The sequence below is a fragment of the Urocitellus parryii genome, chromosome 1 (assembly GCF_045843805.1).
Source record: "Urocitellus parryii isolate mUroPar1 chromosome 1, mUroPar1.hap1, whole genome shotgun sequence".
NCBI lineage: Eukaryota > Metazoa > Chordata > Mammalia > Rodentia > Sciuridae > Urocitellus > Urocitellus parryii.
This window is the reverse complement of record NC_135531.1, coordinates 83,188,867-83,710,914: the sequence shown is the minus strand read 5'-3', so window position 1 is coordinate 83,710,914 and position 522,048 is coordinate 83,188,867. Positions and strand designations below refer to the sequence as shown.

General features: G+C 35.2%; 1 protein-coding gene across 8 annotated transcripts; it reads right to left on the bottom strand.

Annotated features, from left to right (window-relative positions):
• Positions 1-38,677: 38,677 nt before the first annotated feature.
• On the bottom strand, positions 38,678-331,202 carry Pam (peptidylglycine alpha-amidating monooxygenase). 8 transcript variants are annotated; one of them, XM_077800613.1, is made up of 28 exons: positions 331,035-331,202; positions 294,798-294,850; positions 219,733-219,857; positions 213,313-213,777; positions 212,210-212,330; positions 169,136-169,193; positions 157,171-157,258; positions 146,011-146,096; positions 143,754-143,837; positions 115,131-115,179; positions 110,841-110,908; positions 109,752-109,832; positions 109,391-109,467; positions 108,790-108,893; positions 101,482-101,666; positions 100,347-100,418; positions 85,799-86,122; positions 75,505-75,634; positions 63,467-63,583; positions 61,173-61,245; positions 59,637-59,847; positions 59,018-59,218; positions 56,487-56,602; positions 51,301-51,400; positions 48,733-48,786; positions 43,285-43,488; positions 40,189-40,242; positions 38,678-39,514 (listed from the first exon to the last, which is right to left on the bottom strand). In XM_077800613.1, the coding sequence occupies exons 4-28, from the start codon at positions 213,402-213,404 to the stop codon at positions 39,333-39,335; spliced, it is 2,931 nt and encodes a 976-aa protein (XP_077656739.1). In that variant the 5' UTR covers positions 213,405-213,777; positions 219,733-219,857; positions 294,798-294,850; positions 331,035-331,202; the 3' UTR covers positions 38,678-39,332. The 8 variants fall into 8 exon arrangements, with proteins under 8 accessions (XP_077656739.1, XP_077656735.1, XP_077656746.1 ...); XM_077800609.1 differs by lacking the exon at positions 219,733-219,857; XM_077800620.1 differs by lacking the exon at positions 219,733-219,857 and having other exon boundaries at positions 43,285-43,485.
• Positions 331,203-522,048: the final 190,846 nt, after the last annotated feature.

Genomic DNA, 522,048 nt, shown 5'->3' with positions numbered 1-522,048 from the left:
TATAGACCATATAAGACATGTACAACTCAAATTATAAGTAAGAAAATTGCTAAATTCCATAAGACAAATAATATACCTGTGAAGGCAAAAAAAAATGTTTCTGGATAGAAAACTTAAATTTATCCTCATGGAAAAAGGATTACGCAGGCTAGTCCTTAAAAATGGATAGTATTTGGTGAGTGAGTACAAAAGAATTACAGCAGAAGATGTGTACAAAGAGAGAAAAGTATTTCAGTTATATGCAGAAGTTGTCTTCACTGCCTTGATATGGGAGATAAAGATGAAAAAGTAAGTCGGAAGTCTTGTGGAGAACTTTGAATACAGTTAAGAAGGAGTCCTTCGCCCTCATAACCTCAGAATATGACCTGATTTAGAAATAGAGTTATTACAGATGTAATTAGTTAAGATGAGGCCTATTGAACTAAGATGGGCTATAATTCAATATGACCAGAGTCCTAAAGGAAGCTTGGACACAGACCCAAGGATCGACTGCAAACCATGGAAGCTAGAGTAAAGGGTTCCATACAACACTCCAAAATAAGCCCCTCATCTCAGACTTCTTCCTCTGGAACTGTTGAGACAATGAAATTCAGTTGTTTAAGTCACCCAGTTTGTAGTACTTTGTTGCAGTAGCGTTGGAAAACTAATACAGATGCCTAGCAAAATTATTTTCTGAGAGCAAAAACTAATGAAGGTCTTTGCATAGGAACATGTCATGATGAGAACTGTTTTAGAAAGATTTAATCTGAAAGTTTGTAAGGAAAAGATTAGAAGATGAGAGAGAGAAAAAAAGGCCCATTTTTTGATAGATTGATAGGATTTTGTTGTGAAGATGAGTAATAAAAACCTAAACTAGACCTGTAGCATTGTTATGAATAGAATCTATCTTAAGGTCATTATCAAATATCTCACACTATGTGATATTGAGAATGAATATTTGAGGTATACTTATTTAAGTAATGTCTAATATAGGCTGAAGGATAATTGATTAGGAGGGAAAGATCAGTCTAGCACCTCATCTACAGTCCAAATAAGTTTCAGGTAGAATTCTAGAAAGAACCTTTAAGAAACCATAATTTTCATAGTTATATTAAACAGAGATACCTATCTTGCTCCCATCAGCAGAGCAAGGTTCATGATGAAATTCAGTATTTGTATTATATCCTCTCCTTCATAAATATAAGTGATTGCATCCTTTTCTTATCTCAAATGAAGTGACTTTCCTTCAGTGATCTTCTGATTGAGAGTCTTTTGTTTTTTCCATTTTAAGAGACCAATTAATATTAGAGTCATTTTAGAATTACAAAACTTAAAACTGTTGAAAAAATCCCACTTCTAAATAATTTCTCATCGAACAAACCTTTATCCTATGTATATATTATTCTGTTCCTGCAGTCTACTCCAAAAACTTAGTGACTTGAAACAGCAAAGTTTTATTTCTTCCCTCTTGGTTCATCAAGACCTTGACACCATTTTTTTTCCCACAAAATTTTTTAATTGGTGCATTATAGTTGTACATAATGATGGGATTTTTGTTGCATGTTCATACGTGCATACGATATATCAGTATAATTTGGCCAATATCGTTCTTGCCTCCATTTTTATTTTCACTCCTAAATGTGTGATAGTGCTCCACCCCTAGAGTGACACCATTCCACATGACAAAAAGGATAACATGGTGGACTCAGCACTAGGTCTTAAAAGACTTGTTGTGATGTTATGCACATTTTTCTTATATTACAATGGTCAGAACTTGTCACTTTCTGCTAATGTATACAGATTTCCTTTTTTGGTGATAACAGTGTTCTAAAATTAGTGATGATGGTTTACTGTGTGAGTATACTAAAATCTATTGAATTGTACAGTTTACAAGCGTGTTCCAGGTTGGCTTCTGTGGTCCAGGGTTCAGGTTTTCCCAAGCAGTCATTGACACTGGACTGGCTCCATGGAGCCAGACCCCTGTGAACCTAGGTGCCAAGTCAGCCTACCTGAAGCTGCTACCACATAGCCCACCCAGAAACTGTGGATAATCGGGGCTTTCCACATAGTCTATAAAAATGAAAAAGGTGCCTACTTCAAATGCACAGATACCAACAAAGACTACAAGGATCATGCATAATCATGAAAGCATTATACAAAGAAGCAAAAGACAGCACCAATAGCTGACTCTAAAGACAAGGATATATATAATCATGCACACACACTGCCTGACAAGAGAATTCAAAATGACTTATCTAAAAGAATCTCCGTGAGATACAAAAAAAGGAGAAATCAATACATGAAAAAAAAAATTGGTAATTAACCAAACAAATTCTGGAGCTGAAAAACAAATGTGTTAGGGAATTTCTACAACAGAATCAAAGAAATGAAAGAATGATCTCAAATACAGGTCATTTGAAATTCCCATTAGAAGAGAGTGAAGAAGAAAAGGATACCTCTAGTGAATCAAAATATGTATATGGGAGTTGTAAAAGGAACAACAAAACAGAAAGGGAAGGAAAACTTCCCATATTTGGAGAGGGAAATGACTATCTAGATTCATGAATCCCAAGGCACTTCAGATGTATTAAACGGATCTTCAGAGTGTATCAGTCAGATTCTAAAAAGTCAAAGACAATTTTGAAAGCAGCCAGCAAGAGAAAAGCAACTTGTCAAATTACATAGCAATGGCACAAAAACAGACATGTAGACCAAAGGAACAGAATAGAGAGCCCAGAAATGTACCTCTGCATTTCTGGTTAATTGATCCTTAACAAAAATTCCAAAACCACACAATACAGAAAGACCAGTCGTCAGCAAATGATATTTGGAAACCTATACATCCACATGCAAAAGAATGCAAATTCTTGTACTATATTAAAAATCAACTCAGAATGGATAAAACACCTAAAGTTGAATTTACTAAAATGAATTGGAGAAATCATCATCTGATAAGGAGTTAGTATTCAAAATATGTAAGTAACTCGGTAGCAAGAAAGAAACTTGATTAAAAATTGGACAAAAAAGTTTCTTCTCAGCAAGAGAAACAATAAGAGAGGTAAATAGGGAGCCTACATCCTGGGAACAAATTTTTACTCCTCACACTTCAGATAGAGCCCTAATATCCAGAGTATACAAAGAACTCAAAAAATTAGACAATAAGATAACAAATAACCCAATCAACAAATGGGCCAAGGACCTGAACAGACACTTCTCAGAGGAGGATATACAATGCTCACCATCTCTAGCAGTCAGAGAAATGCAAATCAAAACCACCCTAAGATACCATCTCACTCCAGTAAGATTGGCAGCCACTATGAAGTCAAACAACAACAAGTGCTGGTGAGGATGTGGAGAAAAGGGTACACTTGTACATTGCTGGTGGGACTGCAAATTGGTGCGGCCAATTTGGAAAGCAGTATGGAGATTCCTGGGAAAGCTGGGAATGGAACCACCATTTGACCCTGCTATTGCCCTTCTCAGACTATTCCCTGAAGACCTTAAAAGAGCATGCTACAGGGATACTGCCACATCGATGTTCATAGCAGCACAATTCACAATAGCTAGACTGTGGAACCAACCCAGATGCCCTTCAATAGATGAATGGATAGAAAAAAATGTGGCATTTATACACCATGGAATATTACGCAGCACTAAAAAATGACAAAATCATGGAATTTGCAGGGAAATGGATGGCACTAGAGCAGATTATGCTTAGTGAAGCTAGCCAATCCCTAAAAAACAAATACCAAATGTCTTCTTTGATATAATGAGAGCAACTATGAACAGAACAGGGAGGAAGAGCAGGAAGAAAAGATTAACATTAAACAGAGACATGAGATGGGAGGGAAAGGGAGAGAAAAGGGAAATTGCATGGAAATGAAGGGAGACCCTCATTGCTATACAAAATTACATATAAGAGGTTGTGAGGGGAATGGGAAAATAAACAAGGAGAGAAATGAATTACAGTAGATGGGGTAGAGAGAGAAGATGTGAGGGAAGGGGAGAGGGGACAGTAGGGGATAGGAAAGGTAGCAGAATACAACAATTACTAATAGGGCATTATGTAAAATTGTGGATGTGTAACCAACGTGATTCTGCAATCTGCATTTGGGGTAAAATTGGGAGTTCATAACCCACTTCAATCTAATGTATGAAATATGATATGTCAAGAGCTTTGTAATTTTGTGAACAACCAATAAAAAAAAAAGAGAGACATTTTAGAATGTTCATACCACACACACACAAACGCACTCGTTAGCTATGTGAGGTATTGTGTTAATTAGTTTGTAATCATTTTACAATGTATGCTTATATCAAAACATCACATTATTTGCCGCAGTCTGGCTGGGCACAAAATCACGAGCCACTCAAGCAGGAACAAACTTTATTTTTTGAAACTGCCACCAATGCCCCATACGCCCCCAGGAACAATCCCGATAGACCCACGAAGCGTAGTCCCGGAACCCCAGAGCAAGTTCCTCCCCTGGAATTCCCTCCTACTTTACTTCCCCAACCAATGGGAACTCTCCAGGAGTCCCATAGCAGGCCGAGGTGAACAGCAGGAGACCAATATCCATATGAATGCAAATCTTAACATAATCATATCATCTCAATGGCTAGCTGGCTTCACCTTTCAACCAAAAATGCCATGCATCATATTACTTGGCTGTGGCTCTTAGCAATTATTCACTGTAAATGTTTGCAATTTTTACTTCTCAATTATACTTCAACGCTGGCACGTAAACTTAGAGGGATAGTAAAATAATTCCGGATTCTACAGCAACATATTAAGATACAAAGCAGCTATAGAAACAACTTCAAAGTTACCTCTTTATCCAAACAGCATTATATCCAGATCATGATTGATACTCCTGAATATATATATTTTTAAAGTTGAATTGATGGTATGTGAATGAAATATCAGTAAAGTCCCAAATCACAGATTAAAAAAAAAATAGCCACACTTAAAACTAAAGGACAGGTAAGTACAATTGTAGCATATTTTTGGAAGCAGGGGAGTCAGAATATTAATGAATAGCTGTAAAAGCTGTCACACTCATCTTTTTTGCAAACTTAATTGTTGGAAATTTATGATCAAAGTTATTTTTACTCCCTGATAAATAGCCAATACTAGCTATTCAAATAGAATGCTGATTTTATGACGGGAATTTCTAATGCAAAGATTCCAAATACAGACTTTAAGTAAACAAATATGCACTGAAAATACCCACAGATTTTATACACACAGTCTTACCTGTAGTGTTTGCAAGGCCAAGTCAAGGGTGAAGATGGAGGTCCATATACCACATACTAAATATTTAGAAGGTGTAAATCACGCTAATAAAAACCTTCCTACCTCAGCAAATACACCTTGTGAAGATTCCTAGAATTTGTGGACTCCTTAAAGCCCTATACCAGTGAGTGGCAACCCAAAGGAGCTGTTCTCAAGAGGACTGTCTTTGTCTTAACTCGTCCCCTGCCAATGACAACTGACCCTACTACTGCAGAGATGCTCACTAGCCCAGGCCTTTGGAATGAAGTTTCCAGTTGTTCACTCTCTAGGACAGACCAGAAAGGCCCTGGAAGAGCTTCTGTTGAAGAGGAATGTGTCCTTGGGCCAAAGGATCTTAGCCTACAGGGAGTAGCATAAGCTAGAGCAGGACACAGCCTCCTCCTCCTCAAGAAGTGTCCCTCTTACCTGACTTGAAGGGAAGTTTTCTGTATCTAAAACCTTTGGCCAAAAAGAATCAGGAAGTGTCTTTATGAGGTTTTTATGCCACCTTGTGGAATTTTTATGAATATGTAAAAACATGATATAGAAGGAAATAGAGATGCTTAGTTACAAGGAAAAATATTTTGCATGAGAATGATTTCTTTGAAGTTATTTTTAAACAAGATTAACATTTCAAGCATAAAATTTTCTGAGATGATCATGTAAAAATAATTCACTAAAATTTATAAAAGAAAATCACTACATTTTGTCTATGGAATTCATTCATACACTCAAAAAAGATATGTAATAATGCCAGTTCTAGGTATGTTTCTGGCACTAAAGTTATGTCAGTTATAAACAATAATCCTGCCCTCCTAGAATTTACTTACTCCAGTAGGATAGTGAATAATGACCAACAGTTTTATGAATACATTTCTTCACTTGTATTTGATTTTAAATTTTCACCGATAGTCTTTTGCATATACATATTGCTAGGATCTGTATCTTAAAGCTTTGAAAACTATAATTTTTTTCTGTCTGCCTGTTGTGTAGAAAAGCTATAACAGAATATTTTATTTAAAGATCTAAAAATGACTTGGCCACTTTCAGTTTTATAATTTATAACCATTGTTAATAATTAAAAACCAAAAAAAAAAAGCATTTTAAAAACAAACTACTTTTAACCTTTTGTTTTCTATAAATGCACCACTAGTGAGAGAGAAATGTTAGTTTTATGCAAGGTTACAATTGATACTAAATAGGCAAAAATCAATTAAACACCATCAAATTAAAAGTATTTAAGTGAGTGGCTTACCCTGAGCTTTAGGCCCAAACCAAATGGTTCCTCTACTTCCTCTAATCCCTCAGTGTCTTTCTCAACTCTTTATTTATTTACTATCATTAATGCTGATTCCTTTATTTTATTTACCCACCCACAAATGGTTTAGAAGTTAAGATGTTTTGAGCCCAGGGAACTTCCTTTATCTTATCACCTCCCTATTCAAACTTTCAATTTAATTTATTTTTTTTTCTTTTTGGTAAGTGGAACAATTTATTTATTGGAAGAAAAAGACAAAACTGGCATTCATGACATGACATTCACAAGTGACTATTACAGGATTCTTAGCAGATCTCACTTTTTTTTTTTTTTGAAAGGCCTTAAGCCAGAAACTTCAAATCACATTTTTTTTTTTTTTTAGTTGATGGACCTTTATTTTATTTGTTCATATGCGGTGCTAAGAATCGAACCCAGTGCCTCACATATAATAGGCAAGTGTTCTACTACTGAGTAAGCCACAACCCCAGTCCCAAGATCTCACTTCTTTATACATATTTGGATGGTAAAATTCCATCTTAAAATGAAATAAACTGCAGAAATATTAAACCAAATAAGCCAGATAAAAAAGACTATATGGTATATGATTTGTAAAGATCAAAGCCAAGCAAAAGTAATCTATACTATAGAAGTCAGATTGTCTTTGCTGAGCAAGGAGTTATTAGAAATTGGGAAGGAACATGAGAAATCCTTTGGGGACAGTAGTCACATTTTATTACTTGATCTAAGTAGTGATTGCATAGATAATGTGTTCCATTCATAATAATTTATCAAAATACATATTTACAGTTATTGAACTTTTCTTCAGATATGTTACTCTCTAATAAAATTGGAAAATCATAATCCATAACTTAAAGAACAATTTTGGACAGTGATCTTATTAAACCATGTGGCTATTATCATTTCTTCTTTATATATGAACTTGTGTTTTATGTATGATGACCTACTTTGCAAGCTCTTTTAATTCTATTTTCAGACAAGACCTTGTTAAGTTTCTTAGCTCCTCACTAAATTGCTAAGGCCCACCTTGAACTTATGACCCTCTGCCTCAGCCTCCTGAGTTGCTGGGATTAAAGGCCTGTAAGCCACCATGCCCAGCACCCTATGCGAATTTTGAAGGAATTTATGAGGAACAGACTAGAGAGCCAATTCTTTGGCCTATCGGATAGTTGTATGACACCTAGATAGCAGATGACAACCTTACTCATCTCCCCCAACACCTCCAAGAGGCTTCTGTTCTGAGATATGTTGAAATGGAATATAGGAAAAACTGAAGGAAAGAGTTCGGTTTCTTTTCACTCCTTCCCCTGTACCACTTTCATATAGTAGGGAGGAAAATATTACATGGAATGGTTGTGCTCTACGAACATTATACTTCCTTTCTGTATAGTAATATAAACGCTACATCCTTTGGGTTTATGGGCAGTTCTTTATTCCACATTTTTGCTTTGTCAGTGTAGAATTCCATCCTTACAAACATAAACGCACTCACACACATTGTGTATATTATGCACTTTGCAGTTGTATGTGATGAATAAACAATGATGGTTAATTTGACTTGTTCATAGCTTATAGCAACTTTGTTGCAAATCTGCCTGGCCTTTATGAATACCACTAAATCAGTCTTCTTTAACCCAGATCAATCACAAAATATGTTTACTATCACTCATTTTACTTGAAGTAGTTACAGGAGATGTTATTTTTTTAGAAAATCTAACTGGAATATATAAAGAATTACATGTGTAACTAATTAAAACAATTAAAAAAGATTAAAAAAGAAATGTAATGCAAAAAAAATTAATTAAAAAACAAAGTACATGTATAAAGACATGAATTGGCATGAACATACTCTATATACAAAGATATGAAAAATTGTGCTCTATATGTATAATAAGAATTGTAATGCATTCTGCTGTCATGTATTTTAAAAAATTAAATAAATAAATAATATTTTTTTAAAAAAGAATTACAATTCAGCACACAAAAATGAGTAAAGAAGTTTATTAAAGTCAGACATCTTGGCTTACACCTGCAATTCTAGCAACTCAGGAGGGCCAGGCAGGAGGATTGCAAGTTTGAGGAGGGAAAGAATAGAAGTCCATTGGATTAGACATAGGGTAAACCAAGGGAGGGGAGGGGAGAGGGGAATAGGAAGGACAATAGAATTAATCAGTAGAAAGCAACCGCTCTACCACTGAGCCAAAACTCCACTCCCCTAGCTTTGTATTTAAATGCATAATTAGGGTAACTCTGCATCATGTACAACTATAAAAATAGGATCCTAATTAGAATAAGTTATACTCCATGTATGCATAATATGCCAAAATACATTATGCTCTCATGTATATCTAAAAATAAAAATAAAATTAAAAATAAAAGAAATCAATAATGTAATATAACCCAAACCATTGAATTATATGTTTTAAGTGGGTGAATGATATAATATTTGAATTATATCTAAATAAACCTGTTTTTAAATTTTTGCAGAATACAGCAAAACTGTGTAGAGGAAATTTTCTGACTTTTGTGCTTATATTGGAAAAGAAATAAAGGTTAAAAAGTAATGAGCTAAGCATCCAATTCATTGAGGTGTAAAGAACAGGTGAATAAACCAAAAGAAAGCCAAAAGCTTGAAATCATAAATATTCTGAAAAATAATGAAGTAGAAAATAAAAATAAAATGACAAGATGAACTGAGTCTAAAGTTGATTCTTTGAAAAAACTAATATGTTGAGAAAAGCCCGGCAAGATTAACAAAAAGAAATTTATAAATAACATTGTGACATAAAAAAGGATTATAACCATACAGAATGTAAATATTTAAAAGATATATGATATTTAAATATTCCAATAAGTCTCTTTAAAAACATTAATTAAATAGATAAATTGTAGAAAAATTTTCACCTATGAAATAGTTCAAGAAAAAGTGTCAGATAATTTTACCAGACCGTTTTACAAGAAACCATAATTTTAATCTTACCAAATTATTCATAGGGTCGAAACAAGTAACACTCCTTAACTCATGTCATGAGGATGGTGCAATATTGATGTCAAAATATGAAAAGGGATAAAACAAGAAAGCAAAATGTCATTCTCTCATGAGCACATATTCATAGGCACAAACAAGACATCGTACACTATGACTAAATTGAATGGATTCCAAAAATGTCAAATTGGTTTACTATTAGAAAAGTCATTAATATAATTAATGACTACATTTTTAAAAGATGCCTGACAAGAAAGATGAAACACACCAGATGATTTTAACTGAAGAGAATTTAAGGAACTGTTCAAAAGGAAACCATGGCCAGGTACAATAGTGCACACCTGTAATCCCAGAAGCTCAGGAGATTGAGGCAGGAGGATCACAAGTTCAAATACAACCTCAGAAATTTAGCAAGTTCCTAAATAGGACCTAATGATACCTAATGTGACCCTGTCTCAAAATTAAAAAGAAAAAAAATATTAAAAGGGCTGGGTGTATGGCTCAGTGCTTAAGTGCTCCTGGGTTCAATCTCTGGCATGAAAAAAAAAAGATAAAGAGAAGAGGTTGAGGGGAGAGAGAAGGAGGAGGAGGGAAGGGAGAAGGAAGGAAGGAAGGAAGGAAGGAAGGAAGGAAGGAAGGAAGGAAGGAAGGAAGGAAGGAAGGAAGGAAGGAAGGAAGGAAGGAAGGAAGGAAGGAAAGAAGGAAGGAAAGAAGGGAGGGAGGGAGAGAGGACTACAAGTCATGTTCATAAGCAACCTATAGGAGACATGGGTGACCACCAATAGACAGAATCCTCTAAGCCTGAAGGGGGACAGAGAGGAAATGCCTAGTGAGCAATAAGGCTAGGGGACAAGGTATAACCACACCAGAACTAAAACGTCAGAGCTGTGACAACTACTATCAAAACCATGATCTATTGTTTGCCACCTTTTCAACTCTGGCTCTTGTTTATTTGGCAGTCCCCATGGGAAATCAAAGAGGAAGAGGGAGCTCAACTTCAGGAAAGATCAGCTTCCTAGGAAAGAGAGCAAAAAAATAAAAGAAAAAAATGTGAAGTGGACAAACTGAGAAATCCAGCAAAACCACATTGACAAACCAACAGAAAAAAGCATATAATTATCTATTTGGCATACATTCTCTTCAAAGATCAAGACAGAAAGTATATATTTTCAGTTTTGCAGGTTATATGATTTCTTTTGGCACTAAACAACTCTGCCAACCTAGTGTGAAAGCAGCCACACGTACTGAACAAATAAGAGTGGCTATTTTTCCACAAAATAGTATTACAAAATAGGTGAGAGTGCTGTATTTGGCTTATGGGTTTGTATTTTATAGCTTCCTAATTTAGTAGAAGCAGAAAGAGTTTTGCTAAATATTAATATCCATTTGAAAAAACTTTATACTAAACACATATTTAATGAAGAAAACATTGAAAATATAACTAAAAAGAAAAAGACAAGTATCACTACTACTGTATTGGGAGGCTGTAGCCAACACAGTAAGGCAAGGAAAAAAAATAGAATCATAAGGATTTAAAAGAAGACTGATCTTATTTGCAGTAGGAATAATTGTTCACATAAATACTTCCTGTAAATTAATATGAAAAAGATAAATAATCTAATAGAAAATGGACAAAAATCTTGAATAGGAACGTCATATAAGAGACCAAATTACTCATGCAAATATCTTTTGTTTGCCTTATACCTACTTTGAATTTTTTAAGTCCAGCTTTCTGCCACAGGATCCTAGCCTCCATGAACTATTTATTATCAGAGGGGTCTCCGTAATCCTCTTTCTCCCAGTTGAATTTGGGCAGTGGGGATTCCCGTTGAAGATTTGGCAGAAGATTGGAAGGAGAGAGAATGGAGCTGGAATATTCCTTTTCCTTGTTCTTTTCTTCACTTGGGCTATTGCTTTCAAAGAATAGCCCTTAACCTGTAGGACTATTCTGGGTTTCCATTAACCTCTCCTTCCACTTGTCTTTTTGGGCCTAGGATTGGAAAGAACTTTCTGGGTGATAATCCTGGGTTCACCTATGTCTCTCTGATTATCTTAACTTTTCATTTGTTCCTTGTTGGAATCCAAATACGGCCAATGAATACTAATCTCATTAGCAGCAAGAAAAATGAAATTGAAATCATATTCAAAGTAATTAAAAGTATTAGCAAGGATATAGAGCAGACAATACTTTTTTAGAGTGCATAAATTGATAAAAACTATTTTGGAAAAAGCAATTTAGGATTATATAGTAAAATTGAAGATGCATAAACCTATAATCAGGGATTTTCCATGAGGAACTAATCTTTTAAAAAATATTTTATTTGTTTTAATTATTTATACACGACAGTAGAATTTGATACATAATATATAATGGAGTATAATTTCTCATTCTTCTGGTTTTACATTATGTAAAATCCCACTGGTTGTATAGTTATATATGTACATATGGTAATAATGTCTGATTCATTCTACTCTTCTTCAGACTCTCAGACCCCCTCTCCTCCCTTCATTTCTCTACCTAAAGTAACTCTATTCTTCCCTAGCCTCCCCTCACCTTATTGTGAATTAGCATCCGCATATCAGAGAAAACATTCAGCCTCTGGTTTTTTTGAATTGGCTTTTTTCGCTTAGTATGATATTCTCCCACTCCATCCATTTACTGGCAAATGCCATGATTTCATTATTATTTAAGTCTGAGTATTATTCTATCATATCTATATATATGTATATATAGATATATATACACATATATATGTGTATATATATCTATATCTATATATCTATGTATATATACTTAGATATCACATTTTTTTATCCATTCATCTGTTGAAGGGCACCTAGGTTGGTTTCATAGATTTGCTATTGTTGAGTTGAGCTGATGTAAACATTGATATGGCTGCATCACTGTAATGCTGATTTTATGTCCTTTGGGTATGAACCAAGAAGTGGGATAGCTGGGTCAAATGGTGGTTCCATTTCAAGTTTTCTGAGGAATCTCCATACCACTTTCCATAATGCTTATACCACTTTGCATTCATTTTTCTTTAATGTGACGCTGAGGAATGTATTTATCGGGATTTTTTTGTAATAGCAAAACATTGAAAATAACCTAGACATCCATTATGATGGAATGGATATATAAATTTGTTATACAATGAAATACTATACAGCAGTTAAAGTAAATGGCAGCTACCAAAAGTAAAAATCATGGATTAGTTCAGGTTCCTAACGGGGAATAGGAAATTAACTTATAGAAGAGTGACATGTACAAAGTTTTCAAGAAAGCAAAAAAAGAACCTATGTGTTTAATTGAGGATGCTTCATTCAGGAGAGAATATATCCAAAGGATATAAAATCAGCATGCAATATATATAGTATATATATATAGTATATTTTATACAAATGTATATATACAGTATATTATATATAATATATGTATATATTCATATATATATATATATGAATATGAATATTACTCAGCCTTACAAGTTCAAGGGTGCTAAGGTGTTTATGTATCTGGTGTTTTTGAGGAATAACTTGGGGTCAATGTCACTTAGAGTAAAAGGGAGTATAAAAGGATGTCAGAGAAGTAAGGTGATGGAGCAAATCGTTTTAAACCTTATAAGTTATTGCATAGGTTCAGTTTTTCGTTTGAGTAAACTGGGAATGAACTGGAGACATTTGGCAAGAGTGACATGATTGTACTTGTTTTTAAGAACTCACTCTGGCATGTGGGATGAGAGCAGATTGAGCAGTGGTAGAGTAAGAGGCAATTGCTAAAAACTCAGGTGAGATATGATCATGGCCCTGGTTGAAATGGAGATGGTGAGAAATTGTATCTGTTACATTTTGACTCTACTGACATATTGGATGTAAGTGGTTACTTACTTAGTTTTGAACATGTTGAGCTTGAGGTGATTATTATACATCCCAATAGATCTGTTGACATTTAGATATAACTATCAGAGTTCAGAGGAAAGGAATTCAGCATTAATTTATGTACACCTAAGAACTCTTAAAACAAAAGTTTGGATGATACATATTCTTTTGGGGAGGCCTAGACCTTCTCTTTGCTACAGAGATCTGTATGTGCCAGTGACCTGACATACTTCTGGTTAATCATTACTGAGGAAGCAAAAATTCAAAGTTTCTGGTGATTGATTATATATACTCAATGATATTATTTACATTACTTGAAAGAAGAAATGCTTAAATAAATTTCCATGCTTTATGAATGGTGGTAGCAGAGATTTCTGCCCTTTGCTCCTTTTAGACAAATAAAGCTGATGTTAACACCACATTTAGGGAACCAGAAATAAGCAGTCATTCTCATGTGACAGTGAAACTGAATGAGGCAGAAATATAGTTTCCACAGTAACTTATTTTGCAATCACATATCACGTTGTCTTTGCTGAGGATATTACCATCCAATGTAATTTATATAGAATTTCTAAACCTGTTACAATACCACTTTTCCACTTTCATCTCACAATTTTAAAACTGGAAAGAGGAATTTTTTTTTCAGTATTTGGATTTGACCCTAAGGATGCTCTACCACGTAGCTATATCCTCAGCCCTTTTTATTTTGTGTTGAGACTGGGTCTCATCATATTGCTCATGCTAAGCTTTTTTTTTTTTTTATTGGTCGTTCATAACATTACATAGTTCTTAATACATCATATTACACGGTTTGATTCAAGTGGATTATGAACTCCCGCTTTTACCCCGTATACAAATTGCTGTATCACATCAGTTACCCTTCCATTGATTGACATATTGCCTTTCTAGTGTCTGATGTATTCTGCTGTCTGTCCTATTGTCTACTCTCCCCCCTCCCCTCCCCTCCCCTCCCCTTTTCTCTCTCTACCCCTTCTACTGTAAATCATGTCTTCCATTTGTATTCTCTTGACTTACCCCTCCTTACCTCTTATATGACATTTTGTATAACCCTGAGGATCGCCTTCCATTTCCATGCAATTTCCCTTCTCACTCCCTTTCCCTCCCACCTCTCATCCCTGTTTACTGTAAATATTCTTCTCAAGCTCTTCGTCCCTACCCTGTCCTTGTTTACACCCCTTATATCAAAGGAGTCATTTGGTATTTGTTTTTTAAAGATTGACTAGCTTCACTTAGCATAATCTGCTCTAATGCCATCCATTTCCCTCCAAATTCTATAATTTTGTCATTTTTTAATGCAGAGTAATACTCCATAGTGTATAAATGCCACATTTTTTTTATCCATTCATCTATTGAAGGGCATCTAGGCTGGTTCCACAGTCTTGCTATCGTGAATTGAGCTGCTATGAACATCGATGTAGCAGTGTCCCTGTAGCATGCTCTTGTTAGGGCTTTAGGGAATAGACCGAGAAGGGGAATAGCTGGGTCAAATGGTGGTTCCATTCCCAGCTTTCCGAGAAATCTCCATACTGCTTTCCAAATTGGCTGCACCAATTTGCAGTCCCACCAGCAATGAACAAGAGTGCCCTTTTCCCCGCATCCTCTCCAGCACTTATTGTTGTTTGACTTCCTAATGGCTGCCAGTCTTACTGGAGTGAGATGGTATCTTAGGGTAGTTTTGATTTGCATTTCTCTGACTGCTAGCGATGGTGAGCATTTTTTCATGTACTTGTTGATTGATTGTATGTCCTCCTCTGAGAAGTGTCTGTTCAGGTCCTTGGCACATTTATTGATTGGGTTATTTGTTATCTTATTGTCTAATTTTTTGAGTTCTTTGTATATTCTGGTTATTAGGGCTCTATCTGAAGTGTGTGGAGTAAAGATTTGTTCCCAGGATGTAGGCTCCCTATTTATCTCTCTTATTGTTTCTTTTGCTGAGAAAAAACTTTTTAGTTTGAGTAAGTCCCATTTGTTGATTCTAGTTGTTAACTCTAGCGCTATGGGTGTCCTATTGAGGAATTTGGAGCCCGATCCCACAGCGTGTAGATCATAACCAACTTTTTCTTCTATCAGATGCCGTGTCTCTGATTTAATATCAAGCTCCTTGATCCATTTTGAGTTAACTTTTGTGCACGGCGAGAGATAGGGATTCAGATTCATTTTGGTGCAAATGGATTTCCAGTTTTCCCAGCACCATTTGTTGAAGATGCTATCCTTCCTCCATTGCATGCTTTTAGCCCCTTTATCAAAAATAAGATAGTTGTAGTTTTGTGGATTGGTTACTGTGTCCTCTATTCTGTACCATTGGTCCACCCGCCTGTTTTGGTACCAGTACCATGCTGTTTTTGTTACTATTGCTCTGTAGTATAGTTTGAAGTCTGGTATCGCTATACCGCCTGATTCACACTTCCTGCTTAGTATTGTTTTTGCTATTCTGGGTCTTTTATTATTCCATATGAATTTCATGATTCTTTTATCTATTTCTACAAGATATGCTGTTGGGATTTTGATTGGCATTGCATTGAACTTATAGAGAACTTTTGGTAATATCGCCATTTTGATGATGTTAGTTCTGCCTATCCATGAGCAGGGTATGTTTTTCCATCTTCTAAGGTCTTCTTCTATGTCTTTCTTTAGGGTTCTGTAATTTTCATTGTATAAATCTTTCACCTCTTTTGTTAGGTTGATTCCCAAGTATTTTATTTTTTGGGGGGATATTGTGAATGGAGTAGTTGTCCTCATTTCCGTTTCAGAGGATTTGTCGCTGATATACAGGAATGCCTTTGATTTATGCGTGTTGATCTTATATCCTGCCACTTTGCTGAATTCATTTATTAGCTCTAATAGCTTCTTTGTAGACCCTTTTGGGTCTGCTAGGTATAGAATCATATCATCTGCAAATAGTGATAATTTAAGTTCTTCTTTTCCTATTTTTATGCCTTTAATTTCTTTTGACTGTCTAATTGCTCTGGCCAGTGTTTCAAGGACTATGTTGAACAGAAGTGGTGAGAGAGGGCATCCCTGTCTTGTACCAGATCTTAGAGGGAATGCCTTCAATTTTTCTCCATTCAGAATGATGCTGGCCTGTGGCTTATCATAGATTGCTTTTACAATGTTGAGGTATGATCCTGTTATCCCTAATTTTTCTAGCGTTTTGAACATAAAGGGATGCTGTACTTTGTCGAATGCTTTTTCTGCATCTATTGAGATGATCATATGGTTCTTATTTTTAAGTCTATTGATGTGGTGAATAACATTTATTGATTTCCGTATATTAAACCAGCCTTGCATCCCAGGGATGAATCCTACTTGATCATGATGTATAATTTTTTTGATATGTATTTGAATCCGATTCGCCAGAATTTTATTGAGGATTTTTGCGTCAAGGTTCATTAGAGATATTGGTCTGTAGTTTTCCTTCTTTGATGTGTCTTTGTCTGGTTTCGGAATCAGGGTGATGTTGGCCTCGTAGAATGAATTTGGAAGTTCTCCCTCTTTTTCTATTTCCTGAAATAGCTTGAAAAGTATTGGTGTTAGTTCCTCTTTAAAGGTTTTGTAAAACTCTGCTGTATACCCATCCGGTCCTGGGCTTTTCTTAGTTGGTAGTCTTTTGATGGTTTCTTCTATTTCCTCTATTGTTATTGGTCTGTTTAGGTTGTCTATATCCTCCTGGCTCAATCTGGGCAGATCATAGGACTCAAGGAATTTATCTATGCCTTCACTATCTTCTATTTTATTGGAGTATAAGGATTCAAAGTAATTTCTGATTATCTTCTGTATTTCTGAAGTGTCTGTTGTGATATTGCCTTTTTCATCCCGTATGCTAGTAATTTGGGTTCTCTCTCTTCTTCTCTTCGTTAGCATGGCTAAGGGTCTGTCAATTTTATTTATTTTTTCAAAGAACCAGCTTTTAGTTTTGTCAATTTTTGCAATTGTTTCTTTTGTTTCAATTTCATTAATTTCAGCTCTGATTTTAATTATTTCTTGCCTTCTACTTCTTTTGCTGTTGTTTTGCTCTTCTTTTTCTAGGATTTTGAGATGAAGTATGAGATCATTTATTTGTTGGTTTTTTCTTTTTTTGAGGAATGAACTCCAAGCAATGAATTTTCCTCTTAGAACTGCTTTCAATGTGTCCCATAGATTCCGATATGTTGTGTCTGTGTTTTCATTTAACTCTAGGAATTTTTTAATTTCCTCCTTGATGTCTTCTAAAACCCATTGATCACTCAGCAACCTATTGTTCATTCTCCAGGTGATGCTTGCTTTTTCCTTTCTTCTTTTATCATTGATTTTCAGTTTCATTCCATTATGATCAGATAAGATGCATGGTATTATCTCTACCCCTTTGTATTGTCTAAGAGTTGCCCTGTGACATAGTATATGGTCTATTTTTGAGAAGGTTCCATGTGCTGCTGAGAAAAAAGTGTAGCTACTTGATGTTGGGTGGTATAGTCTATATATGTCAATTAAGTCTAGGTTGTTAATTGTGTTATTGAGTTCTATAGTTTCCTTATTTAACTTTTGTTTGGAAGATCTGTCCAGTGGTGAGAGAGGTGTGTTGAAGTCTCCCATGATTATTGTATGTTGGTCTATTAGACTCTTGAACTTGAGAAGAGTTTGCTTGATGAATACAGCTGCACCATTATTTGGGGCATATATATTTATGATTGTTATGTCTTGTTGGTGTATGGTTCCCTTGAGCAGTATGAAGTGTCCTTCTATATCCCTTTTGATTAGCTTTGGCTTGAAATCTATTTTATTAGATATGAGTATGGACACTCCTGCTTGTTTCCGCGGTCCATATGAGTGATATGATTTTTCCCAACCTTTCACCTTCAGTCTATGTATATCTTTTCCTATCAAATGCATCTCCTGTAGACAGCATATTGTTGGGTCTTGTTTTTTGATCCATTCTACTAGCCTGTGTCTCTTAATTGGTGAGTTTAAGCCATTAACATTTAGGGTTATTATTGAGATATGGTTTGTTCTTCTATCCATATTTGTTTATTGATGTTACTAAACCTGATTTGTTATCCTCTTTGACTACTTTCCCCCCTTTACTGTCCTACCTCCCATTGTTGGTTTTCAATGTTGTTTTCCATTTCCTCTTCCTGTAATGTTTTGCCAAGGATTTTTTGAAGAGATAGTTTTCTAGCTGCGAATTCTTTTAACTTTTGTTTATTGTGGAAGGTTTTAATTTCATCTTCTAACCTGAAGCTTAATTTCGCCGGATACACGATTCTTGGTTGGAGCCCATTGTCTTTCAGTGTTTGAAATATGTTATTCCAGGATCTTCTAGCTTTCAGAGTCTGTGTTGAGAGATCAGCTGTTATCCTGATTGGTTTACCCCTAAATGTAATCTGCTTTCTTTCTCTTGCAGCTTTTAAAATCCTCTCCTTATTCTGTATGTTGGACATCTTCATTATAATGTGTCTAGGTGTGGATCTCTTATGATTTTGCACATTCGGCGTCCTGTAGGCTTCTAGGATTTGGGATTCTGTCTCAATCTTCAATTCTGGGAAGTTTTCTCGTATTATTTCACTGAATAGACTGTTTATTCCTTTGGAATGGAGCTCTGTGCCTTCCTGTATCCCAATGACTCTTAAATTTGGTCTTTTGATATTGTCCCATAATTCTTGGATGTTCTGCTCATGGTTTCTTAGCAGACTTGCTGAGCTGTCTATGTTCTTTTCCAGTTGAAATACTTTGTCTTCATTGTCTGATGTTCTCTCTTCTAAGTGATCTACTCTGCTGGTAGTATTCTCAATTGAGTTTTTAAGTTGGTTTATTGTTTCCTGCATTTCTAGAATTTCAATTTGTTTGTTTTTTATTACCTCTATCTCCCTGTGAAATTGATCTTTTACTTCCTGGATTTGTTTGTCAATGTGATCTTTCATTGTCTGATTTTGCTGTCTCATGTCTTCCTTGAGACTCCAGATCATCTGAAGCATATATATCCTGAACTCTTTATCTGATATTCCATCTGTTGCAGCTATTACCTCTTCTAAAGTTGAGTTGACCTGCATTGCTTGTGGTCCTTTCTTTCCTTGTCTTTTCATACTGCTCGCGTTTCTTTCTGCTTGGTGCAACTGTTGTGTTTTGAAATTTACCCCCTATTTATTTATGTTGCTCTTGTATACTTGAAAAGTCTCCCTTGCAGGTGCGGGCGGCGGCTGTGCCCCTACTCCAATTGGGGTGACGTGTCTACCACGCTGGCGGCTCTCTGGGCCTGTTCCGGGAGTGGAAGGCGGCTCTGCTCTGTCCCTATTCCAATTGGGGTGTCGTGACTACAATGCTGGCAGGTCGCTGGGCCTGTTCCGGGCGTGGGCGGTGGGCTTGGCTGGCGGGATTCCACCTAATGGCAGTCCCTAACCTCCCTGCTTGCTAATTAATGGCTTTTCTGAGGCACCACACCTTCTGTAGCTGGGGGGCAGGCTGCGCGAATCAGTTGGCCTGGATCTCCGGGGTCCTGCTGCTGGCTGTTTTGATGTTGCAAGCTGTTGGAGAGTGGTGGTGTATTCTTCAGCTTTCCCGGATGGTGGCCGCTGACTGCCTGGATGGAGTGTCCGCTGTTTTGATGTTGCACTCTGAAGGAGAGTGGCGGTGTATCCTTCAGCTTTCCCGGATGGTGGCCGCTGACTGCCTCGGCGGAGTGTCCGCTGTGGGGGATGGGACTGTACCACTTCCTTCCCCTTCTGAGAACCCGTGCTCGGCCCAAGGGTCCGTGTGGGCTTGGCTGGTGGGATTCCACCTAATGGCCTTCCCTAACCTCCCTGCTTGCCAATTAATGGCTTCACTGAGGCGCCACGCCTTCTGTAGCCGCAGGGCAGGCCACGCGAATCAGTTGGCCTGGATCTCCGGGGCCCTGCTGCAGGCTGCTGGGATCCCTGGCACTCTATCACTTTGATTTTTTCTGCTTGCCCCTCCCCCAGCGCTGGCTAGCCAGGTTTCCTTTTGGCTGCTACTGGGAGGAGGGGTTGGAGGTCAGGTGTCTCTGGTTTCCCCCTAGTCTGTATGGAGGCTCAGCTTGATACTCCCTCTCCCGGCAAGCCTAGGAGAGATTTTATGCGAATTCCCGCTGTCTGGGGGGTGAGCTGAATGACCCCGACCTGTTTTGATGTTGCACTCTGAAGGAGAGTGGCGGTGTATCCTTCAGCTTTCCCGGATGGTGGCCACTGACTGCCTTGGCGGAGTGTCCGCTGTGGGGGATGGGACTGTACCGCTTCCTTCCCCTTCTGAGATCCCGTGCTCGGCCCAAGGGTCCGTGTGGGCTTGGCTGGTGGGATTCCACCTAATGGCCTTCCCTAACCTCCCTGCTTGCCAATTAATGGCTTCACTGAGGCGCCACGCCTTCTGTAGCCGCAGGGCAGGCCACGCGAATCAGTTGGCCTGGATCTCCGGGGCCCTGCTGCAGGCTGCTGGGATCCCTGGCACTCTATCACTTTGATTTTTTCTGCTTTCATGCTAAGCTTTAACTTTCATCCTCCTGCCTCAGCCTTTTTCAAAATAGCTGGAATTTACTTCTTAATCTTCCTTTGATTTCTGTCAGTGGATAGCAGAACTTAAAATTTCAAGACTGTCCGTAATCCTCACTAAAACACTTAAATTATCAAGGCCATTGCTTTACTGAAGCAATATCAAATTACTCAAAGGACAACCTGTTTTCTCTTCTGACCGTTTGTCCTCCAGGTTTTGAATGTTAGAGACTGAGGCTCCCTGAGCTGAGAACCTGAAGAAGGAAACAGATCTACCTGATGATGGGATGGGGGTTTATCTATGGCAAGAGGACAATACCAGACAGAGAGAGATTCTTCTCTGAGACATGGACTTGCACACACAACAAAAGCTATATATATATATATATATATATATATATATATATATATATATATATCTGCCGATTGAACTCAGAGGTACTTTATCAGACCTTGTATATTTTATTTTGAGACAGGGTCTCCCTAAGTTGCTTGAGGCTGGTCTTGATCTTATGATCATCTTATCTCAGCCTCCCTGTTTGCTGGGATTATAGGTGTGTGCCACTGTGCCCAGCAGGCTTTCCCAGAGGGACCTCTCCTGTAGCAAGGAGGGAATGTTAAGGGACACCTGGGGAAAGGGTATAGAGCTGGCCCAACCAGGACATAGGTAATATGTTATCACATCTATTAAGGTACAGGTTACCTCAGTGAGGCTTCTTCTTCTACTGACATTTTCTTAGATGTGTCTAGGTTATCTCCTTCTTTGTCTTTATCCTAGTTGGAGTTTGTTGAGCTTTATGGGTATGTACATTATTGTTTTTGATCGAATTTGACATTCTCAGCCATTATTTTCTAGCATACTTTTTCTATTCCTTTCTTTTCTCTCCTCCATTACTTTCATTACACATATATTGTTGTGCTTACTAATGTAACACATTTCTCCAAGGCTTCATTCCTTCTACATCCATACATTTTCTCTCTGATCTTCAGATTATATAATCTCTATAGAAAGATCTTCAACAGATTTTCAAATTTCCTTTTTTTTCTGTTAAAGATATATTTTTTTTCAATTTCAGTCTTTACATTTTCCAACATCAGCATTTATTTGTGAGTTTTACTTATTTTTTATTTGTTTGGTCCTGGGGATTGATCGCAGGAGCACTCTACCACTGAGCCACATTCCTAATTCTATTTATTTGTTTTTAAATTTTTTTTAAATTTTGATATAGGGTCTCACTAAGTTGCTGAGGCTGGCCTCAAATTTAGCAATCCTCTTGCCTTGGTCTCCTGAGTCAATGGGATTACAAGTGTGTGCCACCATGCCCAACTTGGGTTTTAAGAAATAACTTATATTACTTTGTTGATATTCTACATTTGATAAGATATAGTTATCATATTTACTTTAAGCATGATTTCTTTTAGTTCTGTGAATATATTAATATCATGTGCTTTGAAGCATTGGTATGCTAAGTGCAACATTTGTGTCCCTCAAAATCAAGTTTTATTGCTTTTTTTCTTATTTATTAGTCACACTTTTCTGTATCTTTCTATGTCTCATAAAAGTATTGTCTCAAAAAGTATTGTAGGCATTCTTGATACTGATTCACTACAACCACTAGGGCTTATTGTTGGTTTTTGCTTGTTCCTTTGTTTACTAACATGACTGAATGATTCAGCAAAGTCTTATTTGTCCTTCAGTGTGCAGCCTCTAGTGTTACTTTATTGCCATACGTGATATAGGAATTAAAATGTGTTTATTTCATATTGAGATTTGCTTTTCAGTTACTAGTATTCGTAAAAATATAGTGCTTGTATTTATTCTTACTGTACATATATGTGGTATAGTATTTCATGTACCAGTTCATGTATTATATTTTGTTGCCTGCTAAAAAGTAATACTGACTTTTTTTTTATATAGGAGATTTTTTTCAGAGTTGATAGGTTATTATTGTATATCCAGATTTATAATTTTCTGTCTACAGTATAAAGAATACATTCTACCCTTACATGATTAAAATATGCCCGCCCCCCCCCAATTCATTTAACAATAACTTTAAATGCATGAATTGTAGAAAGCACTTAAAATTTTTCTCAGAAATTTTTTTTTGGTAAAGTTGAAATGCATCTTTATATTCTCACTCATCCTGTCTTCTAGCAAATGTCCGGTCACAGAAACTTTCATACAAATAGGAGCTTCCCTTTCTGATGTTAGTTTGGGAAAATAATATTGGAAACAGCCAAAATGTAGGCCCGTACAATCATGTATCATTTTATTATTAAACATGTTTTTTCTCATTCTACCTCTAGTTCTGAAAGTTAGACTATATGAACCTCAGAAGTTTGTTTTATAAGACATAGACGGTTTGAGAGCACTTTGTCTTGGCCAGGCTCAACTGGTTTCCATTTTTTTAATGCCAGTCCTACAACTCAGAAGATCGTGAAATCATCATCAGTGTTTGATTTCAACTAGCCCTTATATGTTGATAATTTCTAAACCTTTGTTTATCATCTACTTGGCACTAAGCTCTATAGATTTAATTGTCTTCTTGCTACTTACACTGTTTCCAAGACTATTTCAAATTCAAGTTATACTTTCCCATTTTTATCAGCTATTTGTCAATGGCTTGGAGTCATTCTTCTTTTTTTTTTCCTGGAAAATCAATTTAATGCGTTGGTACACAACCAAATCTAAATCTCCATGTTCAAAACAGGTTTTGTTACCATGTTAATCTGTTGTTCATAAAATTTCTAAATATGTCTTAGGAAACAAAAGTTTTATTTTTGTAATCATTTGATATTATTTTCTTTTTTATTTGTTGTAATTAAATATACATGACAGAACATATTTTGACATATCATACATAAATGGAGTACAAGGTCTCACTCTCTTAGTTATACATGATGTAGAATCACACCGGTCACATGCATATAGGGAAATAATGTCTGATTCGTTCTACTATATTTTCTACCACCATATCCCCTCCCCTATGTCTATCCAAAGTATCATTATTCTTCCCTAGCTCCCATCCCCTTATTGTGAATTAGTATATGCATATCAGAGAAAATATTCGGCCTTTCTTTTTTTTGTGTGTGTGTGATTGGCTCATTTCACTTAGCATGATACTCTCCAGTTCCATCCATTTATCTGCAAATGTCATAAATTCATTCTTCTTTAAGGCTAAATAATATTCCATTGTGTATATATATACCACATTGTCTTTATACACTCATCTGTTGAAGGGTATTTAAGTTGGTTCCATAATTAAGCTATTGTGAATTGAGCTGCTATAAACATTGATGTGATTGCATCACTGCAGTGTGCTGATATTTAGTGCTTTGGGTATAAACCAAAGAGTGAGATAGCTGGGTAAGATGGTGGTACCATTCCAAATTTTGTGAGGAATATTCATACTGCTTTCCATAATGGTTGAACCAATTTGCAGTCCCACCAGCAATGTATAATGTTTTCCCACATTCTCGCCAACATTTAATAAAAATTTATTTTATTTTTGATAATTGCCATTCTGACTGGAGATGAAATCTTAGAGTAGTTTTTTAAAAATTAATTTATTTATTTATTCTAATTTGTTATTTATGACAACAGGATACCTTATGATTCATAGTACACAAATGGAACACAATTTTTCATTTTTTTGGCTGTACTCAAAGTAGACTCACACCATTTGTGTCTTTATATATGTACTTAAGATAATGATATCCGTCTCATTCCACCATTTTTCCTATCCCATGCCCCCTCCTTACCTTTCCTTCCACTTTGCCCTATCCAAAGTTCCTCAGTTCTTCCCATGCTTCCCCCTACTCCCATTATGGATCAGTATTCACTTATCAGAGAAAACATTCAGCATTTAATTTTGGGGGATTGGCTTACTTCACTTAGCATAATATTCTCCAACTTCATCAATTTACCTGTAAATGCCATGATTTTATTCTCTTTTAATGCTGAGTGATATTCCATTGTGTATATATACAACAGTTTCTTTATCCATTCATCTATTGAAGGGTATCTAGGTTGGTTCCACAATTTAGCTATTGTGAATTGTGCTGCTATAAACATTGATGTAGCTGCATCACTGTGGTATGCTGTTTTTAAGTCCTTTGGTTATAAAACAAGGAATGGGATACTGGGTTGCATGGTGGTTCCATTCCAAATTTTCTAAGGAATCTGCATACTGCTTTCCATATTGGCTGCAACAGTTTGCAGTCCCACCAGCAATGTAAGAGTGTACCTTTTCCCCCACATCCTTGCCAGCACTTATTGTTGCTTGTTTTCTTAATAGCTGCCATTCTGACTGGAGTGAGATAAAATCTTACTCTTTTTTTTTAATAAAGAGGATTTTTTTAAGAGAGAGAGAGAGAGAGAGAGAGTCTGAGAGAGAGAGAGAGAATTTTAGTATTTTTTTTTTTTTTTTTTAGTTTTCGGCGGGCACAACATCTTTGTTTGTATGTGGTGTTGAGGATCGAACCCGGGCCACACGCATGCCAGGCAAGCGTGCTACCGCTTGAGCCACATTCCCAGCCCAAAATCTTACTCTTTATATATTTGTTGATCAATTGTATTTTTTCTTCTGTGATGCGTTTGTACACTTTCTTAGCCCATTGATCAGGCTATTTGATTTTTTGCTGTTAAGTTTTTTGAGTTCTTTATATATCCTAGAGATTAATACTCTATCTGAAGTGTACATGATAAAGATTTTCTCCCATTCTGTAGGCTCTCTCTTCATGTTATTGATTATTTTCTTTGCTGAGAAGAAGCTTTTTAGTTTGAGTCCATCCCATTTATTGATTATTGATTTTACTTCCTGCACTTTAGAGGTCTTATTAAGCAACTCAGTTCCTAAGCCAACATGGTGGAGATTTGGGCCTACTTTTTATTCTGTTTGGCACAGGGTCTCTATTCTAGTGCCTAAGTCTTTCATCCACTTTGATTTGAGTTTCATGCACAGTGAGAAATAGGGATTTTTTTAAGAGATAGGTATTTAACTTCCTTTTGCTACATACGGATTTCCAAATTTCCCAGAACCATTTGTTGAAGAGGCTATCTTTTCTTCAATGTATGTTTTTGGTGCCTTTGTCTAACATGAAATAACTGTATTTAGGTGAGTTTGTCTTTGTGTTTTCTATTCTGTACTATTCAATCTACGTGTCTGTTTTGGTGCCAATACCATGCTGTTTTTGTTACTATTGCTCTGTAGTCTAATTTAAGACCTGGTATTGTGATACATCCTGCTTCACTCTTCTTGCTAAGGATTGCTTTGGCTAATCTGAATCTCTTATTTCTCTTGGAGTCATTCTTGACTCAGTTCTCTTCCATATTTCCCAATGTTCAGATGGTCTCCTAGTCTAGTCAGCATTTCCTTTGCAATACCTCAAGCCATTCTTTTGAAGATCACTTTACTTCAAACACTTCCCACGGAGCTCCCTTCCTCTAAATGTTGTCATAACTTCACAGTTAAGACTTTTGTCCATTCCACATTTATCTCCTTAATCAATATTTTTGATGTTGTTATTTTTTGTGTTGGTATTTTTGTTGTGTTGGTTCCTATTCCTTAGCACATAAACTGAAACAACCCTTCAAAAGTCTTCTGTACTCCAAGTTGCCCAAATAGTGTTCCACTATTTTCCAAGATATTGTATTCCCCTTTTCAGAGCACTGTTCCTGAGAATTCACTATTTTCATGTTCATGCCTCTGGCCTTTACTGATCACTATCAGCTGAAGTTTCCTCCATATTCTTTTTTAGCATTCTACTTTTTGTACTGCTGTTTTTAGAAGATCAGTTCAAATTCTATCTACTTCAGTAAATCTTACATAACTCCAATCTTTATAGTTTTTATTTTATGAGGAAATAAAAGCAATTACTTTCTTCATTAGATAACATACTGTTTCATACATTTCTCTAATTGTTTCTTATTTGTTAGTCATTTCTTTTCAGTAAGGCTGTAATTTTTTAAGGACAAGAACCAAGTTCTACTAATAATTCTTTATAATATGTTACGTAGAGCTCAGCACAGGGTAGGCAGTCAATGTGTTTGCTGGCTAGCTGATTGATTTAATAACTTAAGCAAGAAACAATCCAATATGGATCAATATAAATTTAGCCAGGAATCTAATTAGACTGGGGACAATATTGTAACGTTTAATTCCTTTGACAATTGCTGGGTTTTTCAAATGTTCCTTCTGATTTCAGCACTCAGACTTAGCACACTTTAATCATATCCTTTTCAGTGTTAATAGTGACTCATGAGTACAGCGGGTGTGGATACTTTCAGTATCTATATAACACCACACATTCCATATATTATCAAATATCTAGATGCTTTGGCATGATACAGACATAACAACTGTATGACTAAATTATTCTTATAATAGAGCCATTAAATAACACTATGAATGCACAAATCCACAGAATTTTTTTTACCAAGTTTTACCACCAGATGTCAGCCATTCACTGCAATAGTAATAACTCTCCTGAAGAACTCTATATGAAGAAACTATATGTGAATATCTCCTTCATCTCTCCTTCTCTTGCTCTTTCTTCCACTCTTTTCTTCTATGATTGTCAGGCTAATGATCAATTAAATTATAGCTTTACTTATAATCCACATATCCATGCTAATCTAAGTAATGAAAATGATATAGTAGGTATTTTGAGGAAAATAACATGTAAAACTGTTTAAATATTTACATACGTAAATGATACTAAAATATTTTATAGACTTTGGTGTGGAATTCAATCTGTATTTATTCTGGTAACTTTGGGTAATTTTTCAGCATTTATTTCAAAACAAACTGTCACACAGAGTCTTTTTTTATTAGATTCTTAATGTGACTTGGGCATTATATATTTAGTTGGAAGAATATCAATGTTGTGATGAGAAAATGATGCAATATTAAATTTTTAGATAGATTCTAGGGTGAATTTTTAAAGTTAAATATGGAGAAATGTGCACCTAGCATATTTCAACAACCAGCTACAACTTTCATTTTAATTATTATTTTTTCTGTATAATGCCTTCTTGAACATTAACACACATCTTTGATAGTCCCTTGCTTCAAATTTTATCAGGTGTGTGTCTTTACATCCATCACTGAACTAAATTCAATGAATTTATGCATCCTTCTAGATTGTGAGCTCCTGAGGTCAGGAAGGTCAGAAGGTATTTATTAATGGATGAATTTTATTCTCCAAACATGGTCTGAAGCCAGCCTGTGGTAAAATTATTGTCTTCTCAACAATCATTTTTATCTTCCTTTCTATCCAAATTTGTTTAGCACTTTTTCTGTGACATTCTAGGTCTTAGGGAAAGTTGATTCCACCCAAGCTTCTTATATGAATCCAAGTGGTCTAAAAGTAATCCCATTCTCTTTGCCATGAATCATCACAGAAATGATCATGGGATACAGGTAGAGAAGTTTTTAAAGTCTTTAAGAACTGGTTGATAAATCATTGCAAAGCCATTGTCATTAAAATAAAATAAAATAAAATAAAGTGTTGGGAGCACTGAATTAACTGTTTGAAATTTTGGAACTGCCCAAAGGCAGAGGTGACACTTCTCTTGAGAATTTCTCAGTGTGAAGGCATCACTCAAAAACTGCCCAATTGATGGTGATGCCCTCTTCAAAGGGGAATTCTGTTCGAGCCACAGAACTTATTAGTTCATAGCCTTAGGTTCAAATGCTAGCTGCCTGGAGGAAGACAGTCCTGGGTGTAAGTTGATCAGCTCTAATGGGGCTGTTTTAATCACAACTTTATTTTTGTTTATCTTGAAGAAGCTTTCTCACAAAAAATATTTTGATGTTTAAACCTATATAATAAACATGCTAGCTTGCTCATGGTCAGTCTTTCTCCACCAGAGTTTGGCTGATCCACTGAATCCTGTTTTTTTTTTTTTTTTTCTATTTTTGTGTCTGTCTTTTTTCCAATCCCTTCGATGCCTAGTTTGGGAAACTGGTCATGCAAGTCAAGATAACAAATCCAAAACACTAGTGTTCTTGTGTTTCAGAATCCTGTGGTCTTTGTGTTTGTGTGTGTGTGTGTGTGTTTTCAGGGGGAGGGTGTGATATAGATATGAGAAATGTAAGGGAATTTTTGTCTACTTTTGAAGACATCTGCCAGAGACATTTTTCATACCACATGGAAAGAAAATTCTAGAGAATGAAGCCAACATGGAGGAAATCAGAAATTTGAGCTAGAAATACAGAGACAGAGTAAGACAAAGAGACAGTGATAAAGATACAGACACAGAGACAGACATAGAAAGAGAGACAGAAAGAGATCCCTGATCTTGTGATTCTCTAGATTCTCTTACCCTAGAATTTGTGAACCCATATATTTCCTTCTTTTAAACACATAATTATTAACCAAGTGAGGGAATATCTTTGAAAAGGGAAGTTTCTTGGGCAGCTGGAAAGCTGTCTTGAAGCTGGGTGGTCATTTAGTAAGTGTATGGTCATTTGAGAACAAACTTGACCTTCTCTTAGAGTAAGAATAGAGAAGAGGGGAGGAAGAAAAGCAGGGATGGGGTGGTTGAGTGATACGAGACTAGAGAAGCAAGAAGACCTTGAGGATAGAAGTCTCATTGGTGTTTACCTAACACAAATATTAAGAGCCTTTGTGACATTCTTAAAGATTTCTGTGAATTCTATGACTGTTGGGTAATATATCAAATTGGATTTCACCAAAATTAAAAAACAACATTGAGGACTGGGGTTGTGGCTCAGTGGTAGAGTGCTTGCCTAGCATGCGTGAGGCACTGTGTTCAATCCTCAGCACCATATAAAAATAAATAAATAAGTGGGTTGTTTCCATCTATAACTGAAAATTAAAAAAAAAACAACAAGATTAAGAGAGACTGAATAGATAGCTCACATACTGGGAAAAATATTTACAAATCCTTTATTTGATAAAGGATTTTTTTGTCCAAAATTTATCAAACATATTTCCCAAGGATTCCTAAGACTAGCTTTAGCTTTAATTTAATTTTAATAAAACCATAGATATATATAGATATATATATATATTTCTTTCTTTGTCCAATTCAATGGAAAAAACAAAACTTTTCTTCTTAACTTTTACTACCAGATCTCATAATACATGATATATGATAAAATTATCATAATAAATTCAAGTATAGGACATTCAGCTAAATCCCAATATCTCTAAATTCAAACCCTCCTTGCACCAACATGACTTCCCAGGTCATCCACCTTCTGTGCCCTGAACTATCTGGAGCTCTGTAGAATCTAATCCTATTCCCAATCCTCCGCTGTGACAAGTATTTGCCTACAACCCTCCTCTCCTCTTCTCAAATGTCACCTTTTCCTATATTCATTTGTAGAATTAGTTTACTGGATTGTAGACCCTTAAGAGCAAAATCTATACGTTTTTTACTTGGTGTTTTTCACATTAAAAATTGTTAAGTGAATTATTTGCTTTTCATTTTATTTAATTTTTATTATATTATCTGGGTACATATTTTATATCAAATGTTGAGAATTTTGGGGGGGGGAGATTAAACCCAGAGGTACTTAGCCCCAGAGCCACATCCCCAGTCCTTTTAAATATTTTATTTAGAGACAGGGTCTTGCTGAGTTGCTTAGGGCCTCACTAAATTGCTGAGGCTGGTTTTGAACCCTTCATCTTCCTGCCTTAACCTCCTGAGCTACTGGAATTATAGGCGTGCTTCACCATGTCCGGCCTGTGGTTGAATTTTTGAGAAAAGATCTGTTTCTTTCAAATGGAAGTGAAAAAAAAGTCCTAGACATCTGAAACTCCTAAAGATTTTCATGAATTCTGTGAATTCTGGAGAATATAACACAAGAGAAAATAAACTGAAAATTTAAAGTGCCAGAAATGAACTCAACCAAAAGAGGCACTGGAATTAGTGCAACTAGTCAATTCTTTTCTTTGGGCCATATTTTCTCAAAACTTCATCAATGTATAAGTAGAACACACCCAATCAGGGATTACATCTTGGATCTTAATAAAGGGAAAAGTAAGAGATATAATGTACATGCCACTAGAATGTAAATCCCATTAGAGCTAAGATATTGTCTTAAATGACAGGTAAAATGACAGAAACCACCCCCGAATCATGGAAGGGAGCATCTTAGAAAGGAATACAGACCACAAATAACCAGTCCCTGTTTAAAAAAAAAAAAGTTTGATAGAATTCTATGTTTGGAGGTTTGAAGGGAATGCTCTTGACCCTCAATGTGGATTATGAGGAGGGAAGGCAGGTGGTAGTTCTGTATCCATGAAGCACAGACATGAGAATCACCCCACATGAGAACTCTTAGGTTTGTGTGTGAACTAAAAGAACCCAACACTAAAAACTTCACTCCTTAGAAGCCATGAATAGCACCCACGGAGGCAGTGTGGACCAAGGCAGCCAGCAGGAAGCTGTAGCCTTTTTAAGGACTGGTATAAACAATATTCAATAGTAACATAACAAGGCAGCAAGAAGCAACAGTAGAAATCTGGAATCACACTTGAATTCTCTCTGCTACATCTGGAAGCCTACTAATTCTGTGCTCCATAGTCTCTCTCTCTTTTTTTTTTTTAAATTGTTTTACTTTTTCAACTCACAGTACACAAATGGAGTGCTACATTTCAATTCTCTGGTTGTACACAGTGTAGAGACACACCATTCATGCAATCGCACATGTATCTAGGGTAATGTGACCATCTCATTCTGCCATCTTTTTTACCCTCATAACCCCACTCCACCCTCCCCTTTGCCCAATCCAAAGGTCCTCCATTCTTCCCATGTTCCCCCTCATCATAATCATAATCGTAATATCATAATCATCATAATCCACTAGTCAGAGAAAACATTCCTCCTTAGTTTTTTGAGAACTTGATTTCCTTTCTTTGTTTTGCAATTTAAAAGAGGGAAATGCCAAAATTTAAGAGATTGACAATTTATATTTTTACCAATAGGAGAGGTAAAGATCTGAGCAATATTAAGAGAAAACATTCGGCCTTTGTTTTGGGGGGGGATTGGCTTATTTCGCTTAGCATGATATTGTCCAGCTCCATCCATTGAACGGTGTGATTCTACATCACATACAACCAGAAGGTTGAGAAATTATACTCCATTTATGTATTCTACTCTCATGCATAACTAATTAGAACAAATAAAAAATACTCAAATGATATTTTAAAGTGATTTCTCCAATTAGTTTCTAAAGACAAAGTGAAAATGGAACATAAAATGGAGTGATTTGGCAGACACCATATTAATTGAATTATCAAATTTAGCATCACTAATAATGGGGCAAACCAACATATGTGCCCCGTAATATGAGGCAGTAAAATGGAGGCAAAATTATAATCATTAATTCAATCATGAAATACATGAATCCAGACTATGAGACGTTTTACAAGACAATAGGTCTGCACTCTTCAAAACTGTTGATGTTTTGAAAGAGAAAAAAATAGCAATTACTTACTACAGATCAGAATCAAAGAGATATGATAAATAAATGTATTATGTGAATCTTAATTAGATCCTGGATCAAAAATTAAAAACTCCAAAGGACATTTTGGAGACATTGAGAGTTTGGAATGGGCTATATATTGGTTGAAGATAATAAATCAATGCTAAACCTCTTTGGTATAGTAATTACTTTGTAGTAATGTAGAAGAATGCCCTAAGTCTTAGATGATAAATATCAAAAAATTTAGGCCAAATTTATGATGTTTATAATTATTTCCAATTCCTCTTGTTTAATTTTTATTTTTCCCCCCAGACTTTATTGAGGTATACTTGTTATACAAAAATTACACGTTGGATGGCACAGAAAAAAAATTACACATAACACAAATTACTTTCAAATGGTTCAGGAAAAAGTCTACAAGTTAGATGTGTGTGCATCTGTGAGAAAGAGAAAATGGCAAAATGTTAACCCAGCTATCCCACTCCTTGGTTTATACCCAAAAGACTTAAAATCAGCATACTATAGTAACACAGCCACATCAATGTTTATAGCAGCTCAATTCACACTAGATGGACTATGGAATCAACTGAGGTGTCCCTTGATAGATGAATGGGTAAAGAAAATGTGGTATATATACTCAACAGAATATTACTCAGCTTTAAAGAAGAGTGAAATTATGGCATTTTCCAGTAGATGGGTGGAGTTGGAGAATATCATGCTAAGTGAAATAAGCCAATCCCACAAAGTGTTAACCACTGGTGAGCTCAAGGGAAGAGATGCAGAGGTTCATTGTAATAATCTTCTATATTTCAGTAGCTTCGACATTCTCATGGTAAAGAGTGGAGGCTACAAAACATCATAATTTGCTTGCATGTTTATTTCAGAATAAATCAGACTGAGAACACCAAATATTATTGGTTTATTTATTTATTTATTTTTAACTAAGGCAAATACCTATGTTTTTGACTGTAAGTTGTATTTCCATCAACCTTGGCTGGGTAAAATTGTGATATAATGACAGTGTTTAGGCCTCAAATTTCCATTCCTGGTCTTTTGTGTATTTTTTTTCATCGTTACTGTGACAGGCCAAAGTTAAACATTTCCGAGCATTTGAGGTTATCTCTATATATACATGTTACCATTAACTCAATCACTAAAGGCTTCACAGAAATAGCTATTTCAGTAAACTCCTTTATCTCAGAAATATAATGGTTAAGTGGTTAAGGTTTTACTATAACAATTGTGAATATGTGCAACCTCCACCCCCAGCCTCTACGCAGAATCTATTCTTACTCAATTTGCAACACTATTCTAAGTTTTGAGAAAAACACATCTTTCTCAATCACCAGTATGATTTCTATGGGACATAACTCTACCCCTGAGTATGTAGAAGCCTGTCTAATCCAGCATCCAGTGGTTCTGAGGTTGGCATAGCACTCAAATCAGGTCAGTTAGTCAACGTATTGGAACTCTTTAGAAAGGAAAGCTAAACAAGTATAGTTGTGCACACCTGTAATTCCAATGACTCCGAAGGTTGAGGCAGGAGGATCCCAAGTTCCAGGCCAGCCTTGGAAACTTAGCAAGAGCCTATCTTAAAATAAAATAAAAAGGCCTAGTTATATAGCTCAGTGGTAGAGCCCTCCTGGGTAAAAAGAAAGAAAGAAAAAAGAACAAAAAGCCATCTTGAAGTTAATGTTAATGCTCTGGCTTCCATCTTAATTGCCACATATGTGGAAACTCTGCATGAAAGTAAAACTTATATAATATAGCCAAACAGGAATGGAGAAAAGCAGAATCCTGTTTGCACTATCTGAGTCTTTGGAATTAGTTATGCCTGGGATTTTCAGCTATGTGAATCAATTATTAATAATACTTTTTTGACAAATTATAAATTCCTTATTGCTATTTATTCTACCATTATTTGTTCTTAATAACTAAGAACTGTTCTTAAACCCACTGGAATTGAGTTATAATTTATACTAAAGAAGCTTGAAAAGTATGATTGTATATAAAATAATAAAATATAGAACTGGGGATTTCAGATCCTGAACCCAGTGTTCTTTCCAGACTTTAATGCCTAAGACAGCACCACACTATTGAATAATGCTTTCTCCTTATCTACATGTAGGATGTCTGTATTTTTGTGTTCTACCCACATGCAATCTTGATAATCTCTTTCAATTATAGAGAACAAATTAATTATCAAATAAGCAAAGCAAAGACTCACAACTAAAGGAAGTTTTATCATGAGAAATCCAGTGAGAAGATGAGTTTATTAGGCAAAGAAGTATGAGGCTAGAACCAAAAAAAAAAAGATACAACTTAACTGGGTGCATACAACACGCCTGTAATCCCAGCAGCTTGGGAGGCTGAAGCGGGAGGATCACAAGTTCAAAGTCAGCCTCAGCAACTTTGTGAGTCCTAAGCAACTTAGTGAGACCCCGTTTCAAAATAAAAAGGGTTGGGGATGTGGCTCAGTGGTTAAGCACCCCTAGGCACCAAAAACAAAACAAAAAAAACTAAACCAAAAAACCAAATCTAAACTTTAGTGTATACACACATACACACACACATACATGTATATATACGTATATATATCTCTCTATATATAGTATGTATATCCCCAGCAATTCTTATATATTTGTATATATTATATATAAACACATATCATATATATATATATATATATATATATATATATACAAACACACATATATACATGTGTGTATACACACACACATACACACACACATATCTTGCTTGGTATTAAATCCAAGTCCTCATGTGTACTAGGAAAGTATTTTATCACACTTAGTAATACTTTCAGCCCCAGACAATAATTTTTTTCTTTTTGGTACTTGGGATTGAATTCAGGGGCACTCAACCACTGAGCCAGATCCCCAGCCCTATTTTTTATTTAGAGATAGGGTCTCACTGAGATGCTTAGTGCCTTGCTTTTGCTGAGGCTGGCTTTGAATTCATGATCCTCTTGCCTCAGCCTCCTAAGCCACTGGGATTACAGGAGTGTGCCACTGGGCCTGGCCCCAGACAATAAAAATTTTAAAGGCATGGAAAATTTAATAGTATAATATCAGAAATAATTAGAGCATTTTCAAGTGACCCATTTACCCATTTTAAGAATGTTCATATGATAAAATGCATTTTCACTCAGAAATGTTAAGAGTTCTAGAGTCAAATATGTTTTTACAAAACTCCTATTTTGTGTACCTTCATATGTCTAAATGTAAGCATTTTACTATTGGTTCTTCATTGGTAAACACCTTGTCTATACAGTGAATTCTGAAGTTTGTATAAGAAAATACATGGCCTTGTTTCCTATCTCTACTTTGGACATATGATTGGCTGACATTTTTGTGCTGTATAGGGAAGTCACATCTGTCATCATCAACATATTCTCCAAAGTGAACATTCCCTTAATTAAATCACAATGTTGCAAAAACATACCAATGGGTTTGCTTTTGCCTGTAAATGGGATTCAAAAATCTTAAAAATAAGTCTAGCATGCAGCCTTGCTAAAGACCCCACTTGTATTTGTTTTTGATATTTTTCTAAAGGGGGTTCTCAGGAAGGCCCTATTATGCTTGCATGCACCTGTTTTACCTCCTGGAATAATTGGTGTCAGGGGACTAAAGAGAGAAGATTCTGTTAAGATTTGGTCATGCAGATAGCTCACATTCTGGGTTTTTGTGATCTGAGTTTGAGGAACTGGGGTGGATGATTTCTGAGTCTATCACTCTATAGAGACCACCTATTTAAGAATATGGACGTTTTAGGTTTTGTTTCTTGATGATAGACTATGAAACATGTGTATCCAAATCACCAAACATGCTTCTTAAAAATGCAGATCTTTGGGATCTATCTAATGAATCAAGAACTAAGGGAATGGGACTATGTCAGTTCTCTTAAAATAAATGCTTGCAGTTGATTCTTAGCCACATTTAAATTTTGAGACATTTTGCTATAGACTACATCAACTTCCAGCTACTGTGAAGATGTCTGGGGAATAAGCCCTAATACAAAGTCTATGGTTTCCATTGTCATTGTCTTAAATATCTGATTTATAGATGTCTGGGTATAAATTTCAGTATAAATGGGAATTCTGAAAAGAATATGCTGATTTAATAAACTAAAAAGCTTAAAATAAAAGATTTTATGCATTTGAAAATTCAGGGCCAGTGAATAACAAAGCTATTCTTTTAACTTCTTCAAATTATATTCCTCTAATGATTGAATATAAAAGAAAATGAAAGCACAGCTGTTTTCCTTCACTTTCTAGTATATCAAAGATGCTCATTTTAACTATCCAAGAGTCATATCTAACACCTCAGATCCTGTCATGTCTTTCCAAACATCTGTAAACTATATGTGAAAATATAGCTAAGTACTTGCTGCAATTGGCAGCCATTCTCAAAGAAAATGGTTTCGACCCTGGCTGCACATTGGAAGCACCTGGAGAAATTTAAGAACAAAATCTACACTTGTATCCCACTCTGGATAGAACTCTGGATAGAGTGCCTAACAATTTTTTGTCTTAAATTCTCAGGTGATTGTACTCTGAACTCAGGACTGGGATCCACTCCACTAGGGTACTTCCTCAGCAGTCTAATCTCTGACTCAATAAACAACATTTAGCTAAGAACAATTATCAGTGGAAATATTGACTGAAGTTTATGTAGATTATTCATTTTCAGTCTACCATCTTTAATTAAGCCAGATTAGTAGAATGGTGGTATGCTAGGACAGGATTATAATATCCTAGCAAACTTTCTTTTTTCAATTTCCTTTCCTGTATTGCCATGTGCTCTTGTTAAGGGACATGTGCAAGAACAGACCTGCAAGATGGATTTGTCTATACTCTCTATTGTTGAAGACTTTGATTATTCCACATGGCTCTGTATTTCAGAAGACACTTGGGAGCTAATTTTTCTGATCTTAATATTAGGAATGCTAAATATTTAATAGACTCATAAATTATGTAGGGGATCAAGTTTTATTTAATGAGCTAATAGAAAGTCTGGAGCCAAGTTTGTTTCCATGAGCAGGTATAATAGGAATTATCCTGTTATTAGTTTTTTCCATTTTCATGTTTGTTTTCCTGTTTTTTTCTTGTCTTCTTATATTTTATTACTATGGTCTTTGTGTCTATTCAGCTATTGTAAAACTGCAAGAACAACATTAAGTGTATATATCATTTAAAATGTAGCTAATAGAGCTTATGATTGCATATTACACTACAAACGCTATTACCTGGATTCAGTACAGGTGAAATAATTTTTTCAACTTAACAAACCTGAATAGCATCAAAGCCAACCTGTAAAACTGGGTACTGGATTAATTCTGATTTTGAAATAACATTTATAAGACAGTGAAAGTATCAGGTACAATTAGAATATTGTGGTTGTGATTCTATATTTACCACTGATTTGGTGAAAAAAAAATAGATTAATGGTTAGAGGAGAGAAAATGTATGTTTCGTTTGAGAAGGAAGAACACAGGAATCAAAAATAAGTGAAGCCTTCACTTGGGGACAATGCCCAATTTAAGCTTTAATAAGAAGGTGAGGTAAACATACGGAAAGTGACAAAACCTTTCTTTGGTATCAATTATAAGGAGAAAAATCTAGATTGAATTAATTTTTTAAATGACATAGCTAGGAGGCATTCTAATATAATTTTTTTTTTTGCAAAGTACCCTGCAGTGTTTTCATGATTATTCAATTGAATCTCTAATATTTCAACTACTAAGCTACCTCTGATACAAGTAAGCATTTTGGAGAAAGGGTTCTGGGGTTCAGTTATGTTGAAATGAAATATTACAGGTTCCTATTAAATTTCATTGATGGATTATGAAAAAGGTATTCTAAAAATAAAATGCAGTCACTGTAAGATACTTCCATCATGTCATGTATATATAGAAATTTGGGTAAAATTATTATTTAAAAAGAAAATTATCAATAATAATCTACACTGATGGATTCATTTGTATATGTAATTTGAGACACAAGCTTTCTCTTAACTACGATCGCCTTTTATTAAATTTACTCTCTGATTGATCCACTACAAGCAAAAATCCTCTGTGAATTTTCAAAGAAAGCCTGGTTTCATACATGTATGTAAACTCTTAGCCTGGCTTTAATTTATATTGCTACATAACAAAATATTTTCTAAATTTTATACAGTACAACACATTTCTTTTGGTTGAAGACATTGAGCAAGTTTTACCATATCTGTGGTTTGTGTGATTATTACAAAAGTTATATACAAAACCTTGTAAATATGCAAAAATTGCAAAATACACTCTGACAGCTAATGCTCTGAAAACACTTTATTACACAAATTACATTCAGATTCTGAAAATAGTGTTCTAACAGTGTAACCATCTAAAAATAAGACATCCCAGAAATACACCAACCAAGGAGAAAATTAAAAAAAGAATTTAAATAGAGACTTTTTTTCTTTCTTTCATTGCAATATAATGTTAGTGATTTTAAAAAAATAGAAGAAGATTTAGCAGCTTTGTCGTCATGTAGCACAAAGTTTCTCTTTACTGCCACAGGCTGAGAATGCTGAACAGGAAAGGCACCAAAGAAAGACGCTGGCAATGGGAGTGCTATTGGGAGAATACTGTGTCCAAGCAGAGAATGGGGCTATTTACATCCACAAAAAAGTCTCAAAAATGTAAATGAGCAAACTTCCATCTTTAGATTAGTACTATAATGGAAGAAGAGGACTGCTTTTCTATTCTATATTCATATAAAGACAATGGCACTCTTATGAACTTTTAGGAAACTCCTCAATTAAAAACAGAAGCCAACTTAACCAAATGAAATAAAATAAAATGTGTACAGTCCCACATAGACTAGTACATATACAATTAAATGCACAAAACTTTAAACGTGCTGAAGGGAAAGGAATCTGGTATTCTTAGTAAATCTCATTCAACCTAAACCAAAGCCCGGTTTTCAGGAAGAGGGAGGTGGTGGTGCAGGCAGAGGTGCTGAATACTCCTCTTCTGATTCGCTTCCATCATCCTCATCTTTCTCTTGGTCACTGCCCTCGGTGCTGAGGCGGTCAAACCCTTTTCGACTATAGCCTTTACGGCTGGCAAAGAAATTTCCAAGGTTTAAACCTCCACTTCCCTTTCCTAAAGAGAGCAAACAACAATGTAGAATTGAAGTAAAGTTTGCAACAGATGAGACAGCTTCTTTGTAAATTCTGAAACGGTAAATAAAGTTAGAGGTTGGGAAAAGGTAAATATTAAAAAAAAAAAAAGTGACAAACAGCCAGATAGATATTACTCCACAGACTTATTAAAAGAAAAAAGAAAAAACAAAGCTCTACGGGCTTATGTGTTTCTGTAGAAATATTCCAGATTGACTTTTCGCCTCCTGTTTTCCCCAGCCCTCTGGAATTGTCATCCCTTGGGCAGCTCTTCATTTCAATGACTTTATGAAAAGGTCATCTTCACTCTGACAAGCTCTGACATGACAGCAGGAATGACAGAAAATTTACCAAAGACAAACGAATCCCGATAAGAGGCAGAGGAAGAGAATAATAGGGAATGGCAAGGTGGAAAAAACAAAACAACAACAACAACAACAAAACAACCAAACAAACAAACTGGGAAATTTCCTGCCAGAGCCACATATTTGGTTTAGTGTATGGTTTGCATTCTGCATTTACTTTGGGAGATGTTATGCTGTATACCAGGTGTTTAATTTTCAGAGACATAATATGAAATATCTCCTTGCTCTTTAAAGACATGATCTTGTTGACTTTGAACCAAATATGAAGGATTCTGAAAGGTCACAAGCATACCTCTAAATCTTCCCAGCACTCTTCCTGAACTTGCCTCAAGTTTGTGTTCAGAATCTGTTTAAAAAGAAAAAAAAAAAAGATGGCACATTTCAAAATGAATCCAAGTCACCTTCCTAAACCAATGTTCAACACAAAATCAGGAAGTCTTAAATGTTTAGGATGGCTTGGCTCGTATATGCAATTCTAAGGGGAAAAAGGCAATATGTTATTGAAAAACATAGATATTGAGATGTATCTAAGGGTTTGATTCCTGCCTGTCCCTTAGAGACTGTGCAATTTTAATATATTAATTCCAGAGCCTTGGTTTTCTCTTCTGAGAAATGAAGGATCAAAGATAATTTCTATATATAAGATGGGAATTTGCATGTGGTATGCTTAGAATATATATATATATATCTCAAATGCTTAATACACTTTAGTTACTTGTGTTAGGACAGGATAGAATTACCAACAATTTGTAAAATTTGAAAGCTTTGGTTACTACAATTTAGGAATATATGTGTTAGACTTTACTCTTTCTATTAAGAATATACATGCACCTCTTGAGAAAGCTTTGGATTTATGTACATCATTTCTCCTTTATGGAAAGTGAAGACACTCGATATGAAACTGTAAGTATTTTCCAGGTACACAAGGTGACCTAAATGCTCTTAACAGGGCTTCCATCTCCATGAAGAATTCTCCTTTCTTATGAGGACGCAGCAACCCCAGTGGATTTTATTGTTTCCTTATCGTATCTCCCTGCACTTTCTCCCTTGCTTACACCTTTCTCTTGAGGGTCAGGGAAGCCAGGCCCAGGGTCCTCTTATAATGTTTCCCCAGGAGTGGAGGCCACGACATGGTTGTATTATCTGCTAAGAGGCAGATGACAGAGGAACAGCGGAAGAGCCGATGAGGAAGGAAATTGACAGAAAGGGAAGAAGCATCTACTAAGACTGTCAGAAAGCCAAAATTTAGACTTTATCTTCCACAGGGATGCAGGATATCCCTCATCCAGTTTGTATCACCTGTGCTTGGCACAGTATCTGATATGGAACACGTGAGTGTGTGATGAATAAAGGAAGGACCTTTAGGAGGATTTCTAAATATTTTACCATGGGTGAAACCCATCAAGAACAAATGTTGGGAAAGAAAGGAGAGAAGTTGATCTACTTTTAGAATTAAATATATTAAATGGAAGATTACAAAATTGCAAATTTTCTTTGAGTAATGGATGAATAAAAGCAGTTTCCTATCATCTGACCTGTGCCTCTTCCTTCCCAATACATTCTTGTAAAGTCAGCATGAGAGAACAGTGCCATGTCACATGCCCTCAACAGCAAACAGGATAGATCAAACTTTCTTGACTCCTTAGTCACTTCCTCTTCCAATTTGGGTTGGGTACCACAATTCCCGCCATCTGCCTCCAGATTCTAGATGCTCCTAATATTCTCTGTATTTACCACCACACGTAGCACCCTCTATGATAGCTTTTATGACATCTCTCTTTTTTTATGTCATTTATTCTGTGTGCCATTTATTCATTCAATCTTCCAACAACTACTTATTAACCCCATTGTGACAAGAACTGTTATTTGTGTTAGGGACATATGAGTAAACAAGATATACAAAACTCCTGTTCTCTTGAAGCTTTTATTTAGCTCCATGAAGATGATGACTTTCTTTCTCCTTGCCCTGCTTTTGACAGTTTCAGGTCTGTACATGACGACAACAGAAGTCCTTCTTGGTAAGAATTCAACTATATTTTTGCTGAGATATCTGAATTCAGATTTAAAAAAAAAGCCTAAGAAAAATTACCCTTTATAACCTATTAAACTGAACTTTGCTTCCTGTTTCTGAGTTCTTTCTGTGTTAGGGCTTTGCAATGGGCACTGAATCTCTGCCATGGCTGCCTTGACCTGGAAAAGGTCAAGATGCTGTTTTTTGATCTAATGCTGCCTCCCACACTGTCCCACTAACTGCTTCCTAGATGCATCTGTAGACTTTTGCTGTAGGACCTGGGACCCCAGTGGAAGGACTGCTATTGAGGAGTAGGAAACAGGGGTTGGGTCAAAGTTTTTTTATTTGGCCATTTTTTTTTGGGGGGGGGGGTTCTGGCATCAAACTCAGGGGGTACTCAACCACTGAGCCACATCCCCAGCCCCATTTTTGTATTTTATTTAGAGACAGGGTCTTGCTGAGTTGCTTAGCACCTCACTGTTGCTGAGGCTGGCTTTGAACTTGTGATCCTCCTGTCTCAGCCTCCTAAGCCACTGGAATTACATGCATGGGCCACCGCACCCAGCCAAAGTTTATTTGTTTGGATGTCCTGAAAGGAACTCAGCTGCTGGATTCTATACTGTGATAATGATTTTGTAAAATACTGATGGCCTAAATATGACTATTCAAAAACTTTCAAATAGTTTTTTTTTTTTTTTAAAGAAATATGTGCTCTCTTGAGAAAGCTAAAGTTTGAGACAAGAATCTGCTATTATTCTATTCCTTGTCACAATCACTGGTGGTGTTGAGTGTTTACTAGGTTCCAGGTACTTTGATAAATGCTTTACATACATTATTCCATTTATTCTTTTACAACTTTGTGAGATATTTTATCCAGATTTTATTCATGAGGAAACCATAGTTTTGAAAGATTAAGTAACTTGCCCAAAGTCATGTAACTGGAGCTAAGGCCAGTGTGATGGGGAAAATACAACCTCAAAATAACTGACCCAAGTTCTTTGAAAATGGCCTGTTTCTAACCGAAGAAATCTTCTTCTTCCTGATCTGTCAGCTAAATTATACTGACTCTACTATCTACAGCTTTGTGTGGAGATACTAATTGGGCTTAAGCCAATTGCTAAAAGGCAATGTTAAAGGTTAATTATAATCCAACTGTCTAAATTCCAGAGGCTCCAGACATATTTTCTACTGTGATACTAATTATAGAGAATATATGAAACAGAGACAATAACGTCAAAAATGTAGAATGCATTAAAACAAAACAAAAAAACCAGACACACACAAAAAAATCACAACCAAACTCCTGATGATAATTAGGCCAAACAATCTTTCAAAGGTAGGTTCCAAGTTCAAGTTAAAGGGGCCCATTTTACTTGCCTCCAAAGGCCCTTGATTTTTTCCACCGAATAAATAAGGCAATGGCCAGCAGGACAACCACAGGAATAACCAGAAGGGTTGTAATGAGAACAACGGGTACTCCCGAGCCTGGCTCTTTGATCAGTTTCTGTTTCTCTTGAATCTTCTGCAATTCTGAGGAGGTGGGTTTGTTGTCCATTTTGGTTTCAACAACTGCCTCGGCTTCTTCAGGGAAAGAAGAGTTCACAATATTCAACTGACTCAAAGATTCCAGAACCCTCTTACCCACCCCTACCCCATCAAATCACAATTGCACAGAAAGAACTTCTGAGTCCAGTGCACCTGGGTTTCATATTTCAGTGTCTGAATCCAGCAATCTGGATACGTGATTAGTTATTTCGACAAAATGGTTTTTCACCTTGAAATTGGTTTTCTTTGGTTCTACCTTTAATTCCACAAACTACATATCCTTCTTTTGCATTTGTCTGAGTTAAAGTCACAGGAAGTATGTAGGGAAAAAAATTGGTGTGAATGCTGGATACAAACAAACCCAAGCTCAAATCCCAGTTCTCCTATGTACTAGCTGTGTAACTTTGGGCAAGTTACTTAAATTATCTGGGTCTTAATAACCTCATTTGTAAAACTGACAATAATATCTCCTTCACAAAACCATTACATATAAATTCCTGTCATCAAGAAGGTACTTAATAACTATTTGTTTTCTTGTAAGATATACAATTAATTAATGAATTTTCTTTCATGTCTAAGGCAGTATTGGTACTTTACAAGAATAGCCCACATTAATTACAGGATTACAGATTTCCTTAAATAGTCTTCAGCAAAATGAAAGTGCACACAAATCCATGTATATTATTTTATTGGCGATGGAAATAATTTACCCAACTAGTCTGTGACATTGGCAGGTACTAGATAGGTATAGGCCTAAAATACTATTTGAGAAACAAATGTAGTAAAACCATAGAAGTTATTTCAGGGAACTCGACTAATGAATTGAAAGTGAGGTTGGGCCTTGAGACATTTCTGCCCCCAAGAAGCACATATGTGTTTGTGTAGAAAATATAGGGTGCAAAGGATGACAAGAATATTCTCAGGCTAAAAGTAACAAGCACATCTGCAAAAGACTCACAAGATTTCGTGGCATTATCTTCTGCCCTACAATACAGACAGCATGCTATGTATGGCCTAGTGAAGATTTTCATAAAGTGACAAGGATAGGTGGCTTAACACAATCAGGACAGTCTTTGGTTAATGTTTAGTATGTACAAACTTAGTTTAGCATTTTGCTGGGCACCAAGGAAATACTTCCTAAATTACCTAACACACTGTGAATACAACTTATGGTACAAATGATTGACAGGTTGAAACTCTCCACTTTAATGTTCTGAGACAGCTTCCTCCACAGTCTCATTACAAGGACTGAGCACTTGGGCTATGCCAGGCATTTTTCTCTTTTAACTCTCACATCAAACCTGTGAGTAGGCACTACTATTATTATCATTTAGCAGATGGCCTTAAAGTCTTATTTCCTTTCCTATTCTATGGACAAGGGGAAGCCAGACTTCCCTGCACCACCCCCTTCTTTTTATCCACAAGCCTGACTCTTGAAACTTGAAGGGGAGGGAAGGATTGATTCACAGACCCAGATGGTTCAAATTTCACTAAAGTCTCAGTTTCCAAAAGGAGTAAAAGTGTGATTCCTGTCTCTTTACTGTAGAGAATATGTAAAAAATTGCTCTATACTTATACTATATTTAAGCAGGAAAAAAACTAATAAATCTTGGGATTAAAAAATATAATCTAGAGATGTAGCTTGGTATTCAAGTACTTGTTGCTTTTGGAAGAAAGGTCTGTTTCTATTTGAAGGCAGGTATTACAAAGCTCCATTAAATGGACAGAACCGTGGGTGATGTAGGTGACAGACTAAAAGAATCAGCTTAGCATTCATAAAGAGATGATGCAATGAATTTGCTAAGATATATGCACATTACTATAGAAATTTTTTATTTTCCACACCGATTCTGGTAATTTGAGTGTCATTTACTAGAAATACTTGAACATTCTAACTTTTGGAACCAACGGAGTTATATTTAAGATTTAAAAGATGCTCTGTATTTTTTTTAAAAGGAGGCTAAAATTCTTAAATTTTCCGGTTTTAAAAAGAAGCAATATTGCTGTTCTTTTCAGGACCTTTGTAGATAGAGTTATAAGCAAAAATGATGGTTATCACTTACAAGTCTTATAAATTCCAGTCTGAGCACAAACAATCTAAATTGTGTCACATCTACTCTTTAACCTAAATTCTTTTTTTATACCTTTTTTAAAAAAATTATTTTTATATGGTTCTGATGATCGAACCCAGGGCCTTGCACGTGGTAGGCAAGTGCTCTACCGCTGAGCCACAACCCCAGCCCTATTCTAAATTATTTTATTAAAAATCTCAGTTAAGGGATGGGGCTGTGGCTCCATGGTAGCACACTTGCCTGACATGTGTGAGGCACTGAGTTCAATTCTCTGTACCACATATAAATAAATAAAATAAAGGTCTATCAATAACTTAAAAAATTATTAAAATAAAATCTCAGTTAAGTTGGAACACTCCTGATGAATAAGGAATGAAGATGCTCTAATATTAGGCAGGGCTTTGGGCTTCTGGAAAATTAAGGGGTATCAAGCATGACATTCTTCTGTCACCTAAGATGCCAGATGCCTTCTATCTAGAAGAAAAATGTCTTAAAATCTTACAATATCAGAAGTTCTTATAGCATCTTTTTAGATATTTGTAAATAAACATAATTTTGAAAAGCTGATGTATAAGAGGTTTTGCTTCTTTAAAGCAATGCATTTAGAAAGGAAGACTAGCTTTATTACTGTGTGAGTATACACATAGAAGTGTATGAATCTCTATTATTTGACAGAGGAATTAGAAAAAACTGGGATAGGAAGGAGGGACATTCTTAATACAGCAACACAGAAACTGCCACCCATTCATTGCAGACAAAACTAAAGGCTGATGGTTTTAGATGGCATATTAATAAGTAGAAGTTTAGAAGACATAAAAGTGCATACAGAACAATGAGATTCAGCTCTTTTAAATGCAATGTGCTTCCTTTACAAAAGGTCTAAGAGGATCAATGCGTTAGGAAGTTTTGTTTTGTTTTGAATTTTCTTGAGTTGGAGTCATCATCATCATCTTTTATTGAGGTGTGGGGCATGAGGGCTATTCTTTAGGTGGGATGTCTGTTTTAATAACTTTATTTGGAAATTAAAATTCCCTTCCTAACTTTTTAAAAATCATTCCAAATTCTTTTATTCCTACAATTCCCTTAGAACATAGGTTCTGAAACCCTGTAATTTCTGATTATGTGACCATTTACAATGGGAATGAGTATTCTCAAAGGCAACTTGAATTAGGAGATTTGAAATGAACATGCATCATTGGGCTATTAAATCTGGGATGGTGTTTTTCCCTTTCTGCTTGAATTAAGCTTCATGATTTTGATAAAAGATATGATCTAGGGATCCACTATGATTTATATTCAATTTTTAATAAGAATATAATCTTAAAATGTTTAATGAGAGTCACATAAACTGGTTGGTTCAAAGAATAATAGAATAACTTCATCTGAATTGGGGTATTCCTATTAAAACTCGACTATTGTGGCAATATTTAAAAAATGATTTTTGAACTGCTGGTTTCTATCAAGATGGGGATGTTTTCTGACTAAATGGGCTCAGTAGTATGCACTGAGAAAATAGGAAATGGTCTACAGAAGATAATATTTATCCTTCATTGACCAACCCAAAGGGGTCAATGTGGTTGGTTGGGCTGGTCTCAATAGGCTAATTAGTACAATCAAGACTATTTTGGCGGGATCTATTTAAACAAAATTAGTTTGAGACCATTTTGAAGTTCTGGAAATTTCAGAGTAAACTACAACCATTCTCAGCCCTAATTTCCTGGAAGAACTCACAGTAAATAAATTGGTGGGATTCATTTCTCTTCAGCAAGAGAATAGTAGTAAATAATAACAAAGGGTTTGACACAAACAAAGGTTCACTTCAAACCTGGCTCTAACACTTTTTTTTTTAGTATCTCAGTAACAATTCTGTTCTTCAATGTCCTTAAATGCAAAATTGGGATAATAGCAATGATCACATGTTGTAAGAATTAAATGTGATAATTTCTGTATAGTCCGTTGATTATTACACAAGTGATAGCTATTTTTACCAATCTTTCCTAGCATCTTATTCCAAGTCAAATATGCTTATTAATATATAACAATGATAGAAAGGACTAGGAACCATTTTGGTATAGGAATATGATATGAATGTCACTCGGTAGTAAGTATCACCTGGGTAGAATTTCTACAAATGCCAAGTAATTGCTATTTATTTACCTTATAATATTATCTTACCCCTTTTAACTTTGAGGCGGCTATATATTTTCTTATCTGCCTAAATAAATACCTAAACTCCCTCTTGGTTCTTGCTTCTTTTCATCTCTTTCAACCTGCTTTCATGAGAAAGGAAAACAAGTAAGCCTCTGGTTAAGTCTGAATATCTAGGCAAATTATTTGTAAAGCAACTAATAAAAAAATTACTTAGTTACTTAAATATTAGGATCACCCCACAAGAAAAACAGTGAGTACTTAACTATATAAATGACATGTCAAAACCCTGAAGATGGTAGAAAGTATAGAAATACAAACTGTTTCTAGGAAAGGGAGAATATAATTCAACAAGGATTTTCAATGAACCCAGTGGTTGCTTACCATTAGCTAAATCCCATTTCTGCATTCCTGATATTATATCCCAGGGATGTGGTTTTCATGTATAGGTAAATGTGTCTGTGTGCAATCTCCCTCTCATGCTTCTTACATGCTGTAAGTCTCCTGAGGTCAGGTAGTTTCATTTCCCTTGGATTTGCTATTGTGCTTTTCACATAGAAGCCCTTGGTAAATCTTTGAGGCTTAGTAATACTAGGATGGCAGCTTTGGGAACAGATATATCTTTTCACATCCTTACAGCAATAACTCACCGAAGATTTCTTCCACTGATTTACATTAGAGCCCATTAAGAAAAGTTCTTTTCCAGAACACTGAACAGCATTATTCTGCTTGCTTGAGGTCAACATGTTTCCTAACATGACTAGCTGATGTTTTTCCTTTCTAAGTGTCTCTGGATCGCTAATTATAGATTTCTTATATCCTTAATCACATTCCATCACTTGAAATCAGTGATTTGAGATCCTTATGACTACTCCATTTATCAGAAAAAGCAGCAGCAATATGCAGGTTTAAAGGCTCAGCACATGGCAGAAGTCATGGATCATTTACCAGATTGTATTATATTTTTTAGATTGATAATTCTAAAGGTTCCATTAAAGAGCCATAAAATAATTCAACACAAGTATCCTTTGGTATTAGTTATAAAGGAAATATAACCAACCTTTGATTTCCTGGACCTCGATGCCAGCCTTTTTAACGGATCGATGTTCTATTTCTGTAACAGCAATGCAAGAAGAGAAAAATCAGAATCTCTAAAAAGAACATTTAAAAACTTAAATTTGATATTCATTTTATTCAGTAGAAAACATTTAGAAATTACTCATCATATATATTACTATATTAGAAAAGAGTCCAACACAAACCATAAATTGGTTGTTGGGTCCACAAATCTTGTGTAAAATCTCCTAGGGAAAGCTGAATAGTATCTTTAAGAACTTTATGAATGAGGTTTTCCTTTTGGAGTCCATAATATAATGCATTGTTTCTGAAATATTGAGTAGTTACATTTGATGTAGCCGAAATCTTAGCTGACTACTAATTCTGCCATGTTGGATTATCAGTCTTCTACCTGACAAAAATGAATTTGACTAGTTAAACCACTAAAATGCAAATTAAACTTGTTTAGTCTCCAGTGAAATCTTACTGTTCAAAAGGTACTATTTTCCAGATTTATTATGCTCTGGGTTATTCTGAGGGCTTCTTATTTTGAAGTTGTATGCTATGTTATAGGGCTTACCAATTAGAGGTTGCTCAAAACCACTTGGGAAGGCTTTCCAAACTATATTCTATTATTCCTCTTCTTTCTCTAAATCTTGAGGGGAATAGCCATGTGTATTCTTACCCTTTAGTTATGAGGTGTCTCCCAAAAGCTCATGTGTAAGACAATGCAAGATAGCTTAGATGTAAAATGATTGGGTTATAAAACCTTTAACCTACCTAAGTAGGTCACTAGGGGCATGCCTTTGGATTTGTATTTTGTCTGTGGTGAGGAGAGCTGGCTCTCCCTGCTTCAATTTTCAGGTACGATGTTCTCTCCTGCTTTCCTTTGCCACACTATTCCACTATAATTATCTGCCTCTCCTCAGGCCCCAAGGAATAGAGTCGGACATCTATGGACTGAGGCCTCTGAAACTGTGAGCCCCCAAATAAATGTTTCTGCCTTTGAAATTTTTCTTGTCAGGTCTTTTGAAAAAGCTGACTAAAACACGTGTTTTGAAAATCCTCCCCAGATGACTCAGATATGCATCTCTGTTGAGTATCAACCACTGGGGTGTTTGTTATAAATAGTCTTAGACTAGAATCTTCGTGAGTTCAAGAATCATATTCTTATTAGAAAAAAAAAGTGAAGGTATTGTCTAAATTTCTGTAGTCTTTCCCATCTTTAAAAGTATTTAAAGAATTTTTTTTTGTTCTACAAATTCTGAATTTAGTCATACAATTGGGGATTAGCCATCTATCTTTGCTCTTTTGTCTGCCCCACTTTTAGGATACTCTTTGAAGATACAGGTAGTGAAAGCCATATTTTCAGGGGGACTGTGAAGCTACTTCTGTGGTGGAGTATTCCACAGGCATCTACATGTACTCTACTATAACTGGGTCTTGTTACCAGTTAAATTTACTCAAAGTATAATGCTGAATACAGCAATTAGCAAATTGGGCTCTAAGATCTATATTGCATCTGATTAAAGGCTTTGGATTCCTGGGTTTACTTTTTCTTTCTTATATATATTTTTTTCTTTTCTTATTATAATTAATATTTCTTTTCTTCATCAAATTTATATGTCCTTATTAGTTCTCTACTGAATAATACCTGTTGCATCTCCTCATACCTCAAATTGATCATCCTCAGTTCTTTTCCTTATCTTTACTTTATCCTGCTGTTTGTACACTACCATGTTTAAAAACTCTTTGAACATTTATATTTGTGGTTTCAGTGCACTTATATTTAAAAAATTTATTGTCTCTAGGCTCAAATCAGGAGCTAGTTTGATATGTTTTTTAAAAATCAGAAATGATATCAAAATTGCAATTATAAAATTACAAAACTAACCAGCTAGATCCTGACAAAGCAAATTTGTCCCCAGACAAAATTTTGAGTTACATGAAAAAATAGCAATTCAGTATGTGGAGAAAGCTGAACCCTAAATGGAAATGTAAAATACTTCCTGTTGGGAATAATATGTGTCTGACACAGATGCTGGCTTCCCTAGATGCTCAACAGCTCCTGAGAGCTGAAGAGCCATGTGTGGAGTGATGCCTCATGGAAACAAGTCATTCTGCTTTGCCAGAGCCATCTCTTCCTTCTGGAACTAAGCTGGAATTAACATTGGTTTTTAATGTAACAGACATTACTTCAGGCGTCAAGAATTTCCTGTGGAATATCTGTGGAAACAAGGGGATAACTGCCAGGAAAAAAAAAACAAAACATGTTTCTCTCTACTTTCTAAAAATTAATTTAGTCCTTGAAATGCATACCAAATAGATTTTTAAACAAATGTCTTATAGCTTGATTTCCTACTACCATCACTAAAAAGAGAAAGTAATGTAAATGCTTCTGTTTCACGTTTTTTCTTTTTCCCCCAGTACTGAGAACTAAACCCAGGGCTTCACACTTCACACATGCAAGGCAAATGCTCTACCACTGAGCCAAATCCCCACACTTATTTTGCATATTTTTAAGCAATAAAATGGAGGGAAAATGTGGACAACAATACCGTAAAAGACTTACTTTCATTCAAGGTGAACTTCCACACGGTGTTGATGTGAGCGTCTCCAATGTACACGGTCCCATCTTCAGATGCAACAATATCATGAGGCATGTCAAAGTGCTGCCAAAATATAAAGGCACATATTAGGGTGGTGAGCCTTTGCTTGAATTTACGTTTGAGTATAACTCTAACCAAGGCAACAATAATTCCCAGCAAAGCAACTCTAGACCAAGTAATTTACTCATTCAATCATTGGGTCTTGACTTTGACAGACATAATTCTAAGCACTGGGAAATGCGAACAGACCCTCACTGCTGACTTTTAATTCTTTTAAAAAGTGAAAATTTACAAGCAGTTTGTTTTTTAACTGCTGTTTAGTGTTTCATTACATACCTAATTCTTTATATTTATTGTTGCCTTTGTGTTTCTTCTACCTTTTAATCATCAAATTTGCCTTTCTCCATCTATATAAGTGAAAAGGACCAGGTAACAATTTTGTTATTCTTATCAAGCTATCATGAGATAACTTAACAATCATTTTTACATTATTGATAAGGGGGTTATTTTAAAGATCCAGGGCATTTAGATTATTTCTGATATGCATACTAGGATATATGCAGTGATGTGGGGTTTTATATTCTTGAAGTCTAGTGTGTGCAATATTTTTAGTTAGCAGAGGAAACAAACTGAGTGCTACTTCCAAGAACTTCATGTACTTTTATACTTAATTCAGATATTTTATTTTTTAATGCTACTTCCAAGAACTTCATGTACTTTTATACTTAATTCAGATATTTTATTTTTTAATGTTTTTCTTCATTTTAAGTCATCCTCTCATTCATGAGGACCCAGGAGATAGAGAACACTTTATGTGACTCAGGGTTACTAAGCTGTTTCCTTATAATGTGCTACTGCAGCTTCCAAAAGTGCTTGAGGTCCACCAGTTGTCAGGACATGGATTTTTTCCTTTACCTTTGCAGCCAACAGGCCTGCCTGCATTCATGGTTCTCAAAATTATATCTAGTAAGTATGAACAAAACACTCCCCACATCGTGGGCTCATCAGCCAGCAAATACCCACCGTAGCGTACTGGGTACAAAGGACACTAAGGAATCCAGCTGCTGTTCTTCACTCATTTCAGGACTTTCATTCAAGGTGAACTTCCACACGGTGTTGAAATATGTGCTTTGTAGATACTATTATGTTTTAGAAACGGGAAAAGTTTTGTTTTAAGAAAAATCGAAGAGCTATGTCAATGAGGCCCATTCCTTCATATTATCACACAAATTGGGACAAACATTTAGAGAAGGATAAAGAACCAGAAATTGAAATGTTGTCATATTGAAAGCTCACAGGTGTGTCATAAACCTTCGTCTTCATTTTGAGTTTAGCTAATGGCAATGAACTTCCAAATTATAGCAGTTCCTATTCTAGAATTTTATTCTATATTATAAAAAGTTACATTATAATAACTTTTTGAACAACTATGCAAAACATAGTTGTAACATACCTCAGATTTCCTAATAGAAAAAAAAATACAATGGTGAGGAAGTAAACGTGAGGGGAGAATATGTGAGTATCTATTGGCTAATGACTTTGTTTTAAATAAATCATGGTATATCATAAATTCAAATCTATAATAATAACAAACTTCTTTCAGTGGCTCTCAAACTGATCTGGAGAGCCAAGGTTTTTACTGGAAGTAGTTTGGAACCATTGTAGGGATTCAGGGTCAGGCTTAGTGGGTGGGACCTCAGGACCTCTATTCCTATTGCAATCAGAGAAACTCAGCTATATTTTTTTCTTTATGTTTTTTATTAGAGTATTATAGTTATTCATACTAGTTGGGTTTATCCTGAAAAAAATCATACATGCATAAAATTTGGTTAACTTTCTAATTAACTATTCTACTTCTCTGTGCTACCTGAAACAGGGAATTGTATTGTTGAGCTTTAGGAATAAATATAAGATTTCAAAGTTGGACAAATGTAAAGTCTTCTAATGCAGGCTTTGAAAACTCCTCTCGTGAGTTACCTCTAGCAAAATAAAACTGACAAGAGAAAATAATGGTGGCATCTTCCTGGGGCATCAAGTGAAGAAGCCCCAGGCGGCCTGCTGACAAAATCACATTTTAAAAATTCATAAGGAATTTGTGTTCTGCTCCATATCACAACTATGCACACTTTTATGCAAGAATAATCTTTAAACCTACTTTACTTTTAAGTAAAGTATTTTTCCTAAGAACTTTTACCACATTTATGTTGTGATTTAATATAGCCCTTGGCAAATATGTATCTCAGGAATTAAAAGGTTAAGTGCATTTTTAGAGTTAGAAAAACCTAGGTTTGAGATCCAAGTATGCCACTTATAATCTATCTTTGGACAAGTAATTTAATTTATGTGTGAGTCTTTCAACTTAAATATTGTCAAATACTATGTAATTCTAATCTCCAATGTAAAGGTTGGAGAAATAACATGAATCTGGGCTTACTGCGCCATTCTTTTTATTTTTCTCTTTTGGGATAGAGGTGTGGGGATCATGCCCTTTCTTTTCCACATTAGATTCCTTGCAGAAAAAAGAAGACAAAAATTCCATTCTGAAGGGTGTGTGAGAAAGCAGACGATGAGGGACATCATCGTCATTAAATTATGAAGAGAAGAAACTAGTGGATGACTATGTGTGTTTTGTACTCATAGTTTTTTGACAGCATTTCACAGATCATCTTCATGGTCCTATTATCTTAATTTCCCTGAATAAGCATAAAGATGGAGCTCACAGATTCAGAGGCATACAGTTCTACAGAATCTAATCGTGAAAGGGGACACCTGAAATATGTGAGGAGATATGGATATGCACAGAGACACAGACACATTATATAAAAGTTGACCTTTGACTTGAAAAACAAATCTCTTCTTAGAAGTCCATACACCTATTATTATTTCCTTCACCCATTTTTTATGATGATAATCTAATTAAATAAAAATTCTGAGAGATTTGTTCATGAATTTCAGTTTACTGAGTGAACATAAAGGAAAAGCAAATCTCATTTTTTCAGGTTTGCTGTACTGACTCCCATATTGTACTCATTCATTGCTGAATGTCTGGTGAGTGCTGATGTTTAGGCACAATGTTTTCTGAAATTTTAATTCAAGGTTGTTCAGATTCTTACACCAGTAAGGTTCATTTAGAGTTTGGCCTCTTGCTTAGAATATAGTTTTGATTTCTAAAGGCATATTTTAATTAAAAGTTAATATTCTAGTTGACCCAGTACAGCATCATTAAAATAAAAACATAAACACTCTATTAATACCAAGTGAAGACCTAAAAGAAAATAGAGGTGTGGGGATCATGCCCTTTCTTTTCCACATTAGATTCCTTGCAGAAGAAAGAAGACAAAAATTCCATTCTGAAGGGTGTATGAGAAAGCAGACGATGAGGGACATCATCGTCATTCCTTTGATTATGAAGAGAAGAGACTGAGTAGAGAGGAAGAGCAGGAGAAGAAGATTACCTCTAGATAGGGAAGAGAGGTGGGAGGGAAAGGGAGGGAGAAGGGGAATTGCACGGAAGATGAAAGGAGACCCTCATCGTTATACAGAATACACGTATGATGATGTGAGAGGAAAAAAAAAGTGTGTCACATTAGTTTGGGTAGAGAGAAGTGATGGGAGAGGAGGGGAAGGGAGGGAGGATAGGAAGGACAGCAGAATAAAATAGACTTTATTATTGCTGTATGTATATATGTGACTGAATGACTAATGTGATTCTGCAACCTGTACACTCAGAAAAATGAGAAATTATACCCCATCTGATTCAAATGTATGATATGTCAAAATCATTGTACTGTCATGTGTAATTAATTAAAACAAATTAAAAAAAAGAAACTGAGGGATGACTATGTGTATTTTGTATTCTTCACCAATAGATATGAGAAAGTTACCTCATAAGGACACAAATCAGCAAAGATCTGAAACACTATGAAAGCAAAATATGTATCATCAATGTAATGAATTTTCTTCTGACAACTGCTATGATTTGATATTTAATTGCTTAATGCTTTTCAGAAGAAATATTTCTGTGAAAATTTTATTTGTGAAATACAAACAGAAACCCTAAGAAAAAAAGCTTGTGCTGGAATCTTTAGTTCAGACTCACTTTGGTTTGATTTGTATACTTTAACTTTTGCTAAAAGCTCCATTGTAGAAGAGGCTGTGTCCACTGTCATTTGGCATTCTTTGTCATCATCAGTATTTGGCACAATATCTGACACAAAGCAGGTGCTTAGTTCATACCTTCTCCAATGAAATGTGATAAACCCCAGACCACCAGTAGCCTAACATTAATTTCTAAAATATTGAGGCCTTTTAAAGTTCTTTTTTTAAAAAAAAATTGACCAAACTTGGTATCTTATACTCTGTCTGATGGCTTAAGATAGTTGCATTTTGATCCAAGTAACGTCAATGACTACATATTTTGAAAAATAATGCTTATTTGAGTATTTTAGCTGGCTGAACTTTCTAAAAGTGGTGTACCACAAACACATTCCTGCAGTGTATGTGAACATTGTGATCACTCTGGCAATCACACTGTAGAAAACATGCACTGGCAAGACAGACAGTCTATGTAAACACTGAGCCATAGTCACTGTGTGTGTAAAAAGCACTATTTCTAGAAAAAACAGTGGCAAACTTTTTGTGAAGCCAAAACCACACTTTAGGCTCTGACCTAAACTAAGTCTTTAAAACTTAAATAAATTCCAGGAAGTGCTATTTTCAAGCCTTTCTGCTTAGCAAAGTCACAATGATAAAAAAAAAAAAGAGAGAGAGAGAGAGAGAATACGATTTTTGCTAGGTCTAAGAGAACTACACATGTACATTTAACATGTGGTGTCTTCACTACTTGGATTAAACCAGGAAAAGAAATACTTTTTGGTATTCTAACTATAATATATTTAAATTTGGTATAATATCTAAAGTCTAATAACAACCTGGGAACTGAATGCAGAGTTCAATTTCATCTACAGAAATAGATCTAAGAACAAATAAGGACATTTATTCTAAATAAAACATCATAATAGCATACTCCTATCAACATAGCTAAGAAAGTTTTATCAAATCATCTAAAAGTTTTTAAAGATTTATTCAAGATTCATATTTCAGTTTTATTCTCATGAAAATTAAAAACACAGGCAATGTGTGTGAATACCTTGCGAAGTGGCTTGAAGACATCTATAATTTCCCCAGTAGAAAAGTTCATCACAAATCCTTGAAGAGGTTCTTGGTCCCCAAAGAAAGGCTTCCCATTCACTGCAAAGAGCAAACCTGTGACACACATTTAGTTAGTCTTTCTCTAAAATACAGATTGACTGCTTTCAAATATATGCATGTACATTATAGAAATAAATAATCCATTTAGGGTTAACCTGGTAAAAAGTTGAAAATGAAATACTAAAAAATGTTGCCTCCTACATAACCATATCAGGGGCAAACTAGTTAAAGAACTAAGCTTATAAGGGAAAAAACAGAAATTGGAGGGTTTGCTGTACTTAGAAAGAAAGACAACAGAAATCGGGAATACATAGTGATCGACACATACATATACTGACATGTACATATAGATATCATAGGCATCCTAAATAGGAATTGGGAAAAGTTAGATTATTTAAGTCAATCATTTGGGATGTCAAATAATTTGAAAAATATGTAAAATATGTATTACCTGCCTTAGCTATAAGAAGAGTCAGAAAGAAATATGCAAAGAAAATAAGTGAAGTTACAGTATAAATAGGACAATTTTTAGTTTACCTTAGTTTAGTATTAGGGATAAGACCTAGCTGTGCTTTACCACTGTATATATCCCTAACCCTTTTTATTATATTTTTAAAATTCTGAGACAAGATCTCCCTATGTTGCTCAGGCTGGCTTCAAACTAGCAATCTTCCTGCAAACTAGGAATCAGTCTCCCCAGTTGCTGGGATTAGAGGTGTGCACCCAATCCAAAGTTCAGCTGAATAATCTAATTTTAAACAACTGGGATTTGAAAATGTGAGATACATATTTTGAACTATGAATATTCACTAAGTGAATATTTTATGACTATGTATATTTTATGAATATATTTTGTAGTCAAATTATATTTCTTAGTATGGTAATGTTCAACTGAAATAATAGAAATAGTTATGTTTTGGTTAAATAAACAATCCAGATATTTGTACATGACATTTTCAGTGATTTAAAACATATTCAAAAATACATAGCACTAGGACTGGGTGTGTCACTCAGTAGAGAAGTGGTTGTCTAGCATGCAAGAGACCCTGGGTTTGATCCCTAGCACCACAAAATAATAAAAAGTATGTATAGCCCTAAATCACTGTTGAAAATATTTCACCTTTATGTAAGTATTACAGATTTTTTTTACCATATCATACTGTAAAATAAAAGTATAAACATCAATTACTATTGTTGAACAATATACAGATAATGTATAATTTCTTTTGCTCAGATTTTGTTTCTAACCAGATTTCCATTTAATTTTTGACAATTTTCTCTTATATTTATTTTTGTTCTCTATTAACTTGATCACTTTCTTTATCAAGTGAATGGTCCTGACAAATAATTCTTTAAATGTGAGGTAAAATGAACCAGAGAGTTTTTTGTGGTTTATTAATGAAAATCTTTCCTCCTTGGGGAAGATAATCTTGCTCCCTATCCATTCACCTACTTCATGTCCTAAACAAAATGGGTTTACTTGGGAAGACAATAGCCAAGTGCACCTTTCACAGTATAAAATATGTAACTATTATAGGGATGATTATAAAGAGTCAATGCTATTTAATATAAGTATAGATACATTTTGCAACATATATTTTTAAATTGTGTATAAATTTTATATTTTAAGTTGCTTGGCATTTATTATTTAAGGAAATCTTATGCTATGTTGTAATACGAATTATGTATATCTTTTTAAGTTTGGATTACTTTTAAAATTTCTTTTGATATTTCTATTTTTTGGGGGGTGGGTATTGAGGATTGAACTCAGGGGCACGCAACCACTGAGCCGCATCCCCAGCCCTATTTTGTATTTTATTTAGAGACAGGGTCTCTTTGACTTGTTTAGAATCTCACTGTTTCTGTGGCTGGCTTTGAATTTGCAGTCCTCCTGCCTCAGCCTCCCGAGACAATGGGATTATAGGTTTGTGCCTCTGTACCTGGCTGAAATTTCTTAAAGTTAAAAAAATATATTTGAAAATAAAAAACAAAATTATATTGGTTATTTCTTCTAGTATTTAGACATAGCCTCACTTATTTAGTATATTTATCTTATTTTAAAAATTGGCTACCACTTCTAAAAACGATATGAAACAGAAATGTTTTGAATGCTGATTTTATGAGACATATACCATCTGTTGATGGTGTATGAAGACAATATTAATCATGTAATAACTAGAGCAGATGATCATAGTTAAGAAAAAATGAAAATCAATATTTGGGAACATTTAAAACCCAATACAAACAGCTGTTAAATCTTTTTAAGTTCTTCATTATTTCAGTACAAGGAATAGTGGCACTTGAGTTGAAAATGATTTTCAGTGCACTAACAATTTTAAGACACTTTAAGATATGATATAGAATTAACCCCTCAATAAGAAACAAATTTATTTTAAAAAGCAGGTAAAGGCAAATACTTTTGTAGGATAGAGTACAGTATAATAAAAACACATAAAAAAGATGAAATACCTGGTATATAGGAAATTGCAAACACATTTCTTCCAAATGATGCATGCTTAATCTCTCTCACAAATTCTTTGGTGTCAGTTTTAAAACACTGGATCCGGCCATTTTCCCTGTCTGCCACACACAACTGGCGCAAATGAGGCACAAGGGCCAAGCTGTGAGGAACTCTGAACTGGCCAGGTTTAGGACTGCTCCCTGAAGACGCTATGGGACAAAGGAAAGCCTCATATATACAATTTGTAAAATTATTCAAAGTCTGACTCTACAGTTTTGCAATTTTACAAATTCATGATAGGAAACATTAGATATCTGAAAATAGAAAAAAAAGTGAAGTGGTTTAAAAGTTTATTCCATAATGTCCCTTACTACAAATGTATTACAGCTTTTCTCTCCATTTGGATAAAGCTTTTTGGCAGAAGCATTCTTTCTCCCTTATAACACGTGTGGGAGAGAGAGAGAGAGAAAGAGAGAGATATGAAGCCAAATGGATGCATTCAGTAGACCTGTTTTCTTTGCTGTAGAGGAGAATTACATCCTAAAAAAACGTGAGAAGTGGCAAATGTCTGGTTCCTAGTGATAATGGCTAAAAATTACAATTAGAAATGAAGAGTAGTTTTGGTACCTTCTCCCCACTGTGTGATGAACTTTCCAGTTGGTGAAAACTGCACAATCCGGCTGTTGCAGTAACCATCTGACACATAGATGGCCCCAGTGCCTGGATCCACAGCCACATCAGTGGGCTGGCAGAAGTGATTTTGATCATTTCCTGGTTGCATGCTCCTTCCCAAGACTAAGAGAGGGCCTTCTTTACTGTTTGGATCCAGTTTGAATACCTTTTAAAACATGAGCAAGAGCTTTATCTACTTTAATGACGACCACTGAAACACACCCAAATTTCCACAAGCAATTAAGAGTATTAGCTCCCAGAGAATTACTTAAAATGAGGTACTTTTTATAACTGGACAGGACCCTAGAAATCACCTGCTGTGATTCCTTCATTGCAGAAATAGGCATATTGAGAGGAAGTGATTTGCTCAAGGCCATCCAGTAAATAAATAGTGAATAGAAACCAGTATGTGGAAAGGCTACTGTGCCCTCTCTGTGCTTCTTTCTTCTCTTTCCTTAGATAACATTACAATGATCTCTAGATGACAGCAATAAAGGTTTACTGATGAATGTTGCAGACTGTTGAGAGACTTCACTTAATGAATCATAGTGAAATCTGTGTTCTAGTCCTCCTCCCCACTAATTTTCCTATTTTTTTTTTTTTTTGCCACATGTATTATACTTAAACTTATCTTCTGGGGTGAAAGACCTTAAGATATTCTGTAACTGAAGTATAACTTTTCCAAAAAAGAACAAAAATATTTATTTTTTATTGATAAATGTGTATTTACAAGAGACCTTGCTTCCATTTATTGAAAATAAAGATGGTAAAACGTAAGTGATAGAAATAAAAATAAGAAATAGAAATAAAATTCAAGGATAGAGGAAATAAAATCAAATGTAGAAAGCCAAGGTGCTTCAAGGGCCCACAAAGATGGGCTTCTTAATGAAGCTCCACACTGGCCATAAACAATCTTCCAACCCAAGGGGGAAGAGTATCTTCATAATTTACATATTACCTTTTGCTTGCATGAAGTGCTAGAAAAAAAATTGAAGATGTGGATTGATATGGACTGAATGTGTGTGTCTCTCAAATCCATATGTTAAAATCCTAAGCCTCAATGTGATGATATTAGGAAATGGGCATTTTGGGAATCAATTAGGTCAAAAGGGTGAAGACCTGGTGAACAGGATTAGTGCCCTTGCTAGAAGAGACAAAGAGCTTGCTCTCACTCTCTCTTTCTACTATTTAAGGATACAATGACAAGTTGACAGTCTGTGACCCAGAAGAGGGCCCTTACCAGATCCCCACCATGCTGTCGCCCTGATCTCAGACTTTCAAATCTAGATCTGTGAGAAATATATTTCTGTTGTTTACAAGGCACCAAATCTTAGGTCCTCTGTAATAGCAAGCTAAACTGAGCAGAACACGGTTGATCCAATTCTTGTTTTAATGTTATTAAGTCACAGAAAAAGACCTAGATAACTTCAGACCTTTCCAGAATTTAACCCTGGTATCTTCTATTTGAATACCACTCAATGGGGAGATTACCTGATGGAGAGCCACATCTGTGACCCAGTAATTTCCATCTTTGTCTATACTCAAGCCATGTGGCAAGTAAAACCTGCAAAATAAAAATTACAGTCTTAATTATATATTTATTCTCTAAATATACATAAGAGTAGTTTGTAATTAATCCTTCTAATTAATCTATTAAAGCCATACACATTTATAAGTTAATAAATTTATATTATTATAGAAAATGAATTGTTAAAAGAACATAATAATAATGTCATAATATAGATTTCCTTGTGACAAAGCTTAAGCAGCATTTAATCAATCATATGAAAATCTATATAAACGAAGCTTATATGAGAAGTATAAATATTATACATTATGTTATATTAAATAACAATATCAAATTAAAAACAAGTTTTGATCATAAATATTAACATTTTAGAAATATGTATAAAAGAAATTTTCTGGAGAAATTTGATTTTCATAGAAATTTGATTTTCATGAACAGGTAAAATATACTGCAAAAATTTAATGTTAATATGAAATAGTAAAAATATGACTCTAATTTTTTAAAGAGTGCCCCAAAACAACAAAACACAAAGAAAACAACTTTCAGTAGGGCCATGATCATCCAGACCAAGTGAAGTGGTGAGCTAGAAAACCATTAATTTATTTAGCCAATCAATGTGGGTGACTTGAGTAAGAATTATACACTGATGTGGACAGAGGCCTGCAAGTTTAAGGAACATGAACAGAGTTAATCAGTACAAGAATAGTATGTTAAGGTTGTTCTGGTCAAAGGACATCTGACAATCTACAAACCTTATCTGTAGCTTCTAGCCTCCTGGTGTGGGAACCAGTTTCCGGCTCCCACCCTGGCCCATTCTTCCATGGGCCAAGATGGTAATACTCTGATCTCAACTAACTAACTGAACTAAATCACTGTTTTGGCTATAAGAAGTAAGGGCTATGATTTGCTTTGAACACTAACACCCCACTGCTGGCCAAGTTGATTTAGCAGCAGTTGTTCCACCTTCTCTCTTAATTCCTTTCTGGGATAAAGATGCCTCTGAGTAATGGATACAGCTCCAAAGAGACAGGCTCAAAGACAAAGTAGTACAGCTGGTATTAGAATTTGGCCCCTGATTCATCATCTGAGAATACTACAGAAAATTCTGAGTCTCATTATTACCATCTCCACAAGCAGCTGCATTCAAAGCAGTGGCTTGCTGCCTTTCAAAGAGCTGGCCTTCCCTGTGCCTAAGCAGATGGAGTCGAGTATAGTTCCTGAGGCTGCCAGGTTACAATGGTTGAGGAGACTCTAAGCAGGTGTCCCTTTCTTTGAATGACCATGAATATCAGCCAACATATTTTTGGCTGTCAAATGCCATCTAGGAATAAGACCAAATAATGAATGGCATTCAGAGCCAAATTACATATGCATGCTAAGGAAAGCTAAAAATGACATTTGTTTAGTCTTCACATTTAGATGAGAATAAAGCATTTTTTCTTATCACTGATTACTTGATGCATTTAGTATGTAAATTTTCTGTTAAAAAAGTTTCTTTTAGTATCAAATCGAGCTGACCAGCATGTGTATCAGTGACTTTAATCTATTCTTTTTTTAAAGTTTCAAATTGACACATTATCATTGTGAGTGTGTGTGTGTGTGTGTGTGTGTGTGTGTGTGTGTATGGCATACAATATGACATAATGATATATGTGTATAATGTAAAAGGATTAGCCAGGGGTGATGATGCACTCCTTGTATCTAAACTATTTGGGAGTTTGAGGTAGGAGGATCACAAATTCAAGGCCAGATAGTATAACTTACACCTTGTTTCAAAACAAAAAATAAGGACTGGGATATAGCTCAGTGGCACAGTACCCCTGGGTTCAATATCCAATAAATAATAATAATAATAATAATAATAATAATGTGCCATGATTATATCAAGGTAATTAACATATCCATCACCTCAAATACTTTTTGTGGGATAGTATTTGAAATTTATTCGTATCAATTTTAAAATGGGAAAAGGATATAAATACAGGTTTCCCAAAAGAGGAATTTTTGAAAGCTTCCCAGATGATTCTAATAATCAGTCAAGGTTTAGAACCACTTATTTAGAAAATAAAAGATGAACTTGCCCAATTAGTCTCCTACTTTCTTAAGGGGAGCTGTATAGCTGAATGAAGCTGGCTATCTGTGGACTGAGACCTCTAAAACTGTGAGCCCCCCAAAAAACTTTTTTAAGATTCAATGGAACATTTTATACAATGCATATAGTACAAGTGTTAGTAACAATATATGCCATTTAACTCACAGGTTTTTCCCACTGGAATGGAGTACTGCAGCATTATTTGGATCAATAACAAGAATGGTGTCTTCTTCAATTGGTCCAAGTCCTCTTTGTTGGTAAACAAACTTACTGTCAAAAGAGCTAAACAAAACACATTAGAATGAAAATAAACAACCAGAAACTCAAGTGACCTTTCACTTGAGATTCTCAAGAGACCCAAAGAAGGGCTGAGATGCAACTGACTTCATTCTTGTCTCTTGGGTTATGATATATACCATTAGCTATTTATGGTGGTCAATGGAGCTGTGGCATTGGCTGTATAGGGGAAATGTAGTCTCAGATCCTCCAAGCCTGAATCTGCATGTTCACAGAACCCTGGAAGACTTTAGGAAACACTCACTAAATATAAATTTTTAAAAGCTGTCCAAATTTTATAATTCAACAGATAATCTTTCAAATTGCAAAACAAAGTGTAACTTATTTTCTTTTTCTGTAATGATAATAACAGTAGGAGGGTAATGATAAAAGTATGTTATTATGCATGCTATAGGTACGTGTGAACACATTATAAGGATATCAACAGAATGTCAAAAATGTTTAAAAACGAAAACCAATTTATTTTTAAACAAAAATATGCTTAATAACAGAAAAAATTTTCCATATAACACAACAACTTTACTATGGAATAATTAACTAAAAAACTTAAGATGAATATGTGAATTTCTGCTTTTTAAGTCAGCACCTTTGTTATTATAAAATTTATGAATACACATGTTCACATATGTTTTAAATTTATATTTCTATCTAAATTGCTAGTAATATATTTTCTTCAATTGACAACTGTCATAGACATTATACTTATTTCAGTGCCTGTTTGAGAAATTACAGTAGTCTGTCTTTATTTTTATTTTTGTAGTTGTAGATGGACAGCACGCCTTAATTTTATTTGTTTTTTATATGGTGCTGAAGATTGAACCTAGTGCCTCACACATGCGAGGCAAGTGCTCTGCCACTGAGCTACAGCCCCAGTTCCTGTCTTTATTCTTGAGAGAAACCTTCCAAGACTCTAGTGGATGACTGAAACCAAACATAATACCAAGTCCTATATTTATTATGCTTTTCCCTGTACATACATATCTATGATAACATTTTTTATAAATTAGTCACAGTGAAAGATTAACAAAAATAACTAACAATAAAGTAAAATATAATAATATATTGCAAAAAAATGCCCAAATCACTACTGTGATGGTTTGGATGTGAAGTGTCCCCCAAAAGCTCATGTGTGAGACAATATAAGAAGTTTTAGAGGAAAAATGATTGGGTTGTGAGAGCCTTAACCCAATGAGTGAATTAATTCCCTGATGGAATTAACTGGTAACCAAATCAGGTAGGGTATGGCTGGAGGAGGTGGGTCCCTGGGAGAGACACTTTAGGGTATATATTTATATCTGGGAAGTTCTTAACTTCCTGATCATCATGTGAGCCACACTCTTCTGCCACACTCTTCTGCTATGATGTTCAGCCTCACCTAGAGTCCTGAGGAATGAAGCTGGCTATCTGTGGACTGAGACCTTTAAAATTGTGAGCCCCCAAATAAACTTTTCCTCCTCTAAAATTGTTCTTGTTGGGTCTTTTAGTTGCAGCATAGGAAAAAAAAAGCTAAATAAAACAACTACTCTTGAACTTTGGGGCCATTATTAAGTAAGAGAAGGGTTAGCTTAACACAAGCACATGATACCTGCATAGTAAGCCTGATAACCAAGACATATACGAGGTGACTATTGAAAGGTAGCAGATCTAGCATAGGTACAATGGAGAAAGGGATAATTCACATTCTGGGAAGGACAGAGGGAGAGCTCATCAGGCTCCTCAGAACACTGTATAATTTAAAATGATTAATTGTTTATTTCTGTAATCTCCTACATAATATTTTTGGATCACGGCTGACTATAAGTAACTGAAGCCATGAAAAAACAACAAATAAGAGAGAAAAACTGTATATGTCCATGGAAAGAATGACAAAGTTTTCTAATCCAAGCTTATGTAATATGAGGGTAAATGTATGAAACACCAAGAGAACAACTTATATTTTTAAAACAAAGTAATGTGTCATCACATAGACATGTATATAAACGTGTGTGTGTGTGTGTGTGTGTGTGTGTGTGTGTGTATTTCAGCCAGAGGAAGTCAATGGATGATCAATGCATATTTCTGTAAAATAGAAATTCCATTATAGTATTGGGAAATGCTGTGTGAAAAATTATTATTATTTTGTAGTTCCACCGAATAAACAAAATAACAATTTGAATAACATTGAATATTTACTGAGATATATTTGCAATTTGGGAAGGTGACAGACTGCTTACATTTGTCATATATCCATTGATTAGTAAGTTGATATTTTTATAGAACTTATGTGAAGTCCCAGTAGAAGAACAAAAATTTTGCAAATTACTTTCCCTTGCCATTAAAAATATTCATCACATCATTATCTGAGCTTCTTGACTATTACAGCCTTTTGTATATATCTTATTCCTGAAAGATAACAATAAGTCCCTGAAGTAGTTCTTATTAATGATGCATTCAATTGAACACAAAATATTGATTCAGCTTTGTCAACCTAAAACTTAAGTAAAACTGTTTACATATGCTATCATGTGCAGTTAAAACTACACAGCAGTATCTAAAAAATACATAAATTAATGAAATGGAAGTAGCACCACTAACAAAACAGATATAAGATGTTCATGGGACCATTATTACATTGAAATGTGTAATACTGTTGGATGTATAAGAATATACAAGGTATTACTAAATCATGAGAGACGGATTTAAGGGCAAACATGCAGTCACTCATGGTTGATACTATGAAAACCAAGAAATTAATATTATAATCTGAAGATATTTTCAATATTATTTTTTTACTTAAAATATCATAATTATTCATTAGGGAAACAAAAGTACTGGATTCAACCATAAATGATCTTTGTCTTTCAACTTGTCTGTGTTATTGGAAAACTAAATTTTGATACATCTAAACAGTATGCTCTAAGTTTCCCATCTATGCGTATGAAACAGGATGTAATAATCTCCTTATTCATTTTTTAAGGTTCAAGTTTTATATTCCTCATGATTCAGAAACATTTCAGTACTTGAAAGTCACCATAATTATATAAATAATGTGAAACTTATGCTTTAGGAGTTACTACGTCTCTTTTTTTTTTTAAGAAAATTTTTGAGATAACTGTGGATTCACATGCAGCTGTAAAAACTGACACAGAAATTTTCTCTGTATAATTTACCTAGTTTTCTCCAATGGTAGCATTTTGTAAAAGTGTATTAAATGTCACAATTAGGAGACTGCTACAGACAAAATCTACTGATGATATTTAGATTTCCCATTCTCCTTTTTATTTCCTAAAATTTCCATTTATTCTTACAGTTCATTTGCTTGAGCATGGAATATAATGGCACATTACTTTTCTACATTATCTAAAATTCAGTAACATGAGAAGTTAGCAAGTCTTTACAATCAAGTTTGTATGTAAGATAGTGTTCTAATTTACCACTGACAGATAATAATGGCAGCAGTCCTACAGTCTATTACATATCTTATAAGACTTCAGTATATAAGAACTCAGCACACCTAACTCTATATCTTCTCTCTACAGAGTGATGAACCTGATATATTTACTTGATCCTGGTTTTCTTCAAGAATGGATTGCAGTAACTTTGTAAGATAACTGCCCCCCGACAAAGCCATCTTGTTATTCATTTAAATATTCACCATTGGATCTAAATCTCTGGTCATTTTTTTTAATGTACAACATTCTTACAACTTTCTGATGGGGGAAAAGTAGAAAGAGCAGAAAGGAGATTTTTCCTCTCAGGAGCATTCATTGAACTTGTATAACTTAAACCATTTCTTATAGCTCTAGCTTATTTCTCTAGACACTCAAATATTTCACAATATAAATATTATTCACAGGCAGTCATGTAAGCTCAGAGTCATGGATCTGAAACATTGGTCTTGGCTTCCAAGAAAAAAATCTGTGTTAAGTAAGAAAGATAAATAATCCAGACCCACAGTGCTGTTCCAGTCAGGTCAAATGAAAATGTTGCAGCTGATGAATAGGTAAGTGAAGTACATCCTTTATCCATGGTACTGTTCTGCAGTATGTCAAATAATATGTCAAATAATTTATGGTTTGCTGTCACAAACACAATTTGTGTGTGGGCCTCTAAACTTACAATCTAGAGACTTCAAATTTCTATGAGTGGTAATAAACAGTAAAATTAGGTAATTTGAAGATTATCTATTTTTATTTCATTACCTACTTTTTGGTGATGTAACAGTAAATTATGAAACAGAAAGTGAAGTAACTGAAAAAAATAAGTAGCAAAACTACATAAGACAGTAAATAAGTCAGATATTGATCATCATAAATTGGACCAACAGAATATATCTACTTTTCAACTTATCAAGGTATGTATTATTTCTGGTGCCGGGGTTGTGGCTCAATGGCAGAGTGCTCACCTAGCACAAATGAGGCCTTGGGTTTAATGCTCAGGCCACATAAAAATAAATAAATAAAATAAAAGTATTCTGTTCATCTACAACTAAAAAATATTTTTACAAAAGGCTTATTCTTTTAGTACATATTATAATGTAACAACTAAGAATTTGGCCTTATTGTTTATTTCATTAGCTACCACAAAGTACACTCCTGCTATTAGTGTATAAAAAAAGAGCAATTTATGTATTTCTTAAGACTAGCCAATTTTCCATACCTTTATAATTACTTGTACATATTACTACTATGCTTCCCCTACATCTATCAAAGATCTCATTGATTATGCAAATTCTTGAATTTATTAATTGGGGACTCTAATTTATTAATTGAGAAATGTAATTACAATCCATCAAACCAAGAAGAAAAATAACAGAGGAAAGAAAACATAACAAAACAGAATTCTAAGATAAGATGCTCTACTTATATTAATAGCATTTTAAATATATTAATTTACTTTAGTAATAAAAATAGATAAGAAAATATAGAATTCTTAGGAAGAATGTAGCTGTAAAGGAGTTAACCACAACTCAAGAGGGCCCGACTGCTTCATTTGAAATCTTTGTTGACACCCTTTAACAGATGTCTATATGTTTAAACTGACAGCATCAAGGGACATTAAATCACTCAATTGATTGGGTGTCCAGTCCTAATCCTTTCACTGGGGATGGCTAGAGTTTCATGGAATGAACAGCTGCTCCCTCGTGTTACACAGGGCAAATAATAAAAGAAATGGACTTTTTTACTTAAATGAGAAATCTCTCTCTCTCTCTCTCTCTCTCTCTCTCTCTCTCTCTCTCTCTCTCACACACACACACACACACACACACACACACAGTCAAATAAAATAGTTTATAAACTCTTGTAATTCAAAGAACGCTAATCCTTGAACAGTTCACAAATGCAAGTCAGATTATAGAGCTGGATACACCGTTGCTATAGCAAACTGCCTATTTAATGTTCTAAAGCAGCTACCCCACATTATAAGTGGCAGAGAGGTCTTTATTTCAACCACATTTAACTTTTTACAGGATATAATAATACCCTTCACATTTCACACAGTGCCGGGAGCACTGATGATTTTTGTTTGCTTCTCTGAAAAAGCACTCAACTGAAAAGATTGAACTGAGGCCTATGGGCTGGAATTCATCTGTTCTTTATTTTAGCTGTTTGAATTCCCTATTAATGATTTTGCACATTAGCAGCTAATCAAACAGTTTAGATAAGGCTGAGAAGAAATGCACTGTTATATTCACACACACAAGAAGAGCTAGACTAAGGGGAAAACAAACCTCTGTGCCATCAATCAAAATTAAGGAATGCAAAATAAAAAGAATAGCAACGGAAGAAAGAATTGAAATATAATGTTATTATATAATATATAATGTAATTATATTAATTTAAGGAGCCAGGGAAAGAACCATAGGTTTTTATGTGAGAAAATAGGTGGGAATGTACGCTTGCTGTTAGGAAGCAAAGACATACCATACAAAGGCCAGAGATTAAGTGGAATATAACTTAATATTATGTTAAACACAGCTACTCCTGAGTATTTGCACTTGCAAAAAATCCTTGTGATGAGGAAGAGAGGAAGGCAGACAAAAACAAAACAAAACAAAACAAAACAAAAAACTATGACTATTTAGTGCCCTGATGAGTCTAAAACGTGAAACACTCCAAATTGCATTAAAGAGAACAAAGAAATAGGTCTGTGGCACCTGCTCTCTCTGATTTCTGTTCAGTCAGTAAGACCACTTGGTACAAGTTGCTTAACAAAGTGCAGTTTGTCATTCAAGAGTATGAGACAGTTTGAAAGCCCTCATGCCTTTTTTTTTTTTTGGTAAGGAAACTGAGAATCTTGGAGTTCAAATACCTTAATGTAGTCTCAAAGCTTGGAAACTGTAAACAAAATTCAAATCTAGGTCTCCTGTCTCTAAAAATAAGTGTTTTTTTTTTTTTTCTCTTACTAGGATTGGCTTTACTAGACTTGAAAAATCTCCCAGATTCTAATTCAATGCATATATACAGAAGAGATGGAAGAAGAGTCAAATAAGGAATTAGAGAAAGTGGCATAAAACTGAAAGAAATGGCTTGAGTAAAGTAAGAAATGGAAACATGAAAGAAAGGGGTGGAATATGTAAACTTTCTTTTTTTAGAACTCAGTCAGATGTGAAGATTCAAGGTGCCCTTCAGTCACTTTGAGTTCTGCTTTCTAGGCTTTTATTTTTTAAGGTGTGAGGGCTGGAGATGGAGCTCAGTGGTTGTGTACTTTCCTAGAGTATGTGAGGTCTTCTGGGTTTAATCCACAACATAAAAAAAAAAAAATTAAGGTGCTAAAGAATTGCAGATGGAGAAACAGAACCCCAGACAGATATCTTTTTAAGGATCCAGACAACAGGTGAGAAAAATCTTGAACTAATTTTTTTTTTCTCCAAGTTAGGAAGAAAACAGATTTATAAAACAACAGATTAAGGCAAATTTCCACAGAGAATTGATGAAGAGATGGTTTGTGACCACAATTCTCTATGAACAAAACTTGTAAAATCAACCATTCAGGTATTCATATTTTATAAACAACACTTATAAAGATATAAAAAACATGCTTATCAAACAGACAACACAGGGCTGAAAGAAATAGCTTAACCTCTGGTTAATCAGGATTAAAATAACATCTGTACAATTGAAAAAGTGCAATGCTAAATCTAATGAAGTAAAATATAATTAGAATAAAGTCTTGAATTTGATTTTTTAAAAACACCATATACATATAAATTTCTGCTAAAAATTTCAGCATAATTTTATGAAATAAAAATATCTGAGATTACATATTCAACATAAGGCAACATATATGAGATTAATACAATCATTTAAAATCAATCATTTAATACTAATATCTAGAATCCACACCAAAGAAAGAAATCACAGCATCACTGACCAGATAAATTATATGAGTTATTGGCCACTTCTAGACCACATTAAAGCCCTGAGAAGCCAAAGTGCCTTAGATGAAAGTAATCATATCAGCATGAACACTGGTTGAGGACCTGGGAAATATTAAGCATACAGAAGATACATGTTTCTTCAAAAATGCAAATATTTAACATGGAAAAAGGGGAACAAATCCATCTGAATTATTGCCATAAGGGTGAATTCAGAGTTAAGTTTAACACAATGAAGAACTTTATAACATCTGAATGGATCTCATAATTATATAACACCTAAAATTAGGGATAAGCCTCGTAGTTGTTAAATAGCTATGTAATGTGAGTTATGCATGGCACAACCCAGCCATAGCAGAGATACATATCCAAGTCTAGAGAATTTCTTGCCATCAAAATATTCAAGCATAGAACAAGTATTAAAGATGTTATAGAAAAAAATGTATGCATTAAGTGGGAGGCTGGAGATAACCCTCTGGTGGACATTTCCTGTTGAGGATCTCTGTGTGCACTGTACTGTTTTATGTTAATGAGACCTCAACCTTTGTTTGGCTGACCCAACATTCTTTGTTTGCCTTACTCTCAGCCCATTTACTCTAAATGGTACCGACTGTACTCTCAGGTTCAAGGAGAACAAGTCAGGCTAAGCCAAAGAGTGGATTTCATTTCTCCACTCACAAAAACTAGTTCAAGGATGGAAGAGATAAATCAGACCAAGGAATGCTATAAAGGCTCAACCTAGACTTTTTTGTTCCTCTATCAGGGATGTAGGCTCTCTTTACTTCAAGACTAGTGAAATAATGTGATGCTGAAGCTGTGAGGGGAAAGGAAGGACATTAATCAATCTGGAAATGGAGCCAACCAGGAGAAAATGAATTGAAAAATGGATCCTGGTGATGTTGCTAGGGCCACCACATTCCTTGAAGTTTTCATTATGCAAACAAAAAAACTTTCTTTTTCCCTAAACTAGTTTGTGTTGGGTTTTCTCTCTTACTGGTAACAGAATCTTAGGCAACTCAACTTCTAAGGTCCCTTCCAAACCCCTGCAAAGAAATGACAAATGAAATAAAGGACACAACTTTAAACACCCCCAAATCCATGGCAAGGCTCACAGTTTAGTTAAGTGGGTGTGTAATGTGGATTCCATTTGATACAACCCAACCACAGTAGAGATATAAGAAAGAAAGGACAAGGTGCAAGGCTTTGATTGCAGTCCTGATTTTAAGATAGAGTCCCAGGAACAGCTGTTACTGAGAGAAGTGCTACCAAGCCCCTGCTGAGAGGAATTTAATGATTAAAGAGCTGGAGCTGCCATGCTGCCCTAACATCAGGGCAGACAAGAGGCTCTTTAAAATTTCATTATTCCCTCCTGGCAATAGGCTTTTCCTACTTCTGCTAGAAGAAGCTCCTTAGAGTAGCCATATTGAAGTTAGGTCCATATGGGAGGAAAATGGAAATCAAATTGACAAGGAAGTGGCAATCATTTTTCAGGAGGTTAAGTGGTTTATTATTATTAATAATATTACTTCAGTTGCCATGCTCATTTAGCAAAGGTTAAGTAGAAGAATAAGAGCTGATCAGGGCTATCAGATAATAATGATGAGTAATAGTATTTATAAAGATAGTTGATGCAATGGTATCAAAGGAATTTGGGGTACTAAATATTAATTAGGGATTATTAACTCCGACCACTGTCTGATTCATAAAAAAAATGATCATCTCCTAAGAACTATGGGGTATAGAGTGCTTAGATTTGATTTAGAGCAAGCCATTATCTTATGAAATTTATAATTTTCTGAACTTAAGAAATAGAATAGGAAAGATTCTAAGAAAAATCAATAGTAGGATTTCTCACTACTCTGTCCAAACAGTATAGCAATAAGAATGTGATTTCCACCTAATCTTTAATTTACATTATCCCTCATTAGCACATCACATATTCTACTGGAAGGTGCTGTCTTCTTCTTCATACAATCCTTGGATTTTTAATGGAGAAGGAAAAATATGTACTCTAATTAATACAGAGTAACATATTTATACAGTTTTATAGATAGGTAGATAGGATGGTCTTGCATGACCAAACAACAGAGCCACATCTAATTTTTTTTTCTTTGAAGAAATACAAATTTATTTTCTTAAAGAAATAATTACAGAATAATCCACTTCCAATTCTCTTCATGAATAATAAAGCAGGGACTGGGTTGGAAGCAGAAATCTGAGGGTTGAAAAAGAATTTTTCTTAAAACTATGGATTACAAAGACAGCCAGAGGCCAACATGCAATACCAGAAACACAGAGAGAATGAGAGATAATGAATGTTCTTACATCTGACAGATAAAGATGAATTAGAAAGAAAAAACAGATTTAATGAATAAAATCAGCAGTTCACTATAAAGCATTGCATTTTCAATGGTACCCATTGGTTGATGCCATTTGCTAGGGTGAACACACCAGGGCTTTGGCAATGAAATGGAAATAAACAACTACATGATACTGGTTATCCAGATGAAAACTAGGTGCCAGGAAAAAATCAGTTCTTCAGATAGAACTGCCACATAAGCCACAGAAAATGTTCTTATATGGCTCTTTTTCATAGTTGTGTGTCATCTCCTACCCCAAGCTGGTCTTTATGGATCTCTCTTTCTATTGAACTATTCCAGCTTCTGCTGCTTACTTGGAATGAATATCTTGTTAAAAGGGAAACTTGGATTTTGTCCAATTTAGTTTTAGCCAGCTGAAACAGTATCAATGGGAGAAAATGATGCTGTAATTTTCTTGTCTGGTAAAACGTGTCTGGAAATCCATGCAGAAAATGTAGCAATATTCATTAAGAGTACAACACAGTGAATAGTGATAGTTTGCTTTTAAAAGCACTTGTTAAAATACCATTAGATGTTCAATAACAACTAAGATGATGTATGAATGGGAATTTTAAGTTTGGTTGTTTGCTTTGAACTCTGAAATAATCTCTTTTTCAGAATTCACTTCCAAGTGTGACAACTAGAAAGAACAATTAAATGGTAACAGTTACCAATCTGTTTTGAAATGATGCCCTATTCCATCTTCAAGTGCATAAAGAATACTGCATATATGTATATGTAGTAGAGTGAGTTTAATATAAATAAGTTTGATCAACATCTCTGAAAGTGGATAAAACTGAATTATACATGTAGATCATCAATATTCCAAATGAGACCCTGTGGTTTTAAGTATGAAAGGAGAAGAACTGTTAGATTTAATTAATAAGATATTTTAAATTTTACCTTCAAATGTAAACTTGTGGTGAAATAAATGAATAAGAAGAACTAAAATAACCTGTTAAATTTTGGAACAAAGTTTTCAAAATTCAATCAGGTGAATGTGCTTATTAATCTATTAAATGCAGTATCACCAATTGGTTAAGGGGGCCCACTTGAGTGAGATGTAAAGGACCTGAAGCCAGACTCTGCCATTTGCTAACGTGACACTGGGAAAATACTTGGTCTTTCTTCTGAAAAATGAGTGGTAACAGAGCCTCCCTGTTATAAGACAATTTATGTAAATATTTATAACACTGGAAGGCCAACAGTAAGCATTCAATAAGTGTTGGGCATTTTCAGTAAAAATCCCTCTAAAGAGATAGTAGAAGACAGAATGAAAGGACAACCCAGAGGAAAAAGCAGGAAAATAAGACAGCCTTCATTTTCTTTGGTGCTCATTAAAAGAACAAATTCCAGTAAAAAAATTAATCTACATCAAAATGTGAGGGCCAAGGTATTGACCATCTGCACACATGTGGTGGCCAAACTGCTCCAATCACAGTATCCAGGTTAATTGTTATGTGCACCATGGAATGATGGAAAGACAGCCCAATGCACTCAGACTCATTTTGTATTAGGACAGGAAATGTACCAGTAACCTTCCTTAGATGGTTGTTTATCATTATTAACTTCTTGGTAGTCTTGAAATGTTTTAGCAAGTACAGAATGGACTACTTTTAATATTTTCCCCTTGGGAAGAGGAGGTAATTTCAAGGAGGAGAAAGATTGGTACGACTTTCTTTCCATAAACTAGTAGGTGAGGCCATTCTGTTTTAAAAAATGCATAAGATTTCCTCTCTGGTAAGGAACACAGTCATACATTAAAAGAATAAAGATATAAATATATTTTTCTCATAAAAATCATGGACAGAATATGTAGGATTATGTGCAAATATAAAACATACATTTAACCATATTCCTGGATTTTAGAATTAGAGAATGAGGGGAAGAAATAATCAAAGATATACTTCAATACACTTAGAATACCATCATGTTGCATGTCATTTGTTAATAATGAATCCTGGAAAACTTATCACTAGTGACTAACATCAGATAAGGAGAGCCATCCAGTGTTTGCATGTCTCTAGATGGATGTACCAGACACATTTTGTATAGTGTTCCTCCCCCAGCCCCAAAATCAAAATGAAAAATCAACATAATAGTCTTCTCATCATCATTCTTACTTTAATAAAAATGATATACACCACTTTTCATTTTCATTTAAGCCGTGAAGGAAAAATATTACTTACTTTCCATCCCAGACATGGTCTCCTCTGTGGAAAATCACCAAGTTATTCTTAGAGTCCAGAGCCACCCCAGAAACCTGGCCTGGCAACAGAAAAACTCCAGGCCAATCCAGTGCCTCCTCTACATGGAAATCTAAAAGATAAATCCATACATTTAGAGTAAAAACAAAAACTGGGGTAACTTCACCAATATTCACAATGGGCATAAAAAGCTCATGCATTAGCATCACTAGATGCAAAGAAATTGTCAAGCCATGCTCTACATAAATCATACCACATGCACATGCTAAGTAGCTTCTTGTGCTATGAAATGTTACAAGTGCCTGTAAACTTGTCTTGAAGCTATTTGTGTGTTCTCTCTCTCTCTCTCTCTCTCTCTCTCTCTCTCTCTCTCTCTGATAGTAAGATGCCTGCCTGACAATTTGAAACTTCTACCTTCTTGATATGATTCTTTCTTTAAATTGGAAACTTTGGAAACTATTGCAATGATAGATATGGCATCGTTTTAATATAAATTGGTTAAACGTTGTAAAGAAATAGTAAGAATGGGCAGTAAGTCTGTCACTTTCTTCTCTCACTCTTCTCTCTTTTGAGTAAATTCTGTATGTTCAATATACAATAGCGCTCATAACAAACCATTCATTGATTATCCCTTGTATAGAGAACATATAAGATATGAATCTCATTTCTCCTAGTGTACCTATAAAAATGAGACACTCTTTCCCTTTCTGTAATTCATTGTTGCCCACCACAAGACAAAGGAAAAAACAAAACAAAACAAACAAAAAAGCATCGAGAGTGAATGATTTCCAAGTTATTTTCATTTCTGATCAGAAAACATTTATCCTCACAGAAGACCAGGGTTCATTTTTGTTAGTCCCTTTCCTAAACATACTCATAAATAAACCGGTACAAGGTACAGAGTTGGAAAACTAACTAAGGATATATAATTATGAAGGTTACTGAGAAAGCTATTGTATCAGTGCCAATATTTCTTTCCCTCTCAAATGCTTCAACAGAGATGATGAAAAATAGCAATTCTAGTCTCATTTCTCCTTCCCACTCTCTGAAGAATGTGGCAACATGTAGTGGAATCCTCAAAAATAGGTATTAAAATGACTGATGAAAGAAGGGAAGCTCGGGGCTTGTATGATCAGCTCCTGAAAACTTGAGAGGATGAAGAGGTGAGAATAAGAACTTTAAAAAAACAATTCTGCAAAATATATAAAAAGAAAAAGTTCCTTTTTACTCAAATCATTTTTATCTTTCACATTAAATTTTTCTGTAATATAAATTAACAAAACAGTATAATCAATAAAAAGAGTAGACCAATCTGCCAACAACCTTTGCTGAAGCATCTTTGACAAATATTTCCTAAGTGTGTTTTCTAAGTGTGTTTACTAGATTTCTGGAAACTATACTAGATTCTGGAAACATAAAGAAGTAAAATGTGTTTTTTTGGCTTTGACAAATATAAAGATATAATAGAGATATTTTAAAAAACAGGATGGGAATGTAATAGGATACAATAAGAACCAAATACTTTTGACACAATAGTGCAGGAAGACAGGCATCAGTCTACACTTCTGACTGAAGTTTGCTTGGGCTGGACTGGGGTGGGGTAAAGGTCTACTTGGGAGATCTCCCAGAGGAGCAATATTTGTGTGGGCACTAAAAGGTAAGGGGGTGGAGCTTGCTGAGTATAGAGAGGGCAGAGAATAGTCCACTCAGAACACAGGAGGATGTTTATGATTTCAGAATGTGTTTCAAGATGTTTAGAAAACTGGAGAGGAATCCTGTCTGTGCTTGGTGTTTTGGGGAGAGGAGGCAGGCAAGGGGCAGGATAAGCCAACTCTGAGATCTGCTTTGAAATCAGAGAAGAAAATTATTGCATTGTATACTACACAATGAGACATTTAACAATGAGAGTCTGTAGTTTTCAGCTGTTGTGTTTTGACCTATGCTATGATTATGCTTAAGGGATACTGCAAGTACATTATAAGTAGCATAAAGCACAGAGTTGTGGAACAATTTACTTTTGAAATACACCTGAGTTCACGAGGATGTCATTTTCATTCATGTGTATTATGATATGCCTTCTTGAGTTAAGAAGATGAGGCAGAGTTGGCACACCTGAACTGGTATATAACACGGGGCATAGCAGTGGATCTGAATGGAACTGTAGATGAATAGCATGAATTGTCTATCATGCTTGATTGTCAAAGCAGGAAAAAGGGTTGCAAACTGCTGCCACAGGCAATTGGGAACCACACAAAAGGTTTTAAAGCATGAGGTGGCATGATTAAAACTATATTTTTTTAAAGTTAACTCCAGAAATAAGGTCTAAGAATTATAATCAGAGACAACAAGATAGCTCAATGGATAGATACATCATTTCCCCAAGAAAATGATTTAAGTAGTTTGAAATTGCTTGAGATACAGGTTGTACTTTGTTCATTCTCAGCTTGGTTATAGTGTGACTATTTAGTTGCCACTCTGTTATACTCACTCCCCAACTGCAGAAACTTCTGTTGGTACTCCACATGATTCTCAAGGTTGGTGACAATATAGATACTTAATTACTTTTATGAGAGTCTCACATCCCAGAGCCATTACAACTAGGTAGAATTCATCCAAGGCGGGAATCACATCTCAGTGTTTGGTCAACAAATCTTGCACAGTGCTTGGCCACAGTATGGCCTAATACATGGACTAAACTGAGTCTATGCTCCAGTCTCTACCTGTTTATGTTGTGAACTAGTATTTACACACCCTTATTATCTTATAATTCACTTGTATGGCCACTATTCATTCCTAGAACAGAGCTGATGATAGTGTGAGGATACTGAATAAAAATGTGAATTGTTTAATTACTCTCATTTAATATCACAGAAACGTATCACAGCTCCTGGGACCTTTCTGTTCAGTGTTCCACCAAACAGTACTGGGTGCTAAGTACTCATGAAGGTGCAGAGAAACTAATTCTGAAGGAATATGCCAATGTCACCAAAAGTTCTTTGTTCTGGGACCAAAAATGGAATTCATAAAATATTGGAAGTAACATGTAAAGAACTTTAATATTGTTGTGAATTTTCAAACTATCAAACACCTCTTAACTGGTTAAGAGCTTGAAAAGTCTGCAAAAAAGCATTGACACATGGATTGTTTTGAGCCTAATCATACCTGTTATAAAAATATTGGTTTGTTACATAAAAGAATAATTTTTGGTTGAAAAATTTTCAGGGAGGAAAGGCAGTGTGAACACCTAGAACATATTCATTAAAATATCAACTTTTGATAGATTTTCAGTATGGCAAAGGTGATGTATAAGGAAACGTGTGAAGTCTAACACCATGAATAATCTGGTTGTTTTAGTATCAAATATATAGAAAAGTTATTGAATTGTATTTGACTTTATTTAAAATACTTTACATTTATTAAGATTACCTAGTTAAGAGTTTAAAATTTATAGAATATGGGTATCCTTATTTGCCAGAAATTCTAGATAGCTAAAGGAGAACCCAGTTCATGTTCTCCTCTGTGAATGTTGATCCAGGATGTTGATGCCTCAGGGTCACTGATTCTTTTTTATTTTCTTTTCTTTCTTTTCTTTCTTTTTTTTTTTTTTTTTGGTTAGGCAATTCAAGGTTATTACTTTTAAGATTAAATGATCATGAATTAAGTCTGTCATTTAAAAGAGTGGTATAAGTAGATGGAATTAATACAACTGTTTTTCCCTTCCCTGCTTGTCACTACTTGAGAATCACACAACACTATAACGGTATTGGAATCATCCTGTCATTTTCTCCTTTGATGGGAAGACAAGTTTAGCCTTGAGCCAGACTTCAGACCCCATCATCAAGAATGATTATTTAAAAATCTCCAATTAGGGCTGGGGATGTGGCTCAAGCGGTAGCGCGCTCGCCTGGCATGCGTGCGGCCCGGGTTCGATTCCCAGCACCACATACCAACAAAGATGTTGTGTCCGCCGAGAACTAAAAAAAAATAAATATTAAAAAAAAATTCTCTCTCTCTCTCTCTCCTCTCTCACTCTCTCTAAAAAAAAAAAAAAATCTCCAATTAAGTAAAATTTCAAATCCTTACTGAAAAAATTACACAATTTTTCCCCTATCCTTTACTTAACACTTTCAATCATGGAGAAATTAAAAATTCTAGTTTAGTTTCCCCTTAGACTTTAAGAAACAAGTCAAAACATGACTAAGTTAATTCTGTAGATTTACAGTTTTAACTTGGAAATTAAATACAAACTTCTTACATATGACCTTGGGCATCAAACACAGTCTCTTAAGTGTGAGCTACTTTAAATTCAGATGGTAAATGATAAGATTAATTAAAGCTTGATCACTTATATTTTAAAATCTGGTTTTAAAAATTTATTAGAAGAAACAATACTTTTTTTAAAAAATAAGAAATTTATATAATCTATTGATCTTAGTGGCTTTGATATAACTTCATTGTGATTTCTAAAAGATGAAAAAAAGTGAAAAAAATCCTGAGATTTTATTTATTTATTTTTTAAAATATCTTTATTTTATTTATTTCTATGTGGTGCTGAGGATCAAACCCAGGGCTTCACACATGGTAGGCAAGTGCTCTACCTCTGAGCCACAACCCCAGCCCCCTCCTGAGATTTTAAAATGGTGTCATTTTTCAACTGATATATAACAATTTTTATAACAAGTTTAGTTTTCCTATAAAAATTACTTATATTCATTATAAATAAAGGTAAATGTTTAGCTTCATATTATGTCATATATTTAGAAAAAATTACTACTGTGAGAAAAATTAAATATTACTATTAGAATTTCATCAATAAATCACTAAAAAATTGTACACTTTCCAAGAAAGATTAATGTTACTGATCAATGCTGCTTTCACATGAAATTATTAATAAGCATTTGAAAGGGCATTCATTTATCTGTGCTACATAAGGACTGGTAGAGATAGATGAAGTAAAAAATATATAATTCAAACCCAGAACTATGACAATTTCAATGAAGCATCTTTGACAAATATTTCCTAAGTGTGTTTTTTATAGGGCATTATACTAGAATTGGGAAACACAAAGAAATAAAATGTGTTTTTTGGCTTTGACAAATATAAAGATATAATAGAGATATTTTAAAAAAACAGGATGGGAATGTAATAGGATACAATAATAACAAAATACTTTTGACACAACAGTGCAGGAAGACAGGCATCAGTCTACACTTCTGACTGAAGTTTGCTTGGGCTGGACTGGGGTTAGGTGAAGGTCTATTTGGGAGGTCTCCCAGAGGAGCAATATTTGTGTGGGCACTAAAGGGTAAGGGGGTGGAGCTTGCTGAGTATAGAGAGGGCAGAGAATAGTCCACTCAGAACACAGGAGGATGTTTATGATTTCAGAATATGTTTCAAGATGTTTAGAAAACTGGAGAAGAATTCTGTTTGTGTTTGCTGGTTGGGGGAGAGGGGGCAGGCAAGGGGCAGAATAAGCCAACTCTGAGATTTAAGCCTAAGGAAAAAGAGCCTGAACATTCCAAGAATATTCCAAACAAACCCAAAATGTAGTGGTTGCTTTTCCTGCACTTGCCAATTTTCACTGAGTAAATAAAAGATGTTTTATTTTGATTAGGGATTGTTATTAATCAGAAGTGCCAGCAATAACCATAATTAAGTAGAACTATAGGAGAAATATTTATCCCGAAGACAAAAAGAAAACAAGAAATAATTATAATTTTAACTTAATGGGGAAGAAGTGAGAAAGAGAGGTGAGATTCAACCAGGGGCTCAAAAGCATTTGCAGAATTAAAGTTTCTTTCATTGTAAATGAAATTTTAATTTTGGTCAAATGGTTTGGCAATATTGACTGAGTAAGCATGATCAAAAGTCATCTACATCTATAGTTATTATAATTGTAAACAAAGATGATTAAATGAAAATTAAACTTCCTATGTATCTATTACCTATCTGTCTTTTCTGTACAGTTTATATTTTTGTGAGATGCAGAATAACAAAGTGACTAAAAAAAAGACTCAGGAGCCAGTCTGCCTTGTTTTGCTTCTTGGTTCCTTAAACTATGGAACTTGAGCACCTTTCTTTGCTTCGATTTCTTTCTATCTAAAAAAGGTTTATAAATAGAGTTGTGGGGGGGATTAAATGAGTTAATGAATCTAGAACACTTAGCTGGGTTCAAAGTAAGTGCTATGTAGTTGCAAGTTGTTACTTGCTTCCTCTCCAGAGATGAAAGTTCAACCAAGAAAATGCCTTACTTTATCCTAGGAATTCTGTGAGACTTGCCCAGTAGTAAACATATGACTGAGAATGAGATAAGAATGGTCTTGAAAATAAATGAGTTGTTCATAGGAATTAATGAAAAAGCTCAATGTATCATAAGAGAAGACCTTCTGAGTGAATCCTCTTTCCTGATCAGAAGTGTCACAAATGCAATGTAGTTTAACATCCAAAAGTTAGCAGTATATGCTGAATCAGTCTTTTATAGTTAATAAACAGTAGTGCAATAAAACCTTCCTGCTAGAATAGCTATATCTAGTTTTTCATTGTTTGTTTAATAAGCCCAGTTTCCAGAAGGCAACTAGTAGAAAGACAGCTAAGATTTTATTTCTATTCAATCAATTCTATCTCAAAGTAGATATTAAACTAATAATGGCAGTAATTAAACTACATGAAGGATAAAAAGGAATGCATTTGTTGCCCAGATAACCAAATTGAATATTTCTACACTGTACATCATATACGACACGCAAACACCAAGATAGATCAATGTGAGTGATGAGAGATGGGAAGAGCCACAAACTTCCATCATGATAGAACACTGCCAAACACTTTCGTAAATTACTAAAGTGTGAAATTTTGCAGCTTTCCTATACCCTGCAAGAGAAATATCGTTTACAAATGCTACTTAAGATAAAGTAATTAATATTTATACTTTGGTATTTAATTTTTGGATCTCAATTCAACATGACATTAAGGTAGCAATAATCATCATAAGTATTATTAAAGTGTCATAACATGTTATAAATGTTTTTTATTTTTCACTGTTAGGAAAACTTTCCATATATGTTCATCTGAACCCCACTCAAAACCTATGAGAATTGTGCTGTTATAACCCTCATTTTGTAGTTGGAAAACCTAAAGATTAGAGAATGAAGCAAAAAACAAAACTTGCTAAGGGCCCACACAGTAAATGGTATAGCTTGAATTCAAAGCTGGTAGAGAGCCTGGAGTCTACTACATTCATTACACTACCTCCTTGAAGTGGGTTCCAAATTTTATCTTGGTCAAATGGAGAATTGGTTGGGGATACGCTGCATTGTTTGTGGATATTTGTACTCTTAGGGACACAATGAAAACATGTTGTGCAAAACTGGAAACTGTCTCTCCACTGTGCTCATTATGAAGCTTGGTGCTCAATGATATTCAACCCTAAATCATGTGGAGAACCCAACATTAAAGGCAGATGCCAGGATATGGAAGCAAGTAGAATCCTGATCAAACTAAAGGTTCACAAAATGGCACTGTTTTTGAAACTCTCATGTATTTCTGGGCCTACCATACAGAATCATACATAGAGTTTTGAGCTGATCCATTAATTGCGTCTCTGAACTGTAAGTTAGTCAGCTGGATAAGATATCATATTGCAGTTCCAACTGGTGAACCAGTCAATGAAATCTAAAGTGCCATTGCTAAAACACCTTTGGGACTGTGCTGGTTCCAAGAACTGGGGACATAGAATTGGGCCCTAAGTGGAAGCTTCCAGTTTTTAAGCAGTGAGGATCCAGAACTCCCAGGAAGTATATCTGCACTGAGGAATCAAGTTCAATTCTACTGAATTATAAGGAATTAGAAAGTGCACATTGGAATTCATAAAGTCCAATTTTAAATTCAGACTTGTGACCTCATTCAAATAAGTCAATGTCTAATAATATATTTCATGATATCTGAAATTACTATGAGCTATAATAATATCAAGCCACACAATAGTCTTATATTTTTGTCAATAAAATTTCATATAAAAAGTTACTTTCCTCTTTTCAGTTCACACAATTCCTTATAGAAAATTAGGCACTCAGAGAGAGAAAAAATTCTTCCAGACCTTTAGGGTCCATTCTCAGCTTTGCCTAGAGTATAAAGAAAAGGCATGAGGAAAAGGATGAAAGATTATTCATCAAACTTATTCCCCTTGCCCATACCCTCAGGAATACACATGAATTAGACTACCTATATATATTCTTAGGGCTTTACATGTGAATAACTTCCTGCATTTTTATTTTGCAAAATGGAAGGGTCAGCTTTCCTTTGGCTTACCCAAAGGAGTGACACAACGTCAAAGGAAAACTTAGATATTGCATTGTGCAATAATAAACAGTGAAAGCAAATTAAGAAAAAGTGTTAGGCTAACTAACTGTGAATTTTGATATATTTACTTTATTTATTTATTTATATTTGGTGCTGAGAATCAAACCCAGTGCCTCACACATGCTAGGCAAGCACTCTACAATTGAGCCACAACCCCAGCCCTACAGTTTGCTTTTTTGCATTTAATTTTTAAAAACTTTTGTAATTAGTGAAATAACATTAAATAAGTCATTTCAGAAAAGAAACACATGTACATTTTCTTTACAAAGTTAGGATTTTTGCTATGATTTTGATTCATTAAAATCAGATTCATACATATATGATAAAAGGCAACTAAATCCTGGAGAAACATTTTCTCCCAAGCACCTCTATGTGTTTAACCTGGAAGATACAGGAGATTTGGCATTTTTTTTTCTTAGAAAGCAGGTTTCAAGTTTTAGAAAAAATATGCCCTATGTCAACTTCTGATTTTATACTGATACTAGTGATGCTTATGAATATCCATGATATCATTTCAAACCCAAAAGTAATAAAGACAAGTCATGGAAAAAAGTGTGCTACAACTATAGTGTTTCACACATGAACAGAATCCTATTCTCACAAAGAAGCCTTTTTTGCCTTTTATATTTCCGTATTGTTTGGGTTAAAAATTCACTATGTTTAATATAGATCAGACAATCCTGTGTTTATGGAATGGGCACTGCATGATACACTGCACATCTTAACACTGAACCTTACAGGTGCCATCACAGGTGCCAATTCAGTTGTCATCTAAATTTTACTTAAAGACCTTAGGTGATTCTCAGGCAAGGGGGTCCAGGGACCATCTCTTGAGACACAGTTTTATTAGACAAATTTAGGATAAGTTAGAGCAGGGCTGAACCTGTTTAAATGTGAAGTTAAAAGTCCAAGTTCCAGTTAACATCTCAGAAAAACCATTAGACGCATCCCACAGGACAATGCTTGAAACTTCCATGTGAGCAAAAGGCCCTGTATGCTAATTTTTTTCAATTATAAATAAAAATCAGCTGGGTGTTGAATAATTTATGGCTTCCTGCAAAGCTGAATTTGAAAACATCAAGCTGGCAGCCAGTGCCATTTCAGCCCACGCATGGACAGCTGCCATACATGCATATCCGTTACTTTTTTGGAGATTATCTCCACATGCTGTATTATCTGGCTTTCCACATTAGCAGGTAACATGAAACACAATCAATATCACAGAGGCCACAATACAATTAAAGACAAAGATGAGGCATCTACAGCTCACCCGTACAGAAACCTGAAGGGAATAAGGTATTGTCTTCTAATTATGGAAGCCAATCTTGGTTAGAAATAAAGATAAATCTGATAGTTATTGACTTACTGGAGGTCCCTTCAGAAATAAATATGCAATTAAAATAGCAACTGATAATGGAACTTGAGAAATCAAAGTCACAAAATGGTTACATTTTATAAGTCAGTTGGACTAGAATGTTGAAAGTATAAGATTCCTTTGAGGGAAATTTAATTACTGTTAAAGAAGATAGTGTATAAGCATCGAATACACTGGGACTTACATGTAAGGTTTTGAATTTTCAATTTCTTTCCATTGAGCAAAATGGAAAATGTTGATTTGTTACCCTGAATTTCATATGCCTCCATCCCCCAAATGATCCAACTATTTTTGGTCCTTATAGCTCTGGTTCACCTATGGAACAGACACTGAATTCATGTAGTATTGGAACATTCTCCACTTCAAAAAAGAACTCATCAACAAAGGTAGTATCTGATATCTTAAATCTGAGTAATATTTTCTCTAAAAAGTCTTTTTCATTGATGATTTTTCACCCATACATTTTTATTCCCTTCAGATTTTGCTAATGTGGATTGTAGCATTTTACACTTAAAAAAAAATAAAATAAAACCCTAAACGCACCTCCTGTGTGTTCTGGTTCCCGGGTACTTTCACCAGAAAGGGGCTGCTGTAATGAGAAAGCTCTGCTCTCTGCTGGCCTCAAGTTAGATTCTAGTCTGTGGAATTTGTGAATTCTGTCTCTGACAAGAACAGAATTGCCCCTTTCCTCATGTTCTGCACCCTCTCTGGCATCAGACCGACCAAGATCCTTTTTTTGGACTACGTTTGCAATCTCAGCTACCAGGTCTGATTCTGATTCTGCCTTTTCTGTAGGATTATATTTGTGCACATGAACAACATCTTCCCTTTCTCCTAGCAGCTTGGAAAGCAGTGAATAGAAATCACCTGTGGAAAAGAGAAGAGATAAAGAGGTGGAGGGTTGATGAGATTGTAAAATTTACAAAATTTGGTGCCTTAAAAATATCAACTCTTGATTCTTCATAGTGAGAGACAAGGTTGCTTTCAACAAGTATAGGAAAAAGAAAACAAAGAATTACTCAGTGGAAGAATAATATACCTTCACATTTCAATTACCTTCTACTTCTTTCTGTCAAGAATACACATATTATGCCTATTGACATATTAGTCAAAACAAAATAGTGCACATGTGATTTCATGGTACAATTCAATCAACAGCTTTCACAGTATAGTTTAATTGATATGAAAGTTAAGAGTTCCTCAGATTTGTAAAATAAAATACCAACAGCTATGTTAGAGAAACGATATCTTTACAGGCAAACCCTGTGAAGGTTTTTTTTTTTAATTCTATTAAAGTTTAAGCTATCAGAAAGGATTATATATGTTGTTTTCCAAGAAGATCCTGTAAAATACAACAAAATATCACATATGTGTTCATTTGGCACTTGGTATACCAGTTTTATCACTATTTTGTTAGTAATGCTACTGCAAATCATTCCACTTGTTTCCTCTAAATAAAAAATGAGAGAATAATTTTGTAAGCAAAGAACAGTTTGAAGTTAGTTTGAAACAAAGGAGAATATGTTAACAAACTAAAACCATTAGAATAATTTGCCACTAAGTGTGTTTTATACTTTCCTACATAGATAGTAAGGAAGGAACTTAAAAATAATAATCCAATTCCCCCACAACAATTATTTATCAAATATGGTCACAGATAGAAAAATGTCTACAGAAAGTTCTTGAATCATTTTAACCTTCATCATTTACATCTATAGCTTTAAATCTGTGTTGAATGGGAAACATGAAATCATTCTATGGTAACCCCCAGTTCTTCCTGTCCTTACCCTCACCCTGAATTAATTACTGCTAATGAAGAAATTACTTGTGATTATAAAATCCTATTGCCTACATTTTAATTACATTAATAGCACCAAAATATAACATTTATAAAACCTGTTTTGTGGATATTTGGAAATAAAAATGGTGACTGGTTTAGCCATGATACATTCCACCAAAGAATATATTAAGAAATTGGTACAAGGGAATATGAAGTCTTTCCAAAATGTTTTTTTATAAATTCTGTAAGGTATACATATAGTCATACTTATTCCAAGTAGGTTTTCAGTTCTTGCCCATGAAATCAGCTTGTCCCAGGTGAAATATTCAATCAGAAAATAATTACCAACTAATAAGGGTAATTTCTGTAAAATGAACAAAGCAAATTATAACTCAACCAAACTGGTTAGGCCACAGGTGGCATCCTGCCTCTCAGAAGAAAAATTAATCCATTACTGCTAAATTCTCCTGCCCCACATGCTAAATATAAACAGTTTAATACACTTGTACAATAAGACATTTTATATAGAAAATAAGACACAAGGTAATTTCAGGGAGAGATTTTTTTAAAAAAAAAAACATAGTTTAAAAACTTGATTAATGTCGCGGGGCTAATACTGATGCCAGAATACAGGTTCAGAATTTGCAGTCCTTCGGCTTTGTTAGGAAATGTTGTAACAGTGGTGATAAAATACTAAATGCAGATCACTCCAGTTTCTTCAAAATTGTCATTACAATTATCACTGGGTTAAGAAAGCAAACACGGTTAAAACAATGTAATGATCTTGGCTGCAATGCAAGTTGCACTGAGCTTATGAGAGCATAGCTCCGAGCAGAATTTCTATAAATACCTCTTTACATAGGAGAAAGGCCACTAGATGGCTATCTCTTAATTCTCATATACAAGATAGAAAATTGCTTTATTTATTAATTTTATTTTTTACCCCTTTTTAGGTTTATCAGCTAGATGGGCAGATAAAATACTGAAATGTTAACCATTTTTTCTTAAGTATATTAAGATCTTTATTTAAGAAACACCTCTGAGGAATACAATGGATGGAGCAAAGCATGAACTAAGGAGGTTGGGTGACTGATCTCTGTACCATCTCTCAACTTTTTCTGTCTTTTCAGGTTATACTCCAGCTATCTTGGAATTCTACTTCCTTTAATGTCAACTTTGTTTCTTCTTCCTGGATAACATGCTGCCACTCATCAACTAGCTCCTCAACCTTCAGTTCTTGGGAGCCATTTAGCCACTTATATCCAAAACACCTTCCTGATAATTCAAATTAGGGGTGTCTGCTGTGTGTACATAGAGTACTCAGGTCTTTCCCTGTACCCTTTTATTTTTGGTACCAGGGATTGAATTTAGATGCACTCCACCACTAAGCCACATCCCCAACCCTATTTTGTATTTTATTTAGAGACAGGGTCTCATTGAGTTGCTTAGCACCTTGCTTTTGCTGAGTGAGGCTAGCTTTGAACTAATGTTCCCCGAGGAGCTGGGATTATAGGCGTGCATCACCACTCCCAACTTTTCCCTGTACTCTTAACTGTCCCCTGCTAGTCTATATTTCATACTTGTGAAACCCTACTTAGTAGTTACTCTGTACCTTTAAATAAATTTCTTAACCTCAAATATAATAACTATATTTGAGATTTGTTTTGTGGATTTAAAGGTAGTTAATGTAAAATACCTAGTCCTGGGCATACCGTAATAAAGCAGGTACCACTAATTGTAGCTTCTTTGATTATTAATTAAAAAGACAAACTTTAGTTTCAACATGTATCTGCTGCAAACTATGGCTTATATAAAATTTTAAAGTCAGTACCTATTTCCTAGTCAAATATTGGGATATTCTTTTTTTGTTTCTTTGTTTTTCTCTACTGAACTTTATTTTATTTTTTGGTATTTTTCCTTTTAAAAATTAGTTCTTTTTTGTTATATATAATAATAGGATTCATCTTGACATCATTATAAAAGCATGGATAAAATGTGTTCTAATATAGTCCTCAGTACTTCTCTTTTTCTCCCCATCTCCCTCCCCCTGTTCCCTCTCTATATGCTACTGATCTTTCTGTTATTGTATTATAGTTTTTAAAATTAGTATCTTGCGTATCTACATGATGATGAAATTCACTGTGGTAAATTCATGTGTGTACATAGGAAAGTTATAAATAGGCAAAAAGAAAAAAAACTTCTTTTTAAAATTTATAGCACTCTATTTTCTCAACAGGTCAGTATGGCTGCTATAGTTATTTGCTTCTTGACTTTGCCTAAGGAGCCATTGTATCTGTACTTTTTTCATCTATTACAGAGAAGGAACTATTCCTACTATAGTGTTCTGGATGCCAGCCCTGCCCCCACACCCTAGTCTTTCCTATGTGCTCTCTTTTCTTTTCTAATACAACTTCTCTGCCTCACTTGCCTCACAGACTATAAACACACTCACTTAAGGCTTATCTTGAGTGATGTGGAGGTGGGGAGAGATCCTCTCATGATATAACATATCTTTCAAACTCTTCCATCTTGCCATTTCCATTACAAATTCCAGCACTGTACGAAAAACCTTTCTGTGATAATGAAAATATTCTATGTCTGCCCTTCCAATATTATAGCCACCAGCTACAGGGGGTTACTGAGTATTTGTAATGTGGCTAGTGTAACTGAGGAAATTCTAAATTTTCTTACTTTTAATTAATTTAAACCTCCATGCATGGCCAGTGTCTACTATACTGGAGAGTGAAGGGGGGCTTTTTGTTTTCCTTGTCCTCACATCCTCTTCCCTCCTTAAATAAAGACATTTGCTTTTATTTCCTTCTTCACCACTATATGGTTTCTTCATGAATGGATCAAGAGATCCACTCAGGTTGCCAAGTTTCAGCCCAGACTCAGCAACTGCCAAAGCCAAAAGACTCATCACCTCGGCCAACTGGAGACATGGAGGATGGATGAGTCTCCATCAGAAACTCCCCTTCCACAGTGTTCTCTCTCTCTCTCTCTCTCTCTGGACACAATATCTTTATTTTATTTTTGTGGTGCAGAGGATTGAATCCAGTGTCATACATATGCCAGGTGAGCGCTCTATCACTGAGTCACGATCCCAGCCCCTTCCACAGTGTTCTTTACAGAGCTCTACCAGCTATCTTTCTTCCTGTTTTTCTTTTGCCTATCAAAGGAAAAGGTTGGCATTGCATAACATCTATTTTTAGCATATTTCCCCTCCTGGCTACAGTTTCTTTTTACTAAGTAATCCCAGTCACTCACAAGGCTTAAACTACCACCTCCAGGCAAATGGTGTCAAAATCTGGTGTTCTTCTAACACCAAACTGTTACATAAAACTTCTGAAAATTTCCACTTGCATGTCTATTTCACAGGCATATGAATTTATTATGTATACAATTGAGTTCTTTATCTTCTCTCCATATTTTTTTTAAACATAGTATCTCTCCCAGTTGACAATACTGTGTTTTGAGCTGATCAATCCAAAAAACTGGATCTGGCCTCTTTCATCAGTGAATCACAAAGTCTAAATTATGCTGACTTGTCAACATGATATTTTCTTTCCCTACCAACTGTACTCCCTTGGAATTCTTATTATTCTTCAACTGACATACTGAAAGGCTGGTCTCCTTCCTCAGAACAGGTTTCCAGTCTGATTTAGAAAGTTAAAACCTTCTGGAATGATATAAAAGCTGCTTTAACCAGGCATGGTAGTGCACACCTTGTAATCCTAGTCACTCAGAAGACTGAGGCAGGGGGTTTGCAAGTTCCAACCCAGACTCAGCAACCTGGTGAGATCCTGTCTTAAAACAAAAAATAAGAAAAGCTGGGGATATAGCTCAGAGGTAGATCACCGTGGGTTTTGTCCCTAGTACCATAAACAAGCCAAGACAAAGCAAAACAAAAACAGATGCTATGGAACTAACTTGTGATTGATGGCACCTTACTTTTTCTGATTCTCCTGGGTTCTATTCCACAGATAGTTTTTCCTCAGCTCTGTCAACGTATGTTTTTCTCGATGGTTATCCCTAATTCTGAGACCCACTGCTAAGGCAACCATATAATGTATTTTCCAAACTGGAACACTTGTGAAAAGGGAAGGGTGTTATTCATATTTATACAAAGAATAAAATGGGACAGTGCTAGGAAAACTTTGGAGTTTCTTACCACACCTATTATTGACAAAAATAACATATAAAAAGTACTTTATAGACCAAGGAGTGGGATAGCTGGGTCAAATGGTGGTTCCATTCCAAGTTTTCTAAGGAATTTCCATACGACTTTACAGATTGGTTGCACCAATTTACAGTCCCACTAGCAATGTACGAGTGTGCCTTTTCTCCCACATCCTCACCAACATTTATTGTTGTCTGTATTCTTGATAGCAGCCATTCTGACTGATGTGAGATGAAATCTTAGAGTAGTTCTGATTTGCATTTCTCTAATTACTAGCGATGTTGAACATTTTTTCATATATTTGTTGATCGAACGGATATCTTCTTCTGAGAAGTGTCTGTTCAGCTCTTTAGCTCATTTATTGATTGGGTTGTTTGTTTTCTTGGCATCCACAGGACTTAAAATCAGCATACTTTAGTAACGCAGCCACATCAATGTTCACAGCAGCTCAGTTCTTGACTCATTTTAATCTTCATCAAAACTGTGGAAGCAACCTAGATGCCCTTCAATAGATGAATGGATGAAGAAACTGTGGTATATGTGGTATATTACTCAGCATTAAAATAGAATAAAATTATGGGATTTTCAGGTAAATGGATGGAGTTGGAGAATACGATGCTAAACAAAGTAAGCCAATCCCAAAAAAACAAAGGCTGAATGTTGTCTCTGATAAGTGGATGCTGATCCATAATGGGGAGAGGTGAGGCAAGAGAAAAATTGAGGAACTTTGATTGGGCAAAGGGGAGAGAGGGTGCATGGGGGCAGGAAAGATGGTAGAATGAAATGGACATCATTACCCTAAGTACATGTATTACTAATTTTTTAATGGTGTGATGCTACATTGTGTACCACCATAGAAATGTAAAGTTGTGCTTCAATTGTGTATAATGAATCAAAATTTATTATGCTGTCATATATACCTAATTAAAATAAATAAATAAATAAATAAATAAAATATTTTAAAAAGTACTTTGTAAACTATGTACAATAATAATAGCACCTAATATTTTTTAGAGCTAGTAAACTCAGTCACTTTGCTAAGTAATTTATGCAATTTAATTTCTATGAAATAGTTATTATTATTGTCCTCATTTTAGATGAGGAAACAAAAGGCATAGTACTAATCTGCACAACCAGTAAGAAGAAGTTAAAAGAGACTGGTTGACAGTTGACTTCTAATTGAGTTTGAACTCAAGGGTTCACATGTTTAATCCCCAATGTGAGGTATTTAGAGGGTGGAAACATATTCTGACTATTGTGTTTGGAGGAAGAGCTTTTGGAAGTGATTAAGACTGGATGAGGTCATAAAGTGTGATCCACCATGACTGGATACTGCTGGTTTTATGAAAAGAGAGAGAGAGAGAGACAGACAGAAAGACAGACACACCAGAAGAAGTACATGTGTGTGCTCCATTTCTTTTACCATGTGATGTTCTATACTGTGGGACTATACCATCTGGAAAGCCATCACTGGATGTGGGTCCTAGGCCTTCAGAAGTGTGAACTTATTTGAATAATTTTTTTTTCTTTGTAAAGTTATCCTTCCACAGGTATTTTGTTATAGTAATGAAAACTGACAAATAAACCTTCTAAAACTGGTCAATGTAGTGAATCTAGAATTTTCTCTCTTTCCTGTGCTGACCATTAAACTTTTTCATATGAATTCACCTATTATCTGGCAATCTTACTCATTTTTTTTTTAACTTTTCAAATTAATTTTCTACTGAGTTCAGGAGCTGGATTTATTCTTTAACTGAATACTTGTTCTAACTGTCCATACCATAACATGAGAATCTTGTAAACTCGTTAAATACATATACATCATAGCATTCTGCACACAAATTGGCTTAAAGAATAGACTAATAGCCAGGTACAGTGGTGCACCCCTGTAATCCCAGAGGCTTGGGAAGCCAGCTTCCACAATTTAGCAAGGCCCAGAGCAACTCAGTGAGACCCTATCTGTAAGTAAAATATTAAAAAAATGTTTGGGGATGTGGCTCATTGGTTAAGCACCTTGGGTTCAATCCCTGGTAGTGCTGCTGCTACTACTACTACTACTACTACTACTGATTAGTTTTCATGGATACAAGAAGTAGTAAAGCCAGACATGGTGGCATTCACTTGCAGTCCCAGTTATTTAGAAAGCTGCAGCAGGGGGAGAGCAAGTTCAAGGCTTGCCTGGGCAACTTAGTTAGATTCTGTCTCAAAATAAAAAATTTAAAAAGGATTTGGGATATAGCTCAGAAGCAGAATGCTCCTAGATTTAATTTCTCATACTACCTCTCCACCAAAGAAAAAGATTAAAAAAAATTTAGAAAATTTTTTTGTTCTTTTCAGTAGTTTTTACTTTCAATTGTTAAGACACTTTACATCTATGATCAAATTCTATACAATGTTCTAAACAGTTTTTATACATTTAAATTACCTCTGGGAATGTATAAATCACAGGATATGAAAGCAATAAAAACCTCTCATTTCTTATTCACTGTCGTATTCCCAATGATTAGTACTGTTTCTATCGTAGTAGATATTTTAGTGATTCTAGAAAGAAAAATAACTTGTTAAAAATATCACCCTTTGTTTCTGTATCAGTAGATAAATTTTTTCCTTGATGATTTTATACTGCAGTGAATTCCCATTTATTTTCCCCAACCATTCCTTCACGCTTGATTCTTATCTTATGAAAGGCAGAAATGCCCCTGGTCTTTTAAGTAACTTGACTGAGTAGGTTTGGTATTTGTAAAACACAATTGCAGTGGCAGCTACTGTGTTGAGAAAAGGAGAATGCAGGCACAACCAACTAAACTCTAGTCTGTGAGCCGTGTGCTTGCATCAAACACCTTATGGCCCAAAGCACATTTTTTATTTAGCAAGGAACATTCACTGTTCCCTCCTCCCAACATGGGAATTTCACTGGTTTTATTTCACAACCATGATGAGAATTAACCAAATGGAAACATAATATTGAAAACCTGTCCTATGAGTTTTTTTTTTAATAAAATAAAACGCTTTAAAATTACTGGATGAGAAAAAAAATTATCTCTTACTTTTGGACAGCATAAATTCTTTTTTAAAAATTTTTTTTAGTTTTCAATGGACCTTTATTTAATTTATTTATATGCAGTGTTGAGAGTCAAACCCAGTGCCTCACACATGCTAGGCAAGTGCTCTACCACTGAGCCACTATCCCAGCCCCCATGGACAATATAAATTCTTAATTGTGGTGCTGTTTTACTTTTAAAAATGAGTAATACTATCTTCATAACTTTCCAGAATATAAATTCTAATTCTCACATAAATAACTAGTACTTCATTGCCCAAAACAAACAGCTCTTAACACTGCTCTATGATTTCTATGATACATAGAGAGTAAATAGGATGCTCGTGAGCCATTTAACCACTGACAAAACATGCCAAGTAACCAAGCTAATGAGCTTAGAACCATGCAACCCAACTGATTAATGAGAGGGATGTGAGGAATGGAAAAATAAAAGCATCCCATTTTAAATTTTAATACTTTGGTCTATGACTCAGTCACGACTGATTTTCCCTTCTGGGTAAAGCCAATTTGGTTTATTGATTGTTTACTTATTAGTTGTTATTACCACATTTATTCTCAAGCCTTAAAGAAACAAAACACATCATCATCATGCCTAGCTCAAGGATCACAAATGAAGTCAACTTTATTATATTATTTTTCCCATTATAGGGCTCATCTGATTGAAAAAACAATCAGAAATGGGGTTTTCTCTTTCTTAAGAAAATGAGAAAAATGCAAAATAGGAGAAAATAGGAGATGATGGCTTTTGCAACTACCGCACAAAGATCTGTATTGGAAAACTCAACTGTGTGATAAATGATCGTTCACATCTGCCTATCTCGTTATTAGGAAACCAATTCAAAACAGCATTCAGTCAGCTTCCCAGAGCCTTGGGGGGTATTTGGAATTGTGTTTGATAGATGAGTTCAATAAATAAAGACTTGTGAGCTGCTCATAAATCATAACAAACAGATAAATTTTTACTGAATGGGACTACACACAAGAATTGTATCTTCTTTAAAACTGCAGTCCAAGTGGCATTCAGAGTGCTTCGAATTCTCTAAGAATATGATAATAAAATCACTTGGACTCTTTTAGGGGGTCAGAAGGAATGTCCCACTCTGAACAAGGCAAAGAAATATAATATTATCTACCAAGACTCACCTTTGTTTTACTCATCCAGAAAATGTTTACCAATAGTTACTTCAGAAAGCCTTTACAGTATGCTGTTGTGTTTTTAACTTGCAACCCTGTTCCCTTGATTCTGCTTATTTGATAAAACATGCCAATGGTAATTCATTTTTGTTAGCATAAAACCACTGTGAAATTATTCTGTTTCACAGAAGGTGTCTGAAGACCTTTAACTATCTGGGGTCATGGAGTGTTTTCCCTCTACAAATTGTATTTTTGTCATATTCTCCCTGCCTTGGGAATATAGTAGCTCATGCTGACCTTTGAGTGGAAAGATTGATTATGTGAGGGCACAAAGACTACAATGAGAAGAGTTTGGAGCAAACTGAATAAAACATGCTAAAGGCCCTTTCTGCAGAAAAAAAAAATGTTGTACAGAGCATAATGCACAATAACAAGGACACACTGGTATTATAGACATTGCCTTTCAGTTCTGTTTTGAGTTCTTAAAAATATGGAATATCCCCAATACAACTGACACAAATTTGCACCACTACATTTATATTCTGAACTTTAAAGAAGCAAAATACTAAGATTCAAAACTTCTAGATGTAGTTTATATAGATTCTTGCTTGCAGCTGCCAACCTTCTTAGTTTCACTATTCTTTGCCTAAACAACGTTGGTAGCAAGCTCTGGATGAACCTATGGTTACAGTAAACATATATAAGAAATCATAAAGCATACAAAATAAAGATAATTTACAAAGCGTGCATTTGTTACCTAAAAGTGCCAACTGTAAGACATAAGTGAGTGATATCATTGTGTGTGTCTTGTCTGCTCTAGAGACCTGCACTACCTCTGCTTTCCACATGACTTCCTGGGATTCACCTACCTAGGATTTCCTCCACCCAGAATCACTGTCCAATTGGGTTTACTGTTTAATTTATTGCACTTATTACTTACACAGGTAATTCTCCACTTATAATGTTCGTAAAAGATATGACATTTGTTTTGAATGTCCATTCATGCTTTTCTGCATGAAAGTAGACATAATCTATTTGTTCACAGAGAAACTCAGTTTATATAAATTGCAGTTTTAACACTGGTAGAAATATTCACAAATTATGCAGCAACTAAAAATCATCTCTGTCAATAATTTTTACCACTGGAGAAAATATTTAAGATATATATTTTTTTTAAAGTTTTTTTTTTTTTTTTTTTTTTTTGGTACTGGGGTTTGAACCTACGGGTGCTTTACCTCTAAGTTACATCCTCAGTCCTTTTCAGTTTGCTTTTTAAATTGTGAGACAGGGTCACATTAACTTGCTGATGTTCTTACCAAGTGGCTGAGGCTGGCCTCTAACTTGTGATCCTTCTGCCTCAGCCTTCTGAGTTGATGGAAATATAGGTGTGAGCCATTGCCCCTGGCTAAGATATTATTTTTTTTAGAAGGAAAAAAATTGTATATATATTATAATCTAAAATACTGTTAAAATTATGTGTATATGTGTTTAACATGTATTTCAAATACAGGTATACATTTTCACTTACATATCTGGGTACTATCAATTTTACTTGTTTATTCATACTTTATATATAATTATCTTCTATGATGAATATTAATTTTTTAATTGGTCAAAATAAACATTATTTTTTAAAAAAAATCTCTGTAGACTCACTTAAAGCCTCATTAAAATTCTTCCAATTGTTTCATGGTCCAAGACAACCTGAATGGTAAAACTCTCCTATAATGATGCTTCTTTGGTGTCTTAGTAATTACATCTCTTGAGATAGAGAATCTAAGATACACTTGCCTTATGTCAAAACTTCTTCTATGGAGAACAGATGTAGACAAATATATTGTTGAAAGTTGATATGTTTGTGAATAAGCAGAGGCTGGGGGGAATACAACATAAATTCATACAACTCAGATGACTCTTTCAAATGCTAGTTAATTTCCAATCAAGATGAAGACTCTGGCAAAACTTTTATAGCTAGGATTTTAGTGATAAGAATTTCAAAGAAAATAAAACATTTAGGTTTTTTTCCTAGAGAAATATGATAAACAAGGATAATAAGATAAACCTATGTTAAAAAGATTATTTGGTTTCTTTGGATTTTTTTTTTCTGTATGTTGGACATACCCACAACTTCCTGTGCACAACTACATTCTTTTTTATTAAAATTATTCAATCATATTAATTGTAAATTAATGGGTTTTACTGTGACATTTCTATACATGCACATATTGTGCACAGCTACATTTCTTTATTTCAGTTTATAAAATAAGATCTTCCCCCCAACCCATTTTTCACAATCTTAGTAAAGGTCATCTCTTCTTTCTTACATAGTATTTATCACATCATCTTGACCTTTATCTTCTTACAGACTTTCTTATGTATTGATATAGAAGGCTTATATATACATAAAATCCACATATATAGTTTATATTATCTAGGTAGAGCTATTTATATCATTTGCAAGCAAACTGCATCCTGGGTACAGAGCTTGGTTTTGAGTTCATGTCCTCTTATGTTTTAAGTCTTTTTCTCCCTGCTTCAGAACTGTTCTGTTTCCTATCAGAGTCTCACATGTTTTGTGGGACCAACATAGATGATGTCTGTTTGTTTGTAAATAGAAATACAACTGAAGTATTCAGAACTTTGATGTATCAAGGTTAAAATATATTAAAAGAATGAATACAATCTGGAGGAATGCTTGAACACAAATTGTTTGAGCTGAGCATCAAAATAAGGCAGTGGATTAACACTGAGGGTTTACTTTAAAAATTAACACACATCGAATAATTTATTTGAATAATTAGAGTCCTCTTATCAGCTATTTGGTCAATTTGACATCCACAGGAATTAATTTAAATAGATGCTCATGCAAATAAATACTCTGAATGGGCTTTTAGTACAAATAAGTAGATTTGTCCTGTGTGTTTTAAGGAGATAGATTGATTTCATTAGCACGTCAAATGAACTAGCTATCCAAATGTGCATTGGCTATATTTCACTACTTCTCTTTAAATTCTCAGCTGTTGGTTCCTAGGGACCAGCAGGTTAATACACAGACCACACTGGCCACCAAAATGGCTTTAGTGAGATATTGTCTTCACATAACTCAGGAGGTGACTGTTCAATGGACCTGCTAATTTCAATAGCTTATTTTCTACAGTATGAAAATTCGAGTCAGAATAATACTTTTTTCCTTTTTAAGTCATATCGATTTATTTACAGAATTTTTATTCATAAGTAGAAGAAAACAGAAACTATAGGCCAATATTTAATATATGACTATATAAATCTTCTCAGGAACAAATAAGAGTTTGGGTACATTTAAACCTCTCCCTGCACTATAAAACATAAAAGGGTAAATGTATGGCAAAATATGAAAGAAAGCATTTTAAAGGATTTGATTTGTAGGCATATATGACATTTCCTAAATCCTACTGTTGGAAAAGAAAAGATTGAATCTAACATTTAAGATTGCTTTGCTCACAATCCTCTGGGTTTCTAACCTTCCAGAGGTATCAATGTCTCCCTTGATCAACTCAGCTAACTTTAAAATTACACCATAGTCCAACCTCAGTTTCCATAGAAATGCACCATTTTACAAGGTGCATCAATTAAATGGTGATCTCCTTCCATATTATGTCATATATGTTGGTATTTGCAAATGAATTTTAAGATCATTCAAATTATTTTAAAGACAGATTTCAAACAATTTGTGCAAGGTTAAAATAATTCATTCTAGTTCTGAATAAGCTTCAGTGCAATTGCAGTAAACACTGTTAATACTAGTATACTTAGGTTGCTATTACTGACATCCTTACAGATATCTAAACAGTTGAATACAATTAGCTATTTTAAATTGTACTTAACAGCCCAGTAGTATAAAATCATCTCCCAAGTTTTGACCTAACACACAAACAGAAATGACTTTAAACTAATCTGTAGTTTTTTAAAAGGTTACTTTGTTAGAATAAGATAGAACATATTCTACACAATTTAAAAGCCTTTAGACTGGAGTTTACTTATGGTCCTGAAGAGTGCATTTCCCCCTTTCAAAAACAGATTCTTCATTTTACAAAAATAATTAGAGCACAGGTGTTATCTTTGACCTAATATAATACATTTGGAAGAATTCCAATAGCAGTTGACAATGTCTAAGAAATAGGAAAGTACTATATGTTGCTAATAAAAAATTCTCTCTTGTATGCTTTATGTTGTCAGTAGACGTGTATTTGTACTAACATCAAACTAACATTTAGGCCAAAAATCACTTGATAGGATAATGTACTCCAACATCCTAATATAAAGCACTATCTTCCAAACAACTGGCAAGAAACTAAGATCATGAGAGTAATTGTTCATTATTAGCACATGCAGTATCTGACATATGGGCATCAAACATTCCCCCTTTAACTAAACAGAAGAGAGGCTGAATGGGGGCTTTCCTGACTCATTAAATGACACCTTAATACAGAACTATAAATGCAGAAGACAATGATCCCTCCTACCTTGCTGAAGGCAAAGAAGAGTGCCTTATAGAGACAAGATGCAGGTTTAGTTCTTAATTTCTTTTTCTTGAAACTCAAATATAGTTAGCAAACATACTATACAAGATATGCAAGAACTTAATTGGTAGAGGTCATTAAATTTCAAAAGCAGTGCAATCATTGTTTTTCATGATTATATTTGCACTTATTTGTACTATTCATAAAAGTTGCAATAGTAAACCTAAAGGAACTAAATTACACTAATGAATTTTACTTCCAAGGCCAAGTGCAAAAATTGACCATTTCCTTATGAATTATGCATTATATAAGAACAGCAATAATAGCATTTGAGGCCGATACAAATCGACCTAAATATCTCATGATTTTACAATTTGGTTGACTATTTGAATAAGGAATACTTCTATAGGTCTGGTTACAGAAATAAGCATACATACCCTGGTCTAACACTTCTTCTTCTTCCCGTTTTGGCTGTGGTAGTAAAGCAGTCTTATCTTTATTCTCTGTTTCTATAAAGGATCAAAGAAGTTGAGCATAAATTGGCAGCATTTATTATACACTTTAAATAGTTCATTGGAATTATGCCATTAACATAAAAATGTCATTCAAGATCTTGTGTTTATTATATTATTAAGAATTTATATAGAAGAAATGCTCTAATTCACAATCTTCTCCACCCCAGCATAACTACCAATTACCAGACTTCTGACATAATAACTAGGTCAACTATTTTTTCAGTGATATATAAATGATACTAAATTTTTAAAATGTTTTAACAAAACTACTCATGTTTGTTTTTTTTTTTAAATCGACTCTAGTAACATTCTAAGAATATGTTAAGAGATTTTAAGGTATTTTCTATAAATATATTAGCATCTTAATACTCATTGCTATGCCATTTTCATTCATAAAATATCCACTAGAAAGAAATAAGGAGCTGCTCTGGCATTTTAAGACTGAATCTTCAAAACTCAATAACATCAGCATATTTCATGTAATAAAAGAAAGTGTGGGTTTTGCAACTTTAAACTAAAGGGATGACAGTCAATATGACATTTTGCAGACAAACAGTAAGTTCTGAACAATTCTAAGAATGAGACCAAAAGAGCTAAGATTATTAATATCAAGATGGGATCTTTGCTTGAGGAGGCCAATTAAATAGATAATTTAAGTTATTACTGGACATGATAACCATTTTCACTGGCCAACTGTAGCACTTTTTGTTGCAATTTATAAATTCATAAATTGTCTATGACATTACTGACTATTGGAGGAATGGGATGAAGAAACTAGAAAACATGAATTAAAATGAAGAAGGGTCTACATTTATGGGATTAGCCACCAAAACTAATTTGTTTCATTACCGGCTGAGATTTGTCTTTTTAACTGTTTTGATGGGGACATGCCAGAAAGGGGAGGCATATGAAAGAGGAAATAAGAATACATATATACAAGTTGATTGAAGAAGGGAATAAAGATGATTTTAAATACTAATCATACAGTCAAGTAAGACACATATGAGAATATAATATACAAAAGCATATGCTTCTTTATGTTAAGCACCAATCTCACCTTTGTGATGCCCATGCATCATCACCATGTCGGACTTCACAGGAATTGGAATATTGGCCTCTGGTGGTATAGTTCTGAATATATCTTGAGCTACATTCTGTGTACAAGTCATGAAAGAAACTGCATGCTTGGCTTCCATGTAATACATAATGTATAAGTTACACATTTCATCACTAGATGTGCCACTGTAGGCAAAAAAAAAAGTAGATACAACAAATCAGCCATTTACATAAAATGCATTCTTAATGCAAGAAAAGTGCAACCGGTAAACCTGCCAACAATGGATTAATGGTGGGGATACTGTGAGTTTGTTTTGTAGTTTTCATTAAAACCCATTAGTTTTATTTTTTCTTTCTTTCTTTCTTTTTTTTTTTAAAGAGAGAGAGGAGAGAGAGGGAAAGGAGAGAGAGAGAAAGAATTTTAAAATTTATTTTTTATTTTTCAGCGGACACAACATCTTTGTTTGTATGTGGTGCTGAGGATCGAACCTGGGCCGCATGTATGCTAGGCAAGCGCACGACCGCTTGAGCCACATCCCCAGCCTAACCCATTAGTTTGCAACATCAGAAGCACAGTGTCAAAAGCATATTTTCACCTAACAATGTAGAATCAGTCTGTACATAAAAAGGGATATTAGCCAACAACACAGATGGAAATGATTTTTCAGTAGTTGAGATATATTTTCTTTTCTCTTCTAAATCCTTTTATTTTTCAGTTCTTTTCTGTTTGATATAAGGCTTAGACTGGGCAGTTCCTTTTCTCTTAAACAATCACATATTTACTTAATGGTAACATTTAAAATATGTCAACAGAAATATATTACTTATAAGTCTTTTAAAAATGGCTTTTCTACTTAAGACCTAGAGTTTTGAACCATATTTTTGGTTAAGTGCCTCCTTTTTAATGGTGAGATGAACTGAGAATCATGTACCACACTAAGATGTCATGTTATATGATGTCACAACTAGACTGCTACCACAGGGAAGAAGAGAACACCTCAAAAATGATTCAGAATGAAAGCAACACTAATCTTTTCTCTCAGACCTGACTGGGGTAATGCTACAGAGTGGAATGATTCAGTGTTAAAAATAGATTTCAAAATGGTGTGGATGTTTCCAAGAAAAAAGTTCCAAGTGGTACAAATAATATCTCACAGCTTACAAAGCATGTTCTCTTCTTCAGTTCACATGGGCTACTTCGTATTTTAGTCTCTGTACTGTTATTAAGAAGAAATGGCTCAGTATACCTTTAGAACACTTTTATAGAGCAAAGGAATATTTCCTGTTTGCTATTAGTTCTGACAGCTTTTAGCAAGCTTATACAAATAAAAAACAAGCTATGAGGTGGATTATTTGCTCTACAGAAATACATCAGTGTTGACTTTTCCAACAATGTCATGCAGCACTCACTTCTCCATAGCAACAGTAATGACATCAGCAAGGGAAAGAAAAAAAAAAAAAAGTCTTTTCCAAGCAAGGATTTGATTTCTCTAAGCTTCGAAAATGTAGAGCCCCCAAGAGACCTCAGGAAAGAGCCCCTGTCATGAGAAGCTCTGTTTATGCTTTAGAAATCATTTGGCTTCTCACTCTCTGAATCTGATACCTGTCACTGTAATTGCCTCTCCCATGAAATATAAGCAAATAATGAAGTGCAACCCCAAACAAACACATGTTCATTACACATATCTTCCTGGTGTCAAAACACCATTCCTAAGAATCACATTTTAACAGTTTTAGAGTGGGTCAGAAAATTATGTGCTATAAAAGGAATGTCTGGTGCCAAAATAATAACCCGGAGGCTCCCCCTATACTATCCTTCCCCTCCCTGTTCAAAAGGAGGAAGTATACAGGAGACCAAGGAGGAAAAGGAATTCAAAATGTGGCTCTTGCTTAGAAATGGCATCCTCTTGCACAGAGGAAAAGCAAAAAACAATCATTTAAAAACAAATTAATGACAGGAAAAATTTTAGTAAATTCATATGTGAATACATGAAACTTGCAACTAATCCATGGACAAATCCTCATATAGCTTCTCTGTTTAGAAACAGCAGTGCTCATGCTATCACAGGGGTGGTACACACACCCACAGCAGCACAGGTAATACAACCAGTATTCAGAGCTCTTTCCTTATTGTTAAAACAACAGAACAAAAGAAAATTAAAGAATTTAATTGCTGGTCTAAATGTTGTTGGCCAACTGGACCAGAGTGTCTTCTGTTTTATAAATTTATTCTGTGAACTATTATGTTTTCATAAAATACAAAAAATTGCACTATGTTACTTATGATTTAACTCTTAACTATGTAGGAGTATGTATAATCCTAGCACTGGTTAGAAATTACCAACCAAAAGTCGTTCTTTAGTACTTTGTAGATGCATGTAAAACATCTACTGTTACTTTTGGATAACAACCATCACACAATAGACCTAGGTGTGTGCATGTAGTCTAGTTACATAGAACTATCCAAATGCCATAGATATGCATACAGATGTATATGTAGGAATTTAACATGCTTTATATATAGAAAAACATATATTAAATCTACTTATATTATTTTTAATTCATCCATCCAAATATACATTTAAATTTTCAGAAAAAATCTGTTAGAAATTTTCAAAGCAACTAATATCATAGATTTCAAAATAACTAAATAGACTATCTTAATATATATTCCCAACATATAATTTTGGTGTTTCTAAACTTGTTACATGTCTATTTGGAGGACTTGTTTTTATATGCATCTTAAAAGAAATTGTACTGAAAGAGTTCATTTCAAATAAGTAAAAGGTAATCAATTAGAGAACAAAGAACTAAACTGTGAAATGTGTGCTAAGTGAAATTATCAACCAAAGTAATGATCAGGGAAATAATTTACTAAGTCACTTATTCACTGCTATCATTATCAAATCAGTGAACACCAGTTTTTTTTTAAAGAAAATTATAGAGAGTGATAATAAGGTAGAATATGACATAAAAAGTGGCATAAATTTGGAATAATTTTAAAAGTAATATTGGAGACAAAGACAGTAATTACTATTTTAGAAATAATGAATATCAAGACATAAGATTACATGTTTGAAAAATGCAGTTAACTACACCAAAAAGAAAGCTGTAACTTTTTAAATAACATAACAATTTGTCCTCTATGACTGATCATCAAACTTTATTATTTTAATTAGTGAATTTGAGAAAACAAAAAATAAAAATATAAGCTAATGCTCCAAGTTACTTCCTGCAAAGTGAATTATCTTGCCACTTATTAAATCATTTTTTGAGAAAAAATTATACATATATATGTGAAAGTATACAGATATGTAAATGCTGCATCCACACATATAGATACAGACAATACACTAATTCAATTACATATTATGTGTTAACTATACAGACATAAATATGTTCATTGCTAAATATTTTTGATTTGGTGAGACATCCTAATCAGTTCATCAATATAGTTCATTTGAGATACTGATACATTGATACAAAATTGAGTTACTCAAATAATCTAGGAATCTTTGATTTCAAAGAAAAATTTCACAGAATGAGCTGACCATAAAGAAAGGAGTCTTGCTTTATTCCTTCCTATCTGTGATTGGACTTGTAGTCAAGGTAACTCTGAGCTCCTATCTGACAGAGAAACTATTATATGTTAAAACTGTGAAGATTCAAATCATCCTGAGTATCAGCATCATAGTTTGCCAATTTTATTCCACATTCATCTTTCTTTTACCAAAAAACAAAAACAAAAAAGACTTGCACTTTCAGCCTATCACTTTCTGTATTTATTAGGGGGATTTTTGACACACACATCCTTATTTTTCACAGAGCTCAACATATGCAATTCAAGTCTGCCAATCTGAATGATCTACAGAAGCAGGGAGGCAGGCATGTTCCCAGGTCTGTCTTGGCTCCACCGCCTGGTCCTTTTAACATCCCTCAATGTCAATGTGATTCTTTGAAATAATGACTGCAGACATCATCTGTATCCTAATATTGCAGTATGGAATTCTTTCATGCTCTTCACAACAAAGTGCTTATGTGATAACCTCCTCTTTTATACTGGCTTAATATAAAGCTTCAAGTCCAACACAGTGTGATGAGCCCCCAAAATAATAAAATTTTAAAAATACATGTTAAATGATAGAAGGATGAATGACTTTGCTTAATAAATGTCTGCAACTTATTATGACATAATATATTATCTCTAAAATATTACACTGATGAATAATGAGTTAGGTCAATTTATGTACTTTCTATAGTATTTCTGAAAAATATTTATATCTGCATATAAATCAATTTACTGATATCTATCAGGGTTCTATAGGAGGTTTTATAAAAATAATTATTTTCTATTAGAAAGATACTTAATAGTTATTTAGGAGAGTACCAAGTAGTCTGAAATGTATCACTTTGAAGTCTCCAAATGGCTGTGTATCAGGCTTGGGATGTAGGCTGTAGCACTTTATTAATTTAATGAGTCCCTTGCCCCTAGCCAAGCTCCTTAATCAACAGAGCCAGGCTTCAATATAACCAAAACAGGTAATATTAATTTTATTACCTGAAAAATTTAAAGAAAAATATTTTATAAATATGGTACCTTTAAACTTATACATTAAGGAGTTATTATTTATCATATAATTTTATCTTTGCATATAATGTACATGAAAATGTTGATTAACATACTATTTGGTATACATAAATATATTTTAGACATTGTCATATTCTTTCAAGTTCATATTCTCATGAAATGATCCATTTTAAATGAAAAGTATGACCCAAATAATTGACTAAATAGGTAAATACTATCTATTTATTCCAAGAATTAATTTGAAATTTCAGTCTATAAACTTTTAGGCTGACTAGCTGACTTAATTAGCTTAATTGGTTGACTTAATTAAATTCTTTCTTTTTGTTTAAACTTGACTAAACATTCGAAATGAATTTAGAGAAGCATCATATTGAATATAAAATATGTAGTGCAGTCAGGCACAAAATATTGCTCCTTCACAGATTAATTAGTACTGTAATCACTATATACTTTGTGCAATGTATTTGTTTAAGATATGCTATTCATATTTACTATTTTAAAAGAAATATATTTGGACAACACATTTTACCACTAAGTATAGTTACTAATATATCTTATGTTAAATTCACCTATTTGGAACTAAGTGTTTGAGGCTCTGAGCTCAAACTTGTGTCTAGTAGGAGTGCATGTGATGTATGTGGGGTGGAGGTGGAGGTGGAGATGGAGATGGAAGTGGAGGTGGAGATGTGGGAGAGGAAAATATGGAAATTTATAGAGTATCATTTAATTTAATAGAAAACAAAATATTTCTGTTCTTTTTCTTCCTTTCTTTCTTTTTTGTTGATTACATTATCAACTGTGACCCTGTAGTACCCTTTGGATGTTGTACCTATTATTTTGCAGACTAGAGATGTATTACTGCTATTATTTTTCTAAAACTAAAAAGCAGATTAAATGCTATAATTATTCTGCATTGTTATAAGAGTTGTTATTCATGGCTAAATTCATTCAAACTTGTCTTATAGCTTATCATTATATTTGAAAAAAACTGCTTTTGCAGTATGAATTAAATATTCAGAATATGGACTTGCCCAATAACTTAATTTCTTATAATTCCTTTCAATTTCATTTATATTACAAAATGTGTTTTTCCTTTAGTCCACATGAGATTTATACAAAGCTAGAGTAGTATAGTAATTTTAGGGCATTATTCTAATACAAACTTACATTTTAAAGAAGACTAGAATTATTCTAGACTCATCAAAATGAAAGAGCCCTCTAGAGATCACTTTGGCCTCCCATCCTGGTATTATAACAAGTCATTAATTTCTCTGGCTGATATTACCTCGAAGAGAAAATGCAAAAAATAGAATCTGGCCAAGATGATAAGCTTCCTAAAATTGTAATTTTTGCCTTTGGCCAAACAAACAAAAAAAACTACTTTTTTGCACACTTATAAACTAATACACATAATGTTTTGAAGGAGATTTCATTACTACTTCACTTACTTATTTCAAAGGTGAATAAAATAACCAATGGCATTTAGGTAAGATGTCTGTGGATTTACACTAACATAAAATAGAGAAAGCTGATCAATAGCCTCCATATCATTTTACCTCAGGAATTTAAACACTGCCAAGAAGTGAACTCTCAGATTCCACCTTTCAAATCTCATTATGTCTACTTTGTCAACTCTTTCCTTACACTCACCTTTTCTGGAACCTAATAATTACATTGCTTTCTTCAAGTCTCTTTCCAAATTTATCAAATTTATCCAAAAGCAAAGCTGTTGGAAAGCATCTTGCTTAATATAAATTGAGAATGTTTTTCTCTTTGTTCTATATTTTGCTTTAAAATTGGTGCTTATTAAAATAAAAATCTTTTGTAGTGACATAAAATTCTTTTCATCCTTTCATTAAATGTCCCCTTTTCAACCTACATCAGCAACTTTTCCGTTTTCCCTTACAACCACCAGTTAGTGCTGTTGTAAGAATCATCTTCAGTGCATTTAATCCAAATTTTCAGATCCTTACTGTCTGTAACTTCTCTCTGATCAAGAGATAAATGGTTTAAAACTCCACTTCCCAGTGGTCTCAGTAAATACCTTAAAACAGAGTGTAACACAGAGAGGAGATTCATTGATGCTTTTCCAACAAAAAGCGTAATAAGAAACTTTCTCTTTCATTTTTTAATCTTTTATCTATTTATCTTTTTTGAAAGAGTTCATAGTGCTTTGAAAATTTTACTTAGTGTTATAAAGCGTAATTATTTCAAGGAAGCTTGGCATTTGAGAATTGCATTTTGAAAATTATTTGACCTCCCCCTTTTGGAAGTGCTGCATATTATTATCCTAAAAAAACTGGAACTTATAGAATATTCAGAAATTTTAACAGGCAGAAGAAAACATGTTTCTGAGTATTTTATGAGTATGACTAAATAGAAAACTTATTTTCCTAAAAGAAAACCTTTCGTAATCATGATATTTTCTTCATTTTTATGTGTCTGAAGAAGTAATATATGGTTTTCTAACTATATAATGGAGAGCATGATGTTGAGGAGCTTAATGAAGCAGAAATAATAAAAGCACATAAAAATAGGCATGTTCTGGGGGTTATCCAAATTGATCAATTTTAATGATAAAATACTAGTTTGTTCTAATTGTCCATGACAGGACAAAAAAAATGTACATAATCCATTCACAATAATAACTGTCACCTATGATCATGCCTTGTGTTAAAAAAAAAAAAGTCTCTTGAAATAATGGAAAGTACAGAATCTTACCCAATGTGTGTGGCTTCTGTCCTGCCCTCACCAGTGAATACACATCTTGCTGCTAGTATGTCACCAAAACTAACATCCACTGGATGTTCCACAGGGTAAAAAGCCTGCCCGGAAGACAAACACAGTGATCCATTGAAATTACCAATAAAACCCAGAACCATATGCTTAAAATATGTGAGGCTTGGAGCACTGCGTATGGAGAGGACAAAGAGATAGACACATACACAGATACTCACTAGATAGAAGAGTTTATCTCTAATTAATCAATTCCACTTTACAACTTTGAAAGCATATTTACAAATGCATTCCATAAAACACAATACGTACAATAACAGAAGAGCTATCTGAAACACTTATGACTAAATGATAGGATCGAAAGGACTTCACTAACATGTTCAGATCATATTGAGAGAACTGGTAAGGAAAACATCAAATTGGAAGTTGTAAAACAGGAGGTTATGTAGCTCAGATTTACAGAAAAGGAAAATATGGAGACTGTTAGATGCTAAAGAAATGAACAAGGTATTACATAAGAATTTTTAAAAATTACTTTCTGTTGGTTACTATTTTTCCTCCCCAAATTAAATTGGATCCTACATACCTGTGGCAGCTGGGGGCTCTGGCGTCCAATTAATGTCCATTGTCCATTTCTTACTCTGTATCCACTTACTACCTTACCTTAAAAATAAACATAAATTGTAACCATATGAAATAACAACATAGAAAAGCAAAAACCACATTTATTTTTCTTTTTAAAATAAAACCTGAATCTTTTCAGAACCCTAAGTAATGAGTATCTTCATGAAAATAACATGATGAAACAGCATAAAAAATTCAAGGTATTGGCTGAAATTTCTTTGAAACAGACTTAAGGTCAAGTACAATCAACATTTTACATTTACAGCACTAGTAAGCACAATGGTAAATACTTATAAATTTAACATGTAGCTTAAGGTTCTTACCTAAATGGTGAGTATGAACTCTGTAGGCAAAAACATGCATTGGGTACGTTTTATAATGGCATGAAATATCAGAATTCACCACTGTGAGAAAGAAAAACACAGACAAAAGTCACTATTCAACTGGAAAACGACATTCTTCTTTTCTAAAAGTGAGCTAGTCACATGCACTCAAACCCAGCAGATAGTAAGTGCTCATCCTGTGCCGTCCATTTCACCAAGACAGATTAAAACCTTCCTACTTCAGATATTATAATACCCTGTCACAAAACAGGCTTAATTAATTTGTTATCTTTATCTTGAAATCTATCCAGTTGAAAAGCTTAAAAAATGGCTTTTATTTTTGGAATAATAGATTTTTGAAAGATTGAATGCAAATACTAAAATCATCAGGCTGAACAGTTCCTGTTGATAAGGGGCTGTCTTCATATACTTTATCCTCCTTACAGTGTAACACATACTAGCAATGCAATAAGTTTCTTTTGTTAATAGATCAGTGGACAAAACAAAGTGCCCGTACTGAATATTAACTTTGAAATTACCAATAATAACAAACAATATTTAACATGACACTTTTGTTAGAGGGTCTTTAGATATACTGATAAATAACAATTATTCTCATGGCTTTTTGCCAGTTTAGGTGAAACAGCTATTATCTCATTTTGCAAGTAGGGATATTAATATATATATACAAGTTCAAAGACTGAGCTGGTGTTGAATTTGAAGCCTGTTGATTTTTAGCCTTCCCATGAAGTTGTTTACATTGTCGCACATTATGCACTTCACCTTTTGCATCTCAAAAACGGGTGACTGATTTATAAAATACTCAGGATTTATTCTTTAATTTATACACCACTACCTGCCCATGAGTCTCAATTCTTAGCTTTTCAATAAATAAATATTGAAAATATAACAAATAATTGGCTTAGAACAATACCAAATCACTTTAAACATAATGACAATAAAGAATTAGCTTATTTTTTAGATACAAATATTGGTCATTTTTTATAAAGTTGATAAAAAATAAACTGTAAGTCCATTCTTATAGATTACTCAATGAGGTAATAGAAATACAAAGAGATCATTCCTCACCTTTCTCTCCTGGTGGTATAACAGTGTCAACAGACATCATAAGGTACATGCCAGCAATTAAAGGCTGTCTGCAGGAAAAAAAGTAATATTTTTCTCAATAATGAGATAATGCCAAAACTATTTCATTGGACAAATATGTATATCTCAATACATTAGTTTATAGAATGTTATTTTTGTGAAAATAAAAATGAAACAAATTAGAAAAGGTAGACAATAAAAGGTAGATTCTAACTAGTCTCAGTTATAACTAATTTTATGTGTCAACTTTGTTAAATTATGGTATCTGGCCGATGGGTCAAACATTACCTTAGATATTTCTTGGAAGGATTATTGTGTTTTTAGATATGATTAACATTTAAATTAGACTTCATGTAAGGCAGTTTATTTTCCATAATTTGAGCAGGTCTCATACAATCAGTTAAAGGCTTTAAGAAAAAAAGACTCGGGTCCCCTGAAAAGTAAGAAATTCTGCCTACGCACTGTCTTTGGACCCAAGAAGGCAACAACCTCTACCTTTCCCTAAATTTCCTGTTGGCTCTACAGATTTTGGATTTGTAGGTCCATACAAAAGCATGAGCCAATCCCTTAAAATTATTTTTTCTTCCTCACTATCCATCTACTAATTCAGGTTTCTTTGGAAAACCCTGACTAATCAAGCTGTCATGATTCCTAGCTGTGATGAGCATGCCTTGTCTAATTCCCTCCCTCACCTTGAGGGTGAGCACAAGTAAGGGTACTAACATATTTCTAACAAATAGAATATGGCAAGAATGATAATATGTCACCTCCTAAGATTAAGTTACAAAAAAACCTCTGGATTTCATCTTTCACATAATCCCTTGCTTGCTTTTTTACTTACATTCTGTGATGGAAGCCAGTTGTTGTATTGTAAGCTGCACTGTTTATAGCCCTTATGGGGAAAAAAATGAGGGTGACCTTTGGCCAACACCCAGCAAAGCAATAAATCCTATCAGCAACCATGTGAGTTATCTTGGAAGTGGCTGTTCCTGGGTCTAGCCTTGAAATGACTGAATCCCCAGCAGAGACTCTGCTTGCAGCCCCTTTGGACAACACCAGCCAGAGGAGCCTTCTACGTTGTGCCTATGTTTCTGACTCATAGGATGCTGAGATAATTCATATTCATGACTTTAAAACAGTAAGTCTGAGTTAATTTGCCTTCCACAATAGTTTGCAAAGATCTTAATGTTGTTGCTCATTTAAGAAAACCCATCAGTTTCAAACAGTGAAATAGAAGACACCATCAAAAGCCTACCAAGGAATAGCATGGATGGTGGAAGGAGACTCTCATCATTATCAAAATACATGTATGAAGATATGAATTTGGTGTCAACATACCTTATATACAATCAGAGATATGATAAATTGTGGTATAAAGGTATATTAAGAATTGTAATGCAATAATAATAATAATAATAATGATAGGAAAAATTTAAAAAGCCTACCAAGACCTGCAAAGAAGAATTAACACCAATACTCCCCTAATTATTCCATAAAATAGAAAAGTAGGGAACCCTTCCAACTTCATTCTATGAAGCTTGTATCACTGTGATACCAAAGCCAGACAAAGACACATCAAGGAAAGAAAACTTCAGACTAATATTCTTGATGAACATAGATGCAAAAATTCGCAATAAAATTCTGGCAAATAGCATAGAAAAACATATTAAAAAGATTGTGTACCATGATCAAGTGAGGGTGCAAAGATGGCTCAACAGACAGAAATCAATAAACACAATTCATCACATCAAAAGATTTAAAGACAAGAATCATATGATAATCTCAACAGATGCAGAAAAATCATTTTCTGCTCAAAACAATAGAAATACTAGGGAGAGAGTAAGAACATACCTCAACATTGTAAAAGCTATCTATGATAAACCAAAGGCCAACATCATTCTAAATGGAGAAAAATTAAAATCATTCCCTGTAAGAAATGGAACAAGAAAAGGATGCTCTCTTTTATCACTTTTATTCAACACTGTCCTTGAAACTCTACCCAGAGCAATTAGAGAGAAGAAAGAAATCAATGGGATACAAATAGGGAAAGAAGAACTCAAACTATCACTGTTTTCTGATAGCATGATTCTACTTACAAGATCCAAAACATTTCACCAGAAAACTTCTAGAATTAATAAACGAATGCAGCAAAGAATCAGGATATAAAATTAACACCCATAAATCAAATGTGTTCCTATACATCAAAGATGAATCCACCAAAAGAGAAATTACCCGATTCACAATAGCCTCAAAAAAATCAATAAATAAAATATGTGGGAATCAACCTAATAAGAGAGGTGAAAGACCTCTACAATGAAAACTACAGAACACTAAAGAAAGAAATAGAAGAAGACCTTAGAAGATGGAAAAATCTCCCATGCTCTTGGATAGGCAGAATTAACATTGTCAAAATGGCCATACTACCAAAAGCATTATACAGATTTAAGGCAAGCCCCATTAAAAACCCAATGGCATTCTTTACAGAAATAGAAAAAGAATCATGAAATTCATTTGGAAAAAGAAGATACCCAGGGCTGGGGATGTGGCTCAAGCGGTAGTGCGCTCGCCTGGCATGCATGCGGCCCGGGTTCGATTCTCAGCACCACATACCAACAAAGATGTTGTGTCCGCCGAGAACTGAAAAATAAATATTAAAAAAATTCTCTCTCTTTCTCTCTCTCCCTCTCTCACTCTCTCTTAAAAAAAAAAAAAGAAGATACCCAGAATAACCAAAGCAATCCTTAGCAAGAAAAGTGAGGTAGGAAGCATCACAATACCAGACCTTAAATTATACTACAAAGCCATAGTAACAAAAATGGCATGGTTTTGGCACCAACACAGACACATAGACCAATGGTACAGAACAGGAGACACAGCAATAAATTAATATAAATACAGTTATCTCATACTAGACAAAGGCGCCAAAAACATACATTGGAGGAAAGATAGCCTCTTCAACAAATCTTGCTGGGAAAACTGGAAATTCACATGTAGCAAAATGAAATTAAACCCCTATTTCTCATCCTGCACAAAACTCAACTCAAAGTGGATCAAAAACGTAGACATTAAAACAGAGATCCTCTACCAAATAGAAGAAAAAGTAGGCTCAAATCTTCACCATGTCTGCTTAGGAACTGACATCCTTAACAAGACTCCTAAAGCAATAGAATTAAAATCAAGAATCAATTAATGGGATGGATTCAAACTAAAAAGCTTCTTCACAGCAAAGGAAACAATCAAGAATGTGAAGAGAGAGCATTCAGAATGGGAGAAAATCTTTACCACATTCACCTTAGATAGAGCATTAATCAATGGAATATTATAAAGAACTCAAACAACAATAAAAACCCAATCAATAAATGGGCTAAAGAATTGAACAGACACTTCACAGAAGAAAGCCGATCAATCAACAAATATATGAAAAAAAGTTCAATGTCTCAAGCAATGAGAGAAATGCAATTCAAAACTACTCTAAGATTTCATCTCATTCCAGTTAGAATGGCAGCTGTCAAGAATACAAACAACAAAAAGTGTTAGTGAGGATGTGGGGAAAAAGGCACACTCATACATTGCTGGTGGGACTGCAAATTGGTGCAGCCAATCTGGAAAGCAGTATGGAGATTCCTCAGAAGACTTGGAATGGAATCACTATTTGATCCAGCTTTTGGTTTATACCCCAAAGACTTAAAATCAGCATAGTTCAGCCACATCAATGTTTTATAGCAGCTCAATGCACAATAGCTAAACTATGGAACCAACCTAGGTGCCCTTCAACAGACGAATGGATAAAGACAATGGGGTAAATATTCACAATGGAATGTGGACTCAGCATTAATGAAAAATGAAATCATGACATTTATAGGTAAATTGATGGAGCTGGAGGATGTTATGCTACATGAAATAAGCCAATCTCAAAAAACCAGAAGCTGAGTGTTTTCTCTAATATATGAATGTTAATTCACAATAAAGTGGGGGCAGGTGGCTAGGGAAGAATAGAGGCACTTTGAATTAGACAGAGGAGAGTAAAAGGAGGAGAGGGGCATAGAGGTAGGAAGGATAGCAGAATGAATGGGACATTATTACCCTATGTGCATATACGATTACAGGGCGGTACAATTCCACATTATGTATAACCAGAAGAATGAAGAAGTTATACTCCATTTATGTATGATATGTCAAAAACATTCTACTGTCATGTATAACTAATTAGAACTACTACAACAAAATAGAATAAATATGAAAAAAAAAAGAAAGAAAGCAGGAGGAACTTACGGCAGACGTGTGAGGTGTAAAGACACGCCAGAACAGTCCTTGTGGTTATCTGAAAACACACAAACACATACCTTCAATACAAAAATCAGAAAAGGGGATGTCAAACTAATAAATTGTAAGTGTTTAAATATAAAACCTAAAAACTATGTTACATTTTCTTTCTGATTTTACAAAATACTTTAATATTCCTTAATTCCTTTAGTCACCCACAGAAACAACAAAACTACCAGTTCATGCAGTCTTGGGTATTTCTTGGCTCATCAACTCATTGGTTATGGGCTTTCCTGCAGATGTAATAGCTCATAGAAGAAGGCTGTTGCTACTCTCTTTGCATTATTTATATTGCTAAAATACCCAGAAAAAATCCGGTCAACTAAAAGATTTTTTTCCCATGGGAAACTAAACAACTGCATTTTGTACTTTTCAAGAACTTTTGTAGCCCATGATTAAGGTTCTGAAGGCATTGTTTTGCCATTTTTAGTTTAATGTCTCAAATTATATATAGGAATCACCTCGTCTTGTAATTTAGGCCATGCATATCCCTACCTTTAAAATAAATAGCTGATCCTAATTCATTTTATACCCTAAGTTCAGCCAAAAGCCTCTGAGTACCTCTTTATCTTTGTCAAAACCGCAAAAACTTCTTGCACATCCTCTCTCTCTGTTTCCCAAGTGCAAAATAAAGTAGGAATGAAAAATACCCATCTAAATTCTATTGAACTTGCTGACCTTCCACCACAGAGATCATGATTAATACACTATTAATTTCTTGTATTTGCAGAGTGATTAAATTTTTTCTACTTCACACTTTACTCTCAGTAGTTATAAAAGTTTATATAAAATTTAGAGTTTTTATACAAATTTTTAATTATTGTGTGCAATGGGTGTGTGCAAGATTGATAGAGTTATACTAGACTAAGAAATAAAGTGTGTTAATAAATATCAGCAGGTGGAATGAAGTTTTAGTGGCTTTTTTTTTCCACTTGGTTATCATTTCCATGAGAAAGACTAAGGTAGCTTCATCTAGAAATATATAATAACAGGTAACTAACAAGATGTATTTTGATTTACTTTAGCTAATTAAAGAAAAAAACACATGAAATCATGTATAATAATTTGAGAATAAAATATAAAAAATCTCTGTATAATATTAGTTTTGATCTTAAAATAGTGAATAAAAGATAAGCACTTTTATTCAATCATTTTTTTTGCCTTTTTCATTTTACAAAGGAATCTCTAACACACTGAGTCCATTTCAGGGAGGCAGTGTCTTCCTAGTTATTTCAGGGAAGTTTTTTCTCCATAATTTCGAGTTTTAAAGAAGGAGGAAGTTAATAATAATAAGAGCTTAGTACCCAGCTCCTAAATACTGTTTACTGATTACTGAATGTCTGATTTTTGTTTTTATTACAAAACCAGAGAGACTCCCTCACAACAACATCCAAGAAAAATTTCAATGTGCACTGAAAATTATTTTTTGGATTCTTGTTATATCTTTGCATTGAATGAATCAAATTTATCACAATTTTAAATATAAAAAGGATAATAGAGTAGCTTCTTCATTTTTTAAACAAAGCTTTCATTATTTAGAACAAGCTCTTTTATATGTACTACTGTGATTTAATAAATATGCCTCATCCGTACTGCTTTCAAAATGATTAGCTAATGACCTTACGGTTAATCATGTAAATATCTCCACTGATCAAAAGATAATGGTAGAGAATATACCACTCCTTCACACCAGAGGAAGGCCAAACTCCAGAGGCTTACTTAATTAGCTTAGTTCATTGCAGGCAACATTTTTTTCATGTGTATTAAAAAATAACCTGCATTATAAAGTTATTTTGAGAAAAAAGAATCACCCATTTATTTAATTAAACTTATTGAGCAGCCAGAGTAATCCCAACCCTATGCTGTACACTTGGATACAGAGGAAAACAATATAATCCAGTTTCCTGCTCTCATGGTTCAGGACATATAGGAAAAAAAATAAAAAAAGTGTTACACAGTGTATGCAATAGGATGGGACTCTGGGCAGCTGTTTATCTGGTAGAGTCAGTGAAGGGGGGGACACCAGACCTAAGGAAGAACATCCATGGTTGAAGGGACAGTAAAGGCCTATAGAAGAATAGGGTATGCTTATGGGACAGGAGAGGCCATTGTGGAAAGAAGCATAGTAAAAAAAGAGAATTGAGGTGGTTGCACAGCTGAAGATTAAGAGTACAGGCCACACAGAGTGGATTTAGAGTCTGGATTTTATGCGGTGTACACAGAAATCATGAAATGAGTGACAGGATCATATAAAGTGTTCAAATAGTTCAGTACCCAGCCCCTAAATAGTATTTACTGATTACTGAATGTCAGATTTTTCAGGTTTTTATTATAAAACCAGGGAGACTCCCTCACAACACACATACAAGCAAAAAGTTCAATGCGCACTGAAAATTATCTTTTGGATTCTTGTTATATCTTTGCATTGAATAATACAAAAGAATCATGTTTTGATTTTTTTTTTTTCAGAATGGGGATGCTCCACTACTGAGCTTCATCCCCAGCCCTTAATACTTTTTATTTTTTATTTTGGGATGGAGTCTCCCTAAGTTGCTGAGGCTAGTCTTGAACTTTTGTGATCCTCCTGCTTCGGCTTCCTGCGTTGCAGGAATTACAGGCAGCATCACAGTGCCTGGCTCATTCCATTATACAACATGGCAAATCATTCATGAGTTGTATAAAATTAAATGGAAGAAATTAATAAGTAAGCTAACATAACTCAAGAACTATTGAAAACAATTTTTTATTAAGGCTAAAAGCTGCCACCAAATTAAGAGTAGCAGGAAAGTTACTAATAGCATAATGACAGGTAGCTATTACTAAAAGCAATAAAACATAGCATCTTCCTATTAGATATTATTATTTGTTAGAAATATCTACATGGAGTAGTTTTTTCTTAAAGCACAAAAATAAAAACAAATTAGAAACAAATTCTAAACTTGCATACTACAACAACTTGTAAGGAAAGCTCAATTCTCGCAACATAATTTTGTCAAACAGAAAGTAGTAAATCTTGTATGGGATTGGGCTGGTGAATATACATAGATCCAAAATAAAAACCCTGTCTGTTTTATGAAAAGCTTCAGAAATTAAAACCTATAAAAGGAAAGTTAGCAAAGACATTTACTTTAAAATCATACTAGACAGATTCTGCATAATGGCCAAAGAAATTTGCTTCTATCAAATTTATTTGGTCAATATTATCCACTGCTTCAAAGCATTTTTAAAGTGCATATGAATGTGTGGGTAGATATTATTTTATATCATGGATAATGCTTTGGGAAATCCATCATTATTTAACCCTGAGGTGGTAGAATCACTATTTTAACTGTGACTTTAAAAAATTGTTCTGTTTATAAAAGGAATTAACATATATATAGTTTAATAACAATATTTTAGTTTAACAAAGATCTAAAAGTTATCTCAAAGTAAAAACATATAAAGCATATTTACATACATTTTAGGCATTGCCAACGTTTATTAATCTTGATACATTCACTATTTCAACATCAAATTTTATTATTCTAAAGATTCTGGCCTCTTCTGATACATCTTTCTACAGTTTGACCTGAAGGCCTTACAATTCTTGCATATACACAGGATAAGAAGTCCCAGTGAGAACAACTTAGACTCTACCAAACAAAGTGGTCTGGGGTTAAGGAGTGCTACTGGAACCACATCTGCTCTTACAGCAGGTAAAAACTTTGGTGAGAAGCATATTTTGGCCTTAGTGTTTGGCATGAAAACCATGGCCTTTTAACTCCAACATGATCCTTCTGACAGTGATGCATTATTATTTTCATAACCCTTACCCTGGATTTACTCTAGTGAACTCAGAAACTTCAGCTAGTTTTGCATATATCACTGATGATTTGCAACATACTCTGACTTTGACCTTCTGTTGTAATGCAGTGCTTTGGCTACAAGATATGAAACCTCATAAGAATTTATTCATTTCAATTCACCAGGCTGTATATGAAATCTGTCTCTGATTATGCATCATCATAAAAATGGATGGTAATTAAAGAGTTCATTATAACAAATAAATGTATTGATACTTCTGCTAATATATTACCACATAAAATTTTTTTAAAAAGAAAAGAAATCAGAATTGAGATATTTAAGAAATGTACAGAAAATGAACTCAGGATACCAAAACCATGAACTGGCTGAAGAAGATGGTTGGAAAGACTTATTCTGGGACTAGAGTGAAAGAAAATAAGAGAGAAGAAAGGAGAAGAAATAAAAGAAAAGTTAATCCAGGGCAGTAGACCAGAAAAATTGAATAACATCCCTTAAAAAAATATGGGAATAGCAGTGAGTAAAATAAAATGGTCTGAAATAATTACAGGACTAAATCTGTGTGAATTAGAGGCAGAAAAGGAATAAAACTATTCCACTGATTTTATTTTTTATTTAAAGAATCTTTAAGGTGTTTAATATTTATTTAGATGGTTTGTTAAAAAAAAAAAAAAGGTATGCTGTTGTTCAGTCTTCATCCATGGTGTTTCCACAACCACTTCTTTTTCTGTGGCTTCTTTCAGTGCCCAAATTATATCACATTTCATAAGAGAGGTAAATAGGGAGTCTACATCCTGGGAACAAATCTTTACTCCTCACACTTCAGATAGAGCCCTAATATCCAGAGTATACAAAGAACTCAAAAAATTAGACAATAAGATAACAAATAACCCAATCAACAAATGGGCCAAGGACCTGAACAGACACTTCTCAGAGGAGGATATACAATCAATCAACAAGTACATGAAAAAATGCTCACCATCTCTAGCAGTCAGAGAAATGCAAATCAAAACCACCCTAAGATACCATCTCACTCCAGTAAGATTGGCAGCCATTAGGAAGTCAAACAACAACAAGTGCTGGCGAGGATGTGGGGAAAAGGGTACACTTGTACATTGCTGGTGGGACTGCAAATTGGTGCAGCCAATTTGGAAAGCAGTATGGAGATTTCTTGGAAAGCTGGGAATGGAACCACCATTTGACCCAGCCATTCCCCTTCTCGGTCTATTCCCTAAAGACCTAAAAAGAGCATACTACAGGGACACTGCTACATCGATGTTCATAGCAGCACAATTCACAATAGCAAGGCTGTGGAACCAACCTAGATGCCCTTCAATAGATGAATGGATAAAAAAAATGTGGCATTTATACACAATGGAGTATTACTCTGCATTAGAAAATGACAAAATCATAGAATTTGCAGGGAAATGGATGGCATTAGAGCAGATTATGCTAAGTGAAGCTAGCCAATCCCTAAAAAACAAATGCCAAATGTCTTCTTTGATATAAGGAGAGTAACTAAGAACAGAGTAGGGACGAAGAGCATGAGAAGAAGATTAACATTAAATTAAACAGGGATGAGAGGTGGGAGGGAAAGGGAGAGAGAAGGGAAATTGCATGGAAATGGAAGGAGACCCTCAGGGGTACACAAAATTACATACAAGAGGAAGTGAGGGGAAAGGGAAAAAAATACAAGGGGGAGAAATGAATCAGTAGAGGGGGTAGAGAGAGAAGAGGGGAGGGGAGGGGAGGGGAGGGGGGATAGTAGAGGATAGGAAAGGCAGCAGAATACAACAGACACTAGTATGGCAATATGTAAATCAATGAATGTGTAACTGATGGGGTAAAAATGGGAGTTCATAACCCACTTGAATCAAAGTGTGAAGTATGATATATCAAGAACTATGTAATATTTTGAACAACCAACAATAAAAATTAAAAAAAAAAGAGTGTAATAGTTGTAAACTCAAAAAAAAAATAACAAATTATATCACATTTCTTGCTCAAGCCCAGACCACTGAAAACAAACAGACTCATATCCAGGGAAATCACCCAATCAACAATGTCCAAAACACAATGCAATGCCATGAAGTAGATAAATAAAATAGATAGTAAACAAATAAAATACATGTTGTAGGTTCAGGATGCAGCAATGCAGAGCTCAGGAGCACAGCCATGTTTGTCTTATGTTGTTCCTCAAGTTCAAAAACACCCTGGGGACTATCTCAGGGTGACTGGATTTTACTGCTGTGAAACTGCAGAAGTCTTGAAAGCTCACAGGTTTGTTCTCAAGGTCTTCATTTTTGGATGCCTGAAGGATCATCTCATCCTAGTCCAGCTGCTTCACAAAATTTGCTTCTACACTAGATGGGATCTTATAGCTCCTTTCTGAGGTTCTCTGCTAGGAGCTGGGTTGTTTCACAGCTTCCTCTTCTTGTCTGTTTTCTTCTTTGGGGATGTCATCTGCTGGTGCTGCGTCCCCAACAACGGACAAAGTCTGCCACATCATGAACCAGGGCTTGGCATATGCATTTGTTTTTGTTAAGGCAGATGTGTAAAATCATATATATACACATATAAAAATTACTGGGGATTGAACACGGGGGGCACTTTGCCACTGAGCTATTTCATCCTCAGAATTCATTTTTAATTTTGAGACAGGGTCTTATCAAGTTTCTGAGGGTCTTCCTAAATTGCTGAGGCTGGCCTTAAACTTGGGATCCTTGTGTCTCAACCTCCAGAGTCTCTGGGATTACAGGCATGTTCCCCAATTCCTAGCTCTAGTGATCAATATTTATAATAGTAAGAAACTTTAATCTATAAATGAGATGTTAACTTATGAACTTGGCACTATATTTGAAGCTTAAGAAAAATTTAGTAAATGTTAAATGTTACTCCTTCTATTGACAAAAATTTAGCATATGGATATATTACTTTTAAGAAATACATTTTTCCCTTTATAAGTCTGGAATATCTTTAAAATGGAAGAAACTAAAGCACAACAACTTACAACACAGGAATAGAAAGGGGAAAGGAACATGGGGATAGCAAAGAGATAAAAAGACAGCTTGAAAACAGAATTACAATTGAATTTGTTCACTCTCTGGTTTATACCCCAAAGACTTAAATTCAGCATACTGCAGTAATGCAGCCATACCACAGCTCAATTCATAATAACCAAGCTATGGAACCAAACTAGGTGCCCTTCAACAGATGAATGAATAAAGAAATTTTGTATTTCTTTGGAATGTTCCTCAGCCTTAAAGAAGAATGAAATTATGGCATTTGCTGGTAAATGGATGGAGCTTGAGAATATCAAGCTAACCAAAATAAGCCAATCCCAAAGGACTAATATATATATTAGTCTGATATATGGATGCTAATTCATACTGGAGGGTAGGGAAGAATAGAGATACTTTGGATTAGACAGAGGGGAGTGAAGGGAGAGGAAAGGGTATGGGGCTAGGAAGGATAATGGAATGAATTGAACATTATTATCCTATATGCATATATGATTATACAACTTGTATAATCCTGTATCATGTACAACCAGAAGAATGAGAAGTTATACTCCATTCATGTATGATGTGTTAAAATACATTCTATTGTCATGTATAAATAATTATAACAAATTTTAAAAATTAAAAATTCATATTAAAAACAATTGGTGTATGTGTATTTTGAAAAAAAGAGACTGTGCAAAATAGATATTCTCAGAAAGTTCTAAACTGAGTAGATAAAGAACACAGCAGAACAGGGTTGTCAATGAAATAAAGAAATTTTAGTAAGATGCCATGGTCTAGATAAAATGAAATTCTTGATTTAGAGGCCCTTGGGACTGTGAAGAAGTTGACAATGTCTGGTTTCAAGGTTCTTCTATGATTTTTAGCAATTAAGTTCCCCTTGATCAGACTCAAGACAAACTGATTCTTTCTGAGTTCTGGAAAAGAAAGAGTCAGTTCAATGGGATCCTGCATTTGCAGAAGAGAGAGTGAGACCATTTTTATGCTGATATTGAAGTTACTGTACAACTATTAACATGCAAAAATCTTGACAGCTCTTCTTTGAACATAGCTCCAATTATTTTTATTTTAATTTTCTTATTCCAAAGTAAATTAATGTCTTCACTGTATTGGGCTCTAGGCTTACTCTCTCTCCCAAGACACACTGGTAATAGTGGCTGTTAGATAATAATGTTCTGTATTTACAGAGAATTGAATGAAAGACATCCTTGTTAAGGGAATTTTTCATTTTTTTTCTGGCAGTAAGATAGAATTTTAGCCAAAAGGATCCGGTACAGAGGTGGAGAGGAAAATTCATTCAGTAGACAGGCATCAGGTGACATTGGGAGGGGTATTTCATTATGTCATTGTATTCCATTACAGTGTCATATGTATGTACTAGTAATTTTATAATGGTGAATACAATGGAAAAGTTAAAAGAACATTTTTTAAAAAGAAATGTAAAATAACAGAAACTAATAATGACTTAGAAATACATCACTACATAGGACAGTACAGCAGTAGTGGTGTTTGAGTGTTAAGACTTCTAAAAAGTAGTTTGATGATGAAAGAAACAAATATCTCCAGACACTGGATGAGACTTGAAAATAGCATTCTATCAGAATCTAATCTTGAGCAAGATGAAAACTGGATGACTGCTTCACAAGGGTCTCAGCTTGCCTTTTCTGAGAAACAGTTCCCTGCTGAAGCAGAGATGTATAACCACAGCAAGACATTTTATCAAACATACAGACTCAGAGAACTCAGAAGTGAAAGGAACCCTGGAGATGGAGGAGTTCTACTCTTAAACTTTATAGATAAAGAAAAAGAGGATGTAGAGATTAAGAGTGTTGCCTATAGTAGTTCAGGTAACTGGAGACACACTGGCATCTCAAGTTTAATCCTCCAACATTAATGATTAATATGTATTTTCTTTATTTTTTCTTTTTCTCTCTCTTTTTTCCCAAATAAAAGAAGTTTTGTTTTAAGGCATTTTATCTATGAAATATCCTAAATATAAAAAGGGCTGGGGATGTGGCTCAGTGGTTGACTGCCCCTGGTTCAATCCCTGCTAGAGAGAGAGAGAGAGAGAGAGACCCTGAAGGTAAGATGAAGGAATTAAGCAAGAATGAATAAGTAGCCAGTGGTATGTACCGATATCCACTTAAGGAGGAGGAAGTTCAATTCTCTTAATGGGAGGTGAATGCATGGGATATGAGGTTATCCATCCCAAACTATTTAGCTTGCTTTTCTAATAATAGCATGTAGTTCCTGCTTGGATTCTTAGATAAGTAGTCAAGTAAGGATGAGGAATAATGAATGATAATAATCTATTACCTCTTAGGTTCTTAGAGTCTGCTGGTCTCTCCTACTTTTTCCCTCTAGAGATAGCCCTCTACATTGCATGAGCTCATCTCATCCTGGTTGTTTCCTGCTTTAATAAACAAACAGGTCAACCATTGTTCCTGAGGGAACCAATGTATTATTGTAGACTATATCCCACTAATTAGTAAAGTCCTTCAGAAAGCCAATTATAGAATGGATTTCACTTCACCATACTTTTAGGAAGGCATACATAAGGAATAAAACACCCATTTCCTACTATCCAAAACCAGAGTTTTGGATAATGATTTTTTTTTCTCTTATGGAAGTACTGAAAAGGCTTGCCTGTAATCATTAATAAGTCTTGAAAAACAAAGCAGTAACATCTTTAATAAAGAATCTTGCTCTAGAAAACTTGGAGCAAATGCTTCTAAACTCTATCACACCTTTCAATCTTCCCTCCCCAGAGTGTTCTGAACATAATTTAAAGGACTCATTCTCTGCTTTCTTCCTGTCTTGAGCACATAAATGGAAATGAATCAAAGATAATGCAGCCATCATCAATAATTTTGTAATAATGTATGTACATAGATAGTGTAATAACTACTTGACTATTAAGCTGTCTTGATTTTTACCTTATGGTTCTTTGTTCTAAATTAGCAACATTAAATTAATGGGACAGATGATGTTTTGCTGAGACAAAATCATGGCTCCCAAGGTGATCAATAGCAGGAGATTATTTGGGGATTAATTTCTAAAGTCAGGAAAATTTTCATATAATTAAAAACGACTGGAAATCCCTTTGGAAAATGAAGAGTGATCTCAATAGATCTAACACAGCCAGTTTCCTTGGCATTTGCACAGACTGCTATCAGTTGACCCATGTCGTATTTGATTTTGTTTCTAAAAAGGCGTTTCTATATTGTTAATCTGTGTAGCTATATCAAAATGATTATTTCTGTGCAACTGAAACCCTGCTGCTGAGAGATGCACACAGGCTTGAGAGGCAAGAAGGAAATAAACCCAAGTATGGAAACAGCAGATCTGTGTTTTATGCTCATTTGTGGCATGGGAATGTTGAATGTAGCTCTGGTTTTGGAATAGCTAAGATGCACCTCCTCTGTTGGATTTTTCATAGTACTTTGATTATAAATGCATGTCCAAGTCACTTAACAGTACTGGTAATTATGCAAATTAACTAAAATATGGATATTCTACAGATATTTTTTAAAATTAGAGTTTCTTTAAAACATAATCCGAGACACCAAATTTCTCCTGCAGAATTTACTGACCCCTGAAAGCATGTTCTCAAAGTATTAGGACTCTCCAGTGACAGATACTTCAAGATAAAATAGTCCCCGTTCATAAAGCACTAACACCTTAAAGTTATCACATCAAATGTATATCTGCTTTGCAAAATATAACTGAAATAGAGGCACTGTTAATATATGACATGAGCTACACACAGGTTTTCCTGGAGGTTGCTGAAAGCTGGCTTAGCAGACAAGTTTCAGTGCTAAATAAACTAGCACTATGAAAAAAAAAATCTTCAAAAAAGAATTTCTTTTGAAGCTGTCACTGTAGTGAGTTAGCCTCTTTTGATTTGGTATTCACTGCTTTGGGACTAGAAATTGCTAGCTTCCATTTGCCTTGTGGCAAGGAAGAGAAAATGCATTTATCCATTCTGCAAGAAGATGACTTTCAGAAATGATGGCCTGTGCTGTTCCCAAAAGGGATCAAATGGAAGTCAGGCAGACTTACCTCCCTGCTTTTATAATCACTCGGCGAGAGGAGGATGTTGTGGGAAGACTAGTGTCAGAGCACGTTCCTGTTTCCATCATTTATGAATGCAAATAACAACATGAAGAATCTACAATGAAGTTTGAATTCTCACTATTTCTTCTCTCAGAACAATGAAAACTGCTTCAAAGTCACATATCCAGAGAAGTAAAATTAAAAGACAAAACCCACCAATACTAGGTAAATATGTCGTTTTTAAAAAATATGTATTGCACTAAGTTTCAGAATTCTAGAATTTTTAAACTCGTTAGTGAAAAATAATATATAAAAAAGCAAAAATATCAGAAGATACAGCTTTGGAAATCTGAAAAAGTGAACATGCTAATGTAATCAGCACCCAGATCAAGAAACAAAGTTCTATACTATTGTCTCTTTGCTGAGGGTGTGGAGTTTTTAGCTTTTTATACTTACAGACATACCATATTTAAACATGTATTTGTTTGAAGCAGTTGTCTTTTGGCTAAAACCAGACACCTTTAACTAGCTTGTGCACTAGCTCCTTTAGAGAAGTTTAAATATTATACCTGGCTATTAAAAAATATATATATTTAAAAAATTCTCTCTTTCTTTCAGCCAAAAGTCCAAATTTTTGCCTCCTTATTTCTATTGTTAATATATAGTCACTATTTTTTTTTTTAAAGAGAGAGTGAGAGAGGAGAGAGAGAGAGAATTTTTTTAATATTTATTTTCTAGTTCTCGGCGGACACAACATCTTTGTTGGTATGTGGTGCTGAGGATGGAACCCGGGTCGCACGCATGCCAGGCGAGCGCGCTACCGCTTGAGCCACATCCCCAGCCCCAATATATAGTCACTATTAAATAATAATCTTAATTTCCTTTTGCATTTTCCCAATTACTGTCTCTACTTTCCTCTGAGGCCAGAACATACTTTTAAAAAGTCCTGGAACCAGCCAGAAAATACTAAACAAAATAAATAATGGAATAAAATGTGACCTGAAGAGTGTCGATCAAGAAACCATTTTAAATATAAAGCTGAAAACATATTTTTCATATAAAATGCTCTATTTTGAATTTTTGAATGGTCTTAGAGGTATTTTTAAATAGTATATAACCTTTGGAATTCTTAATTATTTTGTGCATCAATATGTTACTCCTCTTTTATTTAAGTTAAACTCATGGTTTCTGAGTTATTACAAAAGCATAAATGAATAAAAATAAAAAAGGACAGGTAACCTAACAGTAAAAACATTCCATTTTGTTCTAAAAATAGGATATTTATATTCTAAAAAGCTGTAATTTAAGTTGAATGTTTTGAAAAGCTCAGCTCAAACTAAAATTAATGGCCACATTTTTGTTTTTGGTTTTTAAGCTCCATATTTTTTTAAAAATTTGTTCTTTGTAGATGTACCTGACAATGGAGTGTATTCTGACATATTATACATACATGGATGTATATATAGAAGCTACTCCAACACCTGGAGACTAAATAATATGCTATTGCATGACCCATAGATAACAGAAGACATCAGGGAGGGGAGGTAAAAAAAAATTCCTGGAGGTAAATGAGGACTCTGACACAATTTATCAAAATCTATGGGACACTATGAAGGCAGTACTAAGAAGAAAGTTTATTGCATCAAGTTCATTCATTAAAAGAAGAAAAAAGTCAACAAATAAACAACCGGACATTACAGCTCAAAGCCCTGGAAAAAGAGAAACAAACCAACACCAAAAGTAGTAGAAGACAGGAAATAATTAAAATTAGGGCAGAAATCAATGAAATTGAAACAAAAGAGATAATCCCCAAAATTAACAAACACAAAAAAGCTGGTTCTTTGAAAAAATAAATAAAATTGACAAACTCTTTGCCACCCTAATGAAAAGGAGAGGGGAAACTCAAATTACTAAAATTTTGTGATGAAAAAGGAAATATCATGACAGATACTACTGAAATACAGAATATAATTAGAAAAAAATTTGAAAATTTATACTCCAGTAAAACAGAAAACCTCAAAGACACTGACAAATTTCTAGAGGCACATAATCAACCCAAACTGAGTCAAGACAACATACACAATTAAAACAGATCAATTTCAAGCAAGGAAATAGAAGATGCCATCAAAAGCCTACCATCCAAGAAAAGCCTAGAACCAGACGGATTCACAACCGAGTTCTAAAAGACCTACAAAAAAGAATGAACACCAATACTCCTCAAATTATTCCATGAAATAGAAAAGGAGGGAGCCCTTCCAAATTCATTCTATGAAGCTAGTATCATCCTGCTACCAAAACAGGCAGAGGTACATCAAGGAAAGAAAATTTTAGACCAATATTCCTGATGACCACTGATGCAAAAATTCTCAATAAAATTCTGGCAAATCATATACAAAAACATATCTAAAAAATAGTGCACCATGATCAAGTGGGGTTCATTCCAGGGATGCTAGGTTGGAATGGAAATCAATAAACATAATTCATCACATCAATAGACTTAAAGATAAGAATCATATGATTATAGCAATTGATGCAGAGAAAACATTTGACCAAATACACCACGCTTTCATGTTCAAAACAGTAGAAAAACTAGGGCTACTAGGAACAGACCTAATATTATAAAAGCTACCTATGCTAAACCCAAGGCCAACATCATTCTAAATGGAAAAAAATTGGAAGCCTTCCCTCTAAAAACTGGAACAAGACAGGGATGCCCTCTTTAACCACCTCTATTCAACATAGTCCTTGAAACTCTAGCCATAGCAACTAGACAGACTAAAGAAATTAAAGGGATACCAATAGGAAAAGAAGAACTCAAACTATCATTATTTGCTGACAACATGATTCCATACTTAGAGGATCCAAAAAACTCCACCAGAAAACTTTTAGAATTAATAAATGAATTCAGAAAAGTAGCAGGACATAAAATAAATACCTATAAATCAAATGCATTTCTATATATCAATGATGAATCCTCTGAAAGAAATTAGGAAAACTACCCATTCAAAATAGCCTCCAAAAAAACAAAATAAAACAAAACAAAACAAAACAAAAAAACCTTGGGAATCAACTTAACAAAAGAGATGAAAGTCCTTTACAATGAAAACTACAGAATACTAAAGAAAGAAATTGAAGAAGACCTTAAAAGATGGAAAGATCTTCCATGCTCTCAAATAGGCAAAATTAATATTGTCAAAATGGCCATATTACTCAAAGCACTACACAGTTTCTATGTGATTCCAATTAAAATCCCAATAGCATTACTTATAAAAATAGAAAAAGCAACTATGAAATTAATTTGGAACAATAAGAGACCCAGAATAGCCAAAGCAATCCTTAGCAAGAAGACAAAAGCAGGAGGCATCACAATACCAGACCTTAATCTATACTACAAAATTACATTAAAAAATAGCATGGTATTGTCACCAAAATAAACCAATGGTACAGAATAGGAGACACAGAGACAAACCCACATAAATACATTTATCTCATACTAGACAAAGGGGCCAAAAACGTACATTGGAAGAAAGATAGCCTCTTCAAGAAATGGTGCTGGGAGAACTGGAAATCCATACGCAGCAAAGGGAAATTAAACTCCTGTCTCTTACCATGCACAAAACTCAACTCATAGTAGATCAAGAATTTAGGAATTAGACCACAGACCCTGACCCTAATAAAGGAAAAAGTAAGCCCAAATCTTCATCATGTCAGATTAGGCTCTAACTTCCTTAACAAGACTCCTAAATCACAAGAAATAAAATCAAGAATTAATAAATGGGATGGATTCAAACTAAAATGTTTCTTCTCACCAATAGAAGCAATCAATGAGGCGAAGAGAGAGCCTACAGCTTGGGAGCAAATTTTTGCCACACACACATCAGATAGAGCCCTAATCTCCAGGATATATAAAGAACTCAAAAAGCTCAACACCAAAAACAAACAAACAACCCACTCAATAAATGGGTTAAAGAGCTGAACAGACACTTTTCAGAAGAAAACAATCCATCAACAAATATATGAAAAAATGTTCAACATCTCTAGTATTTAGAGAAGTGCATATCAAAACTACTTTAAGATTTCATCTCATGACAGAATAGCAGCTATCAAGAATACAAACAACAATAAATGTTGGAGAGAATGTGAGGGAAAAGGCACACTCATACATTGCTGGTGAGACAGCATATTGGTGCAACCACTCTAGAGAACAGTATAGAGATTCCTTAGAAAACTTGCAATGGAACCACCATGTGACCCAGCTATCCCCCTCCTCAGTCTATACTAAAGGAGTTAAAATCAGCATACTATAGTAACATAGCCACATTAATGTTTATAGCAGCTCAATTTACAATAGCTAAACTGTGGAAGTAACCTAGATGCCTTTCAATAGATAATGGATCAAGAAACTGTGGTATATGTACACAATGGAATATTACTTAGCATTAAAAGAATAAATTATGGCATCTGCAGGTAGATGGATGGAGTTGGAGAATATCATACTAAGCAAAATAAGCAAACCCCCACCCCAGCCAAACAAAAACAAAAACAAAAACAAAAACAAAGGACAAATGTTCTCTCCAATAAGTGGATGCTGATCCATAATGGGAGGGCATGGAAAAAATTGAGGAACTTTAATTGGGCAAGGGGGAGGGGGAGGAGGGGAGTGGGTATGGGAGCCAGAAAGATGGTGAAATGAGATGGACATGACATTAATACCCTAGGTATATGTATGACTGCACATATGGTGTGACAATACATCATGTACAACCAGAGAAATGAAAAGGTGTGCTGCAGTTGTGTACAACAAATAAAAATGCATTCTACTGCCATATATACATAATTAAAATAAATAAATAAAATTATGTAAAAAAGAATCAATATTACATTAATAAAAAATATTAAAACCCTTCAGTGACCCAAATTGCTTCAAAATTTTCTTAGAAATTAAGCAAGTCTTCACAGTATGTCAGTGTAGAAAGGTCTATGGTTACCACAAAAATTTTAGTTTACATTCAGTTATTAATTACACTCCCCATAATTTGGAAATCAAGAATAAGAAATGTCTATAAAGAAATGTATTAGAAAGGAATGAAACAAAAATAAATAAATAAAATAATAAAATAAAAGAAGCAAAAAAGAAATGAAGCAGGACTTATAGTCTTACAAGAAGAAAGACTGTTGGATGTTTTCAAAGATGTAGAAAAGAGAAATTAATATGCAATGCAAAGAAATGCAGAATAGGTGAAAGTTTTCCTGATGGGACAAAGAAGAGAACAAATGTTTCTGTTGGGAGAAACAGGGAGGATAAGAAGTTCTCTTCTGGGTTCAGGTAAGGTTTACTTTATTTTATGAATAGAACATTCTGTAAATATCATTAAATATTTCATTTGAATAATTTCATCAAATGATTTTTAAGGTCAAATATCTATTTATTCAGGGTACCCTTTCCATTTATCAAATTAAACAGTCAACTAACAACATAAAAGAAATTAGCTGTAAGTGGGAAACGGAATGTGCAAACGCTAGCACTTCTCTCTAATGACTTCCTTCTTTCCCCAAACCTCCCAGAACATGATAAAGAAATATTGTGGCCATGGGGAGAGCAGTGAGGACAGTGTGAAAGGCTGGATATTTGTGGTCAGTAAAAAAAAAATACCATAACTAGTCTCGCAAGGGAATAAGATTTCTCTAAAACTGAACTGTATCCTCCACATTTTGTCTGAGTCAATGGGCAAGTAATTTCATTTCTCCTCTTGATTCCCTTTAATCAAAGAAAATGCTGTTTACTTTAAGTGGAATTAATTGATGATTATTATTTTCAAGTTCTGACCAGGCTGCAAAAAGGAGTTAAAAAAACAAACAGAAATTGTGCTGGGTACAGGGGCGCAGGCTTGTAATCCCAGTGGCTCCGGGGGCTGAGGCAGAGGATCTCAAGTTCAAAGTCAGCCTTAGCAAATTGGTGAGGCCCTGAGCAACTCAGCAAGACCCTGTCTAAATTTCAAAAAACTTTAAAAAGGGTTGGGGATGTGGCTCATTGGTTAAGTGCCCCGGGTTCAATCCCTGGTACCAGAAAAAAAAAAAAAAGCATTATGAAAAACATAAGTTACAAAGGATGAATGAAGGTAAAGCATAAGACTTTCTCAAAAACAAAAAACAGAGATAAGCCTGAAATCTGAAAAACTAGATTGCATGTAGGAAAGGTTTCTTCCCCTGAAGACATCATTTTGTGTTGAATTGCTTTAAAAACACCCCATATTTTAAGAGATAAAGAATATTCTGAATATATTCTTTAAAAAGAAATGATAATGCAGTGCTTTACACATCTTTCTATAACTAGGTGAATGAATATGTAATTGTGAGGCTTAATGGCCATATTTAGGCATTAAAATAAACAGGTGTCCAATGAAATAAATGAGATGAATAAGGACCATTTAGTCTTCCATATTGATGATGATTAGCCAAGTTGAAATGCAGGAAGCTAGAGAATCAGAGAGCTCACATTTATATGATGAGACTGGCAAGAGCAAAAAATACTGCAGGATAATAGGCTTCTTTTGGATCATTTAAGAGGTACTGAGTAGTCCTAAAATCATTCGCATGACTCACATCAAGCTGCCTGTGCACAATGAAAGCTAGAGAAAAACATGAAGAACATCAGAGCATAATTCTGAGATCAGTGGGATTAGAGAACAACATGATTTAGAAATAGCCCTTTACGATAAGGGAACTAGATTACTGTATACATCAGAATAAAAAAGCACTAATGAGAGGAGGTAAACCATCCTGATCTTTATTCGTATTTACTGTGCATGAGAGTTCATTCCTTTGGTAACTGTAGCCCAAAGGACTTTTGTAAAAAAAACTGACTCTATTACATACTTGTTTTATATTGTTAGGGCCTGAACTTTGGCACACATATAAACTAGAAACCCAACGAAAATTAAATTATTTTGGTTTTTTAATAATGTTCTAGTAACTACGGTTCCACCCTAGGCAAGTCAGGTAACATTTCTGAGGATCAATTTTTATTTCTATAAAATGGAGGGACTGGGCTAGACGGTCCCTTCTATTATGTTTTTCTCGTTCTATTACCCTGAACTCTCTCTGTTCTTAGTTTCTAATTTTAAAAACAGGTACTTTAAAAATAAATTTTATAAGACATAAGATGTATTGTTCTTACTCCTTTCTTTTCAGAAGAAAAGTCACTTTGACAATTCCTTCTCAGCCCACATTTCAATCTCTTCCCTATAAGTGAAAAGGCCTAAAAGGCTGTAGAATTTGTGCATGTAGAATGTTACTTTCTTGTCAATCATTCCTTTCTCAGCTAGTTCTATGGTCCTGTCCCTTTCTCTCCCTGTTTAGTCTCTGTTACTACATATATTTCACTCAAAAATTTAAAAATGTAAAAAAATTAGTAACATAATTTGTTGTGGTCCACTCTTTAAAAAAGATATCTAGATTAAGTGTGAGGAAAGGGGAATACGCACTGTAAGTGCCTTTTATTATTATATTGTAAGTGCTTTTTGTTATTATATTTTAAAATCCAAAGACCAAATTTTGTGTAAAAGTTAAGAATAAAATAAACTCTCCTTCAAATTTCTAAGTGATACAAAGTATGTGAATAATCAGACAGTAATTAAGTGCATTTTCTTCTTTCAAAGTTCCCTTTTTTTCTTAAGAGAATTGAGATTTAATTAAGCTTATTTTGGTAAATGAAAATTATTCAGCTCATGTCCTATGCCCCAGGAGATTACTTTGGCATACCTGTAGTACAGAAAAAAAAAAGGTAGGAATGACTTCCATCCTTACTAAGAATATTTGAGTACCAGTTATTAAAGTTTAGTTTGTATAAAAATCAACTGGGGGAGCTTGTTAAAATTTCAGAATCCTGGGTCTAGTGGTGTGCTGGTAACACACCAGCTCTCTGAAATAAACATGAACAAGTGTATTAGTTTACTGTAGCTTTTACTGTAAAAAATATGTAGCACAAACTTTATAAAAAATTTAAAATATACAGTAATTTATGTCTTGTGAATGCCATACAAGCAGTTGAATTTCACAGCATTCTTTCCTTGATTTTTGTTGAACTCTTCCATAGCTTATCTATGGTTGCAATTGTCCAATGAGTTCAGACAAGAATGTTTGTTTATATTATCATTTCCTGAAACAACAAAGACCCACATTGGGACTGCACTTGCTCATTAATGAGGTCAGCAAAATCTTGGCTGTAGTGGATAAGGGAATACTGGAAGAATATTTCCTCAAATTCTTTGACCATTCACAATTATCTGTATTAACATTTTTTTCTATCATTTTCTTTAATCTAGACAACCTCTAAAATAATAAATGACAGTCTGAGGTACAGCATTTGTCGATGTCCATGGTGTAAACTTTCACAGTGTGACTAATTTCTAGCCATCAGCTCTAATGTCACTGAACACTGAGTTAGGAAGAAATGAGTGGCAACACAATGTTTTGTAGTATTTACACAAATACAACAGATGTAAACTCCCTCAAAAGCACACACAATCACAAAACACAGTAAAATAATTAGGAAGTGATAATTCTTTAGAAGTGACTGCCTTATCCAAATGATGCCTATTTTTAACAATCAGCTCACAAAATACCTGCAAATTGCCAGTTGGCATTTGTAAGTCTCTTGTGAAAGCCAGCTCCAGGACACCACCACCTGAGCCCTACTTGTGTATTGATCCAGTAGGTTATTTGAGACAGACATTTTCATTTTCACCAATGAAAAAGTCTGAATGTAAGTAGGTCTCAGATTAGATTTTCAGAAGTTTTGCTCTAGACTATGTATTTTAGAGGTAATTCTATTAATGCCTTCCATCTAATTCAAATCACTTTAATGGAACATTAAGGAGAGGAAAGCCTTTAAGAACACCACCACAAAATTTTTAATATGTGAGAATATCTAGTGTAGATAAAAGTGTGGGGTTTGCTCATTCACTATGGAGTATAAATTATAAAAATTACACTGCTGGGTAATTTGCTTGAATCTGTTAAGAAAATACCGTGACCCCCAAAATCCTATTTCTAGATATCAACCCTGTAGTAGCAAAACATGGTTACCTAATACATTTCTTAACATTAAAGTTCACTACAGCATTGCTTGTAATAGCAAAAACTTAAATCTTAAACACCTTTAATAAAGAACACGATACATAAATTATAGTAGATCCATACAACAGGATACTAGGGAGCCATTATAAATAAGAGCTGCATGTGCTGTCTTTGAAATATGCCCTGGGCACATTGTTAAGTGGAAAAAAAACAGATTCAGATCATAGAAAATGTGGTCAGATTTCTGTCCAAAAAAAAAAAAGCACATATATACATGTCTGATGTTTCTACATATATAGGAAATGTTAAGATAAGTATATGAAAAGCTGATTAGGTATAAACAGTAGTTGCCTGGGGGTTAGGGTGAGGAGTGTGAGGGAAAAAAGGGACATGAGATCAAAGAGGGTTTTATACATTTTTTTTTCTTAACAGTAGTGGTATTGCAAATTTTTAATTTTCTTTTTAATGCTTTTTTAATATCGAAAAGATGTAAAAATTAATTTCAGGAGTGAAGTTTATTTTAAATGAAAAACATGCAAACACACCCAGATAGATTCCTCCAATCCTGCTTAGTATTTCAACTGTTAATTCAAATATTAAGAAATAGGTTTCCTTGTCCCAACACTGGAACTTCTTGCATTCTAAAATTAGCATAGCTACAGAAACCTGGTGCTTTTCATAAAAGTTTGGCAGCAAATTCTGACCTAAACAGACTGTAACCTTTTTGTCTTTTTATTCCTTTTGGTGTCAATATTTGAACATCTGTTATAAGAATATGTGTGTTTTTGATTAGGGATGGTGCTTCACATTACCAGATGTGATAGAATGTAATACATAATTTAGGCACTTGAATACCTTTCAAAAATATTAGAAATTCTTAATTCCAAACCATATCTTCCCCAAAATGTTTAAATGAATGCTTGTGTCCCCTCATCAAGGAATATTAGAGAAATTAGATGTGGCAGTTGCAGAGGGAAGGAAAGGAAGTTGGCAGATTGCATGAACAGCACTGCATCAGGAGAGAAAGGGGAAACTGAGGAAAGTGAACTCTTCCTGGAACCAGCGATGAGACTTGCTTAAGCAGGGCTACTGTCCCTGCAACTGAGAACATGAAATCACTATGTGTGCTCTGGAATGCTCTGTTTTCTGGAAGGTGGTCAGGATCGCTGGCCCATGTGCATGTCAGTGTTCTGTGCAGGAAAGGTCCTATTTAGTACTAGGCAGGTGCCATCTATGTCTCCCTTTCAGTGCTGAGATTCAATGGCTTTTGGGCATCTCAGATGTGGATGGGAAAGAATTAATAATGCCCCTCCACAATATTTGCAATTTCAACAGAGATTCTTAAGTATGGAAAGCAATTAAAATGCTTTAAAAATATGTATGTATGTATCTATCTATCTATCTATCTGTCTATCTATCTATCTCTCCACAGTAGCACTCACTCTGCAGAGTAAAAGCAGGCTTGGTTTATCTTGCTGGAAAGCAGGCAGGCAGAAGGTACTTATACAGATTTGGGGAAGACAACATGGAAACATTGAGAAGCAATCTTTGACCCAGTTTCCCACTCACTTTGCAATCAGGTATCAGGGAATCAGGAGCAATCAAATACTTACATTGAAGTCAGAATAGTCTGCTTTATTCTGGAATGAAATAATTTTAAGTGCAGTTGCCCTGCCACTGATCTCTGCTCTATCTTGTTCAAAAATGCATTAGCAAGGGATTTTTTGCAGGCTCACAATTTCAAAGCTTTTTCCAATAGCTTGCTGGCAGTAGCCTTGTAAGAGGCAGAGATGTAGCTGGAGCCCATTGGAATTAGAATTCTTCTGGAGTCCTCTTTCCCCTTCATCCTGACACTGTTAGCATTCCTGCCTGCTTGCTCTACTACTCCTTACAGGAATCTCTTAAGTTTGCACGCATGAGCGAGTGCCTGCACAGGTAGAAACCTGTGTCCAGGAACATCTACCTGCACAAGCAATGCTGAAGCCACACCTAAATGGATCATAATAGCAAGAGAGCAAGAAAAACTCAAGTCTGAATGTCACCAAGTCCAGGCACTAGTGTTCCCATGATTTTATGCAAACAGTTCCCTGTGTGGGCTCCAAGTCAGTTTATTCTAAATTTTCAAATGAAAACAACAACAATGACAAATAAAAAAATAAATAAAAGAAGTAAGCAATCTAAATGAAAGTCATCTAGATTCTAAATATAAAGCATGAATTTAGAACAAGTAAACTGGTACCCCTAGGAAATCAACCTGACAACTTTAAAATCTAATCTACTTGTGATCTTACCTGCTTCTAAGTTCCCTCTTTCACTACACCTACTTTGTACTGGTTCACAGGGTCACAGCCATTATTTTACTGGCATTCATCCTGAGAGACATGGAGCTACATGAGAGCGAACTTTTGTCTTTACTAATCTTTGCCTCCTTGTGGTGTACTGTTCAAATTAAAATGAGTTGAAGAAGCCAGGCAAGGTGGAACATGCCTGTTATTCCAGTGCCTCGGGAGTCTGAGGCAGGAGGACCTCAAGTTCAAAGCCAGCCTTGGCAAAAGTGAGGCACTAAGCAACTCAGTGAGACCCCGTCTCTAAATAAAATACAAAATAGGGCTGAGGACTTGGCTCAGTGGTTGAGTGCCGCAAGTTCAATCCCTGGTACTAAAAACAAAACAAAAAACAAAAAACAAACAAACAAACAAAAAAAAAAAAGGAGTTGAGTTGAAGTAGTAGCCTGCCAAGAAAAGGGCTGTAGAAAACACAGAAAAGCACATAGGAGGAGGCAATAAGCTCAGTTCCATGGAAAAACCTCTATGTACACTTAAAAATTTGAGAGAGATCAGAGCGCAATAGTGAACATTCAGTATGAAATTCCATTATTATGAAGAAAGGGGAGAGGGAATAAGCAAGATTCGAAACTAACATTTACTGACAATCTGCTCTGTATTAGGCACAGCTATTGGTATTTAACATACACTATCTAACTTATTTTCAAAAGATACATAATATATTTTAGAAAGACTTCTATCCAAAATGCTTTAAAGTTCCAGTACTTACAAGGCAAAAACTGTAGCTTTCTGAAAAATGTAGCTATTGAAAATGATCATCCCCTTAGGAGTCTAAAATTTTATGATCTAATTTTAATAATGCAACCCCAGAAATTTGGAGACTATACTTTTTAGGGTTCACATCAAGGAGAGTTGAAAATAGGATTTCCAAGTTTGACTCGTTTAATTTTAAATGTAAGTAATAAACACTCACTTTAAGAAAAAGCAATATTTTTGGCTATATTCCCAGGAACAGGCTGCAATTTATAAAATGCAGGTGCACAGTGAGGGCTGTGATGAAGGTGTGGAAACAAGGCCTTGGGAGAGAGAGAGGGAGAGTGAGTGTGTGTGCGTGTGTGTGTGTGTGTGTGTGAGTGTGTGTGGTGTCACTGACAATACCTTAGTTTTCCTATGTGTACCATCAGCTTAATGACAGTAGGTGGATGATAGCTTGGAAATTTTGCCAATCTAAGACAATAGGGCCATACACTTGGGAAGATATCCTGACCTCCATTCTAAGAATATCAGTTCCAACTTCAATTCGTGAACACATAGGATTTCCAATTTGAGAAGTGTACTATTGTTGGAGATTAGGAAGCTTCTGCCAGAAACTCCAGAAATGAGAAGGCAGTTTTCATAAGATTCTCCTGGGCCAAAACATTAAAAAAAAATTCAGCATTATTCTATAAAATCTCATAGGAATTTTGTCTTCAGAAAATTTGTTGGGGAAGAAAACAAACAAGAGAAAAACAGACTTTGCTTAAAAAAAATAATTGACCAAATCAAAGAAAACACTGTATGTTTGTGGGGGTGCTGGGGCAGGGAGACAAGGTGGAATCCTCCATTTCCACTAGTCTAATTTCCTAAAAGGGCAAGAATGTGGTCTTTGCCCTTTGTGTAGCTGAACTATAAATAAATAAAAACGGCTGTGGAGAACAGGAAACTCCACATAACTAGGAAAATTCTACTGGCAATGTGACAAACATGAACACAATGCTTTAGAAGGAACCAACATCCTCTATATCATGGGCAATTATGACTAACAGTTGCATTTGGGGAAATTTATCTTTATACAGGGGCTATAATAACAAGTAACAACTTACTACTTACCAGGTACTTTTATACAAACCATTACAATCCAATTTTATAGATGCAGAGAGCAAAGAGAGGCATGGTGAGAGTAACACAACTAGCCCATGCCAATCCCAGGCTGTCTGGATTTAGGAGTTTGGCCACTAAGCCCTGTACCATGCTACCATGGGAATTTCACTTCTAAATAGACTATATTCCGTTTACATGAAATATTAATTTGTAAAAAATTCAGAAGTCCACATTTGAAAAAGAAATCATTCTGACCTTCCTGATCCCCAATGTGGCTCTCTCTGGCGACCTACACACCCAATCCTTTCTACAGAGCTGTGGAAAAGCTCCCAGCATTGTGAAATAAAATTCCAATCTGAATACTTGGAGGAATAACACTATGAGTGCTTTCAGAATGAAGTCCTACCAGGGATCTTAGTGGCCTCGTGCCTCAGTTTCACCTCTCTTCTCACTTCTTGCCTCTACTCCCGTCCCATCTCTCACTACGGTAATGCCAAATTGCCGAGAGCTCCCTGGATATGGGAGGCTGTTTCACTCCAGTACCCCTGTGCATGCTTTTTACCTTTATCTTTAAGGTATCTCCCACCATGTTCCTGCCTACTTGGGAGCTCCTGAACGGCCTTTGAAACCCTATTCTGGTTCCACCTTCTAGGAAGCCTTCTCAGACCCTTTGCCCTTCTAGGTCAACCTGGCTGCTCTTGCCTCTCCACAGCACTTCTACTATTGTCTATAAACACGCTCTCTTTGTCCTTGTCACTCCTGCTGGAACACAATAAACTCTGCTGGGCAGGAAGGTTAGTATATCCAGCACCAGCACAGGCCCAACACTGTGATTGACATGGCATTTCATAAAGTTGACTGTTTTTAAATGATCTTTTTATAGCTTCACATTCTGTGCAATTTCCAAAAACAAACAAACAAAATAAAACATACATCTCATGTAATCCCGCAGAACTCACAGCCAATCTTTTCCTACAAATAGAGAACACAGTCCATACAGATGGACCCTGCTGATTTCAGGTTATGCTGTCTCTGAAACTCTATCAAATTCCCACACGTTTGAGAAGATATTTTATCTTCCCTGCTGGTGCTTTATTCTAGAAAAGTCTTAGGTTTCTCAAATCCTTAAAACCATCCCTGGGTGGAAAAAAAATGCTCATTCCCCTAAACCAAATATTTCCTCACATTTCAGTAGAATTTGTTAATTTTCTAGTAGTGTTCTTCTGATTTACAATTTATATACATGATATATTATTAATATTTTTAAATCATCAAGTTCTAATCTTCACTGACACTGGTACTAAAAACAGTGATAAATTATATGAGTGTATATTTGTGTATGTGTATATATACATATATGTGTATATAATGCATATTTATTTATTTATTTTTCTCCCCTGGTACCAGAGATTGAACCCAAGGGTGCTTAATCATGGAGCAACATCCTCAGACCTTTTTAAAAATTATTTTTGCTTTTGAGACAGGGTCTTGCTAAGTTGTTTACAGCCTCGTTAAATTGCTGAGGCTGGCTTTGAACTTGTGATCCTCTTGCCTCAGCCTCCAGAGCTGGTGGGATTACATGCATGTACCTCCACATCTGGTGAATACTTAAAGCATTTTTAATAATTATAAGATATGATGATATTATTCCCACTTCTGGGTACATAAGAAGATAAGTAAGGGATTGTAATATAGAACCTATTTAAAAACACAATTCATTCCTATAGCAAATCAGGCATATGTAATAATTACATTAATTCTTTTGTTGTCATGAGGGAACCAGTGGGAAGGTAGAATACTAACCAGCAGATACTGAAGGATGTAATATGGTGCTAAAACTTGTGGAATTTAAAAATGTAATTATAAAGGTAACATTATAATGTTTTCAAGGGAAAAATTCACACACTCCTATCTTTTTTGTTCATAATTGTTTCCCTTTTTTCCCCTTGTTCTTTACAATCCTTATAAACATACAAGCATACATATACCCTTATATAGTCTGTATTAAATTTTATTATTTGTTAAACATATTGTTTTGGCATTCATTTAACCAGTCCCCTATTAAAAAACATTTGTTAGCTTTCCAGTTTTTCATATTAATAGTTATTGATGCACAAATAGCTGTTGGTAGGCAGTTCCTTGTTAGGAAAAAAGAAATCTCTTTCTTCAGAATAAAAGCCTAGAACAAAAGACTGGGGTAGTGGCTCAGTAGTAGAGTGCTTACCTAGCACATGTGAGGCATTGGGTTTGATCCTTGGCACCACATAAAAATAAATAAATAAAATAAAGGTATTGTGTCCATTTACAACTAAAAAAAATATGTTTTAAACTAAGTTTAAAAAAAAGCTTGGAACAAGATTTTACTCTTATATATTAAGTGCATATGGAATGATAAAATTGCTTTCCAAAATATTATACTAATTTATAAAGCCTCTCAAACTACCAGAGTCACTGAAAACCTTGTAATCCTGGGTTTCATAATTCAATCTTTACCCACTTCAAATTTAATAAATGTAAAATGCTATTTCATGTTTTTAATGAGATTTGTATTTTATCATGCAATTATTTACTGTTCTAAACCACATATAGCTTAAGAGGCAAGACAGTACCTAATGGTACTGGATGAATTACATGTTGAAGTTTTTTTGTTTTTTTATTCTACTACAATAAGTTTTATGAATTCAAACACTAGTAATCATTCTACCTTATATATAACTTCTTTTAGAAAACCTGTTCTTAGAAGAAAATGAAAAATTACTACATTAAGTTTCTCATCTGTCTTACAGTAAAGAATTGTTTATATATTTAAAGTCAGTACTTTATTACCCTTAGATTAAACATAAATTATAAAACAAAATTAACTCATCAGTAAGAAATTAAATTATTACAGTAATATATTTTTTAAAAATACAAATATACGTCATCCATTTTCTCTCAGGTATCAGTACAGCATCTATGGTACTAAAAAACCAAGAGGAATTAGGATAAAAAGTGAAGTATGAGGTTTTAGAGAAGGATAGAGGTGAAGGGTTAGGAAAATGTGTAGGGGTACAGTGTGCTGCCTTAGTCTCATGGTTGGGAAGGTCTGCTTGCCATGTTGAAAAAATAATTATGATTTTTGTCAAGACTGTGGAGGTCAGCTGTCTTAGAATCTGCCTGTTTCATGGAAGCCAAGGTGGTAAGTTTTTAGATAATTTCTGCTGTTTTTTTCTAAAACACAAACAGTATTTTCAACAAATCCTTTTTTTCAACAGTACAGAGATCTTACAATTTAAGATTAGATTCTGTTCCATAACTGTTTGTGTAAAACTATTTGTGTAAAACTCAAAAGTGTATTTTTGATATAAAACAGTTTTGTTTGTTAGTTAGGTTCACAAGCTGGTCCACAGGAGATTGTTTAACTGATGATATGTGCAGCTATAGTGCTAATTAGTTTTTTAGTTATATACACATATTCTTTTCAACACTATTTTCTGAGGAAAACTATATTTACTATGTTTGATGTTAGTGCTGACAATCTATGGACCTTTCCACCATATGGGACTCTCTCAGGAAAGGCTCTAGAGGGTATTTCATAGGCTTAGACACACAACTACTTCTAGACTTTGTTGCCAGATGGACAACTAATGTATTTGGAAAAGAAAATGTATCAGGCTAGTCAGTAGAGTTATGATGTTAAATAGAGAATACAGGAGAAAGTACATACAATACAGCAAGACACAATAAAAAAGCCAACAAGCCAAAGAGAGCTCTATTTAATATTTACACTCTCACAGACACAAGAGTGAGAATCCAGAATGCAGCTGGAATGTGGCTAAATGCAGCAGAAGGGATAACAAGCCCTGGAGCTGGTTGCCTTGGGAACAGGGCCCATGCCTCATGTTAATGATTCTATAATGAGAAAAGGGGCATTTAAATACAGTGCATAATACTCATGGGTAGAGCCAAGAGGTATCTGGGAATACTTAGCCAAGTCCACCAGTGGATGGGGTTTGTGCTGTGGACTACAATGACTTCATGAAGTGGCAGGTATGGATTATACATAAAGCTTGGCATTTGCCTGAGTGTATGAGAACTTCCCTGGCACTGCAGAACCTGTAGACTCTCCCAATGCCTGGCTCATAGTAACATAAATAAACACCAGTCCCTTTCTATTCTTTCTAATAGTGTTGCTTGGAATGAGTGGCATTTCTGATAGGGGTAGGAGCTGGCAGATAAGGCAATGAACTGAAAAGCAAAACAACTCTATAATGTCAGCTTAAGAGAAAGCACCATTGGATGCATGTTTGCATAAGAGAAATAACTTAAAAGTCATTCCTTCAGTAATTACAAATTAAAGGAAAGGAAGACAGCTGTCCCTAGTGGGCAGAGGGTGAGAAAACCTTCATTTAATTATGTGGATAACAGTAAACCTATTTAAGCAATATATTACTAAAAATTATGTTCAGCCTGACAATTTAAAAACTTACCCCTAAAAGCACTAATATCTCCATAGTGTACTTGTAGTACAAAGTATTTGCTTCCAGTCTCTCCTCCAACTCTGAATCCAACACCTAAAAATTTACAAAGGATAAATTAATATTTTAGAAACTGAAGTCTACAATGGAGCTAATAATCTTGCTCTGCTGATCTATAATATCCAAAGGGAAATAAAATAGCATATAACCTATGAAATTATGTTACACAGAAACAAAAATAAACTAGGCATTTCTAATTTCTAATATGTCATTTCTTTTCAAAGCTTTGGTGGAATTCCATTCATAGTTTTCACTTCAATACCAGAGTAATCACTGTTACTTTAACCACACAATTCAATCACTCTGAAAGAAACAGAACAAAACAAAACAAAAAAACACCTCACTTTGTCCCTGCTGATTCTTTAAAAGACATACATAAACTATTCTTTCATATTGTTTTATATTTGGACACACCCATATATTCATTTTATTTTCTAATTAGTAAAGGGAAAAGACTTCTTAAGAGCATACAGGGGAATTACTTTTCTTCCCATATAAAAACAGGTATCCACAAATATGTCATTGAGGAAGCCAGTTACTAACTAAATTAAAAAATGACAAAATCATAGAATTTGGAGGGAAATGGATGGCATTAGAGCAGATTATGCTAAGTGAAGCTAGTCAATCTTTAAAAAACAAATACCAAATGACCCCTTTGATATAAGGGGAGTAAACAAGGACAGAAGAGCTGGTGAAGAAGATGTACATTAAACCGGGATGAGAGGTGGGAGGGAAAGGGAGTGAGAAGGGAAATCGCATGGAAATGGAAGGCGATCCTCAGGGTTATACATAAGGACATATAAGAGGAAAGGAGGGGTAAGACAAGATAATACAAATCGAATAAATGATTTACAGTAGAAGGGGTAGAGAGAGAAAAGGGGAGGGGAGGGAAGGGGAGGGGGGATAGTAGAGAATAGGACAGACAGCAGAATACATCAGACACTAGAAAGGCAATTTGTCAATCAATGGAAGGGTAACTGATGTGATTCAGCAATCTGTATATGGGGTATAATTGGGAGTTCATAACCCACTTGAATCAAATTGTGAAATATGATGTATTAAGAACTATGTAATGTTTTGAACGACCAACAATAAAAAAAAATAAATTTAAAAAAAAAAAGTCCAGTATGTCATGGAATTTTTGGAATCTAAAGAGTTCTATAATAGTGTTACTGTTAAGAGACAGAGTTTACTATTGAGATTATTTTTTGAGAGAGAGAGGCAGAGAGAGAGAGAGAGAGAGAGAGAGAGAGAGAGAGAGAGAGAGAGGAGAGAGAGAGAGAGAGAAAATTTTAATATTTATTTTTTTAGTTTTCGGCAGACACAACATCTTTGTTTGTATGTGGTGCTGAGGATCGGACCCAGGCCGCACACATGCCAGGCGAGCGTGCTATCGCTTGAGCCACGTCTCCAGCCCCAACTATTGAGATTTTTAAAAAAAGTTTTACAGACAGAGAAAATAAAAATTTCCATCTGCTCTTAAAAGGCTGACAAATCTATGATAGATTTTAAATACTCTATTAGTGTTTAAACTTGTTTGGTGGTAGCCACATGATAAACTATAGACAGAATCCTGAGCCCCACTTGAAGTAATGCAAAACAGACATCAATTAGTGATGCTGGCATGAGTAAGGGAGGCAAGAGAGGATCACAAGACCATCCCCAAATCATAGCAGACCTATTCTGCAAAAGAACCACATTATCCCTTTAATATCAAGAAACATCCAGGTAATAAAAGAGAGTCTGGTAATTCAGTCACACACTGGAAGCTATCAACAGTTTAGAGGTTAAGTTAGAAAGCCAGCTGAGGTTTGGCATCACATTAAACATCTGGGTTCCAGGACTATATAAAAAAAATCTGTTTGCTGAAACAGCAATTTATTTAATTCCTAGCTCTCTTGGCTCATGAAATGTTCCTGCTGTCAAGAGCCAACGTGCTTTTTAGGCCAAAGGTGGCTTGAGGTATACTTGGCTATTTTTTAATTCAATCTAAACTGTTGTAAGGCCAAATTACTTACCAATGAGAAGTAGAGAAAAAGTAACTACCTAAATGAATCTGTCAATACAAAGTAACTGATGCAAAAACTTTTTAGTGTTATATTGCAACATAGAATATTATCAACAACTATCGGAAAGGATCATGTAAAAAGGACTTCAGAAACAGAATACAACAGCAAACAGGACACTCTTCAAGAAGTTTCCAAAGTACCTTTGGGAAGCCTGGTAGGAGGAGCATTTCTTGCCCAAGCATACAGAATATTGGCTTTATCTGTGCAGGTTCCTTCATCACAAAACCTGAAGAAAAAGATGAATAGCTATAATGAATATTCAAGTTATAAAATCTATACATACTCCACATCAGGGAAAATATTTGAAAGCAAAATACATCATGTATCATTACTATAATCTTATCAGCTTTAAAAGATCCTGAACAAATTCTATGTAAAAAAAAAAAAAAGCACCTACAAAAGGGAAGGATTTTTGTTGTTGTTGTTGTTGTTGGTTTGTTTGTTGTCTAATAATCCTGTGCAGCAGATGCACAGTTTATACTTGGATATGTTCATATGTGGAATGTGTTCTATCTAATCAGGGAGAAAAACAAACATTTCATAGAGAGACTGCATAAACCAACATTAATGCAGTGGAAATCTGGAAGTGGACCAAAAGAAATGTCATACACATTTTCCCCACGGGGATCAGTTTGCAGTCAGTAAATCTTTGGTCACAGCAACAAATAATTCCTAGTGTCATAAAGTGAGCAATACAAGTGTACTCAACTTAAAGGGTTCTTGATTTTGAAAATATGACTTTTTAAAAGTTTATGAATGTTATGCAAGTCATTTAATTTTATGGAATCTTATTTTTTGTTTGTTTGTTTTGTAAAGCATGGAAAATTATACTTACCTCACAGTGTAATTCTATAAATCAAATGAGATGTAAGTGAAAGTACCTTATAAACCTTGAAGCTTTATACCAGGGTAAAGCATTATTTAACAATGTTCACTTTATCTAAAGATTCACTATTGAGGACAAAGTTGCATGGTGGGAAGACCACTTACACAGAAGAACATACCCGGAATTCCACTCCAAGTCCACCCCTAATAGCTATGACTCTTGGGTGTGGTAGAGGCCCTGAAGTCCAATTCCTGCATGGAAACCTTTCTGATAGGGATGTTTTGGTAAAGTGTGTAAGGGATCCAGTATAGCTATTAGATATCTGGTAGATTCAGTTTAACAAATGATTAGTTGCTGACTCAAACTCATGTATATTTTTCTAATGACACTAGAGCTCATTGCCCTGTTATAGATGTGAATTTGTTCAAAACATTAGTAGACTACATTTTCATGCTGGTTTTACATGTTTGTGTTTTGGAAAATTGGGGCCAAATAAAGTCAGAGGCAGGAAATTATGTAGATCTGAAAGCTCTGAAGACTCTCAAGGACAAGTACAAACACAGTCTATTGGGCAGGAGTTGGTTTACATAGGAAGAATCGTGTGCTGCCCATGTCCTGGGAGGGAAGTGAAGGCAGAGTGTATTGGCTTTCTAAATAGGTTAAAACAGATGCTAGAAAACTGGGCAACACTTGGAACACAAGTATGTAAACCACATTACAAAGTTTCTTCAAATTCAGAGACAGGGTTTCCTACCATGTTCATAGATAGAAATGGGGCTGGAAGATAGACAGTCAAGTAGACAACTATGGAGTCGGTCTGACTTAAGAGGTGAGGGACTCAGAGTCACGAGGTCTCAATAAGGTTATACATAGCCAATGTTCTTGGTTCTATAAATCAGCTACAGAAAGAGATTGTGTAATGTGCAATGTAAAACACATCAAACAGCAGTTTCTTACTGTTCACTGTCAAGCGCAATATACTTATGATGAAGGATCATTACCATGTGAGAATTGTGCTTTGGAACGAATGTCTATGACATCCTCATGCCAACTGTGTTAAAAGGCTGAGAGTGTTGGACAGTACCCAAAAGCAAAATTTTTCTTCTTGGCCCCATGCTATAATAGTACAAGAAATGAGATTGTCAGATATGATGAACTTTGTATCTTTCTCCTGTGAGCTACTAAAATTTAAAGATCTGGGTGGCAATTTTCAGAGCTTTCAACAAAGATCATAAATATACAAGTATCTAACATCAACGTGATGACAGACTTATGTTAAACAAGATAATTGTTTCCTCTGATATGGAAGTTGATTTTCACTGTACTACTAGAACGAACCAGATTGAAATATAATAGAGAAAACTGCTTTAGTAAATGTTTCTAAGCTATATTTTTGATTATGTCATTTGCTGGCTCAAAATCTTTCAAATGTTTCCCCCAAATAATGTCAAAACAAAATTCAAGCATTGAAGCCTAACACATAAGGCTTTTTATGATCTGGGACCTTGTTATGTCTCCAGACAGAACCCCCTGATTCATGCCAAGTTGCTGCTGGTTTCTAATCTCTGTCTTCTCTGCTGTTCCCTTTTGCCTGGAATATCCAATTCTAGTTCTCTGCCTAAAAAACTTGCACTCACCTTCTTCAAGATTTGGCTCTAGTTTTGCTCCTTAGAGAATTATTCTCAGACCCCACCCCTCCACTCTTTTTACCTACAGCACTTGTCCTACCTATTAGCTTGCTTACCTATCTCTCCAACCAGGCTGTGAGTTCTTTGAGGTCTGGAGCCATGCCTCCATCCTACACTCCCAGCACCTGTAATCCTGCCTTGCATTTAGCAAATCTTCAGCAAAGGTATGGTGAAATTTGCTTCTATGTTAGTTTTTAACTTTTCGTGCACAGGCACTTAAAGAACTGAACTGACTGAAATTGTACTGCACTGTCAGATACAAAAATAATTTTTTAAAAAACATTTAAAGCATAGTCACCAGTATATTTGAATTATTATTTTCCTAGTATTTTGCACAAAGCAGCTTATATTCACTCTCATATGAACACAGCAAAGAGGGGGCAGGTACTTTAAAACTAAATAAGCTCAGAGAGTTCAAGTAACTTCAAAGGTTACACAGCCAAATGGCAATTCATAGCTCTGGCTGTCATACTCCCTTCTGGCTCAATTCATGACATTGACTTACAGGCAGAGGATATTATATGAGGATAAACTTTGATTAGTAATAGATCTAAACTAAGTTGCAATTTGTGTTTGCAATTAATTCTAAAATCAAATATTTGAAGACATAAGTTGCACTGATTTATTCACAAAGAAACAATGATTTCTTATTTTATTCTTTTTTTTCTGATAAAGAAGGGCACCACAAGCAAATGTTAGCTTCATTTAAAAAATTCTGAATTTTAATTTTTAGATTCATTAAACTGAAGATGGAGTAAAGAATGATTCACTGGAGGATACTGGGATATTGAAACTAACTCTAAAACTAAATGAATGAGAGGATTAAACAAAGGAGAAAACAAGAGGCTAAAAGAAATGGATTCTACAACTGATAACCACCCAGCAGCAAAGAACAAACAGCAAATGGATATAATCCTGGACCTCTTCATTTAATATTTCCATTTTAAAAGAAAATGGCATCAGATTTTCTCCACACAAAATTGTCAAAAGGAGACAGTATTGAGTATTTTGATTTAAAAAAAAATTCTACAAAAATAGAGGTGATTGTTAGTATTCTTATTAGTAAGAAAAAGCTTTTTTAAGAACTTCTTTTGACTATTCTCATTGGTACATTGTAAATTATACATAATAGTGGGATTTGTTGTTATATATCCATATGTGCACACAATATAACAAGATAATTCAGTAGATATCTATCAGTAAGAAAGTTTTAAGGCTAGGAGGCAATGTAACCTTTGATCAAGGGCTCTTGTAATTTCAGGTCCCATCAACCAGAATTCTTATTCTCATCATTCTAGTACCTTCTCCTAAAGGCTCCTCTAGATTAAGCCAATTAAAATGTGAAAAGGTTCACACAATTCCCCTGTGGTTTCTTAGTATTCATAGTAAAAATGACAAGAATTAACATTTGAAAATAAGACAATTCTGGATTCTTAGACCTTTCCTATAGAACCCTTTCACCTCTAATCCATGGGGAAACCATTTGTATAGCATGAATATTTTCTGACTGTGCCAAGTACTAAAAAGTGCTAGCCTGTCATTTTGAATTATCCAAATAAAGCATGACTGTCAGTTAAAGTACTCTCTGGTTGTATCTGTTAAAGTCTATTTAAAATCCAAGGTCACTCAGGGACAATCAAAACGGATAACTCATTACTTCTTTTAGCCAAATAAACAAGTGAATAAAATTGTCATACCCTCAAGTTAGGTTTATATGGCCTCAAATTCCAATTTTAGGTATCTAACAGAACCACAACCAGGAAAATTAGTCTCAAGTTAGAAAGTTTCTTTGAAAAACACAATATAATATCAATGGCACAAATACAATGCCCTACCCAAATTATATTTGGCATATGTCAGGTATCCAAATATCACTGACTGCTATATAAACCCACAGAATATTTTCCCCAATTCAGTTAATACCATATGCACTTCAAGGCAATGGGTCTGCGTTAGCCAAGTAATGGGAGGATACCTCATTAGAATGTTATATAAGAACTATGATTAAGAAGTACCAGCCTGATAAACAGCACTGCAGGAACTACCCCCTACACTCCCTCTCCCCAATGAGATTAGAGAGGCAAGAAAAATCCCTAGGAGCAGAGGCTATAAGACAAGTATTCTCAGTGCTTGCCAAAGTGCTTGGCACATAGGAGCTGGTTAATACACACTATAACTATTAGAGACTGAGCTAATTGTCACAGCTATCACTTCTTTGTGCCTGGCACTTCACCAAGTACATTACTTTATACCACCTGATTTATTCTTCATTATGGTCCAATAAGGCAGAATTGGACTCATTTTATATAAGTGAGGAAATCAACCAATACAAGTTAAACCATTCAGCTAATGTTTATTACAACTACCAAGAAACAGGGCTGAGATCTGAACCCAAGATATTCTGATTTCAAAGTCCTGGTTCTGTGCTAAATACATGACTGTACTGTGATATTGCTACTCTTTTTAACACAGATACTAGTCCACTGAGGAAAGAAGAACTTAACACAGATGCTAATCTACTGAGGAAAGAAGAACATCCCAAATTATGGTTTGTTTCTATTGAAACTGTCAAAATGGTAACAACCATGACATTCTATTTTATTAAAGTTGACATTAATCTACTAAGAATTAGTTAGTTGCTAAGGAGTTCCTATTAAATCCTCTAATCCAAACACCTAATAATTTTTAGCTAAGAAACATAATCATTGATGACTAGAAGTCAGAAGCAGATACCAACTTTATTTTAACGAACTGATCCATTGTTACTATTCCATTCTGAAATACAATGTAACTTACAATAATAAGATGGAATAAGGAAATGGACACTTCATTTTAGCTGAGTAGAAATTTATGTCCAAATTTGCTACTGCACTCAATGATACATTTTATAATGTATACAACAAAAGATGGTACAGTTTTGGAGACTGTGTTATTTTTATTTATTCTGAGAAGGACATTACCTATGTTTAACTTTGGAAGTTTCAAATGGCAGAAGAAACAATGAGGACTGCAGAAGATACTGTGTATCTTGACACAGAGTGTATGGATGACAGTAGCTGAGATCTGGAAAGGGAGTATAAAGGCAGCATATGCAAATACCTTTCTCCCTTCTTGACCAATGAATCATTACCATCATGAAGGAGGCAATGGAGTCATAGCCTTATCTAGAAAATAAAATCACTAAGGGGGAAGAAAAAAAGTCATTTAAATGAGTAACCAAGCAGGGTTTCTCATATACAGGCTTTTTTTTCTACATACATTTATATGTTTTAGCTACTTTTCTCTTTCTCCTCATCAGCATCTGGAACCCTGTGGAGATAGTGGCATTTAAAAAGACACAGCAGGTGGTTAATAAATAGAAGCAGTTGAAAGGGATTTAAGCTAAAGCTTCCTAGGATGGTAAAGCACTACTGCTTTAGCTTGAGACTGATTCCAAGTTGGAACAGCTGGAAATGGCCTCATTTAACCAGCTGGGACTCTTCTTTTAAAAAAAACATCAAACAACCTGTAGAAGCCATCTTTGATTTGTAAAGATTAGTTGGTCAAAGTGTCATTAGAAATAGTTTTTAAATCAAATATTAATTACAAGAACTAAAAATAATTTTAGCTATGCACAGACAATCATACCCAAGTACAAGGCTAGACACATAAAAAGCCCACTCACTTTAATCACTCAAAAAAATATATATATATATTTCCTTTTTAGTAGATGTCACTCTGTGCTTTTGGCTTTGGTTTGCATTCTTTTTTTTTTTCCCATGAAATGATTCACACTTTTACTCTCCCAAAATCCTGTGGATATGTCAGTCCTTGTTTTTCATTTTTAGTTGATACAAAAAACATCAAAGTTGTACATGTTATGGTATACATGTAATGTTCAATATTATTCAATACTACACTATACAATATGCATTGTATAATGTTTAAATCAAGTTAAGTATATTTATTTCTCAGATGTTTATCATTTCTTTGTGGTAAAAACTTTCAAAATGCTCTCGTCTACCTTTTTGGAATATATAGTACATAAATTATCTGTAGTCACTATATTGTGAAACAGTATCTAGGTTTCCCCATATTTAGAACACACAATCTTGAGGTTTGACAATGTTGCTTTAAGCTCTATATCCTGTGCTCACCAGAAAATGCACAAGCCTTTGATCATACATTTAGAAAAAAAGAAAGCACTCAAAGTTACCCCAGATGCCAAACTAATTTATATGAACAAAAATCATAATTTTCAAAACTTGAAACTCTCAGAGGCTAACCATTCATCATTTAAAAAAGGAGCAAAAACAAAATAAAGTAGTCAAAGAACAAAGAAATGCAATATTTTAATTTCCAAGATCTACTAAAAAATTTCTGTTTTCTAGTGGTGATCAGTATAAATTCTTACATTTAAATTGCCCAGTTTTTGGGCTGGGGATGTGGCTCAAGCAGTAGCGCGCTCGCCTGGCATGCGTGTGGCCCAGGTTCGATCCTCAGCACCACATACAAAAAAACTAAAAAATAAATATTAAATTAAAATATTCCGCTAAAAACTAAAAAATAAATATTAAAATTTGCTCTCTCTCTCTCTCTCCTCTCTCACTCTCTCTTTAAAAAAATGAAAATAAAAATAAAAATTGCCCAGTTTTCAGCACCTTCATTTCATTACCTTCTCTAAAAATCCCAAAAGAGGGGTTGGTGATATGGCTCAAGGTACAACACTTGCCTTGCCTAGTGTATGAAAGGCTCTGGGATCCAGTCTTGGGGGTTCTCCCCAATGCACGCAAGTAAGTACACACACACACACACACACACACACACACACACACACACATGCACACACAGCCCAAAGAGCTGCTCATTCATGGCTCATATTCAGCCAACAAATCTGGGTAACTTAAAATTGCTATGCTTTGAATTAAATCTGCAAGTACAAATAAAGTCCAACACATCATGCTATCTCTGTACTTGTTTCAATTCTTGGTGCTGTAACTCTCCATGGGTCCCTACATGTCTCCTCCTTTAAAGCCTAAGAAAGAAGGCATTAGGCTTACACCTGACAGGTTCTGTTGCCTCCTTTACATGGGTCAGCAGAGCCGCTGCTTTTCAATCAGCTGGTCCTTATTTGCATCCTCCAGAGGTATGTTAATTTGGAATTGAGCATCAGGCCCACTCTAACTATAAAGGGACCACCCTACAGTATATTAAAAGGTTCACATCAATGTATGCAATTTAAATGCACATGCACATAATTAACTAGACACATTACCAGTGTGAGCTGCTAATTTGGAATGAGACACAAAAGACCAGAATGCATGTTGAAGGAAAAAAAAAAAACTTTAAAATTAAAATGACTTCATAATGAAAACTGCTTCATGCTGTGTCTACTATTTTCATGTAAACTTAATATAACTGTAAATATATTTTAATGAACAGTAGAAAGAGGCAATTACAAAGAGCAAAGGAGGGCAGCACAACAGTGAAACATCATCAGAATAGCTCTTTGCCTTCATATTAAAAGTGCTGCCTGAAGACACAGGATGAATTATAACTTCATAATTTCAGGCAAAAATGTTTTCTATATTAAAGACATACCTATTTTCCAATGTGCTGGCAATGAAAAGAGAACACTCAAGTGAAAAAGCAGTGAGGAGTGGGGAGGGGATATCCTAAGAAATACAGAAGAGAGAAAATCCAAGTTTGACATTTTCATTTTGGTGTTAAAATATCTTATTAGTGTGTTCTTCTTTTGTTAAAATAGCTTTGTATTCCCCAAAGATTTCTCTGAAGTGGGAAAGAATTCTTGACATATTTAAGCATCAAAAGTCATTCTAAGTACCATAGCCCAAATATATGTGAAGGTTTGGGAGTCTTCATTTAAATGCTGTCTATATCCTGGAACAACTGAAGAAAAGATTTGTCACTGTAAAATGAGTATGATAAATTTCATGACTCAAGAATTTAAGGGAAAGAATACAAGACACTTGACACCGATAGATTTTTGTTAATTAGTATTAGAATTCAGGTAAGAGAAAAGGAGACCAAACTATAGGAAAATACCTGAATGTTACAGAGCTGAGCTTGTGAGGCGTTGAGGGTGGAGGTGAAGATGTTCTGGTGAAGCAACCTAAAAGTTCAGCTCATTAAATATACTGTGACCTCTTAAAGAATAAGTGGGGGATGGATTTTACCAAATATTGAGGGATAACTGAGGGATAAACATTGTATACCATCTTTATTTTTTTTTTAAAGAGAGAGAGAGAGAGAGAGAGAGAGAGAGAGAGAGAGAGAGAGAGAGAGAGAATTTTTTTAATATTTATTTTTTAGTTTTTGGTGGACACAACATCTTTATTTTATTTTTATGTGGTGCTGAGGATCGAACCCAGTACCCCGCACATGCCAGGTGAGCGTGCTACCGCTTGAGCCACATCCCCAGCCTGTATACCATCTTTAAATGGAAAATAAGAATTATAAAGTCAGAGTCAACAGACCAGTTTTACTTAGTGCAGTTTTGGTGCAGTTTTACTTATTCTACTTTGCATATTGAGCAGATCCCACATCTACTTTGGAATGTTAAATGAAGGCTCTGGGCTTGGTTTAAAGAAGATGAATAATAGCATCAATTATTGTCCTTGCTTTATGGTTATGAGGCCGATTATTACAAATCTATAGATTAAATGGTAGTATGGGCTAGCAGGCAGATACTGTATATTCTATTTAAATTGATATGGCTGTAGTGTTATAAAAAATTCTAATTACTCAATGATGCAACTAACTGTAAAACTCAGTGTGCTGCTTGCTTGAGGTGAGAAACCACTGCTGGTAATAACTCTTCTATATCTGACTCAGCATTAGTATGCAGTGTATACCCACAGAATTATGGAATTTTAGAATAGAGTTTTATAAGTCATCTAGCATAAAGCTTTTGCTAAAATGAAGAAACCAACTCTGATACAAATGGGCTAAATATTTTACCCAGGAAATGCAGCCAGTTAGTTCACTGCTCTCTCATTCTTCCCTGTTGCCTTTCAAGTTGTAGTTTTAGCAAAATCATATATAGCAAATACATTAACAATTTCTGTTTTCACTTTCATATATATTTTCTTTGATTATTCTCTTTCTTTATATCTTTGATACTTAGAAGTCTTTTGGTCAATATAGACATAATTCCAAAATAGCATATTTAACTATACTAATAAATATTTTAAAAGTATCAAAATAATGTTCTTGTTTTGATATTCCTTTAACATGAAAACAATGAATTAGTCCTAATTTAATGTAATTTTTCTCAACAATTAGATTCATAATAGCATTTCAATGGAGATGAAGCTAAAAGAGATTTTAAAAGCTTACACCCCTCCCAGCAATTTTCAGTAATTCTAATCCAAAGGTAAATATTGCTAATTTCAGAAGAATATTTTTAAAGCATAAAGCCAAAGGATATGATTTTCTGAATATGATTCAGAAAAGGCTGTCACAGAATAATCTTTTAATCCTAGAATTTTATTTACAAAAATTTACTGAAGAGCAAAGACTGGAATTTTGATATCAAAGGATATTAACTGTGATTTGCAGAGTCCAATTTTACATAAAACGAGTTACATGAGTTTGGATCCTATGTAATATGTCCCTTTCATCAAATAACTTAAGCCTATTAACAAATGCTTTGATGGTACTTGGTCCATAGAGATTTCCACTAATTGTTCTGTATTTTTAACAGTTTCAAATACATATTACAATTGTTTATTATAAAAATGACTAGAAAGCTGTTGCTGCATGCCTTGCAGCAGACTAATGAATATTGGGATGCACAGTGAAAGGTCTATCAGTCTACATGATTATGAAGAGACAGGACATCAAAACCGATCCCTTCTCAGTGAAGACAAAGTACTCCGTCATTCTGGACTGTTAAATATGTAACAGTAATTCTGAATATCAGGAAAAAATATGAGGTTTAAGAAGATTGTCTTTTCAGAGTTCACTGATCTTCAAGGAAGAGAAAAGAAAAGAAGAAAAGAGAGAAAGGGAAGATCTCAAGCCATAATTATGGTGTAAACTTCTGGGTGTAAAAACATATCTAATCTAGAATCTCCCATGATATCTACTACCATTCTGGCCCTTGGCATGCATCCAATAGAGGTTTACTAATTGTTCATGACATACAATTTAAACTCATCAGAGTGATTAAAATAATTTCTAAAACTGCAATAATTATTTGAATAAACAAAGAGTCAATGTGATAAAATGGAAATAACTTTGGATTTGGAACCAAAAAAAATTAAGGTTCAATACTTGTCTATAACAACCAGCTGTGTTACGCTGAGCAAGTTACTAAATTTCTCAGAGATTGAGCCTTCTTCTCTGTAAAGTGAGGATAATAATACATGCTTTGCAGAGATATTAGGATGAAATGGTATGTCAAATCACCTTGCAGTGTCAGGGTCAAAAGAGAACTGAATGAATAGAATTACCATGTTCTTTGGGTGAAATCTAAAACAAGTAACATCATAGTATCAATATTATGAAATTTTAGGCTTTCTTCTCAAGCCTTCTGCATCTGCACATATATATAACAATAGACAATTATTTATTAAGTCAGTGACAAAGACTAATACATATGCTCCATAGTGAGCTCAGTAACTGTTATAAACCATAATAGCCATGTAATGCCAATGAACAATGTTTTTTTGTGAAAAAATTCTACCTATTAATCAGTTGTAAAATACTTGCACAAATATGCTTGGTACTTATAAAATCCACACATTTTCTACCTTTCTATATTGTGAGTGCAATATCCTTACCAGTAACTTCCAGTGGAGGAAGGCATGTTACATCCAAAAAGTAACATATGATGGACAGTATCCATGCTGGCCCGAGGTTTGAAGTCAACTGTTAAAAAAAAAAAATACATGAATGTGAATACAAGTTGTACTTCTACACACAATATCACAAGAGACTATGTCTTAGAACACTGAATACCTGTATAATAAAGATGGTTCTATGTTCTAATGATAGAATACCCTGGTTCTATAAATTATCTTTTTCCTTAAGATAAGCTTGACTTAATTTTATTTAGTAGGATAGTACACTCTGATACAATAAAAAGAGAAAACAATAATCAGATGAAATACTACACATACACATTCTTCTTAATGGAAGACCCCCTTTAAAGTGGTGAAAGCATTATGTGGGTATAAAATGAAAGCTATAGGCCATAGAAATCCATACTACATTTCTGTCCAGGTTTCAGCAGAGTGCTAAGGACCAGAGCACACTCCACAGCAGTTCAGTGAAATGGAAATCACAGTGAACAAAGCGTGAGCAAAAACATTTATAACATAAGTTTATTACCTAAAAATGACAATAGCAGTCATTGGAATGTATGTGGAAATATGATTTATCAGGAAAGAAAAAATAGAAGTGGAAAATATATCTACACAAATATATAGAAAATGTGAAATTAAGTCCTAGGTGAGTTCAGTGCACTTGTTAAAAGGATATTGAAGCTTACACAGTGACATTTCTCTTTTTCTCCTGATAATAGTGGTGGTAAGATAAGTTTTATAAGCAAAAACTAGTGCAGAAGTAAAACAGAGAAATATTTTTAAAATTATGTTATTATATAGGTCAGTACCCCTACCCACTCCTGGTAGGGGTTTAGCACAATCCCTTTTTGTTCTGATATAAAATGCTGCCAGCATGTGGTAGAAGTTTATGAGTTGCCTTTACTTATAAAATTCTAGTGTGATATCCAGAATATACAAAGAACTAAAAAAACTTAACACCAAAAGACAACCAATCAACAAATGGTCAAAATAACTAAACAGAAATCTCTCAATGAAAAAAAAGCAAAGACCAATAAATACATGGAAAAAATGTTCAATATCTCTAGCAATCAGTGAAATGCTAATTAAAACTACACTAAAATTTCATCTTACTCCAGTCAGATGGCAATGATCAAGAATACAAATAACAATAATTAAAGGAACACTTTGTCAGTGGGACTGCAAAGTAGTATAACCACTCTGGAAAGCAGTTTGGAAGATCCTCAAAAACTGAGTGACAGAACCACCATATGACCCAGCTATCCCACTTCTGGCTACTTTCCCCAAAGATCTAAAATCAGCATACAACAGTGACACAGCCACATCAATGTTTATATCAGCACAATTCAAAATAGCTAAATTATGAAATCAACCCAGACAGGTGCACATCAATAGATGAATGGATTAAAAATTGTGGCATGTATACACAGTGGAGTTCTACTCAGCCATTAAAAGAATGAAATTATGGCATTTGCCAGTAAATGGATGAAACTGGAAAATATCATGCTAAGTGAAATTAGCCACACTCAGAAACTCAAAGGTTGAATGTTTTCTCATATGTGGAAGCTAAAGTAAAATAAAGGAAAGGGGGAGGAAAGAATAAGATTACATAAGGAACAAATACAAATTAATAGATGAGCGAAAGGAATGCTAGTAGAATAGAGGAAGGAGAAAGGGAGAGGGGGAGGAGGAAGAATAGGAGAGAATATGGGGATCATGAACTGAAATCAATTTCCATGCATGTACGAATTTGTCAGGATGAACCCAACTACTATGTATAACCAAAAAGCTGTAACAATAAAAATAAAGTTCAGCTTAAAAAAATGCTAGCTTTTTTTGAGGTAAATGACCTCAAGTCTCAAGTGTGTACAAAACTGCGTCTATTAACTATTTTGGTCTGTTTCACAAACCAATATAGCTGTGTGGGCACCTGTCTGGGTTGATTTCATAATTTAGTAAAACATCATTTGTTGTTAAAATATGCAGCTGAGATATGAGTGTTTATCAAATAAAGAAGTGTTCTTTATCAAACTGTGGCCCCACCACTTGCAAAGTGTGGCTATCAGAAAACTGAGGGGCCTTACTATGTGCTGCCTTGACTTACAACTTTCAGAGGAAATAAAAAGATGTGTATTAACTATACTGAAAATAATAACTTAAAGTCTAAAAACCAAAATTTGAGGTTTTCATACCACCATTAAAAAAAAAAACAGGAAAGAGAGAATGTTGGAAAATAGACAATATAACTTTAAGCCATATCACAGAAAAAGTCTATCAACAAAAAAAGTGTTGTGGAGTGATAGTGGCCATCATATCATTATATTGCATGCACATAAAAATATGTAACAACAAATTCCACCATGATGTATAACTATAATGTGCCAATAAAAATTGTGGAAAATTTTTAAAAAATGTATAAAAAAAACAAAAAAGAGAATATTGTTTATAGTCTATCACCAAAGAATACAGTAGAACTAGGAAATTAAAGATACCTTGGAAGGAAAGAATCAACTGGAAATTGCAACACTTCACAACTCATAGAAAATCATATTGATACTAAACTGAAGTTTGTTAGCAAGAGAAACAGAAGGAAGAAAAAGGGATTCCACTTCACAGACCACTCTCAACATTAGTGCAGGACTTCTTTCCTCATGTCCAGAATCCTCCCAGCAGAAGAAAAATTTTAAAAGCCCTAAGGCAAAAGACCTGGAAGTTATTTATTATTTATTCACCTTAAATTTATTTTGGTAGATAACAGATTTGTAATTTTATATTCAATTTTGTCAAATTGCTTAATCACCCTATGGACATCTACTAATTTTTCATCTGACTGTATCCTTTCTTTTCTTTTCATCTCCCTTCTCCTCCCCTCCCCTCCCTTCCCTTCCCTTCCCCTCCCTTCCCCTCTTCTCTTTTCTTTCTCTCTTTTTGCTTTGGTACCAGGGATTAAACTCAGGGTCACATAACCGCTGAGCCACATTCTAAGCCACTTTTTAAAGTTTTGAGTCAGGGTCTCACTAAGGCCTTAGGGCCTTGCTAGGTTGCTGAGGTTAGTCTCCAACTTGCAACCCTCCTGCTTCAGCCTCCTGAGTTACTGGGATTACAGGTGAGTACCACCATCCTTACATTCTTTTTAGATATTATCACTCCACTAACCTATGAGGGGTTGTCAAACAAGGGAAAGAGGCTGATTCCTCTGCTTTTTCATAACTCATGTAGATGATTACATGATCTCCAGCCCTGCGATTATCTTATTAGAGGTGGACAGATCTCCTATCATAGAATCATCCTTGGAATTTTGGTCACAAATTAACAGGGTCAAGGGTAGTTTATTCCAAGATTAGACTGTTAGATGCAAAACAACATGGGTTTTAGGCATTAGCTACAAACTCAAGTGGAAATTCCAGCTGAGTTGGAATCCTATGTTTTCTTCAAGAAAGAGTTCAGAGAACTATCTATTTGGGAATCACTCAGAGATTAAACCCAGAATCTGTAAAGTTGGACAAACGCACTAAAGATGAATAAAACCAGAGGGAAGGCTCAGGGCAGAGCAATAGGGAAAGCCTTGAACTGTTGTGATCCATTTAGAAGATATCAATGACTTTTTTTAATGTTAATTCTTTGTGCATGCTTCTTTGAAACAAGGCAAAATAACCTCTTTGGAAAAAGGGTGAGCCATCAGTAACTTTATAAAATTATTAATAAGCAAAAGATTCAAGTAAGAATCGGTGGGAAGAGGAACAGATCATAAAGACAACAACATGCAATCTCTGAGGCTTTTTATTGGAAAGAAAAGTGTTTTCCTGGCCTTTTGCTTATTGAAAAAGATCTTCTGACTGTCTTCTGTGAAGTAAAAAGTAAATCTTAATTACTCAAAAAACAAATTCTCTAACCACATTTTTTTCTCATTCTGACATAATCTTTTAAGTATCATTTATTTGTTTCATACTGAACTCTTATTAGCTACATTTAATTCCCATGTCTAAAAAGAAAAAAATAAATGTATGTCTTTAAGCAGCAGTAAAAAAAATTGTTCAGTTCCCTCTCTTGAAAACTTTATTCAAACTGACTCACAAATTCCTCCAGACACTCAAGAAATAATTTAATTGATAAATTGGTACAAGATGAAACATGCAACTTACCACCTTTGTTCATATCCTAAGCAAAAGGTTAATCAGTATTTATATAATTAAGCTTAATGTATAATTTATTGAAAATTGAAGTAAAAATTACCTCCAGTAAAAAAAATGCATATCAAAAATAAGTATAAAACAAACAGAAGATGCCTTTAAATAAAGCAGTACTTAGATAATTTCATTAAAAGGCCTGCCTGTGGTGGGAAGGGGCCAGGTGGAAAAAGATTAGTCTGACAGGTTCTCTTCCTGGATTTGCTCCACTCCTACTTATTACAGAAATAATAATAAGACCCCATTCCTTAAAAATAAGAATAAAGTCCACTGAGCACAAGACACATTTATGACTATGTAGGAGATTTCAACACAATGCAAATCAGTATACCAAAAAGTAAAGGATTCAAAGGGAAGAGAGCTAGAGAACAATAATGAAAACAACTGCATTTAAGTGTGCAATTCTGACAGGCAGAATAAACAAAGGCAGCTTTGGGATGGTGATAAACAGCTCAAAATGCAGCCTTGTGAGAATGTGAGGGAATATTATATCCCGTAAGATTAAAAGTGCCACCACCTTTTCCAACTCAATACAGACATGACAGCTGCTTAACTGGAAATGGTACTTCAGTCTCAACGGGTATCAGCAGTTCAGAACACCTGATGTGTTCGATCAGGGAAAATTCTATAGGTAAGTCCTGGGAACCAAATATCTTTCAAGGCCCCAAACTTCAGAAATAGTGACTTGGACGATAATTAAAGGAAATATGATGCACTGAAAGTGCAGAGGTTGGAGGATTTCTCTAAGGTAGCGTCATCTGAAATGAAAGACTTGAAAGTATATGTATTGAGCAGAGAGATAACTAGGTATATTTTCTGGAGTTCTAAGCAAAATTTGTTCTAAGAATGTATTGCCTCTCTTAGCTAACATCAGACTACAACCAGGGCCATAATATTCTCTAAGAATGTGACTTAGAAGAGAGTTTCATTTAGCACTTGGCTTTCAATTTTTCTTGGCCAAGGAGATATCCAGCTGTACATGTCAAATATCACCGTATCTGCCATTCTCAGGATATGGAAGGCCTGTGACAAACGTACACAGCCCAGGGGAGGAACCAGCAATGGTGGAGATACCCATGCACACATCGTGAATCCTAAATTACCAGTGGGCATGGCTTCAACACCCTTTTTAGTTAATGATACATAATGGAGGGATACTGTAGACCATGGATATTAACCTAATGAACAAACTCACATTTGGATTTCCATTCTAGAACTGTTGCTTATATTTGCATTAGAGATAATCATTATTAACTTTTTCTTTCCTCCTAGTGGAATCATTATACACAGTGTTTTATTTATTATATAAATTGTTAAATAATTTTTTTCAGCAGTATTTTTTAACCTATGCTGTGCATTGGAATTACCTATGGAGTTTGTTAAAAATAAAGTGCCCAGGGTTAATACTGGATCAGTCCCTTCCCATCCCCCATCAATCTCTTAATCAAATCCTCATAAGTCAGAGGTGAGTAATAGGTAATTCTAATTGTAATCAACAGTTTCAATGGCTGGATATATCCTATTGTGTGAGCATACTTAGACTTCAGTTAAGAAACCATAGTTAAATTGGGATTATATTGCTCTTTTAAAAGTATAGCACAAAATAAATTATAAAAAGTTTTTGAAGATAAAAATTAATTGGCATTTTTAGAATTGTTTTATTAAAAGAGATCACTGGGACTCTACTACATCGTATAATCCTTTTAGGATTGAGGTCTGAAGCAGACATACAATGAAACTTCGGTTATTATGTTTACATCTGCAAAAAAAGAGTTTCCTAATGTTGCTAGCACTTTTAAGCCATATTCAACAGGGAGAATTGGTAAGTGTAAGGTTTAAGAAACAATAACATAAAAAGAAATATCATGATTTAAAAAAATTTACAGGCTCCCAAATCTTAATACTATATCCTTAAGCTTTTTTTTTATTTTCTAAAAATAAACTTTATACCTCAAAAAGTGTTCAAAGGAATTGAAGATAGTAATGCTCTAAATTGTAACTTAAGTGTAGGATATGATCAACCATAATGTTCACAATCTTTCAGTTGGGCCAAGAAGATACAGATAAATGTAAAGCCCAGAGCACCACAGTCCATTTGCCAGCAATGTTAAAAAGCTGCAGCAATGGCATATTATATCATCTGCTAGCCTCCCTCATAACCATAAAGCAAATCTACCTTCAGCAAAGACCTTTTGCTTGAATATTTTTAATCAGAAAGCTTACTAGAGAAAGTGTCATTAACTCTTGCTAGCACGGTCAACGGTGTACAATTCATAAAGAATCCTTAATGTAGTTTGTGGGGACTTTCAGCTGCTGTTATCAAATTAACCAAGAAATAAGACACCTGAGCAAGCCTATCTATTGAACTAAATTTAAAATGAAATAATCCTTATGCCTGAGTAAAGGAGTTCAACACTAGGAACAAAACTTCTAGGTGATAGGCTTTTAAAATTGAACTTTTTGTTAGTATATACCAGAACTAACTTAAAAATCAATAAAGAGACTATCAGCCAAACCACACAAAATAAAAGAGGATAAGCATCACTAAGCCCTATTTTTGTAATGTAATTCTTATAATAGTCCTTTATTAATTGCCTACAGAATCAAATCCAAATCCTACTTCTTGGCTTTTAAGGTCATATATAATATCATACCAGTCTCTGAGCTCACCTCACTTCCAATATGACAGCACCCTTATATTCACCTCTTAATTTTCATATGGCAGTCCTACTTACATAAGAATCATATCTGCTAACATTTACTGCAAGGCACCTATTTACTTCTTACAAAGACCCAGAGTCTGGTCCCTTTTCCTTACAAACACATGATCCTTGAGAAGAGACTTGTCCTTGGTTATATATCTAGTAAGTGAGGTTGGGATTTGAATGCAGAGTCATCTGGCTCAGAGCTTGCTCTTTTAGCCACTATATGATGCTGTCTTGTATCTTTGTGCCCCATGTGTTCCTTTGCGTTCATACTATTGGTCCCTATGTTTATATGTTCCTCTATGTAACAAATAAACCATCTTCCCAGGTCCTGATCAAAGCTTGCCAATCTCCCCTGTGGCATTCTCTGACCAGATCAGTTTACCATGATCTCTTCAGAGCTTAACACCACCTCTTTCTGAAATAACAGAAATGGATACTTCAGAAGGAAGTATACTAGGAAGGAGAAGGGAAAGGATTCTCAGTTAACTATTTGGTAGCAGAAAGGTGACAGAGCTCAAAATATCATAATTCCCTCCACTTATGGACATCTACATATCAAATTTGATCCAAACCTGGGCTTTCTGAATTGGCCATTTTACTAGGTAGGTGATACTTAATCATTGCATTAAAATAGCTATGTCAACAAGTTTTGTGACTACGAGATGTATCTAATTGAGGAAATTCCTTCTCTTAGCTTATAAAATATAACAAAATGGTTCCTACTCCTTTTCTCACCATTTTTTATTACCTGAGAAAAGTCTGGGAGTCATTAGGGGTTGTCATGTGGGTATGTGGATGACCAAATGTTTGAGGGCATTCAAGACAAACTGAGTGTCTGACAAAAGGAATATAGCAACAACTTCTCCTTCATGAGTATGACTAAAGAAATTGGGTTTATCTACTCATCAGAAACCTCTGGTATTAAGTATCATATTTACATCATCTATAATAATTCTTTCCAAGCAGCTTTCACTAAGAAACCAGAAAAAGTTACCTATGGTGCCTGTTAGAAGGTTCTCAATGGTAATATGAGTCACAGAAAACTATTTGTTATTCATGTTGGAGAAAATTCTAGTAAGGAGAAAGGAAAGGATACTCAATCAGCTCAGGTGATGGGTGCTCACACATGTATATGTGTGTTCCAACATACATACCCATGTGCACGCACAAATATACACCCTTCTAATAGCTGCTATCAAAGCTATAAAATGTGGATATAAACAATGTTGCCTGATAGACCTTGGTCTTTACAGTGACTCACAAAGATGTTTAAAATTAGACCATTACTGCAGTTTTCAAAGTATCCCATTTTCACTTCAATATGTAATTTGTTTAAGAAAGGTCACATTTGGAAATACTCAAACCTAACTGCAATTCTGTAATGGAAATTGTTCTACATACTAAGAGAGAAAGCCCAAGAAAATGAAAAACAATGAATCATTAGATTAATTTCATCTATTTCTGAATTCAATGGCAACTATCTCATTTGTATAGTGTAATTTGATAGATAGGGATCTGCCATCATTCACTAAGGAAAAGACACATTTATTTACTGGTCGCCCATGTGAGGGAAAGCAAGTGGATGAAGATGACAGTCAAATTTCTTGGCTGAGTGGACTGCTGTCAGAGCCAATTCCTCTGAGTGTCCGTAAAACACCTTTTAGACAGCAACACAGTTCAGTGGTCAAATGCAGATTTTATCCAACCTTTACCAATTCCAATTTTGTGATTTCTTTTTAAAACAGTAAACAAAAGCAATGCATAGGAAAAGCTATGATTTTGTTCAAAATATGAAAAAATCATTTTCATTAAACTATATCCCAAAATGCCTACTTTAATTAATATTTAATATTTAATACAGATATATAAACCCATCATAGTATATGCTTACATGTACATTTGTTACATATGTAGCATATACACACATATATACACATACACACATATATACCATCATGGTATTTTCTCAATATTAAGAAGGATGTTTATTGAAAACCATTTGACACACAAACATAAAGCCAAAATCGTGGATTACTCAAATGATATTCTGACTTTTAACACTATCAAGAATGTTGGTCTTAGTCATAATTAGCTATCTAAATTGTTCTCTTTTTGTATGTTCTTCAGAAATTTGAAAAATTCAAGGAGAAAGTCCTTTTTCTATGTTTTTACATTTGTGTTCTTGTCTTCTGGGATTCTGCTAAGCTCTGATTTCCTAAGCATGTATCATACTTCACATTCTCATTATCTAGACCCAAAAATGGCACACACAAAAATTTTATTTGCTGAGAAAATTAATAAGTGATTTTCTTTTTTAAAAAATAACCATTCCTTATACTAAAACAAGAATATAATTTAAAGTAAAAGAATAAACTGCCTACTATTTGAAACACCATATTAAAAAATGGCCAAACAGCCAGGCACAGTGGTAAATGCCTATAATTCCAATGTCAGGAGGATCTCAAGTTCACCACCTGGTGTGGTGGTGCATGCCTGTAATCCCAGTGCCTGGGGAGGCTGAGGAAGAGGATCCCAAGTTCAAGGGCAGGCTCAGTAACCTAGCAAGGCTCTAAGCAACATAATAAGACCCTGCCTCAAAATTTAAAAAAAGGTCTTGGGATGTGATTCAGTGGTTAAGTGTCCCTGGGTTCTATCCCCAGGGCCAAAAAAAAAAAAAAAAAAAAAAAAAAGCCATTAGTGAGTCTCCATCATATCCTGTGTCATATTTCCTTTTGGTATTCAAAAGTTAAAAAGGCACAGATAATGAAAGCAGAAGCTACAAAATTGTCTTAAGAATGGACAAATAGAGTTTCTATTTTTTTAAAATGAATAAAATATTAAGGGTCTTCACAATGCTTCATTTCTAACCTAATCTTATAAGGAGGCATTTATCTAATCTTATGACAAGGCATTCGGAGATTTGGAGTTTGGGATAAGCCACAAAAGGCTAAAGCTTCATGTCTCCCTGCCACTGTCTAGTCACCCACTCTTGAAGTGGCAGAACCCTGGTTATCCCACAACCAAAACTTCCACTGTAAGAGTTTGGAAACTTAGGTATAATCCCTTCCCAACATATAACCTATAGAGCCAAGCCCTTTTCACTTTCTCATTTCTTAATATAAATGACTGCTTGATGTTTCTCTTTGGTTTTCAATTCTCTAGTTTTAATTTGGCTACCTCTAGATATCTGTGGCAAATACCATGGAGGTAGTACATTAAAGGACTCACACCGAACATGGAACAATCCATTTTGCACAGGTAGCCCAATCTTTAGCATTCAAGCAATTCTTTCAACAATAAAGAAAGGAAGAAATACTGAAAACAATTACTAACCTTAGAAGATCATTTAGAAGAGTTACTTAAGAAAATGAAGAAACATCTAGAACCCTGATTCTAATACAGCCCTTGTGTGTTTCCTATGGATATTTTGTTTGGATATATTCACTTGTACTTTACAATTTTAAACTATGGAAAAGTAAACACATTTCTTTAGGAGAGCAATAACACATTCCAGGATATATATTTATAGCCCTTAGAGGCACTAGCCCTGGTGTCATATACTACCTTCAATCCTTAGAAACAAGCAAGTAACTGTCAATGTGAGAACTGTAATATTGCTGTGACACATGACTGCCATATTTATTCAGGTGTGTAAGGCAGCCTCCTCTTCAAAGCAAGTATTAAATGGTAGGAATTAAGAATACCTCTGACCTTGAACAAAGAAATATGGTAGAAAAGAAATCCATGTAAAATTCCATTTATGAGTAAATATTATTTTCTCCCAGGCCGTCAAACATGTGGATGTGAAATTTTAAAAAGCTTTACTGTCAATATTTAATTATAAATAAAAATTCTAAATCCCATCTGGGATTACTCAAAGAACTACAACTAGAAACTTAAATTATTACCTTTAAAGTTATTCAATTCAGGACCTGGGAGCACTGTCCTTCCTAACTTTTTCCTTGGTAATGTCCAAATACTATACAAAACCATAGTCAGATAATGTTCAACTTCTCGTGGTGTGACTTTCATTCTTAGGGATTAATTAGTGAGGCAATTTTGTTGTTATGACTTGTATGTTTTGTTGTGATTGCCACCAAAGTATGGTGGAAAAATAAATGCATGTTGTGCTGGTTTTGCAGGTCTATTATGTCCATTCCTGTGGGGAATACCTCATGAAAATTCATCCTCAGACTGCCCCAAGGCTATGTGGTAGACATTTTACAACTCACATAATAGCCATTTCAGCCCACTTGAAGATTAGTTTCAAGGGACCAGAATACAACTCTCATTACCATCACTTTTCAAAATCAACATCTCAAAACAGAAAAGTAAAGTGGAAAAAAATATTCTTGAATAATTTTCCAATCATCCCTCTCCCCAAAACAGTTAAAAGTCTGTCATAGGGATGATTAAATTAAAACAACCTAGATGGAAACAGATGGTGCTTTGTCACTTTTCCTATCTGATTTAAAGGCTCCACTGGGGAAGGACCTGTCATTTAAGAGTCTTCTTACTCTATAATATAAACAACAGGATGGATGGTCCTTCTTTCTCCATTCCTCCCTTCCTTATTTCCTTTTTATATTCTCTCTCTCCTTCCATTCCTTTGTATCTATCTACTTTTCTGACAAGTAAAGTCTTAACATTCCCCAATGATGATTCTAAGTGCAGTCAATTTATAGCATGAACCAGCAGGTAAATATACAGTCTGTCTAGTGGGGTGGAATTAAGCATTCAGCCACAGACAGAAAGCCAATACTATACCAAATGGGACCACATGGTATTGGTGACCATTGACATCTGCATGCAAATCCTTAACTACTATTACTCATGAATCTCTCCAGATACAGTTTGTAATCTTGTCTCTCAGTGGCTGTCTCTAGTTTGTTTCTGCATTAAGCATGATAAATGCATTTTAGAACTTGACAGTAAAAGATTAATATGCTCATAACCATCAAAGAGAACCTTTCACTGATTTCAAATAGCTGTTCTCTCTGCAACTGCCACCCCCCCTCCCACACACACCATCCAATTAATACTTACTCACGAAGGCTTCCTCATCCACCGGCAAACGCATTGACATGCAGAAGTATGTATCAGACTATTAAAGAAAGAAAGATACAAAATTCAAATTAAACTCTGCTAATAAGAAAGAAATAATAACTGCTAAATGCATGACCTCTATGACTGGAAAAGTCGTACTGGTCCTGGCAGGTGAGGCTGCCTTCTTGGAGATGGCAGATTATTAGAAGGGCTAAATTTAGAATGTAGATACCTTAAACGTTTTTCTAAGATTCTTTCCTAAACAATTTTAGAGCCTATTTATAAAGCTAAGTATCATGAGTATTGTCACAGTTAAAAGGCAACATATTAGATTCCTATATATGATATGTGGAACGGTTTAATGTATTTTATTTGAAAATGGTGAGAGTTAGTTTTGAACATGTTTGCTATTTGGAAAATTAAATTTCTTTAATTTCCTGAATCACTTTACAAGTGTCCCAAATACTAGGAAATACAATGAATAAAAGTTGGTCTTAAATATAATATTGCATTTAGTTGTTCTCCTTTAATTTAAAAGTTGTATGGAGCATATTGGAGAAATCAACATTAAATTCAAATTTTTCCTTCTTTTCCAGTTATTGGCCTTCCATCCAACTGGTACTTTTTCCACAATCAAATATATTAACATCAAGAATTTTCAGTAAGCAGGGTGTGGTGGTGCACACCAACTACTGGAGAGGCTGAGGGTGTAGAAGGTATGAGCCCAGGAATTCAAGGTCAGCCTGAACAACATAGTGAGACACTATCTCTAAAAACAGAAAGGAAGGAAAAAAAAACTTAGTGATAATTTCAATTCAAGGACAATGAATTTTTGAGGATCTATCACTCCAGTTCCTTAAAGGAAGTTCAAACACTGCAAAGTATGTGCTATGATTGACCATATACCCAATGCAAAGATAGGCTGCATTCATTTAAAAATTTATCATAGATTATTATTACATATAGAGCTGTAATTAACAGCCTCCACCAACATGGATAGAGATCATGATATAAAGCTTCTAAAATTTCAGCAACTAAAAATTGTAAATTTAACCTCATTTTTAGTTTTGTGTTGGGAAGCAAACAGGTTCAAATAATGTCCAATATCTTGATATTTGATACAATATCAGTGTTACAATTCAGATACAATTCAGTGTTGCAATTTTTGCACATGTTATGCACTGTGTTATTTTTCTCAATTGGGGAAAGAGTTAATTTCTAAAAGTCTTTACAATTATTTAGAATGAATCTTATTTTCTCAATGAGGAAATATTCTGAAAAGCATTGAAGGTTGCACAATAAGAGGTTAAGTCACATATAGGCTGTAGAAATAAAATGTATTGGGGATCTTATAATCTTGAATGCAATTACTGATAAATATATTTCCAGTCTATTAATAGTGTTCCAAAATATGCCTACTCTGCTATAAAATAAAAATAATAAGCTAAAGATTCTTTTGTATCTTATCATCATGAGCAATGAGTAATTTAAAACCAAAAGACATTTCGTGGTTCCTTTAGCTGCTGCTGCTACTATTGCTATTTCTAGCCAAAATGCTTATTATATGTAAGATGTGATTTTTCAATGTTTTCCTTGCATGCCATTTGATAACTAAATTAATCAAATTTGGTAGATACTATAAAATTCATTTTTAAGATAATAAAATAACAAAACATTTATTGAGAAGTCACGAGGTACAGGCACTATTTAAGCACTTTACATGTACTAACTCTAATCCTCAAAACACATATCTACTACATGGATACTGTTTTACCCATTCTACGGACAAGGAAACTGTGGCAAATCAAGGTTACATACAAAGAATCTTTACAAAGATTCTAATAATCGACTGTCTCCTTGGAAGTATCTTTTCAGAGCTAATTCTGTTTTGCTGAGCCTTGTTCTCCACTAAGTAGCAATATTGGCTTTAAGAGCTTCAGACTCTCAGTTCAAATCATTTTGTCTGTTTCTCTCCCCATACACATTAATTAAGAGACTTGAGCAAACACTGGCAAATTTTCTAACAGCTCAAGTCTGCATCACTTGGATGACTGAGAAAGTTGAATGCTGCCAGAAAAAAATTTGTTTGTTTTAGGGCTGGGGTTGTGGCTCAGTGGTAGAACACTTGCCTAGCACATGTGAAGCACTGGGTTCAATGCTCAGCACCACATATAAATAAATAATATATAAAAAATAAACTATTGGGTCCATCTACAACTAAAAAGAATATATATTTTTTTAAAATTATGTTTGTTCCAGTGAAAACATGATACACAGTCATAGGCTCCTTAGCCCCCTATTAAAGCAGCTATTTTAGAAGGCATGCAACTATAAGTCCTTTCTCTGTCACTCTGAGATATAAAGCTTCTATTACCCAAAACCTTCCTCAAGTATTCAAGGAGATAAATGCTCAGCTCCCTATCCCTTGCTCTAACCTACACTACTACTTCCTGTTGTAAAGTTTGTTTCTCCTCCGAATAAGAGGCAATTAACAAATTCAAAGTCACATATGCCAGCCCCTTTCACACTCCCAGCACGTTTCCCTCAGCAAAACCTAATCTTTAAAAGGTCTCTTTCCTTCTGTTGTGGCAAAGTTAAGTACACAATGGATATTCCTCCCTATTTCAACTGTCACTACTGAATAAAAATCCATTCTTACCACTTTCACTAGGGTCAGGTTTATTTGTCTTTGATAATAATAAGTATACCAGCTGGGATCTGAACACAGACCATCTGACTAATGCATTACAGGTCATTCAAAGCACTGAACAGATGACTTTAAAACAAATATAAAACCAAAAGTAAACAAAGTAGCTAAGCATCTATTTATAACAGAAAAGGATCAAAATGTGATAAGATGTAAATGAAACCAAAGTTCTTTTTAATTTGAACTAACAGTTTCTGATTTTACTCTTTGATTTTATTATAAACCATTGAAAGCTTTTTTAGGAATAGGCAAGTTATACATGTAAAGTAGATATGTCAAATTCAGTCAGTTGGTTCTTTTAATAAAAACAATAACATGGCTGAGGTGTAGCTCAGTGGGAAAGCCCTTGCCTAGCATGCTTGAGGCCATGGTTTCATTCCCAGCACCAATCTAAAAATAAACAAAACAAAAAACAAACAAAAAACCCAAACCCATAAGACTAAGCACAATGATAACATATAATACATATAACAAAGAAAACCGCTATTTATACTCAAAAAATGATCAGATTTATACTGTAACTCTTGCTGTTACTATTCGTTGCTCAATTTAAAATGATAGAATAAATTGGGAATGTCTTTCTTTTATCAATTTATATTCTTGGCTTATAACTTCCTCAGTAATGGAAAATTGTTCAGATTCCAACTGTTTCTTTCCTGAGCTATTGAAGTCAGTTGGAAAAAAAAAAAAAAAAAAAGAAATGAGAGAGACCTGTTTAAAATTGCACTGTCCTACACAATTCTTTTGGAACAGCAAAGTTTTCCTTAGAAGGTGTACCATGCACCATTACACTCTGACTTAATATTTTAGTTTTATGTTCCATATTTTAGAATAAAGATTAAATTCTGTTGGAAAAAGAGAATGCAAAACTTTTTCTTCTAAATATGAGTACATTTAAAAATACACTCTGCATTGAATCAATAATGTGCCTTTAGCTGAAGGCTCTGAAGACCACAGTTCAATAGAACAGAGAATATCAAAAAGTAATTTATTCTTTTCTCTGCAACTGTACAAGACATGTGTGATTCTTTTCTGGAATATTTTGCTATCATGAGTTAGTTTCTGGAATTAAGTTGAGAGCTTAAGATCTATGTAAAAAAGGTAAACCACTGGTCATTTGCACAATTCAACTGGAAAAGCCAAGCCTTAAAGATGACTCTTACAACTTCTGTCCTCCTCAGGCTGGATGAATATGAGTAAGCACTTTTTATTTTTTTTAATGTTACTTTATTTGATTCTTATAGGTATTATACCATTTTTTGGTTGTTGTTGTTGTTAACAGAAATGAAAACTGACTCACAGAAAGATTATTACATAGATACCTTACATAAAGCTGTCCAGGTAGTTAGTGCTGGAGTTGGGCTTGAAAGCCTTCAAGTTTGTGCCATCAAGACCATGAGAGATAATGAAATATATTCTTGTAATTTTCTTATTGTCAAATTTACTTTATTTAAATTGTGATTCTAGTTAGTCTTTTTTATTTGTGGGGGTGGTGGTTATCAGGGATTGAACTCAGGGCACTCAACACTGAGCCACATCCCCAGCCCTATTTTGTATTTTATTTAAAGACAGGGTCTCACTGAATTGCTTAGTTCCTGGCTTTTTACTGAGGCTGGCTTTGAACTTGTGATTCTCCTGAATCAGCTTCCCAAGCTGCTGAGATTACAGACTCGCACTATCATGCTTCGCACTCTGGTTTTAAAATGTCGATGCCTTTGTTTTTCTCACCAAGAGACTATATTTAATATTTAAATAAAATCGAACTTTCTCAATTCGTTATAGGCAAGTGAAGACCTTTTGAAAATAAGACATATATTTTTTGGTGTATGAATCAGACAGTAGCCTTTGCCAAATTATTATGAGCACATTAAAGCATAGGGAAAGAAAGATTATTCAGATGACTATAAAATATTATTTCATCAGTACAGGTTGATTTCTGTAGTAGATCAACAAGAATTGGTGATTACTTTAAGTTTAAATTCTATGCTATAAGCAGCAGTTATGTTAAAAATTTCATTGTATAATAATGTGTATCCATGTGGTTAACTGTCACAAATCCTGTGATCAAGCAATGTTGTTTTTTTTTAAACAGACTCTGAACGCAACAATATCAATAAAAGTTGGAAAATATAGTTCCTCAACAGAACCTTCCTATGTGCATATATAAATAAAGAGCCAGTGAAACTCCTCATCATGTACAAAAGCAAGAATGGGATCCTAATTAAAATGTTATGTTCCATGTAAGTATAATATATCAAAGTACCCTCTACTGTCATGTATACCTAAAAATAACAAATAATATACATATACATATACATATATATATATATACACACACACACACACACACACACATATACATTCTCTCTCTATCTCTCTCTATCTCTCTCTCACACACACAAACACACACACACACACACACAGTTCCTCAGGTAATAAAATCATTACATCACTGATATGACCAAGCAACCAGCTGGATTTTTCTTTTTCACATGAAGAACACCAAGAGCCCTATTTTAAAGTACTTTGACTCTATAACCTCAACCACCCAACACTAGTTAAAAAGTTGAAATAATTGAAGTACACTAATCAGAACTTAGCATATAACACCTTGCTAAGAGGAAAACATTCATTGAGGCTCACTTTATTAAAAAATTTCCATCTTATTTTTTCTCAAAATAATTCAGTGAGGTAGGTTATTGTATAGTTTTAAGGATGAAAAACTGAAAAAGGTACACTCATACGCTGCTGGTGGGACTGCAAACTGGTGCAGCCAATATGGAAAGCAGTATGGAGATTTCTTAGTTAATTGGGAATGGAACCACCATTTGACCCAGCTATCTCTCTCCTCAGTTTATACCCAAAATAATTAAAAACAGTAAACTACAGGGACACAGCCACATCAATGTGTATAGCAGCACAATTCACAACAGCTAAACTGTGGAACCAACCTAGATGCCCTTCGATAGATGAATGGATTAAAAATTTGTGGCATATATACACAATGGAATATTACTCAGCAATAAAAGAGAATAAAATCATGCCATTTGCAGGTAAATGTATGGAGTTAGAAAAGATAATGTTAAGTGAAGTTAGCCAATCCCAAAAAAACAAATGCCGAATGTTTTCTTTGATATAAGGAGGCTGATTCATAGTGGGATAGGGAGAGGGAGCATGGGAGGAATAGACAAACTCTAGATAGGACAGAGGGGTGGGAGGGGAAGGGTGTAGGCATGGGGTAATTAACGATGGTGGAATGTGATGATCATTATTATCCAAAGTAGAGGTATGAAGACATGAATTGGTGTGAATATACTTTGTATACAACCAGGGATATGAAAAATTGTGCTCTATGTGTGTAATAAGAATTGTAATGCATTCTGCTGTCATATATATTTTAAAAAAGATAGAAAACTGAAACTAAAGATAAGTAACTTATTTGCATTAAAACAAATAACCTCAAAAAACTGAAAGTAAAAAAGATAAGTTACTTATTTGCATTAAAACAAATAACCTCGGAATTGATGAAATGAAATTCGTATACAGTTCTCTAAAACACTTCTCTTTTCACTACAGAAAAATGGCCACTAAAAGGTTATTTTTCAAACCTCCCTAATGTTTGAAAAGAAAATATTGTCAGTTCTTCAACACAATTTTGGTTATTTACCGAATAGAACAAATAAGAGAATCACAGACATAAAATTCAATAAAATGTTTTAGTCCAAGTCCTTTAAATTTTTGATAGCTGTGAGAACACTTCACAAAAGCTGGATGAAAGATTTCAGTGGACTAGATTAGAGTCACAGCTATTTAATTTTGTCACCATTTTGTTTCTGCAAAGTAATTTGAACACATACACATAACTCAGATCAATGCTTCTCCCTAACACCTTCTGAAGACACAAAAACAGCACCTTACTGCCCCAGAAAGAATGCTTTCTATAATTCAACCCTCACTACCAGTGCAGCCTCTCACAATTTTCCATATATCATCATCATGAATCCTCCTTTTCTCTCTGTGGGAAGAACACTGTATCTGAGCTTGGTGCCAGGGGACTGTCTGTAAAATACTGTGGATTCAAACTGCTAACATAAGGCTCAGATGTACAGAAAGGGAGAAATAATGTGAATCTACATAGCCATGACTCCCAGTGCTATCCATTTTTGGTACATCAGCCAAATCTGAATCAAGAGGGATATGATATTGCTGATGCCTCTTTACTGCTGCTATTGGGAACTATCCAAGAAAAGCACACTTTTTTTTTTCTGACAAAAGAAGATAGTGTGCTAGAAATGGAGTGGGGGAAGCACCTATTATTAAAGAACTCCTGATAATATTCTATTACCACCCATTTTTAACCAAGCATTCTCACATGGGCTGCAGTGTTCACCAAAATCCTGCTTAAACTGTTTAAAAGAAATTCATTCTTTATTTTGATTTAGTGATTGGTGAGACAGACATGTGGAAGTTAATAAAATCAACTGCTTATTTAAATTAATATGGGACAAACAAAACCATTTGTATACTATTGCACATGAAAACTGTTAACATAAACCCAGTAATTTTTGTTCTGGGAAACCAAAGGTACCATTCAGATGCTAGTGTTGAGCACTATGATTTGATGCTGATTGGATAGTATCATTTTATTGTGCAGGCTTAAAGAATCCCCCAGACTGCCTTTTTAAAGAAGACTATGGAATGTTGTGACCACATATAGGAGTGCACATAGACAATATGACCCAGTTTCACCTGGATATTACCCTCTTGCTTATTTTTGTGGCTATTTGCAAATTGGCTGTTCACTGTAAATAGGCTGTAAACCTTAGAAATACTACACTGTGGATAGTATGGTCTGTAGTAGCTTTTCACAATCAACCTTTATTAAATAACCAGAACTATTAAAAAATAAGATAACCGTGGAAGACGAGGGATATATACATTTTGTTGAACTGCAGTGATAATTTCACAATGTAAATGCACATTGAAAGAGTATGCTATACACCTGAAACACACTAACTTCAAAATCCTTAAACAAAATCTGATGCTGGCAACTGTGACTTTGTGGCTCAGAGTAATTTCTCAGAGTGGGAAGAAAACTCAATATTAACCCCAGTTCATGCATGTATAAAATTCAATCAGGATGAACTGATCGGGACCCATAAAGCCTGACATTTTCACCCAGCACTCATTCTGGGTTTAAATTACTTGGGTTCTACAAAGAAGTAGTAGAAATCTCAGAACTATTAGTCCAACAAAGGAAAAGTACAGAAAGAGATCAGGTGTCTAGACAGAGTTTGACTATGAGCGAAAGAAGCCATTGGAAAATTATTTTTTAAAGTTTTCTTTTAATTGACCTATTGGAAATTAAGAACTACTTAGGTGGTAAGACATTGTTTTTATGTGTTTCGGTGAGGGTGTTATCAGAGGATATAGGTTGTGTGAGTCTGAGTGGACAAGGTGGGAAAGATCCACCCTCAATGTGGCTAGCACCATCTATCTTCTGGGGGCCCAGAAAGAACAAAGGTAGAGAAAGGGCAAATTAAACTCAATCCCCCTCCCCCCCCCAATTCCCTGCCACTCTCCTGAAGCTGGGATTGGGTTGCACTCTTATTCTCCTCCCTGTGGACGTCAGAACCCAAGCTCTCTAGCCTTCTGGACTCCAGGACTTAGACCAGCTATCCTTTAGTTCTCAGGTTTGAACTTGCACTAAGCCATGCTACTGACACTACGTGGCCTGCAACTGGCATAAAGCCTGTCATGGAACACCTCAGTCTCCATAATGAGGCGAGTCATTTTCCCTAATAAATCCCCCCTCAGATCTCTATATCTGTATTTGTATCTATATCTACTATTTGGTTCTGTGTCTCTAAAGAAACCTAATACTAATGCACATAACCCAAATAGGTAATAGAATCAAATTTCCATTTCCCAAAATGACTTGCACACAAACTGAATAAGTTTACATTGATTCAATGGAATATGTACTCTCCATTTCATCCTAATATACAAAGAAGTTGGAGCAAAAGAACACTATTCAAAAGCATGAAATTTTCTGGAGTGAAAAATCTCAGGTTTAAAAGCTGCCTCTTTGAAACCAGAATTTAAAATACTTCATTGCAGATGAAATTCCTTAGGCTGACATTTGTATATACTTATTATTATTTTCTTTTCCCTTTTGTCTTTACTATAGAAATTAAATATATATAAAATATATGTATAGATATAGATATGGATACAGATGTGTGTGTGGGGGGGGCAATTTATATTTGTCAGGTTCTGGAAGTAATAGCCTATAGTGAAGATTTTATGTTAAAACACTCCAGATGATTCTCCAAAATGCTTCACTCTTATCCTCATCATTAAGGTAAGCTCTATCCACACCATCACATTTTATCCGAATCTAGAATGTGATCTTCTTGTAACAGTGTGAATAACATCTGGCACATACTGGAAGCTCTATAAATATTTGTTAAATTTTGTATGTACCTACTTTCTTTGGGCGGCAATAAGCTCACAATTTAAGAAAGACTGAACTGAAACCTGTATTATAGATGCTGCTTAATTAGGGTTTTATATAGCATCACTTTTTCATATGAATTTTATCCTTCAGTTGATTTGTCCCAGAATCCCATTTGCATTTTTAAACTATAATCACACTGTGGCTGATGATGACAAGTTTCTCAATGCCAAGTAGCTCAAATGGAAGCAACTTCCCTGGCAAGGACTCTTCTATGAGAATTAGTACAAATATGAATGAGCAAATGGTAGGGGAAGAAATATTTTGGTAAGGGAACAGCTGTCTTAGGGCTTTCACACACTTTCACTTATAAGTAAACAAGAAGGAACATACTAATAGTGGTCTATAATTAATTGCCTATGACACAACATGCTGATGATAGTGGTGGAGTCTCCCTTGGCTTCCTGGGTACACAGCGGGAGGCAGAATTATGCAAGGGAAACTGTGCTGTTTTGAACAGGAGCTGGGGATTATCTGTACTATTCATCTGCCCCAAACTTAAGCTAATGGTTTATGCTTTTACTTAAGTTTCTCTGAATGTGGAAGCAGTTGATTTCTGAATTTGTATTAACTATTCACATTCATGTGCTTTTTACCTAGCACAAATGATTGGACTCTATCTGTACTTATCGAATCTATTTGGAAGAGCTCCACAATCACTACCCTGAGCACCATGCTTCTATATTAAATGGCTTACATTTGTTACTGGGACAACACAGTGTCCTAGAAGAGGAGCTCTGGACTTGAAAGGGTCTGTCAACCACTTTACTACTTGAGGTATATTCTATTCTCTTGAAGTTTAAAATGAACCATCTGAAAAAAAAAATTGGTCTTCTTTGTTTTAATTCTTCTCAGTCTATTTTAATATATCTTCCCATAGTCATTTCACCAATATATACCTATCTTTTAATACCATTTTTTTAAGTTAGCTTTTTCATTACTCTGACCAAAATACCTGACAAGAACAACTTAGAGGAGAAAAAGTTTATTTGGAGCTCTGTTTTAGAGGTCTCAGTCCATAGATGGTCAAATCCATTGCTCTGGGTCCAGAATGAGGCAGCACATCATGGGGCAAGGATCCATAGGAGTAAAGCTGATTGACTTATGGAGGGGTCAGGAAACAGAGGATCAGAGATAGAGCCAACAGGGAATACTTACCCTTCCAGGAAATGCCTCCAATGACTCACCTCCTGTAGCAGCATCCATGTGCCTACAATTACCCCTCCAGTCTATTTAACTAGGATGGACCAACTAGTTACAGCTATCACCATATAATCAGTTCACTTGTGCACAGTTCTGCATTAATACAGGAACTTTTAGGGTACACCTCATAAACAAACCATAACATTCCTCCTCTGACCCCTAAAAGCTCATGTCCATCTCATGATGCAAAATTCATTTAGTCCATCTCCAAGACCACAGTCTTAATAGTTTTAACATTGTCCAAAATTCCAGTCCAAGTCCAACTTCTCCTTTGAGACTCAAAAAAATCCTGGCTGTGAGTCCTTGGAAAAATTAAATGTGAGTTACATATTCCAAAACTTAATGGCACAGAATAAATATTCCCATTCCAGAGGGGAGAAATAGAGGCACAGAAAGAAGGGACAGGGCTAAACCAAGACCAAAACCTAGCGGGGCAAACAGGCACATAACTTCATTTACAGCATCTACAACACTTAGCTGCGAGATGTTATTTCCAAAGGGCTTTGCTCTTTGGCCTTGCTGGTTGCAGCACACATGGGCTCTCTCTTAGCCTGGGCATTTCTGCAGCCAGCAGCTTTACTTGGCAGACTGTTCACATGACTGGCATCTCACTCCTGGTCTCTACTCAGGCTTTGGCTTTACCTTTACAATTTCATGAATCATGTTTTCAGGGAAAGCCCACAGGGACTCTGACTTTGCCTGTTTTCCCAGACCTTGCTTTGAACCCTCAGTGGAAGCCTCCATGACCACTTAACTTTTGCATCCTGCATTCCTGCAGAACCAGCACCACACGGATAGTACCAAGGTGTGCCACAAGCTTGTGCAATACTTGGGCCCCTTGGTGTCATGGCAGCAGCAGCCTGCATGTGTGCCTGCATGGCTCAGTATGGTCAAATAATTTCTTAGCCACCTCCCCCCACCCACCCTTCTCCCCCAAAGCAGGGTGACACCAGGATCTCTTATCAAAGTGATTTTTCATTTTATATCCTGAATCCTGCAATGGATGTGGTTTTGCAAATTCTTGAGATGCCTTCAAAGCATCTTTCCTACTGTTTCTGTGAAAAGTACTCTGCATCCTTTCAAGGGTTGCAATGTCTTCCACTAGCATGCTTTCCTTGGTCCCAGCTTTACGTCTCCTTTTCTGGACTGTTTTAATGACTACAAGCTCTGTCAACAGAGCTCTTGATTCCCATAGTAAACCTGGCTAAAAGCTGCCAGAAATACCTATGGCACTAACTGAGCACTCCGCTGCCTTGAATTTTTTTCCAACAGATTAATCCATCACTTTTAAATTCAGCCTTACAAAAAGTCTCTGGAAATGGTCAAAGGTAGCCAAGTTCTTTGCCAGAATATAACATGAATAGCCTCTAGTCCAATTTCCAATATAGTCTTCATTTCCCTCTGAAACCTTGTGAGCACAGTTCACATTTCTATTGGCATTTTGGTCTTCTGTGGTCTCACCAGAATTGCCCATTAAACTCTGCTTAGAATATTCTAAAGATTTTACAGTTTGCATCTCTAAACTTTTCAAAAAGTTTCCCAAACACCAGTCCCAGGGGCTTCTGAATCATATGATAGGTTAGACACAGCAATGACCCTACTTCTCAGTACCAATTTCTGTCTTATTTATTTATTTTGTACCAGGGATTGAACTCAGGGACACTTAACCACTGAGCCACATCTCCAGCCATTTTTTTTTTTTTTTGCATTTTATCTAGAGACAGAGTCTCACTGATTTGCTTAGTGCCTCACTAAGTTGCTGAGGCTGGCTTTGAACTCACAATCCTCCTGCCTCAGCCTCCTGAGCCAATAAGATTTTAGACATATACCACTGTGCTCAGCTCTCAGTACCAGTTTCTGATTCAGTTAGCATTTTTGTTGCTGTGACCAAAATACCTGACAAGAACAACTTGGAGAAAAAAAAAAAAGAAAAGAACAACTTGGAGGAGGAAAAGTTTATTTGGGATTCATGGCTTCAGAGGTCTCAGTTCATAGATGGCCAAATCCATTCTTCTGGGACCAAGATGAGACAGCAATCATGGAGGAAGGGCTCTGTTAGGAGCCACAGCAAAAATATTGATACAGGCACCTTTGGGTTTAGTGACTGCCAGCCAGCAATTCACATTCATATGGTAATTGGACTCATGCTGTTTACCTGGGCCTGTTTCAGGACTCAGGTTACTCATGTCACTCTTGTAATGGGAGAGTTCCCATTGGTTGGGAAAGGATGGTAGGAGGGTGTTCCGGGGGAAGTGGAGGCCCCCCGGCTCAGGTAGAACACACGTGGTGGACCCACTTGTTAGGGTACGCACACGGCCTCTCACAAAATAAAACTTTGTCTCATTTTGACTGGCTTGTGTTTTTGTGCCCAACCGGGTTGCAAGATTGCAAGCCCGCGTGCACTGACAGCCCAGCAGGGAAGCGCTCAGCAGGGGTGCGGCAGGCAGTGCTCGGCAGCGATAGCAGCGGCAGGAACGGGGCTCAGCCAGCTCGCTCAGCCTGGGCCGAGAAGCCTGCGGCAGGGCTCAGCTCATTGGGGTCAGGAAGTTGGGCAGGAGGGGCCACCAGGAAGATGCACCTTTCCAGGGTATGCCTTCAGTGACCCATGCCCTTAGCCATTCACCACCTGCCTATAGTTACTACCTAGTCAGACCATTTAAATGAGGATGGACTGATTAGGTTATCGCCTAATCTAATAATTTCATAATCTAATAATTTCAACTACAAATATTCTTGTATTAATATAGGTGTTTTTAAAGGACACCTCATATCCAACCATTAACACCCATGTAGAAATCCATTGTTCTGCCTATATTTTCAATCAGTTAACAAACACAAATTAGAGCAACTCCCAGGACCCTGATATTGGACTACATTTATAAATCTGTGGGCAAAAGCACAGTATCTATACTCTTAAGGCTAATAGACTACCAGCTTAGTAGAGAAATAGTCACACTTTTGTCATTGTAAGTGTTATATGAGAGATTTATAGGGTGTTTAAAAAGCCAATAATTCAGGGAAATGAGCTGGGGAAAGGGAGTGAGCAATCTCAAATCTCTATAATTGGAGAGAACTTGGTGTAATTGAGAAAACAAAAGTCTTTTTGTACAAATATACAGAGGAAAATGTTGAAAGTTGAACTAGAAAATCACATGTAGTATACAACACAGGGCCTGTAGTCCATGTTAAGACTTTGGCTATTTTGTTTTGTTTTTCTTGGCAGTAACAGAAAGCCATTAAATTTTTTTGTAAGAAACTGACATGGACAGAATTAATTAGATGAAACAAGTACAAAGGACATATGTTTGTTCAGAAAAGTGATGATAGTAGCTTGAAACTGGGCGACAGTAGTAGAGAAGGAAAGAAAAAGATTCTAGAGACATTTAAAAGGCAAAAAAGGTATGACTTGGAAAATGGATTTGAGTGGAAGATGTGAAGGCAGAGTCAAGGAAGAGTGCAGGGTTTGCATAACTGATGTAGTGGTGATATCATGAGATATAAAACACAAGACAACCAGGTTTAAAGATCACAAATTTAGCATTAGACTTGATGAATTTAGGAGCTTTTGAAAAATGAACATGCAAATGTCAATGGGGCATCTGGGTCAAAGGTCCAGAGTTCAGAGAAAAGTCTGGCCCAAAGATATACATTTATGCCACAAAAAGTTGGGTAATTAATTCTGGCCATTGGCTATAGAGGAGAGTGCTGAATGACAGTAGAGAAAAATAAGAAAAGAGACTGACAGAGCTGAGTTAGGTGGTCATGGAAGAGAGGCCTAGGAGCTGAGAGAAAACTAGCAGTCTGCTGTCATTAAAACCAATAGAAGAGAATGATTTAAGAAAGAGACAGTAGTTAACAATGTCACTAATCCAAATCCATAAGTTAGCAGTTTCCTTATTGGTATGGCTACAATATAATATTAATATTTGGACCTCTACTTTTTGTTAATAACTCTAACTTAATTTTTTAAAATTATAGCTTTATAGTAGTTGGTAATTTCACCTTTATCTATATGTAAAAAAATCAAATATAAATAAATAGATAAGTGAGAGGAAGTCTAGCAGAGCAGAGGAAGGAGAATGGGGGAGGACAGGGTGGATGGAAGGGAAAAGGGGGACTGTGAACTCAAACAGAATTCCATGCATTCCATGCATGAATGATTTTGTCCAATGAACCCAACTCCCTGGATTATTTTAAAGGCCCAGATCTTCCCTGTCAGTCCCTTTCTAAGGACTATAACTGTGGGAACTCATGACTCAGGCTCTTCTCAAGGTCATGTGAAGCTAAAGCCACATTCACTGTCCTTATTACTTGGGCACAACCTCTATAGCACTGTCATCTACATCGCTGCCCGGTGGAGAAATACCTGCAGCAACAGTACTTAGCAGTCACCACAAAGTTTTCCCACCAGCTTCTTCAATGATGGCCACAGGGCCAAGAGTGACTTGGGAAACAGAAATGAAAGAAAGAACATAAGTGAAGAGAAAATCAACAGCAATAGCAACAAAAATCAAATAGGCATTTAGAAGACTTAAGAAAAACTATGAGCTATTAGAGCAATAAAAAATCCCAAATATTTCAAAATAAAGCAATGTAAAGGAAGTTATTTGAAGAACACTGCTATCATAAGTTTAAGCAATTTCTGCTGTCCCAAAATAGTGACACTCAGTGGATACCCACAGATTTCCAACTTAGGAAACTATTTCTCTTCCACACAGTACCGTGGTGTCAACATAAATTTAGAAACCTGCATACCTGATTTACCCTCTCAATACACACTGATTTTACTTTATTGTAATGCATTGAGAATTAATGAATAGATGGGCGTGGTGGTATACACCTTTAATCCCAGCAGCTTGGGAGGCTGAAGAAGGAGGATCATGAGTTCAAAGCCAGCCTTGGTAACTTAGTGAGGCCCTAAGCAACTCAGTGAGACCCTGTTTCAAAATAAAATATAAAAAGGGGTGAGGATGACAGTAGGTCTCCCAACTACTCGCCCATGCAGGACTACAGGGTACCCAAGCAGGACCATTGGCATAAGCTCCCATGCAGAATTTTTGGCCACCCACCCAAGCAGAAATCACGAATGCTGCTCCCACTCAGGACAACTGGCAGCTTCGCATGCACAGAAACTCTGGCCGCTATTCCCATGTGGACCCCCATCTACCAATGTGGGGCTCTCCCAATCATCTCCATCTTGGGACTCTGCAGCAGTGGAGATAGTCCCCTAAACACAGTAGCCTGCCAGCACCTTAGAATTTCACACAGGCTCTGAAGACAACCAACGGCTATACACTGCACACCACAGAGCTCATCTCTGAACTCATCATCCAATGCCATCGCTCAGCTCCCCGCACCCGAACCAACACCCCATCACCAAAAGCAACCACCTCTATCTTGGGTCACCTTTGTCACCATCTTTAGTGGGGGCAACTCCCAGTGTGGAACTCTGGCTGGCCTGGTACCCAGTTTCTAACTCCCCGCTCTCCCCAGCAACTGCTAAACCCCAGTGATTGCCCAACACATAACAGCTCAATGGGGCAAGTGCATAGCATGCCCAAAGCACCATGCCCAAGAGCTCCAGAGAGAAAAACCCCTCAATAGGAAGTAGTAAGGGAGAGGGTGAGTGTGATACAGTTTAGAGACTAACACAGAGACCAGGAACTAGGAGGTCTCCAGGCAAGATAAGGAGAAAGACCAATTGCTCACACCACACAAGTGGGCCCAAAAAGAGATCCTTGAGGTTCAGTGTCCCCTTGGGGATTGGCTGGTCCCACACCCCACTTCCAGGTTCCTTCTACCCAGGACCAACCCTCCCACCCTGGTAAACTTCACCATCCTGAGGGAGAAGAAACCAGCTAACAGAGGACCCCACCTATTGGATGAGAAGGGAAGCAGGAAAGACACTGATCTCCAACCCAAACAATCCCTGTTTCTTCCTTTAAGAATTTTTTTCTTCTCCCTCTCTATTCTCCCACCCTCACATCCCCAACATATGTGACTCCAAGTACTTTGCATAAATTAGGATTTTGAAAACTGGGATGTGTAAATAGTTTATTACAGTTGTGTTGTATATTCTTTTTGTTTTGTTTTGTTTTCTTTTCTCCCCACTAATTTTTCTATTTTAACATTTCTTAATTTTTAAAATAGACATGTGTGTTTGTTTTATGTACTCTACTGTCTTCCCCCTTACTTGTCTACCCAAAATTACTTCCTCTCTCTTCTCCTGCTACTAATCTTCCTCTTTAGATTTCTTTTTCACACTTCCTAAGATATAATAACTTTACATCCTCACCTCCTACCTCCTCTGCATATCATCCTACTCCTTACCCCCAGTTCTTTGTCCACATTCATTAACTGTTATCCCTTTTACAAACCTACTGAGTATATTGTAGATAATAATTGAAGTTATCATTTCTGTACATTAAAACCAAGGAGGGGAAGGCAGGGGATATGGGGATAAGAAAGATAGTAGAATGAAACAGACATTATTACTTTATGTATGTATGTGACTGTATGACCAATGTTATTCTACAATATGTATACTCAGAAAAATGAGAAGTTATATACCATCTATGTATGATATATCAAAGTATATAAGTGCATTATACTGTCATGTATAACTAGTTAAAACAAATAAAAAATTTTTTAAAAACCCAAACTGTAAATGTCTTCATAGCAAATATTTGTTTTTAGGGTATATATTGTTTATATTGATATCTGTTAACATTATCCTTCACCTCAAAGGAGAAGTAGTGAAATCCTACTTGGGCACAATAAGTCTATAGGTATAAATGGTAATGCCTCAGATCCACAGTGCTAGAAGGGAAGACATAAGCAATATGAAAAGACAAGGGAACAAAGTGCCCCAAACAAATCAAGACACCATATTATTAGAATCCATGGCCAGCATAGCAGAAAAAATTACAGAGAAGGAGTTCAGGATGTACATAATTAAAATGTTCTGCAAATTAAAGGATGATATAAGAGAGCAAATACAGGCAGCAAAAGATCATTTTGACAAAGAGCTACATAAACAAATACAGGAAGCAAAAGATGCCTTCAATAGGGAGATAGAAGTTCTAAAAAACAATCAAAAAACCTTGAAATGAAAGAAACAATAAACCAAATTAAAAGTTCAATTGAAAGCACCACCAATAGATTAGACCACTTGGAAAACAGTACTTCAGACAATGTAGACAAAAATATATAATCTTGAAAAAAAATGTAGACCACTCAGTGAAAATGGTAAGAACCCATGAGCAGAACATTCAAGAAATATGAGATAACATAAAAAGACCAGATTTAAGAGGTACTAAGATTGAAGAAGGCATAGAGTTCCAAACCAAAGGAATGAACAATCTATTCAATGAAATAATATCAGAAAATTTTCCAAACATGAAGAATGAATTAGAAAACCAAATTCAAGAGGCTTACAGGACTCTAAATGTACAAAATCACAACAGATCCAGCCCAAGGCACATATAATGAAAATGCCTAACACAGAGAATAAGGAGAGAAAGGAATCAGATTACATATGAGGGGAAACCAATTAGATTACATGCAGATTTTCAACCCAGACCCTGAAAGCTAGAAGATTCTGGAACAACATATTAGGGGTTCTGAAAGAAAATGGATGCCAACCAAGAATCTTATATCCAGCAAAATTAAACTTTAGATTTGATGATGAAATAAAAATCTTCCATGATAAACAAAAGTTAAAAGAATTTACAACTTGAAATCCCAATGACATTCCTCATAGAAATAATAAAAGCAGTCATGAAATTCATCTGGAAAAATAAGAGACACAGAATAGCTAAAGTAATCCTTAGCAAGAAGAGTGAAGCAGGTGGCATCACTATACCAGACCTTAAACTATACTACAGAGCAATAATAACAAAAACATCATAGTATTGGCGCCAATATAGACTGGTAGACTAATGGTACGGAATAGAGGACACAGAGACTAAGCCACATAATTATAGTTACCTTATATTTGACAAAGGCACCAAAAACATACATTAGAGAAAAGATAGCCTCTTCAACAAATTGTGCTGGGAAAACTGGAAATTCATATGCAACAAAATGAAATTAAACCCATCTCTCTCACCATGCACAAAACTCAACTCAAAGTGGATAAAGGACCCAGGAATTAAACCAGAGACCCTGCATCTAATAGAAGAAAAAACAGGCCCAAATCTTCATCATATCAGTTTAGGCCCCTACTTTCTTAATAACACTCCTATAGCACAAGAATTCAAATCAGGAATTAATAAATGGGATGGATTCAAACTAAAAAGCTTCTTTTCAGCAAAAGAAACAATCATTGAGGTAAATAGAGGGCCTACAGCTTGGGAGCATATTTTTACCACTTGCACATCAGATAGAGCACTAATCTCTAGGGTATATAAAGAACTCAAAAAGCTAAACACCAACCAACCAACCAACCAAACAAACAAACAAACAAAACACCCAAATACCTCAATCAATAAATAGGCCAAGGAACTGAATAGACACTTCTCAGAATGCAATATACAATCCATCAACAAATAGTTCAACATCTCTGGCAATTAGAGAAATGCAAATTAAAACTATTCGAAGCTGTTGTATTCACATTCTTCTGCCAAATAATTCATTGGGTTACGGCCCCAAAGAAGGAGACAGGGAGAGAAAGTGACATAGAGAAATACCCTTCCAGGTAGGAGAAGGAAGTAAAAGCAAGTCTTCTGGCCAAAGAGAGGTTAATTCAAAAGTGACAATTGTCAGATTTGACACCATTTGAGGGAACAGAGCTAACGAATTGCATTCATTTGAGATGTCTTCCATTGCCCAATACCATGCATAAGACCACTCTTTCCAAACACCCAGATACTACACTGACAAATTAAAAAGAAGGGGGAAGAGAAAGGAGCTTAAGAAAAAGTTGAGCTAATTGTTTAACCAGCATAGAGTGAGTTATTGATACTTTAAAGGTTCTCCCTTTGCTACCCAGAGATCAGGAGATTAATATGCTAAACTAGGTCAGTTTTTTTAAAAAATATTAATTTTCTTAGCATTTTTGAAGACTAGTGTGTAAACTGTAATTTTGCGACATAAATGTGAAGAAATGTTGTAAATTAAGATATGAGTGTGTTATTTGCATATCTATTATTAGTTAATCATTGATAACTGGTATTAGCATAATGTACATTGCCTGATTTCTGTGGAAGAGAAGATGTAAAATACAAAAATAGTTTTGAAAAGCTCAACTATATTTATGTATATGTGACAACTATTAGCAGAATTTTTAGCTTGAAAGATGGTTAAATCTCTATTAAATTTCTATTCTATTTCAGTGGAACTTAAAATCAGCACAACAATTTTAAGAAAACAAAATGGCAATGCATTGATAGTGCTATAAAAGTCTTTATCAGAAACAGCCATTTGTCCTTAGGATAAAGAGTCATAGGGTCATCATATCACCAAGACCACGCCAAATAGAATACATATTGTCATATGTAAGACATTTAGGAAAATGTATCATCACTAAGTGTATTATGCCTAAGAATGCATTTTGTTGGAAATTATAGAAGATCAATTCAAAATTACTTAGACTAACAAGAGGTACACTGTCTCACATATTGGGAAGTCCAGATGTAGAAAACATGGAAGAATGGTCATTTCATCTAGTAACTCAATAATGCAATAAAGAATCAGGTACTTTCCATCTTTCAGTTTTGCCATATTCATCCCTTTGCTTTTTATCTCTAGGATTCCCCCCCTCCCTCCCTCCCTCCCTCCTTCCTTCCTTCCTTTGTTCCTTCCTTCGTTCCTTTCTTGTACTGGGGATTGGACCCAGGGGCACATAACCACTGAAATATATTCCAGCCATTTTTATTTTACTTTGAGATAGGGTCTCACTAAGTTGCTTAGGGTCTTGCTGAGTTGTTGAGTCTGGCTTCAATCTTGCTATCCTCCTACCTCAGCCTCCCAAGTCACTGGAATTATAGACCTTTGCAACCACACCAGGCAGATTCTGTCTTCTTGCTACCATAATGGCTGCAGTAGCTTTCAGTATCATATTCACAAATGCAACTTCCAAAAGCCAGTGGAGGAACAGTCTCTTCCTTAAGGCCCTCCTCACGAAGAAAATTCTCCCATTTCTCCAGGAGATGTCCCCTTATCTGAATGGTCAGAACTAAGTCATGTACCCCTTTCCAATGCAATTGTCAGCAAGGGAAGAAGGAATGTCAATGATTGGCTTTGTCTAATTGAGGCTGCCTTTCTGGGCTAAGGAAGGCCAATACTAGAACAAAAGTAGGGTAATAGGCCAGGAAAGAAGGGAAGAGATATCTTCAGAGTAGGCAAACGTTAGGTCCAATAACACATTCAGAAAACCAAAAGCAAAATCATCATAATTCCAAGTGTAACCAGCAGCAGATGACCATTGAGCAACTGTGCCCATTTCAGTGTATTAACCTGAAATGTAGAGAATTTTTGGAATCCTTTTCATTAAAAAATAATAATGCTAATTAAATGCACTCATTTATATATTTTGTGCTGCATCTCTTTAATAGTGGACAAAGATACACTAAGATATAAGAGGAAAAGAACAGATAAAATGCCAATTCTTCCTTCAATAAGCCTGATGATCTTGGGGAAAATAAAAAATAAAAAGTCATTTCATATCTAAGTTAATATAAAGCAAATGTGTCTTCTGAAACATGGTCATTTTTTTTTCTTTCAAAGAAGGAGTACAACATACATTGGGTGCTTATGCTTAATGATGGAGTCATATATTTTACTACATTGATCCAAGGCAAAGTCATTCTGTTTCTTTCTACATCCCATGGTGATTCTGTGACCTATTCATTTTCCTTAGACTTACAACTAATAAAGGAAACATTTCAACAGATTTATGTCCTTTGCCTTGAACTTTTAAGAAGAACTATAAAATCAAATATAAAAAAATTCCTTGGAATGCTTATTGACTTTTTGAATGTAATAAATATCTCTATTTCAGCAATAGATAATTACAAAGTTCTTTTTTTGCTAGTCTGTCTCCTGATTCTGAACTGCTTTTTTAAAAACTAAAGTCTAAATTTATTCTTATTTTATTCCCCAAGACCACCTGGCATAGAAACTGGGTACACAGTGAAGGTGGGCTGAATTACATTGTTGGATTTTGTTATGTATGTGACTAATAACCTTTCATAAAGGGTCTGTTCCTATAAAAATAGTTCCCAGGCATTGAGTCATTTTTTACCTTTAAGCACTTTATTCCTGCTTTTTTTAGTGGCTATCAAACCCAATTTATCCCACTGTAATTTTCCAACCTCTATTCAGAGACAATATTAATAATTCAAGAGAAGGAACAACTTTACCCAAGTTGTCTTCTAAACTCTCACGCGTGGATACTGTCATATAGTTAATGGAGTTATTATAATAATGAACCTAATAGCTTTGGAAACTGCTAATACCCATTTTCCAGAGATGTTTTTGCTTGTCATCAGTTCATTTTATATGTAAGCATAAATATTTCACTTCAGTACATGATATCATTTAAGCCAGCTTGGAAAATTCCTAATATCAGACCAAAAAAAATTCAACAGCACAAAAAGTAAATTCAATGTTTTAAAATTAATTTTTTAAAATTTTAAATTATTTTTTAGTTGTAGTTGGATACAACACCTTTATTTTATTTATTTTTATGTGGTGTTGGGGATCAAACCCAGGGCTCCGCACATGCTAGGCAAGGGCTCTACTGCTGAGCTACAACCCCAGCCCTAAAGTTAGCTTTTTTAAAAAAGTGTTTTCTCAGGCCTACATACATACGTGCACACACACACAGAAGGCATGGTAAGTCAAATAAAACTAAATAATCCTAACTTATAGGATTATCATCTTTATAAACTTTCATCATTGTGCAATTGAATTTCTATAGAACTTAAAACCAGTCATGCTTGTGTATGCCTGTTTCTCCAGATACCTGGAAGGCTGACGGGTGTAGATCCCTAAGGCCTGGGAGCTGGAGACCAGCTAGGGAAGTATAGTGAGACCCCTGTTTACAAAACAAAACAAAAAAGTTGAGCTTTTGTATTCAGTAGTTAGAGAACATAAATAGTATTAACAATATAAACTGTGTTTAGGAGTGATCAAGTAGTTTATGAAGGTGAGTTTTTTTTTTTTTGTATACAAGCATTTCCATTGAAAAACAGAAAGAATGGCAAAATTGAAATATTTATTGAATTCGACTATCATGAATCTAGGCAATGATAGTCATCTATGGCTCCTAAAACAAGCAGGTGGACAGCTAGTAGGAAATCTATACATAAGATTATCAATCCACAGTTCTCTGCTGTTGTTGCTGGGAACTGGGAATTGAACCTAGGGACACGCTACCACTGAGCTGAGCTGAATCTGAAATGCTTTTTATTTCACACAGTGTTGCTGAGTTGCAGACTCATCTTGAATTTACTATCCTTCTGCTCCAGACACTTAAGCCTTTAGGATTACAGGTGTGCCCCACCACACCAGGCCCTCAATCTCACAATTACTAATGTAATTAGTATTAACATTAGTATTAGATGTAGTATTAACATCACAATAAAAGAGATAATCTTATTTTGTTTATCTACTGTTGGTAATATATACTACCACTTATAAAATTTCTACAAAAAACATCTAAACTAATTTGGGCAAGTTGCTGGGTGTGCCAGTAAAGAAAATATAAAGGACCAAAAGACTCATTAAATGATACTACAATAATGCAATCAGCAAAACCTAAAGTGCAGGATACTCTATCAATACCCTGGTTTCTTTATAAATGCATTCCAAGGACAAACACAAAAGTTTGTCTTCAAGAATCTTAAGAGACATTTCAACAATATGTGCCATGTGAAATGCATTTGGATCCTGATGAAAGCAAACTAACATTTTAAAAAATACAATAATCAAAGAAATTTGATACTGACTAGATATTTGATAATATTAATGATGATTGTGGTTATGATAAAAAATAAGGTACTTATCTATTAAGTTAGTACTAAAATACTATGAAACAAAACAATCTGATCTATGCCTCAAAATAATTCATTGTGTGTGCTGGGGAATGAACAAAGCAGAGATTCAGAAATAAAATAAGATTAACCATGATTTGATAATCATTGTTGGGAATGTGGGTGTTCATTATACAAGCTTCTCAATTTTCTGTATGAGTATTTACATTAAAATATTTAAAATATAAAAGAGGCATAGCTTGTCCCCAAGAATCATTGTTACCAACCAACAATGCACAACAAACCACACAATAAATATTTATTGATTTGATACAATTTTACTCCAAGGGTATAAAAATGATTATCAAAAGTTATTTTATCCCCCAAATTTTAGAATGTAATGGAGGAGACAAAGTCCACCACTAGGAAATAGTAAAGCATTAAGCTTTGTGGTAAGGACTAGAAAATGATAATAGTTCAGAGAAGGGAGAAAGCAGATGGCTGATGATCTTAGATGGAACCTAAGTGGGGAGGGATATAGGAGGAGGGCCATTTGGCTAGATCTAACACAGAGGATCTTGTCACCTCACAAGACTCACAGAGTCAGACAGAAAACAGGATTGGAAACAATGACATTCATTTTACAAATTTCATGTTGCATGTAGACTTAGCCACTTGTAATATACAACAAATTAATATATTTTACAAATCCTATAATATAAATAGCACCATATTATTACACTTTACCATTCTATAATTAAAGCATTAATTTTTAAGGTCAATATTTAAGTGATTCCGACCAAGTTTCTTTAGAAAACAGAAGTCACAAATACAGTGGGCAAGTGAGGAGAATTCAACCAAAGAACCAAGGATGAAGATGTCAGCTATGTTATGGGAAACAACTAAGGAATGTCAGAACTTACCGAGAACTTACAAAGCAGCAAGCAGTTACCATCCAAAGACATGGGAGTTAAGGAGAGGAACAGATGTCCAAACCATAAATTGACATGGACATAGAAGAAGATGATAGGAGCTACCATTTTAGGAGAGAAGTGTAGTCACTGTCAATCTACGTCCCAATGAAAAGGAGCTAAGGAAAGAGACAGTCTGAATGCCTTCTGCTCTCATCTCTGCCAGTTCCTCCTTCAGATTGAAGTCAACTTGAAGCCAGAGAGCAAGAGAGCCCACCTCTGTGGTCCACAAAGGTCATCCTCTTGGAACTTAGAATAGGATGGAGAAGAATACAACTTGAGAAGCCAATGGATCCTATCCAGCATGTAAAATATATCTCTGCTTTTATATTTCTGCTTTGGCATTTTTAGGTATTTAAAAAAGTATGAAATGAAAGCTTCAAAGCAAAAGCAAGTGACCTAGTTTTCTCTCAGCATCTGAGAAGCCCTGAATAGAGAAGTTAAGCCTCTGCACGGGGTTTCCATAAACAGAGTAAGAGGTAGACTGAGCTGAAAAATTAGTCTGAATGAAACCGTAAGGTAGAAATGAGTATGGTGACAGCACAATAACGGGGGACAGAGGCACAGAAGATACATTTTAGGAAGTTCTGAGAATGGAAATTGAATAGAATGAATAAAGCCAAATAATGAAAGGCCTTGGGAGATGGGGGAATTTAGATTTGACTTGAGAATGCTTTCTAATTTAGATGAAAGAATTTTAATTTGATCTAAATTAGAGTTTAGATTTGTCTAGATGCGATATTAGTCATGCTGAGTGAGTAAGGTCTGGGGCAGGAAATCAGGAGTGCATTTCTTTAGGAAGACAATGTGAATGGATCCAAGAAGGAGTAATGGAGATACAATGGGAGGGGGAAAGTGGTGGAGTCTGAATACAAGACTAGGAGGTGTTGCTACCTGTGTTAGTCAGCATTTCATCACTGTGACAGAATACCTAAGGAGGAAAGACTTACTTTGGCTCATGGTTTCAGAGGTTTTATATTATGGCTGTTTGGCTATATTGCTTTGAGCTTGTGGCAGCACAGTATAGCATGGCAGGAACACTTTGTGTGAGGAGACTTGTTCACCTCATGGTAGGGAGGAAGCAGAGATAGGGGAAGGGGCCCAATATCTCATTCAAGAGCATGCCCCCACAGCCTAACTTACTGCTACCATTAAGCCCCACCATCTCCCAAATGTGCCAACAGCCTTCAAACCATAGGCTACTGGGGGACGACATCTAAGCCCCATACTATAACACTATCAACCTGGGTTAAGTCTTTGATAGTGGCAGTGAAAACTCACCCATTGAACTAGTCATATGTCCCACGTTTATCTATCCAAAAAATATACAGGGTCTACTATTGCCACACCCTGGACTAGGGAAGGGGGATATGCTGATGAGCAAAACCAGATGTTTTTTTCTGTCCTCATACAGTCTGTAGTCTGTTGAGGAAACAGAGGCAGTTATGGAGGGTACCCTGAAAAAGAGGCATAGGGTGTTATGAGAGCAGAGAGCTTTCTGAAAAGTGGGAGGGTCAGGGGAGTAGGAGGGATAAAGGGAATGAGAGGTGACTGGGGAAAAGCTTCACTAGGAAGGGGATACTCAGTCTGAGATCTGGAAGATGAGAGGTAATTAAGCAGGTTTACTGGAAGGAAGGAGTTGGACATTGGTAGAGAAGGCTTATAGTCCTAGCACTTAGGAAGGTTGAGCCAAGGAGTTGGAGGCAGCCTGGGCAATAACAAGATCTAATCTTAAACAAACAAACAAACATAAAAACACTGCAAACAAGAAGGAAAGAACAATCACACAAGAACAGAACCAAGAGTCTGGAAAGGGAGCGTAGTAGGTATGAGTGACTAAAAGAAACCAGAATAACCAACACAGAGAGGAAAAGGACAGAGAAAGATTTTTATGACATGAAAAACATACCGACACCAAAAATTGGACCATTAAGGAAGTAAACTGTCTAACACATTTCAACCATCTTTAACCAAGAAGATATTTACTATAAATTTCTTTGAAATCTAAGTGCCTAATCTGTTTTTGCTAATAAGCCCTTTTCCTTGACCAAAAAGCACAACTAATATATATCTCTTCTGAGCAAATGCCTAGAAATGCCTGCTAAGTATCAGGTGCTTTGCAAAGCACTGGGAATATAGACAGACAGTATATGGGTCATCAGTCAACTTGCTTTCCTACAGGTACCCAAGAGCAGAATAAACAGTTAGGTATAGATTTAAGGAAGAACTATGAATCAATTAATATTCACAGAGAACCTTCCATGCCCAAGACACAATGCACAATACTATGCAAACAGTATCTCTTCGGCAGTTCAGGTAAGAAGCTGGCTTCTTTTAAATACAGATTGTGATGTTTGTTTGCCTGTTATGAGCATACACTGACCAAAACATGCCCAGGGATGAATAAGACGCAGTCATTGGTTTCAGATATCCTTTAGTGTGGGGATATTTAAAACCTGAAAATTGATCACTGCAAGTGTCAATACAGTGGGTCTGAGAGTGGTACAAATTGCTATGGAACGAGGGTGAGTTTGAAGGAATCAGGTCAGTTGATGGGGACAGGGACACACATTCCATAATTGAATGAATGGGGTATGGTTTCAATAGGTAAAGATGCAGGGCAAAGAAATTAAAACAGGTAGGGAGAATATCACAGGTTTCCCATCTGCAAATGGGCCAAGTGTATTAGAAAATGGGGAATTCAGGAAAGAACAGGTTTGGAATTTTTAAAATGGTAGAAAGGGGAGGCCTACAAGACAGAGAAATTAAATGGCAGATTATGGAATAGAAATGTATTTGGTCAGAATGAGGAGTCATTGAAGAATTTTGAGTAGGAGAATAGCATCGTCAGAGACTATTAACAAAATTTTATTGACTGAAAAAATGTAAAGACTTAATGGTTAAAAGCACAGGCTCTGGAGCCAGACTGCCTGAGTTAGAATGCAGACTCCTCCACAGCTACTCCTCCAGATCAAAAGGAATAAACAAATGATAAGCACAGTGTCGCAGAGGAATCTGAAAAGCATTATGCGAAGTGAAAGAAGTCAGACAAAAAAGACAACTACCATGGTAATTACACTTTTACATAATGTAGATCTAGAAAAGGCCAAATTATAGCGACAGAAAAAGCAGCAGCTGCCAGGGGAGACAGATGATAGTAAAGGATGAGGGTGGTTAAAGGGGCACAAGGGAACTTTTAGGGGTGATGGAAATGTTCCCTATCATATCATGGTGGTAGTTATACAACTGCATACACATGTCAACAATCATCAAATTGTATACTTTGAATTCATGAATTTTTGTTTTTAAGTAAATTAAATTTCAAAGCTGATAAAAAAAAAGAAAAAAGGAGAATTAAGCAAAGGTACAAAGTTAGGCAGAAGATGAAATAAAATCACTGAACTTAAAAATATTTCTTATGTGTGAAGAGTGTGGTAGTAGCAAGGGACTGTACTATACAATCCATGTGTTCACACAGCAGTGCTCCAGTCACTAGTGTGTTTGGGAGTTTGAGACTGTTGGGGGGGAGGTAAAGAATATTTTCGTTATGAAGAGAATTCCCTTTCCTTTTTAAAAATCATTCAACAAATCTTTACTGGGTAGTGGGCATTGTTTTAGGCCCAGAGGATAGAATAGTGGATGTCAGACAGGCAGGACTTTTCTCTCAAGGAACTCATATGGTATGATCTATTTATTTTAAGCTGCCTAAAAAAATGTATTTATCAACATGCTATTTTGAAGCACATATACATTGAGGAATGTATTATAAATGTATTGTCTCACATAGCTATTGTTTCTGTGATAATAACAATTCTAAGATACTTAAATAAACCATATTCCTAATAGTACATAAACAGAGGTGGGAATACTTCAGTGAAGACATGAAATGAAAGTGTTCCTGGAATGGTGGATATTAAGATAGACCTCAGGCCTGTTTCCTCCCAAAGAAGTAATATCATAAATAATGACGACTTGGCAAGGTTGTTGTATTCACTGCAATACACAATAGGTTAGGTACATTATACAGGCTGACATTTAAATATTGAAAAACAAATTTGTAAAGAACCACAAGATCATTTGATTAAAAACCTGGGGAAGGGCAAGAAGTGATTTGACATACTGATATTTATAAACAGTTGGAAAAAAATCAGTCTTGTTTACATTTTGATACTTTGACAAGTAATACTTTAAAAATCGTTGGGGCAGGGGTTGTTGCTTAGCAGTAAAGCACTTACCTAGCATGTGGAGGCCCTGGGTTCCATTCCTAGCACCATACACTCAAAAAAAAATTTTCTTTTCCTATGTACCTGAATTATCTCTGTGTAGTATTAACACATATACTTGAATTTCACTAGAAGGTTTTAATTTATCTTGTGGAAAAAGTGTTTCCTCATTCCTGAACTGACAACCACAATTAAAAGATCATTCTCGGTTTAATTAAGTTTCTACATGACAAATATAAACAGGACAGTGAATCACAGGTTTGTGAATTTCTATAAAATTCTTAACTGTAACACATACATTCTGGAGGTTTTATTTTTAAAATGCAGGGAAACTGTTCTATATTGATGTATTTGCAATTTTTCTTGACAGTTGACATTTTTAGATCCTGAAGAATACATGTTGAGGAGACAGGGAAGTGAGGAAATAAGTGAGACACAATCTTCCAATAAACTTCGGAGTCTTCAGACAGCAGCAGACTTGAAAGCATTGAAACAGAGCTAGATTTGGCTTTTATTTGCTTCAGTGGTGCTTCAAATCTCTTTGGCTATTGTAGAAGGTTTTTCAGGTCATCACAAACCAAAGTGGAAAGGGAATACTGTGGGCAGCAACTATATGAAATGCCTTATTTATTTCAACTGACTCCTGCCATAACTGATTGAAGGACTTGAAGTCCCCTTACACCAGCAACCCTAGACTTCCAGACCCACGCTTACTGTGTTGATTAAATAAATGATAGGTAGAAGATAGAACAGTATTTACCTCTGGCAGAGTCAAAGAATTCATGTTGAGTAAGATAAATTTTTGCTCTCAACTCAAAGCTATTTAGGGCAGGAACTTAATTTCCTCACCCCTGAGCACAATTTTCTCCATTTTGTATTACAGAGCGGTTATGACAGCAGAGAAACAATGTAGGTACTATTTGTTAACTTCTAAACTCGTTTGACCCCACTAGTGTCCCCTCTTTAATACCTGCATTTTACTCCAGCTATCAATCTATCCTCTTTGTATCTACTGTGTTTGCCTTATAGTCTGAGTCAAGTAAATGAAACTGAAACAGTAAAATATCTATGAATATTGCCTTAGTATTTCCTATATGCCTTAGCATTTATTAAAACTACCTGGAGATAATATTAATATTCTAACATGTCCAACGTGGGGAAGCTAAATATTATTACTGATGTCAACAACTGTAGAGTAATGAGGTAAAGAGCACTTGCTTTTTCATAGCAAAATGATCCTTTTATTAGAAGCAAATATTTCTAAAACTTAGTGCAGCTTGCCACACGAAATAATTTTTATTCCCATAAATAATGAAGGTTGAAATATTTTAGTGGTGTTTTTCTGCTTGTATATATTATTGTCGGTTTTTGTTAAGAGTTTATTGTTTTGTTTTAGATTCTGTTTCTAAATGACAACAAACAATCAAGTCAAGCCTTTTCAGTTATATATTAGAACTATTAAAGAAGGTTGTTAACTGTGTGTGCATCTGAAATCCACTAAAGGAAATACTCCAATCTTTCAGAAACATCATTTGCCCTTTTTAAATCAATGTTGCCATGGCAAATGTTTTCATTTAATAGTGGATTAGCTGAGGGTGGGAGAGTGACACACTGTACAACAGAAATGTACTTGCTATTTTTATAGACCTTCCTCCTCTAAAATGCTCTGAGGTTGTTGGATGGGGTGACTTTTGACTGCAAAGACATAACTACTCCTCTAATTTGTACATCAGATTTGTCCCTTTATACATGATTAAGTACAAGACATTATCTGTGAAAAGCAATCTGTGCCTTGAAAGACTGTGTTCTGCACTTTTGCTTAAAGAATGCAACATTCATGTGGAATGGTTCCAAATGCTTTTCTTGAATAGGGTTATTGAAATATTAATTCAGACTGCATAAATCTGAAAATAAGTGAAACAAAGAGGATTTTTCTGGTGGCTAATAAGTGCAAAGAGAATCACTCTTCTTTCTAATGTGGAAAGATATGCATGGTTGCCTTCCCCAAATACCTTTAGGCTTACTATAATCAAAGAATGACCCCCTACAAATCTGTTTCTATTTCTTTCTAAACATGTACCAAATTTCCTAAATTCTTCAATTAATCAGACTCTTTTAATAGCACTACTGCAAAGCAGAGAGATAGGAATTAAAAATTTATCAATTAGAGGCATTGTATGGAAAACCTCTCTAGAGATTTCTAAAACATTAGGGGTTTATATCAAAAAGGCACAAGATCTAGCTTTATTCTTGTTGGTAACATTATTTCTTTATTAACTTTTAATGGTTACAAAATAAAAATTATATTTTTATTGGTAAAACAACCTAGATAAATACCAAAAAAAAATCCTGTCATCCTCTTCCACTGCTACCTCTCCAAGAGAACCAAGGTTTACAGCCCGAGGTGCCTCTTTCCAACTTCCTCCATGGCTATATAAAACATCTAACTAAATACAAACACATATTAGGATTTTGTGGTAATTTATTTTTATTAAGATGGGATCACCCTTCACCCATGACTCTGTAGTTTGCTTCTCTTAATATATGATGGCAATACTTCTAGGGCAAAAATGTGAACATAACTCAGTTTTTCATTTACAGCATAATATACTATTAAAGTGATCTCCCACAATTTTGAAGATGTATTTTCACTTTAAAAGGTATAACATACTATAAAGTGATCTCCCACAATTTTGAGGATGCATTTTCACTTTAAAATTCTAGATAATACATTCCTAAAACTCTACCCCACTAGCAATGAGACTACCTATGTCATCTCACCCTTAAAAGCTCACCATATCACAGCTCTTTCAAGTTTTTGCCAAATTAATAGATGAAAAATGTTAACATCATCTTCCTTAATTTTGATTTGATTATAAACAGGGTTAAATTTTTGTCATTCCATTCATTTAACATTAATATTTGTATTTTACTTTCTTTTGGTTTGCTTACCTTCTCAATAATTTTAGTACTTCTTTGCATACTTGGTATATAAACCCTTTTTCTTTCACATATATTTTTAATAATTCTTTGTTCTTGGTTAAATAATTTCCATCCGTGTGTATGTGTGTGTGTGTGTGTGTGTGTGTGTGTGTGCACGCATGCAGACACACACATGCATTTTAACCTTTTCAGTCTCTTCTAGTTAGTGGTGCTGTTCAGTTTTTTTTTAATATCTTCTTAGATCAATTTAGATATTAAGTGCTTTCTAGAAAATCATTTTTTTACTTAAAATAATAAAATTTACCAAGACAGAGATGCACCCAAAACTGTCTAAATATTTTCCTTATTATTTATAATTCTTAAGAATGTATATTTTTGGGCTGGGGTTGTGGCTCAGTGGTAGAGTGCTCACCTAGCATGCATGAGGCACTGGTTTCAATCCTCAGCATCACATAAAAATAAAATAAAGATACTGGGGTCCACTTAAAACTAAAAAACAAATATTTTAAAAAATAATGTATACTTTTGGAATATTTAATCCTTAAATTTTCCATGAGTTTATCCATTTTTACGAATGTTTCAAAGAAATGTTTTCTTAATTGATTTACTGATTTCCATTTAAATTTATTAATTTCAGCTTTTTAATTATTAATTCTCTATTTTACTTGGTTTTATTATCTTTTTCCTTATTTCTTAAGTTGAATATTCATATACTTTAACATTGTATGCTCTTTCATTATAAATGAATCCAGGTTATTTTTCTCTGAGGATTACACCAGCATGAGTTCATGGACTTTCTTATCAAGTATTTTCCTTGTCACACTCTCCAGACCATTTACAATTCCAGTTTGTTTTGATTTTTAACCCTTGTTTTAGGGTTATTTAGAAGAATGGTCCTTCACTACAAATTTTTATTTCACATGTTTGACCATGATGGTGTCTGGTACCTAAGGTATGTAACTGTTCTGTCTCTTAGTAAATTTTAATAACCACTAGATTCTTTTAAAGATAAATCATACAAGGAGAAATTCTGATTGCTTCACCTATTTATGTTCCTATTACTAAAATGGTACCTTTATAAGGATTCTAAACTTTGTTTTACAAATCTCTCTCCATACCCCTTGCACTACAACCTTCAAATTCTACTGCTTCCACAAAGATTTTCCTAAAGCAGCAAGAGATAAATTTAGAATCTATCTGCTTCTATAATGTGCTCTGGAAAATTAGTATTGCAATTCTGACTAAAGAATTGTTGAAATCACTCTCTTCATTCTCAGGTGGAGCCTCTGTAATTCTTTTTTTATTTTGATATTTTTTTAGTTGTTGACAGACCTTAATTTTATTTATTTATGTGCAGTGCTGAGAATTGAATCCAGTGCCTCACTCATGCCAGGCAAGTGTGCTACTGCTGAGCCCCATCCCCAGTCCTGCTTCTGTGATTCTATATTTCAGCTATGATAAGGTATTTACCATAGTATTATATTTGTTATTAGTAGACAGAAAACATGCCTTAACTCATCCATTAAACCAGAAAAAACTGAAGAGGTAACTAAGAAACAAAGATTAAAGTGCTGTTCACCTTGCACTGATATATTTATTCTCTATGTTCTGTAAATCAGAAGACACAGTGCATGAGATGCCAAAGGTTAAATCCATTTATTAGCCTAAATGGCATATGCAATTGCTTCGATCAGGGACCAGGAAACTACAGACCGTGGGCTGGCTGCCTGTTTTAGTTAATACAGTTTTTTATTGGAACACATCCAAGCCATTCATTTACATATTATCTATAGCTGCTTTCTAAGACAGCTGAAACCAGAGACTATTTCTCAGAAGTTAAAAATGTTTACCATCTGACACTTTAAGAAACAATTTTCTAATCTTTGGCTTATTTTGTTTAGACAGGGATAATGAAAAAAATTGTGTTAAAAAAAAACTAAGGTAAAATCCATATTGGAGTGGGCATGGGATAAATGGAGGAACTTTGGGTAGGACAAAGGGGAGGGGGACAGGAGGCAAAGTGGTAGGAAAGACAATGGAATGAGATGGAATCATTAACCTAGGTACAGGTATGATTGCACAAATGGTGTGACTCTACTTCATGCATAACCAGAGAAGTAAAAAATTCTTCTCCATTCACAACGAATTGTACAACGAATCAAAGAGTTTTCTACTGTCATGTATAACTGATTAGAACTAATAAATAAATAAATAAATAAAGTAAAATAAAAACCTAAGCTAGGTTGCTTGAAGGTGTTTTATAATAGTCAATTATTTAGAATTATCTCAACAGATTTCAGAATAGTAGCATTTCTTTCTTCACAGGCATGAAAAGATATAAAAAAAGTCATTCAAAAATATATATGTAGACATAAAATATATACAACAATATATTTTATGTCTACAAATATATAAGTTAACTATATATAGTTTCATTCTGCTACTATATGTCATTTTTATTTTACATGTTTGACCATGATGGTACCTAAAGTATATACTATTCTGTAATTGGTAAATTGGACTATTAATAATTACTAGATATCTCCACAGATAGGCCATTAATTGATTGGCAAATTATAAAAAGAACATGAGTCTCAGGTTCAAGTAAATATGTATTTAAGGCCTGTTTTTCCATTTATGGTCTATTTGGCTATGTACATTTTATTTAATGTTCTTGGGTCTCAATTTCTCATACAAAAAATAGGGATCCTAAAATCTTGAACACAGATTTTTTATGAGAATTAATGAGACAATATAATGTGTTCAAAACAACAGTGTTACGTAATTTTGAATGTTCAAAATTACGTTTTCGGCTTTAAAAAATTTACTAGAAACAAAACAAAAAGCATCTTTAATCTTTTGTGAAAATTGGTGGTAATAATGAAATCTTTTATACCACAGCACTTTTCTAGTATTCTAATAAAGAAAGAGAACATGGTCAATGTATAATGTCATGTGAGATTCTGAACCAGACATGTTGAGATTATTCTCACAAAGGAAAACACTGTTAACAGGTCAAGTATGTCCTCCCTAAGTAGACATTAAAGGTTTCAATAAAAATAAAGATGAATCATCAGAATTTAAACTTAAACAATTATCAATGAACTATATACCACTTTAATTTGTATTTTACAAGATCCACTTAACATTTTGCATATTATTTTATCTAAATAATTGAATCTTGCTGATAAATCAAGGCGTGAATATAAAAATAAATATAATTTGAGAATTTGGCATGAAGCATTTTAAATGATACCAATTCCAAGCTTTCAAAATAGAAAATGAAAAAAAAGCCAATTTAATGTGAGACAGCTAAATAATACAACAAGGGCTTGGAGGCTGTCCTTTCTAGTAATCACTGTATTGTATCCACTATTAAGTTTTACCATTGGTAAAATGGAGATAATATTAATCCATCAGTAAGGGGACAGGAGATGCAGCATTTTAATATCTTTTGTTGTTTTTTTTTTCACAAGTCTTAGAATTTTATATGTATTGCCTAAGTCTTTCTAAATGAAAAGCAAATGGTGATCCAAAATTAGTACATTCCTCAATTTTCCTCTTCCAATAGCAAGAACACTCTGCTCCTTCATCTTCTGTTAAGGGAGAAAGAAGAATAAAAGTGGAGGAAAAGTAAACACTATGAGCTGTGACTCGTGTTCATTTTAAGACAATGACTTGATATATTCAATCCTCACCCACGGTTGGTTCTTTCTGACAACACAAATGCACTTTGCAGGAATGGCCAAAACTAGCCATTGGAGCCACCACTTTTCTCTGTCACTCTCAGGGGAAATGTCATCATGTATCTGTACATTTGTCCACCACGCCCAAATGAGGTCTCTCAATTCTTCATTTCCCAGGCATCTTCTCCCAATCAAATGGATTTGGCTGAAAAAAGCAACCTCTACTTGCCATTTCTGATCTAATATATAGGCTGAACTAGAAAAAGAGAGGGATGTAGTGATGAACATTTCAGAGGACTAGAGAAGGTAGAATGGAACATGGCCTCTGACTGCAGAGGAGGTCAGGAAATCCACAGTGTTCTGGAGTAGGGTGGGAATCTTCTTTAGGTGTTTCTCAGAAATTGTACAGCTGTTTTAGGAAGAGAATTGATTCATTTTCCCTAGTGAGTTTAACATAGAAAGACCTTATGGTGCCCCAAAACTTGCTAATGGTCACAGATTAAATTTCTCTTCTACGAGGAAGTTAAAATTCAGAATTAAGTTAGCATGCAAGGGGAATTGAAGAAATGGGAGTGCAGTGTGTCTCCCATCCTTTTTCATCCTCAATATAAAATTCAAACTTTCAAAGAATGCAAAGATTACATGGTAATAAGTAGAGAGGCGGAGATAAGGAAATAACAACCTCTGACATATTAAAATTTATAACTTATTGATTGCTGGATGGCTTTCTGGGAAGGGGTAGAAACTGTGGGCAGGTGGGGCAAAGTTGGAGGAGGTAGGTCACTAGGGGAAGGGCATACCCCAAGGGATTATTTCTTGTCCCATGCCTCTTCCTCTCTGTCTCTAGCTATCTGGGTCTCTTTCCCTCTCCTGGTCTCTTTCCCTTTCCTTCCCTGCTGTCCTGAGCTAGGTAGCTTTCCTCCATCTTTCCCTTCTGCAATGAGATTACCCTTACCTCAGAACCAAAGCAATATGTCTTAACCTCTTAAACCATGAGCCATCTTTCCTCCTTTAAATTGTTGATTTCAAGTATTTTGGTCACAGTGATGAAAACCTGAGTAACACAGGTATCAGATAGCCTCCAAAATAAGCAAATACGACACTCTGGTCAACTGTCTTTATATGAAAAAATGCAATCAGTGTTCTGAACTTAAGGTTAAAAAAAATCTACTTTTAATTTGTGTATTACCTCCGATAAAACACATATTCTGAGCAACTGATGCTTAGAAAAGACATTATGATTACATCTTAATATTTAAAAACTGATTCCTTAAAGGGATGCAGAAAGCAAAACCCCGAGTTTTTACTGTGTGATTATCAATACACTGTGGAGGCAAGAAATAAAGTATACTAGTAAAATTTTAAAAAGATTATTAAATTGAGAAAAAACAAAGTGAAATATAGTGGGAAGACTATGAGAAATTTTTGTAAAAGTATTTTATTCATTTTGTTATATTTCAATGACTAAATTTTTTAGTCATTATTCTAAAATAAAAGATGTTTTAATTTCAAGATTTTCAACTTGTTCCTCTGTAGTATGTGATGTGATCTTTAAATTTTGCCTTGTTCTGTTTTCTGGAGATAGATATTTGTGTTAAGAAACACAGGGGAAGTATGCTTTTTTTGATTTCAGAGCATGATCTGCGACTCTTCAAAAAACAAACACTGAATGAGACAAGAATTTCCAAGAGGTTTCAGAAACAGTGTATTTCTCTGTAGTTCTCAAACTATTCCCAAAGAAAGTGAGGAAAATGACCAAAGACAGCCTAAAACATCTTAATTAAAAGAAATTTAGTTAATATGTAGTTCACAGATAATAGACTTAAAAAATACTCAATTTTGTAGAATTGTGTGTTACAAATTAGTTTACACTTATATGTCCTTAAGCCAAGATGTGGAGGAACTATGTTGGGCAAATAGCAAATAAATAAAATGCTTGCACACATGGCATTTGAAACAACTTACATTAGAAAAGAATAATTTTGTTGTTGTTATTTGTTTTTTAAATAAGGTCAATATCCAAAACCCTCAGGTGAGCTGACATTGATTGAATAAATCCAGGCTGATTTTTAATGTCAACTAATACATGCATATTTTTAAAAAACCTCATCAGGACACTTCTTTAGATAACTTCTCTTCCAAGCAGTATAAAAAGATGTATAAAAACTCTCAAAAAAATACATCCATTCTCAATATTGCTTCACTCTCTTATCAAAGGCCTGTTTTAGTGGAAATATCTACTTTAGAATTAATACATTGAAGGATGTGTTTCCTCACTTACCCAAGCTTCTCGTATCCTGGTTTGTACTTTCTATTTTTCTTCATTTGGCTACCTTTCCTAACCCTCAAAATTATTTCCACATCTCACTTTTTCCATGAAGTCATAACTGAAAGTATAAGGGTTAGCAGTTTCTCATCCGGAGGCTTGTTCCCATTTCCCTCAACACACTAATAACCATAGCAACACCAGTGAACATTTTCTGAGAACTTACCGCATATTTGGCCACTGAACTGATCATTCTACCAGTATTATTCTACTTGGTCCACAGAACACTCTGGGTAGGTAACCTATCACCCCTTCTGCAGATGAAGGAGCATGGCTAAGAAACATGCCTGTGTTGACACTGCAAGAGCAAGGACAAGGATGCCGTCAGCCTGGCCCTATTTTTGATTTACAGTTAGACAAGAAACTTTATATAAAATCACTGTAATTAAGCATTCATTTATTTTATTTTAAAATGCTGGTGATGAAGTGGAGAAAAACTAAAAATAGAACTATTATGTGATCCAGCTATCCCACTCTTGATAGCTGTATGCCCATGTTTATTGCAGCACTATTCACAACAGCCAAGATAGGAATCAGCATAGATACCCTGTCAACAGATAAATAAGGAAAATATACACAAAAGAATGTTATTCAGCCATAAAGAAGAAAAAGTCCTGTCACTTGTAGGAAAACGGACAGCACTGGAAGACATCATGTTAAGCAAAATAAACCAGACATAGAAAAAAAAGTCTCAAATATTTTCTCGTACATGTTAGAAATAAGTTAAAATAAAATAAAAAGATGACCTGAAAGTAGAAGAGGGACTATTAGGAACTAAGAAGGGGGCTGAGGAAGCGGGAGGACAAGAGGGCAAAAGAGACGTGGATATGCTCCTCGAATGATCTATGCACATGTGGAAACGTCACAATGAAGTTCATCAATTTGTACAATTAATATGTGTTAATTAAAGCAAAATAAACACCCTGGGGATAGTTAATTCACCAAATTGATAATAGCACTTTATTATGATCATGAATGAACTGGCAGTTTATCAAACTTCTTTATTTATTCAGGTGAGAGGTAGGGAGAGAAGAAGTCCACAGGATCCCAGGTGAGTAAGGGAATCAAATGAGGAAGAAAAAGGGCTAAAAGACTATTCTCAAGATATCATCACTCTGTGGCTCTGCTAGATTTGAAGACAATGGCATTGGATGGCAGTTCTTTACTTTTGTTTACTATTTAAAAGTCACTACTCTTAACATAAGGTTTAAGGTTAAGGATCTTTGTTTTCTTTCATGAGGAAGGTAGAGAGGAAAAAAGGAAAACAAAGGTGCAGTGGATCTTATTGAAATTAAAGGGAGATCAGTACAGGAAAGGGACTAATTAAGGGGTGGGAGATGGGAGAGATGGGAGAAGTGCTGAGGAGTGATATTGGCCAAATTATATTGTTATATGGTGTTCATGTATGAATGTGTAACAATAAATCCCATTATTATGTACAACTATAATGCACCAATAAATATAAAAGAAAAAAATAAAGACAGGATTTGAAAAAGAAAAAAAAAGAGTCACTACTCTTTCTGCAAATCTTCTCAAATCCCCCCAAACACTGATTAATAGAAACTTTATAACAAAGAGAATGGAAATTATTTTAAATTTTTTCAAGTTAGAGAAAGAATGAACTCATTTTACTGTCATTCTCATAGAGATTAAATTCATATACTACATAAATGTTTATATAGCAAACTGTTTTTAATACCATATAGTTTGCATCTTTGTGCATTTATATTTCAGATAACAGAGTTCTCAATGATATGCATGGAGACTTTCAAATATGTTCAGCCTTTAACCTTGTGTATATATTAGCAATAGCTGTGCCCCCTTAATCCCTACCTCTCCTTTTTAAAGCTATTTTACCACAAATATCTACAAGTCCCATGATTCACTTTCACTCTCTTTTCAATAAGTAGAAGGAAAGGTTGTTGGTTTGATCTTTGTTAAACTAAATATCTCTGCTAAACTATTATTCTTTGTTTATTTGAATGTTTTCTTTATAGTTTTTAACTAGAGTCATCTGTGAATTCCAGGTCTTTGCTGAAGTTTTCCTCTACTGTTTTCCTACTGTCAAAAATTTAACTGATTTTATTTACTTACTTATTTATTATTTTGTGCTGAGGACTGCACCCAGGGTCTTAAGTATGCTCTACCACTGCATTATACTACCTGCCCCTGTGACCAGTATTTTATGTTGAATCTGTAAAGAACATTAAAGTTCTAAAATATCTAAAAACTTTTTGATTTTGTAATCAAAGTAAACTACTTTCCCTGGACTCACCTAATCGTGTTTAGTGGGAGTAATTTTTAATGGCCACTACGAAGTCCTGTGATATAGTTGAATCCATTAATGTGGAAGCCTGACATACTGATATCCTCTGATAAGACACTAATCTAGAATTGTATTTTATCTGGAAAATTAACTAGTTGTACTCTCTGTAGTATGTCTATAGTTCTCTCCACCTCTACTCTACATTTGCTTGTTTTTTTTTTTTTTTTTATCTAAGCTTACCTAAGGACCTCTTTCCCAAAGAAAGGATTTACATCAGATGTACTGATGTAGCTTTCACTATTGACAAAACTTAAAATGTACTTTATAAAGGAATATATTGAGTGAATACACTTCTTTGACCAATCTGATCTGCCTGATCTACCAAAGGAAGTTCTTACTCCTCTGCTCCTTTTTCTTCAAATTTTATTGCTCTTATGGATCCTCTAACATTTAAAAATAATCATCTTATATATAATTAGAGATATGATAAATTATTGTATAATGATGTATTAAGAATTGTAATACAAATATAAATAAATAAATAAATATCATCTTAACTCCTCAACTTCTTTCCTAGTTTTTGTATGTTTCTTAACTCCTCTTTTTTCTTATATTATTTTTAAAATATTCTGTTCTTCATATTCTGGTTATTCCTAAAATTTTCCCTTAATTTTTGTTCTTGACCATCTTATTTTCTTGGACATTTCATTTTGTTGTTGTTTTGGTCAACTCTTCTTACTCCACTTATACCTTTTATTTCTTCCATCTAATATTTTATCATCTTTTCCTTTCTCGTTTTTTAAAATCTCCTTTCCTTTTAAGAACTTGTGTTAACTCTAGTTTTATCTGCATTCTTAAATGTTCTTAAAACATAATTTTTTTTTCACCAAAAGTATTTACAGTAACAGCTCTGGGTCTGCCTCACCAAGAACACCAAGTTCAGGAAGAAAGAGGTGCCAGGGGTTCTATATCCATCTTTCCCTCGAGCACAGTTAACAGGGAGTCTATCATTTCCCACAAAAGCTTACAAGGTATATTATCTGCATGTCAGCCAGAAAAAAATTAAGTCCTCATGGCACATCATCAATGAACAGCATTTAGTGAACGTGGAAGAAATATTCAGCTGAGGAACTGGATCATTTACTAGATAGATTTATATGCAAATAAGACAAAATCCAACTCGACCTAGTTAAAATAAGAAAGGCTAACGATGTAACTGGAAATTCTGTTAGTGATGTAACCAAGAACTTACACTCTCAGTCTCTGTATTGCTTTTTCTGGTACTAGTTTTAGTCTAGGCATGGCTCCTTCATGCACTAACAGACCCCAGAACTACATGCCTATTGTGCTTGTGCAATAGAAATATGCCTTCTCAGCAGAAGTCCTGAGCTTTAATTGGACTCATCTAGATCACACACCTTTTTCTGAATCAACCGTTGTGGAAAGGGAGGTAAGATGTAGTTATTTGCTGATCCTAGTCCACTGGTTCCAACTCTGGAACCTTGGTAAATAGCTCTTGGGAGTTACAAGGTCTCAGAGAAGGAGCAAGGAGAAAATTAGCTCTTTGCTGAGAAGGCAACAAGCAAATTTCCACTACACAAAGGAAAGTTGAATACAGATAGTGCAAAGTAAATAGTGGTAACTTCAAAAATCTATTTTCTTTTGTAATGGAATTATTTTAATAATTATAAGGTTACAAAAATGAATACATGTATTTTGTTTCATGAAAATGAACTGTTCCACATTTTTATAATCAATTCCAGTAATTCTTCCTGAGATTATCAATCCCAATGGAGTTGCCTATTATTATTATAGGTGTTAAATAATTTAAATGTTATTACTCTTAAATAATAAGAAGAAAAAATAGCAGAATAATAACAAACAATAATAAATGGCTATTTGATTAAAACAATAATATTCTTTTGGGAAAAGATTAAAGACCAATTGGTAAATATTTTAAAATAAGTAATATAAGCTAAGGTTAAACAAATAAAGGGGGAAAATGACTTTTAAGAGTGAGAAGAGACAAGAAGAGGCACCCTTTACAAAGGAGGGGCTGTTGTTTCTCTCTCCTCATTTTAATGTCATCACATTCTTCTTGGGCTAAATATCAAATAAGGAGTTTATGAAATTAAAGGCCAAACACGAATAACTGAATGCACAGAAAAGTCGTCTGAATGGTCATTTGGGAATGGGGAGAGGGTGGAAGTCATTGTGACAATGGTAGTTACTAATAGACATTAGATCATATGCAAGTTTTCAAGTAAATGAAAGTCAATCCTTAGCCACTAGGCGTGGGGGCCCACACCTCTTTTCTAGAGCTTCTGAATGCTAATTTTAAAAGAAATTCTTCCCAATAAGTAGAATACTTTTATTTTCCCAATACTAGAAGAAAAAAGAAAAGAAACATAGAATGTTATCTGCAACAATGAGTCATCAGCCACTGCAGCTCTTCAACATCCAGGTCTCTGCAGCCCTTCAAAAGCAGAGGACTGTCTTTTAATGACACACACAAATCCCTGCACTGCCTGCCTGCAAAACATAATTAATTCTGGCCTTTTTTTTGCTTAATGAAACACCTTGCACACATGACAGCAATGGGCTAGAGTTGCTTGTGTATACCTGAAATAGTGATAGCCCCAACAACAACTTAGTTCCACTCAAAATGCTCTATAAAACTCATTTGTCTGAGCTTTACCATTATTTCTTCAAAATATATCTTATAACAGACACGTCAGCCTAAAGGAAACACAATCAGCCACCTGTATGAACAGTTTTCCTAACTTCTAAAAGTGTGGAATGTTTTGCTTTTAAACAAATGTGTGGCACTTAACAAGGTTTTATTTCTCAACTTGTGGCTTCCATAGAAGAATATTTAAACAAAATAGTCTCTTAGATGCAGCTGCTCAATATCATTTATATTGGAATAATTTTTCCTATTTTAATGCAGACTTGCATGCTGCATTACAAAGGACATTTGTCTTTGGAGAGTCCCAGCATGCAAATTTACAAGGTTCCATTTCAAACAACAAATAGCAATATGAGTAAAATTCGAAAAATAAAATTTAACTGAAAGATTTACATTGAAAAATTTACCCCTCTTTGTAATATTCAGTTATTCTGGTCCTATCTGAAGAGATCTGAAGCAAATGCCTACTTTTGCAGAAATTGCTGCCACTGGAAGTATAGTTTCCTTACTTTAATTATAGATTGTACGTAGAACAAGTGAATAATTAAATAAGGAATGCCTCTCACCTGTTTAGGTGTGACCCCAGGCATGCGAATATCCAACGCAAAATCTGATGAATCAATAGGAATTACTGGTCTGGTGGTACCAAGACACTCATTGGCAAATGGTCTGGTAGTTTCTTTAAACCTTGAAAAAGAAGACATTTTCAACATTCTTTAACATAATGGGTAGAGGAAAAAAGGACTTCTATGACCTTAAGGTTAAATAATGTTGTAACAGGCCCAATGGAAGACTCTCTAAAGATGTGATGATCATACAATGTTATCAGAGACACTCAGAATTACATTTTCTAGTCCATGACCAAGATACAACCAACTTATAAACAAAATATAATCAAAGAAACCAAGCAGCTACATTCAAAACTTGATTTAATAAAAACTTGTCAACACATACATTTGTTTCTAGTTCATGAAGACACAGTATTAATACATTAGAAATTATAATTATAATACACATACCAATCTTCTAATGGCAAATATTAACCATAACCCAATACAAATTTTTGTAACTATGTTGTGAGTGTCCGGTGTTACAGGTCAAAAACAAAAAAAAACTGATCATAATCTTGCTGGAAGGCAGAGTTATATGAGGAGGAAATAAAAGGTTGTGATGTGAATTACAAATGTACAAGTACATAAATATTTAATATGGTAATTATGGGGCGTGTGTATACAGCTCAATGTTTCTTAGTGAGCGATTAGAGTCCATGATCTGCTTCTCCTAACCACTGATGTTGATATTTTATTCTTCGAGCTGTTATAAACAGGAAGGCATTCAAGTCTAAATGACTATATCTACTTTCTGAAATATCTCCCCAAGAGGGAGTGATTAGTATTGGAAATCACAACTTCTAATTGGAGTTCTAGAAGCCAGAGCAGCAGCTCAGCTACAAGACTGTGGGTTTTTTCTGCAAGGGAGACTTTACAAGAAGTTGCTGGGCTAAAATTCCAAATCGTTTCTATAGAGAAAAAAATCAACCTTGTGTATTTCGCCAACACTTGTTCGTAAAAGTGATTACATTTCTAAACGGCATGCACAAAACCCACCCAAACAGTATTTCGCCTGTTAAAAAATAAAATAAAATAAAAATAAACACAAACACACCCACCTCTTAAAGACAGAAAGTGGGCTTCTGAAACCCAAGCAGCTGCCTTGCAAAGTCAGGAGGAGAACTAGCAGGCTGCGCGCGCGGCCAGCCATGTCCGCGCCGCTCCGGCCCCGCCGGGAGAGGACCGGGCAGCGCAGCGCGGGGCTGGGGCCGGCGGTCGGGCAGCGGCGCCACAGGCAGCCGCTACTTCATGGCCCGGGCGCGGCGGGCGTCCTGCGGCGGCCACACGTCGGCTGCCTGCGAAAGCCGCGAGCTGGACCCGGCGAGGTGTCTCGGTCACGAGCCGCGGGCAGAAACCCGTGGGAAGGCGGTACTTCTGTCCTGGCGGCCAGCGGAAGCCTGCCTCCCTCCAGAGCTGCTGCTTCGCCCTGGTGCTGGGGCTAGACGTGCGAGTTCCTTATCACTCGGGAATGACAGGGACTGTAAGGACTATCACCCAAACCCGCGTCAGTCATCATTCAGAACCTGCAAAAATAGAAGCAGATAATGGATGACTAACACATTACAGCATTTGTCCTCAGCAAATCCCAGCTGAGGTTCTTTAATACATTAGTAGTTTCACAAGCTTGAGCCCAAGCCTGGGGAAAACGCTGGTCTGTTCATCTTCCTCCCTCGACTACTGGCCCCCCAAGATTTCACAATCCCCCCCCCCCCCAGAGCATAGCCCCTCTTTTGCCTTTTGCTTGTCTTCCTTCCCCAGGCCCACTCCCAGTTTTTTGTTTATTTTTTTCATTTCTCCCCTTTCACCCTCACTCACATCCATCCCACATTCTGTGTATCTTCTTATTCAGTCTACTATTCCCCCCAAACGCACTTCAAAACCGCTGCTCAATGTAAACAAAGTTATTTGCATAAATGATCTACTACAACACAAGGGGGAAAAGAGGCAAGGACAAAGGACTTGTATACAACAACAATCAGAAAAACACCGAGAACAAAGGCATGTTCATATACAGGCATCCTAGAGCTACAGATAGAGAATTAAAATCCTCCCTTCCAAGAACTCCCAAGAATAGCCAGAGAAGTAATTGCCCAAGTTCTGGGAATTATTTTAAAACAAACCAACACTTGGCAGCTAACATGATATTTAAATACTCATTTAAAAATCTAGCATCTAATATACAAAGTAATAATTTCTCACATAGAAGACTTGCCTCCCTAAAGATATTTTTTCCTAAGTTTGGAGATTTACAAAACATAATGAGAAAAAGCAGAATCTTGGCTAGCTCTAAATGAATTTTCTACAAAGGTTAAGCATAATCAAGAACTTCCAATTAATATAAGAGGGAGATGTTAGGGCTCAGAGCAGGTTACCACCAAAGTATGTTTTTTTTTCTTTTTTGCATACTGAGCTATTTGATCTAAATAAAATTTAAAGTCCTTAAAAGTACGCTCAGAATCAAGGAAGGAAGGAAGGAATAATAATAAAAAAAAAACAGTAAGATCATATAGAAGTGCTCAACTATATTAGCCTCTAAATTATCCTCTGGAAATTACAGCATAATGAAGCTAAACGAGAGAGAGAGAGAGAGAGAGAGAGAGAGAGAGAGAGAGAGAGAGAGAAGAGAGAGAGAGAGAGGGGGAGGGAGGAAGAGAGAGAGAGAGAGAGAGAGAGAGAGAGAGAGAGAACACGAACCAAAAAGCACTAACTAACCTTAAATTTATCTTATGGTCAGTAGTTTCCACATAGAAGAAACATAACATACACCAAATACAAATAAAACATAATTTATGGGGCTGGGGAGGTGGCTCAGTGATAAAGTGCTTGCCTAGCACGTATTTGATCCTCAGCATGACATAAAAGTAAATAAATTACTTAAAAGTATTAAAAAACATAATTTAATATCCAACCAATTCAAAGATGCTTGAGGCTCACAAGAAACCAAGGACCCCAGTTAATTTACATAAGCAATGACATTTTTAAAAGACTGATATTACTTGTTTGAACTTTCTCTTTGGCTTGCTATTTGAGCTTTCAACAACACAAACCCTCAGCTCTGTCTTTATCCTGTGGGTAAAGGAAAAGAACTCTAGGGGGAAGAGAAACAAAGGGCCTAACAGCTGTGCTATTGCTTTTGCTCCAAACAAAGTAGAATCCTGTTGAATGACAATACTTAACATCCTCCAATTCTGGTTTTTTTTTTTACACATATAAAAGTGAGAAAAGAATTATATTTTATAATTTCATTCAGAACAGTCCTTCCTCCAATTGGCAAGAAGATTTGGCATTATACAAACACTTGAAAACAAATTTATTATTAAAATTCTCTAACAGAAGCACACCCTTCAGTACTAGCCTTTGGGGGAAGGGGGACTCCTCTTCTCTCTTTGATTGATTTACTACCTTTGATGTCCCTGAACCATCCACTTAAAGAAAAGGGAATTGAAGTTCTGGATAGAAGCAAGGTTGATATTTGTCACCATGAATAGAATACCTTTTATTATAGAAAGGAAAGGTAATTATCATTCTTATTTCTTGATGCCTTATAAAGACAAAATAAAACTCCATCATATGAAAATATGTCTATTCCACTTGTTTTAATTCCTGATGATGCAGAATGCATAATGTTCAAAAATCTTATCTATCATTTAAGATTTTAAAATATGTTCTCATGAGATCACTCATTGACTCATTCAAAAAACTTAATTTCATATTTGATGTAAAATAATGTGATATATACTGGGGTTTTATAAGATCAATAAAACTAAAAGGGAATATAGTCCACTAAGAGATGAGAACATTGCACAATTAATATGAGATATGTTTAGAAAGTACTCTCCTACAAAAAGATGGTGGATTGAGATGGAAATCATTACCCTAAGTAGATATATGAAGACACGAATGGTCTGACTCTACTTTGTGTACAACCAGAGATATTTGTGCTCTAAAGGTGTAATATGATTTGTAATGCATTCTGCTGTCATACATAACAAATTAGAATTAAAAAAGAAAGAAAGAAAGTACTCTCCTAGAGGAGTACTTTAAAAAGGACTCTAGGAATTTTAAGGAAGAAAAGAAACTTCAAGAGAGAGTAAGAAAAAAAGAAAAGGATAAAAGCAGTCTTCAATAGATCAGTGGCCATTGAGCAGGGCCTTGGAGGACCCTTACAGTTTCTACTGCAGGAGGAGGACAATGAGCATGCCAGGTACAGGACACAGCAGGGGCAAAGTTGAGAGCAAGAGTATGTGTTTGAAAAACAAGTAATAAGAGGCTTGCCTCCTAGATTCAAGTTACAGGCCCAGATTTACTATTTTACTGATAATACAAAGCAAATATTGTTTACATCTCTGTAAATTCTTCAGGGGAGAATGATTTATAGATACCCATGTGGATGTTAATTCTTGGTGCAGCATTATTAAAAGGTACTAAGTACAGGTTAGTCCAGGGAAGCGTAAAACCAATTTGGCTTTTGCAAAGTGAGCAATCTGTTCCCTCTAATTTTCATTTAAAAAGGAAAAATCAAAAACAAAAGTTAGGTTAAATTTGAAATTGGTTAAAGATTCAAATAAATATATTGGTCATTAACTCATTTATTGATTAATTTACTTAGCAAAAGTAAACCAGTATAGCATAATAGCTACTTATAAACTGAAGGAAAAGTACCTGATGCATGTTTTTTTTTTTCCCATTAACTAGGTACCTGAAGCTGTGCAAAACAGAAAGAATCATACTACCTACCTCATAAAGACAATTGCCAGGAATAGCTGATTTAATATCCTTAGAACAGCATCAGGCATATAATAAATGATTGCTGTTATCATTGTGGTAATATATACATATTGAGTGCCTGAATGCTAGGGGTGGTGATAATCAAGAGAGAGAAAGTTCTTACTCCTACACAAATTATTTTCTAGTGGGGAAAAACAAAAAATAACTAACAAATTATAAATTTCATTTTCTTCTAAGCAGATTTTATGTGGTTTTCTAGTATGGCTTATGATTAAATTGATTAAAGGATGCATATCCATTCACAGCTATTTTGACTTCTGGGGATTTACTCTTGGGCAAGAACTGAACCAGGGAACCAAAATGTTTATAAGGATATTTAGCAGCATTGACAACAAAGAACTAAATGTTTATAATAGCAAAGAACTGGAAGCAATTTAAATGCCCATCAATAGGAGATTGGTAACAAAAATATATATTTTTTAAACTTACAAAAGCCAGAGTACTGTGCATCCCTTTAAAAAAGGACAATATGGGTCTGATTTTATAGTTAGAGCATATTCTATGATATATTATTTTTCTTTTTGCATAATTCAAACAGTTTTAAATAATCTCAAACTTACAGAAACGTTGCAATTACAGTATAAATAACCATTTTTCTCTGTAACCATTTAAGAGAAGAATGTTACTGTCTTGATGCTTTAATACCCAGAAATTTCAGTGTGATTTCCCAGAAACAAATACATCTAACTGTATAACTCTACACAACCATAAAATTTAAAATTTCTCAATGATACTTTATTATCATCTAATCTTCTGTCTGTAAACTTTGCCAGGCAATAACCTTTATAAACAAAATGATCCAGTTCAGAATCAGGCATTGCATGGAAATGTGTCGCTTCTCTAGTCTCCTTCACTCTAGGACAGTGTTTCAGCCTGTCTTTAACTTATATGACTTCAACTCTGATTATCAAAGACTACAGGGTAGTTATTTTGCAAAATGCCCCTCAATCTGTGTTTGTTTTGTGTTTCATTAGTACTAGATTTGGCTATGCATCTTGGACAGGAATATCTCAGAAAGCCTGCTGGATTCTATGCAATGAACTGTCCATTGCTACATCAAATCTCAAAACTTAGTAGCATTGACAACAAAGAACTAAATGTTTATAATAGCAACAGTTTCTGTTCATCAGGAAAAGCTTAGCTGATTGGTTCTTCCATGAGACTGCAGTCAAAATGTTGCTCAGGCCAGTAGTCATCTGAAAGCTTCACAGGAACTAGATGATGTACTTTTGAGGAGGGCTCACTCATATAGCTGGCAATCAGTGATGGACGCTGGCAGAAAAAACATGTCCTCTCCATGTGGTCCTCTTTCTAGGGCTGCTTGAGTGTTCTTACAACATGGCAACTGGCTCCCCAAATATGTGATGACTTTTTTTTTTTTTTTTTGGTACCAGGGATTGAACTCAGGGGCACTCGGCCACTGATCCACATCCCCAGCCCTATTTTGTATTTTATTTAGAGACAGGGTCTCACTGAGTTGCTTAGTGTCTCACCGTTACTGAGGCAGGCTTTGAATTCGTGATCCTCCTGTTTTAGCCTCCTGAGCCCCTGGGATTACAGGAGTGTGCCACCGCACCTGGCATGATGACTTTTATGATGTAGCATCAGAAGTCACATACCATCATTACTGTAGCTTCTTGTTGACTATCCACATTAGCAGCACTTGTTATGGGAAAAGAATACCTAAGCACATAAATACTAAAAGGTGAGAGTCATCTTGGTAACTGACTTCACAGCTTATCTATAGATAGTAGCATGATTTGGACTTGTCTCATTACTGATGATGTTAAATTTGACCATTTGAATCAGGAGGTTTCCACTGTTCTTTTCCATTGTACAGTTACTACTTTTCCCTTTGTGATTAATATATTTTGATGGAGAGACTTTTAACATTATAAATATTCTGCTTTTCATCAAACTTTCGATTTATTCATTTATTATATTGTAATGGACTCATAGTTGCCTATTTTCTTCAATGGATTTAATCTATTACCTTTATATTGTTACATAACTTGATACTCAAATTGTCTCAGTCATGGTCCCTTCCAGCTAGCATTTGTGTTCCCTTGACATATGCCATCATACTTGGGCATACTTGGGCACCTCCTTGATTTTTGTCCATCTCCTACTTGAATCCTCACAATTTTACGAAATTTGTACTATACTTCCTATTTTACTGAAATGCAAACTAAGATACAGAGAGAATTAGCAATCTTGCTGAGGGTACACAGCTAGGACATAAACACAGGCAATCTAAAACCACAATTAAGCCATTAACTACTCAACTATATGATGTAACCTACTCTCTTTTCCATTCCTATGAAAGGAAACATTAACACTTCCTCAACTAGCTTAAAAACATTACTCAGAAGGAAACAAATCAGAGGCATATGACTGTGGTTCAAACTTGATCCAAAAGTTGGTTTTGTATGGCTTACAGGGTCTTCCTAACTCTTCCCCTAAACTGAGTTCTGAGTAAACATTTGAAAATGAAAGATTTCACATAAAACCCTCATTCCCACAGGGCAACCAACAGCCATGGCATGCATTGTTTCTCTATGAATGTGTCCAGCAGTCTTCAGACTGCCATAGTCCCCACTGCTCCCTCTCTGCTCTCAGAATCTGAGGTCATGATGAGACAGAAATTTAGGAATAGAGAGAACACTGAATCTCTTAAGAAAAAAATATACCTATTAAAATATAGAACTGGAGCTGGGGATGTGGCTCAAGCGGTAGCGCGCTCGCCTGGCATGCGTGCGGCTCGGGTTCGATCCTCAGCACCACATACCAACAAAGATGTTGTGTCTGCCGAAAACTAAAAAATAAATATTAAAATAAATATTAAATATATTAAAAATAAATATTAAATATATAAATATTTTAAAAAAATATACAGAACAAACAACTAGTGTGTATCCGTAGATGCACAAAACAGCCCATAAGTTACTCTGTAATTTTCCATTCCCTGTACATTTTCTGGAATGTAGTAAACAGAAAAAAGACCTCCATAGAAAAAGAGATCAGTACCTCACTAGGCTAACATTTGATTGGACCATGACCTTCTTGCCCAATTACTCATTGGTCCAACAGAGACTTGATATAAGCTGAAAGCTATATATCAAACTAGAAACCCTAATGGTAAAACACAGTCTTGCTCAACATTTCCCAGTCACCACAGGAGCTCAGCCCCTTTGAATCATACATTATCCATCTAATTTTGAACCCTAATTAAAAACCTGATATAAAACCTGCTGTGCATCTCACTAGAGATTGCCCACATTGTTTTCTGAGAGTGCATACTTTCATCTTTCCCACTCTAATAAATCCTTTCCTCTCTTGCTAAGACCTGACTCTTCCTTAAATTCTTTACTTCGATGGAATAAAGAACTTGGAAGGTCTGAGTAGAGGTCCCCTCCATCTCTTTTCAAACTACCACCCAGTGACAAAAAGTAGTTGTTTTACCACTAGCACATACTGTTCAAACCTCAGGAATAGTTGCTTGTTTATTTGTTTTTTACTCTGTGTTTTTTTTTTAAACTGGCAGCTTTCCTCATAACATTACTAGGAGATACCTTACAATTACTTGTGCTGTGATCACTGAGATGCAGCACTTTTTCTTTACATAGGAAAGTAAACTTCACCTTATATGTATAGCATAGGATTTGACTCACTTAAATGTGCTAAATTTTCTCTTTTTAAAAAGGCACTATTCATGAGCTAGGGTTGTGGCTCAGAGGTAGAGTGCTTGCCTAGCATGTGTGAGGCCCTCAGCACCACATAAAAATAAATAAAATAAAGATATTGTGTCCAACTAAAACTAAAAATAAATAAATAAATAAATATTTTTTAAAAAGGCACCATTCATTAGCAAGACGCCAAATTGAATGGCATTTTCTGCACATGGATTTATTTGGGATGTATTTTTTTCCAACATATAGCCAATTTGAAGTATTCTTTTCTTGTAAGTCAGAATTGACTGGGTACCTATTAGAATATATATGCTAAAAAATCTCAGGAGTACCATTCAGCATATGATATTACTGCAATAAGAATATTCCAAAAGTAAAAATATGCACATTATTTATGTATTTATTTCATTATTAACTTATTTTTGGTTTCCATAATTAGTTCCAGATACTCCTTCAACATGTCCATTTAAATATCCAATTGGTCTGTCCTACAAATATATCCATGGGGAAAATAACAAGAGACATAATTCTTAATTAAATTTCTCAGCTTTGACTAATACAAATGTTACTTCCTAACACATGTATCTAAATTCAGTGCTAGCATATTTTAATGTAAAATAAAACAGATCCCCGCATTCCAAACAGCACACGTCTTTTAGCTCAGAGGACTGCACTGGCATGTTCTCAAGAGACTACTGAACTGCACAGAAAAAGCATTCAATAGTTTCTGATGATGTCACGGAGGTAGAACAGTTCCTTTGTATTCTACTCATTTGCCCACCAGGTGTTTTATTTATTTATAATAAGCTTAGATCATCACATAGAATTTAGTTTCAGAAGAAGAGGACAAAATACTTCTGCAGGTATCACCTTTCTTCTCCTTTCAATATTCTTGTTGAGTTGGAGGACATACCTTTTGCCTTGTTTTGCAGAGATAATTAGTGTGGATCCTTTGTGTTGGTATTTGATTCTATTTTTAAGAGAATATTAGTAGAGAATGGAGGGAGAAAACTGCATTTAAGGGCAAATATTGCTCCCATGGTTGTGGTCTGAAAGTTGGGCTCCACCTTTCCTTCTTTTTCTTGCCTTTGATCAATATATTTATGAGATGTTTGGGATTTTTTTTCCTGTTTATAACTACACATCCTTAGGCATAGTTACTCCTGATGCATTTCCATTGAAATTGTTAAATTCCTTCCAATGAGTTCAGAGGCAAGAGTTACTAACTACACATATAATCTGGCTCAGACATAGAACATGAGACTACAAAATAAGTCTTTTTTTTTCTTATTACAGATATACAGCACAATTTTTCATATCTCTGCTTGTATAAAAAGTATGTTGACACAAATTCGTATCTTCATACACGCACTTTGGATAATGATGTCTATCACATTCCACCATCCTTGCTAATCCCCTGCCCCTCCCTTTCCCTCCACCAATCTGCCCTATCTAGAATTCATCTATTACTCTCATGCTCCCCCTCCCTACCCAACTATGAGTCAGCCTCCTTGTATCAGAGAAAACATTTGGCATTTGTTTTTTTGGGATTGGCTAACTTCACTTAGCATTATCTCCTCCAATGCCATCCATTTACCTGCAAATGCAATGCTTTTATTCTCTTTTATTTCTGAGTAAAATTCCATTGTGTATTAAGAAGATCTAAGAAATGTTGAGATTTTCACTCTTAACCAACACTAAACTTTATCTTTTGCTTTTGTGCTACTCACAGAGAAGCATTTTCTCCCATAGCAGAGGATCATATTTTCAAACGATTCTTATGTTTTCCATTTCAAATGTTCAAATCTATACAATAAAATGCCCATAAACACACCCCTTCCTATTATAAAAATTTTGCTATCTTTTTCTTCAAGCCTCTCAGCCATATAATTACAGTACTTAAAGTGAAATCTATAATCATGTAATGCTATTATATAATTGAAAAACTTATGGGAATTTTTGTTAAAGACCATGAAAGAATGTCAAAACATTCTAACTTACATAATTCTGTTCAATTACGTTTACAGTAACCTAGAGGGATTCTACAAAACATACACTGCACACTGCCCCCTCAATCATCCCAACTAGGTAATTTGAAAGTCACTAACACAAGAAAACACAGTTGCTTAAAAAAAATTTAGAGTATAGCTGCTACAATAAAATTAACTTAAGTATAAGATGACCATTTGAATTTTTTAATGTGCAATTCACCATTAAAAGAATTGTGAGCTACTGAAGTAGCTTATATGTAGATATTTTAATTTCTAGTTTATAATAGTAATAATTTTCTTTGATCAGTGTCCTCAAACTCCCCAAGAACAATCAATGAAGAGCTTCATAATTTTCTTTTGGCTGAAAATGATCAAAGCATTCTTATGTTTGTTAGAACTCTTTGATGCTGCTGCACAAACAGGTGGTGAGTTTATTTCATTGCTATTAAACTGTTTCTTGCTGTCTTGAGCTTAGGAAGAAGTGGTTTATTTTAACAAGGTACTTAAAGAGTGGCTTGCTCTTTTCCAATTTTTAATCCTCTTTACAAGGTTTCCCATAGTGATTTGCAATACACCCTAGAACTTAATTGAAAGCTGAAAAAAAGAGAAGGCCCATGATGCTCCAGGACTAAGAGGCCCACTGAGTGCAGTCCCAGCAGTAACATTCCAAAGAGCCAGGCCTAGGCACTCCCAGTTGATCTCATTTGCCTTCTTTCTCCATTACTGAAGTTACATGCCTTAACCTTCAGTTACATCACAACTAAAAGTTGAGTTTTTCTGTTATAAATGTAAAATAGCTTTCCTGTGCTTGCCAATTTTGACCAAAATTTAAAAAAAAGACCCAAGACAGTATGGTATGGAGAAATGGTTCCTACCTTTATCTCTTTAATGTAGGAAAATTTTTTTTTTAAAAAACAAGTGTACTTTATGGTCTTATATATTAGAATAATGACACTATTAATAATTAAAATAATATTTAACAATTGCTGGGTATTTGCTATATGCCAGTACCTTCTATGTATTATTTCATTTAATTTTCACAATATTCTCTGAGTTGTTATAATATTGTCTTCACTTTGCATATATGGAAACAAAGACAGAGAGGTTAAGGAACTTGCTTGTCCTGCTGTGATAAGCGGTATAGCGGGTACTGAACACAGGTTCAGCTGACTTTGAAGGCAGGGGCTATTAACCACCAGGCCATACTAAAGGCTGTACTCTGGGTAGTTATTAAGAAAAACTAACTAAATTACTAACTAAAAATTAACTAAATTACATAAAAACTAACTAAATTACTACTGATTCAGTAATGCCTTGAAATTAATTTGTATTTTATACCATATATAAGTGAAACCAAACCAATAGTACACTTTTAAGTGTGAGATGTGTTGCTTCCTGACAGTGACTCCAGACTCCCCCCACTCACTCCAAAGCTCCTTTCTCACAGGGGATTCTGAAATAACAGATAAATACCACTGGTATGAAACAGAGGGTGCAGACTTGCACTTGAAGTCAGAAATTGTGGCGCTAAGTCCTGTTTTATAGATTCATTTCACATTTCTCAACTTTCATTCCTACTGCTAAAATAGAGGGTATGGATAAGTGCTCTATCAGAGGGTGGTGTGAGAAACAAAACTAAGCAAATTCTGAAAAGTAAGCACCAGAGATCATAAGTTGCTCTCTTTCTTTACCTTTCTAATTTTTCATTGTTCATTATTCACATAATTATGTCTCATCTTCAAGTAACATTTCAGAGTACTAAAACACCTGTAGATGGCAAACACTTTACAACCATCATTGAAGAAGTCAAGAAAAAACAGGGCTAAAAGACCCCAAGTTACACACTTTTCCTAGCATTAAAACTAACAGCAAACACAGTAACTGTCAAAATATAACTAAAATCTCAACCTAAATTATTTGAAATATGTTCCACTAATGATATGTAATCATTAATATTCTAATGGAATTATCAACATTATTTCAGGAGTATTAGGGAACATTCAGTAGGTGCCAGCACTGACACGTATTGTGTGTCTTAGCCTCAAGTTTGGACTGCTCAAAGACATCCGCAGTGGAGGTAAATAACATGAATTCAAATTCCAAATGCAGTTAGATATTTATGAAATAAAATATAAATGAAAGTAAATTTATTTATCATAAAATTTGTATTTTGTAATATATATTTTATATTGTATGTAGATAAAATATAAATTTTATAATAAATAAAATATAAAATGGAAGATTCTTGGGATTTAAGTGAGACAGTATCTTATTAGTAACCCTTGATCTGCTTAGAGGATTATTGACAAGAAGTGTAACATATTGTTGGTTTATACAGCATTTTAAAAGATGAAATACATTATATGGTGATACAGTGGTATCACATGCTGTATGAGTAGTCTAGCCTGCTGTTACATGCTTGATTCTCTTGAATTCAATTTATTCCTAGAAAGATTAAAATTCATATGAATTTCTATTATGAGATTATAACTTTCAATCACAAAATCATGCAGACTTAAAAGAAAACTTCCTTGATCAGGTTACAACTAATCCTTAACTATAGGAAAAACTATTGATAAGGCAAATAGTGTTTCCAATAATCCCACCTTAAGAATGTTACCTCTTTTAAAATGTTACCTCTTTTAAAATGGCATATTCCTAGAGATTTGGTAAAAACAGAAATATTCATAAATATACAAAATGTATAGATTTAGTCAAGATCATATTTACTGTTACTTAAAAATACATTAACGACTGGGGTTGTGGCTCAGTGCTAGAGTACTTGCCTAGTATGGATGAGGCTCTGGTTTCAATCCCCAGCATCACATAAAAAAAGTAAATAAACAAAATAAAAGTATTATGTCCATTTACAACTAAAAATATTTTTAAATACAATAAGATCATTGTCAAAACTTTTACAATTACAGTAACAAATAAAACTATAAAAATCATCAGTAGACCCCACAATCTGCTGACCATGCTTTTAAAAAGCTGACCATATACAATTTTCAGGGAAACTTATGTCTCTGTCAATACATTTAAAATGCATGTCCTGTGCTTGACTGGCCAGTCATTTCCACAATCATGATAGCTAGTGTAGATGACCGCATCACTGATTTAAGGATGGATACCAACTGAGAAGGCAGTTTCTAAGCTGGCTGTGTTGAGTACACATTCAGAAGAATATGAATATATTGTGCTAATTACTGTTCTTTGACATGGTGAAATTTGTATTTTATTTCATGGTAACTTCATCTGTGATTAAGAAAAATTGAATGATAGAGATGAAAGAATGATATTGTTAAATGAATGGAGTTAATTCAAATATCATAGGAATGTACACTTTAAATTTTTGATCAATCAAATCAATGTTAAGAGAAAAAGGTGAATTCCTTCCTCTTCACATAATAATATTGAATTAAAATGTGCTGAATTTATCCTAAACTCAAAGTTAAGGGTTTTTAAAGTATACTAACAGTACTATTGTTTCACTGCGAATTAGCCAAATCCATATTTTAAGATGGCCTAGCTTATTTTATTTCTGAAACTTCATAAATGTAAAGATACTTTTGACAAAATATTAAAAATGTTCTTGCTATCAAAGAGGTCAACAATTTTTATCATTAAGTTTTATCTTAACCTAATGTTTATGTTAAAATCAGAAAAAAAGTTAAATAAGCAGCATTAATTATTTTCCTAAAAAAGAATAACATTTAGGATAGATTTTTACCTATTACTTTGATATTAAAAGCACTATTGGTACATTATAATGAGATAAAGGTTCATTAAAGCTGCCTTTGTTACAGTAAAAAAAAAAACTAGAAAGGAAATTCTTTATTGAGTTACAATTATCCTCTAAGGACAGAGCAAATGAGATATCATTAAAATATTTAAGTTTAATTATGCAACATGTTCCAACACATAATCAAAATGTAATACATATGCACACAACCTGAGCAGTTTACTTACACTCCTGAAACCTCCTGTATTTTAATTTTCCTCCTAAGAAGAAAGTCAACACTAATCAAATTAGAGAAGAATTGTGAAGTGGAGCAATCACATATTTATGCACACAAAATAGTATTTTCTGAGCTAACTGGAGAGCACATCTGATTAATGAACAGAGTTTTCCCAATAGTCAGTTTTAGGTTCTCCAAATACTATGTTCCTACTGCTCCAGTAGATCCAATTAATGTATCGTTCTGCTTTTGCATTCCCAAAATGGAATCTGATAATTTATGTTTCTCATCCCTCAAATGTTCCCCACAAATTTATGTATTTGAATCTTTGACCTAATGGTAGCTAATGTCTACTACTGCTACCTCTTGATGTTTTTTTTTTCTCTCTCTATTCTTTGTATCAAAATTTCCTAAACATCAGATTTTTTGTAGGACATTGAAAGAGTGCAGGAACTATAATCCCAAAATATGTCCCCCAGGTATGTTGATCATTTTAAATTAAAGTAGCTCAGAGAGCAGCAAATGCCTGAAGAGGCTTTCCTCTGCTAGCTCCTATTTACAGTTAGGATCTACCCCCACCCCTAAAGGAAGAAAACAATTAATCATGGTATCTTCCCTGAATTTCCATTAACCCATATTACAGGAAGAGAGAATGAAGTACGCCAGCAAACCTGGACAGACTTTTATTATATGCTTCCATATTTCAGACTCAAAGAGAATCATTTACAAATCATTATATGTGTTATTCAGACCAGAACTTTGTCTTAGGCCACTGTATGTTCTCCAAAACTATTGTTCTCCAAAGCCCTAACAACCATTTACTGTTTTCCTGATATTCCCTATTCTCCCCCTCACCTAAAGAAAAAGGGGGTACATAAGCTTCTGAACAATGTGGGGCTTAATGGGTAATTACACACCTGTGATTTTTTTCTCCTTTTGCATGTTAACAAATTTGTATGTCTTCTCTCCTATTTAACCTTTGCCACTTTATTCCAGGGAACCTTTGAGGGGAAATTTGCTTTTACCCTTACATGCTGCATGTGTTGTAAAGGAATCTTAGTTAAGTTTTCCACAACTGTAGTAGCTTGAGGCCCAGCTGGGTAGGGAACTGAAAATTACTAGCCACTAGGTGGTCACATGGCTTCTTTTAGCTAATGAAAGAGGGAAAAAAATGAATTGTGTCCATGCTGAAGTTCTAAATGCCATTATGTCATTCAGCTAACTCTTCCTCTTCCAAAGACTACATATGCTTAGGAGGGGAGGCTGCTCCATTAGCCTGAACCCAGAGACTCCTTCAGAAAGGAAGAGGGCCAAGAGGTGGAACAGCCTCTTAAAGAGGCTTGAATTTACATGAAAAGAAAATACTAAAGCAGAAGAGTCACATACTTTTATTTATTTATTTATTTATTTATTTATTTATTTATTTTAATTGGTCGTTCATAACATTACATAGTTCTTAATACATCATATTACACGGTTTGATTCAAGTGGATTATGAACTCCCGCTTTTACCCCGTATACAAATTGCTGTATCACATCAGTTACCCTTCCATTGATTGACATATTGCCTTTCTAGTGTCTGATGTATTCTGCTGTCTGTCCTATTGTCTACTATCCCCCCTCCCCTCCCCTCCCCTCCCCTCCCCTTTTCTCTCTCTACCCCTTCTACTGTAAATCATGTCTTCCATTTGTATTCTCTTGACTTACCCCTCCTTACCTCTTATATGACATTTTGTATAACCCTGAGGATCGCCTTCCATTTCCATGCAATTTCCCTTCTCACTCCCTTTCCCTCCCACCTCTCATCCCTGTTTACTGTAAATATTCTTCTCAAGCTCTTCGTCCCTACCCTGTCCTTGTTTACACCCCTTATATCAAAGGAGTCATTTGGTATTTGTTTTTTAAAGATTGACTAGCTTCACTTAGCATAATCTGCTCTAATGCCATCCATTTCCCTCCAAATTCTATAATTTTGTCATTTTTTAATGCAGAGTAACACTCCATAGTGTATAAATGCCACATTTTTTTTATCCATTCATCTATTGAAGGGCATCTAGGCTGGTTCCACAGTCTTGCTATCGTGAATTGAGCTGCTATGAACATCGATGTAGCAGTGTCCCTGTAGCATGCTCTTGTTAGGGCTTTAGGGAATAGACCGAGAAGGGGAATAGCTGGGTCAAATGGTGGTTCCATTCCCAGCTTTCCGAGAAATCTCCATACTGCTTTCCAAATTGGCTGCACCAATTTGCAGTCCCACCAGCAATGAACAAGAGTGCCCTTTTCCCCGCATCCTCTCCAGCACTTATTGTTGTTTGACTTCCTAATGGCTGCCAGTCTTACTGGAGTGAGATGGTATCTTAGGGTAGTTTTGATTTGCATTTCTCTGACTGCTAGCGATGGTGAGCATTTTTTCATGTACTTGTTGATTGATTGTATGTCCTCCTCTGAGAAGTGTCTGTTCAGGTCCTTGGCCCATTTATTGATTGGGTTATTTGTTATCTTATTGTCTAATTTTTTGAGTTCTTTGTATATTCTGGTTATTAGGGCTCTATCTGAAGTGTGTGGAGTAAAGATTTGTTCCCAGGATGTAGGCTCCCTATTTATCTCTCTTATTGTTTCTTTTGCTGAGAAAAAACTTTTTAGTTTGAGTAAGTCCCATTTGTTGATTCTATTTGTTAACTCTAGCGCTATGGGTGTCCTATTGAGGAATTTGGAGCCCGCTCCCACAGCGTGTAGATCATAACCAACTTTTTCTTCTATCAGATGCCTTGTCTCTGATTTAATATCAAGCTCCTTGATCCATTTTGAGTTAACTTTTGTGCACGGCGAGAGATAGGGATTCAGATTCATTTTGGTGCAAATGGATTTCCAGTTTTCCCAGCACCATTTGTTGAAGATGCTATCCTTCCTCCATTGCATGCTTTTAGCCCCTTTATCAAAAATAAGATAGTTGTAGTTTTGTGGATTGGTTACTGTGTCCTCTATTCTGTACCATTGGTCCACCCGCCTGTTTTGGTACCAGTACCATGCTGTTTTTGTTACTATTGCTCTGTAGTATAGTTTGAAGTCTGGTATCGCTATACCGCCTGATTCACACTTCCTGCTTAGTATTGTTTTTGCTATTCTGGGTCTTTTATTATTCCATATGAATTTCATGATTCTTTTATCTATTTCTACAAGATATGCTGTTGGGATTTTGATTGGCATTGCATTGAACTTATAGAGAACTTTTGGTAATATCGCCATTTTGATGATGTTAGTTCTGCCTATCCATGAGCAGGGTATGTTTTTCCATCTTCTAAGGTCTTCTTCTATGTCTTTCTTTAGGGTTCTGTAATTTTCATTGTATAAATCTTTCACCTCTTTTGTTAGGTTGATTCCCAAGTATTTTATTTTTTGGGGGGATATTGTGAATGGAGTAGTATACTTTTAATGGGTAAGTTTGATTATCTCCCAACTACCTGGAAGGGTGGGGGTTTATGAAGAAGTTTATGTCAGCTACAGAGAAGGTAGGTGTGATTTTCTGTGCTTACTTCTATGCACTATACTTGCTTAGGACTAACATAATTATCTCTAGTTCAGAAGGGGAAAAAAAAGGTGAGGGGACTCTTTTTCTCTTTCTTTTAATCCACTAAGTATAGAGCTTCATCTCACCTCTTCCAACTAGTGTATCCATGAACCTAGCACACAATAATATGTTGATACACTCAATAAATACTAAGCAAACAAATGGGAACAAGGAATACAAAGAAATACATCGCACAGTTATTCAGGGTCTCATAGTAAAGTCTGAGAAATTTGGGGTATTTATCAAGTTTAGAAATAGGAAATAATTCTCAGGAGACTAAGGCAGGAGGATTGCAAGTTCAAAGGCCAGCCCCAATAATTTTGCAAGGCCCTACGCAACTTACCAAGACCTTGTCTCAAAATAAAAATTTTTAAAAAAAGGGGTGGGGATATGGCTTAATTCTTAAGCACCCCTGGGTTCAATTCCTTGTACAAAAAAGGAAATAATTATTTTTAATTAAAAAAAACACAGAGTAGTATGTATAGAAAATTAAAAGTGACATAGTTACTCAAAATCTGTGATGAAAACAACAGTCCTCTGCCCAAGTCCACCAAATTCTGTTCTTCAGATATAACTCTTTGGCTGTCTCTTAAACAGGCTCTTCTGGCTTTCCCCACTGTGGTAACATTCTGGTTTACTGGTTAACAGTTCTATACATTATTTAGTAACTTTTTATTTTGGAAGATGAGGATTGAATGCTCTTATACTTTGCTTCCCATTCATCAGCTTTTCAATGTCACAAGTTTTAGTTAAATCAATATTTGAGTTGTCAAAGCTATATGAATACTATTCTCCCCTGAGACAAGTAGTACCCCATGATTCTTACCTTTCTTGTATACATATCTCTTTTTAAAATTTTTTTTAGTTGTTGAACAATCTTTATTTTATTTATTTATATGCAGTGCTGAGAATCGAACCCAGTGCCTCACACATGCCAGGCAAGTTCACTACCACTGAGCCCCAGCCCCAGCCCCTCTTTTTCTTTTTACTAGAGTTCAAGAAGTAGGGTATAGTTCCTCAATCTTGTTTGGAATATTTTTATTCTATCTTTACACCTAAGCTGGCCATCATTTCCTCTAAAAATTTTAGTAGTATTTTTTTTTTCTATCTTCTTACTTAATCCTATTGTTGAAACTCCAGGTGCCATTCTGACTTATTATATATTTATTTAGGATATCTTTCAATTTCTCCTTTCTGTTTGCTGGAAGCTTTTTAATATGTTTTCCTTAGGTTCCTATCCTGAATTTATTGATGAGCCCTAATATGGGTTCTTTCTCATTCATTTTTCTAGGTGTTTCTCCTTCATTCAGCTATGCTGTTTCAACCGAAAATTTACACTATTGATGAATATTCTTACATATTCTTTGATAATTTCTTATTTTATTCTCTTAACTTCTTTATAACTCCTTATTTGGGGTTGGTCCTGCTGAAATGACCCTCAAAATTTTTAACCATTTTGTTTCTACTTCTGTTTTGTCTTGATTTTTTAGAAATTTCCTCAACCATATCCACCATCTCTAATTTTCTATTTTATCTCTATTTTCTATTCCTTCCTAAGTTGCTTATTGCAGCTGCGTTTCTCCCTCTCCCATCCCCTCTCCTCTCCTATCTCTAGAGACACACTAATAAGCTCTCTGGTGCTTCGCTGGAGGACGAATGAGCATCAAGTTGGCTTCTTCTTTGTGGAGCCCCTATACACTAGTCTATGAATGGTTCCCACTCTCTGCCTTTGGTTTTTCAATTCTCCAGAGAAGAATCTACCCATCTCTTGAAGGGGTGAAACATGCCACCAGTGATTTAGGAGCAGGGCAGAGGGTGGTTGCTGGAGAGGACTCCCACATTATTATCCATTTCCATCTCCATTTATCAACCCACCCCACATTTTAAAAATAAGCAGGAGATCTTTTAAAAATAACCTTGAGGCTATCTCCACTCTTCAAGATCCAACATTACAATGTGCAACCTAATAGTGCAAAAACAAACTGAAATCTAACTTTAGAGGGTAACACCCCTTTCAGAAGCAGCTGAATTTCAGCCAATCACATACCGCAACTCATCATCAAATAAAACAGCAATCTAGCTGTAGCAAATCAAATAACTTCTCTATTTTGCATCTGAGTCCTGCCCACACAAGTTAATGGGTACTCTGAACCATTTCCCAAAGTTTCTGGATGCTGCCTGATTTATGAATCACTCTTTGTTTAAATAAATATTGCTAAATTTAATTTGCCTAATGTTCTTCTTTTAACACTACTCTCTTCCATGGTACATCAAGACTTGAGTATGTTCTATGGTATGCGGGACAGACCAGCTTGCCTCTTGGTCTTGCCTCAGGATAGGCACCTACTTGAAACAGATTGTGCTGTACTGAGATTTCAGTCTTTTTTCCACTTTCACTTTTCCCCCTTACTGGCTAGGAAACCTCTCTTATGCTCTTTATCTTTGTAGGCTTATAACTTTTTAAATTCTTTCACCCTCCATTTTAGAAGGATTGGGGGAGGTAGAGAAGATAAAAATCATGTACTCAACTTGCCACAATGACTGAAGTCCTAGAGATACAATTTTAAAGTAGATTATCTGAAGATTATCTAGCTCAGTTCCTTCATTTAATAGCTAAGGAAAGAATCAAAGTTACATGCTCTGCTTAAAGTTGTTTCTCTAAGTTCAGGGCAGAATTAGGGATAAAATTTCACCAGTCTTGTTAGTCCAGTATTTCTAAAACACCCAACCTAATATCTTTCTAGGAAAAGCATTTTATCAACCTTCTGGATACAAGAAAAAGGAAATACACCACTGAACCATGCATTAATTACAAAATTAAAAAGAAAACTAACAACTCGGGGGAGCATAAGCTGAATGCCGTGGGTCAAAGATAATAATAAGCACTAAATCACAGAGAAGGGCAGATGCCTTAAGGCTGGGAAAATTTAAAGGCTGCATGAGGAAGCTGAGGCTTGCATTAACCTGCAGCAGGCATTCTGGTAAAAGATGGACAAGGGCAGTGTGCTGGCACAGGATCTATGTATCCAGCAACAGGAATCACTTCACAGACCTTCACCAAAGCATCTCCTGTACAAGGTGGAAACTGCCCCTGCAACACCACCCATACCTGCCCAGTGTTCTGAGCAGGACCCAAGCCACACACACCATGCCAGCACAGGGTACCTTTCTATACTGTGTCCATAAGATTATGTTGTTGATTCTTACTTTCTATAGCTTGTGTTCTGGAAACAAAAGATAGCCCCTGCCGCCCCTTATTTTGGATTAGCTTCTGCATATCAGAGAAAATATTCCACTTTGACTTTCTAGAGGAAGAGAAAGAAAAAATAAAGGGAGAGGGAATTTCATCAGAATAGAGGGAAATCAGTAGAGTAGAGAAGGTATGAAGTGGGGGCAGGAGGGAATGGGAAAAGAAAAGAAGAATGGAATGAATCAGACCTCACTTTTGTTTGTGCATACAAGAATATAGTGGAGTGAATCCCAACTTCAAGTATATCCACAAGACACTAATTTAAAAAACAAACAAACACAAAAAACATAAATAAATTGCAGAAGGATCAGTCGAGGGACAGAAGCAGCAGGAGGAAGTGGAGGGGAGGGAGGAATTGCTGGGGACTGAATTATAGCAAATGATATTCCAGGCTTTTTTGATTATGTAAAAATGTATCCTAATGTTATATATAACTAAAAGGAATCAATTAAAAATAGGTTGTTTTAAATTTTTATATTTGCATTATATGATAACCATTTTCAAAGTACATAGTCCAAAGTTTATAGAGTGAATCTCAATATTTTTAGGCAAGACACTGTGCTTAGGGACTCAACACATTAATTACAGGACAGAAATATGAGCAGATATATAATTTCAAAAATTCAACTGAATGGTACTGACAACATCCAAAATTTGAGCACTTTTCTCTATTTCACATGTCAAAAGATACTAGAAAGCCTAAGAAACACATTTCAGTCATCAATTAGAGCTTTAAATAATGTGTTCTTTCTTATGAAAACAAGTAAATGTTTATTTATAAATGGTGAGACAGTGGAACAATGCAGCTGCAATTATTTTTGTTGTTGCTGATATTTCAAGGCAGCTTTTAAGCTAAAACCTCCACCGCTCTCTGACCTTGGCATGTACACTGCTTCATTTAATGGAAAACATCTAGTTTCTATTTAATTTTGTCAACCTAAGTACAAAGGTATAACTAGATGTTTCAAAATAAAACAAATGCTTTCAGAACCATAAACAGAAAATATTTCATCTGTCGTCCAAATGTTACCATAAATTTCCTCTTAATTTTAATTTCTTATTTAATTCCATTAAAATTTTAGAAACATTTAGAGATTAAAAATATGTGTGCTATAGCTATTCAGGATTGTTTTGGAAGTCGTTGCTATCTGGTATGCAGTTAGACTGTATTTTGATGAAACTATGAATTGAGGGGAGGTAAAGGGGCAAATTATTGAAATTCTTTTAAATTTAGTAAAAGAACTAGACCTGAGTATTATATAAGTGTAAATTCACTAATGAGCAGAAAATATTCTTGTCTTTGCTCTTGAAACAAGCTAATTCATGTCTATGCATCATGTCCAAGCCTGCTCTGACACTGAATTTTCCAGCACTCATTCTAATTGCAACTATTTAAAGGAAACCAGCAAAACTTATTCTTGTGTTCCTTATTTCATAGTGATTCTTAGAGGAAAAAGGATGACACTAACTGTGAAAGACTGCTACATATTTTACTTTTAAAAACTTTCTTTCAAGAGGATCAATCAAGAAGAGAGGAAGCTACTCCCAAAAAAGTCCAATATATTCTATCAACCTTGCAGTGCCAAAGTGTGGGCTGTGTCTATTTGCTGAGCTATCCAAAGTATTTTTGAAAGGTCAAAAGGCATACTAAGAACATGGGAACATCTTTGTAGCTGTTTCTGAGGCAAAATTAAAGACTAGTTAAAAGTCAAGAGTGTGCTTGACCCAGGAATCCTCTGACCATAGGGTCTAAGAAGCTAAAAAAAATATTGTTAATGTTTAAGCTCAGACCTCACATTTCAGAACCTCTGGGGGCGATGAGGCATGCATAATTTTTTCAAGTTTCTCTGCTCTCAGGTCACTACTGTTCTCACTGATGTCTCCCTGTTCAGGTCTACATGGACCAGGACATAGGCATCTAGCAGAAAAGTTTGGGATTCAGATTACCTCTGAGTCTTCCTAAATATGAGTCTGATAACTGCAACCACACAGACATGTTGTTTGAATTCAAGTATCACCCTCAGAACTTAAAATACAGAATCTAGGGTTCATATTTGTTGATTCCGATTTAGTTGGATTGGGAAAGGCCCTGGAATATGCATTTTTGATACAAGTGGGGTGATGCTCAGTTTTGGAAACCATGACCTAGAAGTTTGGACCACTCCACAACAGGCATGGCACTCAGGGTCCTTCATCAGTGTGACCATTGTTTTAATTTGATGCATAATATGTCCTACTAATAAGGAGTCCCAATCCAACAGGATGTCCTCAGGGCAATGTGGGACCAAAGTCTGACTATTATTCCCAATATGCTCTACCTCTCTGACCTTTCTTTCTCTGTCTTCACTGTATTGGGTCAACCATATCTAGACTGGTCTACAACAATGATTCCACTGGCATTAACCTAGGATTCTTTATCTTATTCCTAAATGTGGTATCTGAGTAAGAACAAACAGCTCAGAGCCTCCCATGAAAGTATAAGGCTGTGTTTGATGTGGAAGGGAAAAAACAGGCAAAGCTGCATCATCTTCTAGCCCCCTGCTATTCCCCACTCCCTACCCCCTTCCAACAATGCTACACTGAAATTCCTCTGTAGTCAGTGGCTAACACTGAAGCAGGGCAAGGTGACAAGAGAAAGCCTTGTGAGTACACAGTGCATACAATTTAGTTCCCCTGTCTCCTACTGAGATCAGAAAAGAGTATATCCATGGGTGAGTATAGCCTTACTGTCTATCCCTGGCCCTTGGCATCAGCAGGGGCTTCAAAGAACTGGAAAAAAACAAAGGTGTCAGGGAGTGCACCACTTTTTAGAATTATAGAAAAGTTGATATTGTTTTTCACACCTTTATTCATTTTTCATATGGTATTTTTGTTCCCAGAAGGCAGGAAATTATTCAGTATAACAATGATGATAAGACAAACTTGGAAATTTGTTCAAGCACTGAAAAGGTAAAAAATGCCCGATGGTACACAACTGTAATCCCAGCGACTCTGGAGACTAAGACGGGAGGCTTCAAGTTCAAGGCCAGCCTTAGCAACTTAGTGAGACCCTGTCTTGAAATAAAAAATAAAAAGAATTGGGGATGTAGTTCATTGGAAAAGAGTCCCTGGGTTCTTGAAGTTTCCCCTGCTTGCTAGTACCATGGCTTGACTATCTCTTGACTATATTATTATAACACTCCGTGGGGAGGAATAACTGGTTATGCTATTTTTCACAAAATTCCTTTTTTTTAAGTTTTTAGTTGTAGATGGACACAGTATCTTTATTTATTTATTTTTATGTGGTGCTGAAGATCAAACCCAGTGCCTCAAGATTGCTAGGCAAGAGGTCTACCAATGAATTACAACCCCAGCCAAATTCTTAGAATGTGATTTTGACACAGTAACAATGCCAAGTATATAAAGAGGGTCTCTAGAAAAATAGGCTAAAAAGAAAATGGCTAGCACCACTATGTTTACCTTGGTGGTAATCAACTAGTTATTGACCATCTGTGGTTTAAAACTCGATTTTGTGTCTGGTGACCTTGAAGTTATGGTGGTATATCCTTACTCCTGCCCTCCCCCTTCACCTTTCCTTGTCAGTTCCTGCCTTCAAAACACACATATGCACCTTATGTGAACCTGTTATTTTCCATGATCAATCTCTGTAAGGCTCAGCACCACAAAGTGCCTCACCATGTGAGCCCTGGTTCACAAGACAGACTTAATAAGAGCATGTGCCTGGGTCAGACACTGGACAATCAATCACTAAACTAAACTAAACTACTAATCAATCACAAACTAAACTACCTCACACTCACTGTGCATTGGCATCTACCGACTTCACACTAAATGGGCAAACATCAAAAATATCACATAGGAGCTTTGAGATCTCTTCCAGCTAAGCTCTCTGATCTTGATTCTGTGGTTCCAGCCAAAGTGAAAGCTCTGATAACATCTTTGTCATGATAGTAACATAGAAGTTAGGCAACAGAACTGGTAGAGTCTTTATTACTCCATAATGATGGCTCTGATTTCTTGAGCACTTGGTGTTCTGCTGCTGTTTTGTTCACCAGTTACAACTCTCACACCCAGAACAAGGCATGACAGATGGCAGACACTCAAACACATGCGTTGGATGAATGAACGAGTGAGCCGATGAGTGAGTAACTCACTGCTTCACACCAATCCCATTGTCTCTGGCACATAGTGAGATAAATGATGCACACGAGGTTAAGTGACAGGTTCCAGGTTTCTCAGCTCTTGAATGGGAAAGCCAGGACTTGAAAGCAAGTTTTGCAACACCGAGTTCAATAAAATGCGAGGTCTTGCCCGGTAAACCCACTCTGCATATCACCTCTCATATTCCAATACAGGGAACTCTTCTCCTTCTTCAATAGAAGTAAGTCCTCCATCCATTCTGAATTGCCAGAACACTTAATTACTACTTTCATTAGGGTTCTGATCAGTCTTCTGGGCTCTTCTGGGAAAGAGAGGAGAACTGCCATTTACAAAATATTTATCATGTTCCTAGCCCCATGTGGGAACTTTCAGGAATGCTATCTTATTCACACTTTGTTCATTTTCTTTTAATCCCCTATTTCATTGATGAAGAAAATGAGAACAAAATCTTCCCTCATTATTTCCCAAACTTGCCCACAGATAAGCATAATCTGAGGGGCTGTGTAAAACAGAACTAGGCCCTACTCCAAATCTTTTCATGCAGAATGTTCAGGCAAGGATCCCAGATCTGTCTGACTCCAAACTAAGTGTTAACTCTTTCAATGGAAGACACCACATTAAGTCATCTTTGTTCCTTTTGCTGCATACACTAGGTCACAATGGTGTCTCATCTTTTAATGTGCAATAATTGGTAAGGTACATTCACAAGATTGCCAAAAATAATCATAGGGGAAAAGCAGGGAAGTATCAAGATCATCCTTAGATTGATGGAAATAGTAATGTGACTTCTGGCTAAAGGATTAGAAAATTGCAGGAGAAAAGAAGGTAATGGAAACAGTGAATATAATTTTTTAAAAATTATATAGTTATTCTTATCTTTAGATATACCCTGCTTCTGACAGGAGGAAAATCAACTGACATTTCCTGAAAATTACAGCATGAAGAGGTTTGTCAAAAGGATCACACAGATTGTCTGGAACAGACCCCTCAAAAACCAGTATTTTTTAATGGCAATAATTAATAAAAGTTTCACCATGCTCTTCTTTTCCCCATTATGTAGAACTGGTGCTTTATAAGATAAATTCTCAAAATAGGGCATTAGAAAGCATTTATAGAATATATTATATATTCAAAGAGAAAAACATCATAATTTTATGACCAATTTCAGCTTTAATTGAGTTTCTTTAGGATATTTCCACCTAAATAAGTTTTCCTAGAAGTTTTGCCCCTTATTATCTAAACTACTCTCACTGGAATAGTCATCAGAAGTAGTTTAGAGAGCTGAATGATATTAACCTACATGTAATCTTACTATCTTTAGCTCACTCAAGTAGATAATTTTTCACAGCACAAGGGATGAAAAAAAATCCAATTTTCTTTTAAATTTTATTGCAATTTTCTTTTTTCAAATAACAAAGATTTGAGTCCATTGCACCAACCAAACCAAAGTTTTTGTAAAGATCATGGTGAGGTCATGGCCATTTGAAAACAGAGTTGCTTTTTTTCCTTGACACAAACATTTTGAGAGGGAAAACAAGCTCAGAATTTGGAGAAATTCTTAATATGAGGCAAGGTGTTACGTCCTAAAATCTGAGTACCCTAGACCCTTTGAGTGGAGGATAATAAAAATGTATGTTTAGGAGCTCAATAAAATAGGTTTTGGAGAAAGAGGAAAGACAATCCACTTCTGTGTGATAGAATCAATCATACCCTCTTGCCTTGAAAACTGTGGCCCATGTAAAACACAACCCCATTCCCTTGCCATACTTAATTAATCACTTGACTTAACGGAGCCCATCCAATATACCTCTGCTTGAGAATCTGAACTGGGAAAGAAGAAGCTAATTGAGTTAAAATTTCATTTAGAATCAGGGCCAAACTAACAAGGATGTGCCAAAACAAAGCCAAAAGCAACTCAAAGTAACAGTAGAATAGGGAGGCCAGAACATCACTTTGCAAATCAATGAAGATTCATGTAGCAAAGAAGAAAAACAATTTGAAGTCAAGCAACATGCAGAGAGAGGATATGAGCAGTCTTGGTTCTTGGCTGTCCTTTTCCACCCCCCAAAGTCCTAGCTCTATTTTTTCACCCTATTCTGGACGAAGTGACCTGTTCTTTTATTTATAGAAATAAGTTTTTTTTTTAATTTAAAATTAACAACTTTCATTGAAGCACCTTCGAAATGGAAGTAACACCTGAGCTAAGTGCCAGATGTTCAGGTAGCCATGGGGAAAAAAAAAAGCATCCCTAATAGAGGATATAGTCTGTAGGTCAACCTTGAGGCAGGAGAGAGCATGTTGAACTCTAAAAACTTGAAGTAGCTAAGTACAGCCAGAAACAGCCAGAGCAAAAGAACATTGTAAGTGGGGAGGAGTGGAAAATTAGATCAGAGAGGACAGCAGCCAACACACAAGGAGCTCATGATCCATGACTAGGTATCTAGTCTGTAGCCTGTAGGTAACAGGATCAGATGTGTATTGTATAGAATCATTTTGGTGGTGGACAGTGGAGGTTGGGGGCAAGTCCAAAAAGACCAGAGAGAAAATGAGTTTCTCAACAGTAGTTGTATGTGTCAACATTTTATAAAATTCCGATTGAACCTCTGGGTATCATATTTTTAACTTTTGGGGACTATTTTAAGGGAGAAAGAGAAGGAAAAGGAAAAGTACTTCAACTTGGTGCTAAGAAGCCAGTCAGCACAACACTTCATGAGACCCAAGACTTACAGCTTGGTCAGCAGTATAGTTATACCAAGTTCTTCCCCTTGGGCCTGATGTTTTAAAGAAACTCCTATAGCCTAAGGGCTTGTTGACTCATGAGCAAACGTACCACCAAATGTGAGTTAGTACATCATAAAATATAGATCACAAAGGAAGCTCACACTTTGAAATACCACACAATTTCACACTTCATTTCCCCTGTTCTCATCCTCATTTATTAATTTCCCATCATAACATAAAGACATATCAAGTTTTAGTTACTTCAGGAAACATGGCACCTTTCATAAAGTCTGATAAAAGCATTAATAATTGAAGAATGACTTTGAAAGTAGGGCATCTAAGACTGGCACAATGTTTTCATGCTATTCAGTAATACAAAGGGAAAACATGCACCCTCCTGAATAAAGGGAAGCAATGGAAGTTCTGATCTTAATTAGTTTGATAACAGGACAAATCAAATCCCCAAACACTTACATGGATGGAAATGGAGCTGTCAGATTTGATGACAGTCTAGGCTTCAGACAATAAACGTCCTACCTTATCAGTAATTTACCTTATGCACAAGTCTAGAAAGTGGACATTACATCTACAATAGCCATTATTTTAGCAAATCACTGCACAGTGTCACTTCAACAGTATGCTTTTGATTTTTGAATATTTCTCTTTGCACACTCAGAATGTCTGTCTTCAGTCTTCATTTCAGTGGCATATGTCTACCAAATAAGAGCATGAAATATGCTAATATGATTTATTGGCAGAAAAGTTAAATAAGTAACATCCTTTCTTTCCTTATAAAGAGATAACAATACTTAAATTATAACCCAACAATGGTTTCCTTCTCTCTTACTTCATTGTCATGAAGTACAGCCTCCTAACCACATCTAAAATGCTCTTTGCTATAAGCCAGGCAAGTGCTCTACCACTGACCTACACCTCAGTCCATAAGGCATTTTAAAACTCTTTTTAATTATAAACAGCTACTCAATATTTGATCCACAGACCATAAATTTAGTGTCACATGGGAGCTTATCAGAATTGCTGAGTCTCAGATCTCAACCAAGACTGAAGGTGGACTGGCATTTTATCAAGATCTCCAAGTTATCTTTTTAATGTCTGAGAAGTATTACTAGATATTTTGGTTAATATAAGTTGAGAAGAGTTTGACTGTAATGAAGATCTGACCTCAATTTTCTTTGCTAGTCTAGAGAAATGGGCTCTGTGTCCTACATATAAAAAACACTGCCATTTACTTCAACTGTGGAAACTTCCAGAAGGTAGCACATGCTGTGGAAACAAAAACCCCAAGTTCATCTGTTACTCATTTGCTCTGGAAACCTAGATAAGTTACCTAACTGCACTATTGAGCCTTTTGTCCTTTTCCCCTGAGTTTACAGAACTGTTTTGCTTGATTGTTTTGTTTTGTTTTATATCATTATAAACACACATACTTGGGAGAAATAATACAAAAATATCCCACACGCCCTTCACCCAGTTTTCCTCTATTTTGTGTGATTATAGCACAATAGCACAACAAGGAAATCTGTTCTCCATCTTCGAAGTTTGTCATTTCAAGAATGTTACATAAATGGAATCATAAAGTGGATGATCTAAGACTGTTTTGTTTTTTCACTCAGCATAATTCCTTGAAATTCATCCAAAATTGCTGCATGTAGCTCATTCCTTTGTACTGGCTGAGTCTTATTCCATGGTATAGATGTACCACAATCTGTTTAATCACTCATGATTTTTTTGTTGTTGTTGTTGTTGTTTTTTGTTTTTTGTTTCACTTTTTGGTGCTGGGGACTGAACCCTGGGCCTCATGCATGTTAAGCATGTGCTCTACCACAGTGCTATACCCAAGTCCTACCAGGCTTATATTTGTCAATCATATACCAGATATATGATTGACAAATATCTTTTCACAGTCCATAGCTTGTTTACATCATCTTTCTAGGGTCTTTTGCAAGCAAAAGTTTTTAGTTTTGATAAGGTTTAGGTTCTTAATTTTTCCTTTCATGGATTATTGTTTTAGCGTCAAGTCTAAAAACTTGTCTTATTCTAGTTCCTGAAGACAAGAAGATTTTATTCTAATATTTTCACACTTTTGCATTTGACATTTAGCTCTGGGGTCCATTTTTTGTTTTTGTATTCCCCCCTCCTTTTAATTTTTTGTTGTTGTTGTTTTTGTCTATTTGCTTGAGTCATCAGTTTCACTGACCTTTAGACATCACATTCCACTTCTGACTTAAAACTGAGTACGTCACTTCTAAGACACACTCTCAATTTAATAACAACTTTGGAAAGAGAAAAGAAAATGGTGTCCTTAAACTCAATACATACTGGATTTAAGAAACCATAGCTCTAGAAATACCAAAGTGTTTTATCTGTATTGGACAGATCACATTTGGTGGTACTCATACAAGCCCTCAGTCTGTTGGTCTCTCTAAAACATGAAACCTGAGGGTAGAACTCTGTACAATAATACCATTATCCACCAAACTGCAAGACTTCCTTTTCATGTGAGCCTATGCTGGCTTGCTTCTTAGAACTACGTTTTCATGATTCTATGTCTTTATTTTTTTTTCCTTCCTCTTCCTTTTCCCTTAGAAGAATCCCTAATGATAGAATGAAAATGCTTCTAGATTCTGGCAAAACAGCCCCAATCCTAACATTGTTGTGCATATCAAATGTGGAAGTTATGTCTCTCTTAAAGTCTAAAATAGCTTGTATATTAGTTATTTGCTTTTTCACATACTCCTAATTGTTTTGATTCAATAAATAATAGATTAATTCATTACACTGCTGTTGCTTAAGACAAGGAAACACAGTAGTACTTAGAGTAAACTCTTAAAAACCAACTTACACAAGACCCCTTGCAATCACATATCCTTAAAAAAAGTAAGTTAATAAATCTCTGCTTATTTTTATCTCTTTTATATATGTTTGCATATATGTGGATGTATACACACATAAATTTAGTTTGTATTTTTATGGAATCAAATTATTAATATTTGCCCTTTGTATTTCCTCCCATGTTTAAATCCTTCCCCTTTGAGATAAATGAATCATGGTTCTGATTCATTTCTGTCAATAACTTTTGGATCCATTGGAAATATGCTTTGTGTAAGGTATGTAACAGGAATCATTATTCATTTTTCACAGTCCCCCAATTTTTGAGTGCCAAATTAAATGCTTTCTAGATCATTCTGACACATGCTATGCACTATATAAATTAAGCCATGTTTTTCAGATGTCTGTTTCATTGACTTATCTATTCAATTTCTTCTCAGGCTTTAATTTTATAATGAGCACATTTTGACATCTGACTACTGAAGTTCCATTTGTCTTATTTGTCAATATTTTGTTGGTTAGTATTATTCCCAGCTTAATTTTTTAAAAGATTTTAAAAAGTTAAAAGATAAAGTCCTAGTGAAATTTTATGATCAACCTTCTAAATAATTTTTGGGGTGCTCTATATTTTGGCAATTCTTCTTTTATGTCTCTGAGTTCAGTTAGGAAATGCAGATTCAGATAAATTGTTGAGAATGCTCCCTAAACTTGCCCAAAGCATTAAAATTCACATATTTCCTTTTTAACCTTTAAATATTTTTAAGTCTTTATGTACACTCAATGAAACCACCAAGATCAACAAAGAACAGAAAAACCACAAGCTGTTCATTTTCAGATAACTAGTTTGGGTTTGTTTTTTTTAAAATAATTAACAAATAATGATCTTTATGTTTCAAAGTAGAGAAACAAGTGTGTGTGTATGTGTGTGTGTGTGTGTGTGTGTGTGTGTGTGTACATATTTGTAGACATTTGAGAATGAGCAGGTGGAGCTGGTAGAAAAAGTAAGCCTCAATTCTGGGTCCTAGAAAAGCAAACAAACTGTGCTATTCTTACTCCAAGTGAAGAGGACAAATTGCATAGTAAATACAAATAAAAATATCCTGAAAAATATTAGTATTAACAATCGTGCCAAATACAATTTGTTAACATAAATTGCCCAAATTAGGCAATTTCACTCTAAATAACCAAATTTTAATTAAGCTTAGTATGTGCATTATTTCCAATTTTCATGTTAGTTTATTTAGTATTTTTTATTAGTTGCTCGTGACAATACAATGATCTTGACATATCATACATTTGAGTTTATTTACTATTTATAGTGACAAAAATATCCTTTAAAAAATCAACTCAATGACACACTATTCCTATACAGAAAAAGACAAGCTAATTTTTCTTCTAACTTTTAAGATGTATCTTCTAACTTTTCAACAATTCAATGGGCTCATTTATTAAATTATTATAGCTATAAATGAATACAGCTATCTATGATGGAGACATTTGCTTTACTGTACCCCCTTTCTTCCTCTACTTTCATCACAAGAACTCTAATTTTCAGCTGGTCACCCTGCTGCTCAATTAAAGTACATCATGCCTCAGCCTCACATCCACATAAATAAAGCCATGTGACAAAGCTTTGTCTGTATGTCCATATTTGCCCTTTCTGTGCTGCTGGATAAAAGAGGCACAAGATGACTGGAGATTTAACAGCTAGATTGGACTATGGGGACAGGAGTTACAAGGATGGAAGTGTGGTAAGCTGGATAAACGCTGGGTCCTTGATGAATATACAAAAACAACATGCCAGCTTATATGCCAAATTCTTTCATTTGTGATAGAAATTAACTCTGACATTCTGAAGATGTTTTCACTTGTTTTGTTCCATGCAACTGAATGCTCTCTATCTCATATTATATTCCACTATCACTATTTTATGATTTGTATACACCATTGAGAGTGAAGATTGTGGAATCCAATGTATTATAACCATTTTGTATAGAAACTCCTCTTAAAATTATCATTGATATGAAAATAAGCTATACCCAAATTAATAGATTTTCACTGAAGAATTTAAAATTTTTTTTCCAAGAGGACTTGCAATACAGCTCAGAGGTAGAATGCACACTTAGTATGTACGATGCTCTGGGTTTATTCCCAATACAAACAAAGAGCTAAAAGTGGAGGGTAGTTTTCAAGACAAAACAACCATTTTCTCTAAACTTCATTTTGCCAATGCTTTTTTCCCATCAGTACCAATAATTTTGAATACAATAAAGATAATCTTTATAAAATCAGATGCAACATATGTAGATGATCTATCTAATCATCCTCCCTTTTAAGCAAAATCATTGAAAAATAGTTGGGCCAGTATTTTTTCAAACAAAATGAAGTACATGATTATAATGTGTTTATTTTATATAAAACTACACAAATATATAAATATACTAATTTTAATTTAGATATATAGATTACTTGAATTTTTTATTTTTCTTGTTTTATTGCTCTGGCTAGAACCTCTAGTACAATAGATAACAGAAGCAGTGTGAGTAGACTCCTCTTATTTCTGATTGTAAAGCTATACATTTAATGAAACAAATTTCTGAGAGCAGGAATCTTGCTAGATATCTATCTATAAGAAAGTCCTTTCTATTCCTAAAGAGTTATCATTATGAAAGGACACTGAATTTTATCACATGCTTTTTGTGAAACCATTAAAAAAATAAAGGTGTTTTTCTCCTTCAATCTGTTAATGTCAAGAATTATTTTAATAGATTTTGATATTAAGCTACTCTTTAACTTATTGGATAAAACTTCTTTGTAATGACACATATTCTAAATACATGGCTAGACTTAGTTTTCATTATTTTATTTGAGATTTTTATACATAATTTTACAAGTAGATTTGTCTTTAATTTTGCCTTGTATTTCTTTTTTTTTTAATGTGGTGCTGGGGACTAAACCCAGTGCCTCACATGTGTGTGGTAATATCTACTACTGAACTACAACCCCAGCCCCTCTTTCTCTGGTTTTGATATCAAGTTTATGCAAGTCTTATAACAGAATCTGGGAAGCAAACATCTTTCTAGTCTCTGCATCAGCTGGTATAAAATTTGAATTGTTTGTATTTTGAATGTTTTAGAGAACATTCCTGTAAAAATATTTAGGCAATTTAGGACTTTTGGTAAGTAAGTTTTAACAACAAATTAAATCCCTTTAATGACTATATAGATCTTTTATATTTTCATTCCTTTATTTATTTATTTATTTATTTATTTATTGGTTAGTTCTGTTGAACTATTTTCCCAGGATTGTGTCTATATTGACAGTTTTATTCATTTCTATGTAGTAAAAAGAGCAGTAAATTTAGAGGACCTTGGTCAAACTCCCAGTTCTATCATTTACCAGATATTTAATTCTAAGAAAGCCACAAACACACTTCAACTGTTTCCTAATCTTTTACCTGGACATATATCTACTCTAAAGAGTTCTTAGGAGGATATTTAAATGTCTGAAAGTATTGTAGATTTATGGCATTATAATTTCACAATGTGTTATTCTAAAATACAATTAAACAATAAAATTATTGTAACAGTGGTTTTTTTGTTAAGACTTTGGGGTACAGGTGTTCTAACTAAATTGCAGACTCTCAGGGATATAAAAGCAGATAGTTTAAGAACCCATCATCCTCAAGACTGTATGAAGCCACCACATCACCAGGCGGCCCTTGGTGTCTTCAGAGAGAATTAGTTAAAAGCTCTTTATGTTGAGCCACAAAATCCTATTCCCAAGACCCAGCTCTTCTTTATTTATTAAAGAAAATCAAATTTCCTTCCTCTTTGATAACTTTAAAATGTTTAAGTAGCCATAAAAGTCCTCACTAAATGGACTGCAGGAAAATATGGATTTAGAATCAAGGCAGATCTGTTTAAATAGTGGTTTTGTTTTGTGACCTCTATGTGACTTTGAAGAAGTTAATCATCATTATTGTACTTTATCTGAAAATATTAAATTATCTGAGTAGTGAGATATTAATTCAATATCAGAGTTGAGAGGATTAGCTGAGACACCATGTGCATGAAGTACAGTGCTTCTACAGTGTATTCATTCCTCTTCCTCTTCCTTTATTTCCTACCCTGGCCAACGTTTTCAGGACTTTCCTTTATCCTGGTCCTTCTTAACTTGTAGATCTTGAAAATGAAACATAAAAATCCTAGCTACAGTTTGCATTTGCTGAATATCCATGAAAATAGTTCACATTTACACCCCTTTTTTCCTGGTAGCTGATGGAATTATAAAGATGTTTCTAAGATACACAGCTTACTGAGTTCTACACCATTGCATTAAATTTTATTCACTTCACTTCAACCCATCACAGATACTTCAGTCCTCGATTCCCTTATCAAATGTATTTGCTGTCCCTTCTAGCTTTTAAGTATTTGATAGTATGATTAGTTTGACAGATAAAACTGAATTAATAGATTACTCTTTTCATTGATTAGCAAGTTTTGGTAAAAATTCTCAGTTATTAATCTAACTACCAGTTCTAATATTCAACCTAAGCTTTCACTATATTTTCTGCTCATCTCTATTTTTTCATAAATTTAAGTAAGATCTTTATCCTCTTATTTAGAATTCTAATTACCTTTAAATGAAAATATTGACTTAAATAATAATATTTTTCAATAAGAGCATGATTTATTGAGTTGCTGTTTATTTATTTATTTATTTATTTATTTATTGAGTTGCTGTTTCCAAATATTGCCATAAACATTTTTTTCATATTTTATGGTTATTACTTAAAGCTACTCTTGCTCATAAAAATTTTCTATTTTAACTCTATTATATTTCTAAATCTAGGAAGAAATAATTATGATCTCTTTTCTTATTCTGAGATATTTACACCTGCATTTATTCTGAATATTTACACCTCATTCACACCTATAAATTAATGGAGAACTGTACTACACTTAGAATCACGCAGAAATCAAGAAAGGTATTAAATCTAAGACAGAAAATATCTTGATTTAGCAACTCCATTTTGAAAACAAAAGAGATAATCAATTGTTTGTGTATGTTTATGACAGAGACAGAAGGAAGGGTTCATAGTCATTTAAAAATAATTAAAAGAAATTTATATTTAAGAGTCATTTTCTTTTCTAATCTTCAGTTTTACCATTTGGTTTAGAATGCTACACCTAAGAAAGCTAATACTGCCTCGGGTATATTTGTTTAGCTACAGGTAAATATAGCTATTAGACTCTGAAAGAGAAAGTAACAAGAAGTAGTGAGAGATGGCCCATCCATTATTTTATAAATATTAAAGAAGAATGAAATTATGGTGTTTGCCAGTAAATGGACGGAGCTGGAGAATATCATGCTAGGCGAATTATGTGGATACTAATTCACAATAAGCATGGGCGGCTAGGGGAAGACTAGAGGCACTGTGGATTAGGGGGGAATGAAGGGAGGGGAGGGGTAAGGGGGTAAGGAAGGATAGTAGAATGAATCAGACATTATTACTCTATGTGCATATATAACTATATAAGTAGTGTAACTACATCATGTACATCCAGAAGAATGAGAAGTTATATGCCATTTATGTATGATGTGTCAAAATGCATTAACTGCCATGTATAACTAATTAGAATAATAGTGAGGGGTGGGCCATCAATTATTTTATAAATATTTATTCATATATTCAATAGTTTCCAGGTAACTACAATATATCATTCAACAAAATAAAGATTTGGGTCCTTTTATAGCTCACTTTCCTAGCAGGAAAATGAAAAATAAACACAAAAATATAAATAAGTTAGTAATATAGTGTGTTAGAGAAAATTACCCTCAGGGAAAAATAAAGCAGGATAATGGAGAGAGAAGTTGCAGGGTTAGGGTTAGGGTAAACTGTAGCACTTCATAGGTGACCTTCCACCAAGACTCATAGGTGATGAGGAAGTGGGCAAAGTGGATACCCACAGAGGTCTCCATGCCGATGAAAGAGCTGGGGCTAAGGAGTCTCAGGAGAAGAGTGTGCTTGAATAGCTGTGAGGAAGGCAGGTGAGGTGGGTAATGGATGATGATTTGCAAAGCCTTGCAATTTACTGCCAGTAGTCTGGCTTGCATCAGAAGAGTCAACAGTCTAAGAGAGGGATGGCATGACTGACTACCTGTTTTAAAAGGATCACTTTAGCATCTTGATTGAGCAAGAACTTAGGGCAAAGGGAATGGTGAGGTCATAAACAAGGATATTACATTATTGTTTTACCTTCTTCTGTTATCCAAGTGGTTTGCCCCTAAATGGTAGCAGTTCAGAAAACAAAATGTTTGGATTCTTGATACATTTTAAAGGTAGAGACAGCAGAGTTTCCTAATGGATTATGTGTAGGAGGTGAGAGACCTAAACTAGGGATGATCTCAACAAGGAAAAGTAAAAAGGAAACAAGAAACCAATAGAGGAGGTTTTAAGACACCCAGAGAGGAATCTGGGATAGAATATTGATTAGCTCTTGTTCTTCACCCCAGCCAGGGATAATAAAACACATGACACTGTAACATGCTAAAGAATACACTCTAACAAGAGAACTGGGACTCCATTCAAAGATGCCTCTGAAGTCAGACAAGTGGTTTCAAAATAAACATACAGCATAGTGATTTCCCTTGATTTTCTTTTCAAAATGAAAAAAAAAAAAAGAAGACAAAAATTTCAGTAGTACATTGCAAACTTTGGAGATTGAGATCATCTAAAGCTACCAGTTGAAGATATTTTGTGTAGTAATTTTCTTTACTCTAACATTACGCTTTATAGGTCAGAATCAAGAAGATCTATTCTGTCTTACCCCATAGTTAATGCCATGTGTCTTGGAATGCCAAAGCATCTCTCTTTGAGAAGTGTCACATCTCTGGCTGATAGCAGCTTTGCCTTGGCAGCAATGATTATGAAGCAGACCTGCTACAGAGCATGAGAGTGAGCAAAAAGGGCAAAGAAAAATGAAAATGAAGAATGGTGTGGGGGGGATATGTTAAATATGAGAGAAGAAATTATTATACTATTTAATTTTAATAAATATATTTGTTTAAGGATGATGCATTTTTGTCTTACTTTAGAAAATATAGACTTGTGCCTGGTTAATTTGCTTTTCCTTTTCTCCTGTTCCAGTAAACTGATCATAGATTATTATATTTTGGCAATAGCTCTCCCAACAGAATTTTTTTAACTGCAGAAACCAGCAGCCATATATATGCTTCTTCATCACCAGCAACATTTTAATGATGATTATAATTCCTCTTAAAGTACTAAAGTATCTTCTCTGTAATTAATAATTTAAAATACAATAAATACAAAACCAAACAAATGAGCCCAGTGTAAGAAATCAGCATGAGAAGTAAGTTGGAACATAATGCAGTGTCTGTCCAAATGAAGCAAAGCAACATATGTTTTATAGGCAAAGCACTGGGGTGTACATTTAAAGATCTAGTGTCTAGCCAGAAATGGCAGTAGACATTTTTTTCTTCTGAAAACCTAATTATATTGCTATTAAATCATTTGTCTGATGTCTTATTGAGAATTGCATTTAAGTAGCAGCCTTCTACTCTGCCATTCCTACAACTGATTGTAGTTTTACTGGATTTGCTGTATTAACATGAAAGACAAGTTTAATCTGTACTAATCCAAGAATCCCTCTCAACCCCATCCACCCACATCTCCATAACGTTTCACCTATAACCTCTGCATTTAAACACAGGACAAAGGATGCTTCTCATACTTTATTCACCAAATGCAACTGCACCACTTTTCCACCCATTAAATGCATTTCAGAAGTGCCAGGAATAAAAATACCTCTAGCCTAGAGAGGACTTCTATGGAGTTTAACTCTTAATAAATCTTTGGAATTTTGAGAAAAATAAACAATGATTCCACATGTTATCCTCAAACACAAACTTTGAAAACCAGTGGGACTGGTTAACAGAAAGTAAATGAAGTTTCACCAGGAAACAGCATCTGGGATACTAGTAATATTCCATTGCTTGATTGTGGTGGTGGTTCTATAGGCGCACATAGCTAGTCTCCAAAGTGAAGTATAGAAAAGCATCTGCATGTCTGACATATCTCATGAATTAAAAGGTAATAACATTTTCTATAAGATCCTTAGAAACTACAATGCCTAGGTGAATTTCTTATGAGATTCATGGAATTGAAGGTGATATTTCAAGGATTATTTTCAGATCTTTGATTCCATATTTATTACACATTAGTCAATCCATCACTGCCAACTCTCCATATTAAAGAGTATTTAAAGGGTGAACAACCAGAAACTCTTCCATCTTAATCAAGATTTTTTAATAAGGAATTAAGAAGATTCATGATCTATGTATATCACTAATAAATTATATGAAGCAGAAACTGCAAGTCTGTCCTTTCCTCATTGTTTCCTTCCTATTTTTGTGTACTGATAATGAACAAAAATTTATGATGAAATAGCTATTCCCACTGAACTAACAGTAAATTAAAAACTAAACAATAAAAATCTCCTTCAGTGTACAACTACAGTGGTGACTGTCATTCAATGATAGCCTTAGAAGTTTAAATGTTTCTGAAACACATAAAGGAAACATAATCTCATTAAATAATCTTCATATCTTTTCTTTCCCTTTCTCCACTATATTCAGCGCAATTTATCTTTTATTATTTAGTAATTCATGTTTTTAGAAAGAATAATATAAAAATGTTCTTTAAATATAGCTAGCTTCACAAAAACATATTTAACTATTTGTGTTGTTTGTATACACCATTAATTAATTAATTAATTAATTTTGGTATAATCCATACCCAATAACATAATGACCATTCTTTAAGGTTGCTATTCATAAAAAATGATGAAATCATATGTAGACTTATAAAGACTCTTATTCGAAATAGTGGGAAAATACACATGATGTTTGAGGTAATGACCACTAATCTTAAAAGTAGTGATACATGTTCAGTTTTTTTTTTTTAAATTTACAAGTAGAAATGGTAACAAACAGTGTTAAAACTGTAAGAATTGGGCTTCAGGTAGAGCTCAGTGGTAGAGCACTTGCTTAACATGCTCAAAAACCCCCAGTTAGATCCCCACCATCAAAAAATTAAAAGAAAACATCAAACCTGGAGGAATAAATTTAATATGATCAACTCTGTTTCATCTTAGAGGTAGGCAAAAATATAAAAGCATGGTGACTAAACCATCAATATATAATTTAAAAAATATTATTATAAAATGACATTTGAAATTTTTCTGTGAAGAAATTATAAATATCTACACTGATTTCTGTAAAGGTATGCTGCCATTAACTACAAAAAATATTACTTAAAGTCATGAGGTTTTTTTCAGTGTTACACTATAATTTAAGGTGAACCACATAATTGATTACATTATAATGAATCACAAACATCATCAAATGACTCATCTAATTTCACTTTGCAGTCTAAAAGTGCTTATATAATTATGTTGTTTTTCTACATGTCTCTGATGTTTCTTCTGATTAAATCTAAGTGTGGTTCGGCATCATGTTCTCTTGGGCTAAGAAAAATCATAAATAGTGAAAGAGAGGAAAGTAATCATTAATGTACTTTTTACATTTCATTTCATTGTCAAGAATGCATTGTTATTCAAATTAACTCCTTATATTACATTTTATGTTTTTAATTAATCATAGGTATCAGGAAAGAGAAAACTATATTTGTGGGTTAGAGCTACCAAAGGAGTAAGGCTATAAGATTAAACAATTTATTAGTCTGGCTTAAAAATACAACACAGTTATTGAAACTAATTGACTTTTTGGCCTCTGAAACAACAAAGATGAATAGAAATTATGCTCACCTGGCATTTACTGTGGGCAAATAGGGTGTGGTGCTTTGGAAATGGGTGGTAGATGGTTTAGAAGTGCAACAAATAAAGGGTGCTGTGTGGGACTAAGAGAAAGCAGTGGTGGTGGGCAGATCAGGAAAATTTCTAAAATGCACAGTGGTTAGTGGTTCTTAACAGGAAGTAAGAAAGTGAAGATATACTAGGGAATGACAGTCTCAATATCTTTGGCACATACCTAAGGGAGGGAAAAGAGGCATAGTATCTCATTGACTTTATAAACCCTGGGTAAATGGAAAGCTCTGAAAGCATCCAGGCTTTAATGACTTTGTAGGCTACATTCAAGGAAAAAATGGTGAGAGAGGGAAGAAACAATTTGTTCTTTCTTAGCATTCAACTTTCAGCTCCTCTGGGAGGTGAGCTGCCTTCTTTCACCCTCTCTAATGACCTCTCTCTCTCTCTCTCTCTCTCTCTCTCTCTCTCTCTTTCTCTCTCTCTCTCTCTCACACACACACACACCTCCCTTTCTCTCCCTCCCCCCCACCCTCTCTCTCTCTCTGTGTTTCTTTCTGGTGCAAGTACAGTGAACATTGTCATTTGTTTAAATTGTTCATTGTATATCTTCCTCATGGATGCCAAGTTTCAAGAAAGTAGGGAGCTTACAGTAGGTACTTGATAATATTGTTATCAATTGAATGAAGACAAGAGAAAAGAAAAGGAGAGAGGGAATAAGGAGAATGTAAAGATTTTTGCACACTGAAAAACAACATTAATAGAGATCAATAAACCACTGTCTCAAATGTCACCCAAGGCCCCATTCCTTCAGCTATCCCCAAGCCATTTCCAACCACAATATTCTAAGGGATATTTTCGAAAAACTATCCTACCATGCTATCCATATATCACAGAAGTGTGCAAATTGATAGCAAGAACATCAATTGCATTTTACCAATATTACTATTTCAACTGAAAAGTGAAAAAAAAGAAAAACTTTTAACAGAGCATTATAATTGAAACCTTTAAATAAGTAAGCTTTTCAATATAAAATATCCATATTTTCAATAATCATACTTGTAAGAAAGAAATGAATTACTGTTATATGAACCACACATTTGAATTTCTATCTTGAGCACTTAAATTTTTTCACAAACATCACTATATTAATTTGCCTTTTTTGCATTTTACTGCTGTTACTTTCAAATATTCAATCTCCTAGACAAATGGCAACTTGAGAACACAATTCAAAGGATATATTATTTCCCTTGACTAGAAGTGTACTTGCCCATTCAGCTTTTTTAATTCAAATTTTGCAGTAGCTGCTATATGATATATTTCTGAATACAAAATACATGCCCTGCTTTCCCAACTTCTATAACATAGAGCAATTTCTATCATCTTTCATCCTTTCTCTGAAACACTCAAAATATATTTTAAATTTAAATTAAATCATATATAACAGCTACTTATGCTATTTTCTTTGGCATAGTTTGAATATTTTAATCGTATTCAATGCATCCTTTAGGTTAAAAGTATAATGACATGAGCCTCATTATTTAAATTTAATATGTGAAATCATCTTTGCCTAAAATATTTTGACATATACAAGGCAATACCATACCTAGTATTCCTGCTCAGCAAAACTTAAGTACCTTTTGGTATTATAATTCCCTCCACATTTAAGGAGGGTGGGTATTTCCAGTGTTAGTACAGTTATTTTCTGTTTCATCTTTAGATATTTGACTCCTACAAAAAGAAAAGTTGAACTTGAAAGGAGAAAATTACAAATGTTTCAGCTTATAAACGATGTCCTCTGAACAATTCACACCAATTCAATTCCAATAACAACCAAGTTTTTTCAGCGTACCAGTTTTTTTCAGTGTACACCAAAGATGTACCCTCTTTAATGAGTCAGGAGCTAAGTAAATTCCTTAAAGTGCACCTGAATCTCATCTCTCACAGATAGATAACTGTTGGTTATTGCTTGGTTTGTACATATTCTCTGAGGCCAATATGCACAATCCTGAAAAGATAAGCAATCAGCTATGTGACCCTAGGTATTCTTATAATTCTCAAAGCTATTATTTAGCCAACATGTGCTGCTGTGAGGGCTAAGTGAGGAGATACACACACACACACACACACACACACACACAGAGTGTAAAAATAGTATGAAAACTACAAACTGCCATATACATGCATGTTATTAAGGTTATTTATCATATTAATATTATTATCATATTATTATCTTATTATAACATTGTCATAGCATACTATTACTATCATATTAATATCATAGTATGAATATTCGTGACAGAGATATCTAAAAAATGTAAAACATGTAATTCTTTTTCTCTTCCCATTCCATGTAAGATTTGAACTACATGGGAAAAAATTTAGAGATTCAAAAGTGAACAGAAATGGCCTTTTTGCATTTGGTCTCTGTGTATGTCATGTGCAACATTAAATGCTCAGTAAGGAAATACCATCTTTGCATGCCCAGGGTTATTGTAATTGCCTACTAACTCATCTCCCTGCTTTTGCCCTGGTTACCTTCTAATCTGCTCTCAACACCCAGCAATCATTGTAAGCCTTTTAAAAGGCAAAGCAGTTAATATCATTCCTCTATTTACCATTCTTAAGTGGTTTCTCCAGTACAGACTAAGATCCTGAAGCCTTACACTGACAGGCAAGGTAGAGCCTTCTCCCTTGCCCTATCCCCAACCTATCCACATCTCTTGCTTATTTTCCTCCAGGCACAAAGACCTCCTTACTCTTCTTCACGTAGGCAGCCTCCTACTTCAGAATCTTTGTACTTGCTGTTAACTCTGCCAAGAATATTCCCCATGTATCAAAATGGTTTCCTCTCTTGCTTCACTTTGGGTCTTCACTCATCTGTCACCTTCTCAATGAATCTTCCCTGGTCCCTTATTTAAAAATTCAACCCTTCCTAAGCTCCCAGTATTCCCCATCTCTTTCTATTCCTCAAAAACACTCAGTTCCATTACCACATGACATATTTTATGTATTACTTAGTTCATGACTGTAAACTTTATGAGAGCAAAGATTTCTGTTTTATTGATTTCTGGCCCCTATTACCTAGCATACTGCCTGGCACATAAAACAGCATCAACAAATACTCATTAAATTATAGATACACAACTTTGACACCATATATATGAGAAAAAATATAAAATTTCTCTTTTAAAAAATAAACACAAAACAAAATAAAATAGATCATGCCTTGTGCTTTATCGATAAGTCGTCATTAAACTCAAAAAATTTCCAATATATTCAAAAAACTTTTCATTTGGTCAAATATCAATGCAGTTTTAAAAAACACGTTTCAAATTATTAAATAAATTGCATATGTCTTTGATTCTCCTCTATATAAATCAAGATTACAAAACAAGTAGAAGATATAAATGCCTCTGCATTTTTCTTTCACAAACACATAAAAATAAATTTTGTATCTTGGCCATTATACCATATCAGCACATTAAATAATCAAAATAGCTCAATGTAGAATCTGTTCTCAGAAAATATAGGTTCCTGGAGAGAGAGGTAATTCAGCATCCTTCATTTTAGTAATTCTGGAATCCACTCACCAGAATGTGATAAAATCAAGTTTTCAGTTATCTTTCAAATATTTGTACCAGTGAATCCAATATTTTTAAGAAATGTCAATTTCTTCCAGGAAATTAAAAACGTGCAAAAATGATCTGTTAAAATTATAATTTTTTTCAGAAACTGCTGCAGAATTATGAATCCTAGAATTAAACATATCTTTATGGCATTTTATTTCAATGGGCATATTGGAACAGAAAAGTAGAATTGTCATTCATATGAAATTTGACCCCCTTCCATAAAATTCTGTACTCCTGATCACTTTTGTGTGGCAAGTTTTGTACTTTGTTTTATATACAGATATGTTTCATCTAAGAGGACAGACATTTCATCTAAGAGGGCATACATTTTCAATTAATAAATACTTGATTTAATAAGAATAAATATTTATAGCTTCATCAAAGGAAAAAAAGTAAAAATATTTATAAATAACACAAGGGAGAGATATAGGCACTGGCACAATATTATCAACCACAGCCTCGAAACTTCCCTCAACAATAGGAATTAAAGAGGAAAGGGAAAAAAGTCCTTTTCAATCACTAAATGTCAAGCCAATTGCTCAACTTTTTAAATAAAATTTTCACTTAATCTTTCTAACAGTATGCCTGAAATACCACTATCTCCATTTCATAGGTAAGGAAATATTGGTCTAAGTGAAGTCACAGAGTCTTCACTTTAACTTGTTTGTAGTGATAGAATGACTGAAAGAAAAGACAAAACCAGGACTGCACGATGCAAAGGCTGTTCCCCTGTTGCTTTGCAGTTCTGCCTTCCTATTTTGTCTGATGTAGGTTATGTGCATAGGTTGTGAGGTTTATAAGATGTGCATGTAAATGAATCCCCTGGGACTTATTCCTCCAACTGGTTCTTGCAGGGAATACACATACATACATGTATAAGCAATTACATAGCAAATGGTGGTATACAAGAATCAAAGAGATTAGGGATATAGTTTGGGAGGAAGCTGACATGTAAGCCCCCTGGAAACTACACAAACCAGCTTAGCTTTGTCCAAAATGTGGGTTTGGTCAGTGTTGAGTGTTAAGAAGATAATAATTCCAATAATATTTTATATACTCCTTGTTAAGAGACAAACTATTATATACTCCCAAATAATTGACATTACTAACAAAGTATGACTCAAATACCAAGGCACTCAAAAGTTTGAAAAGTTGTAATCATGGCTAAATATGGACATTTCTGAAATTTTAAGATTATAAAGGACCACTGCACAATAAAAGTGAAGGAAATGGCCACCACTAAAGCCTCAGTTTCAATGGAAGTTACAACATTTTAGTACTACCTGTTAATAAGGCAGTAAAGTGAAGAATGTAGATCATGGCATAGGAAAGCTGAATAAATGATGCACTGAGTGTATGAGCATAACAGAGTATACAGAGTTGGAGAAAAGATTAGTTCCTATAAAAGTGCAAATACTGTCATAGAATGCCATGAAATTCAGTTAGCATCTTAACATATTTTAAAAATTGTACCACATTAGCATAGTAGTAATTTTTTTTCTAGTCAAGTGAATACTGTATAGGGAAAGAGTTATCATCATTGTTGGATATTTTACTATGTGCCAACAACATAACCAGGGAAATACACAAACTACACCCACTGGGCTTAAAAACTGTATGAAACATTGTTACACTATTCTTAACATCAAGATACTAGCAATTACTCTTAGCTATTGATAAACATATTTTTATTCCATATACATATATATATGCATATTTTGGCAATCACTTATAAATATTCAAACTAATTTCCCAAGATTTCATTCATGTTGAAATGCACCCTTAAACAAGCTTATGATATTATATATGTATGCACATATAACATAAAAGCTCAATAATGAAGGGTCATACCTACAAGACATACATATCAAGATGAATTTCTCTTTCACACATCTTTTCTGTTTTCAGAAATGAATAATAAGCATGGTATTTTTAAAAAGATAATTTTCACTTACTTTGCATATAATAAAAATGTCAGTGTCTTCTTAATTTTTCATGCCTACATAATGAATCACAAGGTTATACAAATGCATTCAATGTGAAGGTTTCCATGAGGATTATGATAAAATGACTAGAAGAAATAAAAATGAGATTAGAAATTTTAAAAACTAGTTTCTTGTTTTGGTCTGCTTTGCATCACTGTAACCAAAATACCTAACAAGAATAACTTAAAGGAGGAAAAGTTTATCTAGGGGTCATGGTTTTAGAGGTCTCTAGATGGCCAACTCCATTGCTCTGGACCCAAGTTGAGGCAGAATATTATCAGGGAAGGGTGTGGTGGAAGGAAGTTGCTCCATTCATGCATGGCAGCATGAAGCAGGGAGAGAGAAAATTCAGAAGAGGCTATGGGGTAAATGTACCCTTCAAGGGCATGCCTCCAGTGACCAATCTTTTCCAGTCACACACCACCTGCCTATGGTTACCACCCATTCAATACATTTAAACTGGGATGAACTGATGAGGTTAGAACTCTCATAATATAATCATTTCACCTCTGAATATTTCTGCATTAAGAGAAGCTTTGGGAGATACTTCATATTCAAACTAGAACATTCTGCCCCTAGCACCCAAAAACCCTCATAAAGCAAAATGCTTTTAGCTCATCTCTAAGAGTCTCATAGTGTAAACAGTTACAGCAATGTCCAAAAGCCCAAGTCCAAAGTCTCCTCTGACACTCAATACAAACTCTTGGCTGTGAACCCCTATAAAAATCAAAAGCAAGTTGGACATCTTCAATATACAATTTCACAGAGTAAACATTTCCACTACCAAAAGGAGGAACAAAGGCACTGAAAGAAGGGATAGGCCAAGGCAAGGCTGAAATCCCATGGATGAATGGGCCCCATAATCCCACCCAGCATGTAGAAATCATGGCTTCAATATGTTATTTCCAAAGGGCTGCAGCTATTCTGCCCCTTTGGCCTTGCTGGTTGCAGTGCACATGGCCTCTCTTTTAGCCTGGCTCCTTCCAAAGCCAGCAGCCTTTCTCAGCAGACAGTACACACTACTGGGATTTCTTAATTCTTAGGGTTTCCATTACATTCCAGGTTCACCCTTATAGTTTCATGCATCACCCTCTTAGTAGCGGCCCACAAGGAATCTAATCCTGCTACACTTTGCCTGGCCTCCTAGGTTTTCCTCTGAAATGTCAGTGGAAGTGTCCATTAGCTTTTAACTTTAGAATTCTGCATTCCTGCAGAACAGCACCACTTAAGATGACATTAAGTTCTGCTGCCAGCTTCTGCAATACTTAGTTCCCCCAGAATCATGGCTGCAGGAGTTTTTGAGTGCCTGCACAATTCAGCATGGTAAAACAACTTTCTAGATCCTCTGCGCAAATAGGCATCCCCATGACATCTTCTCAAAGGGATATTTTTTTCCCTAGTATATCCTTGATATGTGTGTGGTCTTGCAAATTCATGAGGTGCTCTCAAGGATCTTTTCTATTGTCTCTGTGCAAAATCCATAGCATCTCCTTAAGGGTTAAAATCTTTTCAACAAGCAAAACTTCCTTGGTCCCAGTTTTACATATACTTTTAAAATCATTTGGTTCTGCTTTCTGCTCCTATTTCTCACAGTAAACCTGGCTAAAAGTTGCCATCAATATCCATGCCACCGACTGAATGCTGTACTGTCTTGAAATTTTCCTCCACCAGATTAATTAGTCCATCACCTTTAAATTCAGCCTCACATAAAATCTCAAGACATGTACTAAGTATAGACATATTCTTGCCAGAATATAACACAAGTGGCCTCCAGTCCAGTACCTAATAGAGCCCTCATTTCCTCTAAAATCTTATGAGCAGAGTTCACATTCCTATTGGCATTGTGATCTTCTGAACTCCAACTGGAATTACCCATGCAAGCTCCATTTACGACAATTTGAGCTTTTCTACTCTGAATTTCCCAACTTTTCAAAATTCCTTCTGCCAACCAACTCTAAAGGCTTATGAAACACACGGTCAGTTTAGTCACAATAACAATCCTACTCATGCTACAAATTTTTGTTTTAGTCAGCTTTGCATAATAGTTACCAAAACATCCAAAAAAGAACAACTTTAGAGGAGGAAAAGTTTATCTGGGATTCATGATTTCAGATGTCTCAGCCCACAGACAGCCAACTCCAACACTCTGGGCCCAAAGTAAGGTAGCACATCATCAGGGAAGGGTGTGATGAAGGGAAGCTGCTGCACTCATGGTAATAAGGAAGCAGAAAGGGAGGTGGGGGGAGGGAAGATAAAGCCTTCCATGGCACATCCCTGGTGACTTACTACTTCTAGCCATGCCCCCCACCTGCCTACAGTTACCATCCAGTCAGTACATTCAAACTAGAGTGGACTGATTAGGTTAAAACTCTCATTTCACCCTTGAATATTCTTGCAATGACTAGAGCTTTGAGGAGATGATACCTCATCTCCAAAACTCTTAACACTACTCTAGAATCTGCCACAAACTAGCTGTATGACTTTGATCTCATTCAACAATGTTACGTCTACTGCCTCTAAGCAGCTGATATCCTTATTAATCATGATGATGTGAAAGTTGAGAGTTATTATTCTTCCCTGGATTAGTAACTTAACCAATATGAACTTCACATTCTAAATTGTAGATAGAGTTGGCTTCTGAGTTACCTCCTTGATCTCAAAGACTCTAAGATTAAAAAAACAAAACAGAGGTTGAATGTCTAATAAAAGAACTGTCTCTATAACATTTATGACACTCTGTTAAGCCCTCCATTTTTTTTCAAAGCAAAAATTCTTACTTTTTCATGTACAGCATTCTTAAATGATAGAAGACAAGCACTGTTCAGCAATAGGCAATATACCAGAGGAAACAGGCATGGGCGAAATTCTTAGCAATTTGGGCATTTGATCATTTGACAGTATCAGATCACAGATTATGGTGTTAATTGGCTAAGATGATTTAAATACTCCTTTTGAAATCTTATTTTTAATATTATCAAATCTCTCATAAACAACTCCACCACTATAGTTTAATATTTCTAGGATATCCTTATACCAAAGGATTTTCAAGGATTGAAGATTTAGTAGAAAAAAGTCATGGAAAATAATGAACAAATAGTTCTATATCTACAAAATCCCTGACAAGCTCAATGAACAATGCTGAAGGTGTCCAACAATATATTTTGGTGGTGAGGTGCCATTTCCTGTGTAAACTATTGAGGTTCAGTACAGTGGCAAAATGAGCAACAACGCAGCAGACAACAGTGCTATAAAAAGATTTAACCAAGGCAATAAGAACCATACCATTTCAATTTTCTCACAGGGAAAGATAAAGAAAAAAAAGATTATTTTTTGGGGGGGATGGGAAGAGGGGGTTACCAAGGAATGAACTCAGGAGAACTCTAACCAGTGAGCAACATCCCCAGTCCTGTTTGGATTTTTTATTTACAGACAGGGTCTCTCTGAGTTGCTTAGCTAACTTTGAACATGTGATCCTCCTGCCTCAGCTTCCTGAGCTGCAGGGATTACAGGCATGCACCACCACACCTGGCAAGATTGTGACTTTTAAGTGAGAAGACAGGTATGCAGATATCAATAATAACAGTTCTAGGTAATATTCAAAATGCTTAACAACTGTACAATATTGTTAAAGATCTTTCAGAATGAATGAATGAAATTCATAAAATCTGTGCATTGGTGCATGGCAGCTGGACATATGCTTCATGAGTTCAATATCTGGTACTAAAAAAAAGAAATATTTACCTAGAGAAGGTAAATTGAGAGATATTTATATATGTTTTCAGATTAACCCAATATCAATATTGACCCATCTACCTAGTATACCACAAAGGCTCAAAAACAGGGGCTAGTATTCTTTCTAGATACTGAAATTTCTAAAGGTAATACACAAAATGGCTAAAAATTTGATAAAAGTCATACTGAAAATTATTTCTCACAATTTCCTAAAACATAAAGCTCCTATTTGCTCATATTTGATTCTTTTATTTAAAGATTACATATTAAAGATCCCAAACAGATATTAATTTTTATGAATGTATTCTCAAAATTTAGTAATTTGAATTGCTAATTACAACCATTGAAAGCTTGAGTATCCAGAAAGAGTTTGCAAAAATGACTCCTGCTAAATTTCAGAGAACCCACCTCTATTGCAGGGGTTGCATCATTGTATTAGAAATTGCTCATTTTATTGAGTGCTTAGTGTGGTCTAAGCTCTTTAGATTGTTATATATCTTGGAATCTTTCACATAACTCTATGAGGTAGGGACTTTTTGAAAATGCAGTTGATTAAATCATATATATTTTGTAGGCCTAGCTGGAGAGGTGTATCATACTAATTTAGAGATTACATGGCTTAGTCTGTTTTGTAGAATAAATAGTGAAAAGCAAACAACCATTACCAAGGCCACAGCAACAGTCAGCATATATTCAGCTCTAAACCCAAACTTCCTACATTTGCATTTCCCATTCCATCTATCATGAATTTGGATACTAAACTTTATAGAGTATCTTGTATATGCCAGACATAGCTAGGTACAGGGGGATCCCATATAATCTCACTATTGCCCTAGATGTATACCACCAACCCCACTTTATAGATCAGAAAACTGAACGAGGATAAGTAACTCACACTAGTCTGAGAGAGCAGGGAGCAGATAAGGGCTCTGATGTTGAAGCCAGTGTTCCCTGGAGTGTACCTTGTGGTCTCTACAGTACAATGTTCAGTTCTGACCAGAAGCCAGCAACATAAGGTGAAACTATGGTCAGTACAGTATATCTAAGAAGAATGGGAAATAAATGGGACATTTACAAAAGAACTGAGAAGAGTTTCAAATGAAAAAATTAGATACCATGTAAAATTTTACACTGTAACAATATTTGCTTTTTGTGTAAATACTTGGTACAGTCATAGAGTGGTTTTATATTAAAATCATAGTAATCTTCAAAAGATAATAAAATTTTTATTTTACATTTTTCTGGAATCCTAGATATTAAAAATATTTTTTTCTGAAAATGGACTTGGCATATTTAAAATTTATAGACATTTGCTTAAGATAGTAATATTTATAATGTTTAGTAATTATTCATATTATGAAGATATAATTAGAAATAAAGGGAAATATTAGAATATAATCAGGGATGTGTAATGAACAAGTCTGCTAAGATTTTATCTTGTTTTATTTTCCTTCAACTGTAATGTCACAGCATATCTGTAGTGTCCCTCTGGGAAAGTAAGAGATGTCTTTCTGAAAGATGGTAGAAAAGAGAAAAACCAAGTAGTTCTTGCCTTTATTCCTTGTATGTTGAATTCTTCCCAAACTAAATGGCTCAGAAGTTTTTGATTATCAGTCAATATGCTTAAACTGAAAATAATTAAATGTTGGAAATGTAAAATAATATAGAAAGTTCATGAGACCCTACTTAAACAACTGTTCAATAAGAATTTGATCATGTGGCTGTATCTGACATATATCAAAATTAGTAGCTTTTCTCTGTATAATCAGAAGTACAAACATTCTTATAAATCTTTTATTTTATTTTATTTTTGGTACCAGGAATTGAACTCAGGGGCACTAGACCACTGAGCCACATGTTCAGCCCTATTTTGTATTTTATTTAGAGACAGGGTCTCACCGAGTTGCTTAGTGTCTCGCCATTACTGAGGTTGGCTTTGAACTCATGATCCTCCTGTCTCAGCCTCCTGTGTCACTGGGATTACAGGCATGCACCACCACACTCGGCCATTCTTATAAATCTTAACTGATGATAATAATGAAGTTATAAAATACTAAGAAAAATATTTAACTGGAAACAACAAAGCCAAAAAAAATCAGTCTTTTTTTTTTTTTAATGGTACCAAGAATTGAATCAGGGCCCTTGTGAATACTGTGCATGTGTTCCACAGAGCCATATCCCCAACCCATAAAATTAATCTTCATAATTAACATAAAACAAGTCTTAAACTTAACATTTTTTAAAAAGCACTAAAAAGTAAGGATATTAAAAAGAAAACTTTTCATTCATGGTTGAATGGCTTGTAAAAGATTCTTCATATCACAGTATTCTAAACTCAGGTTACTTATAACATTGCTTCAGTGATACTGTCATTGGAGAATAACGATGTAGAGCAGCTAATTTTAACTTTCTCAAGACTGAATCCTTGCTGTGAAAATCTTTGAACTTCCTAACCTAACAGACAGAGAGAGGTATGAGGTCTGCATGTTCTATTCCAAGAGTGGCAGTTACAATGTAAGACCTGTCAAGGTGCATAAGATTACTAGCTACAACATTTAGAAATAAATTTGTATCTTTCAGAATTGTAGTCCCAACAGAGCTGTTAATCCCATTACCGAAAGAAAGGTTTAAGGCTACCTCTAAATGGACTGTGTGATCTCAAGTGCATCTCAAATATGTTCTGTAGAGAGGGCATAGCTCATAGTGCCCTCAAATATGTTTTCCTTTTAAAATTTAAAAAATTCTATTCAATGTTATACAAGAGGATCATAAAAGCTCTTCCTGCTTTACATAAAATATGCCATCAAAATAATCTATAATTAATTGTTATCAACTATAACAAACTATAAATGAAAGGGCCATGACTATCTATTCCTCTTCAAGTCCATTATATCAGAAAGATTAAAAACATTTCATACAAAGGGAACATTATCTGTATAAGGCGAACATATCTCATTCTGCACAAATATCTGGCTTAAAGGTTATCCTTATTTATAAGAAAGTATGTGAAATAACAAGCTTTCATACAGAAATAAATACTGGAATCAGCTTTAAATGACTTTTTTTGAGAGAGAGAGAGAGAGAGAGAGAGAGAGAGAGAGAGAGAGAGAGAGAGAGAAATTTTAATATTTGTTTTTCAATTTTTGGTTGGCATATCTTTATTTTAATGTGGTGCTGAGGATCGAACCCAGTGCCCCGCGCATGCCAGGTGAGCGCATTACCGCTTGAGTCACATCCCCAGCCCTTTAAATGACTTTTTAAAACATAAGATTTTGTCATTTTAAATCTCCCAATGACACTAAGCACATTTGTAGAGATTTATTAAAAATAATAATATAACTAACATTTATTGTCTTCTTACCCTTCAGCAGTTTACAAAAACTGTACTCTTATTATCCTCATTTGATAGTTGTGAACAATAAGTCTTTACTGAGTTAAGTGATTTTTCTGAGACTACAAGGCCAGAAAGCTGGTAGATTCTTAAATAAAACCCAGGTTTTACACAGCCCAAGTTAATTTTATAACAATCTCATTTAATAGTCATAAAACTCTTGACTGTAGAAAATAGTATATTTTTTCACATATATTTTCATACATATATATTTGGTTTTTCTCTTTTCTACCATCTTTCAGAAAGACATCTCTCACAGCATACCTGTAGTGCCTCTGAGAGGGACACTACAGGTATGCTGTGACATTACAGTTGTAGGAAAATAAAGCAAGATAAAATCTTAGCAAACTTGTTCATCACACATTCCTGATTATATTCTAATATTTCCCTTTATTTCTACTTATATCTTCATAATATGAATAATTACTAAACATTATGAATATTCATATATACTTATTTCATATATACTTTTATTACTTGTGTCAAAATTGAGGCTCAAAAAGGTTCCAAGACTTGGACAAATTTACGTCATACATATTCCTGGAGTTTGAACTCTGGGCCAGAGTTTCATGACTGCACATTAAATGCTCTTTCCCACATAGTATGATGACATTAAAATCTAGTATTTTATAATCGATCTTATACAGACAGTGAACAAGCAAGTATCTATTAAGATTATATTAGATTCTCTTCTGATTTTATTCTCCTGAACTGGATAATATTTAATTTGTCACTCAGAGTCAGTTTTTAATTTTAAATCTAAAACTAGCATAAAGAAAAGGTAACAATATTGGAGACTCTAAAACCATCCATATCTAGGGAGATCCATTTTCAAAGGTTTCTTCTTAGAAGATCTGAATCAAAATGTTTAATTTTTTAAATGAAACTATCAGACATCTAATTCACACAGGTGAAAAAGACTTAAATGAGATTATCTCTTTTTCTGTTAAGTTACACAAGGGGCTGAAACACTACAGTTCAGAAGTCTACAGGGATACCCTAAAGCGTCAATGCTGGGTTAGTTAGGGTACCTCCCTTTCAGTTATTAAAGGTTTGGGATTTTAGGAACCTGCACAGTATCTGTATCAGAGGTAGTTAATTTCCTATTTCCTGACCATTTCATCAGCTTGCAAGGTTACTGGAAGAATTATTTGGCACCTATATATAAGTTTAGATCTAGTAATAATATGTGAAGTATACAGATTATAACATTAAAAATGTGTATATAGATTGAGTCTAACATGGTCCATTTTCTGTTGCTATAGCATGACACCTAAGCCTGAGCAGTATATAGGGAAAGAGTTTTATCTGGTTTATGGTTTTTGGAGGCTGGAAGTAAAGATTGGGCAGCCACACTGATTTGGCCTCTTAGATCCTCTGCCTGTATCATAACATGGGAGGTGGCATCATGGTAGAAGCAGGTACAAGAGGGTGAGAAGACACACATATTGAAATAGAAAGCCTGAAGGATTCAGGGGTCAGGCTTGCTTTTTTTTTTTTTTTTTATAATAACAACTTGCTTTTCAGGGAACTAACCTGGGTCCCTTGAGAACAACATATATCTCTTCAAAGGGGACTCCTGTGATGACCTAACCACCTTCTACTAGGCCCTAACTTTTAAAGGTCCCAAACCTCAACAGCCAAACTGGAGACCAAGCTGCCAGCACCTAAACATGTGGGGGACATAGCACACCCCCACCATAGAGGAATACTCAGTCTAGAAATTTTACATTTCTCAATTAAGAAAAAAAGAAAAATGGTGAATATATACTATAGATTTATAATAGCATTATATTAACATTAAATTTCCTGATTCTCATAATTGAAATAAATAAAAAACATAGGAGAGGTCATAAATTTTTTAAATGACTTGTTTCTACTCCCTTAAAATCAATTAAAAAAACACTGTCACTTGTATTTAATCTTGCATTGAAGCCTTCTTTTTCTCACTGAGATTGGGGCAGGGAAGAAACAGCAAACATGGAGCAAGAAGCATAAGAACTTCCACAAATAAAACGGTTATAGCAAAACAGAGTAATCTGAGAAACGGGAAATGTAACCAGATGCCAGCTATCACAGTTATACATGGTACCAATTAATTATACTTAGCTTTTTAATCACTATCAGATATGTTATAAGTGTTGAGAAAATATTTAAAGAGAAATCTTGGCAATTCTATGTTTTGTATGAGGAAGTTTTAAGCACAAAATGGCTATCCCTGTGATATTTCAAATGACAACTTCCTTTTGTGCAGAGAATGACTAAGATAAAATAATGTATCTATAAAGTTTTGGCTGAATTCATTATAAAATTCTTCTCCACAGATTTATTAAATGTCATATACATAAATACTACAGATTTAGAAATGTTTGCAGAACTGTCTTGCCCAAGGAAGGAGTTTTTTGTTTCACATACTATGCTCATGAACACCTGACTTTTATTTTATTAAAAGTTGATGAATAGTGTAGAATTTAACTCAACAGCATTTTTCTTGGCATAGCTCTTCTTCCAGATGTAGCATCAACTATGGTCTTGAATTAAGGATCAAGTAGCATCTTTAATGCTGCTTCCCTAAACCATCTGCTTGTTTTGTAGGTTTTAAATAAGACAAATGTCATCTTAAATGTTTCCATTTCTAATGCCCCTAACCATGATAAACCAAAAATATGCTAAGATAATGAAAGCTTAAGTATTTTTCTCATAAACAGAGAAGAAGAACTGGTATCTTTTTGATAGTGAGGGTATATTTGAGATCAGTTAGTCCCTTTCTTTTACTTTATTTCACATCCAGACTCTGTTCTGTAAAGTATACATGAGAATACATGTACTAAAACTGAACTTATTGGGGCTGAGTGTGTTGCTCAGTGGTAAAGCATGTGCTTACCAGCATTAGCAAGGCCCTGGGTTCAGTCCCAGTATTAAAGAAATGAAATTAATAAGTTAACCTATAAGCATGGTTTAGACGGGTTAAGTAAACTTCATTTCTTTAAGAGTTTAGAGCTTGATTCTGGGTCATATTTCGTTTCTTTCTTCATGCCGTCACTTAGAATAAAATGCCATGAAACAAAAAGAATCCATAACTCCAATTCCTAGTTAAGTGTGCTCTCAGATTGTTTTAATTGCTCACCCTGATTGTAGTTTGACATCTGTTCCAGTGTTCCTTCCAGGAATCAAGCTGCAGATGCAGGAAAGCCTGAATCACCCAGTTGTTCAGTCTTTCACATCTAATTATTTGCCACCCAAAGTTCAACATGATGGTCACAATGAATATGAAATATCTTTAGAAAAAAATTCTTAACTTCTGATTTTTAAAAAGTGGGGGCATTATAATACACCAGTAATTTTTACTCATGTTTAAAAATTGTCTTTAATTTTCTTGTAACATTCTTCCTTGAAGTTTAGTAAAGCTTTTAAAGCACTATAACTGTTTCAATTCAATGTTGCCAAATAAAGATTGTCATTTTATTCTCTTTTGTAACAACTTCTGACATTCTTTAAACTCGCTGCTTTGGTGATAAAATTTAAAACATAGAGAACTATTCTTGAATAGCTAAAGCTTTTCCTTATATTTCCTCCTCTCTTTCCTACAATTCCTACACCTCATCATCCCCTCCTCTTCTCCCACCAATGTTTTCTATTTAAAAGAGAAAAGTTTTGAGAATTTTTCCATCTTGGTATTGTGCAATTCTACAAAAATAACCTCTACAAGACCCATTTGGAAAGTTTTAAATATGACAAAAATCAGACTCTGGAAGATTGGCAGAGGGGAATCAGAGGGCTACTTGGCTGGCTAAAGAACCTTACATTTGGATTTCTAATAATATCCTCAAATTACATTACACATCCAACCATTGTATTTTGTGAATATGTTAAAAGGGTTTAGTAAATTAAATGGAAACAGTATAATATGCTGCAGGTTTTGTAACTGGATCTTGGCATTCAGTTATTAAAATCCAAGAGTCTTGAAAAATTGAAGAGGTGTTGAACTTCTCTTTACTAAGGAGAGACTTTTTTGGGGGGTGGGGGGAAAAGGGTACCATGGATTGAACTCAGGGGCAGGTACTCAACCACTGAGCAACATCCCCAGCTATATTTTGTATTTTATTTAGAGACAGAGTCTCACTGAGTTGGGCTGCACAGAGTTAGCAGCTCTCTTGAGAGCCAGAGCTATGATCATGTAGATTCCTGAACCCCAATGTATCCCCCCTTTGCTGACCTGAGCTATTCTAAGATGCCTTTACCTGCTGGGGAATGGGCAGTCAGTAGTAGGTTTCCTGGATCAGACCTTGGTCAGTTCTTGGATTGTGTTTTGTTTACACACACACACACAGTTGTAGATGGACACAACACCTTTGTTTTATCTGTTTTATTTATTTATGTATATGTGGTGCTGAGGATTGAACCCAGTGCCTCACACGTGCTAGGCAAGCACTCCACCACTGAGCTACAACCTCAGCCCCTGGATTGCGTCTTTTGTCCTCCTTAATTTTTTCCAGCACACCTTAATTACTTATATCTATGCTATCATTCTTTTTGTTCTTGCCCTCACTTTTGAGGGTGAATTTTGCCTTTTGGAGTCTGGAATCAAGTAACATTGAGCATAAACTTTAAGAACTTCAGGAACTGAAAGTCCCAAAATGACCAACACTAATCTGCATGGCCCAGAATGAACTCAACTGGCAATAATCTAGATAAGGGAACTCTGTTGATGGCACTGGGATAGTGTAGAATGTGAGAAGTCCTGAAGCAAGCCAGATACTGCTGCTTTCTCTTATTTCATGCATAATACTTCCATCTTCAAGCTAAGCCTTATTCCAGCCTCTTTTAACTATTAACTTCCCTCCAATCTTTCCATCTTGCTGAATGCAAGAAATTTTGATACAATGCATTTTTCATTACATTATCTTCTAAGACTTGTGGCATCTAACACAGTGGATCATAAATTGTCACTTTCTTTCTTTTAAACTGGATATAAAATAATTTATTTCCATCAGTGCCACTCTCCCTTTGCTATCTGCACATGTGGATAAAATAGTGGACCACAGGGGTCAAAGGAGGCAGTGAAGTAATGGTTTAAGATTTTAACCAAAGATAAAAATTTTAAATAGGAAAGGAAACAAAGGAAATTTTTAAAGCACTCTAAAACATACTAATATACCATCACTATAGAAAAAGCATAAAAGAGTAGGTGAACATTAAGTTGGCTAAAGAGAAGACTGGGTACCATGTCAAAGCATAAATAAACAGTGATATAAATCCAATGATTCCATGTAACTAATATTTATTGAATGTTAACTATGTGCTGGGCACTGTCTAGGCCAGTAACCACCAGATTTAAATTCAGCAAAATTTAGAAATACAATAATGAAAAAAATACAACTTAGTAAAAGTTAATAGTCTCATAAATATTAGAATATTATTATTAGAAATAAAAATAGTTAAGGAAAATAAATTAACAGTTTATCCCACACCCCAAAGCAAGGTCTATTACTGAGTTATCTTAGACCGCTATCACTTTTCCATTCTCAACTGCTAATGCAGCTTGTCTCAGATTCTTTAGTTACTATTTGGAGTTTTAGTCAATGGAAATTCTACATTGACTCTGAGGTAATTTTTTTTTTTTTTAAATAGGGAATTAAACTCAGGGGCACTCAACCACTGTGCCACATCTGCAGCCTATTTTGTAATTTGTTTAGAGACAGGATCTCACTGAGTTGCTTACCATCTTTGGTTTTGCTGAGGCTGGCTTTAAACTGGCAATCCTCCTGCCTCAGTCTCCAGAGCCGCTGGGATGATAGGCGTGGGCCACCATGCCTGGCCTGAGGTAAAAATTTTATCTTACTTAAATGTGTTTCTGTGCTATGTGTTTTTACTAAGATAAAATGCAGGGGCTGGGGATATGGCTCAAGTGGTAGCGTGCTCACCTGACATTCGTTGGGCACTGGGTTCGATCCTCAGCACCACATAAAAATAAAAAAAAAATAAAGATGTTGTGACCATCGAAAAATAAATATTAAAAAAAAATTCTCTCTCTTTAAAAAGAAAAGATAAAATACAAATGGGATGAACTGTCATCTTCAACATACAATTTTAGTTTTAACAAATTATACACCTAGGTAACCACAAAAACAGTAAGTAATTTCCTCTTCAATCAATCCCCCACCCTTATAGGCAAACTCTGTTCGTCTTTCTTTCGTTTTTACCTATATTTAACCTTTTATTTGTTTGGTTTGGTCAGTAATGGAGACTGAACTCAGGAAATCTTTACCACTGAGCTGCATCCCAGTCCTTTTAGTTCTTTTTATTTTGAGACAAGGTCTCACTAAGTTGCTTACAGCCTTGCTAATTTGCTGGGGCTGGACTCAAATTTGCAATCCTTCTGCCTCAACTTCCTGAGAGGCTGGAATTACAGGTGTGTTCCACCCTACGTCCCAGGTATATTTAAATTTTTATACACATTTCTTGTGTCTCTTCCACTAGAACCAGAAGCTCCTTAGTATTACAAACCTTTTTCAGAGCTGGTGGGAACATTTATCCCCGCTTTATCCTATTACTCACAAGGGAACAAAGAACCAGAGAAAGTGAAAAGCCTGGGGCGCTCTCAGGGTAGTGGATTTCTACCATGGTTGAAGAGAGACCCACTTTGCCTTATCCCATTGAATACTTAACCTAGCTACATAGAAATCTCTTTTAACTGGGAAAAAGAAATGAAGTTAAACTTCATTTCCACTAAGGAGAACTTGGCCTTGCTTTATCTATCCATTGCATGTTAAACTGGACATGGGAGGAGGGGTCACAGACCAGAATGGGGTGGAGGCGTCTGGGTGGACCAAGCACAATAGAGTCTGTGTGGGGGCAAAGGTGACTGTGCCAGGGTAGGTGCAGATGTGCTGCGTGTTACAAAGTCTGCTTCTCCACCCATTCTCTTCCTAGGGTAATTTTTATTCTCATCTCCTCTTTCCTCTATTTGGCTGACTCTCTTAGCCTGGGGGTATCTTCTCGGTATCCTCTGCTGCCCAGTCCTTTGATGGCATTGGGCATTTGAGTGGTAGTTTGTTAACTATTCACATTCAGGGCAGTCCTAGGAGCTGGGTGTATTTCAATGGCAATGGAGCACAATAATCTGGAGCCAGTCTGCCTGAGTAATCCCAGTCCCTCTACTAGATTACTCGGGTCATATCAGGAAATTTCCTCATTTGTGAAATAAGGCAATGATAATAGTGTTTCTTCATAGGATTTCTGTGAGAGTAAAATGAGAAAGTACTTAGAAAAGTGTCTGCCACACAGTAATTACTCAATAAATTTTGGTTGTTTTTAACCAAATGACATCTTAGTGAAGTTCTCTAGAGACTCATATCATACATGTAGTTATAATAAAATGGGTGTTTGCAAATGTAAACCATATAATAAATGTCAATACAAAATAAAAGTGACACGGAAAGAAGAAACAGGTTGGGAAAGAATACAGCCCAGTTAGGAGAAGTGACATGAACAAACTGTACGTCCAGGTGTTCTCGATCATTCTCAATTTGGGAAGTCTCTTCCTTCCCTGAACTTCCACTTCATTGATAGTAATTATCCCAGTCTTTTATATCAAAATTATTCACATTCTTCCACTTATGAGAATGTATGCTCATTAGGATAAATATTTTCTACCGAAACTAAAAAAAAATAATAATAAAAATAAAGTTAAAACTCTTCTCTCTCCCTTTCCACTTCCAATTCTTACCTTACAAAATGCCAAGGTTGAGCAGAGGTGATTATATATTCAAACAAAATAAGAAGTTAATTCAAAGTTCATCCTTAATGGAGTCTGGTTATAAAGGATAAAATACTTTTATAAGTTCACAATTATTTTTCTCCTTTTCTGTTGGTTCATTTCCCAACATCTTATTTTCCACTCTGTGAAATAATTAACTTTATGAACTGATGTTCAAATTCTTACTCCAATCCCAAAGTAACTCTTGCCCTTTATTGTAAGTTTCCATAAGAACTATGAGAAATGAGTATATTCCATTGTTCTTCAGAATGTTTTTCAATCTCTTTATTCTTTGTCCTAACATTCTCTGTATAGCAGTTTAATTTGTTCAGTTTCTTCCAAAAGTAAGTACTTTACTATTTTTCATCTTGTTAATCATAATTACTTATTCATTTGGACAGGGAAGGGTGAATTCAAACCAGTTTTTCAATACTTAATTATACATAGAATTCATATTATAAGGCATAGTACAAATGTGTTTGTCACAAATCTAGACTATATCAAGTATCATGTTGCAAAATGTTTACAGAACAATCAAATGATTATCTTTTTCTCATTCTTCTTAAAAATATCATTATATCTGTACTTCCAATGTATTAAAGTTATCCTTTTTTTTTACAAAATAATCAACCTACCTTCACTTGTCTGCATCAAAATTGTATGAACATAAAATTCTATCCATTTCTTACCTGATATCTAAATAGAGAAGAACCATTTATCAAAATCTATTTATAGCAGTTATAATTTTTTTAATTAGCATATTCTTGGAAACTATTTTAGTGTAGGGTTTAGGCAAAAGCATACTCGAGTACTGTACTTTAGAACTAGAGCATACACTAACTATTCAAAACATAGGACCCTCACTTGAAAACATCTCTAACAATCTCATTAAAAACAAAATGCCCCATCAGCTCAATTTATTTAGAAACTTTTAATTTGTCAAGATATAATGATTTAATGTTAGGCTCTAAATATTTTAATCATAAAAAGTAAGTTATGGATTTTGTTTGGAAAAACACACTTTAATGAGTATTTCATTAAGTTGCAAACTAACTGTCATGAAAAACCTTATATATTATATGTAATTTTTCACAAATCATTAGGTGGTTTCAGCAAGAGAAATATACTCTATTTAAGCTGGTTCACATAAGAATGAGGAAATTCCACTTCGACCACCCTCTCTAAGCAGACTGAAGGCAGATGGTGCTGATGTGTTCAGCAGAGAAGAGTGTTGATCACAGAGTGTCTGCCAATCAAACACTTGGGAAAGAAATGAGCTCCATCTGTGTTTTAATTACGAGAGCAAAACCATCCAGTGTAACTGCCAGAGCTGCACATTTTCATAGAGTACAAGAGACGTACATGTACTTCCTTTCATAAATGAATGTAGAAATTTCCATATATAGCAGTGGCCAAAGAAAAGAAATATGAGCACTGCCAATTAAGAACAAAATCAGTGATAGTATGAAGGTGCTTTTAAAAAATATTTCTATTTTCCTGCAGTGCTCTGGACCATATTCTTTCTTTAAGGCAATTGTAGTGAATATGAAAGAATTACATAGATAAAAGTGGAGAAGTGATATCTGAAAAAGTTAAATAGTATTGAAATATTTGGTTTATTTAACAGTCCTCTCACTAAAATTCAATAAAGTAGAAAATTTTAATAAATGTATATTACTATATTTTTATAATTATATATTTCATGCATTATATTAATACATTATTATATTCATATAATTTAAATTGTATTTTATTAAAAAAATATCACCACTTCAAAAATTTCTAGCAAGTGACACCCTATCCATTTTCTCCCAGATGATATTGGGTTGTTTCTTTTATTTTCATAAATAAATTTATTCTAGAACACATCTTATTTTCTCACTATGTGAATAGAAGCCATGAAAGCACAGATATGAGCTAAGTTTTGCATCTCTGTGCTAGAGGGTTTCAGCCTCTGTTTATGCCAGGGAAATGCAAGGAAGCAAGACAGGATACAGATGGGATTAAAGGGGAAAAACTTCCCCTCACCTTCCCATTTATTTCTCTTAACTCCATATTTTCTTCTGCCATCTTACTTGCTCCATATAGTTAGTATTGAAGATTACAGGGTAGGTTCAGAAATTCATAATGGTCTCAAAAGATGTTTTGAAGTTTGAAAAGAGATACAAGTATGTATATATTCTGATGATGAAAAGATTTCTAAACCCTAAATGTGTTTCGTAATAAAAGAATTGGTTCATCCAATAAGTATTTATCAATTGCTTATTATATATTCACAGTTGGAATATAAATAGGAATAAAGATGACTACTGCATGAAAAGATCCAGAGCCTAGCAAAGTGACCAAAAATTTTTTAAAAGCCACACATATAGTAAGATATTTAATGACTGCTGCATGATTCATGGCAGAAAGAAGGGGAGAATTAATCTTCAAAGAATTTCAGAGGAATAAGGAAGCTATCTCTCAGACAAATGAGGAAGAGGGAAGGACCAACTAGATTGTGGCAGTGAGCAAACGTGACAGTTCAAAGTTCATGATACTTCTTCATGCCTACTTATTTCTTGGGAATGCTGATCTCCAGAGTTAAATACTACCAAGAGATTACTGGGATAAGGCCTAAAAGGGGAATGTTACATTTAGCCACTTGACAGTAATGAGTGATTTTTTACAGAACAGTTTTAGATTTAAAGAAAGTTTCAAGGGAATGAAAAGAGAAGTGGGTAGCATTTTGGCAATGAGAGAAAAGAGGGAAGAAAGGTTGAGGGTCAAGTAGGAAACAGGGTAGAAGAAGGTACAAGACTTCAGCAAGTTGAAATGTGACACAAATGGCAGCTCTCAGTGATGCCATATAGAAGATGCTTTCTTAAATTAGTTGAAAAATTCTGTTTCTTCATAATTATTTATTGAATTACTTTAATTAATTAAATATTTCTTTTTAAATAATGAATAATCAAAAAGCTTATAAAATCATATGGAAATGCTTATAATTTGCTAAAATAATCTGTTTATTCCAAGTTATTCACCACTTTCCACCTTTAATGCTTCTAATCTTCTCATTTTTATTTCTCATTTATATGTCCAGAATGAACAGTGACAACACAGTTGCTATATGCTTTCTTTTCACAGAACTTGTAAAAACTTCATCTTGCTTTAAGTCAGTTTTCAGATGTACTATGGAATTTATATATGAATTGATTATCAGATACCCATAATTATGGATAATGCAGAATTGAGTGTATTATGTTCTAAATACATATTGGTCAAAGATAACCACTATAACCATAAAATTTTATAATTATCAGAAACTTGGTTCCCAGTTAAATATCCTTTCATCAACTTACCAAAGGGACCAGATGACCAATAAGTTTTTTCAATGATTATTAGTTTCTCTTCTCTTTTTAAAATTTTTGACTAGAAGCCACATCACTCAATGTCTTTTTCGCACTCCAACCAACCAACCAGGATTTTTTTAAAGAAAATGTGTTTCCCACATAGTAGGCTATTTATTAGACCAAATTACTAATTTTGGAGTAGAACATAATTAATTATATGCTTTCTTACACGGCTACAATGAAGGTCTTTTTCTCCTTACACAAATATACATGACTCAAGCGGTTTATAATTGTAACTAACAGTTAAAGTAAATAACATGATGAGGCAGTCATAATCCACTACAGCAAAGAATAAACATTTCAGAAAATGAAAGATTCTTTACCTTGAGAAAGACAGGGGATTTAAAATTAAAACTGTAGGACAAAAAAAGAATCCTGGTGAGTGACAGGTGAGGGAAAGTAAATTCTTTGACATTCATAACCTTTGAAACAAACAAACAAAAAACTTGGTCTTACAAAAAAAGTGTGAACTATTTTATATTTCACCAAAAGCAATCAGGAAATATCACAGTGGAATTTATTATCTGCTATACAGATACTCTACCCTACAAGATGTCCAGACCAAGTACTTCAGTCCTCTCTAGTCCTTTCTTCCCAGTGTGTTCACACTCAAATCTGTGGGAAATCCTCTCCACTCTATCTTCAAAGCACATTCTGAATCTGACCACTCTTCCCCACTGCTCCCCTGTCCCCTGTCACTTCTCATCAAGATGAGCTCAGTTCCTTCCAGCTGATGCCTCCACTTTCATTCTTGGCCCCAAGTTTTGTCTGGAAGCACAGGCAAAGCAAGCCTTGAGAAAGGTATGTCAGGCCATGTTGCTTCTGTGTTCAAAGCCTCCAGTGTCTTGTTCTCTGACAGGGACCTTTAGGGCCCTGTAGGATCTGATTCCCTTGCCTGTCTGCCCTCATCTTCTGCTAAGCCCACATAGTTCACCAGCTCTATACACATGACCTCATTGCTATCCAAATACTACATTCCTTTGACATAACTGCAAAGATGAAAAGAAAATCTCAAATATTGAAAGTAGATAACTACTAGCAAGATATCTTTAATGACACAAAAGGCTTGGATTGTAAACCATATCAGTAAGGAGATTATTATAATAAAACATAAACTGACCAGAAAAATAAATTCTTCCTACTCTCAACATTTTACTAAGTTTGGGCAAATTTAAAATTATTGTTTCTGTACAACTACTCTTTAAATGACAGTTCAACGTACCTGGAGAACCATCACAAAGCTAACATGGAGATGATTCTAAATAACTAACAACATACTGCTGAGTGTTGACTCAGGGCACATGAATGCCTTCTTTAAGTTTCATTAAGAAACCACAGTTATTTCTAAGTAGAATGAATGTAAGGGCTTCCTTTCCAAACGTTCACATCCAAGATTGGGAAAAGGTGGCCAGAAGATGGGCAGGAGAGTGAACTAGCTGCATTGATGTCAGAAAATGTAAGGTTTTGAGGGTTTTTCCAGCTAGTTGAAAAGGATAAACTGCAATTTCATGCAGTAAGTTCCGTGTGTAAATATAGTAATCCATTTCACTCCATAACATGCCTGATAGAACACTCAAAAACACTGTGCTGCTGCTGCTGCTGCCCCTCCTCCAGCTACCATAAGAGGACTCCAATCTCCCAACACAATCTCAGAGCTGTGTAAGGTTCCTTCCTCCTGTTAAAAATTCTATCTTTAGTGTCTTCTCTCCGTAACCAACCATGTTCCTTCCATTTGCCAACTCTCTCCTTTAATTTCTCCTACCTTCTATCCATCAGAAGGCAAGACTGATAACTGTACAAGCAGAAACCTGCAGCAGGGGAAAAAGGGGCAGCAGCCTCAGTGTGGAATGTGAGGCAGTACACTCAGTGCGTGCTCAATAAACAGGAGTTGGCTGCTTAAAATAAATGTTACAAGGAGCTGTTGCTTAAAATAAATGTTATGAGGAGCCTGAAGGAAGATGGGGGGAAAAAAGAGTAAAAAGAAGGACTAGGATTGGAATAGCTCATTCTAAAGCAACTGTATTTGAGTGGACATGTGCTGTGCCTAAAGGTGTTTATGAAAAAGAATGAAAAACATTCTATGATGAAAAGAACGCTAGGAAAAACCCAAATTTTACAGTCAGGTAAATGGAACTGCAAGAGGTAAGGGGACACAAGGTTAACAGAATAGATCTGTCATCAGGTAAATAATCAATTCATTCTGAATTCTAAGAAAAGCATACTCTTTGAATGCAAATCAAATACATTTATTATCTCTCAGTTGAAATTTACCACTTGGAAAGAATTAACATGAAAATAAAACAATAATTGTTATTAAGTGATAAGAAAGTTATTCTCCACCTAGCCATGCTCTCAGCTGAAATTCCTTGTAGTCAGAGGTCATGTTGTCCTTTGATTAATTCTATATTGTGCACAGTGCACCATTACGCAAGGGAGGGCATTCAATAGTAATTACTAAGATTGCATTTTGATTGAAGAGGACAGAACTGACCTTTCCAATAAGAAAATAATGCCACCTGACTCTTGTTATATGCTAATATTACAATTGGTAGATCATATTCCTCTGTCACTTTCTCTACTGAGACTCTTGAGACAATTTTTGAGTTTAAACTCTGGCATAAATTTGTGATTGGAAAGTTTAGAATTTATAAAATTTTTTAGTTGGTAAGCTCAGTCCCTGACTTATGAATATTGAAAGCTGGACTCATAGTCTCCAATTGCCTCCCCTCTTCTGTACTGTTAGTATAAAGAATAAGCTCTTAGGAGTGACTCTATTTTCTAGCATGGCTGTGGCTACATCCAGGAACCAACCTCCAGTCTCCACCAAAGGCTCCTTACTTTTTGTAAAGTCGCCTTGTACTTGAACAGACAGCAGGCATGGGCCCAGTCCTCCCTAAGCTTCCCACCTGGCTGGTCCACATGCACTGGTCACAGCATGCCCCTGAAGAAGGCTGCAAGCACTTGTTCCTAGCCTTTGCAAACAATGTTTTGCAACTCAACTCTCTCCTTTGCCCTAGGCCACAAGATTTTGCTTACAGAAAGTGTAGCCTTTATTTCCATTAATCCTCAGTCCATAAAACTATTTTAGAGGAATTAATAATAAAAATTGCTCCAGCTATAGAATCTCACTTCCATAGCATAAATTGGCAGGAATAGGGGAAATAATAATTTATTTCAAATTATTGAAAACAATTTCAATAATTTCTTTTCTCCCTGTAAGTTTCCTTTTGTTTTACAGATGGAAGTAAGATTAAAACAGCAATACATTTTTTTAAAAAACATAATCAAATATAAGATCAGGGAGCAAATGCATAGGGCTTGTGATGATTCTCAGATTTGCAAAGACTTTGGGGCAGTCAAGACTTAAGAAAACTTGCTAGTGCCATTACTTCCTTCATACTTGACTTTACTGCAATTACTGGGGAAAATTCCCCCTAGAAACAAAACTCTGAAATAGTTTTCAAAATGGGGAGAAATCATAACAGTTTTTGAAGTTTTTGATTTTGAAGTTTCTTTCCATCTTATCTACCACCCACTGACCAAATAAGATTCAAAAACCTCAAAACTCTCATTTCCATTAGTTCCTTTATCTCTGATTTCTCTCAAAGATAAACTTTTAAGATAATTTTTAACAAAGTAAAAAGGATTAGTACAGCAACTGAGCCAGTTCAAAATGATTTAAAGATTAAACAGTCTCTTCTATCTCAGAGAAGGCAGCTGCTCTGTGAAGTGTTTTTTTTTTTTTAAGAGAAATAGATTTAATCTCTATTCACTCTAATTTACTGGAACTGGAGAAAATAGGTATTATATTGAATATTTTGTATATTTCTAAAAATATGAGCACATGTTAAAGATTTTTTTATGTTAGCACTTGAAAGGGTACATACTATTGATAAAAGAAACTCAACATTGAAATGAGCTTAATATGTGCTGAAAGTAAAACACTCAACTAATTGTGTGTTTTTATTTACAGTGTTATAGATAAATAACTTTTGTTATTTATTAAATTATATAATTTGCTGATCTGATTTTTCTAATTGCTTTGTCACTTAAAATCTTTCCTTTAATAATGATATTTCAACTGACAAACACAATCCTGATGGTATAAAACCAGATTTTGCATTTACATATAGTTTGAAGTTCCCTGCACTACTATGGTACCAAAAAGGGTCAAAGTCAAAATAAGAACTTCTTGCAAAGTAATTTTCACAAACCCTCCTTTGTATTCTAAGCAAAGGTGATAAGATACCACTTAGTCTTTCCCTAGAAAGTGATTTTCCAAAAAAAGAAGAATGCAAGCAGGAAAACCATTTTCTTTTCATCTCCTTTTCTTCAAAGAACCAGAGCAAAATGTAATTTTAGGCATTTCTGTCTAAAACTCACCTTTACAGTGGTTTCTCTTCTACAGTTTTTTTTTCTAGTGCTTCACAAAGGTTAAAAATCTACTACTACCTATAAATTACCGTATATTTAGTATAGATGGACCCAGATGTGATGAATCAGTTCAAAGTGATAATAAACCCAGGATATAAACAATAAAAGAAAATTTTGCAGCTGTTGACCTTAACTCTAGAGTTATTGATTATGGTAATACATTGTGCCTTTCCTAGGAAACCATGTAGTGGCACACCTGCCAGATTCATGTTCTAGGTCTTGTGACTCATATGGATTCATGCCAGATCAATGAACAACAGTCTTATTCAAAACTTAGGGTTACTTGTTCTCATGTTTGGGTCTCTAGAGGCCCAGCCATTACTCTTCAGTTTCTAAAGAAACCAAGGCTCACTCACACAGGAGTTAACTAATAGAATTTTTGTAGTCTCAAATCAGCTTTGTGTAATTAACTTCATCTGATGTAAGCTTCTCAATAAAAATATTAAATGAAGAATAGTGTCACTTTATGAAGCTGGTCTCTGTACCACAGAGTTTTGAACATTTGAGTTGGTGAAACATATCTAATTTGATTTTCCCTCATTAATTATCTTGAGGCATTTTAATATCCTTGGGGATGATAGCATCCAGTGAATTAGGTTAAAATTTCATTCTCTGTTGGCAATCATTGCTTAATTCGTGGCTTTCAGTAAAAATATCAGATTTGTGAATTTAAGGTTGATAAAATTGACTAGGCATTCCGTATTCCTTCTGCAGCAGACAGAATACTCCCCCTACAAAAATGTCCATATCATAATTGCCTGAGAAGCTTTTCTGGCTGCAGAGAAAGAGAACTGGCAGCAGAAGGAATTTGGTCTCCACTTGCCATCTGTGAAGTTGGAGGAAGAAGGCCATGAGCCCAGGAATGTAGGCAGACCCTAGAAGCTGGAAAAAGACAGGGAAATGGATTCTCTCCCAAGCCTCTTGAAAGGAAATGCAATCCTATTGACTCTTTGATGTTTTTAGTCCACTGAGATGCATCACACTCCTAACCAACAAAACTCTAGGGTAGTGAATTTGTATTCTTTAAGTGACCACTTCTGTGGTAATTTGTTACAGCCAACAACAGGAAACTAAGAGACCTCCCTAGTTATTACACTATATCAATTACTCCTTTTGTGGAAGAAAATAAGTTTAAAATTTGATTAGGAAAAAGTGCCCAGCTCCAACTAGGAATGTAGTATCATAAAAAATGGAAAGTGGCCTAAAAAGTGTATGTGCCCAGGTTCCAGCCTTTGAACACAGACCACTGGGTAATGCACTGAACCAATCCCTCATAACTCAAGTATCTTTCCTATCACTGGACAAAAACTTATTTTCATGTCTGTGTTCTCCTTGAGGCTTCCTCTAATTCTTTTGGATACCGGTTCCATTTAACCTGTTGTGTGCCTGGTGAGGGCCAAGGTAATCTCTTTTCTGCTATATTTCATTTGTTTCATGCAGGTGAGGTATAGAGACATGGCATTTCCATATTTCAGCAGGAACACGTTTAAGTATTAAAATATAATATATTCTTACCATTGCATAAAAATAAAATGAAAACTTCCCAAAACCAATTTTTAAATCACTCTCCCCGAACTCTTTGGAACCACTTCCTGACTAAAGCATAAAGGAAATTATAATCTTTGACATACATTCCATATAAAGTGCTACTTGTATTGGTCAAGGCAGCAGAAGGAGATTTTCATAGGTTGAATTATACCATCCACAACATTAATACAATAAGCTCAAAAAGCTGCTGTAATTTATCCTAGAACATGTTAGTCTAGTTTTCAACACAAGTATTATGAAACTGTTTCAACGAAAGAGTTTTTAAAAGTATGTTGACATTTCAGAGTGATTCAATTTCTTTAATATTTAATCAACTAAATTTGGTAGTATCATAATTCCTTTTTACGTTTTTAGAAAACTTTTCTGACACCAACAAACTAACAAATTTTCAAACACACTCAAGATTAAATATCCAAAATAATGAAGAAATTAAGTCAAGCCAGTTTAAGCATATTTTGAGGACAGAAATTCAAACAAGTATTTATGACATTTAAAGTAAGTCATATCCTTAATTTACTAGTAGTAATTTTAAAGTTAAACATTGTTTTCCACTCTCTCATAACTGTATATCTGATTCTTTATAGAAAGAAAAATATAGAGTACCATCAGTCTATTGACATAATCTCATGCAGAAACACAGCAAACTTAGAGAGCAGGGTATATCCCAGAAGACTCCAAAAATACAAATGGACAGTCCAAACCACTTACCTACCTCTCAACAAAGCCATCTGCCTATCTTCCACACAGAATAATGTTTCTTCTATATAAAAAGCTGGGAACAGGCCCCACCCCATCCACTCTTTCTTATTTCTCTTTCAAAACTATGAGTTGGAAACTGATTTTACCTACTATAACTTCCTAAACCTCATATTATATTCTTCACAGAATATACTGAAATATTCCATTTGGAAACAAGGGACAGAAATATGGACAGAACTCTCAGAATGAAAATTGAGAAAACCAGTTGACAGAGAACTTGGTTTGGTGTGCCTCATCATTTATTGCTTATCAATGAGACATACAATAGGAGAAAAAATTAAATATATAATTAACTTCTCAAGGAAAATATCTACTCATAGTTCTTCTATCTGAATATTCTTTTCATAAAGTATTCTTTTCATAAAGCTGAACACAGCCAGCCTTAAGGGTGGACATGTATTGAAGAAAAACTTTCATGAAGCACACATTTCATTCATCACAATAATAGAAGCTGTGAGAAGGCAATAAAAGTGTAAGTATGAAATGATGGCTATCAATATACTTTGAATTTCATAAAATCTTTCCATAACTAAATCTTTATCCTACAATATAAGTTTTAATCTCTGTAATATGCTGGTACTTATAATAATATCTTCCCATATTTACATTAATATTGTTTAATCTGGATAAAGTATATAAAATATAAATTAAAATGTATAATTCACACACTTAAAAAATAGCCTTGGTTGCCCTGTGACACCTGTCAAAATATTTTAGGATATTTACATTTCAAATAGTTCAGAATTAAAAGCCCTACCATGTGTGCTACTGCTACTTACCAGGGAGAGTAGCAGGCATTACATTGTGTGTTCAGTTATTTTTATAAGCTTACTCCACGTGTGCATGCATACATGCACACATACACACATACTTTAAGTACAAATTGAAATGGTTCTAGCTAACTGTCTGAAATTCTCCCATACACTAGGATTTCAGTTAGTAGTATATCTTAGAAAGCAAGAAACCTGAAACAGAATAATCAAGGCATTAGTAATTCTTGCAATTCTATGCAAAACAAGGCACTTACCTTCCATTGCTAGGGATGTCTGAAATCACACTGGAAAGCAAGCAACGGGAAAGGGGCTTTATTGCCGGGTGAATCATCCCCACGTAGATGCTCTGAACAACCCCTGTATGCATACTGACATCATCAGGAGAGACTTGGAGGCAGAGGATACTATGGTAACCGAGCAATGTGCTGGGAGACAGAAGCCTTTAATTGCTTTAACAACTTCCTGGGGCTCAAGCTACCAGAGTTGGATTTGCTAAGTAGGAAATGAAGGCTGTCACAGAGGCAGCAAGTGTGACACAGAGCAAGAGGACTCAATGAATTCTGAAATTATTAATTTCAGTGTGACTTTTTAATGACAAATATCATTACATTCGTCTCACATCTGAGGCTGTGACAAAGGCACAGGTCAATAAATAAAGCTCCCAGGTAGCAACACTCTAAGTATTCATAGATGGCTTTCTCAGTTAAGAAGCATTAATATTATTGCATCACAAATACCCCTTTCCTTGAGGGTGAATATTTGATTCCCTTTGAAAGGAAACCCCACTTCAGTGCCTCTGCCTTCCGAAGTCAGTGTACTGATAACAATGAAAACTGATTCTATTTACTACTCCAGGAGGTGGCAGCTGCCCGATCCATTTATCTCGGAGCTCCAGTAAATACTTGCCAATACATCACTTATCCAGAAAACACCTCCAGTGAAATGGCTAATTATGACACCCAGATAAAACCGGGATAAGATCCACAGACTTGCTGTCACAGTTTTCTTGATAAAAGTCTCTTCTGTCATGGGCAGAATTGCTTCTACTTCTGAAGCCCCCCTAAAGTACACATAATTTAAATCATTCCTTTGGATTCTTTTGTCCTTCCCTGCATCTGTCACCCACATTCAGAAGAATACAAACCTCTTGAAAATACCAGGCTTAAATTACTTACTTAAATTAGCTATGCTTCAACATCAAACTGAGTCTACAACGATATACTACGCTTATTTGATCAGATGCAACACATTAATAAGTATATAATCCATCACCTGTATTAAGAAAACTATTGTTTTCTTCTCCACGAATGCCAGATTGACATGTTTTTAAACAATATCATGGTCTAATTTTTATTGTAAATACTGTAATTGTAAAGGAAGCAAGTAACTTGGCAGATCTTCCTTAAGATATTTGTAACACAATAAAAAATGAAGGCTGTCATTCTGTACTACATACTTAGATCTCAGTTATTTCAAAGAAACTATTATTATCTCTATTTCAATTTAGATGAAGCTAAGCCTGTCTTTTAATATTTCCCCTGTGAGTAAATAGTGTACAAGTGTCTAACAATAATACTGCTTCAAAAACAGTAAAATGGAATACAACAGAACACATTTACAATTTGGAAAAAACATAAAGAATTTTAACCTAGTTGACAAGTTGGACCTTTCACTCCTATAAAGAAGAAGAATTCTGAGAGGAAAACAGTAAAATCAGCCCTCACAAAAAATAATGTAATTCAATCTTATGTATGGGGAAAAAACTAAATGGAATTACTCCTATACTTTCATTTGTTCATCCTGCTATCCTGAGTTTCAGAAAAAAAATTCACCAAGTTTACCATGATATGTGTGAATACACACACACACACACACACACACACACAGGTACTTTCTGTGCATGGTAAGATATATATGGTATGAATTCCTTTAAAATAAATACACTTGTTTATCTAAATATGCACTAAAAATATCTAGAATATTCACTCAGCTGCTAGAAGTGGTTCTTCTGGTGATTTTAACTGCAGACTAGGTTTGAAGGAGAGTCTTCCAATTTTTTAAATCATGAATATGAATTACTATTGTAATTCAAGAAATGGAAATTAATCTAAATATATTCTGAACTTGTAATCAGGTTACCTACTCTCAGGAAGGACCAATGACAGGTGGTGGACCAGGTCCTACCATTTTAAGGTGGTTTCAAAGAACTCTTAAGAGGACATGATCCATCTGTCTAAACAGAGAGTTAGGATTGGGAAAGTAAATAAAGGTTTTCTAGCAATACACACAAAAGGGAGCAGGTGCAATGATTTTCCAGAGATGAGACAGTCATGAAGGAATGGTCCAACAATAAAGCTAGTTTGTTAAATTTTTTTTAAGTATACTTTTAAAAAGAACACACCCCAAAATAAGACCAAACCAAGAGAGAGAGAGATGATACTACAAAAGACTGGAGGAAAAATGGAAGACCATCAGCATAAACAGAAATTTCCCCAGCTTCCATTCTCTCATTCATTTTTATTCTCCTCTTAATCTACAAAAATGGTTCAAAGTGACATATTCTAGTCCATATTCTATCTGCTCATGCTACACCATTAAATTTTTTGATCAGTGCAATTTCACTGTCTTTTTGGAGAATATCATAAACTTGTGTACTGCAATCATTGAACAAAAACTACTACCTCCTTTGTGTTGATTCTCAAGGATAACAACAGAGAGGCCTTATGCATTACACACCCACATTAGGCCACCCACAGCAGCACAAGGTCCAGAGGTTAGACACACAGAGCAAGGAGAAGGGAAGAAATTCACCCAGGAACACAATCAGCTTCACTGAACTATGGCATGCTCCTGGTAAATAACTGTACACATTTTATCTCTACTGAACCTCAGAAAATTTACTTCTTTTTTGTTGGTTCTTTTTAGTTATACATAGGATTCATTTTGACATAATTTTAAAAGCATGGAATATAACTTATTCTAATTCAGTCCCCAGAACTTCCCCTTCTCCTTCTCTCCTCCCTTCCCTGTTCCTTTCCCTCTACTCTACTGATCTTTCTGTTATTTGCGTATAGTTAGAAAATTCACTTATTTTTTTCCAGAAGGTCCTGAGGCTCTGCAGACATCAAAACAAGACTATAATTTCTCAAACTGAAAGAAAACAAAAATTAGAAGGTGAAATACCCTTTCACAAAAAAGTAAAAACAGTATATTTTTCCAAAGAAATCACCTCATCAACCGCCAAGCTATGATAGATTACCTCTAACTCCCAGGCAACCACTTTAGCCTTTATGTTGAAGTTTGGGGATAAAAAGGCCCTGAGCCTAACTTGTTCTTAAACTAAACTGAATTCATGTTGGCAAGTGCCAATTCAGAGGCAAATGGGGATCAAAGTTTCACTTCTGAGGGAAGATTTGGCTGGAATTTCTAGATCTTTGACTAGTCAGCCAGTGGCCAGTCTGCTCCTTGCCCAAATCACCTTTCTAAGGACAACACAAAACACTCTTAATCCTAAACTATCTTTGCTTCACAATTCATATTGAATTTCCTTCTAGCCCAAAGGAGCAATATTCTTGGCTGCTCTGCTCTTGACAGAATGTTTTCCTAATTCTGGGTAAGCATATTATAAGGATTGAAAATAACAGTGGTATTTGAGACTATATTTTTAGCATTTGGGTTTCAATTTTTTAATTAAAACAAATTCATATTAATTTGCTGAAGTATCACAAAAATTTCAGTGACAAAAAGGTTGTTAATCTCCACCATATTTAGACCTAGTCAGTGTCCAAATTTCTCTGCTCTGTCTCCTCTTTGTTCTCTCCCTAATGTCTTCTCTGTCAGGCAACTCATAATGTCTGTTCTCCTAACTGGTCTCCATGGCTTCAGAATGCCTCACCCTTTAAATTGTTCTATGCATCCACTGTGTCCTAGATAAGTCTTCATAAAACATTGCTTTATCCAGGTTACCACCAAAATTTAAAAAATGCCAAAAGACTCCCTTTATGGGCAACTGTATCAACTGCAGATTTCACATTTTTAACATAAGCCTTGTCCTTGCCAGATTCACCACCCCCATCCATCACTTTGAGCTACAATTAGAGAATCTAATGCACTAATATGTCCCTGGACTTTTCCTCCTGAAGACTTTTCTCTGTTTCCTGACCCTGGTACTCCACATCTACTTTTCCATTGACCCCATGTAACCCCCACATTTCTCTTGTCTCTTGTCCCTGCCAATCCAAATCCTAGGAGTTCTCAAGACCCATCTCATCTCTTCCATAGAAAACTGCTTCCTCAGAACTTCCATTGATTTCTACCTCACTTCATTTCACTTAAAACATTCATGGGGCTATGGATATAATAAGTGGTAGAGTGTGTGTTTAGCATGTGTGAGGCTCTAGGTTCAATCCCTGGCATACACACAAAAAAAGTTATATTGCTTATTTATTATCATTTTTCTACTTTCTTCCATCTGCTTAAAGGTAGAGAAAGTCTATGTTCACTTCTTATTCTCTATACAGCACCATGCCTTCCATTTGGCATTCAATGGAAGAACACTTATTCAATATTTTTCATTTCCCACATACTAAGATTAAATTCTTTCACTTAAAACTTCTGAATAATCCAGTGTGGTACGATGAGGGAGAAGTCAGAATTTCACTCCCAGAAATGAAAATAAAAATATAGGCTTGAAACGATGCCATGATTTTTCTTGTGCCCCAAAACTTCTAAGTACCTGATTCTCAACATGTTCTTTACCTGATGTCGCCTGCTTGTAATATCTGCCTCTTCTGCAACCAAACCGAACAGAGGACTTGACATATGGGTACTTTACTCAGTCTTTGCCCTAGATTGAAGTTACTCAAGGTTTTTTCCTCCAGGGGTCTTAATTTTGCTTTCATTTAAAGACCCAGAACTGCAACCCTTATACTACCTTTAAATTCACCCAAGAGTCAGTTAAGCTAAATAATTTCCCAAAACTAAAAACAGAATAGAAAGACTTCAATATTTTGAATCTAAGAGTCAAAGTAATTATAGATGATGGCTTACTTTAATACCAAAAACTTATTTCGACATTTCATGATTCTAATTTTGATTATAAGTCCCAGAGGAAGTAGTACTGGATTAAATTCTAATATACTTTTTCTAAAGAAGCAAGTTTAAGATAAATTCTCATTTGAGTCTCTCAATTAGTGGAATTTAAAATACCTTTTCCCTAGGACACAAATAAGAAACTTTGAGGGAAATGTAGAGCATTTATGTGGATATAGGCAGAGACACTATTTTCTGTGAAATAAAAAGAAGCCTAAAGGGTTAAGGATGATGCCTGTAGCCTAAGAAGACCCACAGGGCTCAAAGGGTCTGACAGCAGGATGTGGGTTGTGCAGTTTCTGAATGAAGCCCTTTTGTGCAAGGGTCTTGCAAAAGGAGTTCAGGCAAGACTGTGTACATTTGGATTTAAATTAATCAGCCAGTCAGTTTCACAATGCTGAGATTCCTTCTGCTTAAGGTTTACTGGCAGTTCCCAATTGATGTCAATAGTTTCTAAAAGGTCAAATGCAGCAACATACACCAAATGTCCCTCTTGGAGTTAAAAAGTACCAATAAACTATCCCCTCTGTAATCTGCTAGGCTATGCAGTGGATTATCCTATTTTAATCAACTGCCCCGGTTTTGTCTTTTTCTTGTTGTGTTGTTGTTCTTTTTCAAAACAGCTCCACGTAATTTGTATATATCAATAGTATAAACTACAAGAAAGCATGTTTTATTCTATATCTGGTTAAAACAGTATAAATGTCTCAGCTTCAGCACCATTTGGAGGAAAGACTAGAGGGGTGGAACATTCCAGTCAATAGGGGCCAAATACAAAACAAGCAAGTCAAAATCAAAGCCATATCTGTGTTATTAACACAAACCCCCCCTCCCAAAGAAAGCTATAGCTATAACCATTGTCATGTAAACAATGAGCAGAAAAACAGTAAGTATATGAAAAGGTAGAACCCGGGTCAGGTGGAAAATTTCATCTGGGTTCAAAACTAGATTCTAGCCCCCTTGGGGGATTCTTTAAAATCCAGTGATTCACTGTTTTGCTCAAGCAGTAAGGGATTGAATGCGTTCTTGTAAAATATTAATCATGCATATCCTGGGCACTGAGTCTAAAAGGAAAATAAGATAAGTTAGGGATACCAGAGTATAAAGTGATCAGGACCAGTCCGGCAAGGCTGTAGAAACAGTAACTGCCAGCCAGGGACTCAAAGGAAGTTCCACCAACTCAACACAGCCCCTCCTTCCCATTAACATCCCTGACCTTCTGAGAAGGGAGGCATTGGTGCCTAGCTTTTCAGAGAGGAGTCTAAATCCCAGCTCTCCCACCTACTGATCTCTGTGATCCTAGGCAAGCTACTTAACCTCCCTGGGCCTCACTTCTGTTACTACAAAATTAAGAACAATCATACCTCCAAAGGTTGCTGAGAGCATGTCTGTGATTCAAGCACTTGTTCAGTTACTGGCATGGTGTTGAACAAGCCACGCAAGCCCACTGCTCTAAGAAAGCCTGCATTTCAGTGCAGAAGATAAAACAACAAGCAATTAAAAAAATAAATAACAATTTTATGTAAGTAGAAAAGCACTCAGAAGAACCATACCACAGGAGATAAGATAAGCACTGACTAGGGGAATGATGATTGACATACAGTTGTCAGAGAAAAACCTTCAGTATCAGGAGAAACGACATTTGAATAAGAAGAAACAAGAAGCATAAAAGGACAGAGCCTTCCAGGCATAGAAATTAGCAAGAACAATGGTTCCAAGACACAAATGAGCTTAGAATGCTCAAGGAATGTGAAGAAACCCAGCATGGTTGCAGTATTTTGAGTGGTGAACACAGGAGATGTAGAAACACATTAGACAAAAGAAGGAACTAAGTAAAACAGGAATGCATGAATGGAGCTTTAGGTTAAGGCTAAGACTGGAAAGATCAATTTGGGAGCCATCACCTTAATACAAATCTCTGTAAAGCACCCAGCACACTGCCTAAAATATAGATAAGCAACCTTTCTCTTCCTACCTTTTCAAGTAACTGAGTTAATATTTGCATTAGGGAGGCTATCAGCAAAATTAAAAGAAAAAAATGATGGGTAGGGTTGGATTCTCTCAAGGAGAGCAAATGAGTCTCATGTTCAGTGCCAACATCTGTGAAACTGCAGGGACTTCTTGGTATTTTGTGTTAAGAAGGATTCTGTGCTCCATTATATGCAAAATACACAAACAGTAAAGATTTCCAAGGCTTTAGAACTTGCAGTTTTGTTTGTGTTTAATAATAGTTAATAAATCTAAAACTCAGAGAGAACAATTTATATGCCTAAAGAGACCAGCCTTAAAAATCTGAGTGTATCTAACCCTGGAGGTCATGTTCCCACCCACTGTGATATGAACATGGAAATGTGCAAAAATAAGCTCCTTCTTTGTATTCCCCTAAATATATCTCAAGCTCTTTCCAACAGAGTCTAGTATAACTGGCTTAGGTGTGGAGTGTCTTAAAGAATCATTACTCTAGTTCTGGCACATTCTGTGGTTTCTAAATTCATATATTACATTCTGAAGCAAACATGCAGGCACAATTTTTTTCTGCATTGACGTTAGTGAAAAACATCCTATTTGTTAAAATGCCAAATCCTGTTTGATTTAGTGATTAAGTAATCTTATAAGCAAGCTGACTTAATTTTAGTAATTGTCAGAATTCCAAGTAATTTTAGCAATAGTTGCATCACCAACCCTATTCCTCAGTTGACAGCTTCTTATCTAGCTGTATTTAAACACACACACACACACATACACACACACATTCTCACACTATTACTGCCATTGTTATTGCTACTTCATCTACACAACAGTGATTTCATACTTTAACTAATGAATAGGAATCCTCAGGAATTTGGTCCTAAAGAATAGGAATTTTAACTTTAAGGATTTAGGACAGTGAGGATCCAGCCTCAAAATTACACAGTAAACACAACTGGACAAGAAAGCTAAAATATATTTAATCCTGAATTACCTTTTTCACCACCCATCCACCCACCATGCTTTCCTTCCTCCCTATTTTCTGAGAGAAGGCTTCATAACAAGAAAAATGTATGACTTATACTACATTGATTTGATTCCAGCGAACTAACCAGAAATGGAATTTTTATTAGCAAGAGCCATAGGCAGGAGCAGTAATAATACACTATACCTATCAGAGTAGTTAGTTTTATTCATGAACTCATGCTGAGTTAAGAAAAAAAAAGAGAAAAAAAAAGCAAACTTCAAAGCATTATTGAAAGATGATTAACACTCTAGCCACAAATGAGAATCACAAGCTACTTTGATGTGAGAATTTTTAGTGCCTAAATTTAAAGAAAGGACATCTACTATATGAATTTAACCATTAAAAAAATCCAATAATAAAATTCCTTTGCATGCTGAAAATCAGTAATTACCTAAGGGAATAAACAAAATTAGAACTCTGTCTCAGAAATTATGCCTTAAATGCAAAGCCCACAGATAATATTCCTCCCTTATACAGTTCAATGGCAAAATGCCAGCTCTAATGTACCCAGGACATTACTCTTCACATTGTCATTTCCCCCCATATCTATCTCTCTCTCTCTCTCTCTCTCTCTCTCTCTCTCTTTCTCTCTCTCTCTCTTTCTCTCTCTCTCTCTCTCTCTCGCACACACACACACTGCAAGGTACTTTGGGCACTAAGCAAGCTGCATGCACAACTACATTGCAAAATTCCACCTAAGTTCAAGTCCAAGTGATGTTATTCAATGTGATACATGTTTGCAAAAACAGTTGGATAAAAACTTGTACCAGGGCTGGGGTTGTGGCTCAGTGGTAGAGGGTTTTCCTCATATGTGTTAGGCACTGGGTTCAATTCTTAGCAACGCATATAAACAAAAGAATAAAATAAAAAGGTCCATCAACAACTAAAAAAATTTGTACCAGTACTTAATTTGAAACTAACATTAATAATTATCTGAAATCACTAATCTAGGAACCATGAACCATTGCTGTCATTTATACAGTATATATCAAGATCTACTTTTGCACAACAATAGAGAATTATTCCTTAGCATGTGTAATTTTCAAACTCTGTGTGGAAATAGACCATGGAATATGCTGTATGAATTTCAACAGAAATAATAGATAATAGAACTCACTAGAGAAAAAAGTGGTTGGATTAAGATGTGTCATTTTTCATAAGAACAGTTTAAAAATATGGGAAAGATGGAAGGCTGGCATCATATGCTTTAAATGGTTTTAATATACAAATACATTAAATCTGATACTATTTATTAAAATATTTAGTTAGAAATCCTAATTAAATATACTTAAAACCTGAGTGCTGGAAAATTAACAATGTTCTCTTCCACATTTTATTAAATTGACACCAATGTATCAACAACTATTTGGAAAAATATGTAAGGCAATCTAAAAAAATTACTGTGCTTTCATTATGCAAAATAAAATGCATCTTTTAAAAAAATATTGAGCCTGACATTCAGTTCTGTATGCTGCTAAGCAGGTCAAAAGCCATTAGCCACCTGCTGAAAATACATGCTAGGAAATAAAATGTCCTTCAAAATTATTTTGCATACAGTATTTTCAAAGTAAAATGGGTGAGTTATATTCTAAATGTTTAAAACTGTGATGTCTCAAAAGAAATATATTCACAATGCCAGAAAATAATTTTAAAATAATATCTGATAATAGTCATAGAATTTATAATGTTCAAATCATAGGGATTATGAAAGAAATAAAAGTTATAGAAGACATAAAATAACCAACCAACTCAACACTATGTGGCTACTGTTTTCTTCTTTTCCAGTTAGAGACTCAGTATGCTTCATAGGATTCTTAGGATATTCTCTCTATGCCAATAATTTTCTGGAGACTGACCCAACAGTCCTTTTGCATCTTGAAGACATTTTACAAGTGTATTTGCACATAAAAAAGCAAATAATCATCCCTTGTGGGGCTGAACATTTAAAATAACTCAAAACATTCATGTTATTTAACATTTCAAAACTTGGCAAAGAAGTATTTTATTAATATATCCTATTAGCAATTATTTAATAACTGGTTGCTCAGCACTTTGGACAACCAGGTACCAAACTAAGTGTTTTACACACTTTAATGCATTTAATCCTAATAACAATAATATGGATTAGGGAATATTGTCATTTTATAAATAAGGAAACTGAGACACAGGGGTTAAGTAATCAGCACAATTAACAAGTGGGTAGGTTTTAAGGATAGAAACTTACGGTTTCTCTCATGGAAAATGAGGGAATGTGGGGTCCTTAATGTGACTGGCAAGCTGAGGAAAGAAAACATAGGAGGCAAGCAATGTCAAATGAAATGATGGCATAGTAACAAATGCTTTCTCTTTCATGATTTTCTCTAATCTTTCTTGGCTCAATAGTGCTTAATAAACAAAAATAAAAAGATAACAGATGTAACCAGGTTTGCAAAAGCAAAGGTTACTCCTACCTGACTCAAAACATTAGGAAGCTCATTTTTTTTTTTTTTTGCCTCACTTAAAAATATGGATTTTGCTGTGTGGAAATGTAAATACCCAACCTCTGTGCCCAAACTCTGGATAGCAACTGGTAAGTAAATAAACAAATATTTGGGTAACATGTTAGATTCCTTGGTTGCCAAAGCACTAATAGGTCTGTAGGAGTCCTAGACTATGAACCTGGTCCCTCCATGGATCCAAGGCAACTCTTGAAGATTGAATTCAAAAATGGTCAAAAGAATGCACAGTTAGCCCTAGAGGGTTTGGCTTGCAGGTGTTGTCTTCATTGAACCAAATCAATCTAAATGAGTTTATAAGAAATATCAAATTGACTCCTGATTTAAAGGCTCAGGGTCCTTCCAAGGAATGGAACCCAAGCTATCATCAGATCATGGAACTTTTTATTGATATCATTGAATTTGATCCTTTAACAAAAGACCACATTCCTCTTTTAAACACAATATTGTAGACCTCTAAATCTACAAGTATATGTGCAAGTAAAAATTAAACTAAATAGCTCTTGATTAATAATCTATGAACTACAATGCATCTGTCAAAAATATTTCAGAAAAAAAAAATCACTAAATCCTCTAATAAAAAGGTTGGGAAAGATTCTCTTTTCCACACTCAAAGGAAAGGAAATTGAATTCCCTGCTTTCACTGGAGACAGTTGCTATTTGTTTTGTGGAGAAAGGCCAAATTATGCATATTCTTGTGACTTTCAGTCAAGAATCAAGGTCAATCAACAGATTTTCTCTCATACCAACACCACAGCAGCAGCATAAATACAGATGTTCTTCATCCCTTTCACTGTGAGTTTTTAACTTTAGTTTTCTCTCTCAGAGCAGCTAAGATTTCTATATTTGTCAAAAGGGTAGCCGTTAAGAAAATCATTTAGCTAATAAACAAGGAAATTAGCTAGGAAGCCTGATACAAAACAGATAGTAACGACACTCACAGCAATCTGTGCACACAAATTAAGGCAGTAAGAGTTGCTCTGATAAGCACTTTTAAACTGTTAGTGATACTCAAAAATAAGCACTACCAGCATAGGGGTTAGACAGCAGTTTAAAACTTCTTATTTTAAGTAGGTTTCCACAGAAATCTCAAGAATAATTTTTGAGTTTCATCTAAGGAAGATTACAGCAAAAAGAAGAAACTGAAAAAGTACCAGAGTGGGATACCCTATCTTCCCTTCCAAACACTCCTATATTGTTTTATTTGTCACTGTCTGGAGCAACCTGCTAACACTTCTTCCATTTTGAGAAAAGTCTGAGAATCTAAGTAAACAACACAATGGAAATGAACCTTCTGAAAAAATTAACAACAGAATTTCACAGTCACGTTTATATGTTCTCTCTCTCTCTCTCTCTCTCTCTCTCTACACACACACACACACACACACACACACACATATATATATACATGTATATATTCATAGTCACATATTTTATATTTTATAAATGTAAATATATATAAACATATATATTTGAATTGATAATCCTCATACACAATACTTTTTGGTAGATGAATCAGCATAATTGTAAATATCACTACATTTCCTATTTAATCAAAATGTCTTCTGTTTTCTATAAAACTTCAATCTTTCTTAGAAGTCTACCCTGAAAATAATGTAGATGACGAAGAATCAGCTAATTCAATAGTAATAATATTTTCTGAGTAGGAAAAGAAAAATGTCTTTGACGCAACCACATCTTTCAAAATGCTTGGAATTCTTTGTTCAACCCCAGGTTTAATAATCCCTGCATTCAGTTGGTTAAAAATATATCAGTAAGAACCTACTTCTGGCAATTCATTCTAGAAAAACAGCTTTTCACTTGCCCAGATCATCCCTCCACACCAGGCTGTGGAACATCCTCCCTTCTTCTCTCCCATTCCCTTGGGACCTGGTCATACTGGTCAGAGCTGCATGATGCTGACCCCCAGTATGAGGGGAAATGGGAGATACTCTCTACTAGCAATACATATTTAAATGATCATTTAAATTAATTTCATAGAACAGAAAGTTTCAAGAGGTAACTGGTCAAAGATAAATAAGCCATTTCAAGTACATTATAAATTCAAAACCATTAAATAAATAATGCATTTTTAAATCCCCCAATAAAGAGCTCAGTAGTTATATAAATATGATCAACTCTTTTTAAAAGGGAAAGAATGTGCATATAATCTATTAAACACAAAGTTTCAATATGTGAAAAATATGTGAATATATAGCATTCGGTATGTTTCGCATATTTCTGAATTTTAGTGCTTTATTCTAACTGTAAAAAGTAATATGCTCTAACTCTAATTCCTTGCAAAATTGCTAAATTAGTTTTGTTTATAAATTGAGGATAAAAGTTTTGATATCATTGTTAAATACACTTTATATATTCAAAATTATTTTTAAATCTTTTACTAGTTTGGTTTTTTAAATGTGAAAGAAGATTTCTACATCATTACTGTCTACATTCTGAAATACAAGCAGTATTAGGATACTCAATATATACTTAATTATATATGTATTCAGTAACTTAAAATACTGCACTTAACCAACAATTATTTTAAATATTTTCCAAGAGTGTAAACATTCTAAAAATTTCCACTTACAAGTACTTTTTGAAATAGGGTCTCATTAAGTTGCATAGGGTCTCACTACGGTGCTGAGGCTAGATTAAATTTGGGATCTTCCTGCCTCAGTCTCTCAAATCACTACGATTACAGACCTGAGCCACCATATCAGGATATTCTAGACCTCTTAAATGCAAATAAACTTAGGTATTCTACAAAAGATTCACATATTCGGTGAAGGCAAGTTAACATTTAATTTTTTTTTAACCAGTGGAACATAACCACTGAGTCACATCCCCAGCTCCTTTTAATTTTTATTTTGAGGCATGATCTCACTAAATTATTTAAGGCCTCCATAAATTGCTGAGGCTGGTCTTGAACTTGCAGTCCTCCTGCCTCAGCCTCCCAAACCACTGGGGATTAGTGCACTACTCTTCCCATCTTAAAATGTATTCTTAATTGAGAAAAAATAATCGTGTATATTTGTAAGGTACATGTAATGTTCTGATCTATTATAAATTATGGGAAAATTCAATTCAGTTAATTAACAAATCCATGATCTCATCAATTTGTCTTTGTCTTTGTTGTTGTTGTTAAAAATCCTAAAAGAAAAAAAGAAAAGGTAAGACTAAGACATTATGTTCCTGTAGAAAGAGTCCTTTTCCTATTAAGACCAAGCCTCCTAATCAACAGGGAAATTTTTTAGAGAATTTAAAAAAGTATTTACCCAATGTAAACAATAAACTGCTAATAACAATTAACAATAAACTGCTAATAACAATTAACAATTAACAGATAAGCCACTTCAGGACCTGACACTTTCATGTCTTTTTTTTTTTTCCCCTAAGATGGCCTCAAGAAGCACATACCCTGCTCATAATAAAATATGTGAAACCATCATGAGTCTCAAAAACTGTGAAGCTCCTGGATGTGGTGGTAAAAAACTGTAATCCCAGGGACTTGGGAGACTGAGGCAGTTCAAAGCCAGCCTCAGTAATTTAGTGAGGCCCTAAGCAACTTAGCAAGACCCTGTCTCAAAACAAAAAATAAAAAAGGGGTGGGGATGGGGCTAAGTTGGTTAAGCAACCCTGGGTTCATTCAGTCTCCAGTACTAAACAAAACAAAACAAAACAGCAAAAACAAAACTGTGAAACTACATTCTGATTGATGAGAACAATAAACCAATCATAATTCTTTGTGACAAATTCTTCACCTGACAAAATTATGGTTTGTGGGATTCCTTTAAATAGGGAGTAGTCCCATCTAGTATATTGAGAATAGACTTGAAATTCCAAATTTCCCACTAGCTTTCCACATTAGTACACAGTCCCTACTCCTCCTCTTCACACTGCCAGTCAATGGGAGATGGGTCATCATGCATTATATGTTCTTCAAAGTTAAGAGACTACACACCAAGTACTCCAGGCAACCAAAGAGACCTTGCCAGGAAAATTTGGGTAAGGACAAAAAGTGCAATTGTTAAACACTTTTTATACAAATACATTCACTTCCTGGAACTTGGTAAATATTTGTTTTAAGAGTAATTTCCACAGTCTTTTTACATGACTTTAATCACTACTGGATTGGAGAGCAATTGTAACAATAAAGATTTCATTTACTTTCAATATTTTTGTTGATATTATGATTTTTGGCATTTAATTCCTATCTGCTCCAACATATGCACAAACCCACATATGCGCATACAATAATGTTTCTTATGTCTGAAATAAATTTCTTAAATTTCATGAATACCAATTAAAAAAATTTTTGGCTGTAGATGGACACAATATCTTTATTTTATTTATTTATTTTCTATGGTGCTGAGGATCAAACCCAGTGCCTCACACATGCTTGGCAAGCACTCTACCACTGAGCCACAATCCCAGCCCCCACATAACCAAGTTTAAATAAAATCAACACCAAAACAATAAATGACTCTAATCTCCAATTTGTTATTATCTTTCTTAATATCATGGATACAACGTCTCTTAATGTTTGCATATTGCCCAGAAAAAAAATGACAGTTGGTATTGTATTTCAACAATACTTGGAGTAATGGAACATTTCCAAATTGAAATGTTCACCATAGCTGTACTTTCCTTCAAGACACTCCCAGCATGTTTTAGATAAAACCCTAGAGACAATCTATCTGAAGTTACTTGGTTATCTACTATCAGACTGAATGCTTTACAACTAATTGGCTGACAGGATATATTTTTCTCACCAGGAGTTGAAAGAAGGGAATTTATCTTCCATTCAGAAACAAATGCCAAGTAAAGTTGTTAACTAGAGTTTTTGTTTTTAAAAATTTATTTTGTTTCTTTTTTCTTGGTACCAAGAAAATATTTTAAACTGAAAAATCCACTAGAGAAAAAGTAATTGTAAGAGAAACATACTACTGGGTTACCTTTTACATGTAAACAAAATGTACAAGTATAAAAGAGAAACACATCAACACATTAACTAGAACATGTAAAAATGCATATGGCCAACAGTTATATAAAAAGTGCTCAAGTCACCAATTTAAATTAAAATAATGATTATTATTTTATACTTCTCAAATTGAGAGTTTAAGAGAAATGAAACAAGTGTTCTCCCATAGAACACTGCAGAAGTATAAACCCACGATTTTTTGAAGGACAAGCTAGCATATATGTATCAAACACTGTGAAAAATGTTCAAACCCTCTAACTTAATTTAACTTCTAGAAATTTATTTTCAGGAAATAGAGATAAGCAAAAGGTAATCTAAAATATTTTCATTATAATGACTTTTATAATAATAAAAAATCTAAAATCCCAATAGAGGATTAAGTGCAGACAAAACAAAATGCAGTGCAGCTACTTAGAAGGCAGCTGTAAAAGAACATTTAGTGATATGAGAAAATGAACTTTATCTAATGCTCACTGAAAAATGCAGGCTATAAAATACAATAAACATGATCTTAATTTTACATCTCCCAGCTTTATATCTATCTCTGTGTGTGTTCACGTATACATGGACAGAACAATACAATGTATAAACAAATGTTTAGCACTGGGTGGTAAAATTATGGATAATTGAAAAACCATTGTTCTATTTGTGGTTTTTATTTTTATATTGGCTGATTTTCCACAATGAACAAGTATAATTCAAGAAAACGATGAAGGAAAATATAATTACTCAGAAAAATGAAACCTAACTTTTTATTCAGGTGCAGTTTCTCATATCTAGAGGTAACACTACTAATAACAATGAAAATTATATTCCTGCAAGAAGCCAAAATGGACCCAATGCCTTCAGAAATGCAGCCATACAAAGCAGTGATGTCGAACCTAATACCACACTATTAAGATAGCTTCTCTCCCTCTACTCAGATCTATTCTCAGGAGAACAGTCAAATCACCCTCATAACCACCAGAGACTTAAAGAAAGCCTCCATCGTAATAAAGTAAGTAACAACATGGCCAGGAGTCCCAGTGTAATCTCTCTAAATTCTTTGTACATCCATAAAATGGAGGATAATAGCACTCTTGATCCTCTAACACAGTTTTGGAATCAAACTAGCTGTTCATTTCTCAGGTATTACTCTTCTTTTATCAACAACAATTTATGGTGTATTTTACAACAGCTAATACACATTAGCTTTTATAATCTAATGTATTGCATGTCACCTTTTTTATGTTCTTATTGTTGTTTGTTTATTGATTTGACTGTTTCTGAACTACTCACTAAGGATGTGAATAGAGTTGAAGAGTTACAGTTAAGCTGATGGCTTTGCATAGGAAGCTCTGCCTATAACTTCTGGAAGAAGTATCAATCAACAACTATTTATTGACCATTCCCCAGTTCATATACAAGATAAGGAAGCTGTATTTTTAACAAACTTAATCTAACTATATAATATGAATAATTAGCTGACCCTTAAATTTGTCTTGTTAATTTCTTCTCTAAATCACTGGATGCATTTATTACTTTATAAATTTCATTTTTGTAAATTTTGCTTTTTATATTCTGGTGAGGCATACTTATCCTAAAATTTATCATTTTAACCATGTTTAGTGTCATTAAGTGTCATTAGTAACATTCAGTGTCATTAAACTGTGGACCCATTACCACTGTCCATCTTCAGAATGGCTCATCTACCCAAACCAAAACGGTACCCATTAAAAAATAACTCCCCATTCCCTTGGCCCTCCAGCCCTTGCCAGCTAGAATTTTATTTTCTATCTATGAGTCTAACTATTCTAACTACCTCATGTAAGGGAAATCATACTATGGTCTTTCTTTTGAGCCTGGCTTATTTAAATTAGCATAATATCTTCAACGTTCATCCACGTTGTAGCAGATGTCAAAATTTCATTCCTTTTTAATGTTTAATAGTATTGTATTCTATGTATATACCTCATTTTGTTTATGCACCATCTGTTGATGGACACAGGTTGTTTGCACCTTTTGGCAATTGTGAAGACTGCTGCAATAAATACACTGGCTTATACATATCAATTTGAGTCCCTGTTTTCAATTCTGGGGGCATAAACCCAGATATGGAATTACTGGTGGAGTATGCTTTTAAAAACAAATTTAAATGAACATTTTTTGACGTTTGAAAACTTAATTATCATCAAATCCAGTCTTCATATTGAGTTTTTAACAGGAAAAGAATTGTTTTCTTTCATTGTATATTTTGAAAACTCAAAAGTAAAAGTACTATTTATACATATGACTTAAAAGTACTGTTTATACCTATACTTATGACTTAATGTAAATTTCCCAATGTCAGTGCTTTTTCTAGAAAAATTCATTACTCTGTAGAAACGTCATCCTTCAATATTCATCATGTCCTGACACCTACATAGTTCCTGTTAACTTCTGATGGTGTCAACCATCAGGGCACTTAACCACCAAACCTCTGTCCTCACAGGCTGTGATGTTCCCCTTGAACTATTAATACATTCTTATCTTTACTTTCCAGATAACACATACATATTTTAATAATGTCACCACCATGCTCATAATTTTGCTGTTAAGATAGTAGTTACTTAATAAGAAGAATTCCAGCTAAAGGGAATAAGAATAAAGTAACATGCTTCAGATGAAATTATGACCCTCTCCAAACATAATATTTGATTTGATACCACCTTAAAAAACACATATAACACAGCTGGCTCATAATACAAATGTTATGATCTGTTACCTGGTGGTGTCACAAAAGGATTCTACTATACTTTTAAAAAATGAGCATTCTGTGAACTTTCTTAAATTATGTAAATATAAGTAAGGCATTTTGTCTCTCTTGTGGGTGAAAATAGGACGTGAAGCCACAAAGTGATTATTTTTAATTCTTAACTGTGAATTACTGACCACTTGTGAAGAGAAATGTAGTTTCTATTGAAAAGAAAAAGAGTTATTATGCCTTGCATACGATCTATAACTTTGAGACAGCAGTGGCATGATGAAGTTATTAAGTCTTTCTGACAAAGTAAAGGCCATAATAACTCACTGCCACCTTCATCAAAGCTGATGAGTTATGGAGTATATGAAGGGTAATTACCCTTCAAATAAAGTATGTGGGCAGTTTCTTATTATAAATTTTTATTTTAATACATAAACTGTCACACCTTGTTAACAAACAATTTAAAGCAGGCTGAATTATGTGATTAAATTATAAAAGAAAATTACATTGTATTTGTTCATTTCTCATCCAAGACATCAAACATATGATTTCTCTTACTAAAACATCATTGGAGCTATATACATGCAATGAACTGAAATAGGACTTTCCTTAACTATTTTTACAGTGAGGAAGTATAAAAGAGGTGACATGATTTTAATAAAAAGCGAATTAATCTATTTTACCAAATCTACCAACAGTGATAGTAGCAACCTAAAATCTACCTTTCATGTACCATTTAATAAATTCCAACCCATGTATTCACTACGCAGACTAAATCAAAACTTTTAAAATCTCTGATTTTTTTAGGCAAGGGCTATAAATAAATACTGGAAATATTCAACACTTCCTGAAAATAGATAACATTATTCTTTAAATCTCTGTAAAGTCATATAATTAGTTGAATTTTCCATTCTTTCACCAAGGCATCCATGCCTCTGAAGGGAACCACAGGAGTATCATGAAAAATGGATTTCCTTGCTGAGAGTTGCAAAATGGTTCTCTCTCATAGCAAAATGATTGGAGTCCTTGTATATGCTTAATGTTAAGTCTTTAGAGGACAGAGCAGCATATTTTACTGAGGCCTGGAAATGTGTTCCAACCATGGGGCAGTGTCAGAATTTAAGAACTCCAAGTTAGCACAGAATAGTGATAGCCATATTTAGAACAGGACTGAATCTTGGACCAATTAAAAAATTGTGTGGATACTGTAGGGTCTAGACATACAAATACCAGGAGCTACATCTATTCCTCTTTTGCCAGCTCCCCATCCCAACTGAAATAGGTTGAAATAATGTGATTGTGAAACTGTTTTGAGAAGGATGAATAAAAAGTTAAAGATGAAGCACTTGTCCTGGCCTTTCTGTCAGCATAATGATTTGGAGACTAAAGGAAGATTTCAAGTGAAATTGAAATCATTATAATTCAAGAGCAGTGATGAACAGTGTTAATTTACAAATCTCAGATGGTAGAGTGCAATTTCTCTCTGCTTCCAGAGGCACTGCCTTCTTGTTACACTCTATGGGTCAACTGTATCTGTTGAGATTCATCATTATTATCATTATTACTACCACTAATAATCACATTATGCCTGACAGTTTTCTTTCTTGAAACTTTTGATGCTTAATTTTTCCAATATATTCTTGACTTTTATACCACACATCAAAATAGTAGTTATTTGCTTGTTCCTGTAAATTATTGATTTGCTACTGACTATGCTCAGAATGAAGATGAATAAGCGAAGAATCTGAGCCTAGTTCCTTCCTGAGCCCCCAACTTTGAGCTAAAAAATAATTATCTAAACTGAAAGGCAAATTTTAATTTCTATATAGTGGAATTATATGACTTTTTTGGTGCATCTCTACATTTTCTCCATGGAGGGACTGAATTTCTCAGAAGACTCATCCAGAAACAGGTAGGGCACAGGGCAAGGGGGATTCTGATGGAGTCAAGTGCATGGTCCATGGCCCACACACTTGCAGAACCCAATGGTTCAAAATTCATTTCCTACAAATCCAGTGGTTTGTAATCATTACCATTAATATTGCTATTAATAGCAACAACTTAGAAAATAAGACTAAATGACATAAAATTTCAATATTAATAACTGCAAATTTATTATTATTAATGATAGTAAAAACTTACAGTTAATGATAGCCAACTAAATACTCACCACTTTTCAAAGTACTTTTATAGGTATTAACTCATTCAATTCTTATAAAAACCCTAGGATGATAATATTAAATTCTCTATTTTGCATAGGACCAAACTGAGGCACAAAACACTTGAGTAATGTGTCTCACCTTCTGTGTGTTCTATGATGGTGGTGATGGGGGCAGGCGGGGTAACTCAGTCTGGCTCCATTACCTGTGGAATTAATCATGATAAAAAACTGCCTCCTTTAATAGCTGCAATGCAGAATTTATTCTTGTTTTTTTCCTTCTCAGTTCTTTCTCTGAAGATGGATGTGTTTGGTATAAATTTGACCCAAGAAAGAACAATAAGTTTACAGATAGTAAATTTTGTTTTACCATAATTCTGCTAACATAGTCTACAAATTCTACTAATTACTAAAAATAACTTCATACAAATAATCCAAATGTAAGGGACCATATTTTTGTATAAAGTGCAATATCTTTGGCTTGATTTGAAAGGAATTAAACAAGCTTAAAAATTTAGTTCATACACTGTATAATCATTTGAATGGATGATTTTTAAAAAATTAAATACAAAGTAAGAACTCTCAACACAGTCCCCATTTGTTTGCAAAGCAGAATTTTGAATTTGATCCAAGAGCAAAAGTAAACCATTCAAGTGTTCCTGCAATTAGGTCTTTATGAGGCTGTCACCCTCCAGCAGGCATCTTCCCCTCTGACCAGAACCCTCAAATGCTACATTCTGAGCCCAGGAGATGCCTGAAGACTTTCCTGGGAGTAAGTAGCACAGAGGTAATTTTAAGAGAATCGCTTTCTAGATGCTCAGTCTTCATTTATATTCTTTCCTAAAACTCAACAGCCTGAGAAAGAGTCTGGAACCTACAAATTCCCTTTTCCAACCCTAGCTTTCAGGCTTAATTTTACTATTCAGTTTGTCTCACAGTGGACAAACTGTAAGTGGCCCAAGTAAAGGGACGATTCTAAACACTGGTGTTGGTAGTTAAAAAATGAACAGCTTTAACAACAGGGAAACACAATTATTAACAACTTAGATGAGTTTTAATCTTTGCTTTTCCTGAAAGTAAAGGTGAAACTATGCAATAATTATTTAAAATAATTTGTGGTGATAGAATACTCAATAATATTTGTCCTATGTTATTTAGGATATAATCATACCAAAAATTATTTGTTACCTGAATTCAAATTTTACGGGGCATCTTCTCTTTATGTTTGCTAAATCTGCAACCCTATCCACATTTAAATTTTGAACTGGACCCCAAAATTATGTAGCTCATCCTGAGCTGATGACAAATTTAAACATAACTGAATGATATAGGAGATACCAGCTGAGATCATCTTTAAAGACTTTCTCTTCATTTGGGTTATATCCCTGCCTTTATACACATGCCTACAAACACACACGCACACACACACACACACAGAGAAATATAAATATATCCTGGCATACAATGTTCCTACCAAGTTTTCATCTTTGGAAAGGTATAAAGGGCTACTGCCAACTAAAAACTAAAAACCTGGGCATGAATGCTTGTTGGTGTCTCAGATACAACAACAAATTGAAAAGTGAAATAGAATAAAAAGAACTTAAAAGGAGATTTTTCATGAGAGCACCATTTCTACAAAGAACAGTGATTGAATAAAAAAAAATCAACATCATACCTGTACCAATATCACTAGCAATAAATAAAAATTTAAAAAAAATTTTTTTAGTTGTAGTTGAACACAATACCTTTTTTTTTAATTTTTATGTGGTGCTGAGGATCAAACTCAGTGCCTCACATGTGCTAGACAAGCAATCCACCGCTGAGCCACAACCCCAGCCCCAAGCAATAAATAAAATTTGAGAGAGAAAGAGAACAGGCACTTATGAAAGGCAGAACTTAATTGATTCTGGCTTTTCTACTACCTGCAACTTAAGAACTTAATATTGACTTTGGAAATATTTCTAAACCTGTGATGCTATTTTCTTTTTAAATATCATGTCTGAAATGTTTGCATCCACTTCTCATTTCTCAACAAATATAGATTTTTTTTCCTTCAAATGTCTTACTGAACTAAGGGTTGGATTTTTTTTTCTTTTGTATAGCTGTCAATCACATATATTATTTGTGTCTATTGCAAACTCATTTTGCAATAAAGGATTTCAAAATCTCTCCTTCCTCTTGGGGAAAAACAAAGGGTGAAGCAAACAAGGAAAATGACTTTATACAATCCTTTCATTTCTGATCCTGATTCCTTCCTGCTATGAACTTTATACCAGAGCTCTCCTTTACTGTGCTTCAGAGATGAAAGAAGCTCTTATATCCTATAAAAAGCAAGTTCATCTTTGGTGTAAATGTTGGAGAAGTGTGAAGAATGATTTAATCTTTGAAGAAAATATAATGCATTCTGAAAGAGTTCAGGTTTGAAATTCTCCAAATGTTTGAGCTCCTGAGAATGTCAATTGCAAGGACAGGATACGATATCAATCTATTCTTCAGTTCAACACTTAAGGCTTGACACAAGAAGACAGGAGTAGGTGGCCAACAACAGACTGCCCAGCTTCAGATGCTAGCTCACCCATTTACCCTCATGACCCGAGGCAGGGTTTTAAACTCTTAGTACCTATTCTACATGAATGGAATGATAACGATAGTATTTATTTCATAGGGTTGTAAGCATTAAAAAGGTATGGGGCTTAAAACAAAATCTAGTCCACAAAAAGAGTTGTTATTACATCAGCACTAAAAGTATTTCTGGGACTAATCAATAAATGCAAGTCCCTATAGATAGTAGTTAACATTCTTGTTTATTTATCTTGGCATGTGTAATAAAGATCATAGATTTTTTTAAATGTTATTTTTTTTCTTTTATTTCCTGTCAAGGTTCAATGCTTGCAGAACGTTAAGAATATTTTACAAATATAGCCTGGTTGAGAAGCATTGCATTGTGTTATAAAGAGTAGCACAGGGGCATTTAAGACATGAATTAAAGTCCCAGCTCCTAAGTAAGCTGTGACTGTACGTTAGCATTTAGTTTTTTTCTCATCTGTAAAATGAGAAGGTACCCAATGAATTTCTAATATTTCCTGAGGAAATAAAATTCTGATTTTGTAACCTTTAACATTAATGTCTAACTTGTCAGAAAGAAATTCAGTGAACTTCTACTTACCAAATGACCTTCTTGAAGCAGTCTTTCTTGAAATTCCAGTTCCCTATGAAATTTATCATCTTATATTGTAAATACTTCCTACCCCTCTAAAGCCAGACAATAAAACAATCCCAGCGTTAAATGACCAGAAAAAAAAACAATGAGGAGTTATTAAAAGCTCCACTTATTAGGTGAGCCTTGCAAAAAAAAAAAATTAATGTCTGTTACTGTGGTATGAAAGTTTTTAATCCACATTAACAAATATTGTATCATCCTAATGACAGATTTTTGATGCTGGTAGAGACCTCAGAGTAGTGCTTCTCAACCTTGGGGCATTTTTGCCTCCCAGGAGATATCTGACAATATCTGAAGTCAGATTTTTGTTATCATAGGTTAGGAAGTACTCTGGCAGCTACTGGGTACAGGCCAGGGACTCTGCTAAACACCCTCCAATGCACAGAAAACTCCCTACAATAAATGTTGAAAGTGCTAAGGTGGAGAAACTCTGCCTTAGAGCAATGTTTTTATCATTAGGGGGAGGGGGCTACAACCTCCTGTTGGGTGACTCAGAAATCCAGTTGTTACAGCTGGTGTGGGGAGAGAGCTGCTGGCCTGAGAAGGCAGAGATTCAATTCAGACACACCATGCAATGTTCAAGATAATCCTTCTGAATGAAGTACTCTACCACACCCGCTCAGCTCTCAGAGGGCCCATGAATTATATAAGTGATAATCTGATCCTAAATCCGAATTCTATTTCATAAACATGAAGAATATTTTTTGCATGATTTAAAAATCCTTATGTTTAGAAATGAAACTGCTGTATAAATCAAAAGAAGACAGTATTTTGTTTAATTTGGAACTCTGCCTAGAGTTGCTCATCATTTTGGAAAAAAATCACATCAGCAACAATAATGCCATTTGTGGTATTTGAGCAGCCAATAAAACAAAGATGCATCAATCTGCATGGGTCGCGCTGCTGCATACTCTGATGGTCTATCTACAGGCACAAGCTTCTGAACACTTCATTCTATCTTTCACATAACTAAACATTTACATATTAAAATATATTATCTTATTATAAACTACTTTTATTTCTCTTATATTACAATTAAGGGTTATGTAGGCAGTTATTTTATATATGGGTTTCATTTCATGGTAGTCCAGAGGGCACTGAAACGCTATTAAAAAGGGAGTCATTGTTTGGATCTAGTAAGGTTGAGGATCTCTGTTTTATACAGGTTACCCTCTTTCACTTTATGGAAGCTGAGTGAAGCCCAAAGAGGAGTCCTCAAGATTGTGATGGCAAGTCCAGGGGGTTTCCCAGGACAGCACATTCTCTTCTATTCTGATCTTGTATATATCCCATCAGTAGATCTCTCCTGATTCAAATTGGTACAAAATATTCCTTCCAAAAACACAACATAAACCTGCCCTGTACAGCATCCGCATATAGAATATTACCATGGGAACCATGACAAGGACAAACCAAGAAAGCTGTCATCACCAATCCACCAGAAAAGCAAGCTTCATTCATTTTGTTGTTTGTCTACACAATCCTTTTTCCATGTAAAAACAAACTAAATGAAAATGAGAATGACTCATTTTAGAGGTTTCTAATTTGGCAAGATTAAATCACCACAGGTCTAAAATTTCCTTTGGAACAAAATGCCACAGACCAGGCTTTGGAAGGAAAACAATAATAATCATCTACTTGAACAGTCCCACAACTCATTTTATCCATTCATATGGGGTCCAGTTTTCATTTCACTCTAAATGCCAGGGAAACCAAATGCCAGTTTTGATTACTCTGACTCCTTAATATGATTTTTGGTAATATTACAATCTCCTTCCTGAAACCTTAATTTTCCCTCTTGTTTACTTGTTAGGCAAATGTTAATTGAGTGCTTCTTGTTTAAAATACTGGGCAGAATGCTAGAGGGAATTACAAAGTAGAAGGCAAACTGTCTGCCTTTGACAATGTTACCACCTAAGAAGGAGACAGAACAAATATAAACACATAAACACAATAGGGCAAAATCAAGGAGACTGTAGAAGAGCAATATGCAAGTACTAAAGAGAGCAAGTCAAATCATAGGAAAGACCAGTGGGGAGATGAGAGCTGACAGGCAGTGAGCTGACAGGCAGTTCTTCCAAGTCTCCTTTTTAATTTTCTGTAATTTAGGCTTTTTCCCTTTTTCTATCTAGTGGGGATCCAAGAGGTGTTTACTTGACGTCCAGCCTGCTTATGCTCAAGATGGTAAAATTCCATTCTTGTGTGAAGTCACAGGTAACACAGTGCTGCTATAAGAAGAAATGACCCCAGGTCTCTTTTGGGCAGACTGAAATTTGGCAGATGACCTTTCATTTACAACATCACAGAAGGAAAATAAACAGAACCATTCCAGATTAATCTCGAATCTAGCAAAACAACTTTTCTTCTTCTTTTGCTTTCATCAATAAAAATGAAAAACAGTAATTTCAGTGACCTATACTTTGCAGGGTAAATGAAAAAGGTCTTAAGTCAATATGGTCTCTACTTCTGGGGGTGGGAAATACCTTCGCATAGTAAAATAGGCCCTAGGATAACACTCCTTGTTCTTCACATATTCAAGTATGAATCACTTACCTCTTAGCTGGAAGGTTGTTTTCTTAAATGCATTTCACCCATAGATGCCTTCTGGGAAGGAAAAACCACCTCATTTGGGTTCATTTTTAAAGTCTCTAGAAGTATCATTTTCTGAAACAACTAGGTCAATGTTTTTTTTCAAGAACACCCACTTTAATACAAATTTTCCATCTAAATTTTTATTCATTCAGCTAATATTTATAGATAACCTGTTAGTTCCAGGGACCTGGTTCGAAAAAAACAGCCTAACAAAGATTCAATACTAGAGTGGACAGACATAAGGACTAGGGAGAAAATACATTATTTGTTAGACAATAATAACAAATTCTATGGGAAAAAGAGGGAGTAGACAAGAATTAGAGACAAAGGTTTGCAATTTTAAGTAGCGTAGTAAAAGTAGTTCTCAATTAGAAAGTGATTTGAATTATTTTCAATTCATAGAAAACTCTTCTTTTTCTCTAGATTCCAAGTCAATTCACAAGTTGCATCATGTTTCTAAATTTATATTACTATATTTTATTGCTACATGGTGATTTTAAAAAATATTTATTAAATAAAATGAAGTTCCATAAACAGAAAACTAATGCACAATAAAAATATTCCTCCTACCAAAAAACTATTCTGCACATCTGAAAAACAAATTATAAAATATAGGGATGCAAGAGAGAAGAAGTGACTCCTTATAAAATTAAAAACAACAACAACAACAAAAAAAACCAACCTCACTATAAAGATGTAGTTATAAGAAATGTGTCAGATACAGAAAAACAATGAAATTTTGCTGAGTCTTATAAACTACCCATACAACAATATGAAATACATATTGTTACCCAGTATGGTAATATTACCAAATATTCTGGGGACTCTTGAAATGATCTGAACAGCACACTTAAAATGGCTAAAGTTAACTCTTATATATTTTTCACCAAAATATTTTAAAGACAGAGCTTTTAAAGGAACACAAAGTTCTTTCTATTACACCAAACAAAACTACTTGTAGAGCAGATTAGTGTCATATTGATGACCCTACTTTAAATTTTTTTTCAAGCTCTATTACATTCAACCAAATTGCCTAGAGTCTAATAAATATAGTATTTAAAATCAGCCTGGAAGAAATGGTTATTCAATTGATGATGCTGAATGAATTTGGAAAATCTCTGGTAGGAATATACTTACATATTTACATGGTGATATACATAAAATTAAATTCTAGGATTAAAGAGTTCAGTATAAAATGTGACATTATAAAACAACTAGAATAAATACATAGGCAAATATTATCTGATCTTGGAATGATAATATTTCATAAAAATAAAAACAAGATAAACATACTAAATTTATCTTTAATAACTGAAATTCCTGAAAGATTATCTTTAGTAATTGAAATAAATAAAAATGAAAACACTGTGTCTATTTAAAATCTACCACATAAACCACATCAATGTTTATAGCAGCTCAATTCACAATATCTAAGCTATAGAATCATGCCCTTCAACAGATGAATGGATACAGAACATGTGGTATATATACACAATGGAATATTACTCAGCCATAAGAAGAATGAAATTATGGTATTTTACATAAATGGATGAAACCAGAGACTATCAAGCTAAGTTAAATAAGCCAATCCCCAAAAATCAAACACCAAATGTTCTCTGTGATATGTGAATGCTACACTCAATTAGGGATGGGAAAGAAGAATAGAAGTTCACTGGATTAGAAAAAGGGGAATAAAGAGAAGGGAGAAGGGAAGGGAATAGGAAAGACAGTAGAATGAATTGGACATAACTTTCCTATGTCAATGTATAAATTCACAATCAGTGAAACTCCACATCATGTACAACCACAAAAATAGATCCTAATCAGAATTAGTTACACTCCATGAATGTTATGTCAAAATACACTCTACTGTCATGTATATCTAAAAATAACAAATAAATTTTTAAAAAAATATGGCTGGGTGCAGAGGCACATAACTGTAATAGCAGTGGCTTGGGAGGCTGAGACAGGAGGATCATGAGTTCAAAGCCAGCCTCAGCAAAAGCAAGGTGCTAAGCAACTTGGTGAGAATCTGTCTCTAAAAAAAATACAAAATAAGGCTGGGGATATGGCTCAGTGGTTGAGTACCCCTGAGTTGAATCCCCGGCACACACACCCCCAATTTTTTTAAAAAATAAAAATAAATAAATAAATAAAATCTACTGCATAAAAAGATAGGGCAGGACAAAAATGAACTGCAAAATACCTGACAATGAATGGGTTGATAGCCTTAACATAGTTTATAAATAGCTCTTGTGTACCAATATGTAAAAAACAAACATAGTAATGTAGAAGTAACAAAAATGAAAAAATTAAAATGTTCAATAAACACATGATAAAAACTGTCCAATCTAAACAGTAATTAAAGAATAGTTACAGCGAGCCACAGACTATTTATTCAATCTACACATTGTTCAAACCATTAAATGTTCATACTAATTTTTATATTCTCACAGCTGTTTGAGATGGAAAGAAAAATTTCCTTTGTTATCCAGATTTTAAAAACAGAGTCACAAAAGGCCAATCTTACTTCAGAGTTGCTCTCTTAATTACCCCTTACTCTGTCTCCATAAATAAAAAGAAAGGGAAAGTATCAAATGTTGTCTAGGACAGGCCTCCACCACCTAGGCCCACAAGCCAATGCTCTGCAGCTGTTATTACAGAGTTCAAGCTAAAACTGACAGGTTTCCAAATCACTGAAGAAAAATTTAAAGAAGAATACTTTGTGACACATGAAAATTATAAAAAGTTTAAATTTTAATGTCCCTTAATAAGGTGTTGTCAATGTGTCAAAAATGGCCTCTTTTGTGCTATAATGGCAAAGCTGTATAGTTATAGGAGAGACCATGTGCAGCCTGCAAAACCTAAAATATTTACCCGTTGATTCTTTACAGAAAGTTTGCTGATTCTCTATATGGAGTATGGTAAATGGGGTTTTCTGCATTGTCATGGTAAATGGCAATCAAATATAACACAAAGCAAGAACTGTACATACTTGTTGGCACAGTAATTCTAGTTTATCACAAAAAAATGCAAAATTCGTAGATTATTTTATATAAGAAAAAAGCACTGTAGCAGGGATGGAGATGTAGCTCAGTGTTATAGCACTTGCTTATTATGTGCAAGGCCCTGGATTCAATTCCCAATACAGCAAAATAATCAATCAACCAATCAAAAAAAATATAACAGTGTAAATCCAGAATATGGGACTCCATGTACTACAGTTAGGTCTGGTATTAGGAAGCATGGGGTCTAGGCTTAAATACTGAGCCAATGTCTCAACTTGCCAGGGAATAAAAAAGCTTTCCAACTTTGCAGGTAACATCCATTAAAACTGGTATTTCTGAAGTCTTATTGTTCTAACCTTGAAATTATTAGTATCAATTTTTTAACGTTTCTTTAAAAAGACATTCTTTAGGTTAAATCTCATGAAACTGCAGATACTCAAATGTTTATTATCTATTAATACCATAATATCAAAAGACAGATACAAATTAAACATACATTCCATCTCAAGTGGGGATGAACCTAAAATTGATAGTTTGCTTTTAGCAAAATAATATCTATCAAAAAAGTTACTATAGTTGCTCGAATTGTATTTGTTTCATAGTTTGTTTGACATTTAATTGGCAAATGGTTTACTTTATAACTGTGTAAGTTCTATTAAGTAAGACATTTATTCCATGTTTGAGTATATTTAAGTAACATTTTGACAAATGTAATTAAGTCAAATTGGAAGTAAGAATATTTCCCTTCAAAAGAGGATGGTGCATTTAACAACTTTGAGAAACAATGGTGTATCTTTTGAATTGCATAACCATTCTAGCACATAATTTGAGAAAAAGAACAATTGCATTTCCTGGTTGGTCTCTCTTACAAGCAATGTGTTGATGGACAAGAGCAGAGAATAAGCTTGCAGATAAGGAAGATATAGCACCTAACAGACAACTTCACATTCAAAACAAAGCAATTAATCTTTGTAAATCACAATTTTCTCTTCCTTAAGACAGGGATAATGGTTGACATGGCAGGGCCATATAAAACATTAGAGGTACTCCAGGTAAGACACACATACAATATATCATCTAATATTTTCCAAAAAAATTAACCATGTGCCGAGTTTTTTGTATGCATAAAACATTTTTTATGCATTACCTCAAAGAACAATTCCAACTAACACACCGTATGAAGTGTGCACCAACATATTCCTGTTTTAAAGATGAAAATGCCGAGGCACTCAGAGTCTGAGTAATCTGCACAAGATCATGAAGCTGCCCAGAGGCAGAAAGGGAGACTTGACCTACCTGCCTAATGCCAGAAGGAGACTGGCTTTCTTTTCCACAAAATCCTCGATAAATGGGAGCAATTTTATTACATGACTGATGTCCATAGTTCAACAGGATGAGAACTAATATTTCTTCTTTTAAACCCAGCCACAGACTTCTGGTATACCACAGCTACTGAGGGGGCCTGAGAGCCACTTGGGGTAAGAACCTTTCCAGAATGCTTCTTTCCAACTCACACTGGGTTTTATTCACTAAAATTTGGGGCCGAAAGAGCAACTTTATTTCTGTAAGAGTTAAAAATCCTAGCAGACAGCAATGTAAACATCAATTTCCTCTCTTCTTGGGATTCTGAAGTTCCCTTCCCTGACTTTCCACTGTTTGTGCTCCTCCAGTGGAAATCTCCAGACTAAGCCAGGAGATACGTAGACAAAAACTCTTAAGGAAAGCAGCTGGAAGCATCACCAAGTTTGGCTGTCTATGGGTGAAAAGCAATTTGGCTAACAGGACAGAATTGTGGAGCTCAAGGCTCAGCAGGGCTGGAATTTAAGAATAGGACCTCTCCCTTTCATTTCCTCTGTTTCCCCATCCTTAGAATAAAGCACTGATGACAAAGAATTTCCATTTCATTCCCATCAAAAAATATGGCATTTTCATTTTTTAAAAACAATAAAAAAGGTTGAACATAAACATAATTTTTAGAAATGGGGGAATAAAAGCTTATTAGGTTGTATAGTACCTGTCATGGTTTTGATATGAGGTGCCCCCAAAAGCTCATGTGAGAGACCATCAAGAAAGTTTGACTGAGGTGAAAATGATTGGATTATGAAGTTTTAGCCTAATAGGTACATTAACAACCTCCCCCTCCATACCATGGGGATTAACTGTCAAAACTGTAAGCAAGTATGGTGTGGCTACAGAAGGAGGTCACTGGGGACATGCCTTTGGGGTCTATATTTTGTCCCTGGTGAGCCAAGCTTACTGTCTTTCTGCTGCCTGGTGGCCGTGTTCTGAGCTGCATTCTTCCACTGCACTCTTCTGCCAGGATGTTCCGCCTCATGTTGGGCCTAGAGCAAAGGAGCTGGGCATCTGTGGACTAAGACCTCTAAAATCATAAGCCCCTCTTCTAAAATTGTTCTTTTCAGGCGTTTTGGTCACAGTGACAAAAAAAAAATTGACTAAAGTTGATCCCAGTCAGCCCCAAACTCTATCTCTGGGAATCAATTATGTATTATACTAAAAAGTAAAGGCTTTAAATTGCTACAGGGCCTACCTCCCTCAACTTCTTTGGAGAGAATTTAAAGACCAGCAGTTTATAACTACCAAAAGCCTTAACCAAAGCTCTTTGGCTTTTTTTTTTTTTCCCTGTGCGGTGGCAACCTTCCAATGGCTCCACTGTATCAAAATACTTTTTTATGTGGACATGCTAAAATACTAAGTTTAAAAGCAAACATGAACCCCTGAGAACCAATACAAGTATTATTGCCTTGAAACAAACAAAAAATCTAGAGAGATACTACTAAAGCCATTTCTCACAAACTATAGATTATTTGGGAAAATAATTACTATTATTAAAATACAGGTATGAATCAAAGCAGATAAAATTAACAGTAGTAAGACTAGTCCTCACCATTTTAGTAATCACAGAGGGAGTAGTTGCCTCCATTGTGGTCTTCTTTATCTATGTGCTGGACTCCGTCCTGAAAGCACTGTATGAATAATCTCATTTATTCTCACACACCAAGCTTGCAGAGTGACACAGGCACCCCAAGCCAGATTCTGTGGCTTTAGATCCTGGCCTGACCCCTTAGTAACTATGTGACCTTGGACAAATTATTTTAAACTCTCTATGCCTCATTTTCCTTAGTTCTAAATGGAACTAAGAGTGGGCAATTGTGAGGATTAAGTATATTTAAAATATGTGACATGCTTAGAATAGTGTCTGGCATGTAATATATACCTTAAAGGCTACTGTTACTAATTACTAGTATTATTATTCAATCTCAGAGATAAGAAAACCAAGGCATAGGGAGACAAAATCACAAGATGAAGTCACACAGCTGGTAAATGCTGGACCCAGGCAGTGCAACTCTAGAATCCACACCTTCTCAACAACCTCAGAAAAAGTCCCCTGTAGTTTTCAAATATGAATATTTTTATATTTATATCTCAGGGGAAATGTAAGATATTCATCAAATATGACAACTGGTATCAACTGTGGTTATGATTGCCATAGGATCTGATGGCTACATACCACACACACACACACACAAACAATATATATATATGAAATAAATAATACATATAAATATTATATAAATAATATAATATATAAAAATGAATTTATATAAATATATATTTATATAGATTTATATTAATATATAAATTTATATGAAATAAATAATACATATAAATATTATAGAAATAAATAGATAAATATTTCACCTTGGAATAGTAATGGACAATTGCACACACAAAAGCAAAAAAAAATTTAAATGGTTTTAAATGGTCTTTCCCAACACCAGGAACAAATATGTTTATTTTAAATGTTCTGCCTATACCTCGCCACAGGTCCCAAAAATTCTATAACTAAATCACCTTCTTCACCACATTTTTATGGTTGATGTTATCATCACTTCAGATACTAATCTGACCTTTGATATTTATGTTTAAAAGGGAAACTATTTACACCAAAAACTTTACCTAAAAGCGAGGAAGGATGATGAAGACTAAAGTAGCAAATATGTAATGCCCTTATCACTATGTTATCCTTTTGCATAACTCCTTCATTCCTTTATAGTTTCAGAAGAAAAAAAATGGTATTGTATTAGGTTTGAAAGATTAGAATTAAAATGGTTATTCCCCAGGTAACAGCTACTTGATAGGATACCAAGAAGAAATTTAATTCTACAATAGCAGTGAAATCTGAAATTCACAGCTTGTTTTAATTTTTTTATAAAACCAATAAGCAGGAATAGAGTCTATTGCTGTTTTCCTTTAGCAAATATCTCCATGCAGCTGTAATAATGAAACAAAATTAATAAAAGTACAGCAATTATAAACCTTCCATAGCACATAGCTATTGGAATGTAGGAAATGCACTAAAAAAACTCTTCTGGTTGACAACAAAACAGCCACTTTTCAAGGTAAAGGTCAAGTATTCAATTTCTATTCACTAAATCTGAATGACTTCTTATAATATCCATCTCAGATGTGATCCATGTGCCAGTCTGTTAAAAATAAAAAACAGTTAAACTTTTAAACTGGTCAGCCAGGTGCATGAGGAAATAGCACATCAGCTTCAGGTACCAAGGAGGATACTAGTGCCAAGAAGCTGTTCTAATGCCAAAAGTAGAGGCCCTGTGAAGATCAATTCATGCTTGCCAGGTAAAATGGGATTGCTTACTGCCAAATCCGGATAAAAATCCACAAAAAATCTGCTCATATATTCTTCAATATCAACAGATCAAAATATATCACACTCTTTCTGCAGTACCAAAAAATAATACAAAATAAAAACAATCAAAAAGTAACTAATACAAAAGTACATAATAGTAGTGAGATTTTTAAGTTTAAGGAGGAGTGAGTTTTTATCAAGTAAGGCAAGGGCCTCTCATAAGATTCACCCATAGACCTTCAGGGTATTTGCCAAGAGGAGACATTCTGTGTCATAAGACATTATGTGGCCTTTCAGAAAGTCACAGAAAAACACAGAGGGCCAAAAAGCAAGTTGAAGCGATAAAATAATTGAAATACAAGAAGTCATATAAAGATTATATGACTAAGCACATGAGTTACATATTTTTCCATTGACTTAAGTATAATAATTGAACATACTATTAAAATTTGGAAGAAAAATGAATAGGTTCCTTTATTCTTTCTTCTTGGCCAGACTACTCTAATTTATACCACTTTAAAATTTACACAACTTGCATATCTCCAAGTAAATATGAACATTCAGAATCTCACATGTAATTTTCATCAAGTATTTCATATATATATAGATATAGATATAGATATAGATATAGATATATTTATATATCATATGCTCTTTACCTAGTTATTCTCCTCTATGAATCACTTTAGTAACATAGGACAAATTCACACAAAACTAACTCATTATGCTTGCAATTACCTTTAAATATACCTTTTATATTGCACCATGCTGACTTGGGTTAAATTGTGTCCTGAAAAAGATGTTCAAGTCTTTACTTGCAGTACCAGTGTAAGTAGGGTCTTTGTTTATGACCAAGTTAAGAGGTCATTAGAGTGGGCCATAATCCAATATGACTATATACTTTATAAGAAGGGTAAAGTTGGACAAAGAGACAGACATGCAAAGAAGAAAGACCATAAAGGTGATGTGGAAACACAGAGAGAAGGAATGCTTGAGACTGCCAGAGGCAGGAAAAAGGAATGATACAAATTCTCCCTCATTGCCATCAGAAGGAATTTACTGCAGTATGTGGATCTTAGATTTTGTATTAGTTTGTTTAGTGTTGCTACAACAGAAGTACCACAGACTAGGACATTTATAAAGAAGAAAAATTTACATTTCATAGTTCTAGTGGCTGGAAAGTCCAATATCAAAGTACCTGCATCCAGTGAGGGCCTTCTTGCTGTCTCATCCCATGATGGAAAGTGAGAGGGTGAGAAAAGGCTAGAGAAAGTAAAGATATTGAACTCACAGCCTCAAGCTCTTCTATAACCAGCATTTAAGTGGTCAGGACTTACTCACTTCCACGAGGCCCCACCTCCATGAGGTCCCAACTCCCAAGTTTGTTTCCAACATGCGCTCTTTGGAGGACACTCTTAAACCATAGCTGACTTCTAGACTTCAGAACTATGAGACAATATATTTCGGTTATTTAAGACACTCAGTTTGTGGTACTTTGTTCCAGAAGCCTCAGGAAACTAATATATGCTGCAGATGGAGTTGGCCAAAGCTTGCATAGTGTGGCTGGAAGCACCGGATGCATCACAGAATTCCTGCAGCACACATATGGCTTCACACTGTCAGAAGAAGTGTGAAAACCCTGCAGGTCAGATGGGGATAGGAAATATGCTGCCCTAAAATATTAAAAACAATATCTTGCATTTGCTTAAAGCACATTCTACATGTTGTACTTTACTCCTCCCAATACACTGGGAATGTAAAAGAGGAAGATTATTATCTTCATTTTATAGAAAAGGAACATGATTCTTGGAGAAGTGAATGTTTACCCAATGTCCATTTCTTCTCCCCAGGGAATGATATCACCTTTTTTCAGTCAGCTTTTTCACCACTATGACCAAAAGACCTCATAAGAATAATGTACAGGAGAAAAAGTTTATTTAAGGCTCAGAATTTCAGGAATCTCAGCACAAAGACAGCCAACTTCATTGCTCTGGACCTGAGGTCAGGCAGAAAGGTGTGATACAGCAAAGCAGCCCAGGACATGACAATCAGGAAGCAGAGATAGAACCAGTCCCAGGGACAAAATATATACCCCAGAGGCATGTCCTCAATGACCCATTCTACTCCAGGCACAAACTACTTGCCTACAGTTACCATCCATTTAATTTCTATCAGGGGATTAATGCACTGATTAGGTGAAGGCTATGAAAGCTCATTCATTTCACCTCTAAACCTTGCATTGTCTCACACATGAGCTTTTGGGAGACACCTCAAATATATAAACCATAACACCCCTAATATGACATGTTGGGCATGCTGAACACTTGATCTAAAGGAAAATCTTGTATTGCTTCTGCCCACCCATGTGTAAGGAGAGACTCTATAGAATTTCCTAATCTACATTAAGACCAGACTGCTCTCCATACCCATCCTGAAAGCCAACTATGTATCTCAGAAAAGAATATAAAGGAATATAACCATATCTGGATACACTTCCATTACAAGATAATGTATTTTCCTTTGAACTCATTCAAATTCCAAAGAAGACTATCTACATTCATTTCCTCAAAACCTCAAAATGTATGCCTACATTCCCTGTTCTCTCTCTCCCATGTAGAACAGGGGGTGCAGAACTTTCTTAATAATTTTGGGCCAGTGAGCAATCACACTCCTGCAATTATCCTCCATGCCATGATTTTCTCCTTTTGCACAGTAATAAATTTGTAGGCCTTCTCTCTTATTTAACCTTTGTCAGTATATTCCAGCAAACCCTCAGAGAGTCGAAGTGAATTTTCCCTTCAATCTTCTATCTACATGGCAAAGCAAGTGTTAGTGCCAAATCTTTTCTAGGAAGAGAGAATATAGTCATAAATATTTTAACTTGAAACACTGGTGGCACTTTAAAAGTAGTTCCTCTTCAAGTGGCTCAAAGAAGAAAGACAAAAATAGTATCCCAGACAGAGTAGGCTGAGGGGCTCAATGATCATGGTAAGATGGAATAAATCAGAAGAAATTGGTAGAAAAAGCAACCCGTAACTTGTGATACTAAGCCTTGATGGAAACGATGGAAATAAACTATAGAATGAAAAGAGGCCCTATGATGAGTAAATGCAATGCCAAGGAGAAAAAGAATGAATTATAAGGAAGCCTTAAACAAATATTGCAGGAAGGACTTCACTCAGCTTACTGCAAAAGTTGAGGGACGATTGTAATGGTAAATGGGGTTGAAAGAGTTTGGGTGGTGGTCAACAGGATGGAAATGTAGTTCTCACTGTCAGTTCTTGAGCAAGGTATGATGTGATAAAGGAGGTTTTTCTAGCTGCTGCATTAAAAATCCCTTGAGTGGCATAACAAATGGTACTGGGGCTGGTACAGTATGTGGCCCGGAAAAAAATGTTCGGGACTGAAGAGACAATGACTCTATTTACATGTTTTCAATTTCAGCTACTGGCAAGACATCCTCGATACCTTTTTCTCCCCTCAATTCCACATTTCTGGACACATTGGTCTTTGTGGTAGTCTTTGACTGGGGGCAGGATCCCTCTTGTACCAGCCTGGAGACCTCATATTTGTTTCCTCTGTGAAGCAGAGGCTCTTTGCATGGTTAGTTCTACTTTATTTAGGTCTTTGCTCAAACTACTTCTTCAGAAATGTCCCTTTTGACTATCCTAAGAGGACCCTTCCCTGACATTCTCCACTCCATTATACTGATGCATTTCATTCTTTATAGGACTTATTATTACCTAAAACGATATTTTAATGATTATCTGTCACTCACATAAATGCATAAGTTTATGAATACAAAGATCTTATATGTCTTGTTCACAGTTTTATTCCTAGAACCTGGCACAGAGCTCTACATTAAGTAGGAGCTCACTAAAATGTTTGTTCAATGAATTAAAACATCCCATCCTACTCCCAAGTTCAAGTGACATTATCCCCTAAATCATTTTTGATCCATCTTCACTAGCTGTTTTTCAGTATGCACATGCTATCTTTTCCTCTTGGATTAATGCAGCTGCCACCCAACTTCTTCCCACTGACATTCAGGCCCCCCTTCCAATTTATTCCTCCACAGACAACTTCATCAAACATAAATCACATCAAGTCACCAGCATTATCTATTGTTATCAGGATGGAAACTTAATTCTTAATATGGACAACAAGACCTTGCATGGACTGGCCTCAGCCTAGGTGCAGCCTCATCTACTAACTCTCCTTTTGATTCTCCTCAGTTAGTTGATTTGTACTTCTTCCTTTCTGTAAGAGGTCCTTTGCACAAAGGATAATTCCCTCTGCTTTCTGGAAGACTCTTCTTCCCACCCTCTCTCATATTCTTTTACTCACACTTCAAGTATTAATCAAATGTCACTTCCTTAGGTTTCAATCATGCAAGCTCCTAAAATCAAATTGCTGTATTTTAGAGCATTTACCTTTATGACTATATCATCACCAGTTATTGTTAATGTTCTGTCTAATGAGTGACTGTCTTCTTCATGGATTCTTCATTCGAGGATAGTATAGACCATGAATTTTTTTGCTCACTATCAGGTCTTTAGAATCAAGCATAGTGGAATGTAGCTTAGTGGTAGAACACTTGCCAAGCATGTGCAAGGGCCCAGGTTTGATACCCAGGACCAAAACAATAAATAAATAAATAAAACAAAAAAATAGAGCTAAAGAAAAATACCAAAATACAGAGATTCATACTCTACTGGAATCCAAAGTGCTAGAAATCAATGTCAATGTCAAATACAGAGATATAAAAACTTTCTGCAAATACTGAAGTAAAGCTGAAAGCAAAGATATCAGTCAGAACCAATTATATGACAATGAGCTATTACTAAAACAAAAGAAGAGATGGGAAACCAAGGACAATGCAAACTTTGGAACAGCCCTGACTACTGACTGGAAAATAATGGGACTGAGAGAATCTGTTTCATTAAGAAACTAGAAGAGAACCAGTTTAAACAATTTAGTTATGACTTAGGTAGTGACAGTAACTAGGTGAAAGGTTACATTTACATATCCTATTCACAGATCCTTGACTCATCAGTCTGCTCTGGAAACATTTATCTATGCAGAGAAACCAACCAAACTTTCCTCTCCTTAGCATTTTCCATTATCAAAAAAAATATTCTCCCCAAAGTCCTTAGTTCCCTGGAAAATGTTTTAAAGACATTTCACTGTGGTCGATTAGGCATACAGTAATAGCTAAGTGAGGCAAGGGCCATGGAGAAAATGGCATATAATAGAAAGAACCCACTTTGCTCCTGATTAAAGTTACTCATGTGCAGCTTGAGAAAATGTATACACTAAAAAGTTCTGAGCACTACATGGGTTAAAGGACAAGGCCTGATTTTTTTAACCTCCATTGTTACTGCTTTATTCCCCAAACATTAGAATGTATATAATTCTAAATTCTCTGGGGGGAAAGAAAGAGCTTATTAGTTTACTTTTATTTCCTTATTTTGGGCTTCTTTTAAAATAAAATGGAACACTGATGAGTGTGGAAAAAAATCTGTTTTCTTTCACTTGAATTCATCAGTGACTCATGCAATAAACAGCAAGTCTCCTGGCTTTATTTTTGAGGAGAGAGCACCAACAGTTTCAACAGCATACTCCAGTTTTACAGGAATCAGTTTTCCAAAGATGACTTACTTATCACGCCCTGCCTGAGAAAGGACAGCATAAAGCTGGTGAAAATTCTGATCTTCAAAAATACAACAGACAATGAGTATTTCCAATTTCATGCTGTTTCTCTAACAAGAATGGAGGCACAAGGAAATACAAGATAAGAACTGTGGCTAACAAAACAGAAAGGAAAAATGAAAGCACATTGAACAACTGACTGTACAGATTTAGGAGGTTAAAAGGGTGATTGGAAGAGAAATAATAAGCCTCTCCCATCCCTACAGAAATGAGCTTTCAAAACTCACAATGGAAAAAAAAAGACATTTAATAAGGTAGCATTTAAAAACTAAATGAAGTAAAATCTCACTAATTAACAAATGCTGGCTTTATGAAGAGTCTACATTGGTACAAACCTATTAGCACATGACCTCTGCTCTTCCCAAACTTACTAAAATTTGAGGATTACCTCTGAAAATAAGGATTTGTTGACATAATTCCTAAACAAGAAGTTCATGTGTAACCTACACCAGTTTTCTTTAGACACTTAGAAGGCTCCAGTTACATGCAAACAGTTATCATACTACTTCAAAATTAGCTTATCTTTTTATAAAGGTTCCCTTTAAGAGTTCTAAAAGATGACAACCTAAGCAGATTCTGCATTATATATATAAAAGCTTAAAAAATAAATTGAACTTCTAACATCTTCTAAGACTCAGATTTTTGGAAGTTTTGATTAGCCTTCATACAAATAAAACTTTACTACATTACACATAAGTACTATTTAAAAGCAAACTTTTTTGCATAGGTAAATTAAATCCCCAACATCTGAAATATATTATTATAGGGAGGTTCTAGGCATGGAGATAGCAGGTGGTGGCAGGATTCTTTCATAAAGTCCTCAGCTGTGACTTTTGTGCATTTATACCACTATCCTTTGTTTTGTTTGTGTTGTACCTGACTACCAGTCCACAGCAGACTCAGTTCAGGTAAAAACTGTCTTTCCTGGCTGTAGCTATGGTTTTAGCTGGACTCTCATTCTTTGTGCTTTCACTTCCCAGTACTTGTGGTCCATGCCCTTATAATAATGTGCTTCTCCCATCTGTAAAGTGTCATGGATGGGCTGCTTTGTTTCTTGGCATTTCCTAACATCTCTGCTGTGTCAATTAAAGTTAGGCTTTAAAATATTGCATCTTTCATTTTCTGAGTCCAGCTCCCTTCTTTCTTGATGCTGTCCTCTTAAAATCCCTGAACAAAAACCGTCTGGAAATCTTGTTCCTATCTTCCCTTCTTTATGTGAGTCCAGGCCAGAAAAGCTTGGGTGCAGCATACACTACTTGGGTGCCATTGGATTGGCTATGTTTTAGAACCTCACTGCTAATATAAGGCTCTTATTCTTTTGTGTTTAGGATAGCTAGTAGATGAAGCTCAAGAGAGTGTTCAGAAGTTCAAATTCCTTTTAAGACATATCCTAATCTCAGTCATATGATTTTGAGTAGTGCCAAACATATGTGGAACTTCTGTTGCCACACAACCTCAAATTGACATTGTAGATAACTGTACATTTTCCCCCAAACTATATATACTATCCAAATTGAAATATATCCTCTAGAGGAATATCTATGAATCTTAACACAAAGAGTAGCACCATGCTTATGTTGTCAAAAGTCAACAGCTTCTATTATCTCTATTTACCCATCAACTCAAAAAAATCTGAAGATTTAAACAAGCAATATCCAACAGAACTTTCTGCAGTAACAGAAATGTTCTCTCTCTGTTCTACCCAATGTAGTAGACACTAAACATGTGGCTATTAGGCAGTTGAAAAATGGTGGTACAACTGAGGAACTGACATTTTAAAATTTTATTATATTTAATTACTTTAAATTGAAACAGACAATGTGGCTAGAGGCTCTTGAAAACTGTTAAGATTTAAGATTTTACCATACTTGCAAGCCAATAAATTAGCATGCCAGTTTCACAGATGTTGGGAGAAGACACAAGTTTCTGAGATCAAAGACAAAGGACTATATTACTCATAAAAATAACAGTAATAGGAATAGCAGCGTAGCTGTGCCAATTCCCTGACACACCAATTCTCACAGTATGATGTGAAGGGACAGGTGATACCTGTATACTAACTAATTTACAGTACAAAAGGAGAACCCTGGGCTTATGGTACCTGCATCTTTTATACTGGATAATATGCCTAGCTGTCAAAAAAGCAAAAAAAAAAAAAGACTTCTATCTTCCAAGGCTATCTAATATTTATAAATGGCCTTGAGAAGAAATTCTACAATGAAAGCAATAACTTGCCTTGTTCATAATCCATACACAAATCTAAGTGAATAAACACGAGAGTGGTCTCTAACAGTGTTAGTATCATACACACCTCTGAAATCTACTCATTATTCTCCATCTTGCTTGAATATCTTGCTTGCAACTCTAGTTAATTCTTGCTAGGACTTTTGCAAGCTTCCCAATTGGTTATCCTGCTTCATCTATTTCTTCTTCTCAGGCATTGTTTATACAGTAGCCAGAATTTATTGTGTGATATAAATCTAATTGTGGCACTCTTGTTTCAATATTTGATGTCACCTACTGTCCTTTCTATGTCACACAATACCCTCCGCAGCAAGTTCAACAAGTCCCCGAATGATGTAATGCTGCCTCGATCTGTGGTCACTTCCCTTGTTTGTCCTTCTAAGATTCATTCCTTTAGCCACATTAAACTTTTACTTCCTTAAAAAGCAGAAACGATAAAATGACATCCTTGAATTCCAACTACAAATTTGTCTGGTTTGGTTCACATAATAGTTTAAAAAGCATTTGGGCCATTTCACATTTTGGGAGATTCATATTATAAAATGTGAATTTTAAGCTCCTCTTTTAAAATCTGGGCATCTGGCAACACTTGGCCTACATCCCAACCTGACAACACTTGGCTAAAGCTGAGTATCTACTGTTCTCTTTAAACAAAACCTGGATTCTTCAGGTTGCCATACATCTCCCTTCTGTTCCCTTTTTAATTTTTTTTTTATATATTATTCACCTACATCCAATCTAATATCCTCTTGATCTGGATGGAACACTCTTTCAACCCTCCAAATTCTTGAGGTGCTACTATTCTTGCTTCAAGTCTTAGTGGATTTATATCCTCTGGGATGTTTTTCTTGACCACGACACCACCAACCCAACCAGGATGAGATGATTAAGTGTAGTATGCTCACCCACCAAGGACCTAACATCCCCCATGTCTTCTGTGATTCCCTACACTATCCCTGTTATGGCACAAAGAACACAGTAGTATAAAAATGCTAACAAGTAGGCATCCTTTCCTAGACTTATATAGGTCATTATAGAGCAACTATGTCTGTCTCATACATCACTGTATGCTAGTGCTTAGGAAAGAGCCAAATACAAAGAACTCAATAAACACTTGTTGTTTTTGTTGCTGTGGGTTTTGATCGTACTGGGAATTAAACCTAGGGCCCTGAACATGCTAGAGAAGTGATCTGTATTCCCTGCTCCTTTTAAAAAACTTTATTTTGAGATAGGGTATCACTAAATTGCGCACACTGGCCTCAAACTTGGGATCTTCCTGCCTGGGACCCTTGTAGTTAGGATTACAGGCAAGTGCCCCATCCCTGGCTTCAACAAACACTTGTTGAATAAATAATGGACACAAGTTGCCTGAAGAATGGCTACTTCAAATTCTTTAAGATATGTGTAAATTTATGTATTTTAAAATATTATTTATTGTCAAAATGTGGGGTCTATGAAATGCCATTACCCCCACTCCCATGTGTAGCACAGTAATATCTATAAAACAAGGCAGTGAGCTGAGCACTTCTCATAGATGAGCTCACTCAATCCCTACAACAGTCCTTTAAAGCAAGTACTTCCATTATTCCTATTTCAGAGATGCAAAAACTAAGGATTTAAGAAGTTAAGTAATTAAATAAGCAGGTAAATAACTGGGGAGAATTCAAACCCAGCCCCATTAGAACCCAAAGAAAATCCTTAACCATATATGATTTAAAAATGGAGAATTTTAATGTGCCCCAGAAGAGACAAAATCACACAGTATACAACCTTGGATAAGATAAAGTTCCATAACAGAACAGTATATAGTAGGAGATACTAGATGACTAAAATTTCTCCCAGAAGACCTGAGAACACCGACACCAACAACTTTATTCACCACCTAATAGGGCTGGGGATGTAGCTCAAGCGGAACCTGGCATGCGTGCGGCCCTGGTTCGATCCTCAGCACCACATACAAACAAGGATGTGTCTGCTGAAAACTAAAAAATAATAAATATTAAAAAAAATTCTGTCTCTCTATTCACCACCTATTTTTGAGTTTTTTTTAATGCAGTTTTAACAATTAGCTCTTCCCTAAAAGAGTTATAGAGATGAAGAACGTTTTTGCACATTCTGAAGCTCTCTGGCTCAATATTCAACTATTATACCAAACCATAGTTTCCAGGGCAGTGACAAGAATCTTTAATCTCATTTCACAAATAGGAAAATAAAGGTACTGCACAATAAGGCCAAGTGTAAAGTTATCACTAACTTTCTCAGCCTGCCCTTTAGCCTGCCATGCTTTACTGTGTGTGCTTAATCAAAGCTCTAAAAAACTCAATGGTACTTAAACCCTAAGAAATTCAACAAAGCCAGTAGTTGGATACATCAGAAATGTCATTGGGTCATGTGAAATACAACCTAGCTGGAAAGGAAAGAATCCTGGTCTATCTTTTTCAGATGGAATTCTTGCTCATCTTTTGCCCTAAGCCAAAAAAAAAAAAAAAAAAAAAAAAAGATGGCTAAAAGAAAACTTTCACTATTGTGTCTTAATTTTTTTTAGGTCAAACTTCCAGAGTCAATTCAATACCCATCAGGCATATAAGTGTTCGAGTTCCAGCCAATTAAAAATTTTATTAAGGAAAAAAGGAAAGGGGGGGATAAAATAAACAAACATTTTACAAGTAACCTCTGAATACTTTTCTAGCCATTAAAATTTCCTTTCCCAAAAAGCTAAGGAAAAATTGCATGAGAGTCCCATAAAGTTATTGACTTGCTTAGTAAATTTAGGATTGAAATTACTACAACATTTAATATTTGATGACCACAGAATACATGTATAGGATGCTTTTCGAAGCTTGCATTCTAAAAAAGAGGAATTCATTTCATTTCCAAGTATACTTTATTTGATGAAGTAGAACCATTTGAATTTTTATTCTAGAAAATACCTCCCATTTATTATTAATAAGTGGCTGGGACTGTAGCTCAGTGACAGAGTGGTAGAAAAAAGAAAGCATCTCCTTAGGAAATCTGATATTTGCTCCAGTCTACCAAGCAGATTCACCAAATTATGATCTGAAAGTGCCTTATATAATGCATTCTTAGCATTGTGTTTGCCACATTGTTATTAGAATATGTTTGATTTTCACATAAAATATAAAACAATATGTCTTCAATTTAGATTGGAAGGCCCTTTAGGGCAAGGATCACATTCCATTAATTTTCTATCTTAAAGCACACAGCAAAGTGTATTGCACAATATAGGAACTCATGAAGTTGTTTATTAAATTAGAAATACATAAACAAAAGGACTTGGTCATTTGATACCAAGTTTAAAGATGATATTCTTAGGTCATTTACTTGCTTGTTTTGTGGAAGTAGAAAGGCACTAACAATGTTTCTTGTGCCTGTGATTAACAGAAGCTGGACACATGATATATCACAAGTAGTTTGAACTGTCTGAAATCATTTTATGAAAATGAAGGTCTCTTTCCAGAATTATGAACACTGACAGTAAATTTAAGTTTGAATCTAGGACACAAAAGACATTATAAAGAATAGAAAGCAACTGAAGAGAAGTTCTTATTTCCAAGGACTAAGACCAATAAGATCTTCCTGCTATTTAAATTTCCATGACCATATTGGTATAAGATGTAAGGTCCTTAGCTTCTCAAGTAGGGAGTTTGGTAAGAAAGAGACGATTTTAAATAAGAACCCTAAAGATAAACTCGAGGAACACCTGTCTTTTAGCTCAACAGAGGTACTGACCAAAACATCTAGAGAAACAATCTCATCTCAGCTAAACGATCCGAACTCAGAATTAGGACAGCATCGGCCAGCATGCAGTTTCAGCAGACAAAAGACCTTGGCTCAAAAACCATATAACACCCCTAGATTGTCCCACTGAATCTTCACAAGGGCCCTCAGGGGCAGGCAGAGTAGATGCACAGGTTGCAGACGACAACACGTAAGTTCCGATGTAGGGTCACAGGCCACTCAGATGGAAGATAACTGAAGCCAGTCTTAACTAGTATCTGAACTGGCGGATACTTTCCATTCTGCCTCAAGGACTGCCCTTCTCCGGTGTATTACAATTACTCTTAAGGCTGGAGGAACCGCAGGAAGAGCAGAGCTGGGCGGGCACAGCAACGGGAAGGACAGGGAATTTCCACGCTTCCCGGCACTCGCCGGTACACCAGCACCCCCAGGTCGCTTCTCCACTCGGCTGCTCTCCACCTGCGCGACGGCCTGTTTGCCCCAAACTAGTCTCAAGGGCGGGCCAGGGAGACTGGAGGCTTTCCCGCCGTCCCGGAGAGTTGTTCAAATTGGGGGTAGAATAGGAACAGGGTGAGGACACTAGGAGAAGTGAGAAGGTAAGAAGGACAGTAGGGGAGAGGGATCCCTCAAACATTGGCCAGGGAACCAGCGGTGCTGACGGATGGTCAGAGAGAGGTTTGGGGAATGCGTGGAGGTTCGGTCGACACTGGATCCCGCGACCCGGGAGCCTGGAGGAAATCGACTACAGTCTCGGTCGCCAAGAGGCGGAGGCAACTGAAGCAGCAGGATGTTCGTCCAGGGCCCAGCATCTGCCCAACTTCCCGCACCCCGTTCCGCGCTCCCACCCACATCCTCTCCCTGTCCGCCCCGCGGCGGCGGCGGTGGCACCAACCTGCGCGACCGCGGGCTCGGTGCGGGACGGAAGCCGGAGCCGGCGGGCGGAGTTAGTTGGAGGCTCCGGGTCCCTGGGCGGGGACAGCTGAGCACGCGGCGACCGCGGCGGTGGCCGGCGCTCCCTCCTCCCGGCGCGCGCGGGGCCCACCCCGGCCCGCAGCTCGCCCTCGACTCCGGGGCAGCTCCCGGTCCCTCCCCCGGGGCGGCTCCGGTCCCGCCCCGCGCCCGCCGCTCAGCTCCGCCTCTGCCCCTTGCGCTCGGGGCCCGAGGGCTGGGGAACAACCCAGCGGAGTCTCCCCGCGTCTCGCGCAGCTTCCCGGGGAACCGGGTGCCCTAGGTGTTTGGACTCACATGCCGCTGGAGATGGCCACGAGCTGGAACTCCCGCCCCATGGCCCCGGGGAAAAGAGTGAAGGCCCAACCTGAAAGTCTTTCTTTGACCCGCCCGAGTCCACTGTCCCTAAAAGCAGCCCTGCGAGGTAGCCACGTCAGCTGCCAGGAGAAGGCCGAGGAAAATGTCCGGCTCTCCCTCCGCTCTGCTTCTGGTCAGGAGGACGTTTCCCGAGGGAACGAAGGACCCTGCCCACGGGCTCTGGCTCTGAACTGGGCTCTGCCAAAGAGTACGCGAAACTGGCATATCGGACGCGGGTTTGAACCTCAGAAGCGATGCATTTTCTATACACACCACCTCCTGTAGCTCGGTCCCCGAACTCAGGCCACCTTGCTTAGGTCTGCGCAGTGCTTCCCTGCCTGTACCACAGGGCTGGGAGGACGGAGGTGCTTTCCTAGCCTGGCTTCCCACCTCCTCTGCACATTCCTTTCTGTGAAACCTTAACCCTGAAAAGCCCCCAGCTTGCACACAAAATCCCCTCTATCCCTAAACTGGAAGCAAGGAAACCAGGCCAACTCCAATCCGCTGCAGGAATCCAGGGAGTGGGGAGTTCCAGCCCTAAGGTTTTATACCCTAGGGACTTCATAGTGTGTGTTATTGACAATAAACCCGGATCCCCACACACAAATCGATCTGCATTAAATTGCGAGCAGGTATTTGCCTCTCCCCTTCTGCAGGCAGGTAACTGATCCTCTTCCTTCCCCAGTGCCCGCCTCTTCTCTTTCTCCCAGAGTTTTATTCCTTCTTTCCCCAAGTTCTCCCATGCCAGTTCAGAGCCAGGCCAGGCTGGGGGAGGTTGGGAAAAGGGACTCTGAAGAAGATGAAGACGAAGCCAGTGATTGGAGAAGAAGCAAGGAAAGTGCCAACTTAAACAGGATAGCCAGGGAAATGAAGTCTATTCCTTAAACCATGCTAAAGTTCCCAGAAAGAAAACATATCTCCATTGAGAAACCACCCATTCTTACAGTGAAAAATCTGGACTGCCTCCCAACAGAAACTCCAGGAGCTATGCATAGACAAGGATAAACCAGTGGGTCCTATAGAATAGGTCTCCTGGAGCTCTACTTCTCAACCTAAATTCCAAGACAGGTTGACAATCCCAGGCTCACAGCCAGCAAAGAGAAATTCATTCTGGAAACTGAAGGTCAAGTAGGCTGCAAGAAGGCACAGAGCTGGGTCAGTTACCCGCCCCTCAGGACTGTTCTTCAGCTTTAGGCATCTCCTAGATAATTTGATCCTTCCCCCTGGTCTGAATTAGAAAGGTGGGGGGGGGAACACTTGAAAGTCTCCCTTCAATCTGAAATTATGGGTTAATCACTAAGAGTATGTGCTGTTAATAAATTTTGTATGCCTTTATCTCCTATTAAAAAATTAAGTTATTTTTTGGTGACAGGATATAATATGCATGGGTAGAAGTCCTTTGCTGTTGATTTGCTGCTTTTCAAGTTCAATTCAGTACATTTTGGTTTCAAGATAATTTTCTTATTCAATGGTGATTGCATTTTTAAATGTGGGAGAGAAGCTAGAATAAAACTTCTAAATGTAAGATGATGGTTACCATCTCTCATACTTTCAAGTCTTGGTTGGCACAGCCAAAGTTTTGGCAGAGAACCAGTCCTGTGCCTAATGAAGCTGTCTGCGAGCTCAGAGCCTGGGAGTTACAACCTCAGGGCATTTCAGTCTGTGCACAGGCCTGACACAAACATGAATTAGCATCCACTTTGGGTGAGAAGTTACCTTTCCCCATGTTCTCAGGGTTCTACCCACCTGAGATAGCCTCTATAAAAGTGTCATTACAGAAGCAATGCTTAGTGTCCCAGTTTTACTTTCAAAAAGACTACATCCAACTTAATTGTAAACTTTCTTTTTCTTCCCTTATTTCCTCTAATGCTAAAAAGGCTAGGACACTGAAAGTTCAAGAGGCCGGAAGAGGCTAGCCTGCACAAAGTTTCTCATTCTTTTATTAAAAGGAAAATCATCCCTGAAAAGGAACTAATTAAACTTAGATCCTTTCTGAATATAATAATCTCTGCATATAAATTAATTTTATATTAATGGTATGTATAGTGTTATTGCAAAAGCTATTCAATCAGCTCATGTGGATAAAAGGTCCATTTTTCCTGTGAAAAAAAATCTTGCAGCTATAAAAAATGAGAGGGTTTATTTACAGGTAACAACATTGGTCTTAGGCAGTGTTTCAAAGTACATGGAAATGTACACTCATTCCTCCATAAAACCTTCCTTTTATTTTTTTCTTTCTGGTGCTGGAGATTGAACCGAGGGGCAGTGAGCTACATCTCCAGTCTTTTTTATTTTGATTTTGATAAAGGGTCTTGGTTAAGTTGCTGAGGATCTTGCTAAGTTGCTGAGGATGACCTCAAACTTGTGATCCTCCAGCCTCAGTCCTTCAAGTCACTAGGATTACAAACATGCACCACCATGCCCAGCTCTGCTTTTTATTTTTGGTTGTTTGTTTGTTTTGTTTTCCAATGGAAAGTGTTTTCCAATTTGCCCACTCAGGTCTCCAACCCCTTCTATCTCATACAAAACCTTTAGGAACCTCAGATGCTATCCTTTCCTAATGTTTGGAAAGAGTGACATTTCAAGCAGAATAGAGACAGTAGAGGCAGATTTATGAAGACTCTTTTCTGTATCCCTTATTTTTACACCTTTCTGATAATCATATCATTCAATGTAAGGATGGATCCAATGTCAGAACCTTATGCTAGACAACTTGAAAAATGCTCAGGTACATAGGCTCTTCTGAAAAGAATTAAAAGTGAGTCCTTCCTCATTCTACAGCATTTCAAACACGATTTAAGAGTCCCCAACCATGATTAAGAACATTAGGTTATTATGATATAGTAAAATAAGCTTCAAATTGAGTCAAATAGTCAGATTTGCTTATGCATATTCAGAATGACAAAAGAAAATATTAATTTCAATTTACAAGTCATCAAAAATTACCTTGTGGGCCACATAATGAATAGCCCTATGTTAAAGTAATGCATGTTTGTTCTTTCATAAGTAAATTTTCCTCTGAAATATAGACATCTGTCATGGAGTCAATTATCTTGCACAGCATGTAGTATAAAAACACATAAAGGAAATAATATACTACATTGCTTATTTGAAAGTGATCAGGAATATGCAGCTCCATGCTGGCATGTCTTTAATTTCATGGTGTTAAGAAAAAACTATAGGAGTATGAAACAGCAAACCTTTCCTACTGGAGTACTAATTCAATTACCTATCATGATGTATGTAGGAGAAAAAAAAAATTCCTCATTAACTGGCAGAAACACTATGGAACTATTCTCGTCTTACTCTACTAACCCCTGTAGCGAGAATGTGAACATGGAGTTTCCTTTGAAAACAAAGGGATCACCACATTCTGATAAGCTCCAGGGGTGTTCCAGAAGAACAAAGCTAGAAATGGTATTTGAAGGACATAAATTATCATTTAAATGAGGCTAGACTCTTATGAAATTTAGGCATCAAACAGATCTCAAGATTTGAAAAGTGCAATAAGAGATATTTAGTCCAAGTCAAACTTCCTTGATATAATGCAAATGTGAAAACTTTTTCTCTCTTTTCTCAGGCAAATTCCGTTCTCCCCTCTCTCACTGCATGATGCACTTGTAAATAAAATGCCAGAATATTCTGTAGAAAACTCTGCCAGGTTAAGTACACAGCGCTTTCTTGAATACCTCATAATACTTTCTCTTGTGACACTTTTAAATAGCCTTGGAAAAAAATCTTAAGGGGAATATTTAATAGCTTCCCAGAGAGTAGAAGGTATTATCATTATGGTACAAAGGGCATCATTCATTTTTAATTCTCTGCTCCACAGGTGTTCCCTGCACAGGCTGGGTTGACACTGAGAGAGTCTAATTATGATTCATATATCCCACATTCCCCAGGAACTAGTCCCTCTAATTTCACACAATGCCATTATTGAGAGGAGAAAAATAAGTTTCAGTCCTAGTAGCTAGACATACTGATTCTCAATCTTGTCCACACATTAGAATCACCTAGGGAGTTTTAAAAATCTTGATGTCTCAGTTCTGCCTCAGATCAAATAAGCAAAAATCTCTGGGGGTGGAGCCTGAGGATAGGTATTTATGTAATTCCCAAGTGGTTTTTATGTGTAGTGAGGCCACGAACTGGTAAAGTTAACACTTAGCAAATAAAAATAAAATCATTCTATGTAAAAAGATAATATTTAACGTTAATTGGTCTACAGACTAGATGTAGTTCTTCATCATTTTTAAAATCAAGAAAGATGTTAATTCATTTTGATAAGTTTTCCATACCAAGTCATATTCTCTCTACCTACTTTAGATATCTGGCTATGATAGCAAGACTAGTTCACAATAAAAATCATGACCTAAATTTGGTGGGTTTGTGAGTAGAATCAAAGCCATATATCACTGAAGAAAAACAGACTTGACTTGGGGAAATTAAATCTTATAAGTCTCACAAGTAATCCCCTTGAGCTATTAAGGCTATTATCTAATTTAGCAGTTAAAAACAGATACATGCTTATAATTAATTCTTTCTACAAAGTCCAAGTTTAGAAACAAAATAATTACAAGGAAAACCAGGGCCATCAATTATATGTAGATTCATCACTGATAAAGAGCAAAATATTTGATTCTGAAAAATAAGTGTTAAAATACTGCTGACAACATTATATGAATAGCTAATCTGTTCAGTGCTTATCAAATAGAAATAATCTAACTCCAAAGAGATATATGATCATTTAGATACAATATTATAATATAAGAAACACTAGGTTTCCCTACACAATTTACTATGATGGAATGATGAAATAAGGTAGAGTCAGGAGATACAGGGAGAAAATTAGTTGACAAGAAATATATATACAGTAGATCCTATTCATCCATGAGGGATATGTTCCAAGATTCCCAGTGAATGCCAGAAACTGCTGGTATAGTTCTTAACTCTATGAATACTGATTTTTTTTCAATACACATATGTACGTATAATAAAGTTAAATTTATAAATTAGTAAGAAATTCTAATAATAAAATAGAATAATTCTAACAATATATCCTAATAAATGTTATTTAAAGTTTAAAAAGTATTTATTTCTGGAATTTTTTATTAATGATTATAGGACTATGGTTAACTGTGGATAATTGAAACCATGAGGTAAAAACACAGGTAAGAGGGACTATTGTATTGGAGAAGTCTATTAAGCTAATATTATTTGGACAGTGGAGATTGCAAAGTCAAATAAAGACTATGTGAATACTGCTTCTTTCCACTGCCTGATTTGGAGAGATTGGTGTGATAATGATGGGGGCTAAAATAGCCAGTGATTCACGAGAAGTTTCTGAAAATTGATGTCTCTGACACTGTTTCATAAGTTTGACTTTGTTTTTGTTTCTGTTTCCATAAGAAGTTTATACTGAGGTTGGCGAAGTAGCTCAGTGGTAGAGCACTTGCCTAGCATGCTCAAGGCCCTAAGTTTCATCCCTAGACCCATCCCCCCAGAAAAAAAAAAAAAAAAAGAAAAATGAAAGAAAGAGACCTCATGCAATGGCACATTCCTGTAATCCCAGAGGCTCAGGAGGCTGAGGCAGGAGCATTGCAAGTTCAAAGCCAGTTTCAGCAAAAGTAAGGTGCTAAGAAACTCAGTGAGACCCTATCTCTAAATAAAATTCCAAATAGGGCTGGGGATGTGGCTCAGTGGTTGAGTACCCCAGTAGTTAAATCTCCAGTACCAAAACAAAAGAAGAAAATTAATTCCCCACCAGATGGACTAATTTATTTTCCTAACAAAGTCCAAAGGGAATCACACATATTTTTCCAGTGAAAGATATGTATCAAAAGTTATTATATGTAAATCACATTGAAGAACTGATAAATTCTTAAAAATATTTGCATGAATAATCTCAATTTTATCAAACTATGAAAAATACATTATACATTTCTGGATTTTCCAAAATATTTATTATTGGAGAAAAGATCAATATTATTTTTAAAAGACATAATACTCCTCCTTTGTCATAACATTTTGTATCTTCTCAGTAATCAAAGTATATTTGCTACATAAATAGTTTTCTTTGTTAACATATTTGTATTCTTTTTTTCATTTTGCAGCTGTAGATTTGTGTCTCTATTTTAGGTTCTTAGTGATAAGGCATTAGAGATTTGGTCTGAACAAAAAAAAATCCCCAGATGTACAAAAAATGACAGATTTTTCAGTCATATTTAGCTGAAAAAGAAAATCACATAAGAATATTGAAAGTCTTTTTATCATAAATAGAAAAGGGTTTTCAAAATAGCACATACGAAGTCACAATATATAATCCTCATTATTGTGTATTTATTGCTAATTAGCTGTGTGCTAGCATTTCTCTCTGAGTTTCAGTTTTTCTATTACACTGGGAGGGGTTAGCCTACAGGACTCCAAGTTTCCTTCCACAAGAAATAATTATATGAGAAAAAATAATGCAAAATTAATGTAAGAAAGTGCTTTGAGAATCAAGCTAAGACCCATGTTTCTAAAACATTGATGGCTGCAAGACCCAGCTATTTTTAAAAACCTGACTTTTCTTGATGCTTCAACAACCAAGAACTATGCTATTTTCATTTGTAGGATACTATTTTGCTGTGGGAAGGTACTGGTGGAAGTTTTACTCTCCTAAAGACCAGTACCTCCTCAGGACAGGAGACCTGAGGTGTTTAGGATGCCTGAGCACCTGAAGCAGGTATGAAGGGATTGCTTGAAGCACACTCTGGCCCTACTCTGACAGCTAGGTTGGTCTTTGCAGCAGAGAAATAAAGGAAAGATAGTCAATGGGAAATCATTGTATAAGGGTATAAGTAAAAAACAAAAACAAAACAGCAAAGAGAAATAATTAATATCTAAGTTTAGGTTTGTCTGCCTGCATCGTGTTTATTTTCTCAACCACATAGCCTGGTATTTGCTGAACTTTAGAGAATGAAGAGAAAGGTATGGGTCTGCGCTTAGGGAGAAGCTGTGAGAACCATGTCACTGCTTGTGACAGCGAGGGAAAAGATAAAAAGTGATCTGCAGAAAAGCCTGGGGTAGCAGTGCAGAGTGGGAGAGAGGAGAAATTCTGGAACTGACTTGTGTAACATGTCATGATCCTTGAATTGACAGGGAAGTAGAACCTAGTAAAAAGCAGACCTAGATGGCCTCTATCAATCTTACTAGGTGGGAAATTGGATTAATATTTGAGTGTTAGAGGGAAGGCACCTAAGTGTAGGACTATTGGGAACTTTGGGGTTGCAGAAGATTTCCTATTTTTTGAATGAGTACTATGTTTATGTTGAATCTATATTTGTGCATGCCCCTCATTTATCTTTCTCTCATCCTAGAAAAAGACATGAAAGCACAAGACAAAAGTAGTTTGTTCTGGGCTGGGGATGTGGCTCAAGCGGTAGTGCGCTCACCTGGCATGCGTGCGGCCCGGGTTGGATCCTCAGCACCACATACAAACAAAGATGTTGTGTCCGCCAAATACTAAAAAAAAAATAAATATTAAAAAAAATATAAATATTTTTAAAAAATAGTTTGTTCTAAGGTGCCAAGTTTGTGCAATTGGTTAAGGTAACAGTGGAAAAGAAATAAATCCACTAAATCTAGTATTAGAACTAAGATCTATGCCTCTGTGCCTCTGTCAGCACCTTGTACGGGATTAACATTGGTTTGTGCACACTTAACAATGAATGAGAAAAGAAAGTAAAAATTAAAAAAGAAGACAGCAAAGAGGAAGGGATATTGCAAGTCTTCAATTTCCATAATTATTTTTAGAAAAGTGAAAGAGAAATTCTGTAGTCAAGGAATCAACAATAGCTATGAATGGAATTGCTAGAAAAGAATAGGAGAGGAACAGAAGGTCAACATGTTTGGAGAGCCTTATTGCATTCTACTTCTAAATAGATGAAAACATCGCTGGCTTACAAACTGTTCATGCTTCTATCCTACATAAGCTCGCTCCTTCCTTCCTTTCTTCCTTCCTTTCTTCCTTCCTTCTTATAAAAAAAAAGTTTAGGAAAAAGACTTTAAGAATTATTCTTTCATAACAAATCTAAATAATAATACTAGAGCATTATTGATTCAAATGTTCTTCCTCTGCTCTAGTATTGATAGCATAAAAGTGCTTTGTCATCTAACTCAAATGTCTACTAAATGCATCTCTTCACCCATGTATTTCCTTACCTGTCCACTATCATTACTTTAGATGAAGTTGTTATTTATTTTAAAACTTTTAAAATTGTGAGATATATTACAGTCACCAAAAGGTATATAAAATGTACCTATACTGCTAAATAATAACAAAGTAAACTCATATAAACACAATTTGGTATGAGAGATAGTTTATTGCCAGAACCACAGAAAGGTCCCATGTGTCACTTCTCAATGGTACACTCCTCCTTTCCCCAGAGTTAAATAACATTTGGACTCTTGTCATTTCCTTACTATCCCATATAGATTTTCTACATTCAAATGCATTCCCAAACAAAATGTAGTTGTTTTATATATTTTTGAAATTCATAGAAATGAAATAATCATGCTATGAAAATAGCTCACAACAAATCTTACATATGTACAAAACACATATAATCAGCATAAAAATAAGAGAAATTCTCTTGTGAATTTTCTTTCCAGTCAACAGTATGTTTTAATGGTTCTTAGATGTTGATGTAGCTATTATTCTCTCATTGTCATTGCTATGTATGAATATACTTACAATGTCTTTTTTTTCTTTTCTTAATAAATATTTGAGTAGTTTCCAGGTTTAAACTAGTACAAATCATGCTGAAACAAACATTCATATACATGTCTTCTGATGCACAAGTGAAGAGTTTCTTTAGAGAGTATATCAAAGGAATAAAATTGTTGGGCCATGAACTATGTGCCTGTGCAGTTTTACCAGGTAATGTCAAGTTCTCTTCTGAAATGGATTCACTAATTTCATCCTTACTAGTTTTCTAATTAAAAAGACTCCTAATTGGTATTTCTGCCTTCAGTTTTCATCCAAATAAGTCTGTTCTGCCCACTAGCATTATTCTAGTTTTCCTAAAGTGCTGCTTTCAGCCTTTGTTTTCCTCACAATCTAAATCCATTTTTACTAAGAATTTTACAAAGAACGTACTATAGCAACCTATTGTCTACATCAACCAATTCAAACTCTTGACATGTTTTCAACTGTCTTCATATTCACTACTTCTCAAAAACTCAGGGCTAAATAAGCTGATCATTGAAGTCTCTATCAGTAATCCATGTTCGTTTTTGCCTTTGAAATTTTGTTCCCCAACCTCCTCATCATGCCTAAAATCCATTCCTTTCTCTCTACACCTAAGTACTACTCAATCTTCAATGTCTCATAGATGCCCTCCTTTTCTGTGAAACTTTCCCTGATATTTCATTTGCATTCCTGAAGTCTTCCAACTCTGAGTATAGTGTTCAGTCATCCATCGAAACACAACTTGGGAGTTCATATTATGTGAATCTATGATGTATGCAAGGAGAAAACATGAGGGTCCAAAGAGAGGAGCTTGCTTTCTGGAAAGTATGCTCATCAATTATGCAACTTTCTGTTCATAGAGATTTGTGATTGGTGTCTAAAGAGGGAATCAAGGGTTATCTGGTAGCTTGGATCTGTTCCTCACTACTGCTCCTGCAAATGTTTTTCAATGAGTCCATGACTTGCCAGAAGAGATTTGGCATAATGAGCCCTCTACATTCTGATCTCAACCAATCTCTCCTCTTTTATTTCTCACAGGGACCAACAGAACTGTTTGTTCTAATCTTACCTTACAAGGTCCTCCCTATCTTACAAACTTATCTTCCTGCATGTTTCCAAGAATACTTGGGCACCTTCCACTAATAGGAGACTTTAATACCTCTTCCTGCTGAGGCTAAGAGCTCTTCATCTTTGGAAGCCTTTCTAACCCTCTCAACTTGCTGTGATCCTCTTCTCTTATAGAATTTTTGGTGCTTCATTTACATTTCTTTATATAGTTAGCTAACTTTTAATGTGTAAATATCAAAATCAGGAACCTGAATTAAACTCAGTCTACCTCAGAAATTTGAACAGTGATTTGATTTAAAGACTAGCTTTGGATTGACAGATGCCAAGTACTGTTAAAATAACTCTGATTTTGATTTCTATTTTGGTTTTATAGGTGTCAGGTTCATTTTGCATTCAAAGAAGATGATGTTTCCTATGCTGGATTTATCCATATCAGCAGGATTTATGCTTGAATTCTTAACTGGAATATAATTTTTGTGATGGATATTTTTATTTTGTTTAGTTTTTTTCCAGTCTACCAACTTTAAATGCTGACTGAAAACCAGTATTTGGGACATGACCAACCTACGGATGATGCCAGTCTTCTGTGTGTATTCATCATAAGAATACCTGGCATCTGTGATATATCAATATAATATAGGTCCCTAAATTTTCACTTAATCTTTAAGCTCTTTGCACATTTTCTATTGGTGTGTGTGTGTGTGTGTGTGTGTGTGTGTACGTGCACATACATGTTAGACCTAAGAAAGACCTGTTCCTAATACAGGGCAGTTTGACCTGAGATTATTAAAAAATTGTATCTTAGTTTTTGAATCTTAGCATTTTTTGATGCATAATTTTACTTTTAAGTCTGGCCTCATTTAAATGCTAATGTCTGTTTTCATGCGGCCAGTTTCTTGTTCTCCTCTATATACCCTCCAAGCTGATCTGAGTATGGAGATTCCCTTCACTTCAAAGGAAACTTCACGCTTGGATCTTCTCCACAGGGGTGCTCTAAGACAAGAAACATCCCTATAGCTTTTTTCTCTCTGCATTTGTGAGAAATGCAAAACAAAAATAGAGATTTCCCAATGCATTTAACATTTTAAGTAATTGAATCAGTCCTATATACTGGAGCATTTGTACACTATTACTAGTTCATAATCATAAAGAGCTTTTTAATGCTGAGACATTAAAGGTATGTTGGTATGGTAGAATGTTACAGTGCACCTATTACTTTCAAACAAACAGTATTTTTATGTTATTACTCTCATGTGCATGCCTTGGGAATGGTCTCATGCTGTGGGAATAATTGAGTACATAAAGGATAGACATATTTTACATGCAAAAAATATTTTCAAAAGAGGACAAAATGTATTATTTTAATGTAGCTATTAAATGTTCAATAAGGTATTTTTTTCTGTGGTCTGTAAATTGAAATTAATCATTTTTTTCATTTGTTATCTGGATTTTAAAATGTCTTTTTTTTCAGTTTTAATTGGGAGACTTAGAATATGCATAATTTGGAGCTTATTCATTTGGAGATAGGAAATGATTGTTTACATTTCTAATATTCTTTGTTCTCAAAATAAGTTATTTTCCTTTATTTTTAATATTCATAATTGAGAAAATTTGTCTTTTCAAATATTGATATGCCTTAAGATGACTTAAATATAACCAATGTAATTCAAATTGAAAAATAAACATATCTATCAGTTGATTTTTTTCTTACAATTTGTAAACCGTTTTAACATGCATTACTTCAATAAAACAAATTCTTCGATATGAAATTAATTTATATATGAGGGAACTAAGAATTAGATAAATTAGAAATTCACTCTGGAACTTAGCAGAACTAGAAAATGGTAGAATTGGAATTTCAACCTCAATTTTGTTCCTTTGAACCTCAACTTTTTTTTTCTACTGGGGATTTATTTCTAGGGCACTTTACCACTGAGCTACATCTCCAGTCCTTCTTTCTCTCTCTCTATCTCTCTCTCTCTCTCTCTCTCTGTTTTTTGTTTTTGTTTTTGTTTTTTTGGTTTTTGTTTTTGGGTACTGGGGATTAAACCCAGGAGTGCTTAACTACGGAGCCACATCCCCAGCCCCATTTAAAATATTTTATTAGAAACAGAGTCTCACTGAATTGCTAAGTGCCTCACTAAGTTGCTGAGACAGGCTTTGAACTCACAATCCTCCTGCCTCAGCTCCCCAAGCCGCTGGGATTACAGGTATGACCATTGACCCTGCTATTTGTTTTGAGACAGGGCCTTCCTAAATTGTTGTGACTGACTTTGAACTTGCAATCCTCTCACCTCAGCCTCCCTAGTTACTGGGATGACAGGCATGTGTCACCATGCCTGGCTTGAACCCCTATCTCTTTGGACTGTCCACTTCTGCCTGTGAATGGTATATATGTTATTCAAGGTGGAAGGTACTGAATTTTGCTTTTTATTCTAATAGCTACATTATGTGACTGACTCTCTTTCCCTGTGTTTTAGGTGAAGAAGTCTCCTGTTTTATAACAAAAAGTATAGTAAAGAATAAGACCTAATGAACAGAGTTTGATCTACTGATATTACTGTAATAAAAATAAAGATAATCATAATAACTATATTAAACATTGTGATAATAATACTAAAGGAATATTGTCACGGTATTTTTCCCCAGAATAACCTTAAAAGATTTTTATACACTAATGATAAAATTCCTAATGTGTTACAAATTTGTCATCTTTCTCGTCTTACAAAAAAGTCACTACCATCTTCCTTTGGACTTACATGAAAGGTGTCCGTAAAAAGGAATATGTGATTTCTGGAATGCCTTATGAATATCTCTATTTTGTATATATATTATGCTTACTCATTTTTTTGTATCTGACTTTATGTATTAGACCTCAAACAAGAACAGTTTTTTTTCAATGATTTGAAGTCAATTAATTAATTTATGGATAAATTATTGTCTTTGTATATTTCTCGAGTGGTAAAGAAATTTCATATATAATAAAGCATCCACTAAGTTCATTCATTCATTCTTTTTTTATTCAACAAATATTTACTGAACACCAACCATGTGCCAATCACTATTCTATGAGCTCAGAAACACTAACTGAACTGAAGAAGCAAAAGGTATTCTCTAACAAAACAGTGGCTGTCAAAATGAGGTCCCTATGACACTAGGCCTCTATTATACACTTTTAGGGGTCCATGAACTCAAACCCTTTAATAATAATGTTAAGACATTGCTTAACTTTTTTTTCTGTGTTGTCATTTCAATGATGTTGCAAAAGAAATGATGAATAAAACTGCTGGTGCCTTAACATGAATCAAGTCAGAGCATTAAACTGTGTTAATAATTATGGTTTCCTTCATAGTCATATATAACTTGAATTAATAAATTAGTGCCATTTTACTTAAGAATGACATAGACATAGCAATAAAATATCTTTATTACATTTGATGCTATTAAATACACATTTTTTAAATGTTCTTTGTAAAAAAAAAGTGAAGTATTCAGGAATCACTTCTACACACTTCATAGAACTATTGTCTTGAGGAGAAGCACTTGTATGGTTGTGTTGTGAGCTGAAATAGTAACTTTTTCCATGAAAAAAAGTTTTTACTTGAAAAAAATTACTAGCAGAGAAAATATAGCTTTTTAAGTTTAGGAATTTGATAGACTTTTTTTTAAGCAAATGAACAATATGGACCTGTGATTTCAAGAAAAATGACAACTGTACAATTTAAAGCAAAATTTGAGTTTTTGAAAACTTGTGTTTGTCAATGCTTAAAGACTTTTTTAAAAAGGTCAGTGATGGTATTAACAATTTTTTTGATATTGTATAATGTAACATGTCAACATTTGGGATATTTGCATAACTTAATGAGCCAATATTTTTCAAATGATGACTCGTAATGTTACAAAGTAATTTTGGGGTAAAAGATCCACTTAAAATTTAAGATAGACCAACAGATTTTCATGGAAAGATTTAGTAAATATCCATTGATGTTATTTCTGATATCACCAAATCACCAACCTTTAAGAAACTACTACTTGTTGAATTTATGTATAGTGTTAATAAAAAATATAAAAAATTAACTTAAAAGGCTTTTCCAACTACATTTTCATAAGGTCACAATTTCTTCATAATACTTCTCCAAATCAATGTATATTGACACATTGATTGAAGAAACAGATAGGAGAATCCATCCATTTGTATTAATTCAGCATTGAAGAAATTTGCAAATACTTCAAACAGCACCCTTCTTCTTACTAAACTTCTTGATATGGAAATTTTCTTTCATAAAACATGGGATTTATCTTAAGCTGAGTGGGGTTTATTGTTGCTATTTTAAAGGGCAAAATAAAAATATTTTTTGAATTTCTGTTATAGTTTGTAATATGATAGATATCCAGGAGATATATACATAAACAAAAGTTTTTGGTGAAGCCTATTTTTAAAAATTTTTAAATTTAACTTTCTATTTTCTGATAATCATAGGTTCATTTGCAGTTAGAAGAAATAATACAGAGTACTAATGTATCCTTTACCCAGTTCCTCTGATGGTAACATTACAAAACAACAGTTAGAATATTGACTTTGATATAGTCAAGATGCAGACTATTTCCATCACCATGGAGATCCTATATGTACTCATTTCTAGTCACAGTTACCTTGATCCCACCCCACTGCTCAGTCCTTGGCAACTACAAATCTCTTCCACATTTCTCTAATTTTGTATTTCAGGAAGCTTATGTAAATGGAATCATACAGTGTATTATCCTTTTGGACTGGCTTTTTTCAGTCAGCATAATTCTTTGGGGATTCATTCAAGTTGATATATGCAGCAATAGTTTATTCTGTTTTCTTGATTTGTATTCCATGGTATGGGTGTACCCTAGTTTGTTTAACCATTCACCCACTGAAGACATCTGGGTTGTTTCCAGAGTTTGACTATTACAAAGAAAACTGCTATAAACATTCATGGACAGGAATTTGTGTGATCATATGTCTTCATTTTTCTGGGAAAGATGCCAAAAAGTACAATTCCTAGGTTGTACAGTACTTTCATGTTTAGTTTTTTAAGAAACTGCATTTTTTTCCTGTTATATTCTACCCAGCAATGTGTGCATGATCCGGTGTCTCTACTTTTGTGTAAGCATTTCATATTGTCACTAGTTTTTATTTTAAACATTATCATAGGTATATAGTGATTTCTTATTGTGGTTTTAATTTACATTTCTCCAATAGCTAAAAATGTTGAACACCTTTTCGTGTGTCTTAGTATATTTTCTAGTGCTCTATCAAAATACCAAGACCTGGAAATTTAGAAAGAATAGAAGTTTATTTGAATCACAATTCTGGAGATTGGGAAGTCAAAGATTATGGGGCTGGCATCTGTTCAACATCTGGCGAGGGCCTTTTTGCTGCATTATAAAATGACAGAGGGCATCACAGAGCAAGGCAGAGCAAGGAAGACACTAACAGCTTGCTTCTACAACAAAGCCTCATGCAACAAACCATTAATCTACTAATACATTAAACCTTGGATTCATCCATTCATGACGGCGGAGTGCTCATGACCTACTCATTCCCAAAGGGCTCACCTCTCAGACATGATTAACATATGTCTTTGGGGATTAACTTTCTGACACATACAATTTGGGGATACATTCAAACCATAGCAATGTGCTTATTTGCCATCTGTATAATCTTCACTGAAAAGACTCTTCATTTTCTTGGCCCATGTTATAATGAAATTGTTTGCTTTTTATTAAATTTAAAGAATTCTCTATATAATGTAGATACTAGTCCATTAAGAGGTAATAGTCATATACTTTTAGAACACTCTGTAGCTAGTCTCCTCATCCTTTCAACATAAATTTTCTCAGGAGTAAATTCGTTTAGTTTTGATGAAGTCCAGTTCATCAAATTTTCTTTATATGAATTGTTTTTTGATTTTGTGTTAAATAACTATATGCTTTTATTCTGAAGATTTTCTCCTGTTCTTTTAAAAAAAAGTTTTATAGCTTTGTGTTTTGTGTTTCAGTCCCCGATAATTTTGAGTTTAATTCTGCACAAGGTATGAGACACAGATCAAGGTTTTTGTTTTTTCCTTTATTGTTTTTGTTTTTGCTTATGAACATCCAATTCCTCCAGCACTGTTTATTAAAAAGTTATATATTTGCTATTGCCAAAAATAAGTTGAAGAAGCTGGTGAAGCTAAGGCAAGAGGATTTCCAGTTCAGAGCCAGCTCAGCAAAAGCAAGGTGCTTAAGCAACTCAGTGAGACCCTGCCTCTAAAATAAAATACAAAATAGGGCTGAGTTGTCAAGTGCCCCTGAGTTCAATCCTGGGTACCCCCCACCAAAAAAAAATTAAGTTGAACATATTAGTGTATTATGCTCTAGGAATTCTAGGGATCTATCTTTTTGCCATTACCATATAGTCTTGATTACTGCAGCAATATAGTAAGTCTTCAATTCAAGCAGAATAATCTCTTCAATTTTATTCTTCCTTTTCAAATTCCATTTAGTTATTCTAGTAACTTTTCTTCTCCATAAATATTTTGGAAAAATCATGAAGATTATTTGTGTGTTTCTATACATATGTATTAGTCATAGCAACTACTAAAATCTGCCTTGGATTTTGATAGGAGTGACATTAAGCATGTATATCAAGGCTAATTGACTTTATTTTGCTGAGTTTTATAATACACAAGCCTGAATAAAGAACATATCTTATATGATTTCAAGCCTCTTAAAGTTGTTGATGTTTGTTTTATTTCCAGGATATAATCTACTTTAGAATATGTTACCTGAATACTTTAAAAGAATGTGTGTTCTGCTATTGTGTGGAGCGTCTTACAAATGACTGCAAGATTCTATTATAGATTTTGTTTGTTGAATCTTACTGATTTTTTGGTTTAATTTTTCTATCAGGTATTGAGAGGATGGGGTTAAAGTCTCCAACAATTGTCATTTTGTGGATTTGTCTATTTCTACTACCACCTGCTACCATTCCTCCCTTTCTTTCCTTCTGGACTACTCAACATCCTATACCCAAGGATATAAGGAAATAAATTACCCTACTGTTATGATAGTTTCAGCTGGGTGATTTGGGTTGCTTACAATCCTGAGTCTTAACTAGTTCTGTACCTGAAATTTGATTTAATACCCAGAAAATAGAAAAAAACTCAACTAGGCATGCTATAACATTGTTTCTCAAACTAGAGTTTACAAAAACATTCTAAAGATGACCATAAAACTATATGTGAATCTTAAAGGTTTATTTTTCTTTCAATTATAACTTAAAATAATTAATGCAAAAATATTTTAGTTTATCTGGATGAGTCTATTTGTTGAAGACCAATTAGCATGTGATTTCATATTTTATATTTATCTTAAGTTGCTCTTGTGAGCCAAGGAGAAAAAAATGGTGCTTTATGATTTGAATGCAAGCTCTGGAAATCGACTTCCCAGTAATACCTTTTATAACCATTCTATCCTTTGGTTACCAGTCTTTGTAAAATAGAAAAAATGATAGTACTCATTTTGGTTAGTGTTGGGTTAGAGTAAATATTGAAGGGTTGGGTTAGTGTAAATATTAAAGCATTAGTATGTGCAGAGCTATTCGATTATTATCTGTCAACAGTAAACAATAATTATCATCTGTTCTTTTTTATACTACATAAATAGTGATTTTGAGTCAACTGAAGGGCATCCTGTACTTTAAATAGAGAAAAATAGTAGAAGAAATATTTTACACATGTACAAGAGAAAATGTGAATAAAAATGTTCAGAGGAGCAAACAGCATAAACAATAGAAACAACCCATTGCTCACCAATAAAAAAATGACTGAACAAATGACTGAGTATTCACATAATAGAATACTAGACATCAGGCAAAATGTGTGAAGTGCAGTACCACACAGCAATATAATATGGATGGATCCCAAGGGAGAGGCAAGATGAAACTGCAAAGCAGGCTGTAGGTCCCAACTTCTCTGTGGTTCACCAGTCAAAATAGCTTGAGAGTAACTATTCAGTGAGGTGGATGACTAAGGGAATATGCCGAGGTTCAATATTGAACAGTCAGAACTTGCAGAGACTCAGTGTCTCTGGTTACTGGAATATAGAATGAGAAAGACTTTATCATTTCTGAACCTGCAACATGTTTCCAGGGCAGGTCAGGGGAGAGGGGTCACACAAAGGGGAAGAAAGAGTGGCATACCTGACAAGGTTATTACAGAAGCAGGGACAGAAGAGAATGTCAATCTGAATTTAACCAAACCAGAAAAAGCATAGAGAGCTACTGTGTGAGAAGTGCTCCACTTTTCTCCATGTATAAGGGGAGAACAAGGGTGAAGAGCCATCTTGTTGGTATCACAACTAAACCTGCACCTTAGCGAAGCATAATCCCTTGCATCTTCATCTCCCCTAGATTTGGAGGTAAATGTTGTCATGGAGGGATGACCAAGTAAACAAACTGTGTCAATAATTTATACACTGAAACTGCTGTGAGCCTTAAACCAGGAATACCACCCTCAGCTGGAAGGAGCAGGTTCCATTCCATTACCCTGTGCAGTGCTTTTTTTGGGTACAATGAAGACTCCTGGATGAACACACCAGAGAAGGTTCAGTCTGCTGGGCAGGGAATGCCCCATCCATCATCATCCTGTCTGCAATAGGGTGGGCCCACAAGTTTCCAGGCTAGACAGGGAGTTTACAGAACAGTCTAGGTCTGCACCAGAAGAGGGAAGGGGAAGGTTTCGTGATTTCCTGCCCTGCTCCAACCAAGTGATTCTCCCCTCCACCAAGAAATCCCCATAAGCACATAAAACTGTCCCCTACACCAGAGAGGGATTCAGTTACCTGATTGGGGTGACACAGTCCCTCAAAAGGTCCATCAGCTCATGGGTACACAGCAGAACATCCAGATGGCCTGTTTTCACTGGAGGAGGGGAAAAGAAGAGAGGGGAGAGAAGAGACAGATGGGGGAAGGATATAGGGAAGGGGGAGAAGGGGGAGGCAGGGATGTGGGGATAAGAAAGATAGTAGAATGAAACAGACATGATTACTTTATGTATGTATGTGACTGGTATGTATGTGACCATATGACCAATGTGATTCTACAAAATGTATAATCAGAAACATGAGAAATTTTATCCCATCTATGTATATCAAAGTATATAAGTACATTCTATGTCATGTATAACTAATTAAAATGAAGAAAAAATGTTACATACATTGATCCTATTTCCAAAAAATAATAAAGCATAAACAGAATATAATATATATATATATATATATATATATATATATATATATATATATATATATTGTATGACAACAAGAAAATAACCAATTTATTACTCATGAAGAAGTGTGGGTAGACTAATGGCATAGAAGACATATTCAATAAAACAATAGAAAATTACCTTAATTTGGGGATTGAAACTAACATGAAGATAGTGGAGGAATGTAGAACTTCAAATAGACATGACCAGAAAAGGACCTCACTGTGACATATTATAGTTAAAATGCAAAAATAAAAAACAAACAAACTGAAAATAAAGGAAGGATTTAAAAAGCTGCAAGAGAGAAGTACCAAGTCACTTATAAAAGCTAAAGTATTAGAATAATAGAAGTTTTCTCAACAAAAATTGAAGTCCAAGAGTACATAGTTAAAACTACAACAGATACCTTGAAAACAAACAACAAAAAAACCCCCAAAAAACAAACAAACAAAAAAGGTCCATAAAACTATGTGCTTCAAACCCTAGGAGAAAAATAACTACCAACTGCATTACAGAAGACTGCAAAGGTTTCCTTCAGAACTAAAGAGAAAGAAAACTTTCCAAAGATGAAAAACATTGTCACTGAGCCAGAATTGCAGAAGAGACTTGAAAGCAATTATACACAAAAAAGAAGATAAACACAAGGTCCATAAAACTTGGAGAGATCATGAGAAACAATAAATTTCATCAGAAGAGTAAACAAGCAAATGAAAAATAGAAATGAATCAAATATTAGAAGTAAAATGAAATGACAGCAAGCAGTATCTATCTCTCTATAAATACACTGAATATAAATGGTCTTAATTCTCCAATAAGAGAAATATACTGGCAGATTGAATTTAAAAAATAAGACAAAACCATATGTTTTCTGCAAGAAATAAACCTTACTGGCAAAGATATTTCAAGACTAAAAATAAAAGAATGGTAAATGAAATTCCATGAAAATGGAATCTAAAAGCAAGGAGGAGTAGCTATTGTCATATGTGATAAAGCAGACTTCAAAGCAAAATTAGAAGAGGCAAATGAGATGAGTGTATGTTTTTAAAGAAAACAATCCAACAGGAATATATAATGATTGTAATTATTTATGCTCTGAATATCAGTGTTCCCTATACAATTATAGTGGGTAACTTCAATCTACTACTGTGTGTTTTATGTCATTCAAACAAAAAGTTCAACAAAGATAATTCAGAGATAAACTATACTATACTTATTGATATAAACTATATATATATATATATATATATATATGTGTGTGTGTGTGTGTGTAGATATATATATATATATATATATATATATATATATCAAATGAACTTAAAAGACATCTATAGAACATTTCCTCCAACAATAGCTGAACACATTTCTTTTCAACTTTCTCCAAAATAGACCATATATTAGATCACAAAGCAAGTCCTCAACAAATACAAAAGATTTATATAATTCCCTATATTGTATCATACCATAATGAAATGAAATTAGATGTCAACTGCAAGCATAATTACAGAAACTATATAAGCACATTGAGATTGAACAACACACATGAGAATGGTGAGTGAGTCATTTAAGAAATCAGGGAGAAATTTAAAAATTCTTAGAATCAAATGAGAATAAAAACACAACATACCAGACCTGTGGGATATATTGAAGGCAGTTCTAAGAGAGAATTTCATAACTATGAGTGCTTTCATGAAAAAAGTTATAAATATCTCAAATAAATAACCTAATGATACATCTCAAGTCCTTAGAAAAACAAGAACAAATTTCAAAACCAGTAGAAGGAGAGAAATAATGAAGACCAGAGCTGAAGTTAATGAGTAGAGAATAAAAGAATAATACAAAGGCTTAATGAAGCCAGGCACATTGGCACACACCTGCAATCCTAGCAACTTGGGAGTCTGAGGCAGGAGGATGGTGAGTTCAAATCCTGCCTCAGCAACTTTGGGAGGCCCTAAGCAACTCAGTGAGACCCTGTCTCTAATAAAATATAAAAACTGTCTGGAGATGTGTCTCAATGGTTAAGTGCCCCTGGGTTCAATCCCTGGTTAGAAAAAAAAAAAAGCTTAATGAAACAGAGTTGATTCTTTGAAAAGATAAACAAGATTGATAAATTATAAGCTAAACTAACCAAGAGAAAAAGACCCAAATGAATAAAATTTGCAAATAAAAAGTAAGAACAGACACTGCTGAAATGCCTAGGGTCATTAGGGACAATTTTGAAAACTTATATTCCAATAAATTGGAATAGCTAGAAGAAACTGATAAATTTCTAGACATATAAAATCAGCCAAATTTAAACCAAGAGAGCATAGAAAAACCTAATCAGATCAATAACAAACCTTGAGATCGAACCAGTAATAAAAGGCCTTCCAACAAAGAAAATTCCAGTACAAGATGGATTCATGGCTAAATTTTACCAAATCTTTAAAGAATAATTAACACTGATGCTCCTCAAATTATTTCAGGAGATACAAAGGAAGCAAATGCTTCCAAACTCATTCTATGAAGCCAGTATAACTCTGATACCAAAACTAGATAAGGAGAAATCAAGGAATGAAAATTACAAAATCATATCCTTGATGAACATAGATGCCAAAATAATTAATAAAATATTTGAAAACCACATTTAACAACATATTAAAATAGATTATACATCGTGATGAAATTTGTTTCATTCCAGAGATACAAGAATGCTTCAATATATGCAAATCAGCAAATGTAATATACTACATCAATGGAATCCAGGACAAAAATCACATTCTCATTTCAGTAGCAGAAAATCACTTTGACAAAATTCAATGTCACTTTATGATAAGAATCCTGAAGAAACTAGGTTTAGAAGGAACTTACCATCATAAAGGCTTTATGTGACAAACCCAATGCCAACATCATTTTCGGTGGGGAATGACTGAAAATGTTCCCTTTAAAATCAGTAACAAGACAAAGATGTATATTCTTCACACTTCTATTCAATATAGTGCTAGAAATTTTGGCCAGGGCAATTAGACAAAAGAAAGAAATAAAAAAATACAAATAGGAAAGGAAGAAGTAGAATTATCCATATTTGCAGATAGTATGATCCTACACTTATAAGATTCTAAAGGCCACAGAAGAAGACTTGCAAAACTAATAAACAAATTCAGCAAATTAGCAGGACACAAAATCAATGTACAAAAATCAATAGCTTTTCTATATAACAATACCAAACCTGCTGAGGAAGAAATCTGGAAAACAATTTCATTCACAATAGCTTGAAGCAAGCAAACAAACAAACATAAGAATAAAACTTACCAAAGAGGAGAGAGACCTTTACAGAATACTGGAAAAAGAAATTGTAGAAAATGTGGAAACATGGCTAAGATGGAAAGACCTTCCATGTTTGTGGATATGCAGAATTAATATTGCTAAAATGACCATATTATCAAAAGCGATTTAAAAATGCAGTACAATCTCTATCAAAATACCAATGACATTTTTCACAGAACTGAAAAAAAATCCTAAATTCCATATGGCAGAACAAATACCCAGAAAAGTCAAAATATAATCCTGTACAAAAAGAGAACAATGCTGGAGGCATCACAATATATGATTTCAAGTTACACTGCAGAGTCAACAAAAAATAGCATGGTGCAGACATAAAAACAGACATGTAGAAAACTGGAATAAAATAGAAGATACAGAGACAAACCCACAAAGATACTGTCATTTGATTCTCAACAAAGGCACCAAAAATATGTTAGATAAAAGAGAACCTCTTTAACAAATGATGCTGGGAAAACTGGGTGATCATATGTTGAAGAATGAAAGTTGGTCCCTGTCTCTCACTCTGTACCAAGTTGGCCCCTTGGAAGGCAATTATGAAAATCAGTATATATGTTCCTCAGAAGCTAAAAACAGAACTACCATATGACCCAAATATACTGATCCTTAGTGTTTACCCAAAAGAATTAAAGTCAGCATACTTTAGGGATACATGATTACCCATGTTTATCACAGCATAATTCATGATAGCCAATAGGGAATCAGCTTGCATATTCACCAACGATGAATAGATGAAGAAAATGTGGTAAAAATGCACAGTGGATTTTTATTCAGCCATGAAAAGAAATAAAATTATGTCGTTTTGCAAGAAATTGGATAGGTTTGGACAGTATCATGTTAAGTGAAATAAACCAGATTCAGAAAGACAAGTATCACATGTTTTCTCTCATATGTGAAAGATAGAGGGGGAAGTGAGGGGGAGGAAGGGATTTCATGAAATCATAAGGAAGATTATTAAGGTACAGGAAAGGGAAAAGGGAAGGTGTACGAGGAGGTAAGTAAAGCTATTAGGAAGTGAAATTGGTCAAAGTATATTATATGCTTATACCAATATGCCATGATAAAACCTGCTATTTTGTACAATTATGCACTAATTATAAATAGAATATATTTGAAAGATTAAATGAGAAGATTCCTTAATCAAATGCTAGGAGCCACAGCAAAAGTATTATGATACATGGCACCTTTGGTTAAGGTGACTGCCAGCTAGCCATTGAGATGATATGATTATGTTAAGATTTACATTCATACGGAAATTGGACTCCTGCTGTTCACCTCGGGCCTGCTACAGGACTCATGTTAAGGGACTCCCGGAGAGTTCCCATTGGTTGGGGAAGGATAGTAGGAGGGAATTTCCGGGGGAGGTTCGAGCCCCCGGTTCCGGTAGACGCACACACGTGTGTGGACCAGCTTGCTAGCCAGGCACACACAGGGCACTGGCGGCCTTTTTAAAAATAAAGCTTTGTTCCTGCTTGAGTGGCTTGTGATTCTGTGCCCAGCCGGGTTGTGGCAATCAAATTTCATACTCTAAACGAGTAGTAAACATACAACACAGAAACTATAGACTATTTTAACCTTCTCTTGTTTACTAATAAAAACCAATTTTTAAAAAAATCAGAACAAATATGGGTGGATCATAGCTATATAATATTAAATTTAAAAAAATGACATCTCCAAAGATTGTGTATATTCTTTCTTTGAAAATAAAACAACAACAGTACTTCTCTGGAACACAGAAATATACTATTTTTAGGAATATACAAAATTATGTATATAATATAAAACTGTATTTTAAGTAACAAAATGTTTGATAAACTCACAAGTTTAAATGATGGTTGCCCTGAGTAGGAGGAACCTAGGAGACAAGATTGGGAGGATCATATTCTTAAATGTAAACTATTGTCAAGAAATTAAATTTTGAGTGATGGATTTCCTGTAAGACTACAAGCATTATTAAAAAAACTACCAAACAATTAAGTAAAAGAGAAACATGAATAGACCAATTATGAGAATGTGACTTTAATTAAAGATCATGATTTATCCAATTTGATGTACCTGAGTTTCAATGAGAAAGAGAAAGAAAAGGAGACCTGTGTTACACCTGGCAGATGATAGTACACATATAGTCTATGAACCTTGCTATTACAGCAGTGAGTTTTATATTCACATTGTAAGAGATGATTGTGTTTCAGCAAAACAACATCAGTTGTAAAAACATCAATGTTAAAGCCCAGAAATTATATTATGCTTATAATTTTGTTTATACTTGCTTTGTAAATTTGAATCTTAGTTTAATAGTTGTCCAAATACAAGTTATTAGTTTGTACAAAAATTACATTAGAAATAATTTAAATAATGATTGGAAAGTCCATAAAATTATTTGTACTTCAAAAGAGTTCCATTTTTTATTTGCCTTTAAAGGGCACTACACTATACTCTCAATAGTCCCTTTTCAGATTCCTTTATTCTAAATATTTTAAAAGTGTAATCCAGAGACACCTGAGGGATTCTGAGACTTTTTTGGGATTATGTCACACAGAATATAAAAATCCCCACAATCAACAAGCTCGAGCTAAAACAGGTATTTAGTTGCCCACTCATATGCGTAGGGTGGCTTCTCCATTATCTCTATGACACATGTCACAAGACTGCAGAAGCAGATAGGAGAAGCCAGAATTTAAATTTGATTCTGGCTATTAAGTCAGGCATTAAAGAGATTAGCCAAAATGTAAAATAGTGACACTCTTTTTGTTAAATTTCTTTCATTGTAGGAAATACATTTTGCTTCCATAAATCCGTTACAAATGTGATCAAGTAAAAAGTTTATGATTAATATATTCATGAATTAATTAATAGGTATTTTAAAAAATATCTGATTGTACTCTCTAATATAATGAATATCTGCTGTGGTTTGAGTATGTCTGCCAAATGTTCATGTATTGGAACCTTAATTTCTCAATGCAGCAGTGTCAGAAGTGGGGCCTTGTGGGAGAAGCTTGGATCATGGGAGCAGAGCCCTCCTGAATACACAAATTAGCTCAGTAAGAGAATGGGTGAGCCTAATTTTCTCTCTTATGCAAGTGCTTTGTCCTCACTTCCAACTGACTTTAACCATGTTACCAAGCAGTGCAAGGCCCCTTATCAGATGCAGCCACCTGATCTTGGACAGCTCAGTCTCTAAAACCATGAACCCAAATAAACTTCTGTTCTTTATAAATTACCCAGCATCAGGTGTTCTGTTATAACAGAAAACAAAGTAAGACAATGTTGAAAGATACTGTTCACATAAACAAATCCTCTTTGGGATCCTCAGTAATTTTTTTTTTTTTTTAGGATATGAAGGGATTCATAGAGAAAGGATTTTGAGAACTACAGCTTAAATTTATCCCCTTTTACTTTTGTATTCTAAGTAGAACTACACTGCAATTCGCAAGACATGAAATACTGTCAAGTCTCACACTATATTGAGCAGCTGGGAATTTATACATAACTGAGAGGAAACAGGGGAAGCACAGAAGGTTGTCAAGGTGACAAGATCACGAGACAACTGGGAGGCAGATTCTTGGTTAGGTGAGCAGGTGTTCGCTATGGGATAAGTAGGTGATTAAAATTTGTGGTATTTCTAAAAGAACCAACTCAGAATTTTCATATTAATGGCATAAAAGAACACCAAGGATAGCAGGGGATGGAAAAAAAGAGGGCATGGTCGAGAATGCCTGCCCTTCACCTGGCAAGCTACAGTGCTTTATATGCCTGCTCAGTGCTGTCTGGGGGAGGGACTGTGGTCAGTTTGCCAGGAAGCCCAGAACATGGAGAACAGGATGGCATGTTTTGTTTAAAATGTGCAAGTGTACACACAGACAGCCACCCACCCACACAATGAAAAATTCTCAGATCTTTATCAAATACGTACAAATCACTTTCCAGAAGCTCCTGGGGGAAAAAAAAATTGCATTTCATAGGTAATCTATATTTCAATATTTGATGAAAAATGAAATGTCTGTTTCTTTTTTTCTCTTTTGGCATTCTTGTCACTGCCATGAGATGAGCCATATTTTCAGCATTTATAAAACTTCCTAGGTCTTTGCTTAAACCCCATGGGGATATAAATCTGGATGATAGAATCAATGAGATAAGCATTTTTAAAGGAAATTGTGCTATGTAGAGGGTTGGATAATGAAACCTATGAAATATATCTATATTTAATATCTAATATTAGCATAAATATTTTTATTTAATGAAACTAGATAGCAACACCTTCATTACATGCTCTGAATTTTGTCCCTTAATTTTGTTGTTTTCTCAGGAAAAAAAAATGAGCCCTTTAATTTATGAAGCTTGGGAATATTTTTAGATCCATGGACCTCATTCAATATGTAATTGACAAATTGCTTCTAATCCTGAAATTTTTAATGGAAGTTCTGCTTCCCTAGGTACTAGGCTAGTAAAATTTTGTTGCCTTTGTCAAGTTTTATGTAAATATCTTATACAAATACTTGTTTTTAGCATATAAACATCATTCACATAATAATATTTAACAATATATCTGATCCATGTCATTTGAAAAGCTTGCCACTTTTCTCTGTCCTTCACTCAGATTGTCATTTTCTTTAGTTTTGTACCTTAAAATGAATGTGCCAATATGGCTGTGTTTTTATCTTGCTCTTTTGGGGTACACAAACACAAAAATTATCTTATTTCAACAGAAGACCCTGCTGGTAACAAGAAAGCATGAAAATCTTCAAAGACCTCTTTTAAGGATGGAAATTATCCCATAAATTCCTGCAGGCTTAAGAACCCTTCATGATGTCTTTTCTGGCAATCCCTCACCCTTGTGTCCCACCCTCTCCGGAGCCCACCTTCCAATCCTAATGGTTCATTCTCAATTTCCTCGAATCTAGTAGAAAGATAATCCTGCTGAGATCCAAACTCTCTATCCATCAGGACACAGTCCTTTTAAATTGATGTGCTGAGGCACTAATATTAAAGAGAGGAACAAATTGATTTTTAAAAGTCAATAAAATACAAACTGTATGAATTCAAAAGCAGTGTTTAGGATTTCTGTATTCTATCACATCTTTTTATCTGCATAAGCAAGGCATTGCAGGATAAGGTGACTGGAAGAGGGTACAGTGCATCTTATCTACTTCTACCATAAACAATTGGAAAAAAATAATTTTTTTTCTGTAGAGCACATAATATAGCAGTTTCACAATTCTAGCCTTGCTTTAAATTGCACTCAAAGGAAAACTAAAACAATTATATGGAAACAATTTGGGAAATGAGATATCTTAAAAACATTTGATATTCAATTATAATTGCCCATTCAATAAAATGCTTTATTTTCTGCCTCTTGTATATATTTTTTTATATTCCAGTTTTAAAAGCTCAATTTAACTGATTGGACTTGATAGCTATTGTCTTGATACTATATTCTTTCCTAATTATTTGAGACTAGAAAAATAGACATGTTAATTCGTCTTAAGGTTTTGGTTTTTTGGTACTAGGAATTGAATCCAGAGGTGCTTAACCACTGAACCATTTCCCCAGTCTTTTTTATTTTTTCTTTTGAAACAGAGTCTTGCTAAGTTGCTGAAGCTGGTCTCGAATTTGCAATCTTCCTGTCTCAGCCTCCTGAGTTGCTGTGATTACAGGCAAGCACCACTATGTCCGTCTAAAGATCTTTATGTTCAAAGATTATTTAGAATTTCATCAGCAACTTTTTCTTTCTTGTTTTCATTTCTTCCCCACGTTTTCTCAATCAAGTTATGAATCATCTTTTATTTTTATTAAGAAAATGTGGGTTTACATTGTTTTGATTAACATGGTAAGGCATTCATTAAGAATACTATAAATCCATTAAGAAATGATAAATGAGAAGACAGATTTGTTCACCCTAGTGTAAACATTATACAATATATACACATGTGGAAATGTTACATGGTACCACATTAATATGTACAATTTTAATGTTTTATATATCAGCTAAAAATAAATAAATAAATATGTCACAAGGGATGATTCATTTCAAAGATGTAGCTTTGTATTAACTTAAGACCTTGAAAAGTAGGACACTATGGAGAGTGTTATACTGATAATGTTACATAAAATGAAAACATGGTAAGGGGAGAAAAAAAGCATGTAGCTAAAACACATTGCACTCCATTGGAGACTTATTAACATATTTCAGTTGTGGGTGAGTGTGTGTAACTGTGGATGTGTGGCTAGGAGTGTATATATACAATGAAATGCAAGTAGAATTTTATTATCTTTAACTTTTTACCTATTAATTGTTTTTTCAAAATTACCTTTTCAATCAGGTGTCAATACCCTTATGCAGATTTTCCAAATGAACCTAAACCATGCTTCCTGCTATAAATCACTTGTGGTCTTGGATTTACAGGGGACTTTTTAAAATGGCCAATATTTTCTTTTTTTTTCTTTCTTTCTTTTTTTGGAATATGGCTAAGAGAGAAAATTTAATCTTGCTTTTTAAATAGAGAGGACAATCCAACTTCAAGGCCCATTACATTCGTGGAGTACAAGAGGGAATTCATGTAGTAGACAAGAGCAGGAACACGAGCTAGACACCTTTGTGCAAAGCCTGACTCCATTCTTACTGTTTTGTGAATTTGGGCAAGTTATTTAACATCTCTGATTTTATATCTTATCAATTCATGGGCTAATGATAGAAACTATTTCTTGTGGATATGGTAAAAATAAAATGAGATAATGCACTTAAGGTGCGTAGCAGACTTTCTAGTACATGGATATCTATAAGTATAAACTCTGGTAAATTATGTGGAATTGCTGATATTATTATATGAGAAAGATAAAGAGTCCTTACTATCAAAGAGTCGTGTCTAGTGAGAGGGGCAGCCAACTGCACAACTAACACAAACCAAGAGTATTCTGCATTCGGGGATGAATGAATAGGCCTAATAAGAGGGTAGGAGATGCTGGGTAGTTTGTATGGAGGAAAGAGAAGTTGAACATGTGCTTCAGGAAAGGGGAGGTCTTTGAAAGAAGCAACAGCAGAGGAAATACACTCCACAGAGAAGGACAGATGATCAACCAGGATAAGGAAGGTGTTTACAGAATTTAGGCAAAGGGGAAGAAAAGCATGTAGCTAAAACACATGATGATGTCATGGTAGACTGAACAATTCTAGCATCAGTTGAGAGAAGAAAAAGATACTCTGAAGTTGGCCCCTGGGGAGAAAAGAAAACATCATTCTATCTATTCACTGTTTGGGTCTAATCTTCAGTAGGCCAGTATTCAGGTGTGTGCTGCTGAATGCTGTAGGTTTTTGTGTGGAGAATCCAGGAATCCAAGAAGGTGTGACTCTGGAGGGAGCCATAAACTGAAGGTGAGTCAGTTGCATTGTATTAGATCCGCCTATTGCACATACCTCTTCAGATTTTTTTAAATCTTTTGTTATTCCTAGGCCTTCAGCAATGTCCAGTTAAATACATCAACCTTATTTCTGGTGAGCCTTGAGTGTAAAGGGAAGACATGCTCATGTACTCTAAAAGTTGCAGGTAAAAACAGTGTTTCTTCCCAAGTAGTGGGCATTAAAAAGAATAAGTTTCTTAGAAAATTTGAACTGACAAGGCAGCAATATCATTCTAAATACCAGAATAAGAATTTACTTCAGAGGGCTTTGGTATTTGTGATTTAAATGTATGACAAAGTTATTTACTGAGAAGGAGGTTGACAGGTGTGAGTTAGGTGCCTTCAGATGCATTTTTCAACAGTTGCTGTGGCAAGTGCAATAGAGAATCAATTAGAGTTAAATACAAAAATTGCTGAGTAGCATTTAGGGTCCAGCTAAGAAATCTACTGCAATGCAACTAAAAAGAAAGAGAAAGGGGTGTGTGTGTGTGTGTGTGTGTGTGTGTGTGTGTGTGTGTGTGGTGTGTGTGTGTGTGTGTTAGACAGAGAGGAAGAGATATTTACTAGTAATGAAAGTGAATATATAACTGGGATGTTTTCAGAAGGGCTCAGTTTAAAACCTATAAGGAAGAAACTTGTCAAGAGTGATCAAGAATGATATTGAAAAGATAGAATAATAGAGTACAGTTTCCAGTAGAGATAAGGAAAAAGAAGTTTACATATTGCTGTTAATCTAAATGATTTTTTAAAAAAAATAGAATAAAATAAACTGGAAAAGTTCATTGAATAAACAATTAAGTTACTTAATGGTCTGTGCCTTTGTTTAATTGGCTAATTTCTGAAAATATTGTACTGTCGGTTATAGGCAATTTCAAGGGGATGATAGATATAATGAAACCAGTAGCAGGAATATGAAAAAAAAGTAAATACAATTAACCAACTGAGACCTAAGGTTGATAACTAAAATTACTTACTGGATTTAAAGGTGGGATAAAAATTTTTGTGCCTTATTGTGTTTTACTTTTCCTAAAGTCGAATAAGCAATATTATAGACTGTGAACATATTGAGATTAAATGGATATGAAAGCAATCAGAAAACAATAGCCTACTTTACAGTTTCTGTGGGGATTTCACTTATTAACCAGGTAGTGGAGCTATTGACTGTATAGGCTGCACTGCTGACTATATAAGTTGCAATGCACACTATGTGAAAAGATTTTGGAAGCAAACCTGGCTTCAATGTTTTAAGTTTCAGAGATGTCTTATGTATGGCACACTGTAGTACCAGGAACTCTGCCATTATTTATTCATTCAGTGTGGGTACTGACTGCACTGGAATGTTTAAGATATGCCTGTTAAAATGAAACCATCTTGATAAAGAATGAACTGGTATGAAGAATTAAATGTTCATTTTCCAGCTCTAATACAGAGAAAATCTCTTTGGGTGGATGGAAAGGAATTGGGAGAGTAGAAACTGGTAGTAAAAGTGGAAGGGTATTGAAGGCAACTTTTATTTCACATTTTCCTCTTAGTACTAGGAGATGTTAAAGTTCTTTTATAATTATTTTTAACATTAGAATATCAACAAGTATACCCTATAGTGAATATTAAGTTCTTCATGTGATCTATTTGACCATCTTAAAACTCATTTTTTAGTTAAAAAGGTATTTTGTTCTTTTTTAAAATGGTTTTTCATTTTGGACACATATTTATTATCCATACTTATGGATGGGGTATAGTGAGACATTTCAACATATTTACACAACATATAAGAATCAGATCAGGCTCATTAGCATATGTATCACCTTAGATATATATCATTTCTTCGAGTTGGGAACAAAATTCTCTGTACTACCTATTGAAGCACTCAATTCTTTTTTAATATTAATTCTAATTAGTTATACATGACAGTAGAATGCATTTTGACACATCATACATAAATTAAGTATAACTTCTCATTCTCCTAATTGTACATGATATAGAATCACGCCAGTCATGTAGTCATATATACACATAGAGTAATAATGTCCACTTCATTCTATTATCATTCCTACCTCCTACCCCTATTTTATTTTTAATAAAGGAAAAGAATCACAGTTTTTATTAAAATTTACTACTTTATATATATATATATATATATATATATATATATATATATATATATATATATATAATGGATTAACCCATCAATGAAATCAGATCCCTCATGATCTAATCACTTCCCCAAAGTTCCCCATTTTGAACATTGCTATATTGGAGACCAAATGTAGCAATATATATATATATATATATATATATATATATATATATATATTACAAGATTTGTAATTTAACCCAATTTACTGTACTTTACAGAACTTTAGTTTTGAAAAGTAACTTGACTAAAAACTTGTTTTGTCAATGGTGTGTTAGCTTTTCATCACTGTGGTCAAAATACTGGACAAGAACATCTTAGAGGAGGACAAGTTTATTTTGACTCATGTTTTTCAGAGGTTTAATCCCCATGGTGGGCAAACTCCATTGCTCTGGAATCAAGGTGAGGCAGCACATCATGGGAGAATAATGTGACAAAAGAGCACTGTTCACCTCATGGTGACTGGGAAGCAGAGAGAGGGAAAGGGGTTTCAGTGAAGATGAACCCCTTTAGAACAAGCCCCCAGTTATCACCCCCTGTAGCCATGTCCTATCTGCCTACAGATATCATTCAGTCCATTCAAACTAGGACAGAACAATGAGGCCACAGCTCTCATAATCTAATCACTTTACCTCTGAACATGCCTGCATTAACACAGGAGCTTTGGAGGACACCTCATATCTAAACTGTGAAAATGACTTCATCTCTATTGTAAGGCTGTCAAACATACATTACTCTTCCACCAACATTTTATTATAAAATGTTTTCAAAATATGTAAAAATTGAATGAAAAAGTGTACAGTGAATATGCATATGATTATCTCCTAGTTTCCATGATTATCATGCCACTATTTTTTATTATATATATATTTATAAATACTTAAATTATATAAGTACGTATATATTTATAGATGTACCCTTTTATTCATACGTCATTTCATCCTTTTTTGTTTTGATGTTGTGTTAATCAACTTTCTGTTACTATGACAAAATACCAGAGGAAAACCGCTTAAAGGAGGAAACATTTATTTTGGCTAATGATTTTAGAGGTTACAAGTCCGAAGTTGCTTAGCCCCATCACAGGGAGCTTGTAGTGAGGCAGAATATCATAGCAGGAAGCACAAGGCAGAATAAAGCTGCTCAGTTAGACTGGCCAGAAAACAGAGACAGAAAGCAAGGAATAGGCAGATGACCAGATATGCTCTTCAAAGGCATGTCTCTTCTCAATAGGGCAGCACCTCTTCAGTTTCCATCATTCTGAACAGTCCATTGAATTATGAACCTTTCAATGGATTAACCCATCAATGAAATCAGATCCCTCATGATCTAATCACTTCCCCAAAATTCCCCCTTTTGAACATTGCTATATTGGAGACCAAATTTTTAACACATGAGCCTTTTGGTGACACTCCAGACCCAAATCAGAATAAGTGCTCTGTACTATTTTGTAAAATAGGAATAAATTTATCAGTATGTGAATGTACATTGACAACAACTAGAAGTATTGTAAAAATATTTTCCCCTCAGTGGATATTCCTTTATAAAGGACCATGCTATTTTCCTATGCCACTGAAAAAAAGCTATTACAAATGGAGTTATTTAAAACAACATGAATTTATTTACCTCACAGTTCTGGAGGTGAGACATCTGAACTGGTCCTCACAGGTTAAAGTCACTATGTCAGTAGAACTATGTTCCTACTGGAGGCTTTAGATGAGAATCTGGCTCCTTGTCTGTTCTAGGTTTGGAATGACCCCTTGATTCTTGGCTCATAGTCCCTTCCTCCCTCACTTGAACCTTTGCTTCCATCATTAAATACACCTCTGATTCTGATCTTTTTGTTTCCCTGTTATAAGGGTCCTTGTGGTACTTTGAGCCCACCTAGATATGCAGTCTAGGATAATCCTTCCATTTCAATATTCTTGTCTACCAAAATCACTCTTGCCATTTAAAGTAATAGAGACACAGATCCTAAGGATTAGAAGACAAATATCTTTGAGAAGCCATTATTCAGCTTACCATAGGATATTGTGGTCTTATGGCGTGTTTTGCTATCAGTATGCCTTCGTACTGGGAGAAAACATTGGAGTTTTAGCCTTTTGCTTGACCCCTTCTACAAAATGAGTGATACTCTATTATTTATGACTTTTATCACAGGAGGAAAAAATCAGTAATCTACTAGATATCATGATCACCAAGATATATTATTATTTTATGTATCAATAAATAAGAAAAAAGTAAAGCACTCCCAATTAAACTGAGTCTTTCATGAAAGATGCATTACAACTTTGATATGTGATAAAATGAAATAAAATGTGTCTTAAAATAGATGAAATATCTCATATTGTGAACTCAGTGTACTACATAGACAGAGATGGTCCAGGAAGTTTCTTCCTTTTCCATTAATCATATGACTGTTGAAAAGTTCCTATTTGCTATGGCTATATTGGTCCCCCCCCCAATGTTAATGAGTGTGAAAGTTAATCCCCAATGCAGTGGTGTTGGAAGGTAGAGCCTTTGGAGATCATTTAGGTTATGAGGGTAGAGTTCAAGAACAGATGAATGATAGTTTGTGGGAAGAGGCTCACTTTCCTTTCCTCTTTTTCCTTGCAGAGTTCATCCTCTCTTTCCCTTCTGCGTTTTGTGGTGCCAGGATGAAGCAAGTCCCACAGCAGTTACTGACACCTCAAGTTCGGACTTTCTAGCCTTCAGATGTGTGAGGAAAAAAATAATTCTCTTCTTTATAAATTACCCAGTCTGTGGCATTATGTTACAACAGCAAAAACATACTCAGACCCTATTTCATGTAGGAAAATCTATTTCTCTTAAAATACAGCATTTGAAAGAAATACCCCAAATGACATGATGCTTGCAATGATTAACTGTATGCACATTTCCACTGTAAGTTAAATATGTCAACTTTCTTTATTCCAGTCCTCTGTAAACTAAAAGTAAGAATACTAGTTCAGTGAAGGCCATGTCTTTTGAAGATGGACCTATTATTTTGTATGTCCCAGTCTCAAAGTGACAGTGAAATCATCTATAGCATGCATTAGATACCTAAAGGGCACCAAAGTAATTAAGTCTACATTATTTAACTGGAGTTTACAGATCTTTTGGTTGACAGTTTCTTCATAGACAGGATGGATAGGAATGAAATGGAAACACAATTTTCTTTAAATAAAAAAAGCAAATAAGCTGTATCTTGATGGTCCTTATCTGCATTTCACCTTTATTGTCTCATGAGGAATTATTCCAGCACACACTACAAACCCTTGTGTTTCCATTATTTTCTGCCAACAATCTCTTTCTTTCCTGAGAGATGCATCTAAAGTTAATAAAGAGATAAAACCTATTTTCTTCCAGCTGTGGTTTTTTAGATTTTTTTCAATATTCAATTAAAAAAGGGCAAAAGTTACAGACTGCCTTAGAGGAATACTATTAAAATGCTGTGATCCCTACCCACCCCTCCTCACCCCAGTGGCATTTCTCAACTTGGACTGTGAAATGAAGGCTTACATTACTCAGTCTGTGAAACAGTGATAATACTTCCGAATTTCAGGAACACTTGAAACAAAAAAGATTTTCAATTCTCAGAGTTCTGCGTTGTAGAATGCTATCCCATATTCAAGAATATGTTTCTGAAAATTTTGAGCAAGATGTATAGCTTAAGGTCATGTTTTCTTGTCAATTGCAGTGAATAGCATGTCTTGAGATGCTGATCTCGTGAGTGAGTAAGGACCTCTTGGGGTCAGAAGTGCAGATTTGTTTCCTAGCCCGGTATGGACTATTGCAGTCATTGAGAGCAATAGAATTAATCTAGTCTCAAATCCTTAACTTTACCTGTTAAGTAGCCATATTAGAACTGGTTCTGTAGATACATTTTTGCAGTGAGGGGCATATTCTCATTTATTGGTCAATTTCTTTTAGATTTTAAATAGAAATACAAAGCCAAATTAATTTGTAGTTCTAAATTAAGGACATTGACTAGGATAAATTCAAGCCAAACTGAAGTAGATTTTATTTATTTTATATTTCTAGGGGAAAATGCTGCAGAAATTTCAGTAGCTGACAGTTGTATGCAGCATAGTTGAAATCACTTAGTATTTGGGACTAATATGCAAATAACGTCTATGAAAAAAGACTTTTGTCACAGAATTTAGTTGTAAATGAGACTAAATATATTATTTGGTTTGTGGAACCTTTTGGTTTCAGATTTTTTTTCCTAAAAAGCAAAATTATTTCCAAAGATCTGATTTTTAAAAAAATATTTATTTACTTGTAGATGAACACACAGTATCTTTATTTTTATGTGGTGCTGAGGATCAAACCCAGTGCCTCATGTGAGGCAGGCACTTTACCACTGAGCTACAGCCCCAGCCCAAGATATGGGCTTTTGTGTCCAAGAATTTCCCAAATCTGGAGCAAAAGTGACATGGGCAGCTCAGATCCTTGTTGAGTTAGTGTAATGTGTTGGTGAGTCCTTGAACTCCCTCTTTTGCTAGTGGAAATTCCTAGGGATGGTATCTCACATTCTGAGAATAGAATACAAACAAATTAGAAATTTGTAGATTAAACATCTTCTTCTTAAGAATCTTGGAGCACATTTGCTAAGCTTGTTGTCCTTCTGTGATTTATGTGACTATATTATTTATATGAGAATCACATTCCCAAGGCACATCCAGCTCACAGACTGCCCTGCAGACAACTGAGGTGGAAAAGTACTGCTTTTCTAAACTCCCAGGAAGCAGCTGTAATGCCTCCATTTTTCTTTCCCAGCCAAGAAAACAAACTTCATATTAAGTACATGAGGATGTTGTGAAAAATACTGGTTCCACTGTAATTTATTTTAAAATTCATTCTCAAAGTTTGATACATTATTATAAGGAATACTTGATATCTGATAGAGACAAATGCTTCTGAATATTATGACTGAGAACAGCTCTTCTGAAGCATTGGACGATTTGATGTTGAAAAGGTTAGGAATAAAACTACTAGGTTTTGTTTAATTTTTCTTTCATAAACAGCTAACATTGTTATTCAAAAATCAGTGTGATGTAAAATCATATACACTGAGAATCTCATCTCATCAATCCCTTTCCTTTTTTGCCTCTTTGGGTAAGCATTTGTTTTTAGTTTCTTTTTGTATTTCTTTATGTAACTACAAATATAGGAATATATATTCTCAGTGTTCTTCTTCTTCTTCTTTTTTTTTTTTTACAAGCAAAGCCTACTATATTCACTGTTGTGCACCAGGCTTTTTGGAATTCGATAATTTGTCCTAGAATATTTCTGTTTCACACACTGTGGCACTGCCCTTCCTCCTTTGCTTTTCCTTTGCATATGAAACCTATGCCAAGTTTCCTGAAGGAGTTTTCATTCTCTGTCTCCAGTTTTCCCTTTCATATTCCTGAGTTAAGCTTGTCCCATCACATACTCCAATCTATGAGTTTATTAGTAGTCCCTGGTTTTCAAATGGGTGAATACTCCCTTCTTCATAGTACTTAACCTGTCCTATAAGAATTTGACACTTCAATAACTTTATGGAAATTTTGTCCTCCTTTGGCTGTTTTCAATATATTCTCCCTTCAATGTTCTTTAACTATTCTGTTCTCTCCATCTTCTTCTTTGTTGTCCTCATGGAACATGTTCAAGCATTTCACTTCTGCCTGTTTGTCAGGGACTCTCTTAAATTTCCTGCTAGTGAATGGCCTGGCCATTCAACTAGTTACTCAAGTCAGGAACTCAGGAACAGCCCAAGGTGTCCCCTTTTATTTTCTTCAATATTTAGTCTTTCTCTTATTTTTTTTTTGTTGTCTTCCTTTTACCTCCTTAACATTTCCACTGTTAACTAGCATTAGAGATCTTCTTATTAGGTACCTTTTAAGAAGTTCCTAATTGATCTACTGTCTCCAGTTCCCCTGTGTTCCAACGCTTTCTTCATAACGTTGTGAAAATGTTTATTAAAGATGATCATGTTACTATTCTGCTTACATTTTATCAATGCTTCCTCATAGCTTTTTGAAGAAAATTCTCACTCTTTGGATTGGCTTATGAGGCTCTGCATGCGTTGGCCTCCCCTATGTCTTTAGCCTCATTGTGAAGAGTTTAAAACACAGCCAAGTTTGGATCATGGACCTTGGAATTGGCCAGATCTGGCTCAAGCTGCTTTGCTACTTGTTAGCTTTGTCACTTTGGGCTAGTTCCTTAACCTAAGATAGTTCTTTCATCCATAAAACCAAAATAGAAATAGTATTTCTCTCTCAGGGTAATGGTAAGAAAAAACGTAACCCTTACAGAGCAATGATCACCATCCTGTGTCAATCATAGTAAATCCTCAACAACCATGCACATGGAGAGCATTCCTGGTAACCCCAGGCTGTGCCAATCATATTTCCTTTGGGGTAATAATGCTGGTCCAGCTGTGGCAAGTTGCTGGAGGGTACCTGATTGGTTCATGCTTTCATTCTCTTGCTAAAATATTTTTCAAACTCCTCCATTCACTTCTATTTTCTCTCTCCCCCTCACTTCTCCTTCTTGAATGACTTTGACCAAGCACTTTGCATCTTGATTTATTAATTTTCAAACAAGATCTGTAATGTTACCAACTTCATAGGACTATGTTAAATATCAAATGGGAAAATAAACACAGAATGCTGGCAATGACCAATCTCTTCATATTTCCCCTTCCTCTTTTCCTCCACCTTCAAAATATTTTAATAATTGCTAATACTATTACGACCATTAATTATTTTTTGAAAAATTTTCCAAGTATCTCCTTTACTGAGATGTGGTTTCTAGCAAGTCACTCTACGGCACCGATTCTGCTTTCAAGAAATATAAATCTAGTGGAGAAAACAGACAAGACAACCATTCCTGGAAATCATGAGAGGTACAGCTATAATGAAAAATGACAGATTGGAAGTAAGACATAGGGCATAGAAAGCATTGCCAAGCTAGCAATATGCCTGGGACACAGTAGATGTTTAGTAAATATTTGTGGATGAAATCAATAAACTGGTGATTATGACCATAACAATGATCTCAAAAGAATATAATGCATAAAAATCATGTGCTGTGGTCTTAAAAAATATACTTACATTCCATGATATTAGGATATGCTGGCAGTGAGCTTTCTTGCTTTGTTTCCTAGTAAGCGTTTATAGGGCATATATTAGAGGCAATTTAAGCTCCCCCCAACCCTTCTGTAGAATTAAAAAAAAAAACAACTATATTATCATTAGAATCTTTTGAGTTTGTGACAAATACTTACAAGTTAAGCAACCAGACATTTGTTTTCCCCCTATCAATCCCTGAAGGATTTCTTTAGTCCTAGAATTAGTTTTCAAAAATCATTAATTCTATAATTTGTTGGAGCAAGACATTTTATAATATCTTAAATGAACTGCATTCGTTTCCTCCTCACAGTGCCCTCTATATTTGTCCACTGCTTATGTCACTAGATCAGGAAAACAAAAGGCATTCTACAGCAAAGGTTCTTAGAATATCTTATAAGAGGATCTCATGAAAACCAAATAAACTAGAACAAAAGGAGAGGTACAGATATAAATGCTCTCAAGCAATCTGATTTACTCTTTAAATTCTACGGTTTATTTTCATGTCTGAAACAGATGGAGAAATACGGTTTTCTGACCAATGTCTTATTGTTATAACACATTTACTGACATTGAGAAGCATAATCTGTATGTTGATAATTTGTCTTTGAAGTGTAAATCATTCAGTATTTTCAGGGTGGAAGTCATATAGCTTAGAGTCACAAGAAAGTCACATCAGCATTCCATCTTTATAATGCATGCCTGAGGTTTATTATTCCATTGACCTATGAGACACTTCAGAAAATTAATGTACTGTACTGCCTGCATTATATACTAGGCTTGACACGTATAAATATTGTGAAAAATTACTCAGCTGAATCATTTAACAGATTTAGCAATGATGATAATCATTTTAGTAAATATTTATTCATAATGCCTAAATATTTATTTAAATTTTTGTTAAATATGCACATGATTTGTATATAGTTGAATTAGAAAGGATTAAAGTCACCATATTTCTGCAAGTTATTTTATCCCATTTTACTGTATCTTCAATTTCTGATATATATATAACATGATCCTATCTTCTTTAATCTCTAAGATTCTATTAAATATCTTGACCCAGAACTGAAATCAAATATGATGTCTGTCACTGTATTTTATCTAATGCTGAATTGTGGTTCAGAAACAAATTTGACCCTTGGCTTAACATTCAAAGGGTGAAACCCTCCTTTCTAAGGCTGAACACAAAGAGTTATATCATCTAGTTGAGGATTACAGTATTCCATAGAAACCAAGGCTCTCCTTTTTATATTTTTTGAAAGTTGCCTTTAGAAGTTGCATTTATATTGTTTAGAAATCTTCAAAATTAAGAATAGAATTATGATGTTATTTTATTTCCAAAATAAAGGAGGAAGCATTCAAGTCTCCTTATTACTTCTCAGTTCTAGAATACCGAATTCAGATATTATAAATAGATGTAACATCCAAAAGTTGGACATCAGAGTGAGAGTAATTAACTTGGCATTTAAGCAATGTGCTTCAAATGATAATAATTTCAAATTTATGTATGTGTATTTAGGGGAGGTGTTTTCAAATCCACCAGAGCCTTCCTCAGATGCTACTTCTACCTAGGGAGAATTGCTTTATCAGAGTATGGTTGTCTCCCAAAATGTTAGAACTTATCGCAGTGTAGAGGTGTCAGAGATGGGGCCTTTGGGAGTTGGTCCTTTGTGAAAGTTCCCTTGCCCCTCCTGCCTCTTGTATGTGAAAACAGTGTTATCCCTCCCACCATGTGAGGATGCAGCAATAGGGCACCATCTATGAGGCAGACAGAGAGCCTTCCCAGACACTGTACCTGCTAGTACCTGGATCTGGGACTAGCTTCCAGTATTGAGAGAAATAAATTTCTTTGAATTATAAGTTACCCAGCTTAAGGTATTTTTTATACTAGCCTCAACAGGCTGGAAAGTGTCAAGTCTTGAGTCAAATCTTTAATAATCTCTGAGTTAGTGATATAGCCAGATTGATTTGGAGGCTCAATGTGGCTATATCATCCCTACCTTTAATTGAATAATACATGTCAGAAATTTAGCTTTCTTCTCACAATAGTACATTACATAGCATGTGTGAGTATAGTGAACTCTTTGGTGGCATGGACATGGTTTCCATGAAACTTAAGAAGGGTGGGAGGGAAAGGGAGGGGGAAGGGGATTAGCAAGGAGGGTGGAATGTGATAGTCATCATAATAGAAAGTACATGTATGAAGACTTGAATTGGGTATCAACATACCTTATAAACAGAGATATGAAAAGTTGTGGTATATATATGTATTAAAAATTGTAATGTGAAAAAAGTACATGCATAATGACATAAATTGATGTGAACATACTTTATATACAGAGATATGAAAAATGTGCTGTATATGTGTAATAAGGATTGTAATGCATTCCATTGTTGACATGTATTAAAAAAATAATAAAATCAATTTAAAAAAAGAAGTTTCAAAGTGTCAACCAAATTGCTCTAGGGTTCTGAACGTTAGGAACATTCAATATATAAATTGGATATGTGCTGCTCATAGAGTACAGATGATACAAATTCTAGAAACTGTTTTTCATAGTAGGAGCCCAACAATTTTTGCTATATAGATATAAGGCTATGAGACATCCTTCTTAAAATTATTATTTTTTCCTGCTGGTTTTTGACAGAATTTTTGTGAGACTTCCATTTGTGATCTCTAACACTATGATTATGTGTTCAGTAGGGGAAAAATAATTACTTTGTGTATAACTTTTCCTTATTCCAGTTACACTCACAGAAGACCAGTGAACATAATTGGTAGAGTTTTGTTAATCAGCACACTTGGTGCCATTAGTCTAACTCAGAGTTTCTCAACTATGGAAATATTGATATTTGGGGCCAGAAAATTCTTTCCTTTGGGGATGTCCTGTGCCTTGTGTGGTGTTTAGCAACATCCCTGACCTTTAGCAACTGGGCATCAGTAACACTATTCCAATTGTGATAATGAAAAACATTTCCAGACATTGAAAAATATCTTGTGAGGCAAAACCACTTTTGGTCACGAATTACTGTTCTAAATGATTGCTTTGATGATAGTCTATATTTGAATGACTCTTTCACCAAATATGTGGGTGACCTTTTCATGGACCTGGGTTTCTTTAGTCATACATTTAAGATAACTCTGGTCCTATAGATCTTCATGGGGATGCTATGGAGTCCCAGTAAAGATATAAAGATATCTAGACTACCAGTGAAAATGTGCTATGCCCATATGGTACAGTCAAGGGGTATCTTTCCAAGTTGCCACAGGTCAGGACTTTATTAATAATGTAATTTATAGTGACTGAAATAAACAAGTAAATAAATAAATAAAATACTGAATAAATTATAGTGAATTTTGTAGTTGCACCTTTATTGTTAATAAATTATAGAACTCTACATTCCCTTCATTCCTGAAATCTGGAATATCACCAAACATATACAAGAGAATTCTTTGGATCAGCAATCATCTCTTTGTCACATGTTCTATGGAATAGGTGAGAACACTTCTGTGTTCTAACCAGCTGACTCACCTAGTGGAGGTGTTTTTCCTCTACCTAGTAATAATTAGAAAAACATGGAAATTCCACTAAGAAACTGTTCAGTGGAGTTTGTCTTCTAGAGCCACAGATGTTTTCTTAAAAACTCACTGAATTCAAGAGCAGAGAGTTCAGGTTTCTTAGGTACTTACTATGGTTTTGGAACTTCTGTCAATGACTCTAGCTCAGGAGGAGACCCTTGACTTTTAAACTAGCTGAACCCACTGTATAGTTGGGGCTCAATAAAAATCTACTGATGTGTGGATAAATGAGTAAATATCTATAGTCACCTGTCCAAGACATTTGATTTAAAATTAAAGTAATTTTTAAGAACTGAATGACCCATGTTAGATTTGGGTCATTCTTCTCTGTTAGAGTACTTAATTGAGGCTAGAGAACCAGTAAAAGAGTAAAAAAAAGTGTCGTCTTCAGGCTGAAGACATAGTTCAGTGGTAAAATACATGCCTAGCATGTGTGAGGTCCTGGGTTTAATCCCTAGCACTGAGAAAGGAAATTGTCATGTTCATGAATGTTCTTTGGTTTCATTTCTTTTTGCTGTGGTTTACATGGATCAGTCATGGTTGGAGTGGCTCTGTGCCAGTTTATTTATCAGTATAGGTCAATGCAAACTTGCTACAAACCCTTATGAGTGATAGTGACAACTTTTCCAAAGGAGTAATGGAAGTGTAAAATAGGTCCACTCTTGGTCATAGTCAATGTATGAAATCTTTGGGACTGTGCTTCACAGGAAAGAATATGGTTTTATGTGGAAAGTCAGTAAAAATACAATTTTTCTATTAGGAATGTATATTTTATGGAAGTGCCCTCAGTTGTTCATGAAAATGTTATTCTAGATGTTTTCTTTTTTTCTTTTTTTTAGAGAGAGAGAGAAGAGAGAAGAGAGAATTTTTTAATATTTATTTTTCAGTTTTTGGTGGACACAACATGTTTATTTTATGTGGTGCTGAGGATCGAACCCAGTGCCCCATGCATGCCAGGCGAGCGTGTTACCGCTTGAGCCACATCCCCAGCCCATTCTAGATGTTTTATTCTTTTTATTTTTTATTTTTTTAAAGAGAGAGAGAGAAAGAATTTTAATATTTATTTTTTAGTTTTTTGGCGGACATATCATCTTTGTTTGTATGTGGTGCTGAGGATCAAACCCGGGCCGCACACATGCCAGGCGAGCGTGCCACCGCTTGAGCCACATCCCCAGCCCTAGATGTTTTCTTAAATGTATTAATAAACTCACATCTTATTCTTCATGATGATTCAAATACCAAAATTTATGTTTTTATATGCAAGTGTGTTTATTTTCTAGGGTTTTTTTCCTCTTTCTCCTCAAATTTCTAGGGTTTTTAAGAGCTTCCAATTTAACAAAAAACATGAAATAAATGTGAAGGAATATATGGAGAGTCTCATCTAATAACTATCCCGCAATTCACTCTCAAGGATTAAGTGAAATTGTTTGTGTTTGGGGAAAAGAACATAATTCAAGGTCTAGCACATAATAGGAGTTTAATAGATACTAATAGCTTATAAATTTTAGTCTGGTCATTCATTGCTATTGTGCCTACTCTACATTTTAGTGTTTACTACAAAGAGAATATAGAAAGTAAATCTAAGGCATTTTTCTGAGGCTTAACTCTGTTTATGTGGGCAGGAAGACAGCACAGTTTTAGAAACTTTACTCTGCCCTGACTTAAAGTGTTTTTGTATCATGATCTCAACTTTTATTGACTTAATTTGGAATATAGCAACAAGAAAACAAAAAGAATTCTACTTTTAATAAAATTTACTTTTATGTCACTATATTAAACATTAAAATAGAGAAATCAATAATGAAACTTTAAGAATAGATACAACACTCAGTGTGTTCCACAAAAACACTGTAATGTCCAATCCCTGTTAGTTGCAGCCGATCATTGCTCAGAATGAGTGTCCACAGGGCTGCCTCAAGGGAACACTATGGTGTTCACTTAGTAAGGGGTGTCTCACTTATTTCAGGCATGCAGACATGATGGGTATTCCAAACAAGGACCATTTTCTTGAGTACGTTTTTCCTAGCTTCTGACAAAAGGTTTATTGAAAAATTATTTTTGTGTATACCTCTGCATGCTTCTTCTTTGGTAGTAATTTCTAACTTTTTATTTTTCCTTTCAAGTACACAAGAAAAGACAAAGCCGAATCTATGACCTGAGTGTTTTGACAGGTAAAGAAATGAAAATTTTTTTTTTTTTGCATTAGAGAGTTTATTACTTATATAGACAACAAAAAGGAAGAAGTTGCTAGCTACCAGATCCTTGTTACATACAAGGGAAAGGGCAACATGGAAACCAAAGGACAAAATGAGGGGCTGAGGATGTGGCTCAAGTGGTAGCGCGCTCGCCTGGCATGCGTGCGGTCAGGGTTGGGTCCTCAGCACCACATGCAAAGATGTTGTGTCCGCCAAAAACTAAAAGATAAATATTAAAATTCTCTCTCTCTCTCTCTCTCTCTCTCTCTCTCTCTCTCTCTCGTCTAAAGAAAAAAAAATTTAAAAAAAGGACAAAATGACTGCAATGTAATGCACCAATGTATCATCTCTGGGCTTGATGACTCCAGACTGCAACAAGGAGGCTTTGTAGTCTGCCTCAATTCCCTGAGAGAGCCAGGGCAGAAATCTTCATATAACATGCCACCAGGAGGTGATGAGAGAAATGCTCATGACAACCTTCCTGGAGAACTAGAAAGGCAAGGGGGAAATAACTTCCAAATGGCACTTCACCAGTCTTCCATCTTCCTGTGTTCTGGGAGGATCACAATGCAAACTGCTAAGACCCATATTGGCTATGGTTCAAGCCTTCATGCATGGGATTTATGTGGGTGTGTGGAATTGCCAGAACATCACAGGAGAGACATTCTACTACATTTCCTAATTCTTCTTTTGTTTTAACCCCTTTTCTACTACTTATTAGGATGTTTTACAGTGGTATGTGCTTGTGGTCCCAGCTGCTGGGGAGGCTGAGGTTTCAGGATCACTTGAGCCCAAGAGCTCAACACCAGCCTGGGCAACACAGAAAAAACTTCCAGGCTTAAAAAAAAGTCAATTGTGCTTCATTTTTTGAACCAAATTGCTCATACTAATTATAAAACTTCCATTCATTAATTTTAATTAATGTGATTCCTTTTATTTGGGACTAATTCCAAAGTGGAAGAGTTTGAAGATATTCTCAATTTTGTTCTCTAATGGTTAGTGGGAAGACCCTCACCATCCAAAACTACACAGTCAGTGTTTGCCTCTTTTCCTGCTCTGCTTGCATGTGGGATTTTTTTATAAGATTGTCAGTATCCACCTAGTTTTCAGCTTTTGGGGCTTTGGGAATGAGAAGGAAACTCAACCATTCTTCCAGGCTCTAGAAGGTTCCCTGGGTGTAATCTTGCCACTTTCTGAAACCTCCCTCCCATACCACTTCCCTTTCTTTATGAGTAAACATAGCCTCTTCTGAATGGGATTTTAGGAACACCATTTTTTTCCTTTTTAGGGGTGAATGCAAAAGAATTAAAAGTTAAAATCAATAATATTTTTTTATATTTTTGGTACTCACCCTGTTAACCACATTGAATCATCGGTAGATTATGTGGTGCATGAGCAGCATACCTACAGAGAATTGACCTCATTATAAAAGTTACTGATGTTTTCTTTCCATCAGTTTTTAAATAGACAAATATTTCTAGAACCCAAAACTTATTATTATGAGTCAGTGTTAGAGGGGTGCCAATAATACATGGAGACATTTTTAATCTATTATTTTTATCTTCAAAATTTTCCATTCTTCTCTAATCATTTGAGAAGGAAAAGTCGATAATAATATTCTAAAACCAGATCTCATTCTAGTTTATTCCTATATACTTACAATTGCATCAGTTTACTAGTTATGATGGTTATTTAATTATATTAATGCTAAGAGTGGGGTCAGCATAATTATGGGGTAAAAACTGGGATTGAGTGATGAATAAACTGGTCCTTGCCTTTCAGCTTTTGCTCAGTAGCATTCACTGGGGGCTGAAGATAGCTTAAAACTACCTAGTTCTTGAGACAATAGTGGCTAAGTCTGCCAATGTATATGTTAGGATACTCCTACCTTCCATCAGTGGGGGTTTGAGATTTATCTTGCTGCTGTAAACTGGTGGTGTGTGCAATGAGCCCCTTAGTGTCTGCCTCATCACCATATGCAGCTTTCCTCACAACCCACAAAAAGATAACACTCAGCCCATTGGGTATTCCATTTGCTCTCTAGTAGAGATCTAATGCCAGCTCTCTTTTTTGGAGACTGAATGTTTGGTTATCTTAAAGCTTTTGCTTTCTATACCTATGATTACTGGTCCAGATCTCTCATTCAGAGTTGCCACCCACAGCCTAAAATTTCCTGCCTCTGTAGCACTTGTTCTAAGCCTGTTAGTGCTAATCCTGGCCTTGTTGGAGCCAGAGTTCACCCTGGCACTTTGGCAACCAATGTTCACAGCATTAGTCACACTTTGAGTCACAAACCCTGGTCTTCCCTGTTCTCTCCTCCCTGACTCCTTTCCTTAGCATACATCATTGCTAAGCCCATATGGACTTTGTCCCCATGATTCACGGGGTGACTATGCAATTTGTCTTGGCTACCCATTCTTCAACTAGACTTTCCTATAAACCTAACCTTAGGAACAACACTGAGAAAAGCAACATGTTCCAATTTTTTGTAAAAGTAGAAGGTTTGGGTTTTTTCTTTTTTTAATTTTACTTTTGGTTCACAAAACTACCTGTCATAAACACTTTTTGTTAGAGATTATTTCAGGGGAGGATTTCAAAATATGTCCCATGAGGAGATACTTTATTGTTTCCTCACTGTGGAAAAAGGTAAAGCAAACCCAGGACAAAGTCAGGACCCATGACTGTCAGCTTCCTCCTATAAGCCTCTCTCTTCACCAACAGTCTAAGGTCTAACAATCATCTCTGAGATGCAGCTGCAGATTTAAACCACTCACAAAAGACCCCAGCACTTGCAGTGAATGCTAAGCTGGTGGTCAAGTGGGGGTTTTGAAGGCATAGGTTTTGTTTTAGGAGCTCTGTGATTCTGGCTTGCACTTTTGCTCTGACTCAGTTAACTGATTTTTACCAGGTTTGGCTGATACAGATGTTTCCCTTGTATTGGCAGAGTCACCAGTTAATGAAGCATTTAGCTCATGAATCTCTCTTGCCACTAACCCTGACAAGCTGGAGAGGAAAAGGCTGCCTACAGATGGTGTTTCAAGTGTGGGCTCTAAACACATGCAGGCTTTGTTCTGGTTGCCAAACTCACTGTGCTCTTACATGTAGTAGAATGAATGTGATAAAAAGAGACCAATTTATAAGCAGTGTTTTATGATTAAAGGGGAAAATATTGGCTTTCTTGGCTAAGGAGAAAATTTAAACTGAGGCCTTACGGATGAGAAAGAAAAAAAAGATTTACACATTTTACAGAAACTACTCATTCTAGATCTTCCTTCTTGGCACTTAGTTTTTCCTCTAGGTCTAGCTGATGTGTTGTGTCAGATCATATGTAGCTTGGGTTGTGGACAATGACATTAAAGCCATTCAAACAGTTTCCTATTCCTGAAATGCTCTGTAAGGTTTTTCATTGGTGACAGCTTTTTATTTCCTCACCAAAGGGATGGAATTTAATCTCTGTGTTGAGTGAAGGGTTCAAAGTTAGAACATGGATTTGTGTTACATGCAGCACAGATTTGCATCAAAAACAAATTTTGAGAAAGACTTATGAAAGTTGAGGATACCTGGAGAAGTAGAAAATTTAGTTAACAAAACCAAACAAACAGGTATTCTTGGTTGCTTTGTAAGACTGAGAACTTCTTGAAGCTATCCCACCCTGTGCCCATACACAGTAGGCATTCAATTCATGTTTTGGGAAAAGAGTAACTGGCATTGACTACGACAAAGATTGACCCTGGACTTGGAGTAGATGGCTTTTACTTTTCTTCATTAATATTCTCTTTGGAGAGTACAAAAGTGAAAGCAAAATGGAGAATTTTAGAAAGAGGAGGAGTTCAGGGACTATTGTGATCAATGCTTTTATTTTGGAGATTATGATGATGATTTATATTTAGTATTTGCTATGCCAGACATTTTGCTGAGGTTTGAACATGGCATATCAAATCTAATCTTTATAATAATGCTTTAGTTAATTGTTACCTTGTGACAATATGATAGTCCATAACAAGGATATTTAAGCACAGAGACAGGTCACATAGCTAGCAGGAGAGAAATCCAGAATTATCCTCCATCATTTGACTTCAGAGATAGCACGCATCCTTGTTTTACTGCTTTGGCTGTCACTCTAGCCTCAGAGAGGTTGGATGATCTCTACAAAGCTGTCACAGGGTCAGTCTCTAACTTCATTCCATGATTTACCATGTCATGTTTGATTGAATAAAAAAAAGTTCTCTTGTAGCACTTGCTTCTCAAACAACAATCTAAATTTCAATATAAATGGAGAGTTAGTGTTTTGGGGATGGTATATGCTGGAATGCTCTCAACAGCAAGCAGTAGGAAATCCTCCATCAGTTCTCAGTTGCTTTAATGATAAGTAAAATTTATTATTCTCAGTCACAAGTTTGGGTTGTGTTGCCAAACAACCTAAGTACACTGACACCCTTATATTTGCTGTACTATGCATTATTAGTAAGCAAGTATTTACCAACAGAAATTATATAACTTGCTGGATAGGTTTGAGGAAGATCCAACCCCTTTTGCTCTCAGACTATCATCTTGTTTCATAGGATTTCTGAAGGCAATTGCCAATATTCCTGAGGCAGCATTCTACCAACCTTACAGCTGGTTACATGCAACCAGAATTTTAGATTCCATTGCTAGAGACTCTGTTGTTGAAGAATTTAGCCTAGGGCTATATCCCAATGAATATAGTTTCTAACCTGCTAAATTATGTATTTTTTTTAAGTTTGAGAAATTTTATTTTGTATTCATATAATATTTTCAGTTATTTGTGAGGTATAATGTGATGTTTTGGTTCATGCATTCATTGGTTAATGTTCAAGGTAATTGATTTATCTATCACCATATCATTTCTTGGTGGTAAGTGCAAAGTCATTTCTATTTTGATGTATGCAATAATATATTATATATATTATTTGATATATGCACAATGCATTATGTTTAATTACATTCACCCTGTTGTTCCATAGAATAGCAGAACTTATTTCTCCTCTCTAACTGTATCATTACAAATTGACCCGTATCTCCCCGTTCCTCTCTCTGTTAATCCTCCCAGTCTCTGGTAACTCCAAAATAAAATAATCTCCAAAATAAAAGCATTATTCTAGCTGCAACTTCTGAGATCAACATTTCTAGATTCCACATATGCATGAGACCAGGCAATATTTGTTTTTCTGTATCTAACTTATTTCGCTTAACATAATGTCTTTTAGTTGCACCCATGTTATTGTAAATGACAGACTTCTGTGCCCTTTATGGCTGAATAGTATTTTGTCATGTACATATGCCATATTTTATGTATCCATTTGTTCACTGAGGGACATTTAGGCTGATTCCATATCCTGGCTATTGCAAATAGTTCTGCAAAGAACATGGGAGTTTAGGCATTTCTTCTACATGTGATTTTGGTTCCTTTGGGTGTATCACCCAGTGGTGATATTTTTGATCTCTGTATTGTTTTCCACAATGGCTGTACTAACTTACATTCCCAATGACAGTGTGTGAGAGTTTCCCTTTCTCTGCATCCTTAACAGCATTTTTTTTAATTTATATTTTGATATGGTTGTTCTAACCTGGGTGAAATTTCTCTGTGGTTTTGATTTGTATTTCCCTGATGATTACTGATGCTGAACACTTTTAACAAGCTTTTGGCCATCTATATGTCTTTTTCTAAGAAATGTCTCTTTAGATCTTTAGCCCATTTTACAACTGGATTATTTGGTACTTATTTTGCTATTGAGTTGTGTGGATTCTTTACATATTCTGGGTATTAACCCCTGGTCAGAGTTGTACTTTGCAGATTTTTTGTTCTTCTGTAGGTTGTCTCTTTGCTTTATAGATTGTATCATTTGCTGTGAAGAAGCTTTTCAGATTTTTTTTTTCATCTCATTTGTGAATTTTTGCTTTTGATGTCTTTGCAGTTGGGCGATATCCTAAATATCTCTGCAAGGCTAATGTCCTGTAGATTTTCCCTTAGGTTTTCTTCTTGTAGTTTCATAGTTTAGGAAGTTATATTCAAGACTTTGATCCATTTTGAGTTGATATACATAACTGGCAAGGGATGAGGGTCTAATTTCATTCCACTGCAAGTGCATTTTCAGCATTCTTTGCACCACTTACTGAAGAGATTGATCTTTCCCCACTGTGTGTTCTTGGCTCCTTTATCAATTTTTGTTTTGCTGCAAATCAGTGGGGTCATTCATGAGCTTTCTATTCTGTTCTATTGGTCTGTGTTTCTGTTTTTTTTTATATGAATACCATGCTGTTTTAGCTACTATAGTTTTGTAGTGTATTTTGAAGTCAGGTAGTGTAATGCTTCCAGCTTTATTCCTCTAAATAGCTCAGGATGTTGGCTATTCAGAGTCTTTTACAGTTTTGTACGAATTTCAGGGACTTTCTCTTTCTAAAGCTATAGAGAATGACCTTGGTTTTTCATAAGAATCTCAATGAATCTGGAGATCAGTTTGGTAGCATGGATATTTTAATATGAACCCTTGTTCATGATTCCATGGATATCTTTCCATTTATCAGTGTCCACTTTGATTTTTTTCATTAGTGTTTTGTAGTTTTCTTTGTAGAGATCTTTCACCTTCTTGACCAAATTTGCTTCCAGGTATTTTTCTTATTTTTTTTTTTATTTTTATGGTAGCTACTGTCAATGTGATTGTTCTCTTGATTTCTTTTGCAGGCAGCTTGTTAATAGTGTATAGAAATGCTTCTTATTTTTGAGTGTTGATTGGGTATCTTACTCTGCATTTCTTTATTAGTTCTGACAGTTTCTTATGGAGTCTTTAGGGTTTTCAATATACAGGTTTATGTTGTCTGCAAACAAGGATAGTTGGATATTCTCCTCTCCAACTTGGAAGTCCTTTACTTCTTTCTCTTATCCAATTGCTCTGGCCAGAACTTCCAATACTAGATTGGAAAAAGGTGGTGAAAGTGGGCATCCTTGTCTTTTTTTTGGATCATCTAGGAAAATATTTTAATGTTTCCTTGTACAGTATGTTATTAAGTGGTAGTTGACCTGCTAGATTCCTATTCTCTATCATTCAGGTGTAGGAAGTGTCTATACAATTATTTTATCTAATTCACATAACTTGAATAACTTCAATTTTACCAGTAATAGCCCGATTTTAACCTTCATCGTGATAGTCAACAGGCTGGTATTTTTGTCACTAAAAGCTTTTTTTCTGACATTTAGTATGGTAATTAGCAAAATGTAGGTTATGGGAAAGATAGAGATAGCAGAAATGCTTATTAGGGCCCTTCTGGGATATAGGCTTTCCAATGAGAACTCCGGCACCACTCCTGTGTTCCTGATTGCCACGCTTATTGACCACACACCTGGACAGTGAGTCTGGTGAGAGTTTTTATAGCTCCTGCATTGCAGCTCAACACAAGTCTCACATAGACACACACATAGTATCAGTGCATGTATTAAAGTCTTTTAAAGTAAATTATAGTCATTACACAGGTAGCTTCCAGATTGGTTATTTTAACAATTAAATAAAATCCAGGGGGTTTCTGTTCTGCCATCTGACTCTGACCTTGACTAACATACCTAATTATAGTGAGATGATGATGTTCAAGTTCTATGTGTCATTACATAGTCTTGACACCATCTAAAACGATATGGGGGTAATGGGCAGCCTTTCATATACTCTTTAATAGCAAGGAAACCTCAACTAGAAGCCATGCACTGGATTTCTCCTCACCCAAGTGGTCAAAATTGTGTGATATATTAATTTTTAAGCCAATAACTAAAGAAAATGGATTTTTTTCATATTAGCATACTCATTAAGATTAATTGTAAGTCACATGAGGAGGAGTGGGCACCTAAAAAGAATTAGAACTTCATGAGCAATAATAAAGAAGGAAGAGGTAATTGGAAAGGCAACCAACAGGATCTGTTATATGTGGAATAATTATTTCTGCCCCCTTTTTAAAAAAATAAGATCCTACTTTCTCTTTAACAGAAACTTTTCTTTCTTTGACCCTTTCTCCCATAGCTTCCCCTAGGCCCTGTGGTCTTTGTTCCTTTCTTGGTTGATTTGTCTTTGTTGCTGTTGTGTTCACATTTGCTGAGAGCTTCTGCCTTCAGTTAATTCCCCAACATCTTCAGTTGTGGGAAGGAAGTTACAGCTTTAATGAGCATTTCCCTTTAACAGTCATCAACCCAGAGTCATTTCAGGCTCCCCAGTGCATTCTCTTCTCAGCACATGCTGTTTATCATGTTAAATCTGGGATGAATTCTTCAGGGAGTATTCCTGATTGGAGAACATGGAGGCCAAAGACCTACTAGGGTTTTGTAGTCACTGAAACCATCCCCGAAGAATAACATGGCCAGGTCATCTGCTTCGCTTCCCTGTCCAGCTGGAGTCTTACTCAAAACAAGTGCCTAGTATTTTTTTAGATGATGTTTGATTTCAAGCAATCACTTCCAAAATTTCTTCCCCCCCTGGCTAGTTTTAAGATTAAAGAAATCATAGGGTGTTTTAAAACTCCACTGGAGAGATTGTGTCAGATGATAAGGGAATATTCACTAAATATTTATTTCTCCAGTGTCTTCAGAGAAAAATAAAATCGTGGAGACTGAACAAGTCAAGAATTAGTTTTCTAGAAATGATACAAAATGATCTACATTCTGTAGAGATTATAAAATTGGTTCTTAAAAGCTTAGAGTTATTATCATGAAAAAAAAAACAGCAAGTCTAAATGGCAAGGGTCCAATGTTATTAAGAAGATGAAATCAGGGAAATAAAGACAGATTTAGTTGGTTTTTAAACTTTCGTTTTGTATGGGTCTAATTTTGTATTAGTGACAAGGAAACATAAACAACATTTTAAAACACCTAAGTATGCCATAAATTGCATCCTAACATTTGTACCTTGCAGAAAGATATATTTTTCAACTGCCCTCATGCAGCAATTTCCCAGCATGCATTTACCACTTCTATGCTATTAGTGACGTCATTCTTCATTCGTTGTTCATGTCCCCTTCTATAACATGCGCGTGCACATGCGTGCGCACACACACACACACACAACCTGATCCCCCTTTCATGGTGTTTACTTGCATTAATGGTGTCACCATATTTCTGAGCACCTAGTCTTGAAAATTTTTTACCTTTTCCTGTCAATTCTCATAACTAATTATAAATAAATGTCATGTAGATTTTATTTCCAAAATGTTTCCTGCTTCCAGTTTCTCATTTCCTTGCTTTATTACTTTTTTAAATTTACACTACTATTACATTCAAAGTCTTGCCATAAACTTCCAGTGGGATGCCTTGCCTCTGGACTGCTTCCTCCAATCCATGCTTCACACTGAACATGGAGTGTTTCTCCTGTGGGGCAGTTTCCATCATTTCCCTCTGCAGTGTTTGAAGACCTTCATCCACGTTCTATTCACTGAACTACACTTACGACCTTATCTTGTTTTGTGGTTCCTTCAAGCATCCTATTGTCAAGCCACTGTTCACCATTTTTACCTCTGTCTTTGTTCTCTTTACTATAAACACTGTCTCCATGATCTCTCCTGTCTAGATGCTGCCCATTTTCAAAACCTGGTTTAGATGCCACTCCTTCATAAACTTTTCCTCTGTGGCCTTCTGTATCTCTTTAATGTTCTCTCCAGATTTTTTTTTTTTTACCCTACTGAACTCTATCAGTGTTATTATTATTTTACTTATTATGGTCTGTGTTGAATTGTGGTTGGTTGCAAATCTTTTTCCTCAGTCAGTTATGGACATGGTGTTTAGGTTTTGTTGTTGATTTGGATTGGATTTTAGAACTACATTTTAGAACTACATCTTATTAGCATATTTAGTGAAGAAGCTAATACAATGAGGCTTTTTACTTTCCATAGAGTCCAACATAGAATAAAATTGACAACTTATTTTACTTGAACCTCACTGTGATGCTTTTACATAACTACAGGAGCATTCTTTTTAGTCTCCTCTCCCCCCAACCCCCAATTTTCCTTTATATGCTTTCTGCACCTGCTAAACTAACTTTGTTGCTTCAGGCCCCTTTATACATATTTTGTGAATTCTATCTCAATCTGTTTTTTTTTGTTATAACTTTCTTTCTTCAATTCTTTCTTTTATGTTCTTTATTTACATGGTGCTGAGGGTTGAACCCAGTGCCTCATATGTGCTTGGCAAGCCCTCTACCACTGAGCCACAACCCCAGCCCCTTGCTCTACATTTTTATACACATATTTCAATGCTTCAGAGAACCATTTAGACTTTTATTTTCTAGGGTAATTCTCCCTTCATGAGTAAGAGAAGCTGATTTTTCTGTGGAGGATGATTGAATAGATGGGTGACCCATAATAGATAATAGATAGGTGAATCATATTCTAGCTCCACTGTCACGGTGATTGGCAAAGGACCCAGTTTGGCCCATGGAAACTCCAGCAAATGTGATAATGCTACCCTGATGATTGGATGATTGGAATGGTGAAGTTCTCTCTTTGGAGAGATTGTGAAAGTGATGAAATCTAAATCTGGAAGTGTGAATGACTCTTGTTAGCACTCCAGGAAGAGCTGGTCTGAATGAAACCATCACAGAGGAAAGCAGATCCCAAAGATGGAGAGACCAAGTGCTCAGGACATCATTTGAGCCTCTGGATCCAAGTTGGTTTATAGATGGCAATATAATTCCACTTTGATTAAGCTGTTTTGAACTGAATTTTCTTCCCATGTATACAAAAGAGTTTTCATTCTTACATATATAAAAATAGACTACCTTTCTAAGGCTACTCCTCTTAGTAATTTTCCCACTGATCTTATAAAATTTCACTCCCCTTCTATCAAATCTAAAACTTTCAAGGGGGAAAAAAAGGAAAATGGTAGTAGCTTTGTGCCATATGGCTTTTATGAGAGTCAAATAGATATAAAATATTTAAATACTGCCTCTCACACCACAATAGTGTTAACTGTTTCTATTTCCATCATTTTATTTTATTTTTTGAAGAATGACTATTTCTTTTTTAAAAAATATATTTTTTATACATTGATGGACCTTTATTTATTTATTTGTATGTGGTGCTCAGAATCAAACTCAGTGCATCACACATGGTAGGCAATGCTCTACCATGAACCACAACTCCAACCCTATTTCCATTATTTTAAATATTTTTATTTATCATAATTGTTAGTGCTCATGAGTCACATAAAGAATGAATTTCATTGTGAAATTTCCATACATGTATATTTCATCTCCATTATTATCATTATTTTCATGTTAATCATTACAGTGATTAGGTTACAAAATTTAAGCTTAAATTTCATTGAAACCTAAGTTTTTTCTATCTTTCCTTTTTTGGAGTGGAAAAGCTAGTTATGTTTTTCTTATTTATATATTTTTATTGGTGCATAATAATGATACATAATAGTGGAGGTTGTTGTTATATTCTTGTACATGCACACAACATAAAATATAATTGTGTCAATTTCATTCCCAGTCGCCTTCCCTTTCCCACTCCTCCTTCCTCCCCAAGTCTCCTTCTTCTACTTTACCAGTTTCCATTCTATTTTTATGAGATTTTCCCCTTTTCCTCCTTTTTCCTTTGTAGCTTCCACATATGAAAGAAACCATTTGATTCTATTTTTATTGGTTGCTCAAAACATTACAATGATCTTGACATATCATATATCATACATTTGATTCAAATGGGGTAAGAATTCTTCTTTTTCCCACGTGTACAGATTGCAGGATCACATTGGTTATACAGACACGTTTATACATACTGCCATACTAGTGTCTGTTGTATTCTGCTGCCTTTCCTATTTTGAGTTTGGCTTATTTCACTTGACATAACATTCACAAGATCCATCCATTTTCCTGCAAATGACATAATTTCATTCTTCTTTATGGCACAATAGAACTTTATGTATATACCACATTTTCTTATCCACTCATCCATTGATGGACACCTGGACTAGTTCCATAATTTGGTTACTGTGAATTGTTCTGCTATAACCATGGGTATGCAGATATCACTACAGTATGTGAAACTTCCATTTCTATAAATATGTATTTATGAATTGATTTTTTGGTCAGGATATTTCCTCTTTATACGTTTCACATTGCTATTTGCTTGAATGACTTTCTATAAGGTCTTAAAAAATCTGTTCTTACTAGTTTTACATGACAGAAGAATGAACTTTCATACATCATACATAAATGGAGTATAATTTCTCATTCTTCTGGTTATACATGATGTAGAATCACACTGATCATGTAGTCACATATGCACATATGGTAATAATGTCTGATTCATTCTACTATCCTTCCTATCTTCATACGCCCTTCTTTAATCCAAAGTAACGCTATTCTTTCTGAGCCATCCATCCTTATTGTGAATTAGCATCTGCATATCAGAGAAAACATTTAGTGGCCTTTAGTTCTTTGGGACTGGCTTATTTCTCTTAGCATGATATTTTCCAGCTCCATCTATTTACCTGCAAATGCCATAATTTCATTCTTCTTTAAGGCTGAGTAATAGTCCATTGTGTATATATACCACATTTTCTTTATCCATTCATCCATTGAAGGGCATCTAGGTTGGTTCCATAGTTTAGCTGTTTTAAGTTGGTCTGCTATAAACATTGATATGTCTGCATCACTGTAGTATGCTAACTTTAAGTCCTTTAGGTATAAACCAAGGAGCTGGGTCAAATCGTGATTCCATTCTAATTTTTCTGAGGAATCTCCATACTGCTTTCCATAATGGTTGCACTGATTTGCAGTCCCACCAGCAATGTATGAGTGTACTTCCCCACCCCATCCTTGCCAATATTTATTGTTGCTTGTATTCTTGATAATTGCTATTCTGACTAGAGTGAGATGAAATCTTAGAGTAGTTTTGATTTACATTTCTCTATTTGTTAGAAAAGTTAAACATTTTTTCACATATTTGTTGATTGATTGTATTTCTTCTTCTGTGAAGTGTCTGTTCACTTCCTTAGCCCATTTATTGATTGGGTTATTTATTTTGGGGGGTAAGTTTTTGAGTTCTTTATTCTATATTTTTAAATATAAAGCTGGTGACTACTGAATCTGGTTTTGGGAAATGCATACCAGAGAAAAAAGAAAAAGTCACAGATGCCATTAGTGACTGTTACTACCTCATAGTATTTGGAATATAAATCTCTAAATTCCTTTAAGGTGATAGAGAAAGCTGTCTTTTACTTTGAAAACAAAAGAAAAGTGAAAAAAATCATATAAGATTTCTTATTGGTAATCTATTAATGGGATGAAATATAAATCTCTATATTTCTACTAGAGGAAATTAGTAATTATTTTTTAGAACAATTCAGCATGATCGTTTTCTTAATGTAACATTTCTTTCATTTGGAGTTAAATTACACAAATTCTAGTTTTTACTCTGACATTAGGTGACTGGGTAATTTGGAGTGAGCCTGGGAATCTCTGTTGACCAGAGTTTCTTCATCTATAAATGTAGAATGGCGACAATCTACATTAAATAAATACACCTTCCAAATTAAAAATTCTCTAAACTCTTTTCAAAGGAAGATTTATCCTGAACATGTTTTAGAATCATTGTTATCTATAAGACAGAGGGACTACAGAAAGAGATACTGATATTCTTCCTCTAAGTATTCAGATGATAATCAATTTACAAGATTCAATGAAAAGAAAAAAAAGAGGCATAATATGTATAATGCAAAAGAGCTTAGGCGAATTTAAAATAAGAGCTTAAAGATGGCAAGTTGAGTTCATTTTAGTAAAATGTAAGCTTACTAATGTTGAAGTTAGGACTCAAATTGGGAAAACAGTATTGGATGGCACAGCCATCTGACAAAATAATCTGAAGAAGACTTTGGGGAATTGGACAGAGATCATTGAAATAATCATTTTGTGCCAGAGGAAGGTGAGTAAGGCACATTTACTGGTAGATTTGTTAGGAATAATATACTTGTCCAGAATTAGAAAGGGCCCTCAGACAGAGGCTTATTTTTCCTGAATCTCCCTCCTGGGTACACCCAGACTTTGTATAACTTGGCAGACATCCTGAGTCAGTTTTTTTCCCAAAATTAGTTCTTGGACAAACACACTAAAAGTTTTATTTCTTTAAGGTTTATATTAATTAAATGCAATCAATGTGAAATCAATCCCTTCTCAAGAGTGACAGGATTATTACATATAGAAAAATTTTAATAATTAGCTTTGACCTAATAATTCAAAGCATTTATTCACATACTGGGCAATCTATAGTCAGAATATCAGTATCTATGTAGATAGGCATATATGGATTTCGACAAGAATGCATATGTTGATGTATATAGTTGCATATTATTATGGGCTGAACTGCATCCCCTCAAATTCATGTTGAACCCCTAACCCTCAGTGTGACTATATTTGGAGATAGGACCATTAGAGAGATAATTAATGTTGAATGAGGCCTTGATGATGGGACCCTAATCCAATAAAACTGATGTCCTTATAAGAAGAGAAAAACACACCAAGTGCTCTCCTTTTCTCCATGCATGCACAGAGGCCATGAGATGACAGCAAGAAGGTGGTCTTCAGCAGATCAGAGAGCCCTCACCAGAAACCAACCTTGATGGCACCTGGATCTTGGACAGCTAGTCTCCAGAACTGTGAGAAAATATTCTATTATTTAAGTCACTCAGTCTTTCATGTTTTGGCAACGCTAGCTGAAAAATACATCTATCTGTGTATCAATATCAAGACCTATCTATCTAGCTATTGTCTCAGTTCATTCTGTTCCAACTTGTTCAATAAATGAACTCTTCAGAATCAATCACTTCTGGTTTACTCAAATAGCCTCCAAAACTGGTCTTGTTTCTTCTCTCCATGATTGCTTACAGACTGTCCTCCACGTAGTTACTAGAGAGGTTCTCCTAAAATTAAAATGAGATCATGGTTTTCCTCGGCACAGATTCCTCCAGTAACAGATAAGACAAAGTACTACCTATAGGTAATTTATAAAGAACAGAAATCTATTTTCTCACAGATGTGGATGTTAGCAAGTCTGAGGTTAAGGTGCAGGTACCTGGTATGGAATGTTTTGCTGTGTTCTAACAGGGTGGAAGGAGGAAGGTCAAGAAAGAGACAAGCTATTTTTCTTACATGGCAGAAAAGTGGACGAGTGAGAACCCACTCCTGCAAGCACTTTTTAAAGTGACATTAAACCTTCAAGAGTGTGGAGCCCTCATGACCTAAACACTTTCCACTGGGCCCAACCTCCCAGTATCATTGTATCGGAGATTAAGTTTTCAGCATGTAAACTTGGAGGGACACATTCAGATATGGCATATGTGAATATCTACTTACATTTTCTTGTACAATTGAGAATGTCACTCATTTTCTTTGCCTACTCTCTCTCCAGTTTTCCTATATGTCGTCCCTCACAGTGAGATGTTAACTGTACACTGATTTTTAATTCGGAAATAAAGAACATAGTTCTCAAAATAGTCTCCTAAAGTTCAAGGTACTGTCACTTTGGTGAGTGGTGCTCAACCTCAGGACTGATATAATCACCCAGGAAGCTTTTTCAAAATTTCTAGCTAGATCTACTTTCTTGGGTGGTATTTCAGAAATTTCAGAAGGAAGAAGAGAGAGAGAATATGACTTTATAACAGCTAACTGGCAGTGATCCCAGAATGTCTTTTCTCCATCATCCCCTAACTTCAGAAGGAGAATATCTTTACCAGGCTTGTGGTGTTAATCTTTAAGGCTTTATTATCTGTCAGTAACATGCATGTTCTACCTGCCCAACCAAGTTTCATAAGTTCAGGCATGTGGTTTTTGTTTCTCTATTTCCATAGCCTAGACCAATGCAATAGAAATTAAGCACATCTTTTGGATGTGGAACAAACCCATTGGGCTTATCCTGGCACTATCTATTCTAGCGGGTAGACAGAGCCATCCTCAGTCAAGAGGACTAACAGCACTATGTGCTAGAATAGTGCTGTCCAGATTTGGTCATGCAATCATATCTCCTGTATTGTCATCTATTACCTGCTTTTTCACTTGCTTTACTGTGATCTTGTCTTTACACAGTGGCAAGGGAGATCCTTGAAAAGAATCTGCAAGGGCCTTCCTTTTTTCTCACAGTAAATTCTGAGACTCAGGGATTCTGTAGTTATACTGGGAGTTCCTCCAATCCCCACTCAGTATCTAGTAGGTTTTGGTTCATTGTAGAGGAACATGTCTCCCCAGGTCTTCCTAATAGGCACATTGTATCTTATGGGGCCCAGAGAGGGCATATTGTGGTACATTTTAATAAATGTTGACACCTCAGCTTTGAGTTTATTATATCATCAGTCTACAGTCTTTCCAAATTTATGTGTTTCATTCCAGCTACTAAGTAATTTGATTCTTTTTTAGTTGCTTAACAAAGCTACAAACCTCTTATCTGGCCTGTCATTTGCATTGTTGAATCACCTAATCAATCTTAATTATATTCAATTGTATGACCCTCGTATGGGTTTTTATACTGCCAGGTTCAAAACTGGGAATTTAATCTAGACCTTAAAAATTTAAAAATAGCATATTTGAGAAATTAGAAGATAAGCATATGAATCCAATTGAAATAAAAGTGAAGAAAATAGAGAATGAATAGCTCATTATATTTAAAAAAACATGGAAGTGAACAGCATTGTAGAAAGGAAATTAATGGGACTAATTTTCATTCATTTGAGTCAATTCTAATTTGAACTCAAGTCGGAATTGCCATTTGGAAAGCCAAAATTATCTACAAATAAGTTCTCACCCCGCCAAATCATGGTAGAAAGCATGACATTTTGATTGTAACAATATAGCAAGAAATTGCATTATAAGAAGAGGTCTGTTTGAATATATTAGGAGCACATTTCCTTATATAGATTCACTGTAAATATTTAAAGAAATAAGCTATACTGGAGATGGCCCAAATCTCTAATGTGTTGTTTTTAATTACCAGCATTATCAGTGCATATTTTTAAGTAATTACACAACTATCACTACAATAGCTAAGAATCTGAAATGTATTTTAACACTACTATTGAGGTTAAAATAAGCACAAATAAAATGTTATAAGATACGAAGAATCAAATAATCCCTGATGAGTTTCTATTATTTCCAATCACAAGTAATCTACTTTGTGCTAAAACAGCAAAGTAAGAGGAAATGAGGACTCCTTTTTATAAGACAAATGAAATTATACTGTGCACAGAAACTGTAAAGCTCTGATAAAAGCAATTGCAATAAGAGAAAACGAGTTAAGGTATCTAAACTGTGTTCAAGACATTTATTATCTTTTCTGTTTTGCATCCTTTTCTTTGGAAAGCCAACTTTTCTTACCTTTGAAAAACTTCTATCTCCTGCTTCCACCTCAACTATCACCACCTGGTCTGGATTGAGCTTCCTACCTGACACTTATTCCTGGTTTCCTCCTTAAATGAGTCAGAGTTGAATACCTCAATGGGTATCTGAGCCTAAAGCTAGCTGGTCAATGTTCAATCTCCGGAAGCATTAAAAGACTTGCTTGCCTCAGAAGAAATTGTGTGGTGGCCAGCATACAGAAAGAAGCAGAGATGAAAGAACAAAAGGGTTCCAGTGGTGTGTGGGCCTCTTCTTCCAGCCACACTTGTCCTTTCTTTTGTTATGAGTTAACAATGTCTCCACTTATGCCCAAGTTAAAGTTGGATTTCTTCACTTCAAATGAAGAGTCTAAATGTATGTCTTGAAATTATATTTAGAAATAGTACATGTATATTTGCAAATAATTTACTCCAAAATGGGAGAATAATTGATTAAAGCAAGTTAGTCTCTTTAACTTACTGAAAATTTCCAACAAAGTTTTAGATAATAAAAAGTGACCTTAAAACATCTATTATGGCAAATAAATCCATCATATGGGGAAAACAATTCTTTTTTCTCTCACAAAACGACAATTCTGAGGTTCATCAATGTCTCACTTATCCAGATTTCAAAAAGAGCAAAATAACTTGGATGATAACTCTGTTCATCTTAATGAGATTTGATTTATCTCTTTCCCTGGAATAATTGGTAGACCGTTATCCCTTACTTCCTGTTCTGGGGCATGAAAATATTCCTTCCAGTTTACATGAATGAAAGTCTCATAAATAAGATCAGCTGTAGGTCCTGACCTCTCATTTACAGACTTTTTAATAGGTCCTTGAGTGTATCCCTTGTTGTGCATGAGAGTAAAGACTATGCATATTTTCCTTGGGTAGCCATGGACCTACCACTGTACATTTAATAGCTAGGAAATATTGTCAAATGAGTGACTGGTGGATTGCCAGTCCCAGACAACTCTTTTTTTTTTCTTAAAAACGATTTAAATGATCTTATCCTACTGCCTCTAATTGCATTTATAATTCTTCTTTAGGAGGCACAATTACCAAATAGTTCACAAACAAATTGACTTTTTCTGATATCTGTGTTCCTTCTTTCTTGGTATAAACAAAACAAAATTAAAAAGAAAAAGAAAATCAGTGCTCTGTACTGTGTGTTTATTTACATTATCTCTGTGAGCTGGAAGGAGGCACCACATCCTGGGATTGATGGATTGGTGAGAGCTGATGCCAGATGTTGACCATGACAGGTGCATAATAAAACACTCTTTGTGGTTTTCTCTCAGAATTCCAAATATATTTGGAAATAAGGGAAACATCTGCTTGATACCTCTTTACAATGACAGGCTGCTACAGTTTCTTGAACTGTGATTTAAAAAAAATTAGGGCATTATTTTCCTTTCTAAGTGCTTCATATAAATGTTCTTCACAAGCAAAATGCAACATTCTCGTGCATGTTTTTATGCCATTTCACTTAGGAAATGGCTTCATTGTTTATTCCATTCCTGCCCATCTGTCTTTTGATTCAGAGCAAAGTCACAAATTATTAATAAAATGGAACAACTCTATTTATTATAGTTTTAAGACTGCAAAATTGCACTGAAACCAGAGTCACCATATGGCTAGCTTTTTCCCCCCAATACCCTGGCCTATGGCTTACCATGGTTTGACAGTTGTGATACAGTTTGTTGTTTTTTTTTTTTTTTTTTTTTTTTGTAACTAAGGGCAGGTATCAAAGCTTTTTTAAAAGTAATATCTTATATTTGAAATCAATGCTTCATTTTAATCCTCACAGGGGCTCACTAGACATGTACTATGACCTGGATTTAAAAGGAAAAGAAGTTCTCTCAATCCACTCAGCTTAGAAGTTTCTAAGGAAGACCACACAGAAGGAAGTTAGCCTTAACTTCTTATGGCATATGAGCTCAGTTTGTCTAATAAAATGAATGGATAAATGGAGATCTTTCTTGGAATTCTTAGTGCACAGACAAGTGCAGAAGAGTGAGTTAGTGGTCCCTGTTGGATAACAGTACTATGGCAGATGTAGACTGAGTCTGAGGCTAAAAGAGGAGAGAAAGGGAAAGGGGGCTCATAATGAGAGGAAACGGGCTGTATTATATCCAACAGAGGAAATCCTGAGGCTTCGCTCACATTTTCAAGACAATTAGTAACTATATAATCCCCAAATTTCAGTGTTATACTCCCGTTCTTTAGCTTCATCAGAATGTAACACGTGGTCAAGCAAGACCTGTTTAAAGCAAATTTTATCCTGCATTTTGAAGCACAATGAAAAGAGTATTAAGGGTTATTGGTGGTGCATTACTATTTGCTTCAGGTCATTAGTTCTTAACCTGTGGGTGATGGAGAAATTATCAGAAAAGCGTCTATAGCCATGTTGGGAAGACTGTTCTCCTTCATATTTTTTAATCCTTCCTTTCCCCATGTTGATACCTGTTGCAAAATATCTGTGATGGCCTCATTAGCCCTGATCCGAGATCCTTGGGTTAGTACCTAGTTGGTTTTTGACAGAATTGCATCCCTGGATAAGTTGTTCAAAAGTTGGAATGAATGTATATGTGTGCTATTGAACATACTCGTGGCAAAGTTTTCATAGATTTAGCAAACCATTAAAAATTATTTCAATAGTGAGGTTAAAAACAACTAGTTTGGTATTTAAAAATTACCTTTCACTTTTCTGTCTTCAGCTACAACATAGTTTTTTTTTTTATATACTTCCTCTTTCCATTCTTTCTACTAAGATTGCTCTCAAGAAAGAGACTGAAATTTTTCATTAACACTTCAGTGTGAATATAAATGTGTTACTTTTTAGGAATAATTGCTCTTTATTAATGTTATGGTTTGGGTATGAGGTGTCCTCCAAAGACTCACTCAAGAGACAATGCAAGAAAGTTTGAAGGAGAAATGATTGGGTCATATCCTTAACTTAACCAGTGAATTAAATCTTAAGGGAATTAACTGAGTGGTAACTGGAGGCAGGTGGGGGTGTGGCTGGAGGAAGTGGCTCATTGGGGATGTGGCTGTAGGTTATATATTTTGTATCTGGAGAGTGGAGTCTCTCTCTCTCTCTCTGCTTCCTGATCATCATGTGAGCCACTTTCCTCTGCCACACTTCTCTGCCATGATGTTCTGCCTCCCCTTGAGCCCTGAAGAATGGAGCTGGCATTCTATGGACTAAGACCTCTGAAACTGTGAGCCCTCCAATAAACTTTTCCTTCCCTACAGTTGTTCTGGTCAGATCTTTTAGTCACAATTGCAAAAAAGCTGAATAAAACAATTTCATTTCTGATTATGGAAACAAATATGTTATTACCTCTATAAGGACAGTCAAGCTTTAAAAAACTGAGAGAGGTAATGCTTTGTAGAAGAATTTATAGACTGATTGAAATCGTATAGCACATTCTAGGAAGCTCTAGAATTTATAACTCCTGCATAAATCTATTTTTTTTTGTAGGGAGTTGAGAAAGCAGCTGGGCATTATGAGTACTACTAGACTTGGAACTGTCCAGCTTTGGCTTTATTTCCTGGCTCCATCCCCTACTAGTGGTGTCACTGTGTGTAATATATTTAATTGCTTTGAACATCAATATCGTCATCTATAAATGGCAGCTAACAATACTGCTATTACCAGGATGTGTAGTAATTTGTGCAATGAAAATAGCTGGTTGCTACAATCAATGAAAACAACAGGCAGAAAATTGTTTCAAGAGAGAATAAAGGCAGCATTAGTGAAGTAATAAGGTTTTTTAAATAAATGCTTTACATATGTTATTCTATGTAAGTCTCACATTACATCAATTATTTTCCCCATTTTATAGATAAAGAACTGAGGCAAAGTGGCTCCATAGCTTGTTCATGGCAATTGATGGAACAGGTAAAGTCAGTGGGCATTCTCCAGAGCCTCCCCTCAACCCCTCACTCAGACCACCTTCCTAGGTTATGACAGTAGACATAGGTGTGCTGTGCACAAGTTTGAGAATTTTCAGCTTTGAGGATATGTAATTTGCATTTTTGTGATGCCTAGGAGTGTAAGTTCATAGAATCTTATTAATACGTCTAACATTATCTAATGCACAATTTTATCAATATTAAAACGAAAATTTCCCCCCCAATAGTGGTTTTTAGTTTAGTAGGAATGGACTAAAACATAGCTTTTTTGAAGTCAATTATGTCCTAGGCATTGCAGTCACCCCAATAGTCTCGAAGAGCTTCAAATTTGTAGTAAGAAACAAATGTGGAAACAATAATTTAAATATAAACAAGGAGTTGAACACAGGTGAATCTGGGTTACTGTGGAATATAAGGAAAGAGAACTCAGACAAGGAAGGTAGAGAAGCTCCCTATCAGAGGGAGCAGCAAAAGTCAAAGCATAAAACAACAGGCGGCATAGGAGTCAAATGGGTCCACAAAATTGCAAGCAGTTGAGCTTTGCCAGAGCTGGCATATGGTTTCAGCCCATGGTCTGCCATGGAACCCATGGTCTGTCATTGATAGTCTGGTTGGCTGGATGTGATTGTCCATATAGATGATGAGAACTATCAACGGGCTAAGAAATAATAAAATAGTCAAATCTCCCTCCTCGCTCTACATGCTAAATCTCCAAGCCAGGGACATATTTTATCTCCTTAATACCCTCATATTAATCAATGTCTTTTTTTTAGATTTTTAAAATTTGTTCTAATCAGTTACACAAGACAGCAGAATGCTCTTCATTTCATTGTATGCAAATAGAGCACAATTTTTCATTTCTCTGGTTGTTCATGAAGTAGGGTTACACAATTCATGCAATCATACATGTACTTGGGGTAATGATGTCCATCTTTCCAACTCCTATGCCCCATCTCTTCTTTTCCCTCCCCTTTGCCCAAACCAAAGATTTTCCACTCATCCCATGCTCCCCAACCCCATATGGATTAGCAGCCACTTATCAGAGAAACATTATGCTTTGGTTTGGGGGGTTGGCTTACATCGCTTAGCATGATATTCTCGAACTCCATCCATTTACCTGCAAATGCCATAATTTTATTCTCTTTTAATGCTGAGTAACATTCCATTGTGTATATATCCCACAATTTCTTTATCCATTCATTTATAGAGGGGCATCTAGGTTACAGTTAGCTATTGTGCATTGTGCTGCTATAAATGTTGATGTGGCTGCGTCACCATAGTATGTTGTTTTTAAGTCCTTTGGGTATAGACCGAGGAGTGGGATGGCTGGGTCAAATGTGGTTCCATTCCAAGTTTTTAAAGGAATCTCCATATTACTTCCCAGATTTAACCAATGTCTTTTATGGAAGGTTATGTTTCACTTATTTTTTCCTTTCTTCTCTCTTCTTGTTTCTACAACCCAATGGAGTGATCCAAATTTAACAACTAAAAACATTAAATTAAGGGTAGCTTTCATCTCTTCTTTTATTCTTTTTCCAGTCCTTCATCTGTATATTTACTCTGATTTTCTCAAACTTCCTTTTAAAAAATATTTTTAATTGTAGGTGGACACAATACCTTTATTTCATTTATTTATTTCTATGTGGTATGGAGGATAGAACCCTGTGCCTCACACCTCACACTTCCTTTTATATTGTATCTTAGGCTCATTTTCTGTCTAGCCACAGATATCTGGCTTGTATAAACTTAAAGAGTCCTGGGCTTTTCCAGATATTCTTCAGGAGTTCTCCCAGAAGTGAAATAAGAATCCCCAAATCCCAAATCTGAAAATTGTCTGTATTGCTCTCTGTAAAACCTAGGAAAATACCAGAGCCAAAAAGCTTATTTAGAGGAGTAATGTGAGGAGATAAGAGAGAGAATATGTTCTTCACAAATAGAAAACATGGGTTCCCTGGAGTGAGAGGGAGAAGTAGACTGATTTATACTTACAGCTTATAGCTAACTTCATAACTGTGTTTCTTAATTACATCAGGGGCACACATATAAACTCAACCCTCTCAGATAGTTCAGTTCTACCTGGCAGACCAGTGATTCTCAGGGGAGATTATGGGTACAAAACCAGCTCCCTAACCTTTTTCAAGCACAGGTGTTTGTTAACAGTCTGATACTTTCTCATTGCCTACTCCTGCATCACATGAAAGTCACTGCCAAAGTGGGTTTCAATTACTGATGGGGTGTATCACATCTCTCAGGCACATCTATGTAAACAAAAGGCTGAGAACAACCATAGGTGTCTTCTGGTGGTACATCTTATTAGTATTCAGGGGGACCTAACAGAAACAGGGCATGATTGTACAAAGTTATTTGCCACGATTCTCCTGGCTACCCACTGTCGGATGTTTTCTTTTTGTGATAAAGGTGTAGTGACTTTTCAAATTGTTTTCTCTAGTTTTGTGAAATCATTGATTTTCTGTGAAAAATAGCATTGATATTTTGATGGGGATTACATTGAATCTGTAGATTGTTTTTGGTAATATGGTTATCTTAACGATATTAATTCTGCCTATCCATGAACATGAGGGTGTCTATCTAAGTTCCAATGTTCAATTTCTTTGTTTCAATTTTCTTTAATTTTCTTTGATGAGGTTTTTCACCTCTTTGGTTAGGTTTATTCCTAACTGTTTTGTTTTGAAGGCATTGTGAATGGAATTGTTTTTCTGATTTCTTTTTCAGTGGATTTAATATTATTGTAAAGAAAATTTTTTGGCAGCTGTATATTGATTTTTGTATCCTGCTACTTTGCTGAATTTATTTGCTTTAGAAGTCTTCTGGTAGAATCTTTAGAGTTTTCTAAGTATAGGATCATTTCCCTGCAAACAGGGATAAGGTAGTTTCTTCCTTCCCTATTTGTATCTCTTTTTTTTTCCTTGTCTTGCCTAATGCTCTGGCATAATCAATAATAGCTAGTTTATGGACCAGACCAAGTGTCTATCAACAGATAAAAATGTGATATATATGACATATATGTATACATACATATATGTGTGTACACACATACACACACACACACACACACACACACACACACACACACATGCTTATATGCATACCATGGAGTTTTATTCAGCAATAAAGAAGAATGGCCTGGTGGCACATACCTGTAATTCCAGTGACTCAGTAGGCTGAGGCAGGAGGATTGCAAGTTCAAAGTTAGCCTCAGTAACTTAGTGAGACCTTGTCTGAAAATTAAAATGGCTGGGGATGTGGCTCAGGAGTTAAGCACCCCTGGTTCAATCCCTGGTACCATTAAACAAACAAACAAACAAAAGAATGAAACTGTTATTTGTAGAAAAATGTAACTGGAGAATATTATGTTAAGCAAAGTGATGCAGATTCAGGAAATAAAGTATCCTATTTTCTCTCATGTGTGGAAGCTAATAGGGACAAAAAATGGAAAAAAAGAGGACATCATGAATACAAAAGGGAGATTAACAGATAGAAGAAGAGGGAGAAGGGAAAGGTAAGGGAAGCTATTGGGGAATACATTGACCAAATTATGTTATGTACATGTACCAATATGGTACAACAAACCTACCATTCTGTTTTTAATATACATCAATAAAAAAACTAGTGACTTAAAATATGCTACAAATCAAAGGCTGTTTTCTTACTTTTAGGCAAGGTCTGCATCTTATTTCATTTTTACTGTTTTTACTGCTTTTAATAGTGCCTCATACAGAGCAGTAGCCCAACAAAGGTACTACAAAATCAGTGAGAAATAATCTTGGGGAGGTTAATGAACACAAAGGTGAGGATTTTATAAGCTTCTCATTATTCAAAACTTGTGTTTTCCTACAGAAATGTTTGAATTGAGTCTTTTACACATTAAGCATTTGGCTTATTTGGTAATTATTATTCTGTTACCTCACACTTAGAAAACCTAGTATTATGAATAAAACTAATTTGAGGGCTCTGAGCAACCATTGATTTTCAAATACTTTTCTTCCCTACAACAAATAATACTCTTTAGGGCATATTTTTTTCCCATGGGTTTAAAAATTTATCTTGATGAACTAAACAACAGTAATTTGACAGTGAAGACATTTAAATCATGCACTTTAGAGCAATTCCCAGAGCTAGAAAAGCCAGGCCACTGTGATTGAAGCAATGGATTGAATCTCTGCTGCCAGATGGCAGTTGAAATATAATGGGCTTACAGCCGTCAGCCACAGCTAGAGGTTTGCACGCAAAGGGTAAGCCTTTCAGTGATGGAAAATGGAAAGCTGGGTGGTTACTTTAAATTCCTGTATTGTTCCTAGTGGCTCATAAAGGATAAGGCAAAATTTAACCCATGCAAATTCCTTTTAGGATAGTATTTGTCATGGAGCTTTATACATATACTTCTTGTGTCCTGGTACTATTGCTCTTTTCTTTATATGCTGTGTTTGATTTTTAAACACATACATCGGAAGTCAGAACTCACATATTTCTCGATCCATGATATTTACATGATTTTGCTCTGGTAGTTCTTGAAAAATGTAACAATCAATGAAAAATGGCTTTCCTTGTCCCCAAAGCTTTTAAGGATGGAATTTCTAAATTTTCTCTAATGATTGATTTTTCTTGCTGCACTCTATGTCACAATTGGTTCAGAGACAAAGTGCTTTTGAGTTTCCTACTCTATCAGAATAGCCCTGAAACAATCTAATACTTGATAGGATGAAGCTGTTCTCCATGTTTCTGTAAGTTCTGTTAGAGAATGCATCTGGATCCATTCAACCATGTTCAATGTTTTTAAATGCCAAATGAGAGCTTCAGAAGAGCCCCTTGAGGAAGGAGAGATGACATTTGCCATGCTCTGCTAATATCAACTCAGGAAGAATATATCTGGCAACACATTTATCCTGATAAACATGATGATAGGGAAAATTTTTGTTTAAGCATTGGCTGCATGTATTTACTGCTACATCTGTACACGGGCTGTCAGGTTGCATAAAGGAGGCCAGAACAGAAGACAGTTGCAGGGCGTAGGTTATATAATAAGATCAAGCCAATGAAAGTCTGGGATCCAGCTGTAATTCTACTAACAGTGTGAAGAGTCTGCTTATCCACCCACGTCAAGGATATATATATACATATTTTCTTTTTGGTCACTGTTCATGAAATTACATTGCTGGCCTCTTCAGTTGTTCAATGAGCCACTAGGAAGATGAATAAAATGAATAAAAATGGGAGGAAAAGAAGAAAGGCCTCAGGCTATAGAATTTATGGCTGGAGAACTTGATATTTTTATGCAGGTTAATTTCCTAAATAGAAAAGGACCACAGAGTCTTGAGCCATTCAGAAATAAATATGCTGTTCTAAGTTTATGGTATTCACAAAACCCTATAGTGTTATAACTCTTGTTCCTGCAAATATAGGACACTAGTCTTTTGAACAGCCTGAAAAATCATTCAAATGAGGGCAATATCAAAAACTAGTGAAGCAGGGATTACTTAAGTGAAAGTTAGTAGGTTTTCAATCACTTTAGTTTCACAATTCAATACTGTTACAGCTAATATACAGGTACCTGCCAGCACAGCTACCATTTAGAATCTATCAGTATTTCCATTATAAATCCCATTTTTCAGGGGTTAATAACTTGGTCATAAAAATTCACTGCAGACTGAAATCAAGTCTTGAAAGGAAATCTTTTTCTTAGTCCCAACAGAAGAGTTTGTTCATGTTCCTGAGGCTAAGATGGTCAGAAATTAGAAAAGAGAGATGATAGATTATGTGTGTTAGAGTTCTCCAGAGAAAGAGAATATCTATAAAGATCTAAATAAAGAGAGAGGTATTTATGATGAGGAATTGACTCACATGATTAGGTAGACTAAGTTCTATGATCTACCGCCTGCAAACTGGAATCTAGGAAATTCTGTGGTCTACTTGCAATATAAAGCTGAGGTCTGAGACCAGAGTGGCCAGTATTGAAATTTCCAGTTTGGCTCTGCAGACCTGAGAAACAGGACCACCAATATTCAAGAATAAAAGAAGGTGGATTTTCTAACTCAAGCAGAGTAAATGTGCCCTCCCCCATCTGTTTGTTCATGTCAGGCTTTGATGGATTGGATGATGCCCACCCACATTAGTGAGTGTTATCTTCTCTGCTCAGTCTACTCAAGTGCTAATCTCTTCCCAAAACACTTTCACAGAAACATCCAGAAATAATGCTTTACCAGTTATCTGGGAATCCTTTAGTCAAGTTCAGTTGATACATGAAATTAACATCACAATACCTCTAAGCTTTTGTTTCCAATAATTTAGCATCAGTCCTGGTGCAATGAGATGTGGTATTTGTCTCTTGGCTTGCTTCTTATCCTCCCCATCCCTTTCTTCCTTCTTTCCCTCCTTTCCATGTACTCTTCCTTCTTCTTCCTCTCCTCCTCTTTCTTTTTGGATCACCGTCCTGGGTGGAATTTGATCCTTCTAACATGATAAACACTGGATTTTGCTCAGTGGAGAAAGAGCAAAGAATTTAAATTTCTACTTAAAGTCAGAACTGTACATACATCCTGCACTTATTACTAGATGCCATAATTTTTTCAGCATGAAAACATTACACATAGAAATGTTATAAAATTAGTTCACTACAGAGTAAAAGTAAGTATTAATTTATGGCTAAGGTGAGTAAATCGATTTATCAGCTCACAAACTTTTTGACTTATTAGCAAGATACTGACTTCTTTTATCTACCAAATGCATAGTAATTATGAAGGGATGCCATACTAATATAGTAGATCAAGTAAGGAATTAAAATTTTTAAAATTAAATTAACTCAGATCTTTTATATCTGGATTAATTTCCTTCAGGATCCAGCTTTCTGGGTACACACTAAAAGGTAAAGTCTAGTCTAGTCTACTTTTGAACTGAACATTTTTTTTTCCTGTAGTAAAGCAATATTGAAAGTTCCTCTTCTCTTATCCTAGGGGGCAAAATGGTCAACCTACCCTTCATCATAGACTGAACTATTCAAAGTATTGTGGAGCTACTTTTCATGTAAGCTTGGAGGCATTGAGTAAAAGAGAAACAAGAAGCATAGTTATAATAGTGAGAAATCAGAATAGGATAATTCTGAACTTCCTTGACCATTTTAGCAAGTTAGTAGGAGAATTAGAAATTGCTGACTCACTGATTTTTAGAAGCATTAACATGCAGTTTCCCAGTTCCAAGCTTTACATTGGTGTGCATGAAATTTTGACCTGTATATTTTTTACCATCTCCTTCTATTTTGATGCTGCCATGTCTCATGTTGATCTCAAGACACTTGTAGGTAATTTAGCCAGCCTCCTTCAAGTTCCAGACTTGGAAGGATCTGATGTGCCTTGCTGCCCCCTACTGGTCACCAAAGACTGTTAGGCGTGGGGCTCCAAAACAATTTTAGATTTTGTTGTTTTCAAACCAATGTCAGAGAAGTATTTCTTATAAGAGCTTTTTATGAAGTTACTTTTGAGCTAAATAAAAGCTATGTAATGATTTTTGTTACTTTACAATTAGCGGTTTTCTTTTAAAAATATTTATTTTGACTTTGTTTCCCTTCATACATTTTTAAGGGCTGTCCTTAGCTATTCTCTTGAACTTTTTTCTGACACTGGCACTACATTACTGAAAACACAAGGCAAAATTTTCTATCAGAATCATACAAATATTTTTTGTCTTTGTATACTTCAGCTAAAGAATTGATTTCTTATGGTTTTGAACATCATTCTTCATGTTGAAAACATGCATATTGGATTTGTTTAAATATGTTTTTAAATGTTTTATTATTTTCATGGCATATTAACTTTCTTGGGCTAACAGAGCAAAATACTGTAAGACTGAGAGGCTTAAACAAGAAGAATTAATTTTCTCAGTGTTGAAGGTTGGAAGTCCTGGATCAGGTTCAGCAGATTGGTTTCAGATGAGGGCACTCTGTCTGACTTGCAGGCAGCCATCTTTGCACTGTGCCTCACATGGTGGAGAGGGAGAGCTCTAGTGTCTCTTCCAGTTACAAGGGCATCAGTCTTATTGGCTTCATGCCTCACTGTATGACCTCATTTAACTTTTGTCACCTCCTCCTAGGCTCTATCTCCAAATGTAGTCACAATGAGGGTCAGGGCATAAGTGGCATTCCATCTACAACCAACGGTGATGTGGACCTGAAAAATATAACAGGCTTTCAGTTAATCAATTAAATAATTTTTTATTAAATAATCATATACTACTGGCTAAGAATGAATGGAATTGGTACTAGCATTTGAATGATCAGGCATAGTCCACACCACAATGAACTAAAAAAGCGGCTGAGAAAATGGATCTAAAGTCAAGAAGAAGAAATAATGAAAAGTAACAAATGCAAGTGCAAAGCATTAAATCATCATACTGTCTTTAATTACAAGAGAAATTGTAATGTGGGCTGAAATAGCTAGAGAAAGCCTCTAAGAAGAAATTATATTTAGCTTCCTACTGAAGGACAACTAACGTTTTATTCAGGGGGTAAGAGGAAGAATATTTTACCACCAGGAAGGCACTGGCTTAAGAATGAATATAAAATATGCATTATAGTTTAAGGATTCTAGCCTGCCTGTCAGAGAGGACGTTTAAAGGCTTTCTACAATCAAGTGTTATTGCTTAATATTCCCTGAGTATCCATAGAATGCTGGCTCAGAATATACACATGGTCTTTGTTCTTCATAAGTTTGCAATCAAAGACCATAAATGCTCAAGTTTGACAGCTTGGTGCTTTCAGCATTTGCTTAAATCACTTGATATTTTCCCACCAGGCTACCACTCTTGACTAAAGCAGTGGGTTATGTGTCTTGGGCTGAAGCATGCCACAAAGAGTCATTGATATGGGTTTGAAAACAAAACAAAACAATACAAAACTCTCCCTTCTTTTGCTTCTTTGTTTGGCTGCCTTTCTGTTAGATCCAGAATAATTTCAGAGCATCCAGTGGAATTCCTAGCCATTCCAGAGTGTCAAGGATTAGAAACACCAGTTGGTTTGAAAGCCTTATACCTAAGACTTTCCATTACTTCTCTGCAAATCCCGCTGAATAGTTCTCATTTATTCCTTGAACCCTGGGGAAAGCAGAGCTGGAATCACCATTTTGTAACACTGGTTATGGATGTTAAAGACACATACACTGCCAGCACTGGCAGAGCCTACCTCACTGTGGACACATGCATGTTTCCAATTATGCCATCTCCAATCTCATAGAGGTTCTGGTCTGATTACCAACAACAGAAAATATGGTGATTATCAAAATAAATCTGCATTAAACTAGATTCTCTACCACCATCAGACAGAAGGATTTTGTTTTTTTAAAGCCACTGTGATGTAAATCATATCTCCTTTTACAGAGTTTGGGCTGAAGGAAAATTTGCTGAAATTTGTCTTTTATTTCAAGATCATTTTCTCCCTTTCTGGACCCACTTCTGGGCCCAGGTTACTTCTCTGAATTTCCCTTGTGCTATCACCTCTGCTCTTCCCGCACTAATCAAAGAAAAGTGGTCATTGTTATCGGTCCTCTAAACCTGGTATGAATTCAAGTCATGGTGTTATCTCTTTTCAGGGATTTATACTTCTGGATTTATCTTCTAGTTTTTTGTTTCCTGTAAAAGAAGCTTTATACAGGAGCATATCAAACAGTAGTGTTTTGCAAGCCAGGAGAACTTTCTTTTTGGTACTGGGGATTGAACCCAAGAGCACTTTACCATTGAGCTACATCCCCTTTTTATTGTTTATTTTGAGACAAGGTCTTGCTAAGTTGCTGAGAGGGTCTCCCAGATTGCTGAGGCTGAACTTGAACTTGTGTTCCTCCTGCTTCAGCCTCCATTGCTGTTGCAATCACACAGAAGAGCATTCAACATATTGACAAGATTGGTATCCAAATTGTAAAAGTATCTCAAAGTTCCCTAACTTTGCAAAATGCAAGGTCATAACTACATTTACAGGACATATTAGGAAAGTATTTTGGAGATGGGGGAAGACAAACTAACATTTATTGAGTGTCTAGTATATGCCAGTCAGTGTTTCAGGCCTCTTCACATTTCTTCAGCTCTTATCAAAGTTGCAGGCAATTTTATAAACTCTTTACTTCATTTTTTACCATCGAGAAAATAAAGTACTAGATGTTGTTTCACAAAGATCCTGTAACTATGAATGGAGTCTTAACTCACTGGCTTTGAAGTTTGATATCTTGATGCATTGGAGAGAAAAGTTACCAAACCACTTGATATTTTAATATATAACTTTAATTGTTCTATTAAAAAGTTGTTTGGGCTGGGGTTGTGGCTCAGTGGTAGAGCACTTGCCTAACATGCGTGAGGCACTGGGTTTGATCCTCAGCACCACATAAAAATAAACAAATAAATAAAAGTATTTTCCGTCTACAACTAAAAACTATTTTTAAAAAAAGTTGCTTGACCATTTTGAATTAAACCCCTTTAATCTAAATAAAGGCAGAATGTAACTTTGTACCCCATCACCTTGCTGGTTTTTAGTATGCAGAGTGAACATAAATTGCCTTTAGAAAAAAAATTCATTAATTTGTGTGGTCAAGAACTGTCAATATCAGAGGATGGTAAGGTTTTAGTGTAGAATGTTACAAGATAATCCAAGATCTGTCTCAGTCCTAGTTGGTATGATATTCTCCAGCTAACCTTTATATATGAAAATTTCTGCACTAATTAAAAGTAAGCCAGCTAAAATCAAGCCTCACAATCATGGGTGGAGTACTCATATATCTTAAACCCCAAACAGGAATACCTCTAGAAATCAACTATTTGAAATTATGACTTTTTATATTTAGAATACATGGTTTAATTTAGTCTAGTCAGGGTTGAAGAGGCTCACTTTGTATTTACTTAAAATTAGATTATCCTGAAGATTCACTTAGAATGTGTTTTAATCCTTTACATAATGAAACTGTCCATTTTTTTTTCATTTTTTGAGAAGTAAAGAGAAAATTAGGTGTCAAATAGAATCTATTAGTTTTTTATTAGTTAGCAGAGTACAAACTGATTTGGTGACTTATCTGCCAACCTCATTTTTTAAAGAAAATCCACAGACTGTATTGGAATTCTTACCAATATAATAGTCTAAGAACTACATTGAAGGGAATCAAAAGGAATTTTGTTTAGGTCAACAAATACACCAATTTTTCTTTTTCTTTTTCCTTTCACTTTTATTGAGACCAAGCTAATCTTGAATTTCTGGGCTTAGTCCACTAGATCTTTGGGACTTACAGGCACTCACCACCATGCTCAGCTTCCAACTTGAGATTTAAATCAAAGCCATTCATATGAATCAACACCAGTTTAAAGCCCCATTTTTGTGTTAGACCATTTTCAAGGCATAATACTACAGGCTTGTGATCTTAGCTATTCAGGAGGCTTGACTCAAGAGGATCACGAGTTTTGAGCCCAGCCTGGGCAACTTAGACCCTATCTGAAAAAAAAAAAAAGGCTGAGGATGTACCTCAGTGGTAGAGAGCTTGCTCACCAGGCAATGGGTTCAATTCCCAGTACCATAAAAAAACAAAAGCAAGCAAACAAACAACAACAAAACAAAAAAAGCCTGAAAACAAAGCATAATAAACACATATGTATAGTGATTATTTTTCCAAAATATTGAGGTTATACCAAATCAATGTGATTAATAACAATAAAGTTTGCCAACTTAAAAATGTACTTTTTTAGAGGTATACTTCATGTTAAATTTTTTTTTTTTCCCTGGGAATTGAACCCAGAGCTAGGCAAATGCTTTGCCACTGAATTATATCTCCCTGTCTTTAATGAACTCTTTTAAAAAATCAGATAGATATATTAATCTATAAAACAATAAGAAAGATCTTATTAATGTTAAATTGATTAGTCTAATGTGAAGATTATACAGTCTCTTTGTTTCGCCTAATTTCCATCTTTTGTCTGCTCTTAGGTGCCGCAGTCTGGCTGGGCACAATTCAGGAGCCACTTGTCAAAAGAAACGAACTTTATTTTTAGAACCACACGCCAAACAAAACAGCTCCTCAGGAAAAACCCTCAGAGCCCAACTGCCACCACGGGCTTCCCACAAGCCTCTCTCACAAGCCTCTCCCACAATCCTCCTGCTCTTGAGGCCGATTGGCTGGGTCGCGTGGGCAGAGCCAAAAAAAGTCCCCCAATGAGCAGCTCCATAGTCTGAAAGGGCAGGGAAACAGCCCAATGAGCATCACCGCAGAGGAACCAATCAGCTAGAAGTTGCTGGGGCGCTGTGAGCCAATCATCAGCCGGTAGCTGGAAGTTTGCTGACAGCTGGAAGTTTGCTGGGGCCCCTTCGGCTGTGGCTCTCAACACTTAGGTAATCTCTTCTGCTTTTACTTTTCATGATCAGAGATTAGATAGGAAAACAAAGGAACAGACATTTACTAGTGTTTATTTGGTGCTTACCTTTGATGGTGACAGGGAAACAAATAGAAATAGGTACATAATGTAGTTTGGGGGATTTCTAAGGGTTTCATCTTGGTCTATTTGAGCTGGTATAGCAAACTAATATAGACTGGTCTGACTTACAAACAACAGAAATTTATCTCTCATAGTTTTGGAGGCTAGGAAGTCTTTCTAGTTCACAGGTGGCATATTCTCAGTCCTTGCATGGTGGAAGGGGTGAGGGCTTCCACCATATGAAAGAGACTCTCTCTGGAGTTCTCTTTTATATTGGCACTAATCTGATTCACTTCCAGAGACCCCATTTCCTAATTCTTTCCATCTTGAGAGCTAGGATTTCGTCATATGAATTTTTTTTTTTTTGGAAACGCTTAGACCATAGCAGGTTCATTTATATTTACTATTTCTATTTTCAATTTGTCATAAATAAATTAAGGGTCTGAGAATATAATTTATGAAACAGATCTATACCCTATAAAATTTGGCTCTATTAAAATATATTTTTAAATATTAAGACAAAATCTTCCCAACATCTTCAAAAGACAGACTTTGACGGATTTGGAAGTGATCAGACCATTTTAAGAGAATCTCTTTAGTAGTCTGTGGACAGTAACGTTTATAACAGCTTGAAACTGAAAGCAGAAACTCAGGGAGAAGCAGAATCAATAGCTTCCAGGATGACATGGATACACACTGTGTGCGCTTCTTAAACTACATTTCCTATTTCCATGGCCTTCCCACAGAGAAAACAATGTAGTTTTCACAGAAAAAAAAAGTGACAGAGAATTCAGTGTAAAAAAGTGCATTTTGAGAACTAACTAATGTACTCATAAGACAAATTAATACTTTTCTGCCCATAAGGAGTATGGATACAGAAAGGATTTTCAGCCATGCCATCCTTCAAAAAACAAAATAAAACCAGAAATACATTGAGGGAAAGAATAAGAATAACTCTGGTACTTTTTAAACATCAGAACTCTTTTATGTGAGCTATTTTTTACTTAGCACAGTGGACGAAAATGAAGACTTATCAGGCAGGGTGAAGTCCCATTAAAAGTTGGTTGAGGTGAACCAATCCCCCAAATCCAAAGGCTGAATGTTTTCTCTGATATAAGGAGGCTGATTCATAGTGGGATAGGGAGCGGGAGCATGGGAGGAATAGATGAACTCTAGATAGGGCAGAGGAGTTGGAGGGGAAGGTAGGGGGCATGGGGTTAGAAATGATGGTGGAATGTGATGGACATTATTATCCAAAGTACATGTATGAAGACACGAATTGATGTGAATATACTATGTATACAGAGATATGAAAAATTGTGCTCTATATGTGTAATAAGAATTGTAATGCATTCCACTGTCATATATAAATAAAAAAAATAATAATTTTTTTAAAAAGAAGTATTCTCCCCCACCCCCGAAAAAAGTTGGTTGAGGAGAGAATGATCATGATGAGCACAGTCAACAGAGGGCAGTATACTGGATGGTGGTGGCCTTAGGTTGTTGTCAAGGGCTGGCTCTCCACTGGGGCCATGGGGCTCACTGTGTAGATAGGATAAGAGCTGAGATATCCCAGGCAGGAGGAAATTGTTACCAGGACTAAAGAAACAGGAGCTAGGGAAATGTGGAAAGCTGGTGAGATAAGTCAAGGATACAAATTTCTGTCTCCAGAGCAAGTCATGAAGCATGTCATCAAGAATTTGATCAGTATTGAATAACTTTGGCAATTTTCTTATAAAGTGACTCTTGAAACCATGAGCAGTGGATCTCATGTGTGGACTGCACAGAAGTCCCATTATAAGTTAAAAAATGGATGCAAAAAAAAAAAACAGGAAGAAGCAGAAATTTTAAAATATTTAAACACATAGGTGAAAAATAAGATATATTGTTTGTTGCTGCTGCTTCAGCAGCAAAAAAGAAAGAAAAATAGAAAAACAATTTTTGTCATCTGTTAGTGAAGTTGAATATTTTACAAACATCTAAAAAATGGAATTTTAACTAATGTTATATTTCTACAATTGAATACAGTGCCTCACATTTAGTAAGTATAATTTACGTAATGTCTACTGAGCAGATACTATGTATTAAATAATGTGCCAATATTCTGGAGGTGAGAAGAAATTAAAAAAATAACAAATTCCATATCTCAAAATGTTATATTGAGTGGAAAGAACAGCAGGTGCAGAATAATGTGAATTAGGGGAGGAGGGAAATGGGGGAGGGAGTGCTAAAAGCAAACACACTGTGACACTGATGGCCATAAGGTTCTCAGCAAAATCACCAATGAGTGGCACTCATATGCCTCCTTTGAATTCTGACCCAGTGGTCCATGTGGAAGAATTATCTCTGTGTCAAGGCAGAACAGTCCAGACGAGAGATACAAGGAGCCCTCTGAGCCTAGAGAAGGCTTTATAATCTTAACCTGCTAAATCATAAGTTAAAAATGTCAAGGAAACTTCAAGTCTGACTGTCAATTAAGCAAAGCTGTGTTTTGCCGAGAAGGTCCTGCAAAGGGCTCACTTAGGCTCTGGTCCTTATTCAACATGTGTGTTCACAGTGGCCAGTCCTAGGGCTTTTTGATGAGGGCCATTTTCATTGTGGAAAAGCAAACTGCGCCTTGAGTAAAGGAGATTTTTTAATCCCATGTTGTACCCTCCCTATGGACTTTGACAGTGTACCCAGCCTTCTGTAGGGAGGGTCTAATTTGTTTACTTTCCTGCTGTCTTTGATTAATACCCAGGACCATTCAGTTCATTCATGAGCATGATAGTGACTTTCTCAAGGGTTCTCAACTGGAGAAATCAGCAGATGGCTGGAAATACCCACCTGCTGTTTACAATCAGTGTGAAGCATGTTAATCTGGTTTATCCAGGAATTTCATGTGGACAAGAGTAGCCACCATGCAAGTTGACACAGAATTTCAAAATTTCTCTTTTTGCTCTAGGTTCAAGTACTAAATGGTTGAATTAATTAAGTAAAATATCTTATAATTTCTTTCTTTGATATAAAATTGGTTGGATATCTATATAAAGACAGTGAAAGTTGTGTTATAGATAGAACACTGTCATTGTTAATGTGGACATGAAACTTGATATATTTGCTAAAACATGGTAGTCAACCCATCTATCAATCATTTTCATAGTAGAGAGAGAAGTTAGATTCTTTTCCTGTGCATAGCATCGATTTATCACCTTAGTGACCTTGGGTTTTCCAGTTAATTACTATACTCAATTATAGTTTCCTTTGATCTGTAAAATGGGAACTTAAAATACCAAGTCAGCATAATTCACTGGATTATTATTAAGTATCTATAAAGACTACATAAATGAAAGAATTTACACACAATGAAGCATGATACAGATATGAAAGGCTATTATGGCCAATAAGTTGTGGGTGCAGATCATCTGTTGTGTTCTTGGCATAGCTCTTGGTGATTTGAAAGACACAAAGTGGATAAAAGATGTGTCGCTTACCCTCAAAATGTATATAGTTCAGGAAACTGAGAGCAGCATAAGATCATACTAATCCAGGTCTGAAGGGCTATTGGAAATAAGTGCTATTGGTGTTTAGAGGAGAATGACACCACATAATCAATGCTAATATGAGTATTAGTGATGTTAAGGAAGAAGTAGACATTGATCTCACTTTGAAAAGAGAAGTGGGAGAGTTGGGTGGACTGATATTAAAAGTTAATTCAAGTTCTAAATTTATTCTTTTTCCTAAAATATCCTCTTTCTACTAAATATCCTCTTTTACTTCTTATTTGTAGGTTAACCACCCGCCCCACACCCCACACCCGCTTCAATTTCCTAGGAAATCTTTTCTGATCCCTCTCCCCCATAGAGCTGTTTACTTACTAGCTTCTGGCCTAGAACAATACACATTTATGTTACTGAAAATGCCATATTGTGTCAGATTAGTGGAGTGATTATCATTTTTGAAGTGAGATAGAGGTTCTAGACTCAGTTTCACTGTCACCTGGTTCTCTGATTTGGGGCAAGTTGCTTCCACTCTCTGAGCCTCAACTCTTTTATCTGTTAACTGCAATGATATTACTGACACAGTATTGTTATGTGCATCAAATAAGGAATAGTGGTTAAATAAGTACCGCATAACCAAGCACTTACACAGTGACATCCATTTCTAAGTTTTATGAATCTGTTATCCTTCCTTGATTATGTGGAGCTCTCATTATGCTCCTCTTTAAATAATAGTACTTAGCACAGGTGCAGGTAACTAATAGGTACTTGATAAGGGCTCAAACCAATATGAGTATTCATGGTGGAAAACACATTTTGAGAAATGACAGCACAAAGATATAGAAATAATCTGTGTGAAGGAACTGTGCAGGGGTGGGAAGGGAGAGGTAATTATTTCTTTGGTGGAGCAGATTAAATTTTGCTGATGGAGAATGACGTGTTCCAGGAGTTTGGATCTGAGGTGGTAGGTAGTAGAAAGTCTTAGTTTTTTGAGAAGTGACATGATGAAAATGATAAGTAAATTTGTTAGGTCTTTTGTCATCCAACAAGCAAACTATTAAAACTAGGTATAATCTCTATGAACATCAATGACTTTAACCTGATACCTTTTTGTTTGATTATGAGAGGAAGAAGTTCATCTTTTTCACCTCATTCCAAGTTTTCAAAGAAAAGGAAGCATTTCCTTACTAGGTATGACTGTGGTAAGGAGTTCTTCAAGTCAGTGAATATGCTCCATTATGGAAATTGGAGTGGCTTAAACATAATGGTGAACGACTTTAGGACAGCCATAAATCTGAGGAATGAATGAACCTCTATTAGAACCATATGTTGCCTTCATTCTTTTCATGGGACTTCACGAGAGTCACTAGGAGTGCAGTGGAATGACGAAGGGAAGCATATGGCACCAGATCTGAACTAAATTAATAACAGTATGAAAACACAGTTAAATAGTGATAATCCCCCTTGTTATCCAGCTTTTTTTCCCTTTCTTTCTCAGACAACCTCACAGTGTATATATAGTTCAGCAACAAAAAGACACTTGTTAATGGGGAGAGCTGACATGTGAGGAGAAACCATGTGGCAGATCTTTGAAGCAAGCTGAAGAGGCAGTGATTTGGGGCTTTCTTGCTCAGGACTGCCATGGAGACATTTGGAGATCAAGAAAGAGCCTAAACCTGACTACACTCGAGGCGCTCCATCTGGCTCTGCCCCACACTGTTGCCATAGCCACCCATCTCCTAGCAACAATGAGCAGCATTTTCATGTTTCTAAAGTGACAAAGCATGGTGTAAAAAATACAAGTGTAATCACAATAGGCTAATAATCAGAGAGGTTATCTTGTGTTAGAGTTCACTGTGAAGATCTATATGAATCTTTGATTTCATGATCATGTCTTTCTTGTAATGAGTTTTGATAAGAAAATGACTTGGCTTAATTTTGAGGCAAACTGACAACCTGTTTTTAAATATAAAAACTATAAATATCACTACATGAACCATAATAAAGTTGAACTTTCTTTTAAATCATGTGGAAAACACAATTATCATTTTGAATAACCTGATAATTGTCCTCCAGAACTCTGGGGAGGATGGACAAAGGGTGGAAAAATCTGGTCTTGGATCTGGGAACAAGGAATATTCCATCCTGACACATTCAGGCTCTAACAGTCCATTAGCAGCCTTTGCAATGAGAAATGAGTCTCAATTGAGGTCACTAATCAGAAGCAGTAAAGAAGCTGAAATAAAGATAAAAGGAAAAGGCTCTATGCGTCATGCTTGTCCTTGAGGCAAAGTGAAAAACAAACTATGTGACAATTATTAGAGGATTCTTAGTTGTTTATTTCTAAGTGCTTGTACCATATTTCAAATTAACTTTATTTAAATATTCTTCCAAGAGAAATCTATTGAGATACTAGTCTCATTTTTAAAATGTCATATCCCTGAATCTTAATAAACCTTGCTTTTCTACTGACCTCTGTGCATAAAATGGCAATCCAGAAAAGTTTAGCATCCATAGAGATGTTAGAAATGAAGAAATCAATGATAGTTTTCATTCGAAAATGCTATCTCTTGTATTATTTACTAGTTCCATCAGTTATATCCCAAGACCCAGCTCTCTTTTAGAAATAAGAATATATATATATATATATCATGGTTTGAATACTGCTTTCCTGACTTTTTTTTTTTTTTTAATCAGAGCCTGTGCCTCTGGTAAATGTCAATGAAAGATGCACACAGTGGGAAGTAGATTCAGGAATCTCATGGAGAGATTTCACTGGAGGGGAAGCAGAGCATCCAAACAATGTTGTCTCCAAAATGAAATAAATAATCCCGACACTTAGGCAGGCCATTATAATGTGTTTACACATTGCATGCAGAGTCGGGTTTAGCTGTGCTAACTGCTTTGTGAAAGGAAAATCCTCCTGAAATTAAATAATCAGAGAAGATAGGTGAGTGCTGATTTTGTGAAATAAACAGTGATTGAGGAAAGAAGAAAAGCCAGCAGGACTCAGCATGAAGCAAATTAATTCATGCTGGAGATTTACTCTCCTGAAGAAATTAAATTGCCCACTTCCTAATCAGTACAGTTCTTGGCATGTTGTTTCTTTCTCTTTCTTCCCAAATTTGTTTCATGTTAGAGCCCTTTAATTTTTTTTCACTCATTATTTTTTTAAATGACAATTTGAAGTTTTAGTTCTTTGTGTGTCTCTCAAGTTCTGCATTCAGTTTGCTTACTATTTATTTGTTTTGGAAAATAAAATTATTTTTCAATCATCTCATTTGCCTATCTCATTAGTCTCTTCTCCAGAAGGGGATATAAGGAGCCTCTGTTATTGTCTTTTCTGCATTATGCTGGCTCAATTGTTCAATGCATAAGCATGTAATATACTGTTTTAGAATAACTGAAGGAAAACCACATCTTACTGTCCACTCATGATGGACGGCTGCTCAAAATAAATACAATGGGTTCATTCATAATATTTGCATGTTATAGGAAAAGGGTAAGGTGGGGAGCGGGACACAAATTGTTGTTCTTCCAGTTATTCTGCACACAGAGAAAGATGTCAACACACATTAAAACTGAAACCACATTTGAGAAGACACACGGAATTTTGCAAATGCCATTGCTGTTTGTGGAGCTTTGAGCTGGAGGGGGTATCATATGTTTTTCAATCTGTTTTTTGCTCTTCTGCTGTCTTAAAATAAACCATGTAATTCTTGTTCTTGGCCTTAGAATGTGAGTTATGACATTAGTCTGTTGTGATTCACTTGCTAAAATATTCCAGGGATGAATGCCTTTTCCTTCCTATAATAACTGTTGTGGCGACACGTTTGCCTAATAGAAGCCATTGTGTCTTTTGGAAGGCTGAGAAGTAGGGAAGGGCAGCTATGTGGCAGAAGCACTGGATGATAATCAAAGCTTGAAAGATTTTATTTGACTTCCTTTTTTCCCTTACAGGCACAGTTGGCTGGTGAGAAAATTCTATTAGCACCACTTGCACACCAACTTTAGCATCAAACGGTGAGACCATATTCTAAGAGTAAGGTATTGGGACACAGCCACGACTAAGAATTAAAGCCAGTATTACCCTTTGCTCCGTAACTTATGTGTGTAAAAGAAATACTTGTGAGGATTAACAAATCTATGCCACCCCCCTTTGTCTAGCATATCTGAATTTGGTTTGTAAAAAGGGGCAAGCTTGATATTAATACTCATTATAACCATCATAAGACAAAAGGGCTACCCTGAACATCTGAACAGCTGAGTTACTGCCAAATATATAATTAATAAAGAGAAAGGAGAGGCGTTTCTGTGTTTTTGTTTTTGGCTTTTAATGGAAATTGAGTCTATTGTTGCTACTGTGAAGACACTTTAGTATTGTAAAAGGTCTTTCTCCTCCATGGGATGGTTGATGATCGACATACTTGAGGGGTAAGTGAGACATTGATGAAATAAAAGATCTCAGACAGCAAGGACTTGATAGGCCATTGTTCTTTGGAGTGTCGGAACCTTCTATTATTTAACCTCACATTGGAAATACAGCTTGAAATAAGGTAAAATAGAATGATGTTTTCAAAACAAGAGATGAAAATTTGCTAGGGCTGGATGTAAGGCTGTTGATATAATTATGCCTGGCATCTATGGCACATGACATCCAGATATTGGCTATAATACAAGGTGAAGGATAGAATGAGCCTCAACACCTAACTTAAAGATAGTTGTGATACCAAATAATACAGTTGAAATTTAATTGTCCTCCTCCTCCTAGTCTAATATACAAGCAAGAGTCTTTCCTCCATGTAAGGTTCAGAGACCTAGGCTCCCTTCATCTCATGGTTCTGCTATAAGGAAAGACCTCAGAGATCTTGACTTAACTAGTGAAGATCATGAGGAAAGATGCACCTACTTCTTGTCCCTCTTGGCCCAACAATAATTCAGTGTTATGCAAAGGGAAATATAAGTGACTAGTCACTGATCAAATATGTCAGATAGTTGGACAGGGCAGAAAGAAAAGAGACTTGGGAAATTAGTTAACTCTAGAAAGGAGAACCACAGTCTTTCCATAAGAGGCAAGAGAGAGGACTGTAAGATCAAAATACAATACAATATACATCTTGGGGAAGGAGTCTTCAGATCTCACATGGGAAAATATTCTATTTACAAATGTGTGAAAGCCAAGGACTAGAACAGTACAGCATAGTTATATATGCAGAAAGAATCAATTTTCCTAGAAGAAAATAGAACGAGTCAGACTTCATAAAAGGCTATGGATTTCATAAGAATTTATGGCAACGTCAATACAAAATTTTGTAAAGACAAAGCTGAGTAGCTGGGTCCACCATTATCACAAAGGTTGGGTTTCGAGTCAGATGTTAAAAGAATGCATACATTTACCAGATTAGAATTTGCAATATCTTGCAGGATGATGAAAAAGGAAAAGACATTTCGCTTCAAATGATGTCTGAATTGAAGCACCTGATGCAGCTTCTTTCATGTTTCCACTAAATATCATTAGAGATTGCATTAGTCAGTTTTTCTTCACTGTGACAAAAATTTCTGACCAGCACAACTTAGAGGAGGAAAAGTTTATTTGGGTTTCCAGTTTCAGAGGTTTAATCCATGGTTGACTAACTCCATTGCTTTAGGTGAGGCAGAACATCATGGCAGAAGGCATGCTCCCTAAGGACCCACTCCCTCTAGCCATGCCCTATATGTCACTTAAATTATTAATCCATCAAATGGATCCTTTTACTGATTAGGTTACAGCTCTAATAATTTAATCTTTTTACCTTCTGCATTAATACAGGGGCTTTTGGGGGGCATCTTATTTCTAAAGAATAACAGAGATTTAAAAAATAAGATAGAAAATATTACTGAAAACTATGATTGTCAAAAAAAAAGCTAATGTCAAAATCTGGGATATATTTTTACCAGATATGAGGAAGATAGAACTGGACTGAGAAGAAAAACTGCTATACACACATATCTTGGCCTGTACTCACTATAAAATTGTTCAGATACCCCTCTAAAGTAACTCTAATATTTATCCCTGTTTCATCTTTTCCCAGAAAGGAGCAGTGAAACTGGGAGTCCATATTGGATCCTGCTGGATAAAGACAAATGGAGTAAAAAGAAAAGAATCTGGCAGCAGTGTGTGCTGCATGCTTTTGTTATAAGATTTCTTAAGTCAGAGAACCAGGCAGGGGAGGTGGTGGAAAATTCCACTTTGGTACAAGAAAGCTTCAGTTATAGGAATACCTGTGAGGCACTGGGATTGAGCTGTATGAATATTCATACTAAGTGGGATCAATTAAGATTATAAATAACCTCATGTCAATTCTAGCTAGGTTTTGAGGTCAAACAAGTTTGATGCCAAATAAAAGTTATAACTTTACATCTTCAAAGATTATAGAATTTTATTACTGGCACAAATGTTTATAGAAGTACATATTGCAGTAAAGATTTTGTGAATCTGTCTTTCCATAAGTAAGTCCCATTCTAACCCCACCCCTGTAGGCCAGGTGTAATGACCAATAGAATTGATTTCATTCAAAGGCAGATCTGGGTTTCCATATTTTGTGTGGCCCGAAACTTAATTTTGTGAAACTCCCCAAAAAGAAAAATAATTTTAAATTACGTATGAATATTAAGTCTGAAAATGACCATTTATTTAGAATGACAATAAAAGTATAATGAAAAAATAAGATAATAAATATCACAAATATTTTCTTTTGGTGTATGATTTTGAATTTACCTGAATACCTCCTTCTTAATATATGTTAATTTTGGTGTGCTTAATAATTCTGAAAAAAATAACAGTAATTTGAAGCAAAGAAATACACAGGAGAAATTGAAATGTATTTCAGAATTGATGCTATGTTGTAATGGGCTACATATTGCATTAGCCAATTATTCTCATATAATATACTGAATAAATATGTGTTGGAGGTTGGTCATAGAAATACTCATATCTTCAGGGTGTTTTGTTGCACTGGTAACATTTTTTGCATGTCATTTCATCTGGAACCTCTGGTCTTTATTAGGACAGTACATCACTTTTATTCTTATTTGACCTCATACTTTGATTATATATATATGTATATATATATATATATATATAATATGAATTTGTATTTATGGATATTGATATTTTACAGTACTTCTCCAGCTTTGTGTCTACACACTCAAAAATTCTGATACATTCTTTTTTTGCACTCTTTTAAAAAATGTTCATTTATAATTATGTATGCTACATTATGAAGTACATTTATGGTAGATGTGTTAGTTTTTTGTCACTGTGACCAAAATACCTGACAAGAACAAGTTTATCTTGGGCTCACACTTCAGAAGTTTAGTCCATGGTTGACAGACTCCATCACTTTGGGACTGAGGTGAGGTGGAGCACCATGGTGGAAGGGTATGACAGCAGCTGCTCACCTCATGACAGACAGAAAACAAAAAGGGGAGAGGGCTGTAGGGAAGATGAACACTTCCAGACACTCCCCAAGTGATCCACCTTCTCTAGCCACATGCTTACAATTACCACCCAGTCAGTCCATCCAAACTAGGATAGACTGATCAGGTCACAGCTCTTATAATCCAGTCATTTCACCTTTGAACACTCCTGCATTGACACAAGAGCTTTTGGGGGACACCTCATATGCAAACCATAGCAATAGGAGAGGTTATTAGCTTTTGATTACTCATGCATGTGGATGGATTCCTTTTGTTATAATACTACATATCTGATAATTAGAAGAATGTCCCACAGACTAGCTTCTGACTCTGGACCTTAAAACCTCATTCCTCTATTACACACATACTTAAACCACAATAAACCTTTGGTGTATATATTCCTGCAGATGAATTGTCATTCAGTCAGTCCTTCACACAGATGACTAGCAATGCACCAGAAGTATGTATATACAGAAGTCACTAGGAGCCTATATTAAATGCATTTGCATTTGAAATTTCTTTTAGCTGAGTCTCAAAATGCTCATGGTTACTTCTGTGCCACCATATGCATAGAAAAATATGGTGGAGTGGAAGACAGAAGGGAAAGAGATGATGGACTTACTTGCTTGTGGTTAAAATAACTTATTCAGCAGAATTTCAAATACAAAGACTCATACAAATGTTTCATTAAAAACTTGCAGGGCCATGAAAATTCCCATACAAGTGAAGGCCTCGAAGATTAAGCTTCATAAGAATATACCTGTCTTGGGCTGGGGCTGTAGCTCATTGGCAGAATGCTGGCCTAGCATGTGCCAGGCACTGGGTTCAGTCCTCAACACCACATGAAAATAAACGAAAGCATTCTATCCATGCACAACTACAACACACACACACACACACACACACCCCTACCTGTCTTTCCCTTATAGGAAAAACTAAGACTGCTAGGCACTGGAGTAACTCACTTTTATTGTTACATCTGGAACATCCGAATTTTCTCAGGTCCTGAGAAATGTGAACAGCTGAATTTGAACAAATCCATTTATAGCTATTCAGAGCTAATGTGAGTTAAATGGGCCTGTCCAAAGCTCAAAGCCTGACACTGAATAAGCTCTCCTTTTGGGAAGCAGTAGAAGCAATGGGAAGCAGGCTCAAACATTAACAGAATGGGCAGTGAACAGAGAACCCTGGCACTACTACTCTGTACTATAACTATGGGCCTCAGTTTCCTCATCTTAAAAATAAGGTGATAGCACTAGTGGCCTCAGAGGGCTATTTAAAAAAACAAAAAAACCACTCATTGCATGTGAAGTGTTCAGCATTGTCACAACACGGGTGAGTCATTCAATAAGCATTGGTTAAATATAAACAGAAGGAAAGAGCTCAGGACAAAGGCCTTTTCACATTACTACATTTTTTAAAAACTTTTAACCAGCCAATATGACTGACTTTTTCAACATTTGTTGAGAATACTCTTTTAATGCAAGTAACTGTGGTCGTAACGATAAAAGTTTGTGTTACGCTCAGTAATAATATCTTATCACCAAAGACTTGCACACACTATAGATTCCATGCCTTGTTATCAGAGGCTGCCAACAGTGTTGGAGTTAGTATGATGATAGGAAATTATGTGGCTGCTGTGGACAAGATTAGAATAATTTTCTTGCCTTAGGTTTTGCTCAAGTTTGAATTGCAAATGAATACAGGATTAAGTTGCATCACTGGTCCCTCCTCCCTTTTAACACTTGATGGTCTCTGTGTTGGAAAAGCACCAGCACAGGTCCTTTAGCTCCTCAACTCAGATGCTACATTGGAGAAGAGGAAAATAGGCTGAAAATAAAAGCAAAGCTGACTAAACTGATAGTGTTTTTAAAATGACAAAAAAAAAATGAAAACTTCTCCTCTAATCACGCATCTGACAAATATTTCCACAATACTCTATGTAAAGATTATAATTTTGGTTTTATTTTTAATTTAATTTTTTCTTTTCTTTCTTTTCTTTTCTTTTTCTTTCTTTTTTTTGAGACAAGTCCATATATATATATATATATATATATATATATATATATATATATAGTCCAGGCTGGTCTTGAACTTATGGGCTCAAGTGATTCTCCCACCTCAGCCTTTCCAGTAACTTGGACTACAGGCTCATTCCACTGTGCCTGACTCAAGGGTTAATTTTAAAGAGGCTATCTACTATCTATCTAAAAATGGGATTACATCTCATTAAAATTCTTAGTATATCTAGGAGAGAGCATGCCATTAGAATCTGCCACGTTTGGTGTTAACACTTGGCAGTATTTGAGCTAAGCTCACACTTTGTGAGTGCTTTTGCAATTCACTTATAACTGTGCTCTATAATTATAGTGGACCCCTGACAACTTCTACCCCAAGGACAAAGGAAGCATATATATAGCTACTGCTTTCTATACAGCCTTTGTCCTTCTCTATCCAGGTGTTACTTCCGCCACAGCATAACATTCCTTGTAGAAGCAAACCTGAACTGTGAGAGTGGTAATGCTGGGTTCTTTTTCCTGATTCTTAGGATTATTGTCAAACAAGTCTGTTAAAATTTCTTGTTCCTCTTGTTTTCTGAAGAGCTGTCTCTATAGTAGGATCATGGAGCATAAGCAAATTTCAAATGACTTTACAGGTAGTCCATATACAAGTATTCAGAGATCAGGCATTTGGAAGGAGAAAGCAGTATCTTCTTCTTTAGACTTTATACTAAACCTGTTCCCTATGCTTTAAATCATAAAACAACTGTCCAAATACTCATTGGAAACTGAAAATATATCATGAGTTTTAAAGATCTTGCATTTATTGAAGGCTGTTTTACTAATAAGATAACTGTACAAGAGATGTTAATCAAATTATGGTTGAGAGATAAGAAGCCAGGAAATATCTGTAAACACTTATGCATAGATTAAGGAAGATAAAATTTAGTTGCATGATGTTGCAGAATGATTTAAAGCTTCTAAATTTATATATATATATATAATCTATAAAATAACCATATATATAGTTATTTTATAGATTACTAATTTACACATTATTGAATTTGTGAATTAAAAAATTCAGAAAAACTGGTCTTAGAAAATTATTCAACCTATCATTTTTCTGATGGAGACACCATACTTACAGTTATTGGGTACAACATCATGAACTAATTAATTAATTCAATAAATTTTAAAGACTGTTTTAAACCAGTTCTGCTCCACATACTACAATTATTGAGGAAAATACACTAGTTTTTCTCAATGGCAAAACTGAGTGTTGAATGTTTGTTCTCAAGTCTGTAAAAGTGGATCAGAAGAGAGAAGACCAAACATTAGGGCTTGCTCTCAATCTAATTCACAGCTGTAGTGACACACTCTCACTTTTAGAGGGCGTCGCAGGTTCCATTTCTGTTTTCTTCCCCTCCTTACTTTCCTATCAAGATTCTACCCTCTTACTCCTCACCAACTCTAAGATGTTTGACTTCTGAAGTGAATTAAACAAAGATTTAGTGGGTACAGGTAGGAAAGAAGTTAAATGATGTGTCTTCTGCAGGTCCTCCTTTTGCTTGGGTCCTTCCTAAGACATGCAGTCAGTTATTCAACACTACTCTGACTTGGGACCTGCCCTTCCTCTGCAGTGGGAACTAGTAGAACCATGGGAACATGGCTTGGCATACTATGTACCTGCAGGGCCCAAAGAGGCCTTAAACCTCAACTAGATTCATGGAGATATAAGATGACCAGGAGGGGTGGAATTGTAATCTTAGCTGGTCACTAAGAATTGATTTATCTCCAGTGTGTTTTGTGCACAAGCTTTTGGGGCATCTATCCAGTAGAATTTGTGGACTTGTGATTCTAGGCAGAGTCTCTTCACTGGAGACCCAGCTGGACAGGCACATTGTATTATCTTTCATATCACAGTAACCCTCTTTTTGGAGAACAGTAATTTTAGTGACCAATATTCTCAGAATCTTTTCTTCTTCAAAGGCCATTGAGACTAACAGGTAAGAATCTAGTAACTTAAGAAGTCTGAATGATAACTGAGAAGACTACTTACTATCGAGTGTTTTTGTTCTGTTGTTTTATTTTTTGTAATAAACTGTGGCAGAAACCTTGGATTATTCTGAAATATATATGTAATAAACAAAATAACAAATTTTAAAAGTTCAGGCATCTGGAACTCCCATGTAGGAGAGATTCTGAAGACTTCTTTGCACTTTACAAAGGCTCCTCAGCCATGTCTGAGGCATGGGTGGAATGCTTAGTTGCTGGTGCACACAAAAAGTGAATCACTTTGTTGCTTAGTGCCCAGGGAAGCATCAAATGTAGGTCAGTTTTCTAAATGCTGGATAAAGCGGGAAGGATAATGGAGAATCGACCTCCTACTTACTTCAGCCATTTCCATGCTGGCTGCAAACAATATTATTGAGTTAAAATCTCACCACTTACAAGTGACTTTGTAATAAAAACATCTTAGAGCAAGCTGGAAACAAATATTTTACCTTCTTCCCTGTGGTTATTTGGTACCAACCTAGAGAGGTAAACAAGTGTAGAAATGCCTTATAGCTCTGAAAACACTGTGATCTTATTCTATAGGTTAATCAGAAAATTCCTGGTCTTCCAGGCTACCTAGACTGCCTTAGAAGCTTTTGTTCTCTCTGTAAAACACTTTTTAAAAAGTATGCTGCACTATTAGTTAGAAGAAAGAATGACTCCGTTTATTTTATGTAAACAGTTGTAATCTGTGTCTACAATCATAACTGAATGTCCTGACAGCATATGAGGGCAGCATGGCCATAACATCTGTCATTCCTTTGCTAGGATTGATTTGACCAACTTTTTGGTTAGGGTAACTCTTATAGACTTTCCCCAGAGTGTGGGTATCATTATGATCAGTGAAAGTGAAATTAATTCCCCATAGGTAATGTGCCTTTGAACGTAGAGCTTTGTGTGATATAAAATAAAAACAAAATCCCAGATATGAAACATTTATTTGTTGATTTTTACTTAGCCATCTACCTTCTCTACACAGTTTTGGAAAGATTGGATAAAGTTGGCCCATTAGCTTTGTGTCTACCTGGAGGAGATTGTCAATTCCATGATGTTATCAGCTTCTGGAGTGGGGGTGGGGTCTCCTGCCAGCCACCGTGGAGTCCCGTTTTCCCTCAGTGCCAGAGGTCTGCGGTGCTTCACAGCACACTGGGTACTCTGGTGACTGATGGTGGACTGACAGCAAATGTCAATCATGGTAGAAGTGAAGTGAGCTTAGTAGAGAAAGGATGGTTTGGAAAAATAACTTCTTTAAGAAAATTTTCAAGTGAGTCTTACACTTATTGATTGATTCAGTCAGTCATCAATTCGTTGACCAAATAAATATTTTTCATGAACCTCCCATGTGTTAGCACATCCAGAGGTATTAGGTAGAAATCCTCCCTGCCCCCATGTATTCATTCTGAATTGAGAGTCCACTATTTTATGATGCTATTTGTCCAGAATTAAAATTCATAACCCATTTCCAAAACACTCATGGATTTAAATCTGGAATTAATCTTGAAGGATTAGTATTCTATCTATGCTTCCACTCTCCCTTATTCTTGATTTTTTTTTCCAGTTGCCATATGGATGGCCAAGAATCTCTGCATTCTCAGTACTTACAATAAGCTGGAGATGAATTCTGTGAGCGATGGGAGAGGTCTTTAAAAGGCCTGATGCTGGGCTGTGGATGTGGCTCGAGTGGTAGCGCACTCACCTGGCATGAGCGGGGCGCTGGGTTCGATCCTCAGCACCACATAAAAGAAATAAAATAAAGATGTAGTGTCCACCGAAAACTAAAAAAAAAATAAATATTAAAAATTCTCTCTCTCTCTCTTAAAAAAAAAATCATGATGATGACAGGAAAGGGAGAGAAAAGCCAGGTAATTACAGTTATATTTAAGACTGTTGCAAAGACCTGGAAATCTTCAGGGAAAGGAAGTTTCTTCTCTCAGCTTTGCTGGTAGGCAAGTAAGGAAGTGTCTTGGGTGTGGGTGAGGTAATTGCCCTGGAAGATCAGAACACTGTGGTGTTCAGAGATGCGAAACGCTTCAGTAAGCTGAAATTGTTAAGAAAATTATAACAGTGAACCAAGGCCGTGGCACCTGGAATTAGATGATTGCTTCGTTTGAAGGATGAATAAGAAAAGAAAGGTAGAATTAGAATGGTTCTGCAACATCCCTCAGCTGTTTGAGCTTGCCTCTAGCCCTCTCTAGGCCCTCTCTGCACCTGCATGAATCCTGACCTCATTGTGGAGTGGGAAGAAGACAGATCATGATGTGTATCTAAGCGTAGCCAGCATGCACTAACAACAACTTTCAGTTAGACATCTGTTTTGCTGCAGGTCTATTGAGGGGCATAGAAATTTAAATCACCAGGTGAGTTGCTGAGTTCATATTAGGAGAGAGATCTTTGAGACTTTGGCAGTGTGCTTAGAATAATTGCTGTTGGTCTCTACCCTCATTTATAAATAAATTTAATCAAATGAGAGAGGAAGGGTCAGTCATCGCCATGTCACCAGAATTTTGCCTAAAATAAGAATGGGGGAGGAATGAGGATTGTTGTAAACCAGAACAACACATTTCACTTTCTGTGATAAATATTAATTTAAAAAAAATTCCAATTGGTTGTGGCTAATACTTTTGTAAAGTAAAATAGAAATTAAGTATTAAGTAAAATTCAAAGACACTTTTTCATTCTTGGATCACATACACCTTTGGAAAAAGGTGTATGTGATCCAAGAATTGTTACAAAAGTTTCTAAAAGCTTATGCTTGATTTCATAATTTTCTTGCTGTGGACCAACAAAAGTTAATGAACCCATACCAGTGTTTGAGTAAAATTTAGAAACGGCTTAGAATATTAATATTTGGAAGCTTAAAAAAATATGTGCAGATGAGATAAAGTCTACCTTTGAAGAAATCTGACCCGTAGCCTCTAAGTTTTGACATTTAGATTAGATGATGACTAAAGAACTTCCGGTTTTTTATTTTTCATAATTTCATCAGCTTTTCCTGCACTATGTAAATATGGACTAAGTCTTTTAATGTTTACTTTTCTTTATGACCTGGGTTTGATCTCTCATTTCATTCCAGGCTAATCCATGTAGTTTAAATAATTCATGTAACTTTCCATATAAGTTTTTCTATCTCTCTCACACACACAAATAAAAGTACAGCGACATAATTTTCTAACTTACTGGCATTTACTTGATTAAGCACTCACTTATATAAAACACTTCTGCAGGAAATCTCTGTTAAAAATCTTCATATCTGAAGTTCTATATGGAAAATAGATCTCCAGCTTTACTGGATGATTTTAGATTGTTGTTTTGAACACCATCTAGTAATGACACTAGGAGTTGTCATGTAGGGCTGGTTGTCAATTATCTTTCCAGAAATTATTCTCAGATTTCTCCTTTCATGTCCAATCAAGACTTTGGAATTTTGTCAGGGAGTAATAAGGAATCAATGAAAAATTGTAAGCAGGACTCTGAGAAAATCAGGTTTACATTTTAGAAAACATTGTTCTGGCAGCCATTTGGAACAAAGGCTTTTCAAGAGTGAGGCAAGAAGCCAGGTAAAGTAAAAAAATAAAACATGAAGATACTTGGACTTTATGCACACAGTGCAAGAATAACAAAAGATAAAAATTCTATTTATAAAAATTCTTGTGACATATTTATTGTAAAATTTCATTTTATGAAAGCATTTAGTAATGGTGGAATTATAATATTATATTCAGTTTAAGAATCAAGTTAGAAAATTTATTTGTGCCACAGTAGTTTCAGATGTGAAGGCATGAAGATATTTATATAAGAGATTTACTATTTAAAAATAATTTAATATTTATATCTTTATTTTTAATTGACAAAAATTAATTATACACATTTAGGAGGAACATGTATACAATGTCTGATGATAAGATCAGGGCAACTGGCATATCTATTATCTCAGATATTTATCATTTCTTTGTATTGGAAGCACTCAAAACCATTCCAGCTATTTTGAAATATTCAAGTAATTGTTGCCAACCATAGTTATCCTACTGCATTAGAGAGCACGAGAAGTTACTTTTCCTGCTGGCTTGCAGCTCTGTGCCCATTAACCATCTTCTATCCATTTGCTTCCCTATGCCTTTCCCAGGTTCTGATAATCACTCAATATTTCTATGAGAGCAAAAATTTAACTTTCACATATACCTACAGTATTTGTATTTCTATGCCTGATTTGTTTCATCTAATATATCTCCAGTTCCATTAATTTTGTTGTAAATGACAGAATTTCATAATTTTTATGGCTGAACAATAGTTCATTGTGTTTGTATACCACATTTTTTTCTTCATTCATCTGTTGATGGACACCTAAGGCTGATCCCAGAGGATCTGTGAACAGTACTGCAATAAACATGTGGATGCAGATGTCTCCTTGACCACTGATATCAAGTACTTTGGATGTATAGTGGGCAATGGGATTATGGGATCATATGGTAATTTTATTTCTACCTTTTTGAGGAATTCCATTGCTTTCCATATGGCTAGGCTAATTTATGTTCCCATCAACTGCATATGTGAGTTCTCATTTTCCACATACTTACCAGTTTTTTGTTTGTGTATTTGTCTTTTTGATAATAGCTCTTCTAACTGGGGTGAAATAATATCTTATTGGGGTTTTGATATGCATTTCCCTAATGACTAGTGGTGTGGAGCATTCTTTCAAATACCTGTTGGTCATCTGTGTGTCCGTTTTTGAGAAATGTCTTTTAAGATATTTGCCCATTTTTAAATAAGATGATGATGATTATTATTTTGCTATTGAGATTTTTAAGTTCTTTGTATATTCTGGATATTAATTCTTTGTTAGATGAATAATTGGAAAGTATTTTCATTCATTTAATAGGTTGTTTCTTTATTCTGTTGATCATTTTTCTAGCAGAGTAGCTTTTTAGTTTGATATATATCTCCTTCTAAATGTTTGTTTTTCTTTCCTGTGGATTTGGGGGCATATCCAAAAAAAAAAAAAAAAAAAACTTTGCCCAGATTAATATCATGAAGCATTTACTCTATGCTTTATTCTAATAGTTTCAAAGGTTAAATATTTCATCAACCATACATTTAAGTCTTTGCTCCATTTTCAGTTGATTTTTGTATAGAGTGAAAAATAGTAGTCTGTCTGTCTCTCTTTTTTTATGCATATGGATATCTAGTTTTCACACTACCATTTACAAACAGGCTGTCTTCTCTCTTTCCAAATGTATATCCTTGGGGCTTTTGTGAAATATCAGTTGGCAGTAGAGGTGTGGGCTTGTTTTTGTGTTGTCTATTCTGTTTCATTGGTCAAAGTGTTGGGTTTTTATGCTGGAATCATCTTGATTATATAGCCCTGCAGCATGTCTTGAGGTCAGGGATTGTGGTGTTCTAGCTTTGTTCTTTTTGCTTAGGATTGCTTTAGCTGTTTTTTTTTTTTTTCCGTGAATCCGTATGAATTTTATGATTTTTTTTTTTGTACTGAAGATCAAACTCAGGGACACTCAATCACTGAGCCACATCCCCAGCGCAATTTTGTATTTTGTTTAGAGACAGAGTCTCACTGAAAAGCTTAGTGCCTCACTGTTGCTGAGGCTGGTTTTGAACTCAAGATCCTCCTGTCTTAGCCTTCCAAGCCTCTGAGGTATGCCACTAGGCCTACCCGAATTTTATGATTTTTTTTCAATTTGTATAAGAAATGACATTGATATTTTAATTGGGATTTCTCTGAATCTGTATTTTGCTTTATGTAGTATGGGCATTTTAACAATAGTCTTCCAATTTATAAACATGGATGTTGTCCCAATTTTTAGAGTTTTCTTCAAATTTTAATCGATATTTTAAAATTTTCATTCTATAGGTCATTCATGTCCTTGGTTAAACTTATTCCTAGGTATTTTTCTTTGTAGCTATTGTGAATGGGATTATTTTCTTAATTTATTTCTAAGCAAGTTTGTTATTAGAGAATAAAATGCTGCTAATTTTTATATATTGATTTTATATTCTGCAACTTTACTGAATTTATTTACCAGTCCTCCTTCTCCTCCTCCTCCTCCTTATTATTATTATTATTATTATTATATTTTGGTGAATAGATTTTTCTATACATTAAATCAAGTCATCTGCAAAATGGAATAATTTGACCTCATTATTTCCTCTTTGAATGCCTTTTTTTTTTCCTTTATTACTCTCTCTAAGGCTTCCAATACTACTGTTCAGTTTATCAAATGTTTTCTGCATCTATTCAGGTGAGCATATATGGGTTTTGTCCTTTATTCTGTTGAGGTGACATATTTATTAGTTTGCATATCTTGAACTATTCTTACATTTGTGGGATAAATTGCTGTTGGATTCAATTTGCTAGGAGTTCTGTATTATGTTCTTCAAGGATATATGTAGTTTTCTTTTTTGTTGTTGTTGTGTCCTAGTTGGATTTGGTGTCAGGGTCATGCTGTCCTCATAGAATGAGTTTGGAAGAGTTCACCACTTTTCAAGTTTCTGGAATAGTTTGAGAAGAATCAGTGTTAATTCTTTAGAGGTTTCATAAAATTCAGCAGTGAAGCCAACTAGTCCTGAACTTTTCTTTGTTGGGAGACTTATTACTGATTCAATCTTATTACTTATTACTGATTTATTCAGCTTTCCTGTGTTCTCATGATTAAGTTTTGGCCCGTTATAAATGTACAGAAATTTACTCATTACTTTTAGGTTTTCCAGTTTGTTGACATACAGTTATTTGTCATAGTTTCTTGTGATCTTTTGTATTTTTGTGGCATCAGTTGTAATATCTAATTTGTCATCTACAATTTTATCTATTTGAATAGTCTCTCTTTTTTCTTGGTTAGTTTAGCTAAAGACTCATCAATTTTATCTTTTGAAAACACCTTTTAATTTAATTCATCTTTAGTATTTTTTTTTTAGTCTAAATTTTGTTTATTTCTGCTCTGATCTTTGTTATTGCTTTCTTTCTACAAACTTGAAGTTTAGTTTGGTTTTGCTTTTTCAGTTCCTTGAGTTATTTGCAATCTCTATTTTTCTTAATGTAGGCACTTATAAGTATAAGTTTTCATTTTACTAGTGCCTTTGCTATAACTCATTTTATTTATTCTACAGCTGTTGAATGAAACCCTCTATAAATATCTGTTAGTTTCATTTGATGTATAGTGTAATTAAGTTCCCATGTTTCTCTGTTGATTTTTTAAACTCTGGGTAATGCATCTGTTGATGAAAGTTGTGTGTTGAAGTTCCCAGTTATTAGTGTATTATAAATCTGTATTTATTTTTAGGTCTAATAATGTTTGATCTAGATATTTGGGTGCTCCAGAGTTGGGAATTTATATAATTACAATAGTTATTTCTCTTGTTGAATTGATCCCTTTATCATTACACTGTGACCTACGTTACCTTCTTTTATTGTTTTGGACTTATTGTCTATTTTATTTGACGTAAGTATAATTACTTTGGCTTGCCTTTGGTTTCTGTTTTTATGTCTTATTTTTTGTCATCTCTTCACTTTCGGTGTATGGGTGTCTTCTTGTATATGGTGATTTTCTTGGAGGCAGCATATCATTGGGTCTTGTTTTTTAAAAATATATATCCATCCAATCTGCAACTTTTCTTTTTTATATAATTTTTTATTTATATATGACAGCAGAATGCATTATAATTCTTATTACATATACAGAGCATAATTTTTCATATCTCTGATTGTATACATAGTATATTCACACCAATTTGTGTCTTCATGCATGTACTTTGGATAGTAATGATTTTCACATTCCACCATCATTAATTACCCCATGCCTCCTTCCTTCTCCTCTAAACCCTCTGCCCTATCTAGAGTTCATCTATTCCTCCATGCTTCTGCTCCCTATCCCATTATGAATCAGCCTCCCTATATCAAAGCAAACATTCAGCATTTGGTTTTTGGGGGATTGACGAACTTTACTTAGCATTATCTTCTCTAACTCCATCCATTTACATGCAAATGCCATGATTTTATTCTATTTTATTGCTGAGTAATATTCCATTGTGTATATATGCCACATTTTTATCCATTCATCTATTGAAGGGCATCTAGGTTGGTTCCACAGTTTATCTATTGTGAATTATGCTGCTATAAACATTGGTGTGGCTGTGTCCCTGTAGTACACTGTTTTTAAGTCCTTTGGGTATAGACCAAGGAGAGGGATAGCTGGGTTAAATGGTGGTTACATTCCCAATTTTCCAAGAAATCTCCATACTGCTTTCCATTTTGGCTACACCAATTTGCAGTATATGAGTATGCATTTTCCCCCACATCCTCGCCAACACTTATTGTTGTTTGTATGCATAATAACTGCCATTCTGACTGGAGTGAGATGAAATCTTAGATGGTTTTGATTTGCATTTCTCTAATTGCTAGTGATGATGAACATTTTTTCATGTATTTGTTAATTGATTGTACATCATCTTCTGAGAAGCATCTCTTCAGGTCCTTGGCCCATTTATTGATTGGGTTAGTTATTTGGGTTTTTTTTTTTTTTTGGTGTTTAGATTTTTGAGTTCTTTACATACCCTAGTGATTAGTGCTCTATCTGATGTGTGAGGGGTAAAAATTTGCTCCCAAGATGTAAGCTCTCTATTCACTTTTAACTGGGAAATTTACTCTGTTTGTATTCAAGGTTATTATTAATGAGTGAAGACATACTTCTGGCACTTTGTTTTTGTTTTTTGGATTTTTGAGGGAGGGTTGCTTTATATATCATGTTTTTATTTCTTCTTCTTTTATCCATTGTCTTTGTGGTTTGCAGTTTTTCCCATTGACATGGTGTGATTCTCTTGACTTTCTCTTTTGTGTGTCTGCTGTATTAGTGAGTATTATCCTTTTCTGTTTTTTCATGATGGTACTCATCATCTTTCATTTCTTTTTTTTTTCCAGGGTATTTATTTATTTATTTATTTATTTATTTTATTGTTGGTCATTCAAAACATTACATAGTTCTTAATACATCATATTTCACAGTTTGATTCAAGTGGGTTATGAACTCCCAATTTTACCCCGTATACAGATTGCTGTATCACATCAGTTACCCTTCCATTGATTGACATATTGCCTTTCTAGTGTCTGATGTATTCTGCTGTCTGTCCTATTCTCTACTATCCCCCCTCCCCTCCCCTCCCCTCCCCTTTTCTCTCTCTACCCCTTCTACTGTAAATCATTTCTTCCATTTGTATTATCTTGTCTTACCCCTCCTTTCCTCTTATATGTCATTTTGTATAACCCTGGGGATCGCCTTCCATTACCATGCGATTTCCCTTCTCACTTCCTTTCCCTCCCACCCCTCAACCCTGTTAATGTAAATCTTCGTCTCAAGCTCTTCGTCCCTACCCTGTCCTTGTTTCCTCCCCTTATATCAAAGGAGTCATTTGGTATTTGTTTTTTAAAGATTGACTAGCTTCACTTAGCATAATCTGCTCTAATGCCATCCATTTCCCTCCAAATTCTATGATATTGTCATTTTTTAATGCAGAGTAATACTCCATTGTGTATAAATGCCACATTTTTTTTATCCATTCATCTATTGAAGGGCATCTAGGCTGATTCCACAATCTTGCTATCGTGAATTGTGCTGCTATGAACATCGATGTAGCAGTGTCCCTGTAGCATGCTCTTATTAGGTCTTTGAGGAATAGACCGAGAAGGGGAATAGCTGGGTCAAATGGTGGTTCCATTCCCAGCTTTCCAAGAAATCTCCATACTGCTTTCCAAATTGGCTGCACCAATTTGCAGTCCCACCAGCAATGAACAAGAGTGCCCTTTTCCCCGCATCCTCTCCAGCACTTATTGTTGTTTGACTTCCTAATGGCTGCCAATCTTACTGGAGTGAGATGGTATCTTAGGGTGGTTTTGATTTGCATTTCTCTGACTGCTAGCAATGGTGAGCATTTTTTCATGTACTTATTGATTGATTGTATGTCCTCCTCTGAGAAGTGTCTGTTCAGGTCCTTTGCCCATTTATTGATTGGGTTATTTGTTATCTTATTGTCTAATTTTTTGAGTTCTTTATATATTCTGGTTATTAGGGCTCTATCTGAAGTGTGTGGAGTAAAGATTTGTTCCCAGGATGTAGGCTCCCTGTTTATCTCTCTTATTGTTTCTTTTGCTGAGAAAAAACTTTTTAGTTTGAGTAAGTCCCATTTGTTGATTCTAGTTGTTAACTCTTGCGCTATGGGTGTCCTATTGAGGAATTTGGAGCCTGATCCCACAGTATGTAGATCATAGCCAACTTTTTCTTCTATCAGATGCCGTGTCTCTGATTTAATATCAAGCTCCTTGATCCATTTTGAGTTAACTTTTGTGCATGGCGAGAGATAGGGATTCAGATTCATTTTGATGCAGATGGATTTCCAGTTTTCCCAGCACCATTTGTTGAAGATGCTATCCTTCCTCCATTGCATGCTTTTAGCCCCTTTATCAAATATAAGATAGTTGTAGTTTTGTGGATTGGTTACTGTGTCCTCTATTCTGTACCATTGGTCCACCCGCCTGTTTTGGTACCAGTACCATGCTGTTTTTGTTACTATTGCTCTGTAGTATAGTTTGAAGTCTGGTATCGCTATACCGCCTGATTCACACTTCCTGCTTAGTATTGTTTTTGCTATTCTGGGTCTTTTATTATTCCATATGAATTTCATGATTCTTTTATCTATTTCTACAAGAAATGCTGTTGGGATTTTGATTGGCATTGCATTGAACTTATAGAGAACTTTTGGTAATATCGCCATTTTGATGATGTTAGTTCTGCCTATCCATGAGCAGGGTATATTTTTCCATCTTCTAAGGTCTTCTTCTATATCTTTCTTTAAGGTTCTGTAATTTTCATTGTATAAATCTTTCACCTCTTTTGTTAGGTTGATTCCCAAGTATTTTATTTTTTGGGGGGATATTGTGAATGGAGTAGTTGTCCTCATTTCTGTTTCAGAGGGTTTGTCGCTGATATACAGGAATGCCTTTGATTTATGCGTGTTGATATTATATCCTGCCACTTTGCTGAATTCATTTATTAGCTCTAGTAGCTTCTTTGTAGACCCTTTTGGGTCTGCTAGGTATAGAATCATATCATCTGCAAATAGTGATAATTTAAGTTCTTCTTTTCCTATTTTTATGCCTTTAATTTCTTTCGTCTGCCTAATTGCTCTGGCCAGTGTTTCGAGGACTATGTTGAACAGAAGTGGTGAGAGAGGGCATCCCTGTCTTGTACCAGATCTTAGAGGGAATGCCTTCAATTTTTCTCCATTCAGAATGGTGCTGGCCTGTGGCTTATCATAGATTGCTTTTACAATGTTGAGGTATGATCCAGTTATCCCTAATTTTTCTAGAGTTTTGAACATAAAGGGATGCTGTACTTTGTCGAATGCTTTTTCTGCATCTATCGAGATGATCATATGGTTCTTATTTTTAAGTCTATTGATGTGGTGAATAACATTAATTGATTTCCGTATATTGAACCAGCCTTGCATCCCATGGATGAATCGTACTTGATCATGGTGTATAATTTTTTTGATATGTATTTGAATCCGATTCGCCAGAATTTTATTGAGGATTTTTGCGTCAAGGTTCATTAGAGATATTGGTCTGTAGTTTTCTTTCTTTGAAGTGTCTTTGTCTGGTTTCGGAATCAGGGTGATGTTGGCTTCGTAGAATGAAGTTGGAAGTTCTCCCTCTTTTTCTATTTCCTGAAATAGCTTGAAAAGTATTGGTGTTAGTTCCTCTTTAAAGGTTTTGTAAAACTCTGCTGTATACCCATCCGGTCCTGGGCTTTTCTTAGTTGGTAATCTTTTGATGGTTTCTTCTATTTCCTCTATTGTTATTGGTCTGTTTAGGTTGTCTATATCCTCCTGACTCAATCTGGGCAGATCATAAGACTTAAGGAATTTATCTATGCCTTCACTATCTTCTATTTTATTGGAGTATAAGGATTCAAAATAATTTCTAATTATCTTCTGTATTTCTGAAGTGTCTGTTCTGATATTGCCTTTTTCATCCCGTATGCTAGTAATTTGGGTTCTCTCTCTTCTTCTCTTCGTTAGCATGGCTAAGGGTCTGTCAATTTTATTTATTTTTTCAAAGAACCAACTTTTAGTTTTGTCAATTTTTTCAATTGTTTCTTTTGTTTCAATTTCATTAATTTCAGCTCTAATTCTAATTATTTATTGCCTTCTACTTCTTTTGCTATTGTTTTGCTCTTCTTTTTCTAGGATTTTGAGATGAAGTATGAGATCATTTATTTGTTGGTTTTTTCTTTTTTTGAGGAATGAACTCCAAGCAATGAATTTTCCTCTTAGAACTGCTTTCAATGTGTCCCATAGATTCCGATATGTTGTGTCTGTGTTTTCATTTGACTCTAGGAAGTTTTTAATTTCCTCCTTGATGTCTTCTAAAACCCATTGATCATTCAGCAACCTATTGTTCATTCTCCAAGTGATGCATGATTTTTCCTTCCTTCTTTTATCGTTGATTTTCAGTTTCATTCCATTATGATCAGATAAGATGCATGGTATTATCTCTACCCCTTTATATTGTCTAAGAGTTGCCCTGTGACATAATATATGGTCTATTTTTGAGAAGGTTCCATGTGCTGCTGAGAAAAAAGTGTAACTACTTGATGTTGGGTGGTATAGTCTATATATGTCAATTAAGTCTAGGTTGTTGATTGTGTTGTTGAGTTCTATAGTTTGCTTATTTAACTTTTGTTTGGTAGATCTGTCGAGTGGTGAGAGAGGTGAGTTGAAATCTCCCATGATTATTGTATGTTGGTCTATTAGACTCTTGAACTTGAGAAGAGTTTGCTTGATGAACACAGCTGCACCATTATTTGGGGCATATATATTTATGATTGTTATGTCTTGTTGGTGTATGGTTCCCTTGAGCAGTATGAAGTGTCCTTCTTTATCCCTTTTGATTAACTTTGGCTTGAAATCTATTTTATTGGATATGAGTATGGACACTCCTGCTTGTTTCTGCAGTCCATATGAGTGGTATGATTTTTCCCAACCTTTCATCTTCAGTCTATGAATATCTTTTCCTATCAAATGCGTCTCCTGTAGGCAGCATATTGTTGGGTCTTGTTTTGTGATCCATTCTACTAGCCTGTGTCTCTTAATTGGTGAGTTTAAGCCATTAACATTTAGGGTTATTATTGAGATATGGTTTGTTCTTCTATCCATATTTGTTTATTGATGTTACTAAACCTGATTTGTTATCCTCTTTGACTACTTTCCCCCCTTTAATGTCCTACCTCCCATTGTTGGTTTTCAATGTTATTTTCCATTTCCTCTTCCTGTAATGTTTTGCCAAGGATTTTTTGAAGAGATGGTTTCCTAGCTGCGAATTCTTTTAACTTTTGTTTATCGTGAAGGTTTTAATTTCATCTTCTATCCTGAAGCTTAATTTCGCCGGATACACGATTCTTGGTTGGAACCCATTTTCTTTCAGTGTTTGAAATATGTTATTCCAGGATCTTCTAGCTTTCAGAGTCTGTGTGGAGAGATCAGCTGTTATCCTGATTGGTTTACCCCTAAATGTAATCTGCTTTCTTTCTCTTGCAGCTTTTAAAATTCTCTCCTTATTCTGTATGTTGGACATCTTCATTATAATGTGTCTAGGTGTGGATCTCTTATGATTTTGCACATTCGGCGTCCTGTAGGCTTCTAGGATTTGGGATTCTGTCTCATTCTTCAAGTCTGGGAAGTTTTCTTGTATTATTTCACTGAATAGACTGTTTATTCCTTTGGTATGGAGCTCTGTGCCTTCCTGTATCCCAATGACTCTTAAATTTGGTCTTTTGATATTGTCCCATAATTCTTGGATGTTCTGCTCATGGTTTCTTAGCAGACTTGCTGAGCTGTCTATGTTCTTTTCCAGTTGAAATACTTTTTCTTCATTGTCTGATGTTCTCTCTTCTAGGTGATCTACTCTGCTGGTAGTATTCTCAATTGAGTTTTTAAGTTGGTTTATTGTTTCCTGCATTTCTAGGATTTCTATTTGTTTGTTTTTTATTACCTGTATCTCCCTGTGAAATTGATCTTTTACTTCCTGGATTTGTTTGTCAATGTGGTCTTTCATTATCTGATTTTGCTGTCTCATGTCTTCCTTGAGACTCCAGATCATCTGAAGCATGTATATCCTGACCTCTCTATCTGACATTCCATCTGTTGTACCTATTACCTCTTCTAAAGTTGAGTTGACCTGCATTGCCTGTGGTCCTTTCTTTCCTTGTCTTTTCATACTGCTGGCGTTTCTTTCTGCTTGGTGAAACTGTTGTGTTTTTGAAATTTTCCCTCTATTTATTTATATTGCTCTTGTATGGTTGAAAGATCACCTTGCAGGGCAGGTAGTGGCTGTGATCCTCCTCCAATTTGTGTGATCCGTCTGTTACGCTGGCAGGCCCTAGGTCTGCTCTGCTGGTCAGTCAAAGGTCCGCCTACCTAGCAGGCACGAGGGGCACCTCTGTCACTCTGCAGGTTGCTGGGCCTGACCTTCCGATGCGTCGAAGGTTCGCTTAGCTTGCAGGCACTGGGGGAGGGGCCGGTTCCACCCCTCAGTAGGCCGCTCGGCCCGATCTGCCAGTGGTCACAGCCCCGCCTACCTTGCAGACACTGGGGGAGGGATGGGCCTGCCCTTCAGCAAGCTGCCGGCCCTGTCCTACTTGTGGGTCCCGTCCGCGTTCCCTGCAGGCGTGCGTAGCTGTTCTCTCACTCTGCAGGTTGCTGGACCTGACCCGCCCGTGGGTTGCAGGTTCGCCTAGCTTGCAGGCACTGGGGAAGGGGCCGGTTCCACCCCTCAGCAGGCCGCTGGGGCCATCCGTTGCTGGTCAGGGTCCCGCCTACCCTGCAGACACTGGGGGAGGGGACGGGCCTGCCCTTCAGCAAGCCGCTGGCCCTGTCCTACTTGTGGGTCCTGTCCGCGTTCCCTCTCATCTTTCATTTCTAATATGACTCTCTTAAGCATTTCTATTGAGGCTGGTTTAGTGGTGATAAATTCCCTCAGTTTTTGCTTGCTTTGCAAAGACTTTAACCTTCATGTCTAGTTTTGGTGGGCATAGTATACTTGGTTGGCAGATTCTTTCTTTTTCTCTATTTTGAATATGTCATTATATTCTCTCCTGATCTAGAAGGTTTCTACTGAGAAGTCAATTGTTATTCTAATGTTAAGTTGACTTAAAGAATTTTCCTTGCTGTTTTAAAAAAATTCTCTCTCTCTCTCTCTCTCTCTCTCTCTCTCTCTCTCTAGGTAATTTTGACCATTTGGCTATAATATGGCCTTAAATCATATATTTTAGTCAAATCTATTAGGGATTCTATGAGTTGTCTGGATCTAGGTGTCTGTATCTCTTCTGAGATTTGAGACTTTTTCAATGCTTATTTTATTGAATAAGCTTTCTAAGACTTTTTCCTTTTCTTCTCTTGAAATACCCAAAATGTAGGTATTTGCTTGCCTAGTTGTATCTCATAAGTCTCATAGGCTTTCTTTTTATCTCCCCTCCTTTTTTTTTTTTTTGTCTGACTGAGTTATTTTAAAAGCCTGTCTTTAAACTCAGAAATTCTTCTGATCAAGTTTACTGTTGAGGCTCTTAACTGTATTTTTAACCCCAAGGTTTCTAATTGGTTCTTTCTAATGATCTCCATATATTTGCTGAATTTCTCATTCATGTTATGATTTCTCTCCCTGATTTCATTGAATTTCTTTATTTTCTGTTCTTTTTCTTTTTGGTACTGGGGATTGAATCAAGAGATGCTTTACAACTGAGCTACATCCCTGGTCCTTTTTCTTATTTTTAGATGGGGGTCTCACCAATTTGCTGAGGGTCTCATTAAGTTGCTGAAGCTGGCCCCAAATTTGTGAACCTCCTGTCTCAGCTTCCCAAGTGGCTGGGCTAACAAGCATGCACGACCATGCCTAGTCTCATTGAATTGCTTATCTATATTCTCTTGTTTCTCACTGTTTTCTTAAAATAATATTTTGATATTTTTGTTATGCAGTTAATTGATATTCTCTTTTTAGGATCTGTTACTAGAGAATTATTATTTTTCTTTGGGGACATTGTTACCTAATTTTCTCATGCTTGTTCTGTCCCTACATTGGTATTTGTGTATCTAGCAGATCAGGTACCTCTACTAAATATGTAGTGTGATATTCATACTGGTAATGTGTGCCAGGATATTGATTGGTTAGACTGTGTTGGTTTTGGCTGAAGGTCGACACTTTAGTGTAGTATCTGTGAAGCTTCTTTATCTATAACCAGTGTTTGTGATATTTTAGTATGTTTTAGTGACTAGGATGCAGGAGTTGTGAGTTATGCTTCTAACTGGAATGTCTTAGGAGGACAAGTTTGCTTGTGTTTCTGGGTACAAAGCAACTGTTTGCTAGTGTGGGGCACTTACTAGTTTCTGTGGGTTGCATGGGAATGGAGTTGCTCCGGTGGGCCTATGTAGGTAAGGCACAGCTGATATGCCAACAGAAATGTGATGCCTGTCAGTTTCCAAGGGCCGATTTGGGATGGAGCTCAAGTGAGTCTGCAGCTCAAGATGCCTATTAGCAGGGTGGGGTGCTTGTCAGTGTCTGAGGGCCATGTGGGGGCTAGGTTACACCAGTGGGTCCTGAAAGAGTGTCTGTTTTTGTGCTGTGTGGGAAACTTCTTGGGGCCTCTTGGGGTCAAACTTCTTAAGATAAGCTGGCCAATTGCTTTGTGGGACTGAGAATTGGTGGATGACATACTATTCATGTGTTTCTCAGGGCCTCAGTGGACTGAGTTTCTCAGAACTGGTGCCTGGCTCTGTCTTAGAACCACAGGAGAATGGGGATGGGGGGTTGAATGTTTTCTGTGTTCCTAGGTAGCATGAGTCACTCAGGGAAGGTTGATTAGCTGCTTCCTGGGGATGTGGTGAGTGGGCACAGTGCCTGAGTCTCAGAGCCTCTATGGGCCAACTTCTTAAGGATGACTTCCTGGCTGCCTCTTGGGGCTGCAGATGAATGGATGGGACTACCACGCAGCTTCTGGAATGACAGGAGATTAGACAGGGCCATCTGGCTGGTTTTTCAGGGATGGGTTGGCTGAGCTGCTGGGGGTAGCTGCCTGGCTACTTCACAGGACCTTTGGGTGTCTGCAGGGGCCTGGAAGCAGGAGTTGGGTGGGGAAAAATGTGATGTGGGCTATATTCTCTGGGGCAAATCAGTGGTATGGTACCTGGGAGCTCCCCAGGGATTGTGAGCACTGCAAGCTTCGCCAGCAGCACAATGCTTCACATGTCTGTGGCATGACTGGGGCCTTGTGGGGAATGTCTGCTCACCCTTCCTCCATAATGTGAAATTCCTCTTGGCTCAGAGTTGAAACTGAGAGGATGGTAGACACTGCATGCTTAATTCCCTTCTTTATAGACCATCATGTGTCTCCATGCTTTGCAATGACTTTTCCTTGTCCACACTGCACTGCAGCACTCTGCCTCAAACACCATTCAGAGAGTTGTGTTTTCTTTGTTTTGGTCTTTTTTTTTTTTTTTTTTTTTTTTGTGGAGGGAAGTGGGCCAGGCACTCCAATCAGTCATACTCATCACATCACAGCTATTTTAAATATTTTTTTAAATATATAAAGCATAAGAATGAGTCTGGAGGCGCATCAGGAGTAAAATCTTGATTCTGTTGCAGGCTACTGAGGCACTGGCAGTGGAGTTGGAGAGGAAAAATGGACGTGAGTGTTTTAGAACCATTAAGGAAGTAGGTGAGCAGACGTCAGTTTTCATTTGGATGTGAAGATTGAAGGAGAGAGACATGTCAAGGATATCTCTTGGCTTGGACAACTAGGCATGTGATATTGCCCATGAGGAAGATATGGAATAGAAATGGAAGGAGAGAGAGAGAGAGAAAGAACAAGAGAGAGAGAACACAAGAGGTGTGATGATAGGGAACATAAAGCATTAATTTGAAACATGTTGAATTTTAAATATGAGTAGGGCATTGAAATAGAGAGGTCCTGGGGGTAGTAAGATAAGTAGAGCTCAGACAGAAAGCTGAACTAGAAGATCATTCTAGGGTCATTAACTCCTGGATAGTGGTTGAAGCCATACATTTGGGAGAAATCACTCATTTTATGCGTAAATGCTGCATTAGAAAAATGGAACCAAGGTGCAAATGTGGAATAATAATGCTATTCAGGAAGGCAGTATATGGCTTTTGCAGCATCTTCCTTATCATTATCATCATTGCTAATCAAGATTGTTAGAAGTAGGTGTCAGAGTAAATAGCAGCTGAGTAAAGTCTAGAAGAAACTGAAAGGACTGGGGATGTAGCTCAGTGGTAGAGTGATTGCCTAACATGCACAAGGCCCTGGGTTCACAAATCACAAACCATCACAAATAACAACATCTAAAAAAGAGCAGGTTTGAATATTTGAGTATCCATGTTGGATACTCTTTCATTGTATAATCTTTATTTTTCAATTTCTTAGAATAGTTAAAGTAACTAGAAATGTTTTATTATAATACATTTGTCTACATATTTCATGTGAGTACTGTAAAAATATAATGCAAAATATTAAGCAAAAAGGAGAAAAATTCACTAGAGATTATGATGAAAAGGAAAATAAAATTTCTACGCAGAATATAGAAGAAAGTATTAAGTGGAGATTGTCAAACTTCTTTTCCTTGGTAAGCCAAAGAGATGTTCCCCATCTCCACCTTTTTACCATAGGAATGAGAAAATATGGATCCAGCATCACCTTGGCATGAAAAGAAGAAACATAAAGTTGTCCATGTATGGATAGTAAAGGAAAAGAGGATTGTAACAAATTTGGGAATAGCTTTTTAAACAAAACCATGGTATTTTTTTGGTTATGATCCTTGTAGATTTATAGCTGAACACATATGCCCTAATTTTTTTTGTGGCCAATGACATTAGCCTTCCCCACCTTCATCTTTTAGGTAGTCTGTGATTTCATGAGCTTGCTACACCAGGAAGAGGAAACTGGACAAAATTTGCAATTGTTTCTGTCATATGAAACCAAAGACTAGAGAATATACTATTATGTAATTCACTGAAATGAAAAGCTCTAGGACAAATTACCAGGTTTATCAGTCAAAATAAATATTTCCAACTTGATGCACAGAGTTTAGGATGTTTCCCTAAAGAAGACCCAGTTTTATGCTGAAGCCTGATGAAGTCGCTTTTTACACACCAGAAGCTATGGCAAGCTGACAGCTAAATGCAAGCAAAATTTGGGCAAGGTCAGCCTATTCTGGGATATTAAAAAAATTCTTCACAGGACAAATTATTATATTTGATTTGCAAGAGGTCAGATTGCTTATAAATGATGTAACACTTTAGCAATCTGAATTGTGAATGGATTAAGTCACACAAACTTGTTCATTACTAAAGACTATCTGAATATCTCTGTGAAGGCACAATGATAAACCACAGTTAGTTAGAAAATAAGACCTTCAGGAAGATTAATTGAATTGGGGTTACTCTGCCTGAAGCATGAAAAGCTAATGAGAAATTTATTAGCTGCCTGTTTATATCTTCATTGCTTTTATAAGTTAAAAATAATACATGCTTGTATAAAAAAATTAAGTGCTACAGAAATATATGTGCATAAAGGATCGCTGTCACCTCCTAGAGACAACCTTCAATGATGACTCACTGTAATGCACTGAAATGAAAAGCTTTAGGACATTCTTTCCTGCTTTTTTTGTACTTCTCTGAATATCAATAGTGCTTTTAATTAATAAGGACTTTCAATTCCAGATCTCACATTGGTGGCAAAGGAAGGAAAGGGAGAAAGGTGAGGTGTTATGTTTACTATACGCTGGAGAAAACAGTAAAAAGGGATCTGATGAATATTGGTTTCTGTGAAAATGACATATTGGTCTACAGTGAGGAAGAAAAACCTTTGTCTCTAAGATTATGGAGAATGCACATTCCTCCCCTTTTTCCTGCATTTCCAGACCTCAGTGTGGAGGGTAAGGGCCAAGTTCACATCAACATAGAGAAACCCTGTGGTGTGTCTTGCTTCCCAATGGCACATACTTGGCTAGACAACCCCACACACATTCCTGCATTCATCGCCATTGTCTATCTCTTAGAAGCTGGTAACCCAGATACTTTTCTTGGCCAGAGGTGGCCAAAAAGATATATTTTAAAATCTGAAGGAAGAAGGGTTAGATGCAAACATTCCCCCCCCCCCCTTTTACCTGTCTTGAACACAACATGATATGAAACTCTTGTGGCCATCTTGAGAATATGAAATAACAGGTTTGACTGAGATCAATATATTTGAGATAGAAAGCTGAAAGACAAGAAGATCCTGTACACCTGATGACATCCCTGAGCAGCATTAACAGTGCCAGAACCATGTAACTCTAGACATCTCAGTGGTGGAAAAATAACTCTGACTTATTTATGCTTCTGTCACTTGGAATTTTTGCTACTGGTAGCTAACAGCATTCCTAGCTGACACAATGTCAAAGCCACTTCTATAATCTGCCTGGACAATACTGGTGGAGAGAATCCCAATGTCAGTATCTTTAGGGATCAGAATCAGGCTCCCTCTTGTAGGTCCAAGAAATATATCAAGTAAAACCTGATTTTCTAGGCCAGAAGTCTATTAGAGAATCATCACTATTTTTTCTTGAATATTATCTAATCTAAGGGATGTAGATAAGAGAAATTTATCTTAGAAACGTCCAAGAATACATCTAATAGATGTGTGGAACACTATTTCCATAGGGAACCAGAAGAGAACCTACTCTGTAGTCAGAAAGGTCTAGGTTGAATCTTGTATCCGGAAATCACAACAAAAATGCCATCAAATGAATATGAAAAGCAGGCACTCTGGCCCTTGTTCATATCAGGCATCATCATAGCCCAGCAGGTAAAATGGCAGGGTATGGTTGAATACCTGTTTGTTTCTACTATATCAGTTTCCAGTTAGAAGTCTTAGGAATAACTTACTTCTTTGTGCTCAAGTGAAATGACACGGATTTCTTACAAAAATGCTTAACCCTTTTTAAGTAGTGGGTCTACATATGAAAGTGGAAAATTCACATGGAAAATTCAGGAAGAACTCTATCACTTAATGACATGTTGGCCTCAGGAACAGAGATGCATTGGCTAAGTTGCATGGTGCCATGGGGCACTTGGGGTGGCTTGTGGCTGGGAGTTTTTGGCGGGTGTTGGGAACCTTCAGTTCCCATCAATCCCACTGAACAGGTAATTCAGAAGGCCCATTTAAAACGTATTTCCTTTCATAGTATTTGCTGGTATCTCTAGGTGGGCTGAAGCTAGGAGATCGAATTCCTTTCCGAGATGTAGTTAGGCATGGTCTCTACAATGTTGTTTCCTGACAGTTTTCTACCACCAAATTGAGAGATGTTGGGGACTTCTTTTTCACCAACTCGATTTTGGCTCTTGCCCTCGATAAACTCAGATTGACTTTCTCTTCTACCAGTTTCCTGAGGCAAGCTTGTCATCTTTGTCTCTCCCCTTTTTCCCTTTGGTTACCCCTCCCTCCAGACCTATACAAGAATTGTTTCAGGGATATTGATCTTTTTTTTTGCATTTTGTGTTACAATAACCAGAATTCCTGAGCCTTCTTGAGTCTCTGACTGTCAGTATTGTGTCTCCATGCATTCCCTCATCACCCACCTCCCTAATTAGCTTTTCTCTCATTGCTTTGTTTCCAAACTGTGGAGGAGTTTGCACCATCTTGCCAACTCTTCCCTACTGTGGTTTCCAATTAGGTTTATAATCTTGTATCTTTAAACAGGTGTTTTTTTTTTTTTTAAAAAAATGCCTTTCTTCCTAAGGAGGATTGCATTTTTGAAACTTTGATGTGATTTTTCTGTTGAAATTTATTTTTTTTTGAGAAGTAAAAATCAAGATCAAACTATAGGATTTAGACTATTACTGCTTATAAAGTCATAAGTAAACATTGACAAAAAGTGGTTTGTGTGACTCTATAAAAGCAACCAGTCCTTTGTGAGTTGTCCTTTACAAGATTACTTCTTCTTCTTTTCCTCAGTGGTCTAAATTCTAAAGAAAAGTTGCACTTCAAATGGTAACAATGTTAACTGTTAAATAAGCTTCTTTTGGATTTATGAACCCAGATCATCTCCTGACCTTCAGATTACATCATAATATGTAATGCTTCTCCTTATTCTTTAGTTTTGTGCATCAATTAACTCAGAACATGTAAATTGCTATGAGGGTTAACTTGTAGAAGAATAATATATCTTGCAAAAAGTATTATATCTGCAGGAAGTGGCTTCAGAGGTTGAGGTCCATTGCAGATTCTGGCCAAAAAAGGAGGAGGAAAAATAAAAAGGAGACACACACCCTAGGTGATGAAGACCATACTCAGCTTGTAGTCTTCCTACTCATTTCCCCCTCCACTTCCTTTCACTCTGTATAAAACCCCTGTTATGTGCCTGGATTCTCTAAGATGAAGCTTTGAGGATGAAAGCTAATAGCTCCTTCCATTTTCCAGGGTTCTGTTTCTTGAATGAAACTGATCTCCTGTCCACCAACTCTCATCTCCTGAGCATTGGCTTTCAAGGGGTAAGCAGCCAGACCTGGGTCTGGTAAGAACTCTGCCCCATTAAGAAAGTGTAGTATAATTTATATGTATCTTAGCATCTCCTCTCCCCATCCCTTTTTCTTTTTCTTTTACATATTTGTTTTTGTCTCATGTCCATCCATGTCACACTAAAGCCCCAGAGGTATAAAATTGACTTACAAAGGGAAGTAGAACTCTCTTAGCTGTGGTGACTCACAGAGTGATGAACCTGGGATGCAAGACACTACTTAATAAAATAATTTGCTTCATGTGGAGGTTGATTTGAAACACTGTTTCCAGGCAATACTTTTTACAGTATACTTAGAACACTTTCAAATTATGAATATGTAATTTCTTTCATACTTTAATGATTTAGTCACTGATTTCTAAAATGAAACCCCAAGTCATTAACTCCAGCACATTCCAAGATCATGCCCAAAATTTTTAAATGATTTTTAAAATACATGTTTATTTGTAATTGACATATAGTTATTATACATATTTATGGAATACAATGTGAACTTTTAGTACATGTATAATGTATGATGGTCAGATCATGGTAATTGATATAGCTGTCACCTCAGGAATTTATCATTTTATTTGTGTTGGGGAACTTCAAAATCCTGTCTCTTAAGTATTTTGAAATATTCAAATCCTTGTTATCAGCTATAGTTATCCTATGGTACTATAGAACATTATAAGTAATTCCTCCTATCCAACTGTACTGTTAACCATCTTCTTTCCTTTACCCCCTACACCACACTTTCCCCAGGCTCTGATAAGCACCATTCTATTTTCTTCCTCTATGAGATACAATTTTTTGCTTCCATGTACAAATAAGAATATTTACCATTTATCTTTATGTGTCTGACTTGTTTAACCTAACATAGTGCTCCCTAATTCCATTTGTTGTTGCAAATGATAGAATTTTGCCTTTTTTAAGGCGGAACAATATTCCACTTTGTATATATACCACTTTTTCTTTATGCATTTATTTGTGGATGGACATCTAGGTTGATTACCTATCTTGGCTATTGCGAATATTGTTGCAATAAACATGTAAATGCGGATGTCTCTTCAGTAGCTTAAAATTTTTATTATTATTTGGGATTGAATTTTAAAAAAACATTTTTTTCTATCTATTGAAATTATCATATTGCTTTTTCATTCTGTTAATGTGTTCATTTACAATAATAGAATTTCTAAGGCAAACCATCCTTGAATTCGTGGAATAAACCTAAGTGAATCACAAGTACTTTTTAATTTAAGTTTGCTAAAGTTCAAAAGACCAGGATCTTTAGTTCTCTTTCAGACACTATTATGTGACTTTGGAAACAACAGAATTTTGTAATGAGTTACGCATATTAAAAACACACTGTTGGAAGTTTAGAAGATAGACTAGCAAAGCATAGATGAAAGTAGATTGGCTAGGAAGCTATTGCAATAGTCTAAGTAAAATAAACTTTGAACTAAGAAAATAGTAATAGAGATGAAGAGAAAGAGGGTGAAGTACACATCTTTTTGCCACAGTTAATCTTCATAACTTGCCTCTTCTAGTGGAATTTAGACAGATGTAACTCAGGATGTGGTTTTACTACTTTCTAATTTGATTTTATGCTGCACTTAATTTAATACACCAAGCATGGCTTTACTCATGTAATACAGATATAATAGCATCTATCTCATTTAAGCCATTGTGAAATTGCATGGGATATTAAAAGTAAAGTATCTATTATAATACCTGTAACCTAGAATGTGCTCAATAAGTTAAAAGAGGTAATTATTTTCAGATACTTTAAAACAATTCAGATCCTGGATATACGTTAGCCAAGACCAAGTGAAAAAGAGAACTGAAACAGGATGTAGAAAACTTGGACTGTAATCCAGCTCTGCTACTTACTGAAAAAGTAGATAGATTTTAGGAAACTTGAGCTTCAGTTTTCTAATTTGTAAAATGAAGGGTTTATAATTTAAGCAGCGAATGTGTGACTAGTGAGTCATAGTAGTTGCCTGTGTAGTATGTCCACAGGTGGCAGGCATGGATTTTTAAAAACTTGGTTAAAAACCCTCTTCTTCAGCCTCTATGACCCACCATCACTTTCCAGTTCTCCTCTCACAGGTTACCCATCTACAATTGTGTTGCCAGTGATGACTTTGAATTGCTTATTTATATTTCTGCTGTGTACATACCTAAACTTGTCAAACATACCTTCTCTTGTCTTTACTAGTCAACTGGGATAATCCACTGTGAGCCTGATCTTTAGCCACCCTGTGAAAGCCACCTGTGACAAGAAGCAACCCTGATGACTCATGGCGGACATCTTGGAGGGTTGGTCTGGGATGAAAATAACCTCCTGCTTCATGCCCACCAACTGGCACCTCCTGGTCCTGTGTTCCTCAAGGCTGTGTATTTTCCCTCGACTTCGTGTGGTTTAAACAGTAACAACAACCCCAAATCAGTGATGTTGTTTCCTTGGTTCTTGTCAACTCTTCCTTTTCTTTTGGTATTTAGCCACCCTAAAAAAAAATTGGTTGAATTTATAATTGAAAAGGGTGAGTTACATTGGAAAAAGTAATTTCTAAGCTCTCTTCAAACATGAATACTCTCATGCCATTTAAGAGAGGCTTCTTCTAGAATTAAAACGATCAGCTTAATGTTTAATTGTGGAATTGTTCTTTTTTTCTTCATAAAAGAAAATGTAATGCTTATTCAAGGGTAGAAATAAAGTCATGGTTGTCATTATGAAAGATGTACCTGAGACTTGAAGAATTGAGATTAACGTGGTTAGAATTGTTCCCAGAGTAGGAATAATTTCTTAAAATGCATGTATTATAGGTAAATGGTTCTTAGAAAAATTAAGCATTCCATTTTGTAAGGATAAGAGGACAGGGTTAAGACAAAAGCTTTATGGACCTTCTAAGTGCTGAGACACATCCCATTATCATTCCAGTAAAGTCGGTGATGTTCTCATAGGGCATCGGGAACACACAGTTTAAAAGTTAGGTCTGAGGGCTGGGTGTTGTTAATATGATAAATGCTTTATGGTTGAGTTACAAGTGTCAGCTACATCTCTTCTCATCTTAATTAAACACCTCACTAAACCTGCTGGTGGAGCCTGAGCCACTTCATCAACAGACTCATCCTCTGATGAATGATATTGCAAATCACACCCTGCTTATCCTCAAGGGTGTGAAAGAGGTCTCAGAGGGTACGCAAGCTGTGTGCTCTCCATTTAAGGAATGGCATGTGAAGATGAGCTATGGAAATTATCAGGTTCGGGGTAAGCTGGGTCAAGAGCATGCCACACAGACACAAAATGCTCTCTTAGACCAGAATGAAACAGGCCAGAGACTTTCAGGACAGGAATCAGGGTGAGCTTTTGCTACAGCAATCAACGCAACATATTAATAGGTATTTTTGACAGGAGAATATAAAAATTCCTAGACTTGTGAGGTGGTCAGTTGATGTCAATTTATGATACTGATGGTGATTTTAGTGAAATGGGCTGATAGGTTAGGAAATCCAGCAATTCACTTCTCTTGGACTACTTACAAAGCCTTATATGGTTATAATTTCATCTTCACATTTACCAAGACTCAGAGCTGAGTAGCACTCTCATTCTCATTTTATTCAGTATCAACCATCCAAATATTAACCCTCTAGTAAAGGAAAAGAGTAAGGTTTTTAAGAATTACAAGGTTATGGAATTCTATCTTATGAGTATAGAATAAGTATTTGAATACTACTATGGTCTGTAAAGCACAGAACTTATAGCTAGCACTGGATTGTTGCTGCATTCAATAAAACAGGTTTCATTAGAATTATTATACAATTTAACATTAATATGCAATAATACATTGAATGTTGTTTGATGTATGTGTTTCAATTATTTATTAATTTAAAGAGATATTTCTGCCTTTCCAGTAGACCATAATTCATGGAGGATAGATAGTTATATTTTATTCATCATACAGTCTAGCAGTAAACAGATGCTCAAAAAATGTTATTTAGATAATTGAAAGAAAAATTACTAGACCTGTAAGAAATTAATATGAGTACTCACTATGTACATACTATATAAACCTGATCTAATTTGCTCCTAATTACCAACTATTAGTAACTAAAATAGTTGTAAAACCCAACTATTTTATTATTTCTAATTTAAGGAAAGAAGAGATGGAGGCATAAGAGGGTAAGTGATATGTTTGATGTCATTCTTCATGAGAGAGAGAGCCTGAATATGAAGCCAGATATTCATAGCTGTATAGTTAGAGCTAATTATCAATTAAAATGAATACTTAAGAAAACATTTTGAGAGTGTATTCTATTGATAAAAAGAAGGGACCTCATAATATTATTTTTTGTAGAAATATGAAGGCAACATGAAGTTTGGACTAATGACTCTATGGAAGTTGATTCTTTGAAAACTCCATGACCTTAGACAGTAACGATGTTTAGTTACTCAGCTGAAGTTATTATTCTACATAAACAGGTCTGAGCGGAAGAAGCTGATAACTCTAAGTATGTATCTGGGAAGATGGGGCTGAGTCAGAGCTCAGTGACCTTCTCAAAGCGGTCTGGGAAATCTTTCTGTCAGCTAGGCAGAAGGATGAGTCATTCAGGGGGGAAAAAAACACCCACTGTATTTTATTAGTGGAAAATTAGTCATCCTGGTTTTAATTGAAAGATTAAAAAAGAAGAAATGAGAACATTTCAGATTTGAATTTCTACATGGTGCAGGCCTATAGGCTTCAGAGATTTCTCTTGGACAGACATAGAAGGCATGGCATTGCTGGAGGGGCACCTCAGAGTTCAGGAAGCTAAGTTACTCTGTCCACTAGCTTCTCCTTTGTCATTGATTGAGGGCTACTTCTAAGATCAGTACTGGCACTTTGTCCTTCCCCTGAGTGTGCTGATCTTTCTCTTACTCCCTCAGAGGTATTTTGAGTCAGCTGCCTTGGGTATGAAAAAATCCTGAGATGGGGTACTAAGCACAAGCTACAGGTAGAGAGGCAAAAATAATAATGCCCAAGAATGGCTATACCACTTAAAAACTTGAAAAATATTTTCAGAAGTAATACTTGACCTCAGTTTGATTCTCACAACCATTCAGTGAAACAAGAAGGACAGACACTATTATTCTTATTTCTGAGACAAAGAAATGAAGGCATATGTTGGTGATTTTGGTACTTCCAATATTGCACTGAAATGTTGTGTGGACTCATACCATTAACTTTTGCAGTTTGGGCAATGTTTTCCATCATAATATTGGAGAGAAACATAAATAAATAAGAAATTAAGGAATAGTTTTGAGGTAACTTGATTGTAAAGTAAATAAATAAATATAGGAAGAAAATGGAACAAAGGGAAATACAGGATATGAACAGAACTAAGTATTTCCATTCCTAATCTTTTCCTTTCTCTTTAATAACTTTAATTTGTATACTAGTTAAATCATTGACAAAGATGACTTACTAAGATTTAAACTGCTGACTAGAAAACCAAGCTCTCCATTTCCATTCTCACATCTAGTCCTAAACATAGCACAACTGTGTTTTTTTTTTTTCAGTCTTGGTAGAATAGACAAAGATGTTATTTTGAGTCATTTTCAAGCAGTATATGCTATATCTATTATGAACATTTTTGAAGTTTTCATAATTATTCATTTTGGAAATGCTATGAAATACTGATTACATAGATCCATTTGTAACATGACATTTTGAAGACATTAATGTGCATTTTCTGTTATTTTCCTAATAGGAAACTTCTAGCTAGTCCACTTGAAGTACACTTATCTCTGGGAGATTAAAATATTTAGGTATTAATCAGCTTTTGGCATGCAAAATAGGATTGTACAGAAAATTAATATCCTTAGAAGCCAGGCTGTTGTCTTGGGGAAGGATTTTATAAATTCCTTTGGTTCCCTCTGTTGCAATATTAACAACAGAATTTTTTGTACTATGCTGTCAATATGATGTCATATTAACCCCCAAGATGCAGGCCTCACCTTTTGGCCAGCATGAGGCTGAGATGGAATCTGGAAGAAGGAGGCTATGATGTAGGGAACACTTCCTTGATTTCTAATGATTAAGAGATATAAGTGAAAAGTTGCCTCTTTCTGGCCCTTGAATATTATGAGAGGAATACTTTTAGAAGCACAGCAGAAACATTTACATGGGTGCTTATTTGGGCTTTGTCTAGAGAGGGGCAGGTCTATTAGTAAGTGATGATACATACCATAGGGATAGAGAAGGACTCTTTTTTTCCCCATGTAATCTAACAGACTTCCCTATATTGGTATAGGTTGAAACATCTTCAAATATATTTGATGGCTTTAGCATGATCACTGACACAGGCCCTGATGATTAGCTTTCTTAACTTGTTCTGTTTTCCTTGTGTCACAACAGTGTAATTTAGGAACCTTCTAGAATGATTTGGTGCACTGTCAGGGGGGGGTGACTCTATAGGAAGAGCTGCTGAGTGGACAGCCTGAGGTCCAAGACAGACCTCAAAAGACTCCACAGTAGATGCTTAAGGGAACCCAAGTTAGTCATAAACCATCACCAGAGCATCAGTTGAGACAAGAGAATTAAACTCAAATTTAAAAATTCCAAAGCTTCTACACCAAAGATCTGCAGAATGGAATGAGATAGCTGGGGGCCTCACCCAAGGACACAGGATTGAAAAGAAAGCCTAAGAATCCCTATAGATCCCCAATACCACAAAACCTTATAATAAGTTCCCCATGACCCTCCGTCATATACCCATTCACTACTTATGGAGTAAAGAAAAGGGATTGTCTAAGAAAAAGAGCTTTACTGAGATTCTAAATAATCTAAAGTGATTATTTAAATTATCAGATTTTTCAAAGCTTTAAATAGTTGTATATTTAGTTCACTTTTTGCCTGCTTAGGAAGGGAGTGGGAATCAGGAATCAAAAGGAAGGTTACACCAGCTAAGGACAGAATGAAGACATTACCCTTTGCTTTGCACTTCCAAATGAAGTGACAACATTTTCTACTCTGATATGTTTATCTCCTTTAACACATTAGTTCTCTTAACTCTTAAAGGAGGGGACCTCAAGATGGACTTTACTAAATCCTCTTCGTTCTACCTTTGCAATATCTCTAAACCCCCTTTTCCCTGGTCCTTCTGCTAACTTCTCCTTCAACTAGATGCCTTTCAGCTTCACTTGGATTAACTTGTGTCTTCAATTCATGACTTCTCTTTACAGGCCATCTAGACGTTTAACATGTGAATTTTTATCAAACAGAACCTCATATCTTGCTATTTCCTGCTCCAAAGTCTTGCCTAAACAACAAAGTCCATGTTCTTTATTCTGGGATTTGAAGTTTTCTTGGACAGGGTCTCAATTCACCAATAGGCTCTTTTAGAATCTCTGGAACAGCCCACATGCCCCGACTTTGTGTCTTTGTACCCACTCTACTTCCTGAAAGGTCCTTCTCTTCTGTCTGTGCAAGTCCCATACTTGGAGAATTCAAGCTTCAGAACAAATACAGTCTCCTTCACAAGAATCTTTCCTGACACATTAAAAAATTATTTTGAATATGCCCTCTCAGTTCTGTTTTCATGGTCAGTATAGTCCTATCCCTCTTCTAAGACTGTACTCTTTACAGAGCCTTGATAGTACAAATGTTCAAAATAATTTGATTTTTTTCTTAATGATTAGAGGGAGTCATTATCTTTTCAACAGTAACATCTAATTAATAATGTTAAACAGCTTTGTATCATTTACTTTACATGGACACTGGATGATCTTTAAGAGGTACAGATTAGATAAAAATAATTTCGTATGCCATATAGTGCATCTTTAAATGTTGTTGCTGAGAAGCGTGAAAAGTCATTGTAAACTATTATAATTGGAGCCTGCCCGGGGCCTGTAAGTATCTGAAGAGGACTCATGAAGACTGAGGGATGGTTTTGATGGCACAAACTGTTCCATTTAGATTACATAAACACAGAGTTTTAAAAATACAAAATTAGTATCTTGTTTGTAGTTCTCTACTCGTGGAATTTTTGCAGACTATTTTCAAAGCACTTGAAAAGAAATAAATGAAAATTTATATTACATGAATGAGTTTTAATATTTTGATGCTATATATATATATATTTTTCTAGTAGGAGATTTTTCTTCCTCTGAATCATCATGGGCAATGTTTATTTTAAGGATGAACATATTTTCAGCTTAATAAGCATCCTGTAATTTCATAGTGGAGAAGCAATATTGATTTTGATTTTCCATTTCTAAAAATGTCATGAATTTTTGTGTCCATAGTCTGTATTTCCAAGGATGCCATACATTTTGGTTCCAAATATTGTTTCTTTTTTTTTTCTTTTTCAATTCTTGTCTTCTGTAGAGTAGAAAATCTTGGATGGCAGATAAAATGAAATTTTTTGGCATCTCTATCAAAAATAGAGTAAAAATACTCAATAAACAACCTCTTAGATGCTTTAGATATTTCATAGACTTATTTGGTATGTTTTCAGGAAATCTTTAGTATAGGGAACTTACTTAAGGTAGGTCTTTTCTTCCTATAATTTTCCATACTTCCTGTTCCTCCTTCAAACAAGGTTTTAAAAAAATGAAACTTGAGCCTGGCATAGAGGTGCATGCCTGTAATCCTAGCAGCTTGGGAGGGTGGGGCAGGAGGATGGAGTTCAAAGCCAGCCTCAGAAACTTAGCAAGGCCTTAAGCAACTCAGTGAGACCTATTTCTAAATTTAAAAATAAATAAATAAATAAATAAATAATATATATCTTGTTTAAAGAATCTAATTCGAGAATTATAAAATGAACATGGAAAAAGGAAATCTCTGTATTTCAAATGGAATTAACTCTTGTCATCAGGGACACCACAGAGTGAGCCACTTTTAATTAATTAGTGGCTCAGGATGAGTCAGCTCATGAATGACATTACATTTTAACAGACTAAACAACAGGAAAATGGCCAGGCCTGAAAAAAAAATGTATGTATATATGAGTGTGTGAGTATATGTTTTTGTGAATGTGTGTGTTTGCATGTGAGAGAATTATCTCTGTGTATGTGAGAGTGTTTGTATAATTGTGTGTTAGTGTCCCTGTGTGTATGAGACTGTGTGTGTCTCTGTGTGTATGTTTAAACACTGATTGGGAAACTGGGCTATCATGATGTTTGTTTAACCATCACCCAGCAGGTCTTTCCAACTTGCTCTTACTGCTCTAATGCAAGGAGAGACAGGGAAGAGTTCTGCTTCCAGAGGCCTCCACTTTCCTTTCTTTTCCTCTTAGGCACCCACTGATTGACAGCCCCTCACATCTTGTTTCTCTCCATTTGGTTTATATGCACAAGGTGACTGTTTTTTGGGCTACATGAGTGGGTATGTTTATCTGGTAAAGTTGATGAGCCTTGACCCCATAAAAACTGTATTGGAATGATGCAAAACACAATCGTTTTCAAATTCAGTAATTTTACAGCCAATTAGAGGACTCTTTAGAGAAATCATTATGCATCTTACCAAGCTAAAGAATTCACTGTATTCATGTGTATGCCTGTTACCTTTTTTATTGTTGTGGTTGTTCTTTTGAGTTTCTATCTTATGAGAATGGCGCACCAGCCATGGACAAATTTGCAAAGCAAATATTATAGACTGATACTCTATAGTGTTTTTACTACATGATTAGTTCAGATATCTTTCCTTTTTCCCTAGTGTAGCATTTTCATAATTAGTTGCTTGCTTTCTGAAATTTAGATTCTAATTCATGCTTTAAATCTAGCCAGGAGGAAATTTAAGTTAAAATGATAAACATTGTATCCCATATACTAATTAAATTTTCTTAAAAAAAAGATGGCTTGCATGTGTATCTGTTTAGCATGTTTCATTGAAACTGTTGCAGTGGCATGTAATTTTAATGTAAAATAGCCCTCTTTGCAGGGAATTGAGCCTGCTGCTGGATCTTTAAATTTTCAGTGTCTGTTGTCATGGCAACCAGAATTGACTCTGGTACCCACTGTGTTCGACATAAATTAATTTAAAGACATAGCATTTGAAACAGTTTAGTCAATTTTAAGTATGTGTCTGGCTAGGCTTCAGATTTCAATGATGTTTTATACTTAGAATGTCATTAAATGTGTTCCTTTTATGCTAATTAGACTTATTTGTAGGATTTAGTGACTTAAATGTGATTTAAGAAAAATGTTGGAAAACTGGCTCCTGAATTGTTTGTGAGATGTAAGCTTTTAATAATGTAAGGGGAATTTCCCTTTTTAAAGCACTGGAATGGTACTGTTTATTCTGCCAGAATACCTAAGTTTGATGTTGCCTAAATAAATCCTCGTTTTTCATGTGTTAGTCAAAGACCCCTCAGGCCCTGTACTATAATAATCTTCTTAAGAGAGGGAAACTAGCTATCTTCTGCCACTTTTTATGCCTAATCAGTCCCTATTATCTTAAGGAGATATGGATTTTTCTCAGTAAAATATTTCTAACTAGTTTTAAAATAATTTTTTTTTCTAATATAAACTTCGGAGTTTTTGGTTTTCCAGATTGATAATGTTAAGAGCTATTATAGTGAAGTTCAAACTCATTCTGCTTTCCTTTTTTGACCTGGGCCACTTGTTCAGTGAATATTTTATTTTATTTTTTTAGTCTATTATTATTAAAGTAACTATGTGAAGATAGAATTCACATTGTGATAGATGTCAAAGTTTCAGGAAGAGAGCAATAACAATTTTCACAATAATCTATTAATGGTAGGAATAGATTTATAATAGGAAAAGTTTTCCAATATTTTCTGGTAGTTCCAGTTTATCTGATAAAAGATATTATATCTCATTCTGAGAAATAACTTTGTTTCTTATAGTGCCACTGAACTTTATTGTGCTTTTTTTATCACAGGAAATATTATGGCTACCATATAGAAAATAAAATGCACGTTTAAAATTTTCTCCTTTTTAAGAAAAAAAAAAGTGTGGCTTTTCTCTGAAAGGGGTTTCATTTCGTCTGAACCATCTAATGTCAACTTGAAGTCATTTGAAGCATAATCCTTCATTTTAGCATGTAAAACTATAGACCAGCTTGCAGGACTACAGGAACATTACCTTCACATTTCTTCTGAAGTTAGAAAGTACCCTATACATTAAATATTTAGAACTAGTTATAAACATAAAACTAAGCTGCTACATCAGCCTAAGGTTTATGTGAGTTGTTTTCGAACCCAGCTATACTGGTAGAAACTAGAGCAAAACATTAAGGAAAGATAGGAATCTGCTGCATCCCTGTGTGACTCATTGAAGCCCACCAGACAGTGTCATTAATAAAACAGCAAAGACAATTCATCTGAAATTCACTGCTCCTGAGGGGATTTGTTCTGTAATATACACATACATATAATCAAAATGGGTAAGTTGAAATTTTTCCTTGTTTGAGTTAAATCCCATGAACACCTGTCCCTAAATGAGTATGCCATTAATCATTATGCTAAATCTTTTTTTGTTGATTACCAAAAGTAAACTTTGAAATTTATTACTATGTTCACGTTCACTTGACAACATGTTCTTAAAAGAAGAGTGAGGATTACTTCAATAATAAACACATACCTGAGAATTTAAAACAATCATAATTTAGGCTTGATATAAATGCAATGTAATATAGTTTATAATGACCTGGAGGAGGTAACAGTTACGGATTGAGAAAAGAGCATACTAAGAAATTCATAGGCTGAGATACTATTTATTCCAAATTTTTGTCACTTCCATCCTAAGAAACGTAAATTTGACATGGTGACAGATTCCGAGAGTTGGGAAAAAGAGTCACTTTCATAAAGCAATATGAGACTCATGACCACAGCTACACCTTTTCATAAACAGAGAATCCCATAATAACAAACTCTATCTGAAATTCAAGGGAGGTAGCAGCCAGGGGCTTCAAGATTCACCTGATTATCAAAATTATCCTGAAATGGATTTATACCCTACAGCTCTATCCACACGTTATAAAAAATAAAATAAAATATTGAATAATAGTAATATTTTGAAAAGTCTTACTATGCCTTTTTTACTCCTCCCCGCCCTCTGTTTTTCTCTCTTATTTTTTTTTGTCCTGGTCAGTTTCAACATTCCATATGTCTAGGAAGAGATCATAATTTTCTGGAAAAGAAATATGAGACAGATGCTAGTGGGACATGGTAGTGCATGCCTGTAATCACAGCTGCTCAGGAGGCTGAGTCAGGAGGATTGTGAGTTCAAAGCCAGCTTTAGTAATTTAGTGAGAAACTGAGCAACTCAGAGAGACCCTGTCTCAAAACAGAATATAAAAAAGGGCTAGGGATGTGACCCCTTGGTTAATTGCCCCTATGTTCAATTCCTGGTACAAAAAAATTAATTAAATAAAAATAATAATAATGGAGAGTGTTGGGGGTGAGAAGGAAGGAAAAAGAGAGAAAAGTCCCTACGTGGGACTCTGAAAAGCTGTCACATCTCTTCTTGTGCCTGTATGATCTTGGAGCCAGATCACATCAGTCAGACCATTCTGTGCTCAGAAAGGAGGCTCCAGTGTGGTATTAATGTGAATTGAGTCTGCGAGTCTATTTCAGCAGCAGAAGCTACATAGATCCAATAGACCCAGAGGCTGGAAGAAGATATGCCAGATAGGTGAGAATTGCTAGCTGCAAGAGCTGAGGTGAGGACTTGTTAGCCTAGGCCTGCCCATGACAGATCTGAGTTCCACCAAACACTATCTACTCTTTAGTGCCAGAAGAATGACTACATTCAGGTGGAAAAGGATGATAATCACACAGATTGGAGAACTCTGTGCCCAAGAACCTGATCTTCCCCCTGCCATAGATAAAGCAACTCTTCCCAGCATACATCTAGGCATCACCTTCAGAAAAGATTGAACACAGTCACCTATATGTTTAGATTTTCAGATTGGATTAAGTTTAGAACTGAATTTATATATATATAACATAAATATATATGTAATTATGTATAATTTGTGTAATGACTGAAATTCTCTAATCTCTTCACCCATTACACCCAAATTTTCTTTCAGATCCTTTTACGTGTTTATTGTGATTATTTTGAAGTTGTTATGAACTCTAATAGTCAATTAATAGTAGTTTTCTACTAACTATTCCTTTTCTCTTGTTTACAGATAATATTTTCCCTGTTTGTTCATGTCTAATCATTTTTAGTTGCATACTGGGTATTGTATGGATACATTATAGAAACTCTGGATTCAATTTCCTTCCTCTGAAGAGCGTAAATTTCCCTCATCAGGTAGCTTAATTATTGGTGAATTACCTAGTCCTGACTTCAGCCTTTAATACTAAAATGTGATTAGCAAGCCACTGGACAGAATCCTTAATTCCTAAATCTTAACTGTCCTATAGTGTATATTCACTGAAGTCTATAACAGTTGCCTTCTCCAAACTCCTTGGAGTCATATTCTACAAATCTAAAGTTTATGAGTTAGCCAAGAATCTGAATAGGGTTATATATAGATTTGGGGTTTTTCTCTTTGGTAGTGTCCTCCTTTCCAGAATTGTACTCTCTCAGTACCCAGCCACTATGGCAGCCCCCAGTTCTCTCTTCTGATTTCTCAAGCTAATAATATTTTGTTTGAGTACTATTCACCCCAGGTTGAAGAATGGGGAGTACTACAGGGGAAAAAGCATCTATTTGTGCATTTCCAACAATTTGACTTTCTTCTTTCAGAGATTGGATCTCCTTTAGTTTAGATCAATTTTGTTAACTCTCAGTGCCTTGAAACACTAGTTTTTTCTTACCCAAGTTCCTAAGTATTATCAGCAGGGGAAGGAGGGCTAGACTGATAGAAGTTACTGGGTCATTGGAAGTTACTGGTTATTGGAAGCCAGAATTCATAAAGTGAGAAAGATCAGTATAGATATCAAGGAGGCATGATAGAAGATAAGGTTCTATATATAGAACCTTATCTTTATATATACATATATATACACATACACACACACACACACACACACACACACACACACACACACATATATATATATATATATATATATATATATATATATATATATATATAAAGCTTAATCATGCATGGCTTTAGAGGCCTCTGTAAGGAAGTTGAAATTTAATCTAAGCATTATAAAGGCATTAGAAAATCTTAAGCAAAGAAATGATTCAATTTTACTGAAAAATCCAGTGATAATGCTACATGAAAATACGGTAAATTATAGTATTGGTAGTTTTACATAGAAATATATGGGAAATGATGGTATGAGATGGTGTTTGTTAATCATAATATGTATGTCTGAGACAGCAATAGGTGATATAACAAAATTTCATAGTGGAGAATTATGGGATATACACAAGCAAGGATACTTACCAACTGACTTATTAGAAAAGATAAAAGGGATATTTATGGCTTTAGAAACTGAGATTGTTCTGGTCACTGAGGTACAAGCTCCTCATTCCATTCATTTGTGAAATGCTTCCAAGCGATAAGTACTACTGTTCTAGGTAGTATGTATAGAGCTAGAGCTACAATAGAGAATAAATACTGTTTGTTAGAGAAACATTAGACAAGTCTATATAATTTTGACATTTCATCTTTGACATACTCCAAACAAAGTTAAAGAGTTACTTTCTCAATGAGATCTGGCAATCAAGCACTTCTTTAGCTTACTTTACTATTGATCAAATATTAACCCCAAATTATAGAAAAAATGCATAATTGAAAAAAATCCTTCAAACCATGAGTTCAAATTTTACTAAATCAATTACCATTTTTTTGTTATTAAAGATTATTTCTGACAGCATGGACTACTTTATATTTTTCCTGGAAAAATTATGAGCTAGAATTGTAGTTTATCTGTTAATGTTTTAGTCTCAGTAGGAGACTGTAAAAATGATTTAAATTAAGAAGAATTCCTACTGTCAATTCCAGAATGAAAACTCTGTGCCTCCTAAAAAAAATTCTCTGAGATTTTTTGTGGGTGTGTGTGTTGGTGGTGGTTGTGTGTATTTTCAGCTTAAAAGCCAACAGTCAAGTAATAAAACTAAAAAGAATATTTACAGATCCATTGCATGCAAATCTGTTCTCTTGGTTTGTCAGGGAATCTTGCTTAACTTTCTTTTTACAGAGCTAGTTGTTGGCTCCATTCTGAATAAACAGGGCACATCCATGTGGGAGCAATGAGAAGGAACTGTAGCATCTGGTATGACTTTAAAAATAACTTCTTACTTATATAACTGAGATTTCACCAAAGATCAATGAGATTTTTCAAGTCTGAGACCTAAGAAAATAGTTCCCTTGGAAGCTGTTGATTCATGTTGCACTGTTATTTTGAGAGAAAAACATTCTTACCCAAGAAGCAGATGTTAACAGACCTTGGCTCTAAGAGTCATAAGTCTAGGTTATTGAGATTTGAGTTTGTGTTCTCAGCTTCATTTACAATCAGTAAGAGCTTCTTGCTTTTAATTACTTCTTTATTGATCTCACATCATACACATTTCTTCTAGTCCATACAAAGTGTCAACTGAAGTGGAGTACATAGGTTTGTGTCTACAATCAAGCTAGCTTACTGAGTTACAACACAGAATGGTACCTACTAGTTTATTGTTTTTGGATAACAGTGTTATTCAAGGAGATGTACTCCTGTGAGATAAAAATTGCCTTACTGCTTTAGCTACTCAACCCTGTGCTTCTTTTGAAATATGATATTGTAGAACTGTCTAGTTTCTCAGCTCGGGGGAACTGTGGAACATGTTGAAATCAGGACTTTTGGGCCAAAGTAAAAAAAAAAAAAATTTCATCTGGGCCCCCTTTTAAACTTTCCTTGGAGGATGCTTTTCTTCTGTAAGAAATCTGTTTGTATGTGGTTCCTGAATATGTAACAAGTTAATGAATAAGTCTGATGTAGTACATTTTAGGGGGATAGGCAGGATTAAAAAGTGTGTACTCAGATTCAGTTCTTGACAATTTATAGAACAATGCTATGACTTATCCCCTTTTCTCATGCTCCCATTTCCAATTCTGTGTTCTCAATGGCGCACAAAATTTCTACTCCCAAGGAATAAACCTGAGACTCTAGGGACCCAAAATACTGAAACTAATGTATATTTTAAAAGAAGACATTTCAGAAGTCTACTTGCACATATCATCAAGAATATACAATAGAAAGAAAAAGAGAGAACACACATTTTAAAGGCTGTAGTGAAACCCAGGATATATTAATGAGTGTTATTCTGTCATTAGGTCATTAGCAGTTGATTTAGCTGTTATGGTTGGTTTTAATAATTTCTGTTTCTTTTGAGTTCCAGGCAAAAATTTGTGCATCCTAATTGACCATCTTTGCCTTATTTCTTTGAATTATGCAAATTTTAATCATTCCTATGCCCCAAATAATTAAATTACTGTGTTAATAAAAACAGACTGTCTGTGCTTAGACCACAGATTCTACCATCTTGTGTGACAAGCAACACTGTTGCTTTCCTAAATCAGATACTGCAATAAAGAGGATTTTTCCTTTTTTTTTTTTCATGGAAAAGAAAATAGAGTCTGAAAAGTTTTAGAAAAGCATTATGTAATGTGGAAAAGAATAGGGAAAGCATTAAGGAAATAGATTGGATAATATATTGACCTGAAGTTAGCTCAGAAAACTTCTTTCACACCTCTTTCCTTCTTTCTCCCTCTCCCTCTCTCTGTCTCTCTGTCTCTGTCTCTCTCTCTCTCTTCAATAAACATCAAATAATAGCAACTTATTTTTAGTTATTTATTGTATCCCTAATGTGTACCCAGAATTCTGATGAAGGAACATAGACAAAATTCAAGTCAGGACTCATGATGCCAGTACCCAAATTACCATGTTCTCCAGGTGACAGGCTATGCAAAATATCTTTAGGTTTGGCATATTCCCTCCATGTTCTTAGACAGTCATAACTGAAATATGATTAGATGGATATATCTGTTAGCCATTGATAAAGCTGAATATGAGATTACTGTACTGAAAATGAACTCCTATGAAATAATGTCAATAAATTGCGTGTGAGAACTGAAATTCTCCATGCTGACCCAATCCCAATCTCTGTATGGCCTTCTCTTTACTTGAGGCAGATGGTACTCTTGTTTTAACGGTTCCATGAGTATTTTGTGCCTGATCTCAAAGTAGTCCTCCAACCTTCCAAATGAATATTCTCTTTTCCCGATGTGTAGAAGGTCTCCTGGGCTTTTTTGAATGAATTTCTTCCACTTTGTTCCTTTATGGAAAGAAAAATTGGAGCCGTAATGAATTCTTTCTTTGCTTCCTACTGTTTCTGTATTTTCCCTCCTATTGAAAATATGCTTTATCAGCAAATATAATACAATTTTCAAAGTCAAACTGAATCCAGCATATTCACTTATGGTAATTCGCTTCTGAACATTTCTTCCAGCCTTCAATTTGTAACAGGGCATTCTGGTTCAGTCAGTGCTGAGACTTATGAATGTTGTTTGTGTGTGATTTGACAAACTCTATCTCCTAGTCCATTATCCTAGACTTCAACATATTTTTTCTTTGTACTCTGAGCAGGCAAAGCCTTCTCAACCATCAAAGGATATTTAGGGAAGTTACTGGGCTCCAGAGAGAAATATTCCTTTATGAGAAAAAAAAAAGATTCATCAGGATAGATAGGACTCAGCTGCAAGCCCTACTAGTGTTTGAACCATCATATCAAGATCCTTAGCAGCATCTACCTGCAGTGAGAAGGTGAAGGTTAAGGATAAAGGTATTAGGAAAAACCATATTACTCCATCCTCTGTTCCTGTGTTAAAAAGAGAAAAAAAGAGGAAACCCAGGAGTGGGTATCAGCAAGGGGAAATACTTTAAGGTACTGCATCTCAAGCTTTAGCTGTCTTGACCTGGAGAGCTTGTTATAGTAGAATCCAGAGATTCTAATTCTGTAAATTCAGAATTCAGCCAGAGAATTTAAATTGTAATAAGCTCCCAGGTCAAGGTGATGCTGAGATCTGTGGACCACACTTTGTACAGTTTTGCTCTAAAGTAGTGACTTTCAAATTTTATTGAGTATTAGAATTAACTAGGGCTTGTTAAGCCATAAATTTCTGGACATACCCCTAGGGATTCAGACTCAGAAAGTCTGGACTAAAACCCAATAGTCTACATTGCTAGCAAGTTTACAGTTCATGTGAACTGGGGTCCCTGGGCCACACTTTCAGAACCATTGCTCTAAAGCAAGGAGGTTCAGCGTGGGCCATGATCACTGTGTGGGGAGTCCGAGGAGCTTCTTGGAACATAGTCTTCCTGCAGACAGGCTGAGATGAGGAGGCACAGCAAGCAGTAGTAGTGACATGAAGGTTGTAGCAATCCAGGGATTCCTGGAGATATCTGAAGATGTTGCATTGTGTTCAAATCAAATTTTACTTGAATCTCAATCAACAGCATGACTTCACCTGCCCCCTAGTCTATAAAACTTGTAACAGTGAAATTGCAGTGTACCAGGCTTGACTCATTATGTGTAAGAAAGTCTCTCTTCTGAGGATTCTCAGAACAGCATAAAAAGATAAAAGACTAAGTGAGACATTCTTGCCACTAGCAAGGGTGACTAAGTGGGTGGTCTAGAGGACAAATTCTTACCATACATAGGCCTTCTGAGAAAAGAAGAAGAAGGAAGGCTTCTGCCAGTGATATTGCAATGAGAATAGTAATATTTGTCACATTCCAAAAGAACTTCATTTTCAATTTTTGAATTGTAATATTTGCACTTATCTCTTTTTACCAAAATGTTGAGACTGAGTATTTTACAGGATCTCAGGAGAATTACTTACTCTTAATAAAACTTCAAAGAACTCTCTTCTCTTAGAAGTAATCTAGTCACATGCAATTCAATTCCATCCAGAAATGAATGTCCTCAAGGGAACTCTGTACCCAAACCTTCCACTGGAATAAACTTCTTTCTGGGACAGGGACAGTAGAAAAAGGAGGCTGGGAATCAGCTTATCATGGAGATGCTTGATCAGAATCACACCATGAAAAACTCTCTATGTCCTCCTGATATTCAGAAGGGCCTCTTGAGATTTTCTCCTTCCCCTCCCCATTCCCTTTTCCTCCTATGCTGAAAATCCTACCTATAGATAAGAATATGCTGGATTTCATAGGGACATGGAGGCAGAGTAAAAGTTGATTAAATACTGGATTGCATCCATAGACCCCACCCACTTGATATTCAACAAGTCATATTTTCTCTTTCAGTGGCACATGTGTGCAATCCCTGCAGCTTGGAAGACTGAGGCAGGAGAACCACAAGTTCAATGCCAGTCTCAGCAATGATGAGGCACTAAGCAACTCAGTGAGACCCTGTCTTTAAATAATATATAAAATTGGGATGGGGATGTGACTCAGCGGTTGAGTGCCCCTCTGTTCAATCCCTGGCACCAAAAAAAAAAAAAAAAAGAGAGAGATTTTCTGTTTCCCTCAGACTATTTATTTTTCTCTTATGGGAAACTTGAGAGATAGTTAAATGGTTGAGCGCAAATTGTTCCTCCTAGCTTAAAATAACGAGAGGAGTATTTATGTCTTATCAATTGTGGGTAAGTTGATTTACCTTCCCATGAGAACATTAAGAACACACATATCATTAATAGCTTATAGAAGGAAACCATTATAATTAGATCCCATTTGTAAATGTTTTTAGGATATGGGGAGAATATGCCAATTATAGCTTAAGTATGTTTGCTTGAATTCGATGTCTAAAATTCTTTCCCAAATTTGAGACCTCTTCTTGCTAAATTAAGGTTTGGAATTCAGAATTGGAGAGCTAATATTCTGCTTCTTAAAGCATGCCCAGAAAACGATCGCTTAAATCAAATATATCACTATTAAAATGACGACAATCCTGCCTTTTGATTTCTTACCAAGAGAGTACTGAATTTGAAAAGCATCACATTGGACCTCTATTTAATGATCTAAAATGAAGAAAATAAATTTAGATAAATTCCAAGAAGTAATCAATGAAAAGAAGAGCAATGCTGAATAAAACTGATAAGATTTGCATTTAAAATATAGTTTGCTTTAGTTTAACAAATATTTGTTGAATGCAAATTCGAGGTATTGGTGATACAGGGATGAATAAACCATTGTTCCTACTGCCAGTTAATCCCAGTTAAAGGGTGAGAGAAGTTAATGTAAACAAATAATTCTTGCAGAAATAGGAGGCAGAATGTGGTAGTGGGTGATGCATAGAATTTGGAGCCACACAGGTTTTGATTACAATCCTAGTCCTTGGTTTGCATTTAAAAAAAAAAAAAAAACAGGGGATGCTTAACAACTGAGCCTCATCCCCAGTCCTTTTTATTTTTTATTTTGAGACAGGGTCTCACTAAGTTGCTGAGGCTAGCCTTGAATCTCCTGATTCAATCTCCTGAGTCACTGGGATTATAGGCATGCACCTTTGTGCCCAGGTATTTTATTCTTCTTAAAAATTTTTTCTTTATCATTTCTGGCACAAAATAGGCATTCAATAAATGAAAGCTAACAATAATATCAAAAATATGTAGAAGGTACAGAAGTTATATCACAGAAGAGGGAGGGGGCTTTTCTTAGGAGTCTGCACTCTAATAAATTTAGACTGGATTTTAAATGAAGAGAAAAGGGAAATTGCATGGAAATGGAAGGAGACCCTCATTGTTATACAAAATTACATATAAGAGGTTGTGAGGGGAAGGGGAAAAATAAGGAGAGAAATGAATTACAGTAGATGGGGTAGAGAGAGAAGATGGGAGGGGAGGGGAGGGGGGATAGTAGAGGATAGGAAAGGTAGCAGAATACAACAGTTACTATTATGGCATTATGTAAAAATGTGGATGTGTAACCGATGTGATTCTGCAATCTTTGTAATGTTTTGAATAACCAAAAAAAAAAAAGAAATGAAAAAAAAGATATGATTATCTTTTGATGAGCTTTCTGTTTCCGTTTTATTTTATATTTGTTTATGTCTTCTAAGCTTTAAAAATAGGGTTATTTTGCTTAATTCCACATATTTTTTGGCTTCTCTTGAATATTTGCTATAATAAAACTATTTCCTCATAACAAAATTAGTTAGAGATGAGTAATGGCTGCCTTGTGGCTGGCCATGTGCTCTTTTCACAGGCAATGAGAAAGCTCAGAGAGTTCTAAAGGTTGTTTATGTAATAGGAACACTCCTTATTTTTTTCCATTGTACTTTAAGGCTAGGAGGCCAGGAATTGAGAAGGGATGATTAGATACGATACCTTCCAAAGCAAGGTTAATGGAAGAAAGATTTCTAATATCACTCAGCCTGCTAAGGGGCAGATATATATTTTTAACAAAGCAAAAACAAAATAAATATTGCTCTGGAAAAGGGGATAATGAATCTTATAGAGACTTGGTAACTGTTATAGGCTGGAGGTGAACCCATGCAGAACAAGTTTCTTTTTTTCCCCCAAATATACCTCTAAAAAAATTTTAAAAAAATAAAAATAAGTTACAAGGGGCTGCGGCTGTAGCTCAGTGGCAGAGTGCTTGCCTCACATGTGAGAGGCACTGGGTTTTATCCTTAGCACCACATAAAAATAAACAAATAAGATAAAGGCATGCTGTCCATCTACAACTACAAAAAAATTAAAAATTAAGTTGCAGAGTAAAGTAGATATTTAAACCAATATCTTTCCCTTCTCCTCAGAAATGGAAATTAGCCTTTTTCCTTAAGCCATCTAAAGAAATAGATAGGCGCCCACACAACTTAAAAGCAACAACCCTAGTATGCAACTGGGAGACCACATGGATTTTCAAGGTCCAAGAATAATTGTTGGGGGCAAATCTTTATGCAAGAATAGGGAAGAAGAGGAAGTAAAAGCTCCAAGCATAGGAGCAGCAAGAAGAGGATAGCATAGAGATGGGAGGAGTCCCTAGATCAATGAAGGGAATGTCCCTGTGGAGACAAGCTAGGAGTCTAGGCAAGGGATCCCTATTGCTCCTTTACAAGCACGGAAAATAGATAAAATAAGGGAGGAAAACAATTCAAAGTTCACCCTGGTCCCACCTTGTCCCTCTGTATAAATTGTATTTTATCATCTAAAACCTTAAGTAAAGGCCTGTTTAAGGCTTCTTTGGTATTCCTTGCATTTGGATTCACTGGTGAGAAAGAAGGGTAAATACCACGGCTCTACCCTGGAGTAGCAGATATCTATGCACCTTTCCTGTGATGATTGGGCAGCAAAGGGAGCCACCTTGTGAACTCTACACAGTCAGCATTCATACCTGGCCATTTTCTCCCCTCCCCAGAGGAGTACTATACATTGCTTTCACCATGAGCTGAAGGTCATATATTTGGGTTACACACCAGTATATAATTTGCTGGAGAGAAAAGGATGAAGTGAGATGTATATGTGGGATCAGTTTGAAAAAATTTGAAATAATTCTAAAAAAGAGAAGGGCCTGAATGGGAGCTCCAGGATACAGTTAGAAAGGAGGTGAATTAGGATATCTTTTATCTCTGGAACTCTGCTTATTCCTCTTGCTCTACCTTGACTATGTTTTCCTCATTCCCTTGACCATTCAAAGTCAATACTATGTCCACTGTGGAGACTTTCACAAGAAAATTCAAGTATCTCTTCTTTTTGGTATATTCTCTACCTTATTAATAAGTTAATTTTAACAAGGCAATGTTGTATTGGATTGGCTACTTTCTCAATAGCAGGTAAGTTCCTTAAATATCAGACACAATGTCTTTTAGAACTGTGATCACTGACATCAATGTGACATAGTCATTAAGACTGAAAACAGAGGATACCTGTGTTGACATGAATTAGTGTTTTGTTACAGGAAACATTTGCCCAAGAAAGATAAGACAGTAAACCAATAAATAGTTGCACTATTTGCCTAGGGTAATTCCTGCAAATCAATATCTGAGATAACAGTCTGTTCACTTAGATAAATAGCTCACCTATCAAAGAGCAGTTTACTTATCAAGCCCTCATTTTACTATGATGGCCAATTCTAAATAATTATGTCATTACAATCCTTTAATTGCCACCCTTTTTCTGCTTTGAAGCTTCATTCTTTAGGTATTTGTATCAGATCCTCAAATCCTGTGAACGCCCTCTCTTCTATCTCTGCTAGCCTGCCAAGGTGGCATTCTGTCTTACTGCAATGGGATATGTCATCAGATGGTGATTTTTGTGGATACTGAACATCTTTCAGTGTGAATCTAGTCTACAGCATAGTAGCACTTAAATCCTTATTGGAACTTAACGAGAAAATAAACATGACAATATTTTGTTTGGATGTGGGCAGATGGGAAAGGGGTTAAGAATGTTTCTAAAGTAATAAGGGTTAACTTGTGCTATGATATAAATTAATGGCAAAAACAAAAGAGTACATCTTCAGTGAGAACACAGCATGGGCCATGGGAGCTTGAGATTTCTGAGATGTTCAAATAGAGGTGTGCAATTCTATGTTCGGTGTTGGAAGGCAGATACAATGTTTATAGGAGAGGTTGAGAATATGTTTTCTTAATTAGTGTTTTTTTACAATATAATTTTCAGAACAACAGCATTAGCACCACCTGGGAACCAGACCAGAGCCACTGACTTGAAGACTTTAGGAACTGATTTCAAGTATCAGGTGTTTTAAGAAGTATTCTATGTGATTGGATGCACTATAAAATGGAGAGCCATTGCCTTAGAGATTAACAGAACAACCAAACCCTAAAACAAGAGACTGGATGTTACTCAAACTTCTAGTGATACACTTACCAAGGCTTGCTAACACTGTGCTCTTTGCATAATCTGGTCTTCCTAACATGGAGACCGGAGAGTTGTATAGTAAAGCCACTAAATCTTTTATTTGCTGCATTTGAAATCTAGCTATACTACTTTCTATGTGCATGCTTTAGGGAGTAAATTGCTTGACCTTTCTGAATCTTCTCATTTCTCATTCGCATTCTGTATATTGAGAGCACCAAGAGTAGCTACTTCATTGAATTCTTGTGATGATTAAATGAGTTAAAATGCAAAGTGCTTAAAGCTATAATATATTTGGTGCTTTTAAAAATCTTTATGTATTTAGAAAAATCACTTGCACTTTTACCTGCCTAACTAAATATTTCATGTCTTTACAAGTTCACCTCAATTCCTCTGAACTGTCGAAAGCCTTTACTAGTTAGTCATAACATTAATTATAATACATTGTTTGGCCCACAGGAGGTTTTCAGTAAGTATATTAGTTGAGTGAATGAACACTCCAATCCTCATTTCTTTATTTCTTCTCTGAATTTTATAGCTTTTATGATTGGTAAATTTTATTTTGGCATTAAATTATGTACTGTTGTATTTATGTCTTGCCTCCTAATTATATTATAGGCTCTTAGAGGGGAAGTATTGTGCCTTGCTTATCTTGTTTACCTACATAACACCTGACAGTGTTGACTACATGAAGAAATATAAAATATAACATATTTAAAATATAAAATAAAGAGCTATATTATTTTTATTTCAGGTCATGAATTTACTTACCTTATTAAGATTTTGCAATTTATTATTCTCCTACCTCACAACAATTTCAGTTTATTAAACTTCTACTGACACTTTCTGTGAAGGATCACAGGATGAAAAGAATAGGGATCCTCTCCTGTTTCTGATGTCGGCCAGTAAAATGGCTCTTATTCTTTGGAGCCTCCATATCAATCTCATAAATTCAGACTAATATTCCTAAAATTGCTTCTTGAGCCAAGATAGGGTATTATGTTTGACCTGTTACTCTTAAACCAGAATAATGGTATACTATATCTCTCTCTAGAAATACACCTTTATGACTAAGATACCGTGGTTCTTATTCTCTTTGTAGTCCTATTTTCACTGGTAGCTGCCTACGGCTATCCTATAACCTTTTCAGTGATCTCCTGGCCCTGCTCAGCACTGAGTTGAAATTCTGCGGGCACAGTGGATCGAAAATGGCCCTCGTTATGCACTTGCAAAGCTCTTTTACATATACAGAAAATTAGTGTAATATGTGTAATAAAATAAGATGAATAGATCTGAGATCAAAATTTTACCTCTCCTATTAATTTGCTGGCCTTGAGTAAATGATTCAACACATCTAAACCTCAATTAACTCTTCTATAAACAACAACATATATATTTACGTGGTGTCATTTGAGGAGATCAAATAAGACAAGTTATGTATAGTACCCAGGACACAGAATGTACTCAGTAAGTGATGACTATTACCACAAAACAAAGGAAGATGAGCAAAGTACTGCAAATTCAGAAACAGAGGCCTTTCTAGACTCTACATGTTAACATTATCTATAAACTATCATCTCTGGTATTATGGACACTAGTGATATTCTGATATTCTGTTTAAATTCTGATCAAAAGTGTCCCCATCAAATCTCAAATTACACACATATATATATATATATACATATACATATATGTATATATATATATATATGTGTGTGTGTGTGTGTGTGTGTGTGTATTTTAGTTGTAGAGGGACACAATGCCTTTATTTTATTTTTATGTGGTGCTGAGGATGGAACCCAGTGCCTTCCACATGCGAGGCAAGCACTCTACCACTGAGTTACAAAAATCCCCAGACCTCAAGTTACTTTGGATAAGTGATTTTCAAATGAGATCCCTTATTTGTGTATTACCTAAAGGATCTCTCTTATACAGTTGGCATCCCTGAGAGGCTGGTCACTGTTCATCTGTGACTCAGTACCCCTGGAATTCTAACCCATGGGCAAGGGCTGGCTGTGGCTGACTGTTCACTAAGCGTATCTTATTACTTCCTCTGGGAAACCTTGAGTGTCCTTTCTCCAGGGTCTGTCAAGAACAATTGTTCTTCCCAAGGTCTCTTTGACTTTTTTAAAAAAAAACTGGAGAGGACAGTGAAAAACTAAATCCAATGACAATTTTTCTTTTCTTCAATACAAGGAAATATGCATTCAAAAAGAAACCAGAAAAGTCTTTCTGGATGGGCAAGATCCAGTAGGTGGCAGAAAGAGTTCCAAAGGGGCTTTTGGGAGATAAGAAAATCTTATCATGAAATACAAATGTCAGATGGTTTGTATGATGATGATGGTGATGATGATGATGATGATGATGATGATTCTCAAAATTTTTTGGTTGATATTCTGAGTCCAGTTGTTTGTACCAGTGCATCACATATAAACATAGTTCCTGTCATTCCTACCTTCCTCCTATCATTTCCCTCAGGGCCCATACCTACGTTGAGACCCTCCCAGGAAGAGTGAACTGGCATCTTGTATAATCTGGGGTTTAGAGCAGAGGCCAAGTACAGACAAGGGCTGGTTTATGGAAAGGTGACTAAAAAGAACAACTCATGTCTGTCTAGCCCGAGCACAGACTTAGCTGAAGGCCTGCTGCAGCTTTCTTCTTCAGATTGTCAAATGGAACCTCATTTATATTAATAGGCTCTATATTTTAGGAGGCAAATCTCTTTTAGAAATCTAGAAACTCAAGTCTTTTTATATATTGATAGAAATTGTTTACTTGCATTTAGTAAGTTATTACTGATGGGTGTTCTCCATTATGATATCTATAGAAATTTTTGATAGATTCAACAGAATCACAGAAACCACCAACAGTTATAAATAATAGTTGTGCTGATTAAATTTTAAAAATTATATATAGTGCTATAAAACTATTATTGCTCCTTATTATTTCTCCCTTATAAAGAAAAAAAGAGCATTTTTCATTCTTGAATCATTATGATTCCTGATCCTTTCATTTATGACTATAAAAAAATACGTGTGGAATGAGGAACAGTCAGAATGTGCTTGCTATTCAGGTTTGTTTGTAGTTTATTGAAGCGTCTTCCTAGTATTGTGCTGCCTGCTTAACTTGTTGCTCAAAGTCACAGTCTTAGTCATTGTCTCCATTTTGTCTCTTCATTCCATTCCTTCTAATATCTTCAAAGAGTAGGTCTACGTGTACTTCTACTTCCTTCTCTTCATTTGCTCTTCAAAACTTTGTAACCTGAATTTTGTCCTCACAATTTTATTAACACACTTCATAAAGAAAATTGGTATCTAGGACTGGGGTTGTGTCTCAGCGGTAAGCCCTCACCTTGCACGAGCTAGGCCCTGGGTTCGATCCTCGGCACCACATAAAAATAAATAAATAAAACAAAGGTATTGTGTCCAACTACAACTAAAAAATAAAAATACAAATAAATAAATAAATAAATAAATAAATAGATAGATCTTCACATTAGTCAAAATTGCAGTCCTCTTTTATATTTTCACACACTCAGTTTTACTGCAGAATTGAATCATCTTCTTGTACCTTTGATTCAGTGTTTCTTTTTCTCCCATTTCTTTGAACAGCTCATTCATTCACTCCTCTTCCAGTTGCTGTTGTTCAAAAGATTTCCTTAAAGAGAATTCCATGGCTTAAATCAGTTGTTCACACCCTTGGCTGTATATTGGAATTATTAGGGAAACTTTAAATACTAATGATGCCTGCGTCTCACCTCAAAAGGTTCTGATTTAATTGTTCTGGGGTGTATCCCAAGTGCTGGGAGTTTTAATTAACAGTTCCCCAGATGATTCTAGTGTTATATTAGAATTGAGAACTATCTAAAACTGTAGCTCGATTTCAGGGCAGGCTAGAATTTTCTCTGAAGCTCAAAGGCTCAAACTTCATCCAATGGGAAGTCCCAGGTCCTCTATAAATAACGGTGAATATTGGGGGTGACATTCTAACTGTCCCTTCTAGTTCCAAGTTTCTAATTTCAACATTTTGGGTCTCTTGCATCTTGACTCTTGACTTCCTTTTGTCATTGTTCCACACAAGTCAAGATGAACCATTTGACCTCTTTCTTCGATATCCCTGTGACCCATACCGAGAAGATATTTTTATGGTGGCAGCTGCTGAAGGTTTGGGTCAGTGTAAAGGTCTCACATTAAAGCTAAAGGACATGGGCAATTTTCCTGTAGACTCCAATCTCTGTTATATACCTGAACCTTCTCTTGCCCAAAAGACCTTTCTCAACACCTCAATTATCCTCATGCAATTATGCTAAGTAATTTAGATTCCATCCCTTTTGGCACACCCCTTCACAGCGATCTTCTGTTATCACTTTCTAAAGGAATTTTATGGTGTACAGATTATTTTTATATGAATTATACATCCTTATGCCTCTTTACCCCTACCCTCCTTAGAAGACAAAAGTTCTTACATTCAGTTCTGATTTTCAATTACATTTTCTTCATCCTACTACATATCTTCAGTAATCAATTACTGTGGTAAACAGAATCCTAAATATGCTCCCCACCCCAGATTCCTAGCTTATGGTTATTCAATCTAACACTAATCTATATACTGCAGTGAAGGGCATTTGCAGAGGTAATTAAGATTCTGGACCCTCAAATAAGGAGATTATCCTGGATTATCCATGTAGGATCAATTAAATCATGTGAGTCCTAAAATACAGAGGTCAATAGTAGTCTTGCCAAAGACACCAATATACAAAGAATTTTGATGTACACTGAAGATATTTCCATCTGTGTGTATATTGGATTTCTAGCTCAGGTGGTATAACAAATCTATGATTGGATCACTCCCTATTGCCCAAACATATTGCAATAGTAGAATGTAAAAAGAAGGAGAAAGAGACATTTTTAAAAATACAAAGTATCCATGAACCAGATATGTAATACAAACACAACACTGGGTTGAATTCCAAACTTATTGGTCCAAGTGGAATTTATATTTGGGTTTGGGAATTTTTATAGTAAAGTGTGGGGTTAGTGGGGCAAGAGGTGAAGGACTGGGGATGAGACTGCCTCCCATAAGAAAGGAGCTTTAAAAATAGAAACACTGTGCTGCTTTGGAATTTGAGGAAGCTATAGGCTTAAGTAATGCAAAAGGAAACAGTCATGGCCAATAACTGAGCCAAGTTGGTCCTGTGACCAGCTATGCAAAATCTACAATATCTCTACAATCAGGACCCAAACCACTGTAATGAGGTCTGGAGCACTGCGGGAGGCAACTGAAAAATCAGTAGACTAGAAGAAATATGGATGCCGGGCTGAAAATGAGAACAAAAAGGACTTTTAAAGTGTATTTTAAATCCTCCCCAAAATCATGAAGAAATCAAATACCAGAACAGATAGACAACAAAAATCAATGGTGAAAGATTTAAAATAAGTATGTTTAGGATCTTCAAAGAGTTGAATGAGGTATGGCTTCCATTTTAAAAAGGCAATAATTATTTATCTTTATAGACTAAAATAAAATGAAATAGCAGGTAGATATGAAATCTTAGGAATGAAAATACAGTCATTGAAATAAAATGCAATCCTGTCAATTATCTTTTGCAAATGTAATAACTTTTGTTATTCAGTGTAGAAATTCTCCCCAAATATAATGGTTTCCAACAGTAACAGTTTTCTCATGATTTGGGGTCAGAACCTTTGGCACATTGACTGCAGTTAACGTTTTTTTGACTGCAGTTCACTGATGGCTAAGTTGGTTTAGAAGCTTCCAGAAGTCTTCATTGACATGCTTCTGAGCTTTACTATGTGACTTCCTCCCCTCCATATGATGTCTCAGCATTCAGTAGTCTAGATTGTGCTTTTTTTAAAATTATATTTTTGTAATTGTTGATGGATGGCATGCCTTTATTTTATTTGTTTATTTTTATGTGGTGCTAGAGATGGAATCCTAGGCAAGCACTCTGCCACGGAGCTACAGCCCCTTGTCCAGCCTCTAGACTGTATTTCTTTAAGACACAGTGGATGATTTACTTGAAAGTGTGAAGCCAACAGTGCCAGACTTTTTAAAGAACTGGAATGATCACAGTGACAATTCTGTCCTAGTTCATCAGTCAGCCAAATCATAAGATTGACCCAGATTCATGGGGAAGAGACGTAGACTCAAGCTCTTCTTGAGGTGAAAGGCAGTCTCATTGCAAAAATCATGTGAGATGGGAGCTATGATCATCTTTGGATATATAGTCTATTATAGTAATAGAATGAATAAATTTTATAGGAAAAAAGAACAAATTGAAAGATGTTATCAAGGAATGAACCTAGAAAGCAAAATGGAAAAAAAAATAATGAAAGCAGTCAAGAGGGTATAATTCCAGTGGCTCAGGAGGCTGAAGCAAGAGGATTGTGAGTTCAAAGCCTGTCTCAGCAAAATGGAGGCACTGAAGCAACTCAGTGAGACCCTGTCTCTAAATAGAGTGCAAAATAGGTCTGGGGATGGGGATGTGGCTCAGTGGTCAAGTACCCTGAGTTCAATCCTTGGTACCAAAAAAAAAAAAAAAAGAGAGAGAGAGAATAAAGAAGAAAGAGCAAAAGCAATTAAGAAAAATAGAGTTGAGGGAATGACAAAGAGGCAATATTTGTGAGATAGTTGCTAAAAAGTTTTTCAAACTGAAGAAAATAATGTTATAAGATCAAAGTAACTCTGACTAACAAGTAAAACAAACAATAATATATGTCTAGAAATACTATAGTTACCTGGCAATGAAATAAAGATTAAATTTAAACAGATAGCTTGTAAAATGCAATGGAGTATTTTCAATGTATATAGAGAAAATCATCTTTAATTTTAATTTTATATCCAGCTAAGCTATAAATCAAGAATGGGTAAATGTATGACATTTTCAGACTTACATTTTCATATAAGCCTTCAGGCATTTATAATCCATGCATTCCACTTAACTTTATAAATGGAAAATGAGCAGAAGGGCACAAGAAACAATGGCAAACATAATGTTGGTAAATTTAATTAGACAATTAAGAAACAAGGCTATAGTTTTAAAAATTCTTGATAATAAAATCTTAAACAAAATAATAAGATGGGAGGTGGTAATATTAAAGACTGCCAGTTTCCTTGTTATTGTCAAAGGATTATCATGGTGTAAAACAACAAAAGCTATGTCAGAATTTATGTTTTTTTTTTAATTTTAAATATATTTTTTAGTTGTAAATGGATCTTTATTTTTAAATTTATTTATATGTGGTACTGAGAATCTAACTCAGTGCCTCACTCATGCTAGGCAAGCAATCTACCACTGAGCCATGACCCCAGACCTTTATGGTTTCTTATGCATGATGAAATTTAAGATTTAAGATTAAAAACCAGCACACAATTATATAGAAAATATAGGATAGTTTTTCAAATTACCCAAATGCAAGGGGTTAAAAAAGAACTAAACAGGAAATTAAAAGAAAACAAAACAAAAAATAAAGATGCTAAAGTTATGTGCAAATGTATCTGAAATTGCAATAATATAAATTAATTAAGTGTAGCTATTAAAGAATGATAGATTAGGCACTTTAAAAATCCAATTTTATGCTACTTATAAACACAGCTGGAAAATACAATTCATAAATTACAACATGGAAAACACAATTTAAAACAAAAGATCATGACATCACATAATAATAACAATGAACAGTCCAGCAGAAGATATAATTCTTTATATACAACATAACCTCAAGACATATAACCTCCCCACCAAGGGAGACATATAAAATCGAAGTTGACAGAATTAGAAAGATAATTGGACAGATCCATAATCATCATGAGAGATTTAAAGACATTCTATCAAAAGTGAGTAACTTCTGATGCAATATACCAGAAATTAATGATGGTAGATATCAGAACTGTGGGTACTTTGTGGGTTTTGGATATTCTAGGATATTATATTCTTGACTATTGTGATTTCTGGGTAGTCCTGGCATATTTGAAAAACTCTTTTCCCCCTATAGTTGCTTCCAGTTGTGAACTCTTACAATACAGATATAACTGATCATGTACAGGTCAACTGGTGAACAAAAATTTAAAAAAACAACATCCAGCCTAGGCAATGCAGTCAGAAATTTAGTACATCCACATATAGTTTTAAGGTGTTTAAATTGGTATAAATTTTCTGCACAATAATTTGGCAACATTTAAAAAAAACCTGTAATTGTGCATATATTCTGATTCAGTAATTACAATTCCATAAAGTTTTGTTAACAACATAATTATGCAAATTTCCATTTCCAGAAAACTGGAAGTACATAGGGCTAAGGAAGTTCATTGTGGAATTACTTTTATCAGTAAAAAGTGGAAAAAATAAGTGTCCAAAAATACAGGATTGGTTAAAATTTATTTGTAGTTATATGATAGAATATTTTGGCTGGGCACAATTCAGGAGCCACTTGTCAAAAGAAACAAACTTTATTTTTAAAACTACAAACGCCAAACAAAACAGCTCCTCAGGAAAAACCCTCAGAGCCCAACTGCCACCACCGGCTTCCACAAGCCTCTCCCACACACCAACCACCACCTCCCACAATCCTCCTGCTCTTGAGGCCGATTGGCTAGGTCGCGTGGGCGGAGCCAAAGAAGTCCCCCAATGAGCAGTTCCGTAGTCTGAAGGGCAGGGAAACAGCCCAATGAACATGACTGCAGAGGAGCCAATCAGCTAGATGTTGCTGGGGCCACTGTGAGCCAATCATCAGCTGGCAGCTTGAAGGGCAGGGAAACAGCCCAATGAACATCACCGCAGAGGAGCCAATCAGCTAGATGTTGCTGGGGCCACTGTGAGCCAATCATCAGCCGGCAGCTGGAAGTTTGCTGGCAGCTGGAAGTTTGCTGGGGCCCCTTTGGCTGTGGCTCTCAACATCTCCCCCTCTCTGTTTAAACAACAAGCATGTGGCTTAGGGACCGTGCCTGCCTTAGGTTGTCCAATACTACAATATGATAGAATATTTTGTGGCATTAAAAGAGGTATAGAAGTGAGTCAGCTGATATTTTGTATTTGAAGTGAGTGTAACCTGGACTTGTGGAAATGTTGAATGAGGTATTCCTTCTAATTTAGAACATGGCCATGGAATCCTCTTAACTAGAAGCTCTAAGCAGCCATAATCAGGATCAGAAATAAAAGAAAATATGACATTCATGAACCATACTTACTGTACAGGAATAATCAAGGGCATAGAAAAATGTTAATTATGTATTATATAAGGAAAATGATATAATTACCAAAGAGCATAAATTTATAATTCATTTTTAAAGGGTATTCATGTTTGCATATGTGTATAAAGTAATTATTTCCAGGTGATAGGGTTGTATGTGTTTTTTCACAGCTTATTTTTATTTCTCACAATGAAGGTGTATTACTTTTGTAGTAAGAAAGAAAGGAAAAAACCTACCCATTTTTCAAACTCCAGCACTTAACAATTCTTCCATATATGGAATCAATTTCTCCTTTGGCTCCTTTAGGTGTCTGAGCCTCTTTCATTGCACTTACCAGAGTTTGACCTTCGCTGGAGTCATCTGTGTATGTACGTCTTTCTCCTCAACTAGATTGGAATTTCTGCAGTGTAAGGACTTATATTACTCAACACAAGTGAATTGCTCTTAATAGGTGCTAGGACATATTCTGCTGAATTGAACTGAATGAACTTTTGGGACACACTTTCATCTAAGTCAGGTAGCAATAAATCCGTACACCCTATGCTTAAGTACAGAGTCAGTGATTAAAAACTGATTCCAAGTGGCAATAGAACATTGAGGCTTGTTGGGCTCAATGTACTTCTTTAACCCCTTTATAGAACTTTCCCCAGACTTTTTTCACTTTGTGCAAGTACAGGCAATATTTTACTTCTGTTCAGAATCTGTAGGATGGCCATATTAGGTAGGATGGACATTTTTATTAGGATGGACAATTTAGGTAATAATTTTCCAGTTTTCTGTCTGTTGCTGAGGAAGTATTCATCCTTTCTGAGGTTCTTGAAATCAGCAGATGTAGATTATTTTCGCCTCTGAACCCCTGTGGCTATGATGTGTCATTTTAAGAAAGACCAAGCTGGAAGTAATTTCTCCCTTGGGTAGAATACTCAGTGATCCAGAAAAGTAGTTACCTAACCTTCTAACTTTGTCTGTGTCTTAAGGACTAATATCTGATAGAAGGCACAGGAAGGAGGGAGTAATCTAAAGTCAGGACTAGGAACAGAGTGAGGTAAGGAAATTTCCAGGATGTACCTAACCAAACAGAGAACTTGAGAGGCTTACCTGAGCCTGAGGAAAGGCACTGGGGCTGAAGAGTACATATATCATTATTTCCAGAAGAATTAAGCTAATGTTATTGGCAAATTTTTTTCTTACATTAAGCTTACACAACTACACAATGTCAACAAAACACAATGCTGAATCCTTCTTGTTCATTGCTCTGCATTTATATATTAGTCATTATCAAGCCACTTCAGGAAAGAAAGAGTCCCTTCTTATTAATGATCTTCAAAGAAGGAGAGTGCATAACCTTTCTGGGTAAACTAATCCAGAGTTGAGCAATGCTGGCTTTAGACAGAAAAGCACATTACATACATAAATAACTGACAGTAAAATTGAAGTCTGTACCCTTTTGTTCTATACTTAATAGATGTGGGACGAGTGATCCCAGTTCTCTATATTGTAAATCTTTATATTATATCACAACTGGCACCACCACCAGAGCTGTAAGGATCATGGAAATGCCAATAGAAAATATAAATATCTCTGAAGTTTACTGTTGTCTTTCTAATTACTTGTAGGTGGCCGAGATGGTCATTTGGGTGGCAGAATCATTATGTCTATATCCTTATATAATTTTGGTGGATCATGGAGAATAGGATGACATTCTTGCAAACATAGTAGCAGAATAATTAACAATATTTCTGCTTTTTCTACTCCATGAAAAACAATCTAGCTCATTTTATTCTTTAAAAAACTTGGTTTCTAAGGGGACGGAGGGGAAGGGAAGGGGTATGGGGGTAGGAAAGACGGTGAAATGAGATGGATGTTATTACCCTAAGTACATGTATGAAGACATGAATGGTGTGAATCTACTTTGTGTACAAATAGAGACATGAAAAATTGTGCTCTATGTGTGTAATATGAATCGGTTCTATTCTGCCATCCTATATAACAAACTAAAATAAATAAATAATTTTAAAATTTTCTAAATTTAAGCTTAGTCATAGAAACATGGAATTTTATAGGTGAATAAGATTTTTAAAGTCATCTGCAAAATTCTCATGATCTTTGAGACAAGAAAACTGATGTGAGAGTTTTAGCTAGTGGAAGAGCTAATATAGAACATAAGGTTCCTGCCCACTGGTCCTGGTCATTTAATATCTTTCAGTACTGTTCTTCTACCATAACAGTGGTTTCTCAAAGATGCCTGAACACAAAGGTTGAAGTTTATTCTACTCCAAATTAAGTTCTTGTACTTGTGTTTATCCATGACTGTATGTTCCTGGCTCATGATGATAAGTGAAGAAATCAAAAGTAGCATTCAGAAACTTTTATAAAAATAAATTTGTCAGAGTCATTTGTATTTGTTGAAAGAAATAATAATGTCATAATAAATTTGGACTTGTGTTTTTACATATGGCTTGTAATTTCGTTTACTTAGTAATTAATTTTTACTGTATTTTATAAATGAATTGGTTTTTACTGGATTAGAAATAAAAACTTCCAGCATCACAGATGGATTTACAAACACTAGTCTAAGTGGGACATTGGTTTTTCCTAGCAATTGATGGGACTTTAACAGAATAGAATACTTATAAGTTTAAAAAAAAGTAATTGAAAGGAGTGAGCTTAGTATGTACATTATGGTTGAACAGGGACATTTGAAGTAAGTGGTTTATGGGAAATAAAACAGGCAAAGTAGAGCTATGACACATTTTTATGGCACTCTACTTATTAGTTTCTGAAGTTCTTTTAGGAATGTGATATTTTTCTTTTGCCAAGGTCAAGAAATATTTTGTCAATTCATGGCACACAGGACAATTATATACTATGATTTTAATACATTTTCCCACCATACTTTTAGATACATAGCTAAGTAGAGCCTTTTGTTCCTTAATTTAAATTTTCTAAGTATGCTCGTGTCTATTCCTACTTACTAGTCAAGTTTATTCCAATCACTAGTCAAATTTCATCATCATGTAAAAGGTCTAATTCAGTCCTCTGGGCTTTCTTTCACCTCTAGATTCAGTAAGCATAATTGCTTTCCATCATCCAAGTCAAAGACAAATGCAAGGATGCTTGAATGCAGTATCAATCACAGAGAACTGTTCCTGGAGATTCCTTCCAGCATTGATGATGATAACTGCTCCATCAAACACTCCAGCCTTTTGTTAAACCATAAGGGCAAATCCCAGCAACCTAAACTACTGCAGACAGGGAGACAGCTGAAACCTGAAGGAGAGAAAACTGTGAGCAGTGAAAAAATAATTCCCCCCAAAAGCTGCAGATGATATGAAATACCAGATCAGAGCATGGAGCTGCCCAGGTCAGGGTGCAAAGTCTTGGTGTTGTGTATAAGCTCAGATTGGTAACTGATAATCTCCTTTCTCCCTGAGTATCCTACCCACCACGTACACTGAGCCCCTCAAGTATCACTTCTTCAGTCATGTCCATTCCCCATTCCGAGATGTTTATTCTCACTTTCAGGGTGTTGTTACATGCCAATGGCTCTCCTCTAACTTATTTAACTTTTTTTGTTTATACTTTTGCCAGTCAGAACTTCCCTATTAATAGAAGATGAGGGAAGGATTTTATTTATATTTGTATCCTTATCACCTACTACATAATAAGTATTTGTCAGTGCTTGCAGAAGGAATGAAAATGGTTATATGCTTTTTTCCTTCAGTTTTTATGAGGTATAAAAGCCCCTATGTGGTCTCAGCTATCGTGTATACTACTTAGTAATAAAATGCATACACACATAGTACTTCTACAACAGGTTACAATTTCTTCTTGCAGATACCTCCTATTCCAGTACAAAGTGCAAGAGTTTAAAATAAAGATGCTTTTGTCAAGAATAACCTGCTTCTTGTGTCTTTAATAACATACCTGTTTAACTCTTATCAGTCAGTGGAAGGCTGTCTGGATCTTCCCTTCAGTCAAATGAGGCTTATCTCTGCCTTCTTTGAACTGCCTCATATCCAGCATACTCTGTTCTTTTTTTCTCTTCTTTGCAATTTACTTGGAATATCTGTTCCATGTAAAGTATTAAGTATAAAATATGAATACTAAATATGAAATATTGAATGTATACCCCACCCTTACTTAGTGTTAGGCTTCTTCTTCTATATCATGGATGCCTGGAGGAGTAATGGAAGCACAATCTGCTCTTGAGGGACTCACAAGTCAATGGGAATGCTATGTGAGTTAATAAATTATTAAATTACCTAGTGCTATCTTTAATTGAACAGCGACTCTTCTAAGCCTTTATATTTCATTAGATGGTATTGTTGTATTTTTCATTTTTTCATATTAAGAAAGTGAATCTTGAGGATTGTGTAAATTGCCCAAGAATCTATTGCTTGCAAGAAATAGAATAAGGATTTAAAATTAACTGGTTTGAATATCAAGTCTGTGCATGTAACTGTGTCATGATGTCACTGAGGATTGTGTGGGGTCCCTGCTGTATCCTTTTTCCTAACTTATCTAGAAATTTCACTGCAGGAGGGAAATAGATTAGAGTTCATTTTTCAATTATGTTTGATAAGTTAGCAGGTACTATAGCTGCCATTCCTGCAATAATAATGGGTATGATGATGTCATGTAGGTTCTTAAGAAATTTGTAAGATATTATTATCTCTATCTCTACCCTAACATACCAGAACTATCACTTTATCATAAATTATTATTTTAGGCTGGGCACAGAGCATACACCTTTAATCCCAGTGATTTGCGATTAAGGCTAAAACAGGAGAATCCCAAGCTTGAGCCCAGCTTCAAAAACTTAGAAAGGCCCTAAGCAACTTAGACTCTGTCTGAAAAAAATAAAAATGGCAGGGGAAGTAGCTCAATGAAAAAGAGTCCCTAGGCTAAGTCCCTAGTTCCAAATATACATGTATATATATAATATATACATATATATAATTTTAACATTTATTATTTAAGAAAACAAGCAAGTTATCACCCATTGCTCTAAAAGTCTTGCAAGTCATTTTGCCTTTACTTCATCTCAGTATTCTTTCCAGCTAAATTATGTTTTATTCTATGGTTTTATAGGCTATTATTAATTTTAATTAATAAATTAATTTCTAAAATATTTTAATTTCTAAAATAGAATCAATTTTCCCATCTTCTGAAATCTGTCTAATATTTTACAAATTCTAAAAAACAACAACTACTTGACTCATAATGACCCTGATAATTTCATAAATATATTGTTTGGAAAATAGGAACTGCAAACTTGAACCAATTTAAGTTTCTCCCAGGTCTCCTCCTACTGTTGCTTAACTTCTTGCCCTCTCATCTTCTGTGAGATCTGCTGTTTCCAATTACAGATGATTTTACTAACGTGGTTTTCTATGGTCAGTTCTCCAGGAAAACAAAACAAAACAACCACACACTCTCACACACACCAAAAAAACAAAACAAAACAAAATACCGAACTCCAGAATCATGAAGAGAAAAAAAGAGAAAAACAAATTAAACAAATAACAACAAAATCCCCAACCAACTAATCAACCAAATAATCAAAAGACCCACTGTGTGCCTGTATCTTTCTTATGATGAAAAATGAGTCACATACAATCAGAGTTATATTTTCCCTTAAGCTAGCAGATGCTTGTCTGCCTTGCTCTGAATGTGATGGACACTGAGTAAATAGTGGAAAATGTCTGATCTGATGCTTTCTTCTCCATAAAAAAAGGAAAACACACAGATACCCCATAACCTGTTGAAAAATGAGGTATTTAATGTATAGGTGAAAGAAGGGTGTGAATTATTGAGTGCCATTTTTATTTAAGTTACTTTCTACCATATTTGAAAATATCCCTTATCTTGATAATCTGACTACCAAATGAAAGCAGCATAGTTTACTTAAATGGAACCCACATGTTGAATTTTGCCAATATCTCATCATTAATATTGCACTTCAATTTTTCTTTGTTTAGTGGGATTTTTGAATAATGAGGATTATGGTGTTGGTTTTTAAGCAAACCAAGAGCAGAATATTTCGTTATGATTTTATAATGAGACATTTCTGCATCAAAAACCTTTATTTTATCATGTTATTCTATTCCTATAATAGGAATACTAAGTAAGGAATATCCAGAGAAATTGAACAAAGAGGATATATAAGTACTTCAGGCATAAGTATTTCACAGTGTGGAGATGGAGTTTGTAATCAACAAACTGGATGACCAGAAAGAAGACCGTGTTAAGTCTGAGCTAAATCAAAACAAAGATTATTGTCATTTCTTTGAAGAGGAGATGGATAGAAGCACAAATGAATTTCTTATGTCCTCTAGTAATTTGAAAAGTACTTATAGACAATAAAGGATTATGTATTGCATTTCTTCTTCATCTCATAAATATTAGCAAATTATTGGATAGCTTAAGTGAGAGAGTAAATCTATGAAAAGTTAACCCCTAAATTCAGTAGAGGGATCATATAAAACCAAAAGGGCAACAAGGGGAGGATGGAGGCAGGGGTAGAGTGACTATAGGGCCAGAGAGGGAGGAGATCAATGCCTCAAGTGATGAGGGAATAAGAAATGACTGGTAAAGAGGCTGTTGTCAGAAAGAAAAATGCAGTGAACAATATTTTTGTCATTCAGTAGTGCATTCTGATGAGAGCTCACTGTCATGTACGTGACACCAGTTAGAGGTACATCTAAGCAAGGGTAAGGCTACCACAGAATTGAGATGGCTCATAATTTATAAATACATTATTAGTCACTTAGAATGATGGCAATTGCTATGGCTTAGATGTAATGTTCCCCAAAAGTTCACGTGTGAGACAATGCAAGAAGGTTTGAAGGAGAAGTGATGGGATTATAGCCTTTGCCCAATCAGTGGATTAATCCCCTGATAGGGAATTAACTGAGTGGTAACTGGTGTGGCTGGGGGAGACGGGGGAATTGGGCGTGGCTTTAGGGTATATATTTGTATCTGGCCAGTGGAGTCTTTCTGCTTCCTTAAGTGAGCAGAGTCCCTCTTTCTCACACCTTGTGCCCTGAGGAATGGAGCCTGCTGTCTGTGGATTGAGACCTTTGAAATTGTGAGCCCTTAAATTAACTTTTCCTCCTCTACAATTGTTCTGGTTGGGTGCTTTTAGCCACAGCAGTGAAAAAGCTGACTAAAACAGCAATTGATAGGTGTTAAGAGGAAAAGTATGAGCCAAATGTGTAGGAGTTCATGAGAGTAATAGATGAAGCACTGGTGATATGAAGGTAACAGACGTGTTTATGAGGGTGGTAGACGAAAGCAGCACCTCTGGAAGGCGTTCAGGCCTTTGAGACCGGGAACCCCAGACAAGGTGTGCTTCCATAGCTCGTAAATAGCAACTGGGAGTGGAAAATTTTATCAGTTCAAACTCTGACCTGAAAAAAGTAGGATTAAGGTAAAATATGTATGGCCTGATTTGCATGAGTGTTTAAGGGAGGAAACTGAGGCAAAAAGAATAGTTGGTTTGGAGAATAGTTGGTTTGAAGAAGCTATGGCTTGGAAGATAGGAAAGGTCCTGTATTGACCACAATATCCTCTTCTGTAGAAATACTGGGGAAATCAATGCTTTTTATGACTCCTATTATATACACACATACATACAAGCATGCATTTACTCTAACCAGAAATGCCTCCAATTCCACAAAAAAGAATTTAGAGTAAAGTTAAAATTCTGAAGAACAGCAGAATCTCTCATGGTTTAGTTGTAAATGTTTAAGGATATTGATTTCAAACAATCTAGACATACAAAAAATATTCTAAAAATTTAAATGTTTGTTTAAAAAATTCTGAAGAATCTTGTCATGAAATGTAAAAATATGCATAAAAAGTATTACAGAGTTTAGAATCAAATTTCCCATTCAGTGAATTAAAAATCTTTAAATAGCCAGGCATGGTTACACATGCCTGCAATACCAGTTAATTGTGAGTCCGAAGCACTCACAATTAACTGGTATTAGCCTTGACAACTTAGACCCTGTCTCCAAATTAAAAATAAAAAGAACTGGGGAGTATTCTAGTGGTAGAGTACTCCTGGGTTCAATTCCTAGTACTCTTAGAATTGCTCTAGAAATTAAGAGTGAGGAATGACCCCTTCTCTTCCAAATATCTTTTCAATGGTGCTCAAGGGTCAGGAAACAGAATAAAGAGTTAAGGCAAACGAAGTAGAGCAATTAGTAATCTCCAACCCACAATAGTGAATGTACCAAAATCAATACCAGGTTGCTCTTTGCACAGATGCATGATGAGTTGGGAGTGCTAAAATAACAAAGTGATAATTTACCTACTAGAAATTCTGCATCAAATACTGTTTGGGATCAAGAAATTTTCTAATATAAATGCCAGACTCTTGAGTTCATTAATGGCAAATTGACGCATCTGCCTTTCATCATGTGACTTGACTCCAAAGGCAAAGGCAGGTAGAACGCTGGCTTCAGTTCAGAGAATAGCATATGAAAGGAGAGGTAAGCACTAATCTTCAGGACTTCTGAGTCCTTTGATAAGCTTCTGGCATTTACTGCTTGCTCTTTTGCCTTTCATGCGGAAACTTTTGTCTCCTTAGAGGGTTTGTTCTAAGGAGCAGGCACAGAGAAACACTTCCACATATCTGGCTATGCCAATTGCTCCATCACATCTGGGGTACCATTAACTTTGGGAGTCCACCCATCTCATTACTGCACAAAGGAAAAATCAGCTCAAATTCTTCCCTTCTTAGTCTGCAGCCTGCAGCAAAATGTCCTCTGTGGAGAAAAACATAAAAGCTCTCTGCTTCATCCCTAGGGAGGAGGCTTTATTCTCTCTTTCCTACATAAACCTGACAAGGGCATGCTTCAGCAGCACAACTTTGACCTGTGGGTTGCAGAATTGGACTACAGAACTCTGAGCACCTTGTGAAAGTCCTCTGGGAGATGTCTCTTCTCAGACAATGCTGTTTTCCTTGAAAATGTATAAAGGAAAAAACTGGGTTGGAAGTGAAAAGATGTGATTTTGAATCTAGCCCAACAACCTGCTAGCTGCGTAAAATGTGGCAAGTCTCCTTTCTGTGTCTCCTTATGATATGAGAATAATAAGACTTATTATGTCCAAGGTGCTGTGGAAAAATAATGAGGTGGTATACGAATAATTACCCGGCAAAGATACTGTTCCTCCAAAATGCTGCTGAAAAAAATGCTAATCTTATCTTGTCCTTGGTGGGCATCTGAGAGAAGGCCAGGCATGTGCTAAATGCTTTCCAAATACCATCTCATTTAGTCCTCCCTGCCATCTGGTGAGGGAGTCATTGTTTACCCTCATGAGTTGGACGAGGAAATGAAAGCTGAGAGAATTAAATAACTGGTTCAAGTCACCCAGCAGTAAGTACAAATCCTGGAATTTGAACTCTTTTGACAACACACTCTTTCCTTTACCATGCACTGGCTTTGAATTTAAAGTAAAAAGTTAAAGAGCCATAAAAAGGAATAGATTGGAGCTCCTATTCTCATATCTAGGTTCCTCAGTACTTCTCTTACTGGATGATTATTACTTGATATTTCCTCAAAAGTAACGTGTAAGCTCTTTAAGGATCTGAGTTTTAGACTTTGTTATTATTATTTTAATGCATAAAGCACAGTGCTTAGACCATAGTAATCCTTCAATAAAAGGTTTTCTGAGTGATTTACAATTTCATATACTTGTAGGGGGTAAAGACTTGGGATGGTATAGAGGGAATAGGGTCTAGTATTACTCTGGAAATGAAGAATGAGGAATGACTATGAGTTCTAAGAATAATTCTCCCACATTTAGTAAGAATTTACAAACGGAGTTTTGACTGCTGGATCATTTCAAAGATTCACTGACCAAGAATTAACCTAAGAACAAGCCCAAATTTGAAACGGATCTTAGGGTGACTTTTGTTTTATATATATATATATATATATTTTTTTTTTTCTTTGTCAAATTGGAACTGACTTCATGATCTAGAGTTATCAGATCTACAGTTATCAGAGTCCCCAAGTTTCTTTGGGACAGGTCACTTGCAGGCCAATAATGTCACACAAATTATAGAGGTGCACTCTGAATTGTAGCGATTTTAGGACAAAGGTACCTAATAGATTGAAGTGACTTATGGAGAATATTGCTTTCTCCTGAAATTCCATTACAAAGAAAGGTTTGTAGAATTAGAGAAAGAAATCACAATACCACTTCAGAATACTGAGAGAAATCCTTGTAGAAACTGGTAATAACTTCATTCAGGGTTTTACTCAAGGGAAGAGAGCAGGATCTCATGACTATTGATTCTGGAAAGCTTGATTCACCTTGAGGCATCCTGTGATCTTTGTGATCTCTATCAAGTGAAGATGGTAAAGACAGAGAGAGATTGGAGGTGACCGTTACCTCATGAGCTGGAAACACACTGATGGGATGAATTGTGTAAAGGAGAAAATGGAGCTGGAGTGAAATGTTGGAAGGAGCCCACTAGATAATGGAAAAGAAGAAGATTATTGATCAAAGGATCTACCCAGAACTTGGAAAAAAAAAAAAAAGATTTCAGGTCTGCCTTCCTATTTTCTGCTTTTCAAAACACTGTTCTAGTATATGTATAGAATATAAATCTCTTGTAAAAGATTCATATTTTACTTTACCTTTTTAAAAAAATTACTATTTCTTAAGATGCCATACTCTTATCCAATGACAGTTAATCAGTAAATAGGTTTTAAAAATTTAAATTTTTCCATAGTTAACATGTATAAAAATTATGTTTAAGGATTCTAATATTTCTTAGAAAATAAAAGTGTTTTAGGTGCCTTGGTATTTACAAGTCTTAGCATTCTAAGTGTACTTAAGTGTCAGTGAGGAAAAATATTTCAAATATTCTCTTATTTAGTAATAAGATACATTGAATTCTAGCACAAATCCTATTTAAATAACTCATCTAGTTCTCAATTCAAATTTTAAATATTATCTAACCCATAAAGAAATATTATTGAATCTTAATTTCTATGGCAAATATTTTCGAATTCCCCTATCCTCACCAGCAATTTTATATTTGGTGGTATTGAAGTTTTTGTTCCATGATTAAAACATTCTGCAGAGCTTTTGCATATGCATAGGACTAAACATGAATATTGGTCTATTGTGTTTGGAGGTAAAACAACTAAAAATAAAACAAAATGAAAGGTGTGTCTACTCCATTCTTGATGTCATGACTAGGTATTGGAACAATAAATGAGATGATAAAAGAAGCTCCTGAGTTCCAAGGACAGCAGCTGCTCTATGCAGTCAAGACATCATCATTATTAATTACTTTATTCATTTTCAAACCATCTGTTTCCAAACATGGGCACTTGTGGCCCCATTCTCCTCTCTCTATGCCCCCAGTGTGTATCTTATACATATTTAATTTTCAATGGATTTCAAAAGAAGCAACAGCTTGTACAGATGGATGGTGCCGGAACAAAGGAAAGACATTAATCTGTTTCTTTGATGATTCTTTTGTTCAAGACAAGATTATTCACTCATATTAAACTATTTTGAATACTTTGCTGTTGGTATTATGCTAATAGATTTTTTTTCAAAAATAATTTAAAACTAAATAGTGTCACCTGGTGGTGAAGATGAATACTACAGTTATATCTAGGAGGTATTTCTGTTTTTTTTTAAATTTCCTTTTTGCATTATATTTTTTTATTGCTGTAATAATGTTTAATGAGTTAACTGATATCATTAGGAATTAAAGATTTTATACTTAAGATAGTATTAAATATTTTGGATTATATCTAACCAGATCCAATTATACCGTAAAAACATTTCCAATTCAAATTCTTTTCACCCATAAGAAGTGCTAAGAAATTGTACAAAGATGAGGAGCTTAAGCAATTGGAAATAGCAATTTCCTGGTTTCCAACAATATTATTTCTTTTGTAGTCACAAACAAAATGAGATTCACCCATGAAATTTAGAGCTGCTCACACAGATGATAGAATAACTTCCTGAAGAGCTGTAATGCTTTTATGGATTCTTTCTAAACTTTGTTCACCCTTGGAATTAAGTTATGTCTGAAATGTAAGGATTAGAATTTATGGAAATTTTTGTTTGGTTTGATTTTCTGTATTAGCATTAGAACCTGAGAAGCCAGCAAGTATGCACCCAAGGAAACTGAAACTGGAGATCAGTAAGTCAAAGACTGTATCTTACTCATGGGAGAGAGATCCCATCTCTTCCAACCTTTCCATTTTCTAAGAACAAAGTGTGTCCCAAGAGATAACTTCTCAAAATGGGAAGTGTTTTTGTGCAATAAATCCAATTCTTCTGTCTTCACTTCACTGAAAATTGGCTTTTTCTACAGGAACTGGGAATACGTCTGGCACCAAGACAGTGTTCAATAAATATTGAATTAAATAAAAACAAAGAATGATTCTTCCCTGCAGCCCTCATAAGATGATGTTTCAACCAGGAATGAGTTTCTGAAGTGTCAATCTACTTCATCACTCCTCTGTTTACAATCCTTCAAAAGCTTCATAATTTAGTCTGAATTCCTTACAAAGTCCTTCACATCTGGTGCTTGTGCACCCTACTTTCTTTCATCCATTTCTAAAGACTTTGTCTTGTGAAGTTACACATAGTGAGAAATATAAAACAAATATTTCTTCCTATTGATTTGGCACATTGTCACAACAACTATGTCTGGAAAAAGGGGTGTGTGCTAGTGAGATCTCCATCACTGGGACAAAATGCCAGGGGTAATCAACCTATAGGAGGACAGGTTTATTTTGGCTTACAGTTTTACAAGTTTCAATTTATAGGCTTGGCCCTGCTGCTTCTGAGCTTGTGACAAGGCAGTACATCATGTGGCAGAAGAAACTGTTCCCTTCCTGGTGGCTGGAAAGTGAGGGGGAAAGAAAAAACTGATCCCATATCCCCTTCAAGGGCACATTTCCAACAACCTGACCTCCTTCTCCTGGGCTTTACCATTCTACCTTCCAATAGTGTCACCAAATGGTGAACAATTCCTTAACACCTAGGCCTTTAGGGGGGCATTTAAGATCCAAACCACAATAGAGATGATGCCTGAAATGGAAGCTTTTCAAAAGTTCCAACCAGATGACACTCTTCTGAATTTGATTACTTAATTTATGCTAATTTCCATTTTTAACTTAAATGTATCAGTAAATGTTTGAAATGAATTAAAATACACTTTTTGTTTTTCCTTATAAATGACAGCATAAGCTCAAGAACTTAATAAATTCAGCTCACATTTTATATATTCCATTGACATATCAATAAATTTAGCATGTGCAGTTTTGGTATGTCATTTTTGAGAAAGAAAGGCAGCTGTCAGGTATATAAAAGCGTGGCCTCAAACTCTGCATATGGCAGCTTACTGAGTCAATATGAAAGGAGTATTTTTAGCTTCCTATTGAGACTTTGTGACTGCAAAACGTATTTGCTTATTAGAGGTGAACACCAGTCTAACAGACATTAGACAGTTCTCCAATCATTTCTGTGCACCATGACCTTTTGGTGAATAGATAACATACGGATCATGCAGTGTATTTTATTTAAGAATTTAAAAATAGATTCATAGTAGTGTCTATATACTTCAGAGATTAACAGTTTCCTGGCTATCAAAGTGTTGTTTTGCATTGTTATTTCAAAAGAACTACATGTTCATTATGCAAGATTTTTGGCTATTTATATTTCAGTTTATGTTATGTGAAATCTCAAGTTCTTTCATTGAAAATAGAAATGACTTTTTTAGATGTTAGAATCATATAGGTATATCTCAAGTTCCTGTTAAAATTACTTTGTTTGAAGAATCTTTATTCCAAAATTCTGGTTTACACATTCAATTATATTCAATATAATGGAGAGCTACATACACACAGAAAAATTATAAGAACTTCCCTATCTTAATTATATTTTATTCATGCTATTAACATTAATTTGTCTTCCTGCAACCAACCACTAATAAAAGTATTTTAAATAGTCATCTGTCAAAGTATTACCTCACTCTAAAGAAAAAAAGAAGTGAGTTAGATGCTTACTGAATGGCCAAGAAGACATTAACATGCAATTTAAATATTTTGTTGGAAAATACAGAGAAAATATATGAGTAGTCAGCATTCAAGAAATAAGACTCAATACATCCAGGTTTTAATATACCATCGCCAACTTGAAATTTTTACTACTTGAAAATAAAATTGAATTTATTCCACTCTTTTCTGAGAAAATACTTATTTCCTAATGCAGAGAAAGTATATATTTAAGAGTTGAATTTTAATGTATTCTGACATATACTTGATTTTCAAAGGCCTATTGTCCTTTTCAAATATTAGAGAGATTTAGAAGTACATTGAGTGTGTTAGTCAGACTTCAGTGACAAAAATAACTAAGGTCAACAACTTAAAGGAGGAAAGGTTTATTTTGGTACAGATTTAGAAGTGGTGTGAGCTCTTGGTTGTTTGGCCCTGTATACTTCTTAATGAATTCTCCTACTATGGAACATGCATTGAACTAGGGTAAAGTCTGCCTTTGGACCATAAAGAAAAATGTTCACTATGACCACTAAATTACCTATAAATAGGATAAAAGCACTAAATTTGTATGAGGAAGTAAGCTTATTCCTTGTTCATTTGACAATGAATATTGACTGCTCTAGAACTCCCTGAAGACACCTACAGGAAGCCTAGGACCCAAGTTCAATCCCCATTCTGTTGCTTACTTAAAATATGCCAGTGTTTTCAGTTGCTATAGGAGTAATCTTGGAACACAATACTTGACATTTTTTATTGGTATATAATTAATTATACAGAATGGGTTTCATTTTAGTATATTCATTCATGCACATAACAGACCTGAGCACTTTCATTTCCCAAAGCCTCCTCTTGCCTTCTCTTTCTCACTCACCCTGATTTCCTTCATCTATCATACTGGTCTTCTATTTTATGAGCTCTTTTCTACTTTTTTTCCCCCTCTACCTTCCTTATATCAGGAATAAAAAAAAAAAAAAAAAAAAAAAAAAAAACTGTGCCCCTTCACTTTCTGAGTCTGGCTTATTTGGGTTAAAATGATGCTTGACCATTCTATCCATATGCTTACAAATGACAGAACTTCATTCTGCTTTATAGTGGAGTAGAGCTCTATTGTATAAATATAGCATATTTTCTTTATCCATTCATCAGTTGATAAACACCTAGGCTGATTCTGTAGCTTGGCTACTGTAAATTGTGTGCTACAAACATCGGTAAGGATATATCATTATAGAATACTGACTTTAGTTCTTTGGGGCACATAGCAAGGAATATTATAGAAGGATCATATGGAGGTTATGTTCATAATGCTCTGAGGAACCTCCATGCTGATTTCTGTAGTGGCTGTATTAATTTAAATTCCTAACAGTGCCTGCTTTGCTTAAGCTTGCTGAGAAACTTTCTTTCAGTTCATTGGAAAGCACATTCCCCTCCCAACCTCTCTACTTACCACATACCTAGTACTGGTGCAGTCAGTTCCTTTTATTAATTTTAAAAAATATTTTTAGGTTATAGATGGATACAATACCTTTACTTTGTTTATTAAGTTTTTTTTAATGTGCTGGGGATCAAATCCAGTGCCTCACAAGTGCTAGGCAAGTGCTCTCTACTACTGAGTTAAAACCCTAGCCCTTATTAATTTTATTTCTATTCTAAAAAACAATATTTCTGATTTTCACCTGGTTGCTGGCTCTCTGATATGACTTCTGAGGCTGTCCCACAGTCTTTCTCCCTCTTCTTGCCACTGCAGAACCATTGTTTTAATTCAATTTCAGAGAGCAGCAACTACACAGTGGGTTCCTTTGGTCTACCATTTCCAGAACCTCTAATACTTTACATTCTTGAAAGAACCTCAGTCATTTCATTTCCTCCACTCTAATGCTATGCAATGTTATGTAATATTTATGCAAAGGCCATTGTTTCTGTTCCTCTGGAGAACTCTAAAACTGTGAGTAGACACCTGTCATGGTAGTTTGTTCTCTCTTTATTATTTCTGAAACTTTTAGGCCGGGTTGGGACCCTGAAATAGTTGAAATTTTTGAAGGGAGGGCTGAGTCCTACAAAACCAGAGAGTAACTCCTAAAAATCTGGAGGAAAATCAGACTCTTCAGTATATCTGTGTCTGAAGCACATGTACCATTTCTTAATTGGTTTCCATTCAAACGAGCATGCTTGAAAAACAGAGATAAGGCCATTCCAACTAGGAAATATATTTTACTAACAGATTTTTTTGCAATACTATTATGATTTAAAATAATAGTAATAAAAGATAATAATATTTTTGGCAATATTATTTATTTGATGTCTCAGGAAAAGATTAAAATTACTTCAGCACAGGGACATTTATATCCTTGGTGGATTTTTTTAAAATTTTGCCCATTAGTGTCATTTATGAACAATATAATTAGGAAGTCAGATTAATCATTCTGTTTTAAAGAGCTGACTTAAAATATAGCATCTATAATAAAAGAAATTATTAGCCTAGAAATTAGTTTTTTAAAACTGATCTTTTATAAAAAATCTTTAATAATATATTTTTAGTAGTTGTGATCACCACTACTACCTTGAAAAATTTCTACATGTTTATAAAGGCCTTAGAAACACACAACCAATGGATCACAGATGAAGTTCATTAACTTAAAGTCCCTTTGGTCAATGATTTCCTGAGGGGATAATAGAGTTTCTAAGGACACATTAAAGTCTTTGTTACAAACAATATTAAGGACTAATTTAGAAGTGTTCTGCAGATTAAGAAGATAAACCAGATTAGTGTACTGATACCTGCTTCAGATAAATGTGTTTAATCATTGAATAATTCTATGATCAATGCCACATATTTTCAATATAGAATAAATTTTAAGATGAGTACTGTGTAGTAAAATATTTGCTTCTCATACTTTTAATTTTTCAATGTATTCAGACAGGGGAAAGCATAGGAGTTCTTATTTTTGATTAAGTAAACTCAGAATGTTTATGGCATAGGAAAATTCAAGTTACACCCCTAACGAAGAGAATAAGACTTATAGTGCTAATCTCTCATAAATTAAAAGTTTATATGTTATTATTTCTTCTTTGGTTCTTAACCAGTTTTTTTTTTTTTTAGAAAAAATTACAGAGGTGATTATATACAATGTAAACATACTTGTTGCAATGGATAAAGTTAAGGCTAAATCTTGGATCATATCCATAATAATTTCCTTAGAATAAATTTTAGAAGCAAAACTGCTGCATCAAAAATATGCATATTTTAAAGCAATGAATATAAAGTGGATAAAGCATGCTACTGAAAATTTTAGTCATTTTATGTTCCCTCTGGGTTGGATAGATAACTATTTCCGAGGACAAAGGGCGGGCATTTTGGGGCATATTTATTTCAATCTTGGCCATATATAATAAGATAAACAATAAAGCTTTAAAAGAGATTAAAGTTGTTTTTTCATTGTAAATAATATATTGTACCTTGGGGGAAAGAGATGTGTTGAAGAGTACACAATGCATTCAGATGATGTGCTAATGACTAAAGTTTGTATAAAGCTAAAGGGGAAAAAACTCACATTTTAATAGATTTGCATTATGTTGCATTTGCATGGAAAGAAAGGGTGGTGCCCCTTAGTTTGTTTTATGTTAATACAAAAGTACCTTTTAGTAGAAGCAACTGGCTGTGCTATTATAAGCATAAAATATTGAAAAGAGAGATATTTGCTGTTTACTTCAGTGGTGTAGAAATGAAGAAATTTTATTGGTAGTTATTTTCTGCTTCTATATAAGAGAAGTAAACCCATATATGAGAGTATAAATATGAGATTGTGTTAATGTGAAGAGAATAGCTAAATTAGTGTATTTAATTCTCAGATGTGTAGCTCTGTTATAGACTCTGCATTTAGTTTTAATTTGGTAATTATTTAGAACTCAGTGCTGATAAACTAAAAAAATCTTTCTATCTTAATTTAATATCAGTCCATACATATTCCATTTTCTGACTTTTCTTCCATTGAAATAAATATGGGAATTATATGCAGTGAAAAGAACACAGGGATTTTCATACAAAAGGATTAGAATTCAAATTTTGAAACCTGGCATGTATTAACTATGTAAATTTGTTCAATTTCATGTGCAAAAAAAGCCCATTAAAACATACTATCTTACAGTGACTTGTGTGTAGTCAGATGTATTAGTCTTTATTGTTGTAAAACTGACTATATTGGTTAAGGTAAGGTAACATTATTAATAGAAAACCCTAAAATTTCTGTGACTGAATACAATAAGCGTTTATTTCTCATTTATGTAATAGACCTAATTCACCAAGTTCAGCGATGGGCATCTATTGGCTTTTCCACCCCCTATATCAGAGTCCTCTACTACCTAGAAGACATAGAGAGCCAGAGAGTATGTAGATTAAATGAGAAGTTTTCAGTGGGGCAGTCCAGGATGTTGAATAAACTGTATCCATTTATGTTCTGTCGGCCAACATTTAGTCACATGACCACTCAGAAAAATTGGCTAGCTAGGTGCTTGCTAAAAATGTGGATCTGGAATTTCCTCCAAAGGGTCATGTGTTTAAAAGTGTTTGTCCCCAGCTTGGTATTATTGGAAAGTGGTGAAAAGTTTAAGACAGGGCTTAGTGGGAGGTATTCAGGTTGTTGGAACAATGACCTTGAAGGGAAGAGTGGGACCCCAGCCTCTCTTCACTCTTTTTTGCTTCCCAGCCATGAGGTGAAGGAGCAGTTTTTTGTTTTTTGTTTTTCCCCTTCTACATGCTCTCACCATGATTTTTCTGATATAAGCTCAAAGCACTAGGCCAGTTAATCATGGAATGAAACCTCTAGATTTACCTTGTTTCTTATTATTTGACTCATGCATTTTTGTAGTAATAGAAAGCTGGCTAAGAACTAAATAGTCTAGGGTTATTGTCATAAGCTAGTCTAAGCATTCACAAATATTAGTTTTTTTTTAAAGTGGATGTTTGTAACCTACAATCACAGTGATAAATGATGGCTCCAGTTTCTATCCTCATTAGTTGTTATATGTGTATATAATGTATTTCTATCTGAATGTGTTAAAGATTTACTTTTCATATATACCTTGGTGTTATATTCTTTCTTTTATTATGTGTGAGTTTGTTGATCAGTGGATTTATAGTTTTAATTAAATCTGGACACTTGGGAGGATTACATCTTTTTCCAAATGATTTTTCTTTGCCTTTGTTTCCTACACTTCTAGCATTACAGTTATATTTTGTTGGACTGCTTGGTATTATCTTGTAGGTCATTGATGCTCTGATTTTTTTTTTCCTAATCTTTTCTTCCTCTTCACTTTGGATGGTTTCTATTGCTATGTATTCTAGTTCACTTATCTTACTTCTATAGTACCTAAACTGTTATGAATCCTTTCTAATGTTTTATTTTAGAAATGATAATTTTTACCTCTAATATTCCATTTGGTTCTTTAAAATATTTTCTATTCATCTCCTCTTTATGTCACTGTTTTTCTTTAAATATTTGAATATAGTTATTATAACTATTTTAACATCTTTGCCTTCAATTTTATTGTTTCCATTGTTTGTACAACAGTTTGTATTGACTCATTTTTTTCTTATATGGGTTACATATTCCTGCTTTTAAAAATATCACATATAGCTGGGTATGGTGGTATACACCTGTAAACCCAGTGACTCAGGGGGCTGAGGCAGGAGGAATACAAGTTCAAAGCCAACCTCAGCCATTTCGCAAGGCCCTAAACAACTTATCAAGACCCTCTCTCAAAATTTAAAATACAAATTATTGGGAATGTGGCTCAGTGATAGAGCATCCCTAAATTTAATTCACAGTATTGTGTGTGTGTGTGTGTGTGTGTGTGTGTGTGTGTGTATCCAGTATATTTTTAATTGGATATGGACATTGAATTTTACATTGTTTAAAGTCTAGATTTTTCTCATCTTTAAAAAAAAAAGTTGCATTTTGCTTTGATAGTTAGTTACAGTTTAGTTTGGTCAATTTATTGCTTGTTTTTAAGCTTTGTTTAAATGGTGGATCCAGAATTACTTTTGTTCTAAAAATAACAGCCTTACCACTAAGGAATTGACTTTTTGGACCTCTACTGAATGTTTCCAGGAAACTACACTTTAGATATTGTTGGACCATATTCTAGTCATGAATGAACTTTGGAATAACTCATGCTCCATTGATTTTATTCAGCCTTTCCAGATTTCTTGAGTTTTCTGTGATATTCTTTCCTCTTTGGAATTCTGCCCTATAAAATTCTTCCAACTGTCTCAGTTGCCTCAGTCATTGAACTTTGATTTTTTGGCTTTCTGAGAGAAAATTCTATATTTTCTTATAATTCCCCATTCGGCTCCATGGTTCAGACGATCTCTTTAAAAAGAAGCTGAGTAATTATAATCTTAAATTCATTTGCTCCTCTTTTCTTAGGTATCACACTTCTATATTGCTTGTAGTCCAATATCTAAAAATCTTTCCTATATATTTGCATAGTTTTCAAGTTGTTTATGGAGGGAAGGTAATTATTTTTTTGCTCTTCCATTATGGCCAGAAGTGAAAAGCTCAACCCAAATACTTCTTGCCCCACAGTTTGAAATATATTTTTTTAAGGTCACCTATTTCATAGTGAGATGCTGTCTCTAAATAAAATATGAAAAAGGGCAGGGGATGTGGCTCAGTGGTTAAGCACTCTAGGGTTCATTCCCCAGTACCCGCACCCCCCCCAAAAAAAAGGATAATTTTTTTTTTGTCTCTGAAGGGTAGTCATGATCTGACATATACCAAATAAAAATGCTAAACATGACCAATTCACCTGTTTAAATCACTTTCTTATAAACTCCTTTTGTTTTACTTAGTTTTTTCATCATTGTGACCAAAAGACCTGACAAGATACTTAGAGAAAGAAAAGTTTATTATGGGACACATGGTTTCAGAGGTCTCAGCCCATAGATGGCTGTCTCTTTTGCTCTGGACCCAAAGTATGGCAGGACATCATGGCAGAAGAGAAGGTGAAGAAAAGCCGCTTTGGACCTGGCACCAGGAAGTAGAGAAAAGATTTCCCTCACCACAGAAAAATATATATACTCCAAAGATACGCCTTCAGGGACTCACCTCCTCAAGCCACACCCTACCTGCCTACAGTTTCCTCCCAGTTAATCCCAATCATGGGATCAATGCACTGATCAGATTAAGACTCTCATAATCCAATTATTTCACCTCTGAACTTTCTAGCATTTTCTCACACACATGAGCTTTTGGGGAATACTTCATATCCAAACCATAACACCCTCTCCAATTTAATCTTTAATCCTTTTGTTCCTGCTATTTTCTAAGAGATGAAGTCATGGAGAAGAACTTATCTAAAAAAAAATACAATAATTATCAGTGTGACAGCCCTCTCATAGATGTTTTGTTTGCAAAGGAATGATCAGTTTCATTTTCAGGAATGGATTTGTTTGATTGAGACACTAATCCCAATAGTGCTCATTTTAGCCAATCAGAACTGATGCAATTCAAACCAATCTTTAAGGGGATTGATATTCAAAATCAGACTTGCAGATGACTTTTTTTTTCTTATGGGGTACATTCAGATATTATTCTAGTCTCTATTTTATAATATATTTACTCCTTGCAAATATTATTTTAAGTGAACTAGATTATTGGTATTTTTTACTACTACATGTTTTAGTGAATGTGTTTAAATATTTAGTTTTGTTCTTCTCTTTATTACTGTTATGCTTTTTTGTGTGTGTGGTACTGGGGGACAAACACCCTGCCACATGCTAGGCAAGTGCTCTGCTGCTGAGTCACATCCCAGCCTCTTTATTGTTATAAAGGAGTGTGTATGTGAAATGAAGCAGGGGATTTTTCCCAGAAAAATAGATAAATGGATTACTAAATGTGTTCCTTTAATGGAGATCTTTAAAAAATATACATTTCCATGTCTTTTGGGTTGATTTTTGATAGACCTGATGCAGATAAAGATGTGTTAGCTTATGTTTCTTTATTCTCAATGTATTTCCCAAAGGTATTGAGGTTTTAATGTCAGATATAAGATTATGTTAAATACTGCTATTTTAAATCACTGAGCTCATTACTATTTTTCTTCTTATGTCTTTTCTTTTTTTCTCCTGATTAAAGACTATGTGAACAAGATGCGCGAATTTGATAAGTATTTCCTGAGCACTTCTGTATGATAGGAATTGCTTTATATGCTGGAAAGTTAGCAATAAATATGATAGACAAGATTTCTGTCCTCATCAAGCTCACTTTCTACTGATTGGGGATGGAAAATAAATAATACAGAAGCAAATAAGCAATTGAACAATAAAAAAATTAAAGTAACAATAGGAGCCATAATACAAAATAAAATAGAGTGAAGTGTTAACAGTATCTTCTTGAAGGTACATTCTGGTGAAGAAGTAAAACTTCAGCTTAAATGTGAGTGATACGTAGTCAGGTGTGTGAAACAGCTAGGCCAAAGGCCCTGAGGCACATGTGATGCAGGAACAATAGCCACCCCTCTCCTCAAGCACACAGGGAGCAAGAAAGTAAAAAAAAAAAAACTTATGATAGTTGAAAAAAAGTAGTGTCATATAAGAGATACAGGGAAAGTAGGGATAAGATGACTAAGGCTTTGTAGTCTATATTTCAAAACGCTCTTCTGAATAATTATGTAATTTAGCAAATGCTTACTTTTTAGGATGATATTTGTTAGTACTTTGACTTTTCTATATGCAACTTATAGGTAAAATTTTTCTTCTCATGGTTGCATCTTCTTGGATTGTATCCAATCTTGAATGTCTAGAAACAGTGACATGGTGAACACATTTTATACCTTTGCTAGTCCCTTCTCAGCTCATTAGAATCTGCCACAAAATGATGAGCACTGGACAGCTGTGAACTTTATTGATAGATATTATCTTAATCACCTTTCACACCATACTGAAAGGTTTGTGGTGACACAGTTCTTCAGTGTATAATTAGAGTTTGGCTTTCGAACTTTAATGAGTACATAATTGGCTAGTTTCTATGCATGTTGTACTGCTAGTTTGCAGTCTTAAGCTTCAGAAGGATTAGGACAGTTTAGCTCTGACTACCCTTAATATTGCTGCCATATGGCAACTGTGAAGATGCTTATTATGATGCAGCTAATGATGAAAAGCGGAGATGGTCAAAATCCCAAGTGTGACACCAGCTGTAAAATGACTCTATATTAAGAAAGTTTTTCTTTTCTAGAACAACTATGAATGGGGAAAAAAGAGCACATTTTTTGTGTCCATCTGTTTGTGGCACAGCTTAGAAAAATATTGTCAAGTGATCTGAGGACTGGTTTCTGGGTCTCTTCCACATTCTTTTGTGTATTTCATAATTTGGCAGCCATTTAGAACACTTTGAATACAATTGGCTTAAACAGCTAATTTGTATTGGCCATGGAATATTGAAATGTCATTCCAAAGAGCAACATTCTATTCCTGCATGCACACTTCATAATTATTTCTTTGTTGTTAATGCAAAGAAACAATCTCCCCCACACAGATACAGCTCTCTTGAGGTATGTGTATTATCAGGCTCTAAAGTCTATGACAATTTTTCTTCCTCTCAGCTGACAAAACTGATAGGTTTGTATTGATGATGTGAGCAATGAAAGAGATAAGTGAAACTATAATATCTTAAAGAAATTCCACCTTCCAGATAAAACCATCAGTAAGATTTTCATAAAATTCTTGCTCTATCAACATCATACAAATATGGGCAGAAATTCTAAAATTGGAAACTTAGATTCTTTGCTGACACCAGATAAATACTGCCTTAAGAAAATGTGTTTAAGGGGCTGGAGTTGTGGCTCAGAGGGCAGAGTGCTTGCCTACCATGCATGAGGCACTGAGTTCGATCCCCAGCACCACATAAAAATAAACAAATAAAATAAAGGTATTGTGTCCATCTACAACTAAAACAAAAATTTTAAAAAAAGAAAATGTGTTTAAAATTTTACAGAGGCAATGATAACTTCTAAGAGAAAGGAAGTCATTCTCCTCCTGTGTATTCCAGTGCAAGTATAAGATCTCCCAGTCTGACTCTGTCAAGATCTCTGATTTGTAAAAATTACCTTCTTGCACAAAATGGACGAAAATTCTCTTAAAAGGATTATCTGTGAAGTATCAGATAATGTCTTTGTAAGGATTTTTATTTAATTTTCGAGATTACCACTCGCAGCTGTGATTTTGCAAGTGTTTCTCTTTTCCAAATACTTCAACTGTTGCAGTTATGAAAAGTGAGTTTGAAATAATTGAAACCTTTTTATCTTTCTCTAGTGTTAAGAGCAACTTTATGTGAGAATTGCCTGAGACTGTAGATTTAGATTTATCCAAAAAATCTAAAAGCAGTCCAAAATAGTAACTGACTTTGTATTTTTGCTAGGTAGGATGAATATTCCTTCCCTTGAATAATTTATTCTGAATTGAGGGATTGAAGCATGTTATGGTTTTGATATAAGGTGTTATCCAAAAGCTGATGGGTGTGACAATGATAGAAAGTTAGAGGTGACATGATTGGGTTATGAGAGAGCCTTAAACCAATCAGTGTATTAATACCTTGATAGGGATTAGCTGGGTGGTTGGTAACTGTAGGCAGGTCGGGTGTGCCTGGAGGAGGTAGGTCACGGAGTGTCTGCCTTTGAGGTATATATTTTGTCCCTAATGAATGGAGCACTCTCTCTGTTCTTTGCTGTCATGTCCTTAGCTGCTTTTCTCCTTCACACTTTCTGACCTCGTGGTGATCTGCCTCACCTCGAAACAAGAGCAAAAGAGCCAGTCATCTATGGACTGAGACTTCCGAAACTGAGTATCCAATAAAGTTTTCCTTCTCTAAAATTGTTCTCATTGGGTCTTTTGGTCACAATAGCAAAAAAACTGACTGAAATTGCAAATAAAAATAAAGCCTATTATAATATTGTGTGCATACATTGGAGACAGAAGATGACAGAATTCAGTTAAGGGGAGGCTTTCAAGGAAACAATATCTAAGCCGAGATCTGAATAATACCCTGGGATCAGACTGAAGAATTTTGAAAATATTGAAAGTAGTATGTCTGGTTAAAGAGACCAACATAAGCAAAGCCCTAACGTTGAGACAATATTTTCCATTCTGAGGACTGAGCATGATCCAACCGGACTAGATCATTAATTTGTTAAGAGTGGTGTCTTAGTCAGGTCAGAGTACTATAACCAAATATCATAGACTGTGGTTTAAAAAAAATAACATTCTCAATGTTCTTGAGGCTAGGAAGTCCAAGATCAAGATGCCTGCCATTGGATTACTGGTGTAAGCCAGCCTTCTTCTGGCTTACAACATTGTGGCCTCTTACATGTATCTTCATATGGCAGAGAGAGGATGCTCTGGGATCTGCTCCTTTTTTTTTTTTTTTGTAAGGACACTAATCCTACCACGTGGGTTTTGCCCTCATAATCTTATCTAAACATAATTCCTTTTCAAGGCTGTACCTCATCATACTATCCCATTAGGGGTTAGTGTACTGCTATGTGAATATCGGGTGGTGAGAGTATATGTTAGTCACCCTTTCACTGTAGTGACCAAAATACCTGACCAGGACAACTTAGAGGCATAAAAGTATTTTTGACTCACAGTTTCAGAAGTCCCAGTCCATGGTTGGCTGACTCCATTGCTCTAGGCTTGAGGTGAAGTGTAACATCCCCTCAGAGTTGCATTGGCAGGGGAAACTTGCTGAACTCCTGGAAGCTGGGCAAGTGGGGTGTGTGTGTGTGTGTGTGTGTGTGTGTGTGTGTGTGTGTGTGAGAGAGAGAGAGAGAGAGAGAGAGAGAGAGAGAGAGAGAGAGAGAGAGAAGGAGAAGGAAGAAATAGAAGGGAAAGGAAGGGAAGGAAAAATCCAGGGGCAAAATATCCCCAGGGGATACCCACACTGACCTACATCCTCCAGCAATGCTCCACCTGCCTACTGTTACTCCACCTGCCTACTGTTATTCCATTAAATTATTATTTCATCAAATGATTCAATTCACTGATTAGATTAGAGTTTTCATAATCTAATCATTTCATCTCTGAACATTGTTGCATTGATTGCCACGTGAGTTTTTTTTTTGGGGGGGGATATCTCATATAAAAACTATAACATTCTGACACTTGCCCTCTAAAGCTCATGTCCATTTCACAATTCAAAATTCATTCAACCTATCATCTATCTCTAAGAGTCCTCATAGTCTTAACAGTTTCAGCATTGCACAAAAGTCCAGGTCCAAAGTCTCCTCTGAGGAAAATTCTTATCTGTGAGCTCTATAAAGATCAAAAGCAAGTTCCATAGATTCAATATATTAATGACACAGAGTAAATATTCTCATTCCAAAAGGGAAAAATAGGAACACATAAAGAAGGGATGGTGTCAAAACAAGACGAAAACACAGTTGGGCAAACCTGTTCTGTAGCTCCATGTCCAGCTTCTGGGGCACATGGCAGTGAGATATGATCCTCCAAAGGGCTTGTGCAGCCATGCTCTTATGGCCCTAAGCCTGCATGGACTCTCTCTTAGGCTGTTTTTTCTCCACAGCTGACAGCTTCCCTTGGCAGATGCTCCACATGACTGGGACTTGTAATTACAGGTGTCTCCACTGTATCTTGGGCTTTCTTTTCACAGCCTATGTGTTGTCCTCTCAGGGGCTGCCAACAGGGATTCTGATGCTGCTACACTGCATGGCCTTCTAGCCCTTTGAAATCTCAGTGGAAGCTTCTACGATTCCCCAAACTCCACCATCCTAAATTCCTATAAAACCAGAACCATGTGGATGATGTTAAGGTCTGCCACCAACTTGAGCAGTTTCTGGGTCCCTTTGGACCATAGCTATAGAGGCATTCATCAGTGGTGAAATGGTTGGGTTATAAGAGCCTTAATCCAATCAGTGAATCAATCCCCTGATGAGGATTAACTGAGTTGTAACTGAAGGCAGTTAGGGTGTGGCTTCAGAAGGTGGGCACTGGGGCATGCCTTCAGGGTATATATTTTGTCTTTGTTGAGCAGAGCTCTCATTCTGCTTTCTGATCGTTATGTGAGCTGCTTCCCTCTGCCATGCTCTTCCTCCTTAATGTTGTGCCTCACCTGGAGCCCTGAGGAATGGAGCTAGCTATCTATTTGAGACATATGAAACTACAAGCCCTCAATAAACTTACTCCTAAAATTTGTTTGTGTCAGGTCTCTTATTCATAGCAGTAAAAAAAGCTAAGTTGCCTTGTTTGAAAAATGGCTGGTAGAGATTGTGTCAGAGTCCAAACAAGAGACAGAAGCTACACAATAATGGGAAGAGGAAAATTTTAAGAATTATTAATTATCACAGAAGGCTATTAAGATGGTAAGAGAAACTTAAAGACTCTAAGGGCTAAAATGAGGTAGGAACAAACTTGGAAGTATGTCCCTTCCTCGAAGCTAAGATTCGAGGAGAGGAGCAATCTGGTAGGTGGTAGAAAAATTTATGCAGTTCTATGACCAGAGCTAGCCTAAAGTCTCCAGACAAGTAGAAGGCACAGGTAGGCTGGAGATGCAGAGCAGGTACACACAGGTGTGGTGTGTTAGTGAGTAGTGTAGTAAAAAGCCTGGGATGTATGATGCCTGACTCAGAAGAGCTGAGCAAAATGGTCACTGGACTGGGGCTGGAATTATGAACCCACTGAGCAGTACATGTGGTAAGATGTCAGTTGAATGTCCCCACACATGGCATGGATAAGTAACAAATAGAACTATATATAAGCAACAAGAAAGGGCCCCTTTTTCCTGTGGTTTCCTTCCTTGTCTCTCTCCTGAAAAATAGCTTAATATTGTAGTAACTGCAAAAGAGAATTGCTTAAATAGTTTATCACCATTGTTACAGAATAGATAGTGAAGAGACTATTTGGATCTAAGCAATATTAAGTTGATAATTAGGACTGAGATAAATGGAAGATAACTTAGCAATAGAAATTGAAATCTTATTCTTTCTTAACTAAGAGAAATGTGTAGCTGTCTATACATGGGATTTATTATGGTTGTTGCACTTGGTAGTTCAACATAGAGTTTGATTTTCATGTGATATTGGAATGGTGAAAATTTGGCTTTAGTTCTACTTTTTTCATTCTGTCCACACCTACATTTGTTTGCATGTGCATGCATACACACAGGCATACAACACACACACATGTACAGACACTTCCTCTAAATCTGATCCCAGTTCTTCCAGTTCTTAAACTCATAATTCTCTAAGATTTATTTGCCTATTTTTAAAGCAGCACATAAAATACATCCTGACAGTGTTGTAAGGATTAAAAATGTTTGTGAAAAACATTTATAGACACTAGGTAAGTGTTTGTCAAGTTCAACTCTCATAATTTCTGACTCAGAGACTATTGTTCAACAGTATATCAATAAGAAAGACTGGAGCTGGTTTTGCTCTTCCTATATGTGGCAAAACTTTACAGAAAATCCTAGTGGAAGTAGCTCTAGGAAAATATCTATGCTTTACAATCAAATTGATTTAGGCTTTGTAAATTGAAATCATGAACTCATTTTCTAAAGGCTTCACACTTACATGATCAGAAAAACAATTATTAATTGCTGTTCTATTTACATAGATGTTTGAAAGTTACAACTGTAGGGTTAATTAATCAGTCAGTGTGGTTATTTTAAATAAGATCTCTTCCTTTCATTAAGTAATTTTCTCCCTTCTTTAGTATATAATCCTACACACACACACACACACACACACACACACACACGCACACACGCACACACGCACACACGCTTATTTCAGTTAGCAAAAAAATGTTGAAATGTAAATGAAGTTGCTTATCTCCAAACTCTAGCATCACTCATAGTTTCTTTTATGCCTTACAATTCTTGGTGCTTCCTAATCATTATTGTCATCCAGCTGTTCTATTCCTTCTTGGAAGGCCTTAAAACAAACGTAGAAGATAAATAGTATCATTACCCCCTTCACTAATGAAGAAACTGAGGCACCGAGAATTAAGTGAGCTACTCAAGATCATATGGCTAATAAGTATTACAGCTCAATATTAGAATGGTGAAATTTGGCTTTGTTTTTAATACTTTTATCCATTGTGCTACACTGGCATCTGTATAGAACTTCCTTGTTTTTACTTACAATAGAGGACTGAACATTTTCTTCTCTACCAATCCCTTCTAGAACTTGCTCTATATATTCCTATCCCTAGTCCAGTCATAGGAGGAATGATAACAGGAGCTCATTCAGGAAAGATAATTGTTCATTTCAAGAACAGATTCTGGTTGATTCAGTTGCTTTGCTTTTCAGACCACATTCAGAAAGAAAGTACAAGAGGAATCATCATAATTTTTTTTTTAAGATTTTCCCCTCTCTTGTTCTTTCTCTTTCTTTTTTTTCTTTTAATTCTACTCAGCTCGGATAGCCCTTGCCCTGTTTGAGGTTAATTTTCTTTCGGGTTGCATTCGAGTGACTCACAATTCTGGAAATCAATGAAAATTTGCAAAGTGTCTGAACATCCTTTTTAACTTTCCCTTCAACCTTTGAAAAGGGGATGAGTCTTTTGGGGGAAAATGAGCAGATGGTGCCTAAAGCAGTTGGCCAAATATCTATAACAATGCTGTTAGTTGACTCTGTGTCATCGACTAGAGCATCTGTCATGAGGAAGAGTTATGCTTCTGTGCTTCTCTCTTTCGACAATTAATCACATCCCTCTTCCTTTCCTCATTGTTCAGCATGTTGTCTTTTTCAGGACCTGGTGCCAGGAGATTTCAGTGACTCTCTGACATAATTCACAAAAGATACTACAACAATGCCATTATTGTGAGTCCTATGAGACAAAGAGCAGCTTTACTAGAAGAGAGGCTGACATTTGTTCGGTTATTTCTGACAAGACTGTATAAAGTCAGTCACTTAACCTCAGGTGAATTATGATCTATGATGATATCTCAGTCAAGAAAGCATCTGATATGACATGGATACAACCACCTCATTCTCCTTCATCATTCTGATGTACTTCCAGTTAGCCTCTACTCAGATGTATACATGGTGAGGAAAATCCATCATTAATCCTTTTGGTAACAATGTGTCATTTACCACATGACCTGCTCCTGTTGGAGATCAAGTGTCCAAATTTAACCATGTTTATACAATTGTCTGTGTCAATGTATTATGGTTCTGTAGATAAATAGAACCATTAGCATATATGAAGGATACCTATTTTCATGGAGATGCCCTAATGCATCTCTGTTTATATTGATATGTATTATATTTATTATGTGTATTATATTTATATCTACCACTTATATTTATGTATGTTTGTATATCTTTCTAGTCCATATGATTATGGAGGCTAAGAAATCCCATAATCTGCCATCTACATGCTGCAGAACCTGGAAAACTGGCAATGTAATTTAGCTTGAGTCCAAATGCCTGAGAATCAGATGAAGGATTGATGATATAAGCCCAAGTATAACTTTGAAGGTCCAGGAACCAGGATTTCCAATGTCTTTGGGTAGGAGAAGACAGATTTCCCAGGTTAAATGGTACAAGTGAATTTATCCTTTCTCCACCTCTTTGTCCTTTGGGTCCACAATGGATTATATGATATAGACCCACATTGTTGAGTGATCTTTATTCAGTCTACTGATACAAGTGCTAATTTATTCTAAAAACATTTTCACATATATACCCAGAAATAATTGTTGGGAGCCGGCGACTGCACCCTGAAAATGGCGCTGGCTTCCTGCTTCTGATGACTCAGCGGTTAGAGTTGTTAAACAACTCCTTGTTGGGCTGTGGGCTGGGCTCTGGCCTGCTTCCGCGGCGCTGCACCTATTGGACTCTTCCACGTGGTGCTGGTTCATTGGCGAGGCTGGGTACTTAAGCTAGGGCAGACCGACCACTCGGGGGCGCGCGCTTTCTTCTCTTGTTCCTGTCTTTTCATTATGAGTAAACTGCTGAAGGAAGAATCCTGTGTCGTTTTTTCCCTCGCCGGCGAGGGGTCGCGACAAATAATGATTTTACCTACTATCTTCCCATCCTTTAGTGAAGTCAAGTTGATACACAAAATAAGTCATCACAATCACTTCACACAGAGGTTATAAATACCCATGACTATACTTTGGCCAAAGTTACAGAAGAGAGGACAGAAGATGTGCTCAAAGTTGAAAGAGTCATAGTCCTAATAATAAAACCACTCTTCCCAAGGTTCTCATGAAACACACATCCTCACAAATACTTGTACATGAATGTTTATAAAAACACTTATAATTTTCAAGCAGTAGAATGTTCATCAACTGAAGAGTGAATAAACTACATTCAGTATGTATGTGCAGCCATAAGATGAAGTACTGATACATGCTGCAACAGGGATGAACCTCAAAAACATTTTTAAGTGAAAGAAGCAACTCGTGGTTATACTCATATAACCACATGTTACATGATTCCATTCATATGAAAATCCAGAATAGGAAAATCTATATATACAGAAATTAGGTTGATATTTGCCTAAGGCTACGAGGGGGATAGAGCATGGGGGTGGTGTTAGCTAAAGAATGCAAAGTTTCTTTATGAGGTGATAAAATATTCTCAATTTGTGGTGATTGCACATATCTGTGACTACACTAAACAACACTAAATTGAGAGTTTCATCTCACTTGCTATTTAAAATTTAAACAAAACAAACCCAAAGAATATACAGAATAAGCAGTTTATTGAAAGCAGGCTCTGTGACTCAGATCTACTTCCTAGTACCTGTCTTGGATTCCCACACCTGGTAGACTCTCAATAAATATGTGTTGTTGAATATATGAACAGAAACAATAAGAATTTTCCACATGCTGTGAGATCAAGAGCTATTGGAGATATATATGAAACTGTTGTATAAAGTATCTCAGAAATTTTGAGGATCCCTAAATATAAAAAGCTCCATTTTTATGTGACAGAAAATTATGATTACTTTGGTTCTCTGGGCAGTCTTTTCAAAATATAGAGCTAAGAAGACAGAGTACTCTAAATAGAAGCACACTCTAAACATTCTAGTATTCTGTTACCTTAGAGCTACAAGCCTATTTTATAATCCATTTATGGCATATCCTTCCATGAAACTGACTATAATTTTATTTCAATCTCCAAGGACAAATTCACTTAAAAATGTTTTCATATTTTGTCACATGGTTGAAGTTTTTCTGCCAACCTCCTTTCTTGGCCATATCTCAGGTTGTACAATTCTAGATTTTTTCATTACATGAATTAATGTAAGAATTTACTATATATAGTCTTTTAAGTGCCAACAAAGCATTACTTTTTTTCAGATATACTGGATGTCATCCCTCTAGAAAACCTAAGTCCAGCTACTCCGAGTAAAATACATATGAAGATTTCTATGTAATATATTTAAATATAAAATTTCTTTATAAAAATTTGAGTCATAGTAGATATAACTAAATGCACTTATTATATGATTTGAAAATAGAGATACTTTTATTTACTTTAAAAGAAACACATATGTAGATGTGTGTATATATGTGTATATATGTATGTATATATACATATATACCCTTGCACAAAAATACATGTATATAACTCAGAATACTCTAATAAAACACTTATTTGAGGGCTGGGGTTGTAGCTTAGTGGCAGAGCACTTGCCTAGCATGTGTGAGGCACTGAGTTTGCTTCTCAGCACCACATATAAATAAGTAAAAGTCCATTGATAACCAAAAATAATTTTTGAAAATACTTATTTTATTTTCATGTTTAATAAGAAAATAACATATACCTATAACCAAAAGAAGTACTGTCCAATTAAAAGAGAACTACATGTTTTGACACTTCATTTGTATGGATCACCAGGATGTTCTGCTATATTTTTCCCTCATTCTTTTTTTTTTTTTTGGCAACAGTGATTGAACTCAGGGGTATTCAACCACTAAGCCACATCCCCAGCCCTATTTGGTATTTTATTTAGAGATAGAGTTTCACTGAGTTGCTTTGCACCACTTTTTTGCTGAAGCTGGCTTTGAACTCGAGATCCTCCTGCTTCAGCCTCCAGAGCTGCTGGGATTATAGGCATGTGCCACTGTGCCCAGTTATTTCCCCCTTATTCTAAAAAAAAAAAATACTATCCCCATCATCATATTAGCATCATTGAGTTTCTCAAATAAGTACAATTTTATTAGAGAACTTTATCACTGTGCATCCTTAAAATATGATTAAGAAAAAATTAAGATGTGCATATAAATAGAAAAAAAGTACCAGAATGCTTCAAAATGTTTATAATCATAATTGCTTTCTTTCAGGCAAGTTTTTGCATGTCAGCTTAATTGAATATTAAGATATTCAACATTAAGAAAATGAAAATCTAATCATATTTCAACCATGAATTTGAATAAAGTAAGTCTATTTATAGTCAATAATTTTCTCCAAATGTACATAACTGTTACTGCCAACATAATGTACAATACTTTAATCTTTCTAAATGTTTACTAGGCCCCTTTTCACTCAGTCTCTTCTCTCCACTCCCTTTTCTCTACTCCCTGTCAGTGGTAACCACTAATCCAACTTCTGTCTCTAAAAGTTTTTCCTTTTAAAGAATGTGTCTAATGGAAACACATAGTAAATAGTCTTCCACGACTGGCCTCTTTTACTCATCATTGCACTTCAGATTCATCTATGTTGCTGAATGTAGTTCATTCCTTTTTGCTGATAGTACTATTCCATTGTGTGAATGCATCACAGTTTACCCTTTCCCCAGTTGATAATCTGTTTTCAGTTTTGATGAATGTAAATAAAGCTGCTATGAATATTTGCATACTGATCTTTGAACATATGGTTTTACTTATCTTAGAAAAGTGTAATGGACTGGAATTTTTAGGTAGTATAGTATATAAAGAATTCTCATGACTTGACATTAAGATGACAAATGATTCAATAAACACTTGGCAAAAGTTTGGAATACACATTTGAGAAAAGAAGATATAAGATATAAAAAAAAAAAGTACAGGAAAAGATGTTTGACATCATTAGTCACTAAGGAAGGGCAAATAAAAACTACAATGAGATACCACACAGGTATAAAGGTTATTAACATGAGAGTGATAAAGTTCCCATAAGGATATGAAGCCACTAGAACTTTTATACATTGCTGGTTGGGATGCAAATTATTTAGCTGCTTTAGAAAATAGTCTGCAGGTTCATATAGAATTAAACATACATGCTCTCAATTTTCCTACAACTAGCTTGAGCAAATGGCTCCACCTAGTGTGTAAATGGAAAGTGCTTATAAAATTAGCAGTAAATCAATTTTTACCTTACTTTTAATTTAAATATTCTTATTTCACTGTGCATCTTTCTGAATGGTAGTTTATGATCTCATGGTAATAAAATTCCATAGAATAATCAAGTCTATAAAACAGAATCGTTCCACATGCTACTTCCTTGACAGCAGATAAAATATGAAGAAAGTGCTACATAATCTTGCGTAAATCCCAGAAACAGCCTAATGAAAAACCTTGTTTTCTCAAAGGTAAAGTGCTAAGTCAAAATGAAGTAAGCACTGAGAAAACAAATCCCCATGTTTCTAAACTTATAAGAAGTTATTTTGTGTTCTGCATGTAAGTTACAATGTATAAAATGAATGTATGGGGACATGATTATGTAGCTCTTTGGCTTTAGATCTTTTATTCATCTGGTCATTTATCCTTCATACTTTAGTTTAGCACTTAACATGTGCTAGGCACAATGCCAGGCCCAGCAGATGCAGAAATGAAGATAGTTTCTCTCTTCTAGGAGTTCATATATTCAGGGACTGACAATAGTAGTATACAAAAATAAAATCAGCAAATTAAACAAAAGCATGAAGTTGAAATCTTATTCTACTAAAAGAGGTTTAGTTATATACTCATTAATTCTTTTTTGGGGGGACAGGATAGGGAGATTGAACTCAGGGCACTCACCCACTGAGCCACATCCCTGGCCCTATTTTGTATTTTATTTAGAGACAGGGTGTCACTGAGTTGCTTAGCACCTTGCTTTTGCTGAGGCTGGCTTTGAACTCTGAATCCTCATGCCTTAGCCTCCCAAGTCACTGGGATTATAGGCAGTGCCACCGTGCCCAGTGACAAATTAATTCTTAAAGTTCATTTCTTGATAAAATTTGATTTATTTTACATGAAATTTATATCTAATCTCAAATGTGCAATTACAGGAAAGCCTACATTAATTTAGAAGACAAAGTTTTCCTTTGGACAATTAAAGGAAGGATTCTTAAATTACCCTGAGAATCCATTACTTCCAAGTAATTTTGTAGAACCAGTTTCAGCACAAACATTTAGTATAACATGCAAGGCATTAAGTACTTTTAGTATTTACTGTAAGAAACTAAATGCAATTTCAGGGTATAAAACTATATTTTTAAAAGAAATTCTAAACTTAGACTTTAACGTTTTAATTGTTCTAAACTAGCAATGTTAAAAATTAGAAATATAGTTTATTGCAATATACTTCTTTGATTCATTTGATGAAAACATCTTTTACTCAAAGAAGATAATATTTTGTTCAATGGGCAGATATGTCAAATTACATGTATAAGACAGAAAAATTGGAGCAGCAGAAAAAAAAACGTCTTGGAGTTAGTTCATCCAGTACTACTGGACATTATTTTTCTACCATATGTGTATGGAATATAGAAAAATCAAGACGTGTTAATTTTTATATTATGTTAGTATTGTTAGAAAGTATTTTATAAATTAGACTAAATAAATTTGCAGGAGGATGGTGAGGTGGGGACACAAATTTCTCCCATGAAAATACTTAATTTCAGAGAGAAAACCATTAATGGAGGACTTTGGAAAGCCATTCTTGGGTTTGGGCTTCAATGGCCAGCCGTTTTATTGTTTTCCTAAGACATGCTGCAACCAGTGACTGTTTCATTTTCAAGTTAGAATGGTCATCCCAAATGGCTGGAAATCTTCATGGTTCTCATGTTTCCTAGCAGCACTGGTCCCTAGAGAGTATTACCGGCCAAGATCATGATGTTATTCCCCCGGTGTCCCCTGCATTCGAAGGCTAACTTGTTTCTTTTCTTGTTTAAGTATTTGGAACTGTGTGGCCTGTGTTTACTGCTACAGAAATGAATCAAGTGTTGCAGCAAGTTAAAAAAAATTAACTTGTTTGTTAATTTGTGATGTTTCTTTTTCTATAATATGTCAATTTATATATTAAAACAGTGTGCCTTTTTTATTAAACTCAAAATAGCTAAGTAAAAAGAGGCAATTCTAATCTTTTTTAAGTATAATTTCTATATCCTATTAAAGGAAGAAATTTCCCAGGGTTAGCTATAAATTACAGGAGATTTTAACCATAAACATTTACCTTGTTGTGTATAATAATGTATGTCCATTTTGTGGTAAAAATTCTGTATTATACACTAAATGACTTATAAGGGGCTACAGAGCTATGCTTCCTGTGTGGCTGCCTCAGTGATCTCTGCTCTTTGGCTCTGTGACTTGGATCTGTATCCTGTTTCCACTCTTTTTTATTTATTTTTTATTTTATTTATTTATTTATTTATTTTTCTTTTTTTTAATTGGTTGTTCAAAACATTACAAAGCTCTTGACATATCATATTTCATACATTAGATTCAAGTGGGTTATGAACTCCCATTTTTACCCCAAATACAGATTGCAGAATCACATCGGTTACACATCCACAATTTTACATAATGCCCTATTAGTAACTGTTGTATTCTGCTACCTTTCCTATCCTCTACTATCCCCCCTCCCCTCCCCTCCCATCTTCTCTCTCTACCCCATCTACTGTAATTCATTTCTCTCCTTGTTTATTTTCCCATTCCCCTCACAACCTCTTATATATAATTTTGTATAGCAATGAGGGTCTCCCTCCATTTCCATGCAATTTCCCTTTTCTCTCCCTTTCCCTCCCACCTCATGTCTCTGTTTAATGTTAATCTTTTCTTCCTGCTCTTCCTCCCTGCTCTGTTCATAGTTGCTCTCATTATATCAAAGAAGACATTTGGTATTTGTTTTTTAGGGATTGGCTAGCTTCACTAAGCATAATCTGCTCTAGTGCCATCCATTTCCCTGCAAATTCCATGATTTTGTCATTTTTTAGTGCTGCATAATACTCCATGGTGTATAAATGCCACATTTTTTTAATCTATTCATCTATTGAAGGGCATCTGGGTTGGTTCCACAGTCTAACTATTGTGAATTGTGCTGCTATGAACATCGATGTGGCAGTATCCCTGTAGTACGCTCTTTTAAGGTCTTCAGGGAATCCACTCTTCTAATGGAAAGAGGTTTGTTTAATAAATTACAAATTTTCTCCACAAAGGAAGTCAATGCCCATTATATCACAACACCCTTACAACATCCTGATGATGTAAGAAGCAAAATTTGCTTTCCAGAAGTTAATGAGGAAACTGCTGCATGTTGAAATTGAGTGGTTTAACAGAAGCCACTCTGGGGTGTGGATGGACTCTCCTATCTCTGTTTCCTTGCACTCACTCAAATTGATCTTCACGCTTTATATATCCAGAGCTCCAGAGATCTGACTAAATTCTCTACATCAGTGCACAATAAAGATGATGCTAGAGTAGAGGTAGAGTTCTAAACAGGTGTTTTATAGTGTCTTGGGTATATTTTCTAAAGCTTTATGTTTAAATTACTCTTGTGAATTGTGACTTTTACTTTTGTTTGTCTGCTTACATCATCAAAATTATCAACTTTTTTTTTGCTAGTGGCAGAGGAAGGATATCACATAAGGTGAATGTAATGGGATAAATCTTGCTAAAGAAGAGTTCTTAATTGCACAGATTTGTGCAATGGTGATAGAAACTGATAAATAAGTTCACAGATAGTTGGTAAGTTTTAGTGGTTAAAGTAAATAACCTGAACTCCAACTGCTCTCCGACAGAGAAGCCAGAAGTGCTATGTGCTGATAGAAATCTGCTCAGCCAGCACATCTTCATCTGGTTTTCCAGAAGAGGGCACCATGTATCACAGAGAGAATCAAGAGAAAAGAACAATGTCCTTACCAAGGCTGAAACCAAGCAAATTTTCCAGCTTTTCAAAGACTAAGTTTTTCTTCAAGAAAGAATGGTTCAAAATTAAGTCCAAGTTATATATTATACTGCTATAATTTCCTTCAGGTGTATATTAAGGCAAATATATTGTTAAATTTAAGATCTAAGGGGCCTTGCTATAAGTCTTTGTTATTTATTGTGTTTTCAAAAGCCCTGTATTAAAATGGTAAAAGGCATTTAGATAGTCAAACCCGGAATACCAGACTGTAGAGAAGAATAGCATTTTCTTAAGGGGTAGCTGGGTAAGCCCCTCATGGAGGGAACTATCTCCTGAGCAATTCCTACTAGACTTCACACAGGTGTCTCCATGTTTGTAGGGGGTTCTTGGTACAGTTACTGAAAGTTCCCTTCAATTACTTCTCTCTCATTTTAAAATATTTTATTAAAATGAATAATGAATGATTACTACTTTGAAACCATCTGAATATTATATGTGTATGAGTATAATTAAATTTGTCTATTATATTCCATAATCTAAAGTAACTTTTAACTTTTTCCCTTATTCTCAGTTGGAACGGACCTCGATACTGACCAAGTACCATTTGATAAAACAAACTTTTGCTACAGTATTAAAAAAGATTTATGGAGCACTATCACATTTAAACCATTGTCCTAAGAACTTGGGTGAAGTGCTAAGACTATTAAACAAGTTGAATAACTTTATCCAGACATATGCAATTCTGATATGATTACTTTTTACCAAAAATTTCAATTAGCTAGTGATCAATTAGTTCAACCTTAAAATGAGAAATTCTGTGTGTGTGTGTGTGTGTGTGTGTGTGTGTGTATGTTTCTCTTTTAAATGGATTAAATATCCTACTGCATTGATAGGTTATTTTCAAGAAAGTAGTTCAACTGGGTCTTGTATGTAAGCACATTCTTAACTGGCAGAACTCTAATTCTGATTAACTCAATTGAATCAGATTATGCAGTGGAGTAGACAATTTTTCTTTTCATTTATGTGACCTCTTTCCACCAGTGTTTGCTTTTTCTTTTCTGTTTGAACAGGGGATGTTAACTCTGCAGCAGCCCAGCAATAGTTTACAGACTGTACATCTCACGGAGAACTCAAGTGCTAGCTGGTGAATGCTGTAGTAAAAGCATAATAACAAATGGAAGTTATATTATGATTTCAGACACACAGACGAAGTCCTCTGAGGAACATTTTAATTCAATTCATTTGTTGTGGTTTTATTTTTGCTTTTTTTGTATGATATTCTGGGCAGTCTTTCCCCCTCTTTTTCCCTTGTGTTCCATGATACATTGTTTCAGCTTTGTTTCTTCTTTTTTAACACAATAAATCAGGTCAAATTGTATGCTTCAATTCACACGTTCTAGCTTGTGTATCTCACTGTCATTTCCTAGGGGTCATCTTAGCATCTAAGCTACAATTTTTTTTCTCTGAAACAAAAACAAACAAACAAACAAGCAAACAAAAATAACCCAATGAATTTTGTCCCTTTGAGGCACAATTTGCAGTATGATGAAAATTATAAAATGCAAGAGAACTTGATAAAATCTCAAATAATTCTCCCTGAGTCCTGGTGAAGAATAGCAACCATTTCATAAATACCATTTGATCTCCTTTTCAGGAAGCAAGAGGCCAACAGCAGTATCACTGTGGACATTTAAAGAGGAAACATGCTAATCTTTAAGTTCCACAGTTTGCTGAAATAATTTCTTATAAGACACAGAATTATTTGCTTTAGGGCACAGTATGCAGAGTACCTAAAATAACACATAGTGGTATTTAGTAAAATTTCCTAATTATCTTGTTTTGAAAACAAGAGTCAGGCAGCCCCTGTTGGCCTGCTATTTCCCTTGCCCAGGAGATATGCCTTGGCAGGTTCTGCAGTTAATCAGGAGTTTGCTCAGCTCTTTGTCCTTCCTTCTGGGAGATAATTCACACCCTATCTCTCCACTGCGCTTACCACCAATGCAGTAAGGCATACCAAGTACCCTCAGGGAGAGAGGCTTAGATATGGCACTCTGGCCAAGAACATCTGTTCCCACAGGGCAACAAGGCAACCTGCTTTTCATTCTTCCCTAGATTGTGCTTTAGGAGCTTAAAAACCTCCTCTGCCAATGATCAAGGCACACAAGCTTGCTCCTTCCCCTTCCCTCCTTGATATACTGTGTTTCTCCCTAACCTGGTTTAAGGATTTCATGGAGATGAGACTCAGACAAAAAAACTGGAAATTATACATAAAAGCAGAAAAAGAAAGTTTCGCAGAATCCAATACCCATCACACATCAAAAAAGTCTCTGTAGAGGAACGTGGATAAAATCTAGCAAAGAAAAAACTGTAGCTGAGGATTTAATATAGAAAAACCAAACAGTAAGATAAAAACTTGCTACTTAAAGCAGAACAAAGTAGGACAAACTAGGTAAAAAATTAAAAGGAATAATCATTGAACATCAAGGATTGTGTATTAGATATATTTATATATTATATATCCATATATTATATATTATCTACAAATAAAAATTTAATTCTAGCTGGGTGCAGTGGCTCAGGCCTGCAATCCCAGTGACTCAGGAGGCTTCGACAGGGGGATTGCAAGTTCAGAGCCAGTCTCAGCAACTTACGAAGCCCTAAGCAACTGAACGAGACCGTGTCTCAAAATATAAAATGAAAAGTGCTGGAGATGTGGCTCAGTGGGTAAACGCCCATGGACTCAATCCCTGGTACCAAAATGATTAATTTTAAAAAAAGATTTTTATTCTGTGTGTGTGTGTGTAGAGAGAGAGAGAGAGAGAGGGAGAGAGAGAGAATTCACAAACAAGAAAATACAATATTTTCCTAAAAATTTTCTGACAGTTATACCATAACGCTAATAGCACACAATTTTTAAATACCCTGAAATCAGTAAAAAGATGAAATTTACTGATGAAACTCAAATAGAATTGATTATTAAGTCTAATCACATTTGAAGATCATTTTTAAAAGAAACGTTTATTTTTTAGTTGAGGGGGACACAATACCTTATTTTTTAATCCATAATTTTAATTTAAATCTAGTAGCCTTTTCACTTGATATAAACTCACATAACCAGAACATTATTTCTTAAATAGGCATTGCTGACATTGTGTGCCACATTTAGACTCTAATTAACTGGACATTTTGTTCCTCAGATCCACAACTCATTTTCACAACAGGAAGGATGTTAAAAAATATAACTACCTGGGCAACATATCAAAGGATACTCAACCTGAAATATATATTTAAGTTCTAATTTCTTTAAAACTAAACTAAGCTATATTGTATACTAACACACTCAATACAATAAATTTTTTTTCTTAAAAGTTTATCATTATCTTGGTTACTTCTGTTTCATCTTATCACCAGCACACAATAAAGTC

Excerpts from the sequence above, each read along its gene's own strand:
- Pam (XM_077800613.1), bottom strand. The coding sequence starts at position 213,404 with ATGGCTGGCCGCGCGCGCAGCCTGCTAGTTCTCCTCCTGACTTTGCAA. Across the intron at positions 169,194-212,209 it reads CTGGGGTCACACCTAAACAG|TCTGATACATACTTCTGCAT; the intron begins GTGAGAGGCATT and ends TTTCTTTAATAG. Across the intron at positions 48,787-51,300 it reads GAAGTTCACCTTGAATGAAA|AAATAGAACATCGATCCGTT; the intron begins GTAAGTCTTTTA and ends TTGCTGTTACAG.